General features: G+C 43.6%; 3 protein-coding genes and 1 long non-coding RNA gene across 9 annotated transcripts; 2 read left to right on the forward strand and 2 right to left on the reverse strand.

Moving 5' to 3' along the window:
- On the reverse strand, positions 40,978 to 334,961 carry XKR6 (XK related 6). The gene is given in 4 exon segments (XM_021073068.1): positions 40,978 to 41,942; positions 67,213 to 67,409; positions 334,235 to 334,695; positions 334,698 to 334,961. Coding segments are annotated over 4 exon segments (1,887 nt in total).
- Positions 231,030 to 242,256, reverse strand: LOC110256702. Its single transcript, XR_002338584.1, has 2 exons — positions 238,340 to 242,256; positions 231,030 to 236,025 (listed from the first exon to the last, which is right to left on the reverse strand). It is a non-coding gene; the product is annotated as an uncharacterized LOC110256702 (long non-coding RNA).
- On the forward strand, positions 411,533 to 458,012 carry MTMR9 (myotubularin related protein 9). The gene is made up of 10 exons (XM_021072388.1): positions 411,533 to 412,177; positions 423,243 to 423,351; positions 428,338 to 428,463; positions 435,728 to 435,901; positions 439,961 to 440,178; positions 441,031 to 441,192; positions 444,049 to 444,190; positions 445,950 to 446,170; positions 449,067 to 449,218; positions 453,082 to 458,012. The coding sequence occupies exons 1-10, from the start codon at positions 411,996 to 411,998 to the stop codon at positions 453,243 to 453,245; spliced, it is 1,650 nt and encodes a 549-aa protein (XP_020928047.1). The 5' UTR covers positions 411,533 to 411,995; the 3' UTR covers positions 453,246 to 458,012.
- Positions 530,568 to 551,254, forward strand: TDH (L-threonine 3-dehydrogenase). 6 transcript variants are annotated; one of them, XM_021072090.1, is made up of 10 exons: positions 530,604 to 530,697; positions 537,142 to 537,233; positions 539,381 to 539,580; positions 541,164 to 541,206; positions 542,044 to 542,114; positions 543,911 to 544,060; positions 544,153 to 544,325; positions 545,307 to 545,397; positions 547,929 to 548,198; positions 548,742 to 551,254. In XM_021072090.1, the coding sequence occupies exons 3-10, from the start codon at positions 539,397 to 539,399 to the stop codon at positions 548,879 to 548,881; spliced, it is 1,122 nt and encodes a 373-aa protein (XP_020927749.1). In that variant the 5' UTR covers positions 530,604 to 530,697; positions 537,142 to 537,233; positions 539,381 to 539,396; the 3' UTR covers positions 548,882 to 551,254.

Raw genomic sequence — 572,488 nt, forward strand, 5'->3', positions numbered from 1 at the left:
TCCTTCTTTCCCAGTAGATGAGTTTCCAAACTCGGCCCTTTGTAGGCTGGAGAGTTGACCACTGATTCATTTCTAAAGTACTGGCTTAAGACTTTTTTTTTGTTTGTCTTTTTGCCTTTTCTAGGGCCACTCCCACGCAGCATATGGAGGTTCCCAGGCTAGGGGTCTAATCGGAGCTGTAGCCACCGGCCTACGCCAGAGCCACAGCAATGCAGGATCTGAGCCGCATCTGCGACCTACACCACAGCTCACGGCAGTGCCAGGTCTTAACCCACTGAGCAAGGCCAGGGATCAACCCACAACCTCATGGTTCCTAGTCGGATTCGTTAACCACTGAGCCATGATGGGAAAGACTTGAATGATCCATTAATCTGTCTCCTGTCAGGGGCACACAAATGTTCTCAGAAATAAGACGAGAAAGATGGGTTTGGGGTGATTAAGGAAGTCAAGAGGGGCCCCTTGACTCACCTCCAGGGATTCCTTCCCTTGATGTGCTCTGCTAGCAGGTTAAGGCAAGCCTGCCTCCAGTGACCTAGGCCAGAGGGAAGAACCCTGAGAAGGGCAAGTGTAGAGCATTTTATATTTAAAACTTGGGAGGGGTCAGGGGAAGTGTTGGAGAGCAAGGGTGTTGAAGGAGATGAGTCAAATGGTAATTTGATTGATCTTGCCTCTCAGAGACTTGGAGGCACTCCCAGCTGATGAACTCTTGTCCTCTGCCCCAGTCCCGAGCCCAGAGGAAGCCCACTTGGGCTAAACTTCTATGGGGAAGAAAGGGCTGGTGGATTCCTTCCCAGCAGTGTTCCTCTCTTCTCTAAGATGACACTTTTTAAAAAATGGAACTTGTCCAAACACGCAGAGGAGAGTAGAGATTAATGTCATGGGGCTGGTGGGGTCACCACCCTGTTGGCCAAATCTGCTTGGGATAGTTTTTAATTAAGCCCCCAACCGTACCCACCTGCCCTTGCATTGGAGGCCACCTCCCTTTCTGTCCAGGATCCCCCTTTCTTGTTTCCACCTGCCCTCATGCTGCAGTAAAAAGCCCAGCATGGGGACTATTGTATTCGATTTTGTGCAGGTCTTAGTAGAACAGTAAGGACTTGTCCTCATGGAGCGATGAGAAACCTTTTTGCCAGTTGCCAGTGGGCTTCATTTGAAGGCATCTTGCCCCAGGGACTCATTTGCAGAATTTCTAGCATAAAGTATTGGGGGTGGGGTGGGGACAGAGGACTCTCTCCAGGAAACACATCCTAGAACTTTTCTGTCCCCCCCCACCCAACACCCCATCTCCAATTTTTAACACAAAGTTGTCTCTCTAGCCTCTTCTCAGTTTATCTGCTTTGGGTTTTCCCCTCCATGGCTCCTATCCCAGCCTTTGATTGCCAGCCTGTGTTCAGGCTCCAGGATTCAGTAGCTTGGTGTCCCGGGCTTTTCCTACCTGTGAGGGGGTATGTCGGTCATGCCTGGAGGGCCCACCCACTTACCTCCTCACTTCCCCCAAAACATCATGTCCTCTTTCTGCTCTCCAGCTGCTTCTGAGGAGACGTTGGCCCCGTCAGAGGCCATACTTTACTCACACCGGTGCCAATAAGCCCCCAGAATTTTCCACTCCACAATCATCTGTCATCCCTCCCCAACCATGAACAAAGGAAAAGGCACACTACACATGTGTTATTAAAATGAACTGTTTATAGTATCTCAGTTGAGTCAATACATTATAATGTATTAAAATGGAAAGGTACAAAATTGAAATAAATACTTTCTGATTCATGTATAAATCTTTTTTTGTCAAGATGACTTTTATCGTCAGTACATGTTACAAGAAAACATTTAAAATGACACTGAAACAATCATTTAAATCATGGTGCATGGAGGAAAAAGGTAAAGAAAACAACTTTTGGCTTGTTTTGGCATGAGACCTTGATACAATTTGGGTTCCCCAAAACCATGTGAAGGGTGATAAAATAGAAATGCTCAAAACTGACTTAAAAAAATAAACAGGCTTTACAAAAATCCTCTTTTTGATTAACCCAGCCACTTCTCTACATGGTCTGCACTTAACAGTAGATACATTCATTATTGTCCATGGGAAGACAGCAACTGCCTTGTGTTTTTAAAGAGCTTGGTGGAGAGGCTAAAGGATATGCCGCAGCTGAAGGTGGATAGAATGTTCAGGAGAACGGAAAGTCTAGATGGTCCTCAGGAACGGCTCGGAGAATGATGGGGTGTGGAGGGTCTCTGGAGCAAGAGGTGGCGCAAAGAGCGTGAGGAGTCCAGATCTGAAGCTGAGCAAGGGGGGCGGGAGGGGAAACGCTAGTGGGGAGCCCCGCCTGAGCAGTTCTGGGTTTGCCCTCAACCTGGGAACTGTTTCTGTCTCAGCAAGAGGCCAACCCAGCACTTAGGGGACAGGGCTGGGCCTCTTTTCAGGCACAGCAGCACAGGGGAAGGGAAGCCAGTGACAAATGTGGGGCTTAACAATGAATGCTGCCGACGGGGCTTTCTCTTCTGGTTCTAACTGTTAGGTGGCTGTTAAGGCAATAAGGACGTTAGCAAACTAGAAGTTAAGGGCAGCTAAATTCAGCCAGACTGAAGGTAAACAAAAGGTAAGAAGGAGTCCCGTTGTCCTCAGCTACCTCCCAGCCCCCAGCACCGGAGGCCTTGGCTCACAAAGCTCGGAAAATACAGACAGTGTGCAGGAGCAGAGGGTTTGCCCTTTAGCAGGCTCCACAGAAGAGAAGGCATATCTCTGGCTTGGGGCAACAGGACCCAGGTTTCTAGGCTCCAGACTCTCTTTCCCGAGGTCCCTTCAGGAGGGCAGGCATGGTCACTGTTGAGTGAAAAGTGGAAGCACCAAGGTTCATGCAGAGTTCAGGCAAGTCCTTTGCCAAAGACCATCTGGCCCCTCTGGCCTTGAACACCCTGCGTCCTGGAAAGCAAGGCCTGAGGCCGAATGCCCCAGGGAGACCTTGGCTCAGCTGGAGACCAGGGCTAGCCCTTCCGGGTTCAGGAATGCTCCCCCTACATCAGATGGGAAGTCCATGGGAATGTGAGGTCATGGGAAGGTTTGTGAGTGCATGGCTGGATCTTTAAGGGAGTGAAAGAAGCTCCTTTGACCTGAATCACAAGGAAATGTACAAAAGACTAAACAGAGCAGATGGAAGAACCCTTTCCTTTGCCCTTGTTCTGCAGTGAAGGAAACAGACCTTGAAATGCCATGGGAAGGATAAACCTTAAGAGTGGCCTCCATACTGGGCAGGTTTCTGGCAAGATGAAGGAGATTTGACTGCTGAGGCCCTGGAATTGAGTAACTAGCTCTCAGGCATTGCTAGAAGGGAAAGCTCCTCACTCCAGCAGGTGAACCATAGGTGGGCTCAGTAAATGAGACAATGGCCCCTCCATCCTGTCACACTAGGCTGCAGCCTGAGCAAGATTTCTCCATGTGTGGGGCCCGAGGATGCAAGGTCTTGGATCCAGGGATGGCTATGCTCCAATTACTCAGCACCACCTCAACAAGGAGCATTCATAGGGACAAGATGTGCAGAAGGAGAAATGCCAGTTGCAATGGTCAGCTGTCTAGGGACCAGTGCCCTGCCTGATCTTCCTCTGGTGGAAGCCATCTTATTTTGGTCCTAAGAAAATGGGGCAACATTTTTTCCAGGAACCCAAAGATTGTAATAACAAATCCATAATAAAGCCAATGTGATCAGTAGGCTGACGGGGGTACAGATGAAAACAAGCCTGGTCAGGAGTTGATCACTGTTGAAGTCTGTTGGTAGCTCTGTGGGACTTCATTGTACAATTCTATTTTCATATGTATTTAAACATATGTTTTGAAAATATCTACAATACAAAACAAGACCCCTGGGAGGTTATCTAGCTTAATCCCTCATTTTACAGACAGTACCCAGCAGTTAAGTGCCCACAGTCACATGGGGAGTTCATGCAGGGCCGGAACTGGAACCCAGCACTCTTTCTGCAGGGATTAAGATGTTTTGGTTGGATTTACATCCTTAAGTCAATGTCATGTTCTTCAGCTCTGCTCTTACCACGTTGTAAAGCAGGTGAGCTGTTTTTCTAAATCCTGCCAATTAGCCTTGAGAACATGATTAATAGCAAATACCCTTCTCCATCAAGCCAAGGGGGGCACATTCTTCAAAATCTCTTTTCAGCCCCAACAGTTCAAAGGAGACACCCTCCCCTAAGGTTTTGTGGGACAATGTAGTCATGGTAGCTTCTTCCTCTCAGGGGAACCACCACCAGGAGGGACACCAGATGTCCTTCCTGAGCCCCTGGCCGTGTTTAGTTTTCTCTGGAGCCTGACTGGGGGCCTGCTGACAAGGTAAGGGGGTAAAATGCTATAGAACAGCCATTGCAGGGAATCAATCCTCTACAAATCTTCAGCTCAAGTTACTCGATCTCTTTAGAGAAACAGCACTGTAATCTAATTGGAATCAAAGACATTTTTCCTTTTAATAGGAAAAAGAATTTGAAGAACTGCAAGCTAGGGAAAGGAAGGCAGGACACTGGGCTTTTCCCAGTGATGACACTAGTAGGGAACAACGGGCCCTGGTAGCAATAAGAAGTGCTTGTAAGCCTATGAGGACACACCTCAAAGGGTGTTTTCCCAAAGGAAAAGAGGCCCCATGAGCCAGGCACTTCCAACCCCTCAGGGGGGAGAGAGGTATGTAGGCCTGCGCCATTTTTAGAAGAATGACACCCAGGAAAGTTCCAGGCACACCATTCTACACAAGGAAACTACACTTTGGGTTCTGGTGGCTCAGTTGAGATAAAGTTTAGCAGAGAGAGGTGCAGAATGGAGGGGGGGAATTTATAGTAAGAATTAGGAAGACTTAAAAGTTGTAGGCTTCCTGAAACAGACAGCTAAAAGGAACTGTGGAATATTCTTCTGGAGGGATCTGATGCCTTGGGCGTGGAAGCCACCCAAGAAAGTTGTAACAGCTGAAGAAGAGATAGCGTGGCTGGGTGGATGAACAGACCACTTGGATTATTTTAGAAAGATCTGTTCTAGCAAGAGACCTTAGTTAAGTTTATAGATTTCGATCCTGCCATTTCTTACTCTCATTATTCTTCCTCATCCCTGAAAGTATAGGTAAATAAGACATCAGCTCATTTCTTATTCAAAATCCCAACCCTCCTAATTTGGTTTATAGACAGCCAGGTTTCGAGGGGTGGGGGGTTGATTTGTGTGTTCACATTGACTGCAGTAACTAAGAAAATAGACTGTTTTCTTTCCAAGAAAGTTATATAAAACATGACACTTTGGAAAATACCATATAAATTTCAAAAATTCGAAGGACTCTTAGCTACCCATTACAAGTCAAGAGAGGGACAGAGAAGCATTGTGGTGCAGGAGCTCCACAAATTTCTAGCTGTGTTTCTTTGGAAAAATCACTTCCTCTCTCTTCCTGGGCTTCAGTTTCCTCATCTTGCCACTTTGCAGTCAACCCTGATGCTGAGGAAACATAGCAAGTGCTACTCAACCTAATGAAAATGTCAATGTATTTTGAAAGATGTCTGCTGGCAATGGCCAGCCATGAGCTCAGTGCTCACAGGCACATACATCCCAGTAGGATGACAAGAGCCTCAAAGAGTGAGGACAGAGCAAGTCCTCGTCTCCACCTGGTTGGCCATCAGGACTGATGTGTCAAGAAGCCTGAAGACCTCAGAGGACTAGCCTATCCTCTGGATTTGAGGAGGAAAGACAGGACCATTTGGAGAGAGGTGAACTTTTCTGCCAAAGACCAACATCTGCAAGACCACAAATGCTGGCAATGCAGGTGCTTCTAGTATCAAAGGTGCATGTTGGTTCCCAGTGGTGGGGGTGGGGAGGGCCTAACAGTTTTCGGTGGGAAAATACAGAGTGTCAAACTTCTGTGGGCCTGAGGAAAAGCAAGCCCGTGATTCTGACTGGGTTATAGAAAAGATAGGAATCCAGGTGACAGAAAGTCAATTCCATCTGCCAGAGATAGTGTCTACCAATCCCACCTCCTTCCAAGCTGTGCAGGAGCCACCTGGCCAAAGAGAAGACTTTGGAAGTCAGGATAATGCCAATCCAGGGTGGCCCCCGAGTGGACCTGAATATCTTGAGGAAAGAGGATGCTGACAGCATGGTCTCCAGACACACAGTGATTACATCTCCTGGGTAAAGACCCTGCTCTTGCTCTAAGTGCACTGAAGACTCAGGAAAGTATAGTTGCCTCTCCTCTCCACTCCTCCCAAACACTGCCCTGCCTCATCTTACATGTGGTGACACTGAGGCACAGGAAGGACGAACAGTTTTTCTGCAGCTCTCATACTGATCTAGTGACACACACCAGGGAGAAAAATCCAGGGTCTCTCTCTCTCTCTGAGTCTTTGGATAACTTCAATTGCCTTTCTGCTTAATACACACATAAAGTCTGCCTGCCTGTCTATCTATAATATATGTACTATTATGTACAAAACATAAAGAATTCTTAGATTTCTGCCTAACTTCCTGTCTTTTTGTCCTCCTTTACATAACTAGATTTGAAAAAAAAAAAAATAGATGTTCCGTGGCAAGGGAAAAACCACAGTACTGCTCAGAGGAACAGACCTCCAGAAGGAGAGGTGACAGCCTTTGCTTATTGGGCTTGGGGGTGCTTCAGATCTGGACTGTACAGCAAATTAAATGGAACACAACTTAGAGAAATCGGCAATGGAGACATCTGTGCCAGACGACGTGAACTTCCACAACCTGGTTTTAAGGAACAGTAAATACAATAGAGATAGATAGTACACTATGCTGAATCTTGAGTAATAAAACAAGTTATAAATAGAATTATGCTAAATTAAAGACGGACATCATAGGGAATAGTCTGGTCAACAACCAATCACCATTAGAATCAAAAAGTAAACCGGCCTTTTCACTGAGTACCTCCACAACGTTTCTCAATGCACTAAGTACATTTTAACCATGCAAAAATACACAAACATCTTAACTAGGTTGTTTTTTTTTTTTGTAAAAAAAAATCAAACACCAACATTATGCATTTTTTTGTTAATTATATTGGTTAAAGTAACAGCCAGTGGCTGCCAAATATCAGATACATCATATACATATTTTTTATACAGAATCTGGACAACACAACATTACACATCAGAGAGAGAAAGAGAAAAAGAGAAAGAGATTATTTGTTCCTTTGTGGGTTTGTTGTTGTTCAGTAAAAAAATAAAGTAAAATATGAGAAGCAATGCTAAGAAGGAAAACACTTCAACAAGGTAGGAATACATAGGGAGAATTGCTAATCAGAAATACCGGAGGAAAAGAGTTCATTGTTAGGTCTGTGTCTAGAATTTTCTTCACTAAGAAGCAAAAGAGCACAACAGGTGTATTGGTTTGGAAAAGCAGAAAGAGCGATTAACATCATGCTGTCCAGTTCCCAGCACGTTTCCAGCAAGAAGAAAAAAAAAACAAAAAAACAAACGAACCATAATCACAAATTAATTTCACAAGTTTTGTTTGCAAAAATGTCCTCCCTTACCCAGGAAGCTGGGTAGTGCAGGGGTGGGGGCAGCTCAGGTTCGAAGAGTCCTTGGCAAAGATCTGGCCAAAGCCGTTGGCCTTAAATCAGTTGGAGATATGAGCTGTCTGTGAGGGTTCACGCAATGGAATGCGACGTCGGCTCACTGGGTCCCCAGGCTCCCTGCTGCCAGCCGGTGATCTGCGGAGGGAGCACTCAACCCCCTGACAGGTCTGCTAGCCAGGCCCCAGTCCTGCCCCTGAATCATTTGGCATCAACACAACCCTAAGAATTCAACCTGGAAAGAAACAGGACCTTGAACACAAGCTATGGAAGCACTACCGTGGTCACAGTTGGATATAAAAATGTGAAAAGTCAGATGTAATCAAAAATACAAAACCAGTTTCGATAAGATTTGCTTTGTTGTTTTTAAACCATTACAGTGCAAGGTTTTTCAAATTACAGTAAAAGGTATGTGTCTGCTTACAGTAACTAGAGTAAGTAGCTGATTTTGTTCTGTTAGAATCAGAGGTCCCTGATAAGTAAGCATGCACCAATCTGAAATCAACCCAGCACAAGACATGGATATCTGAACAGAAACACAGTTCACTAATGGTCTTTACCCCTTTGAACAGTAACAAAAGATGGTATTCTTTGCACAACTCATGAGCACGAGTTTCTTCCTCTGTTGATAAAAATAACAATAATAACGGATGGTATTAAAATTCCAACAAGAAAAGGACTGGAAATCTGGGGCTGAAGGATGAAGCATCTGAAGGAGTTTCCTGTGTCACTGAGCTTTCCCATTGTACTTAAAGATAAGAAGAGTTGTTTTAGCATGAGCCTCTTGGGCAAAATGCTGCTTTGTGCTTTAGCTCCACCCCCCCACCCCCACCCCACACCCTGCCCCATCCCAGGCTATTGGGAAAGGAAGCAGCACCACCTCACAGGATCGAAGGAAACCGTGATGGAGGTCCCACCATTGTGCCATCCAGAGTCACCCCCAGGAAAGGAGGATGGAATCACTAAGCAAGAGGCAGTGGGGGGGAGCAAGGGGGGGGCAGGGACTGAGGGGCCTTGAACTGGCAAAAGGAAGGCCCTTGCCAAGGCCACTCTCAGAGCTTTGTGTACTGGAAAAGACAGCAGAGGGAAGAGTCAAGAACTGCAAATTACATCTGAGAGGAAGAACCACTGTTGCTGCAGAGCTTTCCTCTGGAAGTGGGGCAGATGGCCAAAAGAGAGAAATGTGGCTGAATGAAGTGACAAGGTGACAGCCTTCACATGCACGTTGCAGGACAAGAGAGGGAAGAAGGGTAAAGAATCAACCTCTTCCACTCTAGAACCAACCCATCAGGCCGGAAGATGCAGACATCCTGGGGAGCCTCAAAGAGCTCTTCTCTCTGTTCTGAGAGGAGGGGGCAGATGTTGGTGGCCCTGGGCCCAAATGTCAGGCCAGAAGCCAGTGGGGCCTCACAGAACCCCCGTTCCAGCTGTCCTCCAGCCACATCCTGGGCCCAGACCCACAGAGAACTCGCTCTTCCTAACGGAGTAGGGCAAACTCTTCACGGTTTGGTGAAATTAAAAGGGGACAGTTTCAGACAGCCCAGGCTGCCACTCAAGAGCCTGGGATCCGCCAGTCCTATGTAAGGTGTGGACAGCCCGGGCTCCCATCCTGGAGTGTGGCCAGGTGGTAGGATCCCCTGCCTCACATGAGTGACCTGCATAGGAGAACCACCCCTTTACTCACACCTACCCCCCCCCCACCCCCGAGAAAGAGAAGAAACACAAATTCCTCTGTCCTGTTAGAAAGTCTCCCTCCTTTGAAATAGTGTGAGGTGCTGGGAGCCCAGGAAGCACTCCGTTACCGGGTTGTAATGCGGCCGCTGGAGGAAATGAGGGCTTCCTCTGCACACTTTGCTATGTTCCTCAAGAAGAAAAGAAAGCTCACCGGACACTGCAGGCTCTGCTCCCTGGCGGATCTCACTCAGCACTGCTTCCCCCAGCAGGGGTCCCTGGCTTCTTTTGCCCCTCAGGCTGTGGACTCAGGCAGAACCTGTGTGTGTCCCTTGCTATTGGGATAGGGCCTTCACCTGTCCTCTTCCCTTCGGCGGTAAGAGACCTCACCTTACTGGGCTTCCCAGTCTCATTTCCTACCCTGCCCTCCCAGAGCTAAGCACCCAACCCCAACCCATTAGAGTAAATTGGTTGCCCTGGAAGCATTCCCTGTGCTCTTGACCCAGTTCTGACTCAGCATATAGCCCAAGCCCTGGTCCTTTGGGGTCCAGAGGCAGTGGGGCTCCAAGCCCTCTGCTCATTGCTCTGGGTGCCACTAAATGCTTGCCCATCTCCAAGCCAGCTGTGGTCTACACGGACTGCTGTCCCCAGGTCTCTCCTCCAGTGAAGGACTTTTTTCTTCTCCTTTTTAGGGATGCACCCACGGCATGTGGAAGTTCCCAGGCTAGGACTCGAATTGCAGCTGCAGCTGCCAGCCTATGCCACAGCCATAGCAAGGCCAGATCTGAGCCGTGTCTGTAACCTACACTGCACTCATGGCAACACGGATCCTTAACCCACTGAATGAGTCCAGGGATCAAACTCACGTCCTCATGGATCCTAGTCGGGTTCGTTAGCAATGTGCCACAATGGGAACTCCCAATGAGGGTTTTTAAAAGTGCAAGCTGCTTTGCTTGAACGGCCTTAGCAAACGCCTATGTTCTTTCTGAGATAAATCCCTAAAGCTCTGCCCAGCTAGATCTGGGCTTTCCAAATGGTGTGTTTCTGAGCTGGCAGGTGGCCACTGAACTAACTTTTCAGGATTTGTGATCACCGCTGTATTTCCATGAGCAAAGGGATGTTCACCTGTTAGGGAATGAGATGATATGCAGTGTGGCTTAAAGGCTAAAGAAATGCCCCCAAATTCCTCTGTGCTTTGAGTTCCTATTGCTGTCTCCAGGCAAATGTGAAGCCTGCTGGAAATGTCCAGAACTGGGTTCTGGTGTCCTATTCTTGGTTCCTGAAATGATTTAATACTATTTACCGTTAACTGTGGAGCTGCCCCATCTGAGAGAGATTTCCAGGAATGGGATCTCAGAGAACAGGCACAGTCAGCCCAGGGACAAGGGTGGAAGTGGGTTCAGTCAATAGTCACTGAACATCCAGTACAGCAGACAGCAGATGCTCTGGTCTTTACCACAACATACTTAAATTGCTTGACATCAACAATAAAAGAGGGATTGGGAGAAGAAGAAAAAAAATTTTTTTTTACCTCCAAAGTATGTATTTTGAGTATGTTTATTAGGATGGTGAGAAGTTGGCTTTGTCTTTTAAAGCAAGAGAAAACTATAATTGAATTGACTTAAGAGACATTTATCTTCAGTTTAAGGAAGACTTCCTGGGTTGCTATGCTCATAAACATGAGGAAGGGTTTAAAAGGAAAAGCTACATGTTTGTTTGTTTTTTTTTTTTCTCCTGGAGCTCTTAGAAGTAGTTCTGGAGACAATTAAGAGCTTTGTAGATCTTTGTTGGATGAGTAGGTGTATTGATAACAGAGTTTTAAGATGAGAAGGGACCTGAGGGAGTGTCATTGTCACTTTGCAGAAGAGAACACTGTGCTTGAATTTGCTCAGTGGGTTGGTGGTGTATGGATTGCAGGGAGGTGGGCTCTGCTTGGAGCCGGGGGGCAGAGGTAGGAGGCGGAGGACAGCTCTTCCAGGCCCTCGCAACAGCACAGCTTCCTAAACCACTGGCATTTCTACCTCAGAACTCCTTCCACCCTTCCCTCTCCCAGCCATGCTTAGAGAAAAACACTGGATAAACTACTGGTAGACTTTTCATGGTCCAGTTTGCTGACTTGAACTAGGAGATTCAGGAATAAACAGTAACTTTTAAAAGCCAACTATTTCTCATCACTGTGGAGGACTTTTTAAAAAACTAACACCTATTGAAAAATATGTAGCTTTAAAATGAACTTAGTTGGAGATTAACATGTAATATTTTAGAGATGGGACCTGGTTTGTGAAGGATGCAATAGATGTGATATGTCTTGATTTCAGAAACACTTGATAATGCACCTCAAGGCATATCTCAGCATTGACCATGAGAATAGAACAGTGCCTCCAAAAGGATCATTCTTCATAGTTTGCAACAACCTATATGGGAAAAAAGAATGGATATATGTATAGCTATAACTTTGCTGCACACCTGAAACTAATACAATATTGTAATCAACTATAATAGAACTTTTTTTTTAAATCATTCTTAAGAGGAATTCATGACAATTTATTATTGGCCTTAAGGGGCACTGTGAGAGTGTTTTGGGGAGATCAGCCCAGGGCTTCTTATTTCTCAGGAACATTTGAAGGTTGGCTGATGGATACAAGGCCGATGTTATGCCATTGTGCCCTGTTTCTCTCTTGTGCCCTGTAACCCATGTACACGTTCATGGCATACTACTTAACCTAGATTCTGTAAACCTATAAACTCAGGATGGAGGCATGTGTTCATGATATGAAGAAATGATGGCTAAGAACAATAGCTATAATTGGGTAGGAATTTTGAATTTCTGGTATTTCCCTTCTGGAGGCAAGGCAGTAAAGCTCTGGACTTGAATGTTTGTGTCTTCCCCACCCCTAATTCCATATGTCAAAGCCCTAATTCCCAATGTGATGGTATTTGGAGGCAGAGTCCTTGAGAAATAATTGGGTTTAGATGAGGTCATGAGGGTAGAGACCCCATGATGGGATTACTACCCTCATTAGAAAAGGAAGAGACCAGTGCTCTCTCTTTCTGCCACATGAGGATACGGCAAGAAGGTGGCCATCTGCAACCTAGGAAGAGACCTCTCACTGGACACCAAATCTATGGCACTTTGATCTTGGACTTCCCAGCACCCAGAACTGTGAGAACGAGATGTTTTCATTTACGCCCCCCAGTCTACATTATTCTGTTATAGAAACCCAAAGTGACTAAGACAGAGTCCTTTCCTAAATTCCTGACCTGCATCAGTTTTTTATCTCCAGATCAAGGCTAACAGGATTATGGGTGAAGCAAACCTGTTTTCTTTCTAGGGCAATGTATCTTAGGGAAAGAGGACTCTTCTCATTACTCTCCTCTCTTTGTCTCCTCTTTCTGGTCAGGCCATTTTTCCTAAGAGAGCATTGTTTTTGAGAAGAACTCCTGGTGATCTTGCAAGAGGTATCTGCTAAAAATGGCGATCAAGGGAGCCAATATACTGGCACACACTGGGGGTTAATTTTAGGGGGTAGAGAGGAGCAGACACCCATTGTGTTAAGGTCCTAAATCCAAGGCTTGCCAGCCATGAGGAATGCTCAGGAAGTTTTTCAGAAAGACAGGTGGTGGCCAAGAGCTCACAATGCCCTAGTCATCACCTCTCCCTTAGAGTTCAAACAGCTGTGTCTGGACTCATCACCTTCAGTCTTACCCCTCAGCCCTTGATGTACAGACTATGAATTACTTGAGGACGGATCAAGTCTAGTGCCTGGGATATTTTCTGGTTAAGGATGAGGGTAAAGAGACTAAATTATGAACAGAATGAACAGACACCATGAGCCAAGAGTCCTGAGCCCTTCATTCTCAAGGGAGGGGCTCCCCTTTACATAAGGAGAGACTGCTTCAGGTTGGACAGCTGGCAGAAGGCAAAGCCAGGTCTTCACAAGCTTCCCAAAGCAGAGTTAGAGCCAGGATTCGCCCAGGTCTGCAGGGTGGTCTATCTGGAGGCATCAACCCTTGTGGATGCAGAGCTTTGCTGTCCGTTCTTTTCATTTTGATTTTGGTTTTGTTTTTGTGGTTTTTTTTTTTTTTTTTTAGCAGTTTGGGCTCCGAAAGATAATGGTGTCTCTCAATGCCCTGATTTCCTCTCTACAACATAGGTGGATCCTGCCCAAAGAGTCCCTTGGGAGAAACCAGAGGAACACCAATTGATTTAGAAAGTAAGTGCTCATAGGATACAGTTTAGGCACCTTTTTTCAGAGAAGATCACTGGAAATCAGGGAAAGGGTTTCTTTTCCATATGTCAAACTCAAGATGATACCAGAGGCCATGGCCCTTAGCCACTTTCAGTATAAGTTGTTTCTATACAAGTCAAGCATTTGGGCTGACGCAGACCTAGATGTGTCACTAGAGAGTGAACCCTCAGAGTTCAATTAAGCAGCAGGAAGAAAATAAAGTTAAGACACCCCCACCAGGTTAAGTGAGGAGGCTCAAGACACCTGAGCCCACATCGTGGTTTGTCTTTCATGAATCCAGGGAAATTGGGCAAAACCATTCAACCCCCTATGTATCTCTCCTCCTCTATAAAATAAAGCCCAACATTAAATTCCCTCAGATAATAAAGTCACTATGAAGAATAAGTTAGATAAACTAAAAGCACTGGGCAAAGTGCCTGGCAGGAAGCAAGTGCTTAGTAAATATGAGCTAAATCTGAGACCAGGGTTGAACTGAAACTTTATAAGAAACAGAGACTGGGCTCTTCTGTGTCTCATGGTTAGTACTACGCTGTAAGAAACCCCATTAATTAATCAATCTTCCTCCCCTTTGGCCTTAAATCAAACCTGGAATGGTCAATGGACACCTTCCAATCCTCTGACTTGCCCTCACCTGTGGAGATATGCAAACCACCATCACTTGAAGGCCTCATTCCTCCTGCTTCCACTGAGACAGGAGGACCAGAGGAATGGGCTTTAGACACACTAAAGCTGCAGGGAACTAAACTGTGAGGAAAGCCCTGTACATGAACAGGTATGCATGCCCACAAGCCCAGCTCTGGGAGCGCCATGACGACTTTGTGGAGGGAGAGGGTTTATCCACAAGGGAATGCCATTCTCTAAATCATATTACCAATCAAAGAGAAACCAGTTGCAGCTTGAAGGACTGTTCTTCCAACGAGGTTGGGTGAATGTTAAACAGACAGAGATACTGCTGGAAATTGTCTTCCTTTCTCATTAGAAGGCTATCAACATCTCAAATGAATGAATGATGTCACATGACTGCAGGCACAGCTAACCCAATTCACCCTTCATGCATCTCATCCATGGAGCCTTCAAAACCCAAGTCAAATGTCAGCCTTTTTAAAGTCTTCCCTTATCTCTCCTTGGAAGTACTGCTGCCTCTTTTGGCTGCCCATTGCACCTTGAACCTTCTTGGGGCTCTGTTTTTCACTGTATTATGGTTATTTATGGACATTTCTTGCCCCTCATATTTAATTCCTAGAGGTTCGTTTTCTCTTTAGAGCCCCTACCATTCCAGCTCTGCAACTGGCATAGTAGGTGTTTAATAAATATTTGATAGCCAAGTGACTAGCTGAATTTAAATAGGAATACTGTCCGGCAGGAGGCTCCAGGGGGTCAAATATAAGTTATCCACCACCTTGTCCTTGCAAGGAGCGTCAATGCATGGCAGACCCAGTGGCCTGAGAAGTCCAAGGTCAAAAAGTCTCTACAATGGCTGTACCACACTTCAAATTCAGGGTAGGAGAAATTCTTGTATTACTTGCTACATCCCATTGAAATACACTTCCTGCCTCTAATTTCAAAGTGATTTCACAGTTCCTCAGGCATAGAAGTTGTCCTTGTCTCGAAACAGGCTACTCAGAAAGCAGCTAGAGAGTCAGAAGTGGGTTCCCAGTTGCAGATTCCCCCCGAGGTTCAAGGGTGATGAAAAACCGTGGCCAGGGCTGAAAGCATGTCCATCTAGCATGGACATGATGATCACATCCCAGGACAGTGCCTTGTCCCTTCATGGGGACAAAGAAGTGCCCAGACTAGTAGCGACACAAGACCGCATCCTCACAGCAGCAAAAAAACTTCCCACAACAGCCCAACAACAATGGTCAAGACCAAAGACCAACTCGCCTTGCAGAGACAAGGGCTCTGGGCAGAAAATGAATGGCAGAGAAGACAATCCCTTTTCATAATGAGGTGAAGCCAGAGACCTTCACCCCCCCTCCCCACCCCCGTTCCCACACTTGCTCTGTTGAAGAATTCCCTCTCAACCAAGGGAGCTTTTCCTGTGAGCCAGCAGGGGGCACCACATGGACAAAACCAGCTGGTCTGGCTCAGCAGTTTCGTCATGCCCTCTCCTGAGGTTACCTTTAGAGTCTGGTCCTTTTGGAACCTTCCTCCATATGAAACAGATTGAACTTGGTGCTCAGGACTACAATACACCTACCTAAAATGCCTCTACCGAGCTGCAGCAAGATGTTCCTTCTGTTCAGCCTGGAATCTCCTAGTTACCTGTGTCCTGGTAGAGATTTGGAGGTGCGAAGGGTCTGGTCATCCAGAAAGGGTGGCAGCAAATATGGAAATGCCCAGAGCCTACATGGAGAGAGAAGTCAGCCTGGGATCCAAACTTCAGAAAGGACTCCAGCAAACAAGAGCTCCCCCGTGGGAAAACTGGAGACCTGAGATGAATGGAAAGACACAGCAAAGATGGGAGGGTGTGGATGGCTCTGCAGATAACTTTCTCTCGGCCTTGGATGGGCTGGAAGGAGGTGGTGCAAGAAAGGGTCCCATAGAAACCCACCTAAAGACAGGCTCCTCTGAATCTACAGTACTTACGTCCCCCAAAGAACAGGGAATAATTAGAACTTGTGCTTTCTAGTACCTAAAACACAAAGCAAAACATTTTTTAAACGATTATTTCAAAAGAAATTTTGGAAGCTTGGGAAGCTCAGTGAGGTGGCAAATGCCTCAGAATCAGAAAACCAACTTTGGAAGCATATCGTCATTGTGCCTATGTGTGTGTTGTGGGTGTGGGTGTGTGAATATATCATATATTCCCACTCACCTGCTTATAGGTATATATAGAGATATATCAGTATATATTTATCATTAAAGTTTTTCCCCCTTCAAGTCAACACTCACGTGTTCCACCTTCAGTACATATTTTATCTGCATTTCAATTCATAGACAGACCATTATACCATAAAAAGAGAGAAATAGCTGAGAACAGGCAAAGGATAACCCAACCAGAGTTCTTTGAATGCCGGTTCAGCCTTGTTAAGGAGAAAAGCAAACCTCCCCCAATATAACTGAGAGTGTCTATTCTTAATACAAACAAGCAATTCGTTGTGATCATCAGAAGAAAAAAAAGGCAGGGAAAATGGACATATTATGAAATTGAATCATAAGTGTTTTTCTTTTCTGTAGTCATTGTATGTATCTGAAGGGAAAACATGGCGTTTGTAGAAACATTCTCCCGCCTTCGATTACGACTTTCCCCTAGCTCTCTGGAGCTGGGGAAGAACAAAAACACGTACAGAGTTTCACGGAAGTATCATTTTAAAGTCTCTTCAACGTATAGACCTTTCTTTATCCCATTTAAAACATATGTAATGAATTTGAGAAATGTTTTACACATTTTGGCAAAAGACACAAAAACGAGGGCAGTTGAACCATACAGAGTATCTAGGACTCACGGCCTAAGTTTAGTTAAATGAAAATCATTCTGTCCAATCATAGAATCAACTGCAGACAATCCACCTTGCAATTTCTACCCAAGATCCCTTCGCCCTGAACTGTACTTGAACAGGATTCTTCGGAAGAATTTGGGTCTTTATCTCTGGCTTGTTGACTACAAGTGTTTCCAACTCACCGTCCCTCTTAACACATGGTCAGGAAGAGGGTTTCACAAGGTTTAGAGGAGATGTGAGGGCTGGGCACAGGGTGGTTCACCACCAAACAGCGCAATACGTAAAATCAACCTAGAGAAACCAATCAAGTCAAAAAGTGGAAAGCAGCCCAATTAGATGAGGATGCTAGGGAGTCTGTTGGTAACACATTCCATGTCAAGAGATTGAAATTTAAAAAAAAAAAAAAGAAGGTTGGACATAAATCAATATCGAAAGCTTCAAAAAGTCAAAGCCAAACCAATGTTTCCTTTTTCCCCCTGCGCACAAACCTTTAGTTCTAAACCCAGTGGCACTGAGATCAATAATCTTATCTGGAAGATTCAAGTCTGCAGAGACATTTCCCTTCCATTTGATCACATAAGTCCACAGAAATAAAGCACCTTTGGAACCAAGAGTTGTTCAAGAATCCTAGTGTCTTATTCAACGTGTCAAAAAGTACAGTTAAAATAATTAAACTAATTCATCAAATGACAAACACAATAATATAGACTCTAGTGAATAGGCAAAAGGGCTCCCAGGACAATTCACAACTAAGAAGATAGAGCATAATAAAAGGCTATGACATTTCATGAATATTCTGTGTTATAGCTTTGAACTTTATTGCAAAGCAAAAAATATATATTTTTATATATATATATTTTTATCTACATTTCACCTCTGACATTGTACACAACACGAAAGCACAGGAAACCAAAAAAATCATAATGAGGTAGATACATAACACTTACAGATGGAGGAGACAAAAGAGTTTAAATTTGGCTTAATACTGTGGTCACCAATGTATGCATTTTCAACACAGCAGCAAGCATTGATTCACAGGGCAAGAAGCCCAGTGATCTCAAACCCAAAAAATAAGCCCCATTAAAAAATACCTGCTTCAAAATGAAAAAAACATTTTTTTTTTTTTTAAGTCAGGGAATCAGATGTGTTCAATTACAAGCCCTGGTGTAATAAAGTGGTTGTTTTTTTTTTTTGCTTTTGTGCCCAGGGTGGTGGTGGGGAATGTACATAATTTTCGCCTAATTGGGAGTATCCTCTCCCATAGGGCTCTTCTCTGTATCCCTGTGGGGGGGGTGGGTTTGGGGCAGCCTCGGGAGCTCAGCACCTGGGGGTTGACAGTGAGCATCCCTGCTGGGACCCTCACCTCTGCAGCCACTGAGCAGGGGACCACTAGCCTCTGAGGGCCCTTGCCATGTGTCTGGAAATAGCTGGAAATCCATTCAGCTATGAAATCTCTGGCATGACTCTACCCTTCTAGGATCGTCTGCTCACCTAGTGGGTGAGGCCAGGCGCTCCCGCTGGTTTGGGTTGCTGGGCTCGTCCTTTTCCTTTTGTCATTCCCATTTACAGCCTTTCCAAGGGAGAGCTTAAAAGGCCACCAAGAAAGCCATCTTCAGCCTCAGCTTTTACTCTAAATGCACTTTCACCGTAAAATGCAACTGTCAGGCAGGGGTAGCTGATGAAAAACCCAAGCCTATCCTAGTCTGATGTCTTGAATGAAAGGAGGATGGAGTGAGAGAAAGCGACCAGGGGAGGACCTGTGGCTGGTCGAGGCAGCGGTGGGAGGACAGAGCCATGAAATGACCAACCAAAGAAGGGTCAGCTCAGACACATGCAGATGGCCACTGAGAAATAAGGGGCTCCAACCAGAAAGCCAAGGAGTAACTTGGCTTTTAGTGACTCAGTCATCTCGGAGACCCTAGATAAAGTGCAGAGGAAGTGAGGCTCAGAGACACTGATGGAGCTAAAAGTGGCGTTGAATCAAGCTTATTTTTACTCTGGATGTGATCGTGCTTTTGGTGATATTTGCTCTACTGGGAAATAGCTGGGAATAGCATAGACAGCGTCAGCTCAGGCAAGAGGGGAGGGGGGATGTCTAAGAGGAATGCCTGGGGAGTTGGGAATAATGGCAGGATGGGGGGGGGACGGGGTGAGAAGTCTTGTACCCAGGCAAGCACGTGTCAGGGAAGCCTGAAATCAGCCTGCGCAGGGCAGGGCCAAGCCCTGCTCTCCAGAATCAGAGTGTTGACTCTACTGTCCAATTTGTGTGTGGGTCACCTTTCTCCCCTTTGCCTCCCCAGGGCAGCGCCTGGCACATGGAAGGCAACAGAGTGGCTGGATTTTTAGAAAATGAAAGGAGGGGATGGTGTGAGGAAGAAGGGAAAGTGTCCATGGTGCTATAAGGCCTTTAAAGATGCTCTATTCCTTCCCCCAAGACTGTAACCAGGAGCCTCCTCCTGTCTTCCTAGGTGCATCTCAAGTGAAGAGTCACAATTGAATTTGGAACATTAAAAATTATAGTGAAAAGGAATAATACAGCAGCAGGACCAGTGGGAGAGGAACTAAAAATAATCTGACCTCAGTTTCAGGAGGTGTGAAACTGAGGTCACAGCCAAGGGGGCAGCCGTCTTGAGCCCTGGCTGGGCCAATAAGTTGTGGGGGGCAGGGTGCAATCTCTTTTAATTTCACTTAATTCAGGAGGCCAAGACAAGGTGAGCTTGTGACCATCACTCTCCAGTGAATCCCAGTCTTGTTCTATGGGAGTTCCTGGCAGGGGAGGCCAAGGGTTCACAAATCCAGGGATTAAATCCCTGTCCCCTGGGAGACCCAGGGCCAAAGGAATCAGACTCGTGAGCAAGAGACAAGGGAGGGCCGTCTGACAACCAAGCACACAATGAGGGAAGACAAGGGTTTTTTTTTTTCCCGGAGGCCTTGGGAAAAATTTGGTATCTTTTTGTCTGGGATTCTGTGGACAAGCAAAAATTAGGTGGTGTCTGAGTCTCCGTAAAACCCTGAGATTCCATTGTTCCTTTGTGCTCTGAAGAAGCCCCAGTTTTGCCCAGGGACTGAGGGATTTTTCTCAGTTGGTAACTTCTGCGACTATAACAGGATTAAGACTGTAAGTGTGTGTGTGTGTGTGATTTTGTGTGTGTGCGTGTGTGTGTGCACATTCAATCAGAGGCTGCCCAGTTGGCATCAAGTCGACATAACTGTGAACAAAGGTGACTGACTGACATTTGTGGGGAAAGAGCGCAAGGGTCCATCTCTCCCCTCCTCCACCTCTCTCTGTTTCCTGCCTGTTTCCTCTCCCTCTGGCCCTTCCTCTCTCATTTATCTTGTTTTTTTCCCTTCACCAGTTCACATGATTGAATCATGATGAATCAGTGAATACCGTTTTCTTAAGCCTCGTATTTCCGTTTTGGTCATGTCATTTCCTGGCTCAGAAACTTAAGGTAGCTCCCCATGGTGATCAGCCCAAATCTCAATGTGTCAGCTCAGTTGTCAAGATGTTCCTCAAATGCATTTGCCTGTCTCGCTATTTTCTTGCCTTTCTGGTTTGGATCCATCATAGAGGTCACCAGGCTCACCCCTGAGTTTTAGAGATGAGGAAATAGAGGCTCACAGAGGCAAGTATCTGGCCAGGAAGTGGGGACAGGAAGAGGAGGTCAGTGCCCCTCACTCCAGCCCAGTCTGTCTACTGCTGTGTCCTGCCCAGAATTCTCTGTCCAGTCACAGCCATTATCCTTAAAAACCTTCTAAAAATTGACCCTGTGAAGCTCAACTTTCTGTTCTAATGGATCCTCAGAGAAAGAATCCACTTATCTGGAAGTCATCTCACATTTCAAGATCAGACATGCGAGAATCATGACGACATGGGAAGGAGGCATAGAAGGTCTCAGGACACCAAAACAGACATCTCACAGCCCTTGCAAGACGAACTCATACAGAGCTCTCCAAAAACCCACACAAAGAGGCCATGTTCGGGGTGACCTTTCCCTTGGGGATACCCTATTTCGTAAATCGTCACTAAATTTTAAGTCCCCTAAAACCTCACTCTTCTCCCAGCCTCTGTGGCCAGCTGCAAGGAAACAAGAATGCCAAGACAGCCTTGGTCCCAAGCTGCCCCTGCCGGGCACTCTGAGCTACCAGGCCTCTGTGGGCCGTTGGGAAAAAAAACATGAGAGGGAGCCTGGACCTTGAAAATCAGGGAGACCCAATAGCCAGGTCTGACCCCCACGTGTCCCCTGACTGGCCTCAGGCATCCATGCAATCATGGAAGCTCCCCAGGCCTCTGCTTCCTCATTTGTAAAACAGAGTCGGGTTCTTGCCTTGTGAGATTAGGTCAGGGTTAGATGGGATCTTCGGATGGAGGCGCCAAGCCAGAGCCTGACGCATCCCTGGCCTCAGTAATGTCAGCTGCCTCGGAGCTCTCCCGTCCTCCCAAAGGGCTCCCAGTCACCGGTGCAGGACATGCCAGACTGGCTCTGATACCCCCGATGTTCCTGAGACCCCGGTGATCCTGAACACTCCTTTCCTCTAAAGCAACGGTCCCCTCCCCCACAGGAGGACACAAACATCTCTGCCCAGACTCCTGCCTCAGAAGCAGCCCCCTGGGAGGGTTCCAGGCTGCACCTATTTTCTCTGCTGTGGCATCCGGAACTCTAGACCTGCAGGCCCCGCAGGATCTCAGGTGCCAATCAATGGCCAGAGCCCACCTGACAGAGGGGTGGGACACCGCCCCTCAAGTGGGAGGGCTTCCCCAGCAAAGGTTCTGTTCATGCTGCGGGCTGAATGGTCACCTCTGGACAGGCACAATCCTGGGTCTGTATTTCCGGTGGAAACTCAATGATGCCATAGCCCACAGAGGTGGGCATGTCCCTTCTCAGAGAAGCAGGTTGTCACAGCCCCCAAAGAGGTGTCTGACACTCTGACTCGGCCCCAGTTGAGGGGCGGGGCATGGAGACCACTCCAAATAACCCTTTGGCCCTTGTTTGTTGCCCTGAACTGAACTTTGTGGAAGCCTTGGAGCCTCTGGGTCCCCAAGGCTGCTCCCTCACTGAGCAGGTGGGATAAGTGGGGTCATGGCATTGAGAGGGCCCCTCCAGCACCCAGGCCCATTTAAAGCAGGGCCGGGAGTAGGGAAATCTCATGGTCTCCTGGAGCCATTCCCACGATATTTTCTGAGCTGCACCTAAGAACAAGGAGGCTTCAGGGAAAGACTGCTGGGTGTAATAGGTGGAAAGGCCTCCAGATTAGTACCTCCAAGGGTAAGAGAACTCCTTTTCAGGAGGGAAAGAGAAATAATGAGTGATAAATCCTGGGATGGGTCCTCGCAGGTGTGACCTATGGAACAGGACAGAGAGCAAATGGACAGCACTCCAGTAAGATCCCCTGAGTAGCTAAGAGCATGTGCAGGATGGGAGGCAAGGAATGAGGCCAACAGAGAAAATGCATTCTTGTCAAAGGACGGACCTTCTTCATTGCAGAGAAATTCCATCCGAGCTCCCACCAGCTGTTGGGTGGAAGCGGGTTGTGCTGGAGCAGGTAGGCAGTGTCTGAATTTATCTTTTAAAAACTGTCTCCGATGGCTCGGCCACCTTGTGCAAGATTTGTAAACCATGTGCAAAACTCAGACTTGTGCAGACAACCAGAGGGGTTGAGAAGCTGCCTTCTGCGCTAAGTTGTGCTTTGTCTAACCCCGTAAGCGCTCTTCTTCCCAGCAACTCCCTTCTAACACTTCATGAAGGCCAGACTGGCTCAGCCCAGCTGGTGCCAGGGTAGTATGTGTATGTGCTTGGACCCGTTCTTCTGCTCTGTAGCCGACAGCATGTGGCAAAACCCTCTGAATGACATGCAAACTCAGGGCTGACTTCCTCAGGGCTCTGTGTGGCAGTCTCTTAGCGACTTTAACTTTCAAACTGAAAGCTGATGCAGTAACCCTACTCAGTGGCTGCCGGGGGAGGAAAAGGGTCAGCGGGAGGCAGTGCAAAGGCAGGGAACTAGGATTTGGCACTGGGTACAGAATGTAGAGGTGGGAGGGATGAGGTTGGCATAAAGCTGGGTAGGAAATATTAGCTCACCCTCTGGGGGTGGGTTACTCATATAGATGACCACAAAGAAGGAAATCAAAATTCCCGGGTCAAATCCTTCCCAGAGTAGCCAGCTCCCCGCCAAGGTCTTTATTCAGAAGCAAGGTGTAGGTGCTAATTTAGCTGCAGGTCCCCCAAATTTCCCTGCCCCACCCCCCAACTCCAGAGGTCACATGCTCATTGTTCCACTTAAGCCAAATTTTTTTCTTGCCTTAAGTCAACACATCCCCAAAACATCCTACAAAAGTTAGACTTCATAAAGGAGATAATCATTTCGAATCAAGAAGAGGATGGAAACCAGTTGTAAACATGTAACCGAAATGGGAAAATACGCATCAGTTCACTTATAGAACCAAACAGGATTACACTGAATCACTGGAAATGAAAGAAAAGGAAAACTTTTCTCGGGAGCTCTTCAATTTAGGAAAAGAATCACTGTAGCATGCTCACCTTGAACCAGGGGTTGGATACTGTGGTTCTTGTACAAAGGAAAATCTGTGCAGGAAATGGAGAGGAGGTGAAGGCGGGAGGGATTGCATAGTTGTGAACAGTGGCTTCTCATCAAGGTGAACAAGTGCGTCGTCTGATAAAATAGCATTTGATTATGTTTTTTTTCTGTTCATGTCTGTTTACGGTATTTTTCTCTGTCCATCAAACATTTCACCCATGGAAGCATATATACAGTACACACACACACACACATACACATGCTAGCACTAAACACCTGAATTACACAGCCGTACTTAAAGGACCCCACACCACTTGTTTCGGGCAAAGTCTGTGTTCACTGATACAATTTTGCTACAGCCTAACCCCATTTCTTGTCAAAACCTCATCTCTTGGATGATTTCTCTCTTCAGCAAGGTGAGGGGTGGGTGAGAACAGGGCCCCCAAGGAAAGCACCAGAAATGGTTCTATTCTCTTACTGAACTGTGGAAATGCCTCACATTCTTCTTAGGGTTCCCTAGGTTCTAAGAGATGGGGGAAAACAACTGCCTCCTTTTTTTTTTTTTTTTTTAAGCTTTCTTGAGGTAAACATTATGTGTTAACACCTTAGGCAGCAGACATGTTTTACAGCGCTCTCCAGAAACTTAGAATACAGAAGAAACAACACCAAAGCATAATGTCAATGTTCAGAACATTTAGAAAGCACGTTTATGTTTTCGTTGATTTCCCTTTCTCCTCATTCAGTCAAATTCCTTCTAATAACATATAGAACAGAACAGAAATGAGTCATTTCCTATATCATACCAGGAATCCCTTATCCCCTCCCATCCTACCATCATCCTCACTTGCTCACATACTAAAAGTTGTGAACCGACTGGAAATTAAAATAAAGATGAACATACTCTACATTTTGTTTCATTCTTTCTATCTGCCTCAAGCATATATATATACAAATATATATATATATGATAGTTTACATTAATATAGGAAATAGCAAAGATCTTTTAGTTACATTTTATATAGAATCACTGCATCTTATCTTTATTTTCTATTCTCTCTCTCTCTTTTTGGATAAACAATTGGCTATAACAATCTAGAGTAAGGCTTCACAGAAAGAATTCTGCATGTTTTGTTTTTCTCTAAGAACCAAAGTTTATAAAATGAGGTTTGATTCTAGCACCTTATACAGTATTAGTGATGTTGTTCCCATGGGAGAAATAGCACTACCCAACCCTTTAGGTTGCGTCTGTCAGTTACACAATTTTCAAAGGTATTGCCAAAGGGAGGACGGACCACATGGTGGAGATGGAGGAGCAAGAGAGGAACAAAGCAAAACCCCAAGATCAAAATCTTAGCAAAACATACAAACAAAATCTTAAACACATGTCAAGTTGCTGTCTCCAGATTAATAATGACTTTGTATTTTCGTGCCTCTGCTGAATCCTTTCAGGTCACCCTTCCCCATGAGGTAAGGAAGTACAATGTCTCTTTTAGATGGGGAGACTGAGTCTGGGAAACATGTGCAGGTCACAGAGGAAACTATCTGGATTAAGAGGCAGGGATTCCTGACCTCTAGCCTCTTATTCCCAGACTGTCCCCTGTCACCTTTGATCGGTGAGTTGAGATTTTGGAAAAGCAGCTTACTGGCCACCGATGAGGAAGCAAAACAAACACATAATTTTTAAAATATCAGCACCAAAGGAAGTTCAAAAGAAGCTGCTCTTTGCTCCCTTAGCAAACACATCATGTTATGGAGACAGCAACTTTCACAAGAGAGGAGAAGAAAACCTGTGACAGGAGTAACCCATCTCATTCACTGGTGCCCTTCCCGGAAGTCCAAACTCTCCCCAGAGCTCTTAGTTCCGGTTGAGTAGTGTCGATTTTTGCAGAGGAAAGATCAACTCCCACCAAAGCTGCATCAGAACCTCAATTATATAATTATATAACTATAGTGATATCTCTATATCTATATCTATTTATATATGTATACATTAAAGTCTTTTACTGCACTGGCACATAATACCAAGGAAAAGCACTGGCATTGCTGTTTGCTGCAAGTGGCTGCCTTGTCTGGAGTTACACGAGAGAAGCACCACAAGAAAAGGCACCACAAGGTTTCGAGAAGTTAAATGTTTGTTGTCACTGCCCTGACCTCACTGTGGTGGAGGAACAGAAAAGTCTTTCATCTCTAGCAAGAACCCTGGAGCAACTGATTCAAAAATGATCCCAACCCGTGTACCTCTGTCCATTTCAACTCACCAGGGAGAGAGGGAAGCGAGAGCCTGATGTGGTTCTTTTGACTGAAATTTCATTTTGGCTAATAGGAAAGGAAAACATTTCCATTGTTAAAAATAAAGGGGGGGGGTGGTACTCAGACACTGGAAACCAAGCCCTCCTAAAAAATTTAGAATAAGAACAAAGATCTTGTGCTATGGAAAATCCTCCATGGACATCTATCTTTCTAATGCGATTCCATGGTGGCAATGCATTAGGAAAAAAAGAGAAAATGTAGGAATTACATCCGTAGGCACTGTTAGCCACAAATAGCACCAGGTCTGTATTAGTGAGAACACAGAAATGTGCGCATCTGTCCAGAGAGCTGAGAACCATGAGTGTTGGATTAGAATTACTCCACCTTATAATCTGGCCAAGAAACCTGGAAGTCCTGGCCACTTGGAGCACCAAGAATGACATGTGCCACTGACGAACCAGAGGAGGAGAGGACAGCCGAGGACTGCAGAGTGCGTGGTAAGTGGAATCTTAATTTTTATTAGTGACTTGCCGGCCTTGAAATACCCCTTCCTATGTTTCTCGTTCCAGGTGGGGGCCACACTCCACCTGGGGATGGGGAACTTGTCCTTGATGCAGGAAGGTCTGAACATGGGGTGAGGGGTGCCGAGTCGTCCTCACCAGCCATTCTCCTCCCCTCGTGTCCCATCTGAGTAGGAAGAAGGGAAACCAACTGGCCATGCTGTTGTGATCTGCAAGGCTCCCAGAACCTGCTGTCTAAGCTCATGGTGACAGGGTTGAGGGGGTGGGCTGAGACCAGGATTAAAAGGCTCACTTGCAGAGACCCCTCTTCCCAAGCTCTGATCAGTGCAACAACACAGGAGGCTGGTCAGGGAGACTAACATTGCAGTCTCAGTGGCATGCTTATTCAAATTAAATTATTGCTTTTCCCTCTGGTTCCTCCAATTGGATGGGTTTGTTTGTTTGTTTTGTCTTAAGTTGGTGTTCAAATTCAGATGCTTTTCTATACTGAAAACAATACTCCTAATTCAGTATGAAGAAAAATGAATTATTCCTACCACCTTCCAGAAATTTGAATTATTTACCCAAACCTACGTTGGGGGCATGGACAACAGGAGCAAACAAAAGAATTTTGCTAGAAGAGTCCTCCGTTTCCAATTTTGCCAGAAAGGGCCTCCTCTAGCATCTTCGTGGGACACAGAGAAGCCACCAGGTCAAACCACCTGCCCCCGTGCCCCCGAGACCTGTTTCCTGCTATTTTCCACCCACCACCTCCTGCAGTAACAGACCTGGGTGTCTGGGAGTTTGTCTGCCTGTGGTTTTAGGAGAGTGGTCTTTGCCCATGTGTTCCTTCCAGAGGTTCCTAGAACTTCCTTCTGGACAGGAAATGCTTTGCTGACCACCAAGTCCCCACCTCCTGCTGACCCAAGGTCGCTAATGTCCTGACTGCAGTCCCAGAAGCTACAGCAGGTGGAGTCTAGATGGGAAAGCGCAGTTCTGAGCTACTGCGACAGGGCGGGCTGCCTTCCTCCAGCCTCCCCAGGTCCTCCTGCTGCTGCCAGCCAGGGCAGAGGGCAGAGAGAGGAAACCTAAATCTGCCATTATTACTGCTCCCTAAATGAGACCAAGGGCCAGGTGCAATCTGCAGCAGCCAGGAGCTTTGGTCTGTAGCTCTGGAGAAGGGAAATACTGATGGGCTCAGCTCAGACGTCCCCCTTTACTTTTAGAGTCAAGTGCTCCCTCTGCTGGAGCCTCTCAGCATTCGCCCTGTGCCTCTGTGAATTTATCATCCTACCTTTCACTAGAGTTCTTTGAGTTTCCAGCTGAGTCATAGTGACCAGAGTGTGTTAGAGCTGAAAGGAACATTTTGGAAACAAAAAAACTGATGATGGAAGAGGCTAAATAGTTGGCCCAAGGTCACACTGATTTCCTACTGCAAGTCTTTACACTATTCTGTTAGGTGGAATGTCATTCTTAGCCTTTACACCTTCCACAGTTTGGATCAATGCTTTTCCTCCCTTATTGCAGCACCCATGGGCAAGGACTGTTTTGCATATAACAGGTGCTCAGTTAATGAAATTAAATTTTGTTTTAAGAGCTTCTTTTTCTATCCAAAGGGGTCCATTCATTACACAGCCAAGGTCATCAGCCAAATGCATAAAGACACTCCTTGGCCTGTAACACAGTTTCATGTAAGAAGTATGCAGGTCAGGTGTGATAAAAGGTGAGGGTATGTCTTTAGCCCTTCCCCACTCCTTCTCTAGCTAAGCCACTTCCATACTGACCTACTCCTGAGAGATGGGGCTGGAAATAGGCTTATTTAAATTCCCTTAGGTGGAGAATTTTGTGAAGAGCAAGGTGGCCATAATCCTGTGTATTTGGGAGGTTCAGCTGGTCAACTTAATCTTCAGCCTATAGTTCACTGTAAGTTATTTTTAAGACCAGCAAACTCAAGAGTAAAGAAAGCATGGTCTGAGCTTCAGAAGCCATATTCTACTCACAGAGCTGCTTCGCAGAACAGAGGAACGAATGATGAAGATGGGATACATACAGAAGGGAGGACAAGGTTCCCAGCAGGATACAAAGGCAGGTTTCAGGAGGGACTAAAGCTCCTGCAGCAAACTCCCACCTCATTGAAACAAGAGGGACTAGGGCACTTACCATCAGCTTGGAAGTGCCAAGTTCTAGAACTTTCCTTCTATAGATGCATGTCTGATCATTTGTTCAGTGGAGGTCAACAATTGGAATCTCAAAATTAATGGTGTCTGTGACTCTGCTTCCCTTAAATCCTCAAATATACATCCAAATCAGGTCCTCAGACACAGCTAACAGAGTAGCAAAGGGAATAGTTTGTTAGCCCTTTAGGGAAAATTACAAATTTTATGCACTCAAAGCTCTGAATTACCTGAGAATTTCAAGTAGTTTCACTCTTATAAAGAGTCAGTTAGCAAGTCATCAGCTTCATTGGGTTAAAACTGGAGGAATGGTGAGCAGAAAAACTAAAGAAATGTAAAAAAAAAAAAAAAAAAGTCCTAAAAAAGTAACCATTACCCGAGGAAGAAAGATTGGATTCCAGCTTCCCCCTCCTTCTCCCTCCCCCTCTTCCTTCCTCTTTTCTTTCCTTCCTTCCTCCATCCCTTCCCTTCCTTTCCTGCTTATATATCTTCAAATGTGCAATTTTTTTTTCAGTAAAAGAACACCCCATGAGCAACCCAGGACTATACTCCCATCTTTCCATGTCCTTCCTCCCTATTTTCCCCCATACTCCAAGGAGCCGCTTTCCTGTAACACCAAGAGAAAAGGAGGTTTCTTGGAAATGCATCTCATCACAAGAGTCCATGCAGGGTAAAAGATAATGGAAATACTATATGTTGGGGATGAAGGGACATAAACATGGGGAAGGAGGTGTCATGTGTGCTCCTGGCATGGCAGTCTACAGCAGCTAGCCGCTTGCCACCCCACTGGGGGTCAGAAGGTATAGACCTGTGTATGGGACAGGTTGGGGAGACACCAGAAGCTGCTCATGTGGAGTGGGCTTAAAAGGGCTTCCAGGGGCTTTGTCCAAATCCTACGGTCTCCTCCCCGCACCCCGCCCCGCCCAGTGCAGGCCTTTTGGGTGACAGCGCCTATCTGGATCCCAAACATTCTTAGGACATGGCTGCATCTCTGGCCATGGTCAAAGGAGAAACCTCAGAACATGATGCGGGTCAAGAGATGCTTGTGACTCAACGCAAGTGTTCATCAGCACTTCTGCCCTTTGGGTAACCCTCAAAGCTCTCTCCCCTCGGAGGGAGGACCCTCCCAGCATAAGCAAATACCCTGGCACTTCAGGTCTTACACATTCTGTGGCCTGAGAGGGTGGGAATTTGAGTGACTGTTTCACACCATGTGCACCTGTTTCTTCCCAGCTCTGACTGCCTCCAGACTTGTGACTTTCACTGCGTTGGGGAGGTATGTGGCCCTCTTCTACAGTTGGTTCTGTCTCCTATAAGGTGATGTCTCTGAAATATCTCCATCTGGTAGAATCACCAGAAAGGGAGTCACATTCCCCGAGTCCCAGGGGGCTCTGCTAGGCAGCCTCACACAATCTGCAGAGGCCTGTTGTGAATAGCCCAGCCACCAGTGTCAGCACCTAAATGGCACCTAACACTGACTGGGCCACCAGCAGTCACTTCCCACCTCCCTTCACCCGTGCCTCCCTCCCCTTCCTGCTGCAACCACCGACCACCGTGCTAACAGAACAGAACGTGGGAGCTATTTAGTGAGCTGTGGCCCAGAGCCTTCAGCTTGCTCTAGGGACCTGCTGAGACTCCTGAGGGCAACTGGAGAGCCGAAGATTCCCAGCACAACCGCTACTGGCTTCCCGTCCCAGGTGGGGGAGGTGCAGGCGCATCCCAGTCCAGGGGAGCCTGCCTGGCCCCAGGCAGGGAGAGAGAAAAGCCCATCCAGGCCAGGTCTATTTCAAGTCCAGCAAGAGCCCTAACATAAAAATGCTCTGTTTCAGCAACTTTTTAAGCCTTTTAAGAAAAAGATACATACAAATATATGTGTGTGTATATGTACACATGTGTGTGGCCCAAGAGTGGCATATTTCTGTATCTCAATGTGATTAATAAGCTTGGGACGCAGGTATACAGTCATGTACTTCAATCAGACTCATTTCTGCAATAATCTCAAAATCTCAGATCATCTCATAGCTTATGTGGTTTCCAGTGCCCCTCCCCTCACATTTCATCATCACGGTAATTTCAAACAAATAAAGATGAAGCCCTAATAACGAGGAAGTTAGCCTCCCCCTGAGGCTGGCGGGGACCCTACTGAGCTGTAAGCAATCACTGCATAAAGGCTTCTTTCTGGTTCTTTTGATGAGAGATGCCCTGGATAGGCCAGGGGCTGAGAAACCCTGTATTTTCACTTAAAGGCCCAAACTGGCCTACTAAGCGATCACTGAGTGTCCCCCAATGTTTAAGTAATACAATCAGCCCCTCTCTCCAGCTCTCCATTGCCCAAGTCTCAGTCAGGACCCAGGGCTGTGCCTTTTAAAGGCTCATGCCTTTAAAGTGAAGGAGGGAAGGGAGCTGCCCTTGACCTCAGGCAGGCTGGGTCAGTGGAGAGGCTGGGGCTACAGCTCAGCCCTGTGTGGTGGATAGTGCGTGTGGCGGAAGCTCGCAACAGTGGGGACGTCTAGGCAAGGGAAAGGCTAGAGGGGCCACCTTCGGACAAGCAGCCTGGCCCAGAAGCTGTGTGCATTTAAGGACTGGCCTCATGGGAGGAAGGCCTTTTGCACTACATGCCAGGGGTGGGAGCTGTCAGGAGCACAGGATAGAGAAGGGCAGAGGGGGAGCTTGGGAGCACAGGATGACCTGGGGCCAAGCAGCGCCACAGCTGAAGACCTCCCTTCCTCAGGTGGGTCCTGGGCTGGACAGATGGGACTCAGAGCCCCAGGCTCCCTCGGGTTCCTGAAGGAACGCACATGGAGCCTCCCAATCCCTTGTCCAAAGAAGAGGGGACCACTGGGGTCCGCTGAGCAACCAAAGAGTCTAATAACCCCCCCTTTCTCTTTGTCCCCTCTTCCTGCCTAAAGGTAGAGAAAGTAATTCTCTTCTTTTCCTAAAGACTGGCATCATCTAATACTTCTCAGGATAATAAGTGGTTTCACTCTGGTGCTAAGACCCAAAGGAAGCCCCCTCTGAGCTCTGAGAATGTTCTTTCTGTGGCACAAAGATTTCTGGGCATTCAGGGAGACGGCCCTAACAATACTGAAAGAGCATTCCTAAAACTTCATGGCTCTCAGGGCACATCCAGAAGCTTCGATTTGGGGCTGGGTTTCCAACCTGCTTAGTTTAGTGGGTGGTTTGGGCTCTTCATAGAAACTAGTGAGCCTTGGGCACAGCACTTGAGAAATGATTTGAAATACGCTATATTTTAGAATATTTTAGGATCCAGACATGATTCCTTGAATGTGTTTTGGAGGGGAAGAACTCTGCACATGGAAAAACAAATGCAAAATTGCAAAAGGTTTTGTCTTATGTTAGGCAGTGAAGAAACTGAAAATTCCCCACTCTGCCACCACCACCACCACCATCACAGAAAAAAAAAAAAAAAAAAAAAAAAAGGTAGTCTCATGTTCTAATTTGTTTTCTAGTGAAGACCCTTGTCTCTGGAAGCCAAGACTTTCCAGCAAACAACAGTGTGCCAGACTCTCCGAGGATGTAAACCAACCCAAAAGCGCCCAGCTATTTCAGCACAGCATAAGCAACCGTTCTCTGGGTCTGGAGAGAGAGGAAGCCTAGGACAAACTGAAGCTGAGCCTGGGGGAATGACAGAGACAACACGAGCTGCAGCTGCTGGTCAAGGGGGTCACAGGACATGCGCACTGATAGCTGCCTTCATTTGCCCTCAAGGGGAGAAGAGCAACACATATCTGTTTGCTTCTCAGAAGGGTATTCTCTGATGGAAGCCAAAAGGACTTAAAGCTCTCCCTTCTTGCCCAAATACTTGGGAGAAAAAGGAGAGCAGCCTTTTGGGGACAGAAAGATGGAGAATATCTTTCTAGACCCACATTGAGCAAACTCCGTTATTCTGTCCTCTTGTCATCGTTTCTAAAATATCCGTTAATCAAAGAAGAGAAGAGGAACGAGGTCACCTTCTCCTTTCTCCACAGCACCTAGCAGGGTGCCTTGCACACAGCAGGTGCTCAATTAATGTTTAAAAAGGATTTTTAAATAGGAAACAAACTTGACAACAGTCATACTTTTATCCTCAAAGCGCTTTCCCAGACGCTAACTACTTTATCCTCACAACACCCCTGTGAGGTAAGTAAGCAAGACTCTTCTCATTTTACAGAAAGAGAAATTGGCCCCAAGAGTGACTTCACTTAGGTCCACAGAAGGAGAGTCCTGGGTCTTTTACTCCCAATGACAAGATCTGTTCATGACAGCGTGCCTTTCTCTTCCATAGACGCTTTCTCTGAGCCTTTAGTGAAACAATAATGCTTAAATACGTCACTCCGTAAAATCAATTTCCTCTGTTTGAAAAGAATATGCTTTGATATTTCTGCCCCAGAAAGTTAACGATTAGATGGTGGCCACTGTTTTCTTTCCAAAGGCTTCTGGGAGCCCTCTTCTTCATCACTCTTCCTGCCCAGCTACTGAGTCATTTTGTTCTCTGTGGCTCCACGCAGCCATCTTCAAAGTTCTCATTCATAAATGCCATACAGTTCAGCCTCCATCCATTTCAGTCAAAAGAGGGGTGCCGATGAGAACCGAGGTCTTATTACGCCTTCCTTCTGGTTACCATCAGAAATACTTTACGTGGAAAGAAATAATTCCGGCACGATTTGGCCTATCCACAAAACGATCAGATACAAAATCAAACAGAAGTCATTATTGAATTCCCAACTCTGATCTGGTCCCTTGTGCTGTCAAAACAATAATATTAATTTTGGGAGAGCAGAGTCAGAGCAGGTGGGAAAGAGGTTCTCGTCAGGGCTGCACAGTCAAAGAGGAGAAGGATTTGAAGCAGCACCTGGACCTTTAGGACAGTCTCAGGAGGTGTTTTTTTGTTGTTGTGGTGGTTGTTGTTTTCCTTTGTTTTGGTGAGAATTTTTACATCAGAATACACCTGAACTCCAAGGAAAGGGACCAGGGCCAGAGCCAGGTTGACTGAGCTACAACCGGTGAAGCTTCTAGAATTATCCTCTCGAGTTGGTTCTCAAAGCCAATAAAAATTCTGTCACAGCTGGCCCTCCTGGAGTGCTAGTGTCATTTTCCACTGCTCCCACCTGCCCTCACTCTGGTTTAGATCCTAAGAAGTACATGGAGGTTCTTAGGATGGGTCGGTTTTCTTGCTCAAAGGGTATCTTGATAGCTGAATTGATAATAGTCAACCCAGAGTAAAAAGAAAAAAAAGGAAAGAAAAAGAAACTCAATTAAACTTTTCCAATTCAAATGACAAAGGAAAAAAAATCCAAATTTGGATGAAAATCTTATTCCCCAGCCCCTGTTTGTCTCTGAATCTTGGCCTCCACGCAAAAGCACACCAGGGAAATGATGAAGACCCACCATTGGGACCCACTTTTTTTTTTTTTTTTTGGCTGAAGGGATTTTTTTTTTTTCAAAAAAACACAAAAGTTTTGTTTCTGTATTCTGCAGAGAAGCAAAGAGAAGGCCAGTCCATTTGATGAGATGAGCCTCAGAGGTTGAAAAAGATTGTTGTAGGGAAGAACACAAGAGAGAGACAGTTCCTAAAGAGCTTTCGACCACCTTAAAAACAATCTCCAGATGCTCCCCATTCACCCACTCTCTTGTCTGCCCAAAGCTCAATGAATATCAGTTTTCAAATTGATCCTTCTATATATTCTCCAAAAGTTTAGAAAAAATTAACATCAGGACATTTGGTTTTGGAATTATGAGTGGCCAGCCTGAGCCATGTGACCCCTCGTCACCTGACCGGGGTCCCATTGTGCTGAGTTCACAGTGCTGTGAAGTAAGAACTACAGTTATGTGAGCCTTCTCCCCGTCCCACCATACTGTGCATCCTGGGGGCCTCCAGGCCCCCCGGCACCCGGAAGACACACTGTCTTCCTGGGGTTCCACTTCCCAAGGCCACCACTAGTCCTTAGATGATGCCTTCACTACAGGCAATAATGACTGAGTCCTCACAGCATCCCTGAGCAGGAGGGAAAGAAGCTGGCCTTCTTTCTCTCCACTTTACAGATGGAGAAACCAAGGCACCAAGAGGTGAAGTGAGTTATCCATGATCACAGTGGGGACCCTGAATCAGCCTGTGATACTTCCTGATCTTTCTGGGTCTAAAGATGAGCTTCTGGGAGGCCTACAGCCAAAACAAATCTCCCAGCCCCACTCTAGTCTGAGGACCCCAGGATGTTGTTGATGCTGGAGAAACTGACCAAGGGAGTGCATCTCCTAGGTGACCAGTTGTCTGTACCCACCACGTCAAACGGCCGAAGGCTGCTTCTAGAGGGATGGTCACTGTGTTACCACTTGGCACTACACCCAGAGGAAATCATTCCTTTGTCCTCCTTGGTTTGAGGATGAATTTTAGGAGTAGTCCCTCCTGGATGAGCATAAGCGAGCTGACTGACTTCAGTGTTTGGTGTGGGGTCTTGGGATTCACATTAGTGACTGGCAAGGGCAGGCTTCTCCTACCGGAGCTTGTATATTGTTCAGCATGGGATGGGGCAAACCAGGGCAGGAGCCCCTGAGGTCCTGCCTGCTCATTTCTGATTTGGTCTATTCTTAGCCCTTGACACCAAGTGTTGGCTGTGTGCAGGGGAACTCCTACAGTGTCCGTCTGCTGCCCTCAGGAGCTGCCATTAATAGACTCCTGACCTTTGGCTCCAGCACATATCAGCCTTGTCCTGCTAGCCACTGTGAGGAAAGGTACAGGGAGTAAGAAGGCACAGCTCCTTCCCAGGAGGAGGGGAAGAAGCAGATGGTGCCCAGGAGAGTCAAGTAAGGCAGACAGAACCAGGCGGGTAGAGGAATAAAGCTGCAGGCAGATCAAGGCAGTGCCCTTGTCTTTTGATATTTGGCCAATAGCGTAAGATGCAGTGTTTCAAGGAAGAAATGAAACTTTTAAAATAGCTAAGGATGGGTGAGAAAGAGGCTTAGGTTGCTACTGCAGGAAGTAAGACTAGGCTTCACCTTTTTCCCCAGTGGGGGGAGGGGGGCGCTTAGAAAAACATCTCTGCGAGGGCAGGGTTGCCTTTTCACAGGTTTTGAAAGCGCGAAAGGCGCGCATTGATTCAGGATGCTGCGGGGCAGAGTCCTCTTACGATTTTAGAGTTTTGTAGCTTGAGCTAGGCTGGCCACTGCAATTTCCACATCCAGGAGGTTGGGCTGTGGATGAGAATGGAATGTTGCTTATCTGGATGGAATGTTTGTTCCTGTACCATGTGTATGACGGTATGGTTGTATTACAGCAGCCAGTCCTGGGGGAGAAGGTCATGATATACACTTGGACCTTGAGGAATTTCCCCTTTTGTTCCTCTCATGTTTACTAAGCGGAGCTTATGAAGAGGATAAGCTGGATCTTAACAAGAGGAGCTGCTGTGGATTTAGATTCACTTCCTACAGGACACCTATGTGTGCTTCACGAGGAAGGCCATCAGACCAGAGCTAGTAATCCATCGATGTTTGAGAAGGAAATGAACAAAACTGCGACCTCTGAGGCTGACCCAGCCCCTAGAGATGAGTCTGCCTTCCGTGTCCTCCCCTCTCCCTCATGCAGAGCCCCTTCTACGTCGCCCCTGAGCTCTTCAACATTTTCTGGTCAACACTGGGAATGTGGATGGAAACAGGACATTCTTTGCAACAAGCCCTTTTCCCTCCACACTCTACAAATGTGCATCCTCCCCCCCGATAGATCTGACTGTTTTTTAACAGTTTTCAGTTTGGCAAAAAAAAAAAAAAAAAAGAAGGAATTTTCTTTTTTTGATAAGGAAATCAAATGACTGTACACAAGGAGCACCCACTTCTCACGCTGTCATCACACACTGGAGGCTTTGAAAGCCTCATTTTGAGTAAGAAGCCACTTTCCTTGGCAAAGACAATGGCATCACGTGCGCCAAGCGTGTGCTAGGGGACCCAGCCCCTCAGCCCCACTTGAGAGCTAGGAGCAGGGCGGGTATGGAGACTGGGTGTGGAATACGCCTCAGCCCCATTCACTTTAGGACCTGACATCCTTTTCTCCAGCCTGAGGGGTCTGAGCCTGGACACTGCTGTCCTGTCCTTTGTCCCAGGGTAATGGAGAGAGAACATTGTGCTATGGTCTAGGGGCCTCAGGGCCTGGGACTCGTTAGAGTTCTCCCCCACCCCAAGCAAGGAGCAGGATAGAAAGGGAAGAAGGAAGTACGCCTCCTCCACTGGGCAGGCCCACACTTCCAGGGGAGTCTCGAGGGCACGGTGAGGCCCTGCCAAGATCCTCCAAGCAAGATTGGCATCAGAAACCTCTTCTCCTGCCCACATGACGGTGTAGGAGGGGGTAAAAGTAGAGGGAGAATGGAGAAAATGATCTCATCTGGGGCTTTCTCATACCCTGGAGACTTTTCTCTCTGAGAAGAAGGGTCCGGTGCTGAGGGCAGGAGACTTCACTCGGCCAGGAGAATCACCCTCGTGACCTCGGTGCAGACAGGTATTTGTACTCTTTCAAACCAGCCTGGGACTCAAAGGGGCTGTGGCTATTGAGGGGTGGGTTAGGGCCCCAAGTGTCTTGGGTGATTTTGTGTCTGGGGAGGTAGAGTTGGGGGATCTGGCAGGGATGGTGGAGCCTTGGGCTCTCGGGAAGTGTTGTCTTTCTTGACGGAAGCAGGACATGTTAGCATCACATGCTGAGAGAAACGGAGCCTGCTCCCCGCAGCACCCCGGGTTCTCAGCCTGTTTGGGCAAGTCTGACTCCACAGAGCAAGGGGAACCTTCTGGAGATAGACTGAAGGAGTGTGTATGAGGAATGAAAAACTTTACTGTAGGTAAGGTCCATGGGGGCTCATCTGATGAATTTAAATCTCTTAGCTCTCTCATCCGGGTTGAGAGACATGATGCTCTTATTTGGGATGTCAGAGGCCTGTGACAATGAGCTCAGGGGACATCACCTCCATGCTATCTGAGGGGACTGAAGTTTCCTTTCATGCAGAGGCCCAGAGAAGAGGCAGACCTACTGAGTAAGGGAGAAACGGAGCTCACAGAAATGATGCTAACAAAGCCAGCCCAATTGGAGAGATGTCACCATATTTCTGAGAATGAAAACAAGGGCCAAATTTCCTATAGAGGGTTGTGTGTGTATCTGATGGGGGTGCATAAGGCAAGATCACTTCCTATTTTATTTTCTAGCTCCTGGGACAGTGTGCCTAGCTCCTACCCTAAATACTGAGTGTTAATTAGTTTTCATCAGGAGTTCCTGGGCCAGAAGTAGACCCAGAGACTTTTTCAAACATCAGAAGTAGCCCCCTGGGAAGCCTCATGGCCCATAAGGGGTTTGTCAGAGGTCAGGCAAACAGTGACTAAGATGGGATTCCCCAGGGTGGGCTGGGGCCACCACGTCTGTGGGCTGAGAAGACAGAAGAAAACTCTGTTTCCCTCCCTCCCGTGCTCGCTTCTTCTTTGCTGATTTTCTTACTTTTCCTGTCTCTCTGCAAAACCGGACCTCCCTGCAGCTGCACATAGATGCTTGTTTTCATCCTTAGGAGAGGACCAGGCACCATGGAGGACCAGGCACACGTCAGGGAGGGAGGCTGCCATCCTGCCTGAGCCCTGCGGAGCCCAGCCCAGCACAGGCTGAAAGAAAGGCTTCCTGTAATGTCCCGTCCCATGATCTTGTCCTCTGTTCCCAGTGGCTAAGGCCCCAGAGGGCCCTCCCTGAGTCGCCCCAATTTTTGATGCTCCAGGTCAGCAGACGTCAGCAGTTTTCTCAGTTGCATGTAAGCACACGCACGTGCACACGCACACGCACGCACACACACACACACACACACAAACCGAACGTGTATGAGTAACACAGAGGTGGCAAATTAAAGTCTGGGACTTTGTCGAAATGACAGAGAAAGGAACTAAATTCCAGAACAGATGAACAAGCCCAAGTGGCTGAGAGGGATGCGTCTCAGAGGGATACACAAAGGACAGTGTCGAGGACCCACTCCCAGGAAGCCCCAGAGCTGGGGCAGACAAGAGCTGGGACCCCCAGCGAGCTGGGGTGGGGGGGATGGGGGTGACCCCCTCAAATGGCCTCACCTCCTCCAGCCTCTGCAGAGTAAGCCGTGAGCTAAGCCCTTGGTAGGGAAGCAGAAACAAAGGAAAAGCACCTCTGACCAGATCGGAACTCCCAATTAACCACCGAGGGGTCCTGGTCCTCACCAGGGCCCGGGTGTGCTCTGTGCGGAGGGCTTCCTGGACAGCGGGACACTGCTCCTTTCCTCTGCCCTCCTTCCCCCAAGGGGACAGCCGCGTCAGGGAAGGAGGGGCCGGGACGGCACTGCAATTTCATAATAATAAAGGAAATCAAAGGGTTCTGAGCAGAGAAAGGAGCATCCAGGTTTACAACGAAACTGAAATTTAAAATTTGTTTTTTTCTTTTTTTTTCTTTTTTTTTTACAGATTTAGATAAACAATGAAAGGGGGAGGAGAAGCCTCTTTGAATAATATATATATATTTTTTAAAAACACACAAACATAAAAAAAAAATTCCTCAGTTTTTGAACTTCTCTTAAGAGTAGTTCAATGTGAGATCTTGCACCCTAAACAGTTATATCTGGAATTAAGAAAAAAATCGCAGCTACACACAACAAAGACTAACAGTATTTTTACTTAAAAATATTGTGTGTATATATAGACTTATATATATATATATATATATATATCTTTTTTGTGGAGATTTTTTCTTTTTGTGATTTTTTTTTCTTTTCCTTTTTTTTTTTTTTTTTTTGTTGTTGTTGTTGTTGTTGTGCCCAAGTAGAGATAACGATGGGATTGAAACGATGCCCTAGAACAGAATATTCCTTACAGGAGCAATACTTGGAAAAATAACATTTAAAAAAATGGTTGAACATACTTGCAACACCTCCAGAAATTCAACTTGGTACAATGAGAAAATAAATAACTGAATCAAATCTTCACCTAAATGCCACGGCCTCTAAGACCCAGAGTATGCTGCTGGTGTGAGTCTTGCCATCAGATAGGGGCTCAGGGTCAAGCCCCACCCTCTCCCCTCCCTTGGCTCCCCCTCCCCAGACCCTTGCACTCCACCTCAGCCATACCCAGAGTCTGTCTTCTACCAGTTTTCTACATTTCTGGCAAGACTTTGCAGCAGACACACACACACACACACACACACATACACACACACGTGCTGTGGGCACACATACACACAAGCACGCGCGCGCACACACACGAAATTTCCCACTCAACCCAGATGCACCAAGTGAGCTGAATGACGTTCAGCCAACCACAATGGTGAAAGACAGAAGCACCAAACAGTCTTTGAAATGGGTCAGTTATTACAATTTGACTTATTTTGTATGTTCTAATTTTCCTCTTTGTGTTACTATTTTTAAAAAGCACAAATGAAAAATGAATTCTTTCCAGATCAATTTAAGGCTTCCCACCAAATGGAAACAGAAGAGGCCTTACACAATATCACATGTGATAAATGTATACCTTTCACGGCCTTAAAATGACAGAACAAATCATTTTTGCCAGTCACTGATTAAGTATTGTGCCTTTAAATTGATGTCATTCTTTTTGCTACTATGCTGAGTTTTATTATTACTGATTCTCTTTGATTACATATATGGAAATCTCCTTAAGTTTACTTTAGAATATTTTATTTTTATCGAATTATTGGGGTGGCTTTTTGTTTTGTTCTGTTTTGCTTTTTGACAGGAAAAAAATGTGATTCTTACTAGGTGAACGCTAAAATGGCACATAGTTAGCCTTCAAGGAGCTTTCCCAGCCATTTGAGTTTCAAATGGCCCTTTGGCTCCTGGAAGGGGCTGATAAGTTGGGGACAGGGACAGGAGAAAGGGGAGAGAAACCGAAAAGAGGGAGGGTTTTCTATGCTTTTGCTTTTGGTCAATTTGTTTTCTTCAATACAAATAATCAGATAGGAAGAATGATTGCTTTGTGTTTTATTGGTTGGTTGGTTTCTGTTTTGTTTCTAGATTTATTTCATTTGATTGTTAATTTTCCCTCTCCCGGTGCAAAAATCACCGGAGAGTTTTGCATGAGAAAACGTGACAGTACTTAATGAAACTCAGCACCTAAGGGCATAAGGCAGTTGAAGGTTTTGTTTGTTTGTTTGTGTTTGTTTTGTTTTGTTTTGTTCTTTCAATCAGCACCAATCCCGTAAATGATCTACACTTGGTGTAAGGTATAAAACTTTGTTTTTCTTTTGGAGTGGAGACAACTCCGCCTTCTCCACCCTATGAACCATAGTGTGGGATTTTTTTCAATACTGTTACTTATGTGTAAAAAACAAAAGGAAGGTTTTCTTTTTGTTTTTACTTACAAAACATAGAGAATATCTTTGTATACATACAGCGACTGGAAAGAAAGCTTATTTGAAGGGGTTGTGACTTATTATTTTCTCTTTTTTTGAAGCATTGGTGGTAGTGGTAGTGGTGGTGGTGGTGGTGGTGGTGGTGGTGGTTGTGGTTCTGTGTATTGGGAGAAGGGAGGGTTATATTTCTTGCAAGCGGCATTTACCACAAACCAAACTTAAGGTCCCCTTCTCAACTTGGGTCAAGATGCTCTTAGAGTGAAGATTCATACTGTAGCAACTCATAAAGGAGCGGTCCATCTCGATACCGAATGCCTACCGCGGTGGGGGTGACATACTGCAGAATGTTAATAGTCCTTCTCAACCTCCTGTCTACAAAATGAGCATCCCAAGCTGGGTATCTCTTTCTTGGCATGTCAATCTTAATGAGGGGCCCTTCTGGGAGGTAAGGACGCCCCAACGGGGTTGCGGGCCCCATGGGTCTCACTTGGAAAACGGGCAAGCAAGTGTCAGCCGTGAGATCCTCCTGTTGTTCCGTTACGGCTCTGGTAGGCGTGACCTGGGTCCCCCGGTACCCAGGGGTCTGAGGCGCCATGGGCTCAACATCGGGGGGCAAAGGGATGCCCCAGAGCAGCTCGGCACAACAGGAGCTGGCAAGGATCTTAGCTCGTGGCCCCATGGGATGCAGCACACCATAGTATAAGAGCATCATTGAGATCCCAGCCACAAAGCTAATAAAGACACAACACAGTGCTGGCACCGCAAAGGAGTCAGTGGTCTCCGGGTTTCTGTAAAAATACCAAAGGAACGTCAAGGCAGCATTCTCGGTCAAGACTATCGTATAATATGCAAACATTCGATATCGAGTCCGCCCTTCCTTGACGTTAAACCAGCAGAAAATGTACACAATCCCTACCACCATGTTGAAGAGGATCTCCTCCCACTTGGACATGCAGAAGTCTGTTCCGCCATGGATGATCCAGAAGGCCATGGCGCACCAGTGAACCACCACGAAGATCCCGAAGTAGAGCTGGAAGATGGAAGCAAAGAGGGCAAAAGAGATAACTCTGGATGAGATGGTGAAGAGGCGCCAGAAGAGGTGGATGAGGGCCCCTCTGTAGCTCATACTCTTCTTGTCGTCCCTGGAGTCCCGCAGCAGCTTGTGATAGGAGGCTAGCACCCAAGCCAGGGACATCAGGGAAGTCACAGAGGAGACACCTGCCGGAAAGACACAAACCCACACAGTCAAAACCGTGGACATCACCACCAGGTACAGTGGGGCTGCCATCAGAGGAGATGCCCGCACACACCACCATCTAAAGCAAGGAGAGAGAAAGAAACACAAAATCAGGACCCAAACTTGGAGGTCATGGCTGCTCCCAAGCTGACAGCTTATGGAATCTGGTTAGTGTCAACGACCCAGTCCTGAACTTCTGGAGATCCAGGGCTCAAGAAGGAGGCTGAGGCTGACATGTCCAGCCAAGGCAGTGGGGAGCCAGGACCACCATGGTGGCTCACCTCCTCTGTTCTGGGTGGGACCACATGTTTTTTTTTTTTTTTCTGTTTGTTTTTTTTGTTTGTTTGTTTGTTTGTCTTTTGTCCTTTTAGGGCTGCATCCGCGGCACATGGAGGTTCCCAGGATAGGGGTCAAATGGGAACTGCAGCTGCCAGCCTACGCCAGAGCCACAGCAACGCAGGATCCGAACCGTGTCTGCGACCTACACCACGGCTCATGGCAACACCGGATTCTTAACCCACTGAGCGAGGCCAGGGATCAAACCTGCAACCTCATGGTTCCTAGTCGGATTCGTTTCTGCTGTGCCATGACAGGAACTCCCACATGTGTTCTATTTTAAGAAAGTATAAGCTCACAGGGATCCCTGTTGCACACAAGTTTGAGGCTGGGGTTGGTGTCCCTGTCACGAGCAGGCTGTGCTTACAGAGGCGTCTTTAGAAGGGATCATCAGTTGTGAAGATTGAGAGCTTGCTCACCGCCCCAGCTGCACAACTGTTCTCCTTCGAGAAGGCATTGGAGTCACTCTTCTCATCAGCTCACTCACTGCCCCAAGGAGACCTTAAGGCGATCTTCTTCCATTTAGCATGTCTCCATCCACTCTCTCGGGTCACCCCAGTCAAGGAGCCTGGGAAAGCCTGTCTGCTTCTCTGGCTGCCTTTCTTGTTCTCTCTTGGCCTCCCCACGATCCTTGCTGCCATTGCTCCATTCCCTGAGGCCTCACCTGATGAGGCCCTGTCCTCTGCTTCCATCCTGCAATGGAGGAGGCAGTGTAACTCATGCTTTGGGGGAGGCCTTTTTCCCTCCCTAGCTTGGTGAAGTTTCCAAGGCCTCTGCACGTCATTTCCTACATTTCTCCTCAAGTGAATGTGTCTGATCCCAGATGGCACCTGAATCACTGTACAGTAATTGTATTCATGACACTGCCTTTTTATTTTTTTCTTTTCAGGGCCGTACCTGCAGCATATGGAACTTCCCAGGCTAGGGGTTAAATCAGAGCTGCAGCTACCAGCCTACGCCACAGCCACAGCAACATGAAATCCACGCCGCATCCACCTCAGCTCAAAGAAATGATGAATCCTTAACCCACTGAGTGAGGCCAGGGATCGAACCCGCACCCTTAGGGATACTCATCAGTTTCATACCCTGCTGAGCCACAGTGGGAACGCCAACACTGCCTATTTGATATAGGTAACTAAATCAAACTAAACACATAAATAGTGACTACGGTCTCTCCAAATCTGCCCATGAGCGAGCAATCACGAGTCGTCATATATTCTCCTCTAGAGCAAGACTCTCCATGGCCCCTCTGCTCCTCTGGGTCTTCTCTCCACCCCATTCGTCTAGCTCCTCTTTTGCTTTCCCTCTCCCAGAAGTTCCGAACTCAATGCAGCTAAACACAGCTGCAGTCCTGAACACTGCCCCACTGGCAACCACGTCCTAGTCCAGTTCCCCACCCTCACCCCACAGCATGACTGGTTCCCCTATGGTGTTTCCAGGATGACAGCAAAGTCACCTGGTCACTTTCTCTCTTCAGCGCAAAGGGCAGATCCAGGAACCCCTTTCATCAAGAGGCTAATTAAACTGCCCCAGGGCTCCAGCTTTCTGTTTGTCTTTCCCTGGCCCCTGCTTACCCTTCTACCCCTCTCCAAACCTCAGTGAAGGCTCAAAGTCCTCTGTCACTTCACACCCCTGCATTTGACCTTCCTCACCCATCCCACGCAGCCCTCCCCTTCCAGCATTTCAAGGAGAGGTGCTGGTTCGAGGCTAACAGAACCTTACTGTGTGCTAACAAAAACCAATGCGTTGGCAGAAGCAGAAAAGCCCTGGATGGTTAACTGTTGCAACGAGAATGTGCTGTTTTTGTGATAATAACAACCAAGATAGGAAACAATCTGGGGAGAAACAATCTCATTTTCCCCATGGAAACCAGTCCTGAAAATGCTGGACAATTTTCCTCTCACTTTTCTGGCAAGTTCTGAACACAATACATATGTGTGTCCTGCTTTTCCTTCATATGCACAGGGCATTGCCACCAGCCTCTGCTGAGGCCATGCGGGCTCTGCAACCATGTCACAGTGGTTATGCTAACCTTTCAGGGCCTCCTGTGTTTGTGGGGCAGGGAGGGGAATGGGTCCCCTTAGGTGTCACGTGATTTAGGCAATAGCTTCTGGAGGGCAGGGAATGTGCAATCATCTGTGCCAGGCTTTCCAATACTGGAGCATCCTCAAAGTGTCTCTGCAACATCACCCCTTTCCTGGTGTTTCTTGATGTTGAAGGTGATACATCTTAGAGGTGCTACCAATTCTTAGTAATCAGAGGGCAGTTCTATGGATGCTGAGTGGGAAGGAGGCTTGATTTTTTGGTTCCTTCTAAGAAAGCAAAATGTATTACTTCCCCAGCTCACAGAAAAGCTTAAGTGCCAAGCTCATGAAGTAAGAAAAAGCAGCTTAGCTTCTGCCGAAGTGTGGTCTAATCCAGTCTAACTCTGAGTGTGCTCTTGAACAAACTTGGGGTACAGAAGCAGGACAGATTCTCAGCTGTCACCATGTTGACCTCACTGTTCTGTGTGCTGTGACATTAGCCCTGTCAGCACCAAATATGAGCAAAGGGGAATTCGAATGTCCACTGACTGCACGTGGTGAAGCCAAATTCAATTCTTCATCATCAGTTGTCTTCCGGGTCACCTATGCCAGCCACTTCCAGATCCATTCCTGTGGTTTCAGGATGTTGCAGAAACTAATTTCCTTTGAGCCAACCTGAGCACTGCCTTGGTGCATGGTCAGTGCTTCTGGAAGTTCTCTCTAGGATGTGGCACCAGTGTTCCTCAACTGTCACAAGTTGTCACTGCTAAATTACAAGGAGAGTTCAGGAGACGGTCGCAAGGAGAACTGAGAATTAGCACTTGGCTGAGGCTTGTGGGCCCGGTGATGTCCAGCTCCCTGTCTTACCTCTAGGCTCCATCTGTTCCCAACTTGGTGAAGCTGTGGATCCCCAAACTATTTCCTCAGGAGCATCACAGACCATCCACTTCAGCCCACTCATCCAACAGAAGCAGAGGCTGTCCCAGAGAACACATGCACCCTGATCCTTGAGTACTACGCCCATTATCTTCCTTAGACGAACCTTGTGATGCAGGTGCTTACTATGGGCTGAATTGTGTCTCTGCCTCCCCCCCAACCCCAATTCATATGTTGAGGCTCTACCCCAGGACCTTAGGATATGACCGCATTTGGAGACAGGACCTTTAAAAAGGTCATTAAGGTAAAGTGAGGTCACTAGGGTGGGCCCCAATCCAATATGACTGGTGTCCTTATAAGAAGAGGAAATGAAGACACAAACACATGCAGAAGACCATGTGAGGACACAGGGAGGAGATGGCTATCTACAAGCCCAGGAGAGAGGCCTCAGAAGAAACCAACCCTGCTCATACCTTCATCTTGGACTTCCAGCATTCAGAACTATAAGATAATAAAAGTCTGTTGTTTTAGCCACCTAGCAAACTAATACAGTGTTCTAATCCTTCTCCCCCCCCTTTTTGGATAAAGAAACAAGCTGATTTTCAAAAATCCTTTTTCCATCAAGAAGTAGAATCAGGATTCAAACTCAGAATCTGACTCTGTGACCTTGAAACTAACCACTGCACCAATGGCCCCTCTAGCTGTGGCCTTAGAAGTGGCTGGGCAAAGAGAGAGAAAAGAAAATATAGGCCCTCTGGGATCTGAATCTTTTGCCAGGCATGGACAGGAAGTAGAGTACCATGGGTACCTGAGAGAGGCCCCTGACTGTGTAGCTGAAAACCAAATCTGAATTCTCCACCTCCTTCCTCAGGAAAGTAACATTCAAGCCACAAAGAAGGAAGTGACTCCAGCAGCATTAACTGAGATCACTTTCTCTCTGTTAAGTGATTAATCTTCAAAGGTCTGCAGCACATTTCATTACAGAGGGAAGACATGCAGGGCTTTCCCTCTGCAGCCGCTCACTTGGAAGATTTCTGTTTGGCCGGAGGTCAACCCAGAAGTCAATGCATGATCCTGGCCAAGACTCAAGCCCACGGCCACTGGCTGTGGAAGCAGCCTGGTGGCCCTCAGTGAAACTATCGGACGGGCCTGGGTGCATTTACGGTTCCTCCCACTTACTGCTTCATCACTTTCTGCATTTCAAAGATCAGACTGGAAATTGTTAAACACCCCACGTTTGGCTGTGACAAGTTCCATGCAGTGACCTTCACGGATGGCTCACTCTTCCTGGTGGTGCAGACCAGGAGGTGGGGCTTGCAGCTGGACCAGTGGGTGACCCAAGTCCAGCCCGTCCAGCTGGGAAGTCACTAAGCCAGAGCTGCTTGGGGGCCATCCCCTGAGCTCTCATCACCGGGTTGGGTGCCTAAGGTTTCTAGAAATAGAATGGCCACACCTTAAGACAATGTAACAGAGTATGAGGGGCTATAGCCTGCAGGTGGATCCCCTTGACCAAGGAGGGGCCATCATCAGGGAATCACCATCACCACCAATTTAGTGGTGTTAGGGCAATATCCAAGGGCTACTGTCAGTTGGAGAACAAAGCAAAGAATTAGTGTGGATGTCCCATTATGGGAGAAGCAGAGAGACAGGGTACCTGGGGGAGGGTGGGACCCTAAAATCAGAGAGGGGTAGGGAGTGTGAAGTGGAGGAACCAGGAGGAAAGGGGGTCTCAGTCCTCAGGATGAGGTAGGGAGGCTGACATCTGGCAAGAAGAAACAGGGAGGTGACTGGGGATGGATCAGGGCAGAGTGGCACTGGGGCCAGCATGTGGGAGCCCCATCCCATCACCAGAAAGAGGCCTTGAAGGAGAAACCAGAATACAAGAGTGTCTGGCTGGGACAATGCCGCAGGTGGGTTCAAGGAGTCTTGGAGAAGCTGCAGAAGCATGTGGACTGGCCATGGCACTGTGAGCCAGGGCGGGTGGGGTCCACTGCCAGCTTCTGTTTCCTAGAGTGGGATGTGCACGGCCAGGTCTGTCACCAGCTGTCTACCCTTCTGCCACAGAGGGCTTGGTCCCACTGCTTTAGCACATGTTGGAAAACACTCGAGGGAGAGGGATTGGATGGGATGCTGAGCAGCATGGGGCAGGGGCAAGAAGTCAGCATGCAGACTCCCAGCTCCATCTCTCCTGGCTCCTTCTCATCAGCATGTCACCACAGTCAAGGTCAAGTGCTTCCCAGCTTACCAAGAGCAGCTTCCTAGACCCTGCGCCCTTGGCCAGTGAGAGCCCACCTCTCTTTGTCTCATCTCCTCCAAACTTCTCAAGAGTAAACTCCTTGCCCCCCTAACTCTCCCCACCTCCCTTTACTCCTGACCCCCCAGTCCCAACCCACATGTCTCACTAAGGCTGACAGCTGATTCCTAAGTGTGGCCTTCATGGGGCTGGGCCCATATGTCTCTACCGACTCTGTGACATCCGTCATCTGAATCCACTCTGTCTTCATCCTTGACTGTTAGCTCTCCCCTAGTTACAACATCCCTTTCCTGCTGGGCTGTTATCCCCATTTTACAGATGAGGAGACCAAACCTGAATTTAAGAGATGTGGAGGTGGCCACCATCGTGCTCTGACACTGTCTACTTACCTAATTCATATGGCATTGACCCCCATAGGCCGGTCCCCTGGAGATTTCTCAAGGCTCAACTAGCTACTGTTTATCTGCACGTCAAGGTCAACATCTGCCTCTTTCAGCCCTTGCCCCCTCCCTTCCCACCACTAAAGCTAAAGTTTGGGAGACTCCACCGCCTGCTCTTCTAATTCCCCCTGTGCATTTCCCCCGACTGAGTTCCCATGAGACGGGCACTTCTTCCCTGTCCACCCATCAAACTTCCCCCATCTTCCTACCTTTTTGAAAGTCCAGTCTGTTGTTGGAAATGTTCGCAGAAGAAGATGAGGCAGCTGCAGGCACAGCTCTGAGCATTGCTGTCTCCTGCCCTAACCTCCACCCGGGAGACACAGCAAGGGAGTGATAGTATGAAGGTACTTTTCTATCCAGGCAACTCGGGGAAGGAAACCAGCCTCCTGGAGGCCATTGGTGAGATAGGCTCAGAGATGATCAGTAACTTGGCCAAAGTGACACAGGAGAAAGCAAGAGGGTGAACACTGACCCCTGGGATTAGCTCACTCCTCACTCACGATCCGTGGGCTGGCTGATGTCACGTGGGAGGCCTGGAAGTGGGGTGGTGGGAATATTTACACCACAGAAATTGGCAAAAGCTACAAATTAGGGTTCCCCCCAGCCCTGCGGAGAACTGGTTGTTAAGCATTTTCCAGCACACCACTTGGCGGGATGAACTCTCCTTGGAAAGAGTGGTGAGTGTTGTTGCAAATTAGATAAAAGCCCCTCCACATTCCTACTCTCTGCTTCTAGCCAAAGCAGGTGCACTGCCTGGTGATCAGTCAAATTATATTCTGTAAGTCTGATGTGACAGCAACAAAGAACTCCATCTCCTTTTTAAACTTACAGTGAAAATACAGCCATAGTAAATAATTCAAAGTCTAACAGTTTTCTTTGAGCCGTAGTCTTTCAAGCACTGACATACTAATTTTAGCCCCATTTCTATATTTGGAGAGAATGTGATCCCCACCCAAAGGTATCACATGGGGTCCCCTTAAACACCCCTGACATTTCCAGGCTGACCTTTAGGAACGGTCAGCATAGAAGATGGCCCATCATCTGTGGCTGCAGCCCTCAGGACATACATGTGTGCGGCCGAGGCGATCTGAAAAAACTCAAGGCCGATCAAAGTGGCCAGGAATAAACATAGGAAGGGAGGATGGGAAGCTTCAGGAGAGCTGACATCTGAGAAATTATACTGTACCCTGGCTGAAGACAAAGCTCTTTAAGATATGGGACAGCGTCCAAAGGGGACATAATTCAAATCTGGCCATTATAGCAGTAGTCTCTGTTACAGGGCCATGTCTTACCATGGTTTATGTGCTGTATCTCTTCATTGGCTCTGAATTCAGGCTTATCTTGTCATCTGCTCCCCTCTAACAAGTTTTCAATAACAATCATGCCTCCCCTCTATTGGACCTTGGCCCAGACTCTATGCTGTGATATCCATGAACCCCATCATTCTTCCATACAAACATATCTGAGGCAGCGGGCTGGTTTTAAGATGAGGAAGCAACTTTTCTGTATCAAGTAGTTATGAAATCACAGAACTGGGATTTGAACACAGGCTGCCTGACTCCAAAACCCAGATGCTTTTTTAATCACTGGGAAGGCTGTCTGCCCATCCCCATTCACAGATGAGTGAACTCACATTCTGATGTCTCCATAAATTCCTTATCAATTTGGTGATTGAGCGTCAGCCATCCAATCATCTCTGTGAGCTCTGATGACAAACTTGTGTCCTGTGAAGCTGAGGACCACCCTGGAGGACTCGGCCGGAACTAACCCGTAAGTACAGAGGTGGCAACAGCCCTCTGTATCTCTCTTGCTCACATTGTTGGGATGGCCTCCTAGCTGGATTCCCTGCATCCGCCTTTGTCCCAACAGTCCGCTCACAATATAGCCAAAGTGACTAAGCTCAGGGACATCCCCCCATGTGGCCTCCCAGGCATGGCAGCATGTCAATGGTCCCTGGATCTTTGGATGGCTTTGGATTTTTCCCAGGGAGGACATACATTCCCGCCTTGTTGAACCCCGCTGTGCCTGTAGCTTGCCCTGGCCAGTGAAACATGAGCAGGAATGAAGGGCACTCTCCTGGAAGACACTGTCCCACCAATGACCCATGAGAGACATGTGACAGCAAGAAATGAATCCAAGTTGTTTTAAGACATGGAAGTGGTTCAGGCCCCTAAACCACAGCATCATCAGCCTCCCTGGACTGACACACTGCTTCATTATGGGTTGATGCCGTGGTCCTTATGAGGCCTGCAGGGCCCGTGTGACACTACTCTGGCATTACCAATGTAACCCGGCAGGTCCCCACTCACCTCCTGCAGTACTTCCCTCCACCAACGGGCACACACCTAAGCTCTTCCAACAGTGCTGGCTTTCACTCTGGGCCCTACACGAGGCAGTCCCTCGCCCTCTCTGACATCACCACACCAGCCCCTCTCACTCCCTCGGTCCCACATGCTCCAGGCACAGCTCCACCTCATGGAACATGCGCTTGCTCTGTCCTCTGCCTGAAAGGACCTTCCCCAGGTACCCAAGGGTCACCTTACTGAGGCCTTTACCAGAGCTCAGCTGCTTGGCCAGGCCACCCCTGGGCAGCACCCTGGAAACTTCAACCCCCAATACCACCTCCCACCTTCCAAGCTTCATTTACCACATTGGCACTGCCCACCACCTCCCTATAGCTTATCTCTTATTGTTCTCTCTCTCTGTTTTTTGTTGTTCCCCCCCCCCCACTTTTTAGGGTGGCACCTATAGCATATGGAAGTTCCTAGGCTAGGGGTCGAATCAGAGCTACACCACAGCCACAGCAACTTGGGATCCAAGCTGTGTCTGCGACCTACACCAGAGCTCATGGCAACGCCAGATCCTTAACCCACTGAGTGAGCCCAGGGATCAAACCCATATCCTCATGGATTCTAGTAGGATTTATTTCCACTGTGCCACAAAGGGAACTCCCTTACTATTCTCTTTTTTCCTAAATTCACACGTATCCTGGTGCATGCCAAGCCCCCAAGGGCAGAGCAGTGATTTGGTCTGGTCCTTCTGAAACTATGTGTAAAACCGTGTGGGCATTTTTCTCATGAGAGAGCACAAAACTGTCTTCTTTTTCTTTTTTTTTTTTTTTTTGTCTTTTGTCTTTTGTCTCTTTTTTTTGTTGTTGTTGTTGCTATTTCTTGGGCCGCTTCCGCGGCATATGGAGGTTTCCAGGCTAGGGGTTGAATCGGAGCTGTAGCCACCGGCCTACGCCAGAGCCACAGCAACGCGGGATCCGAGCCGCGTCTGCAACCTACACCACAGCTCAGGGCAACGCCGGATCGTTAACCCACTGAGCAAGGGCAGGGACCAAACCCGCAACCTCATGGTTCCTAGTCGGATTCGTTAACCACTGCGCCACGACGGGAACTCCAAAAACTGTCTTCTGATTCTCAAAGGGGCCCACAGGGAAAGGAGCCCATGACCCACCAGCTGTCTCACCCTTCCCCCATTACCCCTGAAGGCGCCCCCGCCACCATTAACCCCAAAGGCAGGCAAGAGGAATGCCCCCTGGGAACCTCCATTTATGCCTGTGTCCTTTAGAAGAAAACCTTGAGGGTAGGGGACAGATGAAAAGGAATAACATTCACTGAATGTCTTCCACACATCAGGCATTATGCTGAATACTTTGTGTAAGTTATTTCATTTAATCAGACGATCATCCCATGAGATATCTATTGATGCCCCATTTTCCAGGAAAGGAAACCAAGGCTCAGAGAGGTAAAAGGATTTGTCTAGTTACTGCACTAAACATGCTCCTTTATTTTGATGGTTTGCCATTTGGGGCCTTGCTGATCCCAGAAGGACAACAGCTCCCAGATTTAGCAAATTCTAAAAGTAGCAAAGCACATGTGCTCTGCATATGCAAACCAACCAGCCCAAAACCCATCATACCTCCACCATGGGTTCTGACCCTCTGGGCCACTATCCTCCTGTTCTACTTACCCCACGGCCAGGTGCCAGACCACTAGGGACAGCTCTTTGCCTCAGAGCCTGCTGAAATTATCCAGACTAGCCAACCCTAAACCTGCTTTCCCTGCCCCACCTGTCCCTTCCCTGAGAAACCACAATAAAGGCTCTTGCCCATATTTTCCCCTCACCCCCTCTGACTCCTGATGGACCTTGCTGCTTTCCCAGATGGCCCCCTCATGGTGTTGCATGCCCCCTCCTCTTGGGGTATGTGAGGAATAAACTATCTTTCCTTTCCTTTCATTTTCTGGCAACACCCACAGCATGTGGAAGTTCCCGGGCCAGGGATCAAACCTGTGCCACTGCAGAGACCTGAGCCTATACACCACAAGAGAACTCGCAAGCTATCTTTTCAATGGCAGTCATCTCCTGATCTGTTGGTCCTGAGATACCTAAATAATAATAAAACCTGTATTTTAATCCAGTTACAAGTACTCTACAGCACAGGGAACTATACTCAATATCCTATGATAAACCATAATGGAAAAGAATATTTTTAAAAAGAATGTATATATATTTAGTTATATACATCTAAAACTAAATAACTTTGCTGTGCAGCAGAAATGAATACACTGTAAATCAATTATACTCCAATTAAAAGAAAATAATGACAAGATTATCACACTCTTGAAGAGGGAGCTTCAAACCCAGCTCATCCAGCTCCAAAGTGACCAGAGCCTTGGGGTCACAAGGCTAAAAGCCTGCAGGAGTCCCCTTCTCTTGCAGGCTAGAATCCGAGCTCCCATTCACGGTGCCCAGGGCCTCTGAGTCTGGGGCCTGCTCCCAGGCCCGTGGGCAGGATCCAGTGATGTGAACCCACTTGTAGAGGCAGAAGAGCACAGTGGGTTTGAGCGTGTGTTCTGGAAGCAGACTAGCATCTGCCGTCCTGCTATCATGGGATGCTGGGCAGCATGCCTATTTCCTCACCTGGGTAAAAGGCAGTGGTAATTGAATGCCCTTCATCAGTTGACCATAAGGATTAGAAAACAAGCAGCTATACAAGAGTTTAGCTCAGCAGCTGGCCCTTGGCAAAGTATGATGCCCACGAAAGAGTGGGTGTGAGTGGAGGTACAGATCCCCACACATGCACCATGTTGTTTCGAGCTTCTTGGCCCTTGCTCATGCCGTCCCTCTACCCTTTCCCTTCTTTGCTGGCCAGATGCTCATCCTCCAGGGCTGAGGTCAGCACCCTCTCCTCCTGGGGCCTCTTCTGACTCCCTCAGGATGCACTGCTACACCTCTGTGCTCTCCACCTCACCCTGTGCATTCGCTCTGATGGCCACTCTTTATAGTCATACTTTCTGGGGACTCTCCGTCTTTCTCCCTTTACTGTGACTTCCCTGAAGACAGAACTAACATTTACTCCTGAGGGTAGAAAAATTGTCTTATCCACTCCTGTAACTCCCAGGCCTGGGACAAAGTTGCCACCAAATGTGTCGCTCGCACAGATATGCTTTTCCAAGTGATGCCACAAATGGAAAACCCAGATGAGCGTGCTACCGCTGTCCTGACCACATCTCGTACACAGCTAACTTCAACAGCTGAGTAAAAGATCTTCTTTACCTGCTGTATTAGTAGCCCACTGCTGCCACAAACTTAGGGGCTTAAAACAGCACAAATGTATTATCTTAGAGTTCTGAGGTCAAAATCTGAAATGGGCTTCACTGGTCCGAATCCAGGGTGTCAGAGGTGTGGGCTCACTCTGGAGGCTCCAGAAGAGAAGTTGTTCCCTCACCTGTCCCCTTGTTCAGCGTCCAGAGCTGCATTCCCTGCACCTCTGGGCTCAGGGCCCCTTTCCCCACCTTCAAAGCAGCACAGCCTATTCAACTCTCTTACACTGTCTCACTGTCTTCTGTCCGTCCACTCCTTTGTCATCTTCTTCTAAGGACCCTTATGATTATATCAGGTACGACTGGATAATCCAGAATAATCTCCTATCTCAAAACCCTTAAACTAATCTGCAAAGTCCCTTTTGCATATAAAGTGACATGTATAGGTTCTGGGGAGCAGGAAGTGGACATCTGGTGGGGGCACATTCAGCAGACCACACCCACACTCACCCATTTAACAGCAGGGCAAAGGTCTCCCCATTGTCCTGCCCCCCGGGGACAGCTGGCAGACATTCTTGGTTGTCACAGCTCGGGGTATGGGCACCAATGGCATGTAGTGGGTAAGGACCAGGGATGCTGCTAAATATTCTGCAGTGCACAGGACGGTTCCCCAACCCAACAGACGATGATTTGGCCCCAGATATTCTCGTGCTGAGGCTGAGAGACCCTATGATAGGGTATGTCTGTTTCCTCAATTTTCTTTTTTTTTTTTTTTTTAAGTTTTTATTTATTTTATTTTTTTTATTTTTTTATTTTTTTGGTCTTTTTGTCTTTTGTTGTTGTTGTTGTTGTTGTTGTTGCTATTTCTTGGGCCGCTCCTGCGGCATATGGAGGTTCCCAGGCTAGGGGTTGAATCGGAGCTGTAGCCACCGGCCTACGCCAGAGCCACAGCAACGCGGGATCCGAGCCGCGTCTGCAACCTACACCACAGCTCACGGCAACGCCGGATCGTGAACCCACTGAGCAAGGGCAGGGACCGAACCCGCAACCTCATGGTTCCTAGTCGGATTCGTTAACCACTGCGCCACGACGGGAACTCCATGTTTCCTCAATTTTCTCAAGCTACAAAACAAACTGTGAACCTGCACCTGTCTAGCAGCTGGAGAGTCAGCCTTTCCAGAGTTCTTCCTGAGGAGCGTTAATATCCTGAAAGAGGCCCTAGGGGCACAAATCGGTAACCTTGGGAGAGGCCACGAGAACAGTACCTCTACGGTCTGATACCTGGCCCACAAGCCACATCTGAGCAGCCCCACTGGGAGGTGACAGTCACTCTGGGAACATGGTGGCAGGGAGTAGCTCTACTCTCAAGGAGCTTCAAGGTCAAATACTGGTATTTAAAGGAGCCAGCAGGAGGAAAGCTAAGTCCAGCCCTCTGCTCCAGTTGCCTCTTCTTTCTAAGATGCTGTCAGAGCTATCAAAATATCATCTTCACGGCCAGCTGGATGATCCGGCAAACTTTAGAGATTGTAGAACAAATGTCAGCCACTCAGCTGGTGTGGCACAAGCCTTGATGGTGTCTGGGTCCCCGTGGGCCTGGAGCACATGGTGAAGAAAGCTATCTGCCATCAGTGGAAAGTTCCAGCAAATGCATCCGCACTGAAGACCAAATGACCAGCCAGACCCAATGCCCTGATGTTTCCAGAGTTACTGCATTTTAACAGAGGCCATGAGAAACCCTGGAAAGGATACAGGCTCTGGTATAAGCAGGTGGGGCCTTAGTTTATTGTTTATGATCCATGCGTGAGAATGAGGATTTGGAATTTTCAATGAATATTTGATGTATATACATCTTTGATTCATACTAACTATATATATTTCTATATATATATAGTGTAGTGTGTGTGTACATATATAGAATGTGTATAGTGTATACATATATGATGAATATATATAGTATTCTATAGCACTAGAGATGTGCCTTCATGTTATATTCTCCCATATATATATATATATATATATATATATATATACACACACACACACACACACATATATACATATAGACTTAATTATATTTGAAATGGTACTATTCATGTGTTACTTGTTATTGCCTGTCCCCACTGAAATGTAGGGCCCTGGAGAGAGAGAGGACCCTCCCACCTGGTTCACCTCTGTACCCTCAGGGGCAGCACAGGGCTGGGTGTGGGACAGTTGCTCAGGGCAGCTGTGATCCAGGCAGCCTGTGTAAGGTCTTAACATCAGCCATAAGACTTACTATAACATTTTGACCAAGACCTAACCTAATGGTTCTCATGCACGCATACCCTTGCACGAGAGAAGCAGGCCTGCAGCTGGGCCAAGAGTGTCTCCCAGCTGGAGAAAGAGGAGGAGCCTGCTTGATTCTAAGACACAAAGACAATTTAACTGGCGTTACCCCAGTTTCTCCTGTCACATCCCTCTCAAACTGTCCCTCCAGCCCACTGGCTTTGCATCTCCCTGACAGGTCCGCATACCACCTGACCACCACAGAAGAAGTCCTGGAGGATAAGGGCTTGGGCCAAGGGCAGGGGCCCCACCCACCCTCACCAGGGAGCGAAGGGTGGGGAGGGGGAGAAGCAGAGAAATGGGGGACAGAGGAATGAGACTGGCCATCCCAGAAGTGACCCTGCTGCTGTTGCTGTGCCCTTGCCTGCCCTCCCAACCCGGCGCCATGCTGGGCCAGAATGAGTGCTGTCTGGGGTCCAAGCCTGGTAGCTGAGAGGAACGGCCCGCTGGGCCCCAGAAGGGATCGTGGCAGAGGAGGTGAAGTTGGCATGAGCCTGTGCTCAGGCTGACCCTGGAGCAGTTCTTGTCCCTTGGTCCAAATTCTCAATGATGAGTGGCCTGGATGAGAAAAGCCTGCCTAGCACAGAGAACTGTATACAATCACTTGTAATAGAACATGATAGAAGATAATACGAGAAATGAATATATGTATGTATGAATAGGTCACTTTGCTGTACAGCAGAAATTGGCACAACATTGTAAATCGACTATAATAAAAAAATTTAAAAGAAAAGAAAAGCCTCCCTATTACACTGTTGGTGGGAATGTAAACTGGTGCAACCACTGTGGAAAACAGTATGGAGATTCCTCAAAAAACTAAAAATAGAATTACCATTTGATCCAGCAATCCCACTCCTGGGCATCTATCCAGAGAAAACCACGACTCAAAAAGACACATGTACTTCAATGTTCATACAGCACTATATACAATAGCCAAGACATGGTAAAAACTTAAATGTCCAATGACAGAGGAGTGGATAAAGAAGCTGTGGCACATATACACAACAGAATATTACTCAGCCATTAAAAGGAAAGAAATAATGGCATTTGCAGCAACATGGATGGACCCAGAAATTTTCATGCTAAGTGAAGTTAGTTAGACAGTGAGACACCAACATCGTATGCTATCACTTACATGTGGACACAATGAACTTCTTTGCAGAACAGATACTGACTCATAGTCTTTGAAAAACTTATGGTTTCTAAAGGAGACAGGGTGGGGGGTGGGGGATGGGCTGGGCGTTTGGGCTGGAAATGCTATAAAATTGGGTTGTGATGATCATTGCATAACTATAAATGTAATAAAATTCATTGAGTAATTTTAAAAAAGTAAAAAAAGAAAAAGAAAAAGAAAGAAAGAAAGAAAGAAAGAAAGAAAGAAAGAAAGAAAGAAAGAAAGAAAGAAAGAAAGAAAAGAAAGAGAGAAAGAAAGAAAGAAAAAGGAAGGAAGGAAGGAAGGAAGGAGGAAAGAAAGAAAGAAAGAAAGAAAGAAAGAAAGAAAGAAAGAAAGAAAGAAAGAAAGAAAGAAAGAAAGAAAGAAAGAAAAAGCCTGCCAGGTAGAATGATGTCACCCAATCAGAGGCTTGCCGGACACAGAGGAGCGACACGTGCCTAGGGTTGAGGATCGGTAGGGTGGTCCCCTTTGTGCCAAGAATAAATATATTTCATCTGCTCCTGACAAAACTCCCCAAGGCAAGAGTTACTGGCTGGGGTTTACAAACGAGAACCCAAGGTTCAAAGGGCTTAAGGACAGATGCAGCTAGGTACAAATCAGGGTGAGACACCAGGCCTGTTGGTCCACACCAGGAGCTTTCCACCATGCAAAACGGGAGGCAGCACCTTTTCTTCCAAGTGACAGTCTCAGGAGACTGCCAAGGGGACAAGCAGAGAGGACCTCAAAGTGCTCCGTCATGACTGAGGCAAGGTGAGGGGAGAAGGAGAAGCTGCAGCCCAGTGACGGCAGGAGGTGGGAATGAGCTCCATGTTGTCACAGCAGCCTGGAGCTTGCTGGGCCCGAATGCACAAGAAGGCCTGCAATGGAGAGCACTAGGCTTTCCTCTGGGCAGCGTTAGGCCCAACCCTCACCCCAGGCTGGCCGTGGAGCGAGCCCCTCAGCCCTAGAACTCCTTACACCTCTAAGGGGTCCAGAGCTCAGTGGGTCCCTGAGGGTAAGATGAAAGGTGAGGCTTAGAAAGGAAGTGGAACAGCATACAGGGATCACCCCACATTTCTTTTTCAGGGTCTCTTCCGTTCTGCCCCATTCCCAGGAATGAGAGATGTTTGACACAGGAAGACGTCACTCATGAAATCTGTAGGCCTCTTTCCTTGGAAATCTTAAGAACCAGAAAAAATCTTTTGAAGATCATTTAACTGCTGTCTTTCCTGGAACTGGAGGTCACCATGAAGCTTCAAGTTCACAGCTGTCCCCAGTGTGCACGCCTAGCCTAATAACATTGCTCCTGCCCAGGTCCTGCTCAGATTCCCCCACTTTTCTCTTCCTTACAGTCACAGCCTGCCAGAATGAAAGGGCTTCAGGAGTCCCTTCTGTCCTCACTCACGTTACCCAGGCCCAGAGAAGGTGAGGTGGGTGAGATTTTCCCAGCATCACTCGCCACAATCTAGCACAGCAGACTCAGGACCCAGGGCTCCTTCAGCTGGCTGCCTCCCTATGTGGGGAAGTTGCAGGGAGACCTCACAGGAGAGCAAATCTAAGAGGGTGACGTGTCTCTATGGGGCAATGAAACTGTCCTGACCAGTCGTGGTAGTGGTAACTCAGCAGATATACTAAATTTTAGCTCAATAAAGCTGTTTAAATATTTTTCACAAAGAAGGAGAGAGACACCCTGCTGGCAGGATCCTGGGGGCAAGACTGAGCTATGGAAGCAGCCCGGGCACCCCACTCCCCTCATCCCAGCCTCCCGGCTGCTCCCCAAACACTGGAGCCACTTTCTGAGCCCAAGGCCTTGCCCTTGGCTCTTCCTTCCTCTTACACTTACCTCCAGAGATCTGAGGGGCTGGCTCCCTCCCTCACATCTCTGCTCAGAGGTCACCTCTCAGGGAGACCTTCCTGCTGTCCTAGCAAAGGCTGGACACAGCTCTGTCCCCAACCCCGCCTTTCTCTTCCCAGCTTCAGAGCCAAGTGCCTACCATTTTCTAATATATAAGATCAAATATTTGTTTTGTTCATTGCCTGTCTCTCCCTACCCATGAGAGCAGGGCTTTCTGACTGTTTTGTTAATTGCTCATTTCTGCGCCCAGTTCCTAGTACCGTGCTTGGCACATAATAGGCACTTAATAGTTACTGAATAAGTGAATACATGTCCCCATTACAGTTTCTGCTCAAGCTTCTGAACAGGCAGCTCGCAGAGCCTCCCCCGAGAAGCCCCACTGGTCAGCCTGCCTCTGTATCCCTTTTCCTACCAGCATTTCATGCACAAACATTTCCAGGTGGCCAAGAGCTATTTCATCTGTGTTAACTGCAGTGAAATCGACTGCAGTACCTCCCTCGCATCTTTCCTGCCGCCTTAAGAACCTTCTCTCGCATATACACATGCTTTCTTTTGCACTTAAAATTTGTTCAAAGGGAAAATCTTACATCAAGTGTTCTTATCACAATTTAAAAAAAAAACCTTTCCTTCTCTTTGCTTTTTCTCTTACTTGTCATGGCAACTTAAGCCAAAAGGCCTCAGAACTGGATGCAAGTTCAAGCTGCACAGAAAGCACCAAAAGGGTTTATGTCCCTGCCTAGAGTCCTTGCAAGTTCTGTTTAAGAATGTGAGGTTTTAATGTTCTGTGTGACAAGAGGCTACTGGGAGCTGAAGGAGGACTGTGACCTGAAGGCGGCTGTTCAGGGACCTGGGTGTAGACACTGAGCAGGTATCTGATGGGAGAGGAGGAGGGGTGATGTCTCAGAAGATAAATGGAAACAGAGGCGGAGGGAGTTCCTTCTCCAGCGAAACGAGGGAGGCCAAGTCTGTTTTCAGGCGGGAGAAGCAGGCTTGCCTGCTTCATTTCAGATTCCAGTGAAGGCACAAGAGAAGCAGAAGGTTGTGGACAGGAAACTGCGCATCTTCTCCTCTGTGTTTTCAGGAGGCTGAGACACAGACATGGGATGAGCAGCCTGGAAGCTGGGATCAGGGGCTGGAAGATCTTTGTACCACGTGGTCTGAGACCCCATCGTTTCTCTCAGAGGCTGTGGCCCCAGCTCAGCCCCGGGATGAGGTGGGGGGAAGGGGGCCACTCCACCAGGGTTAGGGTTAGGTCAGGCACCAAGACCCCCTATAACTCTGCACAGGGGGGTTCGTTTTCTGATAGTGTTTGATTCAGTGAAATGATTTTTTTTTCTTTTTAGGGCCGCAGCTACCAGATCTGAGCTATGTCTGAGCTCATGGCATTGCCAGATCCTTAACCCACTGAGCTAGGCCAGGGATTAAACCCACATCCTCACGGATTCTAGTCAGGTTTGTTATCAGAGCCACAACGGGAACTCCTGAAATGATTGTTGTAATAACAAATTTACTTCTTTGTAAGGAGGAAACTGAGTAGTAAATTCACAGGTCTGGTGAAGAGCACAGATCTGTCACCCACGGGCCACACAACCAGATCACCATCACTTTACCAAAGTGTCACCCAAATTCTACATGATCAAGTAACCAACTCTCACATCCCAGACTTGGAGGCTAATGGCTAAAGGCGACTGGACAGAGAGTGGAAAGCAGTTTTCACATCAGAGAAAAGAAACCTCCCAAGAGGAGAGAAGCAGCCCTGGGCTTCCCTTGCCTGGGAACCGGAACCTGGAAGCTTGGTCCTCACACGACAGGAGCCTGGCAAGCACCCCCCAAGATGCCCTTCGTCCTCATGTGGGAAAGGAGGAAGGGCCCCTGGGCTGGCAGCTGAAGAAAAGGGCGCAAGAGAAACTGGGTGAACACTTGCCACTCTGCGGCACCCAGATGTCACCAGTCGGCTTGCGCTGGAGAAAGGAGAAAATGTGAAACCGAGGCACACGCCGCTAGAGGCTTCTGCTGTCAGAGGGGCCCCCAAGTGAGGGCAGGAAGGAAGGAAACTATTAGGGAGGTTGACACCAAAAGGATGTTAAGACAAGAGGCCTAGTTTGCATCTTTTTTTTTTTCTTTTTCTTCTTTTTAGGGCTGAACCCAAGGCAAATGGAGGTTCCCAGGCGAGGAGTTGAGTCAGAACTGCAGCTGCTGGCCTACACCACAGCCATAGCCACAGCCACAGTAATGCCGCTTGCAGCAAAGCCAGATCATTAGTCCACTGAGTGAGGCCAGGGGTCAAACCTACGTCCTCATGGACACCAGTCAGGTTCTTAACCCACTGAGCCACAGTGGGAACTCCCTAGCTGCATCTGAGAGCTCAACATTCATTTACTAGAAAACCACTGCTTTGGGGCTTGGTGTTTAAGGACATGTGCCAAAGGGTAGGTGTCTGTGCAAACCCATTCCCGACAGCGTCTGGCCTACAGCAGGGTCCTGGCAAGTGGGGGTGTGAGGCCACGGGAAAGTGGGCATCAGAGCCAATAAGAAGGATAACTCCTCCACAGGAGTTCAACGCAAAAGGCAGGCTCGAGTGCTGCGTGGGCGTCAAGCGCTCCCCCATCCCCTGCCAATGTTCACGTGAAAGCTTCCAAAAACCCAAAAGTCAGGAAAGGTGATAGAGCTACTAACTCTTGACCTGATCCCCCAAAACCCACTCCCTAGATTGTCCTCCAACTCAACGTACCAGTTAGAGCCCCCACCCCTTCCGCTGCTGCCTGAACCAGCCCTGCTGAGTACTGCTGATTCTGCTCCAGAAGAGCCCTCCGATCTGTGTGCTCAGCTTTGTCCGTCACGCTTTCTCAGCCCCTCAACTCACCCCTAACCCCCTATAGCTACATCTCACTGGTTTGATCAGCTCTGGTTTTCCTCCCCACACAGCAGCTTCTTTAAGAGCTGATCTGATAACACAGCTTTTCCAAGTAACCCTTCCCACCACCACCCTCCAGCCCTGCTGGGTCCTTTCACTTTCTGGAGCAAGCTAGGCTTTTCCTAACCCAGGGCCTTTGTACATGCTGCTCCCTCTGCCTGGAAGGCAGTTTCCGCTCTTCCCATAGTTTTGTTCACAGTCAACCTGAATGTCAGCTCTCCAGAGACACTTTCTCTGATACCTCTGCCCCTGCCCAAATAAGCTCTCTCCACACCTCACCCCCTACTTTGGTCTTGGCACCATGTTTGTCCACTTAAAGCACTTAGCACAACATGCTGGCTATCTACCTCTTTCTGTTACGTCGCCCAAGAGAGAACAGAAGATTTGTGAGGGCCTGGACCAAATCTGTTGCCCTCAGCACAGAGTATGGCACCTGACTTAATGCATCTTTGTTGAATGGCAGACTATCAAGTGACCATAATACGCCAGGCAAGAAGCTTTAGGGGGTTATATGCATCTTGCTGGACCTTCACAACTACCCAAAGTAGCCATTAGACCTGCTTTGCAGATGAAGAAGCCCAGTTAAGGACATGGACTCGCTCCACGCCATAAAGCCAATAATCAGCAGAGGCAGGATTTATACGCGGCTCTGTTGGCCTTCCCTCACTATTCAGAACTGTTTTCCAATCTCTGTCACAGTCCAGAAGATTCATAAAGCTTTCAGCAGACACAGGCTCACTATCAGTGTAAACGGCACATCAGGTAACTTGCTCCCTTTACATCATCAGTTTTTTGTTTGTTTGTTTTTGTCTTTTTGCCATTTCCTGGGCTGCTCCTGCGGCATATGGAGGTTCCCAGGCTAGGGGTCAAATCGGAGCTGTAGCTACTGGCCTACGCCAGAGCCACAGCAACGCGGGATTCGAGCCGCGTCTGCGACCTACACCGCAGCTCACGGCAACGCCAGATCGTTAACCCACTGAGCAAGGGCAGGGATCGAACCCATAACCTCATGGTTCCTAGTCGGATTCGTTAACCACTGTGCCACAACGGGAACTCCTACATCATCAGTTTTATCTTTATTTAAACTTTTCAAGACATCAGATTTAAGGAAGACTCCCCCAAAGGTACCCAGATGACTTTAGCATAATGTCTGTGACTTATTACTATGACTACTATATATATATATATATATATATATTTTGGTCTTTTTGTCATTTTAGGGCCACACCTGTGGCATATGGACATTCCCAGGCTAGAGGTCCAGTTGGAGCTGTAGCCACAGGCCTACAGGGATCCGAGCTGCATCTGTGACCTATACCACAGCTCACAGCAATGGCGGATCCTTAACCCCTGCGGGAGGCCAGGAATCAAACCCATGTCCTCATGGATCCTATTTGGGTTTGTTAACCACTGAGCCATGACAGGAACTCCCTATGACTATTGTATTTTGACCTGACTCTGGTTTTATAGGTAAATTGGATACAAATCCATCCTATGGACTAAATACTATATGGTTGACCCAGTGATAAAAGAGGAATAAAAGGTGGAGAGACGACAAGTAGCAAAAGTGGAAGAGGCTAGCATTGGGCAAGATCCATGGAAACTCACCCATTATAGCAACAGTGATCTTCCTCATCTTCTACTCACATTAATGGTATAAAGCCGTCAGGTGTCACCAAAGGTCCACCAAACAAGGCCAATTAGCCACAATCTCACTAGTAAAGCTGGGGGTTCAAGTCAAAAAGTGTATCTGCAGTAAAAGCTCTACCGTTGCCAACAACAAAATGGCCAGATGCTGCCCGAGGCCTTTGACATTTGTCAGGACAACCCTCTGGGGTAAGCACTGATATTATCCCCATTTCAGAAACAAGAAAACTGAGGAACTGAAAGGCTTGGTAACGTGTCTCAGGTCACACAGCTGTCAAGCAGCAGGGTGGAGTCACCTGTCTTTACAGGCTGCTGCCCTCTAAGAACTCACAGAGTCCATGTCACCAACAGGTCCCTTCCAAGGTCACAGGCTTTCTCTTCTCTCACCAATGCCTAATATTTAAACTGATTTTCTTTAAAGGACATACATTTATTGCAACTCTTTGTGGGAAAAGAGAAGGAAGGCATCTATCCCACATAACACAATGCTTTGGTGACCAGCAGACATTCTAGAAGTTAGGCAAGAGGAACACGCCACGCGCTTCTGACCTCCGTGATGGTGACGGCAAATTTCCCTCCTTCCCACCAACCCAGCTAGCCCTGCAGACCCACCCTCATCTTGGGGACTCAGAACCCAATGACAAAGACTGCTGCTGACATTTGTTGAGCCCAGCAGTTCCCAATGTATTTAACTGTGAAAGTCTATTTCAAGAAACACCTACTCTACACTCCAAACAGATGTGGGGAAATGCTCCCTCAACCTTGGAGCTACTGGCACAAAAAGAGGGACGCGTGGGCGGAAGAGCCAGGGCAAGTTTCCCTGGGGAAAGTGGGCATAAGCAGCATGGCTCTCATCGCCTCCAGGCTCCTGCGCACAAAGGCTCCCTGGGCAGCCCCTTGGCCTTCTCTGACCTTGGCCCCTGGGAAGCAACATCTGCTGCCCCTTGAGTTTCCTGTCCAGGAACTTCGCATCCAGCTGCTGCGTTTATAATCCAAGAAGGAAGGGTGGGCTGGGCAAGAGGGCCAGAGCAGGATGAGCCGGGGGGCTGAACATGGGTCCCCCTAGGACCCCGCCCACACCACTGCCCCAGAAATGAGAAACACAGCCCTGTGGGTGCCTGCAGCGCTTGACAGGTAATAAAGTGCTCTATGTGCTGTACACCACCGCATCCCCTCCCAAACCAGGTATGACCATCACCTCCCCGGTTTTACCAAAGAGGAAAGGTGACTTCCAAAAGGTGAGGAGCAGAATGCAAAATCACAGCAGGTGTAAGTGGTTACCAGGACCCTGGTACGGAACGAGTGTCCATCAGAAGCTTGCCCCCTGCATCACCCTGCCACCTGCCTCAACTAGGAGGCAGGGATGTGGCCAAAGTTTGGAAGAGGAAAGATCACTTGGCCACACAGGCGATAAGGTGGGGGTGGGGGAAGATCTGAAACTGAAGCAGCAAAGGGCAGCTTAGATGGGGTCTCAGACAGCAACGGGGAGAGACGGAGGACTTGGATGGAAGGGAAGGGCCCTGCCCCGGCCCCAGCAAACCTGCCGTGGAACACACTGCCTGGGCTCAGGAGCTGCAGCCCGTGGGGTGAGGGCAGGCTGGGTGTGGAGGTTCTGGCGGGTGGGCAAGGAGGGTGCCTGGCACTGGGCACCTCATCTGGCACCAAGGGCCCATGGGGGCTCCCTCAAGGCTTGCAGAGCAAGGATGTGCACTTCAGAGGTCACCCCATGACGCAGGTCTTCCTCCAGATTGAATCACCAAGCCAGGCTCCCAGTGCTGATAACCGACGGCACCCTCTAAACCGCCCCATGGTCTTTCCTCCAAGAGCGAGGAGGAAGCAGGAACTCCCAGGGCCCCTGTCGGGCAGCCACGGGCAGCCAGTCACACCGGTTCATTGCCCAAGCAGATGGCCTGGCTGCCCATGTACCCCAAAGACAGGCCTCTGCAAGGTTCCTTGTGTTCCCCAGTCCTGCCTGATGCCAGTGGGAGTACGTGTGCATGAGCAGAGTGTGTGCATGGGAGAGGCGATACCAGGCGCTCATCAGCACTGCCCTCCTTAGCTTGGCTTCCTGCTCAGCATCCAGACGTCCCAGCAGGAGCTAGACATCTAGTTAGCACCTTCCACTCTCTCCTGGCCTGGCCTGCTGGGGCTGCAGACACCGGCTGGGCTCCAGCTCCAAGCAGCTGGACACCCCAGGGCTGCGTAAGGCCTCTTCCCGACAGTGGGGGCTTCGGAGGCCTGAAAGCTGAGGTTGCCAGTGCGAGCCCTAGAGGATTTCAGTTCGCATCCCTCCTGCATTCTGCTTCCCAGAGGTGGAGGCCGGGCCTGCCTCCTGCCAGCAGCCTGCACACCTGCATTCCAGTGAGTCAGTGGGATGGGGCAGGCACTTAGACTCCTGGCCCAGTGGGCTCTGCAGCCAGTGCACAGTGGCACAGAGAGGGGTGCCTGAGGTGCCTTTTCCTTTGGGGACACTTGAAGCTGGGGCTGTTCTGGCTCAGGGTGGGCAGGGGCCTTCACCCAAGAGCCAAAACCGCTGGGTTCAGAACTCAGTCCTTGGGTTCTAAATGCCAGGATCAAGCCCACTGGCCTGAACAGCTCAGGCTTCTCTGACCGGCCTTTGAAGATGAAACCCCCTTTCCACACAGTTGACTAAGGGATTGGAGCTCGTAAAGTGCCGGCCAGTCTGGAAAAGGAAGGAGGCAATGCAGTCGGATGAAAGGCCTGTGTGTGTGTGTGGGGGGGGGTTCCCCTGGAGCACCCCCTGTAGGTGTTCATGAACATGGTAGCACTGAGGGCCCTCAAGAGCAGCTGGAGGAGCTATGGGCCCAGAGGAGAGGACCAGGAGGCCAGGAGGCAACCCCCTCCCCCAGCTGCCCTACTCCCCCAGATCATACTTGTTCATGCCCTCTGGAGTCAGGAACCTCTGGGCTGAGTCCCTTCAGCAACATCTCTGCTTGAATATTCTTAACGACGGGAAACTCACTACTTCCTTGACAGTCTTCCATCACCAGATGGCTCCTGCCGTTTCAAATGTCTCCCACACGTTGAATTGAAGAGGTCCCCCTGTGGCTCCCCTCACCCTTTGGAACGACCATTCTTCCCCGTCGTCCCTTCACATGTGGGGGTCACATAGCTCGGGTCTTCCCCAGATTTCCAGCCCCTGCTCATCCTAGAGGTTCTCCCTTGCTGGAGCTCCAGCACCCCTCCCCCCCAGCAAACATGCTCTGACCACCACACTTGCAGGCTGATTTGATCTGGGGTCTGACTGACATTGCTGTCCTGGGGCAAGACCCTGCCTTGACCAGCGGAGGACAACCTGGAAAGGGCTCAGGCAGCCAGGAGGCCCTCAGAGGCTTCCTGCTGCTGCTGAGACAGTGCTGTCCCAACCTGGCCCTGAACACCTCTGGGCTCCTCAGAGACCCCCTGGGGCCACAGAGGCCAGCAGTAGGGAGGGGGCCAGTGAGCAGGGTGCACTGGGCTCCGGACCCCCACCCCCAATGACCTAGACCAGAGGTACTTGAGCCTGTTGTATAAATGGGGCTTCTACATGTTATAAATGGGTTTGAAGCCAGAGCACCACAGCTTAAAACTGGCTAAAACTGCTGATGCAGCCTGACACGATTGAGCCTCTTGGGCACGTGCCATTCTGAGGCATCTCCCCATCCCACATACATGCAAACACCACAGCTCAGGCCAGCACCAAGAAAGGGGGCCTTCCCCCTGCCCCACCCTCCATCCCGATCAGGAGGCCAGGGCCCCTGTCCTGCTCTTCCTTGGACACTGAGACCCGGCTCTGCTCTGCTGTGACGGCGGGGCAGGCTTGCACATGGGTTCAGGGCAGAAGGTGGCCCCAGCCCGGGGCGGGGCGGGGCACTCACAGGGCAGCGTCTCGGCGCGGCTCTTCTGGATCATTATGCAGAGCTGTAGCACCAGTTGGGGGGCGCTTTCCAGGAAGGTCTCCAGGAGGCGCAGCATGTTAACGTCTGCATATTCGTACATCATAGCCCAGTAGAAGCGTCGCTGGTGTTCCTTCTGCCGCTGGCTCTGAATCCCCAGGTACATGGTGCGGATATACCTGCCGAGAGATGGGACAGAACACAGCGTGGGTTGGGGTGGGGGCTGTGGAAGGGCCAGGCCATCCCCCAGACCGGGTCCTCTTCTTTCCCCTGAGTTTTGCCAGGTGTTTGGACCAGCTCGAGGGCTTCTTCCAGCCCATGGAAACAGGCTAAGCTCTGCGGGGGTGGGGAGGGGCAGTTCAGGGAAGGAGTCAGGCAACTTGCTCCGTTCACGGCCTCGGATTGTTCATCTGTAAAATGGGAAATGAAACATGGGGACCAGATGACCTCACAGGCCTGCCAGGCAAACATCACAGGTAATCTCAGAGAGCAGGTGGGCTTGCTCAGGTTCAGGGTCTCAGGAAGAAACTTCCAGCAGTGTTCTCACCTCTCTGGAGGAGGAGGAAGAAGGGAATTAACATTTATGAAGCTCCTACTAAGATCACTTGCTTGCTGCCACATGTCGCCTGGGTCCCAGGTGCCAGGCAGGTATGATTCCCATGTAGGACAGATGGGGGCGGGGGCTCACTGGCTTGGGCTCCATAACTAGATGTTGGAGCGACCAGAGGCCGGCCCCAGGCCGACGACACCAAAACTCATGAGTGACCCCTCCACACGAGGGAGACACAGTACCTGCAGTGAGGCCTCCGTCTAGATGTGGTCCCGGACTCAGTCACACTGATGCACTGAGGCCACTCCATCCAGGAGGGACAAGGGGCAAAGGAAGTAGGCACAGGTGGATGGGCTCTGGGTTCAAACTCCTGCTCTGTCATCTGCTAATTGTGGGACCTTGGATTAATTACCCCAACTCTGTGTCCTTCTTTCTTACTTTTCTGGAACACAGGGGAAAGAATCACAGCATCACAGGGCTGGTGGGAAGATGGGGGAAAAAATTCGACGGCTGGGTATGTATCTTGGGTCGAGGTAAGAGAGCCTACTTGTCTGCCTCACTGTCACCTAAACTTTGGAAGCTATCTCCCAGCCACAGTCAAGGAGGGGATGGAAGGCGCCATCCAAGACAGTCCAGGCCCAGAGGAGGTGGCAGTGCCAGGACAAAGGCAGCTTCAGAAAGCACAGCTTTGCGGGGCCAGTTAGGGTCAAGAATGTGAACCATAAACTGGGGCCACAGCCAACAGGACAGAACCACACTCCCGGGACTGTATATCACTGTGCCTTCTAAAAGGCACAACCTCTCACAGAGGTTGAGAGCATGGTTGACCCTCTGTATAACCCCAAGCACTGTCAGGGGTCCATCTAAGACTGCTGGGTGGTCTCTTCTCTCTGTCCCCATCCCCATACTCACTCTCCTGGATTGAAGCAGAAGCCTCTTAACTGGCCTCCCAGGGTCCACTCTTGCCCCAAGACAACACATTCTTTGCACAGCAGCCAGAACACTTCATGAAAATCCTAAATGTAATCACGTCACCACCTTTTCTCATCCCCCCATGGCTTCCCATCATGCTCAGGATAAAACCCAAGTCCCCTCCCTTGGCTCGTGGGGCCATGCCTTCCCCTCCAGGCCCACTTCTCACATCTGCTCTGTCTCTCATGGATGTGTGAGCTTGTGAGTGTTCACGCCACCCTCTCAGTGCCTGTGGATGCAGAAGGAAGGTTTCTGTGCCCCAGAGTTCGGAGTCCTACAGGCCAGCACTGTCACAGCAGGGCAAAGGCAGCCCATGCCCACATTTACACCACATTTCTTCTTCTTCCCGGGGCAATGGGAGAAGTGGGCGTTGGCAAAGAACCTTACATAGACATTACAGAAGTCCATGCTTTAGAAGCAAAGATGCAAAAACATACATTTGTAAAATAATTTAAAACTGGACAGTGATGCTCCTCTCTAGTTCTAAAACAGTGGACCACCCTCCTGGGTGCAAATCTCGTACTGGCTGATACCTGCCTCTCCCAGCCTCACAAGGTGGCCCGAGGTGGAGTGACAATTATGTGGCAGAGCTAAGCCTCTGCATCTGGTCCCAGGCCAAGGCAACACCAGCACCCAGACTCACCCATCTGACCTCCCGCCCCATGTTCCCCAAGCCACAAGCCCCTCTGCCTATCATGGTCAGGGCAGTGGAAGATGATGAGCCCACAAAATGCTGGCTCAACCATAACATCTGCCAGAGAAGCCAACCTCGAACTTCCTCCGTGAGAACATCCCAAGGTATGGGAGGAGGGGAGGGTGGGAATGGGCCAAGCCAGAGCCTCCCGCCATCAACACCATCAACGAGCAAAAGCTACCAGGAGCCCATGGTGCACCAGGGCCAAATTCAAGACGAAAATTGGAAATCATGACCCTTGGGACACCAGCTCACTCAACCCCCCACCCTGGAGTGGGAGCTAAATCACAGTCCAGTTCAAAATTCCCAGTCAACGGCCTTCACTTATTCTGCCACTCCTGCACCCTCTTCTTCTCTCCTTAAGTCCTTGGGTCCCTAGTAGACTACATAAAATCCAGAGTGGGTCTAGGTGACCTCTGGGGCTGCACAGCCTCTTGCTAAGCCTTCAGCCCCTGTACATAGGCAGCCTTGGCCTATGGCCACAAGGTGGCGCCAGACCCTAAGCCACGCAGGAAGGCTGCTCAGTGGTGATCTCATCCCCAGCCTGCCACCTCTTAAGGTCTGCACCTTCCAATGCGGCAGCCTGGGATGCAGGGGGCAGCAGCGGTGAAGCTGAGAGGCAGGCCCAGATGTGTCCCAGGGGAAAGGAGGGTCTCCTGATGCAGGAGACATAAGGTGGCCTGCTGTTCCCTCACCTTCTCCCCTATCCTGGCAGGTTCCAGAAAACTCACCTCCCCCAGGGAAGGTAGTTCTGGAGAGAAGACACCCAACACCCCTCCTTCTAATGTGCTTCTACCTGGATTTTGTGTCACCTCCTGTCACACCATTTCTCTCTGAAGAACATCGGATCATGAAGAATACGTATAAATTCAGGGAGGCAGCCTGTCCCAAAGGGGCGAGGACTCAGGAAAGCTGGGTCTGATCTGCCATCTGCAGGGCTGCGTGACCTTGGGCAAGTCACTTCCCAGGCTGGGTCTGCTCTACTTACCCCTCAGAGAGGGGCAGACGTTGGGGGGGGGGGATCTCTAAGCTTTTGCCTCTGTTTTATAACCTCGTCCTTCTGTGGCTTCTCAGAGCCTAAAGGATGGCCTGGTATCTTTACAAATAGTACCTGGTGTTTGTCTGGCACTCATATGTGCCAGGCACTGTGCTGAGCATTTTGTACTTACTAACTCATTTAATCATTGCAACAAATATTGGAGGTAGATGCAACATTACTTTAACTTTACAGATGGCAAACTGAAGCACTAAGGCTAAGACCCACCTACGTAAGTGGTTGGGGAGGGCTTCAAGCCCAGCAGCCTGCTTTGGGGCCAGTGCTCTCAACTCCTGCCCACACACCTCTCAGAGGTAGACCAGTTGTCTTTTTTCTCTGAATTTAGTCCAACTACAGTGGAAAATCACTGTTTGCCCCAAACACCTGGGCTTTCTTCCAGTTCTCTCACTGGCTATATTACCTTGGGAATATCTCTTACCCTCATGGAGCCTCAGTGTTCTCATCCGTACGATGCCTGGCCCAGAGTAGGACCCTAGGACATGACGGATGAATGGATGTACACCACCATGTCCCCTTGGAGGGTCTCAAATGAGGCAAAGCCTGTGAGAGTAGATGGGAGACCAGAAGCCACTTATGGCAGCTATTACTGCCTCCCTGCCCTCATCAAGGGGCTCTCCTCCTGCCTTTCCTTCAGCCCACTCTGCTTATTCTCCTTACAAGGCTATGTCCTCTCCTTGCTTTGTAAACTAGAGAATTGTTTAAAACTCCTTATACCTCTAGGAGAACTCTCTAGTTCTCTGAGCACATTTTCACTTTTACAGCAGCGCTTTAAAGGAGACACAATTGTCATCTTTTACCCATTGGTTCATCTGAGATTCAGAGAGCCTGAGTGATTTGGCCAAAGTCACATAGCCCATCATGGTTCAGGTGAATCAGAGGTTTTGCCCAAACTATGTTGCCACACTGGGAATTAGCTATAGCTCTGCCTGAAATGAAGGGAGATAAGTCATTTCCCTTAAAAAAGCAGAAGGTTGAACAGTTTCACCTGCCTAGACCTACAGTCCCATGCTGCTTCTTATGACACCCTCAGATACAGCATTTTGAAATCTCTGACTGTGGAGAACAACACACCTGCCCAGCCCAGAAGCTTCAAACAGGGCTGAGGTTTTGTGAGGCCTGAAGCTTAGAGAATCTTCATCAAGAAAAAGAAGTAAAGTCTACCAAACATTTAAAGTAGCACCAATTCTACACACTTTTTTCCCCAGAAAATAAGAGGAAAGACTATTTCCCTATTAATTTTATGAGGTCAGCATTACACCAGACAAACACCATATAAGAAAATTAAACTACAGACACTATCCTTTATAAACACAGATGCAAATCTCTTCAACAAAATACCGCAAATCAAGTCCAATGATATACAGAAACAATGACAAGACATGGACAACTGGAGTTTACCTGGGGAACATAAGGCTGATTCTATATTCAGAAGTCCACTGATGTAATCAACTATATCAATAAGGTAAACCACACATCACATTAGTTGATGCAGAAAGAAATCATCTGATAGAATTCAACATCTTTTCATGGTTTGTTTGTTTGTTTTTAAACCTCTCAGCAAACTATAAATAGAAGAGAACTTCCTTAACCTGACATGGATGAGAGACATCTACAAAAACCCATAGTTAATTTCACACTTAATGGTAAAAGACTGAATTCTTTCCTCTTAAAATTAAGAACAAGACAACAGAAGTTCCCCTTGTAGTGCAGCGGAAATGAATCTGACTAGGAACCATGAGGTTGTGGGTTCCATCCCTGACCTTGCTCAGTGGGTTAGGATCCGGCATTGCCATGAGCTATGGTTTAGGTCACAGAGGCAGTTGGATCCTTAATCGCTGTGGCTGTGGCGTAGGCCAGCGGCTACAGCTCTGATTTGACCCTTAGCCTGGGAGCCTCCATATACCGTACATTCAACCCTAAAGAAAAAAAAAAAGAAAGAAAAGAAAAGAAAAGAAAAAGAATAGGAACAAGACAATAACTGTCTATGTTCACCACTTTTATTCAACATCATACTAGAAGTCCCAGTCAGTACAGTAAATCAGGACAAAGAAATAAAATACATGCTAATTGCAAAGAAAGAAGTAAAACTGTCCCCACTTGTGAATGACATGGTGGTCTAGATAGAAAATTCCAGGAGTTCCCATCGTGGCACAGCAGAAACGAATCCAACTAGGAACCATGAGGTTGCAGGTTCGATCCCTGCCCTTGCTCATCGGGTTGAGGATCCGGCATTGCTGTGAGCTGTGGTATAGGTCGCAGACATGGCTCGGATCTGGCATTGCTGTGGCTGTGGCGTAGGCCGGTGGCTACAGCTCCGATTAGACCCCTAGCCCAAGAACCTCCATATGCTGTGGGTACAGCCCTAAAAAAAGGACAAAAGACAAAAAAAAATCCCAAGGAATATATAAAGAAGCTCACAGAACTAATCAGCAAGTTTAGCAAAGTTTCATGATACAAGGTCAGCATATAAAATTAAATATTTCTACAGGTTACTAATGAATGATTGGAAGTGGAAATTTTAAAATACATACAACTTAAATTAGCTCCACTAAATGAAATACTTAGAAATACACCTAATGAAATGTGCAGAATTTCAGAGTTGTCACTGTGGTGCAGTGGGTTAAGAATCCAACTGCGCTGGCTCAGGTCACTGTGGAGGTGAAGGTTTGATCCCTGACCTGGTGCAGTGGTTTAAAGGATCCAGCGTCGCTGCAGCTGTGGCATAGGTCGCAGCTGTGGCTTGGATTCAATCCCTGGCCTGGGAACTTCCATATGCCACAGGTATGGCCATTAAAAAAAAAAAAAAAAGTATAGGATTTGCATGCTGAAGCTACAAAATGTTAATAAAAGAAATCAAAGAAAATCAAAATGATAGCAAGGGCTACCACGTTCATGGACTGAAAGACTCAATATAGTGACAATATAATGGCAACTTTCCCTAAACTGATCTATAGATTGTACAGAATTTCACTAAAGATCCCAGCAGAATTTTTGGCAAATAAAGACAAGCAGATTCTAAAATTTACATGGAAAAAGCAAAAGAACTAGAAGAACCAAAATGATTTTGAAAAAGCAGAATGAATTTAAAGAACACACACTACCTGATCTTAGAACTTCCCATACAGTTATAGTAGTTAGGATAGTGTGGTATTGACCAAGGGAGAGAAACACAGATCAACGGACAGAATAGAGAGCCCAGACACACGCCTCCACACATACAGTCAATTGATTTTTGACAAAGGTGCAAAGATAATTCAATGGAAGAAAGACAGTCTTCTCAACAAATGACGTGGGAATAATTAGTCACTCATACGTAATAACTACCTTAAAACATACCATGCATTAAAATGCAAACATATACAATTTTTAAGAGAAAACCTAGGAGAAAATCTTTGTGATCTTGCATTTCTGTCTTAGGACAGCAAAGGCATGATCCATAAAAGAAAAAATAGATGAACTGGATTTCACAAAATTAAAAACTTTTTGCTCTGTGAATGGTATCGTTATGAGAATGAAAAGACAAGCTACAGACTGGGAGAAAATGTTTGTATACCAAGTATCTGACAAGAACTTGTAACCAGAATAGGTACAGCACTCTCAAAATTGCCAGGGCTGAGAAGGAAGTTCATGGTGGGGCCCTGGGGGAATCCCTGCTGCCAGCCACCACCGACTGGGTACTTGTGGGAGCTGCGGTTAAGACCCGTCACACCTAAGGGACCTTTCAACCAGGTGGGCAGCACCCAGCCTGGCCCTACCAGGACTGTGGCCCCTGACCCAGGGCTGCCTCTGCCATAAGCAGCCAGTCCTGCAGGGTGGTCACAGCCAGGACTGCACTCTGACCCCTCCATGGCCAAGAACTGCCCCAGCTCTTTTCAGAAAGACCTGGAAAGCTGATCTCAAAGGCAAGTCACGCTTCTTTTCTGAAGCTAATAATAATAATAATAATAATAAAATTATTCATCTGAAGGGCTCCTTGCTTTGAAAAAATTCCTTTAACTCATAGAAACAGAAAACAAACTAGCGGTTACCAGAAGGGAGAGGGAAAGGGCAAGATAGATGAAGGGAATTAAGAGGGACAAACTACAAGGTATAAAATAATTAAATCACAGGGATGCAATGCACAGCACAGGGAATAGAGTCAATATTTTATAATAACTTTGTACAGAGTATAATCTATAAAAACATCAAATTACTCTGCTGTACACCTGAAACTAATACTTTAAGTCATTATACTTCAATGAGAAAAATACTTCCTATTTTTGTGGTGTTTCAGCGCAAGCAGCCACGCCTCTGGGGGCCTCCTGACCCTTACCCTGGGTGGGCGTGGCGCACCCTCCCACAGACGCACCCCGCCTGCAAGCTGCCCCACACACTACCGCACACAGACACGCACTGCGCACAGCCAGGCCCCCACCTGTGCAGACACATGTAGCGCATGATCACTTCCCTGTGTCCACATGATCCGACCCCGATCCCAGGGGTGGGTCCCTGCCTGCCTCAGCCATTCACTGTCACTGCTACAGATACAGAGGAGGCAGAGGAAAAGCCAAATGGCCATCACTTCCCCAGAGCTGGGAACCGGCTGAGAGGACGGGGCATTGCAACTACCAGTCAGATGAGGAGAGGCAAGGCAGGGGTTCCCCTATCTGAGGACATCAAGGAGAGGGCTGGGCCAGCTGCCACCAAAATACCCAGGAGTGTGCTGACACCAGGACTTGCGAAGCCCCTGGCCCTGTTCAACTTGGCCCACTTTGCCTCCACCCGCACCTGATTGATCTGGCGATCCCGACTCGCGGTCACAGTGAGATGTTGAGGGCTGTTGTGACGCTGTGTGATCTGCATCCTCATCTGGCCCATCCTTGGGTGGGGAGGAGCCCATGTAGTCCCCTCCGTTTCTTACATCCCAGGGCGGGAACCTCCACGGCCAGGTGGCCATGTAGTAGCTGTGGAGGAAGTGGCCCGAAGGGAGGTGGGGGCAGTTTCAGGGTCTCAGGCTGTGTAGGGCTTGTGTAGGAACCTTGCTGGTCTGGGGAATGTCACCTGCTGAAGACTGTTGAGCTGGGTCACCAGGCATTAACAGGAGGATCCAGGGCTCCTGTGTCAAAAAGGCTGTGTTCCCACCTGTGTGATGTTGACTCTGTGCTGAAGTAGGAACCCCTGTGGCAGTCCCTGGGGTCTCAGATCGGGAGCAAGCAACAGCATGGAGAAAAATCCTTCAAACTCTTCCAGACCATTCATAGGTCTCAGGGGCACTGACACCTGAGCTGTCACAGACAAGATCAGGGTAGGACCGGCAAGCCTCTGCTGCTACCACCAGGCCCATTTCACAGGTGAGAAAATCGAGGCTCATCTGGATTCTGTAAGCTGGGTGGCTCCCTATCAGCTGTGCAGCCAGGTATCCAGCCTCCTGCCTCCCCGCCTTTCTCTCCCACACCTGCCCCCTGACCCGCCACATCCGATGGCACTCCATTCCCAGACCTTCTGCCGTATGCCACCTCCACGTCTTTTCTTCTGCTGCCCCTACTTCCTGAACTGCGGTCCCCTGGGTAGAGCTCAGCGCCTTCCCTCAGGCCAGGTTCTTCCTTCCTCCTAGACACTGGGTCCTCAGGACAGCACCAGCTCCCATTTCCTGGCTTCTCCTTCCATACCAGGCACCATGCAAGCACCCTACATATATGAAGTCATTTCACCTGAGAACCTGCAGGGGAAGAAACTGAAGCAAGAGGACACCCGAGGACTCAGGACCATGGCACACACCAGGGGGCTGGACTCCAGAGAGGGTCTTCCAACCTGGTCCCCTCCAGGCTCCTCTTCTTTATCTTTCTCTCACTCCTCTCTCCCCACTTCATTTATTTCTTTCAACAACTCTATGAATTTTTAAATCATCTATTAGCTCCGTTGTACAGATGAGAAAACTGAGGCGTGGGGGTTAAAAAGCGCATCAAGTTAGAAAGCCAGATTTCAGCCTCCATTTGTTTGGCTGTGCCACATGCCCGTTTTCCACCACCGGCGGCCTCTCCCCTCCCCATCATAGCTATCCCCGCAGCCCGCGCTGTACTGGAGATACCGGCATAGAGAGGTGCCTCTCCAGCTATAGCTCTTAACCCCCAGAAGGGGCGCCATACAGCCGGTCCCCCCAGCCCGCCATGATGAATATCCAGCAGAGGTGATAACGCGAGTTTATCTCCTGCTCTGATGCTCTCATTTGACCCAGGGATGCCTGCAACGCCACCTTCAAATACATGAAATGCACATTCCCTGAAGTAGATGATACGATAGGTGTAGGAGCGCAATTAAAGCAGGAATGATTGGCGTTGAACACAATACAGAACTTACCAACCAGCCCAGCAGGATAACATACTACAAGGAGATGGGATTTTTGCCCCTCACTGGACAGTTTCAGAGAGAAGAAAAGCTACAGGGTTGTCAGACATCAGAGGATCACAGCTCATGGCACATGGGCTGGAACTGCCTCCACAATTTACAGTAGGCAAGGCGCGTGCACCTATTGCCCAAGCGGGCATATCCACATGCGTGTCCAAACACAAGTCCTACCTGAGGATCCCCTCAAACCACCTGAATGCAAGGTCCGGGCGGCTCAAGGGGCCCCCAAGCTGGCACAGCAGGAGTGGTGCACCAACGCAGCCCTGGCTGTGGGTCATGGGCTCTTTCGAGTCTGAGAATGGATTCTGGAACCTTCCACTGCCTGACTGCCTGGATGCCCCTCCAATCCCCTACTCCCCCCTCATTGAGCCGAGGTGCCTTCTGTGCTGAGGAAAGGTGGAGGGACCAGCTGCCAGCTCAGCCCCCGAGAGCAGCACATCAAATCAGAGCTATTTTTAGCCCTTCTCTCCAGCGTCTGACATCAGCTGAGTGGTGGCGACAGGCTTGGGGCACACATCTGAGAGAGCAGGCATGAAATGGCATTTCTTTGCCGGGGCCCAGGGGAGAGAGCAGGGGAAGCACCACAGAGCTTCAGGGAACGGAGGTGGCTGCAGCGGGGTCACCCCGTAGACTTCCTTGAAGTAGGGTCTTGGTTGCAAGGTGGCCTAAGCATCCCTCAACATCTCAGGGCTCAGGACAGCAGGATGTGGGTGGGAACAGGCCTGCCAGCCTATTCCCCACCAGAATAGGGGCAGTGGGGCCCAGGCTACTGTTCCTCTGAGATTTCACAGGAAACTTGACTGTAAAGATCAAAACACCCCTGTAAACCTACATATTGGAAAAATGCTTTTTGTTCCCCTGTATAAGCTCCTAGAAGGACAGAGACCAAAGTTTTGAGGTGTTGGTTTATCTTTGCACACCTGATGCATGGCATGCTGCCGGACACTTGGTAGGCATCCAGGGGTCATGAACGAATGAACCAACAGGGCAGCCTGCTGGTAAAGTCCTTGAGCTCTTGGAAGTTTATAGACTAGCCTCAGGCGGGGGGTAAGGAAAACCTCCCTCTTCTCCAGGCTTGGACCTGGGGCTCTTCCCTGCTCTTCTGCCTGCTCACTTGTCCCCAAATCTCACCCTCTAGCACAGCTGAGTCCCCAGTTCTGAAGGAATTTGTGACTGTCTTTTTTTTTCTCCAGTGGCCACAGGCTCTTTCCAACCAAGAAAACAAACCCATCACTGGGGCCACCCTCATGCTTTTCTGCTCGGAGTTGGAACCGCTGCAGTGCCCACCCCAGGAAAGGCTGCTTCACATTCCTTAACCCACTGAGCCACAAAGGGAACTCCATGAACTTGCCCCTTTGAAGGTCTCATGAGTGCTCCACCACTGCAATCCAGCCCCTTCCCGACTGTGCCCCTCCTGTGCACCAGGCATTGTGCCAGGCATGGGGGACCCAGCCCAAGTCCCTGTCTCCTTCCTCTGCACCATGCTGCCTCTCTGCCCCACGGAAGACATACCACTACATCCACACCAGGCGTGTTTAGTCACTTAGGCTCTGGAAGGTGCCTCCCAACCATGACATTCATTTCTCCTTGGAGAGTAAGGAATGAATCAAGGAGGAATCCAGGTGACCAGTCACCAACGCATCTGACCCGGGCCTCCAGACTCTTCTGCCGTTTCCTGCTGGCTCTGCCACCTTGAAAATGTGTTTCCTTCTTAGTGAAATGAGCAAATAAGACCAAATGAGCTCTCAGGTCCTGGCACTACATTAACTGCGCAGATCTTGCAGGGGTTGGTCTGTGTCCCAGAGATCTTTCCAGATCTGTGGTCACCCTGGAGGACTTGGGCCATCTCCTCTTAGGGCAGCCCCACCTGGCCCCCTGCACGGGAGAGGCTGGGGTCACTGGGAAACTAGCCGCAGTTCCTCCAAGCTGTCCTCTATGGCAAGGTCCCTGCCCTATGCTTCAGACAATAGCATGTGTGCTGTTTCCTAGAGCCTCTCTGGGAAACTGACTAGAAACTGAAGTAGAAGGAGGCATGTAGTCAAGTTTGCATGGTGCTAGGAGTGAGGCTGGTGACATTTCCGCATCTTAGGTCCCATCTCTGGGGGACACCGAGGCCAGGCCTGCTTGCCAGCGCACTGGTCAGGCCAGCCTCCCCGGGACACCCTCAAGGTCAGACACAAGAAAGGGCACCGAGGGCTGGGGGGAACTGTCCCCTGCATCCAGGCCAGAGTCGCTGTAGGAGTCTCTCGTGGGTGCTGTGCTCACCCTGACAGTGTCCCTTTGCGCTGCTGGGAAAAAGGGGATGCAGGGAGAGCACTGGCTGAGAGTCAGGCCGCTTGGCCACCAGGGCCACCTCTGCAAGTGACGGGCTTCAGGGTCTGGGATGCTTCCTCTGGCCCCACCCCCAGCCTCACCATCCATAGAGTAAAGAGTTGAATGATTGTTTCTAACTTCTTCCCAAATCTCCCCATCCAAGGGGACAGCCGTGTGGCCTAACTGCCCAGGGCCTGAAGGGGAAGGGACCATCTTGGTGACCGCCTGCCTTCCTCTTCCATGGTGGCAGTGCACAGATAAGGTCACAGAGCTGGGGAAACACCTCAGATATGGAGCAAGGGTGAGAGCTGGCCATTTCCCCGGGGATAGGGGTGGAGGTAGGTGGGTAGACGCAGTGTCTGGCCTTGAGCTCAGATCACCAGCCAGCGGGGCCTTTCTGAGGTCAGCCCACCCAATTCCCTGTTTACAGGCAGCAGCACCATATCTCAGGCCCACACCAGATGGGTGTAAATAATAATAAGCAGTACAATGACTTTATAGCATCTCTGTGTTTCTGTACACTTGCCTAGCCCTCTGACACATCTATGCTGACGTTTCCTCAGGGCCCTGTCAAGGTTCCAGCAGGGTGGTCTGGAATCTGCCCTCAGTCAGGGCAAATGCAGGGGCCCACACAGGAGTAAGTGCAGGAGCCAGCTCTCGGCCTAGTCTCTGCCCTGGGGTTCTGACCTCACGCTCTTATGGCTGGGAAGGTGAATGTGACAGGACTGCAGGAGGTCTCCCACGTGCCAGACACAGAGACAGGTGTGGGTCCTGCCCTGAAGGAGCTCCTATCCAGCAGGGAGATGGGCAAGGGCACTTAGTGACTTAGTGCTGAACAGAAGGATGCAGTACACCTATCGTTACCCCCTTTGGCAGATGACACAAATGGGCAAAAATAACTCATCCAATGCTGCCCAGCCAAAAGCTAGAGGCTTGACCCCAAAGCATGAGGGGCTCAGAGCACAGAAGAGGAAGTTCCTAACCCAATGTGGGTGTCGGTGAAGAAGGTTCCAGGAGGAGGTCAAGTCTGAGCAGAACCTTAGATACTTAGGAGACCAGTTCTACAGTCATAAGCCCCTTTCCCAACCACGCCTGCATGACTCAGGGCACACAGGCTGAGCTTACGGTCCTACGGTTCTCTCCTGGATCTTTCTCTCTCTCTCTCTCTCTTTTTTTTTTTTTTTTTGTCTTTTTGTCTTTTTAGGTCTACATCTGCAGCATATTGAGGTTCCCAAGCTAGGGGTCCATTTGGAGCTGTAGCCACCAGTCTACACCACAGCTCACTGCAATGCCAGATCCCTAATCCACTGAGTGAGGCCAGGAATCGAACCTGGGTCCTCATGGATGCTAGTCAGATTCGTTAACTGCTGAGCCATGATGGGAACTCCTCCTTGATCTTTCTAATGATAAATAATCCACGGGGCTGAAATTGGAAGCTTTCTGAGGTCAGGAGCTGGAGTGTCCTTTCCATCCTCTCTAGCCCAGGAAAGAACAGATAGATGGTTGGATGGATAGATGGATGGGGCAGTAGGATGGATAAAAAAGGGGTGGCTGGGACCAGAGATCAATGCTGAGGGAGAGAAGTGGCTTCTGAGCAGGGGAGGGTGGGATTCCACTTCCTCCTGCAGGTGGTCATGGCCTGGACACTGGGTGGTGTGGGGCATCCTCTTTGCCCTCAGCCCCCAGCCCCTCCAGGTCCTGCTAGCAGAGCTTCCCCTGAAGCCAGCGTGGCACAGAGCTCTCTCCCAGCCCAGTTCCAGCCTCAGATGTCCCATCTTCCAAGGGCTCCCGAGGCCAGGGGGCAGCATGCACTCCTTTTAGGAGCCTGTTAGAACAGAGAGCACCCGCCATGCGCCAGCAGCCCTGGGCAGGGCCAAGGGTGGCTACACCAGGGTCCAGGGGCCCAGACCTTTTCTGTCATCCCCACTGACCAGGCCTGAGGTGGCCAGAATCACATCAACATCTCCAGCCTCAATCATGTCATCCATAGAATGGGGATAAGGTTCCCTAGTGGACTCTTTTGACTTCCTGCAGGTGCAAGTGAAGAAAGTGATGTGTCCGTACAACAGTCTCAGTCTAAGAATGCGTAACAAGAATAGAAAGCCTAGCCTTCTCCCTCAGACACAGAATGCCTAATAATTTATTAATTCATAACTCAGCACATTCTGAACAGAACTTGAGATGCCAGAGCATATGATACAGCTGGCCAGCACCAAAGACCCTTCATTCCCTAGCCAAACCATCCCCATCCCAAGGTCGCCAGTGAGGAATTACTGAACATTTTCTATGAGGTAGGAAGTCTGTTTGAAGTTTCTCATGGGCCAGCTTATGCAGCCCTCATGGCTGCCCCTTTAGGCAAGTATTGTTCTATTCTATATAGGAGCAACCTAAAGTAGGCCCAGAGACAGTGCATCACATGCCCAAGATCACACAGCAAAGCTGGAGGAGCTGGGATTCACACCCAGGACTGACTAAGCCTCAGAACCTCCCCAGCAGGCTCTACTGTCTCCCTGTGAAGGTGCCTTAAAAACTGCCAAGTGCTACCCAGAGTCCACCAACTTCCCCAGGGACAGCTATTTTGGGCAAGTCCCTTGTACCAGGTACTCGGGAAGCCCGGGGAACACAGCATCTCAGGCCCCCACCCTCAGAACTCATGTTCCAGGCAGAGGCAGATAATAAACAAAGGAACAAATAATTATGTAACATCATACCCGGGGTGATAAGTGCTACAGGCAGAGAAAGCTGTTGGAGGGATGGAGATGGAGGAGTGCGCATGGGTGTGGAAGCACAGGCCTGTGAGGAGCCAGAGGCTGAGCCCTGCAGAAGGAACAGAGAGTCCACAGCTCAGAGCCCAGAATGGGCTCCAGCAGGAGCTGCAGGGATGCTGGGGCTCTGCAGGCTGGGCAGGTGCGTGTGGAGACAGGGTTACCCGGGGCTCGTCATGGAAGAACCTGGTTTTAGTGCCAAATAACAGTAGTAGCTTCTTGTACATCACATATTGCATTGCTTCCTTCTTATCTTTGTGCTCTGGCCTCTCCACTTCTTTACCCAGGTCCCTCAACCTCTCAGGACCTCAATGTCCTCACCTGTAAAATGAAAAGCTGGCCCACATGACCTTTTCCACCCCTTATCTCATTCCATGCTTAATGGCCATCAGTGGGCATTAGGGACCAGAATTGATCTTCCCCTGGGGGTGAGGAGGAGGCCAGGGGACATGCCCCCCAAACTGTGCTCCCTATTGGGGTGACTGTCCCAGGGAGAGGTGCAGCCAGGAGGTGGCGCCACCGAGCATCTCCTGAGCAGTGGACCTGATGCAAGTCTGCGAGCAGGGATGTCTGGGAGCCCCATGCCCCTTCATGGTCTGCCGCAGCTTGGTCCAGCATGAAACCCACCTGTGCGTGGCTGGGAGCCTTGGTGGGGAGGTGCTGGAGGGACCACGGGCATGGGAGGGAGTCGCAGCCAGAAGCCGGCATCTGGCACCCAACACTTGGAAGAGAGACCAACCAAGAGTCCAGGGCCGGCCCCTCACCCTTCACAGTGGGCTGGGAGGAAGCTGGGATCAGCTTCAGTGTGATTCTGAGCCGGGGCTGGGTGGCTGGGAAGGAGCCAGCCCAGATGTCCAGGTGTCTCTTTCTCCCCTGGGCTCAGCACAGGGTCCTAAGAAGAGCCTTCTGCTGCCTCCCTGAAGCCCTCTCGGGCCTTTCCAGAGCCCCCACCCTGCCTCAGGTCCCCCTGCCTACAAGCCCATCACATTTTTTTTTTTTTTTTTTTTTTTGCTATTTCTTTGGGCCGCTCCCACGGCATATGGAGGTCGAATCGGAGCTATAGCCACTGGCCTACGCCAGAGCCACAGCAACGCGGGATCCGAGCCACGTCTGCAACCTACACCACAGCTCACGGCAACGCCGGATCCTTAACCCACTGAGCAAGGGCAGGGATCAAACCCGCCACCTCATGGTTCCTAGTCGGATTCGTTCACCACTGCGCCACGACAGGAACTCCCCCATCACACTTCTAATTGCAGAACATTCCCATCACCAGCAAAAGAAACTCCAAACCCAATTAACAGGCACTCCCCATCCCTCAGCCCAACCCCAGGCAAAACACTAGTCTACTTTCTGTCTATATGAATCTGCCTAGCCTGGGCATTTCCTATAAAGGGAATCATATAACACATGCCCTTTTGTGCTGGGCTTCTCTCACTTAGCACAAGGTTTCCAAGGTCCATTCACGCTGCAGAAGGCACTCTGTTCCTATTACTGAATAATATTCCATTACACAGATACATTACCTTTTGTTTAACCATTTGTTGGTTAATAGACAATTGGTTTTGTTTCCACTTTGGGGTTACCATGAATAAGACTATTGTGAACAGCCATGTGCCAATTTTTGTGTGGGCATGTGTTTTCCATTCTTTTGGGTACAGAACTAGGAATGGAATTGCTGGTCACATGGTAACTCTTAAGTTTAACTTTTCGTGGAACTGCCAGACTATTTTCCACAGTGGCCGCATCATTTTACATCCTCTCCAGCAATGTGGGAGGGGTCTCATGTCTCCACATCCTTGCCAACATTTGTTATTATCTGTCTTTAATTTTAGCTAGGCTCATGGGTGTGAAGTGGCATCTTGTGATTTTCACTTGCGTTTCCCTAGGGACTAATGATGTTGAGCATCTCTTCCCGGGCTTATTAGCCATTTGTGTATCTTCTTTGGAAAAATGTTTATTCAAATCTTCTGTCCTTTTATTCAGTAGCTTCTTCATCCCTTTACTACTGATTTGTAAGAGTTTTCTATGTAATCTGGATGCCAGTTCCTTATCAGACAAATGATTTACAAATATTTTCTCCCTTTCTGTAGATTGTCTTTTCCTCTCTCTCTTCCTCCCTTCCTTTCTTTTTGTGGCCAAACCCATGGCATATGGAAGTTCCTGGGCCGGGGACTGAATCGAAGCCACAACTGTGGCAATGCTGCGTCAGGCCAGGGATCAAACTCATGCCTCTGTGGCAACCAAGTCACTGTAGTTGGATTCTTGACCCACTGTGCCATGGCAGGAATTTCTTTTTTTTTTTTTTTCTCTCATGTTCTTAATGATGTCCTTTGAAGCACAGAGGTTTTTAATTTTGATTAAGTCCAATTTGTCTATTTTTCCTTTTGTCACTTGTGTTTTGGTTGTCACATCTAAGAAGGTTTTGCCTAAGCAAAAATCATGAAGATTTATTTCGATGTTTTCTTCTGAGAGTATTATAGCTTTAGCTCTTATGTTTAGGCCTATGATCCATCTAAGCTGAATTTATGTAAGATGTAATGTAAGGCCCAAGCTTGTCCTTTTGTTTGTGGATAGCCAGCTATCCCAGCACCACTTGCTGAAAAGACTATTCTTTCCCCAATTTAACTGTCTTGGCACCCTTTACAAATATCACTTGCACATAAATGTAAGGATTTATTTCTGGACAATTCTGTTGCATTGACCTACTCGTCTATCTTTATGACAGCACCACTGTCTTGATAGCTACAGCTCTATAGTAAGGTTGGAAAGCAGGAAGTTTAATCACTCCAGTTTTGTCATTCTTTTCCAAGACTGCATCTCTTGCTCTCTCTCTCACTGCCTTCTAACATTTATTGAGTGGAAATCTATGAGACAAGGTCCAAGTGCATCGAGTGTATTAACCCACTTAGCGAGACCTGTGAAGTAGGCTCTACCACAGTCCCACTTTACAGATGGAGAAACTGAGGCACATGGAAGTCAAGTAACTTGCCTAAGGTCACACAACTGGTAGGCGGCAGAGCTGGAAGGGGAACCTGAGCCACGTGGCTGACAGACACCCAGAGAGATGTCAGATGGTGTGAGCTGGTCTGGGTCTCTCCATGTTCAGATAGGGGTGCCCGAGGCTCGCTGTAACTGAGACAGGATAAGATCCTGCTTTCTGCCCACACTGGCCACTTCCTCTTTCCACGTGGCCCAGCATGTTCATTTCAATGTGACATTGCCTGGTTAAAATGCTGGGGGAACACAGTGGCCATGCAGAGATTCCCTTGGCCTCTGGACAAGAGAGGGGGACCCTGATGCTGGGCCCAGCCCTACTCAGATCCATCATCCTTCTTGCAGGGGAAGGGGCCCAAACAGGGACTGCATGGGGTCCTCGTGCCCACCTTACCGCCCCCCATCACTTTGTGTCCAGTACTATCCGTGGGCCACCAGCTGGAAGCTCTGGGAGTATAGTGACCCTATTTCCCATCCTTCTGAACCTGCAGCAACTTCCCTTTAACTGATTGGCTCCTGGTTAATCAAGCTCCAGCCCCAGCGTCACCTCTGGGAATTCCATCTGACTGCTTCCCCACCTCCACACCCCTGGGGAGAGGCTGGTGCCTCTGTTCCTCTCCTGCCCCAGCACCTGTCACCATGGCACTCAGCACACTCTAATGTAGCTATAGTTTTGTAGTTTGTGTCTTGTTTTCCCTTCACCTCCTTCGCAAGACCATGAGCTCCTAGAACAAGGCCTTGTTCACACAGGGCCAGGCTCGTGGCTGGTGCTCAGTTAATTTCTGCTGGTGACTGAATGAAGGAGCAAGTCATGACTAAATCAATAGATGGCTGAGCAGCGGGCTGCCCTGGGGACAGTGCTGGGAAAGTCACCCAGTTGATCAAGCTGGTCTTTCGGCAGTGTGTCAGATCACTGCTGCCCAAATTCCCAGCTGACATAGCTCAGCAAGGCTCCTGGCATGCTTGCAGGAGCCCCCAGGAGTCAGCCAGGAGCCCACCTCCCCCTCCCAACCCCTCCTCCCAGGAGCCTCCCTCCCCCTCCCTCTTCCCGCAAAGTCAGGACTCACTCCTCAAATCCCTTCTGTCACAGAAGAGAAAACATGATCAAGCTAATTCACACTAAGATGATAGTGGCTTAAAGTATTATCCCTCCAAACAAGGGAGATAAATGTTTCAAATAAAAGGGATGGTGGCTCCTGGCAACACCAGGGGATCCTGCTGCAGCATGGACCACCCCTCCACCCCTTTTCTATGGGAGGACCAGCCTTGCCTTCTCCCTCAAAGCCACCTTTCTAAAGGGAGAGGTCCATCGGACCAGCCACGAAAACACATCCTCAGACTCAAAAGACATACTCGTCCCCCAAGCAGGCAGTACAAAGCAGCGTGCACAGTGCATCCTGTCCTGTTGTCTACTTCGAGTCTGCGGCATTGATGAGATAGGTCCGTCGTCCTTTTACAGGTGAGGACACAGAAGCCACGAGGCTAACTCACTGAATTTCACCCCTTGGAACCTGAGGTCATGGGCAGCAGCCCAGGCTGCTCTTTGGGGGTCACCCAAACCACCCTCCACAGCCACGTGACTTGGTTCCCTGGACCTGCTAGGTCTCTTCAGCTTCGTGGGCCATACGCCCCCTGAACTGCTGTCATCCTGTCTGCAGGGAACTCGCTCCCAGAAACATCCACCTAGGAATCTGTTACAGGCTAAATTGTGTTCCCCCAAATCCAAACCCTCAGATTGTGAGTATATGTGTAGACGGGATCTTTAAAGAGGTAACTGGGGTAAAGAGAGGCCACAAGAGTGGGTCCTAATCCAATAAGACTGGTGTCCTTATAAGCAGAGATCAGGTCACAGGTAACACACAGGCCAAGGGATGACCATGTGAGGTCATAGTAAGGAGGCAGCTGTGATGGGCTGAACTGTGCCCCTCATGACCCCAGTTCACATATGGAAGCCCTAAGCCTTGCAATGACTGTATCTGGAGGCAGCGCACTGAGGAGGCGGTGGTTAAGGCTAAATGAAATCCCTACCTGATGGGAATGGCATCCTGACAAGAGAATAGCAGAAATCTCTCGCTGTGTGCAAACCACATGAGGCAGGGCCACATGAGGACACGGGGAGAAGGCGGCCATTTACAAGCCAGGAGAAGAGGATTCCGTAGAAACCAAGCCCTGAGCACCTGACCTCAGGTATACAGCCTCCAGAGCAGTGAGAAGATTAGCTGTTCTTGCTTAAGCCTCTGGTCTGTGACACTTCATTATGAAGTCCTGGCCAACTCGTGGATGGAGTTCTAAGACCATCTGTGGAGGAAGGGAGTCTCTGTTCCTTCAGCTGATGGTTGCTGTGTGATGGCCTGGTGGTTGCCTGGCAAGGAGGTTGTTGGGGTGCAGAGTCGGGTGAAGGGGCTCTGAACTCAGGGGTTCAAGTTCCAGTCCCCTTCCTGATGTTAGACATTCATGCCTTGGACTTAAGCCAAGTGAGGTAACATGTCCCTTCTCACTTTGCAGGAGCAACAAAAAGTTAGTGGAAGGGCAGGAATCCAACCAATTCCCTCAAGGACAAGAAAGCTGAGGCCCAAGAGCTGTGAGCCTGGCTGTGACCTGCCGGGTTGCCTGGTCTGCATCTCCTCAGCCATCTGCAGCCTCCGTCACAGGTCCTCCTTGGGGGCACGGTGTTGCGGTGGGAAGGTACAGGCAGGAGGGCTGGGCCACCGTGTTACTCTAACAGTTTGCCTCCAGCTGGAAAGGAAACCTGCAGAGCCTCCCTCTGGCCTGAGGGACAGACCACCCGCCTCAACGCAGTGGCTTCTGTGGCTTCCTTCCCCTTTACTTCCTGCCCTGCCAGGTGGACAGTGGGGGTGGACCTTCCTATGAAGCAAGGACCGAGCCTGCCCTACACCCAGAGGAAGAGGGCTCCTCAAGGTGGGAGAGGCTGGCAGCCCACCCCGACTCGAGAGCCCTGGGCTGTCAGTGAGGAAGGCCGTTCAGGCACAGTGATGTGCAGACACCACCTGAAAAATGGTGCCGAGCCAAGGTGAGTGTAGGGATGAGGGGTCTTCGGCCACACAGGGGCAGAGGGGGGCTGCCTGGAGAAATCAACAGGCACCAAAGAAAGGGGCGGCTGGGGCCAGTGACCTCACAGAGGCCATAGCCAATGATCAAGGCAAAGAGGCCAGCTGCCCCTCTGCACCTCCCATGCCACCCTCCACGCAGTTGCCAGTGGGGCAAGAGACTGGACTAGAATTTGGAATCAAACCGCCTCAGCTTGTTGCGAGCAGGTGAGGCCTCTCTCACATCAGCATCCCCTCGGAAGGAAGCTCCCACTCCCTCTGGACAGGTCCTTCCACTCAGCTGGGTAGCTCAGGCCTGAGGGAGCTTCCAGAAGCAGGTCTGCTGCGTGCCCCCCACCCCACTCACTCCCCTTGGCAGTGACAGGCTCTCAGCGACTGGGCGATTGAGCGTTAAAGTCTGGCAGCCTCCCAGGAGATAGACAGGCAGGCCTTGGGGTCCTAGTGCCATGGTCAGAGACACGAAGAAAGGATCAGAGGTGCTGTGGGACAGACAGAGACTCCACCTGCCTAGAGCTGCTGATTCTCGCTCCGATGCCTGCGCCACCTCCAGGCAGCATGTTCCCATCCCTCCCTGGCGTCCAGTCCCAGTAATAGGCTCGCAGTGCGGACCTGCACCCTAACCCAGGGCAGGGCCCTCCTTCCCTTCTCACAACCAGCCAAACTGGGGACCAGACAAATCCACTCAGATCAGAATTGGTCGTATCTGGACCAGGAACTTGAACTAAGCCAAATTCAAAGCCGTCAAGTATACCTGAGTTCAGAATGCCTCCCCAATATTACTGTTCTTTTTAAAGCTGATTTTTAACTGTTAAAAAAAAAGTTGGTGAATTATAGTTAAACATAATTAACCATGGATGTTTTCTACATGTGCTAAATCAAAACATACAGAAGAAATCATGACAGTTTGTAGTCTGTTGGTCCAGGGATGTGCTGTGTGACCTTGGGTAAGTCACTCGCCCTTTCTGGGCCTCAGTTTCCCTCACTGGTGTCAGGCTGGAGGATCTAAATGACTCTTAGCCCTGTTGATCTCATCCCTGAATCCCAAAATAGTCTCCAAATGGCCTCTGAACAAGCCCTTCCATGGAGTTCAATCCTCTGCCAGGATGATAACCAAGGCAAGTCACCTGGAAAAGGAATGTTCTACATGTGCCATCTGTGAGGAGCCTGGGAAACAGGACCGAACCCTGGGACTCAGGGAGCCTGCTGACTCTTTGGAGCCGGCACTAATGTAATTATGTGATTAGGAAGTTCATCTTGGTTTTCACTGTGCTTCATGTGGTTCAATCAAAAGTGACAATGAGCTGCCTGGTGGGTGAGGCCATGCTCCCAGAAGGGCCCACGAAGAGTTGTTCTGGGCAGGGGTCATCCTGAGATCTGAAAATGCACTGGCGAGATGGGCAGTTTCAGAGGCGTCTGTCACCTGGGAAGGGGTGTGCCTGCCACGTCAGGGCAGGAGTCGAGGAGGCCAGGTGGAAAGGGCTGAGGCCACTGCCCGCCCGTGTTTCTGGTCTTAGCTGACAAGCTGACATGTCACCTGCCACTTCTCATCTTTGCATGAGGTCACTCACTCCTTCTGTTCTATCTCATGCGGAGTGAGGAGCTCAGCTGAGAAAGAGCCTCTGGAGAGAGGATCCAGAGGGGGTGTCAGGAGTGACGACTGTCCTTGAGGTCATCGAGTTCTGAGGGTTCGGCCGCCAGGCCTGGGAGCAGCATGGCTCTGGGGAGTGGATCTCCCTCCACGCAAAAGCGACATCTACAACTCAGTGGGAAAACATTAAGCCCCGGAAGAGGGCCCAGCCCTCCCAGAGGCTGGAGGACACCCTTCCTCAGGGCTCCTGCAACCAGAAGAGGGGTGCTGACACCCCGCGTTCTGACCACCTGGCCTAGTCCCCCTGGGCTCCTGCTTGCTCTGTAGCCCTGGAAGTGGGCTCACGCAGAGGTAACCAGGGTTCCCACGGCCTTCACCACCCTCTGGGATGGCCGAAGGCTTCCTTAGTGCTTTTCTCACCCCCACACTGCAGTGAGCTTGGCATGGAGACCACAGAAATGACAGAGGACCTGGTACCCTCTGCTCCCAGCTGTTCCCTGTGGCCCTGGAGGGTGGGGTGGGGGGAGTTAAGAGCAGTGGGGAGATGTTACAGGGAGGCTGGTTTTGCCCCATGTCTCAGCTGTGACTGCTCTAGCAAAATACTGCAGCCTGGGCGCCGAAACAACAGACAGACACCATTTCTCACAGTTCTGCAAGCTGGAAGATCAAGGTGCCAGCAGACTCAGGTCTTGCTGAGGGCCCTCCTGCCAGCTTGCAGATGGCGACCTTCTTGTTGTGGCCTCACATGGAGGAGAAAAAGAGCTCTGGTCTCATAAGGACACCATCCCATCACGGTGGCCCCACCCTCAGGACCTCATGTAAACCCAATCATGTCCCAATTTTGGAAGCCACGGTATTAGGAGTTACAGCTTCGTCATGTGAACGGGGCGGGGGGGGGCATGAGCATTCAGTCCATAACACCCAGGTCAGAAAAGGCAGGAGGAAGAGACAGAGGAAGCAACCACGCGTGGAGCTGGAAGCTCCAGCAGGAACAGGTGGGAGCCCCCTCCCAGTGTTCCTTCCAAACAAATGGCTGGAGCCACAGGGATACAGGGATACAGGGTGCTTTAAGGTTGCACTGGCTCTCAGGTGCGACCCCGTGCTGGCACAGCATGACAGTGAGGGCCCTCTACTCCAACCCTGTCTTCAACCTGCCCGTGGTCCCAGCTGCTCCTAATGGGGAGGCACAGAGGTCTCTTCCCAGCCAGGTGGGTCCAGGTAGAGTTTCTTCCAGGATGTCAAGGGACCCCTTAAGCCCATTAACCCATGAACATCAGGCAGTTTTAGAGGCATACCCTTGACAGCCCAGTCCCCGGGGAAGGATGCACCTGCTCCCAAAAGCAGGAGAGAAATGGATTAAAGTGAGAGCTGAGTCCTTTCCTTTGACCAGAGAGTAAATCTGCATCTCTGCTGAGAGGGAGAAAGAAAACTCATGAATTTGCAGCATGGGTCAGACGGTCTGCCACTGGGGCATGGTTATCTGATTTTTTGTTGTTGTTGTTGTCTTTTTGCCTTTTCTTGGGCCACTCCTGCGGCATATGGAGGTTCCCAGGCTAGGGGTCTAATCGGAGCTATAGCCACCGGCCTACGCCACAGCCACAGCAATGTGGGATCCAAGCCGCATCTGCAACCTACGCCACAGCTCATGGCAACGCCAGATCCTTAACCCACTAAGCAAGGCCAGGGATCGAACCCACAACCTCATGGTTCCTAGTTGGTTTAACCACTGAGCCACAACAGGAACTCCATGGTTATCTGATTTGATCCCCAAAACTGTCCAGCGAGGGAGGCTGGTTCTTAATTTATAGATAAGGAAACAGGGGCTCCAAGGTGTAAAAGGATCTGTCTAAGGTCACAGAGAATGGGAACTTCGGGTCTGACACCAAAGCTGCCTCCAGTCCCAAGGCCTGAATTTTCACTCTCTCTCCCTCATCCACTCAACAACTCACTCCTTCAACAAAGAGTATTTAAAGGCCTGTTATGCAGCAGGAATTGTTTCAGGAGTTGTGGATACGATTGGCATTCCAGCAGTGGGCAGGGAAGAAACACATACATAAATGAACAGTAAGTATTATCAAGAAAACAAAACCAGGGCGATGTGACAGGGACTGGCCAGTGTGGACTGACCAGTCCAGAGGCCTGAGGAAGGGACCCATGTCCTGAGAGCTGAGTGACACAGAGATCCAGGACAGGAACAGCCTGGAAGAGGGCAGGGGGAGGGCCTGGTGAGCAGGGGACAGCAAATGGCACGATGTCCCAGAGGAAAGCAGAGATGAGCCCTCATAAGGAGGTGGGGTTTTTCTAAGTACAAAGAAGCCACAGGTAAGATTTAAATAAACAGTGAGGCAGCCAGATACAATTTACCAATTAGGAAGATGGTCCTGGATTTTGTATGCAGACCAGCTGGGAGCCTGGGGTGCCATGGGGGAGCCAAGTGGCTACCAGCCACATTCCAGAAAAGAGAGGGCAGTGGGTGAGTGACAGTGGGTGGCGAGGTGGAGAGATGTCGACAGCTTTCAGACAGAGGGCAGTGTCACTCCCCACCTGCCTGGCTGGGGCCTGCGGAAGCGGCAGGAATCAGGGACAGGCCTCAGAGCCAGATTCCAGACACCGTTTGACCTTCAGAGGGAGACACTGTAAGCCTGTGAGGAGTGAACAAATGAATGAAGAAATCCAGGAGAATTTCAAGGCTGCTCCTTTGGGCAGAACCTCGCTCATGGGAACCCACCCAGATGGAGGATGCAAACAGCTCCACGGGGCCATCATCCTCACCCGGGGGTCAGAAACTGGGCATGTGCACCCTGGTTTGTCTCTTTTCACCTTTCAAACGTTGAGATGGGGGTGGGGGGGGGGTTATTGTGGGAAAGAAGGAAGGCCAGTGACTGGCTGGGACCTCTCACCAAGCCAAGGGCCACAAGAATCATTCTTATTCCATTGGCAATAAAATGGGGGCATTTCGTAGTCATCAGACACAAGTGCGTGTCAAATTACAACCAACTTCACAGAGTAAAAGCTATACCTTTATTCAGGGCAAAGCCTTAAGCACCTTGTCCCTTAAATGCTGCCCTGACTGCGCTGCTGTTCTCTGAAGTACAATGAAAGATCTTGGCCTAACCACCATTTTCACTTCTGGCAGGGGTATGGGAGGGGGGATCTTGAGAGCACAGAGGGACTTACTTTTGATCTGTTTTTTTGTTTGTTTTTAGGGCCACACCCACGGCATATGGAGGTTCCCAGACTAGGGGTGGAATCAGAGCTGCAGCTGGAGGCCTACACCACAGCCACAGCAACACCGTATCCGAGCCACATCTGCGACCTACACCACAGCTCACGGCAACACTGGATCTTTAATCCACTGAGCAAGGCCAGTGATGGAACTCTCGTCCTCATGCATACTAGTTGGGTTCTTAATCCGCCGAACCACAATGGGAACTCCCTGGCTCATTTGCTTTTGAAGTAGACTGGACCTCAGTTTGGCCATGTCTGAATTTCCACATAATGATGGCCCTTTGAGCCTGGGCATGCTCACTGGTCCCCATGCAACCACCCTGAGCCCCTACAGTCAGCAGACTAAATACCCAATACAGTCACCCACTCACTCAGAGTCACAGCCAAGGTCCTGACAAAGGCTCCCTGCTTCCTCTCTGTACTTCCCCTTCTCTCCCCCTTGCTCACTTGGCCTCAGCCACATGGCTGCTCTCAGCCATATCAGACCTGATCCTGCCTCAGGACCTTTGCACCACCTTCTCTCTCTGCCTGCAGTGCTCCTTCCCCAGACACACATGGCTTTCCCCTTGAGGCCCATCTATCAGCAGGGCCTCTCCTGACCACCCCATTTAAAAGAGCAGCCCTCCCGCCAAACATGCCTCCTCCCCTTTTCTGCTTCATTTCTCTCTAAGTCATTTTTACCATCTCAACTGTTCTACACCACCTCACTGAGATATCTGTTTACAGTCTGGCTACTCTCACTAGTAATGATTACGGCACGAGGGCAGGGATCCTTGTTCAGTATGAATCCCCAGTACCGAAAATAGGGCCTGGTACAAAGCAGGCCCTTAATCATTCATCAAATAAATGGATGAAGTGAGCAGAACATGAACTCTGGGGTTTGTCCAGGATTCAAATCCCAGCTCACAGTCATGGGCCACCAGGGAAGTTACTGGCCCTCTTGAACCCTTTGTTTCTGTGTCTCTAAAATGTCTGACCTGACAGTCCCCAGGTCAGAGGGTGGCTGTGGGCTGTGAGTGAACCACCTCACACAATGAGCATCAGAGAATATTCAGTAAATCCTAGAACTGTGCCCTCTCCTGCTACACCCACCCCACATTTCAGTGGCTGCAGAGTTAGTGGTGGTGTAAGAGCCCAGGGTACCCAGGTGGGGCACTGCCAGGGAATCCCAGGTAAGTGTCCCAGCTCTCAGACCTGCACATCAGCTGAGGGTACCACTTGGGGTCTTTGAACCCTGAGAACCTTCTCCCTGAGCCCAGGGCTGCATTTACTCCCCAACTGACCTTTGGGGGATGGGACTGCCGCTAAGTATCCCAGGGGATGGCCTGCACGGAGGCCGTAAGAGAAATGAGTGGTAGATTCTAGGAAACCTACACTGCATGTCCTGGGACCCCCAGGACACCGGTCTTCTCAGCTCTTCAGGACTAAGCACACTGACACTGAGCCCTACTCAGAGCTGGAGCTCAGACCCAAAGACACCAAACCATGGTGGAGGAAGGGGTCCCAGTCATAGGACCCCAGATTTCCCACATTCCAAGCATGAGAACAATTGTGACACACACCCCTCCCCCAAGTGAGTCTGGCTCACCTGGAGCTGGCGGGGACCCAGACTTTGGTCATTTCAATCAGGGAAAATTACACCTCAACCTTCACCAGGCATTTGGGCAACACTGTCTTGGTCTTAAAAATGAAAGGAGAACTAACATATGAACCAGCAATCCCACTCCTGGGCATATATCCAGACAAAACTTTCACTGAAAAAGATATATGTACCCCTATGTTCACTGCAGCACTATTCACAATAGCCAAGACATGAAAACAACCTAAATGTCCATTGACAGATGAATGGATTAAGAAGTGGTACATATACTCAATGGAATACTACTCAGCCATTAAAAAGAATAAAATAATGCCATTTGCAGTAACATAGAGGGAACTAGAGACTCTCATTAAGTCAGAAAGAGAAAGACAAATACCATATGATATCACTTATATCTGGAATCTAATATATGGCATAAATGAATCTATCTATAGAAAAGAAACAGACTCACAGATTGAAGAACAGACTTGTGGTTGCCAAGCAGGAGGGGAAAGGAGCAGGATGGACTGGGAATTTGGGGTTAGAAGATGCAAACCATTGCATTTGGAGTGGATAAGCAATGAGATCCTGCTGTATAGCATAGGGAACTATAGCTAGTCCCTTATGATGGAACATGATGGAGGATAACGTGAGAAAAAAGAATGTGTATATATATGACTGGGTCACTTTGCTGTACAGCAGAAATTGACAGAACACTATAAATCACCCATAATAGAAAAAATAAAAATCTTAAAAAATAAAAAATAAATTAATTTTTAAAAATAAAATAAAAATGAAAGGAAACCATAGTTGTTGCCCCTAGATACCTCCCAACAAGGCACAACTGCCTGTCAATGTGGCCTCCACCTTGAGTGCTCCCCACCTGACCCAGAGCCAGATGAACTCAGGACAGCACTGTCATCCCTTCAGCCTCTCCAGCAGCTACAGCTTGGGAAGAGCTGGGCTAGGGTCCACAGCCATCTCCAGGGCCCTGTCCCTGTACGTGGCCTTCATCCACAGGACCTCCATCCGACTCAATGCCCGGGCAGTACTCCAGGACCCCAGGACGCCTGCAGTCCTTGTCACCCTACACGGATTCCCCAGTTCTCTTCCACAGGGGCCAACAGCTCCTGCAGCTCCCTCCCACCCCTCCTCCTTGAAGGGGTTTCCCAAGGGCCACCCACAGGTCTGGACACACTGATGCCAGCTTGTTGAGCTCTCAGCTGCCCACTTAGGAGCCACATTGCTGGATCCACACACTAGCAAGCCTGGCCTTGCAGACAGTAGGTCCCTTGGTCCTGTGGACACATGTGCACCCTAAACCCTTCCTTCCTGGTTCTGAGCAAGCCCACAGTGGCTATGCTGAGATCTGAGGTGGCACAGGCCAGTGGCATGGCTCTGGGTTAGACACATTTCCTAGATCTGCTCCCTGCAGAGGGAACAGAGCTATAACGGAAGGCTGGGTGTCTCCTGAGGACACTGAGGGGGTCACTCATGTGGAGCTGCCAGGGTCGCTGTAGACCACTGGGACCTAGCACAGCACCTGTGCACACAGATCAATTTGCTGCATGGACACAGGAAGGAGGGATACAAGAATGTGGCATCCTCCTAGCTTTCCAGTGATTTTACATGATAATCGCAGGCACTCAGGAGCCCTGTGGGAGCCGTTCTGGATTACTCTCTTTCCAGAAGGAAAACCAAGACAGCAAACAGCTCACTGGAGACGTGGTGGGGGTGGTGGTGAGGGCTTGGGGCCTGAAAGCACCATCTCTCCCTTTCCAGCAGCTGCAGGGCGTTGCCGGGGCAACAGAAGGCTGTCTGACAGGATTCAGCAATTTAACTCTTACTCCACACAAAACACGAAAGTGAGAACAATTTAACAGATGTTCTTGCTTCCGACAGTTCACGCGATGGGGAGAAGCTTGTGACGCATCTGGTCTGGGCCAAGTAGAGGCACTTATGATTTCCATGTGGTAGTGTCTCATGACCAGCAGGTGTGGGCCGCCTGGCATCTTGGGAACCAAAGGATGGTCTTCAACATCCCAAGTGCAGGCTTCTTCTAGGGCACCACGCTCACCTTTCAGCCCAGACCGAGGAGACTAAGCTGGGATCCTTTTCAGGTGTGATGATACCAAGAGGTCTATCATGGGGGCTCTCAAACATCAGAGTGTATCAGTATTGGGAGGTGAGGAGAGGGTTGCTAAAATACAGATTCCTGGGCCCCACCCCCAGAGGTTTGGATTCAGTGTGTCTGGAGTGAGGTCCGAGAAGCTGCATTTCCAACAAGTTTCCAAAGGATGCTGATGCCTGTGGTCCAGTCTCCACCCTTTGAGACACTGGTCTGTACAGTCTTGCCACTTAAAGCACAGTCCTGTACCAGCAGGGCCAGTCAGTGTGCCAGTTCTAAGGCCCTGCTCTCAGACCTCCAGAAGAGCATCTCCGGGAGTGGGGCTCTGGAATCGGGGTTTGAGGAAGCCCTCCAGGTGATTCTGATGTACCCTAACGTTTGAGAAGCGCTGGGCTGTGACAGTGGTTCTTAAACCTTCACTGCTCATCAGAATCATCCAGGGAACACAGCCAGGGCCCAGGCTGCACTCTGATCTCTGGGGGTGGGATGCAGGCCCCTGTCATGTTTAATGCTCCCCAGGTAATCACAATGCACAGCCAAGCCTGACAACCACCCAGTCTAGAGCCTGGCTATACAAACGCAGTCTCGGGACCAGCAGTGTCAGCCTCACGAAGGAGCTGATTAGAAATGCAGAATCTCAGGTCCTTCATGTACTGAACCAGAATCTGCATTTCAAGGAGATCCCTGAGTGACCGTACACACAGTTAAGCATAAGTTCATTCCACTGATCTAGAGACACCCCCCTAGCCATTCCAACTGGAAGTGTGACCTATGAACAAATAATTTGTCTTCTCCAAGCCTCGGTTTACCCATCTGTAAAATAGGTTTGCTACACAAACCAGGTTTGGATTATGTCAATGAGTAAACGAATGGTCTCCGTAAGAATCAAGCACGGCAAGACAAATGTGGGCCCCTCCCCCACACATGCACCTCTGGGCAGAATTCACAGCTTAAGGGGAAACAGAGACTGTGGTTCAACCCACAGGAAAGAGCTAAAACAGAGTGAGGGCAAGACAGGGGTCCTTAAGAAAGGTCGATGGAACCCTGAAAATTTAGCCCAGAGACAAAAACTTAACAGGACCCTGAGTACAAAGGGCCTTTGAGGAGAACATGGAAGCACCACCTAAGCCTTTCGATGAGGGCAGAACTCAAGTGCACTCAGGGACGTGGCCTTCACCCTGCCCTAGGGACACTGACGAGGCAGAGGGTACTTCTGCCAGAGAGGCCAGTACCAGGCCTGACTCTCATCTGGCAGGGACGGCTTATGTGCAGTTAGGCCAAAGGCAGGGTGTGCCAGGGGCCTCCCTCCAGCCTCTCTCCTGCATGAGGGAAACAGGCAAATGCTTCCCCTTGATTCCATGTGGGCTTTTTACAGAAATACCATGTGCCCTGATGCCCGCAAAGCCCATGGAGGCCCACCTGCCCAGGTGATGACACATCTGAGTGCTCCCATAGAGAGGTGTCACTTACAAGGACCTGGTTGGGTTGGGTTGATCACTGGTCCCTTTCTCTTGGCTCAGGGGGTGGGAGAGAGATGTTGGGTCTGAAGCCAGACACCTAGAGCCACATTTCCTGCTGATGTGACTCCACACCTACCCACGTGCTGCTCTGAAGGCAGGAGGCAGACAGACGCGTTCCAGGATTGTCCAGATGCATCTGCTATCCTAAAAGGTCAGGGAACGAGGCCTTGGCAGCAGCACAGTACTGGGAGGGGGGGCTGGGGGATGGGACCCGAGTGCTAGACCCAAATCCATCACTCTCCACCATATGATCCTGGTAGGTAGAGACAGCCCTCTGTCACAGATGCGGTAGTGTCAGCCAACTGCTCCCAGGAAAGAAAGCAACTCTGGGAGGATCCCCCAGCGCAGGTTCAATTAAAGCTGCACCAAGAAGCAGACACAGAGAAGCAATGCATTCCCACCTTCAAGCTCTGAGTGGGCAGGACCTGGCGCTTTCCCTCTGGATCGTCTTCCCACGGCCTGGCCACCAGCCCGCTGCAGGCACACGGCTGGCAGGAGGGAGAGCTCTGCTCAGCCCACGCAGGCCTGGTGGATCCACAGGACAACTCTGTGGGCTGGAGAAAAGGTGAAGAATCTGGTCCAATGAGCTGTTCAAGTACCATCCCTGTAGGAGCCCTGGTCTGGGAGTCAAGAGGCCAGGATGTATGTCCCAGTGGGGAGCCGATGGTCTCTGTTCCAACCTCACTGCCTCCACCATGACCTGCAGGGAGACTTGGGTTCAAATCCATCAGTCTCTAAGTCCCCATCACTGGGAACAGGGAAGCAGCAGAACTTGCCCCCAGCGCTGTGGGAAGATCCAGGAGGCAGAAATGGAAAGGTGTTCTTGTCAAACGAGTGAGCAGATGGGAGGGCCACTATGGGCCTTTCTCTCCTGTGAACAGCAGAGGCTCTACACATAGGAGACTGCTACAGGGAAGACATGGGCTGCCTTGAGTGGCAGCTGGTCCAGGCCCCATATGCAGTCAGGGGCTGCGAGCCAGAGGAGTGGGTGTGTGACTGCCCTGCCCCGACCCAGCCTGGCAGGGGGATCTGCACACAGGCCATCCCCAGCGTACTGCTCTGGCTCCAGACGGCATCCTGTTATCCTTCATCCAGTGTCCAGGGAGCGGCTACTGGTGTCCACGAGGCACCCAGCAGTGAGCTCAGGAGATGAGAAAGGACAGCCTTCCCTAGGAGAGCCAGCCAGCTCCCATCCAGGCTGAGCAACAGCAGAGATGGTGTGTGTCCTTTCTCTTTATCCTTGTGCCCAACACTGGAGGGTCCAACAAATGTTTGCTCAGTGAACGTGCATCACAGCACCACCGGTGGGAACCACAGCACCAGTGACGCGGCTTCAAGCCCTCCTAGTCCTAGGCGGCTCACCTGCTGACTTTCTCACCCCTGGTCTCTCTGCCTGTGTTTCGGTCCCAAGCCCCCTGTCTTGTCTCACACCAGGCTACCTAAGGCAACTTCATTTTAATTTCTCCCACATTGACACAGCCTTCCTAAAACTGCCCCCACAGTTAACTTGCAGTTAACTCGTGTATGTGTGTGTGGGTGCAGAGGTTTCCACACACACACCATCAGTGTCTGAGCTGGCAGACCCCAGACAGTGACTCCTTCCTGCTGGTGCCACTCAACACACAACTTCCCTGAGGCTGGGCCACGAAATGCTGAATGGTGCCTGGGGACTCAGGATGCCCCCAAAATGCAGCGGACGTCAACCTGGTTGAGTGACATGCCCAAGATCACAAAGCTAGTGAGGTTTTCTGAGCTCATGCCCAGGACCCTTTGCTTCCACCATGAGGCCTCATCTCTTGAAAGCTCCCATCATGAGCATTTTCCCAGCCTCCCAAGGCTGGCTGGAAGTGCAGAGGTTGTCCGGTCCAGCACTCTCGTTAGACTAGGATGGCACTTTGGGGAATGTGACCTGGTCAGGTGGGCAGTAGTGGAGCAGAGCCTAGGACCCCTGCTTTGGCTTCTCTGTGCGCCCTCCTCCCCATTGTCTTCTGATGGGCACCTGAAGAAGTTGTGTGAATGGCTAGAGAAAGGATCTCACCTGCTGCACAGGTGAGACAATAATACAAGCAGTCTGCTGTGGACCTTGCGGGGGGGTGATGTCCCATCATTGAAGGAATTCGGAGTCAGACCAAATGACAACCCTGGATGTGACTCAAAACATGTCACAGCTGACCCTACACAAATATAGCCAATGGGCACCAACAGCCTTCAGAGCACCAGGACAGATGGGCCCGTGCACCCTAAATAATTACTGCTTTTGTCACCATCCTCAGAGAGGGTATGAGGGTCTACAACTGAGGCAGGCTCTGGAGACAGTGCAGGATCATGGAACGAGGTGGGGCTTTGGAATGAGCACGTTTCTTAGGAAAGGCGGACTTTTGAAAAGTGCTATCAGGGCGTACAACAGGCCCTCAGCTTATGGCAGCTATTTATTATTTTGGCAGCTGATAGTGATGCAGGTGGTGACTGAAGACCTAGCTCTTTCACACAGAAAGGGTCACCTGCATCTCTCCAACCTCTGGATTTTTGCGCTTCTGATTCCACATCCAAAACTTCAAGGGCCCAGTGACTGAATCCTGCTTTCTGTTCCATTAGAGGGACTGATGGAAATGGAAGGAAACTGGTCCCTTGTTCCCCCTGGGGCCCCAGAGACTTCCAGTGACCTCCCGCCCCCACCATCACCTCAACCATAACTCAACCCAATTCAGAACAGATTTATAGGAGAGAACAGATTTATTGCCTGGTATGCATATTTAACCACTTTCAAAGATAGTTCATAAATACACAATGCAATTTATTGGTATCTAATGTTATGCATTAATTAATAATTTTTAAGCCATCCAACATTTGCCAATTTGAAAAGCTTAATATAACATTCAATAACTCTTGTCACAACTTAATAAATTTCCATGGATTTATATATCCTGGGAAATATCCTCCATTTCAAACAAATTAAATAATCCATGTGAAAAAACATAATGCTTGTGATATGGTAGGGGTGGATAGGACAATTTATTAAAGCCTGATTTAATAGGAAAATAGGTGTATTTTATGAGCTTTTTATTAGGGACTCTTATGCATCCTCCTCCAAAGAAAGAGAGTGGGAGCCTGGGGCACCCTGCTCACAGTGGCTATTAGCTGCAGTGTTAGCCTGTGACCCAATACGGAAGGGAAGGGGACTTCTCTTGTCCTGTCTGCCCAGCTCTGCCCTGGCCCTCCTCTCCCCTCCCCTCTGCATCACGTCTGTACTTTGACTCAGGTGCTCACCCCTAGTCTCCATGGATACCCACATCCACAGGCCTTGACCCCAGGCTTCTCCACCCAGATCAGTGGCTGAGGCTCAGCGCTGGTGTTACTGAGGGGCCACTGCCCACCAACCACCATTCCTAGTCCCAGAGGTAGCCAAACAGCTCTCCCCTGACTCACACACCCCCCGTCCCCCACCGGGGGCTGATACACAGCCTTGTCCTGCCACTTCCTGCCCAGGAAATCAGGTGGCTCCTGCGGCCCTTGGACAAGGAAGGCCACACTCACTAGCAGAACATTTCAGGCCTCCCAAATGTCATCCTGCCACATCCCTGGCTCTAAGTAACCCCACACTGAAGGTCCCCTCTAGGCAAAACACCCTGCTTTCATGCTCAGACCTGGCTGGGCCTCCCACCTCCACACCCAACCCTGTGCTTCTGCTTGCCTGTTATCCACCTGTTGTCCCCTCCTCTCTAAGTCCTCTTGAGTATCAGGGCCCAGCCCCATCCCCAACCTCTCTGGAGTCTCTCCGAATCCCCAGCTAGAAGAGAGATTGTCCTCCTCTGCGGGTCTCCTGGAGGTCTCATGGCATATCTGACCCTGCCCTTCTTCTCACCTCTTCCACCAGGAAGGCCTCCCTGAAGGACTGGGCCCCACTCATGCTGCCCCTCCCTCACCCCCACGGGGCCTAGCATGGCTCAAGGTGCATTTGCTGAAATAACACATAAGGAAAACCAAGTAATGCTCCTATGTATTTGCAGGAAAAGGAGCACTGGCAGGTTCAAGAGTCTTGGCAGCCCTGGGCACATTCAGCCTGGCCTGGAAGCCAGCATGTTTCTGGTTCCTAGGGGAACTGTCTGGAACCCAGGCCTACTTCCAAAGAGATGAGCCAGCAGCATCACCCATCAGACCCAATCCCTCCCACCATCTCCTCTCCAGCCAGCCAGGTCCTACACAAAGACTCCTGTCACTCTGGCCACCTTGAGGCTGGAAGGACTAGGCACAGGGACACTTCGGGGTGGCAGAAGGACCCTATACATGGTTGCAGCAAAAAAAGATTTCAAAAGTAAGTTCAGAGGGGGAAGTACCAGGTAAATGCAGCCACTTTCCCAACTTTCAATTCCTGGCCCATTTCCCCCCCAAACCTATGTTGTTTGCTACTGCCTATCCACTTCCAGGGAGGCCCAGGTAAGGGACGAATGAGTAAAGGGCAGAGCCACAGCTCACGCGCAAATGTGGAGACAGACCTGTGTGCTCAGGGATGTAGGTCTGGGTGCACAAGTAGGAAGTAAACTGATTTTCTGAGAGTGAAATCCTTAAGAGCACCTATGGCAGGATTAATTCCATCAATCATCCATGTGGCCGGCGGCGGGGGGTGGGGGGAGGTGTCCATGGCAGTACTGCCGGGGACCTGTGGTCTTTCGAACCAAGGTACAGCACAGAACTGTGGGTGTGGCAGGGAGGGCCAAGGAGGGGAGGTGTTTCTGAGACAGAACCAGCGAGCCTCGGTGACAGACCAGACATGGAGGTGAGGAGGATGGGTTTTCAGGAGGTGCCCGGGGCTGGCTGAAGCCTATCGGTGGGAGGATCAGAGAGCAGCGGTTTAAGAGCAAACGACAGTTTATCATTTCTAATCCTGAATCTAAAACTTAACAGGAGTTCCCGTTGTGGCGCAGTGGTTTAACGAATCCGACAAGGAACCATGAGGTTGTGGGTTCAGTCCCTGCCCTTGCTCAGTGGGTTAAGGATCCGGCATTGCCGTGAGCTGTGGTGTAGGTTGCAGACGTGGCTCGGATCCCACGTTGCTGTGGCTCTGGCGTAGGCCAGTAGCTACAGCTCCGATTTGACCCCTAGCCTGGGAACCTCCATATGCTGCGGGAGCGGCCCAAAGAAATAGCAAAAAGACAAAAATAAATAAATAAATAAATAATAAAACTTAACAGAATCATAGGCCAACAGATCTAGGGTAAACCTCCAAATTTAGTATTGACTATACTCTCTCAAGTAATAAGACATAACAAAATTTCTTTTAAAGATGGACAGGCTATGACATTGTCAAGCTTCCTTCTAGAACTGGTTCTAGTGGTTGACTACCACCATATCCAGCAATGTCTTCTTTATAACTAAATTTGATCCTTCATGCTCTAGTTAAGTCTTTCTTGGATTATTCCTTTTTCTCCAGTGGAAGTGCCACCACTTCATGGTTAATAATAGGAACTATTGGAGATTTCCTGTGGTTTAGCAGGTTAAGGATCTGGGGTCACTGCAGTAGCTTGGGTCACTGCTGTGGTGTGTTTCCAATCCCTGGCCTAGAAACTTCCACAAGCTGTGAACGTGGCAAAAAAAAAAAAAAAAAAAAAAAAAAAAAAAAAAAAAAAACCCTATTATTATGTAGAGATGTCACAGCTCAAATCCAAAGGATGGCTAATGAGAAAATGGGGAAATCCATGAATTGTGCATTTATTCCAAAGATTAATTGTTTAGGAAAACCTTCTGGCTTGGAATAAAGCCAGCTGCTAAGCCTACATAGAGAAGGCTCATCTCGTCCAAACAAACTTCAGTGCACTAAAGGCTGTAGTCAGCACAGAAGCCTTGGTTGTGGCTCCACAACGAGGCTGCTACAAGGGAAGGGCTTTAAAGTGGAGATGCAATCACTTCATCCCTGTGAAGCCTGCCCATGTCAACTCCACTCTTTATGACATCTTTCCGATCAGCTCTCTTTCAAAGGCAAATGGCAGGTGGCAAAATTAATATGTGGAGCAAAGCAAAGAGAAATAAAAGATACACTGAGAACTGCAATTTCCCTTTGATTTCTCCCAGTTGAAAACCATCTCCAAGAGAGCAAATGAAATGTTTACTTTTACAACAAAGAAGGAAGTCTGGGGAGATGTCCCACGTGTCCTGGTTCCTCCAAGATGCCAAGTACCATGTATGTGAAAGTGACAGGCGACAGGCACACCAGCTTGCCAGGTGTAGACTACCTCTATGAAACAGGACATGCAGTGCCCTTACAAGCAACTCCCTCTACATCTACCTCTCTCTGGCTCCAGACAAGGGCCATGAACCTGTATCTGAGCCACCTCCAAGGGTGAGAAGGAACTTTAGTGACTTTGTTGTGATGAAGAAAAAAAATGTAAAATGTTCTCTTTGGCCATCAAGTTAGTATGGGTGAAAAGGCCACAGCCCAGGAGAGATCCTTCAGGAGTCAGTTTCATGCGATTATAGGCAAGGATTCGAGTGCAGGTGCAGAAAAAAAATCAGAAACTGATGTGTAGCTAGAACTAGAGCCCTTGGTATTTCTCAAAACCTCCCCATGCTGTGCTCTCCACCTGCAGGGGCTGTAGATGCTGAAGCAGCTGAAGGAGGGTGGAAAGGAGGTATTTGTAGGTGTGACTGCAGGTCCAAGGACAAACTGGAAAAAGAACCCCTGGGGAGGGCCGACCCCACTGCTGCTCTTTTCTAGCTGTGTTACCTTGGGCCAGCCATTTAACTTCCCTGAGCCTGTTTTCTTATCTATCAGTGGGGGTACCTGTCAATTATCTTACAGGTTCATTAGAATCAGAGGAAATAACATATATGAATATGTCTTGCAATCTGTAACTAAAATTGTACAGACAGAAGCTCTTAGGTAGGTCTGGGGAAAAAATAATATAATAAAATAAACCTAAGGAAAATAAAAGAGCAGAATTAATATTGATAAAAAATGAATCAAAAGAATTTTTAATGTAGAGTTGATGTATAAATTCAAGGGCTGCTTCTTTGAGAAGAAAATAAAATAAATTGCTAGTTATCATAGTTAAGAGGAAAAAGCAGGACCACATAGAATGAGGAACATGATGGGGAAACAAACTATCATAGACACAGAAGATATTAAAGGAATAATATACTTATTTACTCTATTCTACACAGCTAAATCTACAAAACCTATTTTATATAAACAAATTTCCAAAACCATGGAGTTCCCGTCGTGGCACAGTGGTTAATGAATCCAACTAGGAACCATGAGGTTGCGGGTTCGATCCCTGGCCTTGCTCAGTGGGTTAAGGATCCGGTGTTGCCATGAGCTGTGGTGTGGGTCACAGACGTGGCTCAGATCCCTCATTGCTATGGCTCTGGCGTAGGCCGGTGGCTACAGCTCCGATTAGACCCCTAGCCTGGGAATCTCCATATGCCGAGGGAGCAGCCCTAGAAAAGGCAAAAAGACGAAAGAAAGAAAGGAGGGAAGGAAGGAAGGAGGGAAGGAAGGAAGGAAGGAAGGAGGGAGGGAGGGAGGGAAGGAAGGAAGAATCCACAGCACAGTTTAAGGAAGACACATCTTAGCCAAATGAGTCACATATTCCACAAACACACGTATGTACTGAGAAGTCTATTACCATGATTTCCCATATTAATGGATCGAAAGAGAAAAATCATATGATCACCTCCATAGAAACTGAAAAGGGATTTTATAAAATTCAACATTCATTCTCAATCAAAACGAAACTCTTGCTTTTATCTTAAATTATAATAAAAATACTTACATGCACACACAATCACACACACACACACACACACACACACACACACACAATGACATACACACCCCTCAACTCAAAAGGCTGTATCATGCTTTGAGAAACACCATAAGTGTCCTGAGAGTACCTATTCACAATACTAACTTCTAGCATTGGTCTGAATGTACTAGTCAACTCAACTAGAGACAGAGAAAGAAACTGAAACACTGCAAAGGAGTAGATAAAATTATGATTCTTTTCAGGTGAAAATTTCAGAGAAATCAACCAGTAAGTAAAGGAAGCCAACTAGGTTGTTGAGTATAGAATTAATAAGCAGTAAATTATCAGCTTTCTGAGTGAAAGCAACCAGTGAAAAAAAGAAAGTATCGACATAAGAGTAACACAAAAGATAAAATACACAGAAATATACTCACCAGGAAGTGTGTAGAAGAAAACACTAAAACTTGACTAAGACTTAAACAAATAAAAAGGCATACTAGGGAGTTCCCGTCGTGGCGCAGTGGTTAACGAATCCAACTAGGAACCATGAGGTTGCGGGTTCCATCCCTGGCCTTGCTCAGTGGGTTAACGATCCGACTTTGCCGTGAGCTGTGGTGTAGGCCGAAGATGCGGCTCAGATCCTGCGTTGCCGTGGCTCTGGCGTAGGCCGGTGGCTACAGCTCCAATTGGACCCCTAGCCTGGGAACCTCCCATATGCCGCGAGAGCGGCCCAAGAAATGGCAAAAAAAAAAAAAAAAAAGGCATACTATGTTCTTAGATCCAAAGACCCAACATCGCAAAGGCCTAAAATTCTCCCTAAAGTAATTTGTAAATTTAACCTGACTCCAGGAAAAATACCAACAGATACTTGTTTAATTAGATGAGCAGATTCTTAGATTCACATGGAAAAATAAACAAATAGGAATACTTAGGAAATCTCTGGAAAAAAAAACAGGAGTAATAAGAGGAGACTACTAATAGATAATTTTTTTTTAATATTACAAAGCTACATATTAGTTAAAATACTGTAATCCTGACACATAAGGTACAGACAGATCTACCAAAGAGATTAGAAAGGTCAGAAATAGACTGAAAAGCATATTGGGATATATAATAAACAACAAAGGTGGTGTTTTCAAGTCAGGGAAAGAGAAGGAATTATTCTTTGATGATAACACAGATCATTAGACTTCTGGAAAAATGAGTGGATACTACTTCACAGTACACAGTAAATAAATTTCAAGTTGAGCAAAAAGTTAAACATACAATGAAATTATACTAGAATTAGAAAACCAATCAGAAAATAGTTTTTTTGTAGTTTTTTTTTGTTGTTGTTGTTTGTTTGTTTGCTTGCTTGCTTTTTTAGTGCTACAGGTGCGGCATATGGAAGTTCCCAGGCTAGGAGCTGCATCGGAGCTGCAGCTGCCGGCCTGTGCCACAGCTCACAGCAACACTGGATCCTTAACCCACTGAGTGAGGCCGGGGATCGAACCCAAATTCTCATGGATACTAGCTGGGGGCTCGTTACTCCTGAGCCACAATGTGAAGTCCAGAAAATAGTTCATACTCTTATCATTCAGACAGCTTTCTAAATATGACATTACGCCCCCACCCCTACAGAAAAGGATCTACAGGAGTTACCATTGGGGCACAGTGGAAACAAATCTGTCTGGTATCTGTGAGGATGCGGCTTCGATCCCCGACCTTCCACACAGGGTTAAAGATTCGATGTTGCTGTGAGTTGTAGTGTAGGTCACAGACGCAGCTTGGATCTGGGCACTGCTGTGGCAGTGATGCAGGCCAGAAGCTAAAGCTACAATTCAACCCCTAGCCTAGGAACTTCCATATGCCACTAGTGCGGCCCTAAAAACCAAAGAGGAAGAAGAAGAAAAAAAGATCTACAAGGTGATTTTTTAAAATAAATTTTTTCATGAAAAAATACCATAAAATCAAGATAAACAACCAGTTGGAAAAAATTTTGTAACTCCTATTAAAGATAAAAAGACCTCCATCACCTTTATATTTCAAGATCTTGAGGCTATAGAGAAGATTTAAAAGAATTTTTCACTATAAAGAGGTGATGGAACCCTGATCAATGAGAGAGAGACTTGTGGTTTTTGAGCAATAAAAAAGGGAAGTGGTTTTTGAGGGGGAAAAAGGAGGCAGTAGAGTGTCAAGAGTTAAGAGAAAACTTTAGAATTAGATACACCTTGGTTTAAACTGTGGTTCTACCACATATGAACTGAGTGATTATGGGCAATATTCCTTTTAGTCTCACTGAACTTCAGTTTTCTTATCTACAAAGTAAGAATAATTAGGGTCTTTTTCACAGGCTTGCTTTAAGGATTAAATGAAATGTATGTGACAGGCTTAGCTAAGTGCATGACATATAGTAATCTACAAATACTATCTATGTATTAAGATAGGAACATTTAAGAAGCTTCAAATCTTTAAAAAAAAAAAAAAACTCCACAATATGATAGGGAAATGCATCTATGTGTAGGTGAACAGCTGAGAGTCACAATTCCTGAAGAGGTACCTTCTGTCCAAGGAATCTAAAATGGCATCACTAGTTAATGAGTCCACTCAAAGTCTCTCAATAATCCATTTGATTATCATTTGATCATCTGATCATTATTTGATTCATTTGATCATTACTTGATGCAGCAGCAGCATCACCAACTTACAGTTGAGAAAATGGGGAAACCCATCCTTCCAGCTGTTCAGGCCCCAAGCCTTGGAGTCAGCCTTGATTTCTGTCTTTCTTTCATACCCCACATCTATTATTATATATTGTAGGCTTCAAATATATATTCATATTTCAACCACTTCCCACCTGTCCTCATGTGACCGCCTTAATCTAATCCCCTTCTCTTTCAACTGGATTACTGCCGTGAAGTGGGTATTTCCTGCAGGAAAAAACTGCTACTCTTGTCCCCACAGTCTATTCACTGAAACCAGAGAGATCCTGTTAAAATGTGAATCATCCTGTCTCTTTCCTCAGAAATCTGCAATGACTCCTCATTTCACTGAGATCAAAATCCAGAGACTTTACTTCAAAATCCAAAGTCCTTACTTTTGCACAGTAAAGAAAACCACCAACAAAATGAAAGGGCAACCTATGGAAGATGATAAAATATTTGCAAATCATAGATCTGATAAGGGATTAATATTTAAAGCACATAAGGAACCCATACAACTCAACAGCAAAACAAATAACAACAATCTGATTTTAAAATGGGCAGAGGAACTGAATAGACAGTTTTACAAAGAAGATATTCCAGTGGCCGACAGATATATGAAAAGATGATTAACCTTACTAGTCATCAGGGAAACACAAATCAAAACCACAATGACCTATCACCTGAAACATGTTTAGAGCAACTACCATCAAAAAGTCAACAAATAACAAGTGTTGGTGAGCATGAGAAGAAAAAGGAACCCTCGTGCCCTGTGGGTGGAAATGTAGATTGATACAGCCCTTATGGAAAACAGTATGGGGAGTTCTTTCTCAAAAAATTAAAAATAGGAGTTCCCATCGTGGCGCAGTGGTTAACGAATCCGACTAGGAACCATGAGGTTGCGGGTTCGGTCCCTGCCCTTGCTCAGTGGGTTAACGATCCGGCGTTGCTGTGAGCTGTGGTGTAGGTTGCAGATGCGGCTCGGATCCCCCGTTGCTGTGGCTCTGGCGTAGGCCAGTGGTTACAGCTCCAATTCGACCCCTAACCTGGGAACCTCCATATGCTGCGGGAGCGGCCCAAAGAAATAGCAAAAAGACAAAAAAAATAAAAATAGAACTACCATACAATCCAGTAATCCCACTTCTGAGCATATGTCCCAAGGAAATGAAATCACTATCTCAAAGAGATATTTGTACCCACCGCATGTTCACTGTAGCATTATTCACAATAGCCAAGATATGGAAAAAACCAAAGTGTTCATCAACAAATAAATGGATAAGAAAAATGTGGCGACTATATATAACTTTAATACTACTCAGCCATGAGAAAAAGGAAATTCTACCATCTGTGACAGCATGGATGGGCCTTGAGGGCATTACACTAAGTGAAATAAGCCAGCAGAGAAAGACAAACATTTTATGATCTCACTTACACGTGAATTATAATAATAAAAATTTAAATTAAGGTGAAACTCTATGCCATCCTGTGATCTTGTTTGGTAAATCCTGGTCTTCTTTGGAAACTTTTGCTTTTCATTCTTTGGAAGTCCCCAGCAGGCTTTATAGACATTACGTAGACATACAGATATCACCACTGTTTCTAGAAGAGCTGATAATCCCATTGTCATGCAAATGTTACCTACAATCTGAAGGAGCAGGGACTCTAAACTCAGGTCCATTTCCCCCATCACTTTTCTGCTTTTCCACGCAAGGTGCACACAGACAAGGCAGCTATTGAGGAGCAGGGTAATACAGATTTCGTTATATATTTCATATAAAGGGAAACAACCCTCGGCCTGTTCTGAGGTCCCTCAGTAACTCAGAGCCAAGAGGTTCATCACAGTCACAGAAACTGGCACCAACTCAGGATGCCAAAGGAAAGAAGAAAGAAAGAAAAAAAAGATCTGAAACTTGGCTACGCCAAATCACAAACCATGTGAGAGACATGAGGTCAATAATATCTACATCGGATCTAATTCTAAACACCAAATCCATTTCAATAATTGAAAGAAGGCAAGAGGAAGAGAGAGGAGGCCAAAATAACAGTTCTCAATACAGCAGGGTGGCTGAAAGAATACATTCCAGTCCTGGCTCCACCATCTGATGGATAGGTAACATTTAGTAGTTCCTCCATCTCTCTAAATTTCAGTCTTATCCATAAAACTGGGCCAATATCAGTATCTCACCAAACTGAAGTTTAGGGAAAAAAAAAATTTTTTTTGGCCATACCCACAGCATATGGAAGTTCCCTGGCTGGGGATCAAACCCACACTTCAGTAGAAACTCAAGCTTCCACAGAGACAACACTGGATTCTTAACCAGCAGGAGCCACAAGGGAACGCCTGAAGTTATGGAAATTAATGAAATCATGCATGTAAAACATTTAACATAATGCCTAGCACACAGCAGGCACTGAAAAAGTATTATTAATAATATTGATGATGCAGGGAGCAAAATACAAATGCAAATATCCTGTCCAGGTCCTAGACTATTAGGGAAAAGTGCTTCCTTATGAATGGGAAGTGGTCTCACAGAGGTTATGTGAGAAACAATCTAGCCAAGCCAGTACCTACCTCCTGTTGTTTTTTTCACCAACTTTCATTTGCCACATGTGATAGTATCAGATAAAATGTTATGATTCAGTCTTGATTTGTCAGTATTATGATCAGTTGGTCTGCAGAGCAGAGCACAAACTGGGAATCAGGTTATGGCCACCATTGCACAGTGCGATCTAGAGGAAGAAGGAAGGTATCATTCTTTCTTAGCAGTAGAATTCCTTGTAAAACACTGACTGAGATCATGATACTCTCCACCTTACACAAGAGGTAAAAGTGACAGGCCCACTACATACATTTTTAAGTTTTGAAACAGCCTGGTATCTGGATGGGCAACAGTTAAACTGGCAGTGATTTTCAATGCAGTGTTATCAAAGAATTGCTCCAGGACAAAGGAGCTGTTATCCAGGGGAGTGTAGCATGGGGCTGCCGCTGGCCAAGGTTCTAGAAAAAACTGCTCTGCCCCACCCCCCACCTCACAGTAGCTGACCACAGTCACAAGACCGTGTGGCTAAGAGACTTGGGGTGTGGGGCAGCGGTGGAATATCTTACAGCTGTTCTCATACCACTACTAGTGGGGGTGGGAGGGGTAGGGGGGTGGGGGGAGTGGTTTTGCTGACCACGGTTCTGAAAAGCCTTCTCTGGCTCAAACAGTAGCTGCCCATGGTCACAACCCACTGTGGCTCAGACTTGTTCTAGCTGAAATTGCCTTCCTCTTTCCCTTTGAAAGTTCTAGTTAGTTCTTCCTTGATTCTCTTGCTAACAGACTAGCCTGGAGATCATTCTGATTCACACAATTCAAAGAACCAGCTTCTATTTCAAGATTAATTTGGATGTTAAGACCTGAACAAGATGAGTCTATCTTCTCTGGGTCCTCAGGATTGCTACGGATCTCAATCCACAGCAAAACAACAGCCCAAATCAATATAAAAGCAGGCTCTAGGGGGCCTTCCACATAATGACCCAGGTTCCAGCAAAATTCTTTATGGACTTGAGTGAGCAGTCCGGTGCTGAACCTCTGGACCTGGACCAGACCAGAATCATGGTTTCTAGTCTACATTTCATTAGTCTCAGGATTACTATCTTCAGTAGTTTATCTTTAATATATATCTCCTATTAACTCAGCTTTCTTTTCTCATCCTGTGTAAGACAGCGTTTTTCTTTTTACTCCTGACTGTAAATCTAGATTGGATCTGGTTCAAAAACTGTTCTTCCCTGGTTTTGCTTCCAAATGTATAAATTGGGTAAAGCCTGGTAGAAAAAAAATAAAACTGAGAAAATAGAACCGGGAGACTCCAGTCTCCGCTTAGATCCTGGCTCCATATTTTAGCTTCCTGTTTATAAACAGGTGGTTAACGGATGTCTTGAGACAGCCATGTGATGCATACGGCAGGAAGCATAGAACTGGGCAGGAGTCCTACCCACAGGCCTTCACAATCTAAATATCAAGATCTGCACTCTTCAGGGAATGGAGATCTATAAATAGCAGGCTGATGATATCATCATCTCCCAGCCTGTTGATTCTCAGCTATCAATTATTTTTTAAAGAGCCTACAAAAAAATTAATAAATGGTGGTAAATTCTATAGCACCATTTAACCATAACACACACAAACACACACCACAGACCAAAAGATTTTGGTGGCTATGTACTAGAATGAAGAATTCATCTAGCCTACCCCTCTGACTATATGCTGAGATCTTGAATTTAACTAGCCCCTAATACCCTCTCCTTGCCTGAGGAGGCAGGTGTGCTCCTCTCAATAATTCACTGGCACTGTCTATAAATAAGGCCTCTATTTCTTCAAATAGTGAGAAACTTGAAACTCAGGGTCCGACCTTGAATGAGTAGCAATCTGTGAACCTTTCAAATAAATGTGATGTGTTGAAGCGAATACATCCCTCTTGTTCCTATCATAAACTGAATCCTAGATTGGACACCAGGAGGAGTGGAGCCTCTACTTCCATATGACCTTGAACTAATTTCCTGACCTACGCCATCTTGCTAACCAAGCAGTGACTGTGTATCGAGCAAGTCAATTCTGTATCTGGAGAGCAAGTCTCCAAGAGAACAAGTGACCCTGTGACAGGAGGAGGGAGTGGTCCTTGGGGCATATCTACAGCCCCTAGGAAAACATCCCCAAGTGGACATATGTGATCTCAAGCCCAGCTCCACTAACTTCCTGAAATGGTGCTGCTTCATGCCAACCTGAAGCTGCAAACTACTCCAGAAGGCTGAAGAATGTCACCTTTCCCCAGTAACCTTGGATTCTTATACTTCTTTTAAAAATTGGTGTCTGGTCTCCATTAACAAATAAGGAGGAAGAGAAGAGGGTAGGCGGGAAATCGAGAAAAGATTCTGTTTAAAAATGTATATGTGCGTGTATCTACATTTATATAAATAGCAACCAAAATGGAACGTGGAGGGGCATATGCTATTTTAAGGACAAGCTGCAGTCGTAAAGTAATCTCCTGAGTGATGCTACTTTCTGGCCGCATGCCCTAGCGTCCAGGCGAGGCTGTGGTGCTTTTTATTCTAGTCACATTGAATGCCTCTTACGAATCCATCCATCTTAATCAGCACCTACCACTCGCAGCAGCCCTGCAGTCAGGAAGCAGAGGAGCAGACAGCAGGAGGGGATGGGGTGTGAGGGCAGTGGCGAGAGGTGACGTCATAAAAGGAAGGAAGGAAGGAAAGGAGTGAGAAAGCCTTTGAGGTGGGAAAGGAGGCAGAGGCCCACTGTCTTGCCCCTCTGCCTCCACCTCCCTCATTCTGAATGGATGCCTCCTTCCTAGGTGTGACACACTCAGCCAGGTGGAGACTGAACGGTGAGGCAGCTGGGCCGTGTCTTCGGGGGCACACACTGCAAAGCTCTGCTTCAAGGAGCAGGTGCCTCTGCAATTGAAGCTCCTGATACAGGGAGGATAGAAGGTGCAGAGTAGAAGGGACATAGAAGGGAGTATGGAGTAGGAGGGAGGCCAAAACCCTGTCCCCTGCATCTCCCTCTGCTCTACTCCTCCTATCTTGCCTCAGCCTTATCCCATCCCTTGCTGGGAGTCCTATTATCAAGGAGCAGCCCTGCCCCAGCCCACCTGACTTCTGCCCCATTCACACGCCTTGGCTGGTCCTTTGGAATGTTGCCACTGGAGCTTCAATCATCCAAAAGCCAGGCTCTTCCAAAGGGGGTTAGGGCTCCTCTCGCCACCTAGCCCCACACTTACAGGCTCGGCCTACCCCAGGCCATCAGGCTGGGGCCTGGGATGAATTCTGAGCTCAGCAAACCACTGTGCCCGCCCAGCTTGGACAGTCCCTACCGTAAGGTCTAGGGCCCACTTGGCATTTCACATACCTGCTGCAGCTAGAAACACTAGAAACTGCCATCTCTTTGGCTGGGCCCCTGAAAGCCCTGCCAGCCCCTGGGCCCTGACCTTGACCTCTAGCTGGGAGCCCAGAAGGACTGATGTCACAACATGGCCACCTACCATCACCACACCAGGGGCTTCAGGAAATCAGCACCCATCTGACTCAAGCCTGAGCTCGTCATATACCTCCAGACACAGTCCTTTTGAATGACCGTATTGTCTTCACCAGGCCAGATCCCCAGGCATGGTTCCGGGCTCAGCCCTCAGCTAAGCCTCCTAGAGTTTTATGCTTCCCAGGTGGGACTTGGCTGGAGGACTTGGGATCAAAGTTCAGCGTTCAAGGGAAACCAGAAGAAGAATCCCTGCCAGAAGGAGGGCAGAGGGAGGCTCCATGAGGTGACTGTCCTCAACCTGGTCATGAGGCCACAGCAACTCTAGGAACGAAATATGGAAGCTAGACTCAACCATCTGGGTTAAAAGCAACCTCTGTGTTACTTCCACATTGTCTGCACACACAGGTGCCTCAGAGGCTGAAGGAGACTAATATTTATTAAGCATCTATCCTCCACTTACCCACATATTACTTCATTTAAGGACCAGAACAACTAGAGAAGAGAAAAGTCATATCCATTTTACAGATGAGAAAACTAACTCAGGACTCTGGTAAGTTGTCTGAGCTCAAGAACTAATAAGTAGAAGAGACAGAATGCAAATAATAACCTGTCTAATTCCAAAGCTCCAGATGTCTTCTCCTGTCCTAACCCAGGAAAAGGACAGAAGAAGCATAGAGGAGGGAAAAGAAAATGGAGATGCAGAAAACACAAACTTCCTTTATCATAAGTCACATCTTTGCCAAGGCCATTTTAAAACATAAGTTCAACCTCTGAGCTACATTCACCAGTCTCATGGCAAGGTCTCCTTGTATTTAAACAGGATTTTCTGAGTAAATTCTGCAATAAAGGGAACCCTAGGCTACACCAACATTGCAAGAAGCCATACGCCTCATCAAACAGAGACCATGCAAGATGTACAGACAAGAAAGCATTTTAGTCTTTGCTACCAGTGTAAGAGACAGGAGATCACAAAAATCAAATTCTGAGCTATTAAATTTGGTGTGTTAATTCACAAAGCTAAACCGGAAATCAGGAAATTGGAGGCTGTGGCACATCAGAGGGTGAAATTACTGGAGGAATAGGAGTCTCTTTCAGTGGAGATGCTATGAATATGAGAGCAGTGAGCCCACCAGATGTGTGGTCCTCCCTCCAGGGATGGGGAGGAGCTGGTTGGCTTCAGCAGTGTCCTTCCAGCTATCCTCTAGGTTCCTTCAAAGATAGGGCTCTGGAGGCATCCCACATCCTCCACGATCAATCTCCTCAGGATTTCTCAAGATGTTTCCTCATGATGGGCCCACAGTTGACAGCCCTGAGGTTACCACATCCCAAGGGAAAGGGCTACCTCCCTGCTCACATCACTACTGAAAAACTGCATACCCAGACCTGGTCTCTAGCATCTTTACGGGGTCATTCACCTGTTGAGAACCCTACAGCAGGAGTGGCCATTCTTTGTGGGAAAAGGCACCTGCACAGTTACCTACCTGTTTATATTTGATGTCAGGGAAGAGCCCCCCTACTCTGGAAATGCCCCCTGGACCAAACCGGACAGAGATTGTCAGGCTTCAGAGGACTGCCCAGGAATAGCAGTACCAGGGAGCAGGACCCAGTTCTGTAACCAGGACTCTATCTGGGTTGGGCTTGGAGCTTTAATCTGCTTTGGCTCTAACCTTTCTCTCTTGCCTTACATCTACCAGGGATCCATGCTACTTCCTGAGACACTGGTGGGAATGACTTTTCTTCCAGGCTGGATGACATTCAGTGCCAGGAACATACTTTGTGTGATGCAACTGAGCTCTGTGACAGGGCCTGGGAAAGGCGGATGACCCACTCTACTTACTGCATGAGCAGTTGTGAGGATTCAGTGCACTGTGTCTACGTATTAGTCAGTGTTCTCTCGAGAAACAGACTAGTAGGACATAGGTAGATATACAGAAAAGGGGGCTGCCTTTAGGGACTGTTCCTGTGGTTACGGAGGCTGAGAAGTCCCATGATCTGCTGGCTGTAAAGTGGAGAACGAGGAAGGCCAGCAGTGTAATTCACTCAGTCCGAGGCCAAAGGCCTGAGAACTGGAGGCAGGGCTGAGGTCCGAGGGCAGGAGACAAGAGAGGCCTCAGCTCAACAGAGAGAGAGAATTTGCTCTTCCTCTGCCTTTTTTGTGCTCCTGAAGCCCTTACTGGATTGGAGGAGGCCTCCCCGCACTGGGGACGGTATCTGTTTTACTCAGTTCACCAATTCAAATGCTCATCTCTTCTGGAAACACCCTCACAGGCACACCCAGAAACAACACTCTACCAGTTATTCAGGCACCCCTTAGCCTAGGCGAGTTGACACATAAAATTAACTATCACAGCCTATAAACGACACGGGTTAGTTTGTTCCCGAGTCAATTCTCCTCCTAAGCTGGTGTAACAGTGGTGTTGGGCACCATATTGCTGGACCGTAAAGACAGGGTCCTGGTGATTAGGAATTAGCATATCATTCCATTGTGGGATGAAGTTTTGAGAGGTTACACATCTGTGCACATTCACACAGTGTTCATCAGTTAGCCCCAAGTGTCACATCCTTTCCTTAGCCAGTTTGGCTCTGAGAGTTGGGATCAATCTGACAACATCTCTTCTCTTTGCTGAATACGGTCAGGTGAGGACTAGGTGAATGTGACAGATCAACGAAAAGCAGGATTTACACTGGCCATGTGTCCTCAGGGAAGTCACCCTCTTGGTTCTCAGTTTCCCCACCTATAGGATCACGGAGTTTGAAATAGATCTTCTCAGAAACTCCTTCAGGACTAAGGTTCTGGGGTTCACTGCTACAGATCCACATAAATCTAAATGCAGAGAGAACTTTTAAAGGAAGCAAGGCCTACAAAGTTAAATATTTTTCTTCGTTCATCATTGCCTATTATCAACTTCTCAGACCAATAATATTTTTCATAGCTACTGACTGAAATATACCTTTGTAGCTCTCTGAGATTCTCTCTATTCTGTTAAAGAGGCACTTCTGGGGGGTGTGCGGAACAGCGGGCATGCTAAGCTTTATGATAACTGGGTGTCCAAAGCTCTAGACGTCACTTTCCTTTGTCAGTGATTTCTGTCCTCTGCTGACAGTATTCTTTGATGGCCTCCAGCTAATTTGAGGAAAGGCTTTATGTTGCTTTTCTATAGACTCTGCTTTTTTTCTTACATTCTTCACATATGGCAGAAGTTAAGTGTGAAGGAACAGAGCACATCTCTATTCTGCCAAGAGCAAGAAACAGAATTTCCCCAATTACAGGTTTCCTTCGCAATTTTCCTCTTTGAAAAAGAAAAAAACATGACACCCACCCATCCCCATGTTCTTAGCTTTGTGCCTTCTGTATACGGAGGCAGTGTCCATGGAAATGTGTGTACATAGCTATGTAAAGACAGCCCTGTCCATAAGAAAGGGACAGGCCTAAGGGGAAAGCAAAATAAAGTTCTTCCCCACCAATCAGACAGATGCACACGCACACTCACAGACACACACGTGCACACACACACACACACACATATTCTTTGCAGAGAGGCCACCCCATGTCTTCATAGTTTCTCTCTCAAAGCACCTGATCTGTACTGATGTTCGCATCTTCTATATATACTTTACTATAAATGACTCCACTCAACAAAGACTATGGGGCATCCAGTACATGTCAGGCATCCTACTTAGCCCAGGGACCACAGCAACGAGAACAATACAATCTATAAGTATCTCATCCTTTCTGTGTATCAGCTGCTGTTCTAAGAGCTTTACATGTTTTAGCTCACTCAATCCTCATGACCACCCCATGAAGTAAGTACTATTATTATCTCCACTGTGCATATCAAGAAGATGGATAACAGATTAACCCAAAGCCAGAGAGCTAGTAAGTGGAAAAGCCAAGATGTCAACCCAAAATCTATGTGCAGAACCACCTGAGAATATTGCAGACCCTGCCCTTTCCTTCTAGCTGGTGAGATGACATTTGAAAAAAATAATTAAGGTACCACAGGTAGAATTTTTTTCTAATAGATGAGGGTTACAGAGAGGAGGCCGCTCCAGGTGGAGAGAATAGCACTCACAATGGCTTATGGACATGAACATCTGAAGAGGGGCATGAAAAGCCATGAGTGCATGGCTGGATAAAGAATTCTGGGTGGTGTGATGTTTAATTGTATGTCTAAACCTGATTGAGCCACGGGGTGCCCAGACATTTGGTCAAATATTGTGCTGGGTATTTCTGTGAGGGCATTTCTGGATGAGATTAGCATCTGAATCAGTGGACAAGGTAAAGCAGATTGCTTAATGTGGTGGGCCTTGCCCACTGAATCAGTGGACAAGGTAAAGCAGACTCCCTAATGTGGTGGGCCTTGCCCAATCAGGTGAAGGTCTGAATGGAACAAAAAGTCTGACCCTTCCCCGAATAACAGAGAACTCTTCCTGCCCAACAGCCTCTGAACTGCAATGACTTTGGTCCTTCCTGCAGACTTGCACTGAAACATAAGCTCTTCCTGGGTCTTGAGCTTGCCAGACTTCAGACTGCAACTACACCATCAGCTCCCAGGACTTCAGACTCAGACTGGAATTACACATAAGCTCTCCTGGGTCTCCAGCTTACTAGCTACAGAACTTTGGGCTCATCAGCCTCCATAATTGTGTGAGACAATTAGAACTGTCTGTCTAGAATAACTATCTATCTCTGTTTCTACTGGTTCTGTTTCTCTAGAGAACCCTGGGAAGTGCTAGGGGAACAAAATTAAGGCAAGCTGTGTCCAGGTAATGAAGAGTGAGTGAGATCATGAAGGACAAGGAAAAAGATAAAGCTGCCTCTTGCTCCTTCTGGAGAATTCCTGCTAACAAGTGGCCAAGTCTTAGACTCTCAGAGCAGAATGACCAGGGCAAGTAGAAAATAGCTAGGAAGGGCCCCACAATGACCACAAAATAGTATGCCAAGAGGCACCTGTGACCCCAATCACAGGACCCAGATCTGGAGATGAAGGGGGATTTAGAGAGGTTCTAATCACCCCCTGACCCTTGCACTGCAGTTAATAAGAGAGAAGGCTGAGGCCAGGGAGGGGAGTACAGGGCTGGGGTGATGTCTGTGTGCACAGCAGATGGGGTGTCACCACCTCTCCCCAAACACAGTCCAGAGCTCACTCCCCAAATCACTGATCTTCCCATTGAACCAGCTGGCCCTCCCTGAGACTTACCCAGGAAGGCTTTCCCATGATGCAAGGAGAAGAAAGAGGAAGAGTGCCCCCCCCAGCACACACTCACCCCTTGGTTGTCATTTTGAGCCTAATTGTTTTAATACCAGCTGTCAGGTCTGCAAAATTCTTCTCTGGTACCAGTGACCTGCAAGATCTAGAATAACGAGGATGTGTTTAAAAATAGTCCACATTCCTAGAATTCACTTTTCCCTCTCACTCAACCTTTTCCATCTTAGTGACAGGCCTGGTAAAAACTCCACTTCAAATTTATGAGTACAAAGCCAGACATTGTGATTCAGATTTATCAGGAGTGGTAGAGAAAAGTGGTGGACAAGAGCAAGGGCTGAAGAAGCAGGGCTGGTTTTCCAGCAAAGTAGGCTGGAAACCTTGGCACGTGCTCAGCCCTGAGCTCCAGAGATTGACTTTCCCCAGCTCCCCAAGCTGCCCTCCAGTTGCCCTGAGCCCTCACAGACAAGCACCCCAACAGCTAAGACCTGAACACTTGTTGGTGGTGGGCCCACTATCTCCCTGCAGCCTGGCCCAGACCCCAGACTCTGCTCCTTCTGCCTCTGAGCAGCATGGCAGCAAGGGAGAAGCCAGCTCTGCAGGCAGACAAACTCAAGGTCAAATCCTATACAGCTGCTAACTAGCCATGTGACTTGACAGTCGAATTCCTAAATCTCTGGCAATCTCAGTTTCCCATCTCTAAGACCCGGCTCCCATGACTGCTCTAAGAATAAATGTAAAGTACAAAGAACCCTACACTGCAGGATGAAAGGCAATAGGAACATTTTTCCTCCCCTTCCTAAGCCCAGCTATCTTACTCTTTCAAACACACTTTGGTAACAGTAAGTAAGGGAATTTCAGTCAGAAGGAATTACCATGTTCAAGAAGGGATTCAACTATGGCATCATTTATGACGCTGAGAAACTGAGGTTAAGTTCAACATCCAACCTTGAGCAAATGGCTAGGTTATGATTCCCCTCTTCTATGAAGTTGTGCATAAGCATTCAAATTCTTTTTTTCTTATTTAAATGCATATTTTATAAAATAATTCTTTTTTTCCAGTTCTATTGCAAATTCTATTTTACTGACATGAGAAGACACTCATAACATGATGTTAATACAGCATGCAGATTGTATTTATGATATGATCTCATTAATGTGAATGAAAACACAAAAACAAAACTAGGTGAAGTGCTGATAGACAGTTTCTGGGCAGAGGACTTATCAGTGATAGTTTTCTTTTTATTTATGCTTTTTTATTTCAAGAAGAGAAATGTTTAAAGAAATAAATCAATGGCCACCAGATTTCTTGTTTCAAAAGAGAAGAGTTGAGCCACCATCATGAGGGGCAAAAATGCTCTTCGTAGACAACAAAATAAGTGAAAAGTTCAGAAAAAAAGCTGTTTTCCATATTTGACCAAACAATGCTATAGCCCAAGGAGATTGAGAAATCAGTCTCATTCTACGTCTGGTTTGGTTGGTATAGATGAGTTGAAAGGAGGCTTTAAAGTAACTGGTTCTCCTTCTACAGGTCGGGGTTGGGGGCAGGGAAGAGGGGGCTTTAATGTGTGTGGATGGACCCCTATCTGTCACTCCTGGGACAATATGAGATGCTCAGCTCCTGGTCATGGGCAGGGTTCAAGAAGGCTTCTCCCAGAACCCCAGGATTTAAGGCAAACCAGAAGAACTCTTTTGTGGCTTATAAGCTAACAATTTAGAGGATTAAAAGAAATATGAGAGAGGAAGGCAACTGCCCCATCTCCATGGGACTGCCCAGACCACAGGCTTAGTGAACAGAGATGTCCATCTGTGAGGACACCCAGAAATCTCTGCCCTTGGAAGACCCTTGAGGAGCACCTAACCCAACACATTCAGGTTACAGATGAAGAAACAGACCTATGGAGGGTAAGTGATTTTCCAGAGTCAGGAAGCCATGGGTTTAAGGCTCTGTGAGAACAGAGCCCACCTGCAGCCTTGCTGCCCTAGCGCCCTCTAGTGAAGAAACAAGGTCACTGCATCTAAACAGTGTACAAGGCTGAAATGGTGTCCAAATGAGAAATAAGAAACAATGCATCACAACATATTGTATTCTTCCTCACCAAGCATGGAGTTGCATTTGGATATACATACATTACATGTATTAGAGCATAATTATTCTTTCCTAGAGATTGTCTCAGCTATTTCATCTCCTCAAGCCTTTGCCTTTCATTTAGGAAGGTGTATTCCTCCCCCAACATTAAACAAACTCTATACATATCTGATATCTAGAGTTAGGGGGAAGAAAGAACAGAACAGTCACTGACTTTCTATGGTGATTTAGCACATGGTAAATGAGAAATAGAGCTAACATTTATTGATCATGGGCTAAGGGTTAGATGCCATACACATATTTTCTCCTCTTTATTTAAAAATAACCCTGTGAAAGAAGAACCCCATTTTTTAAATGGAAACTGAAGCTCAGAGATTTAAAAAGTCACCTGCTCAGAGTCCCCCAGTTAGGAAGTGGCCTCTTTATAACGCACTGCACTGAAGTTCCCTCCAATAGAAGCTGACATAGGCAGCTAAGGATGGGGAGAGACTTGATGCCCATACACTCAAGCTATTAACTCACAGCAGCCACATGGGGTGATTCCAATTGAGCAGCAACTTGTCTAGCACGTCAAGAAAAAACCCCTCTGCCTCCTGGAGCCTGCCCCCTGATGCCAATTCTGGGCCAGCCAGGCTGGCTCTGACACTGACTCCAGGTCCCCCTGGGTCAGGCTGTTGTCACTGTTGCACCTCGGAAGCTCGCCAGGGCTAGGAAAGGGGAGCAAAGAAAGCGCGCATGTGCTGAAGAGGAACTGGGACTAAGTAAAGGACTTTCTGGCCCTGCAGGTCACCAGAGCAGCCCCAATGGGCCACTCGTAGCCAGTCAGGGGCAAGCACGGTCCACTCACCCATGTCTGTGACCTCTGGGCACCCGTATCCCTTGGCACTTCAGGCAGCCTGGTCCCCACTCACTCTTGCATCAGCCCCTGCTCCCCACAGCACATCCTTTCAGCAGCCCCCTGGGATTATGAGGAAGATTCTACCCTTCTTCCCTAGTAGGTGGACAAATTCATGTTGTTCCTTGTGTGGGTTCCCAAATATGCAGACTTAATCCAGATTCCTGCCTGGAAAGCACAAGTCACTTCCAACCACCTCCTCCTCTGTACATTTTGTTCAAGTCTTGCCACTGCTGGGAATGCCTCCCCCACCCCTGTCCTGGGAGGGTCCACACCATCCTCCTCCAAGACCACCACCGCCCCCCTCACTGCCCCCCGCCACTGAACTCCAAAGTACTCTAGCTGCAGCCCTTCCCTTGCCTGGTAATTACTGTGTTCACAGAGATCTTCCCTCCTAGCCTGAGCTTGCAAGGGGAGAATCACTCAGTACACATGCACAGCGGTTTCCCAATCCTTACAAAGACCAAGTTCTAGGTGTTTGCAGTTCTTTCCATTGCAAAGTAAAGGAGGTGGGACAAAGGAACTGTAGAGAATACAGCCTGACTGATAACCATGGCAAGTGGAAAGGATCAAGGTGTGGAAACTGTCCGCATCCCAAGGCTGTCTCCCCTCCCACCCAGCACCATCCCCAACAGGTGATGCACAAGTGACTACTGCTCTCTCCACGCCTGACCATGCGACAGCCCAGGCCTTGGTGGCTGTGGGAGTTCAGTACCTTAACTGCTATCTCCTTTCACTCAGCCCCCTACCATCACTGCCAAGACGTGAGCACCATGCTGGGCATCTGGAGTGCCAGGAAAAGGAGGCAAAGGGGAAACAGAGCACCATCTCCATCCTCAGGTACTGGTGCCTGTTCCAGCTGGGGGCAGAAAACTTATTTGTGGGAATAATCTGGATGCAGTTACAAAGCAGTCACCTCTGGAAGAAAACCAGGGATCTGAACAGGAGGTCCTCATGGGGGCCCTAAAATCCAGAGAAGGGAGGTGACTGGCCTGGTTAAGGGCATTGCTGAGGGCAGACCCCAACTGCGCAGCTCCAGGGTCAGGCTCTACGCACTGTGCTGCCTCAGCTAACAAAATGCACAGCCAGGGGGGCCCCAAAGGAGGTTCGGCTGGGACTGAAGAGGTTAATTCAGGAAGGACACCCCAACACTCCAAAGCAAATAAGCCTTGAAGTAATTGATTTACTTTTACTACATATTTGCTGTATGTAAGACACTGAGGAAGCAGATGAAACTGTACAGCACCTGCCAGAGTACTGATCACATTCTAATAAAAGGACAAGTACAGCATTATCTTCACTGCCATCACCACCACCACCACCCTGTCATCATCACCATCACCCTCTCATCATCACCATCACCACCATCAGCAGCACCACCACCACCCTGTCATCGTCACCACCACCCCCATCATCACCACCACCCTGGCATCATCATTACCATCACCACCATCATCTCCATCACCCTCTCACCATCACCCTCTCCTCATCACATCACCATCATCATATCACCATCTTCAGCACCACCACCACCCTGTCATCATCATCATCATCATCAATGTCATCATCACTACCAACCTCATCACTGCCATTATCATCATCATCACTACCATTACCACTACCCATCAACCCTGTCATCACTACCCCACCATCACCAACACCAACATCATCACAATTACCATCAACAGCTTTGCCATCGTGGTTACCATTACGATACTAATACTCTAACATCTAATCCGTGTTGGCACTGTGGGTTACATTCATCATCTTTAATCCTTTTAAAGTAGGAATTATAATCCTCACTTTACAAATGAGCAAAATGAGGTTTAGAGAAAGCACAAAGCCTGCCTAAAGTTGTAGTATACATAAGAACTGGGATTCTGGAACAGGTCTGTTGGACTGCAAAACCCTTCATCTTTCTGCTCTTGCTGGCCACCTCCATCAACAAATAACTCTGCTAACACATAATAAATGTCCTAACAGACATAGGCATGGAGCTTTGGGAGCACAGAGATGGGTGTGGTTAATTCCACTATAATGGCGAGTAAGAAGTTCACAAGGGAGGATACAGTCAAGGTGAACCTTAGGAGAACTCTCAAGTCCTAGTGGAAAGAGGGGTGGCCGTGTGTTTCAAGGAGATTGGGAAGGAGTGTTGGGCATTCAGGGCACGGCAGTCCTGAAACACTGCAGGAATGAGTGGTTAGTGAATGAGGAGAGTAGTGACGGCTGGGACCAGGGCGTGAGGGCCACACTGCCTGAGCCACAGAAACGGAGGCAAGCCTGTGAGTTAGGACGAAACCTGGAAGTCTTGGGCCAGGGCAGTGAAACACTCAAATCTACATTACAAAGTTCATGGCAGGGAGGAGATATATTGACAAGGATGTTTATTAGTCTGATGTTTATAAAAGTGTCAACTGCCTACCAGGCTGGGAACACAGAACTGCTTAAGCGAACTTGTTGCTCATGCATACAATGGAACGCCCTGCTGTCAATAAAAATGGTGGTATGCATGATATAGCAATTCATCTTCCAGTGTACACCCAAAAGAATTGAAAGCAGGAACTCAAACAGATATTTGTGTACCTGTGTTCACAGCAGCATCACTCACACTAACCAAAAAGTGGAAGCAACTCAAGTGTCTGTGGATGGATGAATGGATAAACCAATGATGGGCTATTATTCAGGCTCAGAAAAGAAGGAAATGCTGACACATGCTACAACATGGATGAACCTTGAGGACATTATGCTAAATGAAGTAAGCCAGACACAAAAGGATAAAAACTGTGTGATTCCACTTACGTGAGGTAGCTAGAATAGTCAAATTTACAGACATGAAAAGTAGAATGGTGGTTTCTAGGAGCTGGGCAGGGAATGGTGGAATGAAGAATTATTATTTAATGGGACAGAGTTTCAGTTTGGGATGATAAGAAAGCTCTGGAGCTGGATGGTGTTTATTTGGAACACAACAATATGAATGCACCTAACATCACTGAATTGTATCCTTAAAAATGGTTAAGATGGTAAATTTTATATCATGTGCATTTAACCACAAAAATGAAGATATGGGTGAACATTACCTTGGAAATATGCTGTAACATGTTGGTTAAAGAAAAGCATAATATATTTTGTTACAACCACATTTTAAAACATATCTGTATATCTTAGCACAAATATTAAAAGATATGAATCAAACTATTAATGGTGGTTATTTCTGAACTGTGAGATTACATATTATTTTCGTCCCTTGCATATCTCTGTTTCTCGGTTTCTACAATGGACATTGTAACATAATAAAAAGTGTTTTCAATTAAAAAGAGAAAAGAAAACTATGCAAGACCGAAGAAAACTATGCAAGACGATTCACTAGGGAGTGGAGCGAGAAATGGGCTGGGGAGGGAAGAAGGGAAGCAGGAAAGCTAGCAAAGTGGCCGCTACAGCAGGACGTTGTTCATTCATTCAGAGCCCACTGCGGGCTACCCTAGCTTAGGGAAGAAGACACCTGCTTGGGGACAAGTGGGGCAGCGTTTGTTCATTGTTCATTCCTACCCTGTATGCTGGATGCCTACGACATCCAGGCCCTAGAGACAACAATGTAATCAAGATACCTTCTCTGTCTTTCCAGAATGTATATTCTGTGACGGGAGACAGAAAAAGAAGCCACTAAGAGGTATGAAGAAAGACATCTGCAGAGGTACAAGGTGCCAATGGCACAGGAGCCAAGCCAAAAGGGACATCTCTGCAAGCTGATGGCTGCAGACTCATGCAGGCCAGGCCCAGGGGGAGTGAAGCCTGGTGTTGCAAGCAGAGGACACAGCATGTGCAAAGGCTCAGAGGCCACAGAGAGCCTGGCAGTATACTTCTGACAGAACTTGCAGGGCTTCCTGAGGCCCTCATAGAAGAAGCAGACACTGCTGTCTACCTGGATGTGGGGTTTGCTGTGGCTGCCTCTGTGGGTTACCCATCTAGCAGCCTTCTCCCTCTTCTCCTCTAGTTTATAGAAGCTCAAATCTGTTCCAGCTGCAAAGTGGAGAAAGTAGGCTCCTCCCCTAACCCAGAGGATGAACATGGTTGGTTTAAGTCAAGCAATTAATCCTGCTTCCCTTTTCTGGTGATTAATGGAGAAGTGATAAATAGACATTACCAAATTCTGGCCAATGGACCCTAAGAAGAACCCTGGTAGGTGGCTTCTGGTTAGGATCTTGCTCCTAAATAAGCGGAAAGTGCTGCTAAGGAAAAGGTTCATTTTATACCTGTCCGCTCAGATCCAGCTTGGGATGCTGCCCTGATGCCTGGAGCTGTGGCAACCAATTTATGAGCATGAGGGATAGGCCAGGAGAGTCCCAGAGATAGGGGTCCAACATCCTGTCAGCTTTGAACAGCTAGGCTATTCTTGGAAATGCCCATCTCCAGCATCATGTTGTGTAAGATAATTAAATGCCTTTGTTATTAAGCCTCCGTTAGGTGGTTATTCTATTTCTGCCGCCAAATGCGTCTTAAGTAAAATGCCTGCCTCAAAAGCCAAAGGTAATGTGAGAGCTTCTATGGGTCTGGCAGTAAAGCTTGGGTCCCAATGATCATCTGATGCGTGAAAGCCAATGTTTCCCTTCCATCAGGTCAGACTTCCCCTGCAGCCTTTTACATGCACAAAGAAATAAAGACATTAACGTATTTTCCGCCCGGCTATCATCATCCCTGCCGTCAATATTGATGAGTTGGATGCAGAACAGATTATAGCAAACCCACAGAGGAAGACGGGTTGGTGGGGTCAGATCTTCCTTTCCCCCAAACAAAGCACACTCAGTGGAAGAAGCAGGAAACAAAACAAAAGGAAAATAAACTCTACCCAGCCTTCATCAACTTATTGTGGATGCAAGGGTGGGCCTGTCAGCACCAGGGGTAGCTGAATTCCATCTTCAGAGGCCCTGCCTTCCTTTTAGGCCCCATCCTGTAAGCTTGCTCCTCTTCTCTGGAGGGAGAAGAGGTAAAACTAGGGTGAGAGCCAACTGGCAGGAGAGAAGCTTGAGATCACAGGGGTGGATGGCAGAGCCGGGGTGTGAGGGCCTGGGGCAAAGTACACAGGCTGAGTGGGTGTGGCCTGGGAGACAAGAGAGGGATGCACTATCTGCCTTATTCAAAAACTACACTGCATTTCGGACAGAAGCATTTGTCCAGAGAGCAGGACATGGAGCCTGGCACCAAGCAGGTCCTGCAGCTTGGCTTTGGCACATCACTGTGAAACACCTGGGGAGAAGCGGCCTGGTTTAGTCAACCAGGCTTTCATTACCCTCTCATGGTGCCTGTCCTGCTCAAACAAACACCCTCAGTGGCTCCTGCTGTCTACAGAATCCAGCCCAATCTCTTTCGCCGGGCCCTCCACAATGTCATCCTGCCACACAGGCCTTGTCTCTCACTGGGCTCCAGTGTGCGCCTGCAGGCCAAAGGCTGGCGCAGGCTCTCAGGCAAGGGGGCAGCCCTTGAAAACCCTGCTAACTAGCCCAGAGGTGTCTTTGATTTTCAATTCCTCAGAGAGCGTCCTTCACTACTTCCAGTTCTCAGCCCACAGAGGCTCCACAGCTGATGTAACACATCCGGGCTGAGGTGCTGCTGGGAGTCCAGGGTGAGCCCCAGGCTGAACTCCAGGCCAAGCTGCTCCAATCATACCCCCTGCCCCGTCCACGCCCAGTGAAAAGAGCACCCATGTTCACGGCAGGGCCCAGTGGGGCTCCCTGAGCTGAGGGACAGCAGCTTACATGCAAAAAGAGCCCGGGCCTGGGATCTAGTCTTCTTAAACTGTGGTCTAAAGTTGTATAGGGGGGTTAGCACAGACATGAAGCCCAGCCCCAAATTACACCTCTCCCCAAAAGTCAATAGTCGCGGGTTGGTCCTCTTCTGTAGCTCCTGGCCTTTGGCAAACCACTCCAGGGTAAATCAATCAATCTCCTTTCTCTCTCTCTTTCTCTCTGAAAAGAGACAGGGCCTGATAAAAATAGCATGTGCTTTGGAATAATACAAATTTGGGTTCAGATTTGGTCTCAGTCATTCTATAAAACACCTGATTGGTACTGTTCAAAACCATCCAGGTCACCAAAAACTGGTCCAAGAAGGTGTCAGTCTAGATGCATCTAAGGAGATACAAGGACTAAAAGCAATGTGATGACCTGGATGGGCTCCTGGAAAAGAAAAAGAATCTTCGAGAAAACTAAGGTAATTTGACTAAATATACTAAGTATGGACTCTAGTTAATAATAATGTCTCAATATCAGTTCTTCAGTTGTTACAAATGTTCCACACTAATGTGAAGGAAGTATTAATAAGAGGAGAAACTGGGAATGAAGTACATGGGAATTCTGACACCTTTGCAATAATTGTGTAAATCTAAAATTGCCCTGAAATAAAATGTTTATTAAAATATAATAATAGGAGTTCTCATGGTAGCTCAGCGGTTAATGAACCCAATGAGCACCCACGAGGACACAGGTTTGACCCCTGGCCTCACTTGGTAGGTTAAGGATCCAGCGCTGCCGTGAGCTGTGGTGAAGGTCGCAGATGTGGCTTGGATCTGGCATTGCTGTGGCTGTGCTGCAGGTCAGCAGCTACAGCTCAGATTCAACCCCTATATATAATAACTGGTCCCAGGCACTTAACAGAGGTATAACTTTGGGAAAATTATTTCCCCTTTCTAAGTTTCAGTTCTGCGTTATAAAATGGGATGATAATAATTCCACTTCATGGGGGTGATGTAGCACGTGTAAAATGCTTTCCTAACACCATGCCTAGCACATGACTCATACTCATTAAACATTCCTTTCTAAAATCCCAACCAAGAAATGTACTTAAGATTCAGTAACAGCAAATAATTAGCCCATATTTAAAATTTCCAGTTTTCCCCACAATGTCCTTTATAACTTTTTCAGCCCAATATCAAGGCTCATGCATTCCATCACATTATCATGCCTCTTTAATGTCCTTTGGTCTAAAACAGTAGCCCCCTCCTTCTTTCTTTCTTTTTTTTTAATTTCATGACATTGACACAAATTTAAACCAGACATTCCCAGGAGGTTAAAGAATAGAAGCTTCCCACCAGAGCGGTAGCTGAAATCTGGCTGCAGTGATGTGGCCATTTTTCACTCATAACCCCCTGTTATGCCACGCCCTGCCTGCCATATGCCACGCATTTTGCTAAGCACACTGTATACATTGCCTTGACGTTTCTCAGCAACTCTATCAAGTCAAGTCTCGTCTATCTGACAGACAAGAAAACTGAGGCTCAGAACATGAAGTGACTTGCCAAAGTCCTACGGCAGTCACCAGTAGAGCTGGGACTTGAACTCTGGTTCAGAACTCTGGTTCCTTCCCCAAAACCATAGTTCTCTCTCAGGAAGCCCCCATTTACTGGGAGAGACTGGCATGGAAACAAGCCACTATAACAATACAAAATGCCAATGCACCAGCAAGAAGGAGTATCCAGGAGCCAAGGGAAAGGAAGCGTGGCATCTGGGGGAGACCAGAGAGCCTTCCCAGGCAGGGGCAGGCAGGCCGAGGAGCAGGGGAGGCGGCATCCTGCCCTCGGCCACAGAGCAGAGAGGCCTTTGTCAGAGGCGCATGGGTGCAGAGCAGATGAGATGGGAAGCAGGTGGGCCCCAGGCTGAGGAAGGTTCTGAAAGTTTTCATTCCTTTTTCTATTCAGTAATTCATTCATTCACTCACCAAATACTCATGGAGCTTCTACCAAATACCAAGCCTGTCCTAGATGCTAAGGATACAGAAGAGAACCAAAGGGACATAGACCTGGCCATATGGAATTTACAATCTAACAGGGAAGGAGCTAATAAAGAGATAAGTGACATGGGAGTTTCCTGGTGGCCTAGTGGTTAAGGATCTGGCGTTGTCACTGCTCTGGCTCGGGTTGCTGCTGTGGCATGGGTTCAGTCCCTAGCCCAGGAACTTGCATGTGCTGCAGGCATGGCCAAAGAAGCAAAGCGATGTGGATGGTGGTAAGTGCAGAGAGAGGGAGAATAAAGCCAAGGGGACGGGGACGACCTGGGGTGAGAGGGCTGTGATTTTCAAGAGATGGAAAGGCCTCATTGAGATATCTGAGTACAAATCTGAAGAAGGGAGTGGGAGGAGGTGGCAGTGAGAGTGGTGGAAGAACATTCCAGTTGAGGAAGCAGCCAAGGCGAAGGGTAAAGTGAGGCTGGAACAGCAGAAGTGACTGGCTAAGGGCCCCTGAGGGGCTGCACTGGCCCTAGGGGAGCAGCACACTATCTCTAGGTGCACAATGAAGCCATTCAGGCACGATCATGCCAGGCACCATGCTGGCAGCTTTGGGACCATGGGCTGTCAGTGACGAGATCCTCAGTTGTTCTCACACTCATTAAGGAACCTTGTGATATGAATCTGGAACACGGCAAGTAGGGCCTTGAAACCCCTAGCAGAGCACACAGTGAAGGTGTCTACGTACTTCGACTATGCCTAGGGCCATCCCTGCAGGAGTCACCCCTGGCTTGATATTCCAGGTCCCAGGACCCCCACCACACCCCTATAACCCAAGCCTAACTGCTGGCAGGGTGACACATGGGAATGCAATGACCCAAGCCTCTGTGGGGTCTCAGCTCCTAGAGAAGTGCTATGTAGGTAAACTTCATCTGCCAAGTTACTTAACTTCCCTGGGCCTCTATTTTTCATCTGTGAAATGGGAATCATAAGGACACCTATTTTACAGGAAGGATGATACGATTTAATAAATGTATAGTCTCCACAATACCATTTGCACTTAACAGGAGTGGCTATCCATCATTAGGGTAGTTGTTACTGCTGTTATTATTATTATCATTATCATCAATATTATTGACAGCAGCCCCAAACAACATTAGGAGTCAACCTAAAAGTTTTCAGGACCACAGGGGAGGGAGAAGAGCTGGAGAAATATAAACCATGGATAAAACACCCCCCTTCCTTCCATTTATCTTTCACCCCCAACTCCCTAGTTTACATAGCCCCTCCACCATCCACTCCTTCTCCTCTAATCCAGTGCTCCCCCTTTTATTGGGGTTGATAGCTTTCCCCAGAGACTTCCTGGAAGTATATTAGCAGCTCATTAACTACCACAACTACTATGGAAAATGCAGCTCCATTCTAATAATCCTCTGCACACCCAGGGCATCCTTCATCCAAGGCCTCGCTGACATCCCCTGTCCCCCTGCCCCCAGGAAAGAGGCAGTCCTTGCTGAGTTGCAGGATCTGGGCTTATAAGAGCCATACAAGTCCTTATATACGTGTAGAACACCCTCTCTCTCAGTTTGAAGATAAAAATGAGGCCCAGAGAGGGGAAGTGGACCTTTTTCCAAGGTCACACAACAGGTTGGGCACCAAGCCAGTGGGAACCTGGGCTTCCCAGCTAGCATGTGTTACTACGACACCAGGTATTTAATCCTCAAGTGACCCTCGGGCAGGTACCATCAATACCTTTGTCTTGGAGAAATGAAAGGACCTGCCCAAGGTTTCCTGTTAGACACAGGTGATGCTGGAGGAGGAGGCCGAGAAGACTGACCTTATCCACCACAGGGTTCTTCTAGGAGTCTCTCAGTCAATGACCAGAGGAAAGGGGGGCTGTGAAGAGAAGGGTAGGAGGAGAATGTACTACAGCACCTGGCAAAGTGAGCTCTTGGGAAACAGACTCTTAAGGCCACAGAGGTGACACATGAGGAAAGAAGGCTGTGCATTTACTGGAGATGCATTCCTGCCTGGGGGCACTGTCTGGGTCCACCTGGCAGAGGTAGGCTCCAGATGGCACAAGACATTGCTTCCTACCAACAATTTCTCAGCACAGATTCATCAAGAAAGACACTTAATATATGACCCCTGTTTGTGAAGTTGCAGTGCCTAGACCTGGCCCCGAATCTGTATTGCTGATGGGAACCAATGCCATCCATTAATTCAGAACAGAGGGGAGCGGTCCCCACAATTCATGTGGAAACCAGTGCACACACATTTATGCTGATCCTTTACCCTTGCTTTGAAGAAGGAATTAAACAAAAATCAAAACCTACTTCAGAGGAGTTCCTTAAGTAGTAGGGATTTTTTATATGAAGTCTGGACCTCTAAAGTCATCTTATCCATGTCCCTGTCTTTCAGTCCACCTGTACCCAAGCCACTCACGTGGGAGTTGCAGGGGGGGGGTGTCCCCATGAGGCCACTAACCTCCTCTAACACTCAGGCCAGCAGGACAGACCCAAATCCATCCCAGGCCACTGTGTGAATGCTCAGCTTTGTCCCAAAACTCCTTTCCTCACACAGCAGACAGGCCTAAGGGGCCAGAAGGGATTTGCTAGGCTCTCCAGATGCATCATAATCTGAGCGTTTAAAGGTCCCCCAATGCCCATTTAGACAATCTGCGTTTTCTAACAGCCAGTAAATACTCTGGGACCCAGTCAGCATTTTTAAAGGTCCTTAAATAGCTCATTTGCATAATCCATATTTTCAGAGCCCCTAAGCATTTGTCCTACCTTCCTAATCTCAATCTTTATTATGCACAAGGAAGAAAAGGCTCCCAAGGAGTGTAGCAGCCCTTCACATCCCTTCTGGGAGAATTGATTCTTGTTTTTAAAAATGACCACATTTTCAGAAGCAGGCACAGAGCTAACCACAAAAGGAAAATATTTAAAGGGAAGCTGTTAACCTGTGTAGGCCTGCAAATGTTCTTTCCTTGAAGGCAGGAAACTCCCCTGTGAGCTCCTAGGGGTACTAATTACACACTGGCCCCTGCAAATGCTTCAGTTAAGGTTAGCATGCACCCCCCTTCTGCACTGGTTCCCTTCTGGAGTTACGAAGAACACAGGTTCACCGGACCATCTTTTTCAGGATCACTTTTCCAGGTTTAGTCTCAACTCAAAGGCTTTTTCTGTGGAAAGGAACTGCAATTTGCTAAAGAAATGTGGCTGGCAGAACTGTGGACTATTCTGCACAGATCTGGGGTAAAGCCTTTGCCCAGTGGGCAAGAGGAAAGTTGATTCCTGCAGCCACCAGAAGAAAGCCACAGGGGATAGTGAGAAAAAGCCCCCAGTGAGATGAATCCAAGACAAGAAAGACCCACGCTGCGGCCCCCCCGCGCCCAGTCTCTTGGATGGAAAAAGGCTCTGTCCTGTGAGGAAGGACATCCAAATTCCCAAACACCTACAACAATCACATATGGACGCCTCCCCCGAACAATGTTGAGTCAAAGAAAGCAGACAAAAGAGTACATACTGTGTGAATTTGTTCCTACAGAATGAAACAGACACAAGTCTATGATGAAAGAAGCCAGGACCAGGGTTACCCTGATGTTGGCTGGGGTTGGAAAAAAGATATGGGGCACGTGCTGCTGACCTGGGTGTGTTCATTCCGGGGAAATGCATGAAACTATACATTTTTTCATTTCTTTTTTGAGTTAATCCAAATCCCCTCATTGCCCAACTTCCCCAGTTTCTTCAAGCATTGCCCTCAAATCCCCTGCTGCTGCACTGTCACTTAACCTGGATGCCCAACTATGTAAAAAGGGTCACTCACTCCTCATTTGTCCAGATTTTTGACTTAGGAAGCAGGGGATATTCATAGTAACAAGGACAGCTCTTTGTTTCTTTGCCCATCTTTGCTCCCTAACTCCCACACCTGCTTGAAACCACACCAGCTTAGAGGAGGGTACCTAGTGAGGGGGCAAGGAGTAGCTGGCAGAGAAACTCAGCCAGGTCTGGCAAAGACGGATGTCTCCCTGTCGACTGTCTTTGAAGCTGGGAATGGTCGCCAGGCCACGCAGCGCTGGGTTTCTCCAGCCTCAGGCAAGATGCAGGGCTGGCTGAACTTGAGACCCACTGCCAGGCCTTCCAGCTACTGGATGAACTCAGAGCCAGAAGGAAAGAGCGGGGAGAGAAATCTGGGGGGGCGGGGGAAGAGGGAGAGGGAGGGGGTGGGAGGGGGGAGGAGAGGGAGGCAGGAGGAGGCAGCGGGAGGGAGAGGGAGGCAGGGGGAGGCAGGGGGAGGGATGAAGAGGACGAGGGGGAGGCAGGTGGAGGGATGAAGAGATCGAGGGGGAGGGATGAAGAGGACGAGGGGGAGGGGTAAGAAAATGAAGAAGATTGGGGGTGGGGGGATTCACCAGCTCTGAGGGCCAGGTGGGCTGCTGGGGCGGCGGCAATTGGGGAGGGCAGAGGAACTCGGACCTTCGGACTCTCAACAGATCTGTCGCTAACATCCTGCCCTTCCTGCTGCCCCAACGTACATCAAGCCCCAGCCTACAGACCCGACGAAGCCCACCGGACCTCTGCTGCGGGCCGCTGAGCGCCCTCATCCCCTCTGCCCTCGGTCCGGTGCGCCTTCCTCGTGGCGCCTCCTCGGACTCCACGGGGTAGGCACCTCCCCTCGTCACAGCCGGGCCCGCTCCCCGGAGATGGGGAAAGGGCGAGAGGCTGGACGAAGAGCCCGATTCCTGGATGGGATCTGACTCCGCCGCCAGCGCGTCGCCTTCGCCGCTCGCCCCCCTCCCGCCCCGGGTGTAAAGAGTCGGCGCTTTGCACAAGCAAGTCAGTGCCGCGGCCGCGGGCGACGTCGCGCGCCGGGGCTGGCGACCGGGTGTGTGTGCGCGCGGGGCGCGGGCACCCCACTCGCTCCTGAACTTCCGCACAGAGAGCCCAGTGACCCTTCCTCCAGGCTCAGCTCTTCGCTCGCGTCTTCCCGCCCGGTGTCTCCAGGGCTGTCACCGATAAGTTCCAGTCCACATCCCCGAGGGCGCCGCCCCGGGGCTGGCTGCAGATGCGCGGAGCCCTCAGCGCTAGCGTTCCGAAAGCCCCCGCCTCCCTCGTCACGGACATGAATGACGTCATCCCCCTGGAGCCCTCGCCCCAGCGCCTTCGCCTGCTGCAGCCTGCGTTGTCGCAGTCCTCCGCACCTCCACTGGGAACCAGCGCATCTTCCTACCCACCACCTCATCTCTTCCCGATCGCAGCCCAGACGGCCCAGAATCAGTCTAGCCTTCTTTCCTCTAGGCTCTCAGTTTCTTCTGCGCTTCCACCTCCTTTCAGACCCTCCAGCGCTCAAATTCTGAGCAAGTCACCTTTCAGATGGGGGCGGGGAGAGAGAGAGATGATCAAGGAATGGATAGATATACAAAGATAATGGATAATTACAGATGATAGAGACATATACATAGGTGTTAGGCAGATACACAATAGAGATAGATAAATGACAGGCATATAAATGGACTCTAGAGATGATAGATAGATAGATAGATAGATAGATAGATAGATAGATAGATAGATAGACAGACAGACAAATATAGTAGATCGATAGATGGATGGATATATAGAGATATAGGAATGTATACTGAAGGAACAACCCAGGACCCCAGTCTGGCCAGGTCAGTACCCAGGTTTTCACAACCTGCTTAATGAAAATGAAGCAGTAGCATTCCAGCCAGCTAAGCTGTGCAAACTGTAAAGTACTTTAAGCCCCTTTCTAACTAACCTCAACAGCAGTGCTAAACTGGAAACCCAAGTTCTGCTTATGGATGGCTTGGGCACAACTCCAGTTCTGCCAGGCTTGCCTTCCGACATCACCAGACTAATTCCTCCACTCTGTCAACCAGCATCCACTGAGCTTACCGTAGCCACCCACCGTTGGGTCCTGTTACCCAGAGACCAACAGGGCGTGTGCCTGCTCACTAGGGGCTGACATGCTGGTGGCCATCAGAGCCCTTCTCAGTAATTCTCATGTGACAGGTGCCCTGGAGAGGTTAAGGATGGAGAATTCTGAAACCCTGGAAGGAAATATTTGATGTGGCTCTTGAAGAGTGGGTTGGGTGTTTCCAGGAGAAGGGAAGACCTTTCAGGCAGGATGCACTCACAGGAGAAGCCCAGTCTCTCCCAGTATGGGAAGCAGTTTGGTGGGACCCGGTCACAGTGCCCTAAGGTGATGATGGGTAGAAGACAGTGTTGGAGAGGAAAGGGTTGGCTAAGGCCAACCCTTAAGGATGAGAGGGGCCATGACCACCAGCCTCTTTCTTCTGGACCTGTGTCCTCTGCTAGACCTGTCCCCAGGCACCTAAGGGGACATAACGTGAACCTCCAGGCCTCTTGGCCAGATCTTCATACTATGGACACATGACAATTCGAAAGTTAATCAGCCCTCCTACTGGAGAAGCACTGGATGTCACAGGGTCCCACTGCTGTCAGCAGGCCCTCTATCTGTCTGACTAACATCCTTCCACCCAACAGGTTTGGCCTCCCCCTCAGGGTGACTCAGCACCTGGCTCCCTCCCTGCCACCAGCTGACATGTGTGACTGGTTACCTTAGCGATTGCAAGGAGCCCAGTTCATAGCTGTCTTTTCTAACAAGACCTGGGTGTCTACATCACTGCAAAAAAGGAAGGCCTGGGCACAGCTGCTCACCTGCAGAGGTGTTTGCCAGGTGGCATCTCGGGGTCCTCCTCTCTGGCACGAGCTCAGGATGGGTGCAGCGGCGGTGAGGGGAAGACTGATGACAGATGCCTCCACCACAGGGACGCTAGGCTGCTATTTCTTTCCATAAGATGCAGGTCTCCAGAGAGAGGGGAACAAAGCACACGAAGGCAGGAGCTGAGCACTCCCATCGAGTTTGGTGTCTGGGGAAGAAACAGGATTTTCCACTATTCCAATCCTGACACATGTGTATCCTTGGAGCATACACTTGAGAGAGACACATGCTTATGTCAACTGTTATCATTCTCATCAAAGTTATACACACATGCACACAGCACCAAAATACTCTTGCTGGAACATGCTCCATTACTCTGCTGCAAAGCTCCCCAGCACCAAGAAATAAGACCCAAACCAACTCCTCACCCTGGCCTAAGCTTCCCTCTTAAATCCTCTCTCAGCTTCCCCAGTAACCATCCTTGCTGCCCCCACCCCACCCCCAAGGCCACAGCCTCAGCAGACCACTCTCTGCTTCCCAAAGGCTCTCCAGCTGCCATGCTTGTCCTAAGCTGACCTCTGCCTGGGTGGCCTTCGCTGCGTCCTACTTCATCAAGTCATCCTCAGCCTCTAGGCTCAGCCTCATCCCTCTGGCCCCTGGCCCCTCCCTTACCCCAGCTAAAATTTCATCCCCCTTTCCTTCTTCCTGGTTGCAATTGTGGACCTACTAGAAGACAGAGTCTGCCATGAATTTCATAGACTTGAGTGTATCTGTCACCCCTGAAAGGCAAACATGTGGTTTTGTTTATTTTCCTATCCCTCCACCACTCAGGGGCCTGGAATGGGCCAAAATAAATGGGAACTCTGTGGCACTGGTTCACCCTCTCTCTCCTCTCTAACTGGGCTTTGAAGACCTTCACCAAAGATAAATGAGGAGATCCTGGTCAGGCAATCATCCCATACTCAAGCATGGAACCCTCCACCCCCTGGTAAAGAGGCGGGGCTACAGGAGCATAGGGGCCAGATCCCTCATTCCTGGACTTCTGGACCACCAATCAAAGTGGCACTGCCTCCATCCCAGCTTTCCAGAGCCACAGATGCCTGAAGGGAGATGGGCTGCTCAGCCTTCTCCTCTGAGGGTACAGTCAGGGTTCCCTGGCATCAGGCAAAGGTGGCAAGAGGCCCAGGAAGCAGGGAATAGCCTGCTAGAATTCATGGAAGGTGCACAGCTACTCCTGGACCCAGCCCCAGGACACGGATCCCACCTAGCGGTGGAGTATGCAGCAGGACAGCAGGCTCTGGCCTCCAGGACACAGCTGGCCGAGGCTGTGACTGCAACCCCAAAAGGCCCCAGCTAAGCCTACAAACACAGCTCTTGGAGGCAAGGCTAACGCGGTTAATTGCTTCCAACCTTCAGTTAAGAGTAGGAGCACTGACTGGGCACCCGTGGGGCTCAGAAGCTGCGAACTCTGAGGATGCTTCACTTCCTTATAAGCCTGAACTCAGAAAAGAGAAATACAATCAGAGGTCATGGTGCTCACTTCCCAACTGGGTGAAGCACAGCAGAAAGGAGTGAGTTATAAATAGTGGAGGAGCAACCACTGAGAAATCAATGGCGGTGGGGGGAATGGCTCTCTTCTCAGGCGGGGCATGGCACACCTCTCCAGAGCAGATGACAGGAGACGGTGAGCCACATTCCCACGCACTCCAGCCCTGGGCCCCTGGCCTGTCTCAGAAGGGCTTGCATCTGCCCTGACTCCTGGAGCACAGGGTGGGGAGGAGGAGAGGGACCTTCAAGTAAAGGTCTGGGCATTTGAGTTGGGGCTCTTGGTGGAGGCAGGGACCTTAGTTAATGCAGTTGAACGCACGGAGTGGATGCCCTGTGTGTGCCCACCAACACAGAAACCCAAGCCCATTCTTCTATCATTCATTCATCCACATAGAAACTCATCTGGCATCCAAGCCATCCAAATATCTAATCGTTAAAGAATTAACAAGTAAGAACTGAGTCCCTGCTCTATACCTAGCTCTGTGTTAAGCTCCTTGCCACACCCCCTGTAAAGTGGGGATGGTTCCAGCTGTGCTTCATAGGGTGTTTGTGAGAAAACAAAAGCCATGTGCTTGTAGCCTGTGGAATGTTATGAGGTGTGGCTTTGACAGGGAGAAGCCCTTTGGGTGCTTCCAAGAAAGGAAAGTTCCAGCCTCTCAGGGACTCCTTCCCCTCCCTGGGTCCTTGCAATCCCAGCCAAGGAGCTCTTGGTTGGCATTTATGAGCTAGTTCCTCAGGCCAACTTTGTACATACTCCTAATATGAGGATTTAGAGTATGTTTTCAAGACCTTTAAACAAGTATGCTTCCCCTAAAACTTGCTGTATGAACTTAAGCAAATGGTTGACTTCTCTGTGTCGGTTTTCTCATCTGTAAAATGGAGATAATAAGAGTAACTATCTTATAGGAGGCTCTGAAGAGTTCATCTATGTGGGCTGCTTAGAACAGCAGCTGGCACACAGTGGGTACTTAGGACCATGATTTGATCTTCCGATGGGAAAGAAGGATTCAGGCTAACCTTTTACAGAGAACCTGGGGGACCTGGGTGCACAAAAGATACATCAAGCCCTGGTCTCCTCAGGCCTTAACCCACCTCCATTCAACAACTTTCCTGGGGAGGACACTCTGGGACTCTTTTACAAACTCAACCTAGAGACTCAGTCCTAAGAGTCTCAGCAGCCTCTGAGAGAAGACACAACAGAGTCTCTCGCAGTGGAAGGACCATCACAGAAAAAAACACTGTCTTTCTTCTTCCTACAGTCAAGTGGCTGAAAAGGTTGGATTTTTGTTGTGATAGGGAGGGGAAGAACAAGGCATATAACAAAGTACGGACAGCAGAGAGTTTCTAGACGCTGCAGGCTTCCATTACATTCCATCAGATTAAAGATGCTCTCAGTATACAAACCCATGGGCAGAGGCACTGCTTTGTTTAAGTAATGGTTTCCACTCATAACACAAACATTAATCAATAGTAATTTACTTCTTCAGAGCCAAGCACAATTCATAGTAGCTTCAAGCCTTCTGCCCCCTCAAGCAGAAAACAGCGCCAGCTCAAAGAGTGAGAGGAAGCTGCAACCAGGAGCCCAAGGTCACATGGGATCCCCAAAGCTCTAAAACCAAAGAGGCTTTGTGGTCAAGACATCAGAGTTCATTACTGCTATGTATTCTTGGTCCTGGTGTACTTTGTATTCCAAATAACATTCAATCAGATCCTCAGATCTTTCCTCCCTGACATGCTGCTTCATTCTATTATGCTAAGATGGAGCCAGGCTTCAGAGATACCAATGTGATAAGACAGAATCCCTGCCTTCAAGGAGTTCTTAGGGTAAGCCTATCTCCTTGAACTTAGCCTTGTTCTATATGGCCCTCTTTCCTCCCACCTGCCTTCCTCCCCACCATAATCACTAGCTGGTACTGACTGCTCCCGTCTCCCCAACAACATTTACTAAGCCCCTGCCTCCAGCTGAACACCTGGACTGGACATTGCAGAAAACAAACAAAAGAAACAAAGCCACTGGCCTTGAGGAGCCTACAGTGCACTGGAGAACTTTTTAAGGAATGTAACCGAAGCAGCCCCTGCCCTGTCCAGGCAGTGTGTTAGAGACAGAATGGTGTCCCTCTCTTAAAGAGTCCAACCCATCTCACTCATGTGACCGTACACGGAAAGACTGGAGGGGCCAAAAGCACAAGCAGTCAGAAAAAGGTGCTGTACAACAGTGCACCTATAAGCACTTTTGAGAAAGGCCTGTAGGTCATGACCAAGCCCCCGGTCCTGCCTAGGTTACCATGGCCATCATTAGGAGAAGCGGCACTTTTAAACCTGGACTCAGGTATTTGTCCTCTGAGTACAGTGAACCAAAACCCCTGCAGATAAGAAGCGGTCAAGTGTCCCATTGAGTCCAAGGCAAGGTCCACTCCAAGTGCAAGAGCACATGATGATATTAGGTAAAGGCCATAGTCAGGTCCTGGGTACCATATATGGGACAAAGACTGAACATCAAAATGCCAAACTGAGTCAGCAATCAAGGGATGAAGTGGGCAGTGGGAGCAGAGGAGAATGCAGATGCTTCCACCTGTGTTTTCTTCTTTAGTCCTTACAGCATAACTAAGGTTGATCATTCCCCTTTTACAGATGCAAAAACTGAGGCTCAAAGGGGTTATTTGGCCCAAGGCTTCTTCCTCAGCTGTTAAGCGGTAGAACCAAGACCCCAATTTTTTTATCCCTAATGCTTGAGCCTTTTCCACTATATTATGCAGCCTACAAAAAATAGAAATAATTTGCATTCCTGTATTTGTTATTAATATTGAATTAATCAATATTTAATTCAATAGACACCTCTTAAACATCCTCAGTGTCCTGGGGCCACAGCTAGGCGTGTCTAATGGAATGCTCCTGTATTGCCTCCTTCCCTCTCCACACGCAGCTGCTTCGGAGCTGGCAGTACAGCTCCTAGTTACCCTGCTGAGGCAATTTCGGCTCCAATTTGTTCAAACTCCAGACCAAAGGCTCAGCCTCAGCCTCTGATGTGCTGAACAAAAACCGCAGACAGGAACTCGTCTCAATCAGTGAGTCAAGCAGCGGTGAGAAAGTGCTGGGGCGGGGAGGACAGCGGGGTGGGCACAGTGTCCCCATTTCCTGCCCCCTCTCCTGGGCACCGAGCACCCCCCCACCCCACCCCAATCCCCTGTAATCCCTCCCTCGCTGCTGAAGTGGGGCACTGCTCTCAGGCCCAGGCTGCACTAGAATCACCCGCAGACTCCCGCCCCACCCGCTCTGCCCTGGGGGTGGCTGAGGTGCCTCACGGAAGCCCCCACCCCACCAAGGCACCTGATTCTGGTGGTCCATAGGCTCCAGTTTGAAAAGACAGGGTTCTAGACTGGGACTGGTACTGGGGCGGGGAGGGACTGGGACGGAGGCGGGGAGGGCAGTGGCAGGGGACGTCACACCAGTGGGGATTACTTTCTAAAAGGGTGCTTTCTAGCAGGAGCCATGATGGTCCCCTGGGGATGGAGTGCTGGGAGGGGCGTAAAGATCTTCCGGGCCACCCCTGCTGTATTTAGGATTGAGGAAACCCACACCCAGAGAAGATGCCTTCAGTATCTTTCAGAGACACTTTTCTTTCAGTTAGCGTTTTTCCAAAGGTACCCTCTCCATAAGAGCCTTCCTCCAGCTGAAAACTTTGCCCCTGCCTCTGCATTACCTGGAGCTGCACCCCTCCTTCCCGAGGCCTGCCTGTCACTCTGGACCTTCCTTCCCTCCTGAGGCACATGTCTTTCCCTAGCTAGGAGGGTTGGGCAAGTGGGAACATTTGCAGAAAGGGAACTTAAGACCTTACAGGAAGAAGAGGAGAATCATGATTGCAAATAAAGCTAGGAAGCCTTCATAACTGTATCTTTATCTTCATTACAACATACACACTGCTGCACACACACACAGCCCTCTCCCAAAGACGTTTACACGTCTTAAAGTAGTCATGAAAGACCATGCACAATTAGCTTCCAATTTCCACCCTTCATTCCATGAAAGTGGTTCAGGAAATCCCTCTCACAGAGTATTCGTGAAATGTGGATAAATTATTTTTGCCTTGTTGCAGACAACGTGCCTATTAAGAGGGTGTATGTGTGTGTGTGTGTGTATCTGTCTGATTCTCCATTCAAATGTTTAGCCTTTTCTTGCTTTTGTGACTTTGGGTTGTTGATTGCTGTCCCCCTGGCCCCTCAACCCCCTGCCTATCTGGATGACCTGGGACAAGTTTCTCAACCTCTGAATCTGCTTCCTGTCAGTGAAATGGGAATAAGACAGAACCTTGGTTGTAGGGATGCTCCAAGGATCAGGGAAGGTCATCCAGATAAAGTGCTCAATAAAGTGTCTGGCACATGATAAGCATTGAATAAATGACAGTATGAATTTGTTGTTGTTGTTGTTATTAATGAGCTAAATATTGCTATCCTCAGCCCGGCCTCAGACCTTGCTCACTCCGGAATTTCATCCACCGTCCTTCCAGCACTGTCACACCTCTGCCCGTGAGGCTGGATCACCCAGATTTCTTGGAGATGCCCTCCCACATTTCCACCACCTGCTGGCAGGTGACTTCTCTGCTGGGCACCCTGGTGGTCTAAGAATGCGGAAGAGAGTCTAGAATTGATGCTTCTCAAACACACCATTACAGACGAGCAGATGGCTGCGAAAAACAAGCATTGTGAACCCTGGGACTGCCTGGAACAGGGCTATCCCACCTTCCCTGGGGCTGCAGGCGTGTCCTGGGTTGGGGTAGCAGCTGTGGCTGGCCCAGTCACACGGTCACACTAAACTGGTCAAAAGCTGCTCCCTAGCATGCCTGTCCTCAAGTCCCCCTGGATCCCGGCAACTGACACTGCAGGAGGGGCCAAGGAGTCCCATCTCCTCTGGGTGAGGCTCTGCCCTGAACTGGGAAAGCAGGGATCTCCCACATTCTACAGGGCCCCTGAGCTGATCAGAGTGTGTCACATGGAGGTGAGATGGAATTTATTTCATCAGAAGTTCAAATGCCTGTGACAAATTTCCAGACACTTTTGTTCCAGCCTCATCGCCTAAACACACGCCCATCTGCTGGAACCCTGTACTCACCTCTGCCAGATTCATGTCTGCTCCAATAAAAACTTCAATTCCCTGGTTCCATTTCATGTCCCTGCTGCCTTTCAACACATTTTTACATAATCTGACTTTAGAGCCTTTTCTTTATAATATGCTTCTCTTTTAAAAGGAACTGATACTTTGGTTGATGGAGTCTATTCAAAAAACGCCTATTGAATACCTGCCAGGGCTGGCTAGGAGCAAGACACCTGGGATGCGGGGAGGGGTCGGTGGGGAGATGGAGGGATATGGGAGACACATCTTTTCCCTCCAAGAAGCCTGGAGTTGGGGCAGCGGTGCAGGAGGTAGTCATTCATAAAACTAACCCAAACGCTTGCCTGGCTTGGGGAGGACTCCAGAAGAGGTGAACACAAATTGCTTTAGGAACAAAAGACTAATTCTTGTGTTTGCATGGGACTATGATTGCAAATGTGTGAATTCCTGTGTTAGAATTATGAATATACAACCATGGTGTGTGAACTAAAGCTCTTGATCTAATAATACTAATACACACTAGCCAGAGTGTGACGGGATGAGTAATTAGTGAAGCTCAGGGGTGATATTGTGGAGGGAGCAATATAGACTGCCTGTATTTATGAACAGCTGTGCTCACCAGTATGGCAGCCTCTGGCCACATGTGGCTAGTGAGCCCGGGAAATATGGCTGGTCTGAATTGAGATGTGCTGTGAGCATTAAACACACATGAGACATCAAAGACTTAAATGTAAATATGTCATGACCAAACATTATACAGATTACATGCTTAAATAATAATTTTTAAAATATACTGAGTTAAATAAAACACCATTTTACATATATGGTATTAAAATTAATTCTTTGAATGTGGCCACTAGAAAATGTCAAGCCCCAAATGTGGCTCATATTTCTGGCCCACATTATATTTCTATTGGCCAGCATGGATCTAGAACATTCATATCCATTACATCATTTCATTTTCACCATGATTCTACAAAGTCAGCATTAGTCCCACTGTAAAGCCATGGCTCAGAGAAGTGGTGATCTGGCCCAGGTCACAGCACACAACTCATTTGGGTCAGTGGCTCAAGGGCTCACCTGTACCATGGGGTTCACACCTGCCTGATATGGTGCGGTAAGAACAGGAGAATGCATACTTGGCTTTCCAAGGGGATCAGTCAGCCTTCTGTGACACATCCCAAAAAGAACCCCTCCACCCAGGGCCTTCTGCCCTCAAAGCCCACAGTTATAGCTCCTGAGGCTGGGCTGGGAGCCCCCTTCTCCCTGGTGCTGCTTCCACCCTGTGCCCCTGTTTCATGGTAACCCCTATAGCATCACCCACTCAGTGCAAGCAGCTCCTGCATCCCCTGTGTTTGATGCTGCGGTCTCTGAACAGTCCATGCGAAGTGATTCCTTAGTTGATTCACTATTTAAAGTGATCATTGGCCTTCTGCATAGCCACACTTTTTTTTTTTTTTTACTATTTTTAAAATAACAGACTATGTTTTTAGAGCAGTTTCAGGTTCATAGCAAAACTATGGGAGTTTTTATGGGAGGTTCATAGTAAAACCCCATAGGGAGCCTGTGCCCTTACACACAGCTTCCCCCACTGTCACCATCCCCCACCAGAGGGGTCCATTTGTTACCACTGAAGAACCGTGACACGGCATTATCACTCAAAGTCCACGTTGACATTTGGGTTTACTCTTGGTGCTGTCTATTCTACGGGTTTAGATAAATGCACAATGACATGCAGCCAGCATTACAGCAACACACAGAATTGTTTCACTGCCCTAAAAATCCCCTGTGAACTGCCTGTTCACCCTTTCTTCCCCCAGCCTCTGATGACCACTGATCTTTTTAACTGCCTCCATAACTTTGCCTTTCCCAGAATATCATATAGTTGAAATAAAAAATGTAGCCTTTTCAGATTGACTTCTTTCACCCAGTAATACGCTTTTAAGATTCCTCCATGTCTTTTAGTGGCTTGATAGCTCATTTACTTTTATTGCTGAATAATATTCCACTGTCTGGATGTACCACCGTTTATGTATCCATTCACCTACTGAGAGACATCTTGGTTGCTTCCGAGTTTTGTCAATTTTGAATAGAGCTGCTATAAACATTCATGTGCAGGTTTTTGTGTGAACGTAAGTTTTCAGCTCCTTTGAGTAAATACCAAGGAACACAGCTGCTAGATCGTATGGTGAGAGTATATTTAGTTTTGTAAGAAACTGCCAAACTGTCCTCCAAAGTGGCTGCATCATTTTGCATTCCCACCAGCAGTGGATGAGACCACAGTACTTTTTTTTTTCTTTTTCAGCCACACCCGTGGCATACTGAAGTTCCTGGGCCAGGGATTGGATCCAAGCCACAGTTGCAATCTACACCACAGCTGCAGCAACACTGGATCCTTAACCTGCTGCACCACACAGGGAACTCCAAGACCATCAATACTTTTGATGAGCTGATACCATGTTTTCTTATTTTTAGGGGCTCCACCTTTGTGCTCCCTGCCTACTGAGCCCCAACTCCAGCAACCCAATCTTACTGGTGCTTCTGTAGGTGCCAGCATTTAGCACTCAGTGTACCATGTACCTTTGCTATGCTAATGGCAAGCACTTAAGAAGAGCCAAGCACCAGGCAAAGCTCTTCCCATGTACCAGCCCACTAGTCCTATCAGCAGTTCTGTCAGTGGGGCTGCCATTCTCCCATTTACACGTGTACAAACTGAGGCTCCGACATGTCCGTGGCTTGCCCAAAGTCACACTGCCGGTGGATAGAAGTGGTGGGATTCAAAACCTCTGCAAGTGACTCTGGGCTGGGATGCCCCTAGTATGAGTCTCTCCATCTTTCTCAGCTGTGAGCTCCATAAGAGCCAGGACCACACCTCACTCACCTGAAATCACCTGCAGTTGGTACCTCCCTAGCAGCCATCAGCAGATGCTAGCTGAGCCCTCAGTGACCCTCCAGTCCTGTGCCACAGGCACTGCTCTTTCCTCCTACATGAACTATCCCCAAGAATCCTATCTTGTTTCTCTGCCATTCTCTCCACACCCATTCCTCCCAGACCCTGAACCCTCACAGCCCCAATTTTCCTTCTGGACAGAGATGACCCCCAAGTCCTACTCCCAACCTGGCCTTGAGTGTAGACCTCCAACCCCCTTTATATCTCTGACCACCCTTGGCACTTCTCCCTTTAGAAGGCCCTGGCTTCCCTCTCATATTTACTGTTGTAGATTGAATATTTGCATATCCCCCCAAATTCATGGTTAGAAGCCCTACCCTCCAATGGGATGGGATTTGGTGGTGGGTAACTGGGAGGTGATCAGGGTTCCATGAGGTCACAAGGGACCAGAGCTCCCCGACTCTGCCAAATGAGGACAGCAGGAAGGCAGATGTCTGTGAACTAGGAGGGTTCTCATGAGAACCCGACCATCCTGCCACCCTGATCTTGGACTTCCAGCCTCTAGAAACATGAGAAATATGTGCTTGTTGTTTAATCCCCTCAATCTATGGCTTTAAGCATAGCAGCCCCAATGGATTAAAAGCTCCAACACATCAAGCAAAGCACCTCATGGTCTCCCTTGCCAAGCCGCTCACCCCCATTTCCTCAGTGGGCTTTCTTGTTGCCCTTCTGTCCACCTGAAACCCGGGATTCTCTAACTCCTCTCTCTTACTCAGATTCTCACCTCTCAATTTCTCCCTTCAAAACTTCTCCTGAATTAATCCTTCCCTTTCCATTTCTGCTGCACTTTGCTGGTTGGAACTATTTTCCACCCACTTTGGAATAACTGATATAGTCTAACTGGTCTACCAGTCCATCCTACACACAAGTCTGCAACAGTAACACCCAAGCCACACACATTACTTCAAAACCTGCTATGGTTCCCAAGTGCTCACTGAATTAAGTCCATTCTTGATTTGATAGTCACAATTTACAGCAGTCCGGGCCCTGACCCTGTGCCTATCTCAGCTCACCCTGCACACATCTCCACTCCAGGCCAGGCAATTCACTCTCTCTTTCCTGCTGGGCTCATTTCCACTTCTGAGTGGCTCCTCATACTGCTCCCTGGTCTGTAATGCTCTCAACCCTTTCCCTTTCTTTTTTTTTTTTTAGGGCCACACCTGCAGCATATGGAAGTTCCCAGGTTAGGGGTCGAATCAGAGCTGCAGCTGTCAACCTACACCACAGTCACACGGGATCTGAGCTGCATCTGCGACCTACATGATGCTCACGGGAATGCCAGATCCTTAATTCACTGAGTGGGGCCAGGGATTGAACCCTGGATACTAGGAGGGTTCTTAACCCTCTGAGCCGCAACAGGAACTCCCATTCTTTTCCCCTTTCCATTTGGATGCCAACAGGTCTTCCAGAATGGTCCCAAATCCAGTCATGCAAGAACGACTGTCCTGGTAATGTCAGCCCGGAGGTATCAGTCCTTCCAAACTCCCCAAAGCAAGAACCCTGTGCTGCTATTGTTCTTCTCTCCCAACACTGGTAGCTGGGATCCCCTTGCACCAATAGGGTACCTTTCAGGGAGTAGGCATCCAGAAATTCTCAGATTGAATAACTTGTTCAATTCAAAAGTAAAAAATAACCCTGGTGACAACCCTCAGTAAAATATAAACTTTCTTTTGAGAAATGTGGCATGTGTCTGAATGACAACCCAGCAGCAATGGCCCCCTGCAAGGGTCCCTTAGAACCTGAGATCTTGCCAGTTGAAGGACTTTTCCTGCTGGGGCCATGCGGTGGGAGCTGTGATGAGAGGACAGGGTTCCCCTGGTCCTGCCTCCTGTTGGGCAGAAGAGAAGAGGGCCCTCCTGGACACATCAGACTGTAACCACTCACAACAATGATATCCGAGGAGAAGAAGGTGAAACCTTCCTACTTCAATGCCCTCACCTGAAAGCCACCGGGGGCGGGGGGGAGACCAACCAGGGAAAGCCCCCCTTCAGACTTATCATCCAGCACACAGGTCCCTGCCACTTCACAGATGTGAGCCACGTGCCAGGCCTGTGGAAATGCTCTAAGTACTGTCCCATTTAATTATTACAAGAATACTGCAAAGCAAGTGGTCTTGTTACTTTTTTTTTTTTTTTTTTTTTTTTTTTTTTTTTGCTTTTTATGGCAGCACCCATGGCATATGGCGGTTCTCAGGCTAGGGGTTGATTCAGAGCTGTAGCCTCTGGCCTACACCACAGCCACAGCAATGCGGTATCCAAGCCACGTCTGCGATCTACACCACAGCTCACGACAACACCAGATCCTTAACCCACTAAGCAAGGCCAGGGATTGAACCCATGTCCTCATGGATACTAGTCTGTTCGTTAACCACTGAGCCACAAAGGGAGCTCCTGTCTTGTTACCATTTTAAAGACTAGACAACTGAGACCTAGAAGGGTGGCACAGCTAGTAAAAGTAGAGTTGGCAGAGGGGACACGGAGCAGCCATCTCCCCTGCTGACAGTGAACCTCCCTTCCCTCTTGCTGACCCTCCCCCATTACCAGGGTGGGTCCTGCCAGCCCTGAGGAGAAGACCCTGTCCACTGGCTACTGTTGGTTGGACCAGAGATGGACTGACTCAGACGGGGCCAATCAGCAGCCCTTTCCCAGATCCGTCCCTCTCGCCGGAAGAGCACTGGACCCAGGCTGAGCCCAACAAAATATGTTACTGACAGAGAAAACCCAAGGGACCAGGTGAAGGGAAGTGCCTGGGATCTTTTGGCCTTGACCTCCTGATCCCTGGTGACCCCAAGGCCCACCTGCACTCTTGCCTTGGGTCTTCAGGCTGTGCCAGCTCCGTGGTATCTCTTACATCTAGGAGACTATTGAGAAGTGAGGTCTGAAAAGACCAGCGTGGCCCACAGGGGCTTCCAGCCCAGGAAGCTGGCTCCTCGGTGGAAAGGATCACTCCATTCCCATCATGGAGCAGGGCCATAAGAACAGGCTGTGAGGGACCAGGAAGCAAGCCCAGAGCAGTGGAGACTCGGGGACTCGAAGTAGCTGCCCACCAGCACCCAAAGACCTGCGAGTGCAGAAGGAGGGATTCGCTCTGAGGTGGGCCAGGGAGAAGAGGGAGGCAAATGCGGGCAAGGCTCATGCAGGCTGATTCCAGTGCACCAGCAAGGACCCTGCTGGGAAGTTTGCACTCAGCTCAAATGCCACCCTTTCCCTGAAATCTCCCTCACTCCCTCAGCTAAAAGGAACCTCCCATGTGAAACTAGGACTTTATTCACACTTCCCAGTCAATATGTCTCACTTTCCATTCAATGACACAGTAAATAAATGTACAAATCTTCACTCCCTACTAGCCTGGGAGGTAAAGAGAATTCACAACTGATTCATTTTTGTAATCCTAGAGTACCTGGCTCGGTGTCCAGCCTACACAAACAAAGCGTGGCAGGATAGTTGCTGAATGAGTGCATCTCAGGATCCCCAGCCAGCAGCCCACATCCTGCCCTAGCTGTGTCCCCATCCAGGGTTTCTGAGAGGGAGCTCCATGGGCAGGGTGGGGGGTGAGGAGGTTGGGCTTACCCTTTACAACTCCTGAATTCCAGGTTCTGGTGCCCCTCTAGGAAAATCTTGCCTTTGCTCATCTAGTTTCTCCTTTGCTTCCTTCACAACTTGGCACTAGACGTAGGGCTGAGAGCCAGATTAGCAACGAAAGCTGTCAAAAAATATCTCCCCTCCAGAAAAAGCAAGGGAAAACAACATCTTGGTGGGTTTTTCCAGAGGAAGAAAAAGTGAAATAGTCTCTTTCTGCCTTCTATGTGTTGGCCTAAAATGGCAGTTTTGCAGAGGGAAAACATATTTCTCCCGAGCAGAGCTGTTTGTGGTGTGAAAGATGGAGTGTGTGTACTGAGCACAAAGACACAAATTGGCCCGAGGCTCAGCTACGCATGCTATTTTCACAGGAGTTTAGGTTAGGGAGGGAGAGGTTGGGGAAAGGAAAAATAAAGTCTTTCTTTTGTGAAAACGGGAAAAAAAAATGTTGGCCTGGATCAAATTCAAACCTGGCATCTGGTGCAAAAGAGGCTTGCAATAGAGCTGTGCTGTGTGAAGCAATGGGTAGCTAGGGGCCAGCACCCTATTGGCTCTCTCCAGGCTCACCAGAGAAGGTGCAGGCTCATTCCACAGCAGGATGGCTTGGCACCTGGGCCATCCACAGACTGGAGCACCCAGGTTCAGCTCCAGGGCATGGCCAGGCATCCCTTGAACCCTGCCTCCTTGAACCTACCTCAGGAGGCTCTTAGAAGACGGAAGGAGATAATGCCCAAAAGAGCACTAGCAAAAGCCATGGCCCCTGGTGAGCACTGAGGAGTGATGGTGGCTTTACTGCTGATGGTGATTCTCCTGTTGATGGTGGTGGCGATAGTGATGAGGATGAAGAGGATCAGGATGGTGATGATCATAATGCTGAGGTGGTGGTGACAGTGATAATGGTGATGATGATCATGCCAATGATGAGGACAGTGATGGTGATGGCTATGATCATGACCATAATGGAGATGATGCTCGGGACGATGGTGATGGTATAGTCATGATGGGGATGATGATGACGACAACAGACATGAAGGTGATAGGGATGATGACGACGATAGTCATGATGTAACGGTCATAATCATGATGACGATGACAATAATGACTATGATGGTGGTAATAGTGATGATAACCATGGTGAGGGTGATGACAGTAAGGATGACAACAAGGATAATAATGATCATGATGGTGATGATGACGGTGGCTCCCACCTCACCTACTGTGGGCACTGTGCCATAGCCCTTTCTCTCTCTCACAGCTCTACCAGCCCCTCAGACTCAGAAAGAGTCTGCCTCATAATACACAACGGGGTGAAAAGACAGGTTCTGTAGCGAGTGGTGCTGGGAAAGCTGGACAGCTGCATCTAAATCAGTGAAATTAGAACACTCCCTCACACCATACACCAAAAAACTCAAAATGGATTATAGACTTCAATATAAAGCAGGACACCCTAAACCTCACAGGAGAGTTTATTACACAAAACATTTTCTGACATAAATTGTAGGAAGGTTTTCTTAGATTAGGCTCCCAAGGCAATAGAAATAAAAGCAAAAATAAACAAATGGGACCTAAGAAAACTTATAAGTTTGCGCAGCAAAGAAAACCATAAACAAAATGAAAAGACAACCTATGGACTGGGAGAAAATATTTGCAAATGATGCAACTGACAGCTTGATTTCCAAAATATACAAACAGCTCAGACAGCTCAATAACAACAACAAAAAAAACACAAACAACCCAGTCAAAAAATGGGCAGAAGACCTAAAAAGACATTCCTCCAAAGAAGACACACAAATGGCCAACAGGCACATGAAAAGGTACTCAACATGGCTAATTATCAGAGAAACGCAAATCAAAACTACAAAGAAGTACCACCTCACATCAGTCAGAATGGCCATCATTGAAAAGTCCAAAACAATAAATGCTGGAGAGTAATTACCATATGATCCAACAATCCTACTCCTAAGTATATACCCAGAAAAACTGTAAGTGAAAAAGATACATGCAGCCCAATGTCCACAGCAGCACTATTCACAACAGTCAAGACATGGAAGCAAGCTAAATGTCCATTAGCAGATGAGTGGATAAAGAACACATGCACTCAGTTATAACGAAGAATTAAAAAACACCATCTGCAGCAACACAGACCTAGAGATTGTCATACTAAGTGATGTAAGTCAGACAGAGAAAGACAAATATATGATAGCATTTACATGCGGAATCTAAAATATGATGCAAATGAACTTATTTACAAAACAGAAACAGACTCACAGACATGGAAAACAAACGGATGGTCACCAAAGGGGAAAGGAGAGGGGAGAGATAAATTAGCTTGGGATTAGCAGATACACACTACTATACATAAAATAAACAACAAGGTCATAAAGTAAACAACAAGGTGTAGAGCACAGGGAATAGGATAGTTTTTGCAGGATGAGCTGACTTTGCCCAACAAAATAAACAGAAAAGACACTGAGAATAGCATGAACAAAGGCCCAAAGGCAAAATGTGGAGGACATGTATGGGAAACAGGAAGAAGCTCCACGTGGGATGGGGCCACAGCAGGCACGAGACGGGGGATCCAGAGACACGGGCCTCACGCTGGGCTGGGCAGTCTGGCTCTTACCTGATAAGCAAAGGGAGCCCTGTGAGGCTTTACAGGAGGGAGTGGTGTGCATCTTAGGAAGGTCAGCTTGATAGCAACTTAAAACTGGATAGCATGGGAGACAAGCTTGGCCCTGAGCTCAGGCCTCTAGAGGTGCCAGCACCCACGGAGGCCAGTGGCTGCCAGACCCGTCTACACTCTTACCTCCCCCCTGGCCTATGATGGCGGCAGGACTGACAGGTTACAAGGTGTATGTGTGACACTGAATGGCCCCAGCACACCCATCCCCGTGTATCCCAGCCCAGACTTGCCTGTTCCCTTGCAGTAAAGAATAAAACAAGCTTCGCCTGGGGTTCACGGCTGATGTGCTGGCCACCAACCGGTGCCCCCAAGACACTGAGTTTCAGATCCATACACACGCAGTAGTAGAGCGACCTTGGGCCAGTTACAGATCCTCTCTGAGCCTCAGGCTCCTCATCTGTAAAATGGGGATGATGACACTTACCTTAAGGGGCCGCCCTGAGGTCAAGAGATAAAGTATGACAAGGGTAGCCCAGGGCCCAGCCCCACCATCCGGTGGCTGCTCAGATGATGATGACAATGACAACGATGACTTAGCACCCCATTTCCAGCTCACACCACTGGTATCACCACCAGCATCAGCAGTATTATCAAGTCATCTTTGTTTCAGTAGCTCCTGCCCCTCATCAGGAGCCAGGGATCAAAACACCAACACAGTTCTTTGCTGTGAGGGAGATGAAGCACAAGGCAGGATATCGGCACTCAGACAGGCTTGTCTGAACCCCAAGGTCAAAGGATCCAAGCGGAGTGAGCTGAGCTCAGTGCACCCACACAAAGGGTGGCCTGCAGAGGGACCCCAGAGGCCTGAAATCGAGTTCTGCTCTACAGCTAAACTCCTGGAACATGAGCTGCATCTTGGGGCTCTGGACAAAGAAAGAATTCAGAGGCCTGAAAGGTCCCGTGCTGGCCAGAAATAGCAAGAGAAAGGATTTCACAGATACTGATCGTGACATCTCCCACACAATGCGGACAATGGTGGGTCTGCACTCAAAACACTTTCACACCCATCTTCTTATGGGTGAGGCAGGGAGGAGATCGGTGATTCGATGTTGCAGGTGGGGAAACTGAGGACGGGGAGGTGAGCTGTTTCCTTGAAGTGCTGCAGCTCACATCAAGGAAAAAGGCAGGCCTGACTGCATCTAGTGTTCCTCTAGGCCTGATCAGAAGTTACCTGTGAAAGGGCCTTCCTTAACGGCAGACAGAAGAGCATTTCAGAGCTTACAGGATCTTCAGGAAAGTTCTAGTCTGATCTCTGAGATGACTATCTGTTCTAGATGAAAGGAGGGGGACCTACATAGAGAAATATCCTCTGTGCCCTGCCTGAGCCAATCGTGTATGTTTAAAGTAAGAAGGAACCCTCAGAGATCTCTGACCGGGTCATTTTCAAGCCCGCCGCTCAGTGTGGACCAGCGCCAGCATCACCTGGGAGCTCGTCAAGAATGCGAATTCTGGAGTTCCCATCATCATGGCGCAGCGGACATGAATCCAACTAAGAACCGTAAGATTGCAGGTTCGATCCTTGGCCTCGCTCAGTGGGTTAAGGATCCCGCACTGCCGTGAGCTGTAGTATAGGGTGCAGACATGGCTCGGATCCTGCATTGCTGTGGCTGTGGTGTAGGCTGGCAGCTGTAGCTCCAATTAGACCCTAGCCTGGGAACCTCCATATGCCACAGGTGCGGCCCTAAAACAAACAAACAAACAAAAAGAATGCAAATTCTCAGGCTCCCATATAGACTTGCTGAGTCAGAATCACTGCAGATGTAGCCCAAGAATCAACTTTACCAAACCCTCCAGGCAACTACCCACTAAGTTTTGAAAATTTAGCACACTAAATCTGACGTGATAAAATTTGAGAAACACTGCTCTCAAGATTTAGGGTGTTCTTTTGGGGGTTCAAAAGAAGAAGAAGGCAAGTTCCATTCAGTCGACACAACTGCTTTTAAACTACAATAAAAAAAAACAATCCTTATGCTCTAAGTTATGGTACCTCAGAGGCCACCAATACCATTAACTTGGACCACAGGCTTACATCACCATTATGCATCTGGGCCCTGAAGCCCCTCATGTTTGAATCCTTGGAACAAGGCTGTGGCTGTGTGGAGATCTACTATAAGCAAAGAGCAGAAGTCCTGTGAAGTGCAAGATGCTCCCACAGGTTGTGCTCAGTGAACACCCAGGCATGTGTAAGTTTGAAACACCTTCCAGACTCAGTGTGAAAGGCAGCGGTGCAGTCTCAGAAAAGGCACAACCCATCATGTTTTCATTATTCATGACTTTTATAGGCTTTAGTATTGATTATTATCCTGTTCACATGCATGATAAGAATGGATGTTTAGTGATTCTACTGTGGAACAAAAATTATGCATGCTTCTGGATCTGTTTCACACTGAGTGGTTAGAAAACTCTTACTATTTACAACTACTGATTTGAGCTGATGAGAATTTTCTAAATACACTTCCACACATGCAAAATGTATATAATTAAATGCCAAGACTTATGTGTAAGTATATTAACTATAGTTCCTAATTTCAAAGCTGTGTGTTGTCAGAATGGACACATTTTTCTCATTTTTACTGATTTGATAAAAAGTGAAGATTCTGAGTCTTAACGTAGGGTTCCCCCCCACTTTTTTTGTATCTTTTTTTGTACTTTGGGACTTTGTGTCAGATTTAATTTGAGAAAAAGATGCCTCTGCATTTAAAATGTTAGAAAATTACTAATTTAGGCCAACCCTCTCACTCTATGGACAAGGGATCTGAATCCCCTGGGGTCATGGAACTCACCCAAGGTCATACAGGTATTTTAAAGTATAATTAAACCAGGGAGCAGGGAAACTTTTGTTTTATGGGGACACTTGTAAATTGAGAGAAGAGGGGAGGAACATACTTTGGGACTCAGGGAAGTAATGTGAGTTATTTAATAAATTAAGTGGTTTTCATCCTTCAGGGATTTGAAGAAATAACTAGTTTTGTTCAGTTTGGCCAGAGGGGGTTAGGTGGGCTTCTGTTGCTTTAGCTACCTGGTTATGTTCACCCATTTTCCACTACGGAAGCCCCCAAATCCCAGCTCTCAGTTCACACACACACTATTTGCTCCAGGGAAGGCAGGTCATTCAGATCTGGCCACTGGGAGTTCCTGTTCTCCCAGCACAGCGACTGGTTCAGGGAGGGCCAGAGCATAGCGGGAGGCAGCAAGATCCAAGGGGACTTGGGCAGGAAGAAGCATGAAGTGTGATAACTGCCTCGGAGGGCCAGGAAGGAAAGCTCATCACTCAATTCCACTTTACCAATGAAAAGCCAAGAGGAGGAAACAGGCAAATGGATTCAAGTCTCAAAAACCCACTGCAGATCCAACTTACAAGTCTGAGATAGAGAAGAGGTAAAGTGTGGATAAAAAGGCAGGGGGAGCACCGTGGAAGGAAAGAGATTGAGGACCTAGGGGTGACAAGCGGTCACTGGGCAGGTGAAACCAAACAGAGGCCCTGCAGCCTCGAGGACCCGGACCTGCCCATGGGGGAGCAGAGTGCTGATGGGCCAGAAGGACAGAAGAACCTCTGTGTACCTATGTCCTTTTATGGACATAGATGGAGGCAGTGGAACCCAGACAGGGATGTGGATGGTACCACCAAAACCCCTGGAGCAGAGACCACCCCAGCGTCCACGATGAGCAGGAGGAAAGAGATTGTTGGGTGTGAGGGGAAGAGAGGTCGCCAGAGGATCACACACCCTCCACAAGGACCCACGCCAACTCTTATTGTGCTCACCGTCCCCGCCCCCAGGACAGCAGGGGCTTGAATACATGTTTGTTGAATTAATAAGCAATTGTCCAAGGCCCTCCCTGTGCACGTGCGCCTACTCAACAAGCAGACTAGAGCGCTCATGCGGAATCCACTGAACACGGGAAAGCTGCTCTCCAAGAGCAAAAGGATGTCAGCCTGTTAGCAGAACAAGCTTCCCATTCACTCCTTAAAAGCATAACTTGCTAACTGCTGATGCATTGAATTATTCAAGCCTCCATGGCTGCAGTTTCCCACCTTTCAACAATTACTCCCCTTTTCAATCCTGGCTTTAGCCAACCCTCTACCTCCGTCAGTTTAGGGAGGTGAGGAAGGATGAGGAAAGAGTAATCCAGGCAATTCCTTAGAAAGGCCAGGGCTTGGCAATGAGAAGCACTGGAAGGGCAGCTGGTGGGCAAAGGAGCCTGTATTTTCCACTGTCCTTCCTCAGAAACAGGCCCCTCCCTCCCTCCTTCCCCCTTCCCTTCCTCTCTCTTTCCCTCCCTCCCTTCCTTCCTACTTTCATTCCTTCCTCCCTCCCTTCCTTCTTTCCCCCTTCCCCCCTTCCCTCCACCATTCCTTCTGGGCTCCCACAGGCTCCTGTCCTCCTGTCTAATAGGAATCGCTGGTCATAGCTGTAGCTTTCTCACAGGAGAAACCAAACCTCCAAGTTTGGGGGCCTAAAGAGGACGCCTAGATTCAGGTGGGCGTGTTGGTCAGGCAGACACACGAGGCGTTTCTTGGACATCTGCTCCAGGCCCTTTGCAGACATCGGCACATTCTGTCCCCTCCATAAGCACCTGAGCTAGCAGCTACTTCCCCAGCCAGGCCTGGAGTGTAAATGCAGCTTAGAAACTAGGGGTGTGTGCGAGGGAGGCTCATAACAGACTATTCAGGGGAAACAGGCAGAAGAGAAAAGTGTAGGAGGGACAAGCACGATATCAACTTATCTTTTAAAAGAGCATTCATGCGAATGTTAACAAAGCAAAGGAGAGGAATGAGAGGCGGAAGTGGATGATCTCTAGCCAGGAGGTTGTGGGTCATTTAGAAATCAATGTTTGATATTTTCTGAGTTGCATCATGTGAGAACATATCGCTGTCACAGTTGGGGGTGGGGGCATGGTCTGGTGTGGACACGTGAACATCTCAGAGCAAATAGATTCAACAGACCAGCTGAGCAGCCAGAGGAGACAGGGGAGTTGGGATGGAAGATGCAAATCACAAAGCAGGAGAAGGCTAGGACCTGAGGACAAGGGCAGAAGAGCAAGGGGAGGAGGGAGTGGGGCCCAGAGCCCTGGGCAGTGGGGGACCTGGAAGGGGCTTGAAGGCAAGCCCACCTCCATTGAGCCCAGGACAGGCCAGGGAAAACTCTGGGGCCTCATACTGTTGGTAGAATAAGACATTAAAGATGGTTTTAAAATACTCAAATTGTTCCAAAAATTATATACATGTACAAATATATATAGAAAAAATTATATATAAATACAAAAACTGTACACACACATTGTACACATATGTGTGTGTATGGTCCTCTGGCCACACCACCCAGCCCCATGGGACCACATGCTAGTCCCTCAGAGCCCCTTTATGTGCACATCAGCAAAGATGAACGCACAGTCTGATTTCCCCAGCTATTACCAACAGGAAGCACTTGAGACGCACAGCCCTGTACTCTGCCCTTTGCACTCCACACCACTTTGGCCGTATGCTCCAAACACCAGGGTCCCCACTGTGGGTCCTGTGGTGACCCCTGCTGTTGCAGGGATGAGACAGCTTCCCTGGGCTCCCCTGGCTCTCAGGCCCCCAGGAGGCCCTACACATGCCTTTCCCTGCCAGGTCTCATAAGTAGAGGAGACCAGCCACCCTGCCAAATCTGGGGCTGACCTTGGCCAGGCAGCCAGACTGCAGCCCAGAGGTGGACGTAGCCACACCCAGGTCCCCAGGTGCAGGACCTCCCTGGAATGTCCGGGGCACAGTGGCCTCCCCAGGGTTTCCATGCATTATAAGAGGATGAAAGATTTAAGCCCATAAAACATAAAATATTAACTTAATTATCATAAATAATACATGCTCAATGCACTTCTGCAGAAGAAGAGGAGAAAAAAAGGACAAACACTCTAAGCGGGAGGACTCACAGCGGGGACAAGGATGGGAAACAGGGCTGGGGAAAGAGTCTCCCAGGCAGGCCATGAGGGAAACAGGAAATGGGAAGTCAACCCTCCTCCTCCCAAGCTGCCTGCCTCCTCCATGCAGCCTGCCTGGACTTCTCCCTCCTTCACCTACATAGGGCTCTCTGGAAGTTCTGGCTTTAAGACACTCTCTCAGCCTCGAGGAACTAATTTTTGGTTCTGTGTGCCCTGCTCTCTCTGCCTGCCATCAGAGAGCTCCTGAAAGGATGGGATCTCATACATCTTTGAATGCCACCCTCCTTTAGACAGAGTACGCCCAGGAAACATCTACCAAATGAATGAACTTCCCTACCTGCCCCCAAAAAATCTCACCCCCAACCCATCCCTGATGGCGTGGGCTCCTGGCCTCTCTCTGTCACCACAGCCAGCATGGAGTGCGCTCTGTGGCTTATTAAACATGTCTACAAATGTTCTTTCGCAACACCCTCCCACCAACTCTGTCTTGTAAGCAGCTGGGGCTATGGTTTTCCCATTTTACAGATGAGGAAACTGAGGCCTGGGGAAGATGAGCAACATTAGCTTACTAACCTCAACTCCAGTGATCTTTGCTTCTCCATAAAAACATCTTTGTTCTTTGCATTATATCTCCCACCCTGAGATCCCTCTTACAAATGTTAATTCTATCCATCAGGTTCTGAATGTCCCAGTATCTCAAGAAGTGGGGAAGGGCAGGTCCTCCCAGCTCCCAGCTCCTAGGTCTGTGGGGCTCTAAGCCTCCACATAAGGGAGATACTGCTGCTACTTACCTGGTGGGGTTGGTTCCTAGAAGGGTTACACTAAGTGATCCATCTCTAGTGCTCAGGGCACACGCAGGGGCTGCTGCAGCAATCCAGCCCTCGTCTTCAGCAGATCCACAGGAGGGAAGCACAGGGTCTGGGAGATGGAGGTCACCTAGCCCTTTCCCCCCAGGCTGGGACCGAGGACGAGTCCAGGAGGCTCCTCCTCATGACTCTCCTATCAGCTGGGCCCTCTCCACCCAGGGCACACACCCTACACACAAGTGCACCCCTCATCACTCACTGCCCTGCAGGGATGTGGTGACCCCTCCCCGACTGACCAGGTGGAGGGCAGAGCCTTGTCCTCTATGACTAGTTGTAGGAGTCCCAATTTTACAGATAAAGAGGTTAATTGCCTTCCTAAGTTCTCAAACATAGGTCTATTAGACTCCAGAGCCTACGTTCTCTTGATCACAATGAACAGGCCTGCAGTTCTGGAGGAACACACCATTAGAGCAGATCACTCTGGGAGGAATTTCAGCCCTTCGCCCACAGGAAGGGAACTACTGTCTCTATCAAAGCCTTGCCTTCTCGCTCCTCACCTGCCAGCATCCCTGTGCCTCCAGTGAACTGGTTTCAGGCCAGCAGAAACCCACAGAGATCTCTTCGCATGCCTATCGGTTTCCAAGAGCGGCTGTGCAACTTGTGAACTATCTGTTCCGGGACCATTGCTGAATCTATAGACTTGCATGAGACACAGGTGACATCTGTAGGCAGACTCATTATAAACACAAACAATCAAATAAACACACGCCCCCCTAGGCCCTACTGGGGCATCCTGACTCTTGAGGCCAGCTGACGTGCTCCCTCTTCCCTGACACTATCCTGCTCTCCTCCTAAGGAAGGAGGGGACAAAGGGGAAACAGGACCCAGCTCATCAGGAGCTTCCCTGAAAACCTCGACGACACTGGGAATTTTCCCAAGAGCCTCCTGTACCTCAAATCAAATCAACAAACAAGCAGGAATGGAGGCCCGGGGACGTGCCTGTCTGTTTCTGGGTAAGAGGCAGAGGGCAGTAAGCAAACAGGCCAAGACCCACTCCCACAGAAACACAATGGCAATGGCAGCAGACAGACAAACAGGTAAGTAGTAATAAGACAGTCTCAGAGGGATGAGCGCTGTGTATAAAAGAAAACCACGTGATGTGACAGAGTAACGGGCAGTGACTGAAGCCATCCCCCGCCCCCACCAGGGTGGTCTGTACACCTGTCTCCCTACAGCCACGTAAGATGGTTGGGAATCTAAGTTGAACAGTCTGCAGATGCCCATAGTGCAGCCCTACTGAGACCTGCAGCTTCTTGAGCTGGCTTCCATTTGAGTCCTGCCTTGGTGGCTAGAGGGGAGCACAGCCTGCATCGGGGTCGCCGAAGGCCAGGCCAGGACTGCATGCACCCTGAGAAATACTGGAACATATGTTGAAGATACAGATGCCTGGGACCAACTCCCCAGTGTCAGATTTTCTAGGTGGAGCTGGGAAATCTGTTTTTTCAAGCACCCCAGGGGGTTCTGATGAGCCCCAAGGTTTGAGAAAAACTGATCCAGGTGGGTGGTACCCTTCCTGGATTCTGATGAGCCCCAAGGTTTGAGAAAAACTGATCCACGGAGGGTGGTACCCTCCCTGGGTTCCTCTCAGACTCACTCAAGGCCCATGGCCTCAGAATTTGAGTTGCTTCTCCACCCGTGGACCCTGACTCCAGGTAGCCACCCCTCACCAGGGCCCCTGGCTACCCTCTCCTGGGGCAGACCTTGGCCTCTGCTCCGTTCCTCTGTGGCCTGCGTCCCCCTGCACCTCCCTAGCCCACTCCCCCAGCCCTGTCAGTGAATGAAGTGGGCTTGGCTGGCTGCCTGGCACACAGCAGTGGGAGCTGTAGGCTTTTATCAATGGGATCAACAGGGCGACTGCTGGGAATGAGTCAGGATGGGATCCTTGTGAAGGCTGCCCTGGCCAGCATTTTGGAAGTCATCCTGCAGAAGTGGCTGACCTTGGCAACAGGAAACTTTTCTAGGCTTTGGGAAGCTCAAAAGTGTCCCCCCGCCCCAATCCCTGCCCCCAGGATGGGCCTGTGTTTGCCAGTTTGCTGTGGGGTAGCTTATTCTAGCGAAAGTCTTATCGGGGGTTCTCGTGACTAGAACAGACCTACTGGCTTCGTGAAATCTTCTCTTGGCATCTCCCACTGCCTCACTTTATTTTTATTTGGAAAGCAGCCAAAACCTCTACCCGTTCTTCCATTTCTCAGGACAAGATCAGGCAGAGGGCTCAGAGCTCTCCTTAGGTGGGTGCTGGGTATTAGCCTGTGTATTTGCAGAGAGATGGATACCTAAAGCAGAATCAGAATACAGCCTCGGGCTTGGGGCTGGCTGTTTCCCTCCCCAACCCCCTCCCTGCTCCTCTCTGCAGGGGTTGCGGGCTAGTATCATCCAGGGCCTGAAGCCCCAAGCCTTGCAGGGCCCCAGATCTTCCAGCACCGCCATCACCAACTCTTTCCTAGGGAACCTAAGAGAAGGAGACTAAGCATGGCACTCAGACCCTCCTCTGCGGGGCCGAATACCTGCGCAGGTGCTGGACACCCCCACCTCCTCCAAGGGCTCATTCAGACGGCTGCAGGGGCAACAGCCATCTGATAAAACCCAGAGGGTATGGGCTAACGCCTTCCTCTAGTAATGGATGAAAAATAAGAAAGAAAAAGAAAAGGTCAGCCAAATCTGATGGGCACATTTTTCTATTTACCTTTAAAAACCCTTCAAGAATCACCAAGGGGCTAGGAATGTAAACTGGTACAACCGCAATGTAAAACAGTATGGAGGTACCTCAGAAAACTAAATACAGAACCACCATACCATTCAGCAATCCCACTCCTGGGCATATATCTGGACAAAACTTTCCTTGAAAAAGATATATGCACCCCTATGTTCATTGTAGCACTATTACAATAGCCAAGTCATGAAAACAACCTAAATGTCCATTGACAGATGATTGGATTAAGATGTGGTACATATACACAATGGAATACTACTAAGCCATTAAAAGAATGAAATAATGCCATTTACAGCAACATAGATGGAACTAGAGACTCTCATACTAAATGAAGTCAGAAAGAGAAAGACAAATATCATATGATATCACTTATATGTGGAATCTAATATCTGGTACAAATGAACCTATCTACAGAAAAGAAACAAACAGACTTGTGATTACCAAGGGGGAGGGGGAGGGAGTGGGATGGACTAGGATTTTGGCATTAGAAGATGCAAACTATTACATTTAGAATGGATAAGCAATGAGGTCCTACTGTACAGCACAGGGAACTATATCCAATCACTTGTGATAGAACATGATAAAAGATAATATGAGAAAAAAATGTATATATATGTATAAGTGGGTCGTTTTGCTGTACAGCAGAAATTGACAGAACATTGTAAATCAACTATAATAAAAAAATTTTAGGAAAAGAATCACCAAGGGAAAAAATGGAGTCAACACAGGGCAAGCACAGAGGGACTGCGTCCTCCTGGTCATATGCCCTTGCAGAGAAGCTGAAAGGAAGGTTTCCTTTTCTGTGCCTCAGCTTACCATCACCAAATAGGAACTACAGCATTTGTTGCCTTTCCAGGGCACCTTGCTTTAACCATCGAGAGATCAGACTTCTGCTGGTAGTTGCTCTGCTGAGCTTGAACAGTATGTTCTATTCCTCAGGATTTTTACTTGCAGAATGGAACTATTTGCAAAGGAATACCAGGTCTAGATCCCCACCCTCCTCTGGAGCTGGGCTGCAGGGGCCAGCACCACATCCACTGTCTGGTCCACGAGCTCTGTGTCGGGCCTCGTTTGGGACTGACCCATGATGCTGGCCTAACCAGCACAAAGGAACATGCCGGGTACAGCATCTGACCACCCATCAGTTCACATGAGATTATGGCTGATCTCAGCAACAGTGGTGTCCACATCAGAGCTCTGGCTGGAGTCACTTGGTCTCTCCAAACCATGAGCTCTTCATCTGTGAAAATAAGGGGGCAGGAGTTCCCACAGCGGCCCAGCAGAAACAAATCTGACTAGCATCTATGAGGACACAGGTTCGATCCCTGGCCTCGATCATTGGGTTAAGGATCCGGCATTGCCATGAGCTGTGGTGTAGGTCGAAGACACATCTCGGATCTGGTGTTGCTGTGGCTATGGCATAGGCCGGCGGCTACAGCTCCGATTCGACCCCTAGCCTGGGAACCTCCATATGCTGCACATTCAGCCCTAAAAATAAAAAAAAAGATAAAAAAGAAAATAAGGGGGCAGAACTGGACAGGTGGCCTTGGAGGTCCCCCCAGCTCTGCCAGTCGACATGTCTATGAAGAACAATGAGGAAAAGACAAGCATGTAGACAGAAATACTTCTTTATGTCCCCAGCTGAATTCAAGGGACAGAAAAGTAAGGAGAGGGAGAGGAACAGAGGCAAGAAGGGGCTTCTCTTTATAAAAAGTGCACCCTGACTTTGGGATCCCCAGCAAAACAATGGAGGAAGAGGAAGGAAGTAATTAGGGGAGAAGGAACAGACACAGACCTTTTTCTTTCCTGGAGAACAGCCTCTCTTTCCCTTGTAACCATTCACACATGCCCCGTCCCCCACCTCCCCTCTTGTCCCCAAGGATGGACAGCTGTGCTCTGAGCTGGCCCCGTTCCCCAGCACCGGCTGGAGGATGTTCCCCGGCGGCCCTCCCCTCTCTTTCCTGCACCGCCAGGGCCCTCCCTCCCTAGAGGAGTCCCATCAGCATACCAGCCTTCAGTACCACTTCCCACCATCAATAATGAAAACATCCTTGAACCTCAGTGGACCAGTCTCCTCCAGCCACCACCCTGATTCCTCAGCTTCCCCTTGGAGCAGAACATCTTAAAGAAACCACCCATGCTCACTGCCACCACGTGCCAATCTCTCCGGGCAAACTTTTGTCCACGCCTCCCACCAAAAGTCAGCACAGACCTTAATCTTCCCAAGTCTCAGTGCCCATCTTACTTGGCCCTGTAGCAATATTTAATCTGTGGGCCACTATCTGTTGAAAGCCTTTCTTCCCTTGGTTCTCAGACAGCTTTTTAGGTTTTTCTAGCTCACTAGCCAGTCCTGGCCTCTCTTCTGCCTGCTCCACCTCCTGTCCTCCAAATGCTGGTGCACACAAACCTGAGCCCGGATCTCTCTCTCTTTATTCTCTCCCTGGGTAGTCTCATCCAGACATGCTTTTTTTTGTTTGTTTGTTTTGTTGTTGTTGTTGTTTTTATAACTTTTTTTTTCCCGCTGTACAGCATGGGGACCAAGTTACTCTTACATGTATACATTTTTTTCCCATCCTTTGTTCTGTTGCAATATAAGTATCTAGACATAGCTCTCGATGCTACTCAGCAGGATCTCCATGTAAATCCATTCCAAGTTGTATCTGATAACCCCAAGCTCCCGATCCCTCCCACTCCCTCCCTCTCCCATTGGGCAACCACAAGTCTATTCTCCAAGTCCATGATTTTCTTTTCTGTGGAAATGTTCATTTGTGCTGGATATTAGATTCCAGTTATAAGTGATATCATATGGTATTTGTCTTTGTCTTCCTGACTCATTTCACTCAGTATGAGAGTCTCTAGTTCCATCCATGGTGCTGCAAATGTCATTATGTCATTCTTTTTTATGGCTGAGTAGTATTCCATTGTGTATATATACCACTTCTTCCGAATCCAATCATCTGTTGATGGACATTTGGGTTGTTTCCATGTCCTGGCTATTGTGAATAGTGCTGCAATGAACATGCAGGTGCATGTGTCTCTTTTAAGTAGAGTTTTGTCTGGATATATACCCAAGAGTGGGATTGCGGGGTCATATGGAAGTTCTATGCATAGATTTCTAAGGTATCTCCAAACTGTTCTCCATAGTGGCTGTACCAGTTTACATTCCCACCAACAGTGCAGGAGGGTTCCCTTTTCTCCACAACCCCTCTAGCACTTGTTATTTGTGGACTTATTAATGATGGCCACGCTGACTGGTGTGAGGTGGTATCTCATGGTAGTTTTGATTTGCATTTCTCTTACAATCAGCGATGTTGAGCATTTTTTCATGTGCTTGTTGGCCATCTGTATATCTTCCTTGGAAAACAGTCTATTCAGGTCTTTTGCCCATTTTTCCATTGGTTGATTGGCTTTTTTGCTGTTGGGTTGTATAAGTTGCTTATATAGTCTAGAGAATACAAAAATACAATACCTTTTAAAATTGCACCTCAAAAAATCAAATACCTTGGAATACACCTGACCAAGGAGGTAAAGGACTTACAGCCGAGAACTATAAAACTTTAATCAAAGAAGTTAAAGAAGATGTAAAGAAATGGAAAGATATTCATGGACTGGAAAAATCAATATTGTAAAAATGGCCATGCTACCCAAAGCAATCTACAGATTCAATGCAATCCCTATCAAATTACCCATGACATTTTTCACAGAACTAGAACAAACAATCCAAAAAGTTACATGGATGGCCAAGAAACACATGAAAAGATGTTCAACATCACTCATGATTAGAGAAATGCAATTCAAAACCATCATGAGGTACCACCTTACAGCAGCCAGAATGGCCATCATCCAAAAGTCTACAAACAATAAGTGCTGGAGAGGGGGTGGTGTGGAGAAAAAGGAACACTAGTACACTGTTGGTGGGATTGTCAATTGGTGCAACCACTGTGGAAAGCAGTATGGAGATTCCTCAGAAAACTCAAAATAGAGCTACCATTTGATCCAGCAATCCCACTCCTGGGCATCTATCCAGAGAAAACCACGACTCGCAAAGACACATGTACTCCGATGTTCATTGCAGCACTATTTACAATAGCCAAGACATGGAAACTACCTAAATGTCCATTGACAGAGGGGTGGATCAAGAAGATGTGGTACATATACACAATGGAATATTACTCAGCCATTAAAAAGAACGAAATACCAGCATTTTTTGCAACATGGATGGACCTAGAAACTATCATGCTAAGTGAAGTCAGCCATACAATGAGACACCAACATCCAATGCTTTCACTGACATGTGGAATCTGAAAAAAGAACAGACTGAACTTCTTTGCAGAACAGATGCTGACTCACAGACATTGAAAAACATATGGTCTCTGGAGGAGACAGTTTGGGGGGTGGGGGGATGTGCCTGGGCCGTGGGATGGAAATCCTGTGAAATCAGATTGTTATGATCATTATACAACTACAGATGTGATAAATTCATTTGAGTAATAAAAAATTTTTTAAAAATTTATATGGAACCACAAAAGACCCAGAATTGCCAAAGCAATCCTGAGAAACAAAAACCAAGCAGGGGACATAACTCTCCCAGACTTCAAGAAATACTACAAAGCCACAGTCATCAAAACAGTGTGGTACTAGTATCAAAACAGACAGACAGATCAATGGAACAGAATAGAGAACCCGGAAATAAACCCTGACACCTATGGTCAATCAATCTTTGACAAGGGAGGCAAGAACATAAAATGGGAAAAAGAAAGTCTATTCAGCAAGCATTGCTGGGAAACCTGGACAGCTGCATGCAAAGCAATGAAATTAGAACACACCCTCACACCATGAACAAAAATAAACTCAAAATAGCTGAAAGACTTAAATATAAGACAGGACACCATCAAACTCCTATAAGAGAACATAGGCAAAACACTCTCTGACATCAACCTCATGAATATTTTCTTAGGTCAGTCTCCCAAAGCAACAGAAATAAGAGCAAAAATAAGCCAATGGGACCTAATCAAACTGAAAAGCTTTTGCACAGCAAGGGAAACCAAAAAGAAAACAAAAAGACAACTTACAGAATGGGAGAAAATAGTTTCAAACGATGCAATGGACAAGGGCTTAATCTCCAGACATGCTTTTAACATCACCTACACACTGAAGACTCCCAAATGTATGTCTCCAAGCCCTATGTCTGCCCAAGGGTCTTAGTCCATTAGTGCTGCTATAATAACTATGGTAAAAACACCATGGCTCGCGTGGCTTATAAACAACATAAGTTTATTTCTCATAGTTCTGGAGGCTGGAAGTCCAAGATCAGGTTGTCGGCTCTGCTGGGTTCTGGCAAAGGCCCTCTTTTGGGTTGTATCCTCATATGGCAGAGAGCGACTAAGAGGAAGGAAGTTCTCTTGTGACCCTTATAAGGGCACTAATCCGATTTGTGGGGGCTGCACCCTCAGGACCTAAGCATTCTCCCAAAGACCCTACCTCCTAACCATCACATTTTTGGGGAGGGTTTATGGTGGGCATCATCCAATCCATTGAGGGCCTGAATAGAACGAAAGGGCAGAGGAAGGGTGAACTCTTTCACTCTGGTTGAGTTGGGACACCCATCCCCTCCTGCCCTAAGATGTGGTGCTCCTCATTCTCAGGCCTTCGGACGTGGACTGAATTACACCACCAGCTCTCTTGGACCCCCAGCTTGCAGGTGGCAGATGGTGGGACTCAGCCTTCATAGTGGCCTGGGTCAATCCCTCACAATACATCTCTCTGTCCATATCTATACATTCCCTGTTGGTTCCGTTTATCTGGAAAACTAGAAAACATCCTACAGTAAGAGCCCTCCCATGGCTTCCTACTCTAGTTAGCATAGAACCCAAAGTGCTCCCCGTGGCCGGCCTCTCTACCCCTACATCTCTCCCCCTCACTCGCTCTGCTTCAAGCAAACTGGCTTCCTTGATGGTCCTCACACGTTCCAAGCATGTGCCCACTCTGGGATCTTAACATTGCTGTTCCCCTGCCTGCCTGGAGGGCTCATCCCCAGATCTTCTGAGATCTCACATGTCCCTTCCCATCACTGCGGATTTGGCTTATGTTAGGGCTCAGAGACCTCCCTGCCCACAGGTGCCTCCGCTTCTCTGGCTTTTTCCTCCAGAGCACTTACTATCATTGGAGATTAAAATGATTTATTGTGTTTGTTTACTGTCTTCCCTCTGGGAATCCAAGAAGGTGTCACCACCACCCAGTGCTTCCACAGCATCTGGCTCACAAATGGTGCCAGGAAGTACGTGAAGAAGTGATGAGTAAAGGAAGGATGTGCTGAGGGCAGAGGAGGTCTCTCCCAGCCCATCCCACTCTGCTCTCACTCTGGATTTCTTCACCTGTTCCCCCGACCTTCAGTCACTGTTTGCTTTCTCTCCTCCCTTCTCTCCCTTTCCAGTCAAGATCGCCTCACCCACCTGGGGCTGGCGCAGAGGGAAAGCTCTGGGACCTCCATGAACCAGGCTCCTGGCTGCCCCATCCCCACCCCCTTCCCCCCCACCAAGCAGGTTTAATACAAACTCCTTGCTTCCGAATCTCCCATCACTCCACACTTGCTCTCTCGAGGAAGCCTCTGGGCTCCCTGATGCCGCTGGGCAGGGCTGAAGACATCTCCATTGCTGAAACCCCGCAAGCTTGACTGGCCATCCGTGCTCTGCCGGTGCCCTTGCGGCCTCCTCCTCAATCAGCTACTTATCTGGGCAGAGCAAGGTAGAGGGAGCTGAGGAACATTGCCCACCCTCTGGTCTAGGAAACTCATGCAAAGCAGACCCTCCCCATCCACCCACGCTCCTGGTATTTGCTTCCCAGCAGTCACAACAAAGTTTAACTATTTAGCATATGAATCTGATCACTAGCTGCTTGTCCAGCAGAAGCTCCCACTAGAAGGTAGTCAGGCTGTATCGGCCTTGTTCACCCCGGTGTCCCCAGCATTGGGCACTTAGCACAAACCCCTGTAACCAGCTCTTAAATTAATGAAGAGGAGATTACTAAATTGCCTATGAATACCCTTCAGGGAACCAGAAGGTGACAAGAGAGAAGGGAAGCAGAGGGAGGCCCACCCATCCCACTATCACAAAATTCCCTGGAGGCAGGCAGAGCACCTGAGCACACCCATCCTCCCTCCAGTCAAAGATCAGAAACGGGTTCCGGCCAGACTTAGCCCAACAGCAGGACAGAAAAGTATAGACTTCTGACAGGAGAGGCCCGATGCCGGAGGAGATGAGAAGGCCAGGAGGGGTGTCCCGTGCAGTGAATGCCCTGGGACCCGAAACCACCATCGTCCCCAGACCTGTCTCGCCTGGCTTCCTTCCATCCAGCTTCCTCATGAGCACTACAGTCAGGGCCACCCGAAGAAGGTAGGAACGTCTGACTTCTAAGTAACTCCAAGCTCTCTGCCCTGAACACGTCATCCTCTCCCGAAAGCTGCCTGGGCCATCCTGGGGGGACCCGTCATCACAGGCAGAGATCAAGCCCCGATCCTCCCTTTGCTAATGAGAAAGCAAGCTGGCTCAGGGGAGCTGGAGCTCCTCCTCACTCTCAGAGAGCACAGGGGATGCGGTGGGCGGCAGCATCTCCCAGGCAGGACCACAGTCCACCTGTGCCTCTCCCCTCCTCCCAGCTCCTTGACTCCCACAAACATGGGAGCTCCAGCTGCCCCCACCACCGCTCCCAGGCATACGGTAATTATCAATAGCTCGGTCCCAGAACCACTTTCTAGGATCAACTCTACTAATAATCTTCCGTTTCTTTTCTTTTTTTTTCCTTTTTTTTTTTTTTTTTTTTTTTTTTGTCTTTTTGCTTTTTCTAGGGCTGCTCCCTTGGCATATGGAGGTTCCCAGGCTAGGGGTCCAATCGGAGCTGTAGACGCTGGCCTACACCAGAGCCACAGCAATGCGGGATCCGAGCCGGATCTGCAACCTACACCACAGCTCACGGCAACGCCGGATCCTTTAACCCACTGAGCAAGGCCAGGGATCGAACCCGCAACCTCATGGTTCCTAGTCGGATTCACTAACCACTGTGCCACGACGGGAACTCCTAATCTTCCATTTCTGAGTAGCTCCACAAGAACCAAGATTCATTTGCTCTGCTTTGTAGATAAAAAATTTTTTAAACCCCATCCACAGAACTTCACTTCTCTCCTTTTGTTCCCTCCAACAAACACATCCCACCCCAGAGGAGAGGAGGCATCCCCACCCACCCAGGCAGAGAGTGGAGGGGAATAGTCTCTGGCTCCTTCCTCTCTGGAATTCAGCAGTTTAAAAGCATCTTCAAACATATACCAACACGTGTGCACATGGGTAAGGGAACGCAGGGAAGGGAAAGAGCGGCCAGACCACTGTGCTACAAAGGAGGAATCACGGTGGCCACTTTTCTCCTTTAAATTCTCTCTGATGTTGCAATCGTACTGTTTCTCCTGGTTTTTTGGGTTTTGTTTTAGGGCCGAACCCACGGCCGTGGAAGTTCCCAGGCTAGGGGTCGAATCGGAGCTGCAGCTGACGGCCTACACCACAGCCGCAGCAGCGCTGAATCTGAGACACATCTGTGACCAACACTGCAGCTCACGGCAATGCCGGATCCTTAACCCACTGAGCAAGGTCAGGGATCAAACCTGCATCCTCATGGATGCTAGTTGGGATTGTTACCACTGAGCCACATAAGGAACTCACCAGTCATACTGTTTTATAAGAAATAAAGCAGGATAGGGACTCAAAAGATCTGAGTTCCAAAAATGCAGACTGTTGTGGCTGCTGGGGAGGTAACACCCAACAATGACACTTTACAAATCAATGTCTTTTAATGACGTTAGTAGCCTAAGGGAACAAAGCTGCCTTCCTGGTCCACAGGGAAGAGGCACTGTGATGGGAGCCATATCCTCCTTCTTTCACCAGACATGGCCTTTCCCACTGGTCCAAGGCAAGCAATCTGGGCAGTGAATGCTAAGCAGGATCAAAGAAGAAGGACGATAGCTCAAGGAATTCAGCCCTAAGCTCTTATTCTCCACTGATAACCACTAAAAGCCATGAGGCCTGAGTATGAAGCTATGTGCCCTGGACAAAAATGTCACCCAGGTACACGTGTTCAGGTTGTGCACTGCCCAAGGAGGTAATGTCTCAGGGTGGGGTGCTATTTACATTGTAAATATATATCAAGCTATCTGAGAGTATGGGGGTGGGCACTGCAGTTCCAAGCCTCCTGGCTGAGTTCTACGGCAGCAGGACTCTGAGAAAGAGCCCTCCTACAGATACCCACTTGGAACATTCATCAGCACATGCCCATGTCATGGCACCATCTCCCCAGCTATGCTCTGGGAGGGACTTGAAGTCACTTCTTTTTCCTGCCTGCCCCTTAGGAAGCCCAATTTCTGCTTCCTCAGAAAGAACAGGGAGGAGCTGCCTCACCTTGGTGGAGGGTGGAAGCCAGGGGGCAGGTGGGGCAGGGGTGGACAGGGTGTGACATTGCCAGCCTACGTGTAGAGCCAGAGGTGGGGGCTTCCAGGGTTTGCTGTCTACCGGGTCCTGAGGGTTCCCCAGGCAATTATGTACTTCACGAATAATGTAAAAGAGTTACTCAAGGCAGGGCCCCCTTTCTAATTCATGCAAAGGACCTGGGGACTTGTGGAGGCCTGGGTGGGGTCAGCCTGCACCCCACCTTGATAAAAGGGGAATGCCAAAGGGCAGCCTGAGGGGGCGCAGCCAGGGCTTCTGCCTGGAGGTTTGTGGGCAGAGAACTGTGCCCTAGACACACAGGTCTCCTGCCCAAAGAGTTCTGCTCTGTGTCTCAGGCAGTCACCTTACATGGAGGTGATTCCTCTGTTAAAAATAGAAGGAGGCCTCCCGCCGCCCTCATCAAACCCGGGGAAGGCAGAACCAGGCCGAGCCTGATTGCTACTCCCTGGAGATTGCCGGCTTTTTATTTATGCGTTTACTGGGAGGTTCTTTATTTACATTGTTGTAATTTACATTCCCCACAAGTTCCTTGCTTGCCCAGATCCCTTCTGTTCTCTGTGATGCTAAACTACCGAGTTGCTCCCAACAGCCTGCAGCTCACAGGCTCTTCTGAGAACCGATGGGTAAATATTCCCCGAGTTCACCAGGAAAGCGGCGGAAGAGGGGGTAGAAGTTTCTCTATAAATAACCTGGCTCCTGACTGAGAGGCTCCCCTAAAGGCAATTCTGCCATGAGAACCACCTTCGTCAAAGCATCTCTCCTGGTCAGAGTCAGACCCCAGCTTCCCTGTGATGGGGTGTTGGGACAGAAGTGATCCACAGTAGCAGCCACAGCCAGGCAACAATGAATACCTCTGATGATCTGTGGGATACTTTCCCCTCCTCTTTGTCACCTGCCAGCTTTTTTCAATGGAAAAGTAAGACATTAACCCCTTTTTTGTGTTCCTCAGGCTTCCTGGGTCTACCTTCCTGCCTCTCTCTCACTTTCCCAGGCTCCCAGCAGGGGGTCAGCTCAGAGGAGGAAGCTTTCTGTGTGACTCCTCACCCCTCCTGGCCCTCCCCTGGCCTCCCCTCTCCCAGCCCAGGCCAAGGAGCCCATGGGCAAGGTGGCTTCTGCCCACTCTAGGGCCCACCAACCCAGATCTGGGCCTCTTCCTCGGCTGCTCAGTCCCTCTCCTACTCTCTCTCCTCCCACTGCCAAGGTCTCCTCACTGCCTGGCCCCACTCCTTCAAGCCTGGAACAAGAAGCACAGCTCAAGTCCCATGCTGCTGAAAGGCCTTGCTCCACATCCTGAGACCTGACCTATTCTCAAAAGCCCTTGCCTGCTACTCTCCCCTACCCCATGTAACCTGTCTTCCACCCAAATAAAATGATAAACAAAAACAACATCAATTCCCCTTCATGGCACCCCTGGGCCTCTTCCCTCCCCTGCCTTAATTGTCTTTTTCCCACGGGTCACTACCTAGCCCACTGCACATTAGTTATGTCTCCTATTCTCCATCCCCACCCCACACAAGATCGTAGGCTCCACAATGGAGAGATCTTTGTTCTGCTCACTGCTGTGCACCACACAGGGCCTGGCCCCCAGTAGGGGCACCTACACTACCTGTTGAATGAATGAATGAGCCAACAATGAGAACCAACAACAAGAAGTGGCACATGCGCAGCAAGCTCCCCTCTTCACATGCCTCATCTCAGCCTCCTGACAGCACTATGATATAGGAGCTGTCACTGTCCTCGTGTCAGATGTGCAAGAATGTTCGATGAATTTCCAAGTCACAAGGTCTGCAGGGTGGCACTGGAGCCCATTGTAGCTTTGTTCATCATGACAGTCCCTGAGCTCGGGGGAATGAGGGAGGACCCAGGCCTGACAGACTCCAGGGCCCAAGCTCTTAGATGTCACCCCCTGCTTCCGAGCCCCACTCCCCATATGCCACCTGCCCCGAACCTCTTCCCTTCCTAATGCTTGGTCCCCACCTTGCCCACCACCTGCCAGACATCACTTTCTCCAAGGAGCTCTTCCTGATCCCTATAGCTGGACCTTGAGCTTTTTAATCACTTAAAAACTGTTATTTATGCACTCCCACCTCCTGCAGCTAAATGGCAAGTTCTTGGTGACACAAAGCCTGGATCTGAATTGCAGCCCAGATTATATACAGCATGTTTGTATATTATATACAAATAATGAACATGCAATAAACACTTGTTAAATGAATGAGGGGAAAGAAGAGAGCTTTGAAATTGCTTTGTCTGAGCTGACTGAACCATGATCAAGGCAGCGCTTAATAGATCTTGGGGATAGCAACAGATACAGCTGAATGGATTAAATAAATACAACATTTTTCATAAATATACTTAACCCTTTTTTGTATTTTCACAGATTAAAATTCATTTTAGGCTGCAAATGTTACTAAATAAGTTCTTAAGAATATTTATATGATAACTTGTAACTACTACCTTGCATGACATTGTCCCTTCAATTATTTCAATCCTGACATTCCTCTTCAATATCTAGGTATTTCTCTTCAACCCATATTTTGGATGTCAGTGGAAATAACTTCTGTCTTGACCAACAGTAAAAAAAACATTGCTTTGATCCAATTTTAAAAATTGGAAGATTGGTACAGGGGCAGGGGTGGACAAAATGGGTAAAGGTGGTCAAAAAACTTAAAAAATTGTTGCCTGTGTATCATCACATGTTTGTGGCATGCGTGTTGCCTTAACTCTAAATGACCATCTTCATTCCCCAACTTTTATTATTATTATTATTATTATTATTATTATTATTTTGGGGGTCTTTTTGCTATTTCTTGGGCTGCTCCCATGGCATATGGAGGTTCCCAGGCTAGGGGTGGAATCGGAGCTGTAGCCACCGGCCTACGCCAGAGCCACAGCAACGCGGGATCCAAGCCGCGTCTGCAACCTACACCACAGCTCACGGCAACGCCGGATCGTTAACCCACTGAGCAAGGGCAGGGACCAAACCCGCAACCTCATGGTTCCTAGTCGGATTCGTTAACCACTGCGCCACGACGGGAACTCCCCCAACTTATTTTTTTATTCCTATGCATCATTCTAGAATATTCCAAGGCTGAAAACCCCTTGAGAGCAGGGAGTATGGTTTCTTCATTCCATTTGTGTTCCAACAGCAAAGAGCATGAGTCGTTGGTAGGGGGCAGTAGCCTGCAGTCAAATTGGGCACTTCTTCAAATATAGAGGGAAAATAAATATTCTGCAACATTTCGCCTGACTTTGAAAGAAATGTATGTTCCCCTTTAGGACATCGAGAAAACCCAGAGAAGTATACAGAAGAAAACAGAAACACCTTGATGTTTCTTGGATCCCACCACCCTGAGATCAGTACTAGCATGTTGACGACCTGTCACTGTACATTCTGACTCAAGGGACCGGCGGATGAGGCTGCCTCGGACAGGCTGGCCTGGCGTGACCGTGCCCGACACCAGGAGGTCCTGAGGACACCTGGCTTTCTGCAGAGCTGAGAGTCAGAAAGGAACTCTGCTGCCTGAGGCGCAGGAAGCACTGAGGATATGAACACTGCCACAGGGGGCCCACATTTTAAAATATAGTGTACTGGGAAATTTAGAGTTTCCAACAGAGCGGAGACAACTGCCACTGACGAAATGGCTTGTTACTCACAGATCCAATAGGAGGGCCTGCTCTGCATGAGGGGGTCACTTTGGGAAGAACCAGGACCAGTCAGGAGGCAGAAGGAGAGGGGCAAGAGGCTTTATTATGGTTTCTGCAGGAAAGAAGGGCAGGGCAGGACAAGCAGCCTCAGGATCAGCTAGTCTGAATAATTTCAGCAGGTACTGGGAGACAGGGGCTGTCCCTGGTACCTGGCCCTGGAGTGATTAGGTCAGGGGGCCCAGGGCCAGGAATGTGATAGCTGGATGAGGGGGGTTGTATCTGATAAGTGCACCAGCAGGGATGTTGTTTCCCCTCTAGGAATCAGCTACCCCCAGAGAGGCAGTGCCTCTAAGGTCAGCAGAGGCCCAGATGTCAAAGCATCAAAATACAGACAGATGATGACAGTAACATAGCCCCAAGAGGGGAGACACGCTCTCTAGCTCAAGATGCTGGTTCATTAGACCCGGTCACACCAGACCTGGGCCCCAGGTCACACCAGACCTGGGCCCCACTCTCCTCCAGGAACATGCTCCCTCAGGCCTCCACTCCAGGTTCACACACCTGCTTTCAATCCCCAGGCCATCTCTGGGAGGGAGAGAGATCAGGGAGGACTCGCCCAGGTCACCTGGTGGATGCCAAGTACAGACACAGGACTGGTGCTCCTGGAGACAGCAAACTGGGTCGCAGAGCCCAGGGTCCCTTCACAGAGCCTCAGACTGTCAGGTGGCGGGGATCGTGGAAATGGATCCAGCCCAAGCCCATCATTTTTCAGAAGAGGAAACTGGCTGAGAATGACTTGGGATCAGGAACAAAGTGAGATCCCCTGTTAACTCTTGCTGTGCTCTCCCTGCCCTACCACCCTGAGGGACTGAACAGAAAATTATTACTTTATTAACACCAGTACAGTCATCATCATCATCACCCTCCTCTTGATTTTCATGCAAATAGAAAACCCGCTCCTACTAATGCGGTAAGGAAGCACTGCAGCCCCCAAACCCAGATGGAGGCTGGATTTTTAAAAAATCAGGTCAGGCAGCCAGGATCCTTGGGGCTTCAACTGGTCTTAAGCTCTGATTAAAGCCTGCATCTGAATGAGCAGAGCTCCAAGTCTCTGGGGTGGATTGTGGGGAGAAGAGGGAGAAACCTAGGTCTCCAGAGGGCCTCCCCCACCCCTCCTGCAAGGGCTGGACCAGAGCAGGGCAAAGAGTGAGGGGATGGGAGGGCAGGGAGGCAGAGCTTTTTACCTACTGAAGGCTCAGAACTGTTTTCCAACCAGGCCCTGAACTTCCAGACTTCTCATCTTTGCGCTGGCTGCCCTCTGCCCTTCCCACACCTCCTCACCGGGTAAAGCCTCTCCAGCCCTCAGATCCAGTTGAACCAAGTGGTCTTTGGATCTCCCCCCACCCCTGCCCTAATTCCAGAGGAGAACCCACTGTGCCCCCCACAGTGAGGGGTTATTAAAAACAACCACTGGGAGCAAACACCTCCTGTCAGTCACTTAGCACACATTATTCTTAATTCTTAATCCCTGCAAATAGGCATTAGTACTCCCACTTTACCGATGAGCAAAGTGAGGCTCAGAGAGCTGAAGCAACCTGCTGAGAACACTTCATCCACAAGTGAGGCAGAAATCTGGACCCCACCCAGTTTTGCCTGAATTGCAAGCCCTGAATCTATCCCAGTGGTCAAACTGCCTGGCTTTCTAGCCAAACTGTAAGATCTCTGAAGGCTGGGACCCTGGTTCATAATGTTTGGCAAATCATCAGAGCTCACAAATTTTTGATGGATGAATAGACGAATGGATGCATGGATTGTGGAGACCATGCAAGACCATTCCATATATGTAGGTTTCATACCAGACCAAACATGTTGCTCTGGTCCTTTTATTCCCACTGGTAGGAAAATTCAGTAGGGTGGTATATGAGGGTGACAGAGGAGCTGATGTAGCAAAGACATCCCAAAAGGCAAGGACTGGAGTTCCCATTTGTGGTTCAGTGGTAACGAACCCAACTAGTATCCATGAGGACTCGGGTTCAATCCCTGGCCTCACTCAGTGGGTTAGGATCCGGTGTTGCCGTAAGCTGTGGTGTAGGTCACAGATGTGGCTCAGATCCCATGTTGTTGTGGCTGTGGTGTAGGCTGGCAACTAAAGCTCCCATTTGACTCCTAGCCTGGGAACCTCCATATGCTGAGAGTGTGGCCCTAAAAAAAAAAATACACATACCAAAAGGCAAGGGCTCCAATGAAATAGGATTTGCCTTCTCTTGTATGTGATAATACATGTGTGTAGGCAGCTCTGTTCCAAGAGGTTCTATCAGAATGTAAAGTGCTGTTGCCTCTTTGGAAAACAGTCTGGAAGTTCTGGAAAAGTTAAACCTAGAGTTACATGTGACCCAACGATTCCATTCCTAGTTCTGTACCATAGAGGACTGAAAACACATGTCCACACAAAAACTCGCACAGAATGTTCACAGCGGCATTATTTTTTTATTTTTATTTTTTTAGTCTTTTTGTCTTTTAGGGCCACACCCTCGGCACATGGAGGTTCCCAGGCAAGGGGTCCAATCGGAACAGTAGCCACCAGCCTACACCATAGCCACAGCAACACGGGATCCAAGCTTCGTCTTGCAACCTACACCAAAGCTCACAGCAATGCTGAATCCTTAACCCACTGATCGAGGCCAGGGATTGAACCCGAAATCTCATGGTTCCTAGTCAGGTTCGCTAACCATTGAGCCACGATGGGAACTCCCCAAGCAGCATTATTCTTAATGGCCAAAAAAGTGGAAACAACCCAAATGTCCACCAATTAATGAATGGATAAACAAAACGTAGTATGCACACATGCAACGAACTACTATTAGCCATAAAAAAAAAACACGAAGTACTAGCAAATGCTGCAACATGGATAAAACTTTGAAAACATTATGTTAAGTGAAAGAAGTCATTCATAAGAGACCATGTATTGTCTGATTCCTTTTATTTTTTTATTTAATTAATTAATTTTATTTCTATTTATTTATTGTCTTTTGTCTTTTTAGGGCCACACCTGCAGCATATGGAGGTTCCCAGGCTAGGGGTCTAATCAGAGCTGTAGCCGCCGGCTGACACCACAGCCACAGCAACATGGCATGCGAACTGCATCTGCAACCTACCCCACAGCTCACAGCAATGCTGGATCCTTAACCTACTGAGCAAGGCCAGGGATCAAACCCACAACCTCATGGCTCCTAGTCAGATTCATTAACCACTGAGCCAGGGTGGGAACTTCTGATTCCTTTTATGTGAAATGTCCATAACAGGCAGATCCATAGAGACAGAAAGTAGATTAGTGGTTGTCAGGGGCTGGGAGTGGAGGAACAAAGGGGAGTGACCGCTGATGAGGACAGGGTTTCTTTGGGGGGTGATGAAAATGTTCTAGAATCAGTGGTAAGCCACTGAATTACATGCTTAAAATGTTTTTTATTTTAAAAAAATTTTAAAAAAGAGGTCGTCCTATCAAGATACAGTCTCCTGGGTCAGCTGTGCCCTTCCACTCCATGACTTCCAAGGTGGCCGAACTTGCTGTCTTCCCAGCCAGTGGACAGGAAGGGTGGAAAGCCCACATGTGAAAGTTGCAAGCATCACTTGTGTTCAGAGTTCATGATAAGAACCTGGCCTTATGGCCACACTATGCCCATGAGTGGCTGGGAAATGTAGTCTAGCTGAGTAGCCAGCCATGTGCCTAGAAAGAAGAGGATGGATTTGGGGGAACTGGGCAAGATAAGAATTTTTGCCAAAAATAGTAAAATTAAATGATAATCAACTCTCATTTGGTTATTTACTCTGCAGATATTTATACAACGTCAGGCCCTGATCTAGGTACTTGGTGTGCATCATTTCATTTAATTACAATAAAACCTTAGGACATTTATACTTATTTAAAGATGGGAAAGTTAAATAATCCATGCAGGGTTACACACCCAGTATGCAGCAGAGCCAGGAGTTAGGCCCAGAACCACCACACAGAGCTATTTCTTACTCAGTACCCAGAAATGGTGAGACAGTGAGACTTAGTACGATTTCCAGGTTCCAGCCATTCATGCTTTCCTGGTGCTCCCAGTCAGTGACTTCTGCTACCACTCTCACTGAGTGGACCTAAGGCACCGACACTGAAGAAAGAGCTCAGCGAACTCCTTCAATGAATGACAGCATGCTCAGTGTTCTTGAACTTTTGTGGGTATCAGGATCGTCTATGGAGCCTCTAAAGGCCTGTCCTTCTGCTGGCTCAGAATCTCAGGGCAGGGTCCGGCATATGTCAAAACTCCTGCAGGTGGTCAGATGTGGACCAGAGTCTGAGAACAACTGGCAAAGCTGACAATAAGCCAAGGTTTGCCCACGTACTCAGAGCATCCTCTGTGGTCCAGCCCCTTGGGCTAATTTACCACACTGGATCCTCACCAATACTCCCATCAAGCCACTATCATCATTCCCATTTTTCTGCTTGTTGGGACTTTTTTGGGGGAGAAGCATGCAGAAGGTCTGGAACCAGGGATCGGACCCATGCCACAGCAGAGACCTGAGCCACAGCAGAGACAACACTGGATCCTTAACCTGTCGATCCACCAGGGAACTCTCCCATTTTACTGCTCATGAAGCAGAGGCCCAGAGAGAGAGCTGGGGCCCCAACCTGATACTTCTGCCTATTCCATCCATAGCTCTGGCCCAGTTGTGATACTGTCCAGGAACAGACACCATTTGCTCTGTGATCTACTTCAGGTGCTGAACACCCGGACAATCAGAACTCTGCCCACAGGTCACCTACAGCTCACCCTCATCTAACAGTGTGGTTACTCACCCCATGTCTGCCATCTCCTCAGACCACTGGACTTCAAGCTTCGACCAGGAGTCACCAGGAGAGACTGCTAAAAATACAGATTCCAGAGCCCACCCAGAAAGCTCTAACTGGAAGGATCTAGGGTATGGCTTGGAACTTGTTTTTTATTGGACACTCCAGGGCCAGCCTTGTTCGGGAATGACCTTTTGGATCACATCATTTTATTTTTATTTATTTCTTATTTTTTTTTCCCACTCTACAGCAAAGGGATCAAGTTATCCTTACATGTATACATTTTTCCCCCACCCTTTGCTCTGTTGCAATATGAGTATCTAGACATAGTTCTCAATGCTGCTCAGCAGGATCTCCCTGTAAATCTATTCTAAGTTGCATCTGATAAGCCCAAGCTCCCGATCCCTCCCACCCCCTCCCTCTCCCATCAGGCAGCCACAAGTCTATTTTCCAAGTCCATGATTTTCTTTTCTGGATCACATCATTTTAAGGGTAAGAACCAGACCCAGAAGGGTCTCACCCTGGGTATTAAACCCTTCATGGCTCCCTACTGCTGTCTGGCACAAGTCCATCTCCTCTCAAGCTAATTCCTCCTCTTAAGACTCTCCTTTCAAATGTCCAGAAAGCTCTCTTTACCTCCATCTGGAAAAGTTCTTCCTATCCTCCTCCCACTTTGCCTAACTGCTGCTCATTGCCTCAGTCCCATAGCACCTCCTCCAGGCAGCCTTCCTGGAACCATCAATTGGGGTTTAGTGTTCTCTGGCCTCACACAATGTCCCTCTCCCAATATGGTCCTCTCCATGCTGACCGGCAATGACCTATCTACTCCCTCTCCCTTCAATGTCGTAAAGGCAGAGAACAGTTTGGTCCTTGCATATTATACTGTAGATCTTTGTTGAATAAACAAAATAACAGACTGGCATCCCACGCCCCCACCCCCGGCACAAGCTTCACGGGAGGACATGGGACGGTGTCCCTTGGGCCTTGGGCACTGGGCGGCGCCACTGGCCCCGCGCATCCGCGTCGCAGCAAAAGGGAGGGACCGCCCGGGCGGGCAGCTGCGGAGCCATCTGCTGCGCGGGCGGCCGCGCCCGCCCCAGTGTTTGTTTACAAAGCCGGCTCTGCGCGCAAGAGAAACACCGCTCCTCTTCCAGGCTTTCGGCTGCCTCTGCCAGCCTGGGAGGAGGGGCCGTCGGGGACCAGGGACCGCGGACCCGTACTGTGTGCGGAGGCTCAGTCCGCTGCCCCTTCCGCATCTCCACTCCCGCCCGCACTCCAACCCACCAGCGAGGCCAGGGGTCCAAGGCCCTCCCCCTCCAACCAGCTGTGCGATCCCACCCGCAACACGGATCAGAGCGCGGTAACGATTAAATGAGGTAATGCACACAGTGGCACTTTATTAAGCTATTGTAGAGTCACTGTGGATGATACATGGGTCTTAAGCACTTTACGAAATGTCTCCCTAGTCCGATTTATCCCCCAACTCAGGAATCCCCTTTCAGACAGTGCCAGGTGCAGATAACAAGACTCCGATTTAAATTGATTCGGGGGAAAAAAATTCATTTTAAAAAATAAGATCATTCTGACATAAGTGCTTACCTAGCGTTACCACTTCACCTATGGTATGGAATGCTATGAAATGGTGGCTGCCATTCCACCTGGTCACCACCAGCCCCAGGGTGAGCTCAGAGCTTGGGGACAGTGGCAAAAGGCAATTAAGGAGAAAAACCCCAAGCAGACTCCACCCTTCTGTGCAGGTCTGTGAGGGCTGGGGGTGGCAGCTGGCTTTCACCCAAAGGTAAGGGTGATCACTCAGGTTCCAAATGGCTTTGGGCAGTGGTGGCTGAGAGCAAGGCTTTGGAGGGACAGCTATGGGAAGTCGCCAGCCCCCAACTACCCCCCACACCCCCATACCCTTCCTCAGTGCCTCTACTACAGACCTTCCCCAGAGAATGCCTGTGTCTAGACCTCCTGCTTCCTCCGTAGGTCTGTGGGCCTCCTTGGTGCCAGACCTGGGCATGATGCTCTACAAGGGACAGAGGTGCAAAGTGCTTGTCCTGGATTTTCCAGTGCCCAGGGGATTGCTTCTGTATGAGTATTGGCTTGCTTGGGGGGGTTTTTTGTTTGTTTGGCTGGTTTGGTTTTCTTCTCCATTACAAAAGACTGAAGAGGTTACAAAGCGATGATGAAGAGGGGGTCACATGTTCTGCTCTCAAAGGGACTCACATTCTAGGAGGGGGAGACAGAAGCAGTGGGACCTACCACTATCCACGATCTACCTACTCTGTGCTCAGTTTGGTGTTTCTCTAGCAAATCATTCAATAAATACTTATTGCGCCATGCACTGGGCCCTAAGGATGGAGCAGAGAACAAGTCTCGAGTAATCAAAAGAAGCATTTAAAAACTAATTCCATGGAATCTAATATATGGCACAAATGAAATTTTCCAAAGAAAAGAAAATCATGGACTTGGAGAATATACTTGTGGTTGCCAAGGGGGAGGGAGTGGGGTGGATTGGGAGCTTGAGGTTAATAGATGCAAACTATTGCCTTTGGAATGGATTAGCAATGAGATCCTGCTGTGTAGCACTGGGAACTATGTCTGGTCACTTATGATGGAGCATGATAATGTGAGAAAATGGAATGTGTACATGTATGTGTAACTGGGTCATCATGTTGTACAGTAGAAAAAAATTGTATTGGGGAAATAACAATTTTAAAAAAAGATTGCAGTTACTGGTAAAAAAAATAAAATAATTTTAAAAATAAAAATAAAATAAAATAAAATAAACAACTCTGAATGGTAAGAATGATTGTACCCATTTTACAGATATGGAAATAATAACTCAAAGAGGAGAAAACCCACCCCAGATCTCCAACTGAGGTTTGGAGGCAGGTCCAAAGCTTCGTTCTGACTGCAATGGCCTCCTAAGGGAAGGGGTACAAATAGCCAGCCTCCAGGAACTAGAGGGTCATAGTTGCAACAGGTGGGTTATAGCAGCATGTTCAAATCATGGATGATGAAGACTCTTTGTTGAGAATAAAGCAGAATAGGAGTCCACCTGGGGAGCCTGTTTTTAAAATTCTGAACCAGTAAAAATGTGACTAGGAGCCACAATCTGACAATCCCATCTGGGCCACCCCCAGGTCTGGGTAGGTAAAGAGGAGCCTCTCCTCACTTGCCCTCTGTGTAGATCCACTCATCCCATTCACTCATTCAACCAACCTGAAAAACTGTCGTGCCTGGAGAACTCCAACCCCAATCAGGAGATGGAAACACTCCTCACAAGGTTAGGGTGTAAGGGGCCTGTCCAGGGTGCTGAGAGAGGACAGAGGAGGAAGGAGGATTAAATGCACAGTCCCCTCTTTCGAGGAGCAGGTAGCAGAGGTCAGAGTGGGCACATTCAACCTCCTTGGCCCGCAGACTGAGAAGAATGATGGGGGCTGGGCAGAAGAGAGAAGGTGGGAGGACAGCTGTCGGCCGAGGAGCAAGGACCTAACCCGAGGCCATTAAAATGAGTCTGAGTCGGTGAGCATGGGTCAGGCAAGGACACAGCCAGCATTAGATGCTGCTGCCCTTAGCTTCCTGGCTTGTGTCCCTCAGCGGCACTCCACCCTGTAACGGGGTGAAACCAGGACAGCAACGGGCTAATACATCCAGAGGAAAGCAATCTGAAAACACACAATCTCATGACATATACAGGCTGGGATAACCAGGATGCTGAGAGGAACCAGACCTGACAGCAGACAGCAAGTTAGAGCCGATCCGGAGGTGTCTGCACTGGGCCCACCTGCATCCTCAATCACCCCTGCCCAGGCTCAACTGGATGGGGTCTTCTGGATGGAAAGGCACTCTGCTGAGGGCAGGCGAGGTGCCTGCCACCAGCTGGGATGTGGGTTACAGAAGCAACACCAACTATGGCACCCCAGGAAATCTGGGGAGCCAAGGCCAGAGGGTGAGGACAAGCTGCTACGCTTCTTGAGACCCAGGGGGCGAACATGTGATCTATAAGCCAAATGTTTGCAGGCACAGGAATCAGATCTCCAATGAGGCTAATGCCTTGATTTCTACGTTCCTTCACATAATCCCCCTTTCCCTCAGTCCCCCAGCAAGAATTTTTAAATCACATGTGCAGAAACCAAGATCTCCAGCTTCGTGAGTCAGGAGTCATTTCATCAACACCATCTCCTCTATGTGCTTGGTACAGCATGGGACACAACCAAAATGATAATCAAGCAACTGATTAAATGCACTAAGATGGAGAATTCCTTTTAAGATAATTTTGCTGAGTCCTTCAAAAGAGCAAAGCATCCCACAGTAATAAATATAATTTTCCTCTAATGACACCTACTCTTAAAGTTTGAGTATCATATATTTTATGGAACAAACCTTTTTTTTCAATACTATGACATGGACAGCTATGTGTTTACCAAAACAGCTCCCTCTTTCTTCTTGGGCACACTGTCAGACTGCATTTCCCAGCCTGCTTAGCAATCAGTGTGGTCATGTGACTGAGTTCTAGCCAATGGGAGTGAGGGGAGGTGAGCCTCCCTTTCAGGTCTGGCATAAAATGCTCCCATGTGCAGTTGTCTGTCTTCTTTACCCATGGCTAGCAGTGATGGATTCTAGCACCTCTGAAGGTGGAAGATAAGAGTAGTCTGGGTTCTTGAATCACCACATGGAAGGCCATCCATAAATTACCCCACTGTACTCCTACATGGACAAAAAAATAAATCTCAATCTTGTTAAGCTACTGACACTCCGGCCTCTATCTATTACAACATTCAACATTAGCCTAACTATCAGAAACACCTACCATGTGCATAGCATACAGCAAGCTGGGCCAGGATAGGGTAGGGAGTAAGAGTCAAATTCAAATAAATGTGTTAGGGGCCATGCCAGGAACATCCACAAAGACACTTGGCTCAGTGCACATTTTTGGAACACTCCCCACCCCGCTGCAGTCTCCAACTGCAACGTGGATCTGGCCACAGACACTCACTAATCACCTCTCATTGACTCTCCCCCTTAGTGGCTGTTCTGCCAGACATTTGGACTTACCTGATGTCTCTATTCTTTTTCAATTAGAGATTGGTGACTGCATTGCTTTCTCTCCAAACTTCTTTCTTGAGCTAATAATTTCCCTTAAAATCTTCTGAACTTGCCATCGGGTCTGAGTGCCTGGCTCCAACCCTCAATTTCACTCAACCTTCTAAAGTTCCCTTTTATATCGACGCCCATCAACCCTTCCATTTACACTGTGTTTGGGGTTAGATCTCCTTCACACTTCACTTCCCTATCCAGCCTCTTCAAGTCCTCCAATCTCTTTCTCTGCTCGGCCCTGTTTCGCATTTCTTTTCAAATAAATGGTTTCCTTCATCTTCAATGCATTTCCTCTCTTCCCAGCATTCCAACCACAGCCCCACCTACTCTCTGAGACACATTCCCTCCTGTTAATCTGCAGACTAGGAAAAAAAGTTAAAGCTTCCCTTTTGATCCTTGTTCATCTCTGCCTTAGGTCGAGACATGCTGCTAACAAATGAGTTGGCCATTATCAATCTTACTCTCCCACCTGCTGTGGTGGTGGCCTACTGTCTTCTGATCTCACAGGTCCTAATCTCTCATCATGCTAAAGGGGGAAACCCTCTACCTTTCAGGAAAGGAAGTGTAAAAATTTGTAGGAAGAAAATTAATTACTTGGTCAAAAATATTTTGCAAGAACTGTCATGATTTGTTCTCAACTGTTACCTCTTTAAACATTTCATTTTCTGCTATCTTAAGAAATACACATGAATGTCTATCAAACCTCCTTCTGTATTTCAAATACTTGCATCCTCCATCCTTCCATACCCTTTTTCTCCAGGTACTTACATTTCTTCCACTTCCAAAAATACAGATCACAAGAAGGCACAAAAATAATAAAATAACTTAAGAAAGAATATAAACCCCACAAGATCTATGGATCTGTGTACTTTAGACTAAGGATTCCTATTGTCATCGGGCATAAAACTGAGCCCTAAATTTCAGTGTAAGTAGAGTTAAGGACAAAGCAGAACGGGAAAGGGGACGGGTAACAAAGATCTCAATGGTTAGTGTCAGAAAGCATACTGTACATACTATATTCTTTGTTATTCCTGTAATAAAGTCTCGGAAAGACTTAAAAATATTTCTTACTTGCTAAAAGAATATGACACAGCATAAAACAAAAATAATTATCATAAATATAAAGACAAGAGACATGCTAAATGGGGATGTAGATGCGGAAGGAGGAATAATTATAACTTTCTTTTAAAAGCTAGACTCAAGGGAATGAACATAATTGGAGTGTAGAACTTAGCTAGCAGTTTCCCAGCACCCATGGCAAAGACAGAAACATGGGGATATTACAGAGCTGGATTTTTCCTAACTACAGTTACAGAAGGGGTTTCCTTCTCACTAGGAACCGAGACAGGAAGTTATCACCTCATTTAATCTTTAGAAAGAACTTCCTGAGGGTTTTTAAAATCACATCATCCTCAAATGTCTTGATGTACTCCACTATGCAATGTTCTCATCATTTTACCCAACTCTCTGCCCAACGTGACTTTATCCTTTTGACTCAGTGTTTCCCAGCCACTTGGGCACCATGACTTGACATGCACCCTATCAGCCACACCATGTGCTGCCTTGTCTACATTTTTTTCTTTACCTCTACTTGCATTTTTACTTAATAAATTTTGTGTCATCCTAGGCAATCACAGCTTTGGCATGGTAGCTGCAGGATTCTTTCCCTAATACACATTAGATAAATGCCTGTAAACACAAATACTGTTCCTGAGACTCTGTGAGTGCAAGCCTGATGTCACTGGCTCTCTTCCTCTTTGCTTTGTCCCCAGACAGTTCATAAGGAAACCTTTGCCAGAGAACGTTTCTCTACAGCTTCCATCTGAGCCTGTCCCTTTTAGTCTCAGAAACCATCACAGCTGACATCCTCCTTTCCTGTCTGCAGCTAGTGGGAGCCTTTTTATTCCTTTCTGGCTTGTGAACGACCGCCTCCTTTCTCACATTCCACCTGAATTTCACCTTTCTCTCGAAGCCCAGTTCAAGTCCCACCTTCCCCATTGAGTTATTCCTGGTATCACCCTTGAACCTGGACTTGCTTCCATTGAATTCCAAGAGCACTCATTCTGACTCCCACCATATTACATGGCAGCTATCCTAAAACATATGGTAAGTTTTAGTATACATTCCCTAGCAACTAAGCACATAATAGGTGCCCAATAAACATGGCAACCTGTCACAGCTGAGCACTGAATTTGGGGCGGACCTGGGTTCTTGGGTATGTCATCTTCAAGCTTCAGTTTCTCCAACTATAAAGCAACAATGAAGTGGGCCCTCATATTCTCTGAGGTCCCTGCCATCTTGACCCCATGTTTTCTCCCACTCTCTGAGGTACCCTCTTGCCGACTGCATGGAAACCCCCATGTGCATCCTTGGCTTTCTCTGCTGTAAGGGTGCCCTGTATTTCCCACTGAAGTGTCCTTCCAGTGGATTCTTCAGCAGGCAGTAGCTGTTCTGGTCTGTAGCTCTCAGCTTCTCACCTTCTGCCCATGGCATCCCGAACAGTCCTCTGTCTCCGGTTCCTCACCAAAAACCAGACTTAGTATCTGCTTATTGTACACAGACTTCTTCTGCTCAATTTCTTTGCTTCCTACCATTTCTATGGAATCTTCAGGAAGACACTGACATTTTTTTGTCCCATATAAACATAAATCTTGTTTTTGTGCACAAGTTGCAGTGCACTGGGCTGACGATGATCAGCATTCTACCCACAGTTCTACCTATTTATTGGCTCCAGAACGTTAGAAACATGGCTTAACCTTTCTGAGCCTCAGTTTCAACATGTATCCAGTAGGGATGACAATGCCAGGGATGTCTCTTTGTTGCTAAATGAAACCATGGTGTTGGAGGTGTGGCCTTCTGCATGTCCTCCCTCTGTTCCTTGCTACTTCTTGGGCCCAGCTCAAGTCAGCCCCTAACCCCACAATCCATGCCTGCTAACGAGGCCAATCCCGTGAAGAGTTCTTCTGCTGAAACATGTGCACAGACTTTAGAATTTACATACCACTTTCTCATACACTGCCCTTTGATCCTTACACACACAAAAACCGAGGTACAATGAGTATCATTCAGCCCTGCCTTTACAAAGAAGGAAACCCTGACACATACTACAACGTGGATGAACCAACCATTCCACAAGCAAGAAGTAAACTTCTCTTGGGTTAAGTCACCAAGCCACATGGGCCACCATCAGCTGACAGCCCACATCTGGCTAGTGTGGGGCCCTGCATCCCTTGTTGTCCCACTGCACACGCGCACGCATGTACACACACACACACACACACACACATTTATGTGCTGGCAAGAAGCACTACTCTTTGCATTGGATCCCTGGGTGCCCACCACACTGGTAATAACTGACTTTTTCCTTCAGAAAAGGCATCAAAGAGGCAGCAATTCCTCTACTTTTATACTAATTTCTGCTCATGCCTAGAGTCTCTCACATGTCACCCACCCCAGGCTGCCACTTTTCAAGGGAGCAGTCCTTGAAAAGCTCCATCTGTCCCTAATCACGGCTGACTTCACAGCAGTCACCATCCTTGCATGTTGGTCTTCTCTCCTCCATCAGCAGGGCAGAAACCAATACCACGGTCTTTGCCCTGGCTAGTTTCTCCAGCGCAGCGGTCATCCCACTCGCCCCACACAGTCTTTGCCAGCAACTGTGGCTCCTCGATAAATAAAAATGGTTCTAGGTTTCCTTCCTAATGGGATGAAGAGTAGAGGTCCCACCAACTTTCATGAGGCAAGATCATGCTCCTCTCTTACCTGAAAAAATCGCCAGAGAACTCTGCCTTTAGAGGAAACTTGCTCTGCCCCTCGACCTTGACAGGTACCCTGGTTTCTTCTCTGACTGAAGCAGAAGCAGCAGCCCCACAAGCCGCAGCTGTTCTAGATTCCACCTACAGCATCTCTTCAGCAAGGTGCCCCAAGTCCTGCTGGAGCTGGTTTTGACAGGCAGAGCCTCAGGTTCACATAGGATTCAGGTCAGATGGCTGCCTTACAGTTCTTTCTCCTTCTCCACTGCCCAAGATGACTCTCTTGACAGGTACACGTGGGCCCCAGGCCCCAAGCACAGGCTCCCCTGCCCTGCACTAGATGTAAAGGAGATACCCCAAAGCCACTTCCCAAAAAGTGTTCTGAGGGTATCAATGAGGAGACAAAACAAAGGGGAGCAGCTGGGGTTCCAGGATCAGGATTTCTTTACTGCAAAACCTCCCCAAGCCTTTAATGTGCTGCTGTGCGCCGTGAATTTCCTGGAAGAGGATGTACGGAGGGAGGAGCCCAGGCTCAGTGGCAGGCTGACCTCTCTAGGAAACACCATCCTGAGTCAACCATGGGAATCTGAATCCCTTCAGAAGGGCCTTGATACTCCCTCTATGATTATTAAAACGCAAGCGAGACTTTCAGTCTTCTGCAGGTGTTTCCCAAAAGGATCTTCTGAGTCAGGTCCTGAATTAATTCAAACCCTTCTTTCCCCCTGGATTCCTCTAGGTCCCTCAGCTCCAGCTTCCAGGCACTGGAAATGGGAGTCCTGGCAACACGAATGTGGAGAAGTGGAAAGACGATAGACAGCACAGTGCTGGAGTGCAAGAGTTCCCAGCCTGGGGTGTGGGGGGGTCTCCCACAGGCCCCACTACTGTCATCCACTCATACATTCACTGTGTCTTGGTTTACACTTCCATAGAATATGGGTGTTATCAGTCCACACCTCGTAACCCCCAAGAAGAGATTTAAATAATATATGGGGCTGGGATTATACCAGTACACTCGGAGAATTTTTTTTTTTTAATTTCCTCAATGACTGTAAAGGAATGGTTTTGCTAGATTTCACATATATATAACAGACAATTATGAGGATTTAGGACCTCTTTCTGGGAGGGCTAGAAGATCAGAGAATGGCAAGTTGGGGTGGTGGTGATGGTCATAAAACAAAAATAAAAACAGGTGATGGAGTGAAGAGGTTCCCCTCCCGGCTGCTCTCTAAGCCAGTCCCATCCTAAACAGGGCAGCACCTCACTGCTAGACCCCAAAGGGAAAACACAGCAGGAGCTCAGGATAAATGGTGGGAACACAATGGTTCCTCACATTCATACAGCACTTTCCAGTTTACAAAACATGTTCATGCACGTGACTCCATTTGATCTTCTTGCCATCCTTGCATGACGCTCAGAGGAAAGACCCCTGTTTTATGGGTTGGCAACCAGTGACAAAGTGGCTTGCCCAAGACCTCCCAAGGACCAAGATGGAAAGAAACCTTCCGCCTTTCTGCCCACTGCCTCTAGTTTCTCCTGATGAACCTACTAGACTAAGAGCATGTGGAGGGCAAAGACATCCAAAAAGTGAGTAAATGCATCAACCAACCAGTCATGGGAGCCATCTCAAGAAGCTCGACAGTCACTGGCATGCAGGGGCACAGCTATGACGAGAGCACAGCACTGAGGCCTGAGTGACGCAGGGGTGCCCACCTCTCCCTGGCAAGTTCATCTCACACATTGGATCGTGTACAAGCAAAAGTGTGTGCATGAAAACCCATGTCCATGTTCTCCACATTGGGTCCTGGCTGGACACCATAGAGAGACTGGGTGCCTGTTCTCAGGCGGTAGGTCCAGCTGCCTTAAGAGTCCATGGGTCAGTAGTTAGGGCCTTGGAGGTATGGAAGGAATACTAATAAAGACAAAGATAAGCCCTGCTGTATGGGCTAAATTGTGTCACACGCCCCAATTCAGATGCCGAAGTTCCTAACACCAAGCACTGGACTGGGGGTGACGGGGTCTTTAAGGAGGTGATTAAGGTTAAATGAGATCATGTGAGTGGGCCCTAATCCCATATGACTGGTGTCCTCACAAGAAGGATTAGGAGATTAGGATACAGACACACAGAGAGAGAAGACAGCCATCTACAAGCCCAGGAGAGAGGCCTCAGGAGAAACCAACCTTGATCTTGAACTTCTAGACTCCAAAACTGAGAAAACAAACATCTGTCCTTGAAGCCAGACTGTGGTACTTTGTTATTCAGTCCTAGCTGACTAACACAAGGCCCAAGGTCAGGGTGTGGATACAAAAAGGAAATGTTAGGTAGCCAAACACCCTCTCCACCAGACAATGAAACACATGAACGCCCTCTCTGTGACACCACAGGGTGTTCACACTTCTTTCCTAACATAGGCATCATACCAAGAAAGTCAGACTAGATGTAACATTTCTCCAGACAGCTGGAAATGTAGTAGAAGATTAAGACAGAAACACATTGCCAAAATGAATACAAAGAAAGCACTTCATTTTTTAACACACTGTGTCTGAAAGTCAGTTTGTGAGTTAGTTGTTTGAACCCAAAAATCTGTTTCCCTAGAAGCCACGAGCTCTCCATGGTGGCCATGCCTCCACTTAATCCTCCAACACCCAGTTAACTGACATCAGTGATGACAAGTACCCTTTACAACCAGTGCCGGCCTGGCACGTGCACCACCTCCTCGCAGGGAGGTGATTGGTCCCACCACAGAGGCAGGGACCAATCTCAACAGCCACTTTCACAAGGGGGGGCTGGAAGCTCAGAGAGAGGTCATGGGACTTGCCTAAGGTGCGCCCTGAGATACAAGGTGGGCTGGTGGAGCCAAGAGCCCAGTGCAGAGTGGAGAGAGGAGGCAGAGAACCCTAAATCCCGCCCAGACCTCCACTCTGCCCCCAGGACTCTGGGCACAGGGACAGTGGTCCCTACCTACCAGGCGATGCATGTGGGTATCAGGGTGGTGTGGGAGGGATGCTGGTAGTCAGAGGCGGGATGGCTGTGGCCAGACACATGAATTGTGCCTGGACCCATCTGCTGGAGTTGCCGCCATGCGCTGTGACTGGCGCACTGTGAGTCAGGGTCCTGTTGGTATTTTCGTAAGAAGGGTAATCATTCATCAGCTTGTGTGATTGATATCCGGTACCTTCCCCAGAATCCCAGTCCCTACGGAACTCGCGCACGCCGGCATGATCTGAGTGTTGGGATTCCCTCCTGATGAGGAGAACCTAAGGGCTGTCAGGAACTCTGGAGGCTGCGTTTAAACAAATGTGCTTAACACGCGCTGGCTGAGAGTCAGCTACGTGCTAGGTACTGCGTTGGGTCTGGGAGGGGTTAGAAGGGTAATTCAGAGGCACAGCCTGCCCACTAGGACCCACAGACAAATGGGGGGAGGAGACCAGCTTGGGAAGGACTGCTGTACAACGCAGAAAGTGGGACATGCGAGAAGGGGACAGAAGTCCCACAACTGCCCCTGCACACAGACACTGTAAGAACACTCCCTATCCAGCTGGAACAGCCCAGATGTTGTCCTTCCCCCTAACATATGTACCGATCAATACCGAAGATGAATTAAATGGATGAAAATCAATCCCAAAGCCAGCTTTTCTTTCCAGACCAAAAATTTTCATCAATAATAGAGAATTAAAAGAGGCCACTAAATTCTGAGGCCTTCGTTGCACAGGGTTCAATCACAGGTTGTGAAAATAGATTAAGAAGTAGAAACCCCTGCCAAGAAGCTGTTCTGCTGACCCTTGGCAGATGGAGAAGGGCCGGCATGGACCTCAGAATTCAGAGCAAAGCTACAGGCCCTGAGGTGGATGGTCCATTCTGCTGGCCACCCGTGAGCCACGACTGGGCAGGTGACCTGGGCTCTACAGCCCATTCAAGAAGCCCAGGGTCCGGGCAGTAAATTCTGGTATGCTGCCAGGAAACAAGCCAGACACATGGAGAACAGCCAGTGGTCTGTTTAGCTTGTTTGAAGAAAAGAGTTGGAAGAGGGAAAGAAATGCTGAAACACAGATTTGGATGACATTGTGGAAGACTAGGAATTTTAGACTTTCAGGGCATTTAAGCAGGAAGGTAAGACTTAAAGAAGGTTCACAGCCACAGCCACACTCTGTGCCAGCTCCAGCAGTTGCAGAGAGCACGGAGCCAGGGCAGGCAGAGCTATGATTAGCAGAAGCTGCACGCCTTCTCCCACCTAAGGGCTCCCCCACCTCAGCGCCACCCATACAGCCCGTGACCCACTGTCTGTCCTCAGACACAACATCTGAGGATGTGGCAGCAAGATCCAGACTGCAGCCCTGCCCAGTCCCACCCAGCCTGTGCAAATGCACAGAGCTTCCGGCTTCATGATTCATTCATGTATTCATCTACTCAGTCAATCATTTCCTGGGCCCTGGCTGTGTACCAGGCACTACGCCGGATGCGGGGGATGGAGAAGGAAGTGAAGGTGATTCCTGACTCATGGGCCCTGCCCTGGAGAGTACAATCTAGTAAAGGAGAAGTGCATTCCCACAGCAAACATTCACTGAACCTGTGCTCTGTCCCAGAGTACTGCTGGGCACCTGGGGACACCACCTCTGCCCCAGGAAGTTCACAGCCCAGTATGGGAGATGAGTGGAAAGACAGCAAAATGTATGTGCTACAAGAGGGGTGAACCTCGGACTTTGGCCCCCAAGGAGAAACTGCCAAGTGGAGGCTGCATGCCAGGTCCCAGCAAGGCAATAATGAACTGTTCCAGGATGAAGTTCTAATGCTGGAGCATCTGTAGGCAGCAGTCTTCCAGGAGTAGGATGAGCACAGTGCTGAGACCCAGGATGAGGGAGGAGTGGTGACAGAGCCCTCGGAAAAACCACTGGAGGTTCAGCGGAAACCACAGTCATGTTCCCACAGGGCGGTGGGCCAGCTCTGGGCATGGAGCAGAGCCTGGGGACAGGAGAGGTTCCAAATGACCCTCAGGACATGGCCTGTGGCGCCTCCTGGAAGCCAAGGCACTGGACAAGGCAGGGAAGTGGGGAAAGGCTGCCCAGCCCTCCAGGGGCTCCCACAAGGTGGCCCATCACGACTGGGTGGAATGTGGGAACCCTGCCAAGCCTTTGGGAGAAAACGGCGGGGCCACCACCAGCCACAGGTCCCTTGGTTAGAAATGAGCCAAGTTCTGCCTGCTTGATCCTATTCGGGAAATAAACAGAAACGGCATAGAGTCGGATGCCCTCTAAGCCAACCCCTTTACTAGGATCCAGATCAGTTTCCTCTTCTGCCAAATGAAGTCCCTCTCAGGGTTAGGATTACGGAAAATACCCCAGCTTGGTTCCTCCTGGTGAAAGCTGACTCTTGCCAGTCAAGGTTGATGATGAAAGGACTATAATGACCCCTCCCCCCATTAGACGGTCCTTTATACTCACAGAGGACTCAGCACACACTCACAATCTTATCCTCCAAATAATCCTCGGGAGGTAGACAGAAGAGCAGCTATTATTATCCCACGTTTATCAATTAAAAGAAGTGACCTGATCTCCAAGAAATCCGTGCACAACCATGCTCATCATGACATTATTCACAACAGCCCAGAGGTGGAAGCAACCAAGCACCACCGACAGATGGACATCTAAACAAAATGTGGTCCAACCATGCAGCAGAATGTTATTCAGTCTTAAGAACACAGGAAATTCTGACACATGCTACAATGTGGATGAACCTAGCAAGCTAGTCTCTCTCTCTCTCTCTCTCACACACACACACAAGCAAATTATTACATGATTCCACAATATATGGAATACCTGGGGCACTCAAATTCACAGAGACAGTAGAAGGATAGTTGCCAGATGTTGGGAGAGAGGAGATGGGGAGTTATTGTTTAAAGAGTATGGAGTTTCAGTTTTTTGAGATTAAAGAGTTCTATGTGGATAGTGGTGGTGACTGGTTGTACAACAATGTGAATCTACTTAACACTACTGAATTGTACACTTAAAAATGATTAAGATGGTAATTTTGTTATGTGTATTTACAATTTAAATTCAAAAAAACTTTTTGTGAATCCCGTCGGGATTAAGATGGCAGAAGAAAAGGACTGGAGCTCACCTCTCATAAAAAAAACATTACAGTGGGAGGGATCGGGAGTTTGGGCTTATCAGACACAACTTAGAATAGATTTACAAGGAGATCCTGCTGAATAGCATTGAGAACTATGTCTAGATACTCATGTTGCAACAGAACAAAGGGTGGGGGAAAAATGTAATTGTAATGTATACATGTAAGGATAACTTGACCCCCTTGCTGTACAGTGGGAAAAAAAAAAAAACATTACAATCAAATGCCAAATAACCTTTAGCCAAATGGACTGTAAACTTTCAAAAAGATATCCTACTCCAGAAGACAAATAGGAGGCCATATAAAGAGGTGGGGGGGCGATTACGCGATATAAGCAACCCCATACCCACCTGGTGGGAAGCCCATAGACTGGAGAGTAACTGTATCCTACAGGAATGAGAGTTCTGGGCCTCACGTCAGGTCCCCATGCCTGGGGATCTAGCACTGGGAGAAAGAGCCCTGGCATCAAAGGCCAGTGGGGCTTGTGTGCAGGAGCTTCACGGGACTGGGGGAAAAGGAGACCCCATTCTTGAAAGGTGCAAGCAGGCTTTCATGTGCACTGGGTCCCAGGGCAAAGCAGAGGCTCCACAGGAATCTGGGTTGAACCTGACTGCAGTTCTTGGAGGATCTCCTGGGAAAACAGGGGGTGACTGTGGCTTGTTGTGGGGGAAGGACACTGGAGGCAAAGCTCTCAGGAATCAGCGTGTTTTCCTCTAAAGGTGGCCATTTTGGGAAAATCTGGGCCCACCCATCAGCACTGAGAAGCCCCAGGCCAAACAACAATCCAGGTGGGATGACAGCCCCACCCATCAGTAAACAGACTGCCTAAAGACTCCCCAGGCACCCAGTCACCGCTAATCTCACCCAGAGACAAAGCCCCACCCACCAGAAGGACAGGAGTCAGCCCCACTTTCCAGTGGGCAGGCATCAGTCTCTCCCATCAGAAAGCCTACAGCAAGCCCCTGCACCAACTTCAGCCACAAGGGGGGCAGACATCAGAATTAAGAGAGGCTACAACTCTATTGTCTGAAAAAAAAAAAAGGAGACTACACCAAAAACCCATAAAAATGAAAAGGCAGAGAACTATAACTCAGATAAGGGAGCAAGAAAAAACCCTGGAAAAACAGCTAAGTGATCTAGAGATTTTCAGCCTCTAGGAAAAAGACTTTAGACTGATGATGCTGAAGATGATGCAAGACATTGGAAATAAACCGGAGGCAAAGATGGATAACTTACAGGAAACACTGAGCAAAGAAATACAAAATGTAAAACTTAAGCAAGCAGAGATGCAAAATACAATAAGGGAACTAAAAAAAAAACTTTTTGTAAAAAGTCACTTGAACCCAGATGTCCTGACCACCAGGTCACTGGCCTGATCTTCACACCACCAGCTGAGGAGTGATGGTGCCACAGACACTGGGAAGAGACACAGACCGGATCAGACCAGCAACTGGGTAAGAGTCTCACTAGTCTTGTGACCTGGTCTCTGCCTCTCTGAGATTCAATTTTCTAAGCTATAAATTGAAGTTAAAACACAATAATGAAGTAAAGTGCCCCAAGCACTGAGCAGGCACCTGATGAAAGCCAGAGGAGGGTAGTAAGGATGGGTCCAGTTACGTCCAGCCAGGACCCAGGGCCTCGGTCAGCATGGTGTTTGCTGCCCGTGAGCAACCTCTTGTGAGCTTACCCAGGACAACCTCACCTCCCAGCCCCTTGGGGTGAGGAAGGTCAGTCCTTGACAAGTCAGAGTTGGACTCTCTTGCTGCTCCAAAGAGTGGAAAGTTATGTCCAGTGGCCAGGACATCCATGTTGCAACGTGAGTGGCCAGAGCACAGGCTTAGGGCCCAGGGGTCTCAGCGCAGCCTCTCTCACGGTGTAACCATGGGCACGTCACTGCATTTCTTTCAGCACTACCTAGAAACTATGTGTGGTGATGGACTCCCCACTCAGGGTGGTTAAGAGAGTTAGATGGAGTCCTGAGCTTCGAGCATGTGCACACAAGAGGGGTCGGTAAGGTTATCCCATTTAAGAAGCACGATGGAGAGCTTCCTAGAAGATTCTGGGGGATGTCCAGGGCCCACAAGTGCAGGAAGGAGAATGTCTGGGGGCTGACTGTGTGCCCAAAGTGGAGACAAGAAGAAGAGCCAAGGAGGGTCCTGCCTGCAAGTGACCTGCCCCCATGCTCGATGGCAGAACAGTCACATGGCTGCTGAGGGTGAGCTGCAGGATGAATGTGTCCCCCCCTCTCCCGGAAATGTACTGAAGCCCTAACCCCTAATGTGACTGTATCTGGAGGTGGGGCCTTTAGAGGTACTTAAGGTTAAATCAGGTGATAATAGTGGGGCCCTGAGCCATGATGAGTGGTGTCCTTATAAGAAGAGGAAGAGACACCAGGAATTTGTGGATAGGAATTTAGGGTCCACCATGCATGCGGACCCTAAATGCAAAGGAGAGCGGTTTCACCAGAAACCATCCCTGCCGATACCTTGATCTTGGAATTCCAGTCTCCAGAACTTCAAGAAAAAATGAAAGTCTGTTGTTTATTTTTTTTTTAATTTTTTAACTTTTTTTTTTTTTTTTTTTTTTTTTGCTTTTTAGGGCTGCACCCACATCATATGGAAATTCCCAGGCTAGGGGCCAAATCAGAGCTACAGCTGCCAGCCTACACCAGAGCCACAGCAACGTGGGATCCGAGCCGTGCCTGTGGCCTACACCACTGCTCACAGCAATGCTGGATCCATAACCCACTGAGTGCGGCCAGGGATCGAACCTGAAACCTCATGGTTACTAGTCGGATTTGTTTCCGCAGCGCCACAGCAGCAACTCCTCAAAGTCTGTTGTTTAAGCCACCCAGTCTGTGTTACTCTGTCATGGCAGCCAGAGCTGACCAGCAGGATATCACTAGCCCCAAGTCATCTCTCTGCTCATAATCCTAGGAGTCTCTGCCCCCCTACCCCCCTCACTGCGTTCCACCCATGCCAGTCCTCTCTCCAGCCCCTCCCAGTTTAGCAGGCCCCACCTAGCACGGCAGTGTCCACCAGACACATAACGTTAGCCACAAATGCCAGTCTCAGATGTAACTATTTTCACACTATGTACTTTAAACTGACATTCCACATATGTAAATTTAAATCTTCTAATAGCCATATTTTTAAAAAGTTTTTTAGAAGATGAAATTAATTTCCTTTAACTCAATATATCCAAATATTATTGTTTTGCTATGTAACCAACATAAATTTTTGGTTTATAAAACCAAAACTTACCTATGAGCTATTTCACATTCTTTTCTTTCATTCTAAGTCATTGAAATCTGCTGTGCATTTCACACTTGCAGCACATCTTAGTGTGGACATGCCACGTTTCCAGTGCTCAGTAGCCACACGTGGCCAGCGGCTACTATGCTGGAGGACAGGCCTGGAGAGCTGATCCAATCTCCTCCATCAAAGGTCTCCTTCTCATGAGGCCCAAGCTGATCACTATACCTAATAAACCCCTCTGTCCCAGTCCATTCGGCCTACTATAACAGAATTCCTCAGATGGAAGGGCTTATCAACAACTGACATTTACTTCCCACAGCTATGGAGGCTGGAAGTCAAGATCAAGGTGCTGGCCATCTTCTCACAAGGAAGAAGGGGCCAGGGAGCTCTCTGGAGTCTGCTTTATTTATTTTTTTATCTTTTGGCCTTTTTTAGGGCCACACCTGTGGCATATGGAGGTTCCTAGGCTAGGAGTCCAATCAGAGCTACAGCTGCTGGCCTATACCACAGCCACAGCAATGCAGGATCCGAGCCACATCGTCAACCTACACCACAGCTCATGGCAAAGCCAGATCCTTAACCTACTGAGCGAGACCAGGGATCGAACCTGCCACCTCATGGTTCCTAGTCAGATTTGTTTCCGCTGCGCCACGACAGGAACTCCTGGGGTCCGTTTTATAAAGGACACTAATCCCATTCATGGGGGCTCCACCCTCATGACCTCATCACCTCTCAAAGGCCTCACTTTCAGATAGGGCCACCTTGGGGGTTCAGATTTCAATATATGGATTTGGGTGGACCCAACATTTAGTCTAGAGCATCCTCCATAGAGTAACACAGGACTCCACACAGAAGCATTCTGCATAACATCCAGCTTGTCCTACAAGCTTTATCAATGTTAGTTCCTAGTATTAAGTGTTATTATTATTATTAGTTAGAAGCAAACTATTTCTCTGCCAAGTTCCATAAAACCTAGTATGATTGAAAGAAACTGAATTTGGATTTCCATGGCCCATGTTTGAATCCCCACACTGGGACTCACTTACTGTGATCCCAGAGGTCCATTATCCTAAGACCCACTTTTACCATCTGTTAAATCAACAGAGTAACACCCAGGTATGCGAGAGAATAAAACAAGATGACAAATGTGAAAGTGCTGGCAAAGCAGAAATAGTTGTGAACTATGACCCTCATCTACAACTCCAAAATCCAAGAAGCTCGAGATACCAGAAGTTTTTTCATAGTTCCTGGCAGGGATATCTCCCCTTGACTGATAGGAGGTTCTTTGTAACCTTACGTGTGTGCATGTTCTCATTCTTTGCTTTGGAAACTCACAGGTTTCATTGCAGGTGCTGCCTGAAACCTCACACTCAGAGTCGTGTAAAATACACACATGCAGAAGTCACCTTTTGAAACCCCCCAAACTGAATCCGAAACACAAATGGCCCCAGCATTCTGGACAGGGGATTATAGACTGCACCCCCCCTCCCCATATAAACCATTTATCTTTGTCCTCAAAGAATGCCAGGAAGGGAGAGTGGGAGGAAGCTGAGTGGCTCCGGGTGGGTGATGGCTTGGTATGTCACTGCACCAGGCAGCAAGCACCCCAAGGAGGAGGTGACCTTCGAGGCCCAGTCCTCCTTGGGTCACCTTTGGCTGAAGCTGCTAGAACAGCCAAAGAAGGAGCCTGGGGCTCTGTGTCCCCCCAGCCCCCTCTATGAAGTAGGAATCCTCCGCTGTCTTCCCAGCTCCAGACCGAATCTGGGCACAGATTCTGGTCCCCATGGCAACCGCTCCAATCTGTGTCAATGCGAAAAAACGCAGTCTGCTGCTGCTAAAATTAAAGGAGGGGGGAACCCTCGCACGCTCAGCCTTTTCTGCTCCTCAGAAGCAGGACCCCAGGGGATGCACAGGAGAGAAGTTGAGCTTGGAAGCAGCCTGAGCATTCAAGAGCACTGGCTCCAGCTGGCCCTGGGACAGTGTGGAGAGCGCTTGCCCTCAGGTGCAAGGGCCTCACCCTTGCCCTTATTCTTGACCCCAAGCCATTCCAGATACTGTGTTGCCAAAGCTCTCTGGGGAAATGTATTTTGCAACCTCTCTTGGTACCTTACTCTAGGATTTACTGAGTCTTACTGAGTCTACTTGGAAGATAGACCTATTTTTAAAACTTCATTTGTGAGGATAAAGTAGGGGAGGGAATTCCAGAGGGAAAGGAGAACTGGCACATACTGAGTTTCTTACTATGCACCCCAAGCCCTTATCAACATCATCAACTTCATGGGTACCATAAGTCTGTGGACTGGAGTCACCATTTCACAGATGAGGAAATGAAGCCCAGAGAGCTCTCATAAATGTCCCCACCCCGGTCCTGCTTACAAGCACTCTCGCCTCAGAGTCAGCAGTGTGTATTTCTCTCCTCCACCCCCAAGATCCCCAAATGAAGAAGTTTCGTATGAGAGGAAGTCTGATACCTGGCAGTGCTTTAGGGTGGGATGCATATTGGGCCAGACAGCGGTACAAGCCCATTGGCCTTCCATTCTGGCTATCTGGCCCCTTTGAAGCTGTTCCTCATTTACTGTCCAGCTTCCCACCCTGCTTCCAGGTCCTAGAGCCTCCCTGTTTTCCTGGCCTAAAGATCTCCCCACCTCAGGTCCTCTGCACCTGCTACACCCTTCTTGGAACACACTTCCCTTAGCTCAACACGTGCTGGCTACCACCTCCTCTAGCAAAGTCCCCACCTCGGTGTCTTCTGACAGAGCCCCTGCTTATTTTCCCCCAAATCCAAGGGCCCACTTAGACACGGCACTGATGGGAGTCACCCAGCTTTGCTGGCCCAGGGTCCCCTGTGCCTGACAGAGGCTGCCCCAGATGAGGGGCATGGGCTAGTCACAGTAGCAATCGGGAAGATCCTAGCATTTGGCCATTTGGAGCCCATCTGGAGGTTCCTGGCATGCCAAAGATTCTGAGTGAGGAGGGGGACACCTGTTCAGTCAGCCCTGCATGTGGGATCAGAGTGGACACCCAGCCTTTCTATCCAGCCCCCAAAGCATGGGGGCTCTGTCCCCATGGCAGCCTACTGCAACCAACCCTGGCTGATGGCCAAGGCAAAGAGACCCGTGCGCCACAAAAGGACCACAGGGGAGAATGAGCAAGGCAGAGAAACAGGGCACCAGTGGACCTTAAAACTCTGACCATTCTTCAGCCCTGAACACTGCTCCTTCAGGGGCCAAGCCCCAGCCCCCTCCACCCTGCCCCCAGGGAGAGACCTCCTCCCCTGCAGAAAAACTGACCTCTGAGCAGACACCCAGTGTATACAGCTGTGCAAGGGTGGCTTCTCCTTGCTGGTCAGCACCCACAGAAGGAAGGGGCAGGGGGATATGACCTAAACATGTATCGGCAAGGGAATAAAGGGATAAATCCTGGTGCATCACCAAATAGTTTGATTATGATTACATCAAACAAAGGAATAAATGCAGTCTTTAAAAATAAGGAAGTAGATCTGTATTTCTGATTTGGGATATGGTCATGGTGAGAAAAGCAGGTTGCAGATGATATGTCTCCTATCATGCTATTTTTGTGAAATAAAATCTGTGTCCTATATATGAGTTTGACTAAACATAAAGAGTCTGCAAGTCGATGCCACATCAGTAGTTAATAGCTGTCACCTCTGGGAGGGGATGGGGGCCTGGAGCAGGGAGAGAGGCAAGGAACAAAAGGGAGAATGTGGTTTTACTTTATACATTTTTTTTTTAATTTTGTTACAAAACCAAGTAACATTTTGTAATTAAAAAAACCAATAAAGTTAAAAAAATAATCCAAAAGGTACCCAAAATACCCCCAAAGAAGTGCACACTTGAGATCAGCACCCTTCCTAAAGCAAGCAATACCCTGAAATATTTGCAGAAACTCACATCAAAAAGCAAGAAAAACTACCCACTTGCTTTTTTTTTTTTTTTTTTAGGGCTGTGCCCATGGTATGGGGAGGTTCCCAGGCTAGGGGTGGAATCAGAGATGTAGCCACTGGCCTACACCACAGCCACAGCAACACCAGATCCAAGCCTCGTCTGCGACCTACACCACAGCTCAGGCAATGCCAGATCTTTAACCCACTGATCAAAGCCAAGGATCAAACCCGCGTCCTCATGGATACTAGTCAGATTCGTTTCAACTGAGCCATGACGGGGACTCTGACTTGCATTTTTTTAATTGACATTTTGTTGTTGTTGTTGGTCTAATTAGAAGAACCCAGCCTCTTCCGTCATTTTTGTCCCCATAATAAGACAGCTTTCCTAGCAAACTAACAAAAAGAGGTCTCTTCTCACACAATTTGTCCAAGCTACAGCATATGCCAAATCAGGGATTTGTCTCTTTATAAGAAAGGACAGATTTTAGGACGAAGGTAAGGAAAGAGGAAAAAAGAAATCAGAACATGTCAAAAGAGATATTGCTTGCAATTCCACTGACCTGATTATTGGGCTCATTTTAGCAGTTTAACTATTAATCTGTTTCTCCCAGAAGAATGTAATGATCAAACCTTTGGAGATGTAAAGGCAGCGTGTGCCACTGGTTCAAGTCTGTGTCCAGCTCATCGTGCTGATGACGAGCTAGGCAGCCCTCCCTGGCTGCTCTCCAGAGCCATCCGCACAACCCACTCTGTGCAGCTGCCCGGCCAAGAAGTCTCTGCTGAGCACTGGCTCATGCCAGGAAATAATATGGGGGAGGAGACAGACAGCCCCAGCCCCACAAAATATAGTCGGAAAGAGAAGAAGCCAGAGGGAACCTGGAGAGACCAGTTTTGTGCAGTTCACGCCAGCCTCTCAGGCACTGTTGGCTCGTTCGTGTTGCCCAGCTCTTTGCAGAGGAGAATAGAGCTATTTTCACCCTCCTTTTACAAACAAGGAAACTAATCCACGTAGATTAAAACAAAAGAATAAACAGGACCTATCGATGGCACATAGTCGTGAAGGAAACTCAGGGGCCTGTAGCTACTTGGGATGAAGCTTTCCAAGGCAAAACTTTTGGTAAAGCTGACAGCACTGAGTTCAGGTAAAAGTAACAGAGGGAACTTCTAGGGTACCAGGAGAGGTAGCCCCTACTTTCTAGGCTATCTTCCTCAAAATGGCACAGTTTCAGTGCACAAAAGGCCAAATTCTGAAAAACCTAAGATTTCTGAGAAAAGCGAAGGTGCCAGAGAAATCCAGAAGACAGACTTTAACTTTAGCATGACCTCAGGTTCCTAATGCATTAATGACTCAAATGGAATAAATGTATTCCTGCAGGGGCAGAATTACTCAGTTATCTGTGATCCAATGTCAAATAGGTTATCCCTTGATTAAGGTCCTAACATGGATGAGAGTTTTATTGAAATGATTTCCATTATCTGCACAGCAGTTCATCACAAATATATTTGGCCCAGTGTATTTCAAATATGATTTGATCACTCACCAAAATTGTGGGCATTTAACTCATTTTAATAGAGAAATTAAATGCATCTGCCTTGCTTCCTGTCCTGGGGCTGCTCCATCACAGGAATTCCCACGTCAGCAGGCTCAGACGAGCCCTTGGTGGCAGCTTCGCCGAGCCTAGATTCTCTCTCTTTTCCCCACAGCCCTCCACCCGGAGTTCTGACCGTCAAGTTGAAAAGGAACCTTACAATCAAAGAAGATGTAAACAAGAATAAGCCCTGTCGGCTTAATGGAGAGAGAGGAGCTTTAATGTGCATTAATTAGTAGAGGACTTAACTTTGCAATAGTTCATTAGGAGTAAATGTTAGTCCCACTGTTTCCCCCAGTGCCACTCGGCCTGTAGTCTCATTGCCTCAGTCAAAGGTGGCAGAAGCACAAGCTCCTTGTCCTTCAAAACCAAATGGGGCACCAACAGGCCAGAGAGGCTGTGCACAGTTCAGGGAACCCACTTAAGGATGCTCCTGCCTGCCTGTTCTCTTTGCTAAGACCTGGCAAGAATGACGGCCAGGGACCCCAGGTGGAGGGGAGCCAGAAGTCAGATCAGGGCACTCTGGGCTCTGGAGATAGCTCCTTCTACCTCTGGAACGTGCCACTGTGTTCCAGAAGAAGGAAATTTGAGGAGAAGATTTTTCTGAACACAGAAAGATGCCACAGTGGGGGTGTCTGCAAAACCCAGCTTCCCTCTCTGTAAGATCTCACTAACAACTCGGAATCCAGAACCTGTCACCATGGTGTTGCAGGGCTCAAACAAGAAAATGCAAGCAGTTCACACCGTGTTGTAATGCAGGAGAGAGAGTCCAGCAAGGCTTAGTTTAAACAGCTGGTGAATAAAAATCTGAGCTGAGATCAGGTGGGTTCCACCTACAGAAAGGGCCCTGGCCCCAAGATTGACCCCCCCCCCCCGCCAAGTTCCCCTCTACCCTTGGCGCCCCAGCTTTCCTGAGTCCCTCTGGATTGGGACACTCTGCCAAGATGTGACAAAACCCAGGATTTACTGGACAGGGTTTGGGCCATGCAGCTACTCTGATAACTCAGGATTCAAAGACTGAAAAGGAGCTGGAGAAGCTAGAAAGGATAAGAGTGGGTCCCTGGGGGGGGGGGGGCGCTTTGGAAAGTGTCTATCCAGCTTCGCATCAAAAAGATGAGCAAGTAAAGCTAGGCTTCCTGCCCACCGCTCTTTCTACTAAGCAGGGGGCGGGAGACATCCCCGGCTTCCCAGGCTTCCTGGGTTCAGAGTTTCAGATCCTTCGCCTGTCCCAGCGGGCACATGCAGGCTGCCACCACAGAACAGGCCACTCTCGGGACCTCCCTCTTTGAGACCTGGTGGTGGTAGAGGGGAAAGCCCAGTTGCCTCTGCACCCTGTTATCCCTGCTCCTCCTGCAAACTCCCCCTCCCTGAGGGCCCCACCTCAGCAGGGGGTGCACAGGCCTGAACTGTGGGGTTTGAGGACTGCAGCCTCCTCCCTAGGACTCAGGCTTTATTTACATGTTTTTATTGCATTCCCCAGTGAGCTCTCCCCAAAATAGCTCAAAGCTTTCTTTCCCTTTCCACCTGTGTGGGCTTCCCTTTCAGGGCCTGGGGATGTTTCTATGCAGGAAGAGAGCCAGGAACTTGCTCAAAGTTAACAATTTGAAAACAACCTAAGTGTCCGAACAAGAAGGGAAGGTTTAGTATTGATGAGCATGCTGGTGAACTGTCCTAAAAGTCATTATGAAAAACATAACCACAAGGGAAAGTGGTTTGAACATAATAAGAAGATGAACACAGAATTATATGCCTACTATGATTACAACTACATAATTTAATTCTTGTCAAGATATGCAGAAATATATATATATTAATATAAAATATATATTTTAAAGATTTTTTTTTTAAAAAAAGCTCCTTTAATAACATATTACTTTTACAACCAATAACATTGAGAAAGTAAAGAGTCTGGCACAAAAAGGGCCTCAGTGGGGGTCCCTAAGTCCCAGCCCCTAGTCCTGTCTCTGTCAGGTCTCACTACAGGTCCTTGCACGGGCCTCTCTGAGCCTCAGTTTGCACACATACACTGAGTAATAAGTAACACAGTGTAACTGCCAGCCTATCTTCCAGTTCTGATTTTCTACAGTTGGCCCACCCACAAACAGTGCTTACTGACCTAATTAAACTATGGTTTCAACCATCAGTATTTACCAAACCAAGGGAGTTGGAAATCTGGCCAGAACACCATCTGTGCGCACTGCCCTCAAGAGCTCAGAGCAATTGGCCACATCCGATTGCAGCCGTGCTTGACTTTGCTGCGCACAAACAGAGGCTACTATCTTGCTTCAAGCCTCAATCACTCAGCACTTCCCAGAATTTAGGTAGCATTGATACTATCATTTAAAAATAAAGCTCTCCTGTCTCTAAGAGGTACACTATTTACCACAGAGCATATCCCAACTGGGGGGGGAGAAAAGAAAATATTTATTCAGAAAGTTCTGCATGTTTACATAGCACCTCACGCTAATGAAACATCTATCCGGTCTTAATGGTGAGATGAAGGTGTAAATTTAGAACTCCACCCACCAGCCTGGTGGATTTCTGATTCAGTCCAAGTCTGTTTGAAATAAGTTTCCAGACTTCACCAGCTTTCAGAGTTAATGTGTGGGTTTTATTTTCTCCCTTTTACAAAGAGGCACTTGCCAGTAACAGTTTAGCTGTTTCCCAAGGCTCAGAGAAGGTTCTCCATTTTTTTCCGTCAGTCCTGGGACTGCTGCCAGCTTCATAGGAAGGGGGGTTACTCACACCCCAGATGGAAGAGAATTGTAACATCCTTTGTCTTCTCACAAATTTATAATAGGTCAACTCCTAAGGAAACACTGGCTTACGCTATGCAATAAAGTATCTGCTCAATAATGGAATCCGCAAGATACTCATCCTCTATCTCTGAGGCAAATCCCAATTTCCTGCACCTCAGAAACAAGTCCTTGGGGTCTAGTGCCCCCAGCTGCACCCTAAACTGCTTCTCATCTCCCAGTTCTGGCCCTGTGGGGGCTAGCCTCACTGCTCCATCCCCACCCTCCTCTGTCCCCCGTCACCTTCTTCTCCTGCTTCCAAGCTCTCCTTTCTGGCTTTCCTGAGCCTCAGGCACTGCCTCCCTATCACCCTAGAGCCACCTGTATGAAGCTCCATGAGCACCAGTGCTTGCCTCGCCCCAGGACCTTTACAAGTTGACCTCCAGGAGCCCCTGTGCCAGGTGAGCTATTTAAGGGCAGAGGCCACGTCTTCCCATCTCTATATCCCTGGCACAGGCCACATTCATTCTTTGACTCAACAGGTATTTGTGGCACACCTGCCCAGTGTTGCCAGGTGCCAGGTGGCACTGTTCCTGCGCTCAAGGAGCCCACAGCCCTGGGCAGGGGAGCTGGCCCAATGACAGTGCCTAGCACATGTGTGTTAGATGTGAAGGGGGTATGTATACTGCATTAATCCTCAAAGCCATCCCAAGGGAAGAGCTAGTTTCCCTCATTTTACAGAATGACACTGGCCGGGGCGGAAGCGGGGGAGGGGCCAGTGATAGAGAGGGGGGCACCAGGGTGGATGAAGACCCAGCGTGGGGCCCAGGAAAGAGTCCACCATAACCCCTCCTAGAGGGGAGGGAGAGAGGCCAGCCACTGGGTCAACTGTCCCTAGGGCAGCCAGCAAAGACTGCTCCTCGAAGACTCCCATCCCCGGGGCAGCCAGTGTGGACCTGGGAGCAGCAGCAGCCTCCATCATCCCCCCAACCTCCCTCACACCTGACCTCACACTGCATCTTCTACAGAAAGGCTTATTGGGCTTGACTCAGCTCTCACCCCTCTGCCGTTTACATCGTGCCCACGCTCTAGAGCTCTCAGCTACTCAGTCTTCCCCAGTCCAGCTGTTGTGTCAAGATGTCACTTCCATGGGCAGGCACTCCGCACGTCTGGTATTTCCCAAACTGCAACCCACTTGGGGGTAGAATTAGGGGCAGAAGCCAAATGGGTTTTAATGTCCTTAACCCAGGCTCTCACCAACACACTGCCTTGGTGGTTTATAAATGTTTGCATAAATAAAAGCACTTGAGCAAGAAAATCACACTGCAGATAAACACGGAGGCTGAACCTGGCTGACCTGTGGAAGACTCTGGAAGTCTGAGCACTAAATAGCCAGGGCCCAAATCCGGCTGCAGATACACTCAGCACAGTAGGGGCTCTAGCAGTGCTAGCTGTCATCATCGGTATCTGTCACCGTCAGCTTTGGGCCGAGGCGGGTGTCAGAGGTGATGGAGGTGCTCGTCAGAGCTGTGGCCTGTCATTATTATTGCAGTCGCTGAAAAGGACCCTAACGGGATAAGACACTGTATGCCGCCCAGCCCTCATAAAGGCAACCCGAGACAGACACATCTGAAATGCCAGAAAGAGGAAAAAGCTTTCAGTGGCATCAAGTCGAGTTGTGCACACTAGAAAGCAGCATGGGGAGGTTAAATGACTTACCTCAGCTACAAAGTAAATCCCCAGCGGAGGCAGGAATATACCCAGGTCTCCGGTGTCCTGCTCTGATAGCATCTGCTTTCTAGCTCCTGCCGCCTCCTCAGTGAAAGGGGAGACTTCAAATAAAGAGTCAGTGCAGTAGTTTGGTCTGCTACTAACAGAGGCAGCGGCGTAGCGGCCGCTGTGTCCTCTGAGAAGATTTAACGCCAGAAATATCTGAAACAGAACAGAAGCCTCGGAGGTCACTTGGCCAGTCCTATCCCGCAGGGATGGGTCCTGCCCTGCTTAGAGACGGTGAGGGAACCGAGACAAGACCGCCTCGCACAGGTACCTGCCTTCACTCCAGGGCTGATGTGCAGACAAGTGGAGCCCATTAACCCAGCTCCCTCTCCACCCAACATACATTCATTCTCCTCTGTCCTGCCCCTTCCTCCCTCTGCTCCCGGATCCAGAGGTCTTTCTCTATAGTGTGCCTCTGTCCCTCCAACCAAATCTGCATGGGTTCTCACTGTTCAAATACTGCTGAGTCTACCCTTGGAAGAGGTGTGAGGCAAGGGTCTCCCCGAAGAACACTGGGGCTGTGGTTACTGGTCACCCACAACATCCTCCACCCCTCTTTCCTTGCTAACAGAACACTGATAGTGATGATTTTCCTCCCCGGGGGGAAGTGACGGATCTCAAGGCTCAGGGTGAATTCTAATTTGCCGGCATCAATTTCAACAACCCCTTTTCTTGTGGGATTAACTCTAGGCACAGGTTCTGGCCAATGGGATATGGTGGAAGTCTACTGGTGGAAATTAGAGAAAAGTTTCCTCCTTTTTCAAGAGGGACATGTGGAGAGAGATCTTCTCTTCTTCCTCTGGACACTGTCATATTGCAGAATTACTCTGGGATCAGTGAAAGCCATTTTGCAACCATAACAGGACCCAGCCTAATGTTCTGAGGATGGCAGAGCAATAGGATGGAAGGAGCCTGGGTCTATGACATCATCTTTGAGCTACTGAATTCACCAATCCTAGAGTGATTACCTAGTGACTTCCTATTAAATGACATAATACATTTTTCTTATTACATAGGCTACTCTGAAGTGCATTTTCTGTACCTGTAGCCAAAAGCACCCTTAGTGATTAGCCATCTGTCTTCTCAATGTGGTCTTTGCTTTTTTTTTTGAGCTGCACTTGCAGCATATGGAAGTTCCTAGGCTAAGGGTGGAATTGGAGATGCAACTGCCAGCCTACACTACAGCCACAGCAACACAGGATTTGAGTCGAGTCTTTGACCTACACTGCAGCTCACGACAACACCAACTCCTTAACCCACTTAACGAGGCCAGGGATTGAACCCATATCCTCACAGATGGTCTGGTTCGTTACAGCTGAGCCACAATGGCAACTCTGAACACAGAGGACCAGTGAAACATGATGGCACTGGGGATGCTGAAGCAATGGGCTGAGCCTGAGGCCAGGCAGGGGCATTGGGCTGCAATGAGGTGCGCATGTGCTGGGAGTCCTAAGGAGACGGGATGCCAGGCTTGGCTCTGCCCACACTGAAAGGAAGGAGACACTGCCCCCAGTCATGAGACCACCTTGCACATCTGTAAGGTGAGGGAGGCTCTAAATCCCATTCTGGGTCAACATTTCCATGATATTTTCCTCTTGGCCACATCCTCGCTGGCCAGTCATTCAATGGCTGCTGTATCTAGGAGAGCTCACTAGGTGCTGGGCACCACAGGGAGATGCGGGAATAAGAGGTGGCTCCCGCCCTCCAGGTGCTCACAGCCCAGCAGGCGATGCTGTTGGGCAGTGCTGTCAGGCAAGGCAGTGCGAGGAACAGGCACCGCCCAGGCTGGAGGGGTCAGGAAGGGCATCCTGGGGAAGTGGTGCCCATCTACAAGAGGAAAAGGCAGGCAGGGTTGTCTAACCCTACCTGAAAGTGCCAAGAAATAATGGCAATGTCTGTCTACTGCCTACAAAGTTCAGAAGGCAAGGTTTACAGTGCGGAACCTGCAGCCACATTTGTGCCCGACCAAGGTCAACCAAGAGAAGACTTCTGTTTCTCTTCCTCTCAAGAAGCATGGCCTTTTGACAAGACTGGCTTTGAATCCCAGCCTCACCATTTACTATCTATGTAATTTCAGGCCAGTTAATTTCTCTGAGTCTCTATCTCCTCATCTTTAAAATGGAACTCAAACCTGTCTCATGGAGTCAGGAAGGCTACTGGAGAGGATGTATGAAACTGTCCAGCATGAGGCTAGGGCCATTAGGAGGAGACCAATAAATGGCAGCTTTTATTTTTTCTTTCTTTTTTTCTTTTTTTTTTTTTTTTTTTTTTTTTTGCTTTTTAGGGCTGCACCCGCAGTATACGGACGTTCCCAGGCTAGGAGCTAAATCGAAGCTGTCGCCACCGGCCTACACCAGAGCCACAGCAACGCAGGATCCGAGCTGCATCTGCGACCTACACCACAGCTCACGGCAATGCCAGATCCCTAACCCATTGAGGAAGGCCAGGGATTGAACCTGCTTCCTCATGGATGCTAGTCAGATTCATTAACCACTGAGCCATGACAGGAACTCTGGCAGCAATTATTATTACATCTGTCCCTATTTTGGCTATTAGATGTGCTGGTGGTGGTGGGTGCTGCGGTGACCTTATTTTTGAGGAGGCACTTAATATTGCTGGGGCTAGAGACTGGGGGGCGGCTGATCTTGCTGTCATGAAATCATGGAAGGCTGAAGCTCCCACCTCCTTCAGCCCTTCCTGGAATTCCATCTCAACTTGAACATGTGGTGGTGGAGGGCTCAGAGGGCTACAAGACAAGACTTTCAGATGTATGGACAGACCCTATTCTCCTGATTAAGATCTTGACATAGAAGACTTCATTTCATGAAGGGACCACTCTAATTTCAAAGCAAAAGAAAAATACATATAAATCTGATTTTTAAAGAACTACTGCCTGATATAAAGTGCAGACTCAAGTGCAGAAGATCAAAAATATGCAGATGAAAATATTGCAGCCAATATCTGCATCTGGCAATAAGTTACTGATAAAATAATTATGTGGCTTTTGCACCACTTTAATGCAAGAGAAGAACTTTGTAACTGGTGCCTTTGTCTTTGTCTTATGTTAAGTGTGATGCTCCTTGTGGAGGATCCCAGATGATGCTGAAGAGGGAAAGGGCTGGGAAACATGAGGTGTGCGGACTGGTCCTCACTCTTCCACTCAGTAGCTATGGGACCTCAGGGGACTTGGTGAGCTGACCTCTGAGAATGCATCAGTATTCATACCTGAAGAACAATTTGCTCTGACTGCAATCAGCACCTTCTCCCAAGACAGAACTGAAGCGGCTGGCAGAGTGCTAAATGCTCTGTCACCTGTGTCATCCCACTGAGTCCTCATAACATCCCTAAAGGGGAAGCACCATCAGGCCCTCTTTACCAAAAAGGTCAATGGCTTCCATGATGTCACACAACCACTGTGGTGGGGGCAGGCGTGTAGGTCCCATCTCTCATACTATGGAGCCTATGCTCCTTAACTGGAGCAAGAAGACATCAGAGAAAGTTCCCAATGTGCAGGCTGGTGAGACAATCCATCTCTCATCCATCCAAACAGAATAACAAACCAAACTAAAAAAAAAAAAAAAAAAATCCCAGCTCCCTAGAATCAGACCACATTTCTGTCCACATCTGTGCTACAAGCTGGGCTGATGTGACTCTGAACCAACTTCCTCCCATCTGACATGACTCTGAACTAACTTCCTAATGCTTTCTTCTGGCCACTCCGCCCCACCCTCAGCACCCCAGAATGATTCACAGTCCCGCACTCAAGAGCTGTCCTGGCCCAGCAAGGGCCCCAGACTGAGGGAGCATCATCCGAATCAGGGGCCTTACAAGTCTTTCAGTAGTTTAAACATTACTGCTGTCTATAAGATCCTTCCCCTCAGTCATCTGTGGCTACTAACTATCCAGAAACCAGCTACCATTCATTCACTCAAGCCTGCTATGAATCCATTACTGACTTTCAGCTCTTAAGCCTCAGTTGTGTTTACAATGGTGGCCCTTTTAAAACATCACAAAGAGTGCACCATTATCCATGTCTGTACACCTTAGGGAGTCCAGACTGGACTCTTTCTAGAATCTAAGTCATCAATCCTAAAGACCTCTCTGTTGGGTCAAAGTGTGGATCGAATAACTGTGAGGCTCAAAGCAGAAAGGGATGTGTGTTCAGGAGACAAGGAGCAAGGTGGGTGCAGAGGGGAACCCAGGCAGAAATCAGCCAAGACGGTGGGATAGGGAGACACTCGGGCAGGGAGCCAGGGTGGGAAGGGGCTCAGCCAAGTAGAAGGGGCTCAGGGTGGGCAGGAGCTGGGGTTCCTGGGTCTCCAAGAGCTCTGTCCCACCCCATACAACCCAGAGACAGAGAAAACATGCTTCTGAGCATTAGGAAGGTCACATCAATACTTAAACTCCAACAACAATGTTGGCCCCTCTTTGAGATGACCCAAGAAGGGAGAGACTGTGCAGTACAAGTGAGAGGCCTACGGTCTAGGAGGAACTTGATTGTCCCTTGCAAAATACCTCCTAATGCCAGGGGCAACTTGGTCGAAGTATGAGGCAGGGCCAAGCTGGCAGTTCCATTACTAACTCGTGTTTACCTCCCTGGCCAATAAAACACAAGCCAAAGCTTAAAGCAAAGGACAGGAAAAAGCCAACGATTTTTTCTTCTTTTTTTGGGTGGAGTCATATTCAATATGGTGACCTCAGGACCTCGTTAAAGTTTATTACTGAAAAGGAATCCTTGTTGGCCTATTTAGCAGTTCAACAGCCATCTCCCCAATGGCCAGACCCCTAGCCTCCCATGTGAACAGTCTTGGTAGCAGGTGGAGGCTACCACCCATATGGGAAGTAGAAAGCTCCATCCAGTTCCACTGCTGGGAACACAACAGGGCAGGGGAGGGGGCACGTGCTCTGGTCTCAGCCAATCAGGAGCGCTGACATGGCCGCAGGCTGCCTGGAGGTTCTAGGGTCATACCTGCAGCACTGATGAGCTTGTTCCTGCTGGGGGACTTTATCAGGGCCTCTACAGCTTCCTTCTGCTCATCTGGTCTCCTGTCCAAATGAATGCAGGAGCCCAAATTCTCCCTATACCTTCTGTTCATTCTTCTCACCCCTCCCCCCACTCACACAGCCAGAATTGGGTTCCATTACTGGCCGCTTCAGAGGACAGATGCACCATTCACAATAATCTTAAATGAATAGGAATCCGCATGCCTGAGGTCAAGGCACCAATGATGCCATGACTCCAAATAAGCCACAATAGACCCAATATCCCAAAAGACTGGATCTGTCAGCAGATCCTGAACTTTGCAAGGAGAATGGGCCTCCCTAGAGTGCTCTGTGGGCACCACTTCCAGGAGAGCCCAGCCCTCCCACTACATTCAGACAACCCGGAGTTTAATCCCACATGTAAAGGTCATCAACAGTGAGAAGTGGTGAGTTCCCCATCACTGGAAGGATTCAAGCTGACACAGAAGGCATAGAAGAGACTCCTAAGAGCAAGGTCCACCAAAGATTCTTTCCAACCTGAGTTTCCCTGTGTGAGGCGTAAGCACGAAAACAACCTGTGACTAATTGGTGACCCTCAGATTAAAAAACATTTCCTGGGAATGTACTGGAAAACAAGGGGTCAAAGAAGGTTGGTGGCTTTCAGAATTCACAGACACCTGTTTTGAAAAACTGCTAAGAAAATTCCATTCAGTGTCAGGTCAGAAAGATTTCAGGCTCACACCTCATAAAATGATATTAGAAGACATCTTCAAATCCACCCCGTGTATCAGCTTCTATAACAGAGATGTTGTTAAATATCTATTTGAGCCAAAAAAAAAAAAAAGATTTTACAGAAACCAAATCTGACATAAAATGATAATTCTGACCCAGATCCCTTTGCAAAAGAACGAATCTCTCAAAAGCAGTCCTACACAGCCAAGCATGAAACAAGCTATTTCATTAAGGCCGGTTTCCGATCATGCTGCCAGCGCTGTTTACTTACCCACACCTCACACTATCTTGTCCTGTTACTAATTTTGGGCGGCACTGTTTTCCTTCTCAAACCACATGCCAAGTCCCTAGGGAGGTGACCTCACACCCAGTGCCCTGGAGTCAGGGTTCTCAGTAAATTAGAGGCAGGATGGCTGAGGGAGGACGCCCCTCCTTCCTTCAGGTGACAAATAGAAGCAAGGGCATGATATGCTCACTAAAATCAATGGGCTGAAGACACTAAATACTTAAGATTCAAATGAGGAGGATTAAACCATAATGTTAACACTGCTTTCAATGTTTTGGATGTATAATCTGAAACGTATTTCTTCAAGCATATTTAATGAGCTCCTACAAGTGCAAAACATTAAAAATGAATAGAATGGTACCTGCCCCTTGGTGCCTAATCTGGCAAAATAAAATAAAATGTAATATGATAAATACCATTTTAGAGGTATAAAGCACTGAGAGGATTTGGGGAAAGTTGTGACTATTTGTGGCAGAGGAAATCAGGAGAGGCTGTATGTTCCTTGCACACAGAAGAGGCTCAACAAATAGATGAATGGATGCATGGGTGGATGGATGAATGGATGAAAGGAGAGTTGGGATAAGGAAATTCCAGCCAAGAAAACCACAGAGGTCAAGACAAAGGGGAAGAAAAGCATCAAGCATCAAGAATGACCTGGAGCCCCATGGCTGGACCATCAGGTCCAATGAGGGAAGCACTGAAGCAAAGGCTAGAAAAAGAGTCTGGGGTCAGGGAGTAGAGGGTCATAGAGCCTCATGAGGGTGCCAAGACCTTGTCCAATCTGGAATGGCCACATGGAGGGAACAGAATTCCATTAGGCAGCAAAAAGGAAATCTGAGAAATCTTCCATATGAGACAGAGGAATATTTATTATATGCTCACTGAGTGCCAGGCTAGAGTTAAGTGCTTTCTAAAAATGAAATATTTCAAGCACATCAGTACAGAGAAGAATACAAGAAACGCTTATATACCCACCCAACTTTGTCAAAACTTAACATTTCTGCATGAATACCTTCATTTTCTTTGTGAGAAATAAATCACTTAACATATCATTAAAACCCTCTCTGTACTTTTCTACATTCCATTCCCCTTTCCTGAGGTAACCATTGCGTGAATTTGCTGTTAATTGTTCCCATGTGTATTTTAATATTTTTGCTAGAAAGACATTTACTCGTATGCTAGGTATATGTATTTACCCACACATACACAAGTAGATACATATATATGTAACTCTATAATATAAATACATATGGTTCAGCATGTTTTAAACATGATATAAATGGTTTCATACTGTAGATATTCTACATATTTTTTTCACTCAACATTTTTTTCAGACTTATCCACAATGATGCAAATGCAGTTCTGTGCAGTACAGAATTGCTATACAGTATTCCATTGAATGAATATCCCTTCTCCTTTTAACAGTATTTTTGTTATTTCCACTGTTCCTGTCATTAAGAACAATGCTGTTAAGAGCGCTCCTGGCAATAGAACTGCTGGGGAACAGGCACACACAGCTTCTCTGATTTGCTCTGTAAAAGGGCAGACCAGCAATGGGAGTCTGCTTGACGTATGTGCCTACACGCTGTGCCACATGATAGAAGGGAAACCCTATTTCTTTTTCTGATCTGTATTTCCTGGACTACTACTGAGATCAAACATCTTTTCATGTATTGATTGGTCTTTGGATTTCCTCCTTAGACACTGCTTGTTCATATCTTTTGCCCACTTTTAAAACCTGGGTCTTTTTTCCCTTGTTGGTTTGAAGGAGGTTCTTGATAAATGCTGAAAACTAACCCTTTGTTAGTTACATGCCCCACAGATTCTGCACACAGTCTGTGGCTTATCTTTCAATATTGTTTTTGGTGTGTATGTTTTTATTCCTAACTACAACTCATGACATCTCTATCATCAACTCCATTTTATAAGTGAGAAAACCGATCCTGTGTGACCTGCCTGAGGCCCCTCAGCCAGAATGGGGAAGGAGTACAACTTGAGCCCCGGTCATTATGACCCCGAGACACTTGCTTCCCCCAGCTACTCTTCTAGACAATTCTAGATCAGGTGATAAGTAATAATTAGCACCAGTAGCAGCAGATGGTGCTAGGAATGGATGGAAGAGAAAGGAGACAGGGGCTATAGACAGAAAAAATCAACAGAAACTGATCAATGCATAACAGGGTCAAGGACAAGGCTGTGTCCAGGTGAGGGAGACAGAGGCCCCTCTAAGGATACAGAAATGCAGGAGGAAGGAGTTTGCAGCCTGACTGTTAACCTGCTGGACTGAAGTGCTGGCGTCAACTCGTGTTGGAAATGTGGGGTAAGAGACTGAGAAGCCTTCTGCAGAAAAACGCCTGTTGCTGAGGGTCCAGATGAACAAACAGAGAGAAAGGACATGGAAGGACAGTGCTCAAGGCCAGCTTTGGGGGCCCCAAATCTATTCCACCCATGGGGTTGTGAAATTCCCCAGGAACTCCTCTCACACCAACCTTTCTCCCTTCCACACCTGACAGCCAGCGCAACGCCAAGGTCACAGTAAGTTTTCGCTAGGTGTTTGCTGAATGAATGGAAACTGTTCTATCCGTTATACAGGCCCACAATCCCTATGGTCAGAATTTTTTGGCTCTTAGGAAAGTAATTAAGTGCAAAAAGCCCAATGGGGTCAAAAGTAGAACTCCATTCTGCAGTTAAGTGTACAAATATTCACAGTAAGTGGGATAAAGAAAGACTATAAATACCCTTAAATCATTTTAGGTCATGTTTTGCTGCCAAATTAACTTATGCCAAACTTAAGGAAACACTTTCATATTCTGGAATGTGGAGTTGCAGATAAGGGATTACGAGGCCACACAGCATTGTTTTATAAGCTTTTCTGACTACAGTGCAGAGTGAGAAAAACATTTTCCACCTGAAACTCATTATAGTCACACACACACACACACACACACACACACCCCTACACACATAAAACTGAAACCATTTACTATTATTAAATAATACTTCCTTACAGTATGTGAGGTGCTTTGATATTTTCTATTTTATTCTATTTATTTTATTTTTAGAATTCTGGTTGTAGCCAATTAAACTGAGGTCAAAGCCTACTATTGGGGAGTGACCTGAAGTCTGAAAAATACTGCCCAAGAGCCCAGCACCAGGCATTGCTCACAAAGATACTAGTTAAGTCTGTGAACAAAATGGAAAGTAATACTTGTGCAAACACCACTGTGGACTGTGAACATGGAACGCTTTGACCTAGAGACCCCCTCTAAGTCTTGGGTGGCTAAGTGGGGACCCTGACTGTAAGGATCTGTACCCCCCGGAAGTCACGATATGAAGGACACTGTGCTGGGCACGGAGACATCCTGGGTCATAAAAGGAGAAACTGCTTAGTTTATAAGTTTGCCATGAGCTGGCAAAGGTCCTGCCCTGTAAAGATGAGTAAGAAGACTGGAAAGAGGTCTGAAGATAAACTCTTCCTCTTGGATGGTGATCAAGAAATTCATTTTGCTCTACTTCTGGAGGAACCTCAGCCAGAAAAGAACTCAGGATCCCTTTCAACCTCTTTCAATTCTCCTGGCCCACAATCATCAATAAATTGGCTTTTCATCATGAAACGTCAGGGCTGAAAGGGGCCTACAGACCACGCAAATCAGCTATTAGGTCCCCTTGTGTTATGGTAGGCAGCACAGGTGAGGACACCCTGTGCAGCTGGCATTGAGGCTCACAGCGGAGAAGACCTGGCCAGGCTGCCTGACTGGCTGGGATGCCCATGGCAGCCAAGGTGCTGCACGGTCCCCACCCGAGCGTCTCATCCACCGTTTATCTCCAGTCATAGCCTCCAGCACAACACAAGGATGCCATGAAGGAAAAACTATGGCCTCCCTGGTCCCTGAGATCCACCATGGACTGGGTCTCACCTGCGAGCACTTAATCCCCTCATATGTGCTCGGCCTCTTGGTTAGGATAGAGGTTTTTAGCAACATGATCCTTCCTTCTGATTCTGGTAATTACCTAAGATGCATTCAAATCTGGTTTGAGTATTTTATACATGAAACTGATATTAAAAACTGTATACTTGAGGCCACTGTCTCTCCCTTTTGTGATTTCTTAAAAATAGTAAGTGTATTATCTGTAACAAAAAATTTAGCACTTTGTGTTTCGGTGTTTTTATATTATCTATTTTTGGGGGAGCATATATAATTTCTCTCTCACACTCATCAGGGAAAACTCAAACACAGAAAGGGGCTGCTCCTTGGGACCCTCCGCCTCCTGCCCCTAGCCCCCAAATATCCACCTTCAAATCATCCAGAGCAGTGAACACAGTGGGGGATGATGCCACCAACTTTAATGGGGTAGCTGCCAGCTGCTAGACACTGGACTTAGATCACCACGCTTAATCCTCCTCACAGCCCCGTAACACAGTGGCTTCACTATCATTTCCAAGGCTCTGAGATGCTACGTTCCTGGCCCAAAGCCCAGGCCAGACTGCACCTTCCACACACCTCCGGAGAGCAGACTGGCTGCTCCTTAAAATGCAGGATGCTATTTCTGGGGTGGACACTGAAAAAACAGAGGTTGATTTGTAGGCAAATTCCTTATAAAACCTCTTAATGAGACAATTCCAGGCTATAGAAAGATGAGTGTACTTTTTTTTTTCCTTCTTCTTCCTTTTTAGGGTGTACCTGTGGCATATGGAAATTCCCCGGCTAGGGGTTGAATCAGAGCCATAGCTGCTGGCCTACGCCACAGCCACAGGAATGTGACTTGCACCACAGCTCATGGCAATGCAAGATCCTTAACCCACTGAGCCAGGCCAGGGATCAAACCTACATCCTCATGGATACTAGTCAGGTTCATTTCTGCTGTATCAAAACAGGAACTCCCAGAAGTATACTTAAACTTGATCAGAGATATAAAACATTTTTGGTTTGACTTTTTTTTCCCAAGTTGCAAACACTCATCTGTAAGACCTACACCTCATTTCAAATGAGCACTATCATATATAAAAGAAACATACAAATGTGAGGTATTACCTTCATTATTTGCACATACATTGTCTCTTCTAATATATTCTAGATATTCTTCAAATAGATTATATTATCTCTTCCAATTAAAAAAAAGTCCACTTGCCAAAGTGTAGTGATACCAAGGCAAGCATGCGGGTCAGCCACGAGCTGGACCAGAATCACATGCACATCTGCTCAGTGCGGACTTGGGAGATTGGCATTTCTGGGAACCATGTAATGTGGTGAGGGCTCCCCAGCACTCTGCTCTGAATCCCCTTCGTCATGAAAGCACTCTGATCTCCTGTCAGAGTCAACAGACAGTAAAGAGTAAGACAAAACACACCCACCACACTAATAAAATTTACTGCTCAAAGCAGGTGGAAAAGAAAAAAATCACGTGCAACTTGGCTCTGTTCCTAAATCTGTAGACTTGGGTAAGGCACCTTTTTTTTTAAGCTTCAGATTCAGCATTTCTGGGGAGTGACTGAAGAACTGGCAAATTTTTCAAAGCCCTAACGGTGGTTCTGATGCACACATATGGGGAAGACTAGCTCACACTTAATTAGTGGTTGTACTTTCCCCAAAATGCTTGCTGCCAGTTTCTAATTCCACTGTCTTCCAATTAAGTCTACAATTAAAACTAACTTCAATCATTTTCTTTCAGAGCTGTGAAGACATTTTGTTTAAACATGGAAGAAGGCATAAAATAAAAGACTGAAAAATTTGACCAAGTAAAAGTGTAAAACATTCTGAATGTCAAAACATACTATAAACGAAGTTAAATAACAAGCGAGGGAAAATTTGTGTGCAAGTGACAAAGGCTAATAACTTAGAGTTTTCAGGGATCATTAAAAAAAAAAAAAAAAAAAGACCAAACAAAACTTCAAGAGAAAAATGAGTCAAGGACCTGAGAGGCATTTCACAAAAGAAAAAAAAAAATGTAAGAAATTCAGTCTCACTGAAAATCAAACACATGCAAATTAAAATAAAGGGATATCTTTTTTTTTGGTCTTTTTTTTAAGGCCGCCCCTCCGCATATGGAGGTTCTCAGGCTAGGGGTCGAATCAGAGCTGTAGCTTTGGGCCTACACCACAGCTCACAGCAACACCGGATCCTTAACCCACTGAGCGAGGCCAGGGATCGAACCTGCATCCTCATGAATGCTAGTCAGATCCGTTTCCACTGAGCCACGACAGGAACTCCGGGATATCTTTTTAAACTGCCAAAAAGGTAAAGTTTAAAAACAATGCCCCCAAAGAGCCAGAGTGAATGTTAGTTAAGCATATGTATTGGAAACCATTCTGGAACGTGCTTTGTTAATATTTATCAAAAGGCATCATTCATCCAACAAGTATTTTAAATATCTTTTGAATTGGTAATTCCATTTCTCAGTATTTACCCTAAGGGAATAATCAGAGAGGTGCACAAAGATTCAGTACAAGGATTCTCCCTTGCTGCATAACATTAAATCACAGGAAACAAACTAAATGTGCATCAATAAGGGACAACTGGATACATACTGATGGACCAACTAGTCCTCCAAACCCCTCTTAAATATTTCAAAATTTTAGAAAAAAGTCATTCTAATATTCTTACGTGAAAGCAAAGGCTACAAAACTTTAATAGTAAAAGAAAATCATTAATAGTGTCATCATCACAATTTGTTAAAATATGCACATGAATGGTACCAAAATGATAACCATAGTTATCACTGAGTGGTAAGAGTACAGTGATTTTTTTCTTTGTGCATTCCTTTCATCTCCAAAATTTTTGCAGTGAACATGTATTATTAGGTTTAGAACAAGACACAATTAGAACACTGCAGGAAGTTCCCGTTGTGGCTTAGTGCTAACGAACTTGACTAGGATCCATGAAGATGTAGGTTCGATCCCTGGCCTTGCTCAGTAGGTTAAGGATTTGGTGCTGCCGTGAGCTGTGGTGTAGGTTGCAGATGTGGCTCCCAACCTGCGTTGTTGTGGTTGTGGTGTAGGCTGATGGCTGCAGCTCCAATTTGACCTCTACCCAGGAACTTCCATATGCTGTGTGTGCAGCCCTAAGAAGAAAGGAAAAAAAAAAAAAAGAAAAAAAAAGGCATTCGTAATTTTGAGCTGAATAAGAAACCAAATGAATCAGACCTTTCTATGTACCACTGATTATTCGGCATCAAATGACTGAGACTGTTTGGAAGAGGAAAGAAGATGGACCAACACCAATAATTAGGCAGGCTGTTTCTGGAAAAAAGTCATTGTGAAAGTAAAAGGCTCTATGAGATTCACTGCCTCAGATCTCATGGACCCAGGGCCAGCCAGCCTCCTCTCCCCAGCTGGGGCCTGAGGCCCAAGGCTCACCAAGTCCACACTGGTTTTCCACGCTCATATCTTTCTCTGTTTGACAATATTGAGAGATTTCTCAGCATAATCCATATGAAGAATAAGCATACTCAAGACCTCACTGAAAGTTCCCTTAAGAATTGGGATACAGACACTGCATTTCCAGTTGGCAAATCTTGAGTGAAATTTAGGCCACTAGCATAGGATTTGCATATCTCAGTACCATCGCACAGGTATGCTGCCCATGAATCAATGCCACTGAGCTCTTTACTTCCATCTGGAAGGTGGAAGGCGGCCTCCAGTCAAGTTAAATCCGAATTTCCTGAGCACAGTTAAGTTTGTCACCAGCAGGCCGCTTGCCATCTGCTGTGTCTTCTTGTTGCCTACAAATGGTAAGTCTTCCCTCAGACCCCCTTAGGCCATCGGCACCACAGGAGACATCACGAGAAACCGTCACCCCAGTAAAAGTAGGTGTGTATTTTTTCTCCTGAGTTTCAAAAAAAAACCCAGCATTTTAGTGCCACCTCCCCTGTCCTCTATTCACGATGCAACAACTACATTAGAACTAGCATAAAAGACTCCATGAGGAGTTATAAAACTTGGGTTCTAGCATAAGTCTCAACACTCTACCTCTTGTAACCTACCTTATTATGTGTAAAAGGAGGTAACATCAGCACTGCTCAACTCACAGGGTAGTTACAAAAATGCATGTGAAAGTTCTTGGTAAACAAGAGCCTGGCTGGCTATTCTGTGTGATCTGCAGACCGATCAGACTGGCTTCACCAACAAGCTGTTAGAAAAGCAAACTCCCAAGTCCCACTCCAGAAACAGTGAATCCGAATCTGCAACTGAACTAGGTGCATGCATGCACACACACATGCACACACACATGCACACACACTGAGAAGGACTGAGTGGGGGGGCACTATTTATGAGAACTTGCGTGTAAGCTAGAGAGCCCCGTGAACAGGACGAACACAAGGTCCTATTTTCCCCAATCTTTGGTTTTTCTGATGCTATGTGCACATCTCACCCTTAAATATTATAGGTTCCAATGTCTAAATACAGGAGGAGAGTATTTCAGTAATTTCATAACTAGAGAACAGAAATTCTGTCTCCAAATCTCTGAGTTATAGCTTGGATTACTTGCTCAAGCATGTTTGCACTGTGTTCCTTTTCAGTTAGAGTCTTTACAGAAAAATTCAAGATACCTCTTTCAGAATAGTTGAAGAATTGATTATTTATTTATGCTTACATAAGTGAGAAAAATCACTTAGAAAGCCTGTACCCTTACATTTCAGTCTATTTCCATTGTTGGAGGAATAGCCTTCTTTGTTCTTTGCGTCTTTTGAATCTTAAGTCAGAGGAGAAAGACAAATTCATTGTGTTTCAAAAGTCATTTTAAAGTAGACTTTCTGGCCTAGCAACTTTCTGAAATAGTCACCCATAGAAATACTTAACATTGTTATCAGCTTCTGAATTTAGTCTACGGAAGTCTAAGGTACAAAGTGGTAGTTTTAAAAACTTCGTAGGAGAAAACAAGAGTTCCCTCCCTTTTCCCTGAGCCCCCAAGGGTGGGGGGCAAAGCAAAGTCTGAGGTGGACATGGTATCTTTCTCCCACTTGTGCCCTCCTCCTGCCCAGGGACCACACACTACACTTTCAGCCACCACCTCGACATGCACACCTGGCTCCACACTACAGCTCTCCTCCCACTGAACAAGCCTCCCTGCCCTCAGATCTCCTCTCTGAGCAGGGGGAGGGCAGGAGGGTAATCTTGTCCAACCAAACTCACACTCTGGAAATGGGCAGGCTCAGTGAGTCTATCCAGTTGACTTCTGTAACCCAGGCCTCTAGCACAAAGCCTGGCACCATAGCTGCTGTTCAAGAAGTATCTACAAAAGGGATTAAGCCACTAAAATATTTTCTAGAGCTAACACTTATTTTAGCACAGTCACCATCCAACTGGGGGAATGTTAGCGAAGTGGCTGCAGGGGAGCATTCAGGCAGTGGAGCTGGAGGCAGGAATGACTTGCTAGACAGGGTGGCCCTGCCTGGAGACCTGGCCTTGGGGTCAGCTCCTCTTAAGACAGTTGCTGTTGTTTTATGTCTTTTGCCTTCTTCCAGAGTCCTTTTTGGGTTTTTGTTTGTTCATCTTTTTTAAACAGCCACAGGTGCGGCATATAGAAGTTTCTGGGCTGGAGCTGCAGCTGCTGGCCTACGCCACAGCCACAACAACGCCAGATCCAAGCCACATCTGCAATTTACACCACAGCTGATGGCAACTTGGGATCCTTTAACGAACTGAGCAAGGCCAGGGATGGAACCCCCATCCTCATGGATACTAGTCAGGTTCTTAACCAGCTGTGCCACTACGGGAACTCTTCTTCCAGATTCTGTAAGAGCTCCAAGTTTCTTCACAACTCCCTAGGTGGGAGCAGTGGGGCATTCATTTATTCACTCATTCAAATATTCAGTATTTACTGGGTTTCTAATATATGTCAGGTATTGTTCTAGGTTTGGAAGAAATATCCAGAAACAAAAACAAAGACGTTGCCCTCTCTGAGCTTACATTTTAGTGGAGGCGATAAATCTTTTTTTAAATTTAAAATATAGTTGATTTACAATGTTGTCCCAATTTCTGCTGTACAGTAAAGTGACGTGTGTGTGTGTATGTGTACATTCTATTCTTTTTTATATTATTTTTCATCATGGTCTATCCCAGGAGATTGGATATAGTTCCCTGTGCTGTTCAGTAGGACCTTATTATTTATCCATTCTAAAAGGAGTAGAATGCTTCACAAACTTGTGTGTTATCCTTGCAGAGGGGCCATGCCAATCTTCTCTGTATCGTTCCAATTTTAGTCCATATGCTGTCCAAGCGAGCACTGAAGGAGATAAATCTTTAATGTCAAGTTGTGACAGTTGCTATGAGGAAATAAGGGAGATAATACAAGAGATGCTGCTCTGGATTGGCGGGTCAGAGGGGGCCTCTCTGAGGAGAAGACAGGATACAGAGAGCTATGTGAAGCAAGCTAATGAGCCCTGTGAGCTCCTGGGGGAGCACTGCGGGCAAAAGGAACATAAAGTGCAAAGGCTCTGAGACAGAAAGGAGTGGGACTCACTAACGGGGCTGGCTGACAAGTGCAAGAGGTGACGTAGCCACAATTTTTTAAGTTACACTCATTTTTAAGAAGAGGTAATAGATTTTATGACTTTAATCTAAGCTAAGCCTTCCACATAACCAGACACTGAATCCTGGACCACTTGAGTTCTACTCATTGTGTTTAGTGCACCACAGCTTCACTGAGAAATCTAGAGACCCTGAGGAGGAAAAGTGGCTGGGGAGGGTGGTGTGGATACCATCAGAGTAATCCAATTCCAGCAAAAAAAGTGCACTTCACTGAAAGAACTAAAATGAATAACACATCTAACCCTCATAAAGATTTAGAAATAGATCATTTAGAATATCTATTTAGACATTTAGAAACAGATGGAGAAGTTCTGTGGCACAGCGTGTTAAGGATCTGGCAACTATGGCACAGGATGCAGCTCTGCCATGGGTTGGATCCCTGGTCAGAGAATTTCAACATGCCCCCAGCGTGACCAAAAAAAAAAAAAAAAAAAAAAAAAAAAAATCACGGTTTTGCTGTATGGTGTTTAACTTAAAACCTGCTGTCTATTTTATCTGCCTAATGAGTACAGTAAACCTTGGAATCAAAGCAGGTTCACTGGAGGAAGCTAGAAAGTTGTGTTCTGCGCATGGCTATGACACTGGGTAACCACCTGACATCCCAAAGTCTCCCACGGGCCTTGGCCTCGCGGTCAGTGCTCTGAAAGCGGCTGCAGACACGCCTCCCCAACAACAGGTGCTCCCACCAGAGGAGACAGGAGACCCTGTTCCTTCACAGCCCGAAGCAGAGACTATCACCTTCAACCCACCTGCCGCTGTCGTCACGCTGGCCTGAAGAGACGAGGCGTCGCCCAGGTGTACGAGAAAGCGCACGCACGCGCGCAGACGCACAGGCATGCGCACACATGCACATACACATGCCCACGCACAGCCGTACGTGCGCACGCACGTGCACAGACGCAGAATGCACATGAGCGCACACTGCTCCAAGGTAACGTCTTGAAGTACTAAATCCTTAATCCTGTATCTCAGTTATGAGCATCTCAATTTGGGGAATTGTCCATAATTTACAGCAAGATGATTGGGTAAGTGCAGGTATTATACAGAAGGATATTCATTGAAACTGAATATAAAAGAGTGAAAACTGAAAGGAACCTGAGTAATGAAACTGTAAACCACTCAATTTCCAGCAATAGAGAGTAGGTTACAACCGCATGGAACAGCCAGTTGCAAAGGATGCTATTAGCTCTGGGTACTGATGCTCTTGAAACAACTGACCGTGATCTAAACTGACGGTGATCAGAATATTAATAGTAGTGAGATAGAGAACTCTGCTTTTTATTTTTCTGTGTCACTTGAAATTTTTACAAATCATATTCTTTTTATAAGAAAAAAAAGTTATAGCCTTTTGGAAACCCATGTATTGAGAGATAGAAGAGAGGAAACTATTACTACCTTTTCTTCCATTCCTCACCTGCCAAACTGAGAGCCCGCAAGAGCCAATCTTTGCTGTACTCAGTGGAAACTCCTACATAGGAGAAGCCCCAGAGGACGGCAGTTGTCCCCTGGTGCCTGTAGAAATGAACCCCTGCTCCTTAGCATGGCATTTGGGGTCCTCCATGATGTCCCACTTTCACCACCATTAAGTTTGACCTTGATCAACCTGGCCTGTCCTCCTAAACCCTTTAGAAAGTATGTGTCCCTTGGTACCCACTCTAAAAGCCCATGCTTCATTAGGAGGCCCTCTGGCACTCTGTCAGATTCTTCCACACAGTCCAGCTTGTTGTGACTGTGCCTATATGACAAATGGTGTCATGGGGTTGCCATCTGGGTGGACCTTGGGAAAGAAAATTCTAGGCAGGAGGAATGACAGTGGCAGAAATAAAAAATATGCACAACTGCTCTTAAGATGCAGAAAAGCCATATACAATTGTTGGAGATTTTTCAATATTTCCTCTCTTTCTTAAGATAAACCCGTTGCTCAGCTCCAATTTCTACCAACATTGTCTTTCTCAAATCACTCTCCAGGGAGGTCTCCTCTGATCTCCCTATTTATTTATTTATTTTATTTTTTTGTCTTTTTGCTATTTCTTGGGCCGCTCCCGCAGCATATGGAGGTTCCCAGGCTAGGGGTCGAATCGGAGCTGTAGCCCCCCGGCCTACACCAGAGCCACAGCAACGCAGGATCCGAGCCGCGTCTGCAACCTACACCACAGCTCACGGCAACGCCCACTGAGCAAGGGCAGGGATCGAACCCGCAACCTCATGGTTCCTAGTCGGATTTGTTAACCACTGTGCCACAATGGGAACTCCCTGATCTCCCTATTTAAAAACCAACACCCACTCCTCCATCCCTCACCAGGGTTCTAAGCACATTGTTGGTCTTTTCTTTTATTCCACAGAATGATAATTGACTTGTGTCTGTTTACCTCTGCCAGGATGTCAACTCCACACTTTGTGTGTTCTGTTTCCCAAGAGCCCAGAACAGCACCTGGAAAGTGGCCATCAGTATGTTGCAGGAATGAATAATTTACTCAAGTGTCATGTCCAACTGTACCGTGCTTCTCAAGATACTCTACAGAATAGCTTTTTGAGGAAATAATTTTGCTGGAGGCTCTAATACTGAAAAAGGTAGGGAGAAACAGGAAGCAAGACTGGCAAGTGAAAACTTCCAATTGTTGAGAAATGAGGTCTTTTCACTCACTGGGCTAAGGATGAGACAGAACTTCTCCCACTGGCAACTCGATGCCCACCTGGGCACCAGGGTAATCGAGTGCTCAGACACTTCATCTGAGGTTCGAGTCTTCATCAACAAGAGGAGGATGAAGACGAAGGACTTGAAGAGGCAAATTTAATGTGCAGTGCTCAGCTCTGATCCATTCAGTCATAAAACCAAACAGATAAACCAGCACGGGGAAAATAACCGTACCCTAGCAGTGTTTGTTGCACTTTAACAACTTTTACCCATCCCTCTGCCACTTCCCTTTTATCACCTCTGATTCTCACTCTAAATTTTAAATCCTTAAGGTGGTCATCAACTTCACTACCAAAGGGAGCCAGAAAGATCAGTGGGGTAGTAGACTAAGAATGGAAAGATGAGAGAAAGGGCTATTATAGGTTTTATGCTCCACTCAGACCAAATTTATCATTTTCTTGGATAGAATTTAGAACTTGGAAGATGGAATTCTAGATCAGCAGCTGATGGCAATGTTTTAGCGGAAATGGCAACCACTGAATTAACTCTACTTCTTAATTTCAATTTAAACAGAATTATCTTAAAAACCCAGAGACAGGGAGGAATTACAATTTGCTACAATGATTTCCTGGAAAGATGTTATAAAACAAGCAAATAGGAATTGCTTATGCCGATAGATGTGAAAAGCCACACTCCAACACCTGCCTCATATTTCCTAAAATCCACTCATATGGCCCTCAGCCTCCACACCAGGGAGAATCTTCCTGAATTAGGCCCAACAACCAGGGGATGCCCAGACAGAGATCCACCAGCCACCCATTGACCAACGTTTAGCCTGGTACTTAGGAAGGATAATCCCTCCCTTCTTAAAGTAGGAAAACTAGCCTACAATGGACGTGAATATTTTCATATTTCCTAGCAGGTTCTGCAAATGGGGCTTTTAAATTTCCATAACTAATTCTGTGATGTGGTTTTCTAAGGTCAAAATGGGGCCTGGACTGGCCTTCTGAGAGCAACTCAAGAGCGAAAGAAAATCCTAATTCCTAAGGGAAAGCTTCCAAGGTATATTAATTGACTAAAAACGTTACTTGGTTTGGAGCAAGCCTGAGATAGAGAAAAAAAATTCCCTACTTATAACTGTGTCATCAAAGGCCCAAAGTAAGAAATTTGTGCTTTTTCAAAATTGAAAGTTGCAAGTCTACCAAAACTTGGGGCCATATTTTAGGTGAAATGATTTCAATCCGTTATCCTTTGCCTCCTATGAAATTAAGAATGCTCAAAATATTTGTTCCAACATTTTAATGGGGGAAATAGTGCCTTTCAGTAGTGAGAACTTTGAAACCCTTGCAGATTGTTTTCCACCCTCAGGAAATGACACGTGACATACAGCAAATGAAGTCCATGATATCCCTCAGACTAATTTCACTTTATTTAGTAATTTCATTATTGCTTTCAAGTCCCAGTGAATTCAAAAAGCAGGTGTCTGTCTCACCAATCATAGCCCTGGGTTTAATATTTCAAAGTTGGGTCTCCTAAGAAAAAGTCTCTAAGGAAAACAATGTAGAATATAACAAGCTTTCCCTAATGAGCAATTCAGTGAGAATTTTGCAGTATCCATCCCCAGAGATAAAGGGAGGTACTTTGGAATATTATAAACCATGATTGGAGACCATCAACTTCCTCTGAACTTGCCTACAAGTACCTGTTTAGGGAGGATACCAATCTTCCTCGTAAAGCTGCCAACAGAAGTCTCAGTATATTCTCTTTCTGGGAAATCACCCCTTGACAACGTTTTCTATGTATGTCCCTTAGCTCAGTGGCTATTACATAGATGCGATATAAAATCTGGCATTATGTAGCATTTTTTCTGAAAAATGACCTTCTGGGGAAAGATGAAGCTGATCACCATACAGCCCAAACACATTCTGGATTCATCCTTAGTTTCTCCTCCTTTGGGGTTCTTTTGTCCAGTTCTTTTCAAGCTAATTAACTAAAGTAGTCTAGTCACACAAGACTATGGCATATAAAGTCAATCTTGAACTTAATAATAAATGATTTCCTTAAAATTTCTGTTGTAGCAGATCTTTGCACTATCAGTTCACTGTGCACACAAAACTACTGGAAATCAGATATTTCCAGAAAACCACTGGTTGAAATAGGATACTAGCTATTCTTTTAACTGCTAACCATAAGAAGGCTTTTTGAGACTCATCATACAGCAATGCTGAAGTAATTACCTAAACCTTCCCAATCTGTTCTCTGGCCCCCTCATCAGTGTTCTTTGAGTTATGGGTCGTGGGATAAACAACCCATAACTAAGATGCTAATTGCACAGTTCCAAGAAACAGCAGGTCCCAGCCTTTTGTTTTCACAGACCCATACAACACTTTAAAAATACCTTCAGAGAATTTACTTGGAACGGCAAGCTCTTCATTTTACCAAATAGAGGCCTACATTAGAGAAAAGGACATGAAAGTTTAAAGGACAATCTTTTTTTAACTGAAAAAACTATTTTGAAGTCCTTATTTTCTTTTTCCTATTTTGCCTCAGATAACACCTTTCTTCACCTGGTCACTCAGGAACTATAGGGACACACTTCTAGCACCAAGCATCCTTGACCTTGCTTTCCAGGTTCCTGGGGCACAGCTTACACACTGACCCCACCACTGCCCATTCCAGATGGGGGTCTTTCTTTTCTGTCAAACTACATATCCCTCTTCCACCCCATGCCTACTGCCTCACCACCACCGTTACCTTGGATAAGAAAAGGTTGCAAATCACTAATTTAGACCATTACATTTACTGATCTTTTTTTGTTCATTTCCTTTAACTCTCACTTGCATTATTGCTATTACTATTATTATTATTTTGACCATGGCATGCAGCGGCTTGATGTGGAATCTCAGTTCCCAGACCAGAGATTGAACCTACGCAGGCCTCAGGGGTGAAAGCGCTAAGTCCTAACCACTAGATCACCAGGGAACTCCCAACTCTCATGTATTTTATTTAACAAAAATATAATTACTATAAGCCCCTTCAGCATATGAAGCTACTTTATTTGGACAAAATTTGCTACATACACAGAACAACTTGATATGCACTTCCAGCCAGCCCAACCACAAGCACGTGGTAATAACAGCCAAAAATTTGGAAACTCTTACTGGAGACATGGACCCTGTTTATAATATTTTTATTGTAAGTGGAATCTGTGGGAAACAAACACACATGAGCAGCTTCTAAGCAGATCTGTACATTCCATGAAAAGAAAAATAGTATCATATGCTGTAAAACTTTACTCAGAAAATAATTTCAAACTATTAGGCTTTAAATAACGAGACCGCTTAAGTTTAATTTTATTAAAGCAAGTCAGAATATCATACACAGTATATTCTCTTTTATACAAAACACATTTACACGTGTTTCTGAAAACTACATGTAAAAAATGTTTAGAGTAATAGCACATTGTGGAAAATATCAGGGTAATTTGGTGGTATTTTCTAGGGTTATGTTAGTTTGTATATTTTTTAAAGTAAGACATACCTTTTTAGTCAATGTGGGTTCATGTAGGTTAACCTAAAATCTGGCATATTTTTTTTAAAGTTCTTGCTTTCACAATCATACTGCCATAATCACTTTCTCTGCAAACAATTTTTACTAACACCTGGTGAAAACAGAGGGATCTCTTCAACTATCTCATTACCTCGTGACTCCAGGAACTAGCAAGCTTACACACAAGTCAGTTCTGATTCTTCCTATGCCTGAGGCATGATGAGATTCATTCCTGGCCTCAAGAGGGCTGGGTGGTGGAGTGAGAGAGTGGACAGCCACACCCAGCTGAGCACCTGGCACAGAGCAGATATCCAACAGAGATGCCTGTCCACGCCATTGCTAAAAAGCTTTATTTTAAAATACAATGCGATCAACTTTCATAGGCAAACCTTAGATAGCCACAATTGCTAAGTCTAGATCTATTTCCCCACAAGAAAATCCAAGGAGGGAGATGGAAATGCAAGGACACAAGGAGACGCTTTCACAGTAAGGCAACTGAAAACCTCCCATGGCAGGCAGAACAAAGCATGGCAAGAGGGAAGAGGCCTGGACAGTGGGGTGATATTCTATCCTACCTAAGATGAAGGGGCTAAAATTGGGTGGAATTTAGAAGAACTGAAAAGGAAATGGAATACAACTACCCAGGAAGGAGAGGCGGGGTAGGTTTAGCAGAATTCTGATCAATTCTGGAATCCTACATGCTCAATGTTTTCCTCCCACTTAGGTCAACAGTTCAGAAAAGACAGAAGGACAGAGAACAAGCATCTGGGCATCAACTCAGGCTCCTCCCTCAGGGCAGGCAAAACTGGGAGGCACACTCTGGAAAAGTCCAAATGCTCTATTCCAAAAGGAATACCAAAACAGAATCCAGAATACATGATGCCTAGCCTGTTAATGGCCAGGCTGAATGACCCAGGGTTCCTCTGCCAGTGTGAGCAATCAAAAGTCAACTGTACAGATAGAAATATTTTAGAGGCTAGAGTTGTATTCTTCTTACATTCAAGATACATCTTATCTGTCTACAGGTCCAATTCATCAAAGACATTCAAATTATGTTTCACGTACAAAAGCAGTTAAGTCTAAGATGTTTCCAGAGGGTGCTGTGCTGTGCTCTGATGATGATCTTCCATCTTCCTACTCGGTCCCCAAATTAGTTTCTTCAGATTTCTTGATTTTTCAAGGATGACCTTCTTAGTGAAGCTGTATTTCGCAGAAAAGTCCCAATGAATGCCATACCAAGCAGGTGAACTGAGATTCCAAAATGGAGATGAGAGCCACACAAATGGATTTTTTTTGTCCAAATACATTTCTAATAAAATAAAGCATCCCCCTGTGTCCAAATATGAACGGAAGGCAGTTTTCTCTAAGGTTTGTAAATGGATTAATAAAATTCAGAAATAACCATACACTCAGGAAACTTCAAAGAAATAAAGAACAAAATATTTGGGAATCTTGACAATTTTCCTAAAAACGTGCTACAAATTTTAGAGTCACAAAATAACAGAATCCCAAATTTCCAGTCACTATGTTAATTTGAAGTATATACTTCATGCTGTGAATCTGATATCCTAAAACATGAGAAAAAGTCACATTTAAGTAGAGAAGCTTTATAATAATTCAAAAATTTTAGAATTACTCATTTTTTAAAACAAAACATTAATATTCAGCTAACTATGAAATAAATTCCCCTAAACCAGCAAGAGGGAGGTACTCCCTGGGAGGACTGGCCCACACCTTAATGCCTCAGGCCCTAGCTTACCGCTAGCACCCATGGGGTGGCCCTTTGCAGAGAATCTCTGCTCCATGACATCACAAAGCTCTGGACTTGTGGATTCAGTTCCTGAGTAAGGCACTAAGTGCCCTTCAATATCTGGTGCTCCAATCAAAGGTGACAGAGAGCTGTTGACAGAAAGCGACAGTAAAGCTGGAGCAAGGTCAAAAGCAAAGTGAAGGTGATGATCTTTTAGATCAGGGCTTCCTGACCTGACAACCAAAGGCTGTCCCTCTACCTTCAGAAATGGTGGTTCTAATGGGGAAACGATCCATAGCTTTCTTCCGGTTTTCCAAACGGGGTCTAAAACTTCCAAAATACCAAGAGCCATCATCCAAAGCTCACTTTCTGTGTGTCCCTGTGTAATGAATGTACCCAAAGGTCTAATCACCCTCGTAACTGAGCCAGTTCCTGAATCCTCACTGGGATGTGCAAGGCTGTGAAGTGCAGTGGTCCAAGAAGGGACGGATTTTCCCATGAGACACACACACTAGGAATGCTGCTGTAGTACAATTGAGGTTAACACTAAACAATTTTAGGTTTTATTTAGAAGCTTCTAGAAAGCAACCATTAAATACTGATTATATTCATGCCATTAATTCTCTACTACACTCAGTATTCTATATTAATTTCTAAACATGTACAGAGATGAAAAACCCATTTTTATAGTATTTTTTCTAATATTTAAGATATTTATTTTGAATTAATCTTTGAGCTGCATAGACATTCACAACCTACCAGAATAAAATCATACTCACTATTAGGAAATGCACTGATACTTCCCAAGATCACCTGCCACTATCCTTAAAATATTACAGCATGCTAGTGTGAACTATTCAAATTAATATCAGAATGCCTACCATCCAAGGGATTTCACGCACTACCTCGTACTCTCCAGGAAATTAATTCCCTTCCCTTAGGTTAGTTATATAAGAATTTAGCCTTCTTATCCCCACCATCATTTTAATTCTCAGGCCCTAAAAATTTTTCCTCTCTTGGGTCTCTTTCATTGTACTCGCAAAGTTCAGAATCTAAGAAGGTCTTTAAAATATTCATTCCAGTAGGGACCAGGTTTTTTCCTGCCTAATTCCTTAGGGATATATCAAATGCTTGGGCCCAGTTAATACCGTGGCTACAATTGGCTAAGAGGAAACACCTCTATTGACAAACGTATCACAGGAGAGATTTTAAAAGCCAGTTGTAATGGGAAAGCAGCTCAACAGGCAACACATACTTAGAATAAAACGTAACTTGATTTTTTAAAAATCTGATGTTTTCATTGTGCCATTTATTAAATATGTATCAGCCAATTCTTCTTAAACCAAGAAAAGCAAAGGGGAGAGGATGAAGTTATAGTATAGTCCCCTTAGCTGCTAAAAAGCCTTCTAATAGAAATATTATGGAAATTTCTATATTACACCAATTTCTGTATTTTTGGATAATCTATCAATAATAAAACTCACAATAAACAGATAATTAACATCCTGAGCTCCCACTTAATCTTTTTTTTCTGTGAATTCTCCTCATCCCTTCCCTTTAATCCTTTTTCAAGTTTCTGTGAATATGGTCTTTAAAAAAATCAATCTTTCCCAACTTTTGGTCAAAAAAAATAGGGAGGCAATCATATTTGACCATCAAAATAACTATCCGCCCCTGAATGTTCCTCCAACCTCTGAATCCCAGCAGAAGGAGGCCAGAGAAGAAGACAACCACCAACAATGGTGCACAAGCCCCCCAAGGGCTGACTCTCCACCAAATATAGGTTCCCCACCCACCACTATGGTCAAGAATGCCCTAGCTCATAGACTGAGTCCACATGAAAGAAGCCTATCACTTTAAAACAGTGTACATGGAATACTGGAACTTTCTATTTTCTAAAGGTAGATACTCCTTGGGAAGTTCCGTTCCTTCTGCTTTCATTCACACTGCCTCTTGGCATTTTTTTTTTTTTTTTTGCTTTTGTCTTTTTAGGGCCACACCCACAGTACATGGAGGTTCCCAGGCTGGGAGTCTAATCGGAGCTATAGCTGCCAGCCTGTGCCACAGCCACACCAGATCCGAGCTGCGTCAGTGACCTACACCACAGCTCATGGCAATGCCAGATCTTCAACCCACTGAGCAAGGCCAGGGATTGAACCTGCAACCTCATGGTTCCTAGTCAGATTCGTTTCCGCTGCACCACAACGGGAATTCCTCTTGGCCATTTTCCTTTCCTAATTAGTTCCTTCAACAACAGCAAGAGAGGGAGGAGGTAAAAATGAGCAGCTTCTTTCCTTCCTCATTAGCACAATATTAAAATACCGTTCGAAACTTGGCAGCATTCTGCCACAAGTGTATTTGGATATATTGGGTAGAATTTGCATATTCTAACATAGACCGTGCTGAGGCCATTTCCAGGTTGAAGTTTTATAATTGCTACCTTTAGGATTGTCACCTGATGATTATTTTATCCTCTCTCCTCCAGCTCAAGAATTATCTCTGATCTAAGTGAGCTACACTCCAAGGCAGATAGAAAGTAAAAGAAGTTGCACAAATCAGCTTGGGAGGACTATACAGATTGCCTGGGAAAACAGGGGGTCCATGAAAGCCCCCAAATCTTCAGAAGATAACTGTCACCAGAGTATGACAGTAATATTGATAGCTGAGAATTTGAGACACGCATGCCAACTTAGAAATACAAAGTTATGATGCCTATTCTTTTATATACTTTTTATTAAATCTATTGATTCACCTAGAAAGTCATTAGATATACAAAAACAACAATTTCCAGAGTTCCTAAGTATTTCCAATATATTTCAACTTAGGGATCCAAGATTCTGAACATGTCATCACCAAAAAAAATTGCAAACCTAAAAAACAAAAAGGAAAAAAAATTAAACAATGTCAAAAGGAAAAGACTTTCTTAGAAAAGGTCAATATTTACTTCTACAGTTTTCAAAATGACATTTTAATGTTTTTTTCTCATCTTACAGTTATAAACTTCTAAGTCTAATGTTAAAGTTTTGCTTAAAAACAAGGCAGTTTCTTTATAACAAAATAAATATTAAATTAAACTCATATACATCACCTATTTAATATTTACTGGATCAAAATACCTTCACATTTATAATTTCAGGCTTTAAAGTAGTATTAGTTTTATCTTTATTTTCTTTTTATAATTACCATTAAGGTGACAGACATTCAGACATATAAATGAAATTACTAATTTCATTCTAATATAACTCATACCTTTAGAAACTATGTTTCAGCCAATTAATAGTAATTAAAGTCTTTGAGCTTTTATCCCATTAACTAGCACTTGAAATAAGAAAGATAACCTTCAACGTTCTTGTAACCTCAAGAGGGTCAATCTATACAGGCTTTATTTGAAAAAGAAAAGCAATTTTGTTTGGGAAAATGTATACATGAGAATGCCTAAGAATAAAAATAATCAATTCATCTCATTAAAATGTGATAAACAAAAGTGAACTAAATGAACAATTCTACTATAGGCTTCAAAATCATGCTATTCAGACCAGCCTACTTAATTAATTTTAATAGAAAAATGTCAGAAGATATGATAAAACAAAGAAACAACCTGTTGTACATTGTTTTTCTTTAGGATAAGGCTATGCTGAATTATTTAAATATAAATTGAGATCACAGATATAAAAATCACTGCATTCTGGGTCAACCAAAACAGTTTCTGATTTACATGGCATGTGAATATAAGTCTATACTCACAAAAAGTCACATATATGAATAAAAGAATATATTTTATAAGTTTTAAGTCACTCTCAACATCTGAGAAAATACTGTCGGTAAAATATCATTTGTAATACTGTTTGTAAGAAAATACTATTTGCAGAGAAAAAGAGGTGAGAACTACACTACAACTGAGCCTCTAGAAGAAAACATGAAAATAAGCATGATTTTATAAAAAAAAATTTTTTTTTCTTTGGTCTTTTCAGGGCCGCATGCCCGGCATATGGAGGTTCCCAGGCTAGGGGTCTAATCGAAGCTACAGCTGCTAGCCTACACCACAGCCACAGCAACACAGGATCTGAGCCGTGTCTTCGACCTACACCACAGCTCACGGCAATGCCAGATCCTTAACCCACTGAGCAAGGACAGGGATCAAACCCGCAATCTCATGGTTCCTAGTCGGGTTCGTTTCTGCTGCACCACGACGGGAACTCCTAAAAAAAATAATTCTTAATGTTGTCAGCTCCTTAGAATATTCCCTCTGCATTACTTTCTGGAATATGATGATAATTTCATTTTCTCAGCATCTCATCAATTAAACAAACTGATGCATAATTTAGGCTAAATGTAAGTAAATTTGTAATAGTGTTTTTGCCATTAATGCTGTTACATGTAGTACAGGAAATGAATAATATGAAGAATTACTTAATCTGAAAAAGTAGCTTAGCAGAAAACCTGAACTTAAGCAAAGGACCTATTGAAATTCTATTCTGGGAGGATGTGGGATGGGGAATCAAGTCTAGTAATTGTCTTAGAAACACTGCTACATCAACATATTTAATAGGACATGGTCCATCAAAATAAACTTAATAAAAAGAGCCCCTATGAAAAAGTGTTATTACCTTCAACTTTAAAATATATTTTGAACTAAAATACATGTAATAATTATAGCAGAGTTAATGGATACAGCTAACATTCTTAATGGGCACTTTACATTTTAAAAAGTAAAAAATAAAAACACACACATACATAAAACATCAAAATTCTTTATGACAAAAAAAAGAAAGTTGTGGCAAGAAACCCTACTTTCTAGTCTGAAAAACTTATTAAGACTGGAGTCCCTTTTAAGAGCCAACTGTATTGGTTTTCAAAGAAAAAAAAAATCATTTCAATCTGCAAGTATCTAATAGCTCAGGTGCTTTCATATAATAAATATTTGGTTGGTACTTAGTAGCTCACAAGAGCTCATTTTTTAAAAGTGTGTTTAAACAACTCCAAAAGGTTAATTAACATGTAGATGTATATAATTAATCTTTTTGTTATTAAACACTTAAACCAGTTTAGTTAGGATATGTCAGCATGTATAATAACTTTTGTTCACAACTTTAAAAATTTAAGCTTAAAAAGAAAGGAATTGGGGTAGGAGAACAGACATGGAAAAACATGAAGGCCTCTCTTTGTCTCAGGCTTTGCCATTACCATTCTGTCTGCAGTGGTTTCAGGACGAGGCGATCGCACACCTTCTAGCCAGAAATCAGATGGCCTCAAAACAACCTCATTTCAGTCTTAGGCCTCATGTCTTTCGCTTAGAGCTAAAAATAAAAATACATGTGAATGAACAAATGGTCATGGAATGAAATCTCTAACATGACACTAAAATGTAAAATATTAAAAGCCATTTTTAATCAAAGAAAAATGAAAATGTACACATTTCATTTCCATCCAGAGTATCACAACCCTATTTAGAATGAAAGGGTGTTCTTCTTACCCCATCAGCTGCCAGGTATAAAAAATAATAACAATTTAATTCCAAGGTGGTTCTACAAAGCCAGAGTAGTATTTATCTCCTGTCATTATTATGAAACATTTATTTTTACAGAATTAAATACAATGAAGCTAATGATGTTAAACAGCAACTTAGCTCTCCTTTACACATATAACCTAGGCAAGAAAGGAAAGTGCAAGCTAAACCAGAACAATGGTCTGGCCCTATAAGAAATACATTTTTGTGTATTTAGATTAGAATTTCTCATTCCAACAGTAATGCTAGGAGGACATGAAAATTAGCCTGTGCTAAAATCAAAGAGAGTTCACTCATTCATCAAATACTGAATGCTTCTAAGCACTGGGAGTTAAATGCTGAATATGAAGAAAAGTAGTTCCAAACCTCAGCATGTGGGGTCCTAGCCTTGCATTTCTTAACTTTTTGTCTTAGGTCTGGGCTATTATGCTAAGGGACCAGAAAAGGACTGCTGTGCTTCCATCAGAGGAGGAAGGCAGAATGTATCATGTGACAACAGAATAAGACTGCAGAACTAGAAACAAAGTGAGATGGATTGGCACTTTGGGGGGTTTTTGGATGCAAACTATTATATTTGGAATAGATGGGCAATGGGACCTTACTGTACAACAGGACTTGAAGAAACATTGTGGATCAACTATACTTGAATAATAACAAAGGGAAAAAAAAAAAAAAAAACCCACTGAGAAGCCCAACTCTCACACTCAAGCTAACTCTAGTCACTAGCCAGTTATTAGTCTCTTTTAAGTGTGAAGCTTGTTTCAAAATCCTACATTAATCCTGAAAATTAATTCTCCTTCATTTGGAGCATGATTTTGGTGGTTTCAATCCCAAATATAAATGTCTCAGACTATTTTGTAAGGTTAAATCAGCCAAGTGCCTTCAAAATCACTTAATATGAGAGTACTTTACATTCAATTGAAGCCTTAATTTAAAATTCAGAAATTCTGCTGCCCAAGTCAGGCTCAAAGAGTTGGCCCTAACTATAGTGTAATGAAGGCAAACACCTTTTGAATTTTTTACACCATTCATATACATCCATTAAACGGAATACATAAATTATCACTACAGTCTGTACTAACACTGGTCTTTTGTTTGGGGGGGTCGTCTTTTTAGGGTGTCACCCAAAGCATATGGAGGTTCCCAGGCTAGGGGTCCAATCAGAGCTGTAGCTGACAGCCTACACCACACCACAGCAACACTGGATCCAATCGTGTCTTCGACCTACACCACAGCTCATGGCAACAATGGATCCTTAACCCACTGAGCGAGGCCAGGGATCAAACCTGCAGGTTAGTTAGTCAGGTTAGTTAACCGCTGAGCCATGATGGGAACTCCTATACTAACACTGTTTGATGTTTTGCATTTCTCTGCTTGATCTATACCACAGAAATTCTTTAATTTTATGGGAATATGGTACAACACAGAAAACATCAAAACATATACATGATTCAATTTAAGCTATATGTTTGTCTTAAACATGACTGACTGAGTTAGCTTCTCTTAAGTTTTCATGTGAAGTCCAACTACATTCAATATCTAGACAACTTTTACAAGATTAAATGGTCTGACCTGAAGTTTCTAGGTCTCAGAACCAAGCTTTAAAGTAATAAATGGTGACTTACACTTAAATATTTAGAATAAAGAAGAAGACATATCTAGGTTTAGGCTATGGTTTGCCTCAAGTGGAAACCATTAAAAACAAAATCAATAAGCTCTGAAGTTCATTTCCCACTGATGTTCATAAGATAATTCCTTAAGTTTTATATTTTGATGCATTTCAACCTTAATCAAGCAAAACTATATTCTGGTCTTATAAGTAAGCAGTCAATGTTCCCTCCTTCATCATGTATGTCATAGACCCCCATTTTTTTCAGCTGCAATAAGTTTTAAAGAAAATAAATAATTGATAGATATACTTTTTCTACTTTGAGCCTTAATATTCACTTATCTTTAAATCCCCAATTTCTCTTTGTGCTTCAACAAAGGAAACCTATCATTTAGCCCACAGTTCTTAACTCATATTTGCTAGCATTCTTGGGCAAAAAATGAGAAGTTTTTTCCAAAACTCAGTATCTTTCTCTTAAGTAACTTTTATCCTCATTTATGGTCATGTTCACAACACCATTTCCCCCTTTTGCTTCAGGCACAACATGTTTTGTTTCACAGGTTATAGTTCCGTCGTTTCCCCTGAACCAATCCATCCAACCCAATGAATGCAACAACAAAACTGACGCTATTCTTCAAATTTTCACGATTTTCACTACTTCCATTTTGGCCAAGGACTTTAATGATAAAGTAATGAGGTTTTTTGTTAGTCTGCTGTCTTTTTCAGGCCTCACCCCCAGCATTATAAAAGTTTTCAGGGTAGGGGTCTAATTGGAGCCGTAGCTACTGGCCTACACCACAGCCACAGCAATGTAGGATCTGAGCTGCATCTGCAACCTACACCATAGCGACAGCAATGCCAGATCCTTAACCCACTGAGCAAGGCCAGGGATTGAACCTGTGGCCTCGTGGATACTTGTCAGGTTCATTACCCCTGAGCCATGACGGGAACTCCCAGCAATGAGATTTTAATATTCAGAAGACATGTTTTAGAGCTTACTAAAGCAAGTAACTTTATACTCAGGCTTAACCTATACTAATCATAAAACTGCATTTGTCAAGAATGTAATGTTGAGGTCTCCCATTTAATACAATCAATAAATTCCAGCGAGTTAATCACAAATTTCAACAATCATAAAATCAAATTTCTTTAAAAACAATACCTATCTTTTCTTAAGAACACCCAATGTAAAATATGTTCTTGTGAAATCAGTCCCTTAGTTTAGATGATACTATAAATGTAATACATTTACCAGTCAAAAAATTTCAAATTCAAGGATTTTATGCAAAGCAGGAAAAGTGCTCCAAAAAGATGTTGAGACAACTGCTAGCCATTTGGAAAACTTAAAGCTGAACCTTTACCTTTATTCCTTAAGCCAAAATAAATTCTAGGTATACCATACTTAAAGCTAAAACATGAAACTATAAAAACATTTGAAGGAAAAAAAGTCTTAAGTTTTGAACATATGAACATAGGAAGAACTTTAATTATGATATAAAACCAAGAAGTCAAAAAGAAGATACAATTGATTTTACAAAAGACAATAACCAAACCAAAGATAAAAAATAAACCGAGGCAAATATTTACATCAAATACTAATATGCCCAGAGTTTCTACAAATTGCTAAGACAACCCACTGAAAATTGGGCAATGATTATGGACAATTCACTGAGAAATAAAATGTCCTGAAAACATATGAAAATAACTTCAAATTCACTCAAAATTTAAGAAATGCAAATTAAAATGACATACAGATGAACAATGATTATTAAGAATATGAGGGATAGGGTGCTCAAATATACCATTGGGAGAGGTGTACACTGTTCTACAGTTTTGAGGCACTATGACAATATCTTCAAAAAAGTAGAAACCAGAGTTCCCGTCGTGGCGCAGCAGAAACGAATCCGACTAGGAACTATGAGGTTGCAGGTTCAATCCCTGGCCTCGCTCAATAGGTTAAGGATCTGGCGTTGCCATGAGCTTTGGTGTAGGTTGTAGACATGGCTCAGATCTGGCGTTGCTGTGGCTGTGGCGTAGGCCGGTGGCTACAGCTCCAATTAGACCCCTAGCCTGGGAACCTCCATACGCCGCGCATGCGGCCCTGAAAAGACCAAAAAAAAAAAAAAAAAAATTAGAAACCCACATGCTTTTGACACACAAACTTGACTTCTAGGACTAGATATTTTAGATTTCCTCTTGCATGTAAGCTAAAATATTCGTACAGGGAGACTATTTATAATGACAAAAAAATGAAAATGTGGAAAACCATCCTAATGTCTGTCAAAAGGAAGGTGGTTAAAAAATTTTAGGTTACATCTCATATGCTGTGGAAAAGTGTCCTGGATATATGGGCTTCACCCACAATCTGAAAGTAGAGTGTTCCGATAAAACTTTCATAAGCCTATAGCAAAGAAGCAATTACCTTAGGACACATCTTGCTAACAATGCACGAAATAAATTGAGATTAACCACAGATGCTCACACAGTTCAAAGGTATGGCAGCTGGATATTGAGGTGCCGAGTGGGTTCCCAGGAAGGAACCTCTAACCACTCGGGATGCACACTGCCTCTGTAACAGCTCACTACAAAACAGATACTAAACGCTATTTCAGCTTTTTTGCCCTTTTTTTGCAAAAGTAAAAATCCTCTCCCAGATACTTTTGGTTAGTAAAGTAAGACTTTGATAAAAATGAAGTGACACAAAGCGAACTTTCAAAAAGCAGGGAATACCTATATTATTAAATGTGAAAAGACATCGCTGAACAGATATATAATGTCATTCATTTCAAAAATAATTTTCAAAAATCAACACAAGAGGATGAGTAAGAAAAACATGAAAATTATGAAAAGCTACCCAAGAAACTGTCAAAACATGTAAGAAGGACTTTTGGCTTATCACTTTATAACTTCTAGAGTATACAATTTTTTAACATGAATAATTATTCTATAATTAAAATGCTTTTCAAGAATGCTTTGTTATTTCAGCATTTCAAAACTATGGATTCATTTCTCAAAATGGAAAGGAACGTATGGACTTCAGTCAGGTCTCATGAGCTACCCTATAAAAGTGAGAACTGTTCAAGGACCACAGAAGCACTCAGCTATCAGCCCTGACGTTAAGTGTCCATGTGGTTCCAGGCACTGTGCTTCTGGAAGGTGACCACCACTTGCTTCTTCTAAAGTTTTTAAGTCTGCGTGCTGTGTTGTGGCATGCAAAGTACACTTTCACTCCTGAGTCCTATAGACTAGGTGTCTGTTATACAAGGTTCTGAATTTACTTTTAAGGACCTAATGGGGCTATCCACTAGCTCAATGTGTGTCTCAAAGTCGGTCATTGATTGTTTTACCAGACCTTCCATCCTAGAGACAATGCCAGTCCAGTAAAAATGTGCTGTTGCTAGACTTCTCTGGCAATCTCAGAGTCTAAATCCTTCAAAATTACAATCTTGCCATTTTATGTGATACAGTGCATCTCTTCTAATTGGGAGCCACCGTGCAACACCCCTGGCACATACACAATTTTTAACATTTTCAACCTGCATTTTTCTTGAGATATTGGAAGTGTTGTGGAATTTATCAGCAGATTAGTTAATAGTAATTAATCTTACCTGGGCCCTCACTAACAGATTATTATTTCCAAACCCTTCTCTCTAAGGATACAGAGAGATGGTCTTCTTTCTAAGTCTCTTTCCCTATCACATAGCTCCAATGGAATTTTTATCTATTTACAAGTCCCTCCATCATGTACATCTTCAGTTTTCCCTCCAATGGTTCCTTTCCTTTTGCCTACAGACACATTCAGACTTCTTGATCCATTTCCTTGAACACATCACTGACTTGAGCTAACGTCCTTCTTCTTCTTTACTGCCAAACTGCCAAATTTAAAGAGTGATCTACTTTTGTTCATTCACTCAAAACTATTTCCTACAAAGTGACCATGTACTAGGCCTGAGGACACAAACTGGAAAGGCCTCTTCCTCAGGCAGCTTATGATTCCATTACACAGATAAGCAGATATATTTATGGATTCAAAATGTTAACTGACACAAATGAAAAACACCCGAGGCTATAACAATCAATGGGGGATTTGATTTAGACTGGGGAGCCATTCCGTACAACCTGTGTATGTGTGTGTGTGTGTGTGGTCTTATGCAGCAGCAATGGCGGGACCTCTTTCAAGATACGACATTTAATCTGAGATCTAAAGGCTGACCAGGAATTGGTTAAGGAAAAGAACAAGAGAAGCAGCCTTCCAGCTAAAGGAACTAGATATATGCAAGTCTCCAGACAGGACAGGACACAGTGACTTGGAGGACCAGAAAGAAGGACAATGTGTCAAGAGAACCCTGCAGGCAAGCACAGAGGCATGAGCCAGGCCAGCCATCTCATGTGGCCTGATGAGGGGTGTGGCTTTAGCCAAGGTGCACCAAGACCTGTGTTTCTCTCTTACCCTTAACTCTCCTGACTACTCTAACATAAAGAATCTTCTCAGTCTTCAATTGACAATTTGGCTTCTGAAATAACTTCTACCCAGAGCTCAAAAGCACAAGCTGTCATTGATTTTTATATCTTCCACTTCTCTTAGTATTGCACTTAATGTTTTATACATCGTAGGTATTCAAATTGTGCACAGTGGACAAATCAGTCTTGGATGAAAACAGATTGATGAAAAGTTAATTACAACAGCACAAGAATGCAACCATATTTAATAAGATTCCTTACTAGCAATATATTTGAAATTGCCTATTCTTAGGGATTGGCCTCATTTTCTCTTGCAATGATGAAATATTTACAAATGCAAACAAGGAATTTCTTTAAACAAATACCTAATGTAATTTGATTAATCTGTGAACACAATGTTCAGATCACAGTGCCATCCATTTGTGCTCACCACAGTTGCTGGGTGCAAGGCAGTGGTCTAGGTCTCCCTTATTGTAATTACTGCAATTAGATAACAGACACCCAGGTAAAATATACATTTAATTGAAAACTATGATTAGTCTGTTACAAAGAATACAACCCAATGACACCCCACACTAACTGGCCATTATATCCCGCAAATTATCATATGTACGTTCCCTTTATATTATTATTAAATATTACTAATTTTGAAACTTTAAAGAATATACTATTCTTTCCTTTATTAATTTTAGGAAATGCTATATAAGTCAGGGGCCACCACACTTTTAGATTTTAGCAGGAAATTAACATACTTATGTTCTAGTAAATGAAAATAAACACTCAGTATTTTCACCTTATTCTGTAGGCAGGGCAAGATGTCAAATTCGTTAGATTCAACATTTAAGGGCTCTGCCCACATTCCATTAGAATTATTGGTACAGATCTAGGAAGAAACATAAGATTTGCTTATTTTAGAAATTTCCATACTTCCTCTAACATAAGCTGTAGATGTTTTAGCTCTTTACAGGCCTTTATGTCTACAGAATGATCTGAATTGTGCCTAGAATCGGCATATCATACAATTAAGCTTAATTAGATATTTTTTACACAAAGCAAATAAAATGTACTTTCATTGTTCTAGTACAAAATTCCCCACATTATGTATCTTTTATAAATAAAAGAACTCTATAAAATTTAAATGTAACTGATAAAAAAAAATTCTCCTCTCCATCCTGTCCTAAAATGGCTTGAAGACCTGATTTTGTACATTTTGAAGTTTAATGTATACACATATCAGAATGTTTCTGCTTTCTGATGCCTAGTTTATTTAGTAGTAGATTAAGATGTTTCCAGGGGAGTTCCCGTTGTGGCGCAGTGGTTAACGAATCCAACTAGGAACCATGAGGTTGCAGGTTCAGTCTCTGCCCTTGCTCAGTGGGTTAACAATCCGGCGTTGCTGTGAGCTGTGGTGTAGGTTGCAGACGCGGCTCGGATCTGGCGTTGCTGTGGCTCTGGCGTAGGCCAGCGGCTACAGCTCTGATTCGACCCCTATCCATATGCCGTGGGAGCAGCCCAAGAAATAGCAAAAAGGACAAAAACAAAAACAAAAAAAGAGATGTTTCCAGGCCTTTGAGATGCTTCAGTCCTGCTAACAGAGACTGTGTTGCCTACAAGAGATGATCAGACAAATATTTCAAACATCTTATAACTAGGTAGACACTCTGCCCATACTAGGAAAGAAAATGCCTGTGTTTGGAATTGAAAAAGAAATAGAAAAAAGTGCCTGTGTTGGAAAACAGAATGACACTGTCTTGATATAGGGATGTCTACAATAAATTCATTGTCCATGAAGTGCAGGCTATTCATATTTTTGGCCATGCCCACAGCATGCATTAGTTCTTGGGCCAGGGATTAAACCCACACCACAGCAGTGACCCCAGCTATAGGAGTGACTGTGCCAAGTCCTCAACCCACTGAATCACCAAGGAACTCCTTGCCCACTCATATTTGTAACAGTAACTTGACAGCGTCAGATAATTGTATCTTTTTTTTTTTTTCTAGTTCCCAACAACACAGGCAACAAGTACAACCCTTTTTGGGCTCATCAGAAGAAATAACACAGTAACTAAGAACACTGATACACAATTTTAAAAATTTAGATTTTCCTGGTCTCAGTCAGTAACTGTTCTAATAAAGCAAAAGAGAGGGACTCAGGTACTTTAACTTCCTATAAGACACTCTCTGAAGCCACACCCTTTTCAACGTCCTTCTGGGTGAAAAGCGACATCATTCTTCTAGAGAGCCTCAGGATTTGTTCCATTCCTCACTGGCCACATCCCTCTCTCACCACTGAAAATGTCCACCATTACAGAGGGTTGCCACAGCCATTAGAATCCCCTAATGGATAAATTTAGTCTTCTAAACTGAAGACAATCATTCAAAAAATATTATGGAAAATCTCAAATGTATACAAAGTAAATAGACTAGTGCAATGAATGTCATGTCTCTCACTCAGTTTCTTCTTCTTCTTTTTTTTTTTTTTTTTTTTTTTTTTTTTTTGTCTTTTTGCCTTTTCTAAGGGCCGCTCCAGAGGCACATGGAGGTTCCCAGGTTAGGGGTCTAATCAGAGCTGTTGCTGCCAGCCTACACCACAGCTACAGCAACACCAGATATGAGCTGCGTCTGCAACCTACACCACAGCTCATGGCAACGGCGGATCCTTAAGCCACTGAGTGAGGCCAGGGATCAAAATCGCAACCTCATGGTTCCTACTGGGATTTGTTTCCACTGCACCACGATGGGAACTCCTTAATCACTTTTAAGTGTACATTCAATAGTATTATGCCACCACTACCATCCCTCTCCATAATTCATTTCATACTGCAAAACTGAAACTCTGCAGCCATTAAACAGCAATTAAACTCCCCACACTTAACCAGCACTCGCCATTCTCCCGTCTTCATGAATCTGACTACTCCATAAGCATCTCATGTAAGCTGACTCACACAGTATTTGTCCTTTTGCGTCTGATTTTCTTTCACTTAGCATAATGTCTTCCAGGTTCTTGTGCTTATTTTTTGTATACTTTGTTACAGTTAATAATATTCATTTTTATGTACAGACTACATTTTGCTTATCCATTCCTCTATCGATGGACACTTGCATTAATTTTACCTTTTGGCTATTGTGAAAAACACTGCTATGAACATGCATGTAATACATTTCAAGCTCTTTCAATTCTTTTGTGTATACACCCAGAAGAGGAATTGCTGGATCATATGTTAATTTTATTTTTCATTTTCTGATGATCCACCATACTGTTTTCTACAGTGGTTCTACTAGTTTACATTCCCTTCCACAGTAGACAAGGATGATAAGCAATTATGTTTATGAAAACTGGCACTTGACAAAAATTTAGAGTTTATGAAGTAAACTATACATTATATTTCATAATCCTTCAAACACTGCTGACTAGCTGGGAGTCCTGACCTGTTGGCAAGTATCCATATTCTTAATAATCTGTCATCACTCTGTATTTTCAAGTAAATGTTTTCTTTTAATCAGCTTGGTTTAGACAGACTATATTACACAATATTATATATGTAGCTAGCTAAATGCTAAAAATATTAATAATGCAGGTCTTAAAATGAAAGTGTCAATATAATAGAAAGATGCTTGTGGATCCCAAAGGAAACAACCCTAAAACAGGATGATCTTAACAGGCACCCTTGACAGATACCAGCTAGACAGTTGCTACATAATTCAGGTTTGATGTTTTCTATAGATTCTACTTATATGAGCTAGTGGTATATGGGAAATGGGAATGAGCAGAAGACAGCAATTTTTTTTTTTTTAGGGCCACACCCACGGCACAAGGAGGTTCCCAAGCTAGGGGCTGAATCTGAGCTGTAGCCGCCAGCCTACACCACAGCTCACGGCAACGCCAGATCCTTAACCCACTGAGTGAGTCCAAGGATCAAACCCACAACCTCATGGTTACTAGTCAAATTCTTTTCCACTGTGCCACTCCAGGAACTCCAAGACAGCAAATTATGAGGCAGCACAGAAAGCCCACAAGGAAAGCTGGGAGCAAATGGAGGAGAGAGAGTAGACCGAAGATTATTGATAAGATGGCTATGTAATTTCCAGGGCCTAGTGCATAACGAAAATGCAGATGCCTTAAAAAAAAAATTTAGGAATTCCCAGATGGCAATAGGAAAACGTTAAACCAAGTATGAGGGCCCTGTGCAACTGCACAGGTTGCTGGCCCGCGAAGCTGGTCCTGTGTATTGAGCTGAAGACAGGAGGCAAGACAACTACTATCGCTCCAAGTAGCCAGAGTGGAGGAGGGCAGGTGAAGCCCCACCTGTCATTGCAGCAGGCACTCCAAGGCCAGGGGCACCCATGGCACAATTTACAGGCCTTATCAAGGCCAAAATGCATCTTCAGACATTCCCAGGTTCATTTGTTTTTTAAATAAAGGAGTGGGGAGTTAAACACAGTAACTCGATTAACTCAATTTCAGGACTGAAAATGAGATTAGTCACCAAAGGACAGACAGCAGGCAGGAAGATAAAGAACTGCTAAGTTTTGGGGAAGGCCATGATGAGGAAGGTCTGGAGTCTATCACCACCCAGGAAAGATCAATATGGCTGCTGGAGAGCAGAAGACAAGAGCTCTGTACATTTTATCTAAAATATGGAGCAGAGAGGGACAGAAAAGGCCAAAGACAAACTTTTCCCTACTGACTAATTGCTCAGAGTTAGCTATTGTTCCAAAAAATAAATTAATTAATTAAAAAATAAAAAGTCTTGTTAGGCAAGGAGATGGAGGAATCTGGGGCTGGACAAGAAAAAAGTTTTAATATCAGAATGGTTCCTGGGAAAGTTAACAAAACAGAAGTCTAAAATGAGAAGGGGAAAAGTTCAAAAACTACTAGTTATGTTAAAATTCCAGATATCAAACCGTCTACTTTTGAATCCATCTTATAACTTCTGAAATGTGGTAATGAGATTTGTATTTTTTTAAAACTGTAACCATAAATGTTTATTTTTCTGATAGCTTAAGCCAAATATGCTTTATGAGAAAATAAAAACTAAATTCAAAAAGAAACTTCACAATAATACATGGACAATCCTCTTTCTATATCACCTTTTTGGTCACATTAGAAATTGAAACCCGAGTTAAAACTTTTTGCCTTTATTTCTAAAATAAGTCACTCCAACTAAAAATTAAGAATGATTTAAATCTGATGTTTCTGATCATGTCCACAATGAATAAAGGTAAATTCATTTGTTGTTCATTTTTGTTTTTATTTTTATTTTTATTTTTTTTTATTATTATTTTCCCACTGTACAGCAAGGGGGTCAGGTCATCCTTACATGTATACATTGCAGTTACAGTTTTTTTCCCCCACCCTTTCTTCTGTTGCGACATGAGTATCTAGACATAGTTCTCAATGCTATTCAGCAGGATCTCCTTATAAATCTATTCTAGGTTGTGTCTGATAAGCCCAAGCTCCCGATCCCTCCCACTCCCTCCCCCTCCCATCAGGCAGCCACAAGTCTCTTCTCCAAGTCCATGATTTTCTTTTCTGAGGAGATGTTCATTTGTGCTGGATATTAGATTCCAGTTATAAGTGATATCATATAGTATTTGTCTTTGTCTTTCTGGCTCATTTCACTCAGCATGAGATTCTCTAGTTCCATCCATGTTGCTGCAAATGGCATGATGTCATCCTTTTTTATGGCTGAATAGTATTCCATTGTATATATATACCACCTCTTCCGAATCCAATCATCTGTCGATGGACATTTGGATTGTTTCCATGTCCTGGCTATTGTGAATAGGGCTGCAATGAACATGCGGGTGCATGTGTCTCTTTTAAGTAGAGTTTTGTCCGGATAGATGCCCAAGAGTGGGATTGCAGGGTCATATGGAAGTTCTATGTATAGATTTCTAAGGTATCTCCAAACTGTTCTCCATAGTGGCTGTACCAGTTTACATTCCCACCAGCAGTGCAGGAGGGTTCCCTTTTCTCCACAGCCCCTCCAGCACTTGTTATTTGTGGATTAATGATGGCCATTCTGACTGGTGTGAGGTGGTATCTCATGGTAGTTTTGATTTGCATTTCTCTTCTAATCAGCGATGTTGAGCATTTTTTCATGTGTTTGTTGGCCATCTGTATATCTTCCTTGGAGAAATGTCTATTCAGGTCTTTTGCCCATTTTTCCATTGATTGATTGGTTTTTTTGCTGTTGAGTTGTATAAGTTGCTTGTATATTCTAGAGATTAAGCCCTTGTCGGTTGCATCATTTGAAACTATTTTCTCCCACTCTGTAAGTTGTCTTTTTGTTTTCTTTTTGGTTTCCTTTGCTGTGCAAAAGCTTTTCAGTTTGATGAGGTCCCATGGGTTTATTTTTGCTCTAGTTTCTATTGCTTTGGGAGACTGACCTGAGAAAATATTCATGATGTTGATGTCAGAGAGTGTTTTGCCTATGTTTTCTTCTAGGAGTTTGATGGTGTCCTGTCGTATATTTAAGTCTTTCAGCCATTTGGAGTTTATTTTTGTGCATGGTGTGAGGGTATGTTCTAATTTCATTGCTTTGCATGCAGCTGTCCAGGTTTCCCAGCAATGCTTGCTGAATAGACTTTCCTTTTCCCATTTGATGTTCTTGCCTCCCTTGTCAAAGATTAATTGACCATAGGTGTCAGGGTTTATTTCCGGATTCTCGATTCTGTTCCATTGGTCTGTCTGTCTGTTTTGGTACCAGTACCACACTGTTTTGATGACTGTGGCTTTGTAGTATTTCTTGAAGTCTGGGAGAGTTATGCCTCCTGCTTGGTTTTTGTTTCTCAGGATTGCTTTGGCAATTCTGGGTCTTTTGTGGTTCCATATAAATGTTTGGATTGTTTGTTCTAGTTCTGTGAACAATGTCATGGGTAATTTGATAGGGATTGCATTGAATCTGTAGATTGCTTTGGGTAGGATGGCCATTTTCACAATATTGATTTTTCCAATCCAGGAACATGGAATATCTTTCCATTTCTTTACATCTTCTTTGATCTCTTTGATTAAGGTTTTATAGTTCTCGGCATATAGGTCCTTTACCTCTTTGGTCATTTTTGTTTTTAAAATTACTTAGCTTCTTACTATCCTCTTGAAATCCAAAGAGACATCACTTCAAAAATGAGCTATTTATTTTGGCCTCAATTTAATAAAAAGTGTACTCCCAATTTATAAGCTATTCAAATATCACAAAACATTTCTAATAAATGCCTACCACTACTACTATTTTCCAACATATTATCATTTCAGTTTGTCCCTACAACATCCTCTATTAACAACACTGAAAGAATTGGTCCATTTTCCAAAAGGAAAAACCTAAATTCAACAGATTATTTAAGTTACTACAGTAAAACAAAACTTCTGATATCTACTCTGAGATACTTTCTTCTCTCCATAAACCAGGGCATTTAACTACAATTTACCTACAGAAAAGGTCTTTAAGACTGAAACAATTATGTCCGATCTCCCTCCCTCCGGAAACTATCTAGCAGCAGACAACACAGTCAAAGAAAAGAAATGGGCTATTATTCAAGGATGATGAGAAACAATGCTCCACATTCATCCCTCTAGGACTGAGATCATGAGAGCTAAAAGGGCACCACATGAAGAAGCTAAGTGGGTCCCAACTTCTGTCTGAACAGTGGATTGCTTCCTTACATTGTTTTTAGAATGGTCAAGCCTGAATTTTTTAATAAGGAAGGAGCTAAAATCATCTAATCCAACCTTTCACCAATGCTGGAATCCCAAGTCATTTAAATGTTGATTTAACAGCTCCAAAGACAAAAGACTGTTTGCTTGGAAAAAAACCTTTCTCATTTCAGAACAACTCTGGTTGAACATCATTTTGTTCCTATACAATTTAGGAGGAAAAAAAACCCAACAATATCAGGACATATTATTAACCTATTTGTTTTTATTGTTCAATAATAAGAAGGTCTGAAGCCATGTCTCTCCAAGGTTTGTTATTTTGGTGGTCCATCATCATCAAAGGCTAGGTTCCTTACTTCTTTTCACTCTGCCATTGGCCTGCCGGTTTAGCTCTCCTTAGGGCTCCTATTATTCCTGGCTTCACAGGTAGACATAACAATGTCCAGTGTCCCTTCTGGATCTTTTTATTAGAGAGGAATACCTGTGTCTGAAGTCCCCAGACACACATCTTATTACATCTGGCCAGTGACTGACAAGGAAAATGGGTCTATCGTGATTAGCTAAGACTGATCATGTTTGCCCCCCTGAAGTACGGGTCTGCCTCTCTAGAAAGACAGTGCTCTACAGAGAGGGTGGATTACTTAAACAAAATCAAAGTTCTCTTAGGAAAAAGGGAGGGGGGAAAGGGCAGGCATATGTATATAAGTGTTCAGTATTTACTATGGTTATACGACATCAAAATCTTGTCTTTCAGTTAATGTCTACCTACTGGTACTAGTTCTGACCTCTAGATCGAACTGGAGAAATCCCTGTTCCTTAACGTATTCTTAAGGATAAGAATAAGAAAAACACAATAGTATTTTGCATGTAACTTAACAAATTCTGTATATGCAAAATACTATTGTGTTTGGCTCTTCCTCAAGCCTAAATTCTTCTCTAGGTTATATATATTCCCATTTCTATCTACAGTCGTTACTCAGTATCCATGGGGACTGCTTCCAGGATCCCTCCCCCGCCCCACCCCACCCCATGGATACCAAAATCAGTACTTGCTCAAAGCCCTTATATAAACAGCATAGTATTTGCATGTAACCTATGCACATCCTCTCACATACCTTAAATCATCTAATCTATTAAATACCTAATACAATAATAATAATAATTAATAATAATAATTAAATACCTAATACAATAATAAATGCTATGTGAATAGTTGCCAGTGGGCAGCAAATTCAAGTTTTGCTTTGGGGATCTTTTCTGGAAATTTTTTCCCTACTATTTTCAAACCAAGATTGGTTGAATCTGTGGATACAGAATTTACAGAGGGTGGACTGCATATGACATCATGTTTACCATCGTGATCATTTTTTACCAATGACCCTCAGAAAATGCCTATCACTCTCTTAAAATGTTTAGTACCAGTATAATAAAACTAATTACCTCCCATATTCTTAACACTGTACTTTAATCTATATCATCCTAACACCATCTTGCTTCTCTGGTACTACCCTTCTGACTGCTAATATATTTTATCTTCTTAAAACCAAAACTTCAAATTTTTTTTAATGATACAATACAAAACTCTACAGTTAACTATGCTATGTTTCACTTTATTTTTGGCCTAGTTTTCCAACCTACACAGGTGTTAAAAAATTATTTTGATTCTGAAAACTAATATGTTTGCACTCACCTGGTTTTTAATTACAGAAATTCAAATTTAAGCAAAGTTCACTCGTGCTTATTTCTCAGCTTTGCAGAAACAGGGCTCTGTCACCTGGGTAAAACATCTTATGTTTCACAAGCCTTCAAGGGTTATATTAGCTTGTTGAATTTCCAAGATCCAGAGACTAATCCTCATAGGGTCAGCAAAATGATCAGTTAAATGTATTGAAGAGAGCCATCTCCCAGGGACAGACTGACTTTCAATGGACTAACTAAAACCAGAATGCCAATTCAGCAATGTTAAGTGAAAATTATAATAGTCAAGAGGACAAAGAGAAACAGAGCCCCCGGCCAATGTATTTTCACCTACCCCTGAGCACAGACAAACCATATTGGAAACCAATATATAATCAAAGGAAACCAAATAATTAAATCATTTGCTCAATGAACTCTTCCCATGATGACATGCCACATAGGAAGCCAAATTATAATCAAGCATTTGTTCAGTAAGCACAGAAACCTAAGCAAAAGAATTAGTTATCTAACATATATTTTAAAACATCAGGGTAAACAGTCTCACATATCATTCTCTACCACTAGCACAACTAAGTACTAGACAGAGTACTCTGGATAGTGTTTGAATAAACAGTGTAAAAAATGCCTTAATTACCTGATTAACCAACTCCCTTCCTGATAGTCCCACTTTTTTTTCTTTTTTAGAGAAGTTACAGTTGATTTACACTGTTGTGCCAATTTCTGCTGTACAGCAAAAACTGGCACAGTCATACACATATACATATATATTCTTTTTTAATATTATTTTCCATCATGGGCCTATCCCAGGAGATTATAGCTCCCTGTGCTATACAACAGGACCTTGTTTTTTTATTCACTCTAATTGTTTCTTTTACTTTTTTTTTTTTTTTTTTTTTTTTTTTCTGTCTTCTTAGGGCCACAGTGGCAGCATATGGAAGTTCCCTGGCTAGAGGGGGAATCAAAGCTACAGCTGCTGGCCTATGCCACAACCACAGCAATGCTGGATCTTTAAACCATTAAGCAGGGCCAGGGATCAAACCCAAGTCCTCATGGATACTAGTCAGGCTTGTTACCAATGAGCCACAACGAGAACTCCTAACCACTCTAAATTTAATAGTTTGCATATACTAACCCCAAATTCCCAGTCCATCCCACTTCCTCCCCCTCGGCAACCATAAGTGTGTTCTCTATGTCTGTGAGTCTGTTTCTGTTTTGTAAATAAGTTCATTTGTATCATTTTCTACTAGATGCCACATATAAGTGATGTCATATGGTAACTGTCTTTCCTTTTCTGACTTACTTCATTTAGTATGAGAATCTCTAGTTGCTGAAAATGGCATGGTTTCCTTCTTTTTTATGGCTGAGTAGTATTCCATTGTATACAAGTACCACATCTTCTCAACCCACTCATCTGTCAATGGATATTTAGGTTGTTTCCATGTCTTGGCTATCATGAGTAGTCCTGCAATGACAATAGGGTGCATGTATCTTTTTGAATTATAGTTCTATCCAGATATATTCCCAAGAGTGGGATTGCTGGTTCATATGGTATAATTACAGTTTTCTGAGGAACCTCCACACTGTTTTCCACAGTGGTTGTACCAATTTACATTCCCATCAACAGTGTAAGAAGGTTCTCATTTCTCCACACCCTCTCCAGCATTTGTTATTTGTAAACTTATGGTCATTCTGACTGGTGTGAGGGGGAACATCATTATAGTTTTGATTTGCATTTATCTGATAATTAGAGCTGTTGAGCATCTTTTCATGTGCCTACTGGCCATCTGTATTGTCTTCTTTGAAGAAATGTCCATTTAGGCCTTCTGCCCACTTTTCCATTGGGTTGTTGGGTTTTGTTGTTGTTGTTGAGTTGTATGAGTTGTTTGTATATTTTGGAGATTAAGCCCTTGTCAGTTGCATCATTTGCAAATATTTTCTCCCATTGGTAAGTTGTCTTTTCATGTTTATTTGTTTAATGGTTTCCTTTGCTGGGCAAAAGCTCATTAGTTTGATTAGGTCCCGTTTGTTTATTTTCATTTTTATTTCTATGCTTTGGGAGACTGACCTAAGAAAACATTTGTTCAATTTACTGACAGTCTCACTTCTTAGATACAATATACGCCACCAGGCTATGACAAAGTTCAGCTGGCTTGCAGGTTAGTCTGTTTCACAGGCTCTGGAGTAATACTGATGGAATTCAAAGCAAACTCTTCCTGAGGCTCTAGGGCTGCTTCTAGACACTGCATCACAAGCTCATGGCCTCTTGTTTCAACTTCAAAGCCTGTAGCAACAGCACTGCATCTTCAAGTCCCTCAGACTTGTCAGGCCCCCTTAGATTAGATACCCCACCTAGATAATCCAGGACAATCACACCATCATCAAATCCTTAATTTAATCATGTCTGTGAAGTCCATTCTGCAACATGAGGTAACATACTTAGAGTTTCTGGAGATTAGGATGTAACATCAGTGGAGGATCATGAATCTGCCTACCACAGAGCTACTGTACTGTAGTCTTACCCCTGACCATTTTAAATTTGATGGAAAAATTCAATTTATCTTAAAACTTCAATACTCTTAACTAAGGCTGTTTCAAGGCATAGTTCATACTAAAATTAATTGCATTTTTCTATTCCAGTTTTTACACACAAAATGGCAGGTGTCTGACTTATCACTAGAAGAAAAAAGAAAATATGAGTTAAGCAATCATTAAAACCCTAAAGACTGTACCAATTAATACGGGACAAATTAAATAAGAAATTAGCCAAACTGAAGTTAATATATAAAAGAAAATCTAAATGTTTTATTGAGTTTTTCCTGTTAAAAGCAGGAGATATGCAAAGGACTGGAAACATACTAAGTTAATCAATCACACCCTAACTCTGTCATTACCAAACACTTGCAACCTTTTCAATTTCAAGCACCCTAAAATCTCCCACCACCTAGTCTTCTACCACAGCCATCCCGACTGTTGCTTACTTCCTGGAGATGCCTGTTCCAACAATTCCTCAACCCTAATGGAGCCTTCAGATCACTGTCCCTACCACCTTTTCATTAATCTTACCCTGTCCTAATCCTTTCATCCCAGCGTAGATCCCACCATCCATCACTGTAATCACTCCTTTTAAATACTCTTGCCCCCCTCCTCTCTCATCTCAGGGTACCTGGCCAACAAAAACCCCAACACTCTCATATCCAATTTTCTGCCTACTTCATGCCAGCCCAAGAAGAGTTTAACATGCTAAGAGTAAAACCTCCACCACTAACCTCAAATGGGCCCTTAGCTGTCCCCTAACCAAACCACATTTCCTTAATCCATTGATTCCAGTTTCCCAGGTAATTATCTTACACCCTCTCTCTCTGCAACCCGGAAGGCCTTTTTCCCCCGAATCCTCACTCTCAGATAAGAACTGCTGCTTCCTGTTTCACTCAGCAAACAGAAACCAATAAACCCATCAGATCTCATGTATCAAGTACCACTGACTTGCAGCTCACCCATGTACTCTCCTCTCCCGCCTGTTGCTCTGGATTCAATCCCATTTCTTCACTTCAGCCTTGACCTCTTCCCTTCTCTAAGCTCCCCTCTCTTCTGCTTCATCAAATTCTTTCTCCCTGTGGATTGTTTCTATAAGCACACCAACAGGCTATAATTTTCCCCATTACACTCCCCACCTCCAATCACCTTCCTCCCATCTTTTACTGAGCCCACACACCAAGTGCTCACCCTTAACATACCACAGAAACTTTTCATCAAGGTCATCAATCTTTATGTGGCTAAATTCAATGGTCAATTCATGGTCCTCATATTACTTAACCAAGATGATCAATTCTTTTCCATGAAACATTTTCCACACTTGACTTTCGAGACAACATAGTATTCTGGTTTTCCTTCTACCCTACTGGCCAGGCCTTCTCACTGCCCTTTGCTGGATCCTTCTTATCTCCCTAACACTAAAAGTTAAAGTACCCCCAAGTTTCAGTTCTCAGACCTCACTGTTTACATTGATTCCCTTGCAAAAGTCATTTAGTCTCAGGACTTTATAATCACCATCTGTGCTGACAACTCCAAATTTTATATTCCAGTCTGGATCAGGGTCTTGAACTGAAGTCTCCTGGATCACAAGTTACCTACTCAATAGCTTCTCTTAGATGTCAAACAGGTACCTCTGCATGTCCCAAACAAATTCCTGATTCCCCTACAACCCTGCTCCTCAGTCTTTCTCAGCTCAGCATTTGGCAATTCCACCTCATCAAAAACCTCAGGATCACCTCTGACAACTTTTCCCCTTAAAGCCACCATTATATCCATCAGCAGATCAAATTAGCTCTACCTTCAAAATATATCCAGAATCTGAACACTTACCAGCTCCACTGACCATTTTGAGCCAAGCCATACTGCTAACCAATCCACTTCCACCCCTGGCCCCCTAGATTAATATATGCTATGGTCTAAATGTTTGTATCTTCCCCCAGATTCATTATGTTGAAATCCTAACCCCTAAAGGTGACAGTCTTAGTAGATGGGGCCTTTACCAGTCACGAAAGTGACTCTCTCATGAATGGGATTAGTGCTCTTACAAAAAAGATCCCAGAGGAGTTCCCGTTGTGGCGCAGGGGTTAACGAATCCGACTAGGAACCACGAGGTTGCAGGTTTGATTCCTGGCCTTGTTCAGTGGGTTATGGATCTGGCGTTGCCGTGAGCTGTGGTGTAGGTCACAGATGCAGCTCGGATCCCAAGTTGCTGTGGCGGTGGCGTAGGCTGGCGGCTACAGCTCCGATTGGACCCCTAGCCTGGGAACCTCCATATGCCTCCAGTGCAGCCCTAGAAAAGGCAAAAAGATAAAAAAAAAAAAAAAAGGGAGTTCCTCGGTGTCTCAGAGGTTAATGACCTGGTATTGTCCTGGCTGTGGCTCAGTTATATCCCTGGCCCAGGAACCTCTGCATGCTACAGACATGGCCGGGGGTGGGGTGGGGGGAGACCCCAGTGATTTCCCCTTGCTCCTTCCATCATGTGAGGACACAGGGGAAAAGCACCCACTATGAACCAGGAAGGTGACCCTTATCAAAACACAACCATGCTGGCACCTTGACCTTGGATTTCTAACCCACAGAACTGTATGAAACAAACTTCTGTTGTTCATAAGCTACCCAGTCTGTGGTACTTTGTTATATAGCAGCCAGAGCAGACTAAGATAAAGCAGCCAGAATTCTGTTTTAAATTAAGGCTCTTCATTTGTCCCATTCTCTTTCTCCTTAAAAATTAAGTGAAATTCATGTACGGTGAAATTAACATCTTGTGTTTCAAGTCAATGAGTGTATAAACCATGTAACCAAGACCCCAATCAAGATTCAGAATACTTCCAACTTTGGGGTATTATGAATAAAGCTGTTATAAACATCCCTATACAAATCTTTTCATGGACATATGGTCTCCTTGGATAAATACCTAAGTGCATAAGTGCTGTGTAAAAGAGCAGAAATATGTATATGAATGTTCACAGCAGCACTAGTTACGACAGACAAAAGGTGAAAATAGCCTAAATGTCCATCAATAGATGATAAATAATTAAACAAAATATGGTAAATCTATACTATGGAATATAATTTAGTTAAAAAATGAAGTACTGATATACACTACAATGTGGATGAACATTATGCTAAGTCAAAGACACCAGACACAAAAATCACATTTGTATAAAATATTCAGAATAAGTAAATTCATAGATACAGAATGAAAACTGGTGGCTGCCAGGGGCTGGGGGAAGGGGAAATAGGGAGTGATTGCCTAATGGGTACAGATTTTCTTTTAGGGCCTTGAAAATGTTTTGGAATTGGACAGAGGTAATGGTTGCTCAACACTGTGGATGTACGACATACCACTGAATTGTTCTCTTTGAAATGATTAATTTTATGTTAAGTTCATCCCTCCTCCGCAAAAGGATTTTATCTTGTATTATTCGAAACAGAATCCCACTCAGGCGACACAAAATCTTGTGTCAAAACCACTGCATGTGGGTGAATTAGGTCATTCCACTAAACCATGTGGAGCAAGTCTCTTCAGCTCTGCAGATTTCTGGTTGTTTTTGTTTTTGTTTTCTCAGGTGTAAAATGAAGACCCTTCACTGGATTGTTGTAAGAAGCAACTGAGATAATGATAATACAAATACTTTGTAAAGTGCTACGCATAAAAAATTAGCCATCTTTTTTATATTAGTACCAATGGGGAAATGCTCAGACTGGAGGCCCAAGATGAATATGGGTCTCCGGGAGGCAGTGAAAAATATTTTGAATCGCTTGTCTTGTACAGATGGAGAGAGGGGGAATCCAAGTCAAGACACACCTGCAAACTGTCCTCCTTTGGCTTGTCTGATGACCTAACTTGTCAAGAGTCATACTTAAAATTATCCCCACTGCCCTAGTCAATGATTTAACACTGCACTCAAGACTAGCTTGAAAAGTGAGAGGGACTAAAGAAAGATTACAGGAGATAAAAGAGGCCACTTTCCTGATGTCATAAACTTAAGAACCCCAAGTACTCAGGAGCAGAAACAGGAAGCTGGCCAACTATTATGCCATCTCAAACTTTAATCCCAATGAACAGAGGGTAACAAAACTAGAGTCTGACTATAGTAATATGCTTATATCAAAGAATAACACAATCTAACATATAAAACTAGCCATCTAGAGGTAGCACTAAGTAGATTTTAACATGTCCTGGTTTAAATGTTCTTAAAATTCAATGTACAACATAGGATGGAAACGCTATAAAATTTGGTTGTGATGATTATTGTACAACTATAAATGTAATAAAATCCATTGAGTAATTTTTAAAAATTCAATATACAACTATGCAAATTAACAAAATACTGATGAAAATTACCACCCACTTAACCTACTCTATGGTAGGTACTATGCAACATAGTTTATAAATATTATCTGCACTTTTCATAACATCCAAGTAAGATCACCATTTTGCCAAGCACCTTGTGCTGAATCAAATTACTCAGAGGCACCTCTGGGACTTGACCTTAGTCAAGGATGACTTCAAAGCTCCTCCATCCATCCACTATACATACCTGGCTGCTTCTAAGCCCCAAAAGAAACTCTAGGGTCCTAAGTTCTCCTGTATCCTAAACCCAACTGAGTGCAACTTCAGATGGTACGCAATTAACCAAAAGTCGTACTGTAAAGATAAATCAGACTCTAACACTGGGGTGCACTATTAGACAGACTGCAGGGATTAATTCTAGAATGGAGTCATGTTGATTACACTTGGTTGAAATACAACTGTTGGTTCAAGGATGGTCTGGGCTTCAGGTCACAATCAGAGCCAATTCAAGGGAGAGCTCAGTCACTGCAGGAAGAAGCAGCCCACACCTAAAATAATTATTTTAATCTCTGCAGATGGCCAGGAGCCTCATACAAGTAAAGGAATAAATATACAGAAACACTAGAGTTCAAGTCACTTCAAGATTTAATTAAGAGGGCTCACAGGTCAATTACCTAATGTAGCTGCATTTTGTCTTTTTTCACATACACTGCTCTCAATTCAAAAGAAAGGGAGAGACAGGCTATAAATAAAGACTTCTTCAAGCATGCAGCAGAAAGCAATTCCCACAAGGAGGAAGAGAACTCAGTCAGGCCTCAGACTTTTGTATAGCCACATTCCAAGCCAGAAGGCAACAGAGCAACATCTCTCTAGTTACAAGAAGAAAGTATGACTGAGAACATTAAAAACTACTTTCCAAGAGCGCCTCCAAAGCTAAGGGCCACAAACAGTTTGAAACACATGGAGCACAGGGACCCAGCACCTGCAGGTGAACATTTCCTTCACCTTCCTTGCGCCAGAAGCCAAATGACAGCTGTGATCTTTCTCAGGGGTTTCTACACCCAAACTAATAACCCTTCCCAGCCATCAGGCCTTTCAAGTTCATGGCTCTAGTCATCCCTTTCACACTTTGCCCCACACCCACTGCCGGGGTCAGCGCACAGCCCACCATCACCAACAACTGCACTCCCTCCAAAATCACGATTTTAAACACACAAATGACCCTCCAACCTCAAAAAGGCCTTCTGCTAACTGCTTTTTTTTTTAACGCTAACCATTACCCAATTAATTCATTCAACATTCATGAAATGCCCGCTATATGCCAGGACTTTGAAAGATATTTAAGACAGAGATGGGGGTGGGGGGTGGGACCAAGCACCACCTTTCCTCTTGAAGCGAACACTCTAAAGTGGGAGGCAGATCATAAACAGACGTGTGTGATATGACGTTAAGAGGCAATGAAGGACAAGATGTCAGCAGACTACAGGAATGAGTAGATAGAGAGGGGCAAAAGGTTGTGAGGCTGGGACTAAGCAGGGGTCATGGGTGCAAGAGACTGTTGGGGGAGAAAGATATACCAGAAGAAATACGTGTATCATATTAGTCTCATAGTAGAACTTGAGAAAGCAATAAATAAGACAAAAAGGGATATTTCATAATACACGGAATTAACCACCAAAGATAAAAATAATAAATTTCATTTACCCACCAATATAAATCTGGTTAAAAATCAGAAAACTGGCAAATTAAATTCACTGAGGGAGGCTTTAACAAATCTTAGTCCATTAGGGCTGCTGTAACAATACCAATGGACATTTTGGATAAATAGGTAGCTTATAAACAATAGAAATGGATTTCCCAGAGCTTGGAGGCTGAAAGTCTGAGATCAGGGTGCCAGCATGGTTGGGTGAGGGGCCTCTTCCCGCTGGCAGACCCTGCATAGTTGTTAAACGGCAGAAGGGGGCAAGGAAGCTTTCTAGGGCCTCTTTTATAGGGGGGCTAATCCCATTCATGGAAGCCCTGCCCTTGTGACCTAATCATCTCCCAAAGGATCCACCTCCTAATATCACCACTTTGGGGGCTAGGTTTCACCAGAAGAATTTTGGAGGGACACATTCAGACTAAAGCAAAACGTTTCTGAGAAATCAAAATACCAAGCAGGCAAAAAGATAAGATGTAAAGGATTTGAGAGACTCATTAATAAGCTACATTAAATATATATATTTGTACCTAACAGAGAATACACATTCTTTCCAAACATACATTTGAATATAAACAAATACTGATCATGTATTAGGCCAGGAAGAAAATCTCAACATATTCCCCCCCACCAAAAAAAAAAAAAAAACAAAAAAAAAAACACCACCACAAGCCAAACCTACTAGCCAAACTGCAAGGGAACTGGAAATTAACAACAAAAGGTTACTCAAGGACAGCTCTTTACTTGGAAATGTAAAGCACCTTTTTAATTCAAGAGGATATAAAACTGAGTATTTTCAATTAATTAGAAATGAAGAGTGCAAAGATGATTACAGACCAAATACCGTGAACTGTAGTCAAAGCCACAATGTAGGTGTCTTTCAGGAGTTCAATCTACAGTAAACACATCAAGTGATTCAAAAATATTATTATTACCTAAAATTTCTATTCTTGCCAACATTGCTTTATGAGGTGATTCCAGCTACAAGGTGAAATGCACACAGGTAATGGCTGGTGGTGGGGGTGTTGGTTAGTCCTAGCCCTCAAGAACTGAACAGCACTACAAGTGAGGAGCTCTGAATACAAGGCCAGCTTTGCCACTATGTAACTAGCTGAGTGTCCTGCATGGGCCATTTAAATGCTCTGCGTCTTGGTTTCTGTGGCTATAAACTATAATTTAGGTTGGATGATCTCTGAGACCTCTTCTAACTTACAGAATTAAATAACCCTAATTGCAGAATCTCTTTGTGTTAACCTATTTGAAAGCCAGCTCCTGGCTTGTGCACATTTCCCTATGTTGCAGCAGAGTGCACTAACATTAACCTTTCCTTAACAACAACCACCCTAATGAGTATTTCCTAAATGACCTGGATACCACAATTCAAAAGTGAGAATAAGATAAATTCCTGCCTTCCTTTTCATTTGCCAAGTGATGTCTCAATTTGGAAACAAGATAGTTTATCAGGGGTGGAGGGTGAGGGAAGATTCTCTCTTTTCTGTGGAAAACACCAGTGTTAAAAGCTAAAAAGGATTATCACTATAATCATGTTTGCAAAATCAAGTATTTAAGTGATTTTCAAAGTCCACCAAAGGGACTTTAAGAAAAACCTGATCATCAGATATTTCTTGAGTGGTTCATCTTGCCTTTAAATATTACCAAGCATATAGGTCTGCTTTCCACTTCCACAGGAAGATCATTAGATGCCCAAACCACCTCTTCTTCAAGAGTTAATAACTGACTCTAGAAACCAAATGAGAATATTCACAGGACATAGCCATAAAATACTATTTTTAAAAAGATTACAGGAGTTCCCATCGTGGCACAGTGGTTAGTTAACGAATCCCACTAGGAACCATGAGGTTGTGGGTTCGATTCCTGGCCCTGCTCAGTGGGTTAATGATCCAGCGTTGCTGTGAGCTGTGGTGTAGGTCGCAGACGTGGCTTGGGTCTGGCATGGCTGTGGCGCAGGCCGGCGGCTACATCTCTGATTAGACCCCTAGCTTGGGAACCTCCATATGCCGCAGGTGGGGCCCTAGAAAAGACAAAAAACAAAAAATAAAAATTACATAGTTAGTGCAACTAAATATCTTAATTCTATATGAATTTTAATTCATCCTAAATTTATTGGTTTTGGATTTTGCAAGTGCATCTGATGTTTTAAATCATGGTGAAAAAGGAGGGCAGAGAAACAAAACAGAAGTACTTTCTATCCAGCCAAGTCAACTGTCTCAAAGAATGATCCTTTCCATTTTCCTGCCAGTTCACAATAAATGTGAGAATACAATTCAATCTTCACTTTAAAAAATCTCATCTATTTCATATATAGCAGGGGATAAGGAAAAGGAATAAGTGAGGTACAAAGCTCTAGTGTCAATCTGAATTCTTGTGCCCAATTGCATGAGAAATCCCTGATCACTCTTCTTACATGAAAGGTCTGATAATAAAGTAGTAAAACTAATTTTTCGAAGCCACAGAAAAAAAATCTCATTACATATACAAAACATATACTTCTAGAAAGACAAAGTCATTTTCAGTTCTAGAACTAGACTAGCATTTAGCATTTAAGTAAGGTAAAACTAGTGAGCAGCTGGTTTCATTTCGTTCTTGTTGAAATAAATTGATTTACAATATTGTGTTGGTTTCAGGTGTATAGCAAAGTGATTCGGTTTTATATATTTTTCAGATTATTTTCCATTATAGATTATTACAAGATACTGAATATAATTCTGTGCTGTACAGTAAATCCTTGTTGCTTATCTATTTTATGTATTTGTAACTATTGGGTGGTTTCATTTTTTAATTTATTTTGGGGTTGCTATATGCTGCTTACTCTCAGTTTAAAGCTTAATTTTTTTAATGCTTCTCAAGTGACATTTTTAAAGGAAATAGTTAAAATCCAGTTCCTCTTCACCTTCTAGTCAAGACCTGCATCTGAGGTTATTAAGTTTCCCAAAGAACAAGTGCTTTACAATGGTATTACACTCTACAGCAATGTAGTAATATGGCAGGTCTTTAAAGGGAAATTCAGGGTTCCTCTCTTCTCTCCTCACAGTATCCATTCATACTCCTTGGATTCATCAGGATCTGGGGAAAACCTAGGATCTGGACATTACGTAAGAGACAGTGCCAAGGGCACTAATATACAAAGGAAAGGGTCATTCTAAGTCTGAACCCAAGTGGTCTCCTTGAAATTCTTTAGAATAGATGACTAGGGTCTCCTCACTATGGCTAATACTTGGCCCTTAAGAAAACTTTCATTGGCTATCCTGCAACTCGTTCTCATTCCTACCTACTTAGGATCTGCTCTTATCCAGCTTTGCTCTCAGCACTGTGCCTACAGGATGGTCACTGAGAACCTTGTATGAAACACTATATACATCCCCTTCAGAACAAAGTAGGCTCTGGACCTTCCCTCACAAGCGATGGGATGTCCAGAAAGTGAGAAGTAATGTGAAAGTGGAATGGAATGAGAAGTAAAATAAAGTTAGGGAGCCTTTATAAAGAACACTGGATCCACGTATGTACACGGAATCACCATAACATCATAACCTTCAGTCTTTTTCAATACTCCACTTTACAGCAACAATGTTATTAATACTAGTCATGTGGAAACACAAATGTGTTTCCAAATAGTAGATTCTGTGGTCAAGCTATCTGAATTCTGAGCAGAAAACCCAGAAATGATGTCATGACATCACACACAATATACATGCATCTCTGACTAAATAGGTATTTCTTGGTTCCCTAAATCCTCTATCGACCAGCCGTTTTGCTTCATCTATTTTCAAGCACACGCTCTTTTCCTGAGTTCTTTGCTTTTTTTTTCTTTTTTTCTTTTTTTCTTTTTTTTTTTTTTTTTTGGTCTTTTTGCCTTTTCTAGGGCCGCTTCCCACAGCATATGGAGGTTCCCAGGCTAGGGGTCGAATCAGAGCTGTAGTCACCAGCCTACGCCAGAGCCACAGCAACGCGGGATCCGAACTGCATCTGTGACCTACACCACAGCTCTCGGCAACGCCGGAGCTTTAACCCACTGAGCAAGGGCAGGGATGGAACCCGCAACCTCACGGTTCCTAGTAGGATTCGTTAACCACTGAGACACGACGGGAACTCCCTGACTTCTTTTCTTCAGCATGTTTCATTTCAAAATGCCTTCCATCTTAAAAACAAAAACTAACCCTACAGCAAATTTTTCATTTTGGTATCTCCCAAGTCTCAGAAGACACAAGTTCCTCAAAGAATTCTGACGGGTAAATGAAAAGTTAAAGAGATATATTCAAAAGCTGTCAGCAATTCATGGGAAAGAAATACAAATAAAAAGATGATCCACATTGTACACAATTAAAACTATACTGAGAAATTACTCTTCACCAACCAGATTGGCAAATATTCAAAACAGTATGTTGGTGAAGCTGTGGAGAAATAAGCACCTTCTCACACTGCTGGCAGGAGTTCAAAATGGTACAGCCATTATGGAGGCAATCTGACAACAGCTATCAAAACTGCACATACATATACTCTTTGACACAACCAGTTAAACGTCTAGAAACTTATTCTACAGATATAGTAACACATATATACACAGCTGTATAGCAAAGTGAGTCAGTTTTATATATTATATATGTTAATGTATCTATTAACAGCAAAAGATTTCAAAAACCAATTGCCCATCATAAGGTAAAGTATGCTACTATTTATGGCAACAAATAAATGTACTTTAATGGTAATATATGTATGAGTGTTTGTGTGTGTACATATAAAAGGACAGGTAAATAACACTGGCTGCCTCATGGGAAGAGAATCAGTGGCTGAGGGAAAATTATGGAATGAAGGCTGTGTACCTGTTTACCTCTTGAAGGTATTTTATACTATTAAGTCATTTTAAAAGTTTTTAAATATTAACTTTAGTTAGATCATGAAACTTAACTATGTTTCTAAAGGATTTTCCTTTCTCATGCATAAATTTAAAAGAAAAACTCAATAAAAATGTTTTCCATCAATCCTCTATTCTAATTACTGCTCTCTTCTACTTACATCTTTCAAGTAAACTTCAGTTCCTAAAACCACACACACATTTTCACACAGAATCTAAACAGGCATAATCCAGATTAAGAACCTAAAAGAAACAAAAAGAGGCTACAGTTACACCATCTGCATAACAAATACACAGAAAGGCTGAGAGCTATAAAGATACAGAAAATGAAAGACACTGGCTGAGTGGAACCAGAACACATAAATGCTCAATTCAATATAACATCAAGTCTTTGGAATTTTTTTTCTCATTGAAATTACAGCTACATATAAGGATTACCAGAACAAAAAGGAAGTCCCCAGGGAGAAAGAATCTTGAAAACAGAGTACTAGTTATATAACCAGCATTATTTCCTAGCACTATTGACACAAAGAACCACCCACATTTTCTCTAATACTTGAGCCTTAAACTTCAACATGACTGGGCCCACCACCAGAGGTACTGGTCCAGGTCTGGGGTGGGCTAAAGAATTTGCATTCCTGGAATCCCCATCGTGGCTCAGCAGAAACGAATCTGACTAGGATCCATGAGGATGAAGGTTCAATCCCTGGCCTCACTCGGTGAGTTAAGGATCCAGTGTTGCTGTGGCTGTGGTGTAGCCCGGCAGTTGCAACTCCAATTGGACCCCTAGCCTAGAAACCTCCATATGCGGCGGGTATGGCCCTAAAAAGACAAAAAAAAAAAAGTATTTGCATTCCTAACAAGCACCCAGGTCATGGGATGTTGCCATGCTACAACCACGCTTTGAAAAGTACTGATCTAATACAGCCAAATACTCTATCTACTACAGAAACCAGACATCTTCAAAGTCAAAGCCAGGGCATCACAGCCATAGGTGGTAGGTTCCAAGAGCCACTGTTTAAGCAATTCCATTCTACAATGGTAATAATTTACTCTCAACTAAACCTCTTATTCAAACCTCTCTGTCATACCTACTGCTAATCACCTAATCTTCAACTTTTACTTTCTTCATACTGTTTTTTCCCGTACTACATACATGCTTGGTAGACTTTTTATTAGTTTCTGTCACTTAATTCTTCTCTCCACTTGTAATGGTAATGTGCCACATTCTCCCCCTCAAAAAAAAAAAAAAACTTCCAGTGGAAATGCCAAAAATAAATGCCCCAAGGACCAAGAAGTCTGCTCAAGTCAAACTAAAGTGATTCAAGTTAAAAAGAAGGGTTGTAAGAAAATGTACTCATTTTTGAGATTAAAAAAAACCTCTGTAAGGAAAATGAGGGAAAAAATTCATTTGACATCTAATGTTATAGTGAAAGAAAATACTGAATGGCAAGTTACACTGCAAACATATGAACATAATTGGTTTTAAATACAAGCACACAAGGGAGAGGGTGCAAATGGGTCCCAAAATTGAAATTTAAATGCATATTTATTGGAAACTTTATTGCTTTTAAGCATCAGAACTAAAGTATGATCGTTGCTATGTTTGTAACAAGCCAGAAGCACATTTTGACAGATCTACAAAAATATGATACCAGCTTCATGCAAAGCACCTCTTTGAGAGAGGCAAATTGGAGGTGGACTGGAGCAATAAATCATTACTCTGAACCCTGGACCTAACTCAAAATTCTTGGGCCAAAAGTCCTTAAGATTCCCCTGGAGAGGGGGCAAGAACTGAAGATGCCAAGTTTATTTTATGGAAGTATAAAGCAGAGCAGACCCCAAGGAGGAAATGGAGCCTCCCGAAGAACTCTCCAGGAGATATGAAAAGGAACAAATGCTAAGACATTAAAGGCTAAGACTCAGCAAAGACCTGACTCCTACAAGAACTGTGTTCAGAAGCATAGACTAACAATTGCTGGGAAAAGTATTCCTGGCAGGACTGAAAGTCCTCCTTTGGAAAGGGGGAGGCAGCTGAAACACCATTATCCTCACTGTCCCCAATAGGTTGTTTCCTTTTAACTATGTTATTTCCTAAGGAAATGTCAAGTCTAACAACCATTCTACACCCAAAAGAGAATTAACTCTATGCCTTCCACTGTATTCCATTATATCAAGGACCTAATCAGATCATGCCATCTCCTATTTTAAAGCCTAGCAATGACTCTCCCTCACTCATAGAATGAAGTCTAAGCACCCTGACTTTGACTATGAGGTCATGTATGACTTGGCCCCCAACCTTTTGCCCTGATCTTCTATTAAAAAGCTTCATCCTCAAATCACCTGTACTTCCCCAAAAGCATCCTTTAAGCTCATACCTCTGGGCCTTTGCTCATACTGTTCTATGCAGATGTCCTTCATCACAACTCTGGTTCCTGAGTCTAAGCACTCTTACGCTCAACATTCAAAACAGCCAGGAATTGCTTCCTTTATGATGCCTTCCTCGTCCATCCTGAGGTCCACTCCTCTGTGTCCCCAAGGACCTTCCCCACACACTTCCTTCACAGAGCTTATCATAATGCCTCTTATCCTTTGTCTGGATTACACCCCTCCCCACCCCCCAAATACTTTCAAGAGCCTCAAGGAAAAGGATTTTTGTCTTATTTATCTTTGGCTAAGATGAGCAAAAATTGAGACATCTGAAACTATTAAAGATAAGCAAGGATGTAAAGAAACTGGTAGCCTTATATAATGTTTGACAATTTGGCAGTGACTATTGTAAGTGAAACTATAAGCCCCATAACTCTTATTTCTGCATACTAGGCATAACAAGAGGCACTCAAGATCCAAAAAAACATCCTAGCTAGTGCTTTCATTTCTTTGATTGTTATGGAACTAAAACATTGGAGAATCTGCACCCAGAATATTTTTACATTTCTTGAAGAGAGAGGATTATATGGTCCTTTTTACTGCAAATGTGAATGTAATTGGTAAATCTTTTATGAAGGGTATTTAAATGCACACATATTTGCGTGTGTGGAGGGGGGTATCCATATTCTCTGCCCCAACACAGTTTAGCCTAGGGAAATAATCACGGACGCAAAGATACAGAAAAATATCTGCTGTGATGTTATTTATGATAGCAAAAATTGGAAGAGGCATAAATAACCATTACTAGATCAGCTAATTAAACTACACATAATCACAATAAAAAGCTACAGAATTATGAAAACTTATGCTGCAAAATGAGATTTAATGATACAGAAAGATATTTCCATTACACTGTTAAAGGCTGACTACAAAGTATTTGATTGCTTTTTCTGTCTGTTTAAAAAAACAAAGTAGGAGTTCCCGTCGTGTCTCAGTGGTTAACGAATCCGACTAGAAACCATGAGGTTTCAGGTTCGATCCCTGGCCTTGCTCAGTGGGTTAAGGAGCTGGCTGTGGTGTAGGTCACAGATGTGGCTCGATCCCACATTGCTGTGGCTCTGGCATAGGCCAGCAGCTGCAGCTCCAACTGGACCCCTAGCCTGGGAACCTCCATGTGCCATGGGAGCAGCCCTAGAAAAGGCAAAAAGACAAAAAACAAACAAACAAATAAAAAAACAAAGTATACATGTCAATACATGCATAGGAAAAGTATTTAAGTGTTTTAATTGAAAAAAAAATTACACTTCCATCCCTTTATTTAGAATCTTCCCAATGATACACTAGCAATCAAAGGACATACTCATGATGTATATAGTTTAATACTGCTATCTTCTAACATCAGGACAACACTTGGGACTTGACGCTGCAAAGGACTTGCCCTTCAGATATCAAACTGAATTTTTTTTTTTTTTTTTTTTTTGGTCTTTTTGCCTTTTCTTGGGCCACTCCCGAGGCATATGGAGGTTCCCAGGCTAGGGGTCTAATTGGAGATGTAGCCACAGGCCTACGCCAGAGACACAGCAACATGGGATCCGAGCCGCATCTGCGACTTACACCACAGCTCACGGCAACGCTGGATCCTTAACCCACTGAGCAAGGGCAGGGATGGAACCCGCAACCTCATGGTTCCTAGTCGGATTCGTTAACCACTGCGCCACAATGGGAACTTCTCAAACTGAATTTTAAAATCACATTAACTAAAATAGTGTGATCTTGACACAGGAAGAGACTAATGGATGGATCTACAGGCTAAGAAATCTAAAAACATGTATTTTCACATATATAATTGTTACTACGGGATGGGATTTCAAATTAGAAAAGAAAAAATTCAAAGAAGAAGTAAAAGACCACAATACAAAAAATAAGTGTCACATGGACCAAAATCTAAATCACTTGAAAGAATGAACAAAAGAAAAAAAGGCACAACTTAGAATAGATTTACAAGGAAATCCTGCTGAATAGCATTGAGAACTTTGTCTAGATACTCATGTTGCAACAGAACAAAGGGTGGGGGAAAAAATGTAATTGTAATGTATACATGTAAGGATAACCTGACCCCCTTGCTGTACAGTGGGAAAATAATTTAAAAAAAAAAGAAAAAAAGGAAACATTAAATTAGACAAAAATACAGAAAAAGGAGTTCCCATCATGGCACAGCGGAAACGAATCCGACTAGGAACCATAAGGTTGCGGGTTCGATACGTGGCCTCGCTCAGTGGGTTAAGGACCCGGCATTGCTGTGAGCTGTTCTGTAGGTCGCAGACATGGCTCAGATCTGGCACTGCTGTGGCTGTGGCGCAGGCCAGGAGCTGTAGCTCCAATTAGACCCCTAGCCTGGGAACCTCCATATGCCGTGGGTACGGCCCTAAAAAAAAGACAAAAAGATAAAAAATAATAATGATAATACAGAAAAGTACATTCTAAAACATGAGAAATCTTTAAGCCCCAAATGCATAAACCATAAAGAAAAAGTCTGATAAATTTAAAAATATTTATATTTACATAACACAAAATCACCAGTATCTCAGTAATTCTAAGGCATTCTTTTATGTGTGGAATTGGGTTATTTCCTACAATGGATGATGCACCTTACACATAACTGTCATTTTTTGTTAGAACATAAAACCCAGTGCATCCTTAGTATAGCCTACAATAAACAGTATCTAAGAGCCAGTGAAAAAGGCTCATTTTTTTAAAAGGAGGGAGAAAATTTAAAGATTTACATACAGAACATAAATGCTGATTTCATCTGTTATTTCCTAGCCCACACAGAGAACATCTATGCACAGTGCGGGCCTCATCACTTTTTTCTTTTTTTGTGTGTGTGTTAATTGTCTGAGTTTTCTACAATGACCAAATGTATTCTTCTAAAAAAGGGGGTTAGCATATAAATATTGCTAAATATTCATACTTAAGAAGAATATGATGGTGAAAAGGCCATACTATAGTGGACATATATATGTAAGTAGAACACGTAAATAGAAAACATGAATTTCTTAAAAATGTCTCCACTTTCCTCTCTGCTATTTCTGAAACCTGGGCAAGGCATAATTAGCCATTATAGCTCCAGCCCAGTCAATCCACGGTCATGCTAAAATGTGTAGCTCTCAAACCTAGAGAGTAGGCCTCACATCTCAAGGCTTTGTAAGTATTTCTTTAAAGCCATTATCTGAGCCTAGGTTCTCTACTATGTCACTCCAGGGGAGGGTCAGGCAAACTGCCACCATATCTCAGTCACCCCTAGTTTTCTTGAAGAAAATGAAAGCAGGGAGAAGATCTAAAACTTGCTCTTCTAGATCAGATGGAATAAGGAAACAAAACATTTTTCCTAAACTGAAAAGTACCATTTCATAAGGACAGCAATATAAAGCACAAGCAGAGAGATCTTTACTGAACTGAAATAAGAAGTAGGAAAACTGGTTAGCTCTGAATCTCCTTCCAGTCCTTCTTTCATCTTTATCATCTCCTCTTAAACCTCAGGCTTTCTGAACTGATTCGAAGATCTTGGATTGCCCTGGTAGCGATCTTTAGAATTAAGGCAAACAGAGAAATACAAGTAATGAGATCCTGCTGTATAGCACAGGAACTCTAATCTCTTGTGATAGAACATGATGGAGGATAATGTGAGAAAATGAATGTGTGTGGGTGTGTATATATGTGTATATATATATATATATATATATATATATATATATAAAAATAACTGGGTCACTCTGCTGTACAGCAGAAACTAACAGAACACTTTAAATCAACTATAGTAAAAATTTTTAGAAGCATAAAATAAAATATACTATCTCTAAAAAAAAAGGAAAGAAACACTGAAACAGGGCTGACAATAAAACATACTTAAAAAAATAACACTTAAGTCCAAAATCTTACTTCTTGAAACAGCTCTCCCTTCACCCACAGTAAGCCCCTTCTTTCTAACTGCCCTATATGAAACAGGCAGCAACTCCTTTCCATCTTCAAAGACAGGAGAGGATCTTCCCATCACTTTATTCAATGTAAAGAACATTCTTAAAACTTCTTAGAAACTGAACACTTGCTAAAACTCTGCTCTTAAAATCCATCCTAGAAAAAATTTATAAATATAAGGATCATAAGGAGATCCTACAGGTACTTGCCACAATGAATCGCATATACTTAGGAAAGATCCATGTTAAGTCTTATGTCTAAATATTGGCAGATACTGGAATTCCCTGGTGGCTCAGTGGGTTAGGGATCTGGTGTTGTCACTGCTGTGGTGTGGATCTGATCCCTGGCCCTGGAACCTCCACATGCCGTGTGTGCAGCCAAAAAACTTTTTTTAATTTTAAAATAACATTGGAAGGCACGGCTTTCCCATCATCTTCTCTGATTACTGTAAATAACTAGCAATTAGAATCAGAATTTGTTTCTTCATCTTTTTAGGGCTGTACCCACAGCACATGGAAATTCCCAGGCTAGGGGTCAAATTGGAGTTGCAGCTGCTGGCCTATGCCACAGCCACAGAAAAACCAGATCTGAGCCACATGTGCTACCTACACCACAGCTCACAGCAACACTGGATCCTTAACCCACTGAAAGAGGCCAGTGATCAAACCCACATCCTCACAGACACTGTGTCGGGTTCTTAGCCCACTGAGCCACAAGGGGAACTCCTAGAATCAGAATTTATTTGAGGAACAGAACACTGGCTGTGTACCTAACATAAGAAAACTACATTTTTAAAACAAATTTCTACTGTTAACAATTATCATTCAACATAGAATGTCATAGGTATCTGAACTGCACTGAATGAATGCTATGATTTGATATCTGAACTATACTATTGGTTCTCAGATGGTTTGCCTACATTTCTTTTCCATTCTATATTAAACTGAGAAGGTATGAAGAAGCAGAATTATCTCATTTAATTTTAGCTCTCCCTTCTGGGCCCTCTCTATATATAACAAATGAAGTAGCCAGTTTTTTAAAAAGTCAAAATCAAAATGCTCTTACAACCAAGGGGGTCTTCAAGTTGATGAAAACAGGGAAATTGGGATTGACATAACAGGAAGGACAATTAGATAAATTCCCAGTTCTCTGAATCTTCATAAATGACTAGATTTATTTGAAGTGTTTTATATTCTCAAAATAGGAACAACCAGATAAAAGAGATAATTTATGTCCCTAGTAAGAAGTACTTTACAGTGAAGTATTTGTACTACTTATTAGCTGATACTAAAAAATTGGCCTCCCGCTGAAATTTTCAATAACATACTAATATACAGTCAGCTAGTTAACACATTCTCGATAATTTTTAGTTACTTGATGATTAATAAAAGTAATTAGTCTTCTAACCCATTCTATGGTGATTTCACAGTAAAACCACTAACTAAAACACAAACTTAAATTTTAATTGACTAAAATTTACCTTCTTGGCCTTCATGACAAGGTTGTTATCTTATAAAAGCAAACTCTTTTCTCCGTGAAATAAGATTAAAATTCTTCACTTTCTGTACAGAAAACTAGAACTTTCTCTAAATGAAACAAAAACAGACTATTAAAACAGTTTAGGGAACAAAAACTCACAGGTAACATTTATGACATAACTCAATGACAAGAATCCTCACAAACTCTACAGTACAGGGCAGGCAAGGACAAACCACCAGCAGCCAGAAGACAGTATTACTAATGACTATGCCAAAGAAAGCAGAGAAAGCAATGGGATGCCTGCGGGCTGGCAGAACAGGAGAACTCCCAGAGCCCTCTGGAAAGTCAGTAGAAAGCACAATGGACCAATCTCAGGTTAGCAACTGAAACTCAAAGGGGCTCTGCCCAGTCCAATAGTAGGTGAGTGCACGTCTGAAAGGGCTGCAGCAGTTTGTCTCCATGGACTCTTGAAACTGACCCTCCAGGACCCCCTTCCAGGACACGGATCCACAATGAGGAGAAAATGCTTTGAGTGGAATCAAAATTAGGCAAAACAGGAACCACAAAGAAAGAAAGAGCAGGTCTAGATAAAACTGATAGAGAGGAATTAGGAAACCCCAGAAAGCAAGCTGTCTGTGCAAAAACCACCATAGAAGCTGTACAACAGAAGTATTATGGGGGAGGGGGAACAAATTAAATTAACCCTCCTTCGAAGAGATGAAGAAAATTAACTTCACATAAAAATGAACAAAAGGGAGTTTCCACTGTGGCACAGCAGAAACAAATCTGACTAGGAATCATGAGGTTGCAGGTTCTATCCCTGGCCTTGCTCAGTGGGTTAAGGACCCAGTGTTGCCGTGAGCTGTAGGCCAACAGCTGTAGCTCCAACTGGACCCCTAGCCTGGGAACCTCCATATGCTGCGGGTGTGGTCCTAAAAAGCAAAAAAAAAAAAACAAAAAACAACAACAACAAAAAAACGAACAACAGAATCTACGGATGTCAGATACCATACAAAATTACTATAAGGAAGAGTTATTAAACAGCTAATATCCCTACAGACAATAAAAGCATGCCCTAATTCGAAGCCAGATAAAAGATACTAAATGACACAGGCATGAAAAAATTTCAAAAATTTTTAATTCACAAAAGATGTGATTCAAAGGTGACTCAGGAAACTCAAGAAAGAATGACAAATAAAAGAAAGCACCATTTTAGAAATGAACATTATGGAGTTTCATGGTGGCCTAGCAGTTGAGGATCTGGAGTCACTGCTATGGCCTGAGTCACTGCTGTGGCTCAAGCTTAATCCCTGGCCCAGGAGCTTTGCATGCCACAGGCATGGCAAAAAAAAAAAAAGAGAGAGAAAAATGAAGATTATTTTAGAAGAGTAAATAAACATAAACATGCTTTAAGAGAAACAGATGGTTAAAAGGAGAAAAATATTTAAATAAAGGAAAATGAAGATATAAATTAAAAGAATGCAAGACAAAATAACAAATATTAAAGGCGGGCAAGGAAAACCTAAAACAGAAAATAGGAATCTCTGATTAAAACAACAACAAAACAATAGAAAAGAATACTGAAAATTGCAATTCAAGAATATTTTCCTGAATGAAAAATAATTGAAGCTACATACGGAAGGAATACACCATTTGTCTGAGATTATCAACCCTGAATGAACAACATATTCTTTAAAAAGTTACTGAACTTGAAAGAAAAGTCTTTTGGACTTCTAGGCAAAAGCACAAAGAGAGTACATGATTCACAGAGGAAAATATCATTTGACAGAAATGATTTTTTTTTTTAATATGACAGAGAACTTTTTTCTTTTTTTTTTTTTTGCTTTTTAGGGCCACACTCGAGACATATGGAGGTTCCCAGGCTACAGGTCTAATCAGAACTACAGCTGCTGGCCTACGCCACAGCCACAGCAACACCAGATCTGAGCCACATCTGTAACCTACACCACAGCTCACGGCAACACCAGATCCTTAATCCACTGAGCAAGGCCAGGGATTGAACCCACAACCTCATGTTTTCTAGTAGGATTCATTTCTGCTATGCCACATTGGGAACTCCTAGAAACATATTAAAGCTACTTAAGAAAATGCAAGTTAAAAAATTTATATCCAGCAAAAGTACCTTTCATGTGTCAAGTATTAAGGGGACAGCTACCACTACACAAGAAGTCAAGCTAGGAGTTCCCATCTCAGCTCAGTGGTTAACGAATCTGACGAGGAACCATGAGGTTGCAGGTCCGATCCCTGGCCTCACGCAGTGGGTTAAGGATCTGGTGTTGCTGTGAGCTGTGATATAAGCCGGCAGCAACAGCTCTGATTAGACCCCTAGTCTGGGAACCTCCACATGCTGCAGGTGCAGTCCTAAAAGGACAAAAGACAAAAAAAAAAAAGAAGTCAAGCATTAGAAAACTATATGGCTAAACTAAAATGGCTATAGAAAGACTGGTATGAGCAAAAACTAACAGTTACTTGCAGAACTAAGATTAAATGGGTGTTAAAAGAGAGATCATAATAGTCAATGACTATATAACATGATGACACAGTATAACTATTAAAAGCAATCAGGAGACTGGGAATAGCATATACCAAAAAAAAAAAAAAAAAAAAAAAAGTCTTTTGATTCTGACTCCACAAGATAAATAAAAGCCCTTATCTCCAGAGCCCTTCCTTATTCATACACTAATACTAACAGCTAGGTTTGATACTACAAGGGAAGAAAGAGAAAAAAATCAATTGTATTTCTATAAACCAACAGAAATTGAAATTAATAAAATACTATTAATAATAGTATCAGAAAATATAACATATTTAGGGATAAATCTGATGAAAGACACACAAGAAATTGACACTGAAAACTATAAAATAATGCTGAGAGAAACTAAAGACTACTTAAATAGAGAAGTATGTCATGTTCTTGGATCAGAATTTTCAATATTGTTAAGATTTCAGTTCTACCCAAACTGATCGACAAATTCAACATGATCCCTATCCATCTACACTATTTTGTAGAAACTGACAAATTGGCTCCAAAATGCATACGAAAATGCAAAAGACCAAGAAGAGCCAAAACAACTTTCAGGAAGAAGAATGTTTGAGGACTTAAGAGTACATGGTTTCAAGACTAATTTTTAAAGTTACAATAATCAAGATAAACAAAAAGATCAATGGAAGAAAATAGAGCTCAGAAAGAGAATCACACATGCATGTCAACTGATTTTCAACAAAGGTACAAAGGTAATTCAGTAAAGAAAGAATAGCCTTGTCAACAAATGATACAAGAACAACTGATTGTTGATATTTAAAAAAAAAAAAAAAAAAGGACCTGGAGTTCCCATCGTCACTCAGCGATTCATGAACCCCGCTAGAATCCATGACGACTCGGGTTTGATCCCTGGCCTCACACAGTGGGTTAAGGATCCAGCATTGCTGTGAGCTGTGGTGTACGTCACAGACACGGCTTGGATCCCATGTTGCTGTGGCTGTGGCCTAGGCCAGCAGCAAAAGCTCCGATTAGACCCCTACCCTGGGAACCTCCATATGCCACGGGTGCAGCCCTAAAAACACAAAAAGACAAAGAAAAAAAAAAAAAAGAACTGACCCATACTTCATATTATATATAAAAAATAAATGGCTCATAGACCTAAGTGTAAAACCTAAAACTATAAAACTTCTAGAAGAAAACACAGACGAAAATCCTCACGTTTTGGGGTTTGGCAAAGAGCTCTAAAATATAATACCAAAAGCACAATCCATTAAAAAAAATAATAAATCAATAAAATAAACTTCATCAAATTACAAACTTCTGCTCATTAGAAGATACTGTTATAAGAATGAAGACAAGCCAGAGACTAGGAGAATATATTTCCAAAGCATGTATGTGATAAAATACTCGAGTCCAAAATAAAGATTTCCCAGTACTCGATAGTAAGAAATTAAACCCCAATCTAAAAATGGGCATGAAACAAGATATTTTACCAAAGAAGATACATGAATGGTAATAAGTACATGAAAATATGCTCTATGTTATTAGTCATTAGAGAAACACAAACTGAAAATCACAAGATACCACATCTATGAGAAAAGCTAAATCACAACTGATCATAACAAGTGTTGACAAGTGTCAGAGTCTGAATTGTGTACCCCAACTTCATAGGTTGAAACGCTAGAACCTCTGGGTCTTTAAAGAGGTGATTAAGTTAAAATGAGGGGCCCAAATCTAATGACGGGGTGTCCTTATAAGAGGAAATTCAGAAAAAAAAACTACCAAGAAAAGACCACACACAGAGGTAACAAGAGAGCAGCCATCTACAAGTCAAGGAGAAAGGCCTCAGCAGAAGGCAACCCTGCCAAAATTTAATCCTGCACTTTCACCCTCAAGAACTACAAGAAAACAAATTGCTGCTGTTTAAACCATGCAGTCTATGATATTTGATTATGGCAGGCTAGCAAACTGATACAGCAAGCATGTGAAGAAACTGTTTTAACTCTCATACTGCTCATGGAAATGCCAAATGGTGTAACCACTCTGAAAAATAGTAATGATGTCTTAAAAACCTTAAAAATATACCTACCATATGATCCAGCCATTCCACAACTGGGTATTTACCACCTCCCTCAAAGAAAAAGCCCAAAGACTGTATACAAATGTTTAAGGCATATTTATTTCTAGTAGTTCCCAACTAGAGTTTCTACAATGAACAGATGAACAGACAGACAAACTAGGGTTTCTTTAATGGAATACACACAACAGGGTGAATCTGAAAATAATTATGCTGAGTAAAGGAAATTAAGCAGAATGGAGCATATAGTGCATAATTTCATTAACATATAATTCTAGAAAAGGTAAACTAATCTATAGTGAAAGAGGAGATCAGTGGTTACCTGGGGATAGCAAGGGATAACAAGAAAGGGTTATAAAGGTGCACAAGGGCTTTGTAGTGATAGACAGATGTGCATTGCAACGGTGGGATAGATATTTCAAGACATGAAATTACATACGTCAAATGTGTGTTGTCTTCTGTAAGTCAATTATATTTCCTTTTTTTTTTTTTTCCCCAGCTTTTTGCGATTTTTCTTGGGCCGCTCCCTTGGCATATGGAGATTCCCAGGCTAGGGGTCTAATCGGAGCTGTAGCCACCAGCCTACACCAGAGCCACAGCAACGCGGGATCTGAGCCGCATCTTCTACCTAAACCACAGCTCACGGCAACGCTGGATCGTTAACCCACTGAGCAAGGGCAGAGATCAAACCCACAACCTCATGGTTCCTAGTCGGATTCGTTAACCACTGCGCCATGACGGGAACTCCATCAATTATATTTCAATGAAACTGTTAAAAACTTACATATATGTGTATTATACATTTAACACTACAAAGGAAAAATGGACACAAAATCATCCATCAATAAAGGTTTCTGGAGTTCCCACTGTGGCACAATGGGATTGATGGTGTCTGCAGCAGCAGGGATATGGGTTCAATCCCTGACCCAGCACATTGCCACAGTTGTGGTGTAGGTCACAATTGCAGCTCAGATTCAATCCATGCCCGGGAACTCCATATGCCACAGAGTGGCCAAAAAAGAAAAATAAAGTAAAATAAATAAATGAATAAGGGTTTCCAACAAATTTCTTTCAGGCCTTGACAGATGGAGTAAGTAAAAAATTAAGAATACAGGGAGTTCCCATCGTGGTGCAGTGGAAACGAATCTGACTAGGAACCATGAAGTTGCAGGTTCAATCCCTCGCCTCACTCAGGGGGTTAAGGATCTGGCACTGCTGTGGCTCTGGTGTAGGCCGGCAGCTGTAGCTCTGATTAGACCCCTAGCTTGGGAACCCCCATATGCCGCAGATGCGGCCCTAAAAAAAAGACAAAAGACCAAAAAACAAAACAAAACAACAACAACAACAACAACAAAAAAAACTAATAAGAATGCAGGAAAACATTAAGTTGGAAAATACAAATGCATATTCACAATGTAACTCTACAAGAAGAGAATTTCTCCTATTCAAGGATTTACAATGCTACACAAAGAGTGAATGAACACATTCGACCAGTAAAGAACATCTTAACAAATTATAAAAAGAAAAAAAAATTCAAATATTCTAATCATGATACAATAAAACTTAAAATTCCTGACAACAACAAAGACACCCCAAAAAAAGCCACTAACCTATCAGAATTTAAAATACTCTCTATATAATTGAATGTTAGGCAAAGGGGGAAATCAAAGACACAAAAATAGATTATCTAGAAAATGGTAAGTAAAATTAAAACCCACCAGGAGTTCCCATCGTGGCACCACCGAAACAAATCCGACTAGGAACCATGAGGTTTCGGGTTCAATTCTTGGCCTTGCTCAAGTGGGTTAAGGATCCAGCATTGCTGTGAGCTGTGGCGTAGGTTGCAGACTTGGCATTGCTGTGGCTGTGGCGTAGGCTGGCAGGTACAGCTCCAATTAGACCCCTAGCCTGGGAACCTCCATATGCTGTGGGTGCAGCCCTAAAAGGACAGAAAAGACCAAAAAAAAAACAAACCCATCAAAATCTATAGGTCAGTGTCAAATCTTTAATATGAGAAAGCTCACAGTATAAATGTCTTTTACTAAGTAACAATAAAATAAATTAATAAGCATACAAATGAAATCAGAAAAATAACATGAATCTAGGAAATCAAAGAGGAATTAATATCATCTGAAATCTGCCCCAAAATAAAGTCTAGATCTCTGATAAAATTCGATATGACCTACACATTACTAATTAGCCTATTTCAAAAGTTAAAGAGAAAAAAACATAAACAGACAAAACTGAAAATGAGAAAAAAAAAAAAAACAGGAAAGTAAAAAGAATTATAGGAGATTATTATCTTAATGCTGATAAATCTGAGAATAAGGTCCAATGAATAAAGTCAGTAAAACTGATTCAGGGAATAATAAAGCTAAAGAGGCAATATCTTATATGAAACTAAGAAAGCAAAAAGCTATCTAAAAATCAAGTCCAAAAAAGACCAAAAAAAAAAAAAAACCAAAAAACTGGAGTTCCCATCGTGGCTCAGTGGTTAACGAATCCGACTAGGAACCATGAGGTTTCGGGTTCGATCCCTGGCCTTGCTCAGTGGGTTAAGGATCCAGCGTTGCCATGAGCTGTGGTGTAGTTGCAGACACGCCTCAGATCCTACAGTGCTGTGGCTCTGGCATAGGCTGGTGGCTACAGCTCCAATTACACCCCTACCCTGAGAACTTCCATATGCCATGGGTGCGGCCCCTAAAAAGACAAAAATATAAATTAAATAAAAATAAAAATCAAGTCCAGATATTTCATTTGTGATCTTATATACAGTCAAGGAAAATAGGTTGTTATAAAAAGCTAATCTATATGGGAAAAGAATCTGAAACAGAATGGATGTGTGTACATGTATACCTGAATCACTTTATTGTACAGCTGAAATTATCACAATATTGTAAATCAACTATATGTCAATACAATTTAATTAATGAAAAAAATAGGGAGTTCTGTCGTGGCTCAGTGGTTAACAAACCCGACTGGCATCCATGAGGACACAGGTTTGATCCCTGTCCCCGCTCAGTGGGTGAAGGATCTGGCGTTGCCATGTGCTGTGGTGTAGGTCGAAGACACAGCTGGGATCCCATGTTGCTACAGCTCTGATTCGACCTCCTGGCCTGGGAACTTCTACATACCTCAGGTGAGGCCCTAAAAAAGACAAAAGACAAGAAAAAATATATTAAAACACATAAATACACATCACACACAAAAAGACATGTTAATCTCATATATTTGAAAACCGAGTAATACCCAAATAAAACAATTTCAAATAGAAAGCATATAGCTTTAAACATTAAAAGTTTTTGTCTTTTTAGGGCCTTCCCCACAGCATATGGAAGCTCCCGGGCTAGGAGTCAAATCAGAGCTGCAGCTGCCGGCCTATACCACAGCCACAGCAACAGCAACAGGGATCCAAGCTGCATCTGCGACCTACACTGCAGCTCATGGCAATGCCGGATCCTTAACCCACTGAGCAAGGCCAGGGATCAAACCCACATCCTCATGGATTACTAGTGAGGTTTGTTACTGCTTAGCCACAATGGGAACTCCATGTTCACCCTTTTAAAAGCATAAGACAATGAGGCAACCACTTATTAAGAAATGAGGATGATCCATATAAAGAAACCATATCACTCAACCGAGGGACATAACAGAAGCCTCAAATTAACTGGAAAATCATGTCATTTTGAATTGGAAGACTCAGTATTGCAAGCCATAAGTTCACATCAATACAACTCACAAATCAATAAAATTCTAAATAAAAATCCCAACATATTTTGTAAATTTCAAAATGATCCTAAAGTTCACCTTGATGAATAAAGAAGTTAAGACTTATCAGGATTTTTTTTTTTTTTTTGTCTTTTCTAGGGCTGCACCTGCTGCATATGGAGGTTCCTAGGCTAGAGGTCGAATCAGAGCTGTAGCCGCCGGCCTATGACACAGCCACAGCAACTCAGGATCTGAGCCATGTCCGCAACCTACACCACAGCTCATGGCAATGCTGGATCCATAACCCCCTGAGCAAGGCCAGGGACTGAACCCATAACCTCCTGGTTCCTAGTCAGGTTCATTAACCACTGAGCCACAACGGGAACTCCCTGATCAGAAAATTTTAAAACAAGAAAAGTATCCGATAACAAACATAAAGGTACACTAATACTGTATGGAGTTTTATATACTCAAAAGAATAAAACAAACAATACCAGGAATTAGCAAGGATATGAAGCAAACTGCCAGCAGGAGTGCAAATTGAAACAACCACTTTATAAAAATGTTTGTATCTACTAAAACTGCTAAGAAAATATATAGAAAGAAAAAAAGAAATAAAAAGCCTAATAAAAATAAATAACATGACAGAAAGCTAAACCAAACACAAAAAGGTTAAAGTGAAGCAAATTTATATTAAAACAACAAAACTACAACATAGCAATTTTACTCCTATAGAAATACCCAACAGAAGTGGGTACATAGGTTCATCAAAAGAGAGATGGAAGCATATTCGCAGCAGCATTTTTCCTAATATCCCAAAACCAGGACAATCCAAATGCCTTTGAGGGAATATTAGTACAGATAAGTAAACTTAAACTCAGACAACTGAACACTATACAGCAGTGAGAAACAGCAGGTCTACAGCCATATACAATGATAACACCAAATCTCAAAAACAATGTGAGCTGAGGAAGTCAGATACCAAAGAATGTATATGATTCCATATACCACTCACACAAAACTCTCACAAAGATAAAACTCTTCTACAGTGTTGTAAGTCAATATCAGAGATTACCTTGGGGTGACAGGTGGGGCACAGAAGAGCAATTTAGTGACTAAAGGGTCACCAAGGGTATTTCTGTGGTTCTAATTCCTGATCTAGAGCTGGTCATGTGGGAGTATTCACTTTGTCAAAATTCGCTGAGCTAAAAAATAAAAAAGGACACTCAAATTCAATAATGAATTACTATATAAGCTTTGGCTAGGAGATTGATTGGATCCAGAAAAATTTATACTACTAAATACTAACTTGATACAGAAGGTAAATATGTATCAAGAAGTTCCTTGAAGAACTTTTTGTATTTGTATGCATAATTTTTGTATTCATAAAAAATAGAAATCAACTATTTTCTACTAACAAATTACGGCACAATGTACGACACAATAGAATCCTACTGGACATTTAACATAATCAGAGCTAATATATTCTGATACAGAAATGCATCAAGATGTTAAGTTAAAATACCAAATTGTAACAAAATGCACAATATACTCCCATTCTTATAAAAGTGAATAAGATAGAGGATCATTCAACAAACTTTTCATAGTGTTGTTATCATGAGGGTGAAAGTATGGGGGATGTTTGCTCTCTACATTTCATGTTCAGAATGGCTTCTATGTTTGAGGTAAGTATGTAACGCACTTGCGTAATCTGAAAAACTACATAAAAAATGAATGAGATGAAAATACTTCCAGAAGGCTTATGCCTTAAATCTTTTAAAAGCCCACAGCTGTTTCATCCTTTATGCAAAAACACTTGTAGAAAACAAGGTGAAAATAAATTTGATTAGATAGGACTTCCTTCTCCACATCCACATCCTCCATATTTGGTTATTTCCTCCCTGATTCCACCTCATTTCTTAAACTGGAACATCTGACTAGCTGAAAAGGGGGAATTAATAGAATGATCGATCATTAAAATTCCTTCCAACCTTGAAATCTTTCATTTTTTTGCCCTTCCTTTTTCTTCTCTCTACCTCAACAGTAATGCAGATATGCACTGTCCATTGTATGCAGTGATCCTTAGGCACTGGAGATACATCCCAAGAGCCCCAGTGGATTCCTGAAATCCCGAAAGTGTGAAACCCTATGTATACATACATACTATGATAAAGTTTAATTTATAAATTTGGTACAGTAAGGGGTTAATAGCAATAACACAATAAAATAGAACAATTATAACAATATACTGTAATAAAAGTTACACAGATGTGGTCTCTATCAAAATATTATAAAAATTTAATACCTTTTCCATCTTAACTAAGTATTTACCATGCAGTGTAGCCACAACTTTTGCAATTTGAGGTATAACAGCAAAATCACCACAAGTTTTTTCTTTCTTCACAGTTTCAGAAACAGAAGATTTGTTCTTACTGAAGATCTTAGCAACCTCAGTGTATGATTTTTTTTTTCCTTCCTTAAGTTGAGCACTTTTACCTTTTCACTTAAAAAAGCACTTTACAGCTTTTCTTTGGCACATCCAGATTGCCAGTATCACTATTCTTGAGCTTTGGGGCACTTGAGAACAATCACTGGAATACCATGACAACAGGTCTGAAAACCAAGATAGCTACCAAATGACTAAGGGATGTGATATGCTGGACAAAGGGGTGCTTCATGTCCCTGGCTGCACTGCCCAAGATTCCATCACTCAGAATGACATGCGATCTAAAACTCACGAACTGCTTACTTCAGAATTTCCATCTAATGTTTTCAGCTCTTGATTGACCACAGTTTGCGAAACCATGGATATGGGGGGAATCCTGTAGTCACTGAATGGAGCTTTATGTTCTCTTTCCTTAATTAAAATCATGTTAGAAGTTTTCCCAAGGAAAAAGAAACCCAAACAAGTTTGCTTTGTAGAGGACTCCTTGTGAGAAGCCCTGAAAAGGCACATTCCCTAATCTCTTCGAGATCTTTTTCCAGTTCCTGTTTTTTTCCCCAAATGATATAAATACTCATTGCATATCTGCAAAACAACATTTTTTGGTCCCCAGAATACCTAAAAGGTTGAAAATTTCTACTAGTATGGAGTTCCCGTCATGGCGCAGTGGTTAACGAATCCGACTAGGAACCACGAAGTTGTGGGTTCGGTCCCTGCCCTTGCTCAGTGGGTTAACGATCCGGCGTTGCCGTGAGCTGTGGTGTAGGTTGCAGACGCGGCTCGGATCCCACGTTGCTGTGGCTCTGGTGTAGGCCGGTGGCTACAGCTCCAATTAGACCCCTAGCCTGGGAACCTCCATATGCCGAGGGAGCGGCCCAATAGCAAAAAGACAAAAAAAAAAAAAAAAAAAAAAAAAAAAAAAGAAAATTTCTACTAGTAAATGTGAGCAAACTTGAAATTGTCTTGATTTTTCCTTCCTAATTTTAAACCATGTTTATTGAACTTACACCCAAGTTGACTCAACCTGATTAAAACATACACACAGCCACACATCACAAGAATATGTGTGTATGAAAGAAGACACCATATTTCAAAATACTTATGTTTATTTTGGAAAAGTATTTTGTAGGACTGCGGGCAAGTGTGCAAGAGCAAAGAACATGAACACAATTTACTGTAATTTTCTACCATTTAATTTGTTCAGAATGGCAAGACTTTAACTTTGCTCATGATCAGTAAGGGAAGAATCTAATATAATTCTACCTGTGTAAACACGATGTGACATTTACCTAAAATCTCACGTTAAAAACTATACAGCAGAAGCAACAGAACAGTCTGAAAAGCATGGTGAATTCAAATCAGACAAATCTGAGTTCTAGTTTCAGAAAATCTAGACCTAAGATCTAGACCTAAGATTTGATAATCTCTCAGCAAGAATTTTGTTTCCAATTTTCTCGACCTTTTGCAACACATCCATTCATATTCCCTTTGGCCTCACATTTTCTCCTACTTTAAAAATACCAAATCAAATCTGTGTTTAAAGTTCCTAATAGCTCCCACCAGCAGGGGAAATAATTAATAAACTTGAGTTACAGTTTTGGCTATACAGAAGCAATGGGATCATTCTTATACTGGTTGGCAGGAAAGAACAGGATATTAAACTGAAGTTTCAGGGCAACCTAGAGACAGAAAGATTACAGGAAAAAGGAAGAAAATTGTAACCAAACTTATTAATATTACTTTAGAAAGAAAGAGGCCTTTTTAAATTTTCAATGTACATTAAAAACAAACATATGCTTTTGCTGAAGCATACAGAATTCAAACAGTATCTTAATGGGGACTGTTTTCCCTGAAAAGGTTAAATGACAGTATGGCTCTCTGCTCTGTCTACAACAGTCCTCTCTAAAATATTCTGGAGAAGGTTCTTGACTATGATTCCATAAAATTTCTGGGAACACGGCTGGTCTTATCCACAGCATTCAAGGTTAAATACATTTTCTTAAAGCTCGCTAACATTACATTAATTTTTTTAAAAGACTTGACTCTAGGTATATAATAAATTGTGGGACAGGGTTAGAGGGAGAAATGGAGAGAAGGACAAAGGAAGGGAGAAACAGAGAAGCCAATGCACCCCATCACTTAAGAATGACTTGTCAATTTGAGGATTAAACTTCTTGCACCTAAACAACTTTACTTGAACTTTTTCCCCAATAAAGTATATATCTTTATTGGGGACCAAAGATTCACATTCTCTTTAACTTCCGTAACACCAATCTGTTTCATTTCACTAATCTGTTTGCTTTCCAAAACAAGGGAATAGAATTAAGATAGTACCCAAAAGAAAGAACTAAGCCAGAGCAGACTGCCAAGAATATGACAGTTTCATCAACTTGCTTTGAAACAGAATAGTTCTTGTCTAGTTAACCCTTTGAACTGTTATAAACAAATTTAAATGTAATCAGAATTAAGTTCATCTAGTCGCAATTTCCAATCATGAGAAATTTCCTAAGCAGTTTTCAGCTAATTTTTTACTTTTCATAATACAGCAAAGATATCACTGGGTCACTGGGGCTTGAGAATAGCAAAAACTCTAGCTGACAGATGTGATAACAAGTTACGTGCTGAAATAGATGAATACCCAAATGGTTTGGGGGTTTTTTGTTTGTTTGTGTGGGTTTTTTTGTTTGCTTTTTTGTTTTTGGTCTTTTTAGGGCCACACCTGCAGCATATGGAGGTTCCCAGGCTAGCTAGGGGTCAAATCAGAGCTGTAGCCACTGGCCTACACCATAGCCACAGGAACACCAGATCTGAGCCACGTCTGTGACCTACACCACAGGTCACTGCAACGCTGGATCCTTTGACCCACTGAGCAAGACTAGGGATCAAACCTGCATCTTCATGGATCCTAGTCAGATTCGTTTCCACTGAGCCACAACAGGAACTCCATGGTTGATATTCTTTTGATCATAATATCAACACAGGGTAAAACTAACAAAGTTTGCTATTTGGAAGAATTTAAATACTGATTTTCAAATTAAAATTAGGGTACAGTTAATTATTCCCTATTATCCAGTGAATAACTATCAACATTCGAGGGTAAACTCAGTAAAGGAACTGAGACTGTATAAAAATAACCACCATCAAAGTAGATGAAATCTACATGAAGATAAGGAACTGAGTTCAGTATTAACAGTTCCTTTAGATAAAGGCTCACAATTGATCCAAAGAAACCAATTTACTCGGCCAGCAGAGAGAGAGCATAAAAAGACTATTTCTCCTGTTAGAAATAAGAAATATGACATAATTCATGCACATAGATGTATAATATACAGAGTAAGAATTTCTGAATATCTAACCAGTTTCACTAAGTTGAATAACTTTAGGTCCAGAAAGTTGGCTTTTCAGAAATAATTTTAAATATCTAAATAGGTCCCATTTATTTATTTTTGTTTTTGTTTCTATTGCTTTGAGAGACTGACCTAAGAAAACATTTGTACAGCTGACATCAGAGAGTATTTCGCCTATGCTCTTAACTGGTGGTAGTGGTAGAAGCCACCTAATTCTTATGATGAACAACTGGCTCTCCAATATCTCAGTAACGACATCTCCATCCTTGCAGCTGTTCAAGCCAAAAGTCTCATGAGGTATCATGGAGTCCTCCTTCTTTTCTCGCATACATAAATTAACTACACCAAAAGATCTCGTTGCCCCTTTCCATCAAAATATTTCCAGACTGGAACCACTCTTGTTACCTTACCCTACTGCTATCAGCTGAGGTCAAGCCAGCATTCCCTCTGGACTACAGCAAACACTCCTAACTGGGTCTCTTTCCACCCTTGCCCCTATTCAAGATCAATCTCAACATAAAACTCAAAGCAATCCTTTAAAAATCTATGTTGTAAAAGCTGGCCTTGTCCAGAGAGAAATGTGACCTTTGCCTCAGCTTCTGGGAGGTAATCTATGTACATTTGATAGAAATATCCTCATTTAGGGCAGGAGCTGATTACACTGGATCTCAGGGTAGGCTGGCCATGGCCAATAGTCTTAGGGTAGGGAATGGCCATGCCAAAACAACCAATTAAGGTGGAGGCTTTAGGTCACACAGTATCAACAGACCTAGAGACAGTCTACATAAATGAAGCCTCAATAAAAACTCTGGACACCAGAACTCAAAGTGAGTTCCCTGGTCAGTGATATTCCTTGCTCACTCATAGATACTGGGAGGGGAACCCATCCTGACTCCAGGGGAGAAGAGAGAAGCTACACACATTTAGAACTTTCCCAAACTCTGCCCTATGACTCTCCTCCTCTGGCTGATTTTGATCTGTATCCCTTTCCTGTAATAACCATAACCAGGAGGATAACAGCTCTCAGTGAGTTCTATGAGTTCTTCTAGCAAATGATTAAGGTAGTTCTGGGAACCTCATGAACTTGCAACAAGTGTCAGACAGAAGTGAAGGTAGTTTTGAGGACTATGCTCTCAAACCATGAAGCTGGCTAACTTTGGGAAGGTATATCAGTGAGGTTTTGTAGTTTTCTTGCAAAGTGACAGACTTTCTATCATACAGGTAAGCTCTTCCTTTCTGTTGGCTCCTTCTCTGCCGATAAACATGGCCTACACTCCCATTCTTTTAAAGGAAAACAAGAGGATACTCCCTCTCTCTTCTCTCCACTGACTACTTCTATCCTTCTCTTCAAATTTTCTCAGTAAAAGAAACTCAAAATTGAACCCTAAAATTTTCTTATATTCTTATAAGTCTGCTATATAAAGTTTCTATTCCTCCTGGAAGAGAAAGACAGATAAGGAATACAGAAGATTTTTATGAGCACAACTTCACATTCATCTGAGCTGCATGAGAGATGGAAACAATTAAGAATCCTCTGGCCAGGCACAAGGTTTCATCCTGAGGCCCCCAACAACTGGCACCTGCTTCTCCAGTCTTGATATGACAAACTCCCTGGAACTGTGCTCATTTAACAAGCTTATCTCATTTCTCAAAAAGAGTTCACTTGGCTTGACTATGGTCACCTCAGCCTTTCTGGCTTTGGACTTCCAAATTTTAAATGGCAGTATTTAACATTTAGGCAAACTGAATTCCCTATCTTACTAGTTAATTAAGGGTCAAGTATTTTAGAGTTGGAGTTGGATGTGTTTAAAACTGAAAAGAAAAATCTGCTTTCTAAATCAGTATGACCAAAGACTTTATAATTTGAATATTAAAGTTTTATTTAAAAGAAATAAAGGACACCTTCCCCCACCCAGAGGGGGAAAAGAATAAAGATTTCATAAGAGCTGCATGCTATCTTTATGATACAGATCCTTGAGGGAATTCAGGATCCTTAAATGAGATCTGAGAAGAACTATACACACTATATAAAATTTTACACTTCTTTATTTTTGGCCATGCCTGTGGCATGCAGAAGTTCCCAAGCCAGGGACTGAACCCAAGCCACAGGAGTGACAACACTGAATCACTAACTGCCAGGCCACCAGACAGCTCCAAAAGCTTCACACTTATTAAAGGAGGCACGTGCTGTTTCACACAATTACACAGTTTTCACATATTTAAGTGGTCTCTCAGAATGGAGAGTTTAATATTGAATTCTCACAAAGCACCTATCATCCCCTTGCAGACTATTATAGAAGGCTAACTGGTCTCCCCACATTTGCTCAAATCTCCTGTCAATCTGCTTCACTCCACTCCACTCTAGCACAGAATGACCTTCCCCAAAATTCAAAAAAAAAAAAAAAAAAGAATCTGATCTTCTCCAAGCAATGGCTTTCTGGAGTCTTTAGGTTAAGTCAAAATCCTCACAAAACCATCACCATGTGACCCTTGTCACCATGTCCTGCTCTCCCCCTGCAGAGGTACACTTCAGCCTTCTGGGTCGGCTTGCATAGGACCCCATTCTTTTATTATTATTTATTTTTTTTTTTTTTTGTCTTTTTAGGGCCACACCTGCAGCATATGGAAGTTCCCAGGCTAGGGGGTCAAATCAGAGCTGTAGCCACTAGCCTAAGCCACAGCTACAGCAACACCAGATCTGAGCTGCGTCTGCAACCTACACCACAGCTCATGGCAACACCAGATCCTTAACCCAGTGAGTGAGGCCAGGGATCGAAACTGCATCCTCATGGATACCAGTCAGATCCATCTCCACTGAGCCATGACAGGAACTCTGGGATTCCATTCTTCCCAGGCACACTCACCCCCTCCTGACTGTGCCCTCTGCCTCATGTATCCTTTTCCCACTCTTCTGCTAGATTCAAAGGCATCCCTCAGATAGCAGATTTCACAATACTAAAGAGGTCTTTGCTAATGCAAATGAAGTAAACACCCACACATGCCCACATCAGACACCCTACCTCTCACAGCACCTACCTACAACTCATGCTCAGTCTCCACCAGACTGGACACTTGATAACAGGAACCATGACTTTTATTTGCCAATATGTACAGTGTTTTTGCATATATCTGCTGAATGAGTAAGTATAGAAGCATAAAACATACCTTAAAAGTTTCAATTATTAGTACTAATTATACAGTTTTATTAAGATTTCTTTTCAAAAAGCCCTCTCAAAAGATGCTTCTTCAAAGTTTACCTATCATTATAATACTGCAGAGCTTTTCAACAATAAAACCAGTACACAATTTTTGAGTATTTAAATAGCATATGTTTTCACTAAGGATTTAGAGCAGAAAGAATATAAATGCAAGAGTAATGGCTGCCTAATGAAGTTTCATTTTAATTTCTAAAGTCAATTAATACCATGCCCAAAGGGCATTATAATGTGACCAAAAACCTCCTTTTGTTAAGCATAGGGTCAAATCTATGTTCAAACATATGCTACGTTTTAATGCTTTATTTAGGAATAATTTCCTTCATAAGAGGTTCAATTCCTTTATAAATAGTATCTATCAGATTAGAAACTAGCGATTAACATTGTGGCCTAAGTTAAAAGAAGGAAAACAGGTCACCGTAAAAATCAGTCTTTATAGTTGCAGTTAACATTATCTAAGAGTAAAGAAAAATGCTCAGCAAGGATTCAAGCAAAGAACCAGGTGAATTCACTTCTAAATAAGAAACTATTTAGAACAAGATAACCTGTGACAAACTCTAACTTCATTTTCACCACACCCAGAAACATAAAAGACAGTGACTGCCCTAGCAAAAGTCTACAGCCCAAAGCATGAGAAAGAACTGTCAAACTTCTCACTTAATATATATATTGGTCTTTTGTCTTTTTAGGGCTGCACCTTGAGGCATATGGGGATTCCCAGGCTAGGGGTTGAATCAGAGCTACAGCAGCCAGCATACACCTCAGCAACGCCCATCTGAGCCACATCTGCGACTTACACCACAGCTCATGACATTGTCGGATCCTTAACCCATTGAGCAAGGCCAGGGATCGAACCCATGTCCTCATGGATACTAGCCAGGTTCATTAACTGCCGAGCCTCGATGGGAACTCCTGTATTTATTTTTGATCCTTTCACATATCCGTCCTATATCCTTAATGATCTCAATTAAGTTTGTGAAGGGCATGGACCCTCTAATACATTCTTCTATCACCAGAACTAAGCAAAGACTTTTTTTTTTTTTTTTTTTTGCTTTTTAGGTCTGAACCCATGGCATAATTAGTTCTCAAGCTAGGGGTCAAATCGGAGCTGCAGCTGCCGGCCTACACCACAGCCATAGCAACTCGGGATCTGAGCTGCATCTGCAACCTACACACAACTCACAGCAACACCAGAACCTTAACCCACTGAGCGAGGCCAAGCATCAAACCCACATCCTCATGGATACTAGTTGGATTGTTTCCACTGTGCACAATGGGAACTCCCCTTAAATATACTGATAAAAGGAATTACATAAGAGCAATAAATACAATGTAGCAAAACTGAAGGAAGGTCAGGCCACAGCCTGAATTTACCTATAAGACAACTGTAAGTTCTTTTATTTTTGGCTGGCGCCCATGGCATGTGAAGTCCCCAGGCCAGGGATTAAACACACGCCTTGGCTGCAAACTTCACCATAACTGTGGAAACACTGGATCCCTAACCCGCTGCGCCACACAGGAACTTTATCTAAGTCTTATTTAAGTCTGATAGTTCTAAATACAATGTATGCAAAAAAATTCATGACAAACTAGATTGTTTCCTCATTTCTTTCCTGATGTAAAGTATCAATTTTGTGTTAGATCAACCCTCTCACCTTTTCAGGAGCCTTATTTCAATTACCTTCTTTCCTTCTCTATTGTCACCTTCCTCTTATACAAATACACTCAAGTCTCTCCACTTGAATAAAATTTCTCTGGACCCCACAATCTCTTCCAGCTCACTTCCTTCCCAAGTCTCTTCATATAAAAGTTTGTAAGAAAGCAGTCTGCATTTCTTCACCTCCTACTTGCTCCTTAATTATACATGAACAAAGCAAGTAAAGGAGTAAATTACTGAGCCATAAAACTAAAGATGAAGATAATTTTTGGACAAAATCATTACATAGTCATTTAAATACTTCAAAATTTATAAACTGAGAAACTTACCCAAGTCTCTTTCCACTCTAGATCTTTCCTACCACTCATCATGCATTTTTGCATAGGTCTTGTTCATTGTGTTCCCTCTGTTTAGAATGTTTTTCCATGGCGTTCCCTTTGTGGCTCAGCGGGTTAAGAACCCGAATAGTATCCATGGGGATGCTAGTTTGATCCCTGGCCTCGATCAGTGGGTTAATAAGGATTTGACGTTGCTGCGAGTTGTGGTGTAGACCAGCAGCTGCAGTTCCAGTTCCACACCTAGCCTGGGAACGTCCAGAGGCCACAGTTGCAGCCCTAAAAAGCAAAAAAAAACAAAGAAAAAAAGATGTTCTTCCAAGCTTTCTTGATTTAACTCTCTCATTCAATGCCAAATTCAAATGGTATCTCCTCTCACCCAAAATAAAACTACTCCTTTGACTGCATTCTCATAACACTACTCAAACTTCCCTGCTACCAGGTACAACATCATATTCTATTTTCTTGCCTGCCTGTCTCTTCAGCTGAACTGAATTCTTGAAGACAGAGATTGTCCTAATTGAAATCATGAGTTTCAAAGATCTGTGAACCCCCTAAAAGATATGTGCAAAATTTCACGTATCTTTTGTTTTTGGAGAGAAAAGTCCACAGCAGTTATCAATTTCTCAAAAAGGCATATGACTCCAAAGAATTTAAAAACCACTGCTCCCTAAATCAGCACAATATCTGTCACATAGTGGAGACCATCAAGTGTCTATTAAATTGTCATCAATATACTTGCTAAGTGACTGCACAGTGATGAAATATTTATTTTGAGGGAGAGAAGAAACAAATCTTACTTACAGAATTCTAAACAGGTTGTTCTTGCCCCCTCCAGGAGGCAGAGCTTAATTCCCACACAGTCCTTGAGGGCAGGCCACTTAGTGACTTGCTTCCAAAGAACAGAACGGCAAAAGGGAAAAACAGTTAACTCTCCTATGGAGAAACCTGGCAAATACCCCCTTAATTTAGTGATGAAGGTTAATCTCAACCATGATGTCCTATAGGTATCACCAACCACTTGATACAGTGTGTCAAAGGCATCTCACCCCTTCTTGACAAAAATCTAGTATCCTTTCCCAAAACCCATACCTTCAGTCTAACCATAAAAAAAAAAAAAAATCAGGAGTTCCCGTCGTGGCGCAGTGGTTAACGAATCCGACTAGGAACCATGAGGTCGCGGGTTCGGTCCCTGCCCTTGCTCAGTGGGTTAACGATCTGGCGTTGCCGTGAGCTGTGGTGTAGTTGCAGACGCGGCTCAGATCCCGAGTTGCTGTGGCTCTGGCGTAGGCCGGTAGCCACAGCTCCGATTAAACCCCTAGCCTGGGAACCTCCATATGCCGCGGAAGCGGCCCAAGAGATAGCAACAACAACAACAACAAACAACAACAACGAAAGACAAAAGACAAAAAAAAAAAAAAATCAGATCAACCCAAAGTGAGGAAACATTCCACAAAATGCCTGACAGCACTCCCCAAACAGGGTCATGAAACACAAGAAAACATCAAAACTGTCACAGCCCAAAGGAGACTAAGGAAACGTGATTAGAAAATGCAATTTGGTTTCCTGGTCGGGATCCTGGAACAGAGAGAGGATACAAATGGGAAAACTGGTGAAATCCAAACAAAGCCTGGGGTTTAGTTAACAATAATGTACCAATATTGGTTCCTTAGTTTGGACAAATGTACCATGACAATGTAAACGTGAACAATGGAGGAAACTGGAGGAAACTGGGTGAGGAGCATATGGGAACTCTTTGTGCTATCTTTATAATTTTTCTGTAAACCAAAAATGATTCACAAATAAAGTTCATTCTTTAAGAGTCTACTTTCATCTACAAACTTCTCAGTTTCCAAACTTCAAAGAATATTAGCTAACAGATCAGTTTCCAATCTTCATTAAGTTACATTAGACATGCCATAAAGGGTAAGCCAAAGCAAAATCTGTCAAGTCAATTATAATTATGAAAATTAAAAATTACAATTTAGAAGTTAGTGATTGGCATCTACTTTGTGATAATGAGGCTTCAAATGTGTAATTAGTGACTTTTTAAATCTGAACCATTCAATTCCTTCTATTCAAGCATCATGTGCACAGTGGAGTGGGGACAGACATACCAACAAGCAATAATAAACAGGTACTATGACAGGGGGATACAGGGTGCAATGGGAGCAGAGAGCAGGAGGTTTCTGAGGGAGAGTAAGATGGAAGAGTCAGAAAAAAAAAAAAGTAAAATTTACAATGAGATCTGAAGAATGGGAAGTATGTGCTAAGAGGAGGCAAATTAATATACCAGGCAATGGGCAGAGCCTACACAAAGATCAACAAGTGAGAGAACATGGCCAGTTGTTCAGGATGGCTACATTCTCAAGTGCTAAGCAGGGCACAGCAAGAAATGAGGCAGCCCAATTTTTCAATCTGCTTTCGGGAGATGTACCTCCAAGTTTAGCCCAGAGTTTCTTTAGCTTTCCCAACAAATCTGGAGCTATTAAGAACCTCTGTATTTAGTTTATTATATTGGTCATAAAGACCAACCAACAAAACTGCTCTTATGAAGATAATTTGCCTTCACACCAGAACATTCAACAACAAAAATTTGAACTGTTAAATCATAGGTCTCTGTGCTCAATATACCTACACAATCTTCTCCCCCCCCGCCCCAGTACATTCTAAAAGACAAAGCAGGCAGGTTTATGAAATGCACAGATGGCAAAAAGCAGGCAGACATTGCTAACACAATGTTTTTAAGTTCAACACTTATGTTCAAAAGTATCAATTATAACAATGGGAGAAAAAAATATGTATACATGTATGTGTAACTGGGTCACCATGCTGTACAGTGGGGAAAAAAAAAGAGTGTTGAGGGAAATAACAATAAAAAATAAATTTTAAAAAGTATCAATTATACCAAACATAGAGCTGAACCAGGAGCAAAGGTAGGAAGGGAGGGAGAGAATAATTACCACAACACTAATCCCAGCACACTGTCCGAAAGAAGCCAGAAATATAAAATGAACTACTCAAGCCTGCTCCTCCCGCAACAGAGGCTCCATCTGACAGAACAATGTGGTTAAAAGTATGAGCTGTGAGGCCAAACTACACGGTTTTAAAACCCAGCTCTACGATTTACTAGAGTGTGACACTTTGTCCCTCGGTTTCCTGCCTTGTGAAATGTGGATTATACCAATACCTATCCAATGAATTTAGCCTGATTTTTAAATGAGTTTACACACTATTAACTATTAGTATCAGCTATTATTAACATGCACTATATACTACTTAAGTGTATATTGTCTGTACCCTCACTGAATAGCCGTCCTTTTCTGACCCCCCTCAAGAAAGCATGTCAGAGAGAAATAACCATTATCTTGAACTTGATCTACTCTATATGATTTAAGTAAGTCATTCTCAAAACTTAGTTTATTACTAATAATATGTTCTGTACAAAACACAATAACTACACCTGAGTGTGTTACAGAAATACTGATCTAGACTGTGACACACTGCACCCCTCCACCACCTCTTGCTAACAAAACCCTGATTTTGTTTGGGTATCAGTCGACCATGCCCTTAAAGGGAGACTGGACCCATCTCCGCTCCCTGGACCAGCAGCACTGGCATCACCCGTGAACTTGCAAGAAATGCAAATTCTCAGAACCTAATTCAAACATACCAAATCAAAAATTCTAGGGTTAGGGCCCACCAATCTCTGTTTTAATAAGTTTTCCAGGTCATTCTGGTATACATGAGTTTGAGAATCACTGACCAAGAACTGCTGAGCTCATAGAAGTAATTCTCTAACTCATGTCAGTGATGGATTTAGGAATGGCATGTGACAATTCTGACCTAGGAGGGGCACTTCTGGAAATTTTGCTTAGTCTTAAAAATGAACACAAAGAAGGGAACTTCTCTCTTCTTTAGATATTACTGACTGGAGATTTGATGCTTAGAACTGCTGCGGCCATCTTGTAACTCTGAGAGGGTAAGTCAAGCCAAGAGTCTACCACACTGGTCCCTGATATAATCATGGTGAAAAGAATAACTAATCATGGATCTACTCTTCTATGAGACCTCCTGCTACTGAGATAATATCCTGTTTCATCAACTATAAGACACAGCAATGGTAGACAGCATCATGATTTTATGAATTATCAAGGGAGGGGAATGCTATCAACTATACTGACATGCTACTATTCACCTGTGTCTCAATTTCAAGAATGTTCAGATATGAAGAAAAGGTATATCTTCCTATTGAAAACAGTAAACTGATTATTGTTTAAGCCAGATGAGAACTGCTACTGCTAAAAACATCATAGGAATTCCTGTGTAGCTCAGCAGGTTAAGGATGTGGTGATGTCACTGCAAAGGCTTGGGTCACTGCTGTGGCACAGGTTCAATTGATTCTTTAAAAGGAATCTTTCAATTCTGAGTCTTCACTAGATGCAGAATACAAAAAAGATAGGCCAGAATAATAGTGGGGAATCTTGAAATATAAAGTAGGACCAAGTAAAATATTTAGACTGAGAAAAGAAGTTTAAAGGGCATTGTAACTGTCCTCAAATTTCTGAAAGGCCAGAACATTAAAAAAGGATTAAACTCTATACAGACCCAGATAAAGCTAGGAAAGACAGACTTTTAACCTAAGGAATGAAATTTACCAATGGAAGAGCTGTATTTAAAAATGGTTCATGCATTCCAGCAGAAACATAACAATAACTCCAAAAACTAAAGGTATGATTCCTGTATTGTTGAGAAGGTAGATATGATTACCTCCAAGGACCCTTTCAACTTTAAGATTCTAAAATATTACGACCAGCTTTGAATACAGCAAAGTTAAGATTCATTAGAACATACAATCAAATCAAAACTGTCAGAGAACCTAGGAGAAATTAAATTTGAGAAATCAAGATATCTTTGAGGGTGGAATTCACGACCTTCACAGGGTTGTAAGATGAGGGCAGCAGCTCTAAATTAAGCATTAAGATAACAAGCAACAACATCTAAAGGCTAGAAGAAAGAAGAAGGTCCCTTCTTCATGTTCATTTTTAAAAACAAAGACTTTAAAATACCCACCTACCTCCAATCTAAACTCCTATGGCTGGCACTTAAAGTTCTCCACCATCACGACCTACCTTAATATAGCTTCCACTCTTAAGGAGTCTACTCAAGTGTCCACATCCCAAAGCTCTCCATAACCCTCCCTGATCCCCACCCCAGCCTAAATCCCGTCTAGTAACTTTGTTCATGATGTCCCTACAAATCTAAGGTGTCAATAACTCTTCTGCCCATCTAAAACTTGCACATCTTGAAAAGTGCAACCAAAATACCCAGTCCCATGGTTAGGATGGACTCCTTTATTCTTCTGTTCGTATCTGCCAGCAATCACCATAATACATAACACACATCTCCCTCTATACCAAGACTGCACTTACTCAAAGAGCAAATTTAGCCCCTGACTATTCTTTCTTTCAGATTTTTTTATTTTTCTAATGATAATGTAAACACGTTCATGGACTCCTAGAGTTCTTGAATGTTGGGAGCATTTTAAGCCCTTTAAAAACCTTATTGATTAGTCAAATACTTTAGAAGCTATCATAAGTCTTTCTCAGCCAAGAGCTTAATATTTAATATATTTATATAATGGTGAAATATTAAACTATACCATCGAATACCTGCAATTCAAATTTCTGGTTGACTTAACGAACACCAAAGGAAAATGAAGAACAAAGAGCCTTTGTACAAAGGAACTATACTTGGTTGTCCAGGTCATGGCAAATACATGGAACTGAGTAAATGAAAGAGCAAACGGAAGGTCTACAGAAGGATCAATCTCATCTTCTCTTACTTCACAGAATGTCGTATCTGGAAAGTAACTTGACCCCATTATATTTTATATATAAAAACAGTGACCCAGAAAAATTAAGTGATATGCCCAGGGTTAACAACAAGAACAAAAAAGCTCCTTTTGATCTTCTAAGACAGGAGCCTTATACTCATTTATACTGACACTGTGACTGAAAAATTATAGAACTTACTTTCTTCTCCATAAACTACAAAAAAGAAACTCATTTTTTTTTGTTGGCTTTGACTTATATAAAAGTGTGACTTTAGACTTAGCTAAAAATTTTAAGACATCATTTTTTTTTTTAAAAAAAAAAAAGGTCTATTGATTAACCCAGTAAGGTACTGAACTTCAAAGTTTTAAGATGGTCTGTCTGGCTGAAACTTGGGATCCAGAAAAAGAAGCCTGTAATGAACCACAAACCATTATCCATTTACTTCCATGTCACATCCAATGGTTCCATCCTAGCAGAACCACATAGTACAACAAGCATTTAAGATTCACGGATATTTTTATAGACCTATCAGTTCTCTCGTTCTCATACCAGCTAATCCTTTTGGACCATGGACCTCAAAAAATACCACTTTGGGAAAAAGAAAACACCTTTTCTTTCAAGAGCAATAATTTCACCAAATCTGTTTCTCCTTACATGAAAACAAGGAAAATAGAACTCTTAACTACTATTACAATACCATACCAAAACCAAGTGATCATAACCTAAAATTATTTCCTAATAAAATGAAGGCCATTTAAAATGATCAAAAATCAACAAATAATAAAAAATTGTTAGAAAACATTAAATTATACTCTGTGAGGATGAGTCCTAATAATCGTCACTCTTTTAAATATTAACTGCTTTTAAAAATATAGTGGTGTGGGAGTTCCCATCCGTGGCGCAGTGGTTAACGAATCCGACTAGGAACCATGAGGTTGCGGGTTCCATCCCTGCCCTTGCTCAGTGGGTTAAGGATCTGGTGTTGCCATGAGCTGTGGTGTGGGTCGCAGATGCGGCTTGGATCCGGCGTTGCTGTGGCTCTGGCGTAGGCCAGTGTCTACAGCTCTGATTCGACCCCTAGCCTGGGAACCTCCATATGCCATGAGAGCGGCCATAGAAAAGACAAATATATATATATTTGTTCCCGTCGTGGCTCAGCAGAAACAAATCTGACTAGCATCCATGAGGACTCAGGTTCGATCCCTGGAGGGCTGAGGATCTGGAATTGCCATGAGCTATGGTGTAGGTCACAGACGCGGCTCAGATGTGGCGTTGCTGTTTCTGTAGCATAGGCCAGTGGCTACAGCTTGGACCCCTAACCTGGGAACCTCCATATGCTGCAGGTGCAGCCCTAAAAAGACAAAAAATACAAATAAAAAATACAGTGGTATGTAAAGTATAAGCACTGCGCAGCATTTATCACCCAGGATAATATATTACTAAGTCTACTTCCATATGCACTAAATTCTAATAAATAATTTCTGTTGTAGGGGAAATGTGACTGGCACATAGGGGACTTTTGTCCTTTTTCTGTTTCCACTGTCATTTTCTGAGTTCTGACCTAGTATAAATAACTCCAAATCCACCCAAATTGGCACATACCTTATCTTAACTTGGTCGCATAATTAACTACGTCCTGCATCTGCTGGAGATAGACATCCATGATAAAATTCAGTCCCATAATAAAATTTGAGTGCAAAAATTCAAAATCAAACAGTGGGTAACAAAATACATATTGAATTTGGTAGAAACGGATAGACTACAGATGATGGGACAGAACACAGATCCATCTTCTTATCTTCATGGCCTGTCACTCATTTTTTCAGTTTCTGACACCACCACCACTTCTGTAGTACTTATTTTGTGCCTAGGCACTTGAGACACATTAACGCACTTATTCTATGTTACCTCATGTCACAGCTGAGGAACTGAGGCAGACAGTTCAGTAACATGTTCAAGGTACCCACAGTCACAGAGCTAAATGAAGTGTTTAAATGTTACTTTACTTCATTCTAAATCTTCCCTGCTGACTCACGCCCAGTCCTCACTGAAAATGCATGCAAAAAACAAAAGGATAAACAGACATCAAAAAACCCACCCTTCTTCACCCAGCTACCTTGGTAAGTTACAGACACGTGCTTCTGTATGAAAATGTGGTAACAACTGTCTAGAGAAGTCACTATCTTCTTAGTGCCACCCTTACCATCTTCCCTGTCTCTAACAGGAAGGATGGACGTGACGGGGCCAGCACTACTTACTAAGTTGGCCTATTCACAGCCAGAAAGCCAACTGTCCCGCAGGCTTCTGCTTCAATTCAGATACAGTAGTGAGGTTTGAAAGTGCCTCAAGCAGAGCCAACAGTTCTCTGATCCTTTACAATCTCAAACTCTGCAATTGTGTGTCATAGCAGCCATGCTAGAATGAGGTCAATTACTCTAGGCACGCACTAGACTTTTCCCTTTTCTCCACCCCTGGTGTTCAGGTTCTTTTCCCAGCACTTATTCAGAGCTGTCGTTAGCCTTTTCCCCTTGGTTTTACTGCTCCTACATTTATGTTATCCTAAGTCTTCTCCTCTATTCATTCCTATAGGGAAAATGAAAGAATTGAGAGGAAAAGTAAAAATAATAAAATGAAATGAAAATTCAAGAGATTCTTGTTTTAAGTCATTGTTTTAACAGACATATGGCTTTGTTCTTTTCAAATAAACCAAGCATTAAAGCTCAAGGAATATATGGTCCAAGTACAGTTAATAAATATACACATATATGCCATAATAGTCAGGGTCTTCCACTATTAGGATGGTCTCCCTTTTCTTCTATCCACTAATTTCTAATTACAAGATTCTTCCCTAAACACATAACCAACTATTTCCCAAAATCCACCTGTCAGATATAAAATATGAGAAAGAACGTCAGCCTTGAACACCTGAGTCCTGGCTCCTAGAACACCACCATCATTTACCTACAAAGCATTTTTTTCCTTTTTGGCTGTACCCATGGCATGCGGAAGTTCTGGGGCCAGGGATCGAACCTAACCCATAGCAATGACAATGCCAGATCCTTAACCTAGTGTGCCACCAGGGGAACTCCATAATGAAGCATTTTAATGTCATTCAGGTTATGCTTACCACTCTAATGAGGGATTCAAAGGAGATAATACCGTGTTGTTAAGTACACCAAAGAACTAGCGGTGCCAAAAGGGTTGAAGGTCGCTCAGCATTTGGTTGTAATTTTGTTGTGTTTATGAGAGAAGTTGAGCTCCAGTCCTTCTATTCTGCCATCTTAACCCGTCTCACCTCCAAAAGGGTTAAGATGTAACTTCAGTCCAAGAAAATCCCCTGCATCCAAGCTTTCCCTTGGTAATTATGATTTTAAGCTGAGAAGTGCAGATCCACTAACTCCTATGCTTTTGTGGAAAATTTTAACTACATTATGTTTCAAGTTGAAGCCTGCACAAGCAAAGTGAGGGGCCATGAGGTACATTTGGAAAAAAAACATGTGATCTACAGTCACAGCAGCCTCAGGTTCACTTAATAGCAACTTATTACCAACTGTTTTCTGTTTTTTACCCACCTCAAGTCTCCAGAATAAATGCAATGCGTTAACTCCTAGGTCATACTCCTGAAAAATTCATAATGAATTCCAATCCAGTATCAAAATGACTGATCATGGACAAAAGCAGCCAAAGAACAGCAGAAAAATGCTACATATTCTTGCATCCAAGGACCTCAAACTTTTCTCTAAATGGTCCTTTTTAGTTTATGTATAATGCTAGAATTTATCTCTTTCTGAATATACTTTACGTTATACTGTTTCATGTTATATAAGAGGGCACTAAGGTCTTAAAAAGCCTCATGCGGTGGTCATTGTCTAACACTTTTTCAAATGACACTAGCTTTCCATCTTTGCGAACTGATTATAAACACATACTATCCATCAACTAAAAAAAGACCATTTTAGCTATATCTCAGTTTTGCCAGTAAACGCACAACTATAAAACTATAAATCAAATCATATTTACCACTGCCTTAGGTTAGTTCAAAGGTGTATTTACATGGGGGTGGGGGAGGAGGAAATCCCTTAATATGGCCTTAAGATATAAAGACCACAAAGCGTCAAACCTTACTAAAATCTTATATTTAGTATTTAATATTTATTTAATCTAATATTTAATATGAAAAAACATTAACACTACTACTACTCAGGCAATAGCAATACTGAAACTGTGGTGACTGCCAGGGAGATAAAGGAAGAGGGTCTGACAAGCATCAAGGCAACTCTTACCTACCAAATGTGTAGAGATTGTAGAATAAAACAATTTCTGTGGGTGATGTCAGCAAAATAGCAAAGTAGGCAACTCCAAGGTGACAACCCCCACCCCTCCACCACACCATAATATCAAAAAAAAAAAAAAAAAAAAGCACCAACTGTCAGAACCAACTTTGTCAGAACTCTAGAAAACAAAGTCTTACAGTAACCAAGTGAACAGTGACTCAAGGAAAAGTCAACCTTAAATGGTAGGAAAGCTTTGGGGCATTTTTACTTGTCCTTACCCAACTCCATCTCTAGAAACATAGCCTAAGTTCACAGAACAGGACCCTGCTCCCCAGTTCCAGAAAAAGTACAGTTAACCTTGTTTGCAAATTATCATGTAATTCTGTTCTAACCTGTCTGGGGCTACCTGAAGGACTGACACAAGGTACAGTCCATTTCTTGTAACTCAGATCCAACCAGGCTGGACAAATAACTGACATTGCTCATTTATAAACTGTGTAAGGTGAAGAAACAACCTGCAGACACCCAAGGTAAAAGATTACAGTTGAGACATACAACATCCTACCTAAGTTCTAGGAGGAAAAGTAAAAAAAAAAGAGAGTTTCTCTAGGAAATCAGAGAAGTCAGAAGCCCTCAAGTGTATATGGAAGAATCTGGAAAGCCACATGAATGCCCGGGACAGAATGCATGCTCATAGAAAACCTTAAGCTTCGCCTTGGGCTGGCTGAATGCTAGGCTAGTTGCAAGTCTGGCTAACTTTTGAAAACAGCCACCCAGTACAGAGCCAACCTGCAAAGACTAGAAGAGGTACGTTTGTTAGCACCTAGGAATTGAGGAAATTTCTGTGAAAACAGTAGCTGAACACAAGCTAAGAAACAGAGGTTTTAATGGCCACATATGAAAAGAAATATAGTCACTGCAAAAATAGTTGAGAAAAGGCACTAAGTGGATTGTCGATACTGCCTTTGACAATCAAAAACCCAGCAAATCTCAAGGAAAGGGGAGAATCTGACTTCCAGAGATATAACATTATAATATTTATATGTCTAGTTTTCACACAAAAAATACAATGCATAAAGAGAAACAAGAAAGTATGGTCCACTAGAAATTATCATGCTAAGTGAAGTCAGTCAGACAATGAGACACCATCAAATGCTATCACTGACATGTGGAATCCAAAAAAAAGACACAATGAACTTCTTGGCAGAACAGACACTAACTCACAGACTTTGAAAAACTTACAGTTTCCAAATGAGACAGGTTGAAGGGTGGGGAGATGCACTGAGGGTTTGGGATGGAAATGCTATAAAATTTGGTTGTGATGATTGTTGTACACCTATAAATGTAATAAAATTCCTTAAGTAATAAAAAAATAAAAAATAAAAAAAAGTATGGTCCATTCAAAAAAATAAATAAAAATAAAATAGGAGTTCCCATCTTGGCACAGCAGAATCAAATCTGATTGGGAGCCATGAGGTTGCAGGTTCAATCCCTGGCCTTGCTCAATGGGTTAAGGATCCAGCACTGCCGTGAGCTGTGGTGTAGGTTGCAGGCACAGCTTGGATCTGGTGTTGCTGTGGCTCCAGTGTAGGCAGGCAGCAACAGCTCTGATTAGACCGCTAGCCTGGGAACCTCCATATGTGGCGGGTGTGGCCCTTAAAAGACAAAAGACAAATTAATTAATTAATTAATTGAACAAAAAAGTCCCTGAAGAGGCCTAACAGTGGAATTACTGCACAAAGACTTTAAAACAACTGTCTTAAATGTGCTAACAGGGCTAAAGGAAAATATAGATTCAAAGCAATTCCTACCAAAACTCCAATGGCTTTTCTTTAAGAAATGGAAAAGCTTATCCTTCAATTCATATGAATTTCGAGGGACCCTGAACAGCCAAACGACACTGAAAAAGCAAAAAAAAAAAAATTCAGGACTCTCACTTGCCAATTTCAAAACTTACTACAAACTATAACACTCAAATCATTATGACAGAGACATAAGGTCAGATTAATATAGACCAATGGGATAGAATTCAGAGTCTGGAAATCCATACGTCCATGACCAACTGATTTTCAACAAGTATGCCAAGTCCATTCAACATGGAAAGAAAAGTCTCCTCAACAAATAGTGCCAGGACTAGTGGATTTCCATATGCAAAATAATGACACTGGGTTCTACATCACACATTATACAAAAAGTGAACTCAACACAACATTGAAAATCAACTATACTTTTGGACTTCCCTTGTGGTTCACAGTAAATCAACTATACTTTAATTAAAAAATTTTAGAAGGAAACTCAAAATGGATCAATGATCTAAATATAAGAGCTAAGACCATAAAACTCTTAGAAGAAAACACAGGGATAAATCTTCCTGATCCTGGATCTGGTAATGGAGTCTTAGGACACAAAAAAACACAAGCAACAAAAGATAAACTAGATTAAATTGGACTTGAAATTAAAAACCTTTGTGCATCAAAGACTATAATTAGGAAAATGAAAGGACAACCTATAAAATAGAATAAAATGCTTGCAACCCATTTATCATTAAGGGTTTAATATCCAGATCTAAACAACAAATAAAGAAAGCAAGCCAATTAAATAGATGAAGGACTTGAATAGACATTTCCCCAAAGAAGATACACAAATGGCCAACAGGCATGTTCAATATCATCAATTTTTAGGGAAATGTAAATCAAAACCACACCTACCGAGATGACTATGATGAAAAGCAAAGTAACAAGTGCTGGTGAAGTTCTGGACAATTTGGAACACGTGTACATCAGCTATGGCGAAAATAGTTTGGTGGTTACCCAACAGGTTAAAACACAGAATTACCACATGACCCTGCAATTCCACACCTAAGTATATACCCAAAAGTAAGAGCAGGGATTCCAACAGATATTTGTACACCAGTGTTCACAGCAGCATCACTCACAAATGCCAAATGGTGGAAACAATGGAAATGCCCATCAACTGATGAACAGATAAACAAAATGTGGTATATATCAGTACAATGGAATATTTTTCTGCTTTAAAAAGCAATGAAATTCTGAAACATGCTACAAGACAGATGAACCTCAAAAACATGCTAAGTGAACTAATAAGCCAGACACAAAAGGCCAAATCTATGGTCACTTATATGAGGTATCTAAAATAGGCAAAAGCTTAAGAACAGAAAATAACAAGGGGCTTGGAGAGGAAGTAATGGGGGGTTACTGTTGAATAGGTATAGTTTCTGTTTCAGATGATGAAAAAGTTATGGAAACAGATGGTGGTGATCATGACAGAACATTCTGAATGTACTTAAGCCACCAAACTGCACACTTTAAAAATGGTTAAAATGGTAAATTTTGTTATGCATATTCTACCACAATGATAAAAACCTTAAATAGCTAAAATGGTATATTTTACATTAAATATTTTACCACTATAATTTTTTTAATATAAAACAAAGGGGAAGAAAGAAAGCAAAGTCTATATGATGTGTGTCACAGATATGTATAATAAAATTCCTCCTGTACAGGAGTTCCAGCTGTGGCGCAGCAGAAATGAAGTGAACTAGTATCCATGAAGATGCGCGTTCAATTCACGGCTTCACTTGGTGGGTCGGGGATCCAGTGTTGTTGTGAGCTGTGGCATAAATCGCAGCCATGGCTCAGATCCCACGCTGCTGTGGCTGTGGCATAGGCTGGCAGCTGTAGCTGATCTGACCCCTAGCCTGGGAACTTCTATATGTTATGGGAACAGCCCTAAAAAGTGAAGAAAAATTTTTTCCTGTATAGACATAAAAATGAAGTCTGCAACTTCTAGCTGGATCTGATATGAGCTCTGGATAGTGACTTAGTACCCCAGGGTAGCCTTAAACAAGCTCCTTATTATTACCTAGTGCCTTACACTGAACAAAAAATAAATTACAGTGCTAACTTGATACCCTATGCAGTTCCTCAAAATGTTAACCACAGAATTATCACAGGATCCGCAAGTCCACTTCCATGTATATATCTAACAGAAAAACATAGCCCACACAAAAACTTGTACACGAATTTTAGGAGCACTATTCATTAACAGCCAAGTAGTGAAACGACCCAAATTTCTATCAACTAATGACATGGATAAACAAAATGGAGTATATCTATACAATTGGATTATTCAGCCATAAAAAGGAATGAGCACTGATACAGGCTACATCATGGATGAACCCTGAGACATTTTGTAAATGTTAAAGAAACCACTCAGAAAAAAACTACATCTTATATGATTTCATTTATATGAAATGTCCAGAAGAGGCAACAACTCTAGAGAGACAGATAGTAGGTTAGCAGTTCCCAGGGGTTGTAGGAAAGGGAGAATCAGTGTAGAAAGGGTATAGGATTTCTTTACAAAGGGATGAAAATGTTCTAAAATTAGATGTAGTGATGGTTGTACAACTCTGTGAATATACTAAAAACATAAAATCATACACTTTAAATGGGTAAATTTTATGATACGTCAATTATATCTTACGCTGCTAAAACTAATTACCGCCCTTTCACATTCTGATCATCATTTCAAGGGCTAAAGCAAAATCTCAGAGGGGAAAAACAACAGCATCTGAACATACAATACACTCAACTCTCATTTATTTTTTAACTCTTAGCAATGTTGGAAGATATTCCTAGATTTGAATAATTTAAATAGTATTCTAGTCTACCACCCTTCACAAAGCCTACTCCAACTTAGTTAAATGAGCAACCCTGATTTCTTGACTCTTATTAACTTAGAATTTAAAAAAAAAAAATTTATCCTCTTTACACACACTGTTCCTTGAGTTCCTGAAGTCTACTTTATAATAAGGGTCACATACTTTTGTCAGGTGAGGGGACAGGATGGCATAAGGAAGAAAGGATCTGCTAGAGTATGGGCCGCCAAAGAAATCAACTACACAGGGTGCACCTCAGAACAACAAATGCCATTAAGAATTCTCTTGGTGCTAGAATTAAGGACATGTGTACATGCACACACACACACGTACATACACAAAACCTATTCAAAAAATGTCTTTGTGTATGTAGAGGAAAAAAACAGCCCAGAACTTATTGACTGTTTCATCACTAATTTCTGGAGATTAAGGGCTGCAGCCTTCAAAATACCATTCCTTCACTAAGGTACATACTTCATTTAGGTCAGTTTACCCATCTTCCGGAGGGTTTTCCCTCACATTTTGCATCTGCGCAAGTACATTTTCTCAACAATAACTTCTCATGGAAATCACACTTTTCTCATAGTGGCATTGATCCCCCCTGTTCTGAGTGCTTTCACACTGTCATGCCTCATACCCCCAACAAAAAAAAAAAAAAAATGAGTTTGGTTTATTGCAGCAGGGGATGATTAATGTAGAAAGGGGTTTTTCCTTTTTTTGGAACCACAGACAGTTATGGCTGTCTCCAGATAGGTTTGCCTACTCAGCAAGAGCAAAAACCAGAAAGCATACAGGCCCCAAAGAAAATATCAAGAATAAAACACTACAGAAGATTTATGGGGAAAAACACTTTAACAAGCAAAACCAGAGGAGAAGTCTTACAAGTCTTCACAACAGACATATATTTAATTAATTATACAAGTCATGTATTCAATTAATCATATAAACTTTCTTATCTTCTATTTAAGTCATTAACTTATCTATAATTCCCATCTCCCTCATTCTGGGACCAAAAGGTATGATTTTAAAATATAAAAATATTTCCAGAGAACAGAAGTATGTTTTCAAAAGATGGCACAACATTGTGAGAATGTGATTCTGGAGCTGGACTAGTTATATTGGAACCTGTTACTAAGCCATCTGATGCTGGGCAACTTACTTCTCTGTACTTTTGCTTTCATGTCTGGACAATGGGGACAGCTGTACTTACCTCACAGGGGTGCTGTGAGGACTCAGTAAGAGGTACATGGAGCACTTAATGCCCAACCCCTGGGAGACCCTCAGTATCAGTCAGTCGTTGTGTTGGCTGTTATTCTAAATATGAGTAAGTTCCTGGACAATGACCCTTCCTGGACATTTGCCTGTTGAACCAGAACTTTCCTTTATTCAGCCCACACCCACCAGTCCCTTCTGCTTCCAGAGAACCAATGTGGTTGCTCTTATCAGCAGTGATCAATGTGGTTATGACATAGCCAGAGTCTACCTGAAGAAGTCTGTTCAAGTATCACTCTGATATTTAGTTAATTGATGGGACAGAGAAAAAAACTGGGGGAGGAGGCAGGGAATGACTGTGGCACCTTCTGGCTGATGGTGATTTGGGATGAAGGGACACATTCTTTGTACACACATCAGCATTTCTGCCTGACTTGCTTATAATTTTTTTGTTGTTGTTTAAAAAATGCTAACTTCCCCAACAAGGGCCTACAGTATATAGCGCAGGGACCTATATGTTTGTGCATATGTGTGTGTGTGTGTGTATATATATATATATATATGTATGTATATACATATGTATATAGCTGAATCATTATGCTGTACACCTGAAACTAAAATGACATTGCAAATCAACTACAATTCTTTTAAATGCTAAGTTTCAATAAATACTATAAAAAACATTTGCTTTCAAATTAAAACAACTATTTACCAGGTACAATTCAAAACATTTCTATAAATTCTATCCTACATGTAGTTCTTCCTAAAGATCTAAGAGAACAAAATAATTACAGCTGTCAATTATCTCCTCCCAGTGAATGAAAAACGAAGAGGGGATCTGAAATTGCATTCGGAACACATGCAGAGATTCCAGACACTTCCTCTCTACGAGGAAGCCACTCCTCTCTCTACCAGATGGCAAGTGACACTCCAACAAAACCCACATATTTAAAACAAGTGTAGAAATGTTTATTGTACATTCCTTTCCAAAGCAGCTGCTCAAGAGACTGTACTTGTACAGCAATAAGGAAATCAAAAGTGTATGTCCAACTAATGAAATCTTTTACAAGCGGAGCACTGCACGGACTCCAACACTGGTAGCTGCCAGCTGCTGCCTAAATACTATTTTCCAACATCTTCTGAAGGCTAGTAGTTACTCAAATAGATTTTTAAAAGAAAACGAATGCAAAATATTGTAATTATTAGAAGATTATTATAATTAGACATTCTGTTCTTTCCTTTGATTCAAAGAACAAAGTGGTTGTGACTGTAGCAAAGAACACACATGCCTTCCTTTGGTGGCTCATTAATCCTTTGAGAGGTTACACTGATTTAGTTGTTGAGACCCTGTCCTGAGCACTCCTCCAGATCGAGCTCTCACCTGAGGTCTCCTGTCTAGTCCTACAGCTCTCTTCAGTAACTCACCCCTCAAATATTCAGGAAAGCAAGAGAGGAAGGACAACCAAAGGATCTTTTCACTTTCTCAAATGCCCCAGAGCCACGTTCTGGATAGGAGAATATCTAACCAAAGTTCCAAGGTAATTTAGAATGATGAGGGCCTCCCACCCCCTTTTTAAAACAGGTGAGTGAAAATTTATTTTACAAAAAAATATAGGAGGGAAAAAAGGAAATAGAAAGAATCTGCAAGATCTATTCCTCAGATCACTCTGTAGTAGTCCTAAAAAAAAAGAAAAAAAAAGTTTTTATTCTGATTTTCTATTTGAAGATAATTATTTTACTGTGAAAGCAATTTATGATTTTTAAACACTGTTCACTATGCTTCTCCTTCCAGACCAAAGTCACCTCAACTTCATCACTAGACCTCCCAAGGTCTGTCAACAGTACCAATGATGCTACTAAGCATTTTGCATCATCTTTTTTGACTGTACGAATAGCGAATGCAAGTATAAAAATACAGGTCTGCAATTTTATCCTTCTCAAAGAATTAGAGGAATGCTGATTTACATTTAAAGCCTGAGAAATTAATACTAATTTCTAACCTGAGTGAGACTGCCTTACACACTACGCTGTGAATATAAAACGATCTTGTAAAATACATTTTATAAGGTTCCCAACTTGTGTGCCAAGAGTTTCCACACTGACATTATTATCAGAGCCCTACACAATTAGCATCTTTTTTTTTTTTTTGTCTTTTTGTCTTTTTAAGGCCGCACACGCGGCATATGGAGGTTCCCAGGCTAGGGGTCTAATAGGAGCTTTTGCGGCCAGCCTGTGCCAGAGCCACAGCAACGTCAGATCCAAGCCGCATCTGCGACCTACACCACAGCTCATGGCAATGCCGGATTCTTAACCTAATGAGCGAGGCCAGGGATCGAACCCACAACCTCATGGTTCCTAGTTGGATTCGTTTCTGCTGCGCCACAACGGGAACTCCCTACAATTAGCATCTTTAAAGCACTTTTACAAGTTACCTGATTTCAAAAAAATTGAAGAGTCTAACAATTGAAATAAAACTGGGAAATAATCTAGTCCAGTTGACCAACACATGCCTATATCTTGTTCTGTCACTTATCATCATTTTAAGACTGGTAAAAAGAGCACTATCATTTCCATTTTTTTTTAATTTATTTTACTTATTTATTTATTTATTTATTTTTCTCTTTTTGCTATTTCTTGGGCCGCTCCCACGGCATATGGAGATTCCCAGGCTAGGGGTCCAATCGGAGCTGTAGCCACCGGCCTACACCAGAGCCACAGCAACACAGGATCCGAGCCGCGTCTGCAACCTACACCACAGCTCACGGCAACGCCGGATCGTTAACCCACTGAGCAAGGGCAGGGACCGAACCCGCAACCTCATGGTTCCTAGTCAGATTCGTTAACCACTGCACCACGACGGGAACTCCTATCATTTCCATTTTACAGAGAATCGGAAACTGAGGGTGAGCTGAGTAAATGGTCTAAAATAACAGATAAGCAAGAATTACACATATTTACTATGTCAAAAATAAATTTCCCCAAAAGAAAACTTAAGCACATCGTTGACGCTTCAAAAGGAAAAAAGTGATTTCAAATATACTGGTAAACTTGTGTTTTACTATAATGTCCCTTTACTTATGAGGTAAATGTATATATATTTTTTTAAATTATGGCAAACCAAACTTTCTATCAAAATGTTTTCTAAAACATCAAGATACTGCCCCCACAGTTCTCCCTGCAACCCCAAAATCCAAGGACTATTAAAAATCTGGATGAGAAGACAAATGAGGTCCACTCCAAGACCCACAGCGTACTGTGGCACCCAGAGCACTGTATCCACTAGGACTAAGACCTTCAGCAATCAGTGCATCTTAATAAAGCATGAAGATATTTCTTAAAGAAAACCCCACAAGGCCTCTAAATCAGAGTGAGAGACCTCCTCTGGCCATTTTCCTGGTTACTATTTTTAGGCAGTTCAACACTGGGCAAAGTCTGGCACCACTGGCAGCAAGATGTTACTGCTGGCAGCACAATGGACTCCAGCTGCTCCAGTGACAGCCACTTTCGGCACAGCCAAGACTGAGACAAGACGGCAAAAAGGCGAGGGCAAAGCATGCCAGACACTATGCCAATGTTGGCTCATCCCAACCTCAAATCACCCTACTAGGAGGCAGAGTGCTCACTCCCCTGAGGGGCAAACCAAGGCGCTGAGAACTCAGCAATCCTTCCTAAGCCTAAGCCTATGGCACTATGGAAACTCAGTAAAATGCATTATCTGCAGGGATAAGGAAGCCCCACCATATCTCCCACTTATTACGTCGTGAAGTTAGGTGGAACAGGTTGCACATCATCACACATACAAGTCCAGCTACAAAGATCCTTGCTTATCCTATGCAAAGCTGTCATTAACCTTCATTATAGCATATTTTTCACATAACTTTCTTGTTTGAAGGGTTACTATACCCAGTCAAACTGCCTTCATTTTTAGTCAGACTGACATTGGGTCAACCACAAAAGAGAATTTCAAAACCTGCAATGCTAAGGATAAAAATCATGACTGTTACATGATTTGAATTGTGTCTCCCTAAATGAAACAGAAGTGCTACCCCCTAGTATCTCAGAATGTGACCTTATATGGAAATAGGGTAACTGCAGAGGTAATAAGTGAAGGTGGAGTCTTCGCAGAGCAGGCTGGGCCTTAGTCCAAGAGAACTGGTGTCCTTATAAGAAAAGGAAATTTAGACACAGACACAGAGAGAGGAACGCCATGTGACAACGGAGGCAGATAATAAAGTTGTGCAGCTGCAAGCCAAGGAACGGCATGGACTGATGGCCACCACCAGGAGCTAGGAAGGGGCAAAGAAGGACTCTAGCCAAGATCTCAGAGGGATCAATGGGCCTTTGGCACCTTGGCTTCAGATCTCTCCAGAACTGTGAGAATAAATTTCTGTTGTTTTAAGCCACCCTGTTTGTGATACTTTGTCACAGCAATCTTAGGAGGAAACTAATACACTCCAAGGTACCACTCAACCAAGGTCTCTCTGACATAGAAAGCCTAGTCTGAGGTCCTTCTTAAGTGTAAGCTACACAGAACTGATCCTACCATGTTTGCCTTTTTTTTTTTTTTTTTTTTTGCTTTTTAGGCCGCACCCACAGCATATGGAAGTTCCTAGGTTAGGGGTAGAATTGGAGCTGTAGCCGCTGGCCTATACCCACAGCCCCAGCAAAGCCAGATCCAAGTCGTGTCTGCAACCTACACCACAACTCGCAGCAACATCAGATCCTTAACCCACTGAGCAAGGCCAGGGATCAAACCTGCGTCCCCATGGATACTTACTGGTCAGATTTGTTTCCAATGAGCCACAACAGGAACTCCCATACTTGGTTTTATAACAGAGGCAAGAGCTAACTAAAGCTGAGGGCAGGGAACTGAGCCATAGAGGCCAGGTGGGAGACAAGTCTTCCAACCAACAGGTGGAAGCAGCAGGAAACCATCCTAAGGAGAGAGAAGTTATCTCAATAAACACCATTACTGGCAAAATTACCAAAAACAGACCACAGATACGTATTCCAGTGAAATCAGTAATTTCTATGCTCAACAATGAATTAGCCTACTCTAACAGAGTCTTTCAAGAGTTTATCAGCTCTGGGATCAACCTGCAGCAACCTCAAGAATTAATAGTAATAACCCAAAAGTGTGAAGTTTGGAGTGTATTGTATGAACAAAGAGGGACCGATGAAGGTCTCTGATCTGGTGGTAGGTTCTGAGAACTAAGATATCTGTCACTGCTATTTGGAAAGGGTGTAAGATGGCTGGTTAACATCTTTCACTGCTAAGGAAATTTTAAAGAACTGCTTCATAGTTAAACCATTTATACTCAGTATTTTTCTTATCAACTAAAGGGTGGTGAGCTCTTTATCTGTGAACAGTTTATACATGCATGATAATATTTCATAATCACATTTATCTTTAAAAAATTCATATAAACATTTGAGATTTGGAGTTCCCGTCGTGGCGCAGTGGTTAACGAATCTGACTAGGAACGATGAGGTTGCAGGTTCGATCCCTGGCCTCGCTCAGTGGGTTAAGGATCTGGCATTGCCGTGAGCTGTGGTGTGGGTCGCAGACATGGCTCAGATCCCCCATTGCTGTGGCTCTGGCATAGGCCGGTGGCTACAGCTCCGATTAAACCCCTAGCCTGGGAACCTCCATATGCTGCAGGAGCGGCCCAAGAAATGGCAAAATGACCAAAAAAAAAAAAAATTTGAGATTTTTTTAGTGTGGTTAATACATTTTGACTTTCCGATAAGACTGTATTTCAAAAGACATGCCTGCCTAATCTACTATTGGATATGGATAATCTACTTTTTATACATTTATCAATATGTAAATAAATTACAAAATGACTACAGTTTTCTCCCTGGTTTCACTTACAATGAAAACAATCATTTAATAGATACATATTTATTTATAACTGCTTTAACAATATTGTATCTTTACTTGGAAAATTTACTTTGAACAAGTAGGCAAGGTATATTTCTATGTGTAGAAAGAGGATAAGAGTTAAATAAGAGGAAAATGTGGCCAGGTAAAACCTTATCAATGCCAGGTACAATTTTCAATATTATGGGCCAGTTAGAAAAAGCTATTAATTGACATCTAACATTTAGTAAGTACTTACTGTGTATCGTTATTCTTAGACTTTCACATGCATTAACTCTTAATTTTCCAAACAATCCTATAAGATAGTAATATCCTCCTCTACAAAGCTGCCCCTGATCTTTCTACCCCAAATAAGCACTATTTTACCTATGAGGAGCCCCAAAAACAGAGAGGTTAAATAATTGTACAAGTTAATAGCTGGTCAGGACCCTCCGGCTTCAGAGGGCATGCTCTTGTAGGCAGGGCTTCCCTGCCCTCCTTATAGGCAATGTCTCATCACCGTAGGCCAGGCTACAGTAAAGAGAATTTGGAAGAGCTCTCTTCTGATTTAAAATACCACCCATCCTCGACTGAAGTCATTTCAGATTTAATAACACTTGGGCCCTTTTTTTCAAATCTGACAATATGGATATCATTGTGGAGGACAACACCAGGACTTTTTACCTGACAATGGTCACACTGTGCTGTGGAAGTGACCAAATTTTTTTTGCTGTTGTTTTTGTTTTTCAGGGCCGTACCTGCAGCTTATGGAGGTTCCCAGGCTAGGGGTCAAATCGGAGCTACAGTGGCTGGCCTACACCACAGCAACGTCAGATCCGAGCTGTGTCTGCGACCTATACCACAGCTCACAACAAGGCCAGATCCTTAACCTACTGAGTGAGGCCAGAGATTGAACCTGTGTCCTCATGGATACTAGTCAGATTCATTAACTGCTGAGTCATGACGGGAACTTCAAAGCGACCAACTTTAAAAGAATATTTTTAGATAACACAATTGAGGCTGGTTCCCAGCTGGGCAGTGTGGGCTAGAACACTGATAAGAAATATGCCTTAATCCAGAAGGGTTGGCTGTGAGTACGTAATTAGTACTGCTTTTGTTTTTTAAACTGACAACAGTACTAGGTAAGGAAGAGAAAAAGACTGTTCATTCATTTGTTCTCTGTGTGTGTTTAACTTTGAGTAGAGAGCTATGAAGAAATGAAACTATCTGAAGAGTTTAATTTTTTAAATTTTGATAAAACACATATAAAATTTACTACCTTAACCATTTTTATGTGTCCAGTTCAGAGGCACGAAGTACATTCACATTGCTGTGCAAGCATCACCAGCATCCATCCACAGAACTCTTTCCATCTTCTCTGATACCTAACTTCCCACACACCCCTCCATCCCACCCTTGACAACCACCATTTTTTCTGTCTCTATGACTGTGACTACCTTGGTTTACTTCATAAAAGTGGAATCATACAGTATTTGTCCTTTTATCTTTCCTTCTTTTTTTGGTCTTTTTAGGGTGGCACCCACAGCATATGGAGGTTCCCAGACTAGGGGTCAAATTGGAGCTGTAGCTGCTGACCTACACCACAGCCACAGCAACACGGGATCCAAGCTGCATCTGCAACCTACAGCATAGCTCACAGCAACACCATTCCTGCAGCATGCCGAAGTTCCCAGGCTGGAGATCAAACCCACACCACAGCAGTGACAATGATGGATCTTTAACCTCTAGATCACCAGGGAACTCCTATTTGTTGGATTAAAATAAAAAAACTATTATTTAAGGGTGTGTGTGTGTGTGTGTGTGTGTGTGTGTGTGTGTGTGTGTGAACCAAGAGGAATTATCATGTTAAGCAATTCATTTTTTTCTTTGGTCTTGAGAAGTCTTACAATATATGCTGATTAACATTACTACACTGCCACTAAGTAAGATTTTGGAGAATCCACCCAAGTGGGCTTATGAATTGAAAGTTGAAAAGGCTTACTAATAAGGTTTTAAACACAGTGTAAGCATTTTAACATCTGCAGCAGTATTAAGTTCGGGAATCCCTGGATGGAACAGTATTTATTTTGATCAAGCTCAGACAGGGTCACCCACTGCCTTCATAAAACACTGGAGAGTCAGATCTGCTTGGAGTCTGGGCGATATCCTCTGGATACAACAGATGCAATAGTGGGAGTGAAAGACTAAGCCAGCATCAATATAAGAAAATACATTAGAAGTATTAAAATTAATAAGGTCAACCAGGGAAAAAAATTTATCTCAAGTAGTGTGTATCTGACCTGCAATACTATACAGCTTCTGTTAAAGGTTTCGGTGTCTAGTTTTTATTCTAATTATAATTTGCAGTTTTATCTCTCGAGTACAATAGTCTGAGAAAATATTAATTATGTATTAGCCATAGAGGTCACAGATTTTGGCTTTGTAAGAAAAAAAACAAGGATTTTCATCTAGATGCTGGTATAGTCTCAACTGGTGGTGATAATTATGTAGAGAAACTTTAATTGTTAAATAGTCCCTATATAAATATATTTATGCTTTATAACCCAATTTTTAAAAGCCAGTTAAGAATATCAGAAAATGTAACCTAAATCATATTTGGGATTAAAAGAACAAGTATCTTAAAACAGTTGACTGTTAAACCTTCGCCAGACCAACAGGTCTCTATTTTTTAAATATTTTATGATTTCTAGAAGAACTTAACAAAATATATTGATGTTTTGATAAAAAGCATTATAGTTTGTTATACTGAGACGCTCTGACACCTTTCTAAGGAATATTTAGATGATTATAACCCATTTCCAGTGGTAATCAACACACAAATGAAATACAACCCAATCACTTTTAGTAATATAAAGCTTTAGGGTAAATTTCTAAATTTAGGTATAAATTTTGCACATACATTTAGGTTACATATTTGGTGGCCTGTAGAATTAACATGAAAAACAAGGAGTGACTCTTGGGGGCAGTTATTTAGGGACTAGCAGCTAACAAGTTCCCTAAGTATGGGACATGGTTTTGTTAAAATTACAACTGCTATGGTCACATATCAAGATTCAAACTCTTCTAAACCAGATGTGAATTTTTTGTTTGTAAGACTTGAAACACTGACAAGGCTTAGCTATAGGGCTACAATGCTTTTTATTTAGTCTGTGAAGGCCATTTTTACCTCAATGATAATTCATCTGAAGAAAAATTATTCAAAACCCTAGTCTGGAGTTCCCGTCGTGGCGCAGTGGTTAACGAATCCGACTAGGAACCATGAGGTTGCGGGTTCGGTCCCTGCCCTTGCTCAGTGGGTTAACGATCCGGCGTTGCCGTGAGCTGTGGTGTAGGTTGCAGACGCGGCTCAGATCCCGAGTTGCTGTGGCTCTGGCGTAGGCCGGTGGCTACAGCTCCGATTCAACCCCTAGCCTGGGAACCTCCATATGCCGCGGGAGCGGCCCAAGAAATAGCAACAACAACAAAAGACAAAAAAAAAAAAAAAAAAAAAAAAAAAAAAACCCTAGTCTATTACTTCATTATATTTTAACTTAGTTTATTTAGCATGGATCACATTTAAAATTAATTAACACAGTTGTTACTTTTAGGAGGGAATTTTAACAGTTACTTGTTTCACCTCACCAATTAAAAAAGTTGACCTGTTTTTGTATGACCCTCAGGCTAAGAATGGTTTTAACATTTTTAAAGAGTAAAATGAGACAGAGGCCTGACATAGCTAACAAATTCTAAAATATTAAATATAAATCAAAGTTTTAAAAAGAAATTGTCTCGGAGTTCCCATCGTGGCTCAGTGGTTAACGAATCCGACTAGGAACCATGAGGTTGCGGGTTCGATCCCTGACCTTGCTCGTGGGTTAAGGATCCGGCGGTGCTGTGAGCTGTGGTGTAGGTTGCAGATGCGGCTTGGATCCCGAGTTGCTGTGGCTGTGGCATAGGCCGGAGGCTACAGCTCCGATTCGACCCCTAGCCTGGGAACCTCCATATGCCACAGGAGTGGCCCAAGAAATGGCAAAAAGACCAAAAAAAAAAAAAAAAAAAAAGAAAGAAATTGTCTCTTCTATACACCAATCAATAGCAGTTTACATTACACACACACACACAATCTAATCTGGAGGGTACCTGATCTAAGTATAGAATTGTTTCTCAATCTCTGATCATGAAGCTTGCTCTTCTGCACTACAAAGCTGTACCCTGGGCAAGACCACATTTCCTGGCCTCCCTTGATGTGGGTGTGGTTATCCCCGAGGGATGTTAGGACCAGTGATCTGTGTCACTTCAAGCCAAGGCTTTTAATCCAAAATTTATAAACACCTCCTGCAGCTCAATACAAACAAAACAAACAACCCTATCAAAAAATGGGCAGAAGATCTAAACGGACAATTCTCCAAAGAAAACATATAGATGGCCTAAAAAAACACATGAAAAGATGTTCAACATCACTAATTATTAGAGAAATACAAATCAAAACTACTATGAGGTACCACCTTACACCAGCCAGAATGGCCACATCAAAAAGTCTACAAATAATAAATGCTAGAGAGGGTATGGAGAAAAGAGAACCCTCTTACACTGTTGGTGGGAATGTAAATTGATACAACCACTATGGCAAACAGTATGGAGATTCCTTAGAAAACTAAAAATAGAATTACCATTTGATCCAGCAATCCCACTCTTGGGCATCTATCCAGAGAAAACCAGGACTCAAAAAGATACATGCACTCCATATTCACTGCGGCACTGTATATAATATCCAAGACAGAGAAGCAACCTAAATGTCCATTAACAGAGGAGTGGATAAAGAAGATGTGGTACATATGCACAATGGAATATTACTCAGCCATTAAAAGGAAAGAAATAATAGCATTTGCAGCAATATAGATAGACCTAGAAATTATCATGCTAAGTGAAGCCGCCTGTTCTACTTCAGTCAGACGGTGAGACATCAGTGTCATATGCTATCACTTATATGTGGAATCTAAAAAAAGGACACAATGAATTTCTTTGCAGAACAGATACTGACTCACAGACTTTGAAAAACTTAGTTTCCAAAAGTGACAGGTTAGGGGGGTGCTGGGGGTTTGGGATGGAAATGCTATAAAACTGGGTTGTGATGATCTTTGTACAACTGTAAATATAGTAAAATTCATTGAATAAAAAAGAAAAAACAAACAAAAAAGAAAAGCAAAAAAAAAAAAAAAAAAAAAAAGGAGTTCCTGTCGTGGCACAGTGGTTAACAAATCCGACTAGGAACCATGAGGTTGAGGGTTCGATCCCTGCCCCTTGCTCAGTGGGTCAAGGTTCCGGCGTTGCCTTGAGCTGTGGTGTAGGTCGCAGACGTGGCTCAGCTCCCCCACTGCTGTGGCTCTGGCGTAGGCCGGTGGCTACAGCTCCGATTCAACCCCTAGCCTGGGAACCTCCATATGCTGCGGGAAGCGGCCCTAGAAAAGGCTAAAAGACAAAAAAAACAAAACAACAAAAAAAAAGCCAAGGCTTTTAAAAAGCAGTTATTCTTTCTCCATAGTTTTTTCCTTTCTCTGGCTGAATGCTGAGGGTGTTGATCCCTAAAGGATGTCAAAGCCATGATCAGCCAGGACCACCCACAGTAGACAACACATTTCTTGTGTTAAGCCACTGAAATGTTATCGAGGAAACACGCTGTAACAGCTACTAACATACACATTGTATAGTTGCTGCCTTTCACATTTAACTAACTTCTACTTAATGTGGAAGTTCTCCCAATCATCCTAAAACAAAAACAAAACAACTACAAAAACAGATTGTTTATATTGCTGAAAGCCGCCTGTTCTACCCATCAGTCTTTTCCTTGACAACTGGCTACTGTTGTTCTTTTTTCAATTTACTGTTTGCTCAGATGAATTTTAATTTAAAACCTCACTGTAACTACATTTCAAAAGAGCTGAAATTTAAACACATTCCTGTTCCATATATGTAGTTCAAGTGCTCATGTGACATTGAGACATTAGCTCATCCCATCCAATGACTGTGTTAAATAGGCAAAAATGTAAAAGTGGACTGAAAGAGTCCCGCTTCACTACTTTATTGGAGATAAAGGCCAACAAAGCTTGAGACGAATAATAAAAGATTCACTTAACCTTGAGACACAGTAGTATCTCCAAAACTAGAACTTCCCCAAACAACAGAACCTTGACATCTCCAAGAGCTGCATCTTGACACCATCACAGATTCAAAAACACGTCAGTTATGCCACAATGCATGCTTCTGTAACATGGATTCTTTCACACCTGACTGGCAAAATGAGACCGACAACAGTGTAATGGAGAAGTAGTGTTGGTTCAAGAGTGATTCTTCCCAGCATGTTAATGTTTTGAAGCTATCAAGGGCAAATTTTTTCACAAATAAAAAAGACTTAGGGAGGAAAAAAGAAAACTGGTAAGAATCCTACCAAAGTACCTTCCTTTGGTACAAGTGATGGTGGCTGGTTTAGTCTTCCATATCCATTATGCCTTTCACTACCTAGTGATGCTGTGGGCACACACAAAAGCTAAACCCTGGACCAGGGCTCTACTTCTGGTGAAACTGGCTAACACCGGAGAAGCTAACACCTTCAAGAATCTACATATCAAAGAAGGAAAAACATGTCCCAGGATAAAAATAAGGGCCAGAATCATCTGAATATGATGCCGAGTGCAAATGTCACACATACTACAGTGCTAAGATTTGGGTGGAAACCACAAATACGGTCCACAAATGCAACAAACATATTCTAACTCTCTATTTTTGCAAATTTACAATGTAATTGCTTTTAACTTCAGCTTTGTTTGGACAACTTTTGTTTAATTTGTGGATAGAGTAGTAAGTCCTTTAGCTTCTGATTTTTTTCCAACCCCAAAACACATCATCCCCACTAGGTCTATGCAAAACCATCTGAGATTGCTTAAATTTTGAATATATAATCTCCTTATTGGAAGGCATAATCTTTTCCTTTACAGTTGGCTTTAATAAAAACTGCCTTACAGAAGGCAAAATGGCAGCATCCGAAATATATGGGGCTGTTTATACCTACCATTTAGTTTACTACTCAAAAGCTGTGTTCTTTATAACCAAGCAAAATGACAGATTTGGAGTTCTGTTCATTTTGATTCAGAATCACAGAGGATCCAACCCAGTCTACAGTGTGCTTGCCCACACATTCTGTATCCCTTGCTGCCAGCTGTTGCCTCTCCTAGGAGTTCCCACCCTGAGCTTCCCAGGTAGAAGCAGCTTGAGTTTTTTCACCACTGCCACATTCCTAGATGGAGTTCAAGGGATATTATTTTGGTGTGTGTAGCTCTTAGGTGTCCTTATTGACCCACTATACTAATTAATATCTTACCAACAAGGAGTAGTAGAATTAAACACTGTATATCCCCTTCCCGACCTCTCCCCTAGCTATTCCTGCCCATGAAGCCATCAAGTAAAATGTAGTCATGTCATTTTTCTTCGGTGCTCTCTTCATTTCTGTCTCTAATAAAACCCATTTAATACCTATTAGGACACTTCTCCCCTTTCATTCACCAGTTTCTTTTCAAGAATCCAATCCTTGGCACCAATTTCAACAAATATAACATTTCTGAACATCTGAGACATGAAATTCACTCTAGATTGGATATCAATTTTCCCAACATAATAAAATGCCTCTAACCTGGCACTTCTAACAGTGATAATTTGTATTAATAATGACCTTGAAGCACTTCAAATTTCCAAAGAAGCTTTGAATCAAAAGAATATTCAATTATATGCTGTACAGTTTTAATGTTAAATGTCTTTACAGTATTTTAAATCTTAAGTATAACCCCACATGCCATATTTGTGGCAAATACGGCTACCATTTGATTAATACACACTTACACCAACCCATTCCAGCTGAGAGTAAGGTTCAATCAGAGATTGTTTAAATACTGATGTTCTATTAAAATCATCATCAGAGCTTCCTTTTATTTTTTTATTTTTATTTTTTTTGTTTTATTCGTTTTGTTTTTTGCCATTTCTAGGGCCACTCCCGCAGCATATGGAGGTTAGGGGTTGAATCGGAGCTGTAGCCACCAGCCTACGCCAGAGCCACAGCAACGCCAGATCCAAGCCGTATCTGTGACCTACACCACAACTCACAGCAATGCCGGATCCTTAACCCACTGAGCAAGGCCAGGGATCGAACCTGAAACCTCATGGTTCCTAGTCGGATTCGTTAACCATTGAGCCACAATGGGAACTCCCCAGAGCTTCCTTTATTCATTCCACCCCTCTATATCTGATATGTCTCATGCTCAAATTTACCACACAAAAAAAATCCCAAATGATTCTAATAAAAATTTCTCCTTGAGAACTACCACTGTAAGTACTAGCAGAAGTCAGCCTATAGAAATGTGGTTCTCATCCCTGTCTGTGCACTGCTTGGAGTACTTTCTGAAAACACACACTCTTTAAATATACAGATCCTAAGGCCCATCCCAGACCTACTAGATCATTATCTATTATGATAGAACTCAAATGTCTGACTCCCCAGGTGATTCCAACACACAGCCAAGTTTGAAAACATCTGCTTTTATAGTCTTAAGGAAAGGGCTGCTACTCTTGGTGTTTCCAACAGGTGAACAGAGAATCAGCATATTTGTGCATCTTCTCTGCAAGGTTCAATACCTTAGGATAGAAATCAGAGGTCTCAGAGAACCTCAGTTTGACATCAAGAGGCCCCAGTGGTTCAAGAATATCATTCCTTCACTTTCAATAACCCAGAACAGCAAAGTCCCAAAGAAAAGCAAAGTCATTAGTGAAAAGTGTCTCCTGATCATTTCAAGAAAAATAAGATGCAGAAAACTGCATGTATTTTGCCATCAGTGAGATTTTGTTTCAAGACTTTCCTCCACCAGTTGTCAGTGACTTATCAGATTATTCCATCTCTCTAAGCCCATTTCTTCGTCTGTAAAATGAGCATAAAAAATTTATGAAAATTTACGAGACAATACTTGTAAAAACAGAATTTCCAATAGTTTCCTTTCCACATTAGTAATTCCTGTATGTCCCCTCCACTCTCTTTTGAGTCACACATTCTAACCTGTTGTATATACTTGAGTCCTGACCTCAGGTTATTGCTACTACACACAGAGAACACATGAGGCATATTTTAATTTTGTTCCTCCAAGAGTAACATGAAGCTTAACTTAAACTCTGTCTACAACAACCAGTTGAAAACCCACCAATGCCTAGATTCATAGCAACCTCTTCAGCACAGATTTTTTTTTTTCTTTAACTCTCAGATCCTCATTCTGGTCAAGCAATGGCTCTCCAACTCTCAGAGAGCTAAGAATTACTAGGAAGCTTGTTTAAAATACAAATCTCACCTCCCACCAACAATTTCATAATTGATTCAGGCAAGGATTCTCAAAGGCCACTACAACTATTAGGTAAAAAAAAGGTTGTCAGGAAGCAGACCATTGACACCTTTGCCAAAAGTCTTACCCCACAAGTTACTTACTGGGAAAATTAACCTTTATAGAGAAAAATGTGGCAGTCAGAACCCTAACCAAGAGATAGAACAGCATCACTAATAGTGGGATGAATCAGGTTATCATGTGATATGCTGCAAACATCAAGTAGAAAGCAGTATTTCCGACAAAAATAAGTAGTCTCAATATAATCAAGCCCCTAGAGGCATCTTCAAGTTTACCCAGAATACAGAGGGCAGATAACACTTGGAGGAAATGATCAGGCAACCTAAAATATGGAAAATATAAGAGACTCTGCAAAAGTCAACATAATGAAGAAAAAAATTTTTAAATTGTTTTAGTATTAAAGAAACGTAAAAGTAATGCTGATTAAGCAATTTTGATTAATCCCTGTCGAGAGGAAGTAAAACCTATATAAGACCTTGTTGGGGACAAAAAAAGCAAATCTGAATATGAAACAGTTATTAGATGATTTTTTAGAATTATGGATTAAGGGATCATCATTAAATTTTAGGTGGGATAATAGTATTGTAGCTGGGTAGAATTATTCTAATTATTCAGTTTTTGAGGTAAAGTATGGAGAGGTACAACCTCATGATATACTTTACACACACACACACAAAGCTATCTATGTCAAATACAGAATTCAGGTAGATGGTAACAGATGCTCAATATACTCCTCTACCTCCCGGTATGCTTAAAAGTTTCCATAAGGACTGAGCAAAAATACACATTCTGTAGTCCAACTCCCTGAGGTTCTAATTCCTTAAACCCACAGCAGACCCTCAATTCAGCATTCTAACAAGCCCCCGGGCTATCCTAATTCAAGAGGTTCTCTGACCACTTTTAAGAAGCACAGCCTAGTGGGACATGACTGCTATCTGGAAGGACGTGAGTTCCTAATACCCTCTCAGCTCTATTTTATGGGCAGGCTTTCCAAGCCATGGATTTGGTGTCTTCCTCACCTTTGCCATCTTTCTTCATGTGTGCAGTATGTTTAATACAGAATAAAAAGGGGGCAAAATAGTGAAGGAGAAACTTTCTATTTCATGTACCTCTGAGAGCACATGGCCTGGGTGAAACAATAACTATCAACTCTACCTCTTTTCGAAGGCCACTGTGAAGAAAATGATTTGCTTACCCTTCTGTGAACTGAATATTCAAATTCTGTCCTAAAAGTGAGCAATGAACATAAAATCCATGCTCTGTAATTTAATGACTAAGATAAAGCAGAAATAGCTTCCTCACAAATAAAATGACCAAAATATTGCATTCAAAACAAAAGTTATTTTTAAAAATACCTGTTTGATACTTCAGGATAAAAGCAATACACATGAAGAAGCTTCCTGTTAGCAATATGCAAAATACCTTAGGATATTGTGGTTTGTTTTAAAGTATTTTAAAATAATACAATATACCAAGATCTACCCATATTAGACATAAAGGAAAGAAAAATCTATGGTTGAATTTTACGTACATTATCATTTTAACTATATTTACTGAATCCTTAAGGCCAATCCCAACTTTGCCCCAAATTCAACTTAAATCAAAAAAGCACCTATATGTTAATCTAAAAAAATACAACACACACGAAAAAAAAAAAATTCACTTAGAATCATTTCCTAAAACAACTCACGACTGACAAGGAAGCTATCATTAAAATTTTTTTAGTGTTCCCACCCAGGTTCCCGTTAAGTTGCAGCCGTGGCTCAGATTAAACCCCTGGCCCCAGCTAAACAAAACACACTTCAGACTGCAAATACCTATAGGATAACAGACTTTCTAAAACCAATAGATCTTAAAGATCAATCAATTTAACTCATTTGATAAATGTAATCTGAAGAAATTGAGGGCAGAGATTTTTAGTAACTTGTAGAATAATAAACCTTATTTCTTAACTCCAGTGTTCCCTTTATACCACGTTGTGTCCTGTCCTTTTTTTTCTTTTTTAGTATCTCCAAAGTGATAAACAGCACTCTTTTTAGGTAAAAATCAAGTCACTGAACTTTTTTCATGATTAAAAAAATACAATGCTTTCAAAACCAAATAAGAAATTCAGAATTTCTGACTAGAAGTAACTAGGTACAGAGTATCACCAGGAGTAAACTCATTTTAATCACAAACTTGTCTACAGAAAGCACACTGCAAATCAAACCAGCCCTTGATGAAAACAGAAACAATTGACACGTGGTTTATTTCTTTTCAGACCCTATCTACTCTTTCCAATACTGTAGAATTTATCCATTACATAACCCTAACTAATTGACCTTATGGATAAAGTTTGTAAAATCAAAGTAAATGATGTCTAAAGGCAGAAATGAACTGCTTGTGATGTCTGACATGTATCTACTAGGTTTCTGGAATGCTAGACTTCTAAAATACAAATTTTGATGTTTTGTTTATAGATCACTCTAGAAATACCTTCCTTCATCACTGGCTGCAATTTTACTCAAAGTGTACCATTTTTTCATCACTTTCTCTTGAAAATTAACCATAGTATCAAGTTTTAACTGTTTCTGTTCACTCACAAACGAAAAATAATCTTCAGAGATGCTTGCTTCAGTCTCCTTTAGGAAGTAGCTCTTTGTCTAAATATAACTTTTCTCCCCTCACAACCAAGCATCTATTTCTATGATCTCTATGGAAGAGGAGAAAGGGAATAACTAGAAGAGGCATTATGTTGTTAAACTTGCCCCTTTTTTCCTTGATGGCACCAAAGTGTTTTGCCCACTGCAAGATTATAAAATTATTATCCTACATTTTCTTCTACTGTTTTTATAGTTTACCATTTTATGTTTATACTTTTAATTAGTTGTGGGTTTTTTTTTTTTTTCCTTTTTTTGTTTTTTCTAGGGACGCACCCTCAGCATATGGAGGTTCCCAGGCTAGGGGTCTAATGGGAGCCGCAGCCACCAGCCTACACCACAGCCACAGCAACTTGGGATCTGAACCATGTCTGCGACCTACACCACAGCTCAGGGCAATGCTGGATCCTTAACCCACTGAGCGAGGCCAGGGATCAAACCAGCAATCTCATGGTTCCTAGTCAGATTCATTAACCACTGAGCCACAATAGGAACTCCTAGTATTTTTGTTTAGATAGAGATCAATTTTTCTCCCAACTGGGTAGTCAATTGCCTCAATGTCACTTCTTAAACAATATTTTTTTCTTCACTGATTAAATGCCGCCTTTACTATCTACTAAATTCCCACAAACCTTTCAATTTCTCTCTTTACTGGGATTCACTACCTATATTTGCCTAATTCCTCTGCCAGTGGCACATCGATCTAATTACTGACACTTTATAGCACATTCACTTTTTACAGAGAAAGTCTCAACATTTTTGTTTTTCAAGGTTTTTGAAACACATTACTCAAACACATTACTTTTCTCAGATCAATTTTTCTCATTCCCCCTCAAAAAAATCCCATTGAGGGTTTTTTTTTGGGGGGGGGGTCTTTTTAGGGGTGCACCTGCAGCATATGGAGGTTCCCAGGCTAGGGGTCAAATCGGAGCTGTAGCTGTTGGCCTATGCCACAGCCACAACCACGCCAGATCCAAACCTCATCTACAACCTACACCACAGCTCACGCCAACGCTGGATCCTTAACCCAATGAGCAAGGCCAGGGATCGAATCTGCGTCCTTATGGATGCTAGTCAGATTCATCCCTGCTGAGCCACATGAGAACTCTCCATTGAGTTTCTTTTGAACCAGAATTCCAGTAAATTTATGGATCAAATGGGGAAAAAAAAGATATTTACAATACAGAAATTCCCACCCCATAATAAACAGATACTATACAAAGCCCCCTACACACAAACACACACACAATCTTTTAACATGACTATGATTGGTATCCTGGCCCCAGAAGAATCAATTTCCTTATTTATAAGGTAACATTTCCATCCCTAAATCACAAAATCTTAGAGCTAGAGGGACAATACAGATCACTTAGTCCAACACCTCTTGTAATTCCAATTATGTTTACCTCAAGCCCACTTAAGAGAATCATTTCAAAATTAATTTTCCTTTTACATGCAACACAATCACACAAGTACTACCTGAATCACATAAAAGGCAAAGAAGTGGGCTACATTTACTGAAGAATGTTTTGAGTTTAGGAAGCCTTTTAGAATAAGATCCATAATTAGGCTCGAAGGAAAAAAAAGGAAAAAACTGAGTACTGTAAGTGCCCACACTTGAGACAACCCCAAGTACTGTAGTTAGACACTCATGTTTCCAAGGTGAAATTGTTTTGTTATGGTGTTGTCCAGGAACCAAACTTCACAGTACCAAGTCATTCCACTCTCAATTGTTCCATCGTATTTATCAGGAACACAAATCCAGTAACAATCTCCAAATGAAATATGCCTAAAACCCAATTCTAAAGTGCTTCTCAAACCTAGCTACCCATCTGATCACCTGTGGAGCTTCTAAAAATAAGATTGCTTTGGGTCCCATCCTGGGATTCTTCCTCAACAGGTCCAGCAATGCTCAAGCATTTTTTAAAGCTACAGTAGGTTCTAGTCTCAGTCAGAGTTAAGAACCACTATTCTAAAATACTGAAGAACAAAGCCCCATAATATTCCAAGTATCCCTACATGGGGGAGGAGGCGGGGGGGGGGGAGGGGGGAACAGAGGTCAAAAGTAATAGTTTTTTTAAAAAAGCATCTTCACCAGCCCAGCAACATTTGCTGATAGTTACATAGACAGTTATGTCCCTATATTGTATCAAAGTCTTAAAACAGAAAAAAAAAAAAAAAATGCTTAAACAAAGCCTTAGCTTGTTCACAGACTGATGACCCCATTATGGTACGTGAAATGTTTTCTTTTTTCTCCTTTGAAGGCAACCCTCCACTCCACCTCACCGTCCAAAATAAAGAACAGATGATGTTCACTTTTAAAATGGCAGATAGAATTAAGATTTTAAGAAAAATCTTTAAAACATGCCCATAAAAATAAATACAGAAAAAGCGATATTAATGATTTGGCTGCAACATCAAGACATTACATGAAATTTTAGTCAAAAAACTGTTGCTCTGGACTGCAGGGAACTGCCAAGACACTAAGCAACCTCTAAAAGCAGCATAAAAGCAAAGAAAGGCCCATACACTGGCGGAGAAAACTCACACACAAAAATGCAATATGCAAACCTGTTCCTAAGCTCTAACCCTCCAAGAAAATGATCTCACTTTCTAATAACAACACATTGTACTAAAATGAAGCCTGGTGTGACTCCTATTCTGGGTATAAATGACTCATTTACCTGCTATCCCTAGGAAAAGTACCTGAATAGAGCACAGAAAGTTAGTAAGTTCCATGTTAAGTGATTAGTACAGCATGCATTAAAGGGACCTTAATTACCAAGTCTTGCCCTGCAAAACAAGATTCATGAAAACAAATCATCCTACAGGCAGCTACTCTTCCATGCCCCACTTTTGGCCCAGTCAAAAATATTTCCTTATGTTTTGTGAAGTCGTTAGGTGAAATGAGATGTCAAGTATTTTCATCTTGACGGAAAAGGCAACGTGCATAGAAATTCACCACTTATGTATGGTCAAGAGTAACAATTTTTTCTTAAATAAGCACTGTGCTCTTGTCCAAGCAAGAGTCAAATAATTTTACATTAAAAAAGAAAAAGTGAAGAGACATACTTCATAGTTTATGCAATCAGTTTTGACAAACACCTTTTCCTAGAAATGTGGCCCAAATCAAATCCATAGACCTTAACCTTTATGTCACATGACCGTATGAAATAACAAAATTTAAGTAGCAAATACGATTACAGGAACAACTGCAACCCCAAAAAATCTGCAGAAAAACTGAGATGATGTATATTTATACACAGTGACAAGTCTGCCACCGGACTAAAACAATAAACAATTTTCTCTGAAGCTTTTACTTGTAATCATGCAAGCCACATGCCTGGCAGGTATCAAAGAGCAAAGGCTCCTGAAGTATTTCAGACAAAACAAGCCTACTGGGAAAAAAAATTAAAACCAAATAAAATCCTTCCTCAGTAAACATTTCTTTTGAAGAATAGTATGCTGAATTAGCGTGTCTTTTAATACCTTAACTTTACAAAATATTTAGACATATATTCTAATCTTGAAAAAAAAAAAAAAGACAAAAACTTTAGACATAGTAAAATCAAAGGCATCTCTTCAAAATATGTATACACCTTTGCAGACACTGAAAGTTCAATAAAAATCTGGAAAAATAATACATTACCCTGCTTCAAACAATTATAAAAACTAAATTCATACTTAAATGTACTTTTCAGTTTGTCCACAACCTGGACTTCTACTATGCCAAATACAATTAAGGGTGGAAATTACTCTGCCTAAAAAATCTGTGAAACACTCCAATTTCAGTATGTCCCAAAAGTTTACTACTAATAAATATCTAGGATGGACTACATTAGAAACAATTCTCTCAGGAATTTTAACCTGTCACCAAGGTTTTGATTACCCACATCTCCATGTCTAAGGCATGGAGAGACGTGACTCATTTACCTGCTATCCCCGGTTCAAGAGATGCCTACTTATTAATTACATGCTGTTAAATTTTGCTAGTTTCAGGATCTCTCTCTTCCTCATACTTTTTGTCCCTCTCACCTTCACTCCTTTGCATCTTACCAACCTGCAAGAAACCAAAACAGGTATCCCCCTCTATCAAACAAACTATCTTTGGTTCAATATGGTTTGGGATGTTTTCAGATTCAGAATTCAAATTCAAAACATACTTCAATTTTTTCCTTGACCTCAAATTGGCTCATAAAAGCTAAAAGTTAATCAACCATCATTTTTTTTCTATTTTGTTCTCCCTCTTCTTATAAACTTATTAGCAGGAAACAAATTATCTGCAGACAAATAGAGCTAGGAAAAAAAAAAAAAAGTTTTTTTGCTTCAAGGTAGGAACACCAGTATATAACCCTGACAGGACCAGGAAAATCAAGAACCATTCACTTGTCCTCTAACCTGAATTTGCATGTAAATTCTGCAGCACAAAGTTCTTGCATTCATTTTCATGATTCAACTTAATCCCATGCTTTCTGAAATGATTTTATTTAAAATTCTGTATAGAGCCCTAGACAAACAATTCAAAAGACAAGGAACTTTATTTCAGTTAATCTGAGTACATCTCAGTAAACTGAAATTCTCAGCACCTAAAACCTCCTACTAGGCATAAGGAGCCTAAGCAGTCAAGGCAAAATGTCTTCTCACAGAAGCAACGTACCTGAAGAGCCTCCTACAATTTACCTTCAGTAAGGTTTTTTTCTCTTGCAAATACTCTTACTGTATTTCCAGAATACACTCAAGCTGAATTAAGTTGGAAGGCACAGATTTACCAAGATTTTAATGGGATCTTTTCCTTAGGTTAGCCAGTTAAGGCTGTTTAAAAAAACAAAATCTGCAAGTGGTTTTTGAGGGATTCACCTGGCACAGGAGAAATTTACAAAAGAGGAAAGGGCCCCAGGGCCCAGCTTGGGGCTTGTGTAAACATAAATCACCTGTGCACTGACAAAATCAACGTTCCACCAAAATAGATGTCCAGGTGGTTAAGTGATCTTCTGGAGGTGAGAGTTAAAAACAAACGCTTACACCCATGACATACTATAGCATTTTACCTGTCACTAAGAAAAGGGCACGTCTAATCCAGCAAAACAGTCATTTTTCCTTCAAGGAGAGCAGCGGTTTGGAGTCATTTGCAGGGGATAGGATTGCAGGAAGGGGGGGAGGGGGCGTGGAATAAAGGAGTGCTAAAAGGAGAGGCAGCCAGGGGTTTTGCACAGGGCCCCATACAGGCCACTGCGGAGAGAAGACGGGGGAAAGAGGGGAAGATGTCTCACCAGGGGACAAAACCGAGTGCAAACCGGTTGGAAGAAGGAAGGTTCCCCCCAGGGGGCGAGCTGGGGTGCAGATAAAAAGCGCCAGAGGCTGGTTACCTTGGGATACAGAGGTCTACAGAGATAGAGGGGAGGGAAAGGATGGAGGGTCCTCGGCTAAGTGCGAGCCAGGGATGAAGACAGACAAACAGTGGGACATGGGCCTCCCTGGGCCAAAAGGCGTGGCCAGGGATCCAGACCGAAGGATGGCCTTTTAGAGACGCCCGGGGAAGTGCGTGGCAAACCCCTCCTTCAAGACCCCGGGCCAGGCCCGTCCGAGGGGCCCACCTCCGAGGCACCTCCAGGGCGGAGCGCACTCGGGAGGGCTCCGGCCTCGCCCGCCGGGCCCTCTGCGGGGCCGACTGGCCAGGCCCCCGCCCCCACCCCCGCAGTGCTCTTACCTCCACACCTGCCCCATCTGCAGCAGGTGGATGACCGACTGCCAGATCCACACGGAGAGGCGGCACAGGCGCTGCGCCCCCGGCGTGGCCGAGGGCCCCGCGCCGTGGCCGTAGCCAGCCCCCATCATGGGGGGGCCCCGGCTGCTGAGCCCCTCCACGGCGCCCAGCCCGCCGCCCGTGTAGTCCTGCACGAACCAGCGGAAGCTCAGGCTCTGCACCAGCAGCGACGGCACCAGCACGAAGAAGAGGGTCAGCCCGAAGTAGCCGTAGTCCCCCTTGCGGTAGTAGTCGAGGGCCAGCCACAGGTCGGTGCCCACGTCCCCGAAGAAGACCAGCAGCGCCAGCACGATCCACAGGCAGTCGAGCCACGGCCGCTCCACCTGCGGCGGCTGCGGCCGCGCGTCCGAGGGCGTCGGGTGGCGGCGGCCATCGGCCGCGGGCGGCTGCAGCGGCTGGTCCCCCCGTCGGCGGCGGCGGCGCTGCGGCGCGGCTTCTTGCCCAGGAGGGAGCGCAGGCAGGCGGAGCGGCAGCCCCAGTAGCACGAGGAGGTGTTGCAGCAGTGGCAGATGTGCAGCGAGCTGCTCTCGCCGGGCTCGCTGCCGTCGCCGCCGCAGCCGCCTCCCCCGGGCTCCCCGTCCTCCTCGCCGCCGCTGCCCACCGCCTCGTCCAGGTTGTGCAGCTGGGCGAAGCCCACCCCCACGCCACCGCCATCGGATTTCGCCGCCATCTTGACTCTCTTCCCAGCTCCGGAGGTTGGGGGGGGAGGGACGGGTGGGGGGGAGAAGGCAGGGAACGGGGAGGGGGGGGGAAACGAATGGAGAGGAAGGGGGGCGGGGAGGAAGCGGGGGAGCAAACGAACGAGGGGGGAGTGGGCCAGGGAACCCCCTCCGCTTCCGGGTAGTTGGCGTCACTTCCGGGCGAGCCCCCCAATCGCACGGCGCCCGCAGCTCCCCAGCCCTACCCTCCCGGCCAAGATGGCCGCCCTCCTGTGCCTCAGCTGCTGGGCGGGGGGCCGGGGGGTTCACCCCGCCAGGGCTCCCCTTCCCCTCTTCCGTTGACCCCGAAACCCATCAGGTTGACCCCTCGGCGTTTCTGAATCCCGCTGGGCCGAGTGAGGCGTTCCAAAGTGATCTCTGAAGGGGGCAGTGCCAGACGTTTTGGGGTCCCCTTCCTCAGCGTCGCAGCTCACAGCTTTCCTCCTGGAGAAACGCCCCCTAACACCCTCCCGGCTGCTGGCGGAGGGGCGGGACCTCTGAGGGAAGGGGCGGAGCTAGTGCAAAGCAGGTGATTACGTGTCACTTCCGGGAGATAGGATGACCTCATTGTGTAGTTAGACAACCACCCCCCCCCATCAAAATGGCTGTGTCTCACCTCTTTGGCTGTTTCTTTTCCTTTTTTGTTTTTTCCTTTTAAATGTGGCTCATAGTCTTCTCTTATTTTGAGGGTCTTCAGAAATTGCATAAATCAGTTTAGATTCCACACACTACTTATTGCTTCTCACTTTTGTTTAGACAACTCCCTCCTCTTTTACCTCTTGACCCCCTGATTTTCTTGGCACTGACAACTTTGCCATCTTTTGCAATAAAGTTTCCACCATTCCTTTGAGAAAAGTCCTGGCAAAATCCAGTTTTAAAATCAACGTGTTTACTTCTTGAAAACTAGAGCAAAGATTGAATTAGTATATTGTGACCTTGAGTGTATTTTCTTCACCACTAAAATGTATTTCTACCAACTTTTAAGTATACACTTTTTAAATTCTCTGACCTTAATTTGGAAAATTCAGAACTAGCCAGAGTTTAAATTGTGTCAATTACTTGTTTAAGCTATGAAAATGTGTGAAAATTGCCTTTTAGAATTTTTTTGGTGCTAAGAATCTGTCAGTAAACATGGTTTTAAATAAGTGAAAATGTTATCAATGTGCTATATCCTTAAAATAAGTGCAGGGTACACTATTTAATCTTAACTGACAATTTACAAAAGTGAAGCAGCACTGAATGGGTTTGAATTACAATGATCTTCTAGTGAATCTGAAACCAGATAGAGCAAGCTACGTGGTCAGAGTTGTTACTGATCAGGTGAAAGGAACATTTTGAAGTTAGAAAAAAAGAAAAAATTCCTAACTCTGAATTTTCTCATTCCCTCTCTGGATTTTTGTGCTAATTTTTCTGAGTCTATCTACTTCACCCTTCAGTAAAACCTTCTAATCTTGCCAAGAACTTTCTTTGGACTACCGAGGACAAATTAGGTAATGTTTATATGGCATTGAGGTTTTGTGGAAGAAAAATGCCTTTGAAATTTTCAGTATTCTTATTTTGAGATATATAATGTTTAACACTATAACTCCTAGTTAAGTTTGGGGGGTGGGGCAAGATAAAGATTCTATATTTTAGTACACAGCTTTTCTTGAGTATTTATGCCAAGGTAAAACCTGTAAAGACTTTACAAAAAGTACTCAGAATTTTTACCTCAGCCATTTGGGGGGGGGGTGCTTTTGAAAACAAGTCACATAAGGGTATCCTTTTATTTCACACTATGATTTAAGCCTCCTTATTCCTGTGGGAGTAAAACTTATAGCCAGCAGTAAGGATTGTTTCTACATATAGATTGAGATTCTGTTTCTTTCTTTGCTGAATTTGAATTAATAACACCTTTAGGAGTTCCCAGTGTGATACAGTAGGTTAATGATCTAGCTTGTCTCTGTGGAGGTACCGGTTCAACTCCCAGCTCCTATGCAGTGTGTTAAGGATCTGGAGTTGCTGCATCTGTGGCGTAAGTTACAGCTGCAGCTTGGATTTAATCCCTGGCATGGGAACTTCCATATGCTGTGAGGGTGGCTGAAAAAGAAAAAGTAATACCTTTAAAAGTTGGCGTAGGTATGGAGTATCACTGCCCAGGTTTAGATCCTAGATCCACTAAAATAGCAACATGAATAATGTGAACAAAATATTTAACCTTTTTAAACCCCAGTTTCTTCCATTACATAATGGCAATATAACAGTGTTTTCTTCGAAAAGTTTTTGGGCAGGTTAAAGATGCTAATCTACTCAAATCTCTCAACAAAATACCTGATAGGTAATAAGCACTGATGAATGGTAACTATTATTATCATTATTATTGCTTTTATTGTTGTTATGTTTACATATGCCAACATATAGTTACTTAAATTCTACTATCCAGGAGATTTGTTATCTAATAAATGAAAGCATTTCAAATACTCCTAGGAAATAGGTATAATTAGTTTTTTTTTTCCCCCACTGTACAGCAAGGGGATCAAGTTATCCTTACATGTATACATTACAATTACATTTTTCCCCACCCTTAGTATAATTAGTTTTTAAATGTGTTTTCTATGAAATGAGATACAAAAGCAGGCAACAATGACATATTTATGATTTCTATTTCCCTGTGCCCTGAAAGAACATAATCTAGTGAAATTAACTAAATTACACTCAGCATATAAGGCTAATAAATGAGACTGTGTCAAGAGTTTATCACAATTGAAGGTTCAAGTAGATATGATGCGCAGACTGTCGAGTGATTTCAACTTTACATTTGCCATTTCAACAATTGTATCATTCTACCTTCTTTGTAAGGGATAATTTGTAGAACCCAGGAGGTTCTAAAATTAAACAGTTACAGTGAAAAACCTATCATGAAGACTCACTGAAAGTTAACATAAATTTGGACAGTGCTATGAATGGTGCCTTTTTTTTTTTTTTTTTTGCATAGAATTTTTGGGCAATTAGGTGTCCAAGCAATTTCTGCACTTAGCACAGTGCTGAACACAGAGTGAGCACTCAGTAAATATCGATTAAATGAGTGGATTAATTAATTTTCCTAGTAACTGAAATTTAGCCTTTCAAGTGTCCTCCCCACTGTGTTATTTTACATTTTATGACGTAAACCTTCATAAAACTCAATCAATGTTTACAGAGATATCTCAATTCTCTAGAAAATGGGGGATGGGGAAGGTAATAAAAGGAATGCCTTGCCCAGTGGTCTGCTTTCTTATCACCACCTCAGTTAAACCTTTCCAGATGACTTGACCTCAGGTAGCCTTATGCTTAGAGCCTCTGACCACCTATGGGTCTGCTAAGGAACGACCCCAGTCCTACCAGTCACTTTTGTTTTTATTTTTATCTCTAAATAACAAATTTTTAAGCTCTATTTTTCATAGTTCAGCCAGTTAACAACTTTGGCCCATGTTATTAACACTTCAATGTGGGTGGGGAAGCTGAACCACAAAGGATGTTAGAATAACATGTAAAATTATAGGAAATAGACTTTTAGAGTCTCTTCTATGAGTAAAGTAAGACATTTAATATATGCAAATTGTGGCACACATTTTGGCTGTTTGGAGAGAACTTTGGGGTTTTCCTGATTCTCTGTTATTTTCAGAAAGGCAAAGAGGGGAAAGTTAGAATTGAATGCTATTGTATACTAGTCAGTGTCCTGAATGTTATTCCACTTTATCTTACAACAGTCCAAAAAGGCAGGGGCATTACTATCCCCATTTTAGTGGAGTAGAAAACAGCCTTGAGGCAGCCAAGTGACACCCAGAGTCACGCCCAGAGGAGGTAGGGTAGCCGCGGATGAGAATCCAAAGCTCAAACCACTTACTCTACCATTGCCCTGGGCCAGGTAACTTTGGCCCTTTGAAATGAAGTCGTTGTTAACTGTTTTAGTCACTGGAGGGACCCTGCCTATTATGATGCTGATGCACATCCAGGAGACCAGACACTTGAATTCCGAAATAAGGATTTGCCCCTACAAAAGCATTATGAAGGGGCTTCCCTACAAATTCTTCACAGATTTCCTAATTTGAGCCTGGGTAAAGCCAGTAGGCTGATGTTATCCTTGTCAATTCCTTTCCTTATACTGTATTGTCTTCTATAGAAATAGAACTTCTTTGAGCACTGCAGAGTAAGCATGTTAAACCCATTTTCCTGAGAAGCTCCATTTCTATATTTGATGTTGAGAATTGAAATTTTAACAAGAACTCTCATACATTCCCACTGGTATTACAAAATAGTACAATCTCTATGGAAGGGAATTTGGCACTACCTATCAAAATTACAGGTGCAATCACCCTCTGAGACAGCAGTCCCTCTTGTGGGACTTTATCCTGCAGATAAATATGCACACGTTAGAACTTAAATGCGGCCAACATTATTCATTTAGCATTGTTTATAATAGCAAGGAAAATGGAGGGAAAAAATGAAGTGTCAGTCCAAAGGGACACTCATTAAATTGTGGCATATGTACACTACAGAATATGTGCAATGATATTGTAAATTTATACCTTTTTTTTTTTTTTGTGATATAGAAAGAGTTGCAGGATACTTTGTTATCCAAAAAGAGTAAGATGCAAAACAATACAGCCTGCTATGTTTTCTTTAAGAAAGTGGAAGGGATAAGGTTACCTATTCTTATTTGCTTGTTTGTGCATAGGGCAGCTGAGGAAGGTTACCCCTCCCCCAAAAAAAGAAAGAAATGAAAGTGACACTTATGGGGTGGTGGTAGTGGTGAAAAGAAATGGGAAGGTTGGGAGAAAGACAATAAATATCTGAGGGAGGAGTTTCTGGGGGGGAGGATAGGTAGTGTGCACACACACAGGTTTGCAAAGATAGGAAAGAAGGGGTAGGCACATCTGTATTTCTTTTCTGGACAGTAACATCACTGAGGAGTATTTTGTAAAGGTTTTTATTGCTTAACAACTCTGACAGCTGTGAATTGACTTGAACCCTTCTTGAACTTCCTTATATGTTTATCTACTACATTGTCTAAGTAAGGATAATCAGAGTGCCATGCGTTAACTCCCCAAAGAGCAAAATTCAGTGCAAGTTTATCATGCATATCCTTAATGTATGTGAAATCAACTATATTCATGCTCCACCAAAGGAAAGTGAACATTTTGTCTTACCAAATCAAATCATATAGGCCATGTTACAGAAAGAATATATGCCCCAAGTTGAGTGTGAGACAGCAAATGGAAAAATGCTATTTCCACCGTAGACCTTCATCCCTTTGTTTCTTATACGATTGTCTTGCCAGACCTTGTGTGATTCTAGAATTTAAAGAATTGTATTTGTCCTACTACATGGCCCCTAAATTCGAGCCAAATCCTCTCTGTGGTCTTCGATCAAAGATAAAAGATTTGACCTGATGCTGGAAGAAAAGCTTGCAGAGTTGGTCTTTTGGCAAACTGATATGATGTCTCCAATACAAAGAAAATTTTGAGCATGCACAGCTCTCACACTCAGTTCTAACCTCAGAGTCTAAATATTACCACCAGACCCCAAGTAATATGTAATCCCCAAGTTGTGTTTCCTGCAAGTTTTAGACATGTTTCCCCATTACGGTATTTCAGAAATTAAATTAAATTAAGTCTAAATTAATTTAGCAAATATTTATTGAAAACCTACTATGTATCTAACTTTCTTTGATACAAAGAAATAGGAGATGTGATTTCTAGAAACTGCAGGCCCATTAGAAAATGGAAAAGAGACACCTACAAACATCAGTTAACAAAACAGCATTATAAATGTCATGAAGTGACGCTAAAATTTATAAAATAATTACCAATTAGAGATATAACAAGATATTCATTTATCAACAAATATTTAAGTGCCTGGTAGACATCAGACATCTTATGAGGCAAACACTCTGAGAATAAAACAGACCTGGTTCCAGCCCCCGTGGAATTTACAGTTGTGTGTGAGAGTGAACAAGTAAATAATTCCAAAGATTAAGAGAGAAAGAAAGTATTTATAAAAGCTTTTAAAAGTGCCCAAAAGTTAGGAGCTTGTTTGTGTGTTTATTTTTTAAGTAGGGAATCTACTTAAACATGAGAGTTCAGGGAGTTCCCATTGTGGCTCAGTGGGTTAAGAATCCGACTAGTATCCTCATTTAAGGATCCGGCCTTGCCATGAGCTGTGGTGTAGGTCAAGGAAATGGCTCGGATCCCACGCTACTGTGGCTGTGGCATAGGCCATCAGCTACAGCTCCAATTTGACCCCTAGCCTGGAAACCTCCATATGTCTTGAGTGTGGCAAAAAAAAAAACCAAAAACTTAAATTTCCTGATATTTGGGCCAGAACCATTACTACTACACACTGTGAATTATGCTGATTCACATACCTTATAAAGTTGCATAGATCGTTCATTTTTCATTTCTGATTTCTCTGCTTTCATTTGCATTTCTTAATGATAGGTATCCTGGGTTTAGAGATTAAAAAGGAGCAAAGTAGTTTTGAGTTCCAATGATGTCATTTACCAGTTCTATGACTTTGGGCAAATCCAGATTGAATCTTAGTTTTCATGTAAGAATTGAATACAATAAGAACAGTTGAATATAATAAAAATATTAACTTCCCAAACCTTTCTCTTAGGCTTGTTGTGAGAACTCTTACAGGTTTATTGGATGCTTTTTAAGTAATAAAGAGATGTAAAAAATATAAATGGAATGACTTGTGTCCAAGTTGAGACCTCCTACCTAATCTCCATGTTTTTTTTTTGTTTTGTTTTTTTGGTTTTTTTTGTCTTTCTAGGGCCACACCCACAGCATATAGAGGTTCCCAGGCTAGGGGTTGAATCAGAGCTGCAGCTGCCAGCCTATGCCACAGCTACAGCAACACAGGATCCAAGCTGTGTCTGTGACTTACACCACAGCTCACAGCAACACTGGATCCTGAACCCACTGAGAGAGGCCAGGGATTGAACCTCCATCCTCATGTATACTAGTCAGATTTGTTTCCACTGAGCCATGATGGGAACTCCATAATCTCCATGATTTTATTCTCCTGTTTTCCCATTTAACCTCCTAATCATCAGTAGACTAACAAACCTAAAGTTCTGTCATGCTCTTGTGAAAACATGTAATGGCTTGCTATTGACTACCATACCAAATCCAAGCCATACCCCTTAGATTACAGATCTTCCATAACTTTGTTCCCAACCTACACAGTCAAAATTAATCTTCAATGTTGAAAAAATTAATTAATTAGTTTTTTTAAAATGCAGTTCCCATCATAGCTCAGTGGTAAAGAACCAGACTAGTATCCATGAGGATGCAAGTTCAACCCCTGGCCTCTCTGAATGGGTTAAAAGATCCAGCATTGCTGTGAGCTGTGGTGTAGGTTTCAGATGTGGCTTAGATCTGGCATTGCTGTGGCTTTGGTGTAGGCCAGCAGCTACAGCTCTGATTCAACCCTTAGCCTGGGAACTTCCACATGCCATGGGTACGACCCTAAAAGGACAATAAATAAATAAATAATCACTGTTGAACATATCCTAATATTAGGGAATACTCCTCATTGCCCACACATATCTGGGTCATTCCTGTTTTAGAACTTCTGATCCTGTTTTGTTGGTTTTTATTTCCATTCACAAATTTCATTCACCTCTTCTTTGTCTATCATTCAGTTCAAAAATTTAAATTAAACTTTAAATGAAGACCTACTAGGAAGAAGATCTAAGCTAGCGATGGCTCAAAATCACTCTCATCTTTTAAGACTTCTTTCAAATCCCACCATCTTCAGCAAAAACACCATTGATTATTCCAGGGCAGAATGAGACCTCCTTCCCCTCAAATCCTGCAACATTTAGAATCTCTACCACAAATTTTAATTTATTTATAGGCAGTCTTACTGTCTCTAAGTTTGTTTAATGGTTAAAAAAAGAAATAGAACCATAAGAAACCATCATTTCAACCATTCTCTCATTTTTAATAAGCAGAATCTGAGGCTCACTTATTCAAGAAATATTTATTGAGTGTTTACTATGTATTAAGCACTTTGTCCAAGGAATCTAGTAGTGAAAAAAGCAAAGTCTCTAGAACCCCCAGAGAAGAGGATGGACACCTGCCAAGTTGAGGATATAACAGGTGCAGAGGCAGCATCACGAAGTAGCACTGGGACTCACAAAACTGTTCAGCGTGTCCATGGTATCAGATGCAGGGAGAAGTGTGAACAGAGAGGAAAGTGAGAAGTGTAGACTGGGGCAAATTTTTGAAGATACATAAAAGCCAGGCTTAACTTTAAAGTTGTTGGAGTTCCCTTCATGGCGCAGTGGTTAACGAATCCGACTAGGAACCATGAGGTTGCGGGTTCAGTCCCTGCCCTTGCTCAGTGGGTTAACGATCCGGCGTTGCCGTGAGCTGTGGTGTAGGTTGCAGACACGGCTCAGATCCCGCGTTGCTGTGGCTCTGGGGTAGGCTGGTGGCTACAGCTCCGATTCAACCCCTAGCCTGGGAACCTCCATATGCCTCAGGAGCGGCCCAAGAAATAGCAAAAAAAAGAAAAATAAATAAAAAATTAAAAAAAATAAAGTTGATGCTATGGGCCATGGAAGATCATCAAAGGCTTTGATTCAGAGGTGACAAAATTAAGTTTTTGTTTTAGACAAAAAGCTTTGATGAAAGTGTAGAAGTTAGAGCAGAAGGTGATAACACATGAGTGTCCTAAGTGGATTAATTAACTGGCATCCCTTTAAACCAGTATTTTTTTGGTTCAACATTTATTAGCGCAGGCAAGGAGAAACTAACATTCCTTTTGATAAAAATCATATTCAGAAACAGACAAAATTTTTCTAGCCCAAACCAAATCAATTCTTTTTAATTTTTTTTATTTTTTACAATTTTTATTATAGCTGATTTACAGTGTCCTGTCAATTTCTGCTGTACAGCAAAGTGACCCAGTTATACATATACATACATACTTTTTCTCACATTATCCTCCATCATGTTCCATCACAAGTAATTAGATATGGTTCCCCGTGCTATACAGCAGAATCTCATTGCTTATCCACTCCAAATGTAATAATTCGCATCTAACCCCAAACTCCCAGTCCATCCCAATTGTCTTTTTTTAAATTGGTAAAATAGTTCCTTCCTTTATACAATTTTCTTGCACTCATCAGTTCTATTTTTGACTTCCTATACTGAAGAACTTTGGGGGAGCACATTAAAAGATTTACATTTTAGATACAAAAATAAGTCACTCCTTCCAAATAGTAGCACTATGCAATGCATTATTTGGTTTTAAAATTTCAGCAGAATGCCAAGTTTTAGTTAATTATAATCATACATAATCTTTGGGAAGAAACTATAAAAAATATGTGCCTAAGATTTTTTTTGTCCTACTCCGAATTGTTGCCTGCTTAGCATATGTAGTGGACAGACCTTAAGATGACCTTCCAGGATTTGTCTCCTGGTGTTCACAACTTTGTGTGATACCTTCCCTTTGAATGTTGACAAGAACTGCGTTTTGCTTCTAACACATGGAATATGGTGCAAGTGACATGATGTCACTCTCCTGGATTATATTACGTTACATAACACTCATCTCGGCAGGCTGGAGCTGGAGACTCTCTTTGTGGGATGGATGTGGCAAGATGACTCAAGGATGAGGAAGCAGCCTCCTGCCAAACCCAGCAAGAAGTTAGGGCCTTCAGTGTTAAAACCACAGGGAAGGAGTTCCTGTCGAAGCGCAGCGGTTAACAAATCCGACTAGGAACCATGAGGTTGCAGGTTCAATCCCTGGCCTTGCTCAGTGGGTTAAGGATCCGGCGTTGCCATGAGCTGTGATTTAGGTCGAAGACATGGCTTGGATCCTGCGTTGCTGTGGCTCTGGTGCAGGCCGGCGTCTACAGCTCTAATTCAACTCCTAGCCTGGGAACTTCCCTATGCCATGGAAGCAGCCCGAGAAAAGGCAAAAAGACAAAAAATTTTAAAAAATTTAAAAATAAAACCACAGGGAAATGCATTCTGCCAGCAACCTGAGTTTGGCAGCAGACTCTCCCTCCTTTGAGCCTCCAGATGAGAATGCAGCCCAGCCAATGCCTTGATCACAGCCAGGTGAGAGCTGAGCAGAGGACCAACATAACCTGTGCCTCAATTCCTGCCCCCAAGAAACTGGGAGAGGATAAATGTAGATTAGCTGCTCAGTTTGTGGTGATTTGTTATGGAACAATAGAAAACTAATACAGCATGTAGATAGAATCAATTCACATTTCACTAATTAGAGTTGTATAAAAATTCCATTAACTGGTACCATATTTCTAATTTGTTCAAATATATTCATGCCTCTTATAGATTAAATCCCTCCACAAGCAACTGCCTTACTGACTCACCCCTTCATCCAGCTGCTGGTTCAATGGTAGGTGAGCATGGGGACAGAGAGACAAGCGGAGGGCCTTGTGTAGTGGTCTGGATGAACATCTCAAGCCTGGGCTTCAGCAGTGGCATCTGGAAGGGGAAGAGGAGATAGATGCAAGAAATAAGTCAAAGTCTCATTTTATATTTTGACAAACTCATTACCCTGTACATCCAGAGTATTGTACAGTTGTAACTGATGCTCATAATAATGGACCCAAAGCAGGAATGGAAGGCATCAAAGAAACACCAAGTAAAGCACAGAAGTTTCCATGGTATTTTTAACATTTCAGTTCTTGAGAGGTGGGTTTCACATTTATTCACTTATTATTATGCTTCATAATTTACATACACATGTCACATAGGTTTTTTTATATACCAGTGCCCATTATAAAATATAAGTAAACATTAACATTGGCCTAACATCCCTCTTAATTGTTCACTTATTTCTATTACCTACCATGAAAGGATTGTGCTATTTGAAAGAGTAGAATATCAGGTAAACTCACTCTACTAGCCAGGATATCACACTCCCTGAGGACAGAATTTACAGAGAGGGTTTTTATTTCTCATTTTTGTAGTGTAGGTCTAACAAGAAAAAGGAAAGAGTACAAAGCAAAACAAACCTGGATGAGAAGACAGAAAAGGAAAAACCAACTGAGAAATTCATTTTTATGTTGCTAAAAAAGGGAAAGGAAAAATCTGGGATGAAGACAGTCTGGGCTTGGTGGAAGGAGCAGGCAGAAGAGAGAAAATGCATCATTATACATAAGAGAGACAGAAATAATTGACACACCGAATGCAAATCAGGTTCTGAGGCTGAGCCAAGTGCAGAGTGGGCTTTCGGGCCCACTCACAAGCTCTTTGAGATACGCTGCTTCAGGCAGCAGCCACTGAGGAACAAACACAGCAATTGGCAGTAACATTTACTGCTGTGTACATCATAGAGTTCCTTCCTCGTTGCAAAATTTTCAACCGTTTGTGTGTGTGTGTGTGTGTGTGTGTTTCTGGCCATACCCATGGCATATAGAAGTTCCCAGGTCAGGAATCGAATCCAGGCCACATCTGCAACCTATGCTACAGGTACAGCAACAGCAGATCCTTAACCCTCTATGCTGTGCCAGGGATCAAACCTTTGCTGCTGCAGAGACCTGCTGTGTCACAGCGGGAACTCCTCAACCAGTCTTCCTGAAGCCAAGTACTCTGCTTAATAAAGTGATAAAGTGATACAACGTTAGGTAAGACACAGCCCTATCCTCCAGGGACCTTCAGATTAGGGAGAAGTCAGAAAAGAGGCACAAAATTAAACTTTCTAAGTCAGGGATCCAAAGAGCTGTATTGGGCACGCGCACATGGTTTTTTTTTTGGCACCTACTCTGTGTGTGTGTGTGTGTGTGTGTGTGCGTGTGTGAATCTAAAAGCCTTTTAGCACCCTCCATTCTGACCCAGTTCCCACCCTTCCCCAGAGTCTACCAGACAGCTCACTCATTTCTTTACCTGCTTGGTCCTTGGAGGTATTTGAGTTTGTGTCCCTCTTCTATAAGTGAACACATTTGATTCTTGAGTTTTTATCATTTTTCTATCACACTCTTGCATAATAATGGCCAACATGGTGATATTCCTGACTAGATCAAACAAGTCCTTTTCAAACTCACAGGTGCCACCTCCAGTGTCTGTGCTTTATCCTTGCTAACACTGTGTTTGCCTTTGTTCCCAGAACTATGCACTAGACCAATAGTTTTAATGATTTTTCAAGAATAATCCCTAAATCCTTTTCTTGATCTCTGTGTTAGAGGATTATTTTCTGCCTAGGCACATCCCTGGACTGACCTCCTTGCTCTCCAATTAATTATTAGTTTGTCTACATTAAATTACCCTTGCCATCTGCTGATAAAATCACAAAAATCTCCAAGCCTTTTCCATTGCTCTCACTATTTATTGCTGGTTTAGTCTATCACCTGAATCAGCTGCAAACTGGGGGTTTGATTTCCAATCTCTTCTCCCAAGTCGCATCTCTGTGGTGGAATTTCTTTGTGAAGATTTCCTGTGGAGAAAATATATTTATATATATATATATAGAAATGTAATTTTGAATACTTAACACAAAATTAAGTATAACCAAGCTTCATGGAAAAAGAGAAATGTATGAGGTGATTTTGAACAACTTACAATGGATCATAAAATACTGTGTTCTAAGAGAGACACATTAAAAAGAATGAATATAGAGTTCCCACTGCAGCTCAGTGGGTTAAAAACTCAACATACTGTCCATGAGAATGCGGGTTCAATCCCTAACCTCCCTCAGTGGGATAAAGTTCTGATGTCGTAGCAAACTTCGACGTAGTTTGCAGACCCAGCTCAGATCTGGTGTTGCTATGGCTGTAGCTCTGATTCAACCCCTAGCCTGGGAACTTTCATATGCTGCAGGTCATAAAAAGAAGAAAAAAAAAAGAATGAATAATAAATAGTAGAATAAAAACAAATCCCTGGGAGTTCCCGTCGTGGCGCAGTGGTTAACGAATCTGACTAGGAACCATGAGGTTGCGGGTTCGGTCCCTGTGCTTGCTCAGTGGGTTAACGATCCGGCGTTGCCATGAGCTGTGGTGTAGGTTGCAGATGTGGCTCGGATCCCGTGTAGCTGTGGCTCTGGCGTAGGCTGGAGACTACAGCTCCAATTTGACCCCTAGCCTGGGGACCTCCATATGCCGCGGGAGCGGCCCAAGAAATAGCAAAAAGACAAAAAAAGAAACAAACAAACAAACAAAAAAATCCCTCAAAATATAATGCAGCAAAGTCAACATGAAACAAAATAGCATGAGTAATGAGTTGGAATCATAGAGCTCAAGTTTAGATGTGGAAGAAAGAAGATGTCATTTTATTCTCCATTAACCAACTGAATTTCCATTCCAAGCCCTAATCCTACAAGACTGGCAGGCTCTCAGCCTCAGTCATCCTGGAGTGGTCCTTCTGATTGAAAAAAAAGGATATACAGGAGTTCTTGTTGTGGCTCAGCAGTAACAAACCTGACTAGTATCCCTGAGGATGTGGGTTTGATCCCTGACCTTGCTCAGTGGCTTAAGGATCTAGTGTTGTCACGAGCTGTGGTGTAGGTTGCAGATGTGGCTTGGATCCTGCGTTGCTGTGGCTGTGGCGAAGGCCGGCAGCTGCAGCTGATTTGAGCCTTATCCTGGGAACTTCCATATGCCACACCTGCAGTTCTAAAAAGCAAAACAAACAAATAAATAAAATTTTTTAAAAGGATATACATTCTTGGAGAAAAACTTGAAAAATGTAGAGTGAGAATCATCCATAATCCTACCACTCAGAACTGGCTATTAAGTTTTAGATCTCTATTATACATTTTGTTTATCTTTATAACTAGCTGTTCCTCATTTGTTTATTTCAATGCTGTATTAGACATTTACTATATGTAAGGAAATCCTAGTGCTTCTGATAACTCCCTAAATACAGGATTTCTTACAACAGAGTTGGTTAATGCCATTTAGATCCCCAATTGGGTAGTTCCAAGAAGCCCCAGATAGTGCTCATTAAACAAATACTTGAGGAGTTCCTGTCCGTGGCACAGCGGAAATGAATCCGACTAGGAACCATGAGGTTTTGTGTTAAATCCCTGGCCTCGCTCAGTGGGTTAAGGATCCAGCGTTGCTGTAAGCTGTGGTGTAGGTGGCAGAAGTGTCTCGGATCTGCTGTTGCTGTGGCTGTGGTGTAGGCCGGCAGCAGTAGCTCCGATTGGACCCCTAGCCTGGGAACTTCCATATGCCGCAGGTGGGGCCCTGGAAAAAAAAGATGAAAGACAAAAACAAACAAACAAACAAACAAAAAACACTGAAGCCAATGACCCACCAGGGGTAGATAATGGCAGCAGGTCTAAAACAGTGTTCCCTCCCTGAAAGTGAAACAGACAATATCAACATCCTGGACCTAGCCCAAACACACATTGGGACTTGAACCCACATGCCAGGACTCCCTGCTTGTTTAACCAGATTTATCCCAGTGGGTAGGAAATATGTCCACTGTGGTTCTCAAGTTTCACATCTTATCCTTTGTACCACTAGAGAAATGCTAATTGACTTCTTTTGTCCTGGGGCCAAAAAGTCCCAAGAAAGGACTCACTGGCTCTGCCTCCAAGTCCCCTCTCCTGGGCCAATCAATCATGTTTGGGCCAAAGGGCAGAGTGAGCCAGGAGGAATGTTTCAGGCTAAGCCCCAGGAAGGGTGAGTTCCCAGAGGCAGGGGAAATCCCAGAAAAGTCCAGAACAAACAGATTGATCATTTATACCCATGGCTGGTTGCCCAGCTAAGAGCACCTTTCTTGAGTACTTACTATTATAGAAAACAATAGTAAAATTTATTTTTAACTTACTTAAATGTGCTTAAAATTGCAACCCAGCTGACTTCTTAAATGTTTAATTCAACCTCCTAAGATTCTGATTTCTGAAATGAAAACCAGCATTTCCCAAAGGAGAGGAGAATTAAGATAGCGGCTCTTTTTTTCCAGAGAAATAAGAAATAAGAGCCAGCTCTCATGGCATGTACATTTGAAAATGTCTCATTCAGGATGAGGAGTCTGTGAATGTGATTTGTGACTTAAAGAGGAGCTGGGAAAGAAGTGTCCAAATGATAGGAATGGAATAGGACAGTTACACACGTAGTCGTAGAAGTCCCAGTAGGGGACCAGAAACAGAGAGGGAAACCTAGGGTTCATTGGGAGACCACTGCAAGTTAATTATCACTCAAGAAAGCCATCAGAATGAAGTAGGCTTGCTTAACTATAAACCATAAATCAAAGCATTCGATATGCCTCAGGTCATTAAGTGAAACATAAAATAAGGCCTGCATTCAAGTTCAGCACAATAATGATCCTTAGAACCAAAGACAAGAATTTAAGGGAAAGATAACATTCCAAAGTAGGAAACCCTCATTTTATGGAAACCTGAGATGATTCAACATATTTTAGCATCTGTTACCACTCTTCTGCTGATTTTTTTTGCCAGAACTTGGCCTCTGCTCACAGTGCCAAATAGAAATGCAAAGACAGAGTTTTGGGTGAAGGATTAAAAAAATAGTTTTATTGCTTTGCCATGCAAAAAAGGTCACAACAGGCTAATGCCTCAAAGACCATGTACCCCTTAGGAAATATTGGGAGGTGGTTTTATAGTTTGGGGAGGGAAAAATAGGGCTGCAGATAAGGATCAGGGCAGAGGCAAGCTTGCATTATTTTCAAACCTGGTGTCCAGTGGTCTGGCAGTTTTCTTTCTGGAATAAAGAATGCTTCATTAACATCTTCCATTTGTTGGGGGTTTTAGTTCTGCAGAGCTCAAAAATGTTGTTATCCATATTCCTTGAGGAGGGACCAGGACCCTGCCCCAAAACTGCACTATTGTTTCTTGACAGCTCCTCTCCCGTCTCTGCATCCCTTCCTGATTAGCAACTGTTTGAACCTGCCCTTTGGAACTCAGGGAAGGTCACGGAGGCTGAAATTTATTCCCAAAAAAAGAAGAAATGGGGGACACAGATAAGACTTGTGTGCCCAGGAGCCCACAGCACCCTGCTTGGTTTCAATTTGAATAATCACCGTGACAGTCCTAGTTTAACATTATAGGATCAAATACTCTCTTACCAGATATGAAGGAGGAGCTAATGATGGAAGCCTGATGTCTACTCAAAAAAAGAGGAAGAAGGCAGGCTTTTCCCTCTCCCCACTTTTTCTTGAATTATAAATATGTAGGCCACACAACCCTCAGGGCAGTGCTCTTTGCCTAGCCACTTGCATCTCTCACAATTGTCCTGTCTTAATAAATCTTTTTCTTGCCTATCACTTTGTCTCTTGCTGAATTCATTCTGCACTGAGACACAGAGAACATGAGCCTCAGTAAGTCCAGAAACCAGGTGAGTGATTCTAATTTAAAAAAAAAAAAAAAAAGTGGGTTCAAGTCCTAGTCTGAGTTCTGATTAAGTTCAAGTCATGTGTTGTCAGTTTTATGGATAAGAAGAGTTTTGTCTGTCTCTTTATTTATCTGCTTACAGAAGCAGACACAGGAAAACTCACCTCAGTTAAGAATTTCTCTGTGCCAGGCATTAGGCCAGATGTTTAACATGCATTGTTATTTAATTTTTACTACCCTCCTAAAGTCAAGAAATTATCCCCATTTTGCCCAGGAGAAAATTTAGATGGAGAGAAGTTAAGTGATTTCCCCAAGTTAATATCCAGTAAGTGGTAAAGCTGGGTAAAAATTTCATCCAAAAGTCAGCTGCAAGAGTTCATGGTCTTTGCAGTATACCCAGCAGGTGAAGCAGAAAAATAACAGAATTGGTCTCAGTTAGGGTAAAAAAAGGTAAAAAATGGGATGAGGTCCTTAGTACAACATGGGAAAACATTCAACTTTGGAAACATAAAATAAAAAGTTAATGGAGTTCCTATTGTGGCTCAGCGGGTTATGAACCCAATTAGTATCCATGAGGATGCTGGTTCGGTCCCTGGCCTCGCTCAGTGGGTTAAAGATTTGGTGTTGCAGTAAGCTGTGGTCGCAGATGTGACTCAGATCTGGTGTTGCTGTGGCTGTGGTATAGGCCAGCAGCTGCAGCTCCGATTCAACCTCTAGGCCCAGGAACTGCTATATGCTGCAAGTGTGGCCCTAAAAAAAAAAGAAAGAAAGAAAGAAAGGAAAGAAAGAAAGAAAAAAAAAGGACGTTAATGATTTATGCTTCAGCTACTTCAATTTATTTAAGGAAATTATCAGAATCACCGCTACTATCCAATGGAAAAAAGAAGACATTGCATGGGGAAGGAAAAGAACACAGCAGTGAGTAAAAAGGGAACACTTGGAGTTCCTGTCGTGGCACAGTGGTTAACAAATCTGACTAGGAACCATGAGGTTGCAGGTTCGGTCCCTGGCCTTGCTCAGTGGGTTAACAATCCGGCGTTGCCATGAGCTGTGGTGTAGGTTGCAGACATGGCTCAGATCCCTCATTGCTGTGGCTCTGGCGTAGGCCAGCGACTACAGCTCCGATTGGACCCCTAGCTTGGGAACCTCCACATGCCGCAGAAGTGGCCCTAGAAAAGGCAAAAAGCCAAAAAAAAATAAAAAAGGAACGCATAACTATTTGTGTGTTCATTCAACAGGTCAGAAATTTTGCTGTTGCCTTTTTAAAAAATGAACCTCATACTGAGTGAAGTAAGTCAGAAAGAGAAAGTCAGGAGTTCCCGTCGTGGCGCAGTGGTTAACGAACCCGACTGGGAACCATGAGGTTGCGGGTTCGATCCCTGGCCTTGCTCAGTGGGCGTTGCCGTGAGCTGTGGTGTAGGTTGCAGACGCGGCTCGGATCCAGCGTTGCTGTGGCTCTGGCGTAGGCTGGTGGCTACGGCTCCAATTCGACCCCTAGCCTGGGAACCTCCATATGCTGCGAGAGCAGCCCAAGAAAATGGCAAAAAGACAAAAAAAAAAGAAAGAAAGAGAAAGACAAATACCACATGATCTCACTTATATCTAGAATCTAATATATGGCACAAACAAACCTTTCTACAGAAAAGAAAATCATAGACTTGGAGAATAGACCTGTGGTTGCCAAAAGGGAAGGGGAGGGAGAGGGAGTGGGATAGATTAGGAGCTTGGGGTTAATAGATGCAAACTACTGCCTTTGGAATGGATTGGCAATGAGATCCTGCTGTGTAGCACTGGGAACTATGTCTAGTCACTTACTATGGAGCATGATAATGTGAGAAACAAGAATGTATACATATATGTGTAAATGGGTCACCATGCTGTACAGTAGAAAAAAAATAATATCTTGGACACATGCACCCGCATGTTCATTGCAGCACTATTCACAATAGCCAGGACATGGAAACAACCCAAATGTCCATCGACAGATGATTGGATTCGGAAGATGTGGTATATATACACAATGGAATACTACTCAGCCATAAAAAAGAATGACATAATGCCATTTGCAGCAACATGGATGGAACTAGAGAATCTCATCCTGAGTGAAATGAGCTAGAAAGACAAAGGCAAATACCATATGATATCACTTATAACTGGAATCTAATATCCAGCACAAATGAACATCTCATCAGAAAAGAAAATCATGGACTTGGAGAAGAGACTTGTGGTTGCCTGATGGGAGAGGGAGGGAGTGGGAGGGATCGGGAGCTTGGGCTTATCAGACACAACTTAGAATAGATTTACAAGGAGATCCTGCTGAATAGCATTGAGAACTATGTCTAGATACTCATGTTGCAACAGAAGAAAGAGTGGGGGAAAAACTGTAATTGCAATGTATACATGTAAGGATAACCTGACCCCCTTGCTGTACAGTGGGAAAATAAAAATAAAAATAAAAAAAGAAAAAATAATAATAATATCTTGGGGAAATTAAGAAAAAATGAACCTCAGAATTGAGTGGAGATGTGAAGAACTACAGGATCCCTTAGGATATGGGGGGAAATTTTTAAGGTAAAAAACACTGGTATGGGTTAAGCCAGAAAGATTCCTTGTAGCCTAGAATTTTCAGATTTTACAGTCTCATATTTTAAAGGTACTTTAAAGTTTTAGGATAGTTATATGAAAATACAAAATCTCCTATCATTGAAACCATGTACCAGGCCCTAAACCTTTGTGTTTTGAAGTAAAAGCTCTTTTCTTTTGCCTCCAAGGCCTCCCCTCAATCTCAAAAGGTTGATTCAGGAGATAATGATTAGGAAATTCTGTTACAGCTAAAAACCAGTTAAAACAGTCTCCATCATGTTATGTCCTGCCTTGGCCCACTAACTTATTACTAATGTTACTTTTCTAGTTAGAGTTATATTGCACCTAGTATCTGGCTTTTCACAAATGATCTCTTCCTTTATTAATTGCTTTCTTTTACAAATGGTTATTTTTCAGCTAGAATTATATTGCACTTAGTGTTTTCTTTTGTAATTGGAACACCCCCTAACACCTTTTACCTGTAAGCAATCTTCATTCCAGCGAGACAGTCAAGGAACAATAACCTCAAAGACAATCAGAAACTATCATTGGACTGACTGATGCTAGATTTGATGACTCTGAAATGATTTATGGATGAAGAATCATATAGACACCTTAATCAATAACCCTGTCTTCTGAGCTAAACCTATAAAACCCCTTGCTATCCCCTCCCAAGATAGGACATAGTTTTGAGGCACTAGTCTGCTGTGTCCTCCTTTGCCTGGCAGAGCAATAAAACTATTCTTTCTCTTCCTCAACTCTGTCTTGGAGACTTAATTGGTGCTGGGGTACAGAGGCCAAATTTTTGGCTACAAATTTGGGGACTCCCCCAGGATCTGACTCAGAGGCAGGCAGCCCTCCCAAGGGCCCCGGTCATATCTAGTCTGCCATCCCATCAGTGGGAATTCCAGGGTGGGGAGGTGGGGATGGAAGGTGGAAGAGAGATCACCCTAACAGCTGCCAAGACCATCTTCATCTTGAGAACCTTCCTTTCTTCCTCCCACCCACACCAGCCTGAATTCCCACTCCAAGGAATTGATTTGGGGAAAGGAGAAACATAGCATCTGGAAAGTCGAGATGCCTCAGCTAGCATCTGGGAAAGTCCCCTGGTGTGCACTCTGAGGCCCCTTGACTAGGCTCTATCTGGGGAACTCTTAGTTCCCACCTGGAGATTGCTTATTTGGTGGGACTTGGAAGCCAATTTGAGCCTTGTGCTGTCTGATTCTGTTTTTCTGATTAGAGGCTTCTGTTGGCTGGCTTCTGATTCTGGTTTTCTTTCAGTGCGTATATAGGGGTTAATTTTGATGAGTAGTGCTTCTTCTTCAATTCCACCTGATAGCCCCCTTGTGAAAAATTCTGGCAAATTGGTCGACCTCTAGTTATAAATCTATGAATAATGAAAAATTAATTTTAAACTATTTGGCCACAAAATTCTTTTTTTCAATTTTTATTTTTTTTATTGCTCAAATGAATTTATCACATCTGTAATTGTATAATGATCATAACAACCCAATTTCACAGGATTTCCATCCCACAACCCAAGCACATCCCACCACCCCCCAAACTGTCTCCTCTAGAGACCATAAGTTTTTCAATGTCTGTGAGTCAGCATCTGTTCTGCAAAGAAGTTCAGTCTGTCCTTTTTTCAGATTCCACATGTCAGTGAAAGCATTGGATGTTGATGTCTCATTGTATGGCTGACTTCACTTAGCATGATAGTTTCTAGGTCCATCCATGTTGCTAAAAATGCCAGTATCTCATTCCTTTTAAAGGCTGAGTAATATTCCATTGGGTATATGTACCACATCTTCTGGATCCACTTCTCTGTTGATGGACATTTAGGTTGTTTCCATGTCTTGGTTATTGCAAACAGTGCTGCAATGAACATCGGAGTACATGTGTCTTTTCGAGTCATGGTTTTCTCTGGATCAAATGATAGTTCTATTTTTAGTTTTCCGAGGAATCTCCATACTGCTTTCCACAGTGGTTGCACCAATTTACAATCCCACCAACAGTGTACTAGGGTTCCTTTTTCTCCACACCACCCCCTCTCCAGCACTTATTGTTTGTAGACTTTTGGATGATGGCCATTCTGGCTGGTGGAAGGTGGTACCTCATGGTGGTTTTGATTTGCATTTCTCTAATCATGAGTGATGGTGAACATCTTTTCATGTGTTTCCAGTCCATCTGTATGTCTTCTTTGGAGACTCGTCTGTTTAGATCTTCTGCCCATTTTTTGATGGGGTTGTTTGTTTTTTAGGTATGGAGCTGCAGAAGTTGTTTGTAAATTTTGGAGATGAATCCCTTGTCACTGGATTAATTTGCAAAGATTTTCTCCCATTCTATGGGTTGTCTTTTCATGGCCACAATATTCTTTAGACTCCAGGGAAAATTTGTTGAGGTAAAACTCTTCTGAAATTCCAATTCATTCTTTTTACATATGTAGTTAGAGAAACCTGGCTTGATGACTTTTTTTTCACAGTTCTGACTCTAAGAGAACAAATATATGCCTATGAAAAAGCATGCAGTTAACTCTTACCATGTCCTTAGTATACAAATACAGCCTACTTTGCTTGAGACTTCAGCTTTGAGTTGATTAGTGGAACTTCAAACCAGAAGAGAAAAAGAGAGAAAAAGGAGAGGGAAGAGGCTTTAAATTCAAGTAAGTAAATTTAACTATTCCAACGGCCATTTTTTGGTTTTCCATTTGCCAAGCAAATTGCTATGCAGGTACATCATGATTCCCTATCTTTCCATTTACATGTTGCTTATTGTTAAAAGAAGGAACTTTTATTAAAAAAAAAAGTTGAGGAAATTGTTAGATGTCACCCTTTTTTACTTTTTTCCTGCAGGTATCAGATTTTGTTCTTTGCGAGTATGTTTGCATTTGTCTTATGTGTACATGTATGTGCTGGCTATGGAAAACTCAGATTCAGCTTCTGGATGCAGTCCCTTGAGGTGCAGTCTCCAGAATTGAACGGCTTCCAGTTACAAACCAATAAAATGTAAAAAATATACATATGTGTATTTTATATATATTTTTTTCCTTGTAATATGGCCTGGCCATAACATTCTCTAGGGCAAATTTTAAGATAAGCTACTGAAACTGACAGCACTAACAGACTGAACCTAGCCAGAACACAGACTGGAACTTGAACCCATGTGCCAGGACTTGAACCTGGCCAAAACCTGGATTGGGACTTGAACCCACAGTTTTAAATTAGAATCACTCACCCTGTCTCTGGACTCACTGTGGTTCTGCTTCGGAAACTGCAAAAACCATTGCAGTGGAAGGAGACAAACAGCACTCGGAGATATGGAAAAACAATGTTTATTCAGCACCGGTGCGGGCTCAGAGGAGTCACCTCCAGAGTCTGAGCACCAGGTTTTTGTTCTCAGTAACTTTTATACACTACAAGGTCTTGATTTTCCCATGTAAGCATCCCAGACCTCCCCCATCCCCAAGCAGACAGGTTCCTCCCTAAGAAACTGAGCAAGCAAGTTTACAGAAGCAGAACTGATCAGCAATGCTGGGTACCTGATTAGCAGGGCTGCTGGCTTGGACAGAGAGCACACAGTTGTTACATTATTACAAGAAGGGTGGCATAGTGATGAGCACAGCTGGAAAGGCTTGCAGCTGCCTTCTTAGCCAAGGGAGGGTTGTTCTTTAGTTAAAACTCTATTTCAGTTCAGATTCTTCAAGACTCACTGAAGGAATTCAGTGAGAGACAAAGTGATAAGCAAGATTTATTAGGATAGGACGCTTGTGAGAAATGCAAGTGGGCAGGCACGAAAGCTCTGCCCTGAGGACCCGGTGGGCTACAGTTTTATCATCCAAGAGGGGAGTGAGGGTGGGAAAAGACAACCTCTTCCTTTCTGGGAGTACTAGCTCCCTTCTAGGCATCCAGTAATGTGTGTATTCAAATCATTAGAAGGGCAGTCTTCAAACTCCTGCCCTAAATCTGAATCTGAATGCAGGCCTCTTCCCATGCCCCACCCAACAACCTGAGGCAATTCTTGTGCCTCCACTAGTAGAGCAAGCCTGTCTTATTCTGATGGCTTTTTTGAGCAATTTACTAACTTAACAGTGATGTCCCAAAGTCCCCTAGATTTCCCTCTCTGTCTATGATCCTCTACTGGGACTTCTACAACTACCTGTGCCTACTCCACCCCTATCACCATGAGATCTCTATGTGGATATGTATGTCTGTGTGATATTATGTCTCAGTATGTGTCTTTGTTTTTGGTATAAATGAGCTCTATTTACTTGTGTTAATGAAAAATAAACACTTACAAATCAAATAATTCTAAATACAAGAGAAACTAAGTAAATGTCAGGTTCGCATGATCTGGAAAGTATTCAATGTTAGTATCTGGCTAATGTTTGTTGTTTGAGTATGTTAATTAGTACAGACACATCTTTAGAGTCATTAAGCATTATACCTTTGCTGTAGCTAAGTTAACTGGAAGTCCATAAGTTCATACTATATCTATTACAACATTCGTCAACAAGAAAATGTATTTGGTATGATTATATTGTCAAGTAATAAAAGAGAGATAAATGGGATAAAAGCTCTTAAATGAACACTCTAATTATGTTTTAGAAATGTGTACTTAAAATAGTTTTTCCAGATTCTTGGTAACTTGAAACTTATTTATTAAAAAGTTTTATTAAATTAACAGGTAATAAACTCATTAAATGTCTAAATCATTTTTAAGATAGAATACTGGAACATTGATTGCTGAACAAATCTAAACTTACCTACTTTTGCTTTCTTGTGAGAGGGAAACTAAAGATATTTGGGTTTATTAAACATGCATCTTGGGAGTTCTCGTTGTGGCGCAGTGGTTAACCAACCTGACTAGGAACCATGAAATTGCAGGTTCAATCCCTGGCCTTGCTCAGTTGGTTAAGGATCTGGTGTTTTGGTGAGCTGTGGTGTAGGTCACAGACACGGCTCAGATCCCACATTTCAGTGGCTCTGGTGTAGGCCGGCAGCTATGGCTATGGCTCCGATTAGACCCCTAGCCTGGGAATCTCCATATGCCACGGGAAGTGGCCCTAGAAAAGGTAAAAAGACAAAAACAAACAAACAAACAAACAAAAAACATGCATCTTGTACCACATTAAAAAATTATCCTTTGGGAAATACATATTTTTAAAAGTTATAAAATATGTTTCTTAAGTTTGCTAATCAGAGAATGCTAATATGACATATAGTTCACATTTGCTTGTTTTTGCTTTTCACTTGAGGTTACAGTTTGTAAGGGTTAAAAATATGTAATTAAAACTACTAAAGTAATAAGGGAAACATTTCAGTGTGTGAAACAACTAAAATATATGTTTTCAGTAATAGTATATGAAACAAGTAAAATAGATGTTTTCCTCTCTGTTGAGAGAAGAAAGTTTTCTTGGGTTGCTGCCTTTGGTAACAAATTATGTGAATTTGTCTTTACGGGATTCTTATTTGCCTTTACAGTCTTTCATTACTTTGGTTAAGTAAGTGAGTATTCTTTCATAATTTGATCAAATGTTTTAAAACATTTTGGGGAGTTGTCATTGTGGCTCAGCAGAAATGAATCTGACTAGTATCCATGACGTCGTAGGTTTGATCCCTGGCCTCACTCAGTGGATTGAGGATCCGGCATTGCTATGAGCCGTGATGTAGGTCGAAGACGAGGCTCCGATCTGGCGTTGCTGTGGCTGTGGAGTAGGCTGTGGGCTACAGCTCCAATTCTACCCCGAGCCTGGTAGCCTCCATATGCTGAGTGTGCAGCCCTAAAAAAGACAAAAAAAAAAAATTGGGGGGGATATTTTTAACAAACTTCCCAAGTGTCAAATTTTTTGTTTGTTTGTTTTTTTGAGCGTGTCTTCAACCTACACCACAGTTCATGGCAATGCCAGATCCTTAACGACTGAGCCAGGCCAGAGATCCAACCTGTGTCTTCATGGATACTAGTCAGATTAGTTTCCACCGAGCCACAAGGGGAACTCCCCAAGTGTCAAATTCTAATTAAAGTTCTTCTCCAGCTAATTTTGAGGTACTTCAAAAGGACCCTGAGGCATCTCAGAAAAATGTTAAAATAACTTGGATTATTTAACAGATTAAATTACAGGAGGAACATAATCAAATAAAAGGTAACAACAGGATCTGTAAAAATTAACACACATGTAAATAGACAAAGCCCATTCCACTTTTCGGGAAAAACAAAAATTAACTCCTTATTGTCAGACTTTTGCCATCCTGATGTCCTTGTAACATGGCAGCAATTTATTCCCAAACCAGAGAATTTGAAATGGGTAAAAAATAGCTGTAAAACAATCAGGGCTATGAAAAATCCAAGAAGGCCTCCTGGCTTTTCCTGACTCCTGACAAACCTCACTTTTATCTGATGGGTTAAAACTTTCCTTGGCTATAGGGTTGATGTCCTCACAGTAAAAAAAAAATAAAAGGAATGATTACAAATTGGACTCAAAACAAAAACCAATTTAATGAGGTTAAATAAACTGCTAAATATGATTATAATTTATATGACTTTTTGTGTGGCATATTACTGGCTTATAATCTTTGTCAGACATAGAAAAATGCTTCACCTTGAGCTACTTATGATTTACAACAATTTGATAATTTACACCTGCGGGTAAAATTAAAACATAAGGGAGACTGTTTTAACTAGTTTTTATCTGTAACAGTATTTCCTAGTCGTTATCTCTTGAATCAGCATTTTGAGACTGAGGGGAGGCCAGGGAAGCAAAAGGAAAGGTCTTTTGCTTCAAAACATACATATTTAGGGTCTGGTACACAGTTACATTATCAGTGCTCTTACTTAAAATTTTAAAAACCTAAGTACAGGGAGTTCCCACTGTGGTGCACTGGGTTAAGAATCTGACTGTAGTGGCTCAGGTTCGATCCCAGGCCTGGCCCAATGTGTTAAAGGATCTGGTATTGCCCCAGCTGCCTCTCAGATTCAACCCCTGGCCCAGAAACTTCCATTTGCTGAGGGTGGGGCCATAATTTTTTTTTAATTTTAAAAATAAAACATATAAGTACTAGAGTTCCCACTGTGGCTCAGCAGTAACCAGACTAGTATCCATGAGGTTGCAGGTTCGATCCCTGGCCTCACCTAGTGGGTTAAGGGTTCAGTGTTGCCATGAGCTGTGGTGTAGACCGTAGATGCAGCATGGATCTGGCTTTGCTGTGGCTGTGGTGCAGGCTGGCAGCTGCAGCTCCAATTCATCCCCCAGCCTGGGTACTTCTGTAAACCGAAGGTATGGCCCTAAAAAGACAAAAAACAAAAAAACAAAAAAAACCCCAAACCATATGGAATTTAATAGTCCTTGGCTCAATTAATACTTTTTAAGGATTTGTAATTATAAAAGGATTTCGAGGAAAATGTTCTATTAAAACATTACGTTTTTTAAAAAACATTTATTAAAATGTCTTATTAAAACATTTTGTTCATTTCCAACAGGAAACATTAACAGTTAGGGATGAAGTATTTGACTCCCAATGCTAAAGAATTGCTCCCACCATGTCCTATCATTTTTTTTCAGTCCATGTTTTAAAACCTCAAAACAAGAGCACATAATAGAAATGTCCATGTTTTCATTATAGTAACTAAATTATCAGTTGCCACTGCCTCTGCAATAACTCGGGTACTATTGAAACATGTCACATGATGTTGGGCTTTGACTTAAGCACCACTGCAAGGAGAAAGGATCTTGGATCCTCTTCTCTTTAGCCTTCATCTGTGCCCGCAACTCCTCCAGGCCCCAGTTTCATTAGGTAAAACTAATCTTGTCCCTGCTTATATCTTAAAGTTATTAGGAAAATGAGATGGGATCAAGGACATGACTGCCTGTTCCTCTCTGTCCCCAAACCCCCACGGGGGCCAGGTCTATGGTGGGTATTCAGTGGGTGTTCAGTGAATACTTGAAGGAGGCATTGAAGAAGGAAATCCATCTGTGTCTAAAAAGAAAATCAAGCATCTGTAAACCTTAGATCCTAAGCTTTTACTACCATTGGGAAACAGATTTGTGTTTGTCTACTTCTTCCTAACACCTAAGAGTCATGGAAGAAGAAGGAAAGAAGTACACAATCCAAGAACATATGTGTAAAAATCAACTTAGTTGAAAGTTTTTAACAAGGGTTAAAAATAAACTTTTATTCATCACCTTTTAAATTCAAAACAGAAATAAAATTATTCAGTAAAAGCTATGGACAATTTTAAAACTTCAGTGTAATACTAAGGTTGTTTAAGGAAGACAGGGGAGGAGTTCCTATCGTGGCGAAGTGGTTGATGAATCCCGACTAGGAACTATGAGGTTTCGGGTTCGATCCCTGGCCTAGGTCTCAGACGCAGCTCGGATCTGGTGTTGCTGTGGCTGTGGTGTAGGCCAGCAGATGTAGTTGCAATTGGACCCCTAGCCTTGGAATCTCCGTGTACCACAGGTGTGGCCTTAGCAAAGGCAAAAAGACAAAAAAAAAAAAAAAAAAAAAAAAAAAGAAAGAAAAAAAGAAAGACAGGGAAAGAAGTTCCCATCGCAGCGCAGTGGTTAACAACTCCAACTAGGAGCCATGAGGTTGCTGTTCGATCCCTGGCTCCACTCAGCGGGTTAAGGATCCAGCATTGTCTTGAGCTGTGGTGTAGGTCGCAGACACGGCTCGGATCTGGGTACAGCCCCAAAAAGACAAAAAAAAAAAAAAAAAAAAAAAAAGTTTGTATAGTATAAGTGTTCCCTTAACCCTGGGGCAAAGAGCTGCCTCACTGTCTAAGACTGCCTTTGAAATGCTTGCCTTTAAAAGTGTAGGATGTGGCATTGCCTGAAATTGTTACCAAAAGTTGAGGCAGGGGGGTTAAATACCTAATCTGAAAGGACAGGCAATCTTGAAGTCACTTTTAATCCTCAGAGAGGGGGAAGGGAGAAATACTTCACACAGTGGTGCTTTGGAAGAGAAGTGGGCCCTAACGTTTCTCATTCTATTAAAAAAATAATTTGGAGTTCCCGTCGTGGCGCAGTGGTTAACGAATCCGACTAGGAACCATCAAGTTGCGGGTTCGATCCCTGCCCTTGCTCAGTGGGTTAACGATCCGGCGTTGCTGTGAGCTGTGGTGTAGGTTGCAGACGCGGCTCGGATCGCGTGTTGCTGTGGCTCTGGCATAGGCCGGTGGCTACAGCTCCGACTCAACCCCTAGCCTGGGAACTTCCATATGCCGCGGGAGCGGCCCAAGAAATAGCAACAACAACAACAACAACAACAAAAGACAAAAAAATAATTTCGTGGAGAATAAAGACAATCATCTTTGTCTATCTATCAAGTGTATTCCTTTCCAAGATTCGCTGACAATTGTTTTATCACAACTATAGACAAAAAAGAAATTAAGACAGAGTTGAACATTCTTTTGTCTCTTTTTGTCTATCCTCACTCACCCTCTAGAATTGTTACAAAACTGATCTCTCTTATTAATCTTTTTTTTTTTTTTTTGCTTGCTTTTTAGGGCCACATGTGGAAGTTTGCAGGCTAGGGGTCGAATCAGAGCTACAGCTGCTGGCCTACACCCCAGCTCACAGCAACTCCAGATCCTTAACCCACTGAGTGAGGCCAGCGATCAAACCCAAATCCTCACGGATACTAGTTGGGCTCATTACCACTGAGCCACAATGGAACTCCTCTTATTATTCTTATAAAAAACATGCCACCTTAACACTTTCAGGATGATCTCCCACTCTTCCCCCTCCCCTCCCCATCTTCTCCATCCTCCTCCTTTTTTCCTCCTCCTGTACTATCACCATCATCTTCATGACGCAGCCCTGGTACAACATGCTTCTTGCATGTCTCTGTGTCTTTGTCAGTCCCATTAGTCTTTTTGCCTAGAAAATGTCTATTCTTATGAGACTGGGATAACTTTGATCTCCAACCTAGGTTCTCAACCCTAGTTGCTCTAGAATCTCTTGGGAGAAGGGGAGGTGTAAAAATAATTATTGCCCAAATCCCATCTTGCAGAAAGACTGATTTAAGTGGTTTTTAAAAACATGGGCAGCCAGGGTTGAGAACAACTCATCTATACCTTGTTGTGGCTCTTCTCTTCTCTACATAGGATAGGTTGTTCCTTCCCATGAGTATCCAGAGCTTTCTCTAAATACTTCCTTCATACCCTGTGGCATGGTGTATTGCAGTTTCAGTTCACTACTTATTCTTGTGTTAGACCTCAGCTCTCCTGAGACTGGAGTCTTATCATTCATCCTTGTTTGTATCTCATGTTGGAATTACCTGAGGAGACTCTCCCAATACACAACCAACCCCCAGAAAATCTATCTGGAATCTTGCGAGGTAGGTATACTATTACTGTATTCAGGTCTGGCTTCTTACTGTTCAAAAATCAATACCAAGAGGCAATTGTTGGTAGAAAGGAAAGTTCTTTGAATAAGAATGCTGGCCATCTGGGGAAAAAATGGACTCGTGTGCCCTCCAAAACAACTCCAAAGTTCTGCCTTGCCATGAAAATTTATAAAGAGAAAAAGGGACGTAATCTCAGTTAATCATTGCACTAGGGGGTCAGAGTCATCACTATTCCTCGCTATGTACCTGTCAACTTCTTATGGTCCTTCTTTAGATGCTGTCTTGTTTACACAGTCTGTTCAAAGTTTGTGAGATTACTGACAAGGAAGAGATCTGCTCATCTGTTCATTACTTATACTTCCTTTCTAACTCTTTGATGTACGGAAAGAACCAGCAGGTTAGGCAAGATATCATGTGATCAAAGATCTGGAAGATGTACTCTAGAGATGAGTAGAGTATAGGGGTGTCTGGTTTAAAAGTTAGTTACAATGTAGCTTTGCTTAAACTGACAAAAAAGGGGAGGTTTCCTGCTGAGGGTGATGTCCTGCAAAGAGTTGCTTACAAATCTACCCATCAGATAGCATTCCATTTCTATGGGATTAGGAATGAAGGTCCGTCTTCTGTAACTACTTCATGCTGCACAAGGGCATCAAGGTCTAAAAATGAAAGATATTGGCATAGGTTTGAAGCATCTCTTTGCTGACAGTTTTAGGTGCCATTAACATGTATGGGCAGAGCAAGCTACAGTTACTTTGATGCTCACAAAGATATTGATTATTATAAGCAATAAGGCTTATCTCAATCTCTTAAAGGCCAATTGTTGAAACTGTGCTAGCCACAGACTCAGTACTGCTCAAGATGGAGCATCTTATCTCATGGTTGCAGTTTGGTCATCCTGCAGTTAGTTTTTTCCCTCTGGGAGCAGTTAGAGTATCTGTAAAGCAATTCAGGAATGTGCATCAGACACTGAGTCTGTGACTCTATTGTCCTCATCATTAACTGCTTGAGCCTGCTCTTTTGTGACTAAAGGATTCCTGGGAGACTTCAGGGAACATAGAGGGTCTTTGTACTTAGAGGTCCCCTGCAGGCTTTCACTTGAATCCAATGGAAGTGTGGGATAAAGAATGAGGTTTTTGTCATTTCAGTGAGTATTTAGTTGACTCTGATTGTCAGTCTTTAACACCCCGGGTACAGCTCTAAAGACAAGTGTGACATCCTTGGAGAGTTTTGGTCACAGAGCCCTATCATATCTCCCTCCATGGCATCACCCAGTTATATACCTACATCCCCCTTTTGCATGGCTTAATGTGCTGCAAGAATTGTCCCTCTCCAGCATTTTTCTCCTGTTTCACCCCTTCTTAGAGACTTACCTAATTGATTTCTGAGTCAAATTTAAACTAATCATGGGCTTCAAGGGTTTTTTTTTTTTTCCCTGCTAATTTATCTAAGTGCCCTCTCTTGGCACCACCCTGGGTTTTGCTGTATCTTCAGATTAGTAAAATGCTATCGTTCCTCCTCCCTCTAGAGCTCTCCATGCTTCCTTCTTCCAGGTGAGAAGAAGTCTGCTTTTGGAGTTCCTGCTGTGGTGCAACAGGATTGGTGGTGTCTCTGCAGTGCCACGACGGGGGTTCAATCCCTAGCCCAGTGCAGGGGATTAAGGGATCTGGTGTTGCCACAACTGCAGCTTGGATCTAATCCCTGGCCAGGGAACTCCCTATGCCACGGAGAAGCCAAAAAAGAAAAAAAACAAAAAACAAAAAGAAGTCTGCTTTCCCCTGTCTTCCACCAAAATACATCACAATTTTCTTACCAAAAAACCTCCCCTAAAAAAACACAAAAAAATCCCACCAAAAATTGTTTTAAAAGCCCTGTTTCAATCTCTGTAAAGCATTTCCTCATCACTTCTAATATTTTTTTATTTTCATTTTTTTAAATCATCGAGTATGTGCCTTTGTTATTCTTCTTACTGTATTTTGCTTTTTGTTTTGGTATGTTCCTTTTTTTGTTTGGTGGAAGAAAAAAGGAATTTGAAACCAGAAGATTTTACTTAGACATTTTGCCCAGACTTGCACCTTAGAGAGCTTCATTGTTGCCACCTGTGGAATGGAAACAGTCATGATGGTGTTCACCTGGTGACTTGAATTCCGTGCTGCAGGGTCGCAAAGATCAAGTGCATGGAATGTGCTTTGTGAGTTCCAATCTGCTTTGCAGATACAAGGCAGTTATTATCACTGTGATTATTTCCTGTCACCCAACTTCACTTCCACACTGATACACACAGCGCTACACCAATGAAATCCTCATTTGGAAGTATTGCAAGCTACTTTGCAAGGCAGATGATACAAAATTTGTATGCTCTACCTTCCTTTCATTATTATTCTGATGGTATTTATTTAACTCCATGTTTCCAACATGCTTTTGCAAGTTCTGAATGTGCCTCTCTAAAACTAAGTTTGAAAGCCAGCAGTTGAAGCCACATGAAGCCACATCAAGGCATCAGTGGTAGACCAGGCTTTCCCAGGAAGACAAGTGTACTGTGGGGGAAAGAGTCCAGAATGTGGACTCTGATCTCTTGGGAGTCTTTCTCAGCGGTCCTTCTGCTTCTGAAGCAACTTGGGAGCCCCAAAGAAAAACACCCCGTGTAGTAGCCAGCCTCCCGCCCCCGTCATTTCTTCAGCTCTGCCTAAGCAAGTCACAATAATATTTGCAACTGGCAAAGCAACTACTTTCCAGGGCGATCACAGCACTGAGATGTTCTCTCATTAATGCACACAGCTCTCCTGTGGAGGAGGTGGGTGGCGAGCAATTTCAAATCCTTTTCTTCTCTACCAACGAAAGAGTCTATGCTTTCAATAGCTGACACAAATGAGTGAACCTTTTAGGTTATAAGATTATGATTCGCCCTATGTTCGCCCATCAACCCCCATTCACACTCTTAAAACAACTTTTGTCCTTCTTAAAATCTGTGCAGCCAACTGTGTGCAGAATATCAAGAGAACATGAAGGAGTTCCCGCCGTGGCACAGTGGGTTAATGATCCAGCTTATCTCTGTGGAGGTGTCAGTACTATCCCCTGCCAAGCACAGTGGGTTAAGGATCCCGAGTTGTAGCAGCTGTCGCGTAGGTCGCAGCCTCAGCTCAGATTCAATACCTGGCCCGGGAGCTCCATATGCTGCGGGGGCAGCCGAAAAGGAAAAAAAAAGAGAGAACATGAAGGCCGCCTTGGATGTGTGTGTGTGTGACCAGGCGTTAGATATGATGTGCTTTGTCTGGCTTTGAAAACCTCCCACAGGGAAAATAAGATTAAACATGACACTTTTCTTTCTCCAGCAGCCTTCTAAGTAAGCACCATCCCTTTTTCACAACGTGTTTTCCCCAGGCACAGCCCCCTAGCTCTCTGCCCTGGCTATCCCGGTGGACACACAGCAGTGCCTCTGTCTTCCTCACACTCTGTGCCACCCACGCAAGGATTAATTGCTTCCATTACATAAGAGAGGGCAAACGAGCCAGAACTCAAGCTACCAAAAGGGGGCACCTCAGAGCTCCCCATTTCCACATCCATGCTGGGAGCTCAGAACCTCCACACTGGTCCTCCTGAAATTTCCTCAGAGACAACTCATCTTGGCCACGCTTAGAGCGGTGCAACGCCACATGTTCCGGGCTCCGTCACAGCTTCTGATCTGCTAAATAACTGGATTTACTAGTGGACAGTTTAAAGGTTACCACATGGGAGAATAGAAGAGAGGACCAGTGTTTAGCAAGTACTTACTGTATAACAAGCCTTGTGTCAGGTACTGTGCGCTCATTTCATGGACCCTGTAGCCTATAAAAGAGGTTTCGACATCTTTGTATTTTGCTCAAAATCCCAGTGGCTCAACACCACTGTTTCCTCTCTCACTTTTGAAACCTATTCATCATAGCTCTGTTCCACACAGCCACTCAGGCATCCAGGTGATGGAGGCAATGCTGTTTCCTGCTGCACTGCCTGGACCTCATGGCCAAGTTGGTCGCCACAGCAGCAGAAGAAAGCCTAGGGCTTGGACCTATTCTTTAGAATTCTGTGGTTGCTATAAAAGTCTGAAAGAATGAAATTGTTAATTCTGCAGATGATTTAAAATGGATAAATAAAATACTTTAATAGTATATTCATACTATTAAGATAATATTAATAACTATTAAATTAATAGCTGTTAAAATTTTTTTTAAAAGAAAGAAAGTCTGAGACAGTCACACGTGAGCTTTTTATTGCTTTAATATAATCACTTGTGGTCACATTCCATTGGCTAAATACTCCCCTGGCCCCACCTAACTCACTTCAAGGGGACAGGGAGATGTGCGAAAGCAGATGGGATATTCTATAAGCAGCTGCAGTCAACACCAGGGCAGTACAAACGCCAATAGATATACTTCTGTATCTTTTAAATGCACATATACACTCCTCCCCCCCTTTTTTTCTTTTTAGGTCCACACTCACAGCATATGGAAGTTCCCAGGCTCGGGGTCGAATTGGAACCATAGCTGCCCACCACAGCCACAGCCACAGCAATGTGGGGTTTGAGCCGCATCTGCAACCTACACCATAGCTTACGGCAATGCCAGGTCCTTAACCCACCAATCGAGGCCAGGGGTCAAACCTGAATCCTCATGAATAGCTGTCACATTCATTTCTCTGCATCACAACAGGAACTCCCCACATATCACATTTTAGTGGTTGCATAAAACATCCCTGCCTGTTCCATACCCGATTCATCTGGGCCTCTATTTAAATCATTTTCCATCAATTAGCACTCTTTGAACACTTTACGTGCAGGGCCTTGTAGGTGGGATACCAACAGGGTGTTTACAGATTCAGAGGATAAGTCAAACATGTACACAAATAAATGTCATTTTAATAAAAGGCAGATTTTGATGAATGGAATGAGAAAACTACCAAGTGCTTTGGGGCTGCAAAGGAAGAAATCATTTCCTGCCAAGGTGCTAGGGAAGGACTTAGAGGGGATTTAGCCATTTCAGTTGGGCTTTAAAGATTTATTAGTATTTCCCAACAGGTAAAGAGGGGGAGGGGCCAAGGGCCCTCAGGCAGAAAAGCTCAGTAGGTGTTCAGGGCACAGTAAACCCTCTGCTGTGTGGCTTTGGAGAGGGTGCAAGAGGAGGAGGCAGAAGAGATGAGGCCAGAAACTATTTTGGATTCAGACAGCTGGAGAGTCGTGAGTTCCATGCTGGGGAGCACAACATTCTGGGGAGAAGGGGAGCTGCCCATGGAGGGTCTCTGAACACAGGGGTGCCGTGGTAAGTTCTAGCTAGCCTCTTCTAGAGAAGGCTGCCGTCAGAGTATTGACAAATGATTTTTTTTTTCTCTTCCTCCCTTTGGGAACTCCTAGTCTTCATGAACATATTTATTTTCCTCCTACCCTGGGGTTTGTAATCAAACATGAATTTAATCTGCCTAAACACACATACCACAGAAGCAAAGTCTATTTTATCCAAAGAAGCCTGTAATCAGGCATTCACACTTCTTCAGCTCTTTGGGTGTTTCTTTTTTATACTCTTTGAAATAAACATGCTTGTAAAATAGTGCAACTTCAGAATAAAGATCAAGGAGTAGAGCCTCACCCTGTAGTTTGGTTTTCCCATGTTGAATTCGGCTGTGCAGAATTTGGACCCCTGTTATGCCTAAAGCCCAGGGTGCTTTTGCCAAGTTACTTAGCCTCTCTGTGCTTTTTTTTTTTTTTTTTTTTTTTTTTTTCAGAAGGAAACAATGATGGTCATTTGTTCCTTCCTGGAGCCAGTATGGATGAAGTACCTTTCATGGGCCAGCAATGTACCAATCACACATGACCTTAGTAAACGAATTTTTATCCTCTTCTGAAGAAAGGAGGCAGGGAAGGAAATACATGGATTTTAACTGCATACCAACCCCAGCTTGAGGTTGTGCATGTGCTCAGTCAGCTAGTTCTAACATGACTCCCACGAGGAAGGTATTTCCCCCGTTCTCCAAGGAAGATGCCAAGGGACACCTGTGGTAACTTTCACCATGGGGTCTGGCCAATGAGTGGAGACCTGGGTTGGGAGCCCTGCCATCTGATGGATCCCAAGGTCCACTCCAGGCATGAGCCACTGGGAGGCTCTTGTGTTTCTCACATAGCATCTTCCTTTTTAAAGCTGCCCTGGACCTCTTGGTATCTGTGTGATTCCTCCTGATTCTCACGACCTGCTTTTCTGATCATACTCAGCTGTGATGGATCAATCCACAGTTTGGGCCTCCACGCTGCCACTCCAAGTCCCAGGTGCCCCCCCTAGCCAGAGTTGCTGCTTCCACGGGTGTCCTTGTCTTAGAAGATTCCTCTGAATCACCATTTGGTCACTCCCTCTTAATTGCTCACAATTACCCAAGTTCCTAATTCTGCAATAAGCAAGGAAAAGGGTAGCATTTTCTAAGACATATGTGTTTAGTGTTGCTGGCAGATTTGTAAACTTATTACTGCCTCTGCATACCATATAATTAAGATCGAATTATCCAAGACTTTATAAAAGTGCCTGCTGCTATTGTGCTGAAGAAAATGTTCGCGAAAAGATACTCCAATTTTTTTTTTTTTAAATGCATGCAGCTCCCCTCTCGTCCCCTCTCTTTGAAATTCCTGTTCTCATTAGGGCCACAGGACTGAGTTGAGCTGGCCTGGTAGAGAGGGCTCACAAAGTGGAAATGTTTTGCTTTTGGAAATGCTGCCGCATCAGAGGCATAGGCACACATTCTAAGATATCTGCTGTGGCTTTTTCTAGAAGGGGTCTGCAGGAGGCCGGGAGCAGAATTCACACGAAGGCAGACACTCAAATGCTGGGCCCATGTCTTGGTGAGACTAGACCAAAAATGGCTCGAGGCTGGTGCTTCAGAAGGAGAACAGTACCCGGTTGTGTAGGTTACTTGATGTCATGAATAAACAGATAGGCACAAGAGTACACCCACTGTGGGAGTCGGGAGACAAAGACGGGATAGGAAAGGGCTAATCCGGGCATATGTATGAAGCACCCACTCTTTTGCTCCTCCCTGTCCTTCGAGAGCTTTCAGTCTAGGTGGGGGGGCAGACAGAAGGGCAGGGAAGACATTCTGTGATGGATGGCTGCAGGCAGATGGTGCTAAGCGCCTGGGGGAGGAAGACAGGAAGAAGTGTTTTTTGGCAGGGGGAGAGCTAAAAGGAGTTTTGAAGACTGCTAGGAGGTAGCCAGAAAGCGGGAAAGGGCATCCCAGGGAGAAGCACGTCTCAGGGGCCCAGAGGCAGCAGAGAGCAGATGGGCAGGTGGTTCTGCTGGGGAAGATGAAGAAGATGGGTGATTCTCTAAGAGTGGTGCTTGGGAGGCAGCAGTAGGGCCACCTGGAACTTGTTAGAAATGCCAGTTCCCTGGCTCTCATCCTGACTGGATGAATCAGAAACTTTGGAGGTGGAGCCAGCCCTCAAGTTTTAGCAAGCCCTCCAGGTAATGCTGGTTAGAGCCAGGTCTACAGGAGGCCCCTGCAGGAAGCCAGGTGAACAGGGGACCACAGCAGTGATAAGAATGTAGAAAAAGCAATCGATGGAGATGATATTTGGAAGGAATCCCTTCGCAACTCTATGATGTTTTCCCATGTTCTATTATGTCTCAGCCCATGTCTCCCTCTCCCCTCTGCCATGTTTTGTGTCCCTGATGTCTTGGACTCAGAGACTTCATTTTCCTCCTCTCTTGTAGCCCCCTGCCTAGTCCTTAAACCCAAATGGAGCTCAGGTGAGGGATGGTTGAGCAATTTCACACTATCTCCTGTCACAACCCATCCCAGGGGCAGGACCGAATCTGTGAAGAGCCCTCCCAGGGAAGGGAGCTACAGGGACACGTGTTCTCAGGAACCCAGCCAGACCTCCCAGGACCAGAGCAAGAGAGCCAGAGAAGAGAAGAAGGTCAGGCAAAAAGTGGAAAGGGAGGGAGCTGAAGAAGGAAGAGGAAAGAGGAAGTGGAGGGGGGAGGGAGGAGCCAGGAGGGGAGAAGGAGGATGGAAGAGGAGTTTGGGGAAGGCTGATGGGTTTGAACAGGAACCCCTGCCCGCCAGTCCTAACACTCCCAGCTCGGGCGGTTGCCATCCTGGGGGGCGGAGTGGTCCCTCCCCACACCTCCACACCCACGAGATGCCCCCTGCAGGCCAGGCCCCGTCAGCATCCTCTGGGATGCAGGAACCAGCCAACCCAGCAGGATGAAGGCACCAGCCCAGCCGGATGAAGCCTCCTTCCCACCTGTATCCTCCGCCACATCGCCTGCAGCATCCACAGCCTCTGAGCTGTCTTAACAATGTTTAGGATGACAGAATGTGAAGAACATGGCCTCGGAGTTGTAAGTTCACATTCTTGCTCTGCCACCTACTGGCCCCTAGAACAGTACAGGCATACAGTGGTGCAGAGATGAGGGATCGAATCAATGAATGGCTGAGTACTAGCTGTGAAACCTGGAGCAAGTGAATGATTCTGAGCATCAGTGTCCCCACCTGTGAAACAAGGATAATAATAGTACCTATTACATAGGGTTGTTGGGAGCATGAACCTCTGTGCAGAGCACTTATCCAGGGCCAGCTGCTCTTGGGCGGCGGAAACGGGCTTGTTGCTCTGGGAGTGGAGTAAAATAGTGTTCTCATCCCCACCACAGCATTGCTTCTCAGTGCTGTGTCAGAACCACCTTTTTCAAAACTGCCTGGGATAAGGGCTAAGTATAAGATGCCAGAAGGGGAGAATTTTTTGGCCTTACTCAAAACTTACTAAAAGAAACTTAAAGAGTAATGCTTAGAACACGGCACTGAGACAAGCTCACCAAGTGTGTTTAACCTGCACTAGTGTTTAAGACCTCTGTATTTATGCTTCAGTTTACAAATTAAAATACACGTGAATATAACAGTTCATAGTTGAAGACATCAGACCCCAGGGTGAACTTCTCTAGAGTCAAATTTATGATATAATGAGAGACCAGAAATTCTGTAGTGAAGTAACAAATCTGGAATCCTAACACTTGACACCAGAACTCCCTCTTAGAGGGAATTTTTTTTTGATAAGCCTGGTAGCACTGGACACTGATATGCAGAGGGCACCAAAAATAAAAACAAAACTCAGAAAACAAAGCAAACAAACAAAAAAGCGGTTGCTTAACTGTTTGGCATTTAAAACAAATAAGGGAGAAAGAAAACGAGAAGGAATGAAGGTCAGGGCTACAGAGAAGCAGAGACGGAGGCTGGAGCCATGGGGTAGAAATAACGTAGGAACTTTTGGGGAACTGGACAATATAAATTTGAACTTCAAGTCATTTTCATTGCTGTAACTTAAAATCCCTGTCTTGAAGTTCCCGTCATGGCTCTTTGGAAATGAATCTGATTAGCATTCATGAGGATGCAGGTTCGATCCCTGGCCTTGTTCAGTGGGTTAAGGATCCAGCATTTCCATGAGCTGTGGTGTAGGTATCTGACGTGGCTCAGATCTGAAATTTCTGTGGCTGTGGTGAAAGCTGTAGCTCTGATTTGACCCCTAGCCTGGGAACTTCTATATGCCATGGGTGCAGCCCTAAAAAGACAAATCAAATCAAATCAAATCCCAGTTTTTCCAAGCCCATGGCAAGGGCTCCCATACTTGCAAAGCTAAGTGTAAATACATTTGCTTCCTTTCCCCAGCAAAGAAGTGTGTAAAAAAATAGTGCAACCTTGATGTAGGGCTTAGTCCCTGACTGCCCTTTCTTCCTCCACTCATCCCTCTTTTTTAAAAAAAAAAATTATTATAGTTGATTTACAATGTTCTGTCAAATTCTGCTGTACAGCAAAGTGACCCATTTACACACACACACACACACACACATATATATATATACATTTTTTTCACATTATCTCCATCATGTTCTGTCACACGTGATCAGATAATAGTTCCTCGGGCTCCCATCCCTGTCTTGACAGTGAATTGTCAAGTCTTGTCCTCTTAGTTCAGCCATGTTGGTCAAATCCATCCCTTCTTTTCCATTCCCATTGCTATTGCTCTGTTTCAGAAATTTGCCTCTGATGGCTTCCTAACTCTTCTCTCTGACCAAGTTTTCTCCCATCACAGGCTCAAACCGGCCCTCCTGCTGCTGCCAAATTCAACTTTTGAATGAAGCTCTAATAGTGAGAAGCAGCGTAGCATGGAAGCGAAAAGTAGGATCTAGCTAGACTCTAGAGCCAGACTTGCTGAGAGCAAATTCTAAGTCTCTCTTCCTATGAGCTGCATCTTTGATTTGGGTAAGTCACTTCACCTCTCTTTGTCTTAAATTTCCCATCTGGTAAAACAGGATAAAAATAGTACCTACCTCTTGGGATGGTCATAAATATTATGAACTATTATGTGCAAAGCAGGCGTGCTTAAAAAGACCATGTGGACAACTTATGGCATTAGATAAAGCATATATTTTATTTTGAATTCCCCATGACCTTCAAGGTCCTTAACATCCAGGCTATCAATGTATGTTTCCTCTCTCATCTCTCACTGTATGGTGCTAAACCTAAACCTAAGCTCCAAACACCACAAGCTATTTAAGCTTCTGGAAAATGCTACGCACATTCTAACTTCCATGATGTTAGGCCAGCTCTTTCTTTTCGCTCTCCAATGCCAGCTTTTTTTTTTCTTTCTGTTGGGGGGAGGGAAGTTCTCCCATTTTTCTACTCCCTGCTGGGAGAACTCCTATACATACACTGATTGACTCACACACACACAAACACAGACACACACAACTCTGCTTCAAGATTACCTTATCAGGAGTTCCCATCATGGCTCAGCAGAAGGGAATCTCACTATCATCCATGAGGATGCAGGTTCAATCCCTGGCCTCGTTCAGTGGGTTAAGGATCCAGTGTTGCCATGAGCTGTGGTGTAGGTCACAGATGCAGCTCAGATCCTGAGCTGCTGTGACTGTGGTATAGGTCGGAGGCTACAGCTCCAGTTGGACCCCTAGCCTGGGAACCTCCGTATGCCTGGGGTGCGGCCCTAAAAAGACCAAAAAAAAAAAAAATAGAAAGAAAAGAAAAGAAAAGAAAAAGAAAGATTGCCTTATATATTTTTGACTTGCATTTCCAAAGAAATTCTGTTTATCAAGTTTTAACAACAGACACATGCAGTCTCACATGTAGATACACACAGACACACAAAGATACATCTTGCTGAAATTTTGACTGGGACTGCATTAAATGTTAAAATCTTTCTATTCAAGAACATTTATCCAGATATTTTTATAATTTACTTAGATATTTTCCATTTATAATGAATTTAGATATTTTTGTGGTGTTGCCATGAGCTGTGGAGTGGGTCACAGATGCAGCTTGGATCCTGCGTTGCTGTGGCTATGATGTAGGCCAGTAGCTGCAACTCTGATTGACTCCCTAGCCTGAGAATTTCCATATACCTCAGGCACAGCCCTAAAAAGACTAATAAACAAATTAATTAATTAAAATCACATTTTCAATTTCAATACTTGTGATCATATTTTCTATTTCTTCCTGGTTCCGTCTTGGAAAATTGTACCTTTCCAGGCATTTGTCCATTTATTCTAGGTTGTCTGTTTTATTGGCATATAGTTGCTTGTAGTGGTCTCTTACAATCCTTTGTATTTCTGTAGTGTCAGTTGTGCCTCTTCCTTTTTCATTTCTAACTTTATTGATTTGATTCTGCTCCCTTTTTTTCTTGATGAGTCTGGCTAAAAGTTTACCAATTTTATTGATCTTTTCAAAGAACCAGTTTTTAGTTTCATTGATCTTTTCTATTATTTTCTTCGTTTCTATTTCATTTATTTCTGCTCTGATCTTTATGATTTTTTTTCCTTCTACTAACTTTGGGTTTTGTTTGTTCTTTCTCTCATGGCTTTAGGTGTAAGGCTATGCTATTTGTTTGAGATTTTTCTTGTTCCCTGAGGTAAGACTGTATTGCTATAAAATTCCCTCTTACAACTGCTTTTGCTATGTCCTATAGGTTATGGATCATCAGGTTTTCATTTTTGTTTCTCTCTAGGATTTTTTTTTTTTTTGTCATTTTTGGCCACCCTGTGGCATATGGGGCTCCCAGGCCAGGGATCAAATGGGAGCCACAGTCTCAACCTAAGCTACAGCTGCAGCAACACTGGATTCCTAACCCACTGTACCTGGCTCAGGATCAAACCTGCATCCCTGTGACTCCCAAGATGCTGATCCCCTTGCACCACAGCAGGAGCTCCTCTAGGATTTTTTTTTTTTACTTCCTCTTTGATTTCTTCAGTGATCCATTCATTGTTTGGTAACATATTGTTTGTGTTTTTTTTGCAGTTTTTTTTTCTTCTTGTAGTTGATTTCTAATCCAATAGCACAGTGGTTGGAAAAGATGCTTGATATGATTCCAATTTTCTTAAATTTACAGAGGCTTGCTTTGTGGCCCATCATGTGATCTGTCCTGGATAATGTTCCATGTGCACTTGAGAAGAATGTGTACTACTGCTTTCAGATGGAATGTTCTATAAATATAAGTTAAGTCCATTTTGTCTAATGTGTCATTTAAGTTCTGTGTTTTCTTATTGATTTTCTATCTGGATAATCTGGCCATTGATTTATGCAAGTGGTGTGCTAAAGTGACCCAATATTATTGTATTACTGTCAATTTCTTGTTTTATGGCTATTATCTTTTGCCTTATACGTTGACGTGCTCCTATGTTGGGTGCATATAAATTTACAATTGTTATATCTTCTTCTTGGATTGGCAACTACCTTTTTATTCTTTGCTTCTATGAGTTTGACTAGTTTAGATAATTACTATAAGTGGAATCATGCATATTGTTTTAAAAACTCCCTAGAGTTTGCCGTACAGCCACATTAAGGAACTCTGTCATAGAATTTTGCTTCTACTGCTGGTATAGTAACAGCCATTTTATATTAGGTATATTCCTTGCTGGTATTCTCTGATCAACTATGAGCTCATTATTAAAGGTATGATGTTTTATTCACTTAGATGTCTTCAGTGAACACATGGCACAGTGAGTAGTCCATAAATATCTGTTGAATTGGAATGACCCTTCCAATAATCTTAGGGGGTAGAATTTACCATTGCTACAAGTGAGCCAAACTTGTTCAATGTAGCTTTTCAATTCAATATACATTTTTGAAGAATCTATTTCGAGTTAGACACTGGACTAGGCCTGGAGTTGCAAAGAAGAGGAAGGTCAGTCCTTGTAGCTAGGTACTCAGTCAAGTAGGGACAACATTGGAGGCTCCTTGGGCCACATGCCACACTTGTTGGAGGAGCCTCAGATGAAGCGACTATCTCTGCTTGGGTGGACCCAAGATATTTCCAAGGTAAGATACCTGAGCCATATCCCAAAGAGAAACTAGGAGTTTTCCAGGTAGGCAAGGAAGGAAAAAGCATTTTGGGAAGACAGAAAAGCCATGTACCTGACAACAGCTTGACACCAGGTGGAGTGATGGAGAAGTGTGGAGGGTGAGAGGTGAATGGCTCAGTAAAGAGGTTGGATGCATCCTGCAACTAATGGGAATACAGTGAAGGGTGAAACAGGAGAGTAGCAGGACTAGTGTGCGATTTTAGAAAGATCCTCTGGTTGCAGTGTGGATGGTGGATTATAAGGCAAAACTGAAGCTTGCAGGACCACTTGGAGAAGTGGGGGTGGGGTGGGGCAGGAGATGTAATGATCTAGGCAGGAGAAGACAAGGGCTTGGCTGAGGCAAAGGCTGTGGGGATGGGGAGGCAGGGATAGGTAAAGACAGAGGATGAAGTTTCTCCTGTAGAAATTTCAGGGAAAGGGAAGTGAGTAAGAGGTATATTATACAGGTAATGTTCTCTTTTTCAAATGTTCCTCCTTGGAGCCAGAAAAAGACAGAGAAACAGAACGGAAAGAGGGGGTGGGATTCGGAGGAAATGCGGACCATATGCTAATGTCACTGGGGAAACATAACCAGCTCACAACTTCCCTCTATTATCTTAAGTGAAAATACATTTTCAGCCCAAAGGAATTATTTTAAAACATGAGTGTGAATTAAATGAGCATGTGAAGCCAGGTTGTCCACAAGGCCTCAGCAGAATGTTTTCCTTAGATAACAGCCTCGGGCCAACACTGCCAGCGTTCTGCAGTCCCAGCAAGAATCTGTGCTTTTGTGGCTCAGTGATTTGCAACAGAAGAAAAACCCTCCACTTATTTAAGAAATGCATCTAAGGAATACCTGTTGTGGCTCAGTGGGTTAAGAATCTGACTAGTATCCACAAGGATGTGGGCTCGATCGCTGGCCTTGCTCAGTGGGTTAAGGATCCAGCTTTGCCATGAGCTATAATGTAGGTTGCAGATGAGGCTCGGATTCAGTGTTGCTGTGGCTATGGTGTAGGCCGGCAGCTACAGCTCTGATTCGACCCCTAGCCTGGGAACTTCCATATGCTGTGGATGTGGCCCAAAAAGAAAAAAAAAAAAAAAAAAAAAGGCAAGAAAGCAAAGACAGCACATGTGCATTTGCTCCCTGCTGCTGTCATGAGGAAAACACTCCAGACATGCAGCAAGAGGCTCTGTACTTTTCTTCCCTGACTTCTCTGCTGAGAATATGAGCCCAAGATAGGATAGTGGTTACTCAGATTCCTCTGTTCACTGGCATTTGGAAGGGTCTTAACTGACTCCATCTATTTGGTTACCTCCAAACAAGGCTGAGCCCAGCTAACCAAGGATCTCTGAGCGGCTTCTGGAGCTGTCTCCAAGTCTCCCAAGCCTTGCTGGTATCAAGACTGCATCCCAGGTACCCATCTCCCTTGTCTACCTCTCACAGGTTCTGGGGCAGCTACCTGCCTCCCCTCCCCGCCTACCAAGCTGCTCACCCCATAGTGATGGGATTCTTACTTCTTTCTCCAAGCTGACTCCCCCGTCCCCCCACTCCCCTTTCCCTCTGACAGGTGAGTGGTGCTTTTCCCTCCAAAGGAAAAGCAGGAGAAAGCACAGGTGATATCTATGCTTTGCACAGGGTTGTGTGCAGGGCAGCCAGGTGTCCTAGGAGTGGAGCTGAGAACCAGGAACATGTGGGGCTCTAATGGCAGCTCCTTCTCTCCTCATTTGGGGGACCCTTGGAAAGTCACATACCCTCTCTCCCCCTCTGTTTCTTCCTGTGTAAAATGAGGCCAAAACTCCCTTAAATAAGACATTCCTTGCAAGGATCCAGCCACGGAGGGCACAGTCAGATGTGGGTTCCCTTTTGTGGGATACTTTATACACACAGTGATCCCAGTGAAGGGCATCACTGACTGTATTTCACAAAGAAGGAAGCGGGTTTGGGTGGAGATAACATGAATTACTCAGAATCAGAAAGATCAGAAGTTTTTGGGGTTTTTTTGGGTTTTTGTTCTTCTTCTTCTTCTTTTTTTTTTTTTTGCTTCTTAGGGCCACACCTGTGGCATATGGAGGTTCCCAGGCTAGGGGTCCAATCGGAGCCACAGCTGCCGGCCTACACCACAGCCACAGCAATGCCAGATCCGAGCTGCATCTGCGACCTACACCACAGCTCATTGCAACGCTGGATCCTTAACCCACTGTGCAAGGCCAGGGATCAAACCCACAACCTCATGGTTCCTAGTTGGATTTGTTTCTGCTGAGCCACAACAGGAACCCCAGGAAGATCAGAATTTGAACCCAGGCCTCCTGGGCTCCAAAGCACATCCTCCCTCTGCTCTGCCCGGCCTTCCCCCAAGACCCTCACCCTTCTCATCTCCTGTCTTTCTTTACTGTCTCCTTGTCTTCTTCCTAGACTATAGTCAGGGCCATGCTGCTATGAGAAATAAAAACCCACTATCTTGAAAAGGAAGGACGTTCTGACACAGCCCACAACATAAAAGAACCTTGAGGACTTTATACTCAATGAAAGAAGCCAGTCACAAAAGGACAAATACTGTATACTCCCCCTTACGTGAGGTTCCTAGAGAAGTCAGATTCATAGAGATGGAGAGGAGAATGGAGGTTGCCAGGAGCTGGATGGAGGGGAAATGGGGAGTTCGTTTTAAGGGGCACAGAGTCTCCATTTGGGACAATGAAAGGAGTTCTGTGGACAGATGGGTGATGGGTGTATAACAGTGTGACTGCACTTAGTGGCTTTGAACTGTACACTTAAAAATGATTATTATGGTAAATTTTATGTCCATCTATTTAGCCACAATTTAAGAATGAAGTAAAAACAAACACAGTAAAGTGCCTATGGCCCTATTTACCTTTGCTCCTCCTCCCCTAGGTAGATGGTTTAAGGTGCTTGGTCATGTTTTAAGATGAGTGTAAATGTGGCTGAATTACCTCGCAGGTATTTGGCCACTGCTATGGACTGGATTGCGCCCCCCCCCCATTTATATGTTGAAGCCCTAAACCCCAAGGTGCTTGCGTTTGAAGTGGGGGTTAAAAGAGGTCATAAGGATGGGGCCCTAATCCGATGAGGCTGGTGTCCTTATAAAAAGAGAAAGAGACACTGGCTCACTCTCGTCCCATGCACACACAGAGCAGAGGCCACGAGAGGACTGTCAAGAAGGTGACCATCAGCAAGCCAGGAAGCATGCTCCCATCAGGACCCAAAGTGGCCAGCACCTTGCCCTGGGACTTCCTGCTCCATACTGAGAAAACACATTTCTGTAGTTTAAACCATGCAGTCTCCAGTGTTTTGTGATGGAAGCCCAAGCCAGCTGATAGAGAGGCTTTCCTGAAGGAAGTTCCTTCTGTTACCTGGTCACCCATCTTGGTCACTGTGGGCCTCTGTGGCCCAGCGGTCCGTGATACTTCCCTTGGGTCAGCACAGCCAGCCTGGCTCTGTTTCCTCCTGATGCCTGTGCCCCAAGAGTGGGCACAGAGCCACTCTCAAGGAGACTGTCCTCACTGACCTGTGACAAAGGGAGGAGTGAGACCACATTCCACCCGCTCGGGAGATGCTATTGGGTAGGAAAGGCCAACAGCTGGGGAAGGGGGTCTAAGATTTACTCTACCCGCAAACCAGTAGGTTAGGCTGACAGTCTCCCACTTGTGGTCAGAGGATGTGAGACTTCAGAGACAAAGGATCCTATTACAGCAGGACCCAGGGGATCAGCATCTGTGCTTGTCTCCCCCAACCTAGTTCCCAGGGGGTAATGTGATGGGAGCCGGGTCTACCTGCAAAGTCACAGGGTGGCTTTACAGGGAAGAAGCTCTGAGAGCCCAAGTGGTTTACAATGGACAGGAAGCTTGTCTGAATTCTGCTCCATGGCAGGGGTGGGGGGCAGTGGGGGGGGAGCATTATCTCTCTCATATTAGACAGTAAACACCTGCCCTTGGCTGCAGAGGGCACATCCTACTCGCTCCCTATGCGGTTTGCCATAAAAACACCCTGGTACAGTGAGATATAACTTCTAGTGCCTCTGTTGCTCTGATTGAACCCTGCCTGGGCTGGACCCCTGCACGGTTTCAATAAGGTATGCTATTTAGCATCCAGAGTAGACATTCCTTCTAGATCATAGAAATTGTCCTGGAACCTATACTTGAATGTACATGGGTCTGATGTTGTGCAACTTCACAATTTGTCTACTTTTTCAAGTCTGGGTTTTATTATGATTCAGGTATGTTAAGACTAACAGACCAGGAGCAGCCCAACACTGAAATAATAGTTTATGACTCAGAGTTTCCATATGAGGGAGGCACATGGGGAAGCACCAGGTCTGTCAGGAAGCAGAGGGTGTGAGGGGAAATCGTGGTTTCCACAGGGGACAGCAGGCAAGGCAGGGGAGGCAGGCTAAGGAGGGGTAGTCTAAATAATTTCAGCAGGTTCTGGGGCATAAGCCTGCCTCTAGCTGTCTGACACCTGAGCCTGTGGTGAGTAGGCCAGGTGGACGGTGGCTGAGCGTGTGAGAGCTGGGTAAAGGAGGTGGCTGGGGGAGTGGGCTGGAACTGGTTGATTTGCGCTGGAGTGGCATGCTCCCAGCCCAGTCCTTTGCTATATACAAGAGCTGGCTGGTTCTGGGAGAGCCTGTCTCTTCAGGGTCAGCAAGGCCCTGGATGCCAAACCATCAGAATAAAAAGACTTACTTAAGACAAAGTCAAATAAAAGCAACATCTCACTTTGAAGGCAGCTCTAGGAGAACGGGGAATTGAGGCGGTGTATCAGCTAAGACACCTCTGGAACTAAAAAGCATTTGGCTCTCAAGTCAGTCCTAAGTGTTCCTTGGGTACCTGTCACTGTGCTGGATGCTGGGGTGAACCAAAGAGACTCAGCCATGCCCCAAGGAGCCTGGGGTGGAGGGACCGGCTCTGTGAAGTCCTGAGTGTCTGCCTGTGGAGCATAACAACCCCCACCCACCCCCCTTCCCAGAATATTCATTTGCCACTTGAAACTGGATGTGCATTTCTGTGGGGAACATTTGGGCCTGAAGACATTGCATACATACCCCTGATGACATAGCTGCTGGGCAGGAAGGGAGACCCTGCCCTTTGGAGCTCCTTATCCCCACCAGAGGCATTTCCAAAGTTTTTTTTCCCCCACAGCCCCGAGGACCTGTCTGAATCCTCCCACCAGGCTTCCACGTCATTTCTTTATCCAGTTGCATAAATTCTGTCAGCAGCTGGCAGAGTCCATCACTGCAGTTCTCTGCTGTGCTCTTTTGGAAAAGAAAAAAAATTTTTAAGTGTTTCCATAGCTTGGAAGAACATTTGTCTCAGTCCACTTGAGCTGCTGTAACAAAATACCATAGAAGGGGTGGCTTATTAAGAACAGACATTTATTTCCCACTGTCCTGGGGGCTGGGAAGCCCAAGATCAAGGGTGCCAGCAGATCTGGGGGCTGGGGAGGGCAGGCTTCCTGGTGCAGAGATGGCTGACTTCTCACTGTGTCCTCACGTGGAGGAAAGGTAGAGGGTGCCAACCTCGAGATCTAGTCACCTCCCAGATGTCCCATCTCCAAATACACTGGGGATTGGGCTTTTACATACAAATTTTAGGGGAACACAAACATTCAGTCTTTAGCAGCATGTTCCTTTGGGGGTTTTCTCCACTGTTTTCACTTCTTCTCTAGAGGTGGGGAAGAGACTGTTTTAAGAATTTTCCTCTGTGATGGGAGTTCCCTTGTGACACAGTGGGTTAGGGATCCGGCATTGGGTTGCTGCTGTGGCGTGGTTTAATCCTTGTCCAGGGAACCAAAAAAAATAGTCTTAAATAATATGTAGATAAGTGGGTGTGGCCATGTTCCACTGGAAATTTATTTACAAAATCAAGCTGATGTGGTCCATGGGTTGTAGTTTGCTGAGCCCTGCACTGGACTGTAAGAGTCATATAGTTGGGGCTGTGCCTCGTTTATTATTAATCTTTAGGACCTAGTATACTATCAGCCAAATAAGTAAGTGTCCAGTTAATGTTTCTGGAAGGAAAAATATTGTGCTCCTTTAGATTGGACCAAGACCAGGAGGGCTTCAAGTGTTTGACTAAGACACAGAGATGGGCCCAAGAAATGCAGGCCACCCATAATTATGCAAACATGAGCTTCTGGTGAAATACACAACAATGCCTTTGTTTTTAAATTTAAAAAATTTTTATAATGATATTTATTTTGTCTATTACAGTTGGTACACAGCATTCTGTCAGTTTTCTACTGTACAGCAAAATGACCCAGTCACACACACACACACACATATATATATATACACATACATTTTTTTCTCACATTATCCTCCATCATACTTCATCACAAATGACTAGATATAGTTCCCAGTGCTACACAACAGGATCTCATAGCTTATCCATTCCAAACGCAATATTGCATTTATTAACCCCAAGTTCCCAATCCATCCCACTCCCTCCCCCTTGGCAACCACAAGTCTGTTCTCTGAGTCTATGAGTTTCTTTTCTGGGGAAAGGTTCATTTGTGCCATATATTAGATTCCAGATTTGTGATATCATATGGTATTTGTCTTTATCTTTCTGACTTACTTCACTTACTATGAGAGTCTCTAGTTCCATTCATGTTCCTGGAAATGGCATTATTTTATTCTTTTTTATGGCTGAGTAGTATTCCATTGTGTATATACACCATATCTTCTTAATCCATTCATCTATGGATGGACATTTAGGTTGTTTCCATGTCTCGGCTATTATGAATAGTGCTGCAATGAACTTAGGGGTTCATGTGTCTTTTTAAAGGAAAGTTTTGTCTGGATATATGCCCAAGAGTGGGATTGCTGGGTCATATGGTAGTTCTACGTATAGTTTTCTAAGGTACCTCCATACTGTTTTCCACAGTGGTTGTACCAATTTACATTCCCACCAACAGGGTAGGCAGGTTCTCTTTTCTCTACACTCTCTCCAGCATTTATTTGTGTACTTTTTTTCTCTTTTTAGGGACACACCCACAGCATATGGAAGTTCCCAGGCTAGGGGTCGAATCGGAGCTACAGCTGCTAGCCTACACCATAGCCACAGCAACACCAGATCCTTAACCCACTGAGCAAGGCCAGGGATCGAACCCATGTCCTCATAGATCCTAGTCAGGTTGATTAACTGCTGAGCCACAAAGGGAACTCCTATTCATGCACTTATTAATGATGGCCATTCTGACTGGTGTGAGATGGTATCTCATAGTAGTTTTGATTGCATTCTTCCAATAATCAGTGATGTTGAGCCTTTTTTCATGTGCTTGTTGGCCATCTGTATATCTTTGGAGAAATAGCTATGCAGGTCTTTTGCCCATTTTTCCATTTGGTTGTTAGCTTTTTTGCTGTTGAGTTGTATAAGTTGTTTGTATATTTTAGAGATTAAGCCCTTGTCAGTTGCATCATTTGAAACTATTTTCTCCCATTCCACATGTTGTCTTTTTGTGTTTTTTTAAAATGGTTTCCTTTGCTGAGCAAAAGTTTTAAAATTCTAATGCAGTAGAATGTTTCAATTTGAGTTCTGGCAACTACTCTGATCATCTTAAGAGATGTGTAAATACATGTAAATAAGGTATTATCATTGCAAGATTGTTTCAGACCACCTCCCCGTCTGGTTTGGTCCTGTAGTCACGCAAGAAGGTATAGTTCTTGAAATCTGGCCTGAAAACACAACAGGATCACTCCAGCTTTGCAGCAGCCTGCAAGGTGCTTACTTCCAAAAGTCAATTTCAGATTCAGTTATAACATCAGTGCAGTAGCCATAAACATTAGGTCAACACTTTATGGTGGTGGTTGTGGAGAAAGGGTTTCCAAATCTGATCAGTTCATCAAGTGATCTGGGGACTGTTTTATAAATTCAGATTCCAGGCTGTGGGTTTCGTGCTTCAGATAGCAGTGGGCCTGGGAAGCTGTAATTTTCAAAAGTTGCTCAGAGGCCTGTGATGAAGCACAGTTGAGAGTCCTGTCTTCCTGTGTGTGTTCCTGGGCCAGCGGCCTCAGCATCACCGGGGGACTTGTGACAAACAGCTACCCTGCATCTTCCCAGGATTCCCAGCCAGGGTTGACAAGAAAGTTTGAGAAGCACCAGTATGGAGCATTTCCAGGCCCAGGAAATCCTGGGGAGACCTGGAGGGTCAAACTGTCAGGAAAGACTGTGGAAAACCTGGGCTGTTAAGAGGGTCTAAAGGCAGAGCATACCGCTGTTTCAATTTGACCGACACAGAAGCAGAGGAAGAAGAGAAAGGCAGAGAGGAGGCAGCATGTGGAACACAGCTGCCCCCCCACCCCAGGCTCACCCAGAGATGAAACACAGACTCAATTTGGTTGGCCCATTTTTGCTGTAATTCATCATTCATGGTTGGCCTTCCCACGCTAGCCTTATCCTAGGTGTTCATGGAGGGTCTTTGCAGAGCATGTTAACACTACCTTTTAAGAGCTTTTACTCAATCGTGGCTGCTTCTTACCAAAGAAAGCCCTGGGGGACCAGGGGTTTGGACCTGGGACCAAATCTTCCTCTAAACCCACCGTGGGCCCTGGGAGAGCACATGGGGTCCCTGGAGTGTTTCCTCATCTGTAAAGCATCTGTGACTCCCAGTCTCATCAGATCCTACATCCCATTTTGAAATAAACATTTGCATCTCCTTTGCTGTTCTAAAATGAAAATTAGAGCTATAATAACTTACAAATATAATTTCTAAAAACTGCTCTGATGCCCTTACTATAATTTAAGTGGGAAATTCAAGTCAGTAGATTTTAACAAAATAATACATATTTTAAAACTTTTACGGAGTTCCCGTCGTGGCTCAGTGGTTGACGAATCCAACTAGGAACCCATGAGGTTGCAGGTTCGATCCCCGGCCTTGCTCAGTGGTTTAAGGATCCGGTGTTGCCATGAGCTGTGGTGTAGGTTGCAGACACGGCTCGGATCCCATGTTGCTGTGTCTCTGGCGTAGGCCTGTGGCTACAGCTCCGATTCAGTCCCTAACCTGGGAACCTCCATATGCCATGGGAGCAGCCCTCAAAAGGCAAAAAGACCAAAAAAAAAAACAACAACTTTTACTAGAGTTTATTTATAATGTGTTAGTTTCAGGGGTACAGCAAAATGATTCAGTTATACATACACATATATCCATTCTTTTTCAGTTTCTTTTCCCGTATAGGTTATTACGGTGTATTAAGTAGAGTTCCCTGTGCTGCACAGTAGGTCCTTGTTGGTTATCTATTTTATACATAGTAGTGTATATATGTTAATGCCAAACTCCTAATTTATCCCTCCCCCAATGTTTCCCTTTGGGTAACCACAAGTTTGTTTTCAAAATTAAAGAGTCTCTTTCCATTGTGTAAATAGGTTCATTTGTATCATTTTTTATTAGATTCCACACATACGTGATATCATATGATATTCATCTTTGTCTGATTTACTTCCTTGGTGTGATCATCTCTAGGTCCATCCATGTTGCTGCAAATGGCATTACTTTGTTCTTTTTTATGGATGAGTAATATTCCATTGTATATATGCATGACATGTTCTTTATCCATTCCTCTGTTGATGGACATTTAGGTTGCTTCTATGTCTTCGCTATTGTGGATAGTGCTGCTATGAACATTGGGGTGCAGGTCTCTTTTCCAATTATGGGTTGGTCTGGATAGATGCCCAGGAGGGGGATTGCTGCATCATATGGTAGTTCTATTTTCAGTTTTCTAAGGAACCTCCATACTGTTCTCCATAGTGGTTGTACTAACATGTATTTTAGTCTGTAAAGACTTGGGCAGTGCACTAACTATGTCTTCTATTGTCTGTATTCTGACACTTTGACATCTGGGGTCTTGCTGACCCTGGACAGAGTGCCCCTCCCAGGGCCGTGAGCCTGTTCCTGGAGACAGGAAGCACCTTGCTCAAGAGCAGGCTTTTAACATTCAAACCAGTCCAGACCCACAGCTCAAGAGCTTCCTTTATCAGGCTCTCACGTTCCTCATAGGCCACTATTTTCCTGTCCCTGTCTCCCCAGGGCAAGGCACCAGAGCACTAGGGACAACTGAAGGCCAGAGCCAGCTGGAATTACTCGGACTAGGCAATCTTACACCTGCTTCCCCTGTCTCAGTCATCCTTTCCCACAGAAAACACAACAAAACCCTTTTCCACATTTCCCCCTCAATTCTTCTGCCTCTAGACCCGTCCTGGTGCCTCCCTGTGCCCATCCCCATGGCGTGGCCTTCCGGGGGGGGGGGGGGGCCTTGGGAACTGTGAGTGACAAATGATCCCTTCAATAGCAGTTGTCTCTTGTCCTGTTGGCCTTAATGGCCCTCAGATTTTGTATTAAATATACACTATATTTAAAGAACAGAACTATGCTGCAAGACATTAGGAAATAGTTTATTGTCCCTGCTCATAGCAAATAAGCTGAGATTTAAGAACAATCAAAGACCAGGAGCCATTTCCTAGAAGGACAGAGAATGAGAAAGCTGAAGAACAGCTAGACAAATGGATAAGAAGAGTTAGTGCCAAGCATTAACAGAGCAGACTGTACATGGCAGGAGAAAGAGGAAAATACCTTAAGTAGGGATAAGACACCAAGCTGAGTTATAGTTTGTAGAGAAAAAGAAGAAAGGCTTCCTGGCAAATCATCTGGGCTTTATGTGTAAGTGCAGTGACAAAATCATTCCTAGTGATGATATGGGATGTGGGAGGGATGAAATAGCACCAAGAAGACATCTCAGATCTTGAAGTCCCATCAGAGGTTGAAGCAGATGTTCTATTTCAGAATATTGGCAGGACACCGGAAAGTCTTCTGGGACCCGGGTAAACTCTTCCCTGTGTGACCTCTCTGGACATTGCAGGACCTACAGTGTGCCTCCCACTTAGCACCCTGCAATCATTGCATCCTCCACCACCAAAGTCTCCTCCATAGGTGTTCAAGAAACCCACCTTGTGAAACCAATAACCTGGATAATGCCAAGATGCCCCAGAACTAGCTTTCTTCAGTTCTGTGGTTCTAAGATTGCCGGGGCCTCACAAAGGAGGTAGAGGTCTACTGTTCGGTAAAGTTTGAGAGGCAACAATTGCTAGATGTCCAAGCACATTGCCATGACTTGGCCAGCACATGTTACGACACGAAAGCAAGAAAAATACAAGAAGAAAAGAATGACTAACTGATCTACGAGGATTTTTAAAGGCTGCTCCTGAGGCATATGGAAGTTCCCAAGCTAGGGGGTGAATCAGAGCTGCAGCTGCTGGCTTACACCATAGCCAAGCCTCACGAGATCCTAACTGCATCTGCGATCCGTGCCACAGTTTGCAGCAATGCCAGATCCTTAACTCACTGACTGAGGCCACAGATAGAACCAGCATCCTCACAGACACTATGTTGGGTTCTTAAACCTCTGAACCACAATGGGGGCTCCCACAGTGATTTTTTGAGAAAAAATTACAACTTTTAAGCAACATCAAAAACTACCACAGGAGTGTAAGTAACTATAGTTCTGGAAGAACAGTTTGGGGTAGGCACTCCTCAAGCCTGCAGGCTCTCAGATGTGAAGGGCAGTGGGTCAGTCCTTGGTGGTTAAGAGCTCGGGCTTTGAGATGAGACAAAGCCGGTTCAATCCCAGCCTTGCCACTTGAGACCTGAGTAGTTGTGATCAATTTACTTAGCCTAACTTGGAGTTAATTCTATAGCCAATAAAGTAGGAGCCAGATGTCTAATTTATGTCAGTTGTGAGGATGAGATTGTGCACGCAAAAGGCTTAGCCAGAAGCAGGGTACTTAATAAACCAGTAAAATAAGCTGTTATTAATTTATACTGCAGCTGATCATTCTAATTTCACGAGGTCCACTAGAGGGCGTACCAAACATTCTCCTGGAACTTTAAAAAGGTGTTAGTGTTCTCCCCCAATTCTCAGTTTACAAAACATATTATATTACTTTTTCTTTTTCTCCTTTTTTTTAAGGGATGAACCTGTGGAATATGGAAGTTCCTAGGTCGAGTAGAATCAGAGCTGCAGCTGCTGACCTATGACACAGCCACAAAAACATCAGATCCCAAGAGCATCTGCAATCTACACTGCAGCTTATGGCAACCGGATTCGTAACCCAGTGAGCAAAAGCCTGGGATTGAACCCACATCCCCATGGATATTAGTCGGGTTCTTAACCCTCTGAGCCACAACGGGAACTCCCACAGTGATTTTCTGAGAACAAATGACAACCTTGAAGCAAGCTTCAGAAACTACCACAATTGTGCAAGTAACTATAATTCTGGAAGCACAGTTTGGGGTAGGGACTTCTCAAGCTCCCAGACTCTCAGATATGAAGGTGGTAGTGAGTCAGTCCATGGTGAGTAAGAGATTAGTCGGTGGAATGAGACCAACCAGGTTCAATCCCAGCTTTGCCTCTTTGAGAGCTGAATAGCTGTGGTTAATTTAATTAGCCTCTCTAGGAGTTAGTTCCATAGCCAGTAAAACTGGAATCAGATGTCTAGTTTATGTCAGCTTTAAAGGTGTGATAATGCACACAAAAGGTTTAGCCGGAAGCATCGCCCTTAGTAATCCAGTAAAGGTAAACTTTTAGTGATTTCTACAGGAGCTGATTGTTCTATTCTCACGATGTCCACCAGAGGGCGCGCCAAACACTCTCCTGGAACCTGAAAAGGCTGTTGTCGGTGATTCCCACCCAATTCTCAGTTTGTAAAACATGCTCTAAAAATTCAAAACTCTTTCTGAGAAAAGGGAGTTAGCCGACTTTCCAGTCTTTTACCCCTTCCCCGTGAGAGGTTCTTTACCTAAAATAAAAACACCTAACTTCCATTCCGTTAGTTTAAATGAATTCAAATGGGTACCTTTGCAAAACTGTGACCAGCCGAAAACAAAGGGCAGAGGTGTGGGAGCAGCCTGCCCTGGTGCAGACAGTAGGAGACACGCGGTTTGTAGAGAATTCAACACAGTAATACTGACTAAAAGTCATTTCATATAGTTAGATCACCACGTGCCAGCCATTCTGAATAACATCAGTGACAAATACTCCACCAAAAAAATCTCTTGCTGTTGGCCCATCTAAACAGCTTCTGGCAAATATGACTGTGTTTTATTAATGCACAGGTGAGCTTCGCTTTGGTGCACTTCGTTACTTATCCCTTAACAGTTGCATTCTAGCTGCAAGTGTGTGTGTAGAGAACTCCTTGTTGTGCAAAAGTTCCTGCTTTGTGGACTTAGGTTCTTGCCTTTTCCTTCCAGGGTTAGTTCCATTTGACTCAGAAACACTGAGAGCTAGAGGTTTGGTTCTTGAGCAGCACCTGCTGCCAACACTTGCTGAAAGAGCAGATTTAAAATAAACCATGAAAACACTGTGATGGCAGAAACAAAGGAGCGGGTCTTGAATTACTTCCTCTGTGTCATTCTACATGATACAAGCTTGGGGGTTTTGGTTGTGTTTAAAACAGTTCTACCAGCTGTATAGCACAGGGAACTATATCTAGTCACTTGTGATGGAACATGATGGATGATAATGTGAGAAAAAGATGGGGTCACGCTGCTGTACAGCAGAAACTGACAGAACATTGTAAATCAACTACAATAGAAAAAAATAAAAAATCTTTAAAAAAAAGGCAGTTCCATTTATAGGATAAAGAAGGCCTGGGTGTGTGAGCTACAGCAGGGTGACTCGTTAACAATACTCTTTTGCATGTTTGACAGTTGCTAAGAGAGTAGAACTGAAAAGTTCTCATCACAAGAAAAAACCTTGTAACTCTGTCTGGTAATGGGCGTTAACTAGTCTTATTGTGGGGATCACTTCAAAATATATCCATCTATGCATCATTATGATGTACAACTAAAGGCAATACAATATATTCAACTACATCTCAAGAAAAAAATTTTAAAAGAGTAAAAGAGAGTGAGAACTGTGAGATCTAATATTTTCTAAGAGCAAATTTAGCTCATCCATGAAATATGTTCTAAATTTGAATAACTGCTGAATACTGCATGATTGTTTCAAAAAGTAATTTTGTTGCATATGGGAAGGCAAGTGTTAAAAAAGCATCCACTCCAGGTGTCAATGAGAGCAGGTCTACCTGGGTCTTAAATCCCAAATAACTAGCTTTCCACTTCTGTTTCCCGGAGGTTCCAGCTGCGGAGAGCCATTCAGGAAAGGAAGGCAGGCTTTTCTGTGAGGAAAGTGGATGCTGCTCTGGGGAAGCTGGGAGAGCAGAGCTGGGCTGGGAGGAGCAGCTCAGAGGTGGAGGGGAGGGGGAGCAGCTCCGAGGATGCTCCACTCTCTGCGCCCCCCCCCCCCCGCCTGCCCTCAGGCCAGGGAAGACCATGATCACTTTCCTAATCTGGGCTCCAGGCCAAGCCCATGACCTCGGGCTCTTCCCTTCCTTTAAAGAGGCCCTATTTGGGAAGATGTCAGAGCACCCGACAAACAGCAGCTTCCTCCTGGAGCCGGCGGGACAGGCTGCCAAGAGAAGTCCCATTGAAAATCCCAGGATGAGTGAGATCTGGTGCCCTGTTACCTTTGCACACTTGCTTCAAGAATAGTTTCTTTCTTCTTTCTTTCTTTCTTTTTAAAATTTTTAATAGACTATAGTTGATTTACAATGTTGTGCCAATATCTGCTTTATAGGAAAGTGACCCAGTCTTAAATATATATATATATATATATATATATATATATATATATATATATACACATTTCCTTTTGTATGTTAGCTTCCATGGTGTTCTGTCCTAAGAGACTGGATATAGTTCCCTGTGCTATATAGTAGGACCTCATTGCTTATCCATTCTTTTTTTTTTTTTTTTTTTGTCTTTTTGCTATTTCTTTGGGCCGCTCCCGCGGCATATGGAGGTTCCCAGGCTAGGGGTCGAATCGGAGCTGTAGCCACTGGCCTACGCCAGAGCCACAGTAACACGGGATCTGAGCCGCATCTGCAACCTACACCACAGCTCACAGCAATGCCTGATCGTTAACCCACTGAGCAAGGGCAGGGACCGAACCTGCAACCTCTGGTTCCTAGTCGGATTCGTTAACCACTGTGCCACGACGGGAACTCCTGCTTATCCATTCTAAACGTAATAGTTCGCATCTGCTAATCACAAACTCCCAGTCCATCCCACTCCCTCCCTCCCTCTCCCCTTTGGCAACCACAAGTCATTCTCTATGTCTGTGAGTCTGCTTCTGTTCTATAGATAGGTTCATTTGTGCCATATTTTAGATTCCATATATAAGTGACATCATGTGGTATTTATCTTTCTCTGTCTCACTCACTTAGTATGAGACTATCTAGGTCCATCCATGTTGTTGCAAATGACATTATTTCATTCTTTTTTATGGCTGAGTAATATTCCATTGTATATATGGACCACATCTTCTTAATCCATTCATCATCAATGGACATTTAGGTTGTTTCCAGGTCTTGGCTAATGTGAATAATGTTGCAGTGCTCATAGGGATGCATGTATCTTTTTGAATTGTAGATTTGTCTGGATATATGCCCTGGAGTGAGTTTGCAGGATTATATGGTAGTTTTATGTTGAGGTTTTTTTTTTTCTTTTTACTGTCACACCTGCAGCATACGGAAGTTCCCGAGCAGGGTTCAAAGCAGAGCTGCAGGTGGGGCCTCTGCCACAGCCATGGCCACACCAGATCAGAGCTGCACCTGCAACCTATGCTGCAGGTTGCCACAACACCAGATCCTTAATCCACTGTGCAAAGGCCAGGGATCTAACTCCAATCCTTATGGAGACAACATTGGATCCTTAACCTGCTGAGCCATAACGGGTACTCCCACAGTGATTTTCTGAGAATAAATTGCAACTTTCAAGCAACATCAAAAACTATCACATTTGTGCAAGTAACAATAGTTCTGGAAGCACAGTTTGGGGTAGGCACTCCTCAAGCCCCCAGGCTCTCAGATGTGAAGCTGGTAGTGAGTCAGTCCATGGTAAGTAACAGCTCGGGCTGTGGAATGAGACCAACTAGGTTTAATTCCAGCTTTGCTGCTTGAGAGCTGAGTAGCTGTGGTTAATTTACTTAGCCTCTCTAGGAGCTAGTTCCATAGCCAGTAAAACTGGAAACAGATGCCTAGTTTATGTTAGTTTTAAGGATGAGGTTATGCACACAAAAGGCTTAGAGGGAAGCCGTGCCCCTAATAAAATGCTAAGGTAAACTATGAGTAATATCAACTGGAATTGATCGTTCTCTTTTCACGATGTCCACCAGAGGGCGCGCCAAATACTCTCCTGGAACTTGAAAAAGCTGTTGTCAGTGTTCCTACCTCATTCTCAGTTTATAAAACATGCTCTAAAATTCGAAGCACTAATGGATATCTGAGACAACGGAGTTGGGAGACTTTCCATTCTTTTACACCTTCCCCATGAGAGGTCCTTTACCTAAAATAAAAACGCTCAACTTTCAGACTCTTAATCTAAATGAAGTCAGATGGGTAACTTTGCAACACTAGAGCAGCTTTGCTGAAACAGCTGCAAACAAAGGGCAGAGGTGTGGGAGCAGCCTGCCCTGGTGCAGACAGTAGGAGACACGCGGTTTGTAGAGAATTCAACACAGTAATACTGACTAAAAGTCACTTCATTTTGTTAGATCACCACGTGCCAGCCATTCTGAATAACATCAGTGACAAATACTCCACCCAAAACAAACAAGCAAACAAAAAACCTCTCCTTGTTGGAAGTTCTAAGCAGCTTCTGGCAGGTGACACTGTTTTGTTAATACATATGTCTGCTTCGATTTGGTGCACTTCCTTATTTATCCCTTAATAATTATGTTCTTTCTGGATGTGGGTGCAGAGAACTCCTTGTTGTGCAAAAATTCCCGAACTCAGATTCCTGTTTGAACAGACAATGTAATGTAATTATATCTCAATTATTTTTGAAACAGAGAATCGTGAGATCCAATATTTTCTAAGGGCAAGTCAAATTTAGCACATCCATGAAATATGTTCTAAAATTGAATAACTGCTGAATATTACATGATTGTTACTAAAAGTAATTTTGTTGCGTATGAGAGGGAAAGTGTTAAAAAAGCATCCACTCCAGGTGTCAATGAGAGCAGGTCTACCTGGGTCTTAAATCCCAAATAACTAGCTTTCCACCTCCCTTTCTGGGAGGTTCCAGCTGCTGAGAGCCATTCAGGAAAGAAAGGCAGGCTTTTCTGTGAGGAAAGTGGATGCTGCTCTGGGGAAGCTGGGAGAGCAGAGCTGGGCTGGGAGAAGCAGCTCCAAGGATGCGCCCCCCTCCTGCCCTCCTGCCAGAGGAGACCAGGTTCTACTTTCCTAATGTGGGTCTAAGGCCAAGCCCATCCCCTTCAGGTGCCTTTCCTTCATTTAAGGAGGCCCCGTTTGAGACGCTGTCAGAGCACCTGACAAACAGCAGCTTCCTCGACAGCTGGCGGGGCAGGCACCTGAGCCAAGACCCCCTGAAAGCCCTGGGGTGAGTGTGTTCTGGCGTCCTGCTACATCTGCACACTTGCTTCAGGGAAAAGTATAATTTCTTTCTGTTTTATTTTTAAAATGTTTATTCAAGTATTGTCGATTTCCAGTGTTGTGCCAATTTCTGCTGTACAGCAAAGTGACCCAGTCACACATATATACACATTCCCTTTCTTATTCATCTCCCATCATGTTCTCTCCCAAGTGACTGTATATAGTTCCCTGTGTTGTACGGCAGGACCCCACTGCTTATCATTCTAAATGTAATAGTTTGCCTCTTCTAACCTCAAACTCCCTGTCCACCCCCTCCCTCCCCACATCTTGGCAACTCCAGTCCTCAGGTAGAGAACATTGGGTCCTTAAGGTGCTGAGCCATAAGGGGAACTCCCACAGTGATTTTCTGAGAACAAATGACAACCTTGAAGTGTACATCAAAAAGTACCACAGTTGTGCAGGTAACTATAGTTCTGGAAGCACAGTTTGGGGTGGGCACTCCTCAAGCCCCCAGGCTCTCAGATGTCAAGGTGGTAGTGAATCAGTCCATGGAGAGAAAGAGCTTGGGCTGTGGGATGAGACCAACCAGGTTCAATCCCAGCTTTGCCTCTTGAGAGCTGAGTAGCTGTGGTTAATTTACTTAGCCTCTCTAGGAGTTAGTTCTATATCTGGTAAAACTGGAATCAGATGTCTAATTTAGGTCAGTTGTGAGGATGAGATTGTGCACACAAAAGGCTTAGCCGAAGCAGGGCCTTTAATAAACCGGTAGAGTAAGCTGTTATACTAATTTATACTGGAGCTGATCGTTCTATTTTCACAATGTCCGCCAGAGGGCGCGCCAAACACTCTTCTGGAACCTGAAAAAGCTGTTGTCAGTATTCCCACCCCATTCTTGGTTTCTAAAACATGCTCTATTTTTTTCTTTTATTTTTTTAGAGACGCACCTGTGGCATATAGAAGTTCCTGGGTCAGGGGTAGAATCTGAGCTGCAGCTGCTGACTGGCCACAATTACAGCAACACCATATCTGAGCTGCATCTGTGACCTACCCTGAAGCTTGCATCAACGCTACATCCTTAACCCACTGAGTTAGGCAAGGGATCAAACCCGCATCCTCATAGATATTAGTCGAGTTCTTAACCCTCTGGGCCACAACGGGTACTCCCACAGTGATTTTCTGAGAGCAAATAACAACCTTGAAGTGTACATCAAAAACTACCACAGTTGTGCAAGTAACTATCGTTCTGGAAGCACAGTTTGCGGTAGGCACTCCTCAAGCCCCCAGGCTCTCAGATGTGAAGCTGGTAGTGAGTCAGTCCATGGTGAACAAGAGCTTGGGCTATGGGATGAGACCAACCAGGTTCAATCCTAGCTTTGCCTCTTGAGAGCTGAGTAGCTGTGGTTAATTTACTTAGCCTCTCTAGGAGTTAGTTCCATAGCCAGTAAAACTGGAATCAGATGTCTAATTTAGGTCAGTTGTAAGGATGACATTGTGAACCCAAAAGGCTTAGACGGAAGCTTAGAGGCCCTTAATAAACTAGTAAAGGTAAGCTAGTGATTTCTACAGGAGCTAATCGTTCTATTTTCACGATGTCCACCAGAGGGCGCGCCAAACACTCTCCTGGAACCTGAAAAGGCTGTTGTCGGTGATTCCCACCCAATTCTCAGTTTGTAAAACATGCTCTAAAAATTCAAAACTCTTTCTGAGAAAAGGGAGTTAGCCGACTTTCCAGTCTTTTACCCCTTCCCCGTGAGAGGTCCTTTACCTAAAATAAAACCACTTAACTTCCATACTGTTAGTTTAAATGAATCCAAATGGGTACCTTTGCACAACCTTTCGGCTGTGACCAGCCGAAAACAAAGGGCAGAGGTGTGGGAGCAGCCTGCCCTGGTGCAGACAGTAGGAGACACGCGGTTTGTAGAGAATTCAACACAGTAATACTGACTAAAAGTCACTTCATTTTGTTAGATCACCACGTGCCAGCCATTCTGAATAACATCAGTGACAAATACTCTGTTAAGTAACATCTTGCTGTTGGCCCATCTAAACAGCTTCTGGCAAATATGACGTGTTTTATTAATGCACAGGTGAGCTTCGCTTTGGTGCACTTTGTTATTTATCCGCTAATAATTGCATTCTATCTGGAAGGGTGTGTAGAGAACTCCTTGTTGTGCAAAAGTTGCTGCTTTGTGGACTTAGGTTCCTGCCTTTTCCTTCCAGGGTTAGTTCCATTTGACTCAGAAACACTGAGAGCTGGGAGTTTTGTTCTTATGCAGCAACTGTTTCCAACACTTGCTGAAAGAGCGGATTCAAAATAAACCATGATAACCTGTGATGGCAGAGACAGAGGAGTGGGTCTTAACGCCCCCTGTGTCATTCTACATGATACAAGCTTGGGGGTTTTGGTTGTGTTCAAACTTTAAAACAGTTCCAGTTATAGGATAAATAAGTACTGGGCATGTGAGCTATAGCAGCGTGACTGTGGTTAACAGTACTCTTTTTCACATTTGAAAGTTGCTAAGAGAGTAGAACTGAAAGGTTCTCATCACAAGAAAAAAACTTGTAACTCTGGTAATGGGTGTTAACTTGTCTTCTTGTGATCATTTCATAATATATACACATAATAAAATCATTTTACCGTACATCTAAAGCTAGTACAATCTCATATTCAATTGTATCTCGGCAAAAAATTTTAAAACACAGCATGAGAACTCTTGAGATCTCCCCCCAGCTTTTTTCTTTTTTATAAATTATGTTAAACTGTGGCAATATACACATAACATAGAACCTGCCAGCTGAGCCATTGCAAGTGTCTGGTTCCATGGCACTAAGTACACTCAGATTGTCCTCCAGCCATCACCACCTTGCTTCTCCAGAACTTTCTCATCTTGCAAAACTGAAACTCTGTACCCTTGAAATGATAACTCCCCAGCCTTTCCTCCTCACTTCCCCTCAATCTTAAAAGGCAGAGACTGTTATAACTACCAGCCCCACTTTACAGATGAAGAAACCCTGGTCTGGAGAGATTCAGTAACTTGCCCAGATCACAGGTGGCAGAGCTTGATTGGAACTGGACAGTCTGACTCCAGAGCCCAGGGCTTACCCACCCTGCAGCCTTGGGACATCTGACAGCACTCTGCTTCCAAGGGCTTCTGCTATGACCCTTTCAAGAAGCCTGAGAGTGGGGGCCTTGATGTTGGAACAAGTGGAGAGAAGTCCTTGTAAAGGCAGAAGGGAATTTGGGCCCAGACCTGTACACTGCAGTCTGATTAGTCTGTGGCTACCTGCAGATGGATTATATGAGAGCAGGGAGCCCACCCCCTAGAGTCCTGGTTTTTGCATCCATCCACAGACTGAAGCAGCTCTGCTTCTCTTTAATAAACAATCCCATTTGCATTAGCTTTTTTTTTTTTTTTTTTAAGGGCTGCACCCAAGGCATATGGAGGTTCCCAGGCTAGGGGTCTAATAAGAGCTGTAGCCGCCGGCCTATGCCACAGCCACAGTAATGCAGCATCTGAGCTGCGTCTTCAACCTACATCACAGCTCACAGCAATGCCTGATTCTTAACCCACTGGGTGAGGCCAGGGATCAAACCCACATCCTTATGGTTATGGATTCTAGTTGGCTTTATTACTGCTGAGCCATAATAGGAACTCATACAATAGCATTTTTAAAAACCCTAGAAATAGGAGTTCCGGTCATGGCGCAGTGGCTAGCAAATCCGACTAGGAACCATGAGGTTGCGGGTTCGATCCCTGCCCCTTGCTCAGTGGGTTAACGACCCAGCGTTGCAGCGAGCTGTGGTGTAGGTTGCAGACGCGGCTCGGATCCCGCGTTGCTGTGGCTCTGGTGTAGGCCGGTGGCTACAGCTCCGATTGGACCCCTAGCCTGGGAACCTCCATATGCCGTGGGAGCGGCCCAAGAAATGGCAAAGACCCCCCCCCCAAAAAAAATCACAATTAAAAACCCTAGAAATAAACTTAACCAAGAAGGGGGAAGACTTGTACACTGAAAACTAAAACAGCGATGGAAGAACTTAAAGAGAACACAAATAAATGAAAGATATTCTGTTAATGGACTGAAAGATTTATTAGTGTTTTTTCATTTTATTCTATAGTTTTAAAAAATTTTATTGAACTATAGTTTTACTAAAGTATGGTTACAATATTATGTTAGCTTCAGGTGTACAGCAATGTGAATTGATTGTACATATATATGTAGGTATTGATATTCTTTTTATTCTATTTTCTTTTGTCTTTTTTTCATCTTTTTTGACTTTTCTAGGGCTGCTCCCGCGGCATACGGAGGTTCCCAGGCTAGGGGCCGAATCGGAGCTGTAGCCACCGGCCTACACCAGAGCCACAGCAACTCGGGATCCGAGCCGCGTCTGCAACCTACACCACAGCTCATGGCAACGCCGGATCCTTAACCCACTGAGCAAGGGCAGGGATCGAACCCGCAACCTCATGGTTCCTAGTTGGATTCGTTAACCACTGTGCCACGACGGGAATTCCAACTATGTTAACTTTTTAAAAATCTTCTTTTTGGAAATCTTCCTTTCCAAAAAAGAGACTATTGGATGCTCAGTCTCTAGAAGATTGATTTCTTTAAACTATTTGAAATATGCATATAGGTGGTTACAGTATACAGTTTGCAGACTCTCAGGCAAATTGCATATTTTATTTACTGTGGCCAAAGAGTTTTTCTTACAGGGCCAGCATGTTTAAAGCATTAGTTGTTTTGGCATAATTTCTAAAACTTTTTCGCTGTTTGGGGTGTCTTTGAGATTCTTTATCTTATTTATGTTCTTTGTAACTCTCAGAAACCATCAAAATAGGAGCTGTATTGAATTTGCCTTTTTCACCATTGTCTTAGAATGGAAGGTTAGGTTATTGATTTGAGATCTGTTCTTTATTCACATAGGTATTTACAGCTATATATTTTCCTTCAGGTGTTGCCTTAGCTGCATGAGTTTTCATGCATCTCAAAATCCATTTTCCATGGATTTTCCATTTTCATTTTGTATCAAAATATTTAAAAATTTTTATTTTTATTTATACTTTGACCTATTGGTTATTTAGGATTGTGTAGTTTAATTTTCACATCTTTTATGAGTTTCCCAAATTTCTTTCTGTTATTGATTTCTAATTTAATTCCATTTTGGCCAGAGAACATATTTATCTCAATCATTTTAAATTTATTAAGGTCTGTTTTATGGTCTAATCTTTAGTCTTTTCTGGAGAATATTCTATGTGCCTTTGGGAAGAATGTACAGTATGTTGTTGAGAGAAGTGTTCTATAGATGCAGCAGAATCTATTTTTAAAGTCCTTATCAAATGCATAAAAAGTAGCAGCAGCCTATGATGAACTGTCATCTACTCATCTTCAGCTTCGACAATCTCATGGCCACCTGTAGGAGTTTTGACAAGTGGCAACTCAGTGGTTCCTGATCACTGCAATAACTTGGACTCTGGTTTGTAATGGCCTCTCAGGTAAGAAAGTCAAAGGCACAAAGACCTTCTGTCATGCTGCCAAAATGTCCCCTAGTACAGAATTGTCCAGAGAGTCAGGCTCTGAGTATTGGTTGATCTCTGTCGGACTTCCAAATATGTTAAAAACGAAGGAGCAACAGAATTGAGCCTTGTTAAAATTTTGTGGTATGTGTAGTAGACGGTCAAATAACAGATTACCTGAGGCTCTTGGGAGATGGATTTTTAAGGCAGAATTAAGTTGTTTACATTAGGTTGTTTGCAAAAGTGATTGCATGTAAAATGTTATATTGGTCTGAGTATTAATTAAGACTTTGTGGACAGATCTTAGCATGCCTTTGCAGTCAACTGAGTAGATGCTCTGTAGTTTTCTAGGCGCTACTTGTTAAACACAGATTACAGCAGATCTAAGTTATTGTTGATAAGGCTTGAAAAATTCTCTTATTTGATATTCCAAAGTCTACTTCTAACACTTCCTTTTATTTCTGTAAATGTATTAAAATATTTGTTTTACTTTCTTTTGCAATACCTTCAGTCTTTCTTGAATGTGTCTACTATTTCTTCTTTCTCCTCACTTCTGCTATTGTGACTTGGTTTCCTCTTGTGTCTTATAAATTGTATTGTGAGACTGTGTCTCATGGAACCATCTGTAACTATGCCTTGAATTCAGTCTGAGGTGTGTTCTGTGAGCGAATATTTACATTTGCTTTTGTAGGTACCTGTTATAGGAGCAATCCAGAATGTCTTATTTATCAGTTTGTTTTTCCCAGGATTCTCAGTATATATTCTGGCCCTAAACCTGTGTGAGGGTGAAGTGCAAATTCTTTAATATATTTGCCTCCCCTTCACTCAGTGGTAAGGTCAAGAGAGACAAGTTTCCTTACTATCTCCTTATGAAAGGAAGGATATTTTTTCCTGGGTTACCCAATAAAGCGCAGCTTTTCTTTTCTTTCTTTCTTTTTTTTTTTTTTTTTTTTTTTGTCTTTTTGCCATTTCTTGGGCTGCTCCCATGGCATATGGAGGTTCCCAGGTCAAGGGTCCAATTGGAGCTGAAGCCGCCGGCCTACGCCACAGCAACGCGGGATCCGAGCCGCGTCTGCAACCTACACCACAGCTCACGGCAACGCCAGATCCTTACCCCACTGAGAAAGGGCAGGGATCGAACCCGCAACCTCATGGTTCCTAGTCGGATTCATTAACCACTGCGCCACAACGGGAACTCCTAAAGCGCAGCTTTTAAAGTCCTGCATAACAAATGTCTTCAGGTGGTAGACTGCCCACATGTGGGGCACTGAACTATTAAATGGAAACTCCAGGTCCCAGATCGTCCTTTGCTTCTTTGTTTTAATTTTTGGACACGCTGCAGCATGCTTAAGTTCCTGGGGATCAAACCTGTGCCACTGTGGTAACCAGAGCCACAGCAGTGACAATGCCAGATCTTTAACCCACTGAGCCACCATGGAATGCCAAGACATTCCTTGGGCAGTAACTGCTTCTGTATCCTTGCTCACATTCTGAACTCATGATTCCTGTTATTTTAGGTCTTTAAGAATCTTCTTTTACTTTTTTTTGCCAGGCCAGCTATGCATTTAATAACATGTTGGGTTTTTAAAAAAATATTTTAAAATATTTGTGGTTTTAAAAATAATTAACAGGCATTTTACACAAAAAGTGTTAATTGGACTTGTAGTCTGCCATGCTGCTAAAAATGGAAGGTGATGGTTTTATTTTGTTTTGCTTTTACACTTAGAGCTTTATTTCATCCAGAAGTTATGTTTGTGATTAGTTTGAGGTAAGGTAACATTTTTTTCTGTAGATTCAAACGACATGAAAGGAAAGGAACAATGGAAAATGGCACTGAGTGTTTCAGGAAGTTTGTAAGTTCAGCTTTGGGGATGAAATGTTACACAAAAGCAAATATCAAGTAAATAACAGATGGTTTTCATAGTTTTGGTTAATGTCTGCTACCTACCCCATCCTGATTCTTTTTGATACAAATGGTTCTAAATGACCTTTATTCTTTTTTTTTTAATAGTGCTTTACTCTGTGCATTTAATGTGCTTTTCATTTAATGAAGCTTCATCAGTGAGGATCTACGTTTTGTTCTTCACTATTTTATGCCTGACTCTTCCAGGAAGGTGGAGCCTGAATAAAGATGGGCGATTAGGATGATGGATAGATTTTAGGGTTTTGGACTGAGTTTGGGCAACCCCATCTAATAACACAGAAACTCAGAAGCTGGAATGAATCCCATTCCTACCAGTTTTGAGTTGTCCTAATTCTTTGAAATCTCAAATATATAAATATATTATATGTAAGTATAAAAATAAATAAGCCATTTTCTAGAACTCAGGGGTTATTTTGTTATAGAAAGAGTTAAATTACAATGCATAAACATTTTAGAAATGAGAAAACACTAAATGAAGATTATCGTCTATGTAAAGGTTAAAATATCCAAACTTTTTTTTTTAGGGCTGCAACTGCAGCACATGGAGGGTCCCAGGCTAGGGGTTGAATCGGAGCTATAGCTGCTGACCTACAGCACAGCCATAGCAACACCAGATCTGAGCTGCGTCTATGACCTGCACTACAGCTCACAGCAAGTCCAGATCCTTAACCCATTGAGAGAGGCCAGGGATTGAACCTGCAACCTCATGGCTCCTAATGGGATTCATTTCTGCTGCACCACGACGGGAACTCCCAAAATAGCCAACCTTGAAAGCCCTTCTTACCCTTGGATTGGAATAGAAAAGTTTACCCTCTATCCTTTTTAGAACACTATTTAATTACAGCCTAAATATTATAAGTAAGTTATATCCATGTGATAGGAGTTCAATATTCTATTTTTCCTTTTTTCCTGCACTGGAGCCTGGATATTCCTTATTGTCTGCCTCTCTCCACAAAAGATTCCCGTGTTTATTTACCTTCACCTTGCTGATATCAGAGACCATTTGTCATAGTGTTTCCATAGTTCTAATTTAGAGACATTCCAATAATTACATACTTCTGACGGCTTTTATAGTCACATTTACATTAGTTCTTTGCTCTCCCTCCCTTTCCCATTTCTGTGCTTGGCTGAGTAATAGCAGCTTCAGAGACTTCATCTTACAAGCAGATGGCTTCACCCTCAGTTTTATTGAGATAGTATTGACATATAACATATGGAAGTTTATGTACAATGTGGCGATTTGATGCATGTCTATACTGGGAGATGACTGCCAGAATAAGGTTAGTTAACAGCCCCAGGAAATGGCTTTTTAAAGCCATCTTCAAGACCTTGCCTAGACGTTGTCCCTAAATAATCTTTTTGATTTAAAAAGAACCACAGTGAGGGCTCCAAGTTTAAGTAGTTGCTCTTATCTTAAGAATGGGCCTGGATGGAGTTCCGGTCATGGTGCAGTGGTTAGCGAATCTGACTAGGAACCATGAGGCTGCGGGTTCAATCCCTGGCCTTGCTCAGTGGGTTAAGTGATTCGGCGTTGCGGCAAGCTGTGGTGTAGGTTGCAGACTCTGCTCGGTTCCTGCGTTGCTGTGGCTCTGGCATAGGCCAGCAGCTACAGCTCCGATTCAACCCCTAGCCTGGGAACCTCCATATGCTGTGGGAGTGGCCACAAAAAAGGCCAAAAAAAGACAAAAAAAAAAAAAAAAGAATGGGCCTGGAGGGCTGTTTGCAATCATCTATGTCTACTCAAGGTGTTCCAAGGATTTGACAAAGACCTGACTTAATCTCTGTTTATATTCTGTCTTCCAAATAACCCTCTCATATTCAGAGGCTGGACTTCTCACCTGCATCTGGGGAAGGAACTAAGAATGGCTTCACGTGGACGTTTTGTGAGCTGTGACCAGTAGGCTTTCTTTGACAGGCATTATAGTTTAATCTGATGAAGGGGAAAGAGAATCAGATGGTCTTGGGTTCAAATCCTAACTCCTTGACCAGCTGCGTGGTCTGTAACAAATCATTTGAACCTCTTTGAGTCTCGGTTCCTTTATCTGAAAAACGGGGCGAATACAAATCATCTTGCAATCTTGTTTTGAGGATTAGAGAAAATAATGTGTGTCGTAGGCTGAATAATGGATCCAAAGAAATCAGCTCCTCACCCCAGGTTCTGGCAAATGTTACCTTATATGGCGAAAGAGACTGCAGATGTGATTGTTGGAGGAAGTCACGAAGAGGACACGGCCACCAGGATCCCCGAAGCTGGACCCAGCCAATTGGATGCGTTTCACCCTCTCCCCTGTCCCTGGCATGTAGTTCTGCCTGTCATTCCCTCAGTGGGTGCCATCTTCAAGGATGGAGCCTTGAGAGAGAGTAACATGTTTGTGAGACCATCTGAATGGTATACATGACTGAACCCAGGTAAGTCTTCTATGTGAACTTTACCTGGCAAGTGGATGCAAAGATCTGCTCCTCTGTGGTTGCCCAAGACAAGCCTCCTATGTAAGTTCCTTTGCCTATTACACCTGCCACCCTCCAGTCTGGGATGGACTGCCTCTTTTCTTTGGTCTCTCCTTGCCCTCTGAGTATGGGGGCCAATTTTGAACCCACATTAATCAATGCTAAAGATCTTGAGATGAGGAAATTATCCTGGCTTATCTGGGTGGGCCCTAAAATCAATCATAAATATCCTCATAAGGAGTTCCTATTGTGGCTCATCAGGTTAAGAACCCAACTAGTATTCTTGAAGATGTGGGTTTGATCCCTGGCCTTGCTCAGTGGGTTAAGGATCCACATGTTGACGCAAGCTGTGGCATAGGCTGTGAAAGCAGCTCGAATCTGGTGTTCCTGTGGCTGTGGCATTGGCCTCAGCTGCATCTCTGATTTGACCCGTAGCCTGGGAACTTCCATATGCCATGGGTATGGCCCTAAGAAGACCAAAGGGGGGTAAGATCCTTTTAAGAGGGGCAGAGGAAATGTTGACTCCAGAGGAAGAAGGCAATGTGGCTACTGTGCAAGATGCTTTGAAGATGATGGTAGGATCCACGAGCCAAGAAGCACAGCCCCAAAAGATGGAAAGGCAAGGAAACCTTCCCCCTGCCCTCAGAGCCTCTGGAGAGAGTATGGCCCTGCCAGCAAATACCTTGATTTCAGCCCAGTGAAAATGGCTTCAGATGTCTGACTTCCAGAACTGTAAGAGAATAAATCTGTGTGTATATGTGCATGTGTGTTTTTAGAGTGGTTAAATATGGACGCTCTTGAAATTTTTAAAAATTGAAGTATAGTTGGATTTACAATGTTTCAAGGTGATTTAGTTATATATACATTTGTGTATATGTATAGTTTTTCAGATTATTTTCCATTATAGGTTATTACAAGATATAATATACCATGTGCTATAGTAAGTCTTTGTTGTTTGTCTATTTTATGTACAGTGGTGTGTATCTGTTAATCCCAAACTCCTAATGTATCCCTCTCCCCACTTGCCCTTTTGGTTATCATAAGTTTGTGTTCTATGTCTATGAGCCTGTTTCTGTTTTGTAAATAAGTTCATTTGTGTCATATTTTAGATTCCACACATAAGTGATATCATATGATGTTTGTCTTTTTTTTTTTTTTTTTGCCATTTCTAGGGCCGCTCCCGCGGCATATGGAGGTTCCTAGGCTAGGGGTTGAATCGGAGCTGTAGCCACCAGCCTACACCAGAGCCACAGCAACGCGGGATCTGAGCCGCGTCTGCAACCTACACCACAGGTCACAGCAACGCCAGATCCTTAACCCACGGAGCAAGGGCAGGGACCGAACCCGCAACCTCATGGTTCCTAGTCGGATTCGTTAACCACTGCGCCATGACGGGAACTCCGTCTTTTTTTTTTTTTTTTTAATTTATGTTCCCATCCACAGTTCCTGGGCCAGGGACTGAATCTGAGCCACAGCTGTGACCTACACTACAGCTGCAGCACCACCAGATCTTTTAACCCACCACACCAGGCTGGGGATTGAACCCACACCTTCTCAGCTACCTGAGCTGCTACAGTTGAATTCTTAACCCACTGTACCACAGTGGGTACTCCTGATATCTGTCTTTGTCTTTGATTTACTTCACTTGGTGTGATAATCTCTAGGTCCACTCATGTTGATGCAAATGGCATTATTTCATTCTTTTTATAGCTGAGTAATACTCGTGTGTGTGTGTGTGTGTGTGTGTGTGTGTGTGTGTGTGTGTGTGTATCACCTTGGAAGATCTAGAAATCAATTTGGTTTGTGTACTTGTAGCCTAGTTGGAAGAAAGTTTAGCAAAAAGGAAGCAAGTATAAAACCTCATAGCAGAGGGTGGTTTTATTCTATCAACCTCTGGGTTATGGACCCAGCACACTTCCACTACAACACTCTATCAGCTTAAATGTGTGTTGCTTAATGTTTGTTTCCATCAAGCAAATGTTATTTGCTTTTCTGCAACCTTTTACCTCTATATGAATGGAAAAGTGTTATGCCTTTAAAGGCTAGAGCCTTGAGAATGGGTTTTCCTGTATATTTCAGGCTATAGGCAGCATTCTTAACTTGTAGCAAAAGCAATAGAATACAAAGGTTAAAGTAAAAGAAACAGATCCCAATATGGAGTCAGATTTGTTCTTTCCTGTAACAACTGTACTGGCAGGAATATGGAACTAACTCCCAAGAAGAGAGTGTGAGGCGCAGAAGCAGAGGCCTGGGCAGCCCCCACGGCACCAGCCTCTCCTCCTCCCACTCCTCCAGCTCTAGCTTTCAACATCCAGATGTAGTTTTAAGCAATTATGTTTGGGTTGATTTATTTTATGTGCAACAGCAGGAGTCTTCCTTCCAGTTTGTTCCTTTTTTTCTAAAGTTCTGGGTTCCTGTTCTTCTGATTACTCTCAAAAAAATGAAGTCTTCCAGTGACAGACGCAGGGAGGTGGCTATTAGAATGTAGCATCTGAAAAAAAAAATGTAGCATCTGAACACAGACCCACTAACCACATCATTGTCCCCAGAGCTTTCCTTTTGTTGCTGTGTGCAGTGAAATCTTAGCCCTCCTTTGCTTACTCAAGAATGGCTATCATCTCCTGACACCCGTAGCTCAGAATCTTAACAGACGAATGCAGTGCAAAGTAAATCTAATCCAAATTAGCAGAGTGGCAAAGGACTGGGTTTTGGACTTAGAAGTTTTGCTTTTGAATTTCTGCTTCCCTGCTGGGTTTGTCATTGAAAGGACATCAGGAGTTCCCATTGTGGCTCAGTGGGTTAGAAACCTGACATAGTATCCATGAGGATGCAGGTTTGCACCCAGCCTTGCTCAGTGGGTTAAGGATCTAGCATTGCTGCAAGCTGTGGGATAGGTTGCAGACATGGCTTGAATCTGGCTTTGCTGTGGCTATGGCTGTGGTGTAGGCCAGCAGCTGCAGATCTGATTTGACCCCTAGCCTGGGAACGTCTATATGCCAAAGGTGCAACCTTTAAAAAAAAAAAGCTAGCAGCAGCACCCTTTGAGTCTCTGTTTTTCTGTGAGCAGGGACCAGGACCTCTCCTATCTGTTTCACCATGTCATTGAGAGAGCTCTATGTGACAGCCTATTTGAAAACATTTTGTGATTTGCAAAACAGTAACTAAAGAATGATCAATATCATTATCACTGGGAAGTTATTCATCTGCTTTAACTTCCTCATCTGAAAGGTGGGAACAATATAATGCCATCTTTCTTCTACCCTCATAAAAATGCTGCTAGGAACATCTGCAATATCCAAAATCACTCAGATTGTGGGGTGGAAGAGATGTTGGGGTGGAATAGTTAAATAACATAGCGTTTCTTTTTTTTTTTTTTTTTTTTTTGTCTTTTTTTTTGCCATTTCTTGGGCTGCTCCCGCGGCATATGGAGGGTCCCAGGCTAGGGGTCGAATCGGAGCTGTAGCCACCGGCCTACGCCAGAGCCACAGCAACTCGGGATCCGAGCCGCGTCTGCAACCTACACCACAGCTCACGGCAACGCCGGATCGTTTTAACCCACGGAGCAAGGGCAGGGATCGAACCCACAACCTCATGGTTCCTAGTCGGATTCGTTAACCACTGCGCCACGACGGGAACTCCAACATAGCGTTTCTATTAGAAAAATACATCTTGAGTGGCTACTATGTGTTGGTGCTAAGTTAGATGATGGGCATACTGAAATCAAAAAATGGTCCTCACTCTTAAGGAGCTTACTGTCTAGTGGAATGTTATGGACACATAAAGAGTCTATTTCAATTCAGTTTATTAAGAGGGGAAAACCGAGAGAGTAACCAAAATGGCCTCAGATCTGATGGGTGGCCATGAAGCATGGGGTGAAGAGCACAGAGTTTGCACTTGAATGCTGGGGTCCAAATCCTCATTCCACTGCAATATTGCAGTCTGGCCATGGAAACATTATTAAGATCTCTGCCTCAGTTTCCTCATCAGTAAACCGAGAATAATAACCAACCTCAGAGACCTGTGGAAGGACTACATGAGCCAATGCACATAAAATATTTAACATAATGTCTGGAACACAGAGTAAACACAAGTGTGAACAATTATTATTACTCTGATGTGGTGCTGTGGAACCTATATGGCGCGGAGCTCATAGATTTGGAGGGGAATCAGGGAAGGCTTCCCAAAGGTAGTGACATCTGAGATGAAACCTGAAGGATTATAGGCATTAGCAGGTCAAGGGACAAGGTACTGGGAGTAAGATAAGTATATACCAAACAGAAAGAATAGTCAGATTTGAGTGGTTTCTCAAACTCTCATGTGCACAAAAATCATCTAGGAAACTTGTTAAAATGTAGGTTCTGATTCAGTAGCTCTGAATTCTGACAAAGTTCCTGGGCAATAGTGATGATGCTGGTCCCTATTCTACACTTCGACTTGGTAGGCGAGGTGAGGTCTGCCATGCTGATCACTGCCTAAGGAACTAAATCACAAAGGGATTTGGAGTTAAGAAAAGAAAAGAGAAATTTAGAGCGGCAAAGAGGGCTTTAGCTCCCAAGTGGAATGTGAGTTGGAGGAGAACCCTACTCCAGGAAAGGTGACCAGCTGAGAGGCTTTCCTGTTAAGTAACAGTAGGTGAGAAATGATGGTACAAACTATGGCAGTGACCTCGGGGATGGAGCGAAATGGGGGAATTCAAGACCTGTTAGAAGATCAACATTTCAGTGATTGATTTGCTTGGAGGAGGAAGAGGATGGAGAACACAAGAAAGGCAAGGAACAAGGTTATCAGTTCCTTTCAGCTGTGTACAGTCAACATATATTACAAAGCTCAAGGAGAACAGCTGCTCATCAATGGCGCACAGAGGCAGTGCCTTTTCCAGCTGAGATGCTCCATTCCCCACAGTGGTGATGATCAAGTTGGCACTTAAGACATGCTAGTTAACACCTCAATGTTTACATATGAGTGCCATTTATTATCAGATAAAATGATAACAATCATATCTGTAAGGTGTCGACTGTTTTCTGTACATTATAAATGCCATCATCTTATTTGGTTTATCAGAATCCTCTGAGACCCTTATACCCAGGAGTTCAGATTATAACTTACTTGACTACAGCTTCACTTAAGAGCGAATGCCTATCCCATTACTGTTGAACTCTGCCATCTACTGCTCATATAGTAAGTTAACCTATTTTGCTCCCTACCTCCTTTAGTCTCTATTATTGAATGTTTTCTTCAGATCACAAGGGCTTTCTATGCTTGAAGTTTCAACCCAGAGAAGATGTCATTTTCTAATAGTTTCCGGTATTTCATTATTACAGTCCAGCATAATATTGACAGTTTTCTCTCGTGGGCAAAAAGAGTTTATGCCTTAATGGAATATTAAACATTTTAAAATTTACGGAGTTCCCATCGTGGCGCAGTGGTTAACGAATCCGACTAGGAACCATGAGGTTGCGGGTTCGGTACCTGCCCTTGCTCAGTGGGTTAACGATCCGGCGTTGCCGTGAGCTGTGGTGTAGGTTGCAGACGCGGCTCGGATCCCGCGTTGCTGTGGCTCTGGCGTAGGCCAGTGGCTACAGCTCCGATTGGACCCCTAGCCTGGGAACCTCCATATGCCGCGGAAGCGGCCCAAGAAATAGCAAAAAAAGATAAAAAAAAAATTAATGATATTATATTCTTTCCATAGGCTCTTTTTCAGGAAGAAGTCACGAAATTTCTAAAGAATTTTTCCTTAGTTCTAGTAGGCATCATCAAACTCGTCAGCTATCTTGGCTACACTTCATGCGGGTTGTAAATCTTACTCTAACTTCTCCATAACACTTTCCCTAATTTTTCATTTTGTAAGTAAATTTTCCCGTCCACAACTGGTAATTGCTATGATGAACTACACAGTGGGAAAACAACAAAAATTCCAAGTCAAGGAAAAAAAAAAAAAGCTTTATAAATCATTTCTCCTCGGTCTCCCTTCTCTGTTGCTTCCTGGCATAATCTAGGCGTCTGGAAGTAGTTTCGTTGGATTGTATTCAATGGCGAAACAGTGCAGTGGTGAACAATGCCCAGTGCCTTGGATTTCATAGACCTAGATTGAAAGAGCCGCTACAGATTAGCCGTGTTTTGGAAGTCACTGGAGCTTCCGTACAGGACATCGCTTCCTTTTCTGTGTATTGTATGTATTTCTTCCTAGGTCCCCCCTCTCACAGGTGTTTGTTCAAGGTCACAACCCCTGCGGCATCCGTCCTTGCCCCTCCCTTACACCTAGAGCGTCTCTGGAGTCATAATCACCGGTTCGATCCCACCTGCCGCCTTTTCACCGCGAATGGATGAAAATCGTCACAATTAACAGCAGCCTTCCGCTCTGAAGACGATTACTTGAAGAATTACTACTCAAGTGGAAGAAGGCAGATCAGGGACCTCTTCTTACCGTCCCTTTTCCCTCGGCCTTTTCTCCTAAGAAATATTTGTGTGGGTGGCGGATGCAGTGGGGGGCATACGGACAAAGAGCTTTTTCCTACTAGGAACACAAATCTTCAGTTCCGGCTGTATATCCGGAGGCATTTTCATAGGACATAGGCGGGGGTCAGACATCCGAGTCTGACTTCCTGTCATATGAATTTCAAGCTCGCCGCTTCCGCCCGGAGTTGCTCTAGGCTCCCGCTGCGAGCAGCTACTTCCGCCAGGAGTCCTTAGGGTCTCAGTTTTAGACTCTGACCCTAGGGCGGCCTCCTCCTCCTCCTTGCATCCTTCCCACCCGGGGCCGGGTCCCTAGGTGCGGCGGTAGCTGTTGGGTTTGTCGCGGAGCGTCCTCACTACACGAGTCCTCGGCCTGGGGCGGGGACTGAGCGGTGTGGCAGAGACGCTCGGCCTGGCCCAGCCCAGATCTTTCACTGGCCAGTGACGGTGGCCAGGGGCCTCGCCGCGCCTACCCCGGCTTGGGGCGGGGCGCGGCCACCCCGCCCCGGCTCCCGCCCCTCCGGCCTGCCCAGTGCCGGGTCGTTCCCTTCAGCCCTGCGGCGGTGTAACCTTCTCGCACCTCCCGGACTCGGCAGTCCCCTGGCTCCGGCCGCTGGGGAACATGGAGTTTGCGGAGCTGATTAAGACGCCGCGGGTGGACAACGTGGTGCTGCACCGGCCTTTCTACCCGGCCGTCGAGGGGACCTTGTGTCTGACTGGTCACCACCTGATCCTGTCGTCCAGGCAGGACAACACGGAGGAGCTGTGGCTCCTCCATTCAAACATCGACGCCATCGACAAGCGGTGAGTGCCTACCCCACCCCCTCCCTATTCTGCGGGGAAAGTGGGGTCGTCAGGTGCACGTCTGCGAGAACGTGCCCCAGTGTTTTCTTCGCCTCCTGTCGCCCAACTAGCCAGCAGAACGAGCCTCCTCCAGTCCAGATTGAGGATTTGAGTTTTAGAAAGCAGAAAACCATCCAAATGAGATATGTGGTTTCTGTTAAATCTAACTGGAATTCCCAGGGGTATCACGTGGTTTTTTTTTATCCTGATTGCCATTTTTGGTATATACCACTATTTGGGTGGATTTGCAACGTTTTCTTTTAAAATTTCTTCTTCACCATCATATTCCTTGAATATTAATTGTCCATCATAGTTCATGAAGTTGTGATTGATGTGATTTTGGTGAAATCTTTACTTGCCACTTCTGAGCAAAACTCAACTCAGTATAAATGCCACAAAACCTTTCCCCCCTCTTAAAAATGTTCAGTTTATCATATTTCTCCTTACTTTTATTTTCCAAGTCATCAACTTAACACTTCCCATTATGGGAGATTATAACGTCTTCTATTTATCTTTGTTCTGCTTTTGGAAAGAACACAATTGGCTCTTAAACCAAGGCATTAATTAACCTCTTTTTTGCATCCCACTCTGTCCTTCCAGGGTAGTGTCTCAGAGTCATAAAGTTATCTTTTATCATCACAATTCCCAGAGGCTCTGTGTACTTAATGTAGCCCAAAGAAGGTCAATTGGTTATCCAATTTACACTAAGATATAAATGATTGACATCAGCTTTTTCAATTACCTCTCAGGAGAATTAGGATATTAAGATTCCTAGAGAGGGTACACCTTAAGGGAAAATACTATCTAACAATAGAAGTTAAACACTATATGAGGAAGTGGTGATAGAGTTATGGTTTCAAACAGAGGGATCCTGCTGAACTCCTGAAATCACATTCTCCTGTGTAAAAGTTTTTAATATTCTCTCCTTGCCTGCATATAATGTCGACACCCCTTAGTCTGTCTTGCTGGCACTCCTTATTCTGGCCCTACCTACTTCTTGCCATTCCCTTTCCTGAACTCTTTTTACCAGCCAGTCCTCACTATTTATTTATTTATTTGCTCATCCTTGTCCTGCATTCTCTGATGTCTGTATTTTACTGACATTCTCTTCCTTCTGCCTGGAATGCCTTGCTCCTCCCAAATTTGTTAAACATTTATTGAATGTTGTTACATTTCAGACATTTTGTGAAGCATTAAGGACACCAAAATGAATAAACTATAGCTCTTGTCTTTCAGGAGGTTTATAGGCTATCATCCAGCTGTTACTCATCTTTCAATTTTCATTTTAACCGTTTCAGGTGCCACCTCTTCACAGGTTCTTCTGTTAATCCCTCAACTAGAAGTAATTTCCCTTTCCTTGAAATCCATAGCTCCTTAATTATATCTCTTTCAAAAGTGTATATTACAATTTACATTTTGATAGTTACATATATGTTAGCTCTTTGAGGCTGGGACTTCAAATTTGGTTAATTTTCATCTCCTTCAAAACTCCTAACTGTGGCTTGGGCAGATAGGCATATAGGAAATTAAAAAGATTAATAACCACTGAATGGTCAGCGGTGCTATAGAATACATATTAGAGCTTCATGCCATCAACTCTTTTCTTTCTTCTTTACCTCTTATGAGGCCTTTTCACTCTCTCATTTCATCGTATTTACCTAGCATTTACTACTTGCTGGGCCTGGTAGGGCTTAAAAAAATGTATAAGACAAGGACCTTTTATTCTGTTGGGGGAGAAATGACAAAATACACATTTATCTTTTTCCTGGGAAGCAGCGTGATGTAATGGAAATAGCATGAGCTAGGTGGTCAGATCAGAGTTTGTTGAATTGTCCATTTCTGAAAAGAGTTACTTCTGTGTGTTTTTGTGTACTGAGCACTGTCTGGACTGTGCAGATGTAGTGGTGACTGAGACAGATGAGGAACTGATGTACTAGTGGAGGAGATGGATATTCAAATAAATCAACAAATATCTAATGGTGTCGGGTAATAAGTGCCAGGAAGGAAAATAAAGGAAGATGTGAGGATACGGAATGCCTAGAGGCAGCATATATTTAGAAAGAATGTCCAAGAAGACACTGACTTTTGAATGAATGGAGAGAGGAAGCCTGCAACGTGAATATCGAATATTGGAGGAAGGAGCATTTCAGCCAAAGGGCATGTGAATGCCGAAACTTGAGACAGGAGCTTGCTAGGCGTGTATGAGGAAGAACAAAGAGGCCAGTGTGCAGGGAGGCTAGGGGCACAGCAGAAACTGGGTGGAGGGCCTTATATGCCATTGCGATGGTTTTCGTGGGAAGCCCTGAAGAGTTGAAAGCAAGGAAGTAGCAGTCGGTAGACTTTTAGAGGATTCTGGTCGCCAGCAGAAAATGGATTGTAGGGGGCAATAGAGGAAGCTGCATACCCAGTTAGGAGACTGTCAAGTAGTTCAGATGAAAGGTGGAAGCAGTAGTAGTGTGTTCAGCAGCAGTTAGGTTTGGGATATGGTTTTCATGCTTGCTGGTGAACTCTAAGTGGGTGGGAGAGGAAGAGCAGTGTTAAAGGTGATTCCTTCAGTTCTGCCTCTTCTGAGATAGGTGCCCTTGGGTGAGCTGCTTAACCTCCCTCAACCCCAATTCTGTCACATGAGGGAGACACCCCCTCGCATATCTAGTAGTAACTTAGATTTGAATGGTGTTTTCCAAGCCTGGAGAATATTTTCATGTACACTGCACACATAATTTCACTCCATCCTTTCAGCAGACAAGGTTGTACACAAGTTTTACGGTTGTATTTACTTTTTCTTCTTACGGTAGAAAGAAGGTGATGACATCATTTTCGTGGTTGATTCATTACAAGGTTTTCTCAGTTTATTCTTCTTCAGCCCTAGTTTTCACTCCCATTTTCCAGTTTGTTTCCATCCCCGCAGGCAACTGTGTTAAGTGCTGCTGTTTGTCCTTGGATGTTGTGTATATCACTGTAAAATACATAGTCCTGTTGTGTGTAGGTGTATACACATGAGCATGTGAGTTTAATTTACCCAAGTAGGATTATGTCATAGATCTTGTTCTCTTTCTCAGCAGTTTAACTCAGTACTCTTTCTCTAAGATCTCTTCACCTTGCTGAATGTACATCTATTTCCCTGCTTCTGACTGCGGTGTGGAATTCCCGAGTGCCTGCAGCAGTTTACTTATCTGACCCTTTAGGTAACTCTGACTCCTTGCAATCACAAACATCGCTAGTAAATATACTCATTCAGGTCCCATTAGAGTCTTGTGCAGGAGTTTCTCTGAGATTGTGCCTAAGATGGGATTGAGCCAGAAAACAAATGCACAGTTCACAAAGTAATGCCAGTTGGCGCTCCAAAAAGGCTGTTCCACTTTGCCCTCCCACACGGTCCTTGATTCCAACATATTCTTACCAACATTTGGTATTACTGTCCTTTTAATTTTTGCCAATCTGATGATTGTGAACTGATATCCCTTTGTTTTAACTTACATTTCTCTAATTACCAGTGAGTTTAAGTATCTCTTACTTGTTAGCAAATCCGTAAGTGCCTGTGAATTAGCTTGGCCCACTTTTAAAAACTGAGTTTGCTGTCCTTCTGGTGTTGATTTGCTTCAGTTCTTTGTATACTCTCTAGGTTTTAATTCTTCATTTGGACATTGCAAATACCTTCTCCTCATCTCTAACGTATTTGTTAACTCTTGTTGAACAGGAGTCCTTAATTTTAAAGCAAAATTCATCAGTTCTTTATGGTTTGTGCTTTTTTCTTTTTTCTTTTTCTTTTTTTTTTGCTATGTGTTTTCGTTTTCATTTGTTTGTCTTTATTTTATAATTTCCCTTGTGATTTCTTCTTTGATCCACAGGTTGTTTAAAAGTGTATGAATTTCCACAATTTGGTGAATTTTTCAGTTTTTCCTTTTGTTACTGATTTCTAATTTTATCCTGTGTTCAGAGAAGATACTTGGTATGATATCTTTTAAAATCTATTGAGACTTGATTTTTTTATCCTGGAAAGTGTTCCATATGCCCTTGAGAAGAATGTGTATTCTGTTATTGTTGGGTAGCATGTATATGTTGGTTAGATCTAGTTAGTTTATTGTATTGGTTATGTCCTCTGTTTGCTTACTTAAATCTGTCTGGTTGTTCTATCCATTATGTAACTGGGGTATTAAAGTCTCCGACTGTTATTGTAGAATTGTCTTTTTTCCCTTCACTTCTGTCAGGCTTTGCTTCATATATTTTGATTGTCATTAGGTATGTAAATGTTTATAATTATTATACCTTCTTGCTGTTGGAACCTTCTATTAATAGATCATGTCCTTCTTTGTCTCTTATAACCATTTTTGATTTATAGACTATTTTGTCTGATATTAGTATAGCTATCCTTGCTGTCTTTTGGTTACTATTTGCTTGAAAAATCTTTTTACATTCCTTCAGTTTGAACCTGTTTAAATCTTTGTATCTCAAGTGCATCTCTTGTGAGATAGCATATAGTTGGATCATATATTTTTACTCATTCTACCAATGTCTGTCTTTTGATTGGAGAGTTTAATCTATTTACATTTAAAGTAACTATTGATAAGGGGGGACTTGGGTCATTGTGCTATTCTCTATATGCCTTAAAGCTTTTCTGTCCTTCATTTCCTGCATTATTGTCTTTTTTGTGCATACTTAATTTTATTGTAATGAAATGTTTAACTTTTTTTTCTCATTTACTGTTGTGTATATATTTTCTTTGTGGTTACCATGGGGATTAAATATAACATCCTAAAATTATAACATTCTAATTTGAATTTATACCAGATTAACTTCAAAAACATAAAAAACTTTTCTCCTTTCAGCTCTGTCCCCACACCTGTCCACTGATGTCATAAAATTACATTATTATGCGTTTATGCCTGAAAACATAATCTAATAATTCTGTTAAATGTATCAGTCTCTTAAATCATATAGAAAATATAGAAAATAAAATGTGGTTACAAACCATTCTTACAGTAATACTAGCTTTTATATTTTCCCATGTATTTACCTTTTGGAGAATTTTTTTTTTTTTTTTTTGCTTGTTCCTGTGGCATGTGGAGCTCCCAGGCTAGGGCTGAACCCACTATACTATACAGGAATTTACCTTTTCTGAGATCTTTATGTCTTCATACAGCTTCAAGTTACTGTCTAGTGTCCTTTCATTTCACCTTGTAGGCGAATGCTCTCTTGAGCATTTCTTGCAGAGCAGGTCTAGTGGTCACAAACTCCCTCAGCCTTTGTTTATCTGGGATTGTCTTAATTTTCCCCTCACTTCTGAATGACAGTTTTGCTGGATATTGGATTTTTAGTTGACAGGTTTTCCTTTTAGCACTTTGAATATATCAGCCCACTGCTTTTTGGCCTCCAAAGTTTTTGATGAGAAATCTGCCTGTTACCTTGTGGAGCCCTTGTATGTGACAATTTGCTTCTCTCTTGCTGCTTTAAAGATTTTCTCTTTGTCTTCGGAAAGTTTGATTACAATGTGTCTTACTGTGGGTCTCTTTGAGTTCATCTTACTTGGAGTTCATTGAACTTCCTGGATGTTTATATTCATATCTTTCATCAAATTTGAGAAATTGTCAGCTGTCATTTTTTCAAATATCTCTGTTCTTTTCGCTCTTCTCTTTCTGGGGACTCCCACTATGTGTGTCTTAGTCAGCTTGTTGGTACCTCACAGGTCCCTTAGGCTCTGTTCACTTTTCTTTAATCATTTTTCTTCTGTTCCTCAGGCTTGATAATATCTATTGTCCTATCTTCAAGTTTGCTGATTCTTTCTTCTCCCTACTCAAATCTGCCTTTGAATCCTTCATGTAAGTTTTTCATTTCCCTTTTTAATACTGCTCAGCTCCAGAATTTCTTTTTGGTTTCTTTTTAGGTTTTCTATCTCTTTATTGATATTTCTCTTTTGTTCCCACATTATTCTTGACTTTTTCCAAATCTTCCTTTCATTCTTTGAGCATCTTTAAGACTTATTTTAAATAAGTCTTTGTCTAGTATATCATCTGCCATTAGATCTTTTTCAGGGACAGTTTCTGTTGATTTATTTTTACCTTTTGATTGGATCATAATTTCCTATTTATTTCTCTGCCTTGTGATTTTTGTTGTTCAACACTGGACATTTCAATCTAATAATGTGGTAACTCTAGAAATCAGATTCTCTCCCATCTCCAGGATTTTCTCGGTTTTTTGGTTTGTTTTGGGGGCATTATTTTGTTAAGTATTTTTGAGTTTTTGATTGTTGTAGGATATCTCTGTGCTAGTCATCAGCCTGAGGTGTAAATTAAAGGTTTTCTCAGGTCTTTTCTGAGCCTTTCCCTGGGTGTGTGTACTCATTCACTTACTAATTTTCCCTATGTATGCAAGTTTTTTTTTTTTTTTTTTTTTTTAGGGCCACACCCATGGCATATGAAGGTCCCCAGGGGTCGAATCAGAGCTACAGCTGCTGGTGTATGCCACAGCCATAGCAATGCATGATCTGAGCCATGTCTGTGGCCTACACCATAGCTCATGGCAATGTTGGAGCCTTAATCCATTGAGTGAGGCCAGGGATGCTAGTCAGACTTGTTTCTACTGAGCCATGATGGGAACTCCTGAAGCTGTTTTTGTGTGTCCTGATCTTTTATGTCTGTGTCCTGTAAAGGGAAAGTGAAAAATGAAGAGGAGTGGGGAGAGAGTTGGTGTTTAAAATCCACTGGAAGTCACTGGTTGTAGGAGAGGAGGTGGATTGCAACCGTGGGAGGAATTGCAGCAACACTGGCTGCCTACCATTTTGCACCTCTGTGATCAGAATCAGCAGTCAACAATCACAGCACAGATCCCTGATATTTGGAGGATAGGGTCCTTTTTGCACACCCTGGCTCCATAAGCTGTGTGCATGTTGCTCTGGGAACATGTACACAGCTGCCTGCCACAAGACTGGGAGTGGGGTACAGGTAGCTGCTATTTTGCTAAGAGTTGAATTGCTGGCTTTATCCAAAATTAACTACAATTTATCATCCAAGTCTTTCCCTTGAGGTTGCAAAGCCTTTAATAGACTTCGGAGTTCCAAAATAGTTACATCAGAGAGATTCTGCCGGTGCAGTTGTTGTCTAGGTGGGAAGACACTCCTAGTCCTTCCTATTCCACTATCTTCCAGAATTCTTTCTCTTATTGAGTTTTTTTTTTAATGTATATTCTGATACAAGTCCTTTATCGAATATAAGATTTGAAAATATTCTTTGTCTGTGGCTTGTCTTTTCATTAACTGTGTCTTTCAGAGAACAAACCTGTAAAATTTTTAAGATGTACAATTTGTTAGTTCTTTTATAGATTGGGGTTGTGATATCTTATCTAAGAAATCTTTACCTAACCAAAGATCACAAAGATTTTCTCCCATGCTTGCTTGCTTCCTTTCTTCCTTTCGCTCTCCCTCTTCCTTCCTTCCTTCCTTCCTTTGCCATGCCCACTGCATACAGAAGTTCCCAGTCCCTGGGCCGGGGATTGAACCCACTCTCAGCAATGACAATTATGGATCCTTAACCTGCCAAACTACCAGGGAACTCTGACATCTCATATCTTGAGTCTTCTGACTCATGAACAAATCTCTCTCCATTTATCTTATCAGGTCTAAAACTTCTTTCAGCTTTGTGTTACAGTTTTTACTTATAGCTCTTTCACATCTTTTGTCAGAATTTCTCCCATATAGTTTATATTTTTTGATGCTCTTTCAAGTGATATTTTAAAAAGTTCAATTTTTAATTGCTTGCTGTTTTAATTTTTTTTTTTTTTTTTTTTTTTTTTTTTTTTTTTACTTTTTGTGTTTTTTGATGCATTGTCATCTTAGGGCTTGCAGACCTGGGGAGGGAATGCCCCTTTTAAGGTTAGCTAATTTCTAGAGATAACAAATAATTTGCCTGTAAGTGTGCCTTTGGTATGCAAACCACCCAGTCCTAAATCCATTCCTCTCATCTGCCTCCTTTTCTCAGGCTCCTGTAGTCAGGGCCACTATTCCTTTGCCCTGAGTCACCTCAGGACCAGGTACTGGATGCTCAAGACTTCCTGTACAGACCAGAATCCGACAAAATTATTCAAACTATCCAATCCTAAACTTGCTAATCTTGCCTACCTTGTCTTGCTTATTCTTTTCCATAGACTATCTCAATAAGGGTTCTGGCTCATACTTTCCCCTTGCTCCTTCTGCCTCCCAGCTGACCCTGGTATTTCCCCATTGGTTCTACATGGTGTGCTACACCCTCTCTTGGGAACCATGAGTAACAAACCATCTTTTAATGACAGTCATCTCCTGCTGGACTCACTGTTGCTGAATAAAAACAAAATCCTTGATATTTTAAAGATCATTGCAATAGTGTAAGAAATGGTATTGATTTTTGTATATTGACCTTGTATACTGCATCCTTACTAAATTTACTTATTCTAATAGTTTTGTTTTTTTTTTTTTTGGTAATGTTCATTGGCTAAATAGACAGTCCTGTCATCTGCAACTGAAGACAGTGTCACTACTTCTGTTTCAGTCTGAATGACACTCATTTCTTTTTCCTGCCTTATAGCACTGACTGTAGTTGTTAATACAGAGTTGAAAAGAAGTGGTGAGAGTGAACATCTTTGGTTACTCCTTTTTTTTTTTTTGGTCTTCAGTCCTTTTAGGGCTGGCACCCATGGCATATGAAGGTTCCTAGGCTAGGGGTCTAATTGGAGCTGTAGCCGCCAGCCTACACCAGAGCCACAGCAACATGGGATCCGAGCTGTGTCTGTGACCTACACGACAGCTCATGGCAACGTTGACTCCTTAACCCACTGTGCGAGGCCGGGGATCGAACCTGAAACCTCATGGTTCCTAGCTGGATTTGTTTCCGCTGCGCCATGATGGGAATTCCCTGGTTACTCTTGATCTTAGAAAGCATTCAGTCTTTCACCATTAAGTATGCTCTTAGGGTTTTGTGTTTTGTTTTGTTTTTGTAAATACTTTTATCAGAAATTCCCTTCTGTTCCTGGTTTGGTACAAGTTGGGTTGTTTTATTTTAAAATCATGAATAGCTTTTGGATTTTGTCAGATGCGTTTTCTATATCTGTTGAGATGAGCATATGGTTTTCCTTTTTTAGTTTGTTAATATGGGGAATAACTTTGATTTTCCAGGGTTAAACCAACCTTTCATTTCTTTTTTTCTTTCTTTCTTTCTTTTTTTTTTTTGCTTTTTAGGAGCATGCCCACAGCATATGGAAGTTCCCAGGCTAGGGGTCACATTGGAGCTACAGCTACAGGCACAGCACACAGCACAAAGAATCCAAGCTACATCTGCAACTTATACCACAGCTCATGGCATCACCAGATCTTTAACCCACTGAGCAAGGCCAGGGATTGAGCTCGCATCCTCATACTACTTGGGTTTGTTTCTGCTGAGCCACAACAGAAACTCCTCATTATCCTTTTTATATATTGTTGGATTTAATTTGCTAATATGTGTTGCTTGTGTAGCTACCTTCATGAATTATCTTAGCTAGATCTCTTGGATAACTTGCTGTATCTTCTACATTACCACTCACTGCTTCACATTTACTTTTATGTTATGGAGATGGCCTCTTCCTTAAATCTCATGAACTAACCTCTGCTAGCTTCAAACTTTTCTTTCATGGCTTTCTTAGCTCTTTCTGCCTTCAGAGAATTAGGGAATTGGGGCCTTGCTCTGTATTAGGCTTTGACTTAAGGGAATGTTGTAGCCAGTTGGTCTTCCATCCAGGCCACTACATCTTTCTCCATTATCTAATTAGGCTGTTGTGCTTCCTTATTCACGTGTCCACTGGAGTAGCATGTTCCTTCAAGTACTTTTCCTTTGTATTCACAACTTGTTAACTATTTGGCATCTGAGGCCTAACTTTTGGCCTCTTTCCACTTCTGACATGCCTTGTCGCTATGCTTAATCATTTCTAGTTTTTTTTTTTTTGCCTTTTTGTATTTTTAGGGCTGCACCCACAGCACATGGAGGTTCCCAGGCTATGGGTTGAATCGGAGCTACAGCTGCCGGCCTATACCATAGCCACAGCAATTCAGGATCCTTAACCCACTGAGTGAGGCCAGGGATTGAACCCGTGTCCTCATGGATGCTAATTGGGTTTGTTAACTGCTGGGCCAGGATGGGAACTCCCCAGGTTTTGATTTTAAAGTGAGATGTGTGACTCTTCTTTTCACTTGAGCTCTTCAAGGGCATTATAGAGTGATTAATTGGCTTAATTTCAATATTGTTGTATCTAAGGGAATAGGGAGGCTTGGGGAGAAGGAGAGAGATGGGGAAATGGCTAGTTGGTGGAGCAGTCAGAAGACACACATTTATCAATTAAATTTGCTGTCTTATATGGTGTAGTTACTGGTGCCCCAAAACAATTACAATAGTAACATCAAAGGTCACTTATACAGATCATCATAACAAATGTAATAATAATAATAATTAAACTTTGAAATACTGCAAGAATTACCAAAATGTAACAGAGATGCAGTGAGCAAACGCTGTTGGAAAAATGGCACCAGTAGACTTGCTGGACACAGGGTCGACACAGATGTTTTATCTTTAAAAAAAACAAAACAAAAAAACAACAAAAAACAAAAAAAAAACAAAACACAGGAGTTCCTGAAGTGGCGCAGGAACCATGAGGTTGCAGGTTCTATCCCTGGCCTTGCCCAATGGGTTAAGTAAGGATCCAGCGTTGCCGTGAGCTATGGTATAGGTCTCAGATGCAGCTCGGGTCTGGTGTGGCTGTGGCATAGGCCGGCAGCTGTAGCTCTGATTGGCCCCATATCCTGGGAACCTCCATATGCCACGGGTGCGGCCCTAAAAAGCAAAAAGCAAAAAACAGACAAAACCCCCAAAAAACTAAATATCTGCAAAGTTCAATAAAGTGCAGTAAAACTAGGTCTGCCTGTATCGGTGGTGATTACAACTAAACTCCTTTTCTTGAAGAAATAATCATATACTTTGAGTTGGGAGTGTAATATGTATGTTGTAAGCATAAATTGTAATTTTTTTTATAGGTTTGTGGGACCACTGGGTACCATCATCATAAAATGTAAGGATTTTCGAATTATTCAGTTGGATATTCCTGGAATGGAGGAATGTTTGAATATAGCCAGTTCCATTGAGGTAAGTATTTTGGAGGCAAAATCTGATGAAAATAAATAATCGTAAGAAGAAACTTATATCCAGATTCCATGTAGCTCTTATGTTTCTTTGTTAGGTGATTGGTCATGTTCAACTCAAACATTGAAGACTAAAAGGAAAAGCATTACCTGAGTCATTGTTACAGGATTGTAATAGGATTTTATTGACTTATAACAGTTTTGTATGTTACCTATGCTTCTGGGTTCATCTGTGTTGTAGCATGTAACAGGTTTTCCTTCCCTTTTAAGGCTGAATAATATTTCATTGTGTGTATATAAATGGTAAGACTTTTTAAAAAGTTACTTCTTTTGTAAAGTAAGTAATTATCACCAATGTTTTTAGTCTTTTGTTTGTTTTTAATCTGAATTTTCATATATCACAGTTGCTTGAGACAGGATGTTTGTTTTATATTTACATAAACAATATTGAATATCTGTTCAGGTTACAAATAATAGAAATTTTACTTGGATAATTTGATATATTTATTTACTTATGGCTTTTTTGGTCCGCACCCATGACATATGGAGGTTCCCAGGCTAGGGGTCGAGTTGGAGCTGCAGGTGAGGCCTATGTCTCTGCCACAGCAACGAAGGATCCAAGCTTCATCGGCGACCTATACCACAGCTCATGGCAGTGCCGGACCCTTAACCTACTGAGCGAGGCCAGGGATCAAACCCACATGCTCATGAATACTAGTTGGGTTCGTTACCACTGAGCAACAACGGGAACTCCTAATTTAATATTTAAATTGAGGAGGTCACACCATTTCTTTCCCATTCTAAACAACTATTCTGGTGTACTCTCAGATTTTAAATTGCCTTATTTTAAATCATTGCCACTAAATTATAGCAGTTAACTTTATGTTTATAGTAGTTTCTAGATAATTGTAGAGACAAACTGATTTTTTTTTTTTTCCTTCTTTGAGAGACTTATCTGGGCTTTGTATATAAATAAATGCTATTGGCTTAACTATTAAAAGGGGGCAGAAAGGTGTAAATCTGAAACTAGGATTTTGTTTGGCTTTTAAACAGACCCCCCAAAAAAAGACATAGAGGAACAACCGTTATGGTACTGAGAAAATAGCATGTAGCACTTTTCTTTCTGCCTTTGCTGAATTTTACTTAAGGAAATGAGAAGATGAGCTGAACTGTTTGTCATATAAATTCATCATTTGAAAATAACAGTAATGTTGATTTGGCCAAATTTGCTGACGTGAGTAAGAAACGCAGTTTGGCTTCTAGGCTGCTAAATGGAACTGCTGTCCTGCTCTTTGGGCAGGGAAGCCCACTCACCCACTTCAGTTGACATGTTTTGTTCCCCCCACCCAGGTTGTGGGGTTGGATCTTCACTGACCTGCCCACATTTTTTTCCTTATCCCTTTCATAACTTTAAGATGGTTGGTGGGTATTAGTTGAAGTTGCCTGTGGTGGGGACACAAGGCAAAGCCTATTACCCCTTTCTGATTGCACTTACTTAGCTTTGTTAGCATCTGACGGGAATCAGTTGTTTACTTAGCTATACACAGTACCTAAAACTCTATAGGAACTGACTGATTGTATAGAAGCCCTTATGGCTGAAAAGAAGCTGTAAATTCTGAGCCATTCTTGTAATTTGACCTTAGAAAGTGAATGCTCTATTGATTTTTTTTTTTTTTAAACAGCAAAGTAAATACACATAGTGAACTTGGTCTCTAGCCTTTTCCTGGCATCCAGGTTTCCTCCCTCCCTCTATATAGCTTGTTATATTTTGGGAGTAATAAGTGAATTTCTTGGAGTTCCTGTTGTGGTGCAGCAGAAAGGAATCTGACTAGGAATCATGAGGTTGTGGGTTCAATCCCTGGCCTCGCTCACTGGGTTAAGGATCTGGTGTTGCCGTGAGCTGTGGTGTAGGTTGCAGACGCGGCTCAGATCTGGTTTTACTGTAGCTATGGCATAGGCAGGCAGCTGTAGCTTTGATTTGACCCCTAGCCTGGGAACCTCCATATACCCTAAAGCAAAATTAAACAAAAAAAAAGATAAAAAGTGAATTTCTTATCAAGTGTAGTTGAGCTATTCTTTGTCATTAGGAGTTCATATACCCAAATGTATTCTGCCGCCACAAATAGAATCCCATTGGAAGAGTAACTGGCAAGTCCTCAGTTTTCTAATTATAGCAAGAAGTCTGATGAACTATTTTTTTGTGTGTGTAGTTTCATTTGCCTTTTAGGGTTGAAATGATTTCAGGTCTTTGAGCACAAGTGTGTTTAAAGGAAAAGTTCTGTCTCTAGTGACATGAAATATACTCATGACAAGTCTTAAATCTGAATGTGTATTGCCTGCCAGAATGCTGCTGACTTGCATTTAAAATAATGGTTGTACCAATGAAGACCTACTGTATAGTGCAGGGAACCATACTCAATATTTTATAATAACTTATAAGAGAAAAGAATCTGGAAAAGAATAGATATATGTATAGTATGACTGATTCACTTTGCCGTACATCTGAAACTAATACAATACTGTAAATCATCTATACTTCAATTAAAAAAAAAATGGTTGTACCAGCCACTAGGGGAAACAGTATAGAGGTTCCTCAAGAAATTAAAAATAGAACTACCATATGATGCAGCAATCCCACTTCTGTGTTTATATCCAAAGGAAACAAAATCATTGCCGTAGAGAGATATCTGTACTCTCATGCTCATTGCAGCATTATTCATAATAGCCAAGGTATAGAAAGAAGCTATGTCTGCTGATGGATGAATGGATAAAGAAATGATATTTATACACAGAACACACACACACACACGGGAATATTATTCAGCTGTAAAAAAGCAATTCTTCCATTTACAACAGCATGGATAAAACTGGAAAGCATTGTAATAAGTAAAATAAGCTAGGTAAAGAAAGACAAATACTGAATGGTATCACTTATGTGTGGAATTTTTTTTTTTTTTTTTAAAGCAAACTCACAGGGAGTAGAAAAATGGTTACCAAGCGTGGGTGGGTGAAATAGGGAGAGGTCGATAAATGTTACAGACATTCACTTATAAAATAACGTCTTAGAATTTAATGTATAACGTGGACTGTGGTCTGTAACACTGTATTATACAATTGAAATTTGTTGAGAGTTGAACTTAGATGTTCTTATGAACAAAACGAAAGGTAAATATGTGAGGTGATGGATGTATTCATTAACTCAATGGGGGAAAACCTTTCACCCCGTGTATGTGTATCAAGTCATCACATTATACACTTGAAATATCTTGCAGTTTTGTCAATTTATACCACAGTAAAGATGAAAAAATTTAACATTGCAAAGAGTATCTTTTAAATAAATAAAGTAATATTTAAAAATTAAATAAAATAAAGGTTCTGTTGACCAGTCACAGCTCTGGCCTAGATCAGACATGGACGCTGGCCTTTCTGCTTCTGTTTGGTGCATTTAACAGCCAGAGACAATAGAGAAGTGAGTAATGGACTATATAGCCATGCTTCTCCATGTTTTCTTTTTTGTGCTTATGATTTATGGATAGGTGGAAGAATAACTGTGGATGGGGATGTTTTTGTTAAACTGCTAAACTACATGTCCAGTGTGTTTTTTGTGAGCTTGATCTGTCTGTGACTGAGAAGGAGGTAGCTGTATTCTGAGAGTTTGGGGATATTAGCATATTGGGCCCCTTCCCGCTCCAGCTGAATGTCTCCATAATTACTGCAACTTGAATTATGCTAATTGATTTTGGTGCCTTTTTTTCTAGCCATGGAAATACTTTCTAAAACTCTCCTGTCAGAAGGATGAAACTGCCAGGTGACAGGGGATGTTCCATTTCTCTGTTCCTCCATCTAGTCAGGTTTACCTGGTGTTGTTACCCAGAATTTAAGTGCTTCAGATGAATACAGGCTCGTTTTGGGACCACAGGGTTATTGCCTTGGCTTGAGAATGGGTCAGTGTAGTATAAAGGTATGGTGATACTAAGCATATCACTCTAGCAAGGGAGGAGATTTAACATTCATGGACTATATGTGGAGCATATAGTAGCTAAAATTATTTTAGAGTTTATTATGTCCAGACACTGTTCTAGCCCTGTTGCATACATTTTCTCTCTTAATGCCCCCAACAGCCTTATGAAGTACATACTGTTATTTCTACCATTTTACAGATGAGGAAAGTGAGGTGTGGAGTGCTTACATTACTTATGCACCCTTGCACTGGCAGCTGGAATTTGAGTCCAGCATTCTGACTCCAGTCTGACTCTGGCTACTCAGCTGTATCACCTCTTAGAGCTAACAAATACTCATATTAAATAACTTACATATGTTTATATAGTTAATAACTGGATTTTGAGCCAAGGCCTTACCAACTAACTAAAACCTGTTCTCTGATCCCCAGAAATATTTGGACCTTTTTATTAGGCTTTATTAAATAAGTCTCAGAGTTCCCGTTGTGGCTCAGTGGTTAACGAATCCGACTAGGAACCATGAGGTTGCGGGGTCGATCCCTAGCCTTGCTCAGTGGGTTAAGGATCCAGCATTGCCATGAACTGTGGTGTAGGTCACAGATGCAGCTCAGATCCCGCATTGCTATGGCTCTGGCGAAGGCCAGCAGCTACAGCTCTGATTAGACCCCTAGCCTGGGAATCTCCATATACCACAGGTGCGGCCCTAGAAAATACAAAAAAGACAAAACAAAAACAAAAACCAGTCTCTGAGGAGTTCTTTCATTAATAGGTGTGCACATAGTTTTGTTCTTTTGTTCATTCAGCACATGTTCATCGAGTGTATGTTATGTGCCAGATACCTTGTTAAATGCTGAAGGCATAGGAATTAGCCTCAGGAAGGTATAACTGTATTCAGTGATAAATGCAATGTTAGAGAAATATATTGGGTGTCCATCACTATTAGAGCATGTTTGTTTAATACCTATTTGGCAGTTAGAAGGCGTTTAAAACTGTGGTATCCTCCTTTTTCCTTTATTTCCTTTTCCCTCCAGGCATTGTCTACCCTGGACTCCATCACTCTTATGTACCCTTTCTTTTACCGGCCCATGTTTGAAGTGATAGAAGATGGCTGGCATTCTTTCCTTCCTGAGCAAGAGTTTGAACTCTACTCTTCAGCTGTAAGTAACTTTCAAGAGACTATGGGTAATAAGAAATAACCCAACACTTTACTTGTGAAAATGATCACTTCCTTCTGATAAGTAATAAGGTGCATTTGACTTATCCATGCCTAAAAGATAGCTCTCAGTGCTGAAGCCTCTGCCATTCAGAGATTTACATAGTTTGTTCTAGTGCTGCAGCTTGAGTGACTTTTCTTCTAGTGGAGTTACTGATAACACTTAAGATCTTCATAAAGATAGTCCTGACATGTTTTAATTTGGGGGTGTTTTAAATGCCCATAGAAACAACTTTATATATAGTAATTAGGTTCTGACCATCCTAAAAAGGTGCTGAATACACTGTGTACCTAGGAGAGCACTAGAGAACTATGTATTGAATTGTTTCCAGAGGTGATTTTTGTGTTTTTATAATTTGGGTTACTGAGACCAGTTTACTCGATCCAGATGTTCTTTCTGGATCTGAAAGGCAGCAGGACTTTTTGCATACTGTCTCCTTCTACTGACTGTCCTGGCTTGGTGCCTGTGGGCAACTGTCCCATCCTCCTGAAGCCATTTTTTTGTTTGTTTGTTTTAGTTTTCATTAATAATTTTTTCCTTCCTGGTATTTATTTGTACTGTTAAGTACATATGAAATAAGATATAATAAATGCCAGATTAAAAAAGTCAAGTTTTCTCTATCGCACTTTTACTTATGATTGGGACGATTGTAAAGGTTTTTTTTTTGCTTTAAAAAAGAAACATCTGTTTCTTTCTTTGAGTGTTCCTTCCTCTTCTTTCCTAACTGGCTGGAAAGTACAAATACCTGAATAAAGCAATGGGCTGTGTCTTACTAGGAAAGAACTTCTAATTGTCCAGTAAATAGATGCTGTTGTTCTTCATTTTTTTGCTGCTTTTTTCTTCCATCATCTGTAAATACTATAAATATGTCCTGGGAGGATTAAGAAGTAGGGGCTAGGGTGCCATGCAATTTAAAGAACAGAGATTTCCATAGCAGCAAAGTAAGTAAGAATTTTACATTCTTGTGTATGGAGAATTTTTATAGTTTGTGAGTTTACATTTATATTCAGGTTTTTATAGCATTAAAAACTGTGTAGTAAATATTCTCAAATGCATGATGCTTTTTTCTGTGTCATGGCTCTCTTAGAGGAATCCTTAGTTACTTCCTAGGTGGAAAATGGCAGTCAGAATTTGATCAGGAAGGGAGCTGTCTGGATGACTTTCTTGGTTACCCCAAAATGTCTGTACAGATGACTTGTCCATGATTTATCTTACAGCTAAGTACCACTGGTGAACCAGTCTAAATATACACTCGACAAGCCAGCATTCAAATCAGTCTCCTATTCTGTGCAGAAACCCCCTGTGCTAACATGTCCATGATGTGGTCGTCCAGCTTCTGCTTGAAATCTGTAGTGCAAGAGAATTTGCAGAATCACACAATAAAGTCCCAGGTGGGGACAGTCCTAATACTGAGCTGAAGTTCACCTGTACTTAGGCTCCATGTTTCTGTTATAGCCTTATGTTATTCAGATTGTCTTATTCCTCTACCATGAACTATTCTTCAAATTAGAACTTTTATGTCCCCATCAAGTTTTCTTTTCTGTAGATTAATTGTCAGCCTTTTCTCATAACACTGAACTCAGCGCCTGAAGCAGGGTTTCTCAGTTTGGCACTACTGATGTTTGGGCTGGATAATTCTTTGTTGTGAGAAGCTGTCCTGTGCATGTTAGGATATTTGGCAGTATCCCTGGCATGCCGCTAGATGCCAGTAGCATTCTTTTCCCTCACTTGCAGTTGCCTGTAGTCATTGACAAATGGTCCACCATTGTTCTTTTTTTTTTTTTTTTTTGCTTTTTAGGCAGCATCTGTGGCATGTGGGAGTTCCCAGGCAAGGGGTCAAATCAGAGCTACAGCTGCCAGCCTTCGCCACAACGATAATGTAGGATCTGATTGAAAATAAATGGGTAGGGAAAATGTGCCATGAAAATAAGTATAAAAAAAGCAGAAGTAGTTTTTACTAAATCTGGATTTAAAAAAAAGACTTCAAAACGTAGAATATTATCAAATAGAGAACATCATTCCATAATAATAAAGTTTGGGACAATATAACACAGCACATGGTATGTTTTCCAAGAGAGAACATATGCTGGGGTGTTAAATAAATCTCAACTTTAAAAGGATTAAAGCCATGTGGAATATGATCTCTGACCACAAAGGAATTATATTAGAGAGCAATAACACTAAGCTATGGAGGACTACCCAGAGTATTTCTTTTCTTTTTTTTTCTTTTTGGTCTTTTGTCCTTTTAGGGCTGCACCCATGGCATATGGAGGTTCCCAGGCCAGGGGTCTAATCAGAGCTGTAGCCGCTGGCCTATACCAGAGCCACAGCAACATAGGATCCAAGCCGCATCTGTGACCTACACCACAGCTCATGGCAACGCCAGATCCTTAACCAAGTGAGCAAGGCCAGGGATCGAACCCGCAACCTTATGGTTCCTAGTTGGATTCGTTTCCACTGTGCCATGATGGGAACTCCTACCCAGAGTATTTCTAAATTAAACAAAAACACTTGTAAATAATCTCTGAATCAAAGATGAAATCAGAAAGGAAATTAGAAAATATTTTGAACTGAATGATAAATCAAAATTTGTAAAATACAACTAAAGCAATGTTTAGAGAGAAACGTACAACTTGTAAAGTGCTCATATTAATATAAAAGAAAAAAGATCTAAAATCATCAACCTAAGGTCCAACTTAAGCTAGGGGAAAAAGTGAGCAGAATAACTTGAAAGAATGAAATGAGTATATAAAAACTAATTGTATTGGCCACAAGCAATCCTAAAATTATTCGAATAAAATACTTAGAAGGACAGAATCTGTACACTGGAAAACACAAAACATTGCTGAGAGAAGTTAAAGGACATCTAAATAAATGGGGAGATATACCATGTTCATGGTTTGAAAGAATATGGTTAAGATAAGCAAAGGGCTGACTTATGTAAAGGACCAGATAGTAAATATTTTATGCTTTGTGGGTCATGAAGTCTTTGTTACAGCCTCTCCATTCTGCTATTGCAGCATGAAAACAGCAATAGATAATACATCAGTAAATGGGTGGTATTGTGTTTCAATATTATTTTATAGACATACCTTGCTATATTGCACTTGACCTTATAGTGTTTCCCAGATGCTGCGTTATTTACAAATTGAAAGTGTGCCAAACCAACATCAAGTAAGTCTTCCAGTGCCTTTTTTCCCAACAGCATTTGCTTATTTCTTCATGGCTCTGTGTCACATTTTAGTAATTCTCACAATATTTCATATCCTCCACAGTAGAAAGATTATGACTTGCTAAAGGCTCAGATGATGGTTGGGCTTTTTTACTGTTTAAATATTTTAAAATTAAGGTATGTATGTTTTTATTTTTTAAGACATAATGCTGTTACACACTTAGTAGTATAAACATTTATATGCACTGGGAAACCAAAATATTTGTCTCACTTTATTGCAATAATCACTTCATTGCAGTGGTCTGGAACCAACTTGCAATAGTTCCAAGATATGCTTGAATTTACAAAAACAAGCAGGGGCCTGAACTTGGCTTGTTTTGCTGACCTCGCCTTAAGATGCTAATTCTTTCCAATTGATTTATTGATTCAGTGCAACTCCTATCAAAAGCCCAATAGATGTTTTTGTAGAAATTTCCAAGATTATACTAAAAGTTACATGGAACTGTAAAGTTACTAAAATAGCCAAAGCAACTTTGAAAAAAAAAAAATAGCTGAAGGATTTACATTGCTTGATTTCAAAACTTACTATCAGGCTACAGTAATCAAGAGAATGTGGCATTGGGATATGGGTACACATATGTATTCATAGAACAGAATAGAAGGTCTAGAAATAAACTCTCCCAGTTCCCGTCGTGGCGCAGCGGAAACAAATCCAACTAGGAACCATGAGGTTGCAGTTTGATCCCTGGCCTTGCTTAGTGGGTTAAGATTCGGTGTTGCCATGAGCTGTGGTGTAGGTCGCAGACATGGCTCGGATCTGGCGTTGTTATGCCTGTGGCATAGGCCAGCAGCTGTAGCTCTGATTTGACTCCTAGCCTGGGAACCTCCTATGCTGCAGGTGTGGCCCCAAAAAGACAAAAAAGACCAAACATAAAGAAATAAACTTTCCCATTTGTGGTCACTTTATGCCAATGGTACCTTGGCGATTCAACCAGAGTTTCAACTAATGGCATTGGAACAACTGAAGATCTACACCTTTTCTTTGTACAGTCCATAAAAATTAACCCAAAATGTGTTATAGACCAAAGCATAAGAGCTAAAGGTGTACAACTTCTTAAAACACAGGAAGAAATCTTTATGACCTTTGATTAGGCAAAGATTTCTTAGATAAGACACTAAAAGTGACCGAAAGCAGATTAGTGATTTCCTAGTGTTGGGTGTGGAGAGGAAGGTATGGACTGCAAAAATACACAAGGGATTTTTGTGGGAGGTGATTGAAATGTTTATTTTGATTGTGTTGTTTCAGAGGTGTATACAGCTGTCACAACTCATGAAATCATGTACTCTAAATGGATCTAGTTTGTTTTTCATATAAATAACAAAATCTCAATTAAGTTGATTAAAAAGAAAAGAATAACTTGGAGTTCCTGTTGTGGCACAGTGGAAACGAATCTGACTAGGAACCATGAGGTTCCAGGTTCGATCCCTGGCCTCCCTCAGTGGGTTAAGTATCTGGCGTTGCTGTGAGCTGTGGTCTAGGTCGCAGACGCGGCTTGGATCTGACATTGCTGTGGCTCTGGTGTAGGCCAGCAGCTACAGCTCTGATTAGACCCCTAGCCTATATGCCGTGGGTGTAGCCCTAAAAAGACAAAAAGCCAAAAGGAAAAGAATAACTTGATGTAAAGGTTAAGTAGCTGATAGAGACAACTAAAGACAATTAGTGATCTGGAATATAGATCTGAAGTAATTACTCAGGACAGAGAACAGAGAAACAAGTTGGAAAAAATGGTAGAGAAGTTAGATACATGCGTGGCTGGTAACGGGAGAAGAGCCAATATTTATTAAATAAGAAAAAGATAATAGAGAAAAAGACAATATTGAAATAGATAATGGTTGAAAATTTGGATAGATAAAAGTTCTTAGCAGGGTTGGATTTGAAGGGAATTTGTTTAATCTTGATAAAGGGTAGCTATAGAAACAAAAACTAATCTTTCATTGTTCTCTTTAAGAGTGAGACAGAGATGCCCACTACTCCTAGCTATCTCAGTAAGACGAGAAGGAAAAATAAAGGACTGAAATTGAAAGAAGCGCAGTTGCTGTTAGCTGTTGATAATATGCTTGTCTATATAGGAAACTAAAAGAATCTTAAAATTGTAGGCATTTCTCTATACCAACCACAATTTTGAAGACATACAACTGAAATGCAGTAAAAATGTAAGGTTTCTAAGAGTATATATAAGAAAAGATATGCAAGATGTTTATTGAGAGAATTTTAGAACTTTACTGAAAAAATTAAGAAAGCTTTAAATGTGGAGGGACATGGCTCATAAACAAGGAGATTAAATATTATAAAACTTAATTGTTTTCAAATCAATCTATAAGTCATTACCGTCAGTGGATTTTTACATGGAATTTGATTAAAAGTTTTATAAAAGAGCAAAGGACCAAGAGGAACCAAGTTTCTCTTGAAGAACAATAGGAGGGAAGAGGAGAGTAGGAGACTTGGCCTACTAAATACCAAGCTTTTTCTAAAAGCTATGGATTTACTGTACACCAGTGGGTGGAATGGAAAGCCCAACATGTGTGGACACTTAATATATGACAGAAGTGACAATGCAGGTCTGTGAAGAACCGTAGCATTCTCTAGGAAATCGGTAAGTAATACCTAATAGTGAAAAACACGCAAAATTTAAAAATAGCCAAGAGTTGAAAATGATTGTTTCTGGGGAAAGGGAAGGAGATCATGGTTGATCAGGGAACAAGGTAGCTTCCTTTTTAAAAAAATAATGGATCTTTTTAGAAACTCTTTTAATGATGTGAATAACTTTGGTGAAAAAAATTTAAAAAGCATGATATTGTATCTTGTTAAAGGGCTTTTTTTTTTTTTTTTTAAATACTCCTAGTAGTATATCAAACATCCTTTGGTTTATCCTCCTGGCAGTACAACCCGTGGACAGTAATGTTAGGCCAACTCTGATTTTCAGGAACATAACTGAAATTTACACACACATTATTTTTTTAATCACTATGCAAAGCTTTTTATAGTCTTCAAGTGGTTTTTATTTATTTATTTTTTGTCTTTTTGCCATTTCTAGGGCTGCTCCCACGGCATATGGAGGTTCCCAGGCTGGGGTCTAACTGGAGCTGTAGCTGCCGGCCTACACCACAGCAACGTGGGATCTGAGCTGCTTCTGCAACCCATACCACAGCTCACAGCAACACTGATCCTTAACCCACTGAGCAAGGCCAGGGATCGAACCCACAACCTCATGGTTCCTAGTCGGATTCGTTAACCACTGAGCCATGACGGGAACTCCGGTTTTTATTTTTGATATTAGAAATAAACATTCAGTAATTTTATACTGTATACTTTTGGTCCTTACCATACTGAGTGAAATTATTTCATTGACTCATAAGTATAGTCTTAAGTTGTTACAGGTTTAGGAAAGATGTTAGCAATCTTTCTACATTTTTCTCCTTTTTTAAATAATAAAAGTAAATAAGGGATTTTATGTAGGTAGTAGTTCTGTTCTGATTAAGCATTACCTGGCATATTGGTCTTCCTGTTGCTGTACCTTAAGAGTACCATTAACAACATAAATGGTACCCAGAAAAGGATGAATGAGATGATGTTGGCCCCGATATTCATAAATAACTTAATATATTTAACTTGGAAAATAGAAGACTAAGGGAGAAGCAACTGTCTTTCATATATTCCATAGGATTATGTGTGAAATAGGGAAGTTGTGCTAAAATCACAGTGAAAAACAATAGGGGAAGTTACAGAGCAGTAAATTTTGTTCAATCCGAGGAAGAACTTTCTAGGAACTAGGGACACCTAGCACTGTAGGCACTGAAGAATGTAGCTCCTTTTCTCTGGAAGTATTTAAGTATGGGGTAGGTATCTTATTAAAATTCCTGTGAGATGGCTTCTTCATTGTAGGAAAATCAATCTCTAAAGTCCTTTAAAATTTTTCAGATTTTTTTGTAATATTGAGATACTTGCTTAGCTTTGAAGTATTTTGTGTTTTTCAGACCAGTGAATGGAGGTTAAGCTACGTCAATAAGGAATTTGCTGTCTGCCCCTCTTACCCACCAATTGTCATAGTGCCCAAAGCCATCGATGATGAAGCTCTTCGGAAGGTAGCTATGTTTCGGCACGGAGGACGCTTCCCAGTGCTCAGCTATTATCATAAAAAAAATGGAATGGTGAGTGAACAGTAACAACTGCTGCTGGATCTACTGAAAGACTTGGTTTGAGCGTCTGTGTTCACCCTTTGTGTGTGCCTGTTCATTGAAGTGTTTAGTTTCTCCTGCTAGGACTTACTTTTATTTAAACTTTAGGGAATCGGGAGTAGGGTGTTTTCTGTGATCAGGATTATGACTTTGAATTCTTTCCATGATGCTGCTTAATCTTAGAAGAGCCCAGGCAGGTTTATCTTCAGGACTCTGTACCAAGGGAACTAATACTCATTTGATACCTAAAATAACAGTCTTAGGAAGAAAAATAAATTTCTCTGACCAGAATAATTGCATGATAGTTTAATTATTCTCACCACATTTTCCTGTGGAAGGTAAATTGAGCAGCTGTTTTTATTATCAAAAGGGAGCAGAGTGACATATGTCGTTAGTCACACTTTAAGTAAACAGGGGAGTAAGGAATTGAATAGGCAAGTGCATTCTGTGTATTTATTTCTTAAATGTGTTTCTCTTCCCTTATTTTCTGTCAGTGAACTCTGCTTCTCATTTTGAATCTGATAGTAAATTAGCAGATAAGTTATAGCTTTCTTCCATCTTCCTTTCCCCCTTTAGTGAGTCAAACATAGATATTTAGAATAAAGAGATTTCTAAATATCAGATCATCTATCCTGCTTGCACAGTAATACCTCTCTTCACTGGAGTTCACCATAAAGCATTTTAGTAACTGATCTAAAATATCTTATTGTGCCCATTTACGTGGTAAGTGCAGTCTGAGTTAGCCATTGTCATCCTCTGGAAGACCTTCCTTGATCATATTAAATTTCAAGGTAGGAGTTTGAGTTGTGGCTCAGCAGGTTAAGAACCTGGCATAGTGTCTGTGAGGATGCAGGTTCCATCCCCAGCTTCACTCAGTGGGTTAAGGATCTGGCATTGCCGCAAGCTATGGCACAGGTGGCAGGTAAGGCTGGGATCTGGCATTGCTGTGACTGTGGTATAGGCCAGCAGCTGCAGCTACATTTCGACCCCTAGCCTGGGAACCTCCATATGCTGCAGGTGCAGCCTTAAGGAAAAAGAAAAAAAAAATTTCGAGGTAGTTAAGATAACAGTATACATTATGAGGTGAGGCTGAAATAATTCTAAACCATTCACTCAGGGAAGAGATCAGTATAATAGATAGTGATTTCTTGAGAAAAGTTTCAAAAGCAAACCTTTCAAAATCTATGGTTGGTGGACTTTGGAGACAAGTGGCTATCCTAGAATCCTGAATGGGAGCCCTCTGGAGAATAAATAAAATGTAAATAGCTTTCAAGATATTGAAAATGATTCCCAAAACAAGAATAACAGTGCATGAACTTGACATATACACACTACTATACATAAAAGAGAACACAAGGGCCTACTGTGTACCACAGGGAAATCTACTCAATACTGTGTAATAACCTATATGAGAAAAGAATCTGAAAAGGAATGGAAATTATAACTGATTTGCTATATACCTGAAACTAACACAACTTTTTTTTTTCAATAATTTTTTTATTTTCCCACTGTACAGCAAGGGGATCAAGTTATCCTTACATGTATACATTACAATTACAGTTTTCCCCCACCCTTTCTTCTGTTGCAACATGAGTATCTAGACATAGTTCTCAATGCTATTCAGCAGGATCTCCTTGTAAATCTATTCTAAGTTGTGTCTGATAAGCCCAAACTCCCGATCCCTCCCACTCCCTCCCCCTCCCATCAGGCAGCCACAAGTCTCTTCTCCAAGTCCATGATTTTCTTTTCTGAGGAGATGTTCATTTGTGCTGGATATTAGATTCCAGTTATAAGTGATATCATATGGTATTTGTCTCTGTCTTTCTGGCTCATTTCACTCAGGATGAGATTCTCTAGTTCCATCCATGTTGCTGCAAATGGCATTATGTCATCCTTTTTTATGGCTGAGTAGTATTCCATTGTGTATATATACCACAGCTTCTGAATCCAACCATCTGTCGATGGACATTTGGGTTGTTTCCATGTCCTGGCTATTGTGAATAGTGCTGCAATGAACATGCGGGTGCACGTGTCTCTTTTAAGTAGAGTTTTGTCCGGATAGGTGCCCAAGAGTGGGATTGCGGGGTCATATGGAAGTTCTATGTATAGATTTCTAAGGTATCTCCAAACTGTTCTCCATAGTGGCTGTACCAGTTTACATTCCCACCAGCAGTGCAGGAGGGTTCCCTTTTCTCCACAGCCCCTCCAGCACTTGTTATTTGTGGATTTATTAATGATGGCCATTCTGACTGGTGTGAGGTGGTATCTCATGGTAGTTTTGATTTGCATTTCTCTTCTAATCAGCGATGTTGAGCATTTTTTCATGTGTTTGTTGGCCATCTATATATCTTCTTTGGAGAACAGTCTATTCAGGTCTTTTGCCCACTTTTCCTTTGATTGATTGGCTTTTTTGCTGTTGGGTTGTATAAGTTGCTTATATATTCTAGAGATTAAGCCCTTGTCGATTGCATCATTTGAAACTGTTTTCTCCCATTCTGTAAGTTGTCTTTTTGTTTTCTTTTTGGGTTTCCTTTGCTGTGCAAAAGCTTTTCAGTTTGATGAGGTCCCATGGGTTTATTTTTGCTCTAATTTCTATTGCTTTGGGAGACTGACCTGAGAAAATATTCATGATGTTGATGTCAGAGAGTGTTTTGCCTATTTTCTTCTAGGAGTTTGATGGTGTCCTGTCGTATATTTAAGTCTTTCAGCCATTTTGAGTTTATTTTTGTGCATGGTGTGAGGGTGTGTTCTTGAAACTAACACAACTTTTTAGGTCAACTGTACTCCAATAAAAATTTCAAAAATTAAATAGTGCATGAACTTTAAAAAAATCTTGCCAGTGGTGCCTTTTCTTGATAAAACCTGCCAATTCTAAGTTTATGTAGTTGAAGCAAAAGTTTACTGTACATAGGCCATTATTACTCTTTTTTTTTTTTTTTGTCTTTTGTCTTTTTAGTGCTGCACTCATGGTGTATAGAAGTTCCCAGGTTAGGGATCTAATCGGAACTGTAGCTACCAGCCTTTGCTGCAGTCACAGCAATGCCAGATCCAAGCCATGTCTGTGACCTACACCACAGCCCATGGCAATGCCAGATCCTTAGCCCACTAAGCGAGGCCAGGGATCGAACCCACAACCTCGTGGTTCCTAGTGGAATTTGTTTCCGCTGCGCCACAGTGGGAACTCCCCATTATTATTATTATCTTCCCCCCCAACATCAGTTTATTCGTTTGTTTCCTTACAAATGTTTTGAAGTTGATTCCTGGTGGTTTTTCCCTAAATTTTTTCAAGATGTTAAAGGGAGGTTGACTAATATATTATGTACAATATAGATAAAACTCTGAAAAGGAAACAATTTAACTTAAATTTCCCGATGATGCCAATATGTGCGTGACTTGTTATTATGTGAAAACAGGCTCTAAAGCAGAAAGCACAGAATGTTCCTTTCCCTTCTAAACAGAACATATGTACATATTTAAGTATGAAAAAAGACTAGAAAGGTATGTACCAAACTGGTAACAGTGGTTGTCCCTAGGTTTTATTTTATTTTTTTAATTTTTATTTTTTTTATTACTCAGATGAATTTATCACATCTGTAGTTGTATAATGATCATAATCTGATTTCACAGGATTTCCATCCCACAGCCCAAGCACATCCCCCCACCCTCCAAACAATTATTATTATCTTAATTATAGGTCCAGACCTACTGAATAATTAATTCATTGACTAAATGAATTGTAATATTTGATCTTAAAGAGGAGCTATAGTTTATTTTGTCATAGAAGTAATACTAGTAGTAATTTATGTTGAGATAGTAGGAAGGAAAATTGTGTAAAAGTGCAAGTCTTACCTTTGTCTTGCAGTTGTTAACTATTGTCAATACATAGAGATATTTCTTCGTTTTAGAATCAGATCCATCTCCAAAGTGACGCACAATTGTTTTTTCAAAACACTCTTAATGTAGCTAATTCATTTGTTTTCAGAAACTTTAAAAGCAGCTACTATTAAATTTTAGACTGTATTGTGCTTGTAGGTAATTATGCGAAGTGGTCAGCCACTCACTGGCACAAATGGCAGACGATGCAAAGAAGATGAGAAGCTGATAAATGCAACCCTCAGGGCAGGAAAGCGTGGCTACATCATTGACACTCGGCCTCTAAACGTAGCTCAACAAGCTAGAGCCAAAGGAGGCGGCTTTGAACAAGAAGCTCATTATCCCCAGTGGAGGAGGATTCATAAGTCCATTGAGAGGTAAAAAATTCAGCAGACAGTAGTAGACTTTTATCTGAAGCTAGTGTGGGTGAGCCCTTAGCTGTTCAAAAATACCAGGTTTCCAAATGAAAATTGCATTTTAGAGTCAAAAATTGGCTGGATTACCTTGTGTTTTTAAAGGTAAGCAGAAAACTTACTGTGGAGGCCCACAAATGCGTTTTAATAAGTATATTTCCTCTTAGGTTTGCTCTGAAATTTCATCACCAGGAGGTCTGCTTCTCTACTTGTAGATCAGCTGTCACCAAATTTACTAAAAAGATACACTACAGATAATTGTTTTCCTAATTCAAAAAGACCTAAAGGGATTTTATTTCCCCCGTACCCTTCATTTTTGTACCTCCTCTGATACTGTCTCTTGCTTATGCTTGTGATTGGTGGTTTATAACTCCTCCTGAGTGGGTGGGTGGGAGGTAGAGCTAATAACAGTGGGGTGTGGGTTGGCCTTTCTTGGGTAAACCTGCTGCTGTGCTTGTCCAGCCATGAGTCCCTGGGAACAGGACTGCAGTTGTCAGTGGTGCTGTCTTTTGACCTCTCACAAGATGCAATACTCTGGCCCTCTCTCCAGTCAGATAATTCAGTTATGCAACCTGGGTTTCATCTATCCAGAGAGGAACAGCTTAACCATCATAGGCATTTTAAGCATTTTTGCAATCATGCTTAATATTAGTCTTTCAATCTTTAACCTTCAAATTATTATATAGCAAGTTAAGTATTTTTATAGTATTTTGAGCTGTGTTTGCTCTTATCCATATTGGAGACTGAGTTTTTGGTTTGGTTTCTTCATTATTCTATTTTCTGTTAGTATTTTTTAACTTTTCTTGTTTTTGAAAGGTATCACATTCTTCAGGATAGCTTAATCAAACTCGTGGAAGCTTGTAATGACCAAACACATAACATGGACCGATGGCTCAGTAAATTGGAGGCCTCCAACTGGCTGACTCACATCAAAGAGATTCTGACAACTGCCTGTCTGGCGGCTCAGTGTCTCGACAGGTAATGTGCAGCTCAGGGCTCCTGAGTGGGGCACCTACGCCAGCTAGACTTTGCTTCCATCTGCACCTGTGGTTGTGTATTATGTTATAGTTCGTGCCTGTTCTGTATCTGATGTTCATATCATTTTATACATAACTGTAGAAGAACTATAGAAGTCAGTGTCACTTAGTTACCAGTTAAGTGTGTGCTTAGAGTCAGGCATTTAATTGATAATGTTTGAGTGAATATGAGCCATATACATAAACATGTCCTCAATGACACAAATTTTTAAGCACTACAAGAACCTTTTTTTCTCCCTCTAAAATCCTCAAATTATGAATCTGCCAAAAATTTTTTTTTAATTAAACTGTGAAAAAGAATGAAAAGCAGTTTTATTATTTTTCCTCAGAGGGCCTAACTTGGTCTTCTAGGAATTTTTGAAATATCAATGAAAGGACACATGTAATTTTGTCACACTGCACATGATCCTTTATAATGTCTCAGCTAGCTGGGTACAAGTTACTTGATATGTGTGGTTATATTTGGATCTCAAGTTGAGAAAACCTGATGGTAGTGATGTGGAGTATGTGAAGTGATTTTAGTTTATTCACTCAGTTGAAGGTTGCTAATCCTTGAGACAGAAGACTTGAACAGAGGCAGAAGGACTGGTGTAAGTTATGGCAGAAGCTTAGAATGCCCTTTTTAAGAAGGGGATTCCCACTGAAACAGTAGGTAGGTATAAGCGTGGCCTCCACATAGTTGGATGGCACTTTTCTTTGAGACTTTGTTTTGTTTTCTTGATGCTTCTAAATTAGGGAAATATATAGGTAATTTTTTTTCTGGTTAGTGAGAAATTGGTAATGGAAGAGGTTGCTTAAGATTGTGTGGTGATTTAGCGATTTACCAGTGGGGACCATGAATCACAAATGGGCAGGCTCTTGGTATCAGGATTCCCAGGCTGTCACTGTTCTTTGTTTTAGAAAGTGAAACTTTTTCATCTAATAAAATATGGGAGAAATAAATATTACAGAATGATGAGATATTAATAATAAGGGTTTGTGTGTGTTTTTTTTTCACCTAAGTTAAAAATATTTCTCATTACATGATGAGTACAGAGGCTTCTGTTTGCTTATGAAACATGGATTGTAATAGACCCTTATAACCATGTTGTCTAAGTTGCCAGCCGTAATGAGAGGTGATGCAGATGAAGGTAGTGGGGGCAGAACAGCATTTGTTATCTCCACCTTTGTTTAGTCTGGGCCACCTGAAACAAACAGGGACTTCCACACTCTTAGAGAATTGAAAGTTTCCGGTTTAATTTACCATGTTTGGGTTCCCTTTTCTGACATATTATTGGCTCATTACTTACTGTTCCATAAAAATCTTTCTTTATAAATAATTACTCAAAATGTAAAAACAGACCTTAGGTTAGATGAATTAAAATTAGAGCATACTACAGATAACTAGGCTATATATCCAATATATATCAGAAGCCCTAAAATATTTGCCCATACCCTTTAGTCTAGTCATTAGATTTCATCCTAAGAATGGGATTGTTAACCAGAAGTGAACATCAGGGAGTCTTGTTTTCAAATTAAGAACTCTAGAATAATTCAGCAAAAGACAAAAAGCTAAGTATACCACCTACAATGTAGGAAAAATTCGCAGTGACCTAAATGTCCAACTATAGGATTAAGTATGTTGTAGTTTATTACTTAATAGAGTATTATGTAACTATTAATACAGTACTTCTATAGATGACATAGAAACATGGGAAAATGTTTATAATAAAAATGGAAATAATAAGTTACCTTTCATTATAGCTGTGCTAAAGTATAAAGTATATCTGTACATGGGGAAGGAATCCCACCCCCCCCGTCTTTTTGCCTTTTCTAGGGCTGCTCCCTCGGCAATATGGAGGTTCCCAGGCTAGGGGTCGAATCGGAGCTGTAGCCACCAGCCTACGCCAGAGCCACAGCAACGTGGGGTCCGAGCCGCATCTGTGACCTACACCACAGCTCCTGGCAACGCTGGATCCTTAACCCACTGAGCAAGGCCAGGGATCGAACCTGCAGCCTCATGGTTCCTAGTCAGATTCTTTAAACACTGAGCCATGACGGGAACTCCGGGAAGGAATTAATAGTAGTAGACAAACATGAAACTTACAGGAAAGTAGTGAGCTTATTTTCCTTTTCCCACAATTTCCTTCACTGTCACTTCAATAAAAAGAGGAGAGGGGAGAAGATGTAGTTAATTTAGTTTTCAGTGTTTCCTTTCATTCTTTAGAATAATGGAGTTCCAGACACTTCATACAGCGTGTTGTGATAGTATCATTGCCACTGACTTTCTAGATTGACAGTTTTATATATATATGTAAAAAAATTTTTCTTCCTATTTTCATGTTTCTCAAAGTGTGTTTCAGGACTTGTTTTCCAGATTCATTACAGTTTATGAAGGCAGTCTTTACAGTAAGCTGATGGCAGAAAGGTAGAAGCAAGGTCAGAGAGATACAGAAAAATAATTGTTTCTCAGTTTGATGAGAAAAGGCTTTAGTCAACTATTAAAGCAGAAAATGTCAGTGCCTACTGAGTTTGATAAGGTCTGCTTTGTGGTTTTGTAAAGAAAGAAAAAATCAAGCTAAATGGTTCTATGAAATTTGTTACAAATAAACAGGTTCTCGCCATGTGAAATTTGGGACTTATTATAGTTTCATATTTTCCCCAAGGGACACTCTCCTCATATTCCTTATTTAGCCTCTAAGCCCTACTGGACAGAGCAGAATGCAAGACTGTGAAATATTGGGCTCAAACATGTTATTAACAAGAGTTGTTGACCATGTTGGGAGTGTCCCATCTGTACTCTGGGTTTTCCTATCAGGGAAGGAGCATCCATATTGATTCATGGAACAGAAGGAACTGATTCCACACTTCAGGTTACGTCCCTGGCCCAGATCATCTTGGAGCCAAGAAGCAGGACCATCCGTGGCTTTGAGGCCTTGATAGAAAGAGAGTGGCTGCAGGTGAGAAAAATGGCTTGCTCACACTTGATGTTTGATCTGGTTTGTTGGAAAGGACATAATATATGGAATTCTGATTGATTCAAATGTTTAAATTGTATGTTTAATTTTCTGGGGGGACAGTTCATCTTCCTCTTAGTTAATGTCTAATCTTTTTGCCTCCCTCTTTGCTCACATTGTTCACTTGGCGCTTCATTCCCCTAAGAAACCCGTATCAGTTGTACTTTTACATTCTTTGTGTTTCCCCTGTAGGTAACATAGTCTTGTCTTGCTAGAGATAAAAGTCATAAATGAGGTGGGGAGGAGGAGTGGGGACTTGTAAATATGCGGCGGCAGCATGTGCTTTAGCATTTTCTACCTTCTGCCTGTCTGGCTCCATCCCGTTGTCTTCCCCAGCCATGTGAAATCCTTCTCATCCTTTAAGATCCAGCTAAATGTCGCTGCTTTCATGAAGTCTTTGGGACCCTGACTTCCTTCACGGATAAAATTGACCCATTTTCCTCACACCTTGTTTCCTGAACTATACCCAGACACAGTGACAGAGAAGTCAGGGAGCCTTGCCGAATTCAGCTGTTTATCCCTAGGATACCACACAGTGCTGTCATATTTAATGCTGAAGAACAGCTAAAATAAAGGTGTCATAAAATAGATTTAAATCTTCCAAGCTGGAGTTTAACTTATAGATGTATATATACTGTGTTAACTTACTATATATATTGCGATTGAAAATAATGTTTAGATATATCTTGAAAGTATAAGTACCTTTGGAGAAAAATCATTTCTGGCCCTTCTGGTTACAGTTTGGGTTTATTATGTATTAATACTGTTATGTTTACTGAGTCTACCCACTCTGACAACTAACCTTTATGTCTAAGTCAGACCGTCCTAAATATTTCATGCAAATCTTATTCAGCTACATTCCATGTGATGCACAGCAGACAAATGAGTATGATTTACTTATTAACATATTACCATTTTCATGGGTATCAAAATCCCATTCACATTCATGCTATTAGCTTTACCAGATAAAGTGGTATGAGGACCCAAAGATAAAGCAGGCCTGTTTAAAACCCAGAAGGGTGTGACTCTTGGGATAAACTCGGGTTCTAGATGGGCCAGAGAGCCTAATGGTTCTTAAATTTCCTTTGGTCAGTAGATGGCAGCCTCTTCCAGGTCCTTGTAGAAGGAGAGGGAAACTAAGGACAGCTTGGTCTGTAATATAAAAGTATTCACACAGATGTCTCCATGACATAACTTTTTTTGCATGTAATTAAAAGTTCAATATCAGGAGTGACCTGTTAAATTTGTCTGTGAGAACCCCTTGTTTATCTCCATTTAGTGGTGAGGCTTACACAGCTCACAATGATCTGCAGTGCTTTGGCTGGACAGAAGAGGATAGCTGTCCTTTGTTTCATACCGCAAGAGCTCATGTTCTTTGACTTTGCTCCAGATTTCATAGACCTCGAAAGATTTATGTTTATTATCGCTGAAGTTCATTATCCTTCTATTTGATATACCAAGAACAACTGCAGTTCTCATGGCTAACTGCATAGGCTAGTAAGGTATTTGGAAATTAATGTCTTTTCCCTTAGGTGCTGAAGATTGTCTTAAACTACGAAATCCATTAAAGAGCAGCCACCAAAAATATATGATGTTCCATTTAATAATAGTTTTGATGCAGCCGTGTGAAATGTGTTAACAGAATGTGCTATACTGTGATCCCACCAGGACATGACTGTCACATTTCCATCTCTCCTCTTAGGCTGGTCACCCATTCCAGCAGCGCTGTGCACAGTCAGCCTATTGTAACAGCAGGCAGAAGTGGGAGTCACCTGTATTTCTTCTCTTCTTGGACTGTGTGTGGCAGATACTTCGTCAGTTCCCTTGTTCTTTTGAATTTAATGAGAATTTCCTCATCATGCTCTTTGAGCATGCTTACGCCTCACAATTTGGAACATTTCTGGGCAACAATGAAAGTGAAAGGTGGGTACATGGCTCACAGGGAGCCATTTTATTTTTAGTAGTTTTGGTTACTTCCTAAAGGAGACCAGGATTTGGTTCTACATTGGTCTTATTTATAAGACAGTAGAGGTTACAGTAGTATAAATTAAATTACATGAAATGTATTCTTTATTATGAGCCCATCACATGCTAGGTGAGCGCATATCCTAGATTTAGTTCTATTAGATTAAATTACTCCTTACTGGAGTGCTCCTGTGGCACAGAAGTTTAAGGATCTGGTATTGTCACTGCAGTAGCTCTGGTAGCTGCTGTGGCATGGTTCAATCACTGGGAATTTCCACGTGCTTTGGGCACGGCCAAAAACAAAAAAATTTACTCCATACACTGGTTAAAAAGCTTTTTGTGAATTGGGCAACCATTTTATTTATTTATTTATTTTTTTGTCTTTTTGCTATTTCTTGGGCCGCTCCTGCGGCATATGGAGGTTCCCAGGCTAGGGGTCGAATCGGAGCTGTAGCCGCCAGCCTACGCCAGAGCCACAGAAACGCAGGATCCGAGCCGCGTCTGCAACCTACACCACAGCTCACGGCAACGCCGGATCGTTAACCCACTGAGCAAGGGCAGGGACCGAACCCTCAACCTCATTGTTCCTAGTCGGAGTTGTTAACCACTGCGCCACGACGGGAACTCCTGGGCAACCATTTTAAATGTTAATTTCCTTATATAAGAGCATAGTATCTTACATCTGGAAGCTTTAACATACAGTGCAACTCTGTCCTCCATCTAGTTTTATAGATTAGGAAGGTAATAGCCAGAGAATCACACAGCCAGGTGATCATCAGAAGTGTGGCTGTAGGAGTTCCCGTCGTGGCGCAGTGGTTAACGAAACCGACTAAGAACCATGAGGTTGTGGGTTCGATCCCTGGCCTTGCTCAGTGGGTTAACCATCTGGCGTTGCCGTGAGCTGTGGTGTAGGTTGCAGACATGGCTCGGATCCCGCGTTGCTGTGGCTCTTGCATAGGCCAGTGGCTACAGCTCCAATTCAACCCCTAGCCCGGGAACCTCCATATGCCGAGGGGGTGGCCCAAGAAATGGCAAAAAAGACAAAAAAGAAGAAGAAGAAGAAGAAGTGGGGTTGTAGGGAGTTACCATCATGGCTCAGTGGTTAATGAATCTAACAAATCCCTTCTCAGCCCTAGAGAAGACCAAAAAAAAAAAAAAAGAAGAAGTGTGGCTGTAGTGCAAGTTTTCCTGTTCCTGCTCTAGATTTTGTTATACCGAGAAATTGTCTTTAGGCCCAGAATGATAATTTCACTTTTCAACCCAAATACCATCAAGTTTATAGGGTTAATTAGAAAATTTGTATCAGAATGATCATTAAAGGTGCTTAACTGGTAATTTTCTCTTTTGGGTACAATCAAAAGGCTTCCTTTGCATGGGAGGCAAGGTTTGTCCTTTGGCTTGGTGGCTAGGTTGGCATTATTTAGTTGAATAATAAATTTAAACAAATAACAGCTTTCACAAAAGGCTGGAATTACTGTATTTTTACCAGTTTAATATTTGGCACCTAGAGGAGTTTCCATCATGGTGCAACAGAAATGAATCTGACTAGGAACCAAGAGGTTGTGGATTCAATCCCTGGCTTTGCTCAGTGGGTTAAGGATCCAGTGTTACTGTGACTGTCGTAGGTGCAGACATGACTTGGATCCGCTGTAGCTGTGGCTGTGGTGTAGCCGGCAGCTGGAGTTCTGATTAGACCCCTAGCCTGGGAAATTCCATTTGCCATGGGTGTGGCCTTAAAAAGCAAAAAAAAAAAAAAAAAATTAAGCGTCTACAGCAATACATACTTTTTACTTAAAAAAAAGTAAAGTAAAATTTGAATTGGCAAATTTTTCAACATTAGATTTTCTTATAGATTCTTCAGAAGTAGGGGAAAATTTAGAACTGTTTGCTCTAGAAAGTTCTCCATCCACCATATTTTTCTCATTGTGCTTTGGTTCTAGTTACTGCAGCTATATGTGTTTAGTGTGATCAGTCTAATTTAATGGATGTGTTTATGCTGTTTTTTCTGTGCCATCAAGGGTATTTGCTCTGAATATTTTCTTTGATAACAGTATAGAGTTAGATTTGTTTTGCGGCCTAATGCGTGTTCTAGCCTGGAGACTGTTTCATGTGCACTTGAGAAGAATGTGTTTTCTGCTGTTGCTGGGTAGAGTATTCTATAATTACCTTACATTTTGGTCAAGTCTTATATTTCCATGTTTATCTTCTGTCTAGTTGTTCTATATGTTATTGGGATAGTGAGGTCCTCAAATGTATTATAGAAGTGTCTATTTTTCTGTTCTACTATGTCAGTTTTTGCTTCATATATTTTGTGGCTCAAGTGCAATATACATATATGTAATTATTATATCTTCTTGATGGATTAACTCATTGTTGCCAGCTTTGGAAGCCTGCAAAACAGTCTTTGTTTTTGTTGTTATTGATAGTTAAAAATGCTGATTGAAGAGTTCCCACTGTGGTGCAGTGGGTTAAGGATTCCACATTGTCTCTGTGGCCCATGCAGGTTGGATTCCTGGCTTAGCACAGTGGGTTAAGGATCTGGTGTTGCCACAGCCGTGGTGTAGGTTGTAGTAGCTGCAGCTTGGATTTGATCCTTAGCCTGGGAACTTCCATATGCTGTGGGTGCAGCAAACAACAACAGAATGCCAATTGATTCTCTGACAAATATTTTTATCTTACAACACTTTGTTCTGCTGCTAAAAGTCTTGTGTTTTGCTTTCTAACATAACAGAGAGAAGAAATTGTCCTTTTCGAGCATTTAATAGTGGTTGTATCAACTCTAATAAAAAAAATCTTAAAAAGAAGTGGTTGTCATAAAATAATTGCTTTAATGGAAATTTTCCTTCTTGATCAGATGTAAGTTGAAGCTACAGCAGAAAACGATGTCTCTGTGGTCCTGGGTCAATAGACCCAGTGAACTGAGTAAGTTCACCAACCCTCTCTTTGAAGCAAACAATCTTGTCATCTGGCCTTCGGTTGCTCCACAGAGTCTTCAGCTGTGGGAGGGTAAGTTGTGCATCTTTGCAAACCTTTTATAAATAGTCTAGGATGTTCTCTAGCTGCTTTTGAGTATATACTGCCAATACTAGAAGATGGCAAGATCTGTCCCTCAAACCTGTGTGTAATTGTCATTTTTTGTTCACTGTAGGCTTTGTTCTCTTTCAAATCAGTCATCTTGTCACACTTTTTTTTTTCAGTCCCTATTTGAGAAATGAACCATGATTATTTAATTGATACTGCTGTCTATATTGGATATTTTCTCCAGATAGAAAGGCACATTACTTTTTTTTCTTGTGACAAAAACATAAAGATGGTTAAGTTGGTAAATTTTAAGTGTGCAGTTCAGTATTGTTAAGTATATCACATTGTTGTTGTCAAGTCTCCAGAACTTTGCATCTTTCAAACTCTGCTCATTAAACGCCAACTTCTCATTGTCCCCCTCTAGCCTCAGGCAACCACCACCCTGCTTTCTGTCTCTGGATTTGACAACTCTGGGTACCTTATATATGTGGAACCATACAGTATTCTTTCGTGATTGGCTTATTTCACGTAACATAATTAATGTTCTTAAGACTCATCCATGTAGTAGCATCTGACAGAATCTCCTTCTTCAAGGCTGAATAATTTCCATTGTGTGTATGTACTACATTTTGTTCATCTGTTCCTGTGTCAGTGGCCACTTGGGTGGCTTCCACATTTTGGTGCATAAGGGTGCAGATACCTCTTTGAGATCCTGCTTTCCATGTGGAAGTGGAATTGCTAGATCATATGCTAATTATATGTTTAATATTTTGAGGACCTGTTATACTGTTTTCCATAATGATTGCATCATTTTAAAAGCTCACAGTAACAGTGCAGAAGGGTTCCAATTTCTTTACATATTTGCTAATACTTGTTAATTTCCTGGGTATTTCCTGCCTTTGGTAGTGGCCATCCTAATGGGTGTGAGAGGAAATATATTACTTTCTGTGTAAGAAACTGGTAGATAATCCGGACAAGAATAAACTGTAAGCTCCTAGGAGATGATTTGTTCCTTTTATTACAATGAGCTAGTCATTCTAGTAAGGGTCCATAAATGTACGTGAGTGCCATCCATCAATATAGTAATGCAGATATCTCACTGTTTGTGTGGAACAATAATCCAGGCTTAATTGCTGTATCTATTCTCTCTCTCTTTTTTTTTTTTTTTTTTGTCTTTGTCTCTTTTTAGGGCCACACCCATGGCATACGGAGCTTCCCAGGCTAGGGGTTGAATCAGAGTTGCAGCCGCTGGCCTACGCCAGAGCCACAGCAATGCCAGATCCGAGCCGCGCCTGTGACCTATACCACAGCTCACGACAACTCCAGATCCTTGACCCATTGAGCTAGGCCAGGGATCGAACCTGCAACCACATGGTTCCTAGTCAGATTCGTTTCCACTGCGCCACAATGGGAACTCCCATATCTATTCTAAGGAGGGTGTTTTACCTTCATTAATTGTTCAAATTCCTGAAGCTTATCTCCTTTATTAATACTAAAGCTTGTATTTTAAAAATTATCCATTCATTACACAGCCTATAAAGTACCATTTACTTTCTTTTTAATCAATTTGAAGGTAGTACATCTTTATTCATCTTTATATTAAACAGAAGGCATGCACACAGGAATGGTAGCTGTTTGGTAAACTGAACTGAACTACCATATGTGGCAGTTATTATACTGTGTTCTTTTTTTTTTTTTTTTTTTGTCTTTTTGCCATTTTCTTGGGCCGCTCCCTTGGCATATGGAGTTTCCCAGGCTAGGGGTCGAATCGGAGCTGTAGCCACCGGCCTACGCCAGAGCCACAGCAACATGGGATCCAAGCCGCGTCTGCAAACTACACCACAGCTCTTGGCAACACCAGATCGTTAACCCACTGAGCAAGGCCAGGGATCGAACCCGCAACCTCATGGTTCCTCGTCAGATTTGTTAACCACTGAGCCACGATGGGAACTCGATATGCCGTGTTCTAATATGTTACTCCTGAGGGCAGTTTTGGTGTGGAAACTGTTTGCCCTGCATGTGTTAAAGGGTTTCAAGTTGTTTTGCTTCCTTGGTTTTGTTTTCTTGGCCTGTTTCTGTCACTTCTCTGGTTGTCAGCTGTCATAGGTTATTCTGCTTGGCATATCTGTTTATGCTTCTAGTCATCTCTGTTGAGGGGTCCCCTCATTGGAATTGTGGGGAAATGGCCCCTGACAGCCTTAAGAGTCTCTGAGTCAGAGCTTTATTACTTTGCAGATGCTCAGAACTTCTTGCTTTCTTGAGTGTTTAGACAGTCACAGGTGCAGCGCACATGCTATCTAAATGAGAGATTACAGCTGTGCTTCTTGCTTGAGACTTTTGGGACAGTGTACCTTAAAGCCACCGTCATGTTTAATAACTGAGATGAAAGACTAGCTACCTGGGAAGAAAGCCAGATTTGGGAGTTGGAGGGCCTGAAGACCTATTTTACTAGTTTTTACTAAACTTCATTGAGAGTTTAGGGATTATGCGATAGAAGAAAATTTCTGTTGTTATATGAGTAAATTCCTGCTACTCCATTAAGAACGTGGTTTCCCTGTATGTTTAGTGCCGCTTCAACTTAGAACTGGAAGAAATTCTGTGTTAGGTAAAATCGTCTTATGGTAGGTATATGGATTGTGTAATGACACTACTCTGGCCTTAAAACATTTCTCTGCTGTTTATATTTACATCATAGTTAACAATCAATATTACGTAATTCCTGTATTGAAGAACAGGATTTTAAAAATAGGCTCATTTAATAGAAAAATCAACACAGGTGGGTCAGTCTTTAGGCTGTGTTTCTGTCATCCATCTTTGATAGAGAATAAGTAGCATCTGGACACTTAGGACTCTCTAGGGTCCATGGCAGTTTGGTTTATAGAAAGTGTTTCAATAAATCATAAAACCTTTCTGAACTTGCCAACTGCTGACATGTTGCAACCTGGAAAGTGTTTTCCTTCCTGAGTTGAGTATCTTTAGGCCATTATTTTGGGATGATATCATTAACTTAGATCTATATAGAGGAGAAAATGTTTTTTACTCCATAATAAAAGGATAATTATTGTTATTTGGGGGAAGAAGCAATTGCCTGCAGAATTGGAGGGCTTAAGTAACAGAGAGGGAGAGAGTGCTGAAGTTTAGGCTGTGAAATAACAGTCTGTGTATGTGTAGTTCTGCCTTTACTATAACTGCCTCTTTTTCCAGTGAAAGGTGATTTCACACATGTAGGAGGTCTTACGGCCTGGTGAATTCTCTAATTGTAAAAAAATTTGTGTTGTGAAACTGGAAAGTTTATGGCATTATAAATGCTCAGCTTTGGAGTTCCCATCGTGGCTCAGTGGTTAATGAATCCAACTAGGAACCAGGAGGTTGTGGGTTCGATCCCTTGCCTCGCTCAGTGGGTTAAGGATCTGGTGTTGCTGTGAGCTGTGGTGTAGGTCGCAGATGCGGTTCAGATCTGGAGTTGCTGTGGCTGTGGTGTAGGCCGGTGGCTACAGCTCTGATTCCACCCCTAGCCTGGTAACCTCCATATGTCACGGGAGTGGCCCTAAAAGGACAAAAGACAAAAGCTCAGCTTGTTTTCCTGAATATATCAGAGATCAGTATTTCAATCTATTTCATAATTTTGTGGGTTTTTTAGAAGACTTAATGAACATGTACAGTGACTTCTTGAATACTTCATTTGTACTCTTTCAGTACCTTAAGATTCCCATATATTTTAGAGTACAACAGATAAGAATTGTGAAAAAGAATTATAATGCATGCGATTATATTATTATCTGCAATTATAATGCCAATCCATTGTGTGTATCTTTTCCCTTTCTGTTTTCCTTTCATGGATTCAATAGGTATTTTCCTGCGTTGGAACAGATCCTCCAAATATCTGGATGAAGCATATGAGGAGATGGTTAACATCATTGAATATAACAAGGAATTACAAGCAAAAGTAAATATCCTTAGGAGGCAGTTGGCAGAACTGGAGACTGAGGACGGGATGCAGGAAAGTCCCTGATTCCAGATTCCTGCAGGCCTCTAAGGACCATCCGTCCAGTATCCCCCCTCTCTCCCTTGCCCTTCAGTTCACCCTCACACAGTAGCCTTGAACTTAAGGCTTTAGATGTGAGGACCTTCTGATGTAACGGATTCCTCAATACTTTATGAATGACGCTTACTGTACTTACTCATGTTTCACGTGGCCTGTTAGGCCTCTACGCTTTGGGAGCAGGAAGGAGGTGCTAGTCATTTTATTTTATGTGAAACAGGTGACCCATTTAATGCTATTTGTGTTATATGCCATTTCATCACACATAAGCTTTTTCTCTGTGTCTACTTTTCCAAACAGTGCTCCAGACCAGTCAAGGATATGATTGATCTCTTTGGGGAGTATTCGTTAGTTTAAAAAAGGGTCAGACTTTTAAACACTCCAAATATAGAAATATTTTTCAAACCTGAAATGGATAGTAAACCAAGAATTTTGTGTTTAACATGCCATTTCCAATATCTTGGCCACATAAAGAGCCATTCTCTTTAAAACAGTTTTGGACTGACAAAGCTGAAATCATCTTCATTCTAGTTTATCAAGAAAGTAAAATCTGAATATTTACTCAAGGTAAATTATTTTTACAAGGGCAACAGGTATAATTCTCAGATATTTACATTAAGAAGATAAATTTATTTTAACAGTAGACACTAAAAGTATGTGCAATATAGAAATAAAGTAGGAATTTGTTACTGATAAGATATCATATTACTGTTGAATTGGTTTTTCAGGGTTTTGACCATACGTATTAAATGTGTATCAAATGCTGGATGTAACATTAAACCATCATTTAGAATAGAGGTTGTTATAATTAAGCAACAAATGTGGTTTCCTTAAACCAGAGATGCACTGCCCTTGTCTGAAGTTCTTATTGCACTGGTGTATGTATGTGTGTGTTTCATTGTGTTTTATTTTTAAATATTCTAGGAGTTTAAATTTTTCATGTTGGCTTGAGCCTTTTGAAAATTTATCTTGACTCTTGATTTGTCCGTTATATGTTAGGCAAATATAATTTAAGTGGAGGGGAAAGTTTATGAACATGATAGAGCTATGTTTTAAACTTCAGAAGCCAATTCGAAATGCTTCAATGCTACAGAAACATTGATGACTATATTGATGCTATGCTGGTTGGTATATGCCTGCAACTATAAAAAGTTTGTGGTTTGGTGCTTTCCATATACATTTCTGTTTTGTGGCACTGCTCGTTTTAACAAATACTATCAATTATGTTTTCTTTTAAAAGAGTAGTTGAAGAATAATCTTTAATACCGTTTCCATCCCATCTGTATATAACCATTTCATTGTAAAACAGTAAAACTGAACTCTGCTTTAAAGCTATATATTGAGTTAAAAATACAGTTCTTCAAAATCAACTCTAGCAAAAGCTATGGCCACATTCAGAAACCTTAGAAAGGTTTCTATCTCTAGTTTCCCAAGCTTGGTCTTTTTTCTGTTTCCTCAGACTTGTAGCAAAAGGCTGGACAATGGATCCATAGTCAGAGCTCTTTTCTAGTAAACTTATCTGCTTTCTCCTCTAAGCTCAGTTTTATTCCTGACCTATTTTCTTGGCTATAGTTATGAATCTTGAGGCATTAAAGCCCTCGCCTGTAGGCTAAGACAAGGCGCAAAGAAGATGGACTTTCTGGCTATAGATATCTGTGTACTATATGAAATGTCTATATTATTATTATTATTATTATTACTATTTGGCCACACCCACGGCATGTGAATTGTTCCCAGGCCAGGGATAAAACCTGTGCCACAGCAGCAACCAGAGCTGCTGCAGCAACAAGCCTGGGTCCTTAACCTGATATAACATAAGGGAACACCTGTATTAATTTTTTAAAAGAAGAAACAGTCTAGCTTTTTTATGGACCCTCAAAATTGAAGGAGCCTTTTTTCCCCTCATTTAATGGGCCCATAAAGAAAACCATCTAGAGATTTTTTTTAAAGTGATGCTTTAGAAGTGACTCTCACTGGTGATATTATGTGGCCATAACTCTTCTGTGGGTGGAAACTTTGGAGGGAGTTTTTATTAAGCTTGGTCATGGAGAAACTGTATGCTATCATTTTTATACCTGTCTTCCTGATGAACATTTTCTTTGTGAGCCAGAGTACAACAATAGCATAGTGTTTCAGTTCTTCTTTCTCTTATTGAGACAGCAATCATAAACTGTTGGACAAGATGAGTTTTAGTGTTAATTTATAATTAGGGATTGTCCAACCTCAGTGCTGTTTATAGGGAGTAAAAACAAACTATAGTATCAGCGCAGTTTCAAAGGGGTCATCTAATAATGCAAATACTAAAGTTTACCCAAACTTGAGAACTCTGTCAAAGACAAATGCTTTAAAAGCAATATAACTTGAAGAGGGTTTTTAGTAATACTATGAAGTTGCTCATCTATTGGATGAAAAGAATAAATACAATGGATAATATCATGAGGAGATATTTATTAAAGGTTATTTGGAGAATTATCTTTGATAAATATGGCTTTAAAAACTCTAATGAAGAGAATGGTGGCTGAATTAGTGAGCATGCAGATTGCCCCATACAAGCCAGTAATAATCGAGTGAGATATAATCAAATTCATGTACATTAGGCATCTTCTGCCTTTATTTATAGTGAAGGCTGGGTTTACATTTTGCGGATGCAATAAAGGGGGCCCCACAAAGAATATTGTAAAAATACAAAGGATTGCTTACAGTCCTCTTTCATCAGTACAGGGATCCTTAGATTTAAATTAATAGTTTGTTGATTGTATACAAATGTTGAAACTCTTTGGGTGGTAGACTTCAGTAATTGTTCAAAAATGTTCATTTTGATTTCATTAATATGAGAAGAAGACAAGCAGAAATTGTAAAACCTGATAGGCTTAAGACAACCTGTAAATGAATTTTATTCCTAAGAAAAATTAGGCCTTTGAAGCAAGTTTTTGGAAGAGATTTTTTGGAAAGCTTTGGAAGACAATAGTCATTTAAGATCTGTATGGAGAATTTTAAAACTTCTTTGAAGCCTGATTTTGTAGAGGTGATGTCACTGCTTTAAATTTTAAAGGATGAAATTTAGTGAGATTTTAGTCTTTGATTCAGTCAGTATTTAATGTTAAAAAAATGTCAATATCATGGAAAAGATTTGACCAGTAATTATCTCTTGAAGGATAAAATAGGAGCAACATTTTGCTGCATTTAAAGAAAAAAAAAAATCTGCTTAGAGATGTAATTCCTGGAGTTACCGGTTTCAAGATTAACTATTTTAATTGTCAGTCTTAACTAAGTCATCAGGTTCACCTACTATCAGACCTTAACCTAAGACACAGTTTTGATATTTACCCATATTCAGATTTAATGTATGAAAACTACATAAGTATTATTAGCACTCTTTTATCATAGAGGTATTCCTGTACAAAAGGGGGGGGGGCAATATTTAGAATAGCTAATCCTTTGTTCTGGAAGCTTTGAAATTAACCAGAGAATGAAGTCATTCAGTACCTCTGAAACAGGTTTATCCTATACCTCAGGAAAACAGATTAGTTATTTCTTATTCTTTAATGTGACTTAGATCTCTTTCCCACCCCCCACAGCTGGTATCCTAAGTTTACTACTAGGTAGTATTTTTTGTGTAATTCACCATCTTAACAAAAAACATTAAAAGACTAATTTCTACATGAATATTTATTCTCAGATGATATGAAATGCTAATTTTCTAATTTTTGTTTCCTTGAATAAAACTACTTCTACCTTCACTCAGTCTGTATAATCTAGTGTCCACAGAATTTTCTTCCTTTAAACCAATAGCCCAGAAGAGGCCTCTGAGACTCCAGGGCTAGGTTTTTAGACGGTCTGAACTTGTTATCTAAACTCCCTTTAATAAACCTAATGTCCTATTTTGAACTATAGTCCAGAACTGTAGTTTGTACTTAATTTAGTGAAAGTTAATGGGGCTCACTTTAGACACTACATTGTCCTGGAAAATAATTGTCGATGAGAGCTTACTGACTTCCAGAGCCAATTTGTTTAACCATCTGTGATTATACAGATTATATATTTGGGATTTGAAATAAAAAGTTGTGCAACACTGCCTGTGTTTGTCTGCTCAAGACATTTGCTTCACTTTTCAAATGTACATATCCTTGGAGAGGTGGATTGATTATTCTACACAAATATACCCTGAGTTCCGTAGTTTAGACATCCTTGTATATCTTTTACCATCTACACTGAAAAGGTTGTACTTGCACAACTTAGTTATTAAAAAAAAAAAAGTATGTATTTCTTCAATAGCCAGGTATTTGGATGTACTCTTGATATATTTGAATGTGACTCTTGGATTTAAGTGCACTATTATTCATGTCTTATACAATAAAATTGCCCTGTATGGCAAATGCGTCTATAATGTATGCTCAGAGTGCTGTAACATACAGGTTTCTATATTATGAACCTGTCTACATGTAGGGGAAAATTCTGAACTTTTGTTAAGTCTATGTAACATTTTAATATTATTTGTAATGTTTCCTTAAGCGGTAAGTTCACCTATGTCCTAAGACTGGAATCATTTATCTTGAGTTGGTTGCTTTGTCAGGTTTGGTTTACTAAGTCAAGAAACAGTCTTGTAGAACATGGTACTATTATCTTAGTGTATAAGATTTGTGTGTCACATTTTCCCTCTGCCTTAGAGGACTGTTGCTAGTGTTAAATTTCTATAGACAATGGTAATAAAATTTGAATACATTCAAATGCAGTAAATTAAATCTATAGACTAATTTTTTTCAAATATCTGTGAAGGTTTTAGGAGTGTCTTAATTAAAATTGCTGTGTATGTTTGGACCTTATATTTAGAAAAAATGCAGATCTGCAAAGGTTCTGCAACACAGTACAGTGGACCCCCTTGTATAACCTTTTTTCACATTTGTTTTAACATTCTTGAGTGTGTGTGTTGAGTATCATTACTGTTATTAAGCTGAAACATTTAAGAGTAAGCTGCAGACATGGTGACCTTTCCGCCTAAATACTTCACAGATATCTTCCAAGAATTAGGAGTATATAGTATACATACTGCTTATTCACTATATATGGATATAAATAAATCAATGAGAGAAAAGGGAAAGCTCCTTCTTTCCAACTATGAAATATAGAAAGTCACTCTTTGGTAATATTCACAGTAATAACTGACCTAGGGAGTCACTGTCAGTGGATGCTAAAAATGGCAAGTTTGTAAGCAAAACATATCCTCTCAGTGTATCTTTGTATAAGATACTTAGTTACAAAGGGGAAAACAAATTTTACAGTGAAGGAACTTGGTAGATACCACCTTATCCAGACATCATTGACATCAGTGGTAATGGAACATAATCAACATCATGTGCCTTCTGATAGGATCCACTGAAAACAAAGCATTACTTTTGTGGCATTTTGCAAAAACAGGAGTTCCCGTCATGGCTCGTGGTTAACAAATCCGACTAGGAACCATGAGATTGCAGGTTCGATCCTTGGCCTCCCTCAGTGGGTTAAGGATCCTGTGTTGCTGTGAGCTGTGTTGTAGGTTGCAGACATGGCTTGGATCTGGTGTTGCTGTGGCTCTGGCGCAGGCTGGCGGCTATAGCTCCGATTAGACCCCTAGCCTGGGAACCTCCATATGCCGTGGGTGCGGCCCTAGAAAAAGACAAAAAGACAAAAAAAAAAAACCCCAAAAAACCCAAAAAACAAACAAACAAAAAACCCCAAAAGCACATCCTGAATCTAATTATGAGGAAGCATCAGGCAAACTTTTTTTTTTGGCTGCACCTGCAACACGTTTAAGTTCCCAGACTGGGGATGGACCCCATGCCATACCAGTGACCTAAGCCACAACAGTGACAAGGCTTGATCCTTAACTATTAGGCCACCAGGGAACTCCAAGCAAACTTTAAAATTGAGGCATATTCTACAAAATAAGTATATTCTTTTGAAAAATACAGCCCTTATAGAGGAACTAAAAGACTGAAAACCTAAGTTTGAAGTTATTTTTAAAAACCTTTTTTTTTTTTTTTTTTGTCTTTTTAGGGCTGCACGTGCGGCATATGGAGGTTCTCAGGCTAGGGGTCTAATTGAAGCTATAGCTACGCCAGAGTCACAGCAACGCCAGATCCTTAACTCACTGAGTGAGGCCAGGGATCAAACCCGAAACCTCATGGTTCCTCGTCGGATTCGTTTCTGCTGTGCCATGGCAGGAACTCCTATTTTTAAAAACTTTAAAAGCACAAAATAAATAGAAAATAGAAGGTAGTATCCATGCAAATCTGTAAAAATAAGAATCAAAATATTTTAAATGATGAAAGTTACCCCCCAATAAATGAAACATTACACACAAGAAAACTCCAAGACACATTCCAAAAAGAATAATATACCTTTAAACAAAAACTTCCATAAATAACATGGAAAAACACCTCAAATGAGAAATGACAAAACTCTGAACAGGAATAGACTGAAAATAGAACGGGAAGGTAGAAAAGAGTTGAACAAACTCAGGAAGGAATTTGAGGAATAAAGACAAAATCATCTTGAAGATGAAATTACAAGATACTCAGGGAGAACAGGTTCAAATGAAGATTAAAGAACACTGAAGAAAAGCATGAAAGGCCAAGAGTGAAAATAAAAATAGTAAGCAAAAGGATCGGTGAGAAAGTGGACACTCAGAGAAGAGCTAATAACTGGACTCCCTGAGGAAGAAAAAATAGTGAATCAGGACTAATATTTAAACCTATAATCTGAGAAATGTTTCCAAAATAAAAGAATGTCAAGTGGAAGTGGATCCAGATTCGTCAATTCCAAGATATATCCTAGTTAAAACCATTAGAATTTAACTATGAAGAAGGGAAATAAAATCCTCAGGGCTTCTAGGCAAAAAGTCACTTAAAATTGCGTTGCCATTAGAATTCCACAAAAACATACAAAGTAAGACAGTAAGGAGGACAACACTTTCAAGAAAAGTATAAGCCAAAGATTCTATATTGAGCCAACCTATACTTTAAGAATCTAGTCACTTATGATGGAGCATGATGAGAAAAAGAATGTATAAATGTATGTGTGACTGGGTCACCTTGCTGCAGTAGAAAATTAACAGAATACTGTAAACCAGCTATGATGGAAAAAATAAAAATCACTAAAAGAAAAAAAAAAAAAAGCAGGAGTTCCCATCGTGGCTCAGTGGAAACAAAAACGACTAGGAACCATGAGGTTGAGGGTTCAATCCCTGGCCTTACTCAGTGGGTTAAGGATCCGGCATTGCTGTGAGCTGTGGTGTACACCACAGATACAACTCAGATCTGGCATTGCTGTGGCTCTGGTGCAGGCCAGCAGGTACAGCCACAATTTGACCCCTAGTCTGGGGACCTCCATATGCCATAAGTGCAGCAAACATTATAAAACAAAAAAACCTATTGAAAATGTTTTTAGGCATATGAGAACTCGGGGAATATGGTAGTTAAAAGTGCTTCCTGAAAAATCTGTGAAAAGATGAGTTTTGTTCAATTAAGAGATAATGGAAAACTATATATCAGGGCTCTAAATATTTTACTGTCTATCGAAGACTATGACAAAAGTAGAAACAATGGTAGAAGAATAATTTGTAGAATTTGTGTATTTTGACAAAGTAGAAACAATGCAATTTTCTAAAATAAGAGAAAAAAGGGAGAAAGAATTTCATTGACTCAAATAAGAGTCAAAGATATCACTTAAACTTAACAAAATCAAGTTGTAAACAGGATAAAGATGTCCAACACCACCTTTATAAAAAGTATTATAATGATATCTTGAGGGGGAAAAAACCTCCAATCTTTTTATACCAAGAGAATAAAAACCCCAAAGGGATAACATAATAAATACTGTAATTATAACAATATGACAACTGAACACTAACATCAGACATACCAATAAACATGAGTGGGCTCGATTAATCTATTTAAAGAAAAGATATTCAAGGTAACTTGTAAAGCAAAACCCAACTCTGTTGGGATATAAATGACAGAATTAAAGTGACTCAGAAAGCTTAAGAAAAAAGAATATTTTACCAGTTAGGGCTCAACATATTACAAAACTGCAGCAGTCAACAGTGTGGTGAGTGGGATCAAGATGGTAGAGGAGTAAGATGGCACTCACCTTCTCCCACAAATGCATAAAAAAAAATCTACATGTAGAATGATTCACACAGAACATCTATTGAAAGCTAGCAGAACACCTCAAACTTCTAAAAAGGGCAAGAAACCCTCCACATGACTGGGCAGAACAAAAGGGAAAAGAAAAAGGAGAGGGGGAAAAGGGGAACCAGGATGGGACCAGCATTCCTGAGAGGGAAAAAATATCTAGATGCTGGGAGGCCACCTAACTAGCTAGATCAGCTGAGGTGAAGGGGGAAACCTCAAGGTCTCAGAGAAAAGTACAGCAGCTGGACTGAGGAGGGCAAAGCAGAGATAGCTGCAGAGACCATCAGTACCACTGCCTGGGATACCACAGCCTGAGATACTCAGGCAGGGGCTAGGCGGTGAGACTCAGCCTTCAGAAGTCAGTTCTAGGGAAAAGACTAGGGTTGAATGTGTGGGGACAGCCTGAGGGGGCTAGGGAGTGGTGTACCATGGGCTGGGGAGTGAAACACCACCATCCCGAGAGTGCAGGAGGAGCCATCAAAAAAAGTAAGGAGCTTACAAAAAAAGTAAGCCATCAAAAGCTACCCAGGAATGCTCCTGCATATAAATAGCTCTCCAAGACTACAGTAGATAATTATTTGCCCTAAACTCACATAATAAGAAAAATATAAGCAAAATGAAGAAGCACAAGAACCATCCCCAGTAAAAAGAACAGAATTCCCCTGAAAGAGCAAACAATGAATCAGAACACTGCAGTCTAATAGACTCTGAGTTCAAAAAGGAAAGAATGCAAATACCAAAGGAATTAAAAATGGATATCAACAGTAACGCAGATTACTTTAAAGAGGAGCTAGAAACTATACGGAGGAGCCAAGAAAAATTAGTAAATTCATTTGCAGAGAAGAAAGCTGAGTTAAAGGCACTGAAGAACAGAATGAATAATGTAGAGTAACAAATAAGTGATTTGGAAGATAGAATAATGGAAATCACCCAATCTGGATAGCACACAGAAAACCAAATGAAAAAACATGAAAGCAATATAAGAGATCTATGGGATAATATAAAGCAGGACAATCTTATGCATAATCGGGATTCCAGAAGGAGAAGAAAAAGAAAAGGGATTGAAAACATATTTGAAGAAATTATGGCTGAAAACTTTCCAAACATGAAGGAAACAGGTATCAAGATACAGGAAAAACAGAGGGCCCCAAATAAACTGAACCCAAACAGACCCACATGAAAATATATTATAAGAAAAATGGCAAAAGTTAAACATAAGGAGAGGGTTCTAAAGGCAGCAAGAGAAAAACAAAGGGTTAAATTATAAGGGAACCCATATAAGGCTATCAGCTGATTTCTCTACAGAAATACTACAGGCTAGAGGAAAGTGGCAAGATATATTCAAAGTTCTAAAAGGGAAAAACGTGCAGCCTAAAATATTCTACCCAATGAGATTATCATTTAAAATAGGAAAAGTAAAGAATTTCTCAAATCAAAACTAAATGAATACGGCAATACTAAACCCATTCCAAAAGAAATACTAAAAGGTGTCCTCTAAATAGGAAAGAAGTAAGAAGATAGAGGATGGAGGAAATCACAATTGTAAAGTAGTTGCTTAAATAAGCCAGTATACAGATCAAAAAGAAAGAAAAAAAACCTATTTGTAAAAGTGATGATAAACACAAGGAATGGTAAAAGGATAAATATAAAGATATAAAAAAGGACATCAAAATTATAAAATGTGGGGAAGAAGGAGAGTAAGAAAATCTAGGCTCTTTTTTTAAAGAATGTGTTTGAGGAGTTCCCATCGTGGCACAGTGGTTAACAAATCTGACTAGGAACCATGAGGTCATGGGTTCGATCCCTGGCCTTGCTCAGTGGGTTAAGGATCTGGCAACGCCATGAGCTGTGGTGTAGGTTGCAGATGCAGCTCGGTTCCTGCGTTGCTCTGGCTCTGGTGTAGGCTGGCAGCTACAGCTCCGATTAGACCCCTAGCCTGGGAACCTCCATATGCCATGGGAGTGGCCCCAGAAAAGGCAGAAAGACCAAAAAAAAAAAAAAAAAAAAAAAAGAATGTGTTTGAGCCTATATGACCATCAGGCTAAAGAAAGCAGATATAGGAAAAGGTTAACATACTTGAAAACAGGGCAACCACAAATAAAAAACAATACATTCACAAAAAACAAAAAGAAGAAGGTATAAGCATAAAATAAAAAGAAATCATCCAACCAGAGAAAGAAAGGAACTAAGAAATATAGAATCAACTGGAAAACAAGTTTTAAAATGGCAATAGAGGGGAGGACAAGATGGCAGAGGAGTAGGGGGACACACTCGCCCTCTCCCACAAACACAACAAAAAAAGCACATCTACAGAATAAATGACTCGCACAGAACAGCAACCAGTCGCTGGCAGAGGAACATAAACTCCAATAATGGCAAGAAGTTCGTGACATTACTGGGCAGAACGGGAGAAAAGAGGAGAGTGAAAGAAGGTGAATCCGAGCAGGATGGGCACTCCCGAAAGGGAACTGAAGAGGAGAAAGGGATCCCACACCCTGGAAAGTCACCTACTCCGGGGAAAGATCAAACGAACCAGAGGAATCTCCAGATGCAGAGAAGAGTGTAGCAGTAAGTTGGAGTACTGAAAAGCCGATCAAGAACCCAACAGACCATCTGAACTATGGGCACAGTCACCAAAAATTGAGACGCCTGGGTGGGGGCTGGGCACCGAGACCTCGGCTCCGAAGGTTAGTCCCCGAGAAAGGGCTGGGGGGGCAGGGCGGAGCGGAGACTGCTTGGGAGGTCTAGAAACCAGTCTGTCAAGTTTGACGGGGCAGAGACTGCCTGGGAGACTAGAAAACAAAGCTATTGCAGAGGAAGGGAGCAATACTCTAGGGGCGGGGAAGTGGAAAGCTGCATCAGAGGGAACCTGGGAGAAGAGCCTGGTCTGCGCCCGTGCTGGGGAGGGGAGAGAAGAAGGGGTGGGTCCCCATAGAATACTCCCCATGCCATAGCAAGCTTACAGGCCCACTAGCTAGCAGAAAGCTGTGCTTCGCAGTGCATCCCCTCCCCCCACCCCCACCACCCCCTACGCTCTCGCTGGACCTGGGGCTGCCTGCCATCCAGGAGGGCTGGCCTCAACAATTGCCTGAAGCCTACCACCACAGGGGCTGTCCCTGCACAGGCCTGCTTGCCCTTTGGAGGGGCTACACTTCCACAGAGCAGCACCAAACACCACCAGCCCCCAAGAAAAGGCCTGCAGCCCAGAAAAGCTAGAACAAGCCTAGCCAGGCTGTGAATAGATCTGCCTAATTCTCTGATGGTTTTTCTGAGTCAGGCTGCCCCGGGGAGGAGCTTCTTGGGTTGTCAGAGGCCCTGCTACCCGCCCAAGCCCCCAGGGGGTCCAAGCCCTAGTGGATCAGCTGCATAGGACTGCCCACTCCAGGCAGGACCCCCCACAGCCCAGAAAAGCTGCAACAAGCCTGGCCAAGCCATGAAAAGATCTCAGACGGTCTTTCTGAGTCAGGCTGCCCTGGGGAGGAGCCTCGGATTTTCAGCGGCCCTGCTAGCCACCCAAGCCCTCAGGGGGTGCCCCACTACCGCGGAATAGCTGCTCAGCACCACCAGCCCCCTGGAGGAGCCCCTGCAGCCCAGAAAAGCTGCAACAAGCTTGGCCAGACTGTGAAAAGATCCACCTACATTCTCAGGCCGTCCTTCCAAGTTGGGCTGCCCTAGGGAAGAGGCTCTTAGGTTCTCAGTGACCCAGATAGCTGCTCCAGCCCCCAGGGGGTGCTGCACTCCTGAGGAACAGCTGCCCACCACCGCCAACCCCCTGCAAGAACCCCACAGCCTAAAAACACCAGAGCAAGCTCTGCATGACCAAGTGAAATCTGCTACCATCGTGGTGTGGACCTCCCAGTCCTGTCTGCCCTCAGGAAGTCCTCCTTTGCTTCAAAGAAACCCTGTTAGCCCCATCAACACTCCAGAAAAGCCACACTGCCTCAAACACCAGCCCTCAGGAAATATTCCACGGCAGTGACAAGGCAAACACTGCCCAATAATGGAGAGTACAACTCCCTCAGGAGAAAGAAAACAACAAGCAAGATGAAGAAGCTGAGAAACCACCCCCAGTCAAACCAACAGGAGAACTCACCTAAAACAGTCAACAATGAAACAGATCTCTGCAGTCAGACAGACCTGGAGTTCAAAAGAGAAATAGTGAAAATACTGAAGGAATTAAGAGAAGATATGAACAGTAATGCAGATACCCTCAGAAAGGAACTAGAAAATATAAGGAGGAGCCAAGAAAAACTAGAACATTCATTTGCAGAGATGCAAACTGAACTAAGGGCAGTAAAAACCAGAATGAATAATGCAGAAGAACGAATCATAATGCAGAAGAAAGATAGAATAATGGAAATCACCCAATCAGGTCAGCAGACAGAAAACCGAATCAAAAAACAGGAAAGAAATATAAGAGACCTATGGGATAATATAAAGCGGGCCAATCTACACATAATAGGAATTCCAGAAGGAGTAGAAAAAGATAAGGGAATGGAAAATATATTTGAAGAAATTATCGATGGAAACTTCCCAAATCTAAAGGATACTGGGTTCAAGATACAAGAAGCACAGAGGGCCCCAAACAAACTGAACCCAAATAGACCCACACCAAGACACATCATAATAAAAATGGCAAAAGTTAGTGATAAAGAGAGGAGCCTAAAGGCAGCAAGAGAAAAACAGAATGTTACCTACAAGGGAATCCCCATAAGATTATCAGCTGATTTCTCTACAGAAACACTACAGGACAGGAGGGAATGGCAAGAGATATTTAAAGTGCTAAAAGGAAAAAATATGCAACCTAGAATACTCTATCCAGCAAGAATATCATTTAAAATAGAAGGGGAAATAAAATTTTTTTCCAACAAACCAAAACTTAAAGAATACAGCAACACAAAACCCAGGTTAAAGGAAATATTGAAAGGGCTTCTCTACACCAAAAAGCAAGGAAGGAAAGGGAAGAAAAAAGAAAAGGAAAAAAAAAAAAGAAGAAGAGGAAGAACTAGGACTGAGGAAACCACAATCAGAGAGCAGTCACTCAAATAAGCCAGCATACAGATTGAATCATGAACATGCTTCAAACAAAATAAAATTAAAAAGAAAAAAATAAAAAAGAGTCATCAAAACCATAAAATGTGGGCAAGGGATGTTAGGAAATAAATAACCCTTTTTGTTTGTTTGTTTGTATGTTTCTCTTCTTAATTTTAATATAGTAATGAAGTGTTTGAACTTACAGGACCATCAAGCTAAAACACACAATTATGGGAAGGGGTTAGCATACTTAAAAAACAAGGCAACCACAAGCCAAAACCAAATATTGCATTTGCAAAAAATGAAAACAAATCCACTCAAGCAGATAATAACAGGAGACCATCCAACCAAAAAAAAAAAAAAAAAAAAAAAAAAAAGGAAGGAAGAATGGAGAACCATAGAATCACCTGGAACACGAGGTTCAAAATGGCAATAAATAATCATCTATCAATTATCACCTTAAATGTCAATGGACTGAATGCCCCAATCTAAAGACACAGAGTGGCTGAGTGGATAAAAAGGCAAAAACCTTCAATTTGCTGCCTACAAGAAACTCACCTTAGGACAAAAGATACATATAGATTGAAAGTGAAAGGGTGGGGAAAAATATTTCACGCCAATAGACATGACAGAAAAGCAGGAGTCGCAACACTCATATCAGACAAAATAGACTTTAAAACAAAAGACATAAAGAAAGACAAAGAAGGACACTACTTAATGATTAAGGGATCCATCCAAGGAGAGGATGTTACTATCGTCAACATATATGCCCCAAATATAGGAGCACCCAGATACATACAACAAATATTAACAGACATAAAGGGAGATATTGATGAGAATACAATCATAGTAGGAGACCTTAATACACCCCTCACATCAATGGACACATCCTCTAGACAGAAAACCAATAAAGCAACAGAGATCCTAAAGGAAACAATAGAAAAGTTAGACTTCATTGATATCTTCAGGACACTACATCCAAAAAAATCAGAATACACATTCTTCTCAAATGCTCATGGAACATTCTCAAGAATCAACCACATATTGGGACACAAAGCGAATCTCAATAAATTTAGGAGCATAGAAATTATCTCAAGCATCTTCTCTGACCACAATGCCATGAAATTAGAAATCAACCATGGGAAAAGGAAAGAGAAAAAACCTACTACATGGAGACTCAACAACATGCTACTAAAAAACCAATGGGTCAATGAGGAAATCAAGACGGAAATTAAAAACTACCTGGAAACAAATGATAATGAAGACACAACCTCTCAAAATCTATGGGATGCTGCGAAAGCAGTGCTCAGAGGGAAATTTATAGCAATACAGGCCTTTCTCAAAAAAGAAGAAAGATCCCAAATTGACAACTTAACCCTCCACCTAAATGAATTAGAAAGAGAAGAACAAAAAAGACCTAAAGTCAGCATAGGGAAGGAAATTATAAAGATCAAAGAAGAAATCAATAAAATAGAGACTCAAAAAACAATAGAGAAAATTAATAAAACCAAGAGCTGGTTCTTTGAAAAGGTAAACAAAATTGACAAACCCCTGGCCAGACTCACTAAAAAGAGGAGAGAAAGAACCCAAATAACCAAAATTATAAATGAAAAAGGAGAAATCACAACGGATACAGCAGAAATACAAAAAACCATAAGAGAATACTATGAACAACTATACGGCAACAAGTTTGACAATCTGGAAGAAATGGACAATTTTCTAGAATCTTACAGCCTGCCAAAACTGAATCAAGAAGAAACAGACCAACTGAACAGACCCATCACTAGAAATGAAATTGAAGAGGTCAAAAAAAACACTCCCTACAAATAAAAGTCCAGGACCAGATGGCTTCACAGGCGAATTCTATCAAACATATAAAGAGGATCTGGTGCCCATCCTGCTTAAACTCTTTCAAAAGGTTGAAGAAGAAGGAATACTCCCAAAGACATTCTATGATGCCACCATCACCCTCATTCCAAAACCAGACAGAGATACCACCAAAAAAGAAAACTATCGGCCAATATCTTTGATGAATATAGATGCAAAAATTCTCAACAAAATCTTAGCCAACCGAATCCAACAACATATCAAAAAAATTATACACCATGACCAGGTAGGGTTCATACCAGGTTCACAAGAATGGTTCAACATACACAAATCAATCAGCATCATAGACCACATTAACAAAAAAAAAAGTAAAAAATCATATGATCATCTCAATAGACGCAGAAAAAGCATTTGACAAAGTCCAACATCCATTCATGATCAAGACCCTCGCCAAAGTGGGTATAGAGGGAACATTCCTGAATATCATCAAAGCCATTTATGAGAAACCCACAGCAAATATAATACTCAATGGGGAAAAACTGAAAACTGGAACGAGACAGGGATGCCCACTCTCACCACTGCTCTTCAACATAGTTTTGGAAGTCCTAGCCACAGCAATTAGACAAACAAAAGAAATAAAAGGCATCCACATAGGAAGAGAAGAGATCAAACTGTCACTGTATGCAGATGACATGTTACTGTACATAGAAAACCCTAAGGACTCAACCCCAAAACTCCTTGAACTGATTAATAAATTCAGCAAAGTAGCAGGATATAAGATTAACATTCAGAAGTCAGTTGCATTTCTGTACACCAGCAATGAAACATTAGAAAAGAAACACAAAAATACGATACCTTTTAAAATTGCACCTCACAAAATCAAATACCTCGGAATACACCTGACCAAGGAGGTAAAGGACCTATATGCCGAGAACTATAAAACCTTAATCAAAGAAATCAAAGAAGATGTAAAGAAATGGAAAGATATTCCATGTTCCTGGATTGGGAAAATCAATATTGTAAAAATGGCCATACTACCCAAAGCAATCTACAGATTCAATGCAATCCCTATCAAATTACCCATGACATTTTTCACAGAACTTGAACAAACAATCCAAACATTTATATGGAACCACAAAAGACCCAGAATCGCCAAAGCAATCCTGAGAAACAAAAACCAAGCAGGAGGCATAACTCTCCCAGACTTCAAGAAATACTACAAAGCCACAGTCATCAAAACAGTGTGGTACTGGTATCAAAACAGACAGACAGACCAATGGAACAGAAGAGAGAATCCGGAAATAAACCCTGACACCTATGGTCAATTAATCTTTGACAAGGGAGGCAAGAACATAAAATGGGAAAAAGAAAGTCTATTCAGCAAGCATTGCTCGGAAACCTGGACAGCTGCATGCAAAGCAATGAGACTAGAACACACCCTCACACCATGCACAAAAATAAACTCCAAATGGCTGAAAGACTTAAATATACGACAGGACACCATCAAACTCCTAGAAGAAAACATAGGCAAAACACTCTCTGACATCAACATCATGAATATTTTCTCAGGTCAGTCTCCCAAAGCAATAGAAATTAGAGCAAAAATAAACCCATGGGACCTCATCAGACTGAAAAGCTTTTGCACAGCAAAGGAAACCCAAAAGAAAACAAAAAGACAACTTACAGAATGGGAGAAAATAGTTTCAAATGATGCAACCGACAAGGGCTTAATCTCTAGAATATATAAACAACTTATACAACCCAACAGCAAAAAAACCAATCAATCAATGGAAAAGTGGGCAAAAGACCTGAAGAGACATTTCTCCAAAGAAGATATACAGATGGCCAACAAGCACATGAAAAAATGCTCAACATCGCTGATTAGAAGAGAAATGCAAATCAAAACTACCATGAGATACCACCTCACACCAGTCAGAATGGCCATCATTAATAAATCCACAAATAACAAGTGCTGGAGGGGCTGTGGAGAAAAGGGAACCCTCCTGCACTGCTGGTGGGAATGTAAACTGGTACAGCCACTATGGAGAACAGTTTGGAGATACCTTAGAAATCTATACATAGAACTTCCATATGACCCCACAATCCCACTCTTGGGCACCTATCCAGACAAAGCTCTACTTAAAAGAGACACGTGCACCCACATGTGCATTGCAGCACTATTCACAATAGCCAGGACATGGAAACAATCCAAATGTCCATCGACAGATGATTGGATTCGGAAGAGGTGGTATATATACACAATGGAATACTACTCAGCCATAAAAAAGAATGACATAATGCCATTTGCAGCAACATGGATGGAACTAGAGAATCTCATCCTGAGTGAAATGAGCCAGAAAGACAGAGACAAATACCATATGATATCACTTACAACTGGAATCTAATATCCAGCACAAATGAACATCTCCTCAGAAAAGAAAATCATGGACTTGGAGAAGAGACTTGTGGCTGCCTGATGGGAGGGGGAGGGAGTGGGAGGGATCGGGAGCTTGGGCTTATCAGACACAATTTAGAATAGATTTACAAGGAGATCCTGCTGAATAGCATTGAGAATTTTGTCTAGATACTCATTTTGCAACAGAACAAAGGGTGGGGAAAAACTGTAATTGTAATGTATACATGTAAGGATAACCTGACCCCCTTGCTGTACAGTGGGAAAATAAAAAAATGGCAATAAATACATATTTATCAATAATTACCTTAAATGTCAGTGGACTGAATGTTCCATTCAAAAGACAGAGAGTGGCAGACAGGTTAAAAAACCACGAGCCTAAAATATACTACCTACAGGAGATTCACCTGATGGCAAAGGACACAGATAAATTAAAAGTGAGGTGATGGAAAAAGATATTTCATGTGACTGGAAATGACAGTAAAGTAGGAGTTGCAATACTCATATCAGGCAAAATAGACTATAACAGGACATAAAGAAAAGATAGAGAAAGGCACTAACAATAAAATGATGAATTCAGTAAGAGGATATTACACTTGTCAATATATATGACCTTAAGAGAGAAGCACCCAAACACATACAGCAAATACTAACAGACATAAAAGGAGAAATTGATGGAAATACACTAACAATAAGAGACTTTTAACATCTCACTCACATCAATGGACAGATCTTCTAGACAGGTAATTGATAAGGCATCAGAGATCCTAAATGACACAAAAGAACAGAACTAATTGATATTTTCAGGACACTATATCCAAAAAACCCCCAGAATATACATTCTTTCCAAGTGCACATGGAACATTCTCTAGGATGGACTATATCCTGGGGCACAAAAATAATGTCAACAAATTTAAGAATACAGAAATTATCTCATGCATCTTCTCTGACCAAAATGGCATGAAACTAGAAATTAACCACAGGAAAAAAATGTTAATAAACTGATCACATGGAGACTAAACAACATGCTACTAAAAAGCCAATGGCTCAATGACAAAATCAAAAAGGAAATTAAAAAATACTGAGAGAAATGACAATGAAAACACAACCATTCAAAATCATTTTATTTTACATTGAACCGTAAAAGCAGTTCTTAGAGGGAAGTTCATAGCAATACCGGCCTTCCTCAAAAGAGAAGAAAAATCTCAAATCAATAACCTACCCTACCACCTAAAAGAATTATTAAAAGAGGAATAAAGAAAATCTTAAGTCAGCAGAAGGAAGGAAAATTATAGAGATCAGAGAGGAAGTAAAATAGAGATTAGAAAAAAAAATCAATAAAATCAAGAGGTGGTTCTTTGAAAGGATAAACAAAACTGAAAATCCTCTGGCCAAACTCACCAAGAAGAGAGAATCCCCTTAAAAATAATAAATGAAAAAGGAATCTCAATGGACACTGCAGAAATATACAAAACCTTAGGAGAAAACTATGCAAAATTATGTCAATGAATTTGACAACCTAGAAGAAATAGACAACTTTCTAGAGACATACAGCCCAACCAAAAAAGAATCAAGAAGAGATAGATAATCTGAACAGACTGGTCACTAGAAATGAAATTCAATATGTAATAAAAACACTCCCTACAAATAAAAGTCCAGGACTTCACAGGTGAATTCTACCAAATATACAAAAAGAATTTAGATTAATCCTTCTTAAATTTTTCCAAAAGATTGAAGAAGGAACACTCCCAAAGATATTCTATGAAGCCACCATCTAATACCAAAACCAGACAAAGACACTATCCTCCCCAAAATTATAGGTCAATATCTTTAAGGAATACAGATGCAAATATTCTCAAAAAATGTTAGCCAAATGAATCCAACAACACATAAAAAGGACCATACAACCACAACCAAGTGAGATTCATCCTAAGTTCATAAGGATGGCTCCATATATACAAAGCAATCAATTTCATACACCACATTAATCAAAGAAAAATAAAAAACCACATGATTATCTCAACAGACACAGAAAAAGTATTTGAAAAAATCCAACATCCATTCATGATAACAACTCTTACCAAAGTAGGTATAGATGGAATATATCTTAACATAATCAAAGCCACTTATGACAAAGCCACAACCAATATAATATTCAATAGAGAAAAGCTGAAAGCCTTCCTGCTAATATTTGGAATAAGACAAGGATGCCCACTCTCACCACTTTTATTCAACATAGTATTGGAAGTCCTAGTTACAGCAAACAAACAAAAACAGGAAGTAAAAGGTATCCAAATTGGAAGAGAAGAGGTAAAATTGTCACTCTATGCAGATAACATGATACTATATATAGAAAAGCCTAAGAACTCTACCCAAAAACTACTCTGATAAACAAATTCAGCAAAGTAGCAAGACACATGATTAACATTCAGAAATTGGTTGCATATCTGTATACTAACATGAAATATTAGAAAAAAAATTAGACAAACTTTAAAATGGCATCCCCCCAAATTAAATACCTAGGAATAAACCTGACCAAGGAGGTTAGAGGCTTATATGGTGAAAAATATAAAACATTAATCAAGGAAATTAAAGAGGATTCAAAGAAATGGAAAGATATCCCATGCTCCTGGATTGGAAGAATTCACATTGTTAAAATGGCCATACCGCCCAAAGTAATCTACAGATTTAGTGTGATCCCTATGAAACCATTCATGACATTTTTTGCAGAACTAGAAGCAACAATCCAAAAATTTGTAGGGAACCATTAAGACCCAGAATTGCCTAAGCAATCCTGAGGAAAAATAGCCAAGCAGGAGGTATAACTCTCCCAACCTTTAGACAATATTACAAAGCTACAGTAATCAAGACAGTGTGGTACTGGTACAAAAATAGACATACAGATCAGTGGAACAGAATAGAATCCAGAAATAAACCCAGACACCTACAGTCAATTAATCTTTGATGATGGAGGCAAAAATATAAAATGAGAAAAAGGCAGTCTCTTTAGCAAGTGGTGCTGGCAAAACTGGACAGCTGTATGTAAATCAATGAAAACTAGAACACACCCTCACTCCATACACAAAAATAAACTCAAAATGGCTTAAAGAGTTAAACATAAGACAAGACACCATGAAACTCCTAGAAGAGAACACAGGCAAAACATTCTCTGACATCAACTCTACGAACCTTTTCTTAGGTCAGTCTCCCAAGGCAGTAGAAATAAAAACAAAAATAAACCCATGGGACCCAATTAAACTTACAAGTTTTGCACAACAAAAGAAACCATAAAAAATGAAAATACAACTTATGGAATGGGAGAAAATAGTTGCACATGATGGAAATGACAAGGGCTTAATCTCCAAAACATACAGACAACTCATACAGCTCAGTAACAAAGAAAGAAACAAACCAATCAAAAAGTGGGCGAAGATCTAAACAGACATTTCTCCAAAGGAGACATACAGATGTCCAGTAGGCACATAAAAAGATGCTTAACATCACTAATTATTAGAGAAATGCAAATCAAAACTACAATGAGGTATCACCTCACACCAGTCAAAACGGCCCTCACTAATAATTCTACAAATAACAAATGCTGGAGAGGGTGTGAAAAAAGGGAACCCTCCCCTACACTGTTGATGGGAATGTAAATTGGTACAGCCACTATGGAAAACAGTATGGAGGTTCCTCAGAAAACTAAATATAGAACTTCATACGATCCAGCAATTCCACTCCCGGGCATATATCCAGACAAAACTACAATTCAAAAAGATACATGCACCCACATGTTCATAGCAGCACTATCCACAATAGTCAAGACATGGAAACAACCTAAATGTCCATCAATAGATGAATGTATTAAGAAGATGTTGTACACATATACAATGGAATACTTCTTAGCTATCAAAAAGAATGAAATAACACCATCTGCAACATGGATGCAACTAGATTCTCATACTAAGTGAAAGAAGTCAGAAGGAGAAAAACAAATACGATATAATATCACTTATGCGTGGAATCTAAAAGGTGGCACAGGAAGTTCCTGTTGTGGCACAGCAGAAATGAATCCAACTAGTATCAGTGAGGATTCGGATTCTATCCCTGGCCTCACTCACTGGGCTGGGGATATGGTGTTGCTGTGAACTGTGGTGTGGCTGGGATCCCACATTGCTATGGCCAGGGCATAGGCTGGCAGCTGTAGCTCTGATTTGACCCCTAGCCTGGGAACTTCCATATGCTGCAGGTGCAGCCCTAAAAGAAAATTAAATAAATAAATAAATGGCAACACAAATAACCTATCCATCCACAAAACAGAAACAGACTGGTAGACATGGAAAACAGACTTGTGGTTGCCAAGTGGGAGGGGAAGGGAGTGGGATGGATGGGGAGTTTGGGGTTGGTAGATGTAAACTATTACATTTACAACAGATAAGAATGAGAATCTGTATAGCTCAGAGAACTATATTCAATCTCTTGAGTATGATGGAAGATAATATGAGAAAAAGAATGTATATATGTATGTATGACTAGGTCACTTTGCTGTACAGCAGAAATTGACAGAATGTTGAAAATCAACTACATTTTAATTTAAAAAATTGAAAATAACTTGGAATTCCTGTTGTGGCTCAGCAGGTTAAGAACCTGACTAGTATCATGAGGATGCGGGTTTGATCCCTGGATTCGCTCAGTTGGTTAAGGATCCACTGTTGCCATGAGCTGTCACATAGGCGGCAGCTGCAGCTCCCATTCGAGCCCTACCCCAGGAACTTCCATATGCTGTAGGTGGTGCTCTAAAAACAAAAACAAAAACACCTTCAAACCCCTCAAAAACTGTGTGTTGCTTGCATAAACAGACATGAAGACCAAGGGAAGAAAACAGAGAGTCCAAAAACAAACCCTTTTAAATGTTTTCAGAGCACATGATAGGGAAATGACAGTCTCTTCAAAAACTGGTGCCAGGAAACTAGATACTCACATGAAAAAGAATGAAGTTGGATCATTACCTTATACAAAACAAAACAAAAAACCTCAGAATGGATTAAAGATGTTAATATAAGACCTAAAAAAATAAAACCCTTAGAAGAAAACATTGGAGGAAAGCTTGAGGACATTATATTTGGCAATGATTTCCTGAATATGACACCAAAAGCACAGGCAACAAAAGCAAAATCAGACAAACTGTGCTAGAAACATCTGTACATCAAAGGAAGCAATCATCAGAATAAAATGACAATACACAGGAGAGAAAAATTTTGCAAATCATATATCTAACAAGGAGTTAATAGTCAGAATATATAAAGAACTCCTACAACTCAAAAACAAACAAAAAATCCCAAATAACCGCATTTTAAAATGTACAAAGGACCTGAATTGACATATCTCTGAAGACGTACAAATGTGGAAGCTTGTGAAAAGATAATCAACACCACTAGGCATTAGACAAATATAAGTCAAAACCACAGTGAGATATCATCTCATAGCCATTAGGATGGCCACTACGAGAAAAAGAAAAAAAAAAAACAAGTGTTGAGAATGTGGAGAAACTGAAACTAGTGTAACGTTACTGGGAATGTAAAAATGATGGGGCCACTATAGAAAATGGTCTGACAGTTTCTCAAGAAACTTTTTGTTTTAATGGCTGAACCTGCAGCATATGGAAGTTCCCGGGCCAGGAACTGAATCTGAGCTGCAGCTGTGACCTATACCAGATCCTTTAATCCAGTGTGCTGGGCCAGATATCGAATCTGTGCCTCCTCAGTGCCCTGAGCTGCCGTAGTTGGATTCTTAACCCACTGCACCACAGTGGGAACTCCTCTCAAGAAAAATTTTTAGGAGTTCCCTTCGTGGCTCAATGGAAATGAATCTGACTAGTATCCATGAGGATGCAGCTTTGATCTGTGGCCTTGCTCAGTGGGTTAAAGATTCGATATTGCTGTGAGCTGTGGTGTAGGCTGCAGACTCGTTGGATCCTGTGTTGCTGTGGCTGTGATGTAGGCCTGTGGCTAGAGCTCTGATTAGACCCTACCCTGGGAACCTCCATATGCTGTGGGTGTGGCCCTAAAAAGACAAAAAAAAAAAAAAAAAAAAAAGTAAACTTAAAAAAAATTTTAAATTACAAAAGAAATTAACTTATGATCTAGCAACTCCACGTCTGGATGTATGTATACAAACAAATTGAAAACGAGATCCTCAAGAGATATCTGCACACCTATGTTCATTGCAGCAATATTCACAATAGCCAAGAGGTGGAAACAACCCAAATATACATCAGTAGATGAATAGATAAAGAAATTTGATCTATCCATTCAATGTAATATTATTTAGCCTCTAAAAGGAAAGAAATCCTGGGAGTTCCCGTTGTGGCACAGTGGTTCATGAATCCGACTAGCAACTATGAGGTTGCAGTTCGATCCCTGGCCTTGCTCAGTGGGTTAAGGATCTGGCGTTGCTGTGAGCTGTGGTGTAGGTCACAGATGTGGCTTGGATCCTGCATTGCTGTGGCTGTGGTGTAGGCTGGTGGCTACAGCTCCGATTAGACCCCTAGCCTGGGAACCTCCATATGCTGCAGGAGCAGCCCTAGAAAAGGCAAAAAGACAAAAAAAAAAAGGAAGGAAATCCTACCACATGCTACAACATGGATGAATCCTGACATTAGGCTAATTAAAATATACTAGTCACAAAAAAAAGACAAATATTGTATGATATCACTTAGCAAGGTATCTAAAGTGGTCAAGTTTATAGCAATAGAAAGTAGAATGGGGGTAGCCAGAGGCTAGGGGAGCAGGAAATATATTGCTGTGAATATATTTAACATTACTAAACAGTGCACTTAAAAATGATTAAGATAGTAAATTTTGTATTATGTTTTTACTACTAGTAGAATTTTTATAATAAAATATTCTGAGTTTAATGAACCAAATTAATAGTTTAAAAATACTTTTAATGTTCAGCAAAAAGTAAACCATTGAAAAAGCATATAGTCCGACATCAGCAAATTGATGGGACTAGGCAGATCCAACCTCTTATCTCCATACAGAAACATAAAAAAACTGGAAAACCAAGTTTGTCAGAACTCTGGAAAATAGTCATAGATTTATGGCAACCAAGAACATGCTGAATTTTTTTGAAAGGCAACCTGAAAACTGTAGGAAACATTTGTGGCATTTTAACCAGCTCTGGTCCCACTGTTCTCCATCACAGGGCAGACTTGAAACAGTGCCAGCCTATGTTAACACTGTAGGCCCCTACTGTCTTGCTGTGAGGGAGCAGAGCAGTTTCTAGTTACAAATTATCATTTATGTCTGTTGTAACCTGTCTAAGAGATACCTAGAGGATTTACAGAAGGTGTTCATTTCTATTTTACCTAACTCAGTACTCAGACTGGAAAGGCAGTGGGCAATGATTGAAACTATTAGAAGGAGGAGTTCCCTGGTGGCTCAGTGGGTTAGGGATCCAGTGTTGTCATTACTGTGGTGTGGGTTTAATCCCTGGCCGGGGAACTTCTGCATGCCATGAGCACATCAAAAAAGAAAAAATACTGCAAGGAGAAGTAACACCTCGCAAACATCTGGGGAAAAATATTACAGTCAAAATATATAATATTCAAGAAATCTAAGGCACGGGAGGAAAAGTTGGGGGACATTATTTGGAAAATTAAAACATTCAAAAAATGAATGTATATGGGGTAGTTTAGGTAATCTAGGCCATGTCTGTGCCTAGATTAAGATCAATATTTAGGAAAGTGTTGAGAAGACCCAAAATTTTCATTTAGTAGTGATCCCTAGGTTCAGAGCAAGCCAAGTATTGAAGGAGGGCCCCAATGCAGAATGATCTGCAAAGACTGGGAGATGTTTTTTTCTTTCTGCTTTGCTTGTTTTTAGTTATTTTTTAAGTACCTAGCACTCAAATAAATCTCTCTAAAATATTAGGTATATGTGAATTAAAGGAACAGACTCAGTGACCAACATGACAAGGAATACAATCTTCTCAAAAACAGATTGCAAAACTAAACAAATGGACTACAATAGCCTTCAATAATAATAAAACAAACAAAAAAAAATCTCAGCAAACCCTGGAAAAGGGCAAGAACCTAATCTCCAGTGTTACCAATTATAATATTTAAACATCCAGTTTTTGATGACAACAATGAAAAAAAACCACAAGGCATACAAAGAAACAGGAAGTATGGCCCATTGAAAGGGACAAAATTATTTGACAGAAACTCTCTGAGAAATTCCAGACATTGTATTTACTAGGAAAAGAGTAAAATAACTGTCTTTAATAGGCTTAAAAAGCAAAAGAAAAAAAAAAAAGAAATGACATCAGGAAAATGTATGAACAAAATATAAATACCAATAAAAAGAAATTATAAAAATGAACCAAACAGAAAGCTGAAAAGTACAACTGAAATGAAAAATTAACAGGAAGAGTTCAACAAATTATTTATTCAGGTAGAGGAAAGAATCAACAAAGTTGAAAATAAGAAGATTGAAATTATCCAGTCTGAGAAGCAGAAAGAAAAAGAATGAAGAAGAGTGAATAGGCCTAAGAGACCTATGAGACACTATCATATCAAGCAGACAAACATGGATTATGGGAATCAAAGAAAGAGAAAAGAGGATTTCCCATGGTGACTCAGTGGTAATGAACCTGAATAGTATCCATGATGACAAGGGTTCAATCCCTGGCTTTACTCAATGGTTAAGGATCTGGTGTTGCTGTGACTGAGGTGTAGGTCACAGACATGGCTTGGATCCTATATTGCTGTGGCTGTGGTGTAGGCCAAAAGCTACAGCTCTGATTTGACCCCTACCCTGGGAACTTTCATATGCTGTGGGTGTGGCCCTAAAAAGATTAAAAAGAAACAGAGAGAGAAAAGAGGAGAGAAAAGAGAAGAAGGGTTTTTTTTTGAAGAATTAAGGGCTCAAATATTTCCAAATTTGAAGACAGACATGAATACAATTAAAAAAAAAAACTCAACACTATCCAAGAAGTTTAAATTCAGAGAGATCTACACTGAAATACGCTATAATCGAACTACTGAAAGTCACAATGAGGGAATCTTAAAAGCAGTGAGAGAATCAACAATGATGAGGAATTCCAAATGGAATTATCAACAGATCTCTCATCAGAATCCAGGGAAGCCAGAAGGCAGTGGGATAATGATACATTTGTAAAGTTGAAAGAAAAAAACTTGTCAACTGAGACTTCTATATCCAGAAAAACTGTCCTCCAAAAATGCAGGAGAGGACTTCCCTGGTGACCCAGTGACTTAAGGGTATGGCATTGTCACTGCTGTGGAGTGGGTTCAATCCCTGTCCCAGGAACTTCTGCATGCCATGGACATGACCAAAAAAAAAAAAAAAAAAAAATCAGGAGTAATTATACCTAGATAAACAAAAGTTCAGGGAGCTTGTTACCACAGTACCCAGAGAAATAGTGAAAGTAGTCAGTCATTCATGATGAAATCAAAGAATGCTAGGTAATAACTTAAACCCATTTGAAGAAATACATATCTCTAGTGATTATAAAAAAAATGAGCAAATATAAAAATCCATATTATTGTAACTTTGGTTTGTATCTCACTTTTTATTTTCTACAGGATTTAAAAAACAAAGGCATAATAATTACAAGCTATTTTATTGGGCATATGGTGTGTAAAGATGTAATGTGTGACATCAATAACCTAAAGGATGGGGATAGAACTGCACAGGAATCGAGTTTTATATGTTATTTCAGTTAATATAAATTCAAATTGGAGTGTTATATAACTTCATGCTGTTATATGTAGTTGCCATAGTTATCACAAAGAAAACATCTATAGAAATGGAAATGAGGAAATGAGAAGGAAACAAAAAGTTGTCATCAGAATAATGAACTAAACACAAAAGAGAGCAGTCATGGAGAAAATGACCGACAAAAAGCTACGAGACAAACAAAAACAAATTGCAAAATGGCAGAAGTTCTTATCAATTACTATAAATACAGGCACATTAAAATTTCCAATAAAAGGCAGGTAACGGAAGAAAAGAGAAACATTTCTTTTTGGCCATGGCCATGGCATGTGAAAGTTCCTGGGCCAGGAAACAAGCCCAAGCCCCAGCAGTAACCATGCTGAGATGTTAACTGCTAGGCCACCAGGGAACTCTGAAAAAAAAATTTTTTTTTGTCTTTTTCCCTTCTTCTAGGGCTGCTTCCCACGGCATATGGAGGTTCTCAGACTGGGGGTCTAACTGGGGCTGTAGCCACCGGCGTACACCACAGCCACAGCAATGCAGGATCCGAGCCACATCTGCAACCTATACCACAGCTCACGGCAATGCCGGATCCTTAACCTACTGAGTAAGGTCAGGAATTGAGCCCACAACCTCATGGTTCCTAGTCAGATACATTAACCACTGTGCCATGACGGGAACACCCTGAAAATTTTTTTTTAATTCTAAAATTTTAAGGAAAGAAAATTAAAAACCTATGACACCCTGGGTATTCAATGTTGGTTCAACATTTGATAGTTAATTAAGGTAATCCATCACATCAGTAGGATGAAGAAGAAAAATCACATAATTATATAAGTAGATTCAGAAAAAGTATTTAACAAAAATAAACTCTGATTCATGATAAAAATGAAATGGATTTAGAGGAGAAATCTCAACTCAATAAAAACCATCTACTAAAAGCCTATAGCTAACATCAAACTTATTGGTGAAAAGCTGAAAGGTTTTCCACTAAGATCAGGAACAAGGCAAGGATGTCCCCTCAAAGCACTACTTTTCAATATCTTATTAGATATTAGAAGTCCTAGCTAATGTAATAAGATGATAAAATGAAATAAGAGGTAATACAGACTGAGAAGGAAGAAATGAAACTGTTCATTTGCAGCTGACATGATAATCCATGTAGAAAAGAAGAAAGAATTAACAACAATAAAAAACCCCTGGAACTTATAAGCAATTATTATAGCAAGGTTACAGGATACAAGCATGATAATCATTTTCCTGCATATAAGCAATAAACAAGTCAAATGTGAAATTATAATCATAATACCATTGAGAGGGGACTGCAATGGCAGAGAAGGAGGACATGAAGCTCACTTCCCCCCATAAACACATAAATATATCTACATATGGAACAATTCTCACAGAAAATGAATTGGAAACTGGCAGAAGATCTCCTATATAACAAAAAATGGCAAGAAAGATCTTCACATAACCTGGTTGGATGGGGAAAAAGGGGAATCAGGTTGGGACTGGTGCACCTGGGAGGGATCTATAAGGAAGAGAAGAGGGTCCACATGGATGAATTATTGCCATGGGGAGGGAGCAGAACCCTCACAATCTGGATGCCTCAGATCTTGGGTCCTACATGGAGGAGACACGCCCTGGGACTGCTGGGAAATCTGATGAGACAGAAAGAAGGGATAGAGAAGCCTAGGCTCTACTTGTGAGAAGTGCACACATACTTGTTTTCTAACAATCAAGGCAGAGATAGCATTGTATTGGCAGCTGCTGCCTCATCACACTTCCCAATCTGAAAGGGTGAACACCCTAGTGCCACTCACTCCATACAAAACCTTGGTGCAAAATCAAGGCAAAGATTTGGTATAGCTATGCAGAAACAGAACAGAGCATCTGGAGTATGATCTGGGCAGAACAAAGACAGGGCAGTGGTAGCCACAGACCAAGAGGAAGCCTTCTACTATATCCAGCACAAGCTCTACACACCACAAAACCAATCACATCCCTAATCAAGGAGATAATGGCCAGCACACTCTAATGAAAGATGTGGCTGTCATCAAATCAAAACCAGACCACACACCAAAACTATTGGACACATACAGATGCTCCCACACTGAAAAGACCCCTTAAAGACTATAAGGGGTGTGTGTGTGTGTGTGTGTGTGTGTGTGTGTGTGTGTGCGCGTGCACGTGCACGCAGGTGTGTGTGTGAATGCATGTATACTACAGTACATAACCATTTTTTTCCTAAATTCAGAGAGACGGGGAAAGTTAAATGAAAAAAAGAGAGGAATTACTCCCAATTAAAAGAACAAGAGAAATCCCTCAAAAGAGCGAATAATGAAAATACCTAGCAGCAAGTGATGACAAAGATACGACACTCCAAAACCTATGGGATGCAGCAAAAGCCATGCTAAGAGGAAAGTTTATAGCAATACCAGCACACCTCAGGAAATAAGAAAAAGCTCAAATAAACAACCTAACTTTACATATAAAGCAGCTAGACAGAGAAGAACAGACAAGACCTAAAGTTAGTAGAAGCAAAGAAATCATAAAGATCAGAGCAGAATTCAATGAAATAGAAACAAAGAAAACCATAGAAAAGATCAAGGAAATGAAAAGCTGGTTCTTTGAAAAGATCGACAAAATTGATAAACCCCTAGCCAGACTTATCAAGCAAAAAAGAGAGAGGACTCAAATCAATAAAATTAGAAATGAAAAAGGAGAAGTAACAACAGACATCACAGAAATACAAAGGATCATAAGAGACTACTATATGCAACTATACGCCAATAAAACAGAAAACCTAGAAGAAATGGACAAATTCTTAGAAAGGTACAATCTTCCAAGACTAAACCAAGAGGAAATAGAAAAGATGAATGGACCAATCACAAGAACTGAAATTGAAGCTGTGATTAAAAAACGTCCAACAAACAAAAGTCCAGGACCAGATGGCTTCACAGGCGAATTCTATCAAACATTTAGAGAAGAGCTAACACCTCTCCTTATGAAACTACTCCAAAAAACTGCAGAGGAAGGGATACTCCCAAACTCATTCTATAAGGCCACCATCACTCTGATACCAAAACCAGACAAAGATACCACAAAAAAAGAAAACTACAGGCCAATTTCACTGATGAACATCGATGCAAAAACCCTCAACAAAATACTAGCAAACAATACATTAAAAGGATTGTACATCATGATGAAGTGGGATTTGTCCCAGGGATGCAAGGGTTCTTCAATATCCGCAAATCCATCGGTGTGATACATCACATTAACAAGCTGAAGAATAAAAACCATATGATCCTCTCAATAGACACGGAAAAAGCCTTTGACAAAATCCAACATCCATTTCTGATAGAAACCCTTCAGAAAGTGGGCATAGCGGGAACCTACCTCAACATGATAAAGGCCATATATGACAAACAGCGAACATCATTCTCAATGGTGAAAAGCTGAAAGAATTCTCACTGAGATCAGGAACAAGACAAGGATGTACGCTCTTGCCACTACTCTTCAACATAGATTTAGAAGTCCTAGGCACAGCAATCAGAGAAGTAAAAGAGATAAAAGGAATCCAAATTGGAAAGGAAGAAGTAAAACTATCCCTATTTGCAGATGACATGATACTATACCTAGAGAATGCTAAAGACTCTACCAGAAAACTGGTAGAGCTCATCCACGAATTTGGCAAAGTCACAGGATACAAAATTAATTCACAGAAATTGGAGCTCCTGTCATGGTGCAGTGGTTAACGAATCTGACTAGGAACCATGAGGTTGCAGGTTCGATCCCTGCCCTTGCTCAGTGGGTTAATGATCCGGCGTTGCTGTGAGCTGTGGCGTAGGTTGCAGACGCGGCTCGGATGGCATGTTGCTGTGGCTGTGGTGAAGGTCAGCAGCTGCAACTCCGATTCGGCCCCTAGCGTGGGAACCGCCATATGCTGTGGGAGTGGCCCAAGAAATGGCAAAAAGACAGAAAAAAAAAAAGAAAAAAAGAAACCAATGGCATTTCTATACACTAACAATGAAAGATCAGAAAGAGAAATTATGGAAGCAATCCTGTTTACCATCACATCCAAAAAGAATAAAATACCCAGGAGAAAACCTACCTAAAGAGTCAAAAGACATGTACTCTGAAAACTATAAGACAATGATGAAAGAAATCAAAGATGACACAAAGAGATGGAAAGATTGGAAGAGTTAATATTATCAAAATGACTATACTTACTACCTGAGGCAATCTACAGATTCAATGCAATCCCTATCAAATTACCAAGACATTTTTCACAGAACTCAAACACAGTATTTTAAAGTTTGTTTGGAAGCACAAAAGACCCAGAAGAGCCAAAGACATCTTGAAAATGAAAAATGGAGCTGAAGGAATCAGGCTCCCGGACTTCAGACTATACTACAAAGCAACGGTCATCAAAACCTATGGTACTGGCACAAAGACAGAAATATAGATCAGTGGAACAGGATAGAAAGCCCAGAATTAAACCCACGCACCTACAGCCAACTAATCTATGACAAAGGAGGCAAGAATATACAATGGAGAAAAGACAGTCTGTTCAATAAGTGGTGCTCAGAAAACTGGACAGCCACATGGAAAAGAATGAAATTAGAATAATCCCTAAGATCCATCTAAGGGGAGGATGTTACTATCGTCAACATATATGCCCCAAATATAGGAGCACCCAGATACATACAACAAATATTAACAGACATAAAGGGAGATATTGATGAGAATACAATCATAGTAGGAGACCTTAATACACCCCTCACATCAATGGACACATCCTCTAGACAGAAAACCAATAAAGCAACAGAGATCCTAAAGGAAACAATAGAAAAGTTAGACTTAATTGGTATCTTCAGGACACTACATCCAAAAAAATCAGAATACACATTCTTCTCAAATGCTCATGGAACATTCTCAAGAATCAACCACATATTGGGACACAAAGTGAATCTCAATAAATTTAGGAGCATAGAAATTATCTCAAGCATCTTCTCTGACCACAATGCCATGAAATTAGAAATCAACCATGGGAAAAGGAAAGAGAAAAAACCTACTACATGGAGACTCAACAACATGCTACTAAAAAACCAATGGGTCAATGAGGAAATCAAGAAGGAAATTAAAAACTACCTGGAAACAAATGATAATGAAGACACAACCTCTCAAAATCTATGGGATGCTGCGAAAGCAGTGCTCAGAGGGAAATTTATAGCAATACAGGCCTTTCTCAAAAAAGAAGAAAGATCCCAAATTGACAACTTAACCCTCCACCTAAATGAATTAGAAAGAGAAGAACAAAAAAGACCTAAAGTCAGCATAGGGAAGGAAATTATAAAGATCAAAGAAGAAATCAATAAAATAGAGACAAAACAAAAAACAATAGAGAAAATTAATAAAACCAAGAGCTGGTTCTTTGAAAAGGTGAACAAAATTGACAAACCCCTGGCCAGACTCACTAAAAAGAGGAGAGAAAGAACCCAAATAACCAAAATTATAAATGAAAAAGGAGAAATCACAATGGATACAGCAGAAATACAAAAAACCATAAGAGAATACTATGAACAACTATACGGCAACAAGTTTGACAATCTGGAAGAAATGGACAATTTTCTAGAATCTTACAGCCTGCCAAAACTGAATCAAGAAGAAACAGACCAACTGAACAGACCAATCACTAGAAATGAAATTGAAGAGGTCAAAAAAAACACTCCCTACAAATAAAAGTCCAGGACCAGATGGCTTCACAGGCGAATTCTATCAAACATATAAAGAGGATCTGGTGCCCATCCTGCTTAAACTCTTTCAAAAGGTTGAAGAAGAAGGAATACTCCCAAAGACATTCTATGATGCCACCATCACCCTCATTCCAAAACCAGACAGAGATACCACCAAAAAAGAAAACTATCGGCCAATATCATTGATGAATATAGATGCAAAAATTCTCAACAAAATCTTAGCCAACCGAATCCAATAACATACCAAAAAAATTAAACACCATGACCAGGTTGGGTTCATCCCAGGTTCACAAGGATGGTTCAACATACGCAAATCAATCAGCATCATACACCACATTAACAAAAAAAAAAAAAGTAAAAAATCATATGATCATCTCAATAGACGCAGAAAAAGCATTTGACAAAGTCCAACATCCATTCATGATCAAGACCCTCGCCAAAGTGGGTATAGAGGGAACATTCCTGAATATCATCAAAGCCATTTATGAGAAACCCACAGCAAATATAATACTCAATGGGGAAAAACTGAAAACTGGAACAAGACAGGGATGCCCACTCTCACCACTGCTCTTCAACATAGTTTTGGAAGTCCTAGCCACAGCAATTAGACAAACAAAAGAAATAAAAGGCATCCATATAGGAAGAGAAGAGATCAAACTGTCACTGTATGCAGATGACATGTTACTGTACATAGAAAACCCTAAGGACTCAACCCCAAAACTCCTTGAACTGATTAATAAATTCAGCAAAGTAGCAGGATATAAGATTAACATTCAGAAGTCAGTTGCATTTCTGTACACCAGCAATGAAACATTAGAAAAGAAACACAAAAATACGATACCTTTTAAAATTGCACCTCACAAAATCAAATACCTCGGAATACACCTGACCAAGGAGGTAAAGGACCTATATGCCGAGAACTATAAAACCTTAATCAAAGAAATCAAAGAAGATGTAAAGAAATGGAAAGATATTCCATGTTCCTGGATTGGGAAAAATCAATATTGTAAAAATGGCCATACTACCCAAAGCAATCTACAGATTCAATGCAATCCCTATCAAATTACCCATGACATTTTTCACAGAACTTGAACAAACAATCCAAACATTTATATGGAACCACAAAAGACCCAGAATCGCCAAAGCAATCCTGAGAAACAAAAACCAAGCAGGAGGCATAACTCTCCCAGACTTCAAGAAATACTACAAAGCCACAGTCATCAAAACAGTGTGGTACTGGTATCAAAACAGACAGACAGACCAATGGAACAGAAGAGAGAATCCGGAAATAAACCCTGACACCTATGGTCAATTAATCTTTGACAAGGGAGGCAAGAACATAAAATGGGAAAAAGAAAGTCTATTCAGCAAGCATTGCTCGGAAACCTGGACAGCTGCATGCAAAGCAATGAGACTAGAACACACCCTCACACCATGCACAAAAATAAACTCCAAATGGCTGAAAGACTTAAATATACGACAGGACACCATCAAACTCCTAGAAGAAAACATAGGCAAAACACTCTCTGACATCAACATCATGAATATTTTCTCAGGTCAGTCTCCCAAAGCAATAGAAATTAGAGCAAAAATAAACCCATGGGACCTCATCAGACTGAAAAGCTTTTGCACAGCAAAGGAAACCCAAAAGAAAACAAAAAGACAACTTACAGAATGGGAGAAAATAGTTTCAAATGATGCAACCGACAAGAGCTTAATCTCTAGAATATATAAGCAACTTATACAACCCAACAGCAAAAAAGCCAATCAATCAATGGAAAAGTGGGCAAAAGACCTGAATAGACTGTTTTCCAAGGAAGATGTACAGATGGCCAACAAACACATGAAAAAATGCTCAACATCGCTGATTATAAGAGAAATGCAAATCAAAACTACCATGAGATACCACCTCACACCAGTCAGAATGGCCATAATTAATAAATCCACAAATAACAAGTGCTGGAGGGGCTGTGGAGAAAAGGGAACCCTCCTGCACTGTTGGTGGGAATGGAAACTGGTACAGCCACTATGGAGAACAGTTTGGAGATACCTTAGAAATCTATACATAGAACTTCCATATGACCCACAATCCCACTCTTGGGCACCTATCCAGACAAAACTCTACTTAAAAGAGACACGTGCACCCACATGTGCATTGCAGCACTATTCACAATAGCCAGGACATGGAAACAACCCAAATATCCATCGACAGATGGTTGGATTCAGAAGCTGTGGTATATATACACAATGGAATACTACTCAGCCATAAAAAAGAAGGACATAATGCCATTTGCAGCAACATGGATGGAACTAGAGAATCTCATCCTGAGTGAAATGAACCAGAAAGACAGAGACAAATACCATATGATATCACTTATAACTGGAATCTAATATCCAGCACAAATGAACATCTCCTCAGAAAAGAAAATCATGGACTTGGAGAAGAGACTTGTGGCTGCCTGATGGGAGGGGGAGGGAGTGGGAGGGATCGGGAGTTTGGGCTTATCAGACACAACTTAGAATAGATTTACAAGGAGATCCTGCTGAATAGCATTGAGAACTATGTCTAGATACTCACGGTGCAACAGAAGAAAGGGTGGGGGAAAAATGTAATTGTAATGTATACATGTAAGGATAACCTGACCCCCTTGCTGTACAGTGGGAAAATAAAAGAAAATATTAAAAATAAAAGAATACTCCCTAACACCATATGCAAAAATAAACTCGAAATGGATTAAAGACCTAGATTTAAGAACAGACACTATAAAACTCTTAGAGGAAAACATAGGCCAAACACTCTCTGACATAAATGACAGCAACATCTTCTCAAATCCACCTGTCAGAGTATTGCCAACAGAAATAAATAAATGGGACCTACTCAAACTTCAAAGTTTCTGCACAGCAAATGAAACCCTAAACAGCACAAAAAGACAACCCACAGAATGGGAGAAAATCTTTGCAAGTGAATCAACTGACAAGGGATTCATCTCCAAAATTTATAAACAACTTCTGTAGCTCCATACCAAAAAAACAAACAAGCCTATCAAATAATGGGCAGAAGATCTAAACAGACAGTTCTCCAAAGAAGACATACAGATGGCCAAAAAAGACATGAAAATATGTTCACCATCACTCATGATTAGATATATGCAAATCAAAACCACCATGAAGTACCACCTTCCACCAGCCAGAATGGCCATCATCCAAAAATCTACAAACAATAAGTGCTGGAGAGGGGATGGTGTGGAGAAAAAGGAACCCTAGTACACTGTTGGTGGGATTGTAAATTGGTGCAACCACTGTGGAAAACAGTATGGAGATTCCTCAGAAAACTAAACATAGAACTACCATTTGATCCAGCAATCCCACTCCTGGGCATCTATCCAGAGAAAACCACAACCCTCAAAGACACATGTACTCTGATGTTCATTGCAGCACTATTTGCAATAGCCAAGACATGGAAACAACCTAAATGTCCATCGACGGAGAAGTGGATCAAGAAGATGTGGTATATATACCCAATGGAATATTACTCAGCCATTAAAAGGAATGAGATACTGGCATTTTTTGCAACATGGATGGACCTAGAAACTATCATGCTAAGTGAAGTCAGCCATACAATAAGACACCAACATCCAATGCTTTCACTGACATGTGGAATCTGAAAAAAGGACAGACTGAACTTCTTTGCAGAACAGATGCTGACTCACAGACATTGAAAAACTTATGGTCTCCAGAGGAGACAGTTTGGAGGGTGGGGGTATGTGCCTGGGCTGTGGGATGGAAATCCTGTGAAATCAGATTGTTATGATCATTGTACAACTACAGATGTGATAAATTCATTTGAGTAATAAAAAATTAAAACAAAAACCAAACAATGACAACAACAACAACAAAGGGATCAATACAAAAAGAGGATATTATACAAAAAGAGGATATATATGCATTAATATATATCACCCAATATAGTAGCACTTAGATATATAAAACAAATTCTAACAAAGGGAGAAACTGACAGGAATACAATAATAGTGTGAGACTTTTATACCCACTGACATCAATGACTATATCATCCAGACAGAAAATCAATAAGGCAACAGAGTTCCTCAATGATATAATATACCAGTTGGACTTAATTGATATCTACAGGATACAACATCCAAAAAAGTACCAAACAAAAACCGGAATACACATTTTTTTCAAGGCTGCATGGAACATTCTCTAATATATCAGACATACTAGGTCACAAACAAGCCTCAACAGATTTAATAGAATAGAAATTACTTCAAGCATGTCTTTTGACTACAAGAGTATCTAACTAGAAATCAACCACAAAATGAAAAATGGGAAAAAAAAGAACACATAGAGAGCAAAAAACATGCTACACAAAAATCTACTGGTAAGTGAAATCAAAGATGAAATCAGACTTCAAGAGAAAGGAAAATGAAAATATAACTTTACAAAACCTATGGGATGCAGCAAAAGCAATTTTATGAGGAAAGTTCACATCAATACAGGCTTTCCTTCTGAAATAAACATTTGAATATACCACCTAAAAGAATGAGAAAAAAACAAAACCCAAAGTGAGCAGAAAGAAGGAAGTAATAAAGATCAGAGAGGATTTAAATAAAACGGAATTTTAAAAACAATCGAAAAGAATCAGTAAAACCAAGAGCTTATTTTTTTGAAAACAAAATTGATAAAAATCTAAACAGGCTCACTAAGAAGAAAAGAGAGAAGATGCAAATAAACAAAATAAGAAATAAAAGAGCAGAAGTAACAATTGATGCTACAGAAATACATAAAACCAAGAGAATATTATGAACATATATTGCAATAAATTGGAAAACCTGCAAGAAATGGAAACATTTCTAGACATATATAGCCTGGCAAAACTGAGTTAAGAAGAAACACAATTTGAACAGATCAATCACTAGAAGCAAAATAGAATCTAAGATAACAACTCCCTGCAATGAAAAATATAAGACTGGACAGCTTCACTGGGGAATTCAAGCAAACATACAAAGAATTTATGCCTATTCTTTTCAAACTATTCCGAAAAATGGAAGAGGGGAGAATATTTTCAAATTTATTTTATGAAAAACACTACTATACAAGAGAATCATAGGTCAACATCTCTGATGAAAATAACTATAAAAATCCTCAACAAAGTATTAACAAACTGAATCCAACAATAACGAAAAAAGATCATATAACATCATCAAGTTGTATTCATTCCAAGGTCAGAAGGATGGTTCAATATACTCAATCAATGTAATATACCACATTAACAAAAAGAAAGAGAAAACCACATGATCATCTTAATAGATGTAGAAAAAGCATTTTACAAAATTCAACACTCATTCATGATAAAAACTCTCACCAAAGTGGGTATAGAGGAAACTATCTTAACATAATAAAAGCCGTTTACAACAAACCCACAGTCAACAGTCAACCAAATACTCTGATGAATAACTGAAAGCCTTCCCGCTAAATTTAGGAACAGGTAAGGATCCTCACTCTCACCATATGTAGTCAACATGTTATTTTAAGTTCCAGTCACAGCAATCAGAGAAGAAAAATAAATCAAAGTTACCCTAAGTGGAAGGGAAAAAGTGAAACTCTCACTATTTGCTAATGACATGATACTCTATATACAGAATGCCAAAATCTCCTCATAAAAACTATTAGAACTAGTAAATGAACTGAGAGAGGTAGAATATATAAGATTAATACATAGGAATCTGTTGCATTTCCTTGCATTAACAATGATATATCAGAAAAGGAAAGTAAAAAACCATCATATCAAAAAATAAAATACCTAGGAATAAATTTAATAAAGGACATGAAAGACCTTTACACTGAAAGTTATAAAACATTGATAAAGGACACTAAGATGATTCAAAAAAATGGAAAGCTATCCCATGCACTTTGACTGGAAGAATTAACACTGTTAAAATGACCATACTATCCAAATCAATCTACAGATTTAATGCAATCCCTACCAAAATAATCATGAGGAGTTCCTGTCATGGCTCAGTGATTAATGAATCCAACTAGGAACCATGACGTTGTGGGTTTGATCCCTGGCCTTGCTCAGTGGCTTAAGGATCTGCCATGAGCTGTGGTGTAGGTCGCAGACATGGCTTGGATCCCGTGTCACTGTGGCTCTGGCATAGGCTGGCAGCTACAGCTCCGATTAGACCCCTAGCCTGGGAACCTCCATATACCACGGGTGTAGCCCTAGAAAAGACAAAAAACAAACAAACAAACAAAAAAAACTCATGACATTTTTCACAAAACTGGAACAAATTAATCCTAAAATTTATACGGAACCACAAAAGATCCAGAATTGCCAAAGCAATGCTAAAGGAAAAAGAGCAAATACGGAGGCATAACCCTTTCAGACCTCAGACTATACTGCAAAGCCACAGTAACTGAAACAGCATGGTACTGGCACAAAGACAGACATATGGATCAATGGAATAGATTAGCCCAGAAATACATTCATATTCCTACAGTCAATTAATCTATGACAAAGAAGGCAAGAATATACAATGGGGGAAGGATAATCTCTTCAACAAGTAGTGTTAGGAAAGTTGGACAGCTACACGTAAATCAATGAAATCAGAACACTCTCACACATTTTTTATATAAAAATAAAATGATAAAAGGCCTAAATATAAGACACAACACTATAAAACTCCCAGAAGAGAACACAGGCAAAACTATCTCAGACATAAACGGTAGCAATATTTTCTTAGATCAGTTCCCCAAGGCAAAAGAACTGAAAGCAAAAATGAACAAATGGGGAGTTCCTGTTGTGGCTCAGTGGAAATGAATCTGACTAGCTTCCATGAGGACGCAGGTTTGATCCTTGCCCTTGCTCAGTGGGTCAGGGATCCCATGTTGCCATGAGCTGTGGTGTAGGTCACAAATGCGGCTTGGATCCCACATTGCTGTGGTTGTGATGTAGGCCAGCGGCTACAGCTCCAATTTGACCCCTGGTCTGGGAACCTCCATATGCCATGGGTGCAGCCCTAAAAAGACAAAAATAAATAAATAAATAATAAATAAACAAATGCGACTTAAGCTTCAAAGTTTTTGCAGAGCAAAGGAAACTTATTGAGAAAACAAAAAGGCAACCTATAGATTGGGAGAAAATATTTGCAAAAAATGTGACTAACAAAGGGCCAATATCTACACTATACAAACAGTTAATACAACTTGCTATTGAAAAAAACAAGCAACCCAAGCAAAGAATGGGCAGAAGGCCTAACAGTCATTTCTCCAAAGAAGACATGCAGATGGTCAACAGGAACATGAAAAAATGCTTGACACTGCTAATTATTAAAGAAATGCAAGTCAAAACCACAAGTTATCACCTTACACTAGTTAAAATGGCTGTCATCAAAAGGTCTCCAAATAATAAATGGTAGAGAGTGTGTAGAGAAAGGGAATCCTCCTACTATGTTGATGAAAATGTTAGTTGTTGCAGCCACTATGTAGAACAATATGGAGATTTCCTAACGCTTAAAAATAGAGCTACTACATCCAGTAATCTCACTCCTGGATATATATCTGGAAAAGATGAAAACTCTAATTCCAAAAGATATATGCACCCCAATGTTCATAGCAGCATTATTTATGATAGCCAAGACATAGAAATAACTCAAGTGCCCATCAACGGATGATTGGCTTAAGAAAGTGTGTGTGTGTGTGTGTGTGTGTGTGTGTGTGTGTGTGTGTGTATTACTCAGAAATTTAAAAGAACGAAATATTGGCATTTTCATGGAATGGACCTAGGGAATATTAATGAAGTAAGTCAGAGAAAGGTGAATATTATATTACTTATATAATAATAAATAAAAATAATCCAAATGAATCTATATACAAAACAGAAACAGACTTACAGGAGTTCCTGTTGTGGCTCAGTGGGTTACAAAACTGACTAGTATCCATGAGGATGCAGGTTTGATCCCTGGCCCCACTCAGTGGGTTAAGGATCTGGCAGTGCCTTGAGCTGCAGTGTAGGTCACAGACGCAGCTTGGTTCCTTCCTATGTTGCTGTGGCCATGGCACAGGCAGGCAGCTGTAGCTCCGATGTAACCCCTAGTCTGGGAAATTCCATATGCCACAGGTGCAGCCCTAACAAGCAAAAAAAAAAAAAAACCAAAAAAAAAAACAGACTCACAGACGTAGGAAACAAACTTATGGTTACCAAAGCAGAAAGGCAGGTGTTAGGGATAAAATAGGAGTATGGGAATAATAGATATGATATGATTTATATGATTTACTGTATAGCTCAGTAAATTCAATATATTCTAATAATTCATAGTGGAATATAATCTGAAAAAAATGTATAATATATATGAATCATTTTGCTGTATACCTGAAACTAACAAAATTTTGTACATCAATTACACTTCTATTTAAAAAGCATAATATCGTTATATTAGCACCCCCCTCAAAATGAAACACTTAGGTATAAATCTAACAAAATATGTGAGGAAAACAACAGAATTCTGAAGAAAGAAATCAAGAAAGAATAAATAGATGCCATGGTAAAAGATAGGATGATTCATATTGTTAAGATGTCAGTTCGTCTCAAATTGATCTATAGGTTCAATGAATCCCAGTGAAAATTCCAGCAAGTTACTTTTTGGATATCAAAAAATGATCCTGGAGTTCCTGTCATGGTGCAGCAGAAGCTAATCTGACTAGGAACCATGAGGCTGTGAGTTCGATCCCTGGCCTTGCTCAGTGGGTTAAGGATCCAGCGTTGCTATGAGCTGTGGTGTAGGTCACATATGTGGCTCAGATCCCATATTGCTGTGGCTGTGGCGTAGGCCAGCAGCTGTAGCTCCGATTAGACCCCTAGCTTGGGAACCTCCATATGCTGTGGGTGTGGCCCTCAAAAGCCAAAAAAAAAAAAAATCTAAATTTTATATGTAGGGGCAAAAGAACCAGAACAGCCAACACAATAATGAAGAAGAATAAAGTTGGAGGACTGATGTTGTCCAACTTCAAGACTAAAGCTACCACAATCAAGACAATACAGTATTGGAGTTCTCGTCGCGGCTCAGTGGTTAACAAATCCGACTAAGTTGCGGGTTCGATCCCTGGCCTTGCTCAGTGGGTTAACAATCCGGCATTGCCATGAGCTGTGGTGTAGGTTGGAGATGCGGCATGGATCCTGCATTGCTGTGGCTCTGGTGTAGGCTGGTGGCTACAGCTCCAATTAGACCCCTAGCCTGGGAACCTCCATATGCCGCAGGAGCAGCCCAAGAAATGGCAAGAAAAAAAAAAAAAAAGACAATACAGTACTGATTAAAGAACAGATGTAAATAGATCAACAGAATAGAACAGAGAGCCCACGTATACACTCAAATGAATACAGGCAATGGATTTTTGACAGGGAACAAAGGCAACACAACAGAGAAAAGATAGTCTTTTCAACAAATCATGCTGATACAACTGCATTTCCATAAGTCAGAGTGAAAGAGAGGGAGAGAGTGGGAGTCTATGGCCATACCACCCTGAATGAGCCTATCTCATCAGCTAAGCAGGGTTGGGCCTGATTAGCACTTGGATGGGACAGAGAGGGAGAGATAAAGGGAGGGATGGTGGGAAAGAGAGAGAGGGAATCTAGACACAAACCTTACATCTTCCACAAATATTGCCCCAAAATGGATCACAAACCCAAGTATAAAACAGAAAACAATGAAACTCCTGGAGGATAAATTAGGAGAAACACTAGATAATCTTAAACATGGTGGTGACACTTTAGTTAGCAATACCAAAATGCATGATGCATGAAAGAAATGACTGATAACTTGGACTTCATTAAAATCAAAAACTTCTGCTATGCAAAAGATATCATCAAGAGAATGAGAATACAAGCCACAGATGGAGAGGGATGATTTGTAAAAGATAAATCTGATAAAGTACTGTTATCCAAAATGTACAAAGAATGCTTAAAACTCATAAATGAGAAAATAACTCAAATAAAAATGAGCAAAAAATCTGTACAGATACCATACCAAAGAAGATATACAGATGCCACATGAGGATAAGAAAAGATGCGCAAAATCTCATATGGCAATAGAGATTTGCATATTAAAGCAACAATGACATACCACTATACAGCAATTAGTAAGCAAAAATCCAAATCACTGACAACACCAAATACTGGTCAAGATGCTTAGTAACAAGCACTCATTAATTACTGTACAAAACAGTACAGCCACTTTGGAAGACAGTTTGAGAGTTTCTTACAAAACTAAACACACTCCTAAAATACAATCCAACATCTGTGGCTCCTTGATATTTACCCAAAGGAGCTGAAAACTCAGATCTATACAAAAACTTGCACATGGATATTTATTGCAGTTTTATTAGTAACTGAGAAAGCTGGAATCAACCAAGATGTCCTTCGGTAGCTGAATGGATAAATAAACTGTGGTATATTCAGACAATGGAATATTCTCTAACTTTCAGAGGGTCGATGGTGGGGCTTCTCAGTTTCCATAATCATGTGAGCCATTTTCAAGCAATGTCTCTATCTATCTACAACATATATAGAATACAGGTATAAACTTCACAGGTCCACCTACATGTGGATTTTTAAAAATAAATATGAACTACATGATCCATGGTTGCTTGAATCCACAGATGTAGAGTCATGAATAGAGAGACAACAAATAAGAATATAAACAGATTTTCAACTATGTCAATGCTCCCTACCTCTGCATTGCTCAAAGGTGAACTCTATATTTTCTATAGATTATGTTTCTCTGGAAACCCTTGTCTAATACAGAGACAGTAAAAGATCAGACATAGTCAGGGTTTGGGGGCAGTGGAGAGGGATGAATAGGAGACACAGGATTTGGAGGCAAGTGAAATTACTTTGTAAAACACTATAATGGTGGGTAAATGTTATTTCACATTTGCCAAAAACCATAAAATACACAACACCAAGAGTGAATCCTAATGTAAACTAAGGGCTTTGCAATGATAATGATGTATCAATGTAGCTTTTTCAGTTTTAACAAATGTACCACTCTGGCTCAGGATGTTGAGAGTGAGAAAATTTGGGCTAACATAGCTTCAGGCCAGAAATGGGAACTTTCCTGTTCAGTTTTGCTGTGAACCTAGAATTGTTCTAAAACATGAAGGCTATTTTTAAAAAATGAAAACTGTGATCCAACTATATGCTATCTACACAGACTTAAGATCTAAAGACACATATAGGTGGAAAAAAGAAGGGAAAAATATACTTCAAAATATCAAAGTACACTTTAAGGCAAAACTGTTACTAGAGATCTGCTGTATAACATTTGTCCATAATCAACTACCCAAAAGTTTGTTGAGGGAAGATCTCATATTAAATAAACACAATAAAGGAAAAGAAAGGAAAGGAAGGAAGAAAAGGAGAGAAAGAAAGGAAAAAGAAAAAAGGCTATCATATATTAGGCATTGACAAAAGGGTCAATTTATCAAGAATTTGCAAAAATTATAAATGTATGCTTCAAACAACAGAGCCTCTCCAAAGAACATGCTGTAAACATCTTTGCATAAGTGAAGACAGAAGCAGGCAGTTCATTAATATCTGAAGACTTCAATACCTTACTTTCAATAATGAATAGAACAGCCAGACAGAAGACTGGTAAGAAAACTGAGAAAGTATATAACACAACAAACCAATTATACCAAACAGAGATAAACTGAACACTCTACCCAACAATAGCAGAATGCACATTCTTAAATGAATGTGGAGCATTCTCTAGAGTAAAACACATGTTAGGCCACAAAGCAAGTCTTAAACTTAAACCAGTATAAATCATACAGTGCCTCCTCCAATCACAATAAATAAAACTGGAAATCAAAAACAGAAGGAAAACTGGAAAACTCAACACATATTCAGAAGTTAAACAACATATCCTTCAACAACCAGTGGGCTTAGAAGTAATCATAAGGGAAATTAGAAAACACATGAAAAAGAAAACCCAGGATACAAAAATTATGGGATGGAACAAAAGCCATACTAAGAGGGAAATTTATATCTGTAAGTGCACACATTAGAAATCAAGAAGAGAGAATTCTACCTTCAGAATGCCTTTGATTTAGAGCTCCCTGATGTGCAGGATAAAGCCCTCTAACATCTGGTGCCAACTGTTTCTTCCAGTCCTTCAGTTTTACCATTAAGTCCATTAGATGTACCTTGTACTATATTAGAACTGTCCTGAATTTCTGGCTTTGTGCCGGAGAACTTTTTTTCTTTTCTTTTCTTTTTTTTTTCCACTGGCTTCACACACAGCATGCAGAAGTTCCTGGGCCAGGGATAAAACCCACACCACAGCTGTGATCCAAACCACAGCAATGACAACACCAGATTCTTAACTCAATGAACCACCATGGAAGTCCCAGACTGCCTTTGGATTCAAGCTGCAACATAAATTCTTCCTTCAGTCTCCAGCCTCTCACTTACCCTACCAACCTCAACAATTTTGATTTTTTTCCTATGGTTTGTGAGGAAGTGGAGATCACTAAAGATGGTAGAGTAGAAAGACCCTGAGCTCACCTCCTTTCATGAGCACACCAAAATCACAACTATCTGTAGAACAACCATCAGTGAAAAAGACCAGAACCCACCAGAAAAGATCTACAACTAAAGGCATAGGGAAGGAACCAAAATGGAATGGGTAGGAGGGAACAGTCTCATGATATAATCAAGTTCCATATCCCTGGAGGGCAACCCACAAATTGGAGAATAATTATAATGCAGAGATTCTTCTTTTGGAGTGAGATTTCTGAGCCCCATTTCAGGCTCCTGGGAAGACAAGCCCCAAGAGCATTTAACTTTGAAGGCCAGCAGGGCTTAAGTTTTGGAGCCCCACAGAACTGGGGAAAATAGAGACTTCACACTTACAGGGTGAACACACAATCTCATGCACACCCAGACCCAAGGCAAAAGCAGTAATCTGACAGAAGCCTGGGCCAGACTTATCCACTGGTCTTAAAGAGTCACCTGGAGTGTCACGGGCTGACTGTGGATCACCCAGGTAGCACAGACCCTGGCATCAGCTATATTTGGGAATATTCTACTGCATGAACACTACTGCTGGAAGCTGCCATGTTGGGATCCTTTCTCTAGACCACTTGTGCTGAGACCTGGACTCACCCAACAGTCAGTAGGCAGTAGTGCTGGGACATCTCAGGCCAAACAACTAACTGGGTGGGGACACAGCCCCATCCATCAGCAGACAGGCTGCCTATTGTCTTCCTGAGCCCACAGCCACCTCTAGGTGCATGCCTAGACTTGGCTCTTTTCACCACCAGTGGGCAGGCATCAACCCTGCTCTCTAGGAAGCCTGCATTTGCATCTACACCAGCCTCACCCACCAGGGGGAAAACACTAGTGACAGGAAAACCATGATCTTACAGGAGGTGGAACCAGCCTGCCAACAGCAGGCAAGACCCTACCCTGGGACCAAGAAACAACAGACAAAAGGAAAAGACAGACTACTGAATGGGATAAAATAGTTGCAAATGATATAACCCATAAGGGAGTAATAACCAACATATATAAACAGCTCATACAACTCACATCAAATAAACAACCTGATTAGAAAATGGGGAAGGGAACTAAATAGACATTTTCTCAAAGGGGAAATGCATATGGCCAACAGGCACATGAAGAAATGCTCAACATCACTCCTCATCAGAGAAATGCACATCAAAACCATAATGAAATACCATCTCATACCTGTCAGAATGGCTATCATCAAAAATAACACAAATAACAAGTGGTGGTGAGGGTGTGGAAAAAAGGACCCTTGTATATTGTTGGTGGGAATGTAAATTGGTGCCACCACTGTGGAGACAGTATGGAGGTTTCTCAAAAAACTAAAAATAGAACTATCACATAACCCAGGAATTCCTCTTTGGAGTATAGATATCCAAAAAACAAATGGTAATTAAAAAGATACATGCACCCCAATATTCATAGCAGCATTATTAACAATTGCCAAGATATGCACACGAACTAAATATCCACCAAATAGATGAATGGATAAAGAAGATGTGGTACATATATACAATGAAATACTAGTCAGCAGCCATAAAAAAGAATGTAATTTTGCTTTGCATACAGCTGTCCAGGTTTCCCAGCAATGCTTGCTGAATAGACTTTCCTTTTCCCATTTGATGTTCTTGCCTCCCTTGTCAAAGATTAATTGACCATAGGTGTCAGGGTTAATTTCCAGATTCTCTATTCTGTTCCATTGGTCTGTCTGTCTGTTTTGATACCAGTACCACACTGTTTTGATGACTGTGGCTTTGTAGTATTTCTTGAAGTCTGGGAGAGTTATGCCTCCTGCTTGGTTTTTGTTTCTCAGGATTGCTTTGGCGATTCTGGGTCTTTTGTTGTTCCATATAAATGTTTGGATTGTTTGTTCTAGTTCTGTGAAAAATGTCATGGGTAATTTGATAGGGATTGCATTGAATCTGTAGATTGCTTTGGGTAGGATGGCCATTTTCACAATATTGATTTTTCCAATCCAGGAACATGGAATATCTTTCCATTTTTTTACATCTTCTTTGATTTCTTTGATTAAGGTTTTATAGTTCTCGGCATATAGGTCCTTTACCTCTTTGGTTAGGTGTATTCCGAGGTATTTGATTTTGTGAGGTGCAATTTTAAAAGGTATCGTATTTTTGTATTCCTTTTCTAATGTTTCATTGCTGGTATACAGAAATGCAACTGACTTCTGAATGTTAATCTTATATCCTGCCACTTTGCTGAATTTATTAATCAGTTCAAGGAGTTTTGGGGTTGAGTCCTTAGGGTTTTCTAGGTATAGAATCATGTCATCTGCATACAGTGACAGTTTGATCTCTTCTCTTCCTATATGGATGCCTTTGATTTCTTTTGTTTGTCTAATTGCTGTGGCTAAGACTTCCAAAACGATGTTGAAGAGCAGTGGTGAGAGTGGGCATCCCTGTCTTGTTCCAGATTTGAGTGAGAAGGCTTTCAGTTTTTCCCCATTGAGGATTATATTTGCTGTGGGTTTATCATAAATGGCTTTGATTATATTCAGGAATGTTCCCTCTATACCCACTTTGGCGAGGGTCTTGATCATGAATGGATGTTGAACTTTGTCAAATGCTTTTTCTGCATCTATTGAGATGATCATATGATTTTTGACTTTTTTTTTGTTAATGTGGTGTATGATGTTGATTGATTTGCGTATGTTGAACCATCCTTGTGAACCTGGGATGAACCCAACCTGGTCATGGTGTATAATTTTTTTGATATGTTGTTGGATTCGGTTGGCTAAGATTTTGTTGAGAATTTTTGCATCTATATTCATCAAAGATATTGGGCGATAGTTTTCTTTTTTGGTGGTATCTCTGCCTGGTTTTGGAATGAGGGTGATGGTGGCCTCATAGAATGTCTTTGGGAGTATTCCTTCTTCTTCAACCTTTTGAAAGAGTTTAAGGAGGATGGGCACCAATTCCTCTTTATATGTTTGATAGAATTCACCTGTGAAGCCATCTGGTCCTGGGCTTTTATTTGTAGGGAGTGATTTTATGACCTCTTCAATTTCATTTCTAGTGATTGGTCTGTTCAGTTGGTCTGTTTCTGCTTGATTCAGTTTTGGCAGGCTGTAAGATTCTAGAAAATTGTCCATTTCTTCCAGATTGTCAAACTTATTGCCATATAGTTGTTCATAGTATTCTCTTATGGTTTTTTGTATTTCTGCTGTATCCGTTGTGATTTCTCCTTTTTCATTTATAATTTTGGTGATTTGGGTTCTTTCTCTCCTCTAGAACACACCCTCACACCATGCACAAAAATAAACTCCAAATGGCTGAAAGACTTAAATATACGACAGGACACCATCAAACTCCTAGAAGAAAACATAGGCAAAACACTCTCTGACATCAACATCATGAATATTTTCTCAGGTCAGTCTCCCAAAGCAATAGAAACTAGAGCAAAAATAAACCCATGGGACCTCATCAAACTGAAAAGCTTTTGCACAGCAAAGGAAACCCAAAAGAAAACAAAAAGACAACTTACAGAATGGGAGAAAATAGTTTCAAATGATGCAACTGACAAGGGCTTAATCTCTAGAATATACAAGCAACTTATACAACTCAACAGCAAAAAAACCAATCAATCAATGGAAAAATGGGCAAAAGACCTGAATAGACATTTCTCCAAGGAAGATATACAGATGGCCAACAAACACATGAAAAAATGCTCAACATCGCTGATTATAAGAGAAATGCAAATCAAAACTACCATGAGATACCACCTCACACCAGTCAGAATGGCCATCATTAATAAATCCACAAATAACAAGTGCTGGAGGGGCTGTGGAGAAAAGGGAACCCTCCTGCACTGCTGGTGGGAATGTAAACTGGTACAGCCACTATGGAGAACAGTTTGGAGATACCTTAGAAATCTATACATAGAACTTCCATATGACCCTGCAATCCCACTCTTGGGCATCTATCCGGACAAAGCTCTACTTAAAAGAGACACATGCACCCGCATGTTCATTGCAGCACTATTCACAATAGCCAGGACATGGAAACAATCCAAATGTCCATCGACAGAGGATTGGATTCGGAAGATGTGGTATATATACACGATGGAATACTACTCAGCCATAAAAAAGGATGACATCATGCCATTTGCAGCAACATGGATGGAACTAGAGAATCTCATACTGAGTGAAATGAGCCAGAAAGACAAAGACAAATACCATATGACATCACTTATAACTGGAATCTAATATCCAGCACAAATGAACATCTCCTCAGAAAAGAAAATCAATCATGGACTTGGAGAAGAGACTTGTGGTTGCCTGATGGGAGGGGGAGGGAGTGGGAGGGATCGGGAACTTAGGCTTATCAGTCACAACGTAGAATAGATTTACAAGGAGATCCCGCTGAATAGCATTGAGAACTATGTCTAGATACTCATGTTGCAACAGAAGAAATGGTGGGGGAAAAACTGTAATTGTAATGTATACATGTAAGGATAACCAGACCCCCTTGCTGTACAGTGGGAAAATAAAATTTAATAAAAAAAAAAAAAAAAAAAAAAAAAAAAAAGAATGTAATTTTGCCATTTGCAGCAACATGGATGGACTTGTAGGGTGTCATGCTAAGTGAAGTAAATTCGAGAAAGACAAATACTGTGTGATATCACTTATGTATAGAATTTAAAAAATACAACACTCTACTGCATATAAGAAAAAAGGAGCAGACTCACAGATTAAACAGAGAACAAATTAGCGGTTATCAGTGGTAGTGAGAGTATTTGAAGGTGATGGAGTAGGGGGAACAAATTACTGGCTGTAAGGTAGGCTACAAGGATGTATCATACAACATGGTAAAATACCCAGCATTTTGTAATAACTGTAAATGGTGTGTAATCTTTTAAAACTGTATAAAAACTAAAAAATAAATTCAAGAATCACAAAAACTGAAAAAAGATCTCTAATCAATGACTGAATTGTATTCATTAAGGAACTAGAAAAAGAAGAGCAAACAAAACCCAAAGCTAGCAGAAATAAGGAACTAAAGATTAGAATACAGATAAATGAAATGGAGAAGAAAAAAATAGCGAAAAATCACCAAAACCAAAAGTTTCAAAAGTTCTCTGAAAAGATCAACAAAATTAAGACACTTTTAGTGATGCTGACAAAGAACCAAATGCAGAAGACACATATAACCAAAATCAGAAATGAAAGTGGGGCCATTACTTCTGACCTTCCAGAAACAAAAATGATAAGAGAATATTATGCACAACTACATGCCAACAAATTGGATAGCTTAGATGAAACAGATACATTTCTAGGAACATATAATCCATCAATATACATACAAGAAGAAATAGAAAACCTGATAGACTTATAGCTAGTAAGGATATTAAATCATTAATCAACCACCCAACAAAGAAAAGCCTAATACCAGATGGCTTCACTCTTGGATTCTTCCAAACATGTAAAGAATTAACAATACTTTTCAAATTCTTCCAAAATATAGAAGAGGAAGGGATATTTCCTAACTCATTTTATGAGGTCAGCATTATGCCAGAAAGTGGATAGCTGTGGATTTACCCTCAAATAAAATTATAATGAGAAAATAAAAATCATAGATCCCCTATGATTCTAGACAAAAATAATAGCAGTGAATCCAAAACCATATTAAAAGGATTACACAACATGACCAAATAGGATTTATCCCAGGAATGCAGGGTGGTTCAGCATAAGGACATCAATCAGTGTAATACACGACACTAAAAGAAGAGAGGGAAAACATCACTTGATCATGTCAATTGACATAGCAAAGATATCTGAGAAAATCCAACACAGTTTCATAATAAAAACATTCAACAAATTAAGAATAGATAGAACTTCCTCAATGTCCTGTTTATAAAAAACCCACAGCTAAGTTCATACTTCACGGTGAAAGGCTAAAAGCTTTCTAACATTAGGAACAAGACAAGAATGTTTAATTTAACCACTGCTATTCAACATTTTACTGGAAATTCTAGCAGTAGAAATTAGGTAAATAATAAGAGGTAAATAAGAGGCATCCAGATTCTAAAGGAAGAAGTAAAATGATCTCTGTCACAGATGACATCAACTTATATGTAGAAACACTAAGGTTCCATAAAAACAGACTGTTAGAACTAATATAAGAATTCTGAAAAGCTACAGGGTACAGATTCCACAAAGATTAATTCCATTTCTATACACTGGCAATGAACAATCTGCTAAGGAAATTGATAAAACAACTCCATTTACAATGCCATTTCTATACACTGGCAATGAACAATCTGCTAAGGAAATTGATAAAACAACTCCATTTACAATGGTATAAAAAAGAAAAAAATACTTAGAAATAAATTTATCCAAGGAGGCTAAAGATTTGTAAATTCAAAACTAAAAAAAAATTAAGAAATTAAAGAAGACACAAATAAGTAGAAAGACATCCCATTTGTTGGAAGACCTGAGTAGTTAAGATGAAAATACTATCTCAAAGCTATCCACAGATTCACGATAATTCTATCGAAAACCAAGTGACATGTTTTTGCAGAAATAGAAAAGCTCATCCTAAAAATCATGTGGAATATCAAGGGACCCCAAATAGCCAAAAACAATCTTGAAATAGAACAAATTTGGAGTTCTCATTGTGGTGCAGCAGAAACAAATCTGACTAGTATCCATGAGGATCCGGGTTCAATTCCTGGCCTCACTCAGTGGGTTGGCCATGAACTGAGGTATAGGTCCTGGATGTGGCTCAGATCCTGAGTTGCTGTGGTGTAGGCCAGCAGCTGCAGTTCCAATTCAACCCCTAGCCTGGAAACTTCCATACGCCCTAAGGGAAAAAAAAAAAAATTTGGATGACTCACACTTCTGCATTTCAAAAATTATCCCAAAGCTACAGTAATCAACAAAATATTTTGCTGGTCTAAGGAGAGAAGTACAGATATATCCAATCAAATACAGAGCCTAGAAATAAATTCTTTCATGTATTGATAAATGATTTTTAAAAGGGTGCCAAGATCATTCAATGGGAAGAAAGGACAGTCTTTTCAAGAAATAGTGCTACAAAAACTCAATATCCACAAGCAAAAAAATAAAATTGACCCTTTCCTTAACATTGTATGCAAAAATCAAATTTTTTTCTGAATCAAATCTGAACTTAAGAGCTGAAACTATAAAGCTCTTAGAAGAAAACAGAGGTGAACATCTTAATGACTTGGCAATGATTTCTTGGATATCACACCAAAAGAACTGGCAACAAAAGAAAAAATAGATAAATTGGACTCCATCAAAATTAAGTATATAGCAAAAGAGTGAAAAAATCCATAAAATGGGGAAAAATGTTTGCAAATCATATATCAGATAAGAGTTTAATATTCAGAATATATAAAGAACTACAACTCACCAACATGAAACAAACAACCCAATTCAAATATGGACAAGGGACTTGAAAAGACAATTTTGCAAAGAAGGTATACAGATGGTCAATGAGTAGTGAAAAGATGTTCAAAATCATTAGTCGTTAAAGAAGTGCAAGTTAAAACCACTACAAGATACCAATTCACATTCACTTAGGGTGGCTACAGTAAATAACTACCGTAAATAACAAAAAGAAACAAAGAAAACAACGAGTGTTGGCACATGTAAGGAGAAACTGAAATACTAGTGCATTGCTAGTTAGAATATTAAATGGTTACAGCTGCTGTGGAAAATACTTCGAGAGTTCCTTAAAAGTGTGATAATTACCGTATGATCTTGCAAGTTCACTCCTAGGTACACATCCAAAAGAACTGAGAACAGGGTCTCAAACAGATCCTGCCACACCAGTGTTCACTGAAGTATTAGTCACAATAGCCAAAAGGTGGAAACAACTCAACTCTCCAAGGACAGAGGGTTGGCTTGAAGGATTTCATCTCCGGCATCACAAAGGAGAATATATATAAGGCTGTGTGTGATAGTTACTTTCAATAGTCAAGGGCATGGGGTGCTCAGGCATTTAGTTAAATGTTACTTCTGTGTGTGTCTGTGAGTGTGTCTCCAGATGAGAGTGGAGTTTGAATCAACAGACTGAGTAAATCAGACTGCCCCTCCTTGATGTGGGTTGACATCATTTAACCACAATAAACCCTTGTTTAGACTAACAAAGTGAAAGGGGAAAAGAGAGAGAGAACACACAGACATCAATGAATAGGCATACCTGCTACAGTCATTACTTCTGTAACTAGTAATAAGTTTGCAATTGGTATTTCTAATTCCTATCTTCCATAACCTTTTGCATGTTTTCCTTGCCTTCAACCAAACATCAACCTACTTAGGTTCTTTAGCTCGTAGGTTTGAGGGTGACTCAAACCTTCATTTCGGAAAGGCCTGAATCATCAGGTCCGTGGCCTTGTTGTTAGAAATTTTCAATAATGTTTACTGTTGAGTGAGGTCAGATCAAGATAGAGGCCAGAAAATGCCCTAGTTTGCAGGCATAATCCTCTCTGCTCTCACTGTGTGACAAGTCAGTTTTACCTCTGTAATCAAGGTCAGCCATTTCAATGGATGCAAACTATTGCTCTTGGAATGGATTTACAATGAAATCCTGCTGTGTAGCATTGAGAACTATGTCTAGGTACTTACATCGCAACACAAAAATGGGAGGAAAAAGTATGTATACACATATGTGTAACTTGGTCCCCATGCTGCACAGTGGAAAAAATAAATAAATAAAGTAAAAGAATTGAACAATATTTTAAAAAACATCAGCCATTTCAACCATAGAGTCATACTCTTTGCCTGTTTAGACATGAGAAGCCCAGAATAGGCATGTGGCAGCCTTTAATCTCCAAATCCGAGAAACTACTGGTATGTCCTTTAGCAGGCACATCCCTCCTTTGGTAAATAAGACCTCTAACAAGCAGACCTCAAAGTGGTGGGGATGAGAAGCATGTGTATGAGTGTGTCTGAGTCCAGATTTTTCTTTTATAAGGATGCTAGGCATACTGTGTCAGGTCCCACCCTAATGATCTTATCTTAACTTACCTAATTACATCTGCAATGACCCTATTTCCAAATAGGATGACATTCTGGGGTTAGAGCCTCAAATTTAAGAATTTGAGGGAGACAGAATTCAATATTATAATTGTATTGCATATACTTGGTACTATAATAGTGAGTAACACATTCTATCTAGTGAGAGCCAAAAGTATTTCAAGCAAGGAAGGTAAATCTACACAGAGAATATATGTCTATCTGAATGAGGATAAATTGCTACCCCTTCCATGATAAGAGGTCCAACATGATTAACCTGTTACTAGGTGGCTGGCTGGACTCCCCAGAGAAGGGTGTCAAATCAGGATTTTGTTGCAGATTGGCTTTTTTTTTTTTTTTTTTTTTTTTTGGTTTTTTGTCTTTTTAGGGCCACACTTGCGGCAGATGGAGGTTCCGAGGCTTGGGGTCTAATCAGAGCTGCAACTGCCAGCCTATGCCAGAGCCACAGCAATGCCAGATCTGAGCCACATCTGTGACCTATGCCACAGCCCATGGCAAAGCCAGATCCTTAACCCACTGAGCGAGGCCAGGGATCAAACCCGCAACCTTGAGGTTCCTAGTTGGATTCATTTCCACTGCACCACAACGGGAACTCCTGTTGCAGATTGGCCTTAATCAGAGGAAGTCCATGTGGCTAAGTCTGTGCATAGTCTCCACCCCTGAAACCCAGGCTACTTTTTTTTTTTTTCTGCTTCCATTAAGCAAGAACAAAGACGGCTAAAGAAGAAGGCTGACCGATCCATAAGTTTCATGACCCATAAATTGTATCAAACTTCCTGCCTGATTATTGAAACCTCAAAAATGGATGCTCTTTGGTGAACATTCACGTAGGACAATAGCATCTTCACATTCTGTGCCTGTTCTCAGAGGTCTAGTTAAATACTTCTTCCCCAGATTTCCTTGACATCGATCTTCCCATCTTGTTCATTGTAATTCCTGGCCATGCAGCCAAACCATTAATCACTGCCCATGAAGCAATGTAGATCTATAATTCTAGCCATGTGATCATATGCCAGAATAATGCTACAGTGGGGAAAAGAGAATCCTCAGTTCTTCTGAGGGCTGTTAGATGTATCACCTGAGTGTATGATGGTATCATGGGATCCTCAATACCATCTTGACCTCCAGTTAGAGTGGGACAATATGAGTCCAGGTGACACACGTGGTCACAGTGGCAGAGATTAGTTCCATCCTCAAGGACTAAAGGATGCAGGGATGTCAATCCCCTTCACATGTGCACTTAATTCCTCTGAGTCCTGCAAATCCAGATGGGTAATGGTGGATGATGGTGAACTACTGTACACATAACAAAGCAGGAGTCCCAATTACAGCTGGTTGGCCAGATGTGTCTTTACAGAACTGACCATCACAGCCTCTGAAAACTGGTGTAGTAATTTATCCAGAAAACGTATTCTTTTCAGTCCCTCTCAGAAAGGAGGACAAGAAGCAGTCTGCATTCCTAGTGTGTCAGCAGTATTTGCTCAGGATTTTGCCCTCGGTCTATGGTAATTTTTCATTCTCTAGTACAAAGTAGTCTGAAGGGACCTTGATGGTTTAAAAGAAAAATCAGCAAATTAAGGCCCAGAGGCCAAATCTGGCCCACTGCCTGTTTTTGTAAATAAAGTGTTATTGGAACAGAGCTATACTCCTTTGTGTCTGTACTGCATGTGGCTGCTTTTGCTCTACAATGCAGAATTGAGTAATTGAAAGAGCAAAACAAAGTACTAACCATCTGTCCCCTTACTGAAAAAGTTTGCAGACATCTGCTGTAGGACATCGGACTGGTCCACTATGCTGAAGCATCATTTTAGTCAGATCCTGGGAACAGATGTTAAGTACTCCAGGGGCCTTGATAAGACTCATGTTCACCAGAGGGGGGGAAACAAACTTCAAGGGCTCAGGGGCCTGTGACCCTGGTGAGGTTTGGGGAGGTCCAGCAGTCAGGAGCATGCTGAGGCATCCCAAGGTAAAAGCCTTAATTTATTCAAGTTTGCAACTCCTGCATGAGGAAAGAGGCATAGCCCTTAGCAGGCCTCTTCAGATTTCACAGCCCATTCACTCCTGGGACTATTGTTTGATCCATTTACCTTTTACTGGGTGCCTTTGAAGACTGCCAGTTTTGAGGGGACTTCAAAGACCAAGTGAAGGCTTTGTAGCAAGTCCTGATCATTGTACAGAAGCCTGCTGCCTGGGGCCATGTGCCACAGGCTTCGATGTCACAATGCCGCATGCGCCTGTAAGGACCAGCCTTCTGTTTGGCTAGGTGGAATGGGGAAGGGACTCTCTAAGGTCCAAGGGTGGGTCTGCCACAGCAGCCGCATTTTCAGCATGCTCACAGTGGCACATGGCTCCAGCCACCACAGGTTTTGTGAACTTTTCTGGGCACACACACACACACATATGGAGGTGAGGCAGGAGGTAGATGGGCTCCAGGATAGACATTTGCAACTAGCCTCTTATTTACATTTTTTTTTTCTTTTTAGGGCCACACCTGCAGCATATGGAAGTTCCCAGGCTAGGGGTCGAATTGGAGCTGCAGCTGCCAGCCTATGCCACACCACAGCAATTCGGGACTTGAGCTGAGTCTGTGACCTACACCACAGCCACGACAATGCCAGATCCTTAACCCACTGGACGAGGCCAGGGATCAAACCCGCATCATCATAGATGCTAGTCAGATTTCTTTCTATTGCACCATAGTGGGAACTTCCTATTTATTTATACTTTTTGAAGCAGGAGATAAGTACAACTAGACTCTTATTTATACTTCCTAGACAGGTGGGTTCTGGGATGAACATTTGCAACCAGCCACCTATCTATACTTCAAAATAGAAATAACAGGCACAAGGCAAATAACTGGTACTCATCTTCTATGAACTTGTTAAACAACAGCAATGACAGGATCAAAAGAGGGGCTGAACCCTGCTTGGACAGAACCCTGCTTGGACATGAACTCCCCATCCTTGGTTGGGATCAGGGAGACCCCAACTACACATGCGCAGAGAGACTACTCTGGGTCAGATAGGGAGGGGGTGCCAGGCCATAATAAGTCTGGATAACCTTCCCACCATGCTCTGCTTTGGAATCCATCTTGGACAAAAGGTGTGTATGCAAATAAGGGGAGGGCCCTGGGTCTGGTCTGGTGCAGCAAACAAGATAAACAAGATAATTGGCCAAAGGAAGACAAAGACCTGGAAGAACCACCCCATATAAGTCTCTCTTGCTCCTCACTCAGGGGGACAACAGCACCCTTGCTTCTCCTTTGGGTGTGTATTACTGCTTTACTTCTGCCTTAGATAAATAGACTAATTCTCTGTATTTCCGGGCTCTCTTATATGTTGTACTATGTTTTTAACAATAAACTTTATACTTATTTTTAGTCTTTGCCTTCTTGAAACATTCTTGCTTTCAACAGGGGCAAGAATCAAGACTATTCTGCTTTCAACCTCTAGCTACCCCTAGTGGCTAGGATTCCTGGTTTCATCTAGGTTGTCCAGGTTCAATTCCTGAGCAGAGAATTAAGATCTTGCTTTTAGCTATCACCCAGTGCTGTCTCTCTGAAATCACTTGGTACTGAAACCTGGGAACTTTAAGTTAGATTGCTGGAAATCTGGGAATTCAAGGTAAGCTATAGGTCTCGCCCAGTTGCCTGTGGCTTGAGACCTCCTGGCTTTTCTCTGACTCTCTCATGCTGTCATGAGTATACCTTGCTCTCTCCTTTACTTCCTTTCTAAGACCCACCAGGCATAATCTTGGTCTGTTCACTGTGTTATGGCTCTCCTTAAAGTTTAAGGGTGGTAGGGGTTATTCCCCAGGCCATGCAAACTCAAATAATACTTGGGTGACAGCTGACACTGTCCTTGGGACCTGGTGGAAACATGATTTCCAGCCATGAAGGAGCCCAAGGGGTCTTCTTTCCCTTTCTCCTTCTCCCTCTTTCTCCTGCTGCCAGGTAACCTGCTGGCTCTAGTTTTCTGCCTAAACTACAACCCCTAGCATGCCACGCACCCAAGTGCCTTCATCAGCAAAGTTTGCAACACACTGGGAATCCAAGCTCGGCATTAGTGCTGCGTCCAGCAAGTTGCAATCTGCTGCACACCAGTTTGTTTTGTGGGGACAGAGTTACACTCCAGGCACCCGTGGGCTCTGCCTACAACCTTCTGTTACCTCCTGTTTGGTACAGCCTGCTCCTTGCCCTTGCTTTTTCCTAGAATGGCCCCACCATTGCACGCTCTATCCTTCCACCACCCTTTGCCCTCCTCTGCAACTTTCACTCCTACTTCATGTGTCTGGCAAGGTTCCCTTTTCACCCAATACTTTAGCCTCCTTGTGATAAAGATTTTCTAGACTTAACCTCTCTCTTGCCACTACCAAATTCATTGTTTTCAGTGTCAGATAAAATCCTTAGGTCTTCTTCAACTTTACCTTATCTGGCAAACAAGGCAACAGACTTGGTTCCTCTGCTGTTTACTTTACTCTATGCCTCAAATTGTCTATGAGAATACTCCCATTTCTCAGTGCTCAGGTCCTGACATGTTCCATTATGGCCAACTCCAATTCCTCCATGAGATCCCCTTTCAATCCAGGCCTTGGCAACCTATGCACTATTATAGATGATAGATCCCCTCATAAGAACATCCTGACAGTGGCTCTGTATAGGCCCAAATGTCCTCCTCAGGCAAAAAGGGAGGACAACTTGCATGAGGCATCAAGGACAAGGGCAGCCAGAGATGTCTGGTCAGGTACTGATGGGGGAGTGGAGGATGCTTCAAACCCCATCTGCAACCAGAATCTGGAAGGGAATTCAGGGGACACCCTAATTGCCCTTCAGGTGTCTTCTAGGTAATATATCTGGGACGCTGGACTTCATTTCTAGGAGAAATATTTATTTTCCACCGTGTGTTACTCAACATGGAAAGATCTCCTTCTAATCCAGAAGAAACACCTCTGGAATGTATCCTTAAAAACTGGAAACTTTTAAAGATAGATGGGCTGAAAAAGGAAAAACTTAAAACATACTCTTAACACTGCCTGGCCTTTATATAACTTGGGGGATGCAAAATGGCATGAAAATGGGTCTGCTATTTTACAATTGGATCTTTATTGCCACAGGATGAGAAAATGGACTAAGGCTCCCTATATTTGGGCTTTTCTGGCCCTTTATCAGACTCTCGCCCTTTATCAGACTCTCGCTCTGTAAAGCTCCTATAATCAAACACCTGAGAAATGAAAAACTCTCCTGAAATTCTAAAAGGTCCCCTTCTAAGTTCCCCAACTCTCGGGGGGGGGGGCACGGGGGGAGACTGAGAGTCACACATACTCCTACCAGTAACTCTTCTCATGTCCTTAAAATGTAAACATAGCCTGCTTTGCCTGAGCCCTCATCCTTGGGTTAATTAGTAGAACTCCAAGCTATGGAAAAAAATAAATAAAAAAGATGATTTTAGAACAGGAGAAATCACCTGAAGCAGTAAACAATGAAACAGACCTCTGCAGTCTAATAGACACTGAGTTCAAAAGGGAGACAGTGAAAATATGGAAGGAATTAAGGGTGAATATGAAGGAATTAAGAGCAGATATAAACAGTAATGCAGATTACTTAGAAAGGAACTAGAAAACGTAAGGAGGAGCCAAGAAAAATTATAAAATACATTTGCAGAGACACAAACTGAGCTAAAGGCACTAAAGAGCAGAATGAATAATGCAGAGGAACAAATTAGTGACTTGGAAGATAGAATAATGGAAATCACACAATCAGGACAGCAGACAAAAAAGCAAATGAAAATACATGAAAGCAATATAAGGTATCTATGGGATAACATAAAGTTGGCCAATCTATGCATAATAGGGATTCCAGAAGAGAAGAAAAAGAAAAGCAGATTGAAAATATATCTGAAGAAATTATGGCTGAAAACTTTCCAAGTTTAAAGGAAACAGATATCAGACACAGGAAGCACAGAGGGCCCCAAACAAGTTGAACCCAAAAAGGCTCATACCAAGACATACTATAATAAAAATGGCAAAAGTTAAAGCTAAGCAGAGAATTCTAAAGGCAGCAAGAGAAACACAAAACATTTAATTATTAAGGAACCCCCATAAGGCTATCAGCTGATTTCTTTACAGAAGCACTACAGGCCAGCAGAGAGTGGCAAGATATATTCAAAGTTCTAAAATGGAAAAATTTGCATCCTAGAATACTCTACCCAGCAAGAATATCATTTAAAATAGAAGGAGAAATAAAGAATTTCTCTAACAAACAAAAGCTAAAAGAGTACAGCAATACTAAACCCATTTTAAAAGAAATACTGAAAGGGCAATAAAAAAAGAAGAAGAAATAGAATGGAGGAAATCACTATTGGGAAGTAATCACTTAAATAAGCCAGTATACAGATCTAAAAGGGGAGAAGAAAAAAAACATGTTGTAAAAGTGATGATAAACACAAGGAACAGCAAAAAGACAAATATGAAGATGTTAAAAAAGAAGAACAAACAAAACCTAAAGCCAGCAAAAGGAAAGGAAGGAAATCATAAAGATCAGAGAGGAAATCAATAAAATAGAGATTCAAAAAATAATAGGAAAAAAATCAATAAAACCAAGAGCTGGTTCTTTGAAATGGTAAACAAAATTGACAAACCTCTGGTCAGACTCACCAAGAAGAGAGAAAAAACCCAAATAAAAAAATAAGAAATGAAAAAGGAGAAATCTCAATGGATACTGCAGAAATAAAAAAAAAAGAGAGAGAGAATACTATGAACAATTAATTATATGCCAACAAATTTAACAACCTAGAAGAAATGGACAACTTTCTAGAGACTTACAGCCTGCCAAAGTGAATCAACTGAACAAACCAATCACTAGAAATGATATTGAATATGTAATAAAAATGCTCCCTCCAGACAAAAGTCCAGGACCAGATGGCTTCACAGGTGAATTCTACCAATCATACCAAAAAACTCTTATACCCACCCTTCTTAAACTTTTCCAAAAGGTTGAAGAAGGAATATTGAAGAAGGAATACTCCCAAAGACATTCTGTGAAGCCACCATCACCCTAATAACAAAACCAGACAAAGATACTACCAAAACAAAAAAATTATAGGCCAATATCTTGATAAATATTGACACAAAAATTCTCAACAAAATTTTAGCCAATGAATCCAACAACATATAAAAAAGATCATACACCGCAACCAAGTGGGATTCATCCCAGGTTCACAAGGATGGTACAACATATGCAAATTAATGTCATACACCACATTAACAAAAGAAAAGTAAAAAACCACATGATCATCTCAATAGGTGCAGAAAAAGGATTGACAAGTCCAATATCCATTCAAGATAAAAACTCTTACCAAAGTGGTTATAGAGGGAACATACCTTAACGTAATCAAAGCCATTTATGACAAACCCACAGCCAATATAATACTCAATGGAAAAAAGCTAAAAACCTTCCTGCTAAAATGTGGAACAAGACAAGGATTCCCACTCTTACCACTTTTATTCAAAATAGTATTGGAGGTCCTAGCCATAGCAATCAGACAAGAAAAAAAAAAAAAAGGAAAGAAATAAAAGGTATCCAAATTGGAAGAGGAGAGGTAAAATTGTCACTGTATGACGCAGATGCATGATACTATATATAGAAAAGTCTAAGGACTCCACACAAAAACTACTCAAACTGATCAATGAATTCAGCAAAGTAGCAGGATAACAAGATTAACAGTCAGAAATTGGTTGCATTTCTATATACTAACAATGAAATATTTAAAAAGGAATATAAAAATACAACACCTTTTAAAATCACACCCCAGAAAATGAAATATCTAGAAATAAACCTGACCAAGGAGGTGAAAGACTTATATGCTGAGAACTATAAAACATTAATCAAGGAAATTAAAGAGGATTCAAAGGGATGGAAAGATATTCTACACTCCTGAACTGGAACAATCAATATCATAAAAACGGCCATACTACCCAAAGCAATCTACATCTTTAATGTAATCCCTATCAAATTACCCATGACATTTTTCATGAAACTAGAAGAATCCAAAAATTTATATGGAGCTATAAAAGACCCAGAATTGCCAAAGCAATCCTGAGGAATAAAAACCAAGCAGGATGCATAACTCTCTCAGACTTTAGGCAATATTACAAAGCAATAGTAATTAAAAGACAGCGTGGTACTGGTACCAAAACAGACATACAAGCCAATGGAACAGAATAGGGAACCCAGAAATTAACCCAGACACCTATGGTCAATTAATCTTTAACAACAGAGGGAAGAATATAAAACAGGAAAAAGACAGTCTTTTCAGCAAGTGGTGCTGCGAAAACTGGACAGCTGCATGTAAATCAGTGAATCTGGGACATTCCCTCACACCATGCACAAAAATAAACTCAAAATAGCTTAAAGACTTAAACGTCAGACAAGACACCATCAAACTCCTAGATGAGAAAATAGGCAAAACATTCTCTGACATCAACTGTACAAATATTTTCTTAGGTCAGTCTCCCAAGGCAATAGAAATAAAAACAAAAATAAACCTATGGGACCCAATCAAACTGCCAAGCTTTTGCATAGCAAAAGAAACCTTAAGAAAACAAAAAGACAACTTACAGAATGGGAGAAAATAGTTTCAAACAATGCAACTGACAAGGGTTTAATATCTAAAATGTACAAACAACTTATACAACTCAACAAGAAAAAAATCAACAACCCAATTAAAAAATGGGCAAAAGACCCGAATAGACACTTCTCCAAAGAAGATATACAGATGGCCAATAGACACATGACAAAATGTTCAACATTACTAATTATTAGAGAAATGCAAATCAAAACTACTATATAGTAGTTTATGAGGTACCAACTCATACCTGGCAGAATGGCCATCATTAACAAATCAGCAAATAACAAATGCTGGAGAAGGTGTGGAGAAAAGGGAACCCTCCTACACTGTTGGTGGGAATGTAAATTGGTACAACCACTACACAAAACAGTATGGAGGTACCTCAGAAAACTAAATATAGAACTAACATGACCCAGCAATCCCACTCCTGGGCATATACCTGGACAAAACTTTCCTTGAAAAAGATACATGCACCTGTATGTTCCTTGCAGCACTATTCACAATATCCAAGACATGGAAACAACCTAAATCGACAGATGAATGGATTAAGATGTGGTATACATACACAATGGAATACTACTCAGCCATAAAAAAGAACAAAATAATGCCATTTGCAGCAACATGGATGGAACTAGAGAATCTCATACTAAGTGAAGTAAGTCAGAAACAGAAAGACAAACACCATATGACATCATATAACTGGAATCTTATATATGACACAAATGAACCTTTCCACAGAAAAAGAAACTCATGGACTTGGAGGACAGATTTGTGGTTGCCAAGGAGGGAGGGAGTGGGATAGATTAGGAATTTGGGGTTAAGATGCAAACAATAGCCATTTGGAGTGGATAAGCAATGAGATCTGCTGTACAGCACAGGGAACTATATCTAGTCACTTACGATGGAGTATGATTGAGGATAATGTGAGACAAAGAATATAAATATATGTATGACTCAGTCACTTTCCTGTACAGTAGAAGTTTTGACAGAACACTGTAAACAAACTATAATGAAAAAAATAAAAATCGTTAAAATTAAAAAAAGATGCTTTTAAATTCAAGCAAGCAAATTTAAATTATTCCAACTGTTATTTTTGTTTTTGCATTTACCAGGTAAATTGCCATGACGAGTGCATTTATGATTCTCTATCTTTCCTTTACATACTATTGTTAAAAAGAGAGATCCTTGGGAGTTCCCATCTTGGTGTAGTGAAGCGAATCCAACTAGGAACCATGAGGTTGCGGGTTTGATCCTTGGCCTCGCTCAGCAGGTTAAGGATCCAGCATTGCTGTGAGCTGTGGTGTAGATCACAGACATAGCTCAGATCCCAAGTTGCTGTGGCTGAGGTATAGGCCAGTGGCTACAGCTCCAATTAGACCCCTAGCCTGGGAACCTTCATATACCACATGGGTGGCCCTAGAAAGGACAAAAAGTAAAACAAAAAAAACAAACAAACAAAAACCAAAGAGAGATCCTTGTCTAGAAAAACTGGAAGAAAAATTGTTGGACCTCATCATTTTGTTTTTCTCCTGCAGGAATCAGATTTTGTTCTTTGCATGCATGTTTGCAGTTGTCTTGTGTGTACATGTGCTAGCTATGGGAAACTCAAATTTATTTCCTAAATGCAGTGCCTTGAGCTACATCCTCCAGAGTTGGACTGCTTTCATTTATAACCAGTGAAATAATAAGATATTGAGACATCAATTAATAAACAGAGAAACTAAAGGTATTTTGGACTATGGAAATTATGTTTGGTGCCAGTCTGCAAAGTGCTGATGTAAAAGATAGTTCATGGCTGCCTAAGGAAAGTAGGATGTGTGTTTTAAATAAAAGGTATGAGGAATGGCACTGCATTTTATTAAAGGAAAAAGAATCTGTCTTACAGCTGAATTGTTTTGGATAAAAAAAGAATAAAGGATAGCACTAATATGGATACAAAAGTTGTAGAAGGTTTGTGGAAAAAGAAAAATTTGGTTAGGTACATGGATTAGGAATGGGCTGAAGAAAGACTTGGATTTGTTCTCTGTGTTAAGGCAAGTTTTTCTTAGAATGATGCATTTAGTAACAGACTGTGTGAATTTCTTTGCCTTTAAGTGATTTGGTTTTGCTTAAAAGATCTTTTGTTATGTTGGTTGAGTGCCCTCACAAAGAAAAGGAAATAATTAGAAAATGTGCTTTTTTATTATTATTTTAATTTTTTGCTTTTTAAATTTTTTTTTTTAGGGCCACACTTGCGGCCTATGGAAGTTCCCAGGCTGGGGCCTATGCCCCAGCCACAGCAATGCTGGGTCTGAGCCATGGGGCTACAACCTACACCACAGCTCACGGCAGTGCCGGATCCTTAACCCACTGAACGAGGCCAGGGATCAAACCTGCATCCTCATGGATCCTACTTGGAATCGTTAACCTCTGAGTCATGATGGGAACTCCCAAAAATGTGTTTTACACTCAGGATATACTTTGTATAGTCTCCAGTGATCAAGTCTGCTTCACTGGACAATTCATATAAGCCTTAACAAAAACTTTTTGAATCTGTGGAAATTATTACTGTCACTATCATCCTCAAGTATTATTTCACAATGATCTATGATTCTATTTGACTGTTTTAAAACCTTTTGATGTTTTAACAAACCTCTCAAGTACCAAATTCTAAAGTTCTTCTGACCTCTAGTTAACTTGAGTTGCTTCAGAGAACCCCTGAGGCATCTCAAAAAATATTAAACCAATTAGGATTACTTTACAGATTAAATTAAATCAAGGAACAGTGTCAAATAAAAGATTATGGTACATGTAGATAAAGTTCACTGTACTTCTATAAGAACTTAAAGTCTCATTGCCAGGCTTTTGCCATCCTGATGTCCTTACAACGCGAAAATAGTCTACTTCTAAATGAGGGAATTTAAAATGGGTAAATGACAGCCATGGACCAGTCAGGGCTATGGGAAATCCAAGACGGCTGCTTGGCTTTTCCCGGCTTCCTGGCAAACATAATTCTTATTTGATGGGTTAAAGCTTTCCCTTTAATGCCCTCACAATGAAAAGGAAATAATTAGAAAATGCGTTTTCCACCTTGGGATATACTTTCTGTAATTTCCAGTGATCAAGGCACCCGCTTCACTGGACAAATCATATAAGCCTTAACAAAAACTTCTTGAGCTTGTTGAAATTATTACTGTCACTATCCTCCTCAATCATCAGGCAAGGTCGACAGAACTAATGCAAAAACTGGACTCTAACAAAACAAAAATCAATTACATGGGATTAAAAAAACCTGCTAAGTATGATTATAATTTTTATGACTTTTTGTCTAACATATTACTGGCTTTTAATCTTTATTTTTCAGATATACAAAAGCTCTTCAAGTCACTTGATGAATCAGAATTTTGTAATGTACATCTGTTGGTAAAATTAAAACATTTTTCTTTTCTCTGCCTAATCCCTCCAGAAATTGGGGACCTTTGGAATTTGCAGTCTTATTAGGTAAATAAAAAGACTGTTTTCAACCTAAATAAAAGGTTTCTTAGGTATCCTTAAGTGCTATATGCACAAAGAAACTGAAGAAAATTAATTCTTAAATTTATATTTCTCACTTAAGAAGGGCCTCTACATTGGACTGGTCTTTAGAGAAAACTACTGACTGCAAATTTTCCTTCAAACAAGGCTCTACTGTGGAAAAAGAAAAAAAAAAAAAACAAAAAACACCAATGCCAGAACAACAACAACAAAAAAAATCAACATCAGCAGTAGACAGCTATCCCAATATTGTCACACCTGACCCATGTGGTTATTTGTTTTCTTCTTGGTTACTTTTGATTTTACACACAAATCAAATGTTTTCCCATCCTGGTCATAATCCTATGTGAATTTTGAAAATCAATCCAATTGTTGGGTTTGTGGTCAATTACCTGCTTCTAGTACTTGGTGATTTACCTTGGTGAGTTTCTCTTCTACAAGGCTTTTATTAGTTGGCTCTTTGGAAATTTATTCTAGAAAAGAAATTGTAATTCTGTTTAGGTGACTATTAATGTTGCTAGGGGAATCCTCTCACCTGGCCAATTAATACCTTCACTGACCCTGACCATAAATATAAATTTTCTTCTATGTTTACTCAAGCTCAATCATGCAAGGCTTCAGCCAAGGAACAGAACTTCCCACAATTATGGGATAAATTTGTGTAATTAATACCAGGCTATGGTCATTTAAGTTAAAGCTTTCCTCATATTAAAAAAAGAATTAAACTGTATTAGGAATAACCAGCCTAATAACACTAGGAACTTGGGCTGAATGACTTATGGACAATGCCAAAACATAATTTCCCTTAAAGATAAGAACTGGTATAAAACAGACTAAGCCAGACAACCTGCGGATATACTAGGCTACATCTAAAGAAAGTTCATAACTTAAAGTCTTATTTATGACTTTACTAATACTGCTGAAATAGAGTTTTAACTAAAGAACAACCCCCCCCCCCCCTTGGCTAAGAAGGCAGCTGCAAGCCTTTCCAGCTGTGCTCATCACTATGCCACCCTTCTTGTAATAATGTAACAACTGTGTGCTCTCTGTCCAAGCCAGCAGCCCTGCTAATCAGGTACCCAGCATTGCTGATCAGTTCGGCTTCTGTAACCTCGCTTGCTCAGTTTCTTCGGGAGGAACACTGTCTGCTTGGGGATGGGGGAGGTCCGGGATGCTCACATGGGAAAATCAAGACCTGGTAGTGTATAAAAGTTACTGAGAGCAAAGACCTGGTGCTCAGACTCTGGAGGTGACTCCTCTGAGCCCGCAGCGGTGCTGAATAAACCCTGCTTTTCCATATCTCCGAGTGCTGTCTGTCTCCTTCCATTGCCACAGTTTTTGCGGTTTCCGCAACATTTTGGTGCGTTGGCTGGAAAGCCGACAACCGAGCTGGCCTCTTGTGCCACCGTTGTCGGGGAACCGGGGGAGGCTATGGTCGCCGGCCCGGTGACAGGTGGCTAGCACGCACCGGCCATTTTGCAGGATCCAGACCCTCACTCGGGCCGTGGCCTTGGCCCACACCGCTTCCCGAATGGACTCAGAAGGAGAGTGGAAACAGGTTCCTGGACATGACGTTGGACTGGTGAGTGCCCCGGGGACATCTGCCCAAGTCAGCACCCGCCCTACGGCAGAAGGAGAGACTGATCACCTCTCAGTGACCAAAGGGTCACTCAGGTCAGGGTTTGCTCCCTTGGGATCGGGAGGCTTGTCAATTCTGGTGTGTGTGTGTGTGTGTGTGTGTGTGTGTGTGTGTGTGAGTGACTGGAGAGAATGAGAGCCCATGCTCCACCGTCTTTGGACTACGGAGCCAGAGTGAGTCCTAACCTGCAGTTACGTGGCGACCCTCATACAGCTTATGGTGGCCCCCTTCGGGGGGGTCCTGACGTTGGGGTTTATACAGTCCCACCTATGCTAAGAGGCGCCTGAAATATCTCCTCCAAGGGAGCGGTCAGGCGGACGAAGCGATTGTTACCTGAGGCCTTGTCCTCACTGTCTGTCCTGCGTCACCGGCACAGGGTGGGACTTCACACAATAGGTAAATCGGCTTCCAAGCCCACTGTCTTAGAGTGTATGGTTAAGAATTTTAAGAAAGGATTTTCTAGAAATTATGGTGTTAAACTGAGTCCTAGAAAACTGGGTACCCTCTGTACCCTAGAGTGGCCCTCCTTTGGTGTTGGCTGGCCTCCAGAAGGGACCTTAGATGTGTTCGTAGTTGGAACAGTATATAATAACAGGAGACCCTGGACACCCAGACCAATTTCCGTATATTGATCAATGGTTGGAAATTGCCTATTTGAGGCCCCCATGGGTTCGGTTCTGCACCACAGACCAGGGACAGTGTAGGGTGCTAGAAGCCCAGTCCAAGAAGAAAACCTTGTCTCAAAAGAAGGTGCCACCTATTTATCAAGGGGAACCTGAGGACTCACCCCCTATGCCACCACCTTATGTGCTGCTGGCCCCAGCTCCAGGAGCCGAAGGTCCCCAGATGCCAGATAGCCCACCGCCTTCTGTTTCTCCTCCTCCTCCTGCTTCTGAAGTTCCCGAGGTGATATCACCCCCCGCAGCCAGATTCTCCAAAACCTATGAGCAGGCGTCTCCATTCAGCTCAGGGAGCAGCCACTCCAGCATTACAAATGCCCTTAAGGGAGACACAGGGACCACAGCAAGTCGCCCCCGATGGGACCATACAAGAAGGGGGACGTTTTTATTATTACCAGCCCTTTTCCACTGCCGATCTCCTCAACTGGAAACACCATACTCCCTCATATTCTGAAAAGCCTCAGGCGCTGATTGATCTCTTAGAATTCATTTTCCAGACACACTGTCCCACCTGGATAGACTGCCGGCAACTCCTTTTTACTCTGTTTGACACCAAAGAGCGCTGGCAAATTGTAACAGAAGCCCAAAAATGGCTTCAGGCCAATGCGACGGGTTGAGCAGACTTGGCAAACTGGGTGAGGGAAGCCTTCCCAGAAGAAAACCCCCACTGGGACTATGACACTGAAGAAGGGAAACATAACCTAGAGAGGTACCGGCAGGCCTTCCTACAGGGGGCAAAAGCTGGGGCTAAAAGGCCCACTAATACAGCTAAGATCAGTGAGATACTACAAGAGCTGAATGAAAGCCCAGCCAAATTCTATGAGAGACTATGTGAGGCTTTCCGAACCTACACCCCTTTTGATCCCGAGAACCAATGGATGATAAATGCTGCCTTTGTGGGACAAGCCCAATCAGATATCCGTAAAAAGCTACAGAAATTAGAAGGCTTTGCAGGAGAGAATGCCACTAAACTGTTGGAAATAGCCAACAAGGTTTTTATTAACCGAGACCAGGTGGCCCGCCACGATGCAGAAAAGAGAATGAAACAAAAAGTGACTCTTCTAGCAGCCGCCCTGTCAAAACCGGTGCCCCCAGTGGGGCCACCCTGTAGGGGACAAGGCACAAGGCCAGGGAAAAGGAGTCCCCTGGAACATGACCAATGTGCTTACTGCAAAGAAAAGGGACATTGGAAAAATGAATGCCCCAACCGTCCTGAGAAAAAGACCAAGGCCCCACCTAGCCGGTACCAATCTGAGCCATTCAGCACCAACCTGATCGGCCTAGCTGAGTCTGATTAGGGGGGACCAGGCTCTCTCCAACTGGGCCCCTGAGAGCCTATGGTCAGAATTCAAGTAGGGGGCCACCCCATAGACTTTATGGTTGACTCAGGTGCCGAACTTTCTGTGGTTACACAACCTGTGGCTCCCCTCTCGGGGAAAGAAACCACCATTGTTGGGGCCACAGGTAACCAAACCCACAGGCCCTTCTGCGGTCCTCGACGATGTCGGTCAGGAGGCCATGAAGTAATACATGAATTTCTTTACCTGCCTGACTGCACAGTCCCCCTGATGGGAAGAGACCTGCTGGCTAAAATGGGGGCACAAATTTCCTTTTCTACTGATGGATCGGCGCAACTTAAATTGACAGAACCCCCCTCTCCTTTAATCATGGCTCTTGCTGTAAAAAGAGAAGAGGAATGGCGCTTGCACTCTTCCCCTTCAGAAATGGGGACCATTCCCCCAGAACTAGAGACTAAATACCCATTGGTTTGGGCTGAAGGAAACCCACCAGGACTGGCAAAACACCACACTCCTGTCTTGGTTGATCTAAAACCCAGAGCTCAACCGGTAAAGCTACGGAAATACTCAATTCCCAGAGAAGCTCGACTGGGAATCCAGGTTCACCTGGATAGGCTGCTTCAGCATGGACTGTTAATAAAATGTCAGTCCCCTTGGAACACCTCTTTACTGCATGTGAAAAAACTGGGAACACAGGACTACCGCCCAGTACAGGACTTGAGAGCCATAAATGAAGCAACAGTCACATTACACCCATCTGTCCCTAACCCGTATACCCTGTTAGGGCTGATCCCCTCCACTGCTGAGTGGTTTACTTGCCTGGACTTAAAAGATGCTTTTTTCTGCCTCCAGGTGGCACCTGCCAGTCAGCCCTTGTTTGCTTTTGAATGGGAGAATCCACATACAGGGACAAAGGAACAGCTCAACTGGACTAGACTCCCACAAGGATTCAAAAACTCTCCCACTCTTTTTAGCGGCACTTTAGCTGCTGACCTGGCTGAATTTCCTGGACAAAAACTGGGCTGTGTTTTGCTACAGTATGTTGACGACCTCTTACTGGCCGGCACCACGGAGGCTCAGTGCCTAGAGGGAACAAGAGCTCTCCTTTCCCTACTGATGGAGGCTGGGTATCGGGTATCAAAGAAAAAGGCACAAATCTGCAAAAAACAAGTCAAGTATCTGGGCTTCAACATCATGCAGGGCTGACGAATGCTGGGGACTGAAAGAAAGCAGGCAGTTTGTGCCATTCCTGTCCCTACCACCCACCGGAAGGTTCGTGAGTTCCTAGGGGCAGCAGGATTCTGCTGGATATGGATCCCCGGGTTTTCAGACCTGGCCAGGCCTCTGTATGAGGCTCTAAAAGGGGAAGAAAAGGCTCCCCTTAAACGGGGACCAAGCCAGGAGACAGCGTTTCAGACAATCAAAACCAAACTCACTGAGGCTCCAGCCTTGGGACTTCCTGATGTAACCAGAGAATTTAACCTTTTTGTTCATGAGAAAAATGGGATGGCTTTGGGAGTCTTAACTCAAGAATTTGAGCCTTGGCAGAGGCCAGTGGCATATCTGTCTAAACAAATTGACTCAGTTGCTGTCAGATGGCCTCCCTGCCTCTGAACGCTGGCAGCTACCACCTTGTTGGTAAGAGAGGCTGACCAGTTGACTCTGGGACAAAAACCTCAATGTTAAAGTCCCGCACTCAGTTGTAACCCTAATGGATACCAGGGGCCACCATTGGCTCACACATGCACGAATGACTCAATATCAAGGGTTACTATGTGGAAATCCACGGGTAAAACTGGAGGTTGTACGAACTCTGAACCCAGCCACCTTTCTGCCAGATGAAGAGGGGCCCCCAGACCATAACTGCCTGGAGGATGGGTAGAGGCCTTCCCTGCCCGAACTGAAAAGACAAGGGAAGTAATCAAGGCATTCCTGAGAGACATTATTCCCAGATATGGAGTGCCTCTGACCATCGGGTCAGATAATGGACTGGCATTTGTGGCCAAAACAGTACAACAGGTGGCAAAAGCTTTACAGATCCGATGGAAACTACACTCTGCTTATCGCCCTCAAAGTTCAGGGAAAGTAGAACGCATGAACCAAACCCTTAAACAGACCCTGGCAAAGTTATGTCAGGAAACTGGCTTGCCCTGGATAGACATGTTGCCGGTGGCCCTCTTGAAAGTGAGATGCTCACCCCGAGAGGGAATAGGATTCTTGCCATTTGAAATCTTATATGGAAGGCCACCTCCACTAATCAGTTTAAAAGGAAACACCAGGGAGTTGGGAGATTTGGAATTACATAAACAATTAAAAGGACTGGGGCTCACTATTTCTCAGATACATAAATGGGTCACAGACAGAATACCTGTCCTTAGGAATAACAGTACACCCCCACAAGCCGGGGGACCAGGTGTGGATAAAGGACTGGAAAAAGGAGCCTTTGAGGCCGGTATGGAAGGGCCCCTATACTGTAATTCTAACCACCCCCACGGCTCTTAAAGCAGCAGGAATAGATGCTTTGATCCATCATTCTAGAGTTAAACCGGCTGGCCCAGCTGATGACTGTGGAAAGTGGGAGACTGCCCTCGATCCGGAGAGACCTCTTCACCTGACAATACAGAGAAGGAGACGACGATCTCAAAGCCCTGCTCTGACCACACCGTAAGCTGGTCAGTCAACGCACGGCTGAAGCTTGAGGAATCGGCTGCCTGTGAGCCCAAATGGAAGGACGGTTTCAAAATAATCATTTGCATTGATGGAAGAGGCCTTGACCCTGGAACTGTGCTACATTTCCAGAGAATCACGTTTGCGCTCCAAAGTGTTCTCACAGGGTCTTTCATTCCTTTTACGAAGAGATAAGAAACACCCCACCTCCCATTCTGGCCACAACTAAGAACTTGTTCTTAGCCCTGGCAGAAACTATTGCACAAACTCTCAAGGTCTCCTCTTGTTATGTATGTGGGGGAACAAACACAGGGAGACCACTGGCCTTGGCAAGCCAAGGAGCTGGACCCATTAGAGCCTCATAATGAGACTGCATACCCCCAACTCACCAATGGGGTATGGCTCCTCAGAACTGCTATTATAGGGAGAAATTGTCTTGAGAGGCGGGAAGGATGGTTTACTGTTTCAGTTGGAAGCTTAACATGTTCAGGCCTAAGGTATTATAATTTGACTGCCCAAAAGACTCAATGGTGGTCATCCTCCAATCGCTCAGAGCCCAAGCCTAATCCCTTGTCTAACTTTTCCCACCTTCGACAAGCATGGGAAGATATCAGTGCTAATATCCAGTGGCAGGCACCAAAGGGATTATATTGGATTTGTGGGAAAATGGCCTATTCCTTACTCCCCCCAAATTGGGCTGGGACATGTGTACTGGGAACAATCAGACCTTCCTTCTTCCTGCTCCCACTGTCACTAGGGAAGCAACTGGGAGTTCCTATATATAGGGCACAGGGTGCCCAGAGAGACTGGAGGGCTCTCCAAATTGGAGACTGGGAAGATGATAAATGGCTCCCAGAACGGATAATTCAATATTATGGGCCTGCCACCTGGGCAGAGGATGGCTCTTGGGGATATCGCACCCCTATCTATATGCTGAACCACATCATCAGACTACAGGCAGTTTTGGAACTTATAACAAATGACACTGCAAGGGCCTTGACTATATTGGCCCAACAACAAACTAAAATACACAGTGCAATCTACAAAAATCACTTGGCCTTGGATTATTTACTTGCTTCTAAAGGAGGGGTTTGTGGGAAATTTAACTTAAGTAATTGCTGTCTACAAATAGATGACACCGGAAAGGTGGTAGAAGAAATTGCTGACCGCATGACTAAACTAGCCCATGTACCTGTAAAAACTTGGAAAGGATGGGATGCAGACAGTCTCTTTGGTAAATGGTTCTCTTGGTTGGGAGGAATTAAGACAATGGTCGGAATAGTCATGGTTATACTCGCAGAGTGCCTACTTGTTCCCTGCCTTGTACCTCTCCTGATAAATATTATAAAAGGTTTTATAAAAACCATGGTTGAAAGAAAAACAGCCTCCCACCTGCTACTTATTAGAGGCTACCAAAGGGTTATGACTCATGATGATCTGTAAAGGGTGCAGATGCACCCTGAACATCAAGAGGGGGGAATGAAATGGAGTTTTAACTAAAGAACAACCCCCCCCCCCCTTGGCTAAGAAGGCAGCTGCAAGCCTTTCCAGCTGTGCTCATCACTATGCCACCCTTCTTGTAATAATGTAACAACTGTGTGCTCTCTGTCCAAGCCAGCAGCCCTGCTAATCAGGTACCCAGCATTGCTGATCAGTTCGGCTTCTGTAACCTCGCTTGCTCAGTTTCTTCGGGAGGAACACTGTCTGCTTGGGGATGGGGGAGGTCCGGGATGCTCACATGGGAAAATCAAGACCTGGTAGTGTATAAAAGTTACTGAGAGCAAAGACCTGGTGCTCAGACTCTGGAGGTGACTCCTCTGAGCCCGCAGCGGTGCTGAATAAACCTTGCTTTTCCATATCTCCGAGTGCTGTCTGTCTCCTTCCATTGCCACAGTTTTTGCGGTTTCGGCAACAACAGAAGATCCGAGAACCAGGAGAGACTTACCCAAGTTCGTCTGGACTCTCTGAGGAGTTGGATGGGCTCCAGAGGCCTCAGCTGCTGGTGCCAAGCTCCATATCTTTGCAGAGCTCACATGAAGGAGAGAAGGCCACTCTGGGTCCCTTCATGCCATCTGGAAAAAATGCACAACCTAAAAGTTGAGAATCTTGTCTTATTTGGCATATTTTCTGAGGACTTAAGCTTAGAAGACAGCCTCTTACATTAGTCTGAGGGACTGCTCCAAAGAGGTATGGGGGAAGCCAGGATATACAGGAGTTTTGCCACAAAAACAGGTAATCTGAACATCAAAAGATTCCTGTTAAAAACCTGACATCCTAAATTAATGAATTTAGTGCTTTGCTATATATGGAAAGATGCAAGAGCCTGGGCTCACTGAAGCCTCTTCCTTTGATATGCATCTTAAGTAGCTAAGGCCAGAGTCCTTTTTCTCCATCCTGAATCCCCTCAGGGTGAGCAGTCAGGTGGGACGCAGTGGGGGGGAGGGCTTACAGTGGCTGCTGGCAGGGTGTCTGCAACATCCTTTGTTTACTGGCATAGCAAGCAACATTTCATCAACACCAGAAATCACCCCTTCTTCTTGCCCTGTCCTCGTGAGCAAAGGTTGAGGCCATGGTTCCTACCCCAGATTAGCAGTACCATTAGTGGGTTGCTCTACTTTCAAAATATCCATGTCTGCAATCCACTCAAAGCATGCCCAGAGTCATCTCTGACCTCACCACAATGTTGGAGGAAAACAAGAAATAACTCTTCATGACATCTTGTGGTGTATTAGAAAAGAGAGCCAACTCAGGGTCTGGGTCAGCATTATGGTCCCCCTAGCCTCGGGTAGAAACTCCTTACCTGTCTAGGTAGGGCTTCACCTCTTCCTCTGCCAAGTGGGGACAGTGGCCTTGATAATATCCTAGGTCACTTGAGAGACTAAAAGTCTAATTAAAATTTCAAAATTCGGAGTTCCCGTCGTGGCGCAGTGGTTAACGAATCCGACTAGGAACCATGAGGTTGCGGGTTCGGTCCCTGCCCTTGCTCAGTGGGTTAACGATCACGCCGTGAGCTGTGGTGTAGGTTGCAGACGCGGCTCGGATCCCGCGTTGCTGTGGCTCTGGCGTAGGCCGGTGGCTACAGCTCCGATTCAACCCCTAGCCTGGGAATCTCCATATGCTGCGGGAGCGGCCCAAGAAATAGCAACAACAACAACAACAAAAGACAAAAAAAAAAAAATTCAAAATTCAAGTGCACTAAAGACCTATAATGAAGATAATGTCATATGAAAAAAAGTTGAAGAAATGGGACCTTCCAAGGGTCTGTAAAACACAAAGGCAATAGTACAATAGTACATAAAGTCAAAGATTTTTGATGCTGGAGGCCTTAGAGCTGCTTTTTTTTTTTTTTCCAAACAGATGAATCACTTGAAGAGCCAGTTAAATCAGAGGTTTTGATTCAGTAGATCTGGATGGGGGCTGCTTTCTCCAAGGACCACACTTGGAGTACTGGAGTATGGAGCCTCTAGGGTACACAAGAAGATCACTCCAGGAGTTTTTTTTTTTTGAAAGGTACCTACGCTTGGGCTTCCTGCTACCCGCTTTCCCCACAAGGCAATTCTGATTTATCTGGGAGGCTCAAAAACTCCTCGGGGATTCTAATTTGCGGCCAAGCCTGAGAGCTACTGCCCTAGTTCAGCGCTCTTCAATTTGAGCACAGATCATCACCACCTAGAGGGTTGTTAAAACAGATGGAGGAGATTCTGACTCAGCAAGACTGGGGTGCAGTCTCAACTTTCCATTTCTAACAAGCTCCTAGGTGATGCTAACTCTTGTTGGTCCGTGGCCTTGGAGGTTACCTAATTTCACAATCATGTCTCCCATGTGGGAAACTAAGATGAAGTGATTCGCTCAGTCTCTTCATACCAGAGCTCTTGACCCCGGTCCCGGACTCTTTCCTCCGCCTGTCCTTTCAGCTTTCCCTTCGGCGTCCCGCATTCTTCTCCATGTCCACTGCAGAGCCGCTAAATGCAAGCAGCAACCAGTTCTGTGGGGCTCGGGAGAAGCCGGGTTCTTTGTGGAAGGAGGCCCTTGAGACGCCCCCGGCCCCCCGAGAGTCCTATGCAAAGACCTGCGGGCTGGCCCGACACCTGCCGGGAACGCCAGGAGCTAGATTCCAACGCGCCCCTCACCTTCCGCTAGCTCTCCAAATAGTGGGTCGGAGGTGGAGCCGGCGTAAGGGGCGCACGACTCCGGGAGCCCAACCAGGACCCTCAAGACAGTTACCATGGCAACCGGCGGCCCGCCCTTGCGGTGACCCTGCGCCGAGCCTGAGCAGCCCCTGCCAAAGAAGGGGATTGGTGCGCCGGGGGGCGGGTTTGCTCGGGGAAGGGATAAAGGCGCTGCTCGCCTAGCCTACTCTGCTTTGCGCGCTCGGCGCTTTCGGACTCTTGGCCACGTGCAGCTCCGGCTTCCGCGCCGCGGCGCAGCAGACTCTCTGGGCGGCTGTATTGGAAGGTCAGTGCGGAGGCGGCCGATGTTCGCTCAGCGACAGACCCCGAGATTTAAACTCCTTTAGAACGGAGGAGGCAGACGTCGCGGGGCCCCCTCGCCCTGGCTGGCCCGATCCCTGTGACCCAGCACGGCGCCGCTGACTGCGATTCCTGGCACTAACGCGGGTCTCCATCGATTCCCGGGAGCTGGAAGGGAGGCCGGGGCTGGGGGAGGCTTGGGGCACTGGTCGGGGCAGCAGACGCTGTTCCCGGTCCTTCCTACTTTTCGGAAAGGCACCCCCTGTCAGAGAATAGGGGAGGAAGAGGCTCTTCTCATAAAACTGGTTTGTCCAGTCATCTCCCTTGGAGGGTGGCCCCCCACTCCACCGCACGCCTTTTCTTTTAGAGAGCAGGGAGGCTGAGGCCGGATGGAGACCCGTGTGCGGCCCAGGTTGCCGCGTTTTCTTGGCTTTCCTCTCCCGGGAATGTGTGCACGGGAGAGGGGAGTGCCCGCTCCGCGGAGCCAGACCTCCTTCTAAGGCCCTTTCTTTGTAGCTCCTCTTAGAGCTCTGGGATTTTTTTCACCGACCCTTTCTAGCTCTCGGATCATCCCCGTATTAGATCTGCACTTTACTAGCTGGTTGATGGGAGTCTTTATCCTGAGCAGTTTGCTAAGTGCCTCTATGAATTGCTTTTATTGAACGCTCTCAACAGCCTAATGTGGGTCCTATCATTGTCCTATTTCTAAGGAAGGGGAAACTTGAGGTTTGACAAGATAGTGTGTACGCAGCCTCTCACGGCGGGGGCAAGAGCGGGCGATGTCTGGCTTTGAACCCCCTAGACTGCTGGGTGCTCTCCTCCTAGCGAGCGGCGAGGAGGAGCCAGCCGGAGGAAGGAAAGGCAGCAGGGAAGGTGGCAGGAGTGTTTCCTCTTTGTCCTCCCTTGGGTGGTGGAAAGAGGGTTTGAGACTCAGCGGACCTGGTTTGCAACCCCCCTCCTTTTGGTAATTAGTATCTGCCTGACCTTGGGCGAGTCCATTCATTCTGCAAAATGGGGAAAAGAACCCAGTTTAAGAGTTACTGTGGGGATTAAATAAGAGTTCAGGAAAGCAGGTGCTTCGTCAGCACTCACTAGTTGAGTTGCCTGATTTTTTTCCCCCTTGGGTCATTACTATGAAGAGGACACATTTATTTTTATGATTTAGAGAACTGGAGGATGTGAAGTGTAGACTGCCTTGCAAATGTGTCTTCTAAGCGTTACTGGTCCTTAAAGCAGAAAGATTTGAAGATGGGCGTGGTCAGCATTGGGAGAGGGCACAGGGCTAGAAAGTTGCCATCTGGGCAAGGGCTGACTTTTGGTGAAGTCAGTTTCACCCATTGCAGAGTGAGAAGGAAGCTCCACTTGGAGGGGCAGGGAACGAAGGTTGGGGCAACGGGAACACTCTGGAGACCCCTGAGATTGAAAGGAAAGGTAAAGCAGGAGGAGTATCAGTAGGTTTATAAACAGAGGGAAAAGAACCATTTAGAAGCTTCAGAGGGACAAAGGTTTGAGAGTTTGGATGGGACTGAGATTTGGTGGATCTCATATCCACTGGGCGAATTTTCTAGCTCCTCAGCAATATATGTATGTACTGGCCATTTCTCGGGGCTGGATTTTTAAAAAAACTTTAAATTGTTTCAGTCACATAATGTCAAATTTACCATCATAGCCCTTTTTAAGAGTACAGTTCAGTAGTGTCAAGTATATTCAGTGTTGTGCAGTGGATCTCTAGAACTTTTTTTTTTTTTCTTTTTAGGGCCGAACCCGCTGCGTATAGAGGTTCCCAGGCTAGGGGTCAAATGATAGCTGTAGCTGCTGGCCTACACAACAGCCACAGTAATGCCAGATCCAAGCAGTGTCTGCAACCTACACCACAGCTCATGGCAACTTTGGATTCTTAACCCAGTGAGCAAGGCCAGGGATAGAGTCCCCATGGATGCTAGTCAGATTCATTCCTGCTGAGCCACAATGGGAGCTCCTCTAGAACTTTTTTATCCTTGAAAACTGAAACTGCCTCTTAATTAAACACTAGTATCCCACCCCTTGGCAGCTACCTTTCTACTTCCTATTTCCATGATATTTTTGACTACTTCAGATAAGTGATATAACTCATATGCATGAAGTCATACGGTATTTGGCCTTTTGTGACCAGCTTTTTTCACTCAGCCACTCAGCATAATATCCTCCAGGTTCATCCACATAGTAGCCTATGATAGGACCTCCTTTTTCAAGGCTGAATAATATTCTATCACATGTGTATACTACATTTTCTTTAACCATTCATCTTTTGGGGGCTGGATAATTTTAGCTTCATGTTTAATGTGTTGGAGACATTACTTAATATGTCCATATTTATTATCTCCATGGCTGAGAAGGCTTAGAGCTAGAAGTTTGGGGGGACCACAAGACAGCAAGAATATTAAGCAAAATTGCTGGTGCATCCTCAGGAAAACAGCCTATTCTGTTGGTCTTCGGTATTTCAAATTGGAGTTTCTTTGAATGTTTCTGAAGTAGAATTATCTATCTTCAAAGCAATCACAATTGAATTAAGGGTGTTTTTTCCCCTCCTAACAAATGAAAGTAATTTTTTTCCGGCAACAGAGGGCATTCTGTTTATTGTGGGATAGACAATCCACTGTTATTTCTTGGTTTCTCCTCCCTGTCTGTCCATCTGACACGGTGTTCGGTGAGTTCTGACATGCATCAGGCACTGCTAGGAACCACTCAGCAGAACTCTCAGCTCCATGGCAAAGGCAGCCATTCTGGCCCCTAAAAACAACATACCTAAAACCCAGCTCACTCATCTTCTTGCCCAGATCCTTCAGGAAGCCCAGGCTTGTAGCAGCACAAATTAGAGGACTTGGTGTTATCCTCCCTTCCTTTACCAGCTGCCCCACATCCAATCACCAAAGCCTGAGTCTGTATCTGTCACTGCCAGCCTCTTCGTGAAGCCACTGGCTGCTTAGAATTCTGCTGTAGTTAATATACAAAGGGTAAATGGACTCTCATCTGATCTTTAATTTTCCATGGTTTCCCTGTATACATTTAATAACTAGGCAAAGCAAGTTTTACCTTAGAACAGCTGTTATCAAAGTGTGGTCTGGGGAAGACTGGGATTCCCTGAGACCTTTGTAGTGTCCATGAGGTCAAAACTATTTTAAGAATAACACAGGTATTTTTTGCCTTTTTCATTCTTCCCCTTACAAGTGTGGTGTTTTCCAGAGGCTACATGCTTTATGATGAGCTTTTCCTCTGATGGCATGTATGCTTGTGCATTCTTGTATTTCAAGAATCTTCTAAAAACAGTAGGCTTAGAGTACAACTATGTGCATTTTCAGAGATGAATTCCCTTTGGTTCTTAGTACTTCTGAGTGTTCTTACTAGCTACCTGCAGTTGATCTGCTGTCGTCTCTGTGACCTCATTTTCTTGTAATAAGTCATTATTTTGAAATCTCTAAAGTTGTTTTTTGTCTATATGGAAAAATAGCAAAAAGTATATAGTCTTGATTTGAAAACTTTTCTTTCTTTTCTTTTTTTTTTTTTTTTTTTGTCTTTTTGTTGTTGTTGTTGTTGCTATTTCTTGGGCTGCTCCCGCGGCATATGGAGGTTCCCAGGCTAGGGGTCCAATCAGAGCTGTAGCCACCGGCCTACACCAGAGCCACAGCAACGTGCGATCCGAGCCGCGTCTGCAACCTACACCACGGCTCACTGCAACGCCGGATAGATCGTTAACCCACTGAGCAAGGGCAGGGACCGAACCCGCAACCTCATGGTTCCTAGTCGGATTCGTTAACCACTGCGCCACAACGGGAACTCCTGAAAACTTTTCTAAATTTTTAAATGGTATAAGAATTCTTGTGAACTTAATATTTTATTCTAAAATAAAAGGATATTAATTTCTACATCTTTATATTTAAGGGTTTATCATTGGCTGAAAAGGGGGATATAGTAGGGAAGATATTAGGAGATTCGAGTTTTCAACTCAGAGCTGTGTCTGTAAATGCTGAAAAAAATGAAATGATATAATCAGAGTTCTCTGATTTAGGGAAAAAGGAGTCAATTCCAGGTTAATGGGCAAAACTAAAAAACACATGAAAACATGAAAGTTTTCCTCAGTTTTACAGATGTTAGAAATTTACCATATGTGTCTTGAGCCACAGAACTTTTTTTGAGTAATATTTTTGGTGGCAGTTCTGAGACCAGCCATTCCATCAACTAAAGAAAAAGGAAATAAATGAATTAAATGTAGATACAATGAGCTCTTTAAAAGCCAAATATTACAGCTTTCCAAACTAGAAAAGAAAAAGTTGTTGAAGCATCTAATAGGATACGTTATCAAATTGCAGAGGCTAGAGAAATACACCAAAGCGTTGTTTGGTTGAGAAGGTGTTGAAAGGAATCAAAGTACTGCCACTTTCTAATAACGCAGTAACTTATCAAATTAAAGACTTAACTGCAGACATCAAGACTGACAGTAGAAATGTATTTTTACTTTACAAATGGAAGAATTTGTAGTCTTGTCTGGACTTGCCATTTTGTTTGTATTCATGTGTTATCAATGCAAACCAATCATCAAAGAGTGTTTTTTCAGTGACTGTTTGGCAGTAAACACAAATAGTGCAAATGTATTCAGTGTAAAATACCTTCTTTGGAATTTCGTGGTTTATTCTGGAACAACTGTTGAATTTGCATGGATGGTGCATAAACCACACCAGCTGAAAGTACTGGCGCCTTTGCACAAATCAAGGGCAATGGCACCACGCTGTAACGGTAATCATGGTTTTCTTCACTGCCGTGTGCTTTCAATACAAAATAGAATAAAAAATGGAAAGCTTTACTTAAAAACTCCCTTTATAGAGTTCTCTAGTGGCTCAGAAGGTTAAGGACCTAGCATTGTCACTGCAGTGGCTTGGATTCGATCCCTGGTCTGGGAACTTCAGCATGCCATAGGCATGGCCAAAAAAAAAAAAAAGAATGCCCTTTATGAAACAGTAAAAATGATTACTTTTATTAAATCATGGTCCTTGAGACGTATCTTTTTAGTGTGTCATGGGGTAAATGGATGTACTTGTTCCATCTTCAAGTGTGATGGTATCTTCAGGTAAAGCATTTCGTATGATTGAACTGAATTGTAAGCTGAACTGGCTACTTTTTTTCTTGGCAAACCATTTTTGCTTCAAAGAATGACTCACAGACTGTGGTTATTCATACCTGGAAAATCAGCATACATTTTCTAAAAAATGAATCAAGCAAGCTGCTTATGGAAACAGTTGATGGTATTTGTTGCAAATTAACTTACATCTGCTGCAATGAACTTGACAGCTTGACAGAAAATTTAGAAATTTTCTGATGAGATCAATGACAATGTTAATCAGTATGATTTTTGGGACTGTACAATGACGTGTGTAAACATTTGGAAGCTCTGCATGACTCACTGAACCAATATTTGCTAAAAGAGCAATGCACGAAATGACAAAATCATGCAGGAGGAAAAGATCTATTCAAAGCATTAGACGAGTGGGTTTTAATGTAACAAGTATGAAAGGCTCATTGATGGGGGCTTCAGATTCTACATTGCAACTAATCTTCAAGAAACTACCACGTGTTGAGTTTTGGATATCAAAGATGAGTATCCAGAATTATCCAAAAAGGCTTTTAAAATACTGTTTCCTTTCCCTGCTGCTTTGCTTTCTGAGTTTGGATTTCTTCATATATTTCAATCGAAGCAACCGACAGATTGAATTAGAAGCAGATATCAGACTCCTGCTGTTTTCTATTAAGGAAAAGATCAAAGAGAAGTACCAGTGTAAAACAGAGGCACCTTCTGAGTAGACTTTTTTGTTTCAGAATTATATTTTCATTCAAATGTTTGTTATGGTTTTAAATAAATTCATTCATATGTTAAACATTTCTCAGTTTTACTTTCTACTACAGCAAACATTGTTAGATAAAACTCATGGAAACAAAACAAATCCTCAATTTTTAAGAGTGTAAAGAAGTCTTGAGCCCAGAAAATTTGACTGCTGCCTTAAAAGTATTGAATTGAACTTGGCAGTGGCAGGGTAATAACCTTGACTTAGAAAAGCTGCATGTTGTAGATGGTTGGAAGGATTTGTTTTTAAAGCAGTCCTGTAAGAGGATAGTAGTGCTGCTTGGCATTAAGAGCTGGGTTCCCTGAGAGGGGTGGCCGTTGCCATGGTTAAATGCTCTAATATCAGAAGGCTTTGATTGACAGGCCTGTGGCCTGTAGTGAGCATCAAATGTTAGCTGGTAATAGTGGAATAAGAACCAACTTAATCATGAATTGTCCACATGGTTAAACTAAAATACTTTATATTTGATTAAGAATTTATGCCACCTTTGCGCTTTTCCCTTTGGGGGAAGATGGAGAGAATTGTACAAACTTAACGTACCTATTTAATGTTTTCAGCCTCTTCAACCTTTAAAAGGAAAAAAAGCCCCCAAACTTCTTTACCTGTGGCCATCGTTACTTTGCTTTGGGGAGTTGAGAATTGTCTTTTGGTAAGTCTATGTTTTGGTAAATCTAGCTGCTTCTTGGCCTCCTCACCATCCTCTTGAACTTACTGAAATAAGTGACCTTAAGAATCAAAGTTCTTGCCATTTGCAGCAACATGGATGCAACTAGAGATTCGTAGTATGAAGTAAGTCAGAAAGAGAAAGACAAATACCATATGATTTCATTTATATGTCGAATCTAAAATATGGCACAAAGGAACCAATCTACAGAACAGAAACAGATGTAGAGAACAGACTTGTGGTTGCCTGGGGGAGGGGGAGGGAGTAGGAGGCACTAGGAGTCTGGGGTCGGTAGATGCAAACTATTACATTTAGAATGGAGAGTGCGGCCTGCTGTGCAGCACAGTAACTACATCCAGTCTCTTGGGATAGAGCATGATGAAAGATAAGAAAAAAAAAAAAAAAACCTGTGTATATATGACTGGGTCACTTTACAGCAAAAATTGGCAAAACACTGTAAATCAACTATGCTTTAATAAATTTAAGAAAAAAAGAATCAGAGTTCCTGTTGTGGTTCAGTGGGTTAAGAATCTGACTAGTCAGAGTTCCCATCGTGGTGCAGTAGAAATGAATCCAACTAGGAACCATGAGGTTGTGGGTTCGATCCCTGGCCTCGCTTAGTGGGTTAAGGATCTGGCATTGCTTCAAGCTGCGGTGTAGGTCAAAGATGCAGCTTGGATCTAGCATTGCCGTGGCTGTGGCATAGCCTGGCAGCTGCAGCTCTGATTCAATCCCTAGCCTGGGAACTTCCATAGGCTGCGGGTGTGAAAGAAGAAAAAAACGAAAAATCAAGGTTCTTACCTGGTCTGAGGTGTCAGTAAAGATTGTTGAAGGAAAGCTTAGATCCCTGCCATGGTGACCTCCCTTCCAGCCCTGAGATGTGCCAGCCAAAGGTTGTCTGCTGCTTGTTTGGGAAAGCTAGCCCAGGTGAAGGGCCTCAGGAGTCTCACACTGGAAACCTGATGGGCAGTGCTGCTGACTCCACAGAAGCCCTTGGAGCTCTGCCCACCTTATTTTAGTGTCCTAAAGGAAAAGACCACTGTGGCTCACGAAAGGAGAAATTCAGAAGATTGTATTTTCATTCATTTCCTATAGTCTGGACTTTAGGGATGCAGGAAAGTTTCTGCTGCTTGTTTTTACTTAGAATTACTGTTACCTGCTCAAAGCACTGTGTTGAGTGTGAAGCCAGTCTAAGTTCAGCTCCTAAGCAGGAAGTATCTCCAGCTGTGGTTTACCTTTTCTCATTTTATGATGCAGAATATATGATTCTTGAGATCTGGTCATTTTTGGCGGTGAGTGGGGGGGCACTAGGGTCAAAGCTGAAGGCGCATCCCCCAGTGCTGTTGGAAATCTGAGGCCCACAGGGCAGTGTGCAGAACACAAAGCCCTGACCTTTTGGGGGCAGGACGGTCGATGCTGGACCCAGTGCAACTGTGATCCACTCCTGTGACGTGCTTGCCTGGGTACAGCTGACGAGGAAGAGGACATGGACTGCAATAAAATACATGTGATCTGGGAAGAGAGGAGAAAATAGCTTTTCTAAATGGTCCTTTCTAAAGAGATGGCAGTGAAACAATAATTAGTCAGAGCTTCCTAAATATTGCTGAGGGCCTTTTTAATCTTAACTGTCTGCTTTTCTAATCTGGTTCATCCTATCTCTTATCTGAGTTAGCATGAGATACACAGGGCCTTGTGATATTTCACCTGGGACCTCGATGGTGCACGGAGAGATGATAAAGATGTAAAGGTATGCGGTCTGCACTGGGACTCATGACTTGGTGTCCCTGGTGTGGACGGCTCTTACACAGTCACCTCCACTGTGACTTTAAATCTCAGTTGATGTCAGCACTGCATGGCCCCAGTTTGAAATCTCTGGCCAGCCTTTGTTTGTCTGCACTTTGCACGAGCAGCGTTTCTCCCCATTCACTGGGCTGGGCTCATAATCAGCTCTTGACTGGCTCCCTAGCGGTACGCTCAGCAGTCTCTTTAGTTCAGTTTCTGAATCCAGAACATGGCTTTGCTCGAGAACTGTCGATCTGATCTTAGTGTTGGTTGCAGTTAAAGGGCTTGTGTTTCTAGGGGTCAGGAGAGGGAATGGTCGTGTACTGACCTTGGCTGCTTTCATGTTTCAGGCTGTTGGCAGAGACCATGCCCGTTGTGAAGATGCTGAAGCAGGTTGCCAGCCGGACGCTGGGGAGCCCGGCCTGTGGCTGCCAGCCACCCACCCTGCCCCGCCGGTTTCTGGGCACCTCCCCTCGGCAGATTCCAGCAGACGCCAACTTCCACTCCACCTCCTTCTCTGAAGCAAACCAGCCACGTGTCTTAATTACAGGTTGGGTTTGTTTCTTTTTTCCCCATTTGTGGTTTTATTATTTTCTTCTTTATGTGGCTGTGGATTTGTTTTCAGGATGTCTAATGTGCCAGCACATTAACCAGGGTCGTAATAATCAGAAACTCCTTTTTCCATTATTAGCTTCCTCTGGCACATCGCCAAGTCCCCAGTCCTTATTTTGTCACTATTGCCAGGGGTTAGTTTTCACACCCAAATCTTGTATTGTCTGAAGGGAGGACCCAGGAACGTGGGGACCAATATGCTGCTGTGGGACTTGCTTCCCCTTTGTTGCTAGGAGTGGCCTGGGAGCCAAGGTGCATGGCTAGAATGTGGACTCTTGGATCAGCGCAGCTTTGCATGGCCAGGCTTCCCAGTCCAGGCAGTGACTGCATATTTGTGCAGCGGAGATGGAGGAGACAGCCTGGGCCTGGGGAGTTCCTCGCCATCACCTCATGTTGCATCTCATCATCGATGGACTCACGTCCCGGCCCTCCACACCTCGTGTCCACCCAGCACCTGATTCTGTACCTGCTGACTGCAGACCTGACCATCAGTCTGCCCACCCAAGCCCACTTCTCACCCGATTAACATGTTTTATTGTCCGCTGCTTGCCACATTGTTGTCTCTTGGCCTCATCCTTCTTAGGTTCTTTAGAGAAAGAGGGGAGAGAGGGAGGGAGGGATGGGGGGAGGGGAGGGTGTGTGTGTGTTTTCACTGCCACCTCTTCTCCTGCTGTAAATGGGTTTCAGGTGAGATTGGTTCCCTTTTCTCCCTGACTCTCCAGCCTTTTCCCCTGTGTGTTGTTTGATTTCTTCCTCCCTCTACCAACAAAGCATCATCCAGGGCCTGGTGTTCCTATCGGTGGCCTGGTTTTTTAGTCCCATGTTAACATATGCTTACGGGAAATCCCACTTTCTGTATCTCCCTGCCTCATTAATTTTTTCCAGATGGAATTTCCAGTTTTTTTCCCCTATCTATGCTCCCAGGCCCCAGCTCTCCCCTTTCCGTCAATGGCATTTGTAAGCTTCCAAATTAAGATGCTGTAATGCTCAGTTTAAATTTTCCTGGTGGCTCCTTGTCCATCCAGTTATCTGCCCATCCTTCAGGTGACTTCTTGGTTTGTCCCTGCTTTTCCTCACTTCATATTCTACCCCAGTTCTAATGGGGGAGGCCCCTCAGGGATAATTCCACTGGAGGTTTTTGCCAGATGATTGTATTTGGCTTTGAGTGTTCTGGTACCTCCAGCAGACAAGCCTCACAGCCCATCAAGTAACAAAGGCAGAGCTGGTGGTGAATTCCTGGCCCAAGGAGCTGGCAGGTGGTTCTGTTCTCCTGTGATTATTCCCTTCCTGTGCCTGGCTTCCCCTCGGCCACTCTCTGCAGTAGAGCCCTTTGTCTCTGAAACTAATCTTACCTGAACTGGCTCAGCTCTGAGAGGGTACTTCCATTACATCAGGCCAACCTGGGGCTTTACCTGATCAGCTAAGTTTGCCAGGAGAGTCTTAGGCTGTTGTTACAATCTGGGAATAATTGAATCTGTTAGATTTGGATTAAGGTTGCACTTTTTTTTTTTATTCACTCAGGGGGCCTTGGCCAGCTTGGAGTGGGGCTTGCTAGCCTTTTGAGGTAAGAAGAGTCTTCAAAGTGTAACTTAAAATCTGAGCGTTGCAGCTTTCTTTGGCCGCATTTGACCACTGAATCTTTTCTCCCCCCTCTTGCTCCTGACCATTTTCAGATACCATATCTAGGGGTTCCGGCTGTGGCACAGCAGGTTAAGCATCTGGCATTGTCTGTGCGGCAGCTTGGGTCACTGCTGGGGCTCAGGTTTGATCCCTGGCTGGTTTAGTGGGCTCAGGATCTGGCAGCTGTGGCTGGAATTCAGTCCCTGGCCTGGGAACTTCCATATGCTGCAGGTACAGCCAACAACAACAATAAAAGATACTGTATCTAAATGACCACTTGGAATGCATTTCATTGTACCTCTTAGTACCACAAACCCATTTTAGGTTCTCAATTCAGCATCCCGCAGGTTGCCTTCGCCCGCTGTCTTTTCAAGGCAAAGACAGACACCAGTCTCCAAATGAGTCACTTGATTTTCAGCTGTCTGGGGACAGAGGGACGTACATGTAGGAGCTGAAAAGGAATGGTGTGGGATCTGGAGAAAGTGGGATAAAAGGATAAGAGGAGAGATGTATGGGGAGGGACAGGGAGAACTCAAGCTCACTGGGGAGAAATAGGTAACAGCCGGGTGATACGGGGGTGAGGCAGAACCCAGAGATGCAGCTTTGAGTGTGGCCAGAGCTGAAGGGGTATGTGTTGGGGACAAAGAGGGAGGAGGAAAGGTGTGAAAAGGAGGCATCTGGAGGCTGATGGGGAACGACAGTTCCTGTTGGCAAGACTGTTTTCATGGGACCTGTCGTATCCTCAACGTACCAATTCATGTGTTTAATTTTTCCCTTTCAGGAAACGGTTTGGGAAGGACAACGTGATTCTATCTGACATTCGGAAGCCCCCCGAGCACGTCTTCCTCAGTGGTAAGAGGCTTACAGAGCATGTAGAGCTGCAGTTCCTGGAACCAGTGTCATGACTTGTTTGTGTGTTTATTTTTTATCTTTTTGTCTTTTTAGGGCTGCAATCGAGGCATATGGAGGTTCCCAGGCTAGGGGTCCAGTTGGAGCTGTAGCCACTGGCCTATGCCAGAGGCACAGCAACGTGGGATCTGAGCCATGTCTGTGACCTACATCCCAGCTCATGGCAACGCCGGATCCTTAACTCACTGAGCAAGGCCAGGGATCAAACCCACAACCTCATGGATGCTAGTCGGGTTTGTTACCACTAGCGTCACCACTTGTAACCAGGCTTGCGAATTAAAGAAGAAAGAGGAGGAGTATTTGAGACTCACCTGTGCCACTTAAAAATGTTTCATGCTGGGAGTTCCCTGGTGGCTCAGTGGGTTAAGGATCTGGCTTTGTCACTGCTGTGGTGCAGGTTCGATCCCTGGCCCAGGAATTTCTGCACGCCATGGGTGCAGCCAAAAAAAAAGTTGAATGTGTTGTCCTCATGTGTTCTGTAAAACGTCTATGTTACAGCTGCTGCTTATTGAAATGATCCAAGGATAGGAGTGTTCTTGAGATCTTGAAGTTTTGGAATATTACCTCTGGATGTTATTTAGAGCAGTATCTTTGAATTAAAAGCTTTGGTTCCTGCCTTGAAGAGCTTTTTGTTAACTTAGCTCAGAGAGAAAAACAAAAATCAAGTTCTGAAATGAGGAAAAGGAAATTAAAATTTTGGAGCAATTAATCCTATATTTCAAATGTGGACTTGCTCTTAAACTGCTGGGCCCACACACAAATCTCAGACTCCTCTAGTCAAGTTTCCTACCGCCTCAAAAATGGTTTTATGATGTCTCCTGGTCCTTCCTGGCTCCGTGGCAGCCTTTCGTTGCTTACCATGTGGAAGAGCAGTAATTTGCTGCAAACAGGGCTTATTGGCATTGTCCCACATCGGCTCTACCTCTAGCCTAACTGGGTGTAGTGAACTCACAATTGTGGTTCTTGTATACTACAGTGCGTGCGGCTTTTTTTGTAAACCCACTTTTCTATTCCTTTAAAATGTGCAACCTTTAGGCAGAGTGACGTCACTGTGTGCCTGTAGGTTTGGTGTGAACGGCACCCACTGAAGCCAGCTGCCTGATTGTGACCCTAGTTATTACTCTTGTTCTGGTTTATCCTGGCAAGTTACTTAACCTCTCCATGCCTCAGTTTCCTCATCGGTAAGATGTATCTGCCTCAGAGGCTGTGGGAAGTAAATACACAGAAAGGCCTGAGCACAGCACCCGACAGGTGTAAGTCCTGTTATAAGCATTAACTATTGTTAGCCATGGCATGGTTGGGGTTTGTTATTCTTAGTAAGAAAAATGCTGGGAGTTCTGTTGTGGCTCAGTGGTAATTAACCAGACTAGTATCCATTAGGATGAGGGTTCGATCCCTGGCCTTGTTCAGTGGGTTAAGGATATGGTGTTGCTGTGAGCTCTGGTATAGGTTGCAGACGCAGCTTGGATCCTGCGTTGCTGTGGTATAGGCCTGCAGCTACAGGTCTAATTCAGCCCCTAGCCTGGGAACTTCCACATGCCATGGGTGCAGCCCTAAAAAAAAAAAAACAGGAAAAAAAAAAAGGAAAAAGAAAAATGCTGAGGAGCATCAAGTGGTTGTTACCAAGTTGGTACTAATGGTACTAAGTCATCAGGAGAGGGGGGCAAAGCCACTGAGCTCTTCAAGCCCCAAACTGTTTCACTTAACCCCTCCATGCCTGGTTTCACTGCTCCTCACAGGCCCCTTTATTTATTCCGACATCCTGGATTACAAGAACCTTCGGGAGATCGTGGTGAACAACCGCGTCACCTGGCTGTTTCATTACAGTGCCCTGCTCAGTGCGGTGGGCGAAGCAAATGTGTCCCTGGCCAGAGCCGTGAACATCACTGGTGAGTCTCTGGGTCTTGCCCCCATGATGCCTTTGCCCGTCTTCTCAGTTCTTTGGGTAGAGATTTCCCAGGGCACGGTGCCCTTGTTTCAGGGTTGCACAATGTCCTGGATGTTGCCGCGGAGCATGGTCTGCGACTGTTCGTGCCCAGCACCATCGGGGCTTTTGGACCCACTTCTCCTCGGAACCCAACTCCCGATCTCTGCATCCAGAGACCCAGGACCATCTACGGGGTGTCCAAGGTCCACGCAGAGCTCATGGGAGAGGTGAGCATTGCTGGGTGAGGTGACTCTTTCCTTTTCTCTTCTTTTGGCCGCAAACACCTGCTGATTCCTCCTAGGAGGGGGCTTCCTCCCTGCCCCCAGAGATGCTTGGAAGCTGATTGTGTTTGCCAAGTGGCCAGTACCGATAGATCCAGAGGAATCCTTAGTCCTCTGATAACCCTCAGCACTTGTGCATGCCTCTCGAATGGCAGCCCCCGTTTCCCTGCTGCTTGTCTCATTGGTACTACACTGTTCTTTCAAGCTGCCAGTGTTGGTAGTGAATAGGACTCAGTTTAAAATAACTTCAAATGGCTTTTCAGCTTTATTATTTTTTTGCTCTTTAGCCAGTGTCTGATCCTTCAGCTGATAGGTCATGGTCTCCTTCTCCCCGTGCTCTTCCCAGTGCTGGCTCGTGATTCCTTTAGGACAGTGAGCAGGGGGTCCCTTCCCAAGAAAGGCTGGAAATCCCTACTGTAGGAGTTCTCATTGAGGCTCAGTGGGTTAAGAACCTGCCATAGTGTCTGTGAGGATGCAGGTTGGATCCCTGGCCTTGTTCAGCAGGTTAAAGATTCGACATTGCTGTAAGCTGCGTGTAGGTCACAGATAACGGCGTGGATCCACTGTTGCTGTGGCTGTGGTGTAGGCCTGCAGCTGCAGCTGCACCTTGACCCCAGCCTAGGAACTTCTGTATACCATAGGTGCAGCTGTAAAAAGGACCAAAAAAAGAGAAATCTCTACTGTAGGCAGATTTGTTACTTACCGTGTTTTCTAGTGATGTTATCACCAGAGTGATGATTCTTTGAAGATAAGAACTTTGGGGTTATTTATTAAAGAAAAACAGGTGAGTCTTAGCAATTCTAGTCTTCATTTCCTTTAGCAAGATTTTAACATGACTGTGTGGAGGGATGTTTCAGAAAACTGTTACTGCTTTGCATAGCTCTACCTGATTTAAAAGATTGAATATAAGTCCTCTCTTTCTTGTAGTATTATTATTACCGGTATGGGTTAGACTTCCGATGCCTGAGATATCCTGGGATCATTTCTGCCGACTCCCAGCCCGGAGGAGGAACGACTGGTAAGTGTTGTTTTCAATTTCTTCTTTATGTAGGATAAGCTCTTACTGATGACAAGAGTGGGGATAGATTTGCTCTCTCTTTAGCTGTGTGCTGACTGAAGTTTCTGCATCCTTTCTGGGAAGTGCCTCTGAGAAGGTCATTGAACCCTGTTGACTTAAACTTGTCTAGGGAGCTCATGCTGATGCTGTAAATCCACGGAATTGGCCACCCTCAGTGCTAGACCCAGACCTTTCTGAGAACAAGCATGTCACCCACAGTGTAGGAACATAGCGAATGAGAAACATCCTCTTTCTCTGAGTACACCTTTGTTTCTTAATACAGAGAGCTCTGTTAAAACTCTCTAGGAGTTCCCATCGTGGTTCAGCGGAATCGAATCTGACTAGCATCCATGAGGACACAGACTCCCTCCCTGTCCTTGCTCAATGGATTAAGGATCTGGTGTTGCTGTGAGCTGTGGCGTAGGTTGCAGACATGGCTCAGATCTGGCATTGGTGTTGCTGTGGTGTAGGCTGGAGGCTGTGGCTCTGATTCAACCCCTAGCCTGGGAACCTCCATATGCCTTGGGTACGGCCCTAAAAAGACAAAAAAAAAAAAAAAGGACTTTCTGCATTGCATATTTAGAAAGAACATAAGCATTGTTGCTGCTGTTACTGTTTATCCAAATTTCCTTAAATTTCAGAAGAGATTGCCCCCAAGTGAGAGTGAATTAGTGCCAATCTCTAGTGCAGCTGGGTACCTTCCTGTTTAGAAGCCTGTATTATTCATTAGTGAGTGGAGCACCAGGCATAATTAGCTTTGTTTTTTTTTTCTTTTTTTGAGGTAGAGGTGATTTACAATCTTTATATAAGTTTCAGGTGTACAACATAAGGATGCACAGTTTTTAAGTTATATTCCATTTATAATTATTATAAAATGTTGGCTACATTCCCTTCTCTGTACAATATATCCTTGTAGCTTATTTATTTTATACATAGTAGTTGGTTCCTCTCAATTCCCTACCCTGTCTTGTCCCTCCCCCTTTCCCTCTTTCCACTGGTAACCACTAATTTGTTCTCTATGTCTGTGTCTTTTTTTTGTTATACTCCCTAGTTTATCTTTTAGATTCCAAATGTGAGTGATATCATACAGCATTTGTCTTTCTCTATATGACTTATTTCACATAGCATAGTACCTTCCAGGTCCATCCATGTTGCTGCAAATGGAAAAGTAGAGTTCTTTTTTTCATGGCCGAGTAGTATTCCACTGTGTATATGTACCGCGTCTTCTTTATCTACTCATCTGCAGTGGACTCGTAGGTTGCTTTCATGTCTTGGCAGTTGTAAGTAGTGCTGTAGTGAATGTTGGGCTCCCTGTATCTTTTTGAATTAATGTTTTTGTTTTCTTCAGATACAGACCCAGGATAGTATTGCTGGGTCATATAGTAGATCTGTGTTTAGTTTTTTGAGGAACACCCATACTGTTTTCCACGTTGTTGTTGCTGTAAATTTGTAGATTGCTTTGGGTAGTATGGCCATTTTAACAGTATTCACTCTCTCAGTCCAAGAGCATGGGATATCTTTCCATTTTTTCGAATATCTTCAATTAAAATCTGAGGGATTTTTTTTGGCTACGCTGGTGGCATGCAAAAGTTCCCAGGCCAGGAATCGAACCCATGCTGCAGCAGTGACAACACCAGATCCTTAACCCCCTGAGCCACCAGGGATTTTAAAAGAGCCTTTAGTTTTGGTTACTTTAAAAACGTTTTGCCCTAATGTGGTGCTTCTCCAAGTAGGTGCTGGGAATCCTGGGGATCCTTGAGACTCTTTCAAGAGGTCTAGGAGGTCAAAACAACTTTCACATCAGTACTAAGATGTCATTTGCCTTTTTCTCTCTCCTTTACAAGTACACTGGATTCTCTCAGAGGCTCCATGATGTGTGTAGCACCATGGACTGAGCACAATCAGGAACTCCACTTGTTTCCATTCAGCCAGAGAGTTTTTTCTAAATGTCAGACATGCCATTCTTCTCACTAAATTTTCTCTTGTTTAGAAAATACATTCTTGGGAGTCCCCTCTGTGGCACAACAGGATTGCTGGTGTCTCTGGAGTGCTAGGATGCAGGTTCGATCTCTGGCCCGCACAGTGGGTTAAGGATCTGGCATTGCCGTAGCTGCGGTGTAGGTCACAACTGCGGCTCAGATCTGATCCCTGGCCTGGGAACTTCATATGCCGCAGAGACCGGGTGGCCAAAAAAGAAAAAAAAAAAAGAATAAGAAGAAAATGTGTACTTCTTCATATAAAATATACATAAGAATATGTGATAGGTTTATTATCATTTTAAAATGTGGACATATTAAAAGCTCTCAGTTAACTTCTGATGGAGTAGATGTTGCTATAACTCAAATTAGTACAACCTCTTTGGGAGTCCTCAGTGTTTCCTAAGCACATAAAGAGGTTCTGAGACTAAGATATCGAGAACTGAGCTACCTTGATCTGAGGGGCTCACTCATCCTCTCGTCGTGCGAAGACCCACAGGTGAGATTCTCTTTCAGACTACGCGGTGCAGATCTTCCAGGACGCCGTCAAGAACGGCAGATTTGAATGCAACCTGAACCCTGGCACGAAGCTCCCCATGATGTACATCGATGACTGCCTGCGGGCCACCCTGGAGGTCATGGAGGCGCCGGCGGAGGCCCTCTCCCTGAGGACCTACAACGTCAATGCCATGAGCTTCACCCCCGCCGAGCTGGCCCAGGAGGTCCTCAAGCACATCCCGGAGTTCCAGATCACCTACAATGTGGACTCTGTCCGGCAGGCCATAGGTTGGTACATGGCTGCAGGGCCCCCTCCAAAGCCAAACCGAGCTGCTCCCCTGAGGACACAAACTGGGGAGGATAAGGAGAGCCCAGAGCCCTCCTTCTGGAGGAGGAGCTGCTGGTGCACCAGGGCCAGCAGATGCTGTGGTTTGGGGCAGGTGATACCTGAAGTGGGTGGACTAGAACCTTCCAAATAAATGGCTTATTGGCATTTCACCATTTGCCAGTTTAACCATAAAACAAGCAGATCTTGTATGAGACCAGCCCTATGTTCTCAACTGCTGTGACTGTGCTGCTGGGTGAGTGCCATCTGAGCATAGCCGTCCCCCACTACAAGTTTGCATGAGGCTTTCCTAGTAGGTGACAATTCACAGTGCCTGGCAGTAGACACAGTTTCTAATCTAAGAGGATGACTCTGTGTGCTTGAGGTGGGGGATTTCAAAGAGGACATGTCCTTTGTGGATGAAAGACCTTGCTTTAAAATATTTTAGACTTTTTGCAAATCTCAAGCCTGAATAACTTAAGCTCCTCTTCCGTATCTTGTCCTAGCGGATAGTTGGCCAATGAACTTTGACGATAGCACCGCTCGGAGGGACTGGGGGTGGAAACACGATTTTGACCTCCCGGAGCTGGTGACGACGATGTTGAACTTCCATGGTGCCCATAGCAGAGTCGCCCAAGCTAACTGAAGCGCCGGAGGAAGCGTTCGTGAGTCCTGGGCGGCCGTCCAGGGAAAACTGGAACCTCCCAACCCCCCAAGGTTCCAGAGCCCAAGGAATCTAGATGATATGGAGTTGAAGGATTGATTGGACTAAATTTTCGCAGCTCATATTGAACTGCCAGATGGAAAATTGAGTTGGCTTTAGCATTTTCTCAATGCCGTAGGTTTGGTGGTAGGACTTCTGAATTTTTGCTATTTGCCTAAATGTGTCCTAACACACATATCACAGAAGGCATCAGTCATAATAGTTTCCATGTCCTTAATTACGATGAAGTGACCATTTCTGGGAATGTGGAAGTATGTGACATTTGTATTAAACTTAATTTAAATATCACTCCTAAGATTCCATTTTTCTCTTGGCTAAGACCAAAGATTATATTCTAAAGACTATCAAAGATGATCTCCTACATGAATTCTTTACTATGCCATCAGAACATAAGAAAATGCCCAATGTATTAATCCCATGCCACTATATTCAAGCGATTTTAACCTGTCCAAAATTGTCACTCTAGAGTTCCCATGGTGGCTCAGCAAGTTAAGAACCCAACATAGGTCCGTGAGGATGCAAGTTGGATCCCTGACCTTTCTCAGTGGGTTAAGGACCCAGGAAATTAGGAATATCAAGAGATGGAGTTCACTTGTGGCATAGCAGGTTAAGGACCCAGGCTTGTCTGAACTGGAGTGGCCCCACTCACTGCTGTGGCATAGGTTCCATTCCTGTCCTGGGAACTTCCACATGCTGTGGGCATGAGCAAAAACAAAATAGCAGCCACTGGTCAAGTGGAGCACCTCTTTCTTTGATTGCCTCCTGCTGGTGATCTGAGCAGCAGTGACTGGGACCGTGATCACTTACCTATAACGCCAGCCTCCCAGGGAACTTGCCTAAATACACAGGTTTCTGGGCCCCACCCCTTCAGGTGAACTCTGTTGGTGGGGATGGGACTCTCCAAGGACCACCAGTTATTCTCTTCCACACCCTCCTAGTATAGACCAATTCCAAGCATGATTTTCTTTCTTTCTTTCTTTTCTTTTTTTTTTCTTTTGGTCTTTTTTAGGGCCACACTCACAGCATATGGAGATTCCCAGGTTAGGGGTTGAATTGGAGCGGCAGTTGCTGGCCTATACCACAGCCACAGCAGTGCCAGATCCGAGCTGCGTCTGTGACCTACACCACAGCTCACAGCAACCCCGGATCCTTAACCTGGTAAGCGAGGCCAGGGATTGAACCTGTGTCCTCATGGATACTAGTCAGATTTGTTTCCGCTGAGCCAATGAAGAGAACTCCTCAAGCATGATTTTCTAAAAAGAACTTCCTTGCCTAGCCTTTTTGCACATTCTTAGATGAGCCTTCAGAAGAGGTGCTGTAACCCTCTGAAGCAAGTACTATGTAAGTAGATACAGATGTACTTTTTTTCCAGCTTCCCTGGGATGTGCTGCCTGTGAAATCACTGGAAAGTACAACTCCAGATTAATCTTGGGTCTCGTGGACAGCAGCTGTCAAGGATTAAAAGGCATTTTTATTGTCTGTTTAATGACAGTCTTATGTATTTGGAATTTTCGCTGCTAGGTAGAAACATGAATTTTGGGGGGGAGGCATACCTGGATTTGAACTTCTAGATAATCATTTAATTATTATGTTGATATAGTTTTTTTCCCTACTTAATATGATTAAGCTTACATTTGTACATTTTATTTGCCAAAATTAGTCTTTTTTTTTTTTTTTTTGGCTGCACCCATGCATGTGGAAGTTTTCAGGCCAGGAATCTAATCCAAGCTGCAGCTGTGACCCATGCCACAGCTGCAGCAAGACTGGATCCTTAACCTACTGTGTCAGGCCAGGGATTGAAACGGTGCAGAGGTAGAGACAACACCAGATCCTTAACCCCTCTGTGCCACAGCAGGAACTCCCCAAACACCTAGACTTAAGATTTTTTTTTTTTTTTACAACTTTATTGAGATAAGTTTCACATACTATAAGATTTACTCATTTAAAGTTTACAGTTTGGTGATTTTTCAGTTTGTTGAGATTTGTGTAACCATTACTATAACTTTAGGCCATTTCAGCATCCTTCCTCAAAGAAACTCTCCTCAGCCAAGGCAACCACTGATTTTCTTTCTGTGTCTATGAATTGGCCTGTTCTAGACATTTCATGTAAGCGGAATCATACGCTATGAGTGGCTTCTTTAGCATAATATTTTCAAAGGTCATCCACGTCAGTACTCCGTGTCATTGCTGAATAGCGTTCCATTATGTATACACATTCCGTTTGTCCATTCATCAGTTGCGGGCTGTTTAGGTGGTTTGTACTTTTTGATTATTAGGAATAAATGCTGTTATGAATATCTGTGTAGGTCATTGGGTTTTGAAGCTCCTTTATTTCTAATAGTTCAGTTTGAAAAACAGTTCTTAAACTCTGTTTATTCTCAGTTCCCTTAAAGGAATAGAAATTAATTCCTTTCTTCCATGAAAAGGGAGGAAGCAACTGACCCGAGTGACCCTTTGTCCCTTTGACCCTAGTCTTCCAGCATTTCCGCTAGGTTCCCAGGATGACCTTGTAGTTGGGGCATTTGGAGGAATTTGCTGTAAAGTGGCTTCCTTTAATCCTTCTAAGTCTATAAATGCCCCTCTGGGAGAACCTCAAAGAGGCATCAAAGAACTAAGACTCCTTCAAATTATATGGAGTCTAACTAAAATTAGAGTTGCCCTTTCTCTCCAAATACTCAATATCTGGTGCACATCTTGGGATCCCAGGAGATGACTTAATGTTTTGCTATAAAAAGCTTTCCTTTCTGTTGGGGGAAAGGGTTTTTTTATGGTTAATTTGGAAGCGATCTGAAAAGCTACTTAGACGGGGAAGATGAGTTTCATCACAAAAGTAGTTTTGTTTTTTTTTTAATTTTTAAACGAGGAATACAAAGGTTGATGTAACAACTTAAATGTAGTTTTGATATTTACCATTTAGAAATAGCTGCATAATCATCGAGTGGAATATCATAATTATGCAGTCATTCCACTATTGAATTACTTTACTCAGAAACCCAGGAGCATAATTACTAAGTCAGAAGATATAAACATTTTATATCTTTGCCTCTTAATTTTATGTAGTCCTAGTCTTATTGAGAGAGTCGAATTTATGATGAAATTCTGCTCTGCTATTGCCACCAGAAGTACATATTTACTTACTAAGATATGATTTACATTTATTAGTGAGTTAAGCACAGTCTTTGTTTGTTTTGTATTTGTGTGAGAGTCATGATTTAGTCTTTTTCCAAAAAAAAATTTTAACAGTGTAGGAGGTCATCCACCGAGATGTCTAGTAGGTCCACCTGATAGAGCAAGTTGAACAGTGTTTCCAGAGAAGAAATTCCCTCCTTTCCGAGAGAAGCCTGGGACATGTTTTCTAGATTTCCAGAGGGAATCCAAGCAGTAATAGAACTTTAATTTAGCTGATTCTCCTGTAGCTGAGCTTGTGGAAACAAAAAAATCTATAAGCTCTGTATCCTTGTTGTTGCATGGATATGGAATGTTCATTTATCTCTGGAGGGTATGAATACACTAGATTATAATATTCTTTAACTTAATGGAGTTCTTCTGGTTAACTTCAGAGATAAGTGGTCCTATAATTTGAATGTTCCTACCATCTTAAAACATATAAAAATTGAACATCGAATACTAATTTAGAAACATTTTAGAATTCAAGTTCATATAGTTAACATTAATCTTTGGCAAATAAGGTTAATCATAGTGATTTTTTAAAATGACATGTCACCTCTTATTTATCAGTGTATAACACAAGTATACATTTTACTATATCTTCTCCAAATGTAGGCAGGCTTACTAATCAAATACGCTAATACTTAATGTTACATGACATTTAAGATCATGAAATATGTCAATCTATGTTCAACGAAATTCGGTCATTGTTCTGAAAAACTTTTATTGGTAATACTGATTTTTTGTAACTGGAAGATAACTTCCCAGAGTTCAGGGAATCAAGAGTTCCTTCCAAGAGTTAGAAATCTTGTGCTGATGTTGTTGAGTTAGTTAATGGACAATTGGATACCTAGATAATGTCTAAAACCTATAGAATACCAAAACATTGATTGCTAACACAATTTTAGGGTTATATTGCTATTGCTTCTTATTTTTATGCTATGGAGAGGCTGTAGCTTGGGGTCATATTAATGACTATATTCATTTTTATCACTTTAAGAAGATGTAAGAGGGAGGTATGTGGCTGTAGAGTGGTGTCCTCTGTGTGGTCATACTCTGCTTGTGTAAGGCAGACAGTTCTCTCTCTTTTCCATTCCCTAGTAGTTTTCTCTGTTAAATAGAAAGCACTTCAGTTAAAGTTACGAAATTCACATGATGGTTGGAGCCTGACAAGGAGAAATAGTGTCAGAGAAATATGACCGGGTTTGTGGGGCTTTCATTTTTTCAAGGGAGGGGCACTTTCCTGCCTAGAGCAGTGATTCTCAAACTTGGGGAAACTCCTTCAGACCCCAAACAGGAGCCCCTGCTCCCCTTGCAGGCCCTTTCTCCGAGAACATCCCTTACACATCTGATCACATCTCGGTGTCTGATGCTCAAGGACGCAGACTCCAAAGAGTCCTTCTTCCGAAGATCTCTGTGCTGTCACTGTCCCACATCTGCCTCCCCACAGATGGGGGAGCTGTGTGATGGCTGCAGATTCACTTTGACCCAAAGCACATTCATTTGTTACTGACCTGGGTGCCAGGAAAGCAAGCGAGCTATGGGAAAATTGTGTGGAGGACTATTTGTTGCATAGGATGGCCTAAGAAAGAAATGGAACAGTATTGCAAAAACAACACAGTATCTAGAACAGAGCAGGTGCCCCGAGTATTGGTTCTGGTGATGACTGGCTGCTCACCAGCCTCCCGGTGGAGCCAGGAGAACTCTGAGGGCAGGGTCCCAGAGTGACATGTCTCTTTATCCTCTCATGGAATCCGACACAGCTGGAATGAAAAGGACACATTCAGAGCCTGGGAGGCCCAGCCCCGTCCAGGCCAGATGCAGCTGAGACTGGAGGCATTTCTTTCCACTTTGGCAACAGGTTGCTGGGCTCTCATCCGGGCAGCCCTCTGGAAACAAGTCGATCAGGTTACTGCTTATGAGAGCTTTCATCTTTGGCCACATGCTAATACTCTATCCACCTCCACTGCTCGGAAACAACTGACTTTGTTAATGTAGCAGGGCTCAAGAGATCCCAGGATCCCTTAGGAAAGGTGGAGAAACCCACTCCCACCTTCTGTAGCAGCCAGCATGGTGCAGAGCCCCTGATGCAGATGTGGCTGGGGAATCCCATGTGAAGGTGAATGGGGATCTTAGGAGGCCCCATCCCTCAGTTTAGGGGGTCTGGACTGGGAAGAGCCCTGGGACAGGAGGTGGGGCAGGTGATGAAGGGCTGGGATGGGGGTGCACTGGAAAGGGAAGGGCGCATCCAGGAAAAGGACAGAGTGCCCACGTGAAGTCCTCCAGGTCTGTCCCCAGAATCTGCGACCAGTGCAAAAACTCCAGGAGCCGTGCAGGAGTGGGAGGGCTTTAGGCATCAGCCTGATGAACAGTGTCCTTGCATGCAAAATGCTCCTGGAGAAAGGAGAGAGCTGATGACCAGGAGGCACAGGGATGGGCACAGAGGAGCTGCGAGCTGGGCAGGAGGGGGTTGCTGAGCAGATGGGAAAAAGGAGACTCGGGAGGGCCTGTGGGAGCTCGGGGAGCACGGCAGGGAGAAGTAGCCCTGGGGGCTTGAGCCCTGACAGTCTTCCAGAGTCCCTGACACTGTGTCATGGGCAGAGTTCCCCTAGAGGACTGAGCTCCTGGAAACACCCTGGAGGGAGGAACAGAAATGGTAAGGGGAGAGTCTACCTAAAAGGAAAGACCTCCAACAAAGGAAAGCATTGTTTCCTGTACTCTCAGCACTTCTGACACCAGATTTGTGGATTTTCCACACAAGGCACTTCTGCGGTTCCTTGCAGACACCAACTGGCTGTCCTACAATTCAATTCTGAACACTAACTACTCGGAGTTAACACAGACCCCGCAGGTTAATTCTTCGGTCTCCTAAGGCTGCCCTCATTTCTGATGCCAATTTCAAGTCCAGACCTCCCGCCCTTCTGACCAGCTGGCTGTAAATCAGGGGTTCCCACAATCCTGTCCATATGTTTGATAATTTGCTAGAATAGCTCACAAAACTCCGGAAACACATGACATACTATGACCATTTTATTATAAAGGATGCAGTTGAGGAATGTGTAGGCTTGTGAGCCCCGTTTGCCATCCTCAGAGTCTCTCGAAAGCCTTGCTATCCAGACTTTAGCGGTTCTTTAAATGGTCCATCCAGCCCAGCATTTGTCAACGATTGTGTATTAGACTGGATTGAACAGGAGCAACAAAGGCTGTTCTTTAGAAGATTGAAGGTGGCCTTGAGGTAAAGGGATTAGGAATATTCCTGTGATATCACATTATGACCAAAAGCATTCTGCAGCTAGAAGACTGGATTCCAGCCTCGGCCCCCATCACCTGTGACCCACGAGTCCTTTAACCAACTTGAGTCACTTTCACCATCTGTCAGTTCTCAAGGTCCCTGGCATCATGCCCGGCATCTCATAACAGCTAGTTGATTAGAATAGTAAAAATGTATCCTTTTAGAGTTCTCTTATGGTGCAGCAGGTTAAGGATCCAGCGTGTCACTGCTGTAGCTTTGTTGACTGCTATGGCTTGAGTTTGATCCCTGGCCTGGGAACTTCTACATGCTGAAAGCATGGCCAAAATACAAAATATCACATACTATTTCACAAATGTTAGCATTATGTAGCAATGAATTAAGATGTGCATCAAAAGTAAGTAGAAGCTGGAGTTCCCACTCTGGCACAACAGGATCTGCGGCATCTCTGCAGCATTCGATCCCTAACCCAGCAGGTTAAAAGATTCAGCATTGCCAGGGCTGTGGCGTAGGTCACAACTGTTGCTCATATCTGATTCTTGGCCCAGAGAACTTCCATATGCCACGGTAAAGCCGAAAATGAAGGAAAAAACAAAGTAAGTGGAAGCCTGAAAAAATTGGAGAAAGATGTGGTAATCAGAAATCAGGTTGATGCAAGTAACCCAAAGTTACATAAAGGCTCTCTAGATGAGTAAGGCTGGACCACTCAGACACCACTGAAGTACCTGGACAAGTTTTGCCAGCTCTCCTTCTGCAACCATCAGTAAATACTGTGCGTTCTTTGTCTCTACCTTGAGTTCCTTTAAGAATTAAGCAAATAAGAGCCTCCTAGAGTCTAGATGGTGTCTCACAGTAAGAGATTCCAGGGATAAGGTTGCTTTTTCGTTTTTTGTTTTTGCTTTCTAGGGCCATACCTGAGGCATATGGAGATTCTCAGGCTAGGGGTCGAATCGGAGCTGCAGCTGCCAGCCTACGCCACAGCCACAGCAATGCAGGATCCGAGGCATGTCTGTGAACTACACCACAGATCACGGCAATGCTGGATCCTTAACCCACTGAGTGAGGCCAGGGATTGAACCTGCATCCTCATGGATAGCAGTTAGATTCATTTCTGCTGTGCCACAATGGGAACTCCCAGGGATAAGGTTTAACAATAGAATGAATTCACAGAATAAAAGGAAAAGTCCTCTTCCAGCGTAATGTGCAGGGCTTTATAAATGCTTACTTTAAAGCAAGCACAGTGATTCCTGGGACGAAATGGAGAAACCAGTTACCCTGTCCTGGAAGCTCTCTGCGTTTTCTCCCATACGCACGCTGCTGATCACCACAGCATAGGTCAAGAAAGCTGTTTAGCTACTTTCTTCTTCCAGGGCCAGGTTAGTTATCTATGGCTGTGTAACAAACTTAGTGGCTTAAAACAACATGCATTAATTATCTTGTGGCTTCATGGATCAGGGGTCCAGGTGTAATCCTACAAGATCCTAAGCAATATTCTCTTTACGGTTATACAAGGCTAAATCGTGGTGTGGTCCAGGACTGGTTCTCATCTGGAAGCTTGCCTGGGGAAGAACTGCTTCTGAGCTCATGCAGGTTGCTGGCAGAGTTTATTTCCTTGTGGTTATATCACTGAGGGCTCTGGCTTTTCGTGGCTATTGGCTGGAGGTTGCCCTCAACTCCTAGAAGTCACTCCTAGCTCTGAGAGTCATCTGGAAGTTTCTTGGCCCCATGGCTTTCCCATCATGATCACTTATTTCATCCAGCTGGCAAGTAGAATCTCTGGAGTGAGTCGCCACTCACTTATTTAATGTAACCCAATCAAGGAACTGACATTCCATCATCCTTTTTTTGTTGTTTGTTTGGTTTTTTTTTGTTGTTTTTTGCTATTTCTTTGGGCCACTCCTGCGGCATATGGAGGTTCCCAGGCTAGGGGTCAAATCGGAGCTGTAGCCACTGGCCTACGCCAGAGCCACAGCAACGCGGGAACCGAGTTGCGTCTGCAACCTACACCACAGCTCATGGCAACGCCGCATCCTTAACCCACTGAGCAAGGGCAGGGACCGAACCCACAACCTCATGGTTCCTAGTCGGATTCGTTAACCACTGCGCCACGACGGGAACTCCCATTCCATCATCTTTGCTATTTTTTTTTTTTTTATGGCTGCACCTGCAGCATATGGAATTTCCTGAGCTAAGGATCAAATTGGAGCTGCAGCTCCACCAACGCCAGATCCAAGGAGCATCTATGACCTACAGCTTGGAGCAATGCCAGATCCTTAAACCACTGAGCGAAGCCAGGGATGGAACCCACATGAATACTAGTTGGGTTCTTAAGCTGCTGAGCCACAAAGGAAACTTCTCTTTGCCATATTCTGTTGGTTAAAGGCAAGGTCTTGCTTACACCCAAGGGGAGAGGGTTTCCCAGAAAAGTGAACACCAGGAGGCAGGGACTGTGGGGGCCACCTTAGAGTCTATCTGCCACATTGGCCAAGTGTGATTGTTGTCCAGCAACTTGAATTCATCATGATGTGTTACAGTTATTTACTAAGACCCAAAGAGCAAGGGGGTGAGGAGATGCTTGCAGATTACTCCCAAAGCCTTTCATGAATTATGTTCTTGGTCATCTGCTGGATTGTCCCTGGTCAGGGCCACTGCAGATGCTCTGCTAACACATGACTCCGCTCTGGGGATCTGGCATCCTTTGTTCCATCAGGTGTCTCTAAGAGATGGTGCTTCCCATCTTTTCTTTCATCTCAGGGTTTAACCTTAGGCAACTCTCCTCCCTGTTCTACTTTTTTCCTTCGGGGCCCCAGAGGCCTTTAACCAGCTTCTCTCCCCTTCCTCCAAGTTGCATTCCCATCCTCCGATCTGTCTATCAACAAGGTCTCAGAGAATTTAAAGCCAAGATCTTTTTTTTTTTTTTGGTCTTTTTTCCTTTTCTAGGTCCGCTCCTGCGGCATATGGAGGTTCCCAGGCTAGGGGTCTGATCGGAGCTGTAGCCACCGGCCTGTGCCAGAGCCACAGCAACACGGGATCCTTAACCCACTGAGCAAGGCCAGGGACCGAACCTGCAACCTCATGGTTCCTAGTCAGATTTGTTAACCACTGCGCCACGATGGGAACTCCTAAAGCCAAAATCTTAGCTGCACGTTGGATGCTACATTTTTCAGGGTAGAAGGTGCTGGCTTTTATCAGATCTTCAAAGGGTCCCCATCTATCCCAAAAGAACGGGGATCCTCATCTTTACATTTGGAAGGAAACACAGGCAGCTTGTGTTTGGGGGCACATTTGGGGGATGGACTAGAGGTCTTTCCCCCCCTCCCTCATCACCTGGGGTACCAGGTCTGAGCCCAGCTTGGTCGGCCAGAGAAAAGTGCCGTGGGTCGTGTGCCTGTGCCTGGCGCAGTTCCCAGGCCCTACTTAACTTATCAGCTGCTCTGACCTTGCCTTGAAGCTCAGACCTTGTGAGCCGATAGCACCCTTCCCTATTGCCAGAGTCAACACTGGGGGAGCCTGTGAAGCTGGCAGAGCTCCTGGAGAGGGGGTCGGATGCCATGTTGTCACTGAGGCAGCTGGCATTTTTGTATTTTTTTTTAAGTAGAAATTTATTAAAATTCATTTATATAGTGTTTTACAGACCAAAAAAAAAAAAAAATGCAGTCCTCAACATTCAGGCAATCAATACTATCCTCAAAAGCGCTTCCTGAGATTTCTTTGCCCTCACCCCTCAAAAGATACTTCTATTTATACTCCTGAAGATGATGCATTTATTACACCACCTCTCCAGAACCATCCCACTGAGATCATAAGCCCCTTTGGCTCAGAACCTGTGAGCTAATAGCAAACCCCCTCTTACTAGAGTCAACACTGGGAGGCCCTGTGAAGGTGGCGATGCTCCTAGAGAGGGGGTCGGATGCCACTTGTTATGGTAGTTGATGTGTGTAGCCTAATCATTTTAAAAAAATTTTTTGTACTAAAATAAAGTTTAGGGAGTTCCTGTCGTGGCGCAGTGGTTAACGAATCTGACTAGGAACCATGAGGTTTCGGGTTCGATCCCTGGCCTCACTCAGTGGGTTAGTGATCTGGTGTTGCCATGAGCTGTGGCTTAGGTCACAGATGCAGCTTGGATCCTGCATTGCTGTGGCTCTGGCGTAGGCCGGCAGCTACACCTCCAATTCGACCCCTAACCTGGGAACCTCCACATGCCAGGGGAAGCGGCCCTAGAAAAGGCAAAAAGACAAAATAAATAAATAAAGTTGATTTACAATGTTGTGTCAATTTCTGCTGTATAGCAAAGTGACCCAGTCATACATATAAATATATACATTCTTTTTCTTATATTATCTTCCATCACATTTTATCCCAAGAGACCAGATACAGTCCCCTGTTCTATACAGCGGGATCTCATTGTTTATCCAATCTAAATGTAATAGTTTGCATCTCCTAACCCCAAACTCCCTGTCCATCCCATTCCCTCTCCCTCCCCCTTGACAACCACAAGCCTGTTTACTATGTCTGTGAATCTGTTTCTGTTCTGAAGAAAGGTTCATTTGTGCCACATTTTAGATTCCACATATAAGGGATATCATATGGTACTTGTCCTTCTCTTTCTGACTTACTTCACTTAGTATGAGAATCTCTAGTTGCATCCATGTTGCTGCAAATGGCATTATTTCATTTTTTATGGCGGAGTAGTATTCCACTGTGTATATGTACCACATCTTTTTAATCTATTCATCTGTCAATGGACATTGAGGTTGTTTCCATGTCTTGGCTATTGTGAATCATGCTGCAATAAACATGGGCGTGCATGTTTCTTTCGGAATTGTAGTTTTGTCCAGATATGTGTGGGGCCTCATCTTCCCTCCTCCCCAGGCCCTGCCATGCTTATCTGGAACAATGGATCCAAGGGCAGTAACTCCTCTCTGTCTAGGGCTCTGTGGGGCCTGTTGTCATGTAATATCCACTGCTCTTCATTCTTGGCCCCACGGACATTTTGTCTAGCTGGCAGGAACCCTGGCAGGACCTGTGCTTCCAGAAGCCAGAGCTGTGTGCAAGATTGCAGCATCAGCACCCGAGCAGGAAGTTCTGAACCTGTACTTGGCAAATGTCCCCGGCTTGTGACAGGCCAGGCCACAGTGGTGGAGAAGGTCTGGCCATCAAGTGGACTTTTGGAGCCCAGGGAATTCTATGTGCTGTCAGTGCTGCCGAGGCCTCCAGCTCTGTGCCAACTCCGTGTGGCTCTGTGGAGATTTGCAAGGATGCCACACCAATGTCCCTGCCGTGCAGCCCTGAAAGAAAGAAGGAAGTTCTATACATGGTTGAGACTGTAGATAGGCGTCTGCTGAGAAGTATGAGCTTTGCATTCTGGAAAGCACATCAGGCTGGCTGGGCTGGTGATTATGGGAGTGATTTATGGCAAAATCATAACTGAGGCACTTAGAGACACGAAAGGCCCTGACTTCTGATTTTTTGTGAAACGAATTTTATAAGCGGGAGGGTGGGCGGTCACACAGGTTGTTCCTGGGAAATGAGACCAAATAACCAGCACAGAAAGGGTGGCACCAGTTCTGATGGGATAGGAACAGGTGCAGTGGATGTGACCCAGCTCCCTGGGGACAGATGGGCCAGGCAGAGTTCCAGGGATGGGGGTCACCAGGCGCCTACCTCTGGTCAGAGAGCAGCCTGAACCCTGCACTAGTCTGTGAACCAAACGTGAGCAGGGCATCAGTAGAATGTGTGAGAAATGAGCGTTCTGAAGGGGAGCCTGAGAATCTCCACCGAGGGCTTCTCACTGGGACTGTGGATGCAGCAAAGTGTGCAGACACCTTGATGCCCTCAGACCTTGGGAACCCTTGGGTGAACACCTTGCCCCAGTGGCAGCAACTGTCTCCAGTGCTCCAGCCCGGGTATGAGTTTTGTCACCTCTTCTTTGTGCCACAGTTGAAAAGGCAGGTGAGACAGGTGACCTCAGAGATGCTGCAGGTTCCATTCTAGACCACTACAATAAAGCGACTGTCTCAATCCAATGAGTCACAGGACATTTTGGTTTTTCAGTGCATATAAAAGTTTTGTTTATACTACATGTGCAATAGCAGTATGTCTAAAAAAGAATTTACAGGCCTCGATTTAAAATTCTAACCATCACCTGAGCCTTCAGCAAGCTGTAATTGTAACATCAAAGGTCACTAATAACAGATTACCATCGCAAATATAATAATAAGATCCCAGGTCCTCAGGAAAAGTGGGCAGACCCCTGAGCTTTGTGTCTGATTGAGGTAGTGTGGTGAGGGGACCTCCAGGCTGAGGGTGTGCTGTTGAGGGGGTTATCTGTTTCCCTGTCTTGTGTTAGTCCATTCAGGCTGCTGTAATGATGTGATTGTCTGGGTGTCTTAAACAAATGTCTATTTCCCACAGTTCTAGAGGCGGAAAGTCCAAAATCAAGACACCGGCAGATTGAGTGTTTGGTGAGGCCCGGTTTCCTGGTTCAGAGATGGCTGCCTTCTCACTGTGTCCACACATGGTGGAGACCAGGGATCCCTTGGAGTCTATTTATAAGGACACTAATCCATCTTCATAACCTGATCACCTCTCAGAGTTACCACTTCCCCTTCCCTCTCACTGCCGATTGGGATTCAGCATATAAATTCAGGGGGTTCACAAACATTCAGTCCAGAGCACCTAAGGTGAGACACCCTTAAAGCTGGGGGACCCCAGTGACTCGCTGGCTCATACTTAGGCTCACTGCTGCCTCTTCTCCTGTGTGGTTACTGAATGTGACGCACCATCCCTGGGAGCTTAGAAAGGCAGACTCTTGGGCTCCACCCCAAACTTGCCAGTAGGAATGAATAAGAACCCAGGCAGTTGGCACACACTGGCCAAGGGAGACCCACAGACCTGGTTTCAAATCCTGACTCCACTCCTGCTCACGTGACCCACCGCACTATACTCACCTCTGAGCCTCAGTCTCCTCACCAGTAACACAGACAATCATAGCACCAGCTTCATAGGGCTGGGGGAACGAAATAGGCTAGGGTGTGAGAGGTGCTTGGCACATAAAAGGTGCCTGGTGGAGGGATGAGAATTCCTGTTCTGAAGCTTTCTTCCTGGCAGAGTCTCCAGGGTTTGGGGCTGAGGAAGGGGTGTCTTCCCTTAAGTGGGTGAATTGCTCCCAGGTAATTCCAATGCATGGGCAGATGACACAGCTTCAGACCATCTATCGAACCTCACACCTGGGGTTGTGCCCGGGACGAGGCTGACTAGTGTTAGAAGGTGACACTCTCGGTAGTGGGGAGGGAGGCACTGTCATGGCCAAGGTGGCCAGCAGGGGTCTAGTCCCTCAGAAATGTGGTGGGCGATCTGGTCTGTCAAGGCACAGCCTGACCCACATGGTGGCTCGGGGGAACAACATGGGAAGAGGGATGAGAAGGGGCAGGTTCAGATTAGGCATTTTAGGAGCTTGGCTGGGAAGGGAAAGATATTTGTGATCGTCGAGAATTGAAAGAACTTTTAAGAAAGGAGAGAACTGAAATGGTATCGGGGGTGGGCAGGCTAGTTAAACTAGGGTTTATTTAGCACCTAGTATTTTTTCTATAGGTTTACTTTTTTTTTTTTTTTTACTTGAAAAAAAAAAACCTAGTTTTGGAAACTGTATTACAATGCATATATAGAAAAGTGCCTAAAACAAAAATGTACAGTTTAAGGATTCTAAAGCAAAGTACTATGCAGCCAGCAACCAGCCCAAGAAGTAGAACCACACCGGCCCCATTTGGAGACTGAGTAAGTACCTCTTTACTCTCTGAATGTCCCTTTTTGACCCAGGAGAATGCCAAGTCTCAGGCAGGTTAAGTATCTGCCCTGGGGCACAGAGCTCATAAACAGCAGAGCCAGAATTCAAACCCATGTCTGATGGCAGGGCTGAGGAGCGGGGGTCTTGCATGGGAGAAGTGGGAGGCCAGGGCCAGAGGAGGTGGGCAGGGAGGGAGTGGGCTTCGGGGCCAGGACCCCTGAGCAGGTGGAGATGAGAGTGGGAGCACGGTCCACAGGTATCTGTCCTTAGGTCCCCTGACTGAGCCAGGAGTGGTCACCTCTTCACAGGGCTCAGAGAGGTGCCCCCTTGAGTCTCCCTGCTAGCCTGGGAGCTTGGCCAGCACCAGGGACTGGCCAGTGCAGGATCACCAATGAAAGACCTTCCATGGAAGCGACAGAAACCCCGCAGGGGGATGGACCTGCCCCCAGAGGGAAGGTTCCCAGAGGAGGCACTCTCTGCCCTCTGGGTCCACTGTTCTCAAGGGAGCCAGGCTGTTTCCAGAAGAAAATGCTGTGCTGGTTGGTCTGAGCATTTGCACTGGGGTTTCAGGTGAGATAAGACAGATAACAAGGTACAGGTCAATGGCAAGTCAAGGTAAACCCTGCCAGAGAGGCTTATCATGCAGAGGTGGTCACATGGCCGGTATGCAACCCTCAAATCTGATTTCTCCTTTTCCATAAGCAGCTGGGAATTCCTTAAACCTGTTTGTATAAAATTAGAACATCTTATAAAAGACATGTGCATGACAAATGTCACACTCACCCGTCCCCTCCATCTGCCCAGTTCCCACCCCACCCCCAAGGCAGTTTATTTTTAGTTTCTTATGCATCTTTCCAGAGCTTTAAAAATGCATATCCAAACAAATAACATACTAGAGTCTTATCTACTCCCCCCTTTTAACATAAAAGTTACTGATTATATACTGGTTTGTACCTTGCTTTCCCCCCCCCCAATTAAAAAAATTGGGGGTAAAATACACACAACAAGCAATTTACCACCTTAACCATATTAAAGTGTATAGTCCATTGGTATTAGTACATTCATATTGTTGTCCAGCTGTCACCACCATCCATTTCCCAGCTTTTTTCATCTTGTCGAACTAAAACTCTCTCCATGAAACTCCAGTCCCCCATTCTTCCCCCCTCCCATCCTTCAGTAACACCCATTCTGCTTCCTGTCTCTGTGACTTTGACTCCTCTAGGAAGCTAATGTAAGTGGAATCGTATAGTATTTGTCTTTCTGTGCCTGGCTTATTTCACTTAGCATAGTGGCTTCAAGGGTCATCCGTGTTTGTAGCATATGTCCAAATTTGTTTCCTTTTTAAGGCTGAATAATATTCCATTGTGTGAATGGACCACATTTGGTTTACCCATCCATCCGTCCATTGATGGACCTTAGGTTGCTTCCACCTTTTGGCCGTTGTGAATAATGCTGCGGCAAACATGGGTGTACAAATATCTGTTTGAGTCCCCGCTTTCAGTTCTTTCAGTTATATACCCAGAAGTTCAATTGCTGGACGTATGGTATTTCTATTTTTAAATCTTTGAGGCACCTCCATACAGTTTTCCACAACAGCTGCACTATGTTACATTGCCACCGGCTGTGCAGGAGTTCCAATTTCTTCACATCCTCTTCAATGCTTGTTAGTTTCTGGGTTTTTTAAGCTTAATTTAATTTAATTTTATAGTAGTCATCCTCATGGGTGTGAGGTGATACCTTATTGTGGTTTTGAAATGTGTTGTTCTAATGATTAGTGATGCTGAGCATCTATTCATGTGCTTCTTGGCCACTTGTATAGATCTTCTTGCAGAAAAATCTTTTCAAGTCCTTTGCTCATTTTAAAATTGTTTTTGTTGTTGTTGTTGTTGTTGTTGTTAAGTTTTAGGAGTTCTGTAAATGTTCTGGATATTAATCCTTTATCAGATACGTAATTTCCAAATATTTTCTCCCATTCTGCTTATCATTTTAATCTATTGACAGTGTCCTTGGACACACAAAAGTTTTCAATTGTAATGAAGTCTAATTTATCTATTTTTCTTTTGTTGTCTGTGCTTTCTGGTGTCATAGCCAAGAAGTCATTGTCAAACAGAATGATTTCCTGAACCTTTTTAAAAAATCAACATTAATGCAAAATATCCATGTGAACACACTATCAAAATCTAATCAAGACAGATATGACTTGACTTCCATGATTTACCCTCCTCACCTTACTCTGATCTCAGCCTTGTCCAACCCTGTCTTTACTTAAAATTTTGATATTTTGTTAATTGTGGGGTTTGGGGACTATTGGTTTTGCTCTTTTAAAAATACTGCATTAAAATACTCACTGTCTTGGAGTTTCCTGATGGCTCAGTGGATTAAGAATTCAGCATTGTCATTGCTGTGGCACGGGTTCTATCCCTGCTCTAGGAACTTCCATGTGCCACAGGCACAGCCAAAAAAATGAATAAAAATAAGATAAAATACTAGTTATCTTGATTACTGAGTTTCCTGCTGCCCCCTAACATTTTGTGCATGAGGCGTGTTCCTCTTTGCCCTCCCCCTCTTCCAACCCTGTTCCAGAGATGGCCATTAGCCAGGCTCTCTGGGGCCATTTGTGCAATATCTTCACTCAGGACCAGTTCTCCTTTAAGGCGAGGTGGGGCGAGCCAGAAAGCCACCTCCTTAGAGAAGCCCTCTGCTTTTCCAGCCATTAAACATACAAATCCATTAAACTACTCCTCCAGATCTCTGCTGGTGATGTTCAACACCTGGCTTTTGGTGGCGGTGGTGGTGGGCAGGGTGAGCAGGATTTGGAGCATATGCAGGTTTCCATGACATAAAGGCTCCCTCCATAGGCGATTTTAAGCCACAGACAAGATGTTGCTCAAGGCAGAGATGGGAAGAGCCGGCACTGGGGAGACCCAAGCCCTGGGAAGTGTTGAAGGGAGAACCCAAGGCCAATGGGGGACCAGGGCAGAGCCTCCCACGGGATGTTATTATTGGGCTTGGCAACTGCAACACATCAGCCAAAGGTTAACTAGGAAAACTAGAGTGAAGGAGACTTCATTCAGGGACTTGGTTCTCAGGGGATGGAGAGGCTCAGAATCAACCAGGGAAAATGCAAGTTCAGGAGCAGTGAGAAGACTTCAATCCCTATGATGAGAGGAGGAAGTAATGGTGGGTACCAGAACCAGGAGCTGGGGTCCCCTGTCAGAACCTGAATCACGGAAGCCCTGGAACTGCAAAAGAGATGGAGATGCTGTGGGAGATGCTGCTGGAGGCAGAGAGGGGCCAGAAAAATACCCTGGCTTCTCTTCTGCCTTTCTGTCCCCACCGGTGCCTCCCATTGGGCTGAAACCAGCTGACAGCTGAGAAGGGGGCTTGCAGGCTTGCAGGATGTTCCTTTCATATACAGCAGAGCAGAGAAAGGCTGAGGGAGGGACCTGAGGGCAGCCAGGCCAGGGCTGGCACATGGAGGCACTGGGTACCTAGTATTGGTCCATTACCATGGTGCTTGTTGCAAGCACCATGGGTACAGATGGCCTGGTCCCATGATTCTGAGTGTTGCTTGGTGATCAGGCTACCTATGGAAGGAAAGGAGTTTAGGGCTTAAATAGTTGAGGACTTTAGATCTAAATGTGAAACTCACCCAATTCCTATAGAGCAGGAAACTGAAATGGGAGTGGTTAAATATTTGGAAAAAAAGTTTTAATTAGAGAATTGGCTTAAGTAAATATTCTAACAGACCTCAACGCTTTGTTTTGTTTTACAAGAAATATATATGTATATTTTTTTTTTGCCTTTTTTTTTTTTTTTTTTTAGGGCTGCACCGTAGCATATGGATGTTCCCAGGCTAGAGGTCTAATCAGAGCTACATCTGCTGGCCTACACCACAGCCATAGCAACGCAGGATGTGAGCCGCTTCTGCAACCTACACCACAGCTCACAGCAACACCAGATCCTTAGCCCACTGAGTGAGGACAGGGATTGAACCTGCAACTTCATGGTTCCTAGTCATATTTGTTTCTGCTGTGCCACAATGGGAACTCCGAGAAAGAAATATTTTAGTTATTAAAGCTGATGTCTTATTTTGATGAATAAGTAATTACACTTATTTTCAAAATATAGAAAATAAGAAAAAGCAGAAGATATTGAGAAATGAGGAAATAATGAACAAATATCATATATGAAATGTATGAGGAGTAAAGAATTTTTAATATAATAAAATATCATTTATAAGAGAAAAAGTATTTTAAAATATATTATATAGAAATGCGTGTAAAAGTAAAACCGTAATGAATTTTTTTTTTTTTTTGTCTTTTTGCCTTTTCTAGGGCCGCACCCATGGCATATGGAGGTTCCCAGGCTAGGGGTCGAATCGGAGCTGTAGCCACCGGCCTACGCCAGAGCCACAGCAACATGGGATCCAAGCAGCGTCTGCGACCTACACCACAGCTCATGGCAATGCCAGATCCTTTAACCCACTGAGCAAGGCCAGGGATTGAACCCGCATCCTCATGGTTATTAGTCAGATTTGTTAACCACTGAGCCACGACAGGAACTCCCCGTAATGAATTTTAAGTTCCTTTCATGTGGCTGATGATATTCACAAAACTTCATGGGTCGCAGATGGCCATAATTTGAAAAAAATAAACCAATTCTGTAATATGACATTTCAATAAACAGTTTTATGACTTAGTTGATAACATAAAGATTGAATAAATACAAATATCAAACTGTACTATATGGGCTAAGAAATTCTTAAGTGAAATTCCTTAGTTCAGCAGATGATTCAGCACCAAAAGCTAAATTATTGTTGCTAGGGGGTTTACTTAATACAAAAGTAGAAGTTCCTGTCAGCTCAGCGGAAATGAATCTGACTAGCATCCTTGAGGATGCAGGGTCGATCCCTGGCCTCACTCAGTAGGTTAAGGATCCAGCGTTGCGGTGAGCTGTGGTGTAGGTCACAGATGAGGCTTGGATCTGGCTCGGATCACGGTGTTGCTGTGGCCTAAGCCAGCTATAGCTCCGATTTGACCCCTAGCTTGGGAACTACTATATGCCACAGGTGAGGCCCTAAAAAAGATACCAAAAAAAAAAAAAAAAAGAGAGAGAGAGAGAGAGACAAAAGTCACCTACCAATTATCAACCCAATGAGGAAGCTGTTGAAAGAATTTGATGTGATGCCTTAAGTCAAATTATAGTTCAGGCAATTAAGGTTTCATCTAGCAGATGATAGCTAGCCAGCCAAAATGAAAGCAAAAACAAAAACAAACCAAAAAAAAAAAAATACAGCAAAAACTTAAAAAGATCAACATATGATTTGAAAACTGCTAAGATGGCTTATAGATTTATTTTCACCATCCCATTTATAGCCCTTGGTAAGTCATTGTAGTAGCCCTATGATTTAGTTAATTTCAATGTGAAGTAAATATGTGTTTGCTGATTTGCTTTGCATTGTTTTACATGGCCATTCCAGCTGTTAGCAATTTCCCAATCACAGCTCCGTGGGGAGCTCACTTCATGGAGGAGGGGCTGCCCCTGAGTTTCAGTCCGTAAGTTGGAAGAGGGCTTCGGCTAGACCTTGCTCACCAACATAATCAGGGACTTGTGAAAGAGCCGAGTGTGGGCAGGGAAATCTTCCTCGTTGTCCTTCATCCAACAGATACATACAGGACACCTCCTGTGTGCCAGATACACAGGAGATAACAGCAGCGAGCTGAAAAGGTAAAAATCCCACCTTTTGTGGACGTTTTACATCTTGGAAGAAGGCAATCAGGTACAGAGTGAAGTTTTTTTTTTAATTGAATGATTTTGCTATTTAAAAGTTATACAGGTCCCAGCCACCAGGGTGCACCCCAGCCCTGACCAGGTGGACACAACTGGAGAAAGCATTTTATGGGTTGGTGTTTGATGAATTTGATTCTGAGACACAGGCAAGGGTTCTTGTGTGTTGTGAACAAAGATGATGCACCTCGTAGGGGGCCTGTGGGTATCTGAGGACACCAGAAATCAGATTTGTGTCACCCTTTCTGCTCCGTATGTGTTCCACATAAAGAAAATGCAGTGAAAGTTTTTAATTTGACATGTTATAATACGAAAAAATTAGGTGTAGTTCACTTTAATTTTTCAAATGAATGTGTGTGATGTGGCATTAGAGAATGAAGCATGAATATGTCAAAACTTTAAAAAGGATTGAGATGCACAAACCAAGGGGTCCTTCATGATAGCGTTTCTCACATGGGAATCAGGAATAAGAGCCTCTGCTTTCCTTCCCCGCTCTCAAAAGGCAGAACATAAAAGGAATGGTGCCCCTCCCTAGACCACCTCTCCCAGACAAATGTTTCTAATTTGAGGTATTTAATATGTAAGAGGTATTTTAAAATTTGGAAGGAAATACACAAAAAGACCCATGGACTGTCCTCGCTTATCAGATTCAGCATTTGTGTTAAAAAGCATCTCAAAACTCTATAAAGTAACATCACCACTTCCCAAGAAGCTCGGGGAGGTCAGGCTGGAGGCTATGTGCTGTGTTCTGGATTCTGTAAGCCAGGTCTGATTTAAATTGCTCTCGCCTTGTGTGCACCTGCGCCCTCCTACTTGTCAGATCCCGCCTCCATTTGACTTTGGAAAAATGCCCTTATGCCTCTCGGAGATCAGATAATCTGGACCTCATGCCCATTCTGTGGGTCACTGGGAGCTGTTGGGATTTTAGTAGGAAATAACAGTTGGTGTTAGGACCACACACAGGAGCGAACAGTCCTGAGCTGAACAGGGTTTAACACTGGCTAAGTTCCTGGAAGGCCAGGGCTGTGCCTTATTCCTTTCTGAACACCCACTCCTCACAATGCCTACCTGGCAGTATTTGTTGAATTGACATACTAATAAGGAAAGCATCCCTAAAGACAACAATCAGAGTTATCATCACTCCATCCCTTGAGAAACACACGGGGACTGCTCTGAGCAAGAGAATGAATGTTACCTCCTAGTTCTATTTCTTAGGTCTCTTCTGTTCTGTTACTGATGTTATTGCTCCTGGTGATTCCAATTAATTGTGTAATCACTTACTTACATTCCCTGGGGAATAGAGGATAGGGAGGGGAGAGACTTCGGAAAACAAAGTTCCTTGGCGCTTGGACTTGAATCCCAGGCCTGTCCTTTTCTTTGTGATCTTAAAATATCACTGATTTCGGAGTTCCCGTCGTGGCGCAGTGGTTAACAAATCCGACTAGGAACCATGAGGTTGCGGGTTCGGTCCCTGCCCTTGCTCAGTGGGTTAACGATCCGGCGTTGCCGTGAGCCGTGGTGTAGGTTGCAGACGCGGCTTGGATCCCGCGTTGCTGTGGCTCTGGCGTAGGCCGGTGGCTACAGCTCCGATTCGACCCCTAGCCTGGGAACCTCCATATGCCGCGGGAGCGGCCCAAGAAATAGCAACAACAACAACGACAAAACAACAACAACAAAAAAAGACAAAAGACAAAAAAAAAAAAAAAAATCACTGATTTCTCTGAGCCTCAGTCTCCTTGTCTGTAGTAATGGACCCTAGAGTACCTAAGTCAAGAGTGAATGTGAGGATTGAATAAGGAACATATGTCAAGAGGTCTGGCCACAGACCATGAAATCTGGTGCAGATGGGAAAGGCTGTCTGTGATGGTGATTATAACAGTGTGTAGGCGCGGCTGGCAGTTGATTCAGAGAAACAACCAAATCTACAGGGAAAGACACCCAGAATCCTGTCTGCTGTACCGTGGCTGTGACTGAGGCCAGGAGAGGGGGAGGCATTTCACAGAGTCTCAATTGCTTTACCTCTCATGCCTTCTGGCCTCCATCTCTAGACCCCATAAAGTCATGATTTTTCCTTTTCATCTGTTATGTTAGTGTCCGTCAGCTGATTTTCTCCTAGATCCAGCTGTGACGTCTTCCTACCAAGAACGGTTGAGGTTGGCCATGCCTAGATGGGCCAAGTCCTGGTTTGCAGGTGACTTGCCTTATTCATGGACAATTGGAAGGAACACCAGCAGAGGACCAGTGGCTCAGGCCAGGGGAAGTGACTGCCCAGGTCTAGAATGCCCACTTCTGGCTCAGCTCAATCATGATGGTAGAACAGCATCTCCCCCAGGATCCAGAGAGTCATCAACTTGAGGTTGATGAGACTCTTAAAATAATTCTGAGCCTATTCATTTTTCTCATGTTGATCGAGGGCCATGCCTGTTCTGAGTACTGAGTTAGGTACTAGGAGTTTAAAGAGGAAATTTGCAGTATAATTGTGGAGTCAGGATAAACACAGGAAAAGAGGATGAGGCACTCAAACAGGGCAGAGACTATATACATTTTTTTAAAAATTGGAGTTCCTGTTGTGGTGCAGCAGGAATGAATCTGACTAGGAACCATGAGGTTCCGGGTTCGATCCCTGACCTTGCTCAGTGGGTTAAGGACCCAGCATTGCCATGAGCTGTGGTGTAGGTCAGATGCAGCTCGGACCTGGCGTTGTTATGGCTGTGGTGTAGGCCAGCAGCTGCAGCTCTGATTCAACTCCTAGCCTGGGAACCTCAGGTGTGGCCTCAGGTGTGACCCTGAAAAGACAAAAAGACCAAAAAAAAAAATTTTGTTTTAAATCACTGCCCTAGACAGCAGGTCATTAGCCAACAGCATTTGGATTATTGTATAGTTTAGATGCCTAATAAGTTTGCATTTAATAATCTAACTTTTGGTGATAAACTTTGGGCCGGTCCCAAAAGGGAAAAATCACACCTCCAACTTCTGAAGTTATATAGGCTGTTTGGGTGGTTTTATTTGTTTATTTCTTCCTTTCAATCATTTTTCCACTCGGGTTTTGAGAAAAAAATAGAAATATATTGCATTATTTCTTGAACTCTGTCAATATTAAGCACAAGGAATCTTCCCACCCCCTCCCTGCTTTATTTCACAAATTCTGTTAGTAAGGTGCCCCATGCACTTTGCTGTGATTGTGATTTATATCTGGGGATGCTGCCAGAGATAATTAAGGTGAAGATACACTAGTGGTTAGAAAGGAAGGTGGCCATCTAGAGAGGGGAGCAACCCAGAGAGGCAGGGAAAAAAAGCAAGACTGCAGAAACAAAATGAATTGAGACATATCCATCTGAGGACAATTAGTCATGAAGAAAGTTGTGCTGTGAGGAACAGAGAGGTTTTGTGAATGCAATTGTTCTGTCTCTGACTCATGGGGGGAGTCAGGCAGAGAGGAGGAGGCAGAGAGAGATGAGCAGTGAGGGGTTAAAGAGGCAAATTGAATTTCTTGAGTTACTGTCTTAGAAAGTTGTCCCTCTTGAAGTTCCCACTG

This window comes from Sus scrofa, chromosome 14 (genome assembly GCF_000003025.6).
Source record: "Sus scrofa isolate TJ Tabasco breed Duroc chromosome 14, Sscrofa11.1, whole genome shotgun sequence".
NCBI classification, from domain to species: Eukaryota; Metazoa; Chordata; class Mammalia; order Artiodactyla; family Suidae; genus Sus; species Sus scrofa.

What these genes read in the sequence shown, in the direction of transcription:
- TDH (XM_021072092.1), top strand. Translation starts at nt 539,397, where the DNA reads ATGCCCGTTGTGAAGATGCTGAAGCAGGTTGCCAGCCGGACGCTGGGG. An exon ending in CGAGCACGTCTTCCTCAGTG is followed by an intron (nt 542,115 to 543,910) that starts GTAAGAGGCTTA and finishes TGCTCCTCACAG; the next exon opens with GCCCCTTTATTTATTCCGAC. An exon ending in CTCTGTCCGGCAGGCCATAG is followed by an intron (nt 548,199 to 548,741) that starts GTTGGTACATGG and finishes ATCTTGTCCTAG; the next exon opens with CGGATAGTTGGCCAATGAAC.
- MTMR9 (XM_021072388.1), top strand. Translation starts at nt 411,996, where the DNA reads ATGGAGTTTGCGGAGCTGATTAAGACGCCGCGGGTGGACAACGTGGTG. An exon ending in ATCGACGCCATCGACAAGCG is followed by an intron (nt 412,178 to 423,242) that starts GTGAGTGCCTAC and finishes TTTTTTTTATAG; the next exon opens with GTTTGTGGGACCACTGGGTA. An exon ending in ATATAGCCAGTTCCATTGAG is followed by an intron (nt 423,352 to 428,337) that starts GTAAGTATTTTG and finishes TTTTCCCTCCAG; the next exon opens with GCATTGTCTACCCTGGACTC.